Source organism: Manis javanica, chromosome 10 (genome assembly GCF_040802235.1).
Source record: "Manis javanica isolate MJ-LG chromosome 10, MJ_LKY, whole genome shotgun sequence".
NCBI lineage: Eukaryota > Metazoa > Chordata > Mammalia > Pholidota > Manidae > Manis > Manis javanica.
Window position 1 is genome coordinate 11,703,562 of NC_133165.1, and position 576,716 is coordinate 12,280,277.

Consider the following 576,716-nt stretch of genomic DNA (forward strand, 5'->3'; position numbering starts at 1 on the left):
TTTGAAAACATCACAGTTTTCCATCTGAATTCTGTCAACTGGACAGGTCTCAGAGGACTTTCTTCAATCCCACTTCCCAAGCACATTTCTCACTAATTCCTTCTCTCTCTCACTGGCCTCTCTCAGCTCTGTCCAATCATCCAGTCCTTGGGTTTTATTCTCCAGTACCTTGGCATGTCCAGTTGTATCCTTTACCTAAAATGCTTTCTTCAGTATTATAAATTCATCCTTCAGGGCCAGTTAAATAGAGTAAGAAAACACCCTTTCCTTCTCCATTTCCATTTGAAAGTAATCCTTCCCATGCCCCAAACATTTTTTTATTTTTGTATTCAGGCTGTGCTAAAACAGAAGAATTTTTTATTGAATCCAAGTTAATGGTCACCTTTTAAAGTTAGTATCTATTTTTGAAGATGATAAACAAGTTATTTGCTGTCAATAAAAAATCGAACAAAGATTAAGAAAGAAATCAAATCAAGGGATAGGTCTTCATTTCTTTGTCTTGCTAGAGAGACAATGAGCTACTATTTTCCTTTGAAGGGCAAGGGACAAGAAGTGGTGAATATGAGCTAGTCTAGACAATTACATGGCATCTGTTTCTGGATCTGGTAATGGGAACATATCGTGGGTCTATTTTGGGGTGTTGAGCATTTCCTACAGGGTTCTGATGCTGACATTTCAGCCTGTTTTCTAGCAATACACTTCTCATTTGTCCATGTGAAAACAATAAGTTAACATGCTATTAGAAATGTATGCCTTTTACATTTCCACAGCATTCTGCACCCTTTCAAAGGAGGATGCTCAGTATGGATGCATTTGGAGCATCGACTTCTACCGCCACTTCAAGGCAAATCTAGCAACGTCAGTTTTAAAGATCTTTTAAAAAAATGTTTTGTCATCATTTCAGGGAAATACTTCCTAAATGAAGTATGCAGAGTTGATCCAATTTGGGGGTTAATTTTGGAAGATTGGTTTGGAAAGGTTTTCTTTGTCAAATGCCATTCACTGAGTACTCTCGATATTCAATGTTTTGAGCCAGGGGCTTCTCGCCTACTTCATCGCATTATCTCACCGCACCTACGAGTTATACTCTTACATTAATGGTAAGCAACAGGCTCATAGAGTTTGCTACTTGTCCACCCAAAATCTATGAACTGGACAGGTCTCAGAGTACTTTATTCAATCCCACTTCCCAATTACTTTTCTCACTTACTCCCTGTCTCTTTCACTGGGCTCTCTCAGCTCTGTCCAATAATCCAGTCCTTGGATTGTATGACATAGCGGAGAGATAGATTACAAAAACTATGCACTTCGCAGTTTCTTTCATATGCCATGTACCAAAATATGTACTGAGCAGAATGAAATTACTGTGCTGATTTCTTACATTGTTCTATGCATTATGCTGAGTTATTGGCTGGACCAAATCTGAATGATGAGAGAAAGAGAGAGAGAGAGAGAGAGAGAGAGAGAGAGAGAGAGAGAGAGAGAGAGAGAGAGAGAGAGAGAGAGGAGAAACAGGCATACTCTTATTATGTCTTCTTATAATTTTCTGGGTAAAGGTAGCCTTTATTTATTTGATTTGGAATATGTTAATTGTTACACATTTATAGACATAAATCAGAAATCATCTTACTTTTATACCTTTCAATTATTCTCTAAGATGTGTAATTTTAGTGGTTAGTAAGGCTGAAATTTTCTCCTATAGGATAATGTCCTTATAATTCCATTTTATAAAAGAAATTTATTGGATATATTGAGTCATATCAAATATATTAATTTTTATCAATTTCTTTTTACATTTGTAATGTGGCTACTAGAAATTTGCAATTTGTAATGTAACTCACATTACATTTGTATTATATAGTTCATTGTATTGTACAATGTTGATCTAGACCAGCATCAATTCTATGAGGACCATAAAACAAGTTTGAAAATTTCTATTACAGCCTTTGCAGGAGAAAATTATTTTTCATGATTGCAATGACTTTTTTTTAAGTTTTTACATTTCTTTACCTGGCAACCACTGGTAGATGCACTTAGGCCTCCAGAAGGAAAACATGGACTTGAAGTGGTTTCCCACCTTGATCTTGCAATGTTAAAGCAGTTATATCACCTCCTAAAATGTAGGGATGCTATGGAGATTACACTCGGTCATGGGCAAAGTTGGCCTTGAAATAAATGGTACACATTATCTGTTGTAATGTTAACTGAATTGGTTCACTTTCCTCAAAGGCTACATAAACAGGATCTTTCTGTAGCAACTTGGCTAGTTGTCGTCCGAAAGCAAAGAAGACAAACAAGAACCAGAGAAGCCCTACCTTTGACCCCCCAGGGCCGAAGCTGACATTACCACGGGTGCCACTCTCGCGCTGCTTCGGCATTCTGTACTGAGCTCTGAAGGTCCTCAAGGGCCATGCCTAGAGGTGGCCATTCCAGACTCACTAGAGAGGGCTTTTGCCCTAACGTGCTGGCAGGGCTATGTTATCAATGAAAGGCCACGTGAAAAGTTTCCCTTCAATATTGACTTAGGTAAAATTATGGCGTTTAGGGACATTCGATGAACTGCATGATATTTGGAGGGGAAGGAAAAATCGTGGTTACACAGTAGTGCGTAAAGAACTTGCTGATTATATGCTTTTCAGAAGATATAAACACACTACATTGCTATTTTCAAATGTATCCCACTCGTTTATGCAACTTTTATTGGCCTTTAGGTTTATGTCTTAGATTACAACTGTATTTATAATACAATAGGGTGCCAAATATAATATGGTTCCTATTAAAAGACTGCATGTATGTCACAGTTCAAATTCTGCCATTTGAAAAATTAACAGCTATACATGTGTAAAACCTGATATAGCAGAGACTAAAAGGTGCTAATTCTATTTCTTAACACCAGTAACATAAAAGATTTTCAACCTGATTCAATAAGATGGTCTCTTATTAAAACCCGTTCATAATTAATGATGCCATCTCAAGTAGAATCACAGCGGGTTATGTTTCCTTTTTTGTTGCATGATGTTTACTATGTTTATTAATAGAATCAATGTTCCCTTTTTGTAGAACCTAGTATTTTTGTGCCATGTTTTCTGTGCTTTTATCTGTTATCTTACCAATTTTCTGCAGCAGTACATCCTACCTAAGTTATCTCAACACCTTCCAGATCAGTGCTATTCAACAGAAATACAGTGTTAATATAAATAATTTAAAATTCTCTGGTGGTCACATTTAAAAATATACAAAAGAAACATGAAATTATTTGGATAATATACTTTGCTTAGGTCAAAATACTATTGCTTTAACAATATCAGTATAAAATTATTGGACAATTTTCCATTCTTTATTCATACTAAATGGTTGAAATACACTGTATATTTTACACTTACATCATATCTCAGTTCAAACTAACCATGTTAAAAGTAAAAGCTACATGTGGCTAGTGGCTAATGTTTTAGACAGCACAGATGTGGGTTACAATTGCTTATCTGCTGGAATGAGACTTTCTCTGAATCTCACTATCAGTAACAAAAATAGCTCTATCTAGGTGAGCAAAAATATTATGGTAGATAATGAATTTAATTCTATGCTGAAATAGTAGAATAACATTCTTAAGACTAGTGATTAATTAGGAATTAGCCTTGAAAACCATTGTTCTACAGAATGCTTAGGGGTCTTCTTCCCCTAATTTAAAGTATATTCACTATGTAACTCATTTTCCCCCAGCACAGTCATGAAAACCATAAATTCAGATGGTGAATAATTTTCTGGCTTTTAAAGATGATAGAAATTGCCTTTGGTAGGAAATATGATCATAAAGCAATTAAAATAATGAAAGGAGACCTTTTCCACTTATTTAATCTCTATTAAGTGAACAACAAATGAGTTTTTCTTTTCAAATGAATAAGCAAACTTTCTCATTTCTAAATGGTTTTTATAGTTACTTTGATAATAGCACACTACTCATAAAATATCACCAAAGTATATCCTACCTGTCTAATGTTATTAGTCTGAACTTTTTTTGAGGTCAATGCAACCCATATTTTGAGAAAATTGAGAGAAAATGTGACTAAATTACAAGCAACTAACAGAAAACCATGGCAGTGACCAATTCAATAACTAAACAGCATAATCGGGAAAGAAAAGAACCAAAGCATATTATGCTGATGATGTGATTATGTGAGAATTTTAGACAAAGATCTCTTCCAACACTGCTATTACTTTTTTCTATCGTAATTTCAAAAACCTTTTAATCCCTGTCTGTGCCTTCCTATGTCTAGTTAAAATGCATTTTCCCTTGTTTTCACCAAAACAGAAAAACTCAAAACTGATTTCCCAAAATCCCGGTGTATTCTCCCTTCTGCTTCCAGGCCGAGCAATGCCCATCACAGTGCTTTGGTTTTTGTTATATTATTTCTGCTTTTTTTTAAAATGTGAGTTAAACCTCTTTAAACCTTCACTGTGAGTTCTACCTCTACTTCACGAGCACAGTAAGAAGTTAGGATTTGGAATACTTCCCACACCAGCTAATAAGATCTCTTATAAGGCACTATATGCACAATGTTATTGGCACTGAAACTTGAAAGGTGATATCTCCATAAACCAATACAATTAATTTGCATATCAAAACATTCTGGAATCTCCAAACACCCTACCTAACATTTCCAGCAGCCTTTTTGTGATCACTGGTTCACTTTGCCATTTTCATCAGAAGTGACTGATGGTGATTGACTGGCATAGCAGTAGGGGAGGGGCACAGGTGGGAAGGTGAGAATTGAGTTGGGAAGGGGGGTGGGATAGGACATAGGGTGCAGGAAAGGACAAAATGTCATTTTGGGGATGTGCATTTGAATAGTAGCATTGCTTAGATCCATCGCTGACAATCCAAAATTAAGTCAACTAAGTGACAATATAGGCTCATATTTTTACCTTCCCAAATCATAAAGACAAATATTGCCTTAATGTCTCCCCAAGGAAAGAGGAAAAATAATATATCTTGGTTTGGTTTCTTTCATATTTTTTTAAATATTTAAAATTTAAAACTTCTTACACTAAAATTTAAAATGTATTTAATTTTTAAATTCATCTTTTCTATTTTCATAGACACAAATAATGTTAAAAATGATGAGTTTGAACTTTGAGAAGTATTTTTAAATGATTATGTTAAGAGTGGATACAATAAACAACAACACAAAGAGCTTCCAGTTTAATCATATTAGGAAACTGTTTTATTGACATATGTATCCATCATCACCTACAAATTTAAGGAGCACCTGCAACCATTATCTTTCCCAAAATTAGTATTATGAAACCACTACACAGATCATAGGATAAGGAACTATAAAATCATTTTTAAGTACTAAAACAGTTTAATCGTACGCATCTCACTTCTCATACTAGCCTTTTCATTGTATTGATTTGAGCACACGAACCATGAAACCCCATCAATATCAGCCTTAGTGTGGTTTTCTCCTGCAGGGTTCACAAAGCTGAGATAAAATATTTTCTATCATTACATTATGTTGGTTTGTGGATGCTGTTAGTAAAAGGATGACATAACAGCATGTTCATAAAGCAACTACACATGGAGCTTACATTCCAAAGCTCTATTTCTAGGCCACAACATATGAATCTATGTTTTTTTTATTGATAGACAGCTCAAGGCTCATTAACATTTCTATCTCAATCAAATTATAAGAGATTTATAGTCTGAAATGCAATAGAGCTCGAAAAGTAGATGGGGAGCATAAACTAAATAAATGCATCTCTAAATCTGCTTAGTCATTTTTAGATGAAAGTGTTCAACAAGGAGTAGGAAAAACATACAAAAAACTGAAGTTCACTGGATACTGTTACACAGCCACACACTGGGCGTCACTGGAGAACTTGGCTTTGTGAGGAAAAGACCCTGAGGAACCCTGAAGGCAAATACAGCGTTTTGCACATTGAAGTTACTAAGATATCACAGAATATTAACCACACAATATTAAGTTTAATAAAACCAGTCTTTCACTTTTAGAAAATATATTACTAGCACAAAATACGAAGTTGAGCTTTGAAAATATTTTTAAATAAGAAATTTTAGGCACCTCAACAAAAATTAAAATGAGTATTTTTGAGTCACCAGAATAATGGTAATGAACCAAAATAAGCATCTACCTTTGACAGTATGAGTACTGTGTATCTCAGTGGAACAAATATCCACTTGATTTAATTGATATTGAAATTTATATTTCATTCTAATTTAAATAGAATGTATATTTTCTTAACATAACTAATCTATTTAAGATGATAAAGTAAAAAAAAAAGTCCATTTTTGTTGTCTATCCTGAATTGCTTCATGTATCAATTTACCTTTGAAATATCCAATGAGAACAATCTGGTCACATAAAATTTATAAGTATTCCTTAATACTATAAACAATATCAATAAAAGTTATTTTTTTCTTGTGTGTATAGATTACAAGTGATTATTGATAACAGAAACTATCTTTAATATGTGTCATAAAATTTTAAGTGAAAAAGAAATTGGATATGCAAATTCTACTACAATATTTCAAGGATTTCTGGAGGCCATTCCACACAAACACAGGAAAGACAGCAAAACTGCTTTACAGATGGGAAATCATTCTAACAGAAAACAAAATTGTGAAATACATATAATAATACAAATTAAATACAGTACTCTAAAACCTTGTATCCAATTGGTAACATGACCAGATAGCCGTAGATCTCTTGAGAAGAAACTGGGCCATATGTTTTGAATGCTGAAGCTTGAAGGATTAGTTTGAAGGTTTTGCCTTCCTTTTTCCACTTCCCCATCCACCACTAAGTTGCACAGGATTGTCACGGAATGATATACGTTCTTTCTTAGAAGGTCTTGTATCTGTTACCGTTGGTGCAAGTATTCCCTTAATTGAATAACCTAGACAGTGAAATTAAATGTACACTTTCACTTAACTGGGTCCAAATAAAGTTATAAAGTAAGAAATATGCTTGTCAAAAACATGCATTTTAGAGGTATATGATCTTTGAGCTTAAAAAAAATCATATTGAGTTTCATTTCTGTTTGCCAAATAATAAAATCAAAGTCTGATGTAAATTATAATTAGGTTAAATAAAAGGAATTGACTAAAAATATTCAATAGATATGACACTTTCCTTCTTTCTGTAATATAAATGTCCCTGGTTTTTCATGATATATCTTCTTGGTCTTTTAAAAATGAAAATCTGTTAATATTTTCATACTTTAAATTTTTATAATTTTTAATATTTTCACAAATAAGAAATAGGTTAAAATTAATTTTGGAAACAGTGCAATTGAATTAAAGATTTCTTTAAAAAAAAGAATTCTTGGTAAAACAGAAAGCACAGTAGATACAGAATCTGAAGATATTCATGGATTCCAGTTTGGTTGCACAAAACAGGGCTTTGCGACTGGACAGGTCACAGTCTTTCTGAGTGTTCTCAGCTTCATAAACGAGGGAAATAATCTGTGTATCGCAGGGTTGTTGTGAAGATTGCCTTTCTAATTACACTGTAATGGTGGTAAAGTCTTTTAAAGTGCTTTGTAAACAGGTGCTATAAAATGGAAGAAATTATTACTTACAGTCAATGACTTAGAACTTATCCAGAGAAGAGTAACAAAAATTAAGAGGTTGGAAACAAATAGCAGTTGTAAGAATAGGATCATGGATTAGCAATATTTTACTCAGCAAGACCCCAAGATGCCATATCAAAAATACTATGAAAGAATCACGATCATCTGCTTCAAGTCTCCTGAGGTTAAGCAGGCGCACTGGCCCGTACCTGTGGGCAAAGGTTTGAAAAACAACGCATCGAGGCCCTAAAGAGCTGCCTCAGGACTGGCTTGAGGCAGAGGCTCACGCAGGGGACTTTTCATTGTGAGAGTTTTGTGCTTTAAGTACGTTTTTTGGGAAAATACCTCTTTATTTTGAAATTAATACCTTTTCAGCTAAAATTTAAAGTATTTAAAAAAATATATGTCCAAATGGAAAGGTTAGGAAACATTAGACCATTTGTGGAAATTGGTCTATAATTTCAAATTTGGTGAAACATGATGGTGAATATTGATTACAAAAGCCCACTTTATATTCAAAAGCTCTTTTAAAATAGTATTGCCTTTTGGCTTTTAACCTTAAAACTGGGATTTAGAAAAAAAATCCAAAGGAGTTAATGAATTCTATAAAGGGAACATATTTTACTTTCAGACTACAAAGAGAACATTTCCTACTAAAAGGCAGGGAAAAAATGCTATGATTTTAGGAAAGGGTATGCTAAGCACAGAGAGGTTAACGCCAGTGGCTGTAGTCACAAGTCTGTGATGGAGTCAGAGGCAGAACAGAGCTCCGGGGTTTGGGCACCTTCACGGCTGGCACTAGTGTCCATCTCGGCAGACGGACAAACACCTAAGAGATGCCAAATGCACTTGGCTTCCACGTGCCGGTCAGATTCTGCTGCATTAAGCGACTCCCTGTCAGGCAGTCGGTAACCTTTGCGAAACTGCAAGAACTCTTCCAAGCAACAGGAATGCACTGGGGCATAAAAGCAGGAATTTCCTCGTGATAAAACAGTGGCCTAACAAATGCAAGGACGCATCCTAAAGACTTACCCTCTATTTACCAGTTACATTTTGAAAAAAAATACATTGATAGTAACTACAAACTTTCGCCTTTCCCCAGCGATAGAAACTCTGATAAACATTTCCTGGATAGCAAATACATGTTTATGAGAACATGTTATTCAGGAAGAATGCTGGGGTGGGACGGGTGAGGCATCAGGGAGGTGTGAGAACTGGAGAGCTACTGGGGCACACTTACACGTCAGGTATATTTAATTAAAATAAAAACAACTTTTTAAAATAAGAGATAATAAAAAGAGTAAGTGGATTTCCTCAAACGACTAGCACACATGTTCTGTTCCAATGGAGAGCTCTAAATCAAGTTCCTTGTAAACATTATTCAATATAAGAAGTAGAGATAATGTGTATTTAAAAATATAATTCAACAACATAGTTCATTATTGGTTAATATTTTTGGTGATGCTATCTTAAAGGTATAAAGATGCATTGTTCAATGCACTTGTTCTTAATATAAGCTTTTTATCAAAGATGGCAAATAATATGTAAGAAGGGTAGCCCTTTCTGTACAAAGCCTTGGAATATTTATAGATAATTTCACATACGCCTAAAATAATGACTTCAAAATGAAATGAATTGCATTAAAACATAGCTTATTGTTAGACCAAATTCTCCTTCTTAATGTTTCTGCACTTGAAAAGATTTTTCTATTGATCATAAATTTACCGTATGGTAGAATTCTCTTTCCTAAAATTGTTCTGTTGTCTTTATTTTGAAGCTGCTGATGAATCTTCAAGTCTTTTTGTACTTATCCACAGTATAACCCTATATTTAAAAGGCAATTTATGTACTTCTCATTGTTTACTGTAATTCCTTCAGCAACTATTATAATTAAAAAATGTATTGTGTGGTATTATAAGATAGCTGTATGCAATTCTGAAGCATATTTTTGGTGGAATGAAAATGCTATAGGAAATTGTCTTTAAAATTACATGAATACTTATGTGAACATATATTTTTTAAAACAATAGTTTGGATGTGTTTAAAAGCTTGCATTTTGTTTTGCTATGTGTAAGTAAACAATTGAAAAAGTAATCAATACAGCTTATTCTCTCATTGCATTTAGTGAGAGTGTTTTTGTTATCACATAAATTCTTGAACAATCAACTATATAGAAAACAAATTGAAGACTGAAACAACACATCTATGAAGGAGCCACATACTGGCATTCATTGCAAAACTATTATTTTGTCCTATAATTTATCTAGAAATGAAAAAAAATAATGAAGCAATTTAATAGTCAATGTATAATTATTCTAAAATTACTTACCCACATGAAAATACAATAATGACAGAATCTTGCCTCAAAAAATTGATATTAGAGTTAGACCTACTGATGGGTTCCTGGAATAAAAAATTATGACTAAAGGTCCCCTGATAGTTTTTTTCTCTTTCCTGCAACATTATTGTTATAGATTTTATACTTTTTAAATAACAGTCTGTTGTATATTTGCAGGTGATCATACAAATCGACCTATCAGTCTCTTACATATATACTGAAAGTATGTCTTGATAAATATGCTCTATCTTCCAATCAGTCACTTTTTGCCATATAATCTGTGTTCTGCTAAAGATTTGTTCTGGTCCTTAATTTTTTTTTTTGTTTAAATCCTTGGTTCTTTAACAAATGTCAAGGTCTATATATGCTGTGTTTTGATAAGTAATTCAATATGTAAAATGCTTTGAATGACTCTCCTGGTATGTATAAAAAAAAACTTTGTTGAACAGGTCAAAATAGAAATTTCATGATGTATAGGAATACGTCATTGGATTTTCATTGATACACTCAACACTATGTGTCTGGAGAGAGAAATCATTTCAAAGTCCTTCCCATATTGTATTGCTTAACAGCAGATACAGCATAAGAGCAGCATGGAACAAAAAAAATTCAACATTTTAATGAAACTGACCAGAACAAATTTTTAGCAGCAAAGCGTTTACATCAATTTAAGTGTTGTGAATGAGTTACACTGGGTAAGTTTGAGGTTGAGGTAGATATCACAGTGCTCAAATAACATTTGCTTTATAAGGCCACTGCCATGCCGAACCTTGAATTGTAATGATCATTTGCAGTGAACTTCAGGTAGACAGTTTGAAGTCTAACACTGAGACTGAGAATAAAACAAATAACAAACAGGTTCTTTATATCATATTTGGACTTACTGAATGTAATGTGGTGATTTTGCTTGTTTTCAAAATTGTTTTCAAACTTTTTCAGTGAATAAAAGCTTTTCTAACTATAAAAATATGAATAAAATTTCTGTTTCCTGGAATCCCAACAGGATAATGACATTTAGTTATTCTTCCTACCCAATATTTGAGACATAAGAAAAAAAGCAAACAGGTTTGGTACTTTTGATAGTCACAGAAATATCCCTAGTATTTATTATTGTTGCTAAAAGTCATGAACCCCATTATTTCTTTTAAAATTTACATGTGTGACACACATAATTGTTTTATGTACATTTATTTTGAAAAAAATAAAAAACCAATTAGCATAACAGCTAATACATAGCATATAGGGTGAAAAGTCTTATTTTAATAAATATTGTTAAAGATTTGTACTTTTGTATTTTGCCTATTTCTTGATCTCCTATGAAAGTTACCATTCATAATTGATCTCAAATCTTTCAAGCCTCCCTATAATGTGCACTGTTTTCCCAGGTTTTATTATTTTTAGCACATTACTCTGTTGATTTCTTCTTAAAGCTACCTTGTGGCTAGGTCTGCATATACAAGGATTGCTAGAACGTGTTAAAAATATTGTCTTGTTTCTATAAATTCTGTGGCTCATACTAATATTCAACATTATTTTCATTTTTTTATCCAGAAGAACTGTCTTTTGAGTTGTAAAATCTAAGTAGGTTTTGTAATTTTTTTTTTTGAAACTAAATTTGTCTTCTGTTATGTGGCCCTTAAAATTAACTGAAACTTTTCTTTCCATACATAGCTATTCTATGTAACTCTGGATTTGAAGTTTCCTGGCTTCCTACCCAAGTAGTAGATACTTAGTATTTAAACATCTAAATTGACTAGGTAATAAAGAGCACAACTCAAGAAGGAGTTAAGGGTAAAATTTAAAAATCTATAAGCTATCTAGGCATCCATCTTCCACAGCACATAGTTGGTTCTAAAATACTGTTACTCTTGTCAGTTCAGGGAACGTCTGTTTCCAACTTCTTCAATCACTTTTTAAAAAGGTTCTCTTCAGGACTCCAGTTAGTTTTCATTATATTTACAACTAAGTGTCCATAAATATTATAATTAATTAATAATGGGATAAACGATGCTAATATTTGAGAGTATTTTTTCCCTTAATTCATATGCATATTCCTTTGAAAGAACCCAGTTCTTATATAACATTTTATTTTAATTTCTAATAATCTTGTGTTATCCCTCATTTTCCCAGGTTAATTAATTTTGCCAAACTGAACTTTTAGCAAAAATAGGCATTTTAACTAAATTCCAAAAATATTTATCACTGAGTACTTATTCTTACGAATTTGAAAGCTTTGATTTAAAATCTTCCATTTATTTACACATTCATTACACATATATTTATTTAGTGCCTATTATGTAGAAGGCATTATTCTATTCTGCCTTTCAGTGGAGCTTCCCTGTCAATTTTCTTCTATAAGCCAAGTAATATTAGCCACTACAGTACTGAAGTTGCTTTCCATTTGACTCTATTCTCATAATTCCATCTTTACAGTCCTCATATGGAACTTGTATAAAACAAATACTTATTTCCACATTCTCAGATAGTGAAAACTGGTGGATAGGTTTCCCAAAAACTTTTCATGGAAACTTTCATTATCCCTTTTATGCTCGTTAGTTCTTAGCAGGGAAACATTTGGCAACAATAAACATGACTGGCCTGAGGATTTATTATATTATTGCACTTCAGTTTCATTCACTTGACAAATGCATTTCACATTTGACCATACCCATTTATTTAGGCACCACATTAACTAGTGTAAGAAATTGGTTTGAAAGCAACAATAATAACCAGAAAAAAAAGAGTAAAACAGTTTTTCTAAGAAAATGATCATGAAGGGTAAGAACTAAATTACTACTGCTAGAAACACCATGTTTTAATCTATTATCAATACAGCACATATGGATCCTGTCCTCAAAATGTTAAAATGTGTGTAAGTTTTTCTGTTTTTTTTTTATACAAAGAATAAATGTAATTGACCTATGTACAACTAGCTCTCTCACACAAGTACAGTTGAAATTTGTCTTTCTCTGGATAATGTCCACTGATGGTGAAACTAACTACTGTTTTAGATCTGTAAACATTTTTCTATAGTTGGTAATACCTATATATTTAACTGTATTTGGAATAATTTTTGACTGTTTCATTAAACAGTCTCAGATCTTGGAAACAGTCAATATCAGGCTATTAAAGAACATTAAATCAACAGCTACTTATCACGTGCCTACTCTGTACTAGACTTTATATAAATGTCTATTAGATGATTCCCCAACCATGTAAACATGATCCTGGTACACCAGTAACTAATTCTGACTGTCCAGTTCTTGTTATGGGAATATTTTAAGGTTTAAAGTGTTCATTTGTTTGTTTAATTAATTGTCAAAGTTCAGGAAAAAATATCAAGACCTAGTATTTGTATTATTAAAGCTCTTGCCAAAAAAATTGAGACCAAGAAGAATCAGAGTTAATTAACAAAAATAAAGAGTCTTAAAAATTTAAAATTTTTAAACTGTTAGAGACCAATTTTTCCTGAACTAAAATTCTTTTAAAATAGTAATTCTCTGAGATATAACTCTGCCTCTCTGTTGGCATGTTACTTTAAGTTGAACTTTGGATAAAAAAACAAAAGAGGATAAACAAAGCCAGATTTCATTATATATAGAACAAAAATGTTTAACTTGGTCAAAATTGTTTATAAAACCTTATTTTTATCTAGGGAAAATGATAATGTCTAACTAGGTGGAAGTTTGAATCTTTTAAATGGGAAATCTGATAGTCAATTTTTACTTCTATAGTGAAACTTTGCATCAATTGGCATAAAAGTGGTATCACAGATTTATTTTATAAGAAGAATTTGTAGGTAGAATACCTCAGTTACAAGAAAACCAGTTAATGAAAAGTATTACTAGAGTGCACATATTTAATAATCTCTTTATTGTGCATCAACAAAAGTTTTACTTGAACACAATTGCATTACTTTTTACTATCTAACCTATGAAAAGAGTATTATGTGCTATTTGCCAAATTTTTTCATCATCTATTTGCTCTTCAACTCTTTGCCAATGTCAATTCACTCATGACTTTCCTGAAAATGTCACATGGAGACAGTAGCAGGATTTAAGAGTCCACTATGTCCACTCAACACTTTATAATTACTGTCTGTTTCAATGGTTATTACAACTGTGTAAGTGCACGAAACCCTCATTTTAAAATGGGGAAACTGAGGCAATGCAGTTAAATTATTTGCCCAAAGGTAACAGTAACACAGTTGACTTTGCACGATAACATTTATTGTAAAGAAGACAATGTCTTGTTTAATATTCAGAAGTAAGGTATACCTCTAATATAATAGTACCATAAAGAAAATCGCCAAGTAGCAAATACAAGATGCATATCTGTTTTCGCATGCTTTGGAATGAAAAGAACTGTTCATTACCTAGAAATAAGGCCAATGGAATTAAAAAGGGATAAAAATGTATCAGCGAAAAACCATGTCCTATCCTCAATTTCTGTAAGTGAGGAAACCCAAGAGAAAGATATTTCTGTATCTATATCCACATCTATATCTACATATGACCTCATAAACCATTAAATTTAAGATTTCATTGAAATTTTTCCTCAGACTTTCTTATACTTTATTATGTCAGATATTTCTGTTTACCTAAGATCTTTGTAAACTAAGTGTTACCAGTTTTTGTGTTGTTCAAAGAATACTCCCATATTGAGTGATTTTGTTTGTATTACATCAAGACACACTTTAATAAAATAATATTAATGAGTAGTGATTACTTTGAACTTTGTAAAATTGATATGGAATACCAGAGACTATGTCTTTTCTTTGAGAGAGCACATGAAGAAAATAGATCAGAATATGTAACTATCTAAATTTTCTAAATATGCCAATTAATGAGTGGACAATTGAAACAAAACTCAGTTTATTATTTTTATATATAGTTTCAGTTTATACTGAAACTATATATAATTAGGGACATGTTGAGACATAACTTCTGTCACTTCAAGTGACAGAAAGTTAAGTTTGAATGTAAAACGTTTGTAGACATCCAATAAGATCATGATTTCTGAATTTAACTTAGAGAATGTAAGAGATCAGTATGAAGTAGCCGAGCTGCTTAAAATGGTCAAAATCCTAGTTGGAGATCTTGGAGCCTTGAGAAAAGGAAATTTCAAAGGAGATGCATGTTCGGAATGGAGGGGTCGAAGGCTTGGAAAGCAGCAAGATGGAAAAATGGCGAGGTCAATCCACCAATGAGGCAAAAGTGATGGGTAATGCTTTTAAATTAAGATAAATCATTTATAAATATATTTACAGCTAGTCTTCCGGATGTTTACAGCTTGACAGTCATGCTTGTAACTGAGTGGAAATTTTAATGTGGCATGAATTAGGAGGTAAAGTTCTGCGTGTGTGCTTGTGTGTGTGTGTGTGTGTGTGTATCTGTCTACCAATCTATATATTTTTTGCCTGGTAGTTTACGTAAAGTTGTAAATTTATGATGCAAGTAAGAAATCTGGTAATATGAAAATGCCACATAATTATGATTTTTTCTCTCCCTTTAAAATAAGATACACTATGTTGGTAATATTATTCTGGTTGGCAGGGTACAATAAAATATTAATATCTCCCCTTTCTTTTTGTTGGAAGAGGATCCCTAGATGGTTTTTAACAACAGGAGCTCGCCATTACCAGAGCTATAATGCCCTAAAATATACCAGGGGCCTCTGTTTTTGAGAGTACTGTATGGCCTCCATGTGTGTAGTCTATTTCAGAAAATTCTTAGAAATAACTGTAGTTATTCAGACCCTGATTACTAAAGGTAAGTTCCTAAGGAGGATGGTCCAGAGTGAGCCATGTGCTAAATTGAGACGGGTTGCTTTGCAGGATGTAATGTCTTTCTCACCCAATCAAGTTGCCTGACCGTGTGAGTGGAGACCGCCAGCTGGTGACCACAGAGGTGGGTCCTCTCACCTTAAAAGTGAACATGCCAGTTCATGAACACATCTTTGCTTTGGATAGAGTCTGTTAATACTTTCAGGGAAAAGTCAAAGCTATTTCACATAAGAGCTATGGCTTATATTTTTGAAAGACCAAAATAATGAAATTTTTAATGTTTGAAAATAAATTGAAGTTCCGCTTTTTAAAAAAACTTGCAACATTTGCTATATTCAATGTAGTTATAAGGTACAGAGGCTGACTTGTATTTTTATAAGTTTAGAATTTTGATGTTCAGTTGAATTTGAAATTATTTCTATAACACAGAATCATACCTAACATATTCATTGCTCAATAAATGTTCATTGAATAAAAGAGCCACAAATAACTTCAAAGGTGCAATTCATTCAGGGTAAATTTAAAGAATTACTAATATTAACTTTATCTTCATAAAAAGAACCCCTAAAAAAGAGTGAGAGAGAGAAAACTCTTCTTTTCTTCTAGCTTTGGCCTAAATATACTGAGATTCTCTTGAGAACGTACATCGTTTGTTTGAGAGAGACTGCAGGCTGTTCTCTAATTAATATTCTGCATAAGAATAATCCCATTTAAAACCAAGACCACCTTTCGCACAGTTCTATCAGCTGATAAACAAATCTCTCTTAAACAGGACAGCTAACATGTTATTCCTTTGTTCTCCCCATTACAACATTTTACATTTGTACAACACTTCAAAGACTTTACTAATTATTTTCTTCCATGAGGATAACCTATTCATTAAATTAGCCTATACCTGTAGGTCTATACCCAGTTCCTTCTTTAATCTCTTCATTTTAAATTTGTATATAACATTTTTCTAGACAGTAAAGTTCTAGCTAAAGATTAAAGATCATTTCCAAATACCACCCTAAGAAATGTCAACTGTGTTCTCAATAGGAAATAGTTTTTTTTTCCTCTTTTTAAAAAAAATGTATTAGGGTGTTAACATATTAACTGCTAAGTATTTACAGTTGAATATTCTGAAGCCAAATTATTTCAGTAGGCATGATGGGTTTCAGAATCTTTTCTAGATTTTTAAAGAATTCAACTTGATTTCATATAAAGAGCTGTCATTTTTCATGGATTATGGAATTTTCTGATCTTAATTTGAAAAACTTTTAGAGGATTTATTTTTTTCCCATCTCAGTTGACTGTGCTTAGCTAAAGTAATCACAGACAATTTAAACAACATTTGAAATCAGAGTCATTTCCTGGCACAGAGAACACTTGCAGTGACAAACACGATATTCACACCATAAAACATCAGAAATAATAGTTTCTGTTGCTTTTTAAATGGGAAACTGTCATATACAAAGTTTTATTGTTCTAGTTGGGTCCCCTTTATGTTTTCCTTTTTCTCATGAGTGTAAAATATATATTTATATATTCATCTGATTTTCACCATGATTTTTTTCTAAATGGACAAACCAAACCTGAAACATCTCATTCAAGCTCCCAAAAAAAACATGTGAGATATGGGATTCAAATTGAACTCCGGGCTACTCCAAATTTCTTTCTACTTTTCCAGCAGCTTTTTACCTGCTGAATTACAAAGGAGTTAAAATTAGCCAAGGTCACAAGCAAGCTGGTGAGGACACAGCAAGGCCCAGAAATTGATTTCCTGATCTTTCAACAGGAACTCTTATTAACACCCCAATGTTTCCCACCATGTTTAAAAAGGCAATTGGCATATTAATCATCTCTTACCTCTATTTCATAATTCCACTTTAGTGAGGGCTATATTATATTCAAGTCATCCTAGTTAATTGTTTTCCCTAGTTAGTGACGTGGTTTTATAGGCTGGAAATAGCACATAAAATGTGTAAGAAAGAGAAAAAGGAATGATTGAGTATTTTCTTAACAATTTGATGTCTTCGTGTGCTTTTCTTCAATTTTCCTCAACTATGAAAATTTTTTTTTGCAATTTTTCTCAGTCAAAATTATTTCCTAGCCTAAGATGCCATGAGTGAAAAATAATACTAGACTTCACTTTGTTCCAAGCTGTGAATCTCTTCTAAAGAGAATGGTGAGCCCAATTTACTTTTATAAAGATGTTTTTCACACATATCTAAAATTCATATAAACTATTATATTTAGAGAGTAGTAATTTAGTGCATGCATATATGTCAGTTATCAATTAATTACCTCTTCAAAATGTATACACCCTTCAGGACATGTTTTGTGATAAGGTTCGTTTAAGTATTTTCCCTTTCAAGTGAGAAAAATGTTTAGCTTTCTCAGTAGAGGTGCTGAAGGGACCCTGCTGGAGGAGAGGTTTTGCAATTCCTGGCATAGGTGGGGGTAGAATTGGCCTTGTGGGTTTGAGGACGTCTGAGGCAGCCTGCCTGAGCCACAGACCCAGAACACTATTCCTTTGCAGCGCTGTGACCTACCAAAACAGCCTGTGCTTTTGTCTCCACAGGGAAACCAAAGCCTGCTGCCTCCACTGCCCGTATCAGGGCCCCCTCGCACTGCATGCCTAGGCCACCGATTGCGCATCACCTGCTCCCCTTCCTACACTCCAGAGAGTTGCCTATTGTTTCCCTAGTAACTCCAGACCAGCTCTGGTCTGGCCAAATCAGGGAATTTATCTGCTATCTGATGGCTGAACTACAATTTCTCCAACTAGTTCTAACCCTTCCAAGCTTGTTCCTCCTTGGTTTCCCCCTGCCCCAGACCTAGAGAACCGTATCATTTCCTTATATTTTGTAGCTGGCTCCCTTAGTGTAGTGATAATGCCTTCCCACTTTCCCTGTTTAACTTAACTGTATGATAGCTGTCTCCTGACCAGACCCAGACTGTCACAGCATATATTTATATAGATTATAAACTTCATGAAGGTGAAAAATATGCTGGTGTTCGCTAGTATTCTCCCCCCTGTGTAATGCACGGAGCTTTTAAGGAGCATTCCTTACATATTTTTGAATGAACAAATGACAGGATTGGTTTCATACAGGCTGATCAAGGGAACCTGCATCTCAAGCAATTGGATTGCTTGAGTCACCTGGGAAAAAACTCCTACCATTTCAATGGATTGTACTCTTTAATGATAAAAGTATCAGTTTTGGAAGGGTAAGGTGCTCTTAGAAACTCTGGCAGATGCTATTAAATGTCTATGAAACAGTCAATATTCTATTCTATTTGTCAGTACAGCCCACCTCCCACTACGGAGCATGATAATGTCAGATACTCTCTTTTCTAGCTCTTAAGAGAAGAGCTTAATTAAAATCCATTAAAGGATGGCCATAGTCATTCATTCATTTACTCATTCACTCATTTACTTAATCATTCATTCATTAATTTATTCATCAAGTATATGTAAATGGGCCTATCATATTCCAGGGAGTTCTAGGTATCTAGGACATTGTATTAAATTCTCTGTCTTCCTGGAACATATGTGCTAGCAAGTGAGAAGAAGAATAAGCAATAGACATAAAAAGTTAGTAAGATGCTGTTGTGGCCGACAGAATCTGAAAGGAAGTCTGTTTGTTCAGCACCTCCTGACAGATTTTCCTCCCTGATAGAGGACAAGCCCTTCAAGATTCCATCTTTATGTTGTCTCAGTTCCATGAAAGTGCTGTCCATATTACAAACTTTCTTTAATACCTTTAACCATTTATTAATCTAAATTTCATAAACACAGTTGAAGAGAAGGCTTTGGTCTGGAGAAGACACCATCCATTGAAAATTAAGGTGACATAAATATATTCATTTGTTCTCTCATTGTAAATGCCTCTGTGCTGAGCACAGACAATTTACTTTTGTACTTTCTTTTTATTTTAAATAGATCATAATTTGTAATAGTGTTTTTTGTTGTTTGATCTTTATGTTGAGATAGAAATAAAACATTTATGGTGCAGAAAAGCTGCATGGGAAGGAACTAATATCAAAAGACCCATATTTGAGCCTTAGTTCTAGAACTTTCTGCCTCCTTAACTCTGGGTAATTTACATTTATAAAATTAAAATCTAAATCCCACAAATTCAAAAGTAAATCTCAGGCAATAGTTGGCAAGGAACACCCTTCTGAGCTCTCTCCCACCTTGCCCCAACTTTCATTAGGACTTCACTGTTTTTTTAGAACAGTTTCAGGTTCACAGCAAAATTGAGAAGGAGGTACAGAGATTTCCTACATACCCACTACCTCCACATATGCAAAGCCTCCCTCATTATCATTAACATCTCCCACCAGAGAGGTACCTTTGTTACAACTGATAAACCTAAACTGATAAAACATAATCACCCCAAATCCATAGTTTACATTGCAGTTTACTTTTGGCTTTATACATTTTATGGATTTGGAAAAATGCATAATGAATGACATGTATCCATCATTATAAGGGTATTATACAGAGTATTTTCACTGCCCCAAAATCCGCCGTGCTGTACCTATTCACTCCCTTTCTCACCACCCCCTGGCAACTGTTTCCATAGTTTTGCCTTTTCAGGCATATCACATAGTTGGAATCGTACAATAGTTAGCTGGCTTTTTTCACTTAGTAATATGCATGTAAGTTTCCTCATTTCTTTTCATGGCTTGGTAGCTCATTTCTTTTTAGCAGTGAATAATATTCCATCATCTGGATTACCAAAGATCATTTAGCCATTCAGCTACTAAAGGACATCTTGGCTGCTACCAAACTTTGGCAATCATGAATAAAGCTGTTTTAAACATCTGTGTCCAGGTTTTTGTATGGACATAAGTTTCAACTCCTTTGTGTGAATACCAAGAAGAACAATTACTGTATCATAGGGTAAGCGTATGTTTAGTTTTGTGAGAAACTGCCAAACTCTCCTCCAAGAGAGTTCCTGTTGCTTCATACACTTGTCAACATTTGGTATTGTCAGTGTTCTTGATTTTGGCCATTGTAATAAGTATGTAGAGGTATCTCATTGTTCATGGTTTTAATTTGCATTTCCCTTCATAGAAGTATTGAAGTTGGGGGTGTTGGTCCTCTGACTTTGTTCTTTTCATTCAATATTATGTTAGTTATGCTCGATCTTGTGCCTCTCCACTTTTGTACTTTCTTAATGGCCTGTAGTGCCTAGCATATCATAGGCATATAATTGCTTGTTATCATGATGCATGGTTTATACAATGACCCACAGATATATGCAATAATATTTAAGTGTTAAATTTACCCAGTGAGGGGTTATAAATGCATATCATGTGTGTGTGTGTGTGTGTGTGTGTATATATATATATATATACAGCAGCTACATAAAATTAGATATCCATATTATGTGAATATGTACATATGAATGTATATACAGCACAAATATGTGTATGTGAATATATAACATGCATATACACCATGCTAATATACATGAAAGGAATGATTGAGCATTTTCTTCATCTGAGGTCTTCTTATGCTTTCCCTCAACTTTTCTCAATTGTGAAAATGAATACATGCATATACAACATGTTAATAATTCTTGATTTTGAAAATCAAGAATTTAAAATTATGTAAATGAATATGTTTAGTAAATTTGGAGTAAACTTTAATGGTCGCCTTTGGAATCTACTTTTGCTTCAGCTACCATCTTTAGTCTCTCAAGCTGCATATTATTGGGTATTGATATCAAGAAAATTATTTCATTTTGTACTTTTGATTACAAATTAACTTTTTTGATAAGAGCTATAAAATTACTTTGTCAATATGTGGAGGCACTGTATAACGTTAGAACTGCCTCAGAATATTTTTATTTTAAACCACTTTATTCAGATATCCTTGATATCTAAAATGTATATATTTAAGGTACACAACTTGACATTTTGATGTTGACATTCTGAAAAGATCACCACAATCAAGCTAAATACTATATTGCCTCTATATAGTTACAATTTGTGTGTGTGCATATGTTGAGAAGATTTAAATTAAGTTCTATCCTCTCAGCAAATTTCAAGTGTACAATACATTATTGTTAACCAGGTTGGTCATCAGATCCCCAGACTCATTCATCTTGCATAACAGAAACTTTATGCCATTTGGTAAAAAGGTGTATATTTTTAGAATGGATTATTATTCAGCACTAAAAAGGAAGGAAATCTTGCCCTTTATAACAATATGGGTGAAACTGGACAATACTGTGCTAAGTGAAATCAGCCAGAGACAGAAAGACACATACTGAATGTTTTCTTACTTAAATGTTGAATTTGAAATAATGAAACTCATTGAAGCAGAAAGCAGAGTGGTGGCTGCCAGGAGTGGGGGTAAAGGGTGGAAGGAGGAAAGGAGGGGGTACTGGTCAAAGGGCACATAATTTTTTTTTATTGTGGTAAAAGACATATAACATAAGACTTTCCATTTTAACCACTTTTAAGTATACAATTCAGTGACATTAAGTAGATTCACATTGTTGTGCAACCATGACCATTTCCTAGTCTCAGTACTTTTTTATCATGGCAAACAGTAACCCATTAAACAGTCACTTCTTACTATCCCCTCCCCCACCTCCTGACAACCACCAATCCTCCCCCTGTCTCCATGGACCCACCTATTCTGGACTTTTTGTATAAGTAGAATTGTACAGTATGTAGTCCCTTGTGCCTGGCTTCTTTCACCCAGCACAATATTTTCAAGTTTCATTCATACTGTATAGTATGTAGCAGACTTTCATTCCTTGTTATGGCTGGACAATATTCCACTGTACGGATAAACCACATCATACATGATATGATGGACATTGGAGTTTTTCCACCTCACGGCTGTTGTGAACGGAGCTGCTGGGCACATCTGTGTAAAATTTTTCAGAATACCTTTCTTCAACTGACTTTATGCTTGTATTTTCAGGGATCTTTGTTAGTTACTCATTATCAGTAGGAAAGTCCAATTCTTCCATGTTACTTGCAAACTCACCTGAAATTGTGTTTCATTTTTGATCCAATCTTATTTTATATTACTCCAGCATATGTGACCTCTGGTCCAGACAGACTTCTCAATGTTCCACAAATACATATTTGTATCCTTTACCTTTGTTTAGATGACTTTTTTCTATTACTTTCCTTGAATCCCAAATGTCATCCTAGTACAAATCAACTATGTTACCTCCAAGAAGTCACTCACTTCAACTGCCTTAGCTGCTTCACTTCTGAAAAACATATATTGTTTGCCATATTCAGAAAATTCTGTACCATATCAAAAGGGCTTATGTTTCATGAGCATTTTGACATGCTCAAAGAAGAAGTTTGCTGCAGGTCAATTATGCACTATCACAGAGGTACTGTGGGTTCTCAATCCCTGGCTAACTTTGTAAATGCAGTAAGTCCTAGGAAGTGCAGAGATGACTAGAAGGAGACAACTGGAAACTTTAACTCAGTATATCCTGAGTAGTGACCATTCGATAAATGGCTCTTGAATGAAGGAATGATATGAGCTACATTAATTATATTCTACTTCTACAACTAAACTATAAATTTTAGCTCATGGAAGAATAAAAGAAAATATAGCACTCAGTTTGGAATAAAAAACACTGGGTTCAAGTGGCTGTTTCGTCTTGCTAAGATTTTTGTGCCAAAGGCAAATTAAATAAACTTTCTGAGTCTCATTTATATTGGCTGTCAAAGAAAAATAATCATTATAAATAGGAAAAGATAACTAAAAGAAATTTGTACAGCTATAAATTGCTATAGCAATAACATTATTATTATTGTAATGCATCCTTTATTTTAAGTGTTAAGTGGGAAATTGAGGAAACCAAAACCATTTAAGGAAATCAAATATTTTGTCTAAATATTGTCTAAATGAGGAATATTTTTGGCATATTAATTTTATAAATGGTAATATTTTAATAAGAATGTGACCTTGTTCATCTTTTTGAAGCCATAAGATAGGTTAGAACTCTAGGTAGCAGAAGACTTCCTTGGGCTCTTATGACAGAGTAGTAAGCCCTAAAAGGAAACAGACAGAAAACAAGAAACTCTCTAAGAAAAGACAATATTGCTTGAGATGGCTGGCATGCTGGAAGTATGCTGGCTCTGGTATTATCTGACACACAGAAAAGAGAGACAATTGTACCCTGAAGTTGTTTAAAAATTAGGCAACACTAACAAACTACAACAATAATAAATATAAACAAGTACTATTCTTTAAGCCCTCACTATATGCTAGGCAATGTATCACATGCTTAACATATATTTTTACTCATTTCTTCCTAACTAAAACTCGATGAAATAGACATTATTATTCCCATCTTACAAAAGTAAATTCATTCTTAGAGGTTTAATAATTTATCAAGGTCACACAACTTATATATGATGGTAAAACTGGGCTTTTAAACCTGAGGCTGTCTGATGCTAAAAAATACATATTACTACTATTGTAACAACATTGAAAGAGAAATATCTAGGAAAGTTCAAAGGCCGATTTTTATATCTGTAGCCTATAAACTACTCTCTAGGTTTGGCTTGCAAAGCTGAAAGAAGGACTTTAGCTTTAATCAGGTGACAAGTTTTTGGGAAAGAGAGAAAGAACGAGAGAGAGAAAGCTGGAGGAAAAAGAGCTTTCAAACTACCAAAGCTGTGAGCGGCAGGCCCAGGGCCATGGAGGCCTAGGACCCAAGGGCTTTGACAAAAGATTTCTATGGGTAATAGGCAATGCCAAGTTTTTTAGTTAAGTAACTATTAATAGTAGGTTTCTTACAAGTTGAGCCATTTAGCCTATGTGTCTAGATAATAAAGACTTCAATACCCTACCTCAATTGATTCTTCTGTTATAGCTATGTGTAGGTAACAAGTATAAAGAACATGTATTAAGTACTTATTCTGTGCTAGATATTGTTCTAAACGTTCTACATTTGATCCTAACAACAACTCTGCAAGGTGTGTTCTTCTATTATCATTCCCATTTTGATGATGAGGAACTTAAGCCATGATACTAATCCAAGCAAACTTATGTCAGAGCCCACAATCTTTACCATTATATTATACGAATGTTACAGTAAACTAGTCACTACAATAATTAGGTAAGTAGTATTTTATTCATAATCATTCTGTTATTTAATAAAAACTATTTTTCTAAAGTAGCTAATCTTAAATTGTCACTTAGTGAACAGATTTAGTGATTAGCATTGTTTGCAATAAAGACACTTACTGACAACTAATTGGGACTACAGCGAGAACAGCCTTCTGACAGTTCCTTAGAGAATGTTTTAAGAAATAAACTATATAATGATCTTGTATGCTCTATATGATTCAATACCATATAAGTGAAAGATGAAGCTCTTGCATTTTAGGATAGTTGCTGGTTTACTGAGGTATTTATGTGTGAAGTCAGGTGACACATTATGATAACAGAAGCTTTCATGTTTTGGAAAGTGACAAGGCAATTTTTCTGCTTCTGTTTTTTTTTTTTTTTTTTTTTTTACTTAAACTGATCCAAAAGGATATATTAAGAGATTGTAATACACAATGTTTAAAATGGATATAATACTATTCATTGTTATGTGTGGAATAGGTTGATTCCTTCTGCAATGTAATATATATTTTGAAAATTGATCTAGTTCACACATTATACTAATAATCTAATCTATATTAGATGAATAATTTTACTTAGATGAAAATATTTCTTTCTTAACCATATTGACTAGAGCAACCTTTTGTGACTAGAGTCTTTAATTCAATAAAGAAAATTCAAGCACTCCAAGAACTTTGATGCCTGGCAAATATATTTTTAAATTAGACATATTAAAGTTGTTATTTCAAAACAAAATTAAAATGTATCATGATGAACTTGCATGTGTTAATGGATCTAAGTGACTGGAATCTAATAATGCCAAGTACCTGGATGAAACATGAAAAGTCAGAGAATCATTCTGAAGTTTTCATTTATCTGTAGAACACATTTTCACATTCAATCATATGTTGACTTTGCATGTATATAACTATAATATCAATGTGTATAAAACCTTTTCAAAAAAACCTTAATAATTGTGATGAAGTGTAAGTTAATAATGTGGACTTTTAAAGTCACTTTATTTTGGGGAAATTAATAAAATATGATATAAAATAAAACATCTTTTATCCTAAAAAAAGGTACCATAATATTTTAGAAGATATTTCAAAATCTCTAGGGTGTAATTAAATGAAGAGTTTGAAAAACTTAGGCTCTATCACCCCATATACCATAAGCTAGAGATTTCTTTTAATGTTTACATTTTTTTCCAGAGTTAGTAACCGCAATGCAACTCTTGTTGAAACCATGATATGTATTAAAGAGTGTAGATATGTATGACAGGTTAACAAATGTAAAAAGTCAACATTAATATAAACCGTCAACTATTCAATGGGAAAAAATTTTTAAAGCATGGTTTTGGCAGGATAATATTATCTAAAATCTACTATTTTTAAAGTTTCCCTTAAAAACTAACTTCACCTACAAAGTCTATTAAATCAATGACAATAGGCTAAAATACACTACTTTGATATATAAATCCAACTTTTTACAATTAGCCTAAAAAGTTCTTTTAGAACTAAATGATCAAAGAATTCAGTATGATCCTTGGTGGACGTGGGGGAGGGGATAGGGAGGAGGTGACTATTCAAGTCACAGAATACAATGAAAATAAAAGCTGATGCTGTGAATTTTAGAAAAATTTAATTTTGCTTCTATCAAAAGAAGACATTTAAAGAAAGAAAAATTCAAATACGTATTTTTGAGTAGTTCTGGTTGCTGGCATTCCACCCTTATCTGTGAAAGAATGCTTGTTGGCATTAGGTTCCATCAATTCACTTGTGATTTCTAAATTAATTCTGAAGGAAACCACAACTTACTTGAAGATCCCATTGAGTGTCTGTGGGCCTGATTTTTTTTTTCTCTCTTCACAGACAAAGCACTTCCACTAGTCATGGAAAAAAGGTCTAAATCCGTGTCTTCTCTGCTTACAAGTCTTGCCTTGGAGCAATGGGAGAGAATGTATACAATCATGAAACAAAATATGGCATTTTCTGAATGCAGCTCACATTACCCCAAATAAACAAACAGGCTCTGTCAAACAACCTTCCTCAAAATGATACCACAATCCTTTATTGCTGCCCAGGCAGAACAAATGTACTATGTCAAAGCATTTTTTTGCAAATAAGAGCCGATTTTAAAATTGAGGTTTGCTATTTGACTCTGTACAACAAAGAAAACATTTTAGTACAGTAAATTTGATGAAAATCAATCTTAAAGGCAACTGATGAAACTTTAAACAGCTTAATATTACTTATTTACCAAGTATATTATTTGATTCTTAATTGAATCTTAGAAATGTCATATGGGGTTATTTTTTGCAATATTTATATTTTACCAGATATAAGTATTAGTCTTCTCAAGAAAATTCCCTGAAATGACCTTTATCCCATATCTGCATACTACATAGTCACAAAATATCTTTACCTTCTCATTACAACCATTATTAATACAAAAGCATTATATATCAAGGCTAAGTTAGGGGTAATGGTAAATATATAGAAATTTCAAGATATATTATTTTAAGGACAAAAAGGATAATTTATTTAATCTAAAATTACCATCTGAACCTTTATAACTACCTTAGACTGAGCCCAAGAGTTGCAAGAATTGATTCTTGCTTATAGAAGATTGTTTTATGTAATGTCTGGTATCATTAAGTAAGGATTTATCATATGAACTGTGTGAAAATGCCATGATGGAAAGCAAAGCAGCCTCAAAGTAGCTCAGTTTTAAGCCAAACCACAGGATGCTTGAAATCCTGTGAGAAACCATTGTATTTAACATTTGATGTGAGAACAATTTAAGTAGAGCAAAACATAGCTATTACTGTGGTTAAAAAACTATACTCATATTATGATCTAAAAAACCTCATGAAACCAGAATCGAAAGATTATCCTCTTTCAAATTCACATTCTTGCCCTTCTCCTTTACATGCACCTTCCCACTTTCTTGCACGCATGAGTTTCTCGTTGTTAAGTAAGCATGTGTGTTATTACTGAACTTCGAATTGAAACCATTTTATAACGTCAGTCACTTTTGCATGTACCTGGCCAAACGATATGCTTGAATTGACAAAAACCCTCAGCAGAAAATTGTTTAGAAAGAGATAAGTAACAAATGGCTTCCAAATCCCACCTGCAATTAATATCAAAACTGTTACACATTGTTTCTGAATTTTGTTTCAGTTAGTACACAAGAGTGTGTATCTAATACTCCCATCAGAGTAGCCCCATCAACACTACGACTTAAAAAGAGCCTGTCAAGAATGAGGAGGAAATACTAAAGTAATACCACAGTTTTGGTGAGAACCAGTTATAAAACAAAGAGAAACATGTTAACCATCTAGGGGACCCTACTGCTGGCTAAAGAAGCTTTAACTGTAAGCCCCAAGATTTTAAAATTGGGTTTTATTTGCTTCAATTCAATGACATAATTCACTACGCCTATCTAGAAAGTATAAGTCCTACTCCTCCAGATGAGATAATACCTATGTGTCAAGAAAATATCTGTGAACACATGCCTTCCAAAGACCTCATTATCATCTAAGCCATTAACATCCAAAAGACTTCCTTCCAAAATAGAAAACAATTAATGTCAATTACTAATTAAGCCATATTGTAAAAGGGAATAAAATTTAGGAGTGAAATTTAACAGGGATACACAATTTCACAATGGTGCTGCCCAGCAGCTTAAACACAAATCTAGAAATTTCATAAAGGGGCCAATTATAGGTCCACTGATTGGTGTATCAGACACAGCCACATATGAACTAATATTCAAACTCTATTTCTGAAAACAGTAACTTTCAAATTGAACATAATTTTTCCTCTTACTGTTAACACATAAAGAAATCATAAAGAAAATACATCTTTTCTTCTATATTACGTGAAATGGAGATACTTAAAAATTGATATACTCAATAACTGACCATGCTTTTATAACTTTTTCTATAAAAATGTATGTTTAAGCTAAAACTCTGTAGTATTAAACACTTGTGCCATTATAACACAGTAAACAGTTTTTAGTTCATGTTAGATAATAATTTTCTTATGGATATGGTCTCACTAAGGGGAAAAAAAATCACACCCCAGGCATAGTGTTCCACAGTAGAGAGGGATCTCAAAGGTTTGGAATTTTTTCCTGAGGAATGAGAGATTCAAGCCCCACATCAGATGCCCCAACCTTATATCCCTACAGGAGACATGAACCCCCAAAACACCTGACTTTGAAAACTAACAGAGAGTATGTCTAGGAAAACTATAGAACTTTAGGGAAAGGAAAACTGATCTTAAAGGGCTTGTGTGCAGACTTACTCTGCTTGGAAATTGGTGGACAAACACTGGATTGAAAATGGCAAAGATGACAGGGGAAGGAGGCTCTCTTAGTAATCTTGGAGTGCCTGCTAAAGAGTCAGGAGGCAGCTGGGCTTCTCCCTGGGGGATGAGATGCTGGTGGCAGCAATTTTTGGTAGTTTGTTCTGCCCAGCTGATCCCAGGTCTGGCAGGAGCCTTTCTGGAATCTTCTCTCCAGCCTGCTAATGCCAAGCGCTGCCCCCTCTGAGTTCCCCACACAACCCTGCAACTCAGCTAGACCTCACTCCCAACAGACAATAACCCTGTCCACCAGGGCACCTGCAGCAGTGGTGGCCAGGCCTCATGACCAGCTGGGACAGGGAACACCTCCACCACCCATGAGTGAGACAATAGCAATTTGGCTCAACCACAACAGATGGGTGCAGGTGGCCCACACAGGCTAACCCCTGGAGCTCCTTGCTTTGGTGTCAAGGGAAGACTGTACTTCTCGGCTTCACAGGACATAACCTACATGATGTCACTCCTTTCAAGACTGAGAGACATAACTGAACTACCTAATACACAGAAACAGAGAGTTAAGTAAAATGAGTTAACAGAAGATTATGTTCCAAATGAAAGAACAAGACAAAACCTCAGTAAAAAAAAAGTGAAAAGGAGATAAGCAATCTATCTGACAAAGAGTTCAAAGTAATGTTTATAAAGATGCCTGCTGACCTTGGGAGAATAATGAAAGAACATAGTGATAACTTCAAAAAAAAGATAGAAAATATACGAAAATGCCTATCAGAACAAAAGAGTATATTAACATAAATGAAAAATACAGTAAAGGGAGTAAGTAGGTGCTTAGATGATAAAGAATAGATCAGTGATCTGGAAAACAAGGTAGTGGAAATCACTCAAAATGAACAGCAAAAAGGAAAAAAAGATTTTAAAAAAGGATAGTTTAAAGGCTAGGACAACATCAAGCATACTAACGTCCACATTGTAGGGAGAAGAAAAGAGAAAGAGAAAGGGTCAGAAACTTATTTGAAGAAATAATAGCTGAAAACTTCTTAAACCTAAAGAAGGAAACAGACAACCAAATTCAAGAAGCAGAGCCCCAAACTAGATGAAACCAAAGATATGCACATCAAGACCCATTACAATTAAAATATCAATTTAAAAATAAAGAGAATCTTAAAAGGAGCAAGAGTAAAGCAATTAGTTATGTATAAGGGAATCTCCATAAGATTATCAGCTGATTTTTCAGCAAGAACTTTGCAGCCAGAAGGGAGTGGCATAATATATTCAAAATGCTGAAAGGAAAACCTACAGCCAAGAAGAATACACTACCCAGCATGATTATCAATCAAAATTGAAGGGGCAATATGGAATTTCCCAGATAAGCAAAAACTAAAGTAATTCATCACTACTAAACTGTTTTTACAAGAAATAGTAAAGGGACTTCTCTAAACAGGAAACAAAAGGCCACAACTAGGAATAAGAAAAAAATCTTACTGGTAAAGGCAAACATACAGAAAAGATAGTGGATCAATCACTATATAAAGCTACTATGAGGGTTAAAATATAAAAATAATAATATAATCAACATAATCTACAATAATTAAGGGATACACTGAACAAAAAATGTAAAATGTGATGTGTAAAAGACAAAATGTGTGTGTGTGGGGGCAGTAAAATGTAGTGTTTTAGAATGAGTTTGAACTTAAATGACTACAAACATAAAATAATCTGCTATATATATAGATTGTTATATATGAACTTTACAGTACCCACAAACCAACCAGCCATGATAAATACATAAAAAATAAAGAGAAAGGAACCCAAACATAACACTAGAGAAAGTCATCAAATCAAAAGGGAAGAGAGCAAGAGAATTAAGGACCAGAGAAGACCTAAAAAAACAGTCAGAAAACATAATCACTTTAAATGTAAATGGACTATATGCTCCAATCAAAACACATAGGATGGCTGAAAGGACAGCAAAACAAGACTCATTTACATACTGCCTACCAGAGACTCCCTCATTTCAGATCTAAAGATACACACAGACTGAAAGTGAAAGGATAGTAAAAGATGTTTCACGCAAATGGAAACAAAATGAAAGCTGGAGTAGCAATGCTTACATCAGACAAAAAGATGTTGAAACAAATGCTGTAACAAGAGACAAAATGATCCAACAAGAATATATAACTTTAATAAATATTTATGCATGCACCCAACATAGGAGCACCTAAATTCATAAAGCAAATATTAGCAGATACAAAGAGACAAAGTGGCAGTAATATAATAATAGTAGGGTACTTTTAACACCTAATTTACATCAATGGATAGATTATCCAGACAGAAAATTAATAATGAAACAGAGGTCAAACAACACATTAGGTGAGATGGATTCAACAGATATATACTGAATATTCCATCCCAAAGCAGCAGAATACACATTTTTCTCAAGTTCACATGGAACATTCTCCAGAATAGATAACATGTTAGGACATAGAACAAAGTTCAATACACTTAAGGATACTGAAATCACATTAACCATTTTTTCTGACCACAATGGTATGAAGCTAGAAATCAATTATAATAAGAAAACTGGAAAAAACACAAACTCATGGAGATTAAACAACATACTACTAAAGAATCAGTAGGTAAACAAAGAAATCATAGATGTAATTAAAAAAAACCTTGAGACACATGAAAAGGAAAGCACAATGCTCCAAAATCTATGGCATACAGCCAAACCATTCTAAGAGAGAAATTTATAGCCCAACTCAAGAAACAAGAAAAATATCAAATTAAAAAACTAACCTTGTATCTAACAGAATGAGGAAAAGCATAAACAAAACCCAAAGTTAGTAAAAGGAAGGAAATAATAAAGATTAGAGTGGAAATAAAGATGAGACTAAAAAACAATAAAAGAGATTGAATAAACTAAGAGCTATTTCTTTAAAAAGATAAACAAAATTGACAAATCTTACTCAAGACTCACCAAGAAAAAAAGAGGGCCCAAATAAATAAAATCAGGAATGAAAGAGAAGTTACAAGTGATACCACAGAAATACTATGGATGATTATACACTAGCAAAATGAACAAGCTAGAAACAATGGATAAATTCCTAGAAACAATCTTCTAAGAATGAATCAGGAAGAAATATAAAATCTGAATAGACTGATTACTAGGAATGAAATTGAAAGAGTAACCAAAATCTACAAGTAAACAAAACTCCAGGACCAGATGGCATCACAAGTGAATTCTACCAAACATTTAAAGAAGAGGTAATACCTATGCATCTCAAACTATTCTAAAATACTGAAGAGAAAGAAATACTCACAAGCTCATTTTACAAGGCCAGCATTACCTTGATACCTTAACCAGAAAAAAGACACTACAAAAAAGAAAATTATAGGTCAATATACCTGGTGAACATAGATGAAAATATCTTCAACAAAATGTGAGCAAACCAAATTCAACAATACATGAAAAAGATTATACACCATGATCAAGTGGGATTTATTCCAGGGATGCAAGGATGGCTCAATATCTGTAAATCAGTCATGATACACCACACTAACAAAACAAAGGATAAAAATCATATTACCATCTAAATAGAAATAGAAAAATTATTTGACATAATTCAACATCTATTTGATTAAAAACTCAACAAAGTAGGACCTCAACAAAATAAAGGCTATATAAGACAACCCCTCAGCTAATATCATACTCAGTGGAGAAAAGCTGAAAGCTCTTTCTCTAAGATCAGGGATAAGACAAGGATGTCCATTCTTAGCACTTTTATTTAATATAGTGTTGCCACAGCAATTACGCATTAGTTTTTTATTTTTATTTTACTTTTTTTATTAAAGTATCATTGATATGCAATCTTAAGACAATTTTACATAAACAACACAGTAGTTCCAACATTCTCCCATATTATCAAGTCCTTACCCCCTCTACTGCAGTCACTGTCACCATAGTAAGATATTAATAAATCATTAATTGTCATCTCCAAGCTGTATTGCCTCCCCCAGGACACACCTATATTGTGATTGTGAATTATATTGCCCCTTAATCCCCTTCTACTTACCCATTCACCCTCCCCAGTGTGTCACTCTTGGTAACCACTAGTCCCTTCTTGGTGTCTGTGAGTCTGTTGCTATTTTTTTCCTTCAGTTTTGCTTTGTTTTTATACTCCATAAATGAGTGAAGTCATTTGGTATTTGTCTTTCTACCCATGAGTTATTTCACTGAGCACAATACCCTTTAGATCCATCTAGGTTGTTGCAAATGGGAGGGTTTCTTGTCTTTTTTTATGATTGAATAATATTCCATTGTGTATATGTACTACTTTTTCTTCATCCATTCACCTACTGATGGACACTTAGGTTGCTTTCATATTTTAGCTATTGTAAATAGTGCAGCAATAAACATAGGGGTGCATATGTCTTTTTGAATCAGTGTTCTTGTTTTCTTTGGGTAAATTCCTAGGAGTGGAATTCCCAGGTCAAATGCTATTTCTGTTTTTAGTTTTTTTGAGGAACCTCCATTGCTTTCCACAATGGTTGAATCAATTTACATTCTCACCAATAGTGTAGGAGGGTTCCCCTTTCTCTGCATCCTCACCAGCATTTGCTGTTTCTAGTCTTTTGGATGTTGGCCATCCTAACTGGTGTGAGGTGATATCTCAATGTGGTTTTAATTTGCATTTCCCTGATGATTAGCAATGTGGAACATGTTTTCATGTGTCTGTTGGCCATCTGAATTTTTCTCTGACAAGTGTCTGTTCAGATCCTCCATCTATTTTGTAATCATGTTATTTGCTTTTTTGGTGTTGAGGTGTGTGAGCTCTTTATGTATCTTGGATGTTAACCCCTTATTGGGCATGTCATTTATGAATATTCTCCCATACTGTAAGATGCCCCCAAATAGCCAAAGCAATCCTGAGAAGGGAGAATAAAGCTGGGGGATTATGTTCCCCAACTTCAACCTCTACTACAAAGCCACAGTAATCAAAACAATTTGGTACTGGCACAAGAACAGATGCATAGATCAATGGAACAGAATAGAGCCCAGATATAAACCCACACATATATGGCTAATTAATATACGATAAAGGAGCAATGGATATACAATGGGGAAATGACAGCCTCTTCAACAACTGGGGTTGGCAATATTGGACAGCTACATGCAAGAGAATGAAACTGGATTATTGTCTAACCCCATACACAAAAGTAAACTTGAAAAAGGATCAAAGACCTGAATGTAAGTCATGAAACTATAAACCATAGAAGAAAACATAGGCAAAAATCTCTTGAATATAAACATGAGCAACTTTTTCCCAAACACATCTCCTTGGGCAAGGAAACAAAAGCAAAAAAGAACAAATGGGACTACATCAAACTAAAAAAGTTCTGTAGAGCAAAGGACACCAGCAGCAGAACAAAAAGGCATTAAACTCATTTCTTGAGTGAGATGTGCAGTAGGAGTAAAGATTCACTTTTTTTTCCATGTAGATATCCAGTTGTCCAGCATTATTAGTTGAAAAAAATTACTCTTTCCCTCTTCTAATTGCCTTGGTATCTTTAAGGAAAATCAATTAACCTTATAAATGCAGTATTTTTCTGGACTCTATTCTTTTCCATTGATTAATTTTTCTATCTTTATATATATAACACACATTGTTGATCACTGGGGCTTTATAGAAAATTTTGAAATCAGCATGAATGTTATTATTCTTCAAGATTGCTTTGACTATTCTGGGTGCTTTGTTTTCCTGTATAAATTAAAAAATTTGTCCACTTCTACTAAAAATCTTTCTAGGAGTATACTGAATTCATATATCATTTGGTGAGAACTGATATACAATTTTAGCATTCCTCCTCATGAATATGGTATATTCTTTGATGTTTTTAAAGCAATGCTTGATAGTTATTGGGGAGTCCTTAAACATCTTAATATTAACATTATTTTTAAATATTTTATATTTCTTATATTGTGGTGAATGGGATGTTTTCTAAATTAATTTTTTGTGAAGATAGTTACGTATCTGTGTACATCTATATATATCTATATACATGTATACATATCTCTCATTTTTTTCTCCAAGAATAGGCTTGAAGAGTAATATGGCATCTACCTATCTATATCATCTATATCTCTCTCTCTACATATACATAGATACCTATATCCACAGGTATCTATATATCCATATCTATATGTGTATCTATAGGTTATATATAGATTGTTTTTTCTTCAAGGATGGGCTTGAAGAATACAAAGACCTACTTTAATAAACACTGACAGATTTCTTTCCAGAATGACTGTACCATCTTCTACTTTCACCAGTTGTACATCAAATACACCAAATGTATTTATTACAATAAAGTTGCATTTTTAAAAACAAATTTTCCTCTTATTGATGGCCTGGTCCCAATTGTGCAATTATCAACCACACTGTTGATAGCACATTGCATGACCCAATTTTCTAATTTTTGCCTTTTGATGAATATGGTCAGGAGGTTTCTTAGTTGTAATTTTTATTCCTCTGGTCATGCAACTGAGCATGTGTTCATATACATTTATGCATTTAGGCATTATCCTTGTGAACTTGTCTATGTATATTCTTTTTCTATTGTATCTCTATTTCTCTTTCATTGGGTTACCTAACTGTATATTGTTCATTTGCAGTTTTTTTTCCAATATTTAGATGCTAACTTATTATTGGCTTTAGGTGCTGAAAATAGTTTGCCCATGTCTGTAATCTGTCAAATTCTTCAAAGGAAGGAATATTTAATTTCATATAGTCAAGTCAATCAATTTTTTTACATATAATTTGTATTATATGTATCTTTTTAAAGAAGTCTTTCTTCACTGCTAAGTCACAAATATTTTATTTGGTCAGTTGTATAGCTTTAACTTTCACACTCAAGTCTTCAAATCTTCTGCTCAATAATCCTTTCTTTAATTCCAAAAAGCAATTGTTTCTGAAAGCCTTCCCCAATAAACATCCTACACTCAATTATCAGAATCTCAAAGTACGTTTTCCTGTGGAATCTGAACTGTGACTGTCTTCTGCAGGAAAATCCTGGCATTTTAGGGGATACATTTAATCAACAATACAATTCTATAGATCAGTGACATGCTTTCTGATATATATTAGAAGTAAAGTGATATTTGTTTCCATATTTTTCATTCCATACTGTCACATAATATGATTTGATCTTCCTTAAAAGACAGGTTTTTTATTTTTTAGCTTCCTCAATACTTAGCATTTGAATGTTTGATTCTGTCTTATTCTGTCTTCACTCTTGAATATTAGTGAAGAGTACTATAGATAATATTTATATTTACCCTATTATTAAGAAACAATTCCATTATCTTTTGATATGTATTGTTGCTGATATCATGTCAACTCTCAATCTAATTATTATTCCTTTGTAAATCATCTCTCAATTCATTAATTCTCTCTTTTATGGTGTCTAGTCCACAGTTCATTTCAATGATAATATTTCTTTTAATTTCCAGAATTTATAACAGGTTCTTTTGCATATCTATCAATTAGTTAAAACTTGATAACTTTTATTCCATAATTCTTTGTACACTTTATTTATAGGTGTTATTCTTATGTCTTTGAGGATCTTATAGTAGCAACAGTTGCAGTTTTAAAAATAAATTTTCCCCTTATTTATGGCCTGGTCCCAGTCATGCAATTACCTGCCTCTAGTTCCCCAGCACAAATAGGGTGCTTATATTTGTATGTAGTGGAATATAGTGGGACATGGAGGAAGGAGATTAATGTCAGACCATTAATCTCATAGAACCATTTTAATTAGTAATCTATCCCATCTGTTTTCACTAATCCTTAGAAGTATAATCATTAAATCTAATATCACTTTCTTGCTCCTGGAATTCCTTGGCACTTTTATATTCCCCATTCTTGCTCCAAAGTGGCTGTCAAAAATCTGTAAGTCTTAGTCAGTATTATGCATGGTGTTAATAGCCTGAATTGCCCATTTTTCTGGGGTAATCTGCATGCTCCTCTGCCACAGGGATCTCTATTAAAGTAAGCAAATATTTGCTGAATTATTATTTCAAATTTGTGCATTCTATAAATATTTTCATAAACATTAATTTTAGCTGTTGTCTTTATATCTTCCTATTTTAGGAAAACCCCTTGAATTGAGTGGCTCATGAGAATGATGAATATAACTACACTGGATACCATAATACTGGTTTGCATTAGAAAATACATTATCTTTTTATACTAAATTCTACATCAAAAGCTAAATTATCAGTTTTCTTGTTGAATACAGAATCTGAATGAATAATACATTTGGTTGATGTAAATGAATGTGTTATAAAGTTGGGTCTTAGGATGCATCCATTTTTTACCTGCCAAGGAAGCCACACACTTTTGTCACTGGGTAAGGTACTCTCTCCTCTGGAAACTTCTGGAAACACACTGAAAATTTCTTGTTTTGTGGGCTCCATTTCTCTAGATTCCATATTGGCCATTTTCCTTCTATTAACGCCATCTTCTTTCTAATAGCATACAGTACAATTGACTTTGGTAATGAACATACAGTTACACTGTCTAGAGTCTACATTCTGATCCCATGTTTAGAACTTGGTTTTCACTAAAGCTCTAATAGTTCACACTTTATTACTTACAGCAGTTAACGTCATAATAACTTGTTAACTTTTATTTGGTGTAATTTGCAGAGGTGGGAGGGTTCTTTGATGTTTCCCTCAAATATCCTACTCTTTTAAAATATTCAAGAAAATAATTTCATTATGCAATTTCCTATCCAGAGTAATTTTTAAAAATTTGGTAGCATGTGATTATTTTAAAATATTCTATATAGAATTAATATTTTGAAGTAATATATTTTCAATTATATTAAATGTCAAGAAAGCATGTTATAATTTTAATGCATAGTATTTGGAGATTACCCCCAAATAGAGTTGTGATATTTTCATAATGTACGGTAGTTATAGACATACCTTATAGTGCCATTTATTGAGTAATGTGTCTACAATGTTTTTCTGTAACTTTAAACACATTTCTTACCACAAGCTGAACTCTTCCGCCATTAAGTACATCTGGATCTAACTCAGGCAAGAAGTGATTGCTGCATAGTGACAAAAACAGAAATCACATTATTATATAAATGTAGAGGAAGATTATGAAAGAAATGCCCAGTGAAAATTTGGGGAGAAATTAGTAATTTACAAAATAGAAATAATAGCTTTCTTAAAATCAGTTACATGTAAAGATAAATACAAATTTATATCTTTCCACTGTCATTTTAAAATTCAATTTCACATAAAATTTCAATTTCTAAATAAGACCTTCAACATTATTTTTTATTGCCAAAAATAAACACACGAAATGAGCCAAATGATTGAAAGTACCAATAATGATAGGTAATTAGTTATAAAAAATATTTTATCTACTTTCTAATATATCTTGTCTTATGAGAAAGGTGAAACTTCCTATTTTAAAAACAGCTCAAGTTTGTTTAATGCATTATATTAATGGTCACAATTAATGTCTGTTTAAAACCAGAATATTGACAATGTCTTCTTTAAGAACTCCTGTTCTTAAAGAAAATCATTAAAATACTACTTTACATATTATATTTTCAAAAGAGAAAAACCATCAACAATTATCTGTTGCAACAAATGTTTTAATATAACTTATTTAGGAGCAAAAGATATTATTAAATTTTTGCCTAAAATACATCCTGAAATATTTTGCTTATGTTTTTCACACTATCTGTACTTTTGCTTTTAAATCTCTGAACTAGTCTTCTCCTATCTGGTTAATACAGATGGTAAGCCATGGGTTACACAATATTTGTTTATAGTTCTAAAGATGTCATCTTATGAATGCCACTAAATTGACTAATACCAATATAAAACAAATTGTTTGCATTACTTTCAATACTTAGTAAAATAAAAATTATATTGATCTCTTTATTCCTACTTTATTTGCTCACAATGAAATAGGACATAATAATCCAGACTGTAAAATATTGTTTTGATTTCACTTTCATTCTTCACTTTCTTTTCCAGATTTTTAAAGGAGTTTTTTAAAGGAACGGATAGAAGTGACTATGTATAAGGGCTACAATTCATATTACTTTTAAAAGGTGTCATTTTTTACAAATTTTAACTTGCTGCTAAATTAAGCTTTAATTTTCATAATATCTAGATTTTGTTTGTTACTTACCTAGTTATTACCCAGAATAATAGCCTGGAAATATTTGCAAAGTGTCATCTACATTTAGAATCAATACTGGCTTACATATTTAGTAAATGCTCATAATAGCCTTTTTAAAAATTACTATTTTGGGGATATATGTAGCTAAGATGAAAAAATCTTGAAAATGTATGTAAAGAATGTTATCTCTGAACTTTTATTTCCTTAAAACTTCAGTTTAGTGGTTATGCACATATTACATTGCTATGGGCTGAATTTTGTTTCCTAAAATTCTTATGTTGACATCCTAATACCTCAACTTATAACTAATACATAATACCTAATAGTAAAAATAATTAAAGCACCTTCCATACCTGAGAATGTGACTGTATTTGGAAATAGGGCCTTGAAAGAAGTAATTAAGGTAAAATGAGGCCATATAGTCGGGCCCTAGTACAATATGACCTGTGTCTTTATAAAAAGAAGGGATTAGAACACAGAACAAAAATGGAGGGATGATCATAGAAGGACACAGGGGAAAGGTGGCCATCTGCAAGCCAAGGAGACTTCCAAAGAAATCAGATTTGCTGACCCCTTGATCTTGGACATGTTGCCTCCAGAACCAGAATTGTGAGAAAATAGATCTCTGTTGTTCAACCACCCAATCTGTGGTACTTTGTTATGGAAACCCTAGCAAACTAATAGGTACATTAATTTAATAATTGATTACCAGTTAGGCTATCAGCTAATGTACATATTAGCACCTTGTTTGTTGTAAAGGGATATAAACATCAAATATCTTTAACTTAGTGAACTCACATCTATCCCATGAGATAGATACTATGATCTTACTCTAAAGGACAGGAAACTGAAGCATTGAGAAATTATTGAAAATAGTTATGTGATTGGTAAAGTGGGAGTGTCAGGGTCAAATTATAATTTGAATTGTAAAACATAAATGATAACAAAAATAACACAAAGTAAAATACAACCTGTAATACATATGGTATTTATAAACAGTTAATGGATACCATGCATCTTACTTTATAAAGTAGAATCATGTGTGGTTCATCTGTTAGATTTAAGCATTACAGAAACAGAATTCTCAAGCATTTTAGGGTGAAAAATATGTTGATTAAATCTATTCTATCTAAGAGGCCTTATAATAACCTGGCAGCGTGGTGTATTGGCCTTTGGCTACAATGTCATTTAGCACAATTAACCTAGGTTTCACTTTTCAAGATGTGTTTACAATGCAAAAATCTAATTTAAAAGAAATGACCTCACCATTTCATATTTCTGGAACTAGTTTCATGAACCCCAACCTGTGTGTGAAGCCATTGACATGTATATTCTTTACTCCTTTCTAATTTTTCATTTGCAGTGGTATCCTTGTAAGTAAATTCTTCTTCCTTACCTGGGGGAAAATAAGGAAATTTTATTTGTCATTTAAAAAGATCAAATTTTGACCATGCAGTTCAGCCTATGCCAGACATTTTATCACAAGAACTATAGAAAAAAGGAAAAAAAAAATTCATGGGAGCTAAATAATCTGTAAGAAAAATGCTAGTCACTTACAGATTAAGTAGTTTTCCTGCTTGAGTTTCAAACCCACCTATTTTAAAAAATAAAGGAAATGTTTTCATGCAACCAACATTCTATAGGGCTTGACTTCCAGTTTTTAATTTAAAAATTCAAATAATTATTTTTGGCAGACAGTAGAATTCTAGTATAAAAAAGAATATCATTATGTTTTTTGAAGCTTATTTTAAAATCCAGTTGTTCCTATACTAGTTTTCCTCATATGTAGAATTTATAAATTATACTAGGGGTATTAACCAATACACTATTTTAAGCATATATCAGGTTTAGGGAACCTGAGCTTATGTCTTAGCAGCTATTTCAAAGATGGAGGTGGGGAAGCACAGTAGTCAGATGGCTCTGGAAAATATACAAGAGAAAAAATTATACAAGGTAAGAATATAAAGTAACAAATATAAAAGAAAATAATGAAAAAAAAAGAAAAATCCAACCCTTATAATATTCACATGTAAAATTTCATATATATAATACACATATCATAATACATAATATATACATATATTTATATATATTCTTTATAGTTCTTTTTTTATACATTAGTTTGATTTTTTGCTTACATACAAACAATTTTGTCTGTATTCTATACATCAACTTTTCAGTTAATCCTATAAAAAATACATTCAGTTAAATGTAACTCTCATCCTAATATACTGTTAGTGGCTATACTGTGATGTACCAACTGTTTTTAATTATCCCATTTAATTAACTCGTTTTTTCAGGTAAATTAAAAGTAACAGGCCTGAAACTACAATTCATTGAGGAACACTTCAGAATCTATAATGTCAGACAGGTTTAAAGCTTTCACCAATTTACCACATACTATGTAATGTTACTCATGTCACTGAGCTACGGGTCAATACGGGAATATTTAATTTTTAAAGCTGTTGATAATGTGACAAAAATATTGTCCATTATGGTATTAATTTATATGTCTTTACCGTTAATGAGATTGAACATTATTTCACATGATAACTTATTAATTATAGGTTATTTGGTAAATTACCTTTCTTGTTCTCTTCAATTATTTGCTGGATCCTAGTATTTCCCTTTATGATGTTTTCAATTCACCATTCATAATCCTTTATCTGATATCACTGGTGCAAATATTTTCTCCTGTCCATTTTTTCATTTTAGTTTCTACTGTACTTTCAAAAGGGACACCTTTCTTTTTCCTTAGGTGTACAAATGTATCTATTTGCTAGCTGTCTTCTAAACTACAAGCCAATTTCCCCTCATAACTTATAGGTTTGCATCTCCCAATTCAATACACTCACATAAATGAGATATAAGATATCGGGGGAAAATTCTGTAGTCTCCTAATATTTTGTCTTCAACACTAAAATACATTGGTTAACAAAACTCGTTTAAGAGAAGTCTACTCTCTCTCTGCGTCTTCAGTTTCCATTTCCTCTTTGACTTACTGCAATATGATTTTGTCAAATTGAAACTGTCCTTACTAAGAAGGCCTTAAACTGTCTTATTAAACAATCTAATTCTTTATCTTCATTGCTTCTCTGCTGAATTCAACTACACAGGCCATCTCCTTATCTTAAAACTCTTTGCAGGACCTTGAAACACCAGACTCCAAGGGCTTCCTTTCGGGATTCTTCATGGATTCCTTAAGATTTTGGTGTTTCTCATTCTGCAAGTACCTAGTAGCCCACCACTCTCTACTCTGCCTGGCACTTCCTGGCTTCTGAGGATAGTAAACTAGAGACATTGTTTATTACCTCAAGGGACAGGAAGCCTAGAGGACTAGATAGCATCAACCTCTTTCTTATTCCTGTTCTCGTATCTAGCTGAACTTCAGAACCACAACTTGTTTTTATCATCATCATCCTGAAGTCCTAGGTTATCCAGACCGGATATTCTGGAGTCAACCTAGGGCTGCTCATTCCTGAAGTACCAGCATCCAATCAGAAAATAGGTCGAGGCCAGCTGCTGGGCATCTCACTCATCTCTGGCTCCTGTTTTCCATCCCCAGCTGCCCCATTGTTATTTCAGACTCCGTTTGAACGGAAGTGGGCTGGCTTGTATGTGGTACCATAGATGCAAAGGTACCTTTGTTACCTAGCAGAAGAGAAGGGGCGCACCTCCTCCTGACCTCAATGCTCTCAGTCCCCTCTGGATCCCAACCCTTCCAGACAGTCTGGGCGTTCTTTCGCTCAGTACTTTTTTCTTCTGTATTTCCAATACCTCTCAAAAATGGCTTTTTACCTTTTCCTCTACTTTTTTCTCTTTCTCTAATCAGATAAACTTCTTGAAATAGGAGACAAAGCCCAATCTCTGTTGCATAACTGCCATTGTGCTTCCCCCCAGTGTAGACACTGTTGTCCACTCCTTCCTCCTTAAGAGTTCTGTTTCCTTCAGGTTTTGTTTCATTACACTCTTGTTTTTTCCTCTGACCTTTTGTTCAAACATCAGTCTCCTTCAAGGGTGCCTCTTCCCTTCCCTTTCCTCCAATCACAGTATTCTTCTCTGGGGTTCTATCCTGGTCCCATCTCATTCTAGACTATACTTTCCTGAATTGGAATATTCATTCAAATATTCAAGTTACTTAATCATGTTCATTATCTCTTTCTGAAACATCCAAAGCCTCTCAGGTATTCCACAGATCATTTAAACCAAGTACATAAAAAGGCTGAACTCATGTTTTATCACCCCACCTTTCCAAAGTTCCCATAACATGATCACCACAGTCGATGAACAGCTCAGAGGCCAGAGGGTTGTACTGAATCAGCATTCTTCCTCACTCTCAAATGCATATTTTACCTCATAAATTCTTTTCAAGCTGTCAAATCTTCTGTATTCCCATTGTCACTGTTCTGATTCAGGCTACTAGCGTCTCTTCTGAATTACTGTTAAGAGCCTGCTCACTGGTTTCTGCTTTTCGTTCTACTTCCACGTACACATCTCCATATTGCAAATGGTCTGGCTAAGTTACAAATGTCATCACGCTGCCTCACAGGGTAAACTCCTGGTTCTACACTCGCTTTGGATAATGTTCAAAATGTTTTGCATAGCATACAGGCCTTGCATATACCTTTAGACACAGATGTTAGGGTCCTGCCTCAACCACCCAGATAAAATTATTCAAAATGGTCTCTTTGATTCAAAGACTTTATGTCTGCAGATTATCCACCTTACCAATGGTGTCCTGTCCTTGCTTCAGGTCTTTGGGTCTCAGTTTAGAAATTATATTTTTTGGTGTAAGCCCCTGATCTTCCAACACTATGCTTCTAATTCAAATTAGGGCTATCCTCCCAAGGATCCCGTAGTGAGCCCATGATAGCATTTACTACATTATATTTTACTTTTCATTCATGTGTCTATTTGACCTACTAGAATATAAGTTCTTTAAGTAGTACATAGTAGGATGGTGTTCAATAAATACTGGCGAAATAATGGAATATTCATCATAATTGTTTGATTTTTTTTCAGTGCCCTGACAAATGTAGAGCTGGAATTCAGATTTTCATCATGTAGATGAACTTGTTTATTGTGGAGGATAACACATGTCTAAACATGATTGACTTAATTCAGAGACTTCAGCTCTGAAAGTCAGAATCTGATTGATAAAAATTGATAATTAAAAGTAGCAAATTAAAAAACAAACAACAAAACTATTCTGTTATATAAGCCTACTTTACAAAATGTCCACCATGTATGCCATCCTTGAGGAAAGCAGTTCAGCTTTTAAGAAGTTCACCAAAAGAAATGAAGTCTTTTAAAATTAATAGAAATATTTTTTTTATAAAAAGCAAAAAAAAAGTATTCATTAAACCCATATGCTTCAAATATAGTTGCTTTCTAAATTTTTAATATAACAATATCCTATAGAGGGAGATTAAGATTCAATTATCATTTGGGGCACACAAAAAAGAAGATAATTATTTATATTTTTAGTACATATGGCAACTTTCCCATGAGTACTTTCTTTTCCTTAATGGCCTTTCTCAGTAATGTAATAATGAAACAATCCTGGTCTCATGGATGAAGATGAGTTCATTCTCTCCCAAAAGATTTTGGAGGACATGGCTGCATGCTGAGCAAAGTGCTTCATTGTTGCAAATACTTTTGGTAACTTGATAAACATCTAATTCTATGTATTTTGTGCTGGAAATACTAAAAATATGAGTCATTATAAAGTGTAAGTGGTCTGTATGTGTTTATTAAAATAAGGTATTGCATCATACTGCACAAATGAAGTTGGAATTTGGCATAAATGTTACACTAACAGAATTTTAAAGTCATTAACATCTGTATAAATACTTGTTGATAGGCTGTTTATGGCTTTTTCCTTAACCAATCCAGTCTGTTGTTGGAAAGTTGACAGCACTGGCATGAAACTAGTAACTCTCCAAGAGCTATTTGTGTGTGACAAGCAACATCCCTATTCTTTTAAAATATTTAAATATATATGTAACTGACTACTAAGGAAAAATGACTTCATGAATAAAGAAGAGGATTGTTGTGCAAAGGTTTGAAAACAGAAATTTTGGGAAAAGAGCCAAAACTCTAGGAAGGTCAAAGGCTACCTGTAGCACTAATCACTTTTTTACATATTTCACTATATTTTATGGCAGAGAGAGTTAAAAAAAAAAGTACTAGAATGAAAATACTTATTAGTTTCTGACATTTGAGTTACTTTTCAAAATTTGTCTGTTTAGAGGTTGGGTAGCACATAAAGTGTATGAATGACCTTTAGAAAGCAAAGAAAAATAAAAATGAGTTACTAAATCATATCTTTTAAAATATATGGGCTTTGCAGACACAAGTTTCAATACTATGGAATTGCTAAATTTAAGTGAATCCTTCTGAAACATCATTTTACAAAGTGGATATAGTTGTGCTTATTTACCCATTATAGTGAGTGTTCTGTATTCAACTTATGCATAATTCTGCCTGAAAGGACAGGTTTTGCCATTGTATTGTTCAGTTGGGCTGTATCTCCTTATTCATATCTTTATAGCGGAACACCAAATGCTACATAAAGGATGATTCTTCAGTTTCTTCTGTGAGAGCCACATAAGAAAATAACCGGTTGTTAAAGTCATATACATATGAATGCATAATATATCTCCACGTTTGCTTTTAACTAGGGCCAGGATTAGGGTAAATTAAGTGGGACAAACAAGATACTTGCCTTAAGCACACAAATTTAAAAAATGCCGAAAAACTCAGTAATCAAGATAATGTAATGTTTTAAAATCATAATTAATGAAAATATCCATGATGAACAAAATATCAAAGTTTTAAATGACAGGATCAGTCATAGCGCTGTGCCACGCTCTACTAGAACCTGAGGTGAAAGGAAAAATCAGTAATACTCATCCTTCTCTGCCATAGTATTGGTAGATTCCCCATTTCTAAGTAATATAATATATGTGTCAATGGGATATTGTTTTTAGAACTACCCAGTAGTCACTGTCTAAGATTACTTTCTACTGTTTCCTATGGAGCTGGCATGCCACTTAATTTTCCCCTATGAGTGCCTGGAATCATCACCTATGAGAAATTAATTATAAAATAAATTGGTCTATAAAGGAGAAGCTATACATTATTCACCCTTCTGTCTGCATAGCAACAAACATGCATACAGTAAATTAGCTTTTTCACTTAGTAGCTGTGTAATCTTGGGCTAACTATGTACTCTGCCTCAGTTTTCTCTTAAAATGCATAATAATAATAATAATAATAATAATAATAATCATATAAAGTCTCAGTTACCATGAGATAAGACTTACCTACCCTGGAGGCAAGGCTATCTGTAGAAGTCTTTAAATCCAGGCCAAGTTCAAGGTTCCAGGGGGTCACTGGCAGGAGGGAAAGATTCCAGGATTAACCACTAACCTAGACAGTAAATTTTCTTGGGATGAGTCCAGGAAGTCCAGAATTGTAAATCTGTAACAGGGACTTTTAAAATGTATTTTATTACATAATATATGAGGATTTTAGTGGGTCTTTAATAAAGAAAAATTAATTTCCAAAAGATAAGAAGGGTACACAGTCCTAATTGATTTGAAGTTATTTCAAATAATTTTTAGCAATTGCTCAGTAATAACCATGAAGGAGGTTCCCTTGACATGATTCTCTCTTGTTTCACCCTCTTAATTTAATTACTCTCAGAAAATATTCCTTTATTCAACCTAGACTCCCCCAGGGAGTGTTAATATAGTAGGTCAACCAAACTAGGACCCACCGGATAGAGTAACGGAGAGGCTGGTGATGTAAGTAGGTTGGCTTTCAAATAACACGGTCATAGTGGCCACATAAATATTACTGCCACCTGTTTTTTGGTATTGTTTGAGACTTCATGTCCCAGCCATATCTAAAGGTTTCAACTCTTTGGGAAGAATATATTTCTAACTCTACTCATTCATATACATTTATTAATTGAGGGCCAAGTAGATGGTCAATTTCTTTAATTATTTCAAAAGACTGATAAATGTTCTTATATCAATACATCAAAGATAGAGGTGTGATGGACACAACTGAACATTTTTTATATCATTGTAAGCATTGTTTCTTTAGTAGCTGTAAAACATAAATTCTCATAGCCACAGCATGTATGTCATACAATCACAAGGCATTTCTCATTGTCCATTAATTTTTGACATCTGACTTCTATATTTGTCAAACTTAAGAATACAGATATGCTTTTAATACTGAGAAGATAACTTATGAAATGCTGAATATATATTAAAATATTCCTAGTTATAAAAGTCAGTAAATATAAGTAAAACTAATTTTCTATCACAATTTGAGTGACGACACAATGCTTAATAAACCTAGCTCCAAATTTACTGTTTTTCATAGTTAATAATTTAAGCAAGTATCCCCATAGTCTGCTGAAGATTTAAGAATTTTCTAAGTGGATACAACATGAATGCAAAATTTTATCTTTTATTATACTATCTTTAGAAAGATAGAATTTTGTTTTATGTAGGAGAACTTCATTGTAAATGAATCAGGTCCTCCATTCACAGATTTCACTTTGAAAAGATAGGTAAAAGCATTACTCATCTACTCATACTCTGGAAAACGAAGTCAAGATGATGTTATAGGTCTTCCCTACAAATTAATTTATAGCTTTAAATTATTTATGTAAATATTGATTTGTGGAAGCTCTTTTTTTTGGATAATGAATTGGAAGTGGGGTTAAAGCTGGAAATAACCTCAATTGGGCAAGTTGCCTCACTGAGCAGACACTTAATTCCATCATTCATGAACATTAGAAAGAAAGGCAAAATAAGAAATGCTTCCAGACTATGCATGTCATTCTTGTGCAGGGGCCATGCTAATTTTCTCCATACCATTCCAATTTTAGTACATATGCTGCTGAAATGAGCACTGGAGGCTTTTCAAAATATTTTTATCTTGATATATATACAATGTACACAAAATGCTGCATATAGCATGTGTTTATGATTTCAAGATTTATAAATACACTGTAAATACATAAATTATGGGACATATATATAAAAATTGTGTAAATTAATCATATAAATAAAAATATAAATAAGTAGTCCATGGGACTACCGATCATTAAAAAAAAGTGGAACACTGCTTGTCCACCAGAAGTCTTGTTCAAAAATTTCTTACTTTCCTAAGGGTAACTACTCTGCTGAAGTTTGTAACTTTGACTTTCTTGATTTCCTTTATAATTTTCACCATCTATATATTAAGCATTTAATGTAGCTTTGTTTGCTTTTGAGCTATACATAAGTATGATAATTCTGTAGGTATTTTTGTCTTCATTTGTTCAATATTTGTGAGATTCATCTATGTTTCTTTGTATAGATTTATTTCATTATTTATTACTGTAACAGTTTATTGCTGTATTCCACTATATGGATGTAGGAGAATTTATCCATTCCATTGTTGATAGACATATGGGGTGTTTCTGGGTGTTGGCCATTAAGAACACCATCCGGATGATCCTTGTATAAGAGCTTCTATAAGATAAATATCTGGGAGTGTAACTGAAGAATCATATGGTAGTTATATCTTCAACTCTACTGTAATCTCAAATTGTTTTCCAAATATACCAAATTACATTCCAATCAGCAAAATATATGAATTCCATTGGTTATATATTCTCTAACACTTAGTTTTATTAGGCTTCTTTTTAAAATTTGCATTTATCTGCTACCAAATGAAATTAAGCACCTTTTTCTCACAGTTATTTAGATTTCTTCTTTTGTGAAATATATATTAAAGTATCTTGTTTATTTTTTCTATTAGGCTGATTGTACTTTAATGATTTTTAGGAATTATTTATTATTCTGGATTTGACACCTTTGTGGGTTATATGTGTGGCAAATATATCCTCCATCTCTGTGAGCTGTCATTTCACTACATTTTTGGATTTGCAGACACTCATAATTGTTTATGTAAATATCAACATGACCAAAACCTTTTGCATATATTTAAGGAAATAATTCTATATACAAGGTTATGAATATATTCTTCTACATTATCTTCATTAAGATGTATATTTTTGCTTCTTACATTTAGGTCTTTAATGCAGCCAGATTTACTTTTAGTATAGGTAATTAATTAAGATTTATTGAAAAGTCTACTTATCACCCACTGAGTCAGAATGCCATCTCTCTTAAATACCAATTAAGCATATTGCACAGTCCTCTATCATTTGTCATTTTCTATATATTTTACTCTACTCTGCTCTACCTTACCCTAAAATTGCTACCGTTCTATCTCATCCCATCCATAGTGTACCATCCATAACATACAATACTGTATACATACCATACCACACCACTATATTCATTGTCTCATTTGCCTCAATTCTATGTTAAATTATGGTATTTAGCAGGTTCTCCCACTTTATACATGTTATTGAATATGCTTTGGCTATTTGTAGATTTTGACTTACCATACAGATTTTAGATTCTACTTGTAACATCCATAAACAAAAATCTTTTAGTATTTAAGAAAAATTATGAAGTATATATAAATTAATTATAAATTAATTTGGGAAGAGTCAAAATCTTTGAAATTGTCTTCTAATTCATACATTTTTTTGTAGTTTCCTTAAAATTTTTGATAAAATTTTATAATTTCCCCAATAAGGTCTAATAGATCTTTGTGAGACACAGTCTTCGGCATACAATTTTAAAAATACTGTCACAGGTTGATTTTTTTTCTTCCTTTTTGCTTGTCTATAATATGAGTTAAGGTCAGTTTCAGTAAGTCATATTTTTCTAGGAAATTTTTATTTCCTCCAAATTTTCAAATGTATTGCCATAAAGTTAATCACATATTCTCCTACTACAATTTTAATCTGTATCATTTCACCCCATTTTCATTCCGGATGCTGGTTATTTGTGCTTTCTCCTTTATTTTCATGGTCAGACTTACCATGGGTTCATCAAATTTCTTTTAAAAAATTTCAGCTTTATTGATATATTGCATTTTTTCTATTTTATTAACTATCTCTCTTTTATACTACAATACATGTTTTTAAGTTATTATTCAGCTATTTAAAACTTTTTTCATATAATTTATTTGATGCATTTTAGATGTTTCTTAATTTTCAGTAAAATGAAGACTTTCTAGTTATCTTTTATAGTGTATTATTGATTTATAGTTTATTAGCATTATATTCAGAAAACACACTGCATGTAATTTCAATTCCTATGAAACTTCTGAGACCTGATTTAAGGCCAGTGTAAGTGAAAGTTTGTGAATGCTCTGTGTGTGCCAGAGAATAATGTGCATACTACAGCTGTTGGAGTGTTATATGTTATTTAAGCAAATGTTATTAAGTCAGTTTGTCCAATTATGTTATTACTGACTTTTTGCATGTTTCTTCTATACACTTCTAAAAAGAGATGTTAAAATTCTCCCAATTCAGTTAGGAATTTTCACCTTCTTCTTGTAACTTCTTTAATATTTACCTTGTATTATTAAAAAAAATTAGTAACAGTTCATTTTTTAGAAGTTTTAGATTTAAAATAAAATTATGAGGAAGGTAGAGAGATTTTCCCATATATACCCTGTCCCCCCACACACAAAGCCTCCCCCTTATCAATATACTTCCTCTGCCCAAGCCCCAATGTTAAATCTATGAACCAACATTGTTACAACATATGAACCTATGTTGAGACATGATAATCACCCAAAGTCCATGGTTTACATTACAGTTCATTCTGGATGTTGTATCTTCTATGGGTTTGGACAAATGTATGACCTGTATCCATCACTATAGTATCATACAGATTAGTTTCACTGTTACAGAAATCCTTTGTGCTATTTCTCCTCATCACTTCTCAGCTGGATCACTGGTAAGAGCATGGTTAGTTTTATAAGAAACCTTCAAACTGTCTTCCAAAGGGGCGATACCATTTTGCATTCCTACCAGCAATGAACGAGAGATCTGTTGCTCTACCATCACCAGTATTTGGTGTTTACAGTGTTCTGGATTTAGGCCATTCTAACAGGTGTGTAGTGTTATCTTATTATTGTAATTTGCATTTCCTTGATGACAGGATGTGGAGCATCTTTTCACATTCTTATTTGCTATTTGTGTGTGTGTGTGTGTGTATGTGTATATATACATATATATAATATACATACATATATATATATATATATATATTAGTGAAGTGTCTATTAAAGTCTTTGGCCCATTTTTTAATCTTTTTTTCTTGCTGAGATTTAAGAGATCTTTGTATATTTTGGATAGCAATCCTTTCTCAGATAAATGTTTTACAGATATTTTCTTCTGGCCTCTGGCTTGTCTTCTCATTCTTTTGACATTGTCTTTAGCAGAAGACACATTTTAATTTTATTGAAGTCCAATTTATCAATTCTTTCTTTCATGTATTGTGCCTCTGCTGTTGTGTCTGAGAAGTCATAGACATACTTAAGGTCATCTAGGTTTTCTCCTAGTTATTGTTTAGGACTTTTAGGGTTTTATATTTCATTTAGGTCTGTGATCCATTTTGAGTTAATTTTTATGACTTGTATAAGGTCCGTGTCTAGATTCTTTTTTTTAATAGGTGGACATCCACTTGTTCTAGCACCATTTATTGAAAAGGCTACTTATACTCCATTGTATTGTTTTTGCTCCATTGTCAAAAATGAGTTGATCCAACAACATTCTTCAATGAACTGGAACAAATAGTTCAAAAATTCATATGGAAACACCAAAGACCCTGAAGAGGCAAAGCAATCCTGAGAAGAAAGAATAAAGTGGGGGGGATCTCACTCCCCAACTTCAAGCTCTACTACAAAGCCACAGTAATCAAGACAGTTTGGTACTGGCACAAGAACAGAGCCACTGACCAGTGGAACATAATAGAGACCCCAGATATTAACCAAAACATTTATGGTCAATTAATATATGATAAAGGAGCCATGGACATACAATGGGGAAGTGACAGTCTCTTCAACAGATGGTGCTGGCAAAACTGGACAGCTACATGTAAGAGAATGAAACTGGATCACTGTCTAATTCCATACACAAAAGTAAATTCGAAATGGATCAAAGACCTGAATGTAAGTAATGAAACCATAAAACTTTTAGAAAAAAACATAGGCAAAAATCTCTTGAACATAAACATGAGCACCTTCTTCATGAACATATCTCCCCGGGCAAGGGAAACAAAAGCATAAATGAACAAGTGGACTTTATCAAGCTGAAAAGCTTCTGTACAGCAAAGGCCACCATTAATAGAACAAAAAGGGACCCTACAATATGGGAGAATATATTCACAAATGAGAAATCCGATAAAGGGTTGACATCCAAAATATATAAAGAACTCATGCACTTCAACAAACAAAAAGCAAATAATCCAATTAAAAAATGGACAGAGGAGCTGAACAGACAGTTCTCCAAAGAAGAAATTCAGACGGCCAACAGACACATGAAAAGATGCTCCACATCGCTTGTCATCAGAGAAATGCAAATTAAAACCACAATGAGATATCACCTCACACCAAGTAAGGATTGCCACCATCCAAAAGACAGATAACAACAAAGGTTGGCGAGGTTGCAGAGAAAGGGGAACCCTCCTACACTGCTGGTGGGAATGTAAATTAGTACAACCATTGTGGAAAGCAGTATGGAGGTTCCTCAAAAACCTCAAAATAGAAATACCATTCGACCCAGGAATCCCACTTCTAGTAATTTACCTTAAGGATGCAGCAGCCCAGTTTGAAAAAAGACAGATGTACCCACATGTTTATTGCTGCACTATTTACAATAGCCAAGAAATGGAAGCAACCTAAGTGTCCATCAATAGATGAATGGATAAAGAAGAGGTGGTACACATACACAATGGAATATTATTCAGCCATAAGAAGAAAACAAATCCTACCATTTGCAAAACATGGATGGAGCTAGAGGGTATTATGCTCAGTGAAATAAGCCAGGTGGAGAAAGACAAGTACCAAATGATTTCACTCATCTGTGGAGTATAAGAACAAAGAAAAACTGAAGGAATAAAACAGCAGCAGAATCACAGAACCCAAGAATGGACTAACGGTTACCAAAGGGAAAGGGACTGGGCAGGAGGGGTGGGAAGGGAGGGATAAGGGCAGGGAAAAAGAAAGGGGGCCTTACGATTAGCATGTATAATGTGGGGGGGCATAGGGAGGGATGTGCAACCCAGAGAAGAGAAGTAGGGAATCTACAGCATCTTACTATGCTGATGGACAGTGACTGTAATGGGGTTTGGGGGGGGGGGGATTTGGTGAAGGGGGGAGTCAAGTAACCATAATATTCTTCATGTAATTTTAGATTAATGATAATAAAATGATTAAAAAAATGAGTTGGTCATATTTGTGTGGGTCTATTTCTGGGCTGTCTTGTGAGTTCCATTGTTCTATTTATTTTTTTGCCAATACCACACTGTCTTGGTTACTGTAGCTTAATGGTAAACCTTAAAGTCAAGTACTGTCAGTCTTCTACTTTTGTTCTCTTTCCACATTTTTTTGGCTATTTTGTGTCTTTTGCCTCTCAATATGAATTTTAGAATTAGTTTTTTAATATTTACAAAATGATTTGATGAAATTTCAGTGAATATATATATCAAGTTAAGAAGAACTGAAATCTTGACAATATTGAGTCTTTCATCCATACAATGGAATATTTATTTATTTATTCTTTGAGTTATCTCACCAATTTTATAGTTTTCCCTCACACAGATTTATATATTCTTTGTTAGATTTATATCTAAATATTTAATATTTTTGTGCCAATGTAAATGGTACTGTGTTTTTAACTTCAAATTCCACTTGTTCATTGCTGGTATATAGGAAAGTGATTGATTTCTGTATATTAACCTTAGATTCTGCTCACTTGCTATAATCACTTATTAATTTCAGAAGTTTCTCATTAATTTTTTATATAGATAATCATGTCATCTGCAAACAAAGACTGATTTGTTCTTTCCTAATCTGCATACCTTTTATTTCTTTTTCTTGTTTTATTTCATTAGCTAGGACTTCTGGAACAAGGTTGAGAGGAGTGGTGAGAAGTAACATCCTTCTTAGGAGAAAAGTTCTGAGTTTCTCACTATCAAGTATGATGTTAGCTCTAGGTGTTTTGTAGATGTTCTTTATTAAGTTGAGGAAGTTCCCCTCTATTCCTAGTTTGTCAAGAGTTTTTATCATACATGGATGGATTTTGTCAAATGCTTTGCATCTACTGATATTATTGTGTGATTTTTCTTTCACTTGATACGATGGATACATTAATTCATTTTTGAATGTCAAAGCAGCCTTGCAAACCTGAATAAATCCCACTTGGTGGTGATGCATAATTCTTTCTATGAATTGTTCAATTTGATTGGCTAATATTTGGTTGAGGACTTTTGCATCATGTTTCTGAGCAATATTTGATCTGTAGTTTCCTTGTTACATCTTAATCTGGTTTTGGTATTAGTGTAATTACAACCTTGTAGAATGAGTTAAGAAGTATTCCTTCTGCTTCTATCCACTGAAACAGATTGTAGGGAATTTGTACAATTTCTTCCTTAAATGTTTGTTAGAATTCACCAGGAACCCTTCTGGACCTGATGCTTTCTGTTTTGGAGGGTGATTATTGACTCAATTTCTTTAATAGCCTATTCAGCTTGTCTATTTATTCTTATATTAGTTTTGGCAAATTATCTTTCAAAGAATTGGTCCATTTCATCCAGGTTGTCAAATTTGTGGGCCTGGAGTTATTCATAGAATATTTTCTATTATTCATTTGGTGTCTACGGGATCTCTACTGATGCCTTTTCCTTCATTTCTGATATTAGTAATCTTTTGTCCTCTCTTCTCTTTTTCATAGCCTGGATGGAAGTTTTTTTATCTTTTCAAAGGACCAACTTTTGGTTTCATTGATATTCTCTATTGATTTCCTGTTTTCAATCTCATTGATTTCTTCTCTAATTCTTATTTCTTTTCTTCTGCTTACTTTGGATTTAACTTGCTCTTTCTTTTCAGTTTCCTAAAGGAGAAACTTAGATTATTGATTTCAGATCTTTCTTTTTTTTCCAGTTAGTTCATTCAATGCTATTAATTTCCCAATAGCGCTGATTTTACTGCATAACAGACCTTTTAATAAGTTGTGCTTTTATTTCATTTTCAATTGGTTCAAAAGTTTCATTCAGTTAAAATACTTTAAAATTTTTCTTGAGACTTCTTTTTTTAACCTAAGCATTATTTAAAGTGTTTAATGTCCATGTATTTTGGGATTTTCCAGTTACCTTTTTGTTATTGAGTTCTAGTTTAGTTCCACTTTGGTCTGAGAGCAGACATTATTTTTGAGGCTATGTTCTATTGGTTCATTAAAATTAAAAGTATATCATCTCCCTGCAAAATTGAACTTTTTATCATTCAGAATAACACTAATGTTTAACGAACATTTGATAAATTTAGTTTAGTAAATTACTAATGTTTATAATGCATTTTTTACGTTTTGCCCTAAAGACTATTTTGTCTTATAGGTTATATAAGAATACCAGTTCTCTCTTAGAGTTTTTTTGTGTTTTTTTTTAATTCTTTCACTTTGAAAGTTATTTCACCTTTACAATTTAAGTTTGACTCTTAGATTTTTTTTTAAATCTAGAAACAATTGTTATCTGCTAACTGGGTTATTTAACTATTTACATGTAATGTACATTACATGTAATGTAAATATTGATATATCTGAGTATATGTGTATACATATATGTCATCTTATTTTGTGCCTGAAGATACTATGCTGTTTACTTTCTTGGCTTCATTTTGGATATGGTACTTACTTTCTTTTTATTGTTTTCTATCAGTGTGGAAACAGTATTGTTTGCATATTTTCATTTTAGTTTTTATCCTGGAAATGATAACATATGCAGTTAACAGATCCTAAAATTAACCATTTTTTCCTTCTCCTAGGGAACATAAGAATCATGTAACATTTTAACTTAATTTACCTCCATTTTGATACATATTTACATTTCTCTGTATTTTACTTGTGACATAATTAATTGCAAAAAGTATTACAGCTATTCAAACTGTCAATTTATGTTTGATTTTACCAACATATTTGCTATTTATGGATTTTTTCCTATCTTTTTGCAACTTGGATCCTTCACCTGGGATATTCTTGTGAAAAGGACTATTTAAATAAATTTCTTTAATAAGGTCTGCTAGTACAAACTCAGTTTTTATTAATATGAAAAGTGTATATTTTGTCTTTGTTCTGGTGAGACAGTTTGGCAATAACTTTCATTTATACAACTTTCAGATCATTCAAGATAGTCTATTCCCTTCTACCTTCTATTGTTACTTCAAGATATTAGCTGTCAGTTTAACTGCAACTTTGTTGAAGATTATCTGTACCCTTAATTCCCCTTACTTTAAGATTTTCTTTTTTTTTTGCTGTATAGAGTTTTACTCTAACGATTCTAGCTGTGCATTACTTTTAAAATTTACCCTGCTTATGATTTAATTCAACTTCTTGAATCTATGGATTGATGTCTTTCATTCAGTTCAGGAAATTTTTCAGTTATTATCTTGCTGGATATTGACATTGCCTCATTCTATCTTGCCTATCCTCTTAGAACTCCAATCAGACATAATTTAACCTTTCTCTAACTTCCTGTATTTTTATTTCTTAAATTTTTCATATCTTTCCTTCTCTACATTGGATTCTAAATAATGTCTTATCACATATTTCCAAGTTCATTATTTCTTCAGCTTTGTCTAACTGTAAATAAACCCATATTTTAGATGTTAGATTCAAATATTTTGTTTTTCATTTCTAAAATTCATATCTTAAGATTGTTTTTCAAGTTACATTCTGAATTTGTTTCAGCAGAATTGATGTGTCCCTCCTTATTACCCCAAATAAAGTTCTGTATCACCTGTTAGTCCTCCAACTCTTATTTTTTCAGCCCAAGTTTATTCCTCTATCCCTCTATCATGAATCTCTTATAGGCTTTCTTTGCCTGAAAATATTTCTGTGCTTTAAGTTTTACCAAATTTTTTACCTTTTGTTTTCCTTCTGTGTACTCATTATAAGCATCTTTTCTAAAAGGGATCATGTACAACTGAAGGATTGTCAATCTATGTAGAAGAAACAGTAACCAGGATTAGCTTTCAATGTAATTTGGTAAGTTGGAAAAATATATTAAAACATTGCTTATTGTTTTCTTAATGACACAAATTTAATATAGGTTGGTGTGTTAGAGAGAGAACTGAATTAGGAAGCTAAAAACTAGTCATGACCACAATTAATCTTAGTTTCATCATAGTAAAATGGGAATACATGCCTTGCCAATCTGTAAGGAAAACATGAAATCATGTGAGCACTGTCAGAAAAACCTACTATCACTTTCTTGTTTCTGTGGATACAAACTTAAGAAATGGCAGTTTTGTTTTTTAAGCCATGGTCTGTGTAATTTCAAGACTGTCTTCTCTTTCATATAGAAAAATCACATTTTCTAAGATGAGGTTTGTTTGTGACAATTCTTGTAACACCTGTCTTAAAATCAGAGCCACACAGGAAAATCTGACACACTATTACAGTTCCAAAGTATTTTAAATTAGTATTACTTGAAACTATTATACAGTTAATAGGCAATAATTATATAGCCCACAGTTACTAACAGTAATGCACAAATGAATCAATCAAAATGGGATAAAAATGTACACAAGAACAGTTCAGAAAGCAAGAAGGATTCATTATAGAGTTACAAGTACCCATTTTGGTAATTCATTTCTTTCTGACATTGTGAAATTAAAGTTTTTCTATTTCAAGAACTCTGAGGGTTTGAGACTCAATACTACTTTCAGGTAGAAAGAGCTTGAGGCTGTTTTATGACTGCTGGCAGAAGATACACAACTCCTAGGTTAGGGACAAAGATAATTTATTATTCACAGCCCAGCAAGCACTAGGAGCTTTAGCTTATCTGTGTTGGCTCCCTTGCCCCTCAGTTACCCCAGGGGTGAAGTGATATGAGCTAGTGGTTGGTTTGTGTTAACAGCGGAGAAAACGCAAGCTTAGGAAGCTCAAATATTTTATAATGGATTGCAAATTAACCTGCCTTTTGTACTTTTGATGAATAAACATTTTGGACAGCAAACAAATCTGCACTGTGCTTTAGAGGAGATGCCATCTCTATCTTTTAAGGCTGTTTGGTATACAAATATTTTTGAAAAGATGGTCTGGAACAAAGGGGTAGTTAGTTTCACACTTCCAGGGGGTTCAGAACTGCAAGGGACTTGTCTCATAACACTACCACCAGGTCAGTTTTGAATGTGAAACGGTGATCTATCTCTTCATTCCTTCTATTAGAATTCAGACTTAATGTTATAGATACAGTTAATCTAAACACAGTATTATTTCCTATTAAGTGTCTATGATTTTGAGTATTCAGTTTGTAAATTGTACATTTTTTTTTTATAAAATTGGTTTCTAATTTGAAGAGCAAGCAAATGAAAAAAATAAGCCAAGCTATTTATATTTAAGTTTAAAAGGAAAACAAAAAACAAAAAAGGAAAAGAAAAAAAATTAAGTTCTACTATCTTTGGGTCAAAATGTGCTGTTCTATAATTTTCTCATTCTGTTTTATAATTCTGTAGCACAGAAACACGTGTAGCTAAACTTAGTTTTTCAGTGAGCATAGATAAGAAGTATGCTTTAGTTATGAATTTATTTATTCTCCAAATGTGTGAAAAAAGCCATTCTTCAGAGAGTATTTACCATAGGAAAAGTATGAACCATAGGGAAAATACTGTGTCATAGAATACTGTGCCTTGTGATCAATTCATACATAATTTCCTATGGCTAGAATGTTTATTGTGCTTTTTCATTCCCATAATTTCACATCTGAACAGGCTTAGTAGATATTTACGAATTCCTCTGAGATCAAATACGGAAAATTTTATTTCAAAATTATTCCTTATTTTCTAAAAGTTATCCACAAGAGAAAAAGAAATTCCATGTTTTTTATTACAGCTGGTATATTAAGAACATTTTAAAATGTCACCATTTCCATATTCAGAAATATGACATTAAGGGGAATTTTGTGGGAAATTATGGCTTCCGGATGAAATGGAAACATTGTGGGCTTTGGAGTCAGCCAGATATAGGTTTAAATGGATACTACTCTTACATAAGCTCAAAGCCTTAGTTTCATTCTCCAAAAAATTGGGGATAATTACATTTTTCTTACCAGGATGTTATGAGATACAATGAGATACACAAAGTTCTTAGAGAGTATTCTTGTTACTAAACAAATTACATTCTATCTTATTTTCTCCTGAAGCAGCTACCTCAAAATGCCTCAGACATCAATTCCTTATTTATACATATTTACTAGGGCTTCTTATCATATTAATTACTAACCTAAAGATAGGGAACTAGTCCTTATATATTTCTATAGCTACACTCAGAGATAAATTCACAAATGAAACTGTATTTCTTTTATAATAAAGAGAAAACACAGAATTAATCTTTTTTTTTTTCAGGTGAGAAAGCTGATATTAGGAAAAGTTAAGTGATTTACCCAAGATACAATACCTAGTTAATGACAAATCATGAGACATCTTAGTCCTATATTTGTACCCTTTCCACTATATTGCTAATACTAAAGCAAATGGTAAGTTTAGAGTTGTTGGGGACTATAGTTGAGTGCTTTCCATGTTCAGAGGGGGTCAGGAATGTCTGCTAATATATTCTTCTGAGTTACAGAGCCAGAATATAGAAAGAACCTCTACAGAAAAATGCCAGTATTTTAGGTACTGTGAGTCCTGAAAAAAATCTCAGATTTATATAATAGTAGGTAACAATCCAAAATAGAGTGTGCTGTCTTTGGAATTCAATAGCTCATTGTCTAGATAATGCATAATATCAGTAGACCAGGTCCACTGATTTTTTTCTTCAATTAATCTAATTTTATGTTTAATCCATCTATTGAGTTTTTAATATCAATTATAGCTCATTTTTATGATTTTATCATTCATTTCATTTCTAGAATTGCTCTGCATTTGTTTCAAAGCTTCCTAATTTTACTAGTGTCTTATTGCTTCATTCTATTTTCAAACCCACTTTTATGTACATAAATACATAATATTTTATGTATTTCATCAAATTAAACATGCCTATTTTTTACTCTGTATCTGATGAATATACTACCTTCATGATTCAATGGACAGATTTAGTAGTTGTTTCTTGCGCTCATCCTCATGCTAGTGGCTTTCCCAAGGTGTTCCATGATTTTATTCTTGTTGTAGTTAATGTTCTTTAGATCTAATTAATGGGAATTTTTAAAATGTTAGTTTAAACCATCCAAACTCAGAAATATTTTTGATTATTACTGCCAGATACTAGAGGACACATTTATCTTTAACCTGGAGAGAAAACTCCTATGCAATCAGTTGCTACCTCTATGTACTTGTGTTTTCTTTTTTAAAAATAATTTTCATAATTTTTAACACTTATCTTTTATTTTAAACAAAAGTAATATATTTAAGGAGTTAAATCTGATTATTTGATATACATACACATAGTGAAATGATCACTACAGACAAGCTAACGTATCACTAGCTGTCATTGTGTGTGTGTGTGTGTGTGTGTGTGTGTGTGTGTGTGTGTGAGATGAGAGCACCCAAAATCTACTCAGCAATATTAAGGATTCAGTACATTATTGTTAACTATAAGCCATCAAGCTCTACATTAGATCTCTAGACTTATTCATCCTGTGTTCGTGTTTTTTGTCATTTCTGACTTCTGGGGAATTCTCTACCTTTGTTGCCAGCTCAAGCTTTCATTTAAAAATACTTTTGGGAGGACTGCTGTTACTTAATTTCAAGACTTAATATAAAAAAAGCTTCAGTAACCAAGACAGTGTGGTACTGGTGAAAGTATAGACAGAACAATGGAACAGAATAGATAGCCTGGAAAAAGACCCACAAATATAGTCAACTGATGTTTTATAAAGGAGCAAAGACAATACCGTGGAGAAAAGATAAGTCTTTTAGAATACTAGGGCTAAAACCTGGTCATCCACATGCACAAAAAAAAAAAAAAGGGAGAAGAAGAAGTGGAGGTAGAAGAATCTAAACACAGATTTTACACCTTCACAAAAATTAATTTAAAATGGATCACATATTTAAATGCAAAACTCAAAAAATTCCTAAGAGAAAACGTAGTAGAAAATCTAGGTGACCTTAATTTTGGTGATGACTGTTTAGATACAACATCAAAGGCATGATGCAGGAAATAACTAATTTAAAACTTTGGCTTTACAAAAGACACTGTCAACATCATGAGACAAGCCACAGACTGGGGGAAAATATTTGCAAAAGACACATATGAGAAAAGACTGTTACATAAAATATACATAAAACTCTTAAAACTCAACAAAATGAACAATCTGATTTTAGCAGTGGGTAAAAAAGTTAAAACAATGAGATACCACTACACACCAACTAGAATGGCCGGAATCCAGAACGCTGACAACACCAAATGCTGGTGAGGATGTGGAGCAACAGATCTCTCATTCATTGCTGGTGGGAATGTAAAACGGTCTCGATACTCTGGAAGACAGTTGGAAGGTTTCTTACAAAGCTAAGCATGGATCACTTCCCATGTGATCCAGCAACTGTGTTCCTTGTTATTTACCCAAAGGAGCTGAAAACTCATCTACACAAAACCTACACATGGATGTTTCTAGCAGTTGTATTTGTCATTGCTTGAACTTGGAAGAAACCAAGATGTCCTTTAGTAGGTGGATGGCTAAAGAAACAGAAGCATATTATTCAGTGCTAAAAAGAGATGCGTTACCAAGCCATGTGAATGGCATAGAGGAACTTCAAATGCGTGTTAATAAGTGAAAGAAGCCAATGTGAAAGACCACATGATTCCAACTATGTGACGTGCTGGAAAAGCTAAAGTACTGAGATAATAAAAAGATCAGTGGTCTCCAGGGACTAAGGCAGAGGGGAGGATGAAGAAGCTGAACACAGAGGATTTTTAGAGCCAAGAAATAATTCTGTGTGACACCATAATTACAGACACACGTCATTATTCATTTTTCCAAACCCATAGAATGTACAGCAGCTTATGTAAACCATGGACGCTGGGTGAGGATGTGTCAATGTAGGTCATTGATTACCACAAATGCACTGCTCTGGTAAAGGATGTTTATTGTGGGGGATGCTGTGCATGGGGGAGGCACATGGGAATTCTTTGTACTTTCTGCTCAGTTTTGCTATGAAACTAAACTACTTTAAAATATAAAGTCTATTTTAAATTTTTAAAAAATATTTTAGGTCAGCTGTACATGAATATTTAGTTTATCACATTGCCTGGAATACTGTGGAAGTTGAAGCTCAACATCTTAAGGCAAACAGGTGACAAATTTTAGTGAGCCAGTATGTGTCTTACATGGCTGGAGGGGATATTTGGACGCAGATGGGATTCTAGCAGTAGCAACAGTTTTGCATTTTCTACAGGAGACAGTGCCCAGCAGGGGTCCACACAAGTCCAGCTCATTATCTTGGGAGGACTCAGAGATCCACAGAATTATTGACATTTTAAACATAAGAATTTTTCAGCCTAGATAGATTATATATAACATAACAAAAAGTGGTAGAACTAGGAATTTAAAATCAGTCTAAAGCTCCTGCCAGAATATTTCTTAACTATATAATCACAGTTATTTTTATTTTCCCACCCGAGAAAGAAAGTCCAGCTCCCAATTTTATCTACCTTCATATGTAGGATATTTAGGAGTCAAGAATTATTTTTACACATTTTATTAAAAGCTAATTTTTGATGTTGTTATTGAAGGGATTTTTTTTTTTTTTTACTTTTCATGCTGTCTTTCTAAGGCTGGGTATTATTGGGAGGACATACATCTATGCTTCTTAACAATGTTATACTATAACTCATATAATTTTGTTAGTTTGCTTTTCAGTATTCCCCTTAATTTTTCAATTACTTTCTACTTTAACTTTATCTTCTATTTTTCCCTACTTTTACTTCAGTTATTTCCTTTCTCTTTATATTTTCTCAGTGCTCATAATATGGCAAGAATACAGACATCTCTGACACTAGTGAAAGAAATTTAGGTACAGTCTATAAAGGTATTTCTTGGACGAGTCATTCCATTTATAGAGTAACATCAGGGCTGTTGGGAGTGTGCCCCCTCACTACTGAATCTAGCAATTTGTTTATTCTTAGCTTCCTGTGTAGGCCCCAAGCTAGCCATTCTTGGATATGAGCTATTTCACTAACAGGAAGCATTCCCTGGCTAAGGGCATGTCTTTAAGTTAGTTGTCTATCTTTTACTGACATTTTATTTTTAACTTGATCTTTCAATCTCACAAATTTTGTGCCTGTACTTGCTCGGATTTGAGATGTTCCACCTTTTCTGTCTCTATTGCTTAAGATTTTCTGTCTCTACTGTTTAAGGTTTCTGTCTCTATTGTGAAGGTTTGCAGAACTGGAGAATTAACATTGCTTTTCTAAGTTAACATGACATATTTCTTCATCTGTAAAATGTGGGGATCATTAATTCCTTTACCTTACTCAAATGGGTGAATCATATTAAATAGTCAATGTGTAATAGGGGTGGTAGTAAAAATGTTCAAGCTTTTCTAAAGAAGAGTATTATGAAGGCCATTGACAGTGGTGAAATTAATACCCAGTTGGGATTTCCCAAGCAGCCCTGGAAGCTTGTCATTTCAGAGTGGAATCTAGGCCAGTCTCCAGTGTCTGCCTTGACTTGTCGTATTACTGACAGTTCTACTGAAGGTATGAGGGGAACACACTCAGTGTGGGAGGCAGACCTATCTGGGCACAAGTCTCTATTCTTCCATTTAGTAGCTAGGTCACTGTGGATAGCTCACCTCCCTTTACCAAGCCTGTTATCACCTCCCTGGAAAAGGGCACAGACCACAGACTAGCTGCCCTTACTTATGGGAGGTGTAGGAATTTCAGTGAGCAGCAAAAAGGAAATTTTCATATATTACTTCATTAGATATTGTCTGAATTAACTACAGAGAGCTTATGTTTCTCTTATGATTCTTAAATGTTAAATTCTCAGAGTAGAATGGGCAAAGGCAAAAATTTTTTAAATTGTTTATTAGCTCTTAACATGTTGAAGCACATGTTGCTTGTAAAATCATCTTGTACTAAAGAACGGAGCTGGTGTCTTGGTGGGATTTTCTTTTACCACGAGCGCCTCACTCAGAAGCAGAGATCCTGGAATTTCTCTCTCAGCTGCCCCCAGGACTGGCTATATAATTTGTGGGATCCCACACAAAATGAACATGCAGGGCCCTTGTACAAAAAACGGGGAAAAGTCTTGATGAATGAGCTTGACTGATATAAACACAGTACTGGAAGTAGGGGGCAGGATCTACTGATCAGAGATGATACCTAATCATCTTTGGATAGTCAGGGCCAGGCAAAGTGTCCACCCCAAGGTGGTGTTCAATTCGCTGGGCAAATTGGATTAGTTAGTGTGCACAGAGGTTTCTAATCCTGATGTCCTTAAAGGGAAAAGATCTCTCAGTTTTTCTGGGGCTTTGATGGAAGATAGGGAAGCTCTCATTTATGAAGATGCTTTCAAGCTTAGCAGCTGTGACATGGTGTAACTGCAGTAGGAAGCAACCTCATCTTGTAATATATCTGACCAGGTCACAATAATCAACATTGTCTCATAACTGCCTCCTCACAGTGTGGGTCAGGGCAGCCATTCTCTTGGCCTCAGAGGATGGCACCACAGTTGATACGGACTTGAGTTGGTCTCACCCAATTCTCTCTCCAAAGGATTCAGTGTTGACGGTCAGCAGTTCTAGTTGATTTCTAGTGTGGCTAGGATGAGGAACATGACAAAACTTGGAATAATTTTGAGAAAGCCAATCTGTAGAGGGCGAGGATGCTCAGGGGATCAGGGGAAACAAGAAATGAGGGCTGGCTCCTGGCAGCTATATTTGCACCATGTGATCCTGCCTTTGACCACAGCTGACTGGAACCATGTGGCAGCAGATCCAAGTCTGGTCCGTTAGTCCTTCTCCCAGGAATTTGGTGGAAGGTTCAGTCTTTCTGGGTGCTAGAACTACACATGTCATGCTGGGGAGCTAGGGAGCAGACACAGTCTGTTTCACATCAAAACCAGAGAAGAAAAGAAGCTGGTCTGAAGCTTGAGAAAAGCATGTCAGAGACAAATGATAGAGAGGGGGGACTTCGTTGGTCCCCAAAGTGCTCTTCTCCCTTCCTCGGGGCCTGCTGGCATTCCTGTTTGGTTCCAGGAGATACCCTTGTGTTTTTCAAATAAAGTCCCTTTTTATTACAAAAAAAAAGTTCAAGCTTTATGATACACACTGAGCAATCAGAAAGGATACTGGCTTTGAACTGGAGCAGAGCTCCTAAGAAAATATTTCAGTATTTGACCACGTGTTCTATTCATACTTTCATATCAGGTCTATATAAATGCTCTCCAAATTTCAGAGCAGGATATCATTCATAGTATCTACGAGGCTTTGATCTTGATCTTGCTGGAAAATGACAAACATAGGTTTTCATCTAATGTATCAACTATCACCTGGCTGATAGCAACTTCTAAGCTTCCATCTATTATGAGATACCTTCTGAGTTCAGAGAGGTTAAAATGCAAAAAAAAAAAAAAGGCATGTCTTAGAATCATTGAAATACTGAATAAATTATTAATATTAGAGCACACTGTATTCTATAATATAAATGTAATTATCCATAATAGACAATCTTGGATCATTAAATTAGCTTATCCAGGACAAGAATTATGCTACATGATTTTTGATTGTTACTTTAATGTAAATTTGATACATTTTGCTTGGATTGCTTAAATTTTTTATTGAGTGCCTACTATTGTCATGCATTAATCTAAGGGCTGAGGATCTAGCAGTGAGCCAATTAGAATCCAGAACTTCAGCAATATACAGAATAGAGACATTTTAGACAGAGCTATTAAACACATACTTCTGCATGTGACAAGCACTAGGTTCAATGGGAGTATATCAGAAAGGAATTATTCTTTGGTAAAGTCTAATCAGATACATTTTTATACCATACTTTGTGAATCCATGGAGGCTCTGCAAATGCATCATCTCATTGGCTACAATGGGAAATAGCCAAGAGATCAAACCCACTCCCTAAACCAGAGCAGATGTATTCTAGGCTGTTTTACACACAATATTGAATTGTGGGTAATATTTCATTTGAAGAAAGAGGTTTTCTGCTAAAATATCAAGTTTGAAAATCATTGATCTCATGGACAAAGCACTAATTTCAGCATGAAAATGTTTAAATTGAATTTCCAACACTACTGCCCATTTATAATTTGACTTCAAATAACCAAACCACGTCTAAACACGTGACTGACAAACAAATGATTCTGAATGATTCTGATCCCAGTTTTCAGTTAAACTGTGAGGAAAGCTATGTAAATTATTGTATTTGGGATGCTGTGCATGGAACAGTCTTCATCCCATGTTGTGATTACAAGAATTCTGGAACTATCCTGTATCCATTATGTGTAGGAATATCTATGTTTCCCCTTCTTTGGGAGGTATATAAAAAAAGAGTATCACCATAATAACTATGATTATAATATGTGCTGGGAGTTGTGACATGCTCATCACATTACATTAATTTTCATTTGATTCCTATAAAAACTCTGAATGACATACCCCATTTTTAAAATGAGAAAGTGGAGTTTCAAAGAATTAAGTGGTTCCTCCATGGTAATGGTGCTGAAGCTATGACCTGTCTTCCCTAATCCCTATCCTCATTACACTCTGCCTTCTTATCTCTCTACATCTACTTTCTATACCCTAGATATGGTTAGATTAGGGAGATGGAGGATGCAGAAGCAGTGTGTACATTTCTGAGGTAGGCAAAGTTAAGAAATTGTTGCATATATAAAGTTTAAAATGAATTAAAACAACTTTGCTGAATCCAGTTATTAATTCTAATAGTTTTTTTGTGTAGTCCTTAGGGTTTTCTATATATAATATCAAGTAATCTTCAAATAGTTACAGTTTAACTTCTTCCTTGCCAATTGGGGTGCCTTTTACTTGTTTAATCTGATCGGTGTGGCTAGGACTTCTAGTACTATGTTGAATAAAATCGGTGAGAGTGGACATCCTTTTCTTGTTCCTGATCTTAGAGGAAAAGCTTTTAGCTTTTTCCCGTGAAGTATGATGTTAACAGTGAATTTGTCATATACAGGTATGTCCCTCTGTGTGAAGTTTGTTGAGATTTTTTCTCATGAATGGATGTTGAATTTCATCAACTGCTTTTTCAGCATCTGCTGAAATCGTCGTTTGGTTTTTATACCATAAAAGACTCCAAATAGCCAAAGCAATCCAGAGAAAGAAGAACAAAGCTGGTGAGGTTACACTCCCTGGCTTCAAGCTATACTACAAAGCTATACTAATCAAAACAGCTTGGTACTGGCACAAGAACAGACTCTTAGATCATGGAACAGAACAGAGCCCAGATAGAAACCCAAGCAGATATGCTCGATTAACATATGATGAAGGAGCCATGAATATACAACAGGGAAAAGACAGTCTTTTCAATAACTAGTGTTGGGAAAACTGGGCAGCTACATACATGCATGAGAAAGACTGGATTATTTTCTAACTCCATACACAAAAGTAAACTCAAAATGGATTAAAGACCTAAATGTAAGACATGAAACAATAAAACTCTTAAAAGAAAGCATAGGCGAAAATTTCTTGAACACAAGCATGAGCAATATTTTCCTGGACCCACTTGCTAGGCAAAGGAAACAAAAGGAAAAATAAACAAGTGGGACTACATCAAGATAAAAAGCTTCTGTACAGCAAAGGACACCATCGAAAAGAACAAAAAGGCATCCTACAGTATGGGAGAATGTATTTGTAAATGATTTATATGATAAGAGGTTGACATCCAAAATGCATAAAGAACTCATATGCCTCAACATCCAAAACCAAATAACCCAATTAAAAAAATGGGTGGAGTACCAGAACGGATATTTTCCTAAAAATACAGATGGCCAACAGGTACATGAAAAGATGTTCACATCACTAATCATCATGGAAATGCAAATAAAAACTACAACGAGATATCACCTCATACCAGTTAGAATGGACACTATCCAAAAGGCAAGGAACAACAAGTGTTGGCGAGGATGTGGAGAAAAGGGAACCCTCCTGCACTGTTGGTGGGACTATAAATGGGTGCAGCCACTGTGGAAGAGTACAAAGGTTCCTCAAAAATCTAAAAACACAAATACCATACAACCCAGTAAATTTCACTTCCAAGAATTTACCTGAAGGAAACAAAATCCCTGATTTGAAAAGATATATGCACCCCTATGTTTACTGCCACATTATTTACAATAATGAAGATATAGAAGTGACCAAAGTGTCCATCAATAGACGAATGGATAAAGAAGATGTACATACACAAAATGGAATATTATTCAGCCATTAAAAAAGAAATCCTGCCATTTGCATGGATCGACCTAGAGGGTATTATGATCCATAAAATAAGCCAGGAAGAGAAAGACAAATACCGTATGATTTTACCTATTTGAGGAATATAAAAACAAAATAAAACAAAATGAACAAAATAGCAGTGGACTCAAAGACACTGAGAAGTGACTGGTGGTTACCATGGGGGAGGGGTTGGGGTGGGTGAGTAGTGTGAGGGGGATAAAGGGGCACAAACACTCCCAGTTATAACATAAGTTGGTCACAGGGATGGTAGTACAGCATGAAGAATATAAGGTTCTGTAACATCTCCCTATGTTGACATATAGTAATTACACTAATTGGGGTAAGAATTTATAATACGGGAACTGTTGAACCACTGTGCTGTATATTTGAAACCATATCAATGATACTTCAATAAAAGAAGAACTAAAACCTTCTTGAAAATTAATGAGCATTTGTTCTAAAAATGAATAAATAAGGCAGACTTTTCCTTATTTAAAAAAATATTTTTGTTGCCTATTTCAACAGTGAAATGCTGGTATTAAAATACTCGGAGAGTTGCAAAATATCGTAGTTTTATATCAAGGCAGGATAGAGAGCATATGTAACTCAGACTAAGGGGGCTGACAAATCTAACAAGCAGACCTTTTCCTGGCTAAGAACCAGGAGTTACGCTTGTTACATAGAACTCTCCAGAGTGCCGCGCAATCAGGGGTCACAATCGAGACAACAGAAGCAATGTCACCATATCAGAGAACGGGCCAATTCAGATATGGTCCTTGACAGTCACTGAGGTCAAGGCTTGCGGCAAATAATTGTATTAAACAGGAATATTCCCTGCACACTTTTAGAATTGTCATCTGAACAAACAAGTACAGGTCATCTGTAGGTTAAATCTGGAGTTCTTTTTCCCGGTACTTAGAGCTTACTTTCTAGTCTTAATCCCTTACAGTTTTTAAGCTTACAACTGTAACTTTCTTTTGATCACATAAATGATTAATAATTTTTTGTTTTCTGAACTTAACAACAAGCCTTCATTTAAATACATGCATTTTTCATTTAATTCAATTTTATTATTTACTCTCAAATGCAATTTTAAAATTCTGACTATGAATGATAATAAATGTAAACTTATTTTAAATGAAAAAAGGGCATTATGCTTAAAACAAGGAAAATAGTCATATTAACATTAAATAATTTCAAATTTTGTCAGTTAATTACCGTTAATTTATGTATCATTGTATGTACCTTATAAAAAAGCAATTAAATTCAGAATAGTAATTTTGGGTAAAAAAAGCACAATTTACAAATAGTAACTAATACATAACAAAAGGCATATTTATAAATGAGTAGCTGAAACATGCACTTAAATTAAATAGGGGACATAAAATATACATGGAATAGTTTCATTCAGGTTTACACTGGATACATGATGTACGATATTAGTTCACATTTCCTTTACAGCAATGTGGAATTTATGAATTATAGCCATCATGTTTCAAGGAACCTCAGATCATACTTCAAAATTTATTTTAAATTTTGGCCCTGTTTTTAACTTAATGATAAATGTTTAAATTGTCTTTAGTTATGCTACTATTTTAGTTATTGCTTAATTTAAATAAAAAATCCTTGAGAGATTAACTATAAATTTTATTTCTTTACATGTTTTCCACAAGTCATACTTGAAAAATTGTACATTTTGGGGCTCTTTTTGTTCACATAAATTCCAAGAAGAAAATCAAGAGTATGATGCTTGGTTTTATTTTATATTATTTTATATTTCACTCTTGGAAATTCTTATATTTAATATTTAAATTAAACACGCAACACAATTCCATGCTACAATTACAAATGAAACACATATTAACCCAAATTATAAAACTCTAAGACTAAAACTTATAATAGTTTAATATTCAAATGAATAAGAGCAAAACTGTTTTCATGGTTGTATAATTAGTATATTATCAATAGAAAAGTGTGGTCCTTATGAATAATATAACACATCTCATTATAAAACTTTTCCCACTGTTTAGTCAACACTTTAGCTTTTAGTTGATTATTTTATAATGCTTCTTTAGAATGTGTGAGATCAAAATAAGAATTTGTTTTTTGATAAACTGAATGATCTTTGTGAGAAGTGTAAATCACACTTTAAACAGCTCAGACTAAGTGTCAGTTTCAGAGATGTTTCTCAATATTTACTTTTTAAAAAGCATATTTTAAATTTAGTTCTCATATATTTTTAATCCAGAAATTTATTAAACTATACCAGGAGAAAAAGTATCAAATGTATGTTAAACATTAAAACTGTTATTTCAAGGAAACACTTCTTGACCTCATTAAAATAATTAACGTTCCATAACATTATATTTCACATCCAAGGTTTAGAAAAGAAAAAAAATTATCAAAACAAACTAGAGTCAATTACATTTTCAGATCAGCAAAATGCACTTGTAAGAGTCTTCCTTCCCGTAATCCAATTGCCATAGGTATTTTACCAGCTCAAATAGGTGTTTGGAAAAATTTCTACCAAACTTTCTGAAATGGACCATTTTCTGTTGTTGCTATTCTTTTGACTTTCCCCTTCTTATAGCTGTACATACTTATACACAAACAGATTACACACACACATATATGCACACACATACACATATTCACACATACATGTACAAACGTAATTCAAGTTAATTTTTCGATTCACTATTTTCAAATTACTCTAGTGAGTTATCGAAATAGTATTATTCATAATTTATTTACTTAAATATTTATTTTATAATCGAATTACCTTAAAGTAATAGAAATGAGGAATTGTACTGCAAGTCAGTCTTTTGGAGACACCTGGTGATTTTCCATTCTTATGGACAATAAAATAATGATTTTGATGATTTTAAGAATGATGAACAAGTAGAGATAATGAATTTCATTTTGATTCTTTCATATTTAAATACATAATTCTATTTTAAAAGGAAGAATTTTCATCAAGCTGTCTTCCACCTCTTTAATTCAGTGGCATTTGACTTGTTTCTAAAATTATCTGAGTTTCTCACTCTAAGACCTGGGTCACAACCTTATTTAGGGACAGGAAATAGTTATCAGGTCACTGAGTGGTCAAATGAAAAAGGATTTGAAATGCTTCAGCACTTAGGACTCTATTCATTGAAATGATTGACTCTTACGTTGTTTAAAGGTTGAAGTTTCTTCACTAGAATTAACTTATGCCTACATGATTATAGTAATTTAAAGAAAAATCCACAGAGTATAAACAGATAAATTATAAGAATATAAGTGAATAACCTTATACATCTACAGCAAGGAATGGTCTTTAGGATATGCACAGATATTTTAACTAACAACTTATCTGAGTCTAAGGCTAATATAAGTCTTGACAGTTGCAATAAAATGGGAGGTAAAACAAAAGGAACATAAGAGTTACTTTTCTCTGCTACTTTTCTTCTAGGCTTTAAAGTTGCCATGTTAATTTAGCAGTACATTTTACTATTCTACAGAATGAAATCATATAATTATTCCTGTATAATAATGATTAAATGAAGCCCAGGACAGTTTTTTTTTCCTACTGTTTTTATATTTACCTGATATTACTTCAAATGAATACAATCTATCTCTGATGATGGCAGTAGGCAAAATAAGGGGAAGTTGGGGCAAAATGAGTTAAATACTTGATTTGAGTCATTTAGCACTAGATCAGTTTCCCTAGAGTCTATGATCATATTGGAAATCAAAATTATCACTTTGCACAGTTTGCAAGGCATGTAGTGTCAGGGATCTTCTGCAGAGAAGCTTGTGGCTGGAAAAAATATATATAAAATGGGTGAAAAGTGAGAGAAGATAATGAAGCCAAGGTATTACTTGAATAACTCACTTTCCAATATTTGGAAGCCTAAAAACAGGACATTCTGAAAATTTCACCAAATAAGGGTCATCCATATTTACATAGCTTTTTACATGATCACCGAAACTAAAGAAATTGATGTTTTATTCCACAAATGATAAAGGAAGCAGTTCTATCACTGACGGACAGAAAGTTAGAAAATTAGGCACAGATTTCATTTTTAAGTTTTATTTTATAATAAGAAACTGGGCCATTAAAACTATGTAACCAAAGCTGGAGTGCGTGCACTGGAAGGCCCCTGCAGTCTTTTACAACTTTTCAGAGGCCGCGGTGGTGAACTGGGTTTGCACTCTGCCAGCAGAGCAGCTCTGACCCATGGAGAGCACGCCTTCAGATCAACACTGCCCCAGGCCTTTCTGCTTTCTCCAAGAAGTCTTACATTTCAGGCATCAAGTTGAATTTCTTCTGGAGATGATTAACCCAAACCCATGACAGATTTTTTCCAAGATATCCAACCCCTTATGTTTATTTTATCCTGGCTCTTTTTTGGATGTACTGGACACAAGTAACTTACTCATTTTACATGTTAAAGGGCTGGTGGAGAGTCATTAATTCCCTTAAAAAATGAGAAAATATTTCAATGTGCTGGGCTCTATTGTGTGAGCTCACATTAACTACATGATTTGAAATTTTAAGAAAGGTGTTTCTTCTCTACTATAGAATTTTTTTAAAGCATTTCACCATATCCCAAGATAGGGATCTCACACTTTTTGGGAAATGCATTCTCGTGGTGTATTAAAAAATACAATGTTAGAAGGATCAGTTACTATTTCCATAAGCCCGTTTGTAGAGGGTTTCAGCTAACCTAAATCTTGGCACACACAATTTTAGTTAATAGTCAAATAAAAATATATTTAAAAAGTCTATTATCCTTCTTATATACCAACCCCTGTCATTCTTTCTATCTCTACATTTTCTTGTTATCATGGGTGAGATGAGTTGTAGGAAAATAATTCAGGTGTCCTCACAGTACGATATTTTAAACTCATAGGTGATTGGATGATGTTATTGGAGGTGACTATTAGTATTTTCTAAACAAAAACATTTTTTCTTTCTTGAAGAAACAGTGCAATAGGACAAGACTTCCACAGGTTCTTTTTTGGAAACGAAATGAGATTTTTGTTATGAACATCCAAGTTACTTTTAAATACTTTAAATATTAAAATACTCAAACATATGAATTATTAACACATACACACAGGAACAGAAAAGCTTACTCAATAACATATCTGAACATTTTCTTTACTAAAATTAACAGAGAGATGTCAAAGGAAAACACATAATATTAAATTTAAGGGACATTTCAAATGTAAATGTGAAGCCTTGGTTTCACTATAGCATCTGTTAAGACCAACAGTTTAAGGAATAATGTATATATTCCTATTTAACATTGCATGCCAAGCATAAGAACTCATTTCATTAAATGGAATTTTGTATATGTGCAGATACACAAGACTGGAAACAAGCACAAACTGAGATTGGAAAGCAGCCTCAAGGTAACATCCCCACAAACCCAAATAATTCCATTTAAATCTAACTGTGTCATTCCCAGGTGGCAATTCTGAAAGACCTGCAACTTTGAGTTTGATATAAACTTTGAATTTAGCATTTGGATGATGATAAAATGTTGACTCTATGGTATATAAATTTTAATTTCTTAAAATTGGGTCTAAATATTACCTATGATAGTAATTCATTTAACTAATTTGCAAATAGTACTTGATATGATTTTTTTCTCTTTAGGAAAATCTCAAATACAACTTAAGGTCAAAGATGCAAAGAATCATAGAGATTCTAGAAAACTTAAAGGAATAATTTTATTTCTATATAATATTGCTAAACACTACAAAGTTGTGAAAAATTATAAATCTCAGAATCAGAAGAATTACAGAACATCAATTCACTGCTACAGCTCAGCAACTCTAGGAGTATTACTTTTTTCTTCTCTTCTTGAACAAAATTGCAAAATGAATTTTATCTTTACAAAACATATATCACTATCTGAATCAAAATATTTTATCTCTAAGTAGGGATAAAAACTAAGTTAATTTTTATAATTAGATTTATTACTGGAATGTTTAAAGATATCAGTTTCTTCTTTAATTCATGCTTCAATGGACTACCTAAGTTCAAGACCTTATACAGAGTGAAGAAAAGAAATGACAAGAGATAGCATATACATTGGGGGTGGTAGGTTAATGCCAGAAGTGTGACTGATTGATTGATTGACGCAACTTAAAAAAATCTGGATTAAAGCTGCCTATCAAATTTGTCTAGCTAAAATTTGGAGAAGAATGGATCTTTGACCAGAATCTGTATATTGTCTGTTCATTCAGGTATGAGCATTTACCTTTACCAGGAAAACCCCTCTCCATGGAAAAAGATGAGCTAAGCAGAATAATAAATTTCCCCAACACACAAACACCATATTTTACAATATAATGTTTCAAAATGTATCCAGTTATTATAACCAAATTCTAAATGTACAAATTTTAGTGAAACTGATCATAATAGAAACAGCTAAAATGTATTTCACTTACTACATATTAAGTACTGTTTCCAGCATTTTACATGTACTGATTCATTTACTCAACTCTGTGAGCTATGCATTATTTTACCTCATTATACCAATTTCATAAATGAGGAAACAGACACAGAAAGTTTAAGTGTATGTAATTCATATCTCTAGCAAGGGGCAGGGATGGTATTTAAATCAAGGTAGTCTGGCTCCATAACTCACTCTATTAATCATTAGGTTGAGTCTAATTTTTTATTAAAATAATGATTTCAAAAATCTTGCAGAAGGTAGTGAAGGTTTGGGAAAAACACATATGAGTCCACAGTTCTTTTAAATCACTATACAATCTCAATGGAAAATAAAAAGAGTTTAGTTTTCTAGAAACATACAATCATATATTGACTTTAATACATAACTCACTTCTATTCTTACAGAAAGTGTTTCAAAAACTGTGAAACCTTAAAATGAAGGGACACTGTTTATAATGATGAAGTTTTTCAAGATTCAAAACCTCACAGCTGGTGGAGCTTAAGGAGGAAGTGATTAAATGAACTCCAAAGTTTGCTAAATAGATCTAAAGGGGTGGCTGAGACAGTGGGGCCTGAAGCTTGAATGTGAACACTGAATGAGTTCTAAGTTTGGGTTGGGAATAAGCCAATACCTGACTTTGAGTAATAGCAATTGGCGGGAAGAGTGTTTCTGAGAATCCAAAGATATTTTTTTTTAAGTCAGAACTGTTTATTAATTCAACAAATACTTATTGAGTGCCTAGCATAGATGAATCTAATACTGTTACTAGGTTTGGGGGATGTGAGGAAACAGAAATATGACTAGTATGACCCTGACCTTGAAAAGATTTACAGTTGAGAGAAGAAATAGATAAAATACATATAGGACAGTATTAAGAAGACATGGACAAAAGCCTATGGAAGGTTTGGTGGTATTCGGAGTGACTTACAGATGAAATGACATTTATCTGAGTCATGAAGGATAAGTAGAAATCTAAAACTAGAAAGACGAGGAAATGCATTAGAGATAAAACAGCAGGAAAGTATGAAGAGCAGGGCATTTTTTGGAAAGAACAAGCAGTTCATTATGGTTGGGAACATACTGAAGTATTTCAATATGGTTAGAGAGTATTTTTAGTGGGGGTAGTACAAGTTGGTGCTGGGAAGGTAGACTGGGAACAGTATGTAAAGGGCGTTGTATGCTTGACTTTGGAATTTGTACTAGACAGGGGTGTGCTATATACAGTACTACAATTGTGTGGATGATAGCATTTACAAGATTGAGAGATGTGTGGATATTAGAAAGGAGGCTATTAAAATATTTTAAGGCAAGAGACACCGTAGGCAATGGGTAATGTGGGTCGGTGCTAATATTTAGAGTGACAAAGAGAACTGAATTAAGAATAATTCTAATTTTTTCAGGTCGAGTTGAATGGCTAATGATACTATTAACATAGACAGGCATTAAAAGGAATCACATAGAGGACAGGGAAGAATGAATATAATGCACTTCATGTTAGGCATGATGGGTTTGAGGTGCCCAGAAGAAGTCCAAGGCAGAAGGATAAGATAGAGATTTGTGTTGCCATTAAACATAAATTACATGAAAAAATTAGGTGTTACATGCTGATCTTTTCATCCTGTCAAGGGAGTAGGTATAATTTGTACTGCCATGATGTTTTCTGTTGACTATTTTAGTAGATTAAATAGGGAAAATAAGGAATTAAGTCTTAGTTTCCACATTCTAAATGCTAGCATGTATGTGTGCATGTGTGTGTGTATGTATGTATACATACATACATACACACACATATAGTTACCCTATATTCTATGGAATATTGATATTTAAGGAAAAAGAATAGGCAAAAAACAACAACAACTACAATGGAGTGGTCAGATAAAAAGGAAAACCATGGGAATGAAACTGTAAGGTGAGCAGAGAAGTTCTAGGAAGAAAAATTCCTGAAGAAAGCGTAGGTAGATTGAGGGCAGAAACGAGTTCCTTTGTTTAGCACTGACAAGTCAACGTTGATCACTGGGATGAATGCAGTCTGAGCACAGCGATGGGATGTGGCCCGAGTGAGCAGTGTGCATGACTTTTAGAAAGGACTGTAGATGAAATCATAAATCTCATTTTAGTTTGTCTCTCACTCGGCTGAGCTTCTGAAGCAGGAACTGATTTTTTACTTGTTCCTCCAGTTACAAGTACAATGAAAGAGCAGAAAATGCTCTTTGAAGGAGTAAAAAATATAGAATGAACGGAAGGTGAGGGATAAAGACACTGATTAGACCGCTCACGGAGGCTCACGGAGAGAGGGACGGGGTAGCAGTTTGCATAGAAGGTGGGGCCACGTTTTCAGTAGTAGAGATGCTGCTTGTTCATATGTTGATAAAATTAAGTTAGTGGATGTAGTAGAGAAAGAAATTTAAGAAACAAAAACAGGAGGTAACTAAACATGCAGAATATCATGGGATCAGGAAGAATAACATCTAAAGCAAAGATGAAAGTTTTAACCTTGGAAAGGAAGAGGGACACCCTTTACTAGGCAAAAAAGAAAGAGTGGGAAAAAAAAAGATTGCTGCCACATAGTGAGCGCTGGGCTGACCAGTGATTTTCCTCTCCTAACTACTCGATGGGACAGATGCTATTCCTCTCATTCAATAGGTGAGAAGCAAGTTACACCTACAAATACATCATGACCACTATTTCTCTGTTGTTTCCCCTCACATCTCCTTGTCTACTGTGTCTACTGTCCTGGTCCAAGCAACCATCTCCATGCTGGTGTACTGCAACGACCTAACTGGTCTTACTGGGTCCCTCTGCTTCCTTCCTGTTCTCCATACCAAACTTCCATAATCATTACTGGCAGGGCACGTCTGACCATTTCATCTTTTGCTTACAAAACACCGTTGTTCTTGGTATGATTTAGTTAGTTTTCCATGTACTTTCATTATTCCCCAATTCTCTGATAGAAGGATAAAGATACTGCGTATTACTATTCTATACATAGGTCTGTAGGTCACCTCAAAACTCTCTTGAGCACATCAGACAAGCAAATATTTTTTCCCCTGAGACCCTGCTCATGACGTTCTCTGTCAGCATGGAGTGTTCACCCCCTAAGCCTGCATTAGCTGCCATCTTGGGGTCTCTCCTCACATCCTTGTAAAGGTCCCTTTGTCTTTTTCCCTTGCTAGATGCTAGATCTCATGTATTCCTTCTCCACGGTTTTCCTCTTTTTTTTTTTTTTTTCGGTGGAGTAGTTCCTCCAGTAGCTTCCTAAGCAAGGCTGCAAGAGAGATAAATTAAGACTTGGAATATTTTCATATTTTTAAATTTCATTAATAGTTTATCTGTTTATAGAAATTCAGGTTGAAGATTACTTTTTCTAAGAATATTCAATACATTGTTTCATTATCGTCTAGGTTCTATGATTAATGGTGGAAAATCCATTGACTTTTAGAGGACTGATCCATTGCACATCATCTGTGTTTTTCTTTCTGGAGGACTTTAGGCACATTCCTTTGTCTCTGATTTTATGATATTTTTCTAAGATGTGCCACAAAGAGGGCCTTATTTTCATTCATTCAATAGGCCCTCCTTACCTGGAAATTGGTATCCCTTGGTTTGGGGAATTTTTGGAATGATTTCCCTGATAACTTATTTCTGGATCTTCTTTTATCGAGGGTTCAACCTCCTGGACTAAGTCTCTTTATGTTTTGTCTCATCAATATATTTTTCTGTACTTTTGTGTTTTTTGTATTTTTCTTTGTATTTTTTTTTATCACTTTCTTCCCATCACTTTGAATTTTTGCTCTGCTTTCTGGAAAACTTCTTTAAGACTGTTTTCTAACTATCACCCGTCAAGTTTACATTGATAATATCTTGATTTTATTTTCAAATTTTTAGTTCTCTGACCTCTCTCTTTTTTATTATAATACCCCATTCTTATTTCATGGACACAATCTTATATCTACAAGAATATTCATGGTATTTTAAAAGATTTTTTCACCTAGTGTAGTGTCTGTTCAAGTTGATTATTATGTTATTTTTTTCTCTAATTATCATGTTATAAGATTCCTTCAGATGTTAAAGAATACTCATTTGTGTTCTTTCATTTTAGATTGTGGATCTATAAATTTGAGAGGTCTATTATCTGAGAAATTCACCTTAAAGTGACCTACCTGAGTCCTTTAGTGGAAATAACCTGATGTCAATATTGATATGTTTACTATTGGACCAATAATTATATCCAGGAAGACTCATCTAATTTCTTTCTTAAATGATAAAGGCCTGGTGCTATGGAGTGAATGTCTGTCTCCCTGAAATTCCTATGCTGAAAACCTAACTTCCAGTGTGATGGTATTTGAAGATGGGATCTTTGGGAGTTAATTACAATTAAATTAGGTTTTGAGGGTGGGGCCCTCACGATGGGATTAGTGGCCCTGAAGGAAGGGGAAGAGAGAGATCTCTTTCTCTCTTCATATGCATGCACCAAGGAAAGGCCATGTGTGTGTAACAAAAAGGTGGCCACCTGTAAGCCAGAAACAAAACTCATCAGGAACCAAATTAGCTGTATTCTGGATCTTGGACTTCCCAGTGTCCATAACTGTGAGGACTTAATTTCTGCTTTTGTACACCACCCAGTCTATTTTACATTGTTATGGCCACTCAAGCTGATTCAAAAACATGATTATCAGCCTTCTGGAAGTGAGGAGGGGAAGGGCTTGGGGCCTCAGCATTTAATGTTTATTATATCCATTGTTACTTTTCTTAGTTTTAGCAAGGTGTCAATGATGTTCCTGACTCCAGGGACTCTGTTTTTTCCTACCTAAAGAATTAAAGTATTTTGCAAAGGTAACCCAGACCTATTTATTTTATCACCTTCTTCAAACCACTTCCAGAGGACCTAATACCATCAATTCCTCAAACTTGGAGTTTGAGATAATTCTCATATTTCATTGCTGGTTGAAGCTTTTAGTTCCTATTACTCATATATTTACTTTCTAGTCAAAAAATTATATCACTTTTGCCACTTCCTTATAGTCCCATATTTGTTAGTATGTGTCTTAATATTCCCCCTGAAGTTTCAGTGAGACTTTCTAGATTCATCTTCTTTATCTGGAATATCTTAGATTATATTTAAAATTTAAATTATACTTAATATTAATTATTGAGTAATATTATTTAATTTTCAAAACATCAGGTAAAGTAAGGATTGGTGTTCCTAATTACAGATGAGAAAACAAAGACATGGACCATACAGCAAGTGAGTATCTATACAAGATTCAAACCTGTCTTTTCAGTCCTAATCTAATCCACTGGTACTTCATCATCTCACATAGCCTTTTTTAGATAGAAGAAAAATGTACTTGATTGGACTACTGTTCGAACTAAAGTTCCTATTGAATATGAACTTTCTGTAATAATTCTCTGAGACCTTGATAGGATTATTTTCTATTCTGGAAACACATAAAGTATCAAGTAAGTGGGCACCTGATACAAGCGAACAGAGAGGTCTCTCTCAGGGGGCAAGGACACACAGAAAAGGAAGGATGCCATGGGCTTCTCCCAGAACCACTCTCCTTCCCTTTCTTCCTCTGTGAAGCTTTGGCTCGGGAATCTGGGTGTCCTCCTCCTTCCAAGTGCTTGTACAGAGAAGGAGCAGGTGGGGACATGGGTGGCATGAGTACTTTGCTTCTATTTTTGGAGATGAAAGGTCGGCTGGGTATAGACTTTCATGGCTGAACTAATTTCCTTTTAGCACTTTAAAGTTATCATTACATTGTGCGTTAGTCAGCTTGGCCTGGCCTAATGAACTACCACAGACTAAATGCCTAAGAGAAATTTATTTTCTCACAGTTTTGGAGGCTGGAAGCCCAAGGTCAAGATGCCAGCAAGCTTAGTCTCTCAGTGCCCTCTCTTACTGGCTTGCAGATGGCCACCTTCTCTCTGTGTCCCCAGGTGGCCTTTCCTCTGTATGCATATGCTGCTTACGTCTCTTCCTCTCCCGATAAGGATACCTGTCCTCTTGTATTAGGGTCTCACTCATCTGACCTCGTTTAAGGGACTTTAAACATCTCCTTAAAAGCCCTAACTACAAATACAGTCAGATTGAGGTGTAAGGCTTCAACCAATGAATTTAGGAAGGACATAATACAGAACTGTCTTCTGATTTTCCTGGTTGCTATGAAGAAGCCAGCTTTGTTATTACCATTCCTTTGAAGATAACACAATTTTCTATCTGACTCCTTTAAAAATGTTTGTCTTTGTTTTTGGCATTTTTAGCAATTTTGCCATGATGTGCTACAGTGTGGTTTTTGCTGCATGTATTTGCTTTGCACTTCATGGAGTTTTTTGAATCCATGACTTGAGGTTTTTCCTTGCTTTTAGTAAATTTACACCCATTAACTCTTCAAATACTACTTCTGTACAATTCCCTCTCACCTCTCCTTCTTGGACTATCGACATTTTTACTCCATCTCATGTCTCTTCTTCTCTTCTGTGTTTTCCTCTTTTTCATTTCAAGCTTCCATACGAATATTTTTTACAGAGCTGTTTTTCAAACCAATAATTCCCTTGCACTTTTGATTAATTTGTAGTTAAAATCCATCCATTGAGTTCTTAATTTAAGTTATTATGCTTTTAAATTACAGAGTTTCCATTTGTATATTTTTTTAGGTTTAATATCTATTGAAATTTTTAGTTTCTTCTTCTATATCCCTAAGGTTATTATGTATGCTTCTTTTCAAGTCTTCATTATCGTAAATCTTGTTGGCTCTTTGTTTCTTGTTTCATGTGTTGTTCAGTGATGTTGTCTCAGTTCCTTCTATGTCTGTTTTTTTAACTTTGTGCCAAAATATTGTATAGGAAAATATGTAGGGATACTTTGGAGCTTGGGATGATGTTATCTCTTTCTGGAGATGGATTATGCTTGTTTCTGGCAAGAGGCTAGTAGAAAGTCTATTTTCAGTTCACCCAGACTGGTAAAATTATCAAAAGCTTTGCTTAGCCTTCCAGATTTTCCTCCTGATTCAGAATTTTTTTATGTACTTGTTAGTTCTCCAAATACTTCAATTAAATTTTTAATTAATAAATTTTCTAGCTTTTAAAGTTGTTCTCTGCAGGAGGGTTGGTTTAAGTTACATAGTCTTCTATTACCCGAAATGGAAATTCTCTTGTACTTTTTTAATGAAAAATAAGCTACTAATATTCCACAGTCTACATATCATGGCTCACTTCAAAGAACTCTAAGAGCTCTGAAATCCCTTCACATTTTTAACCATCATATATATGTAAGGCATATATGGTACGTGTATGTACATATAAATGAATACTTTGAAATAGAATATACATGTTCAATTTTGGCTGTATTTGGGAGGAGATTAGAAAACACAAATCATTTATGACTGATGTGGATAAGAAAGAGTTGAATCAATGGCTTCTCTCTGACCCTGGATTGCCATTGCCTGAATCCCCTGTATCCACAGATAAATAACTTTTTAAAGATTACAAGTTTGTTTTTGCTTCACTAGACTGAATTCCCTAATCAAACTTTTTTCCTGTAGGAAAACTGAAATGATTCCAACTCTTATATTACTAAATAGTTTGATAGTGCCTAGAATATATTTAGGGAGTTTAAGTTATCAGCATATCACATAAACTTGTCATCTTTCTTATTCAAATATTTATTGAGTACCAACTATATACATGGCTCTATTCTAGGTGCTGAGAATGTCACAGTGAATAAGACTGAAATGGCTTTCCTTTTATGGAATTTATATTATTTTGGTGGAAACACATCATACAAGAACAGTTTGTAAGTTAATAAATAAGACAATTGCAGATAAATGCTATGAATGGAGCAAGCACTGTGAGAGAGAGAGTAATCAGGTAGAGAGAAAAGGGCTACTGTAGATAGTGCCATACGGGAAAGTCCTCTCGCAGGACTAGAAATGCAAACTAAAGAATGAGAGGAGCCATTTGTGCAAAGTGCGGAGGGCAGCACTTCCAACCAAAAGGATGAACCTAAGTGGGGTCTCAACTCACTCTCCAATTTCCCTAGGTTGTTTTTTCTGTTAGTCAAATTGAGAAATAAAAAATGCACATATAGAAATTAGACAAGATTTTGCTTGTTGATCTTTAATTTCTTATAAGTACAGTCAGGTTTTCACTTTTCTAAAAAGAATGAAATGTCTCCTACTTCAAAAGGTTGTTGTGAGGATTTCATTAGGTATTGTAGGTACAGCACTTGGAGCAATGCCTGTACAAATGGTAGATAACAGGCAAGAGTAAAGAGGCTATAGTATCAAATTGCCTTACATTATATTACATGGTAAATACAATTTTATTCAGGATACTGTGGGAACACAATGAGTGGTGTCCCTAGCTAGATTCAGAAAAGTATTCTTCAGGTATTACTGTCTAAAATGACAGGAATTAGCCAAGTGAAGAGATTTTCTGCAATGCATAGAACAATGAGTTCAATTTGTCAAAGGAAGCAGCATGCTCAGAATCATTATAAAACATCCTGTTTATATTTTATGCTGTCTAAGGATAGGATCTTCTCCTGTATTTTTATGTACACTAAAAACATTTATTAAGCATCGACTATGCATTAGGTGCTATGATAAGGACTGTGCATTCTAAGGGAACACATGCAGCTTAAAGTTTAGTAGGAATAAATAGTAATTCAAAGAAAAGTGATTGTTGGAAACTGAGATACTGATGGATAACATTTTATAAAATTCATATCCATGTCTACCTTGACTAATATTGAGCCTTGCTCAGTAGAAATAAGATTATGAGTATCTCTTCTTAAGAGAATGCCTTCAGTATTTTTTGGTTGCCTGGCTGTGGCACTTATTCTACCAGCTGCTAATACCTGATCGTGTTGGCACTATTAGCAATACTCTATACAACTATGGAAATACAAGACCTACTTTAAAACAATCTACATAATGTGACTCTGTGCTCTAAGCTGGTATTAAAAGAGACAAAGCTAGAGAAGAAAATGCTTGTAATCATATGGTAAAAAAAAAAAAATATACCACAAAGGAAGATGGTTTGATTAGAAATGCTCTGAAGTGAAAATTATAGAAATTAAAGGTCTTTTAATGCCTTCAATACTCAAAAATTTAATACAAAATATTTGAACATCTATGATGTATAGGGACATATGGTATGTGTAAATCTTCAGTTTTGTAAGGGGACAAATAGGAAGCATGTTGGCGATGACAGTACCAGACTGGAAATTAAGAAAACCTGACTTTAAAATCTAGTAAAATTATCCCAGGGAATAGAGTTGCTAAGACTAAACTTGACTCTCTGAGAGGGTTGTTGGGCCGGATCCAATTTTTTTCCTGGCTTGTTTAGCTTCCTTTCTTGGCCAAAGCCAGAAGTCTGAAAGTGGCATTGGCTTTAGGAGTAGAAAATTACAAAAAATTTCAGCAGGTTAGGACAGGAAAGTCATTTAATTTATGTATACATAAAAAGAGGAATAAGTAAAGCAAAAATATAGTGTTTACTTGTGGGCTGTGTGGAGTTCTCATTTTATCTGAATATTAGACTAGGTTATTGAATAGGTCATTCTTAGAGTCAGATTTGGTTCTTAGGTGATCACTCTTATAATAATATTATTAGATAGCAGCTAATTATTAGGGCACAAATCAGATGATTTATCTCCATGTTGGCACTAGACTGCTTCTTAATTTATGTTAATGCACGCTATGAGAAAGGAATAAGGAACAAAATTGATTATTAGTTTCCTACAGTTTTGCTTAATTTAATAGTCTTTATTTTTTCTTGAAAATTTTGATGCTAAGTTTGTATACATTTCAGGGTTACCTAAGAACTTTTGCTCTTCAAATGTCTTCATTTTGTTTGATTTTTTTTGTTAGTTTTGTTTTGATAAAGAAATTATCTCGATTTCCCTTCATGCACTTGCTCTCTATATGACCTTGGGCAAGTCACTTATCCCATTCAAAACCAGTTTCCTCATCTGTAAAATGTTGACAGTTATATTCTTAAGAGTTTCTGAGAAGACTGACTCAGAGAATGTATGTAAAACTCTTAGCGTGGTACTTAGAAAAATACCATAAATACTAACAATTGCAAATGAGAAAAATAACATGATACTTTAAAAATGATCATTTTTACATACAAGTGTCGAGCACTTACTATGTTTTTATATTGTGCATTTCAAGCATTTCACAAATAGGATATCATGCCGTCTCCAACAACTAAGTACTATTAGTATCCAATTTTAAAGGTGAAAAATAATGCTAAACAGGGAAGTTAAGTAATGTCCTCAAGGTCATACCATCAATAAATGGTAGAAAAAAGATTCAAATTGTGTCACCCTAACTCTAGAGTCTATACTTGCATTCATTAAGCTGTGCTTCTTCTTAATAGCAGTAATAGTTATAGAAGAGTGATGTCAGGGCTCCAAATCGAACATTTGAAACAGAAAAAAAGGAAAGCTGGCAAAGATCTTCAAGGTAATAACCAAGAAAAATGTTTCGGTGTCTTAAGACAAGATCAGATATTGAAACCCTAGTAGGGATTTTGGGTAATACACTGCATACCAAAACAGCTACCTGACACTAAATAAATAAACAAATCAATCAAGGAAGCCAGTGTTGAATATGTGAAGTCCTCAGGCTCTTTGTGTGTCTCATCGGAAAAACTCACTGACATCTGACACACTGCACATGTATGAGGTTACCCTGAGAACAGGTGTGGTCAAAGGTTTCTAAGCCTTTATTAGGCTAAAATCTAAATCTGGCAGCTAAATAAAAATTGTCAACATTTCATGAACATGGCAAAAGAGAAGGGTATTTTGTAAAGCATGTTCTCTTAAAAAGGTATAACTATTTACCTCATATCATTAAGTATGATTTGACATTTCATATTAAATATCCCTCAAATTTAAGCAGTGTTAGCCTGGACCAACAGAGTATATGCACCATTGTCTCAGTCCTGCTAGTGACGTTCAAAAAAAGGCAACAATAATAATCAAGGCATTTTAGTACAATTTATAAGAGGAATCATGGAAACACCACAGAGGCAATATTGCAAAGTGGAGAAAAAAGTAGATTTGAATTTCATTTTTTAAAAAAATCTGATATTATTATAAAATAAATGGGAATTATAGAAAGTAGTAGTCAAATAATACTATAAGCCAACTTCAACAAAACTAAGGCAATTATATGACAGTGCTGGCATGCCATTGTGCTAAGATACTGTTCTACAGAGAAGCATCCAATCCAAACCTACAGCAAAATTTAATTCTGATCTCCCTTACTCTTGGGGGATAAGATACCTAACTACTAATTTCATTTGAAATTTTTAAGGAAAAAAGTCCTTCCAACATTCTAAAATTAGATTGTGGTAATGGTTGCATAACTGTAAATACACTGAAAATCATTGAATTGCACTCTTAAAATGGGTGCCTTTTATATTACGTAAATTGTATCTTGTAAGACCTGGTTTCAAAATGCTCCCTCTATTGGGAAGCTGGGGTTAGTCAGGTTACTAACTTGGAGGCCAGTCAGAAGATAAAAGAGTGTGAGTCTAGGAGATGGGTCAGGTCAGAGCAGTAGTTAAAGGTAACATAAGGTTCAACTTGGACAGCAATGATCAAATTATTTTTGCCTTGCTCTTTTCCCCTTAAAATAAAAGGGGCATAAGTAAATATATTAATTGGGGGGAAAAGTTCTTCCATGTACAACTACTTTTGCCAAGTCCACTGCTTAAAAAAAAAAAAAGCCTTAAAATAACTATTAGTAGACTATATGGCACAAACATAATGATTATTCAATGAAATTAATGAAATGAGAAATGTATTTGAGATTACAAAGAAAAGGGTAAATTAAACATATTTCGTATGTTTAAAATATGAGGGATGAACACAAAAATACATAATATCATATCATAAAGCACATAAAAAATGTTCCGTGTTCTTTAGGCCACTTTATCTCTACTGAGCTATCTCTTATTTGAATTATTCCTAGTATATTTCATATTAGTAAACATATCAGTAAATATACCATACACAGATACCTTATTTTAGACAGTAAAATATCTTCATTGCACAAAATGAGAGAAAATACAATAGAACATGTTAGGGTAGATTTCTCTTTTCTGAGATGTATGCTAATTTAAAGGGCAAAGCTACCCCAAATTAATTTTCTTCCTAAGCATTTCCTTTCTAAAGTAACAATGCTCCTATTTAACAGGTAGTATCTGCGGAGTTGTGACCAACTTTAGCAGAATTTCTGTTCTTCCTTTTAAAAACAGAAAATGGTGAAGGTAAGACTATAACAAGGAAATGAACCCTGACTAAAACACAAGCCTTATTTTATACTGTAAATATATTTTAATTCAATTAAAGTATTGATCCCTAAGTATATTTTGAAATATTGACTTTTGACACTTTTACTGGCCACCAAATTTTATGTTTTACTATGGACAATTTTAAATGTTAAAAAAAATTGAAATGGTAAAACAAACTTACATATGCCATCATCTATTGCTCCAACAACTTCAGTTATTTTCTACACTTGCTGCACTTATTTTCTATGTAAATATTTAATGTTATATACTTTAAAAGAAAATTCTAGACTCCATAATGGGTATCTGTAGAAAAGTACAAAGTTGGTTTCCATCAAATTTTTCTTTAGTTTGAGACATTACTTAATAGAAATATAAATTAAAATTATTTATTTTCAACCACACTGCGATGATGCATAAATTTTAAGCTCTATTTAACATGTGCAAAGTATTAAAGATTCTATAAGATTAAAGAAGACAAAGTGTTAAAAATTCTAAGTAGTTCACTTCCATTCAAATATATGACTCCATTTTTCCTATTCGAAATTACAATCCCAAAATACAGATAAAATTATGAACATTTTAATATTATAGAAAGAAATGGCAAACTTGTTTTAACTCGTTTCCTGTTCTACACTTAAATATTGCTGTTTAATAATCTAAATTCATTAGTATATAAATATAAATAAACTAATTCTGAATGCTGAAATCAGAAATGTAATCTGCCACTTAGATGTGTAAATACTTTATCCCAAGAGAGGGTTGGCAAGCTTCAAATATAGTAAAATATTTAAAACTCCAGAGTTTAATTTATAGTGCTTAATGCAATTTGTGTATAACTGGCAATAAGGCAAATTAATATTAGCGTGTCATTATCACCATGCAATTACTTCCATTAATGTAGGCTAATATTCTCTGTCAGTATAAAATTGAAATAAAATTAGTAACACTGATGATACAGATTTGTAAGACTTTCACATAAGAACATTAGGAATTTAAATTTACATAAACATTAATACAGATACTAAACTAGTATGCTAATGAATCAATACATAAAATTAGTATTTTGGTTCCAAGAGCTATATTTTAACTTTTGTTTAATTATATTTTATACATAAACTTGCATAGGTGTACTTTAGGACTATGGAGGATTTAAAAATTTTATTTTAAATACAATTATCCATCTTTAACTTATCTACTTTTTTATGTACCTTGGAGTAAAGCATACCTTCAAAGTAACCATCTCTTCTGGGCTGTACCTTCTTTGGTGATTTTGTAACAGAAACTTTATTTTCACTGTTTTTAAATAATGCCAAGCATACAGTGGGATCTAGACAAACAGAGCAAGACAAAGTTCAGTTCTGGTTCATTCCTTCTTTGAAATGGCTACATATTTTTTAATGATAATATTAAAAAATAATACCCATTGAATAAGATTGTGAAACTGAGAATGATGCTATTTTTAAAAACTTCATAATATGAAACTGTAGCCAACAATTCATATATTCGTGGTTATCTGATTAAACACATAGCCAATACTTTTAAAGAGCAGAAATACTAATAATGTGAAAAACTTTACACTTAAATTTTCCAGTTATTTTCTTAAACTGGAAATAAACTATTTTATTTGGGCATCATCTTCTTACTTGTAGGGTTGCTTTACTATTTATTATTTTAGCTCCTTTCTTAAATTCCTGATATTTATAGAATAGTAATATTTTCAGAAATGCATTAAGAGGTAAAAAGCTATTATTACAGTAAAAGCCCTACACCCTACTTTTTGGTCCTCTAAATATTGAAGATAAAAGCAACATAAAAATATTGGAGATGAAAGCAAGACAACTAATGGGATGAGGAACAGACAGAAAGAGATTATTTCATTAGTTTACAGATAAGTTGACGGTTTCTCTTTTGCCCTAATGTGTTTTATTTATACAATAAAAAAGATGTATAAATTTCACATACTCTTCATAGCCAAGAGCATTCTAAATCTATTAATTTTACAAAATAAATAGATGATTATAAATTTAGGGCTTCACAGTATTTTCTTTTTAATTGGTAATGGATGGTTCTATGCAATGAGAATTGGAGATTCAGTGTAATTGAATTAAGACAAAAGGTCTTTGCTGGCAAAGAACTGTAAGAAAAGGAAATAGTGAACAGATTCAAGATGGCAGTGTGAGAGGTGAGACAGAGAACTCCTCCCAAAACCACATATAATACAAAAATATAGTTAATACAACTAATCCTAAAAGAGCAACAAGAAAGAAGGCTGCACCAGACTGCATACACCTGGAGAACAGAGCAGATCTCATGTAACAGGGTAACGCACCAAAGCCTCGATCTGGTGGGACCCAAGCCCTCCCCACCCGCCCACCCCCACCCAGCTCACAGGAGGGGGGAAGAGAAATGGAGCCGGGAGGGGGTGGAAGCCTAGGACTGCTGAACACGAAGCCCTGAAGATCTGCTTTGGGAGCACAGACCTACATGGCATGGTGTTCTGGAGATTTTTTTGTGGGGTTGGAAAGCTAAGACAGGCAGAATACTTGGAGAGACTGAGATTCCAGCCATGTGTGGAGGACAGGGATCCACATCCGGCTGCTCTGGGACAAAGGGAAGGCGGCGGTCTGAGAGGCTTCCCAGCAGTGAGAGGGCTGCTGAAGGGGTGGGGTTTGCAAGGAGCTTGCTGCGTGGGAGAAGGGAGAGGTGGACAAGGTTGTCTAGGCGTGCTCTGCCCAGCAGGTTGGGAACTTTCAGGAGCTTTAAGGGTCTATCCCCCCTGGGTGGCTACTCTGTTCCAAGGCCCCACACTATGACACACAGCCTGCTGCACCTTCCTCCTGGCCTGCTGGCACCGGCTCACAAACTGGCAGTCCCTGCCCAGTGTCAGGGCAGTCAGAGGGAGGCACCACCTATGGTAGCTACAGACACAAAGCACAGAGGTTTACACCTGTGTGCTCGGCCCACTGGTTCTGACAGTGGACACAGGCATTGCAGGCGGGAAGCAGAAAACAGCTCTTTCCTCCCCATAGGCACCAGCGCTGATCCTCTGCAAGCCCTGACAACGCTACAGGGGCTGAGCAGGTCCAGAGACTAGAGCTTCTGGGCACTACAGGGTGCCACATACAAATAGGAAATGTCAAAGGAAACTGGTACAAACAAAAACAACACAAACACCAGAAAAAGGGCCAAATGACACTAAACTCACCAATCTTTCTGAAAGAGAGTTGAATATAAAAATCATAAACATGCTCATGGAGGTACAGAAAAATATTCAAGAACTCAGGGATGAATTCAGGATGGAGACTCAATTATTAAGAAATTTCATATCTGAAATGAAACATACAAAGGAGGGATTTAAAAGCAAATTATATGTAGTAGAAGAGGCAGTAAATGGAATAGTAATCAGAGAACAGGAATACAAAGGAGGTGAGGCACAGAGAGAAAAAACAATCTCTAAGAATGAAAGAATATTGAGAGAACTGTGTGACCAATCGATATGGAACAATATTCGCATTATATGGGTACCAGAAGAAGAAGAGAGTAAAAGGGATAGAAAGTGTCTTTGAGGAGGTAATTGCTGAAAACTTCCCCAATCCAGGGAAGGAGATACTCTCTCAGGACATGGAGGTGCACAGATCCCCCAAAACAAGGGACCCAAGGAAGACAACACAAAGACATATAATAATTAAAATAGCAAAGATCAAGGATAAGGATAGACTTTTAAAAGCAGCTAGAGAGAGAAAAAAAGATCACATACAAAGGAAAACCCATCAGGCTATCATCAGACTTTTCAAAAGAAACCTTACAGGCCAGAAGGCAGTGGCATGATGCATTTAATGCAATGAGGCAGAAAGGCTTTGAACCAAGGATACTCTACCTGGCAAGATTATCATTTAAATTTGAAGGAGGGATTAAACAATTTTTCAGATGAGCAAAAGCTGAGAGAATTTACTTCCCACAAACCATCTCCATAGTGCATTTTGGAGGGGCTGCTATAGATGGAAGTATTTCTAAGGCCAAATAGCCATCACCAGGGGAAATAAAACCACAGCAAAGCAGAACAATTAACCACTAAGCAGGTGTAAAATCAAATCAACTACCCCCAAAGTCAATCAAAGGATAGATAAAGAGTACAGAATATGATACCTAACATATAAAGAATGGAGGAGGAAGAAAAATGAGGAAAAAAAGGAAACTTTAGGTTGTGTTTGTAATAGCATACTAAGTAAGTTAAACTAGACTATTACATAATAAGAGATTTACCCTTAAACCTTTGGTAACCACAAATCTAAAGCCTGCAATGGAAATAAGTACCTACTTATCTATAATCACCCTAAATGTAAATGGTCTGAATGCACCAATCAAAAGACTTAGAGTCACTGAAGAGATGAAAACTCAAGACCCATCTATATGCTGCCTATAAGAGACTCACTTCAAACCCAAAGACATACACAGACTGAAAGTAAAGGGATAGAAAAATTTATTTCATGCAACTAATAGGGAGAAAAAAGCAGGAGTTGTAGTACTCATATCAGACAAAATATTTCAAAACAAAGAAAGTCACAAGAAACAAGAAGGACATTACATAATGATAAAGGTGTCAGTCCAACAAGAGGATATAACTATTATAAATATCTATGCACCCAACACAGGATCACCTACATATGTCAAACAAATACTAACAGAATTAAAGGGGGAAATAGAAAGTAATGCATTCATTCCAGGAGACTTCAGCACACCACTCACCCCAAAGGACAGATCAAACAGACAGAAAATAAGTCAGGAGACAGAGGCACTGAACAACACATTAGAACAGATGGACCCAATGGACATCTATAGAACACTCCATCTAAAAGCAACATGATACACATTCTTCCAAGTGCAAATGGAACCTTTTCAAGAATAGATCATATACTAGGCCACAAAAAGAGCTTCAGTAAATTCAAAAAGATTGAAAGTGTACCAACCAGCTTGTCAGATCACAAAGGTATGAAACTAGAAATAAATTACACAAAGAAAACAAAAAAGCCCACAAAGACATGGAGGCTTAGTAACATGCTCTTAAATAATCAATGGATCAATGACCAAATAAAAACAGAGATCAAGCAATATATGGAGACAAATGACAACAATAATTCAACACTGCAAAATTTGTGGAACACAGCAAGGGCCATGTTAAGAGGAAAGTATATTGAAATACAGGCCTAACTCAGGAAAGAACAGTCCCAAATGAACAGTCTAAACTCACAATTAACGAAATTAGATAAAGAAGAACAAATGAGTCCCGAAGTCAGTAGAAGGAGGGGCATAATAAAGATTAGACAAAAAATAAATAAAATCAAGAAGAATAAAACAATAGAAAGAATGAGTGAAAGCAGGAGCTGGTTCCTTGAGAAAATAAACAACATAGATAAACCCTAGCCATACTCATCAAGAAAAAAAGAGAGTCTACACACATAAACAGAATCAGAAATGAAGAAGGAAAATCATTATGGACACCATAGAAATACAAAGATTTATGAGGGAATACTATGAAAAATTATATGCTAACAAACTGGATAACCTAGAAGAAATAGACAACTTTCTAGAAAAATACAACCTTCCATGGCTGACCCAGGAAGAAACAGAAAATCTGAATAGACCAATTACTAGCAAGGAAATTGAACTGGTAATCAAAAAACTACCTAAGGACAAACCTGGATAAGATGGTTTCACTGCTGAATTTTAATCAAACATTTAGTGAAGACTTAATACGCATTCTCCTTAAAGTTTTCCAAAAAGTACAAGTGGAGGGAATACTCCCAATCTCATTCTATGAGACCAGCATCACTATAATACCAAAAACAGGCAAAGACACCACAAAAAAATAAAATCACATAACAATATCCCTGATGAACACAGATGCAAAAATACTCAACAAAATATTAGCAAACCAAATTCAAAAATACATCAAAAAGGTCATCCATTATGATCAAATAGTATTTATGCCAGGGATGCAAGGATGGTGCAACATTTGAAAATTCATCAACATCATCCACCACATCAACAAAAAGGACAAAAACCACATGATCATCTCCATAGTTTGTGAAAAAACATTCGACAAAATTCGACATCCATTCATGATAAAAACTCTCTCTCAACAAAATGGGTATTGAGGGCAAATACCTCAACATAATAAAGGTCATATATAACAAACCCACAGCAACATTATCCTTAACAGCGAGAAGCTGAAGGCTTTTCCTTTAAGATTGGGAACAAGACAAGGATGCCCACACTCCCCATTTTTATTCAACATAGTTCTGGAGGTCCTAACCATGGCAATCAGACAACACAAAAAAGGCATCCAGATTGGTAAAGAAGAAGTCAAACTGTCCCTGTTTGCAGATGACATGATATTTTACATAAAAAAAACACAAAGAATCTACTCCAAAACTACTAGATCTAATATCTGAATTCAGCAATGTTGCAGGATACAAAATTAATACACAGAAATCTGTTGCATTCCTATGCACTAATGATGAACTAGTGGAAAGAGAAATCAGGAAAACAATTCCATTCACAATTGCATCAAAAAGAATAAAATACCTAGGAATAAACCTAACCAAGGAAGTGAAAGACCTATACTCTGAAAACTACAAGACACTTAAGAAAGAAATTAAATATACCAATAAATGTAAACACATCCCATGCTCATGGATAGGAAGAATTATTATTGTCAAAATAGCCATCCTGCCTAAAGCAATCTACAGATTCAATGCAATCCCTATCAAAATACCAACAGCATTCTTCAACCAACTAGAGCAAACAGTTCTAAAATTCATATGGAACCACAAAAGACCTGAATAGCCAAAGCAATCCTGTGAAGGAAGAATAAAGCATGGGGGATTATGCTGCTTGACTTCAAGCTCTACTACAAAGCCACAGTAATCAAGACAATTTGGTACTGGCACAAGAACATACCCACAGACCAATGGAACAAACTAGAGTAGACAGCCCAGATATAAACCCAAGCATATATGGTCAATTAATATATGATAAAGGAGCCATGGATATACAATGGGAAAATAACAGCCTCTTCAATAGGTGGTGTTGGCAAAACTGGACAGTTACATTCAAGAGAATGAAACTGGATTATTGTCTAATCCCACACACAAAAGTAAACTCAAAATGGATCAAAGACCTGAATGTAAGTCATAAAACCATAAAACTCTTAAAAGAAAACATAGGGAAAAATCTCTTAAATATAAATATGAGCAACTTCTTGAATGCCACTCCTCAGGCAAGGGAAACAAAACAAAAAATCAACAAATGGGACTATATCATGCTAAAAAACTTCTGTACAGCAAAGGACACCATCAGTAGAACAAAAAGGCATCCTACAGTATGGGAAAATATATTTGTAAATGACATATCTGACAAGGGGTTAACATCCAAAATATATAAAGAATTCAGATGCCTCAACATCCAAAAAGCAAATAACCCAATTAAACAATGGGTGGAGTATATGAACAGACAGTTCTCCAAAGAATAAATTCAGATGGTCAACAGGCACATGAAAAGATGCTCCACATCACTAATTATCAGGGAAATGCAAATTAAAACCACAATGAGATATCACTTCACACCAGTTAGGATGGCCAACCAGAAAAGACTGGGAAGAACAAATGCTGGCAAGGATGCGGAGAAAGGGGAACCTTCCTACACTGCTGGAAGGAATGTAAACTAGTTCAACCATTGTGGAAAGCAGTATGGAGGTTCCTCAAAAAACTAAAAATGGAAATACTTTTTGACCCAGAATTTCCACTCCTAGGAATTTACCCTAAGAATGCGGGATCCCAGTTTCAAAAAGACATATGTACCCCTATGTTGATCACAGCACTATTTACAATAGCCAAGAAATGGAAGCAACCTAAGTGTCCATCAGTAGATGAATGGATAAGGAAGATGTGGTATATATCCACAATGGAATACTATTCAGCCATAAGAAGAAAACAAATTCTACCATTTTCTTAACAACATAGATGGAGGCAGAGGGTATTATGCTCAGTGAAATAAGCCAAGTGGAGAAAGACAAGTTCCAAATGATTTCACTCATCTGTGGAGCATAAGAACAAAGCAAAAACTGAAGGAACAAAACAGCAGCAGACTCACAGAACCCAAGAATGGACTAACAGTTACCAAAGGGAAAGGGACTCCGAAGGATGGGTGGGAAGGGGAGGGAGAAGGGGAATAAGGAGCATTACGATGAGCACACATAACATGGGCGGGGAGGCGGCACAGAGAAAACAAGTAGTGACTCCATAGCATTTTACTAAGCTGATGGACAGTGACAGTAATGGGGTATGTGGTGGGGACTTGATAATGGGGAGAATCTAGTAACCACAATGTTGCTCATGTGATTGTATATTAATGATAATAAAATTTAAAAAAAGAGAAAAGAATGATGTAACAGGGAGTAGAGTAAAGAATGGGGAGTTAGGCATTTAGTGTAGGTTAACATAAAACCATTAATTCAGGGCAGCATATATTTTCTTAATATTTTGCATCATCTTGCAAAAAGAGATTATAACAGTTTTTTATTAATACATGATGCAACAGAATTAAATATGCTAAATGGAAAAACAGGCTTTTAAGTATCACAAAGCCCATATTACATATTTTAATTAAATGCTACGGTCGCATGTTTTTTACAATGTGAATTATAAAAGCAGACTAGTATTACAGTTATTCTCAAGCATGAGGAAAGTGAAATTTCCATTAATCTTCTAGTAATAATTTTATCCTTATTAAGCATGATTCACATGTTTCACAAAGATTGTATTTCTCAAGATTAGGGAAAATATTGGTCAATATTTGGGCATGTAGCCAAAGATATTACAAGTGTTAGGTGCTTCTAAATGAATTCAATATGAATTGTCAATAAGAATAGTTTTTAAGTTATTCTGTTTATATATGGTTAGTAGAATAAGTATTACATATTATTTACAAAAAGCTCATTGACATGTCAAAAGGAGGGAAGGGAAGGAAAGGGAAGGGAAGTCAGGGGAGACAGGTTTTAATGTGCCTGCGTTTTGTGTGATACCTTACAGCTTGCTGATCCTTCTACAGTCTCCTGCTCTTCTATTTCTATTCAAATATTATAATAGACCTGGGGTAGAGTCACGCTCCAACTTTTACTGGTTGTAGGTTCTGGACAAATTGCTCTTACCTTCTTCCTCCTCCTCCTCTGTCTGATAGAAATAACATTGACTTTGAAGTATTACTGGCTGAATTAATGAGGTAATGTGTGTGTAAAGCAATACTCATACCTATATAAATGTAGGCTCTCAACAATTGGCAGTTAATAATAAACATATAATTACAATAAAAACATTTCCAACTTAATTACATTCTTGGAAAAGCTCTCAAATCTTTTATAGAATAAGGTGGGAGTATTTAGGAAGTAGATTGATAGACCCATAATTAGCTTCATTTTATTCAATATAGCACATGGAATAAAAGCTATGAATCATTTACAAATTCTTTGGCACCCCCTTGAGCAAACAGCAATCTCTCTCTGACATAATTTCTTAGTATATAAAAATGAGTAACAATAGCCCTTCCCTCATATTATTATTGAGTTGTCTAACTCAATTTACTCAATAAAATAATTTTAGTCACCAAGAGCACATAAAGAGTGCTAAATTTTTAATATCCTTTTACTTCAAAACATTCTGAATGCACCATTTTAAATTGATTAAAAACTAATTCAATTGCAAAGGGATAATGATAAGAAGAAAGGAACATACTAATTTTAGATAGGAAAAGTAACTCTTGATTTTTATAGTCTCTGGAAATACCACTGCAAATAAGACACTATTCTTATTCTCAAAACACACAAGTAAGAAGGCCAAGAGGTAAAAAACACTGTAAAAAAGTATAGCTTGTGACACCTTTATCTGGCATTATAAAGTCAGTTTTGTACATTTAAATCTACTTCTCTGAGCTCATCAATGGCAGGTATGTAATGCTGTTTTTGAACATTTGAAAACAGGTTTCAAACATGTTTTCAAAGTAAAGAAACCCAAAAGTAAGCTGAATTTCTAATGTGCATATGGTTCTGTACTTGACAATTTACACCCATTATCTCATTTAAATAACAGTTTTACTTAGGCATTAGAATATCCTTAAACTTATATCAACCCCTGTGTTATCTCTCTTCAGTTTTCATAAATCTAATATTAACTCACTGCTTTATTTTATTCTTGATAATTTCCTACTTAAAAATCTGGTTACTATCCATTTTCTCTATGTGCCAAGTACAGAAGTACTCTGAAATAAGTTTCATGTTAAGGGTGAATGACTAGCTATCATTCATCATCTTGTAAGGAGTATTATTTACTGATTTAAATTTGTCTTCCCTAATATAAACATATATGTAAATGACTATAATACACATACCTAGTCAACACATACCCATTGTCAAATATAACTTATTGCTGACTCAGTTGGTTATTGAACATGCACCATATGCCAGGCATGGTATTAGATGCTGAAAATTCAGTGCAGAGCAAGTTAGACTCTTGGCCCTCAAGGATTTTACTATTCAAACGGGTTTTATTATTGTTTTGTTGCGAGAGCACAACAAAGTAACGTTTGATCAGAATTCTGATAAATTCTTTTGAGACATCACTGAGGTAAACAAATCATTGATAAACTTCATTTTTGCCACAGATTTGTCTACACTATTCCCTTTGATCCTTACGCCTTAACATTCCTTAGTTACCTACCTGATTGCAACCTGACCTCTTTGCTACAGTCCTTGAACTGCTTAATTCATATTAAAAAGCTACGCTTTCTTAGTTTCTACCTGGTTAATTCTCGGCTATAACTAAATGTTACCAACACAGTTTCAAACTATTCTGTTCATTGGAATGAAATGAACAAATATGTATTGAATGCTTGACATATACTTGACACTCCTGTAAATGCTAAGAACAGCTGCAATCTGGTCCTCATCCCTGGCTGTGGCTCAGCCTTTGTAGCTGAATGAACTGTTTGCTTCATTGCGGTTTTCCTTTTCTCTGACATTAAAATTTGAAATTTGATATGCATACATGTGATAAATGTTGGGAAACCACATTATGTCTTCATCCTTATATTCTTAGCCCTTAAACTTCTGACCATCTGTTCTGCACCAAAATCCCTATACACAGACTTCATCCTCTCTGAGGAGTGCTGCACACCGAAACCATTCACTTTCTTTTCTCAACTGGCTCATGTCAGTCTTGCTACCAATCATGTTGAGTGCCTGAAGGTTATTGACTTTCATGTTTTCAACAAACCAGCAATTGTCATCTTGCACATGCTGTTCTTCGCTGCAGTACTAAACCTAACCTTCCTGGAGTACCTGCTAAATTCCAATGCAGATCATCAAATTCTGAAATTACATCTGTGTATAAGGCAACAGTAAAAGTGAAAAGACAAACAAACAAATAAAAACCCACAAAAACAAGACCAGTCAATACTAGTTCATGCTTATGTCCGTCATGGGGGAAACAGCAGTAAGTTACTAGTAACAACAAAATCAGAACCCAAACCCAAACTGAGTAAGTCATGGTAACGCCTCACTATTTCAGATTCCAACCTGTGCCTTCCAATCAATTGCTCTTACCGCCCCCACACCACCCCTCCTGTCTCTTTGGTTTCAAGGAGGTGGCCTCATTTAGCCCAGTAGAAGTCGTCAATACTGAGCCTCCCCTACTGGCTGTCCACACTGAATGTGTCCTCAGGCTCTTGCTTCCTCAGCCTCAGTGGTATTCTTCCTCTCTCTGTAACTTTCTTTAAATAATTGACACCGCCCCCCCGGCCTTTTGCCCTATTTTCACTCTCATCTGAAATATTATTGATTCATATCCTTTGGCTAGTAAATGTATGTACAGATACAAACATGAAATTTTATTAAGTGCTTGCTATTAAGCCACTTGCTCTAAGGTTTTTCATGGCGGGAATTTGAATTAAAGCTTCCATATGCTTTGCATTTATCCCCACTTCTTGAGGATTACTGCTTTGTTAGACTGTAGGATATTATTGCTTCCATTTAATTGTTTCTATTTTTTGACACCCCATCCTACACCCACAATGGTTAGTCTCCAGCAGTTTTATGGACAACGTTGCCCTCTGGTGGCTTGAAAATTTCAAGTTGTGAAGTTGGCCCTATTAAAATTAGCTAGCTAGCCAGACAGCCAGATACAGATAGATACTGATATTGAATATTAATGCATATTTGAAAATTAGTAAATTTTAAATTTTTTAACAGAATTTAAATATTCAAAACATCATTTTAATTTATTAGTAATGTTTAAAATTGTGGCCATTACTGTAGGCAGATTCATATAAGTTGATAGCATATCACAGGTTGATTAAATTATAAAACTGGAAAAGTTCTAGAAAACTCATTTTTGTAAGAAGAAAGACCCAAGGTACAGAGTCTTCAGTGATTCTCTCGGATACAAAGTAACATTGATATATCATCAACCTAGTAGAAGATTAAAGTATCATAACTGGAGAAAATCTCACTGATTTTCATCCTTAATCTTACCTTGAATATTTCTATTTAGTGTATCTGTGGTGAAGGGGAGTAGAGAAAAATAGTGGGGAGGATTTAAAAGTCATCATTAAGTTTTACACTTTGGAATTCAAATTTTAAAAAATTGCTTTTATTCCATCAATCTAATAGCGTTTTTATAAAACAAAAGCTTAACAGAGACACAAAACCTTAGTAACAAGAACATAATTTGGATTATAAATATGTAATTAGAGTAACGATCCCTATAAAAAAATTATACAATTGTCCTTTTGGATGTTTACCTAACAGGTCATGTTTAATGACCGCTGTCAAAATTTTAAATTTTACGAGTGGTGGTTAACTTGGATAACTTGGATAGATGGTTGTACTTTTTCATTTGTTACCCTACCATGCCCCCTTGTGTCAGATAAAATGAGGTTTAATTTTTGCCTGATTATAATAATTACATTTAATTTTCGGCAATTAAAACAATGATTTTTTTATTTATGAGCATATAAATCTTATTGAAACTTTTGCTAAAACATATTATTTATGCTGATCTATTGAAAATTTACTCAATCTAAATAAAAATCCCTCAAGCAAATAGAAAGAAAGAGTCTAACAAGATAAATTGTCCTTCATTATCAGGGACTATTGTAAACACTGTAAATATCTATTTTAAAAGATCTTGAATATAAATAAGCAATAATTATTTGTTAAATGTTGGCTGGATCAGTTTTTAAACCACTTCTGATCTTTGAACTTGTCCCAGGAGTTTCAGAATCTTACATTATTCTCAAAAAGGTTATTTATAGAATGTTTGTTGATTCTGTTGAAGACAAGTAGAAATATACATCAAAGCAATAAAAAAGTTTATGAAACTACTTTGGCTTACTGTACTGGATTCTACTTCCCCAGGACTGAAAGAGATTCTATTATTAAGGGTTTTGAGTTTACAGTTTCCCAGGGTAACCACTAGGCAGTTTTCAGTTGAGTCCTGATAAACTTAGTAAGAGTTTCCGACGTAAGAGTGCAGAAGGCACAAAAGCAAGTTGACAAACGGAGCATATATTTACACTTTCTTTAAAAACGCTTAAAATTTCAGTAGTTTAAACCTGACAAACTTTCAGTACACAATTAAAAATATTAGTTATCTCAAAAAGATAAAAGATAAAACTAAGATATCAATACTGTAACACTAAAAAGGGAAGGTTGAACATTTGTGAATATATAAGCAAATCATCAGTTAAATATATCAAATGCTAGTAAGGGCAGTGCCAGGAAATACCAGTTATTTCTTAGAAACCAACAGTATTTTGTTATTTTTATTTTACAGAATTAAATATACATAAATGTAATGTTTTATATATATCTTAATATGTGTTATGTATATTTCATAAAATTCTACTATTGAACTAATGGTTAAAATAATAAATAGAAAAAGTTATAAAGGTAAAAGTTAATTTTGTGAATGCTGCTTTGTGTGCTTACATAAACTAGATCTACAGATAAATATAGGTTCTTTGCTTTTCTCAGGAATAATGGCACTTTTATGGAAAAATTTCATTGATATAAGAAAAACTCACAATGGTTTTAAAAAAGTCATATTACTTTTATTAAGCCTATAAGTCTGTTAATAAATATTTATAAAATGACAAGTACATGCAATTTTGTATGCAACATCCAAATCAATTTAAATAGTTTTAATGTAAGTATAAAGTCACAATATCCTGCTGTTTCTTGCTCTGGGCCCTATAAACTACTCCACATAGTAGGTAATTATACTAAAATGATTAGAGGTGTCCAAAGAAAGACAAATGATCTGAAAAAATAGCCTGGTAAGTGGGATAGAAGAAAGGATACTTTTGAACATTTCACAAGTTCTGCATAATCATAAAGATATAACTGTGTTCCTCTTCCAAAGTGTCGAATTGTGAAGTGTTCATAGCTAATATTCATAGAATTGATGAATTTATATAGCTTATTGAAAAATCAAGCAATTTAAAAACACACAAAGGAATAAGCCCAATAAGCAGATGCTCTTTAGAATCAACATTTGCCAAAATGAAGCAGCTTAGAAACAAATTACAGCATCATTCTCAGTGCACAATAGATAGAATAATCAATAGCAAAGTAGGTAAGAAACAGGGGAAATGTAACAATAGCATTTAAAAGCATAACAAATCATTTACAGTAAAAACATAATTTTCTCTAAATTTTCTTTTTTTTTAAATTATTACCTAGACATACTCATATCTATACATTTCATTTCTGTTCTTATTACACATAATTTGGTAAAACATTTTAAAATAACAACTTCAATATCAGACACATAGTTATTCAAAGAACATTGATCACCCACCTAATTTTTTCCTTAATTTCTTTGATTTCATTTTCTGTGCTCTCTTCAGCATTTGCTGAGCAGTAGAAATATCCTTAAACCCCCTATTAAAAGATTAAATTTATTAAAGCAAAACAAATATCCAGACCATAGGTATATATGTCTATATGTATCAACATACATATCTGAATTATAGTATATTAAAACAAATTAGGATTTCCATTAAGAATGTGAAATTTAATAAATATATAGTTTCTTAAAAACTAATAAGGGTATTCTGGAAATCTTGAAAAATATCTTCTTTGGACATTTAAAAGTCTCCCAATTCCTTAATTTTTAGTGCAAAATAGATTACATACCATTCCTCTGAAATTTTTTCCTCTTTTTCAGATTTTAGTGAACTCTTTCTGTTGGTCTTTGATTCAGGTGTCCAGAATAAAGCTCTATTTTCTGATCTGGTAATAGGGAAAAAAAATCACACTGAACTGAATCAACCCAAGAATATCAGTACTTTTAAAACTACAAGCTGTTTATATTGCCTCAGACTTGGAAATAAAATCCACTTAAGTTACAGAAAAACTTTATCTTGAAAAGTAATAAAAGTCTGCCATTAATTTAAAATGTTTACATTTCAATTACTTGAAGCATATTTCAATCCCTTTGCTGAAAGAAATGCAGCACTGGAATTTTTATTCTAATCCTTATCTCCACCTATATAATGGTATTTAAAAGTCTACTTGTTTACAAAAATTCATTACATTATTTCACTTACACTTAAGTTTTGTAGTTACTTTAAGTGAACATACCTCACACAGTTTTCCTACCCTGAAAACTCCATAAAATCATTACATTTTTAACACTAAATGTTCTTCCATCTCTGAAACAAGTATATTCACACTTATTTTCATCATTTTACTACTTTTGTAAGGAGTGTGATCTTCTTGCCATTCACGGGTTGTTCCTCTAAAAAAATAAGTTAGCTTACCTGCTATTACATTGTGTGTGTTCCGATGAAAATACATTTTCTTTCTCATTACATAGCCATGCTTGAACTGGATGACTTGGTAAGTTAAGTGAAATATCATCATATTTTAAGGTTCCAGAGAACTTATCAGGAAAAAAAAATGTACATGGTATAAAATAAACTGAAAAATTTTAGCATTCATATTGTATTACTTTACATGCATACTGCCAAGTAGCCTTCTAAGGGAAACTTATATAAAAATTGAAAATTATATTATAACGAAATTTATAGAGTACCTATAGAAATGTCCATTGTTGTAGTGGTAAAGAATATGCTTTTTGATATAGTTTGCATATACAAAATGATTAACTGCAAAGGCCTTAAAAAATCTCAGAAAACAAAAATCTTCAAAGATTATCATATAAATAGCAGTCTACTGACCCCTGACTGAGAATCTTCAGCTGTTGCCCTCTGAACGCATATTTTTGTATTTTTAAAGTACCGTCAACTAGTGATTTTAGTCTACTGCCAAATACACAGCTGAAGCATATCATGTTTTTTTTTTTTGCTACTGTGAAATAAAGTGTTGAAAGAAATCCAAAATAAAGAAAAAATTAGGAGCAAATGAAAGAAAAGCTATGTGAAAAATTACATCTGGGGATGAGGAGGAAGTCAGAGGCTTCTAAAAGTAATTGTGTTTTTCAAGTCAATAAATTGTATTATTAATCACTGCCGCATAGCATAACTTTAAGAAACAAGAAAAAATGGAGCACTAGGAGATTTCCATGACATGTTACCTTTGGCCGGTGCAGCTGGGTTGGGAGGAGTGTTTGTGAAGGGCAGTGGGCGGGATCTAAAGCTAACCATTCTTTCTCTAAGGCAGCCTGCACAAATGCACAAATAATAACATTAATATACACAGTTTGTAAAACTTTTCCAAAGAGTCTTTTAAATTGTCTAATATACTACAAATTTTAAGGAAGTATAACCGTTTATTTACCGGAAAATTTGCTACTTGCTATTGTGGGATATTATACATCTGTTCAATGAAAATATTCTAAAAAATGTATCAAGAATTTTCATCCACAAATGGGATAAAGTGAGAACTCAAGTGCTCTAAAAATTAAGAGGTGTAGATTGTTTAGTGTATTTAAAACTGTTAGGTAACTGTGACTCAGCCAATTCTATATGTAGCTAGGGGAAATAATCTTTTAGCTCTTTATAATGCAAATTATAGTATTTTCCATCAAACCTCATTAGTGAAAATGTATAGTATTTTAACATATTAGTATCAATTTTCTAAAAACATTGTAAAGATAGTTTTTACTTGATAGTTTCTCAAAATTTCACAAATTTTCTGGATAGATGGAAAAATGAATATAATAGCAATATAAGAAACATGGTTCCTGATATTATATTCTATAATTCAAGTGTTTGGATAATAAAAATATAAATTTAAATTCTGAAATGATCTCTTGCCTTAGTCTTCATTATAAATCTTTATTCCACATATGTAATTTCTAAAATTTTTTTTGTATTTCTATAATGGAACTATACTACTTATGCTAGCTTTGTATAATTTAGGATATATTTATCTCAATTTTATTTCCTTGGATTATATAATATGGCTTAGAACAAAATTACGTTGTTCTAGAATGTTTTTGAATATTTAAGAAATAAGTGTGATTAGGCTACCAGTGAATTGTTTTTTAAACATTTCTAAATTGATCAAACATATTTATGATTTAAGAAATGGAAACTTTATACTCAGAGGGATAAATGAAACTTTCCATTTATACAATTTCAGTGTTTCTTGACTATCCCTTAAAGGACCTTTGGGAAGGCAAGATAATAGATTCCTGACTACAGGCTAGCAGTTTCAATAACAAACTTTAACTTACAACATTTAGTCTTAGGATACCTAATAAAATTCACATTATTTGAATATCTATATACATAGGACACCTCTACTTAGTTGTTAGGTACATTTTTTAATTCCTGCTAGGCAAGGATTATTAAAATATATTACAGTTATATATACAGTTATATATCTCATTTTAAAAATGCTATTTGATGCAAAATTGCAAACAGTATTCAGGGCTCAGATTTTTTCTTTCTTTCTTTTGTATGACAAGTAAAGGAAAATCTAGATATATCCTAGGAAAGATCAAGGCCCACAGCATATCAGCTATCATCAAATTAGTATTCTTACTCTGGTGAAACCTGTGAAACTGAAGAGAAAATGTGAAGATAACATCACAAAAGGCAATGTACCAGAGGATTCTGGAAAGATAGCAGAGTTGGAAGTACCTTGAATCTGTCTCCAAACCTAGACAACCATTATGTTGACAAGAGTGATGTATCTGTTTTGGAACTCTTGGAAATTAAAAAGACCTAAGAACATCTTCAGTTTTTAACTTTACAAGTTGGATCCTTAACACAGAGACAGCCTACAATGATCAAAACAAAAACAATAAAACAACAACAAAAACCGCAGCAAACCCTAGAGAAGACAAAGAATCTGATTCTCAGAGTTGCCACATTATTCAATTTAATGTCCAGTTTTAAATTTTAAAAAAATCACAAGGCAAAGAAAGAAACAGGAATGTTTATGGCCCATTCAAAGGAAAAACAAATTAACTAAAACTATACCAGAAAAAGGCCTCATGACAGATTTACTAGACAAAGACTTGAAAATAATTGTTTTAAAATGCTCAAAATGCTAATGAAAAGAGAAAATGAGGTATGAACAAAATAGGCATATCAATAAAGATAAAGTTAGGAAACCTAAAAAGAAGCCAAGAAGAAATTCTGGAGCTGAAAAGTACTATAACTGAAATAAAAAGTCACTAAAATTCACTAGTGGGGTTCACTATAGGGGTCTGCCTCTGAATAGATAAGAGTCAGTGAACTTGAATACAGGACAAGGAAAATTATCAAGTCTGAGGAACAGAAAGAAAAGTGACTGAAGAAAGGGGCAGAAAGAATATTTAAAGAAATAATGGCTGAAAATTTCCCAAATCAATAACAGTCCTGAATATACATCCAAGAAGTAGATGAACTTAGTGAACTTGAAGTACATGAACTCAAAGGACCCTCATTGAGACACATTATAATCAAACTTTCAAATTCAAAGACAAAGAGAGAATCTTGAAAAGAAGCAAGCAAGATGCACCTTGTCACATTTGATTATCAGCAGATTACTCATCACAAACTTTGAAGGCCAGAAGGTAGTAGGCTGATTTATTCAAAATACTGGGAAAAAAAAGGAAACCTTTCAATCACGAACCCCATATTTGGCAATCCTATATCCTTCAATACTGAGGAAGAAATGACATTCCCAGACAAACAAAGCTCAGAGAGCTCATTACCATTAGACCTGCCCTGAAAGAAATGTTACAGGAAATCTTGCAGGTTGAAATGACAGGACACTAGACAGCAGTTTGAAGCCCCATGAAGAAATAAAGACCTCATTAAAGGTAAATACATGGGAAATTGCACAAGCTAATATTACTGTTAATAATATTAACTCTACTTTTTGCTTTCTACATGATTTAATATGTAGAATTTAATACAATAAAAATAATTCTTAGTTTAAAAACTAATATTATTATAACTTTGGTTTGTAACTTAACATTTAGTTTTCTACAGAATTTAAGGCACCAATCCATTTAAAGGAATTACCTGTTTATATTTTTGAGCACACAGTGTACAAAGATGTAATTTTATAAATGAACAAGTGAAAGGGTGGAGATGGAGCTATAAAGGAACAGAGCTTTGGGAGGCTATTCAAATTAGGCTGCTATAACTTTAGGATACTAAGGAAGAACGGGGAGTTACTATTTAACAGGTATATAGTTTCATTTTAACAAGATGAAAAGAGTTCTGGACATAGATGGTGGTGATGGTAACACAACTTTATTAATGTATTTAATACCACTGAATGCACACTTAAAAATGGTCAAGATGGTACATTTTATTTTATGTGTATCTAACTACAATAAAAAATTTGGAAGAAAAAATAAAAAAGGTAATGTGCCACCTGAGGAGTAGGTGGACCAGTATTGCCAGGCAAGGAGTCTGATTTATGCACTGCTTTTAAGATAACTTTTTTTTCTTAAACACCTGCTAGAACGCCTCCTTTTTATATTCTCTGGGACTCCAGCTGTTTTCTTGCTGCAGCAGGACAAGGTCCCACAAAGCATAGTGATTTGCTGTATCATATAGATGTTGACTGTGGTCTCTTACTTGGCAAAGCTATAAGAAATCTTGGAAAAAAGTTTAGGGCTTTGATTTGCGCTCTAAAATAGCAGAAAACTTTGAAAATAGCTTTTCTTGGTTTTAATTGAAGTTCACAAACTTTATGAGATTCCAGAACAATTATTTAAACACTGTCTTAGAAAGTTCTAGAAGCATAAACAGATGGTTAATATAAAATGCTAAAGATACTTTTGGTAATTATATAATCACAACCAAAAAATGTTACCAAGACTATGGATTTATGAGTTCAGTATATTAATATCAAATATATCTGGCAGTACCTAGTATGCTGAGGGAAAAGAAAATCTTAAAATGTCAGGAGGAACTAGCCAAGATTATAAATATACTACTGTTTTAAAAATGTTTATTAATATATCATGCTTATCACTGGCTATTTATACAAATTTTAGTTATTGCTTAAGAAAACCTTCTGTTTAGATGTTCTTTAACTTACAACCGAGGATCTGGAAAGCTTTCTAGTTATTAGATAGACTATTATCAAATTTACTAATAAATTAAAATTGAATTTGAACTTAGTTAATTTGTAACTGTATTCAGAATTGGACATTTGATCAGTTATACACATATATTTGGCTTCTGATCTGAAAAGAAATAAGTTCTTCTATAATCAAACTCTGAGAGAATATAAAATAAGGCTATCTGAGAGAGGAGCTGTAAATAACAATCCCGTTTACTGGCATATGTACATGCAAAATTTTCCAGGTAATCCTTTCATTTGACCCTTGAGAAGAGGATCAGACTTTCCCTGAGCCACAAATTAAGAGTTGAGCATGTCCTAGAAATTCTAAAAGCTATGACTTGATCTTTCTCCTACTCTCTTCTCGCCCCGTACCCTGCCCCCACACTTTTCTTCCTCTTCTGCTCAGGTTGCCTCTTGCTAACCCCAGATTAATTCTAACACTTCTTGATAACTTATGTAGCATCTCAGAATCCTTACAGTTTGGAAAGCTGGCCCATTAAAAATCTCAAATCTTGCTTTCTAAACCCGTCTCTCCTCAATTCAGAAGCATGGCTGCTCATATTGTTGTTATATACTTTGCCTGCCTCTTTTCGCTCAACCAGAGATACCACTTTGCTCTAAGTTTTTTCCTTTGCCTATACCTTAGTTTTTGTTTGTTTATTTTCCCACGATGTACTGTAGTATGTTAAGTGTAGTAAGTTAAGCACTCTGTGAAGTTAATTTGAGATAAGGACCAAATGAACTCCAGAGTTGAAAGTTGCCCAGCTTAATACATTTTGTCTTCTTCTCAAAAATTATACCTGCAAACTTAGTGAATATGACTTTGATCTGAGACAAAAAACAAATACAACTCTGCCTGTTGTGGTTTTCTGTATTTATGATATGGTATATTAGCTTTCCTCATCTTCTCTGGGTTTAGAGACTCCTAACCAGATTAAATTTAAAGACCTTTATTGGTCCTTTATATGGTGGCTTCTCAAAAGTGTAAGTACAAGAGAAAATAAACTCTATTAAATGAAGTCAACAAAGAAAATATTAACTATATACTTTATGATTTAAAAGGTGAGAAATAAAAGTGCCTGTGTAGATCACTATGCCGTATTAGACTAGACACACCTGTTATTTTATATATTTATTATGTTACCATAGATATTTTATGACAAAGTAGCAAAAATTCCCCTCAAAGGAGATTGAGACCTAGGCTCATTAAAATTTCTGCTAAAATAATTCTTTTAAAAAAGCTATCCACTGTGCACTGCAGACTCAAGGACTAAGAAAAATGTCTTATACCTCACTGTTCAGAGGTTTATCACGAGTAGCACACAGTAGGAGCTTCATGTTGGGAGACAGTTCTCCATGGGTCTCCCAAATTTCTGCATGTTTTGTGACAGCTTTTTTCCTACACTATCTTTTCAAGGAATTTTGTATAGCTAACAGCCTGGGAAGACAGACAGTCTTTCACCCCATGTTAGAGGGCATTATACTACCCAGACTAATGGGATAGGGGACACACTGACTTAACTGATGGGGTTTAGATACTCTTCCTGGTGGAGGAAGGAGCTAAAGTTATATTGTGGGTGGGACCCTTTAGGCCAATTCAATGTACTGTGGTGTTGCGTCTATGGCTAAATGCAGAGTAGAAATGGCTGTGTTGCATGTGTTACTTTTCTATTCCTTAATGCCGGAGGGGATTATCCCAACAGAGGAGGAGGTTCAGGTAGAGAAGTGCTAGTGTGACAAACTCTCTTGTAATTTGACCCCTGTGGGAAAATCAGTGGGTCAGGATTTAGTATGAGCACCAGGAGCGCCTCTACCCTTTGATGTTCAAAGCTTTCACTATATTCATGATATCCTGTTGGTTGTCAAGTCAAAATGGTATGTGAATTATATCTAAATTTTTTTTAAAAAAGCCTTAGTTTTAACAGTCCTGATTATGGTGAGTGTTGCCACACGTCTGTTAGCAGACACTGGCTGATAAGTCTGGGACTATGTGGGACACCGTACAGTGCTCAGACTCTCTCCAGTAGCCAAGGAAAAATCACTTCTCTTCAACCTTTCACTATAGAAAAAGAGGTCCCGCATCTTACCAGATCCCTTCAGTAGAAGAGACAATTCAAGTCTCTGTGACTGATAATTTTGCCAGTCGGAGTCTCTGGTCTCCACCTGGAGGCATTCTTGTGGTTTTGGATTTGTGGCCTTTCTGACACGGTTCCAGGTATGTTCCTATGAAAAGTAGTTGTATGCTTTCTATTGGACTATTTTAGAAATAATGACTGGCCCGTGGAGGCCTTGCAACTCTCTGGCCTGATACTCCCAGTTTGGGGTGGAACAACATAGATTCAATGACTAACAAGGTATGAAGGTCCACCAAAGCCTTACTTGTCAAAAGGAAGAGCCATTGTGGCCCCAAGGGCCATCTTGGCTTTACATGAAAAAGTGGGAGATACACTTCTCAAGGTACAGCCTGGCCAAGGGGGGCTTAGATTATGCAAACTTAATCTCATTAAGCTTTATAAAAATGCACTTGTTCCTATTATTCTGGATCCTTCCAGATGGGGAAGGTCTAGGTGTGAACAGCAAATGATTAGGAAAAAAAAAAGTGAAGTTATAGCTACTGAAATGGATGCTATAATTCTGAGTAGGTAAATGGAGAAGAACCACCCAGTCCCTTTGAAAGGAACACCTTAGGTTCTGCAAGGCACAAAGAAGGGAGAGACATTAATGATCTTTTTGTCCTTCAGAACTACCCTTGATGCCTTTCTCCACAAGAAGAGTGCCTCTGTAGTCCCCTCCCAAACTGTTGCTAGCACCTTAAGTTGAACTTACTGCTGGGTCTGTCATCCCATTCCAGGAGGCTGTGACCATAGTGTGAAGACCGTTTTCCTTAACTTTACTGAGAAGTCTTTGTAGACTGCAGGGGTGGCCCCAGATCTTGTACCTCCCAAGTAAAACACCTCTGCATGTTCCCCCACCACCCCCTATTCCCAGTCACACCATGGGGTGAACACATGCCACCTGAAGGTGTCCTAATGGACACTTTCCAATGTTTAAGTTAACACTACTATGGCCCTGGAAAGAATTCAAGCCAGCATCAACTCACTGGCCAGGGTTGTTTTAGGTGGCAGAATTGCCATAAACCTCCTCCTTGAGGTCTAGGAAGGAGTCTGTGTAATAGCCAGTACTTTCAGCTGTACCTAAATTAAAGCCTCAAATCTAACGAGAGGGTCAATACAGAAACTGAAAGAGAAGAGCTGGGCTATTGATAGGAACCTTAATTAAATGCATCATATGAGGATAACCTAATGGATTTAATTCTAGCCCGTCAGATTATTGAGAGTGGCCACAGGAATGGGTACTTACGGGAAATTTTGTCATGTAGATATTGTTGGGAGACAATTTTTCTAGGTCTCTAACATTTCTGCATGACTTATGACAACATTTGTTTTGGACTATCTTTTCAAAGATGTTACTATAGCTAAAAGACTTGGAGGATAGAGAGAGTCTTTTATTATTTCCCTCCAGGACAGAAGGCAGAGTCCACTGTCTATATATTAACTATAATGATTTCCTCTGGAGCATAAGATGGGCAGGGATGCTAGCTGCCCTTTATAAAATATGAAGTGTCCTGGGCTCAGTATTCTTAGGGAGGAAGTCTTTGGATTCCTACCTGCAGAACTTGGGGGCAAAGGGGCACTGACATGAATAAGAAGCTCCTGATGCCTGATGTGACAAGTGATAAATGTTTCATTTCCTCTGCCAGTATCCATGAAAACTTAACTTATTGGACTGCATGTAGGTGAAAATTCAAGATCCTTGACAGTTTCTGACATTTAAAAAATTAAGGCAATCTATGCTTAACAGAACTAAAATTAATTGACTCTTGGTTATTAGTGTCCTTTTGGTTAACCATTTGTTAACTGCAATCACACTTCAGAGATTGCATATATGAATATAAAAATTTCATGGCACATTGGATCCAGGCTTTTTGATCAAGGGTCATTTATTAAGACAATTTTGTATTTATTCTTTTATAGCAATTGCAATTCACTGGAAATATCCAAGTATATTCCTTACATCCCCTAAAATTTGGGTCATGTTATATACACTTATGTACCTATCCCAGCACCAAGCATGGTGCCTTCCATATTGTAAATATTCGGTATTTGCTGGCTGGAAGGGACAAATAAGTTTAAATAGATGGTAGATGTCTACGTTGGGCTACATTTTAAAAAGAGAAGAGAAGTACAGATTTAATCCAAAGGCGACTTTTTTTTTTTTTTTACCTAACTTGGTGATAAAAGTGAAGTCGTGGTTAGATAATTCTTGCACTTGCCTACAGGAAAGACAGAGAAATGAAAAAAGACATGGACACTCTGGTAATTTGATTAAGTCACCCCAAATTGTATGATTTTAAAATAAAGTGGTGTCAATGAAAAATGGTAAAAAAAAATGTCGAAGGAAGGCAAAGTTAACAATACCTACTTAATTCATACTTAGCTTTAATTCTGAGCTCCCCTACACTGGTCTCTGCATTTCAAACAAAGGCATCCATTTAAAACAAATAACATTTAACTTCCCTACTCAAAACCATAATTTTCTATACATTTGAAATAAAATCCAAAGTTCTTGACATGATATCCTAAGCTTTATGTGGGCTGATCCCTGGCCATTTTTCTGTTTCTTCCCTATCTCTGATTTTTCTCTTCTCCTAATCAGCTTTACCTATTGTAAATGTTCTGCTCCTGTCATATATTCTAAGGGCATTCCTGTTTCAAAGCTTCCATGGTTGTCTTACCCATAGCCTACAGCAGTATTACCCCATGGCTGTTCCTTCAGTTATTTTCACATCTTGAACTATTACACCTTATGCAAGTCTTCCCTGGTCATCCAGTCAGATTCTATGCTTCTTTATTTTCAGAGCAATTTTCAATGTCTTATAATATTCTGAATATTTATTTTTATTATATATTTATATGAATGCTTATATATTATTGTAAATAATATTCATATTATTATACATGTATTAAATGTAAGCTCTGGGAGGTGAGGGATCTTTTCTTTTTTGGTCACTGTGGTGAGAACAATGCCTGGATCATTTAAGTTCATCATTTACTTGACATATTCATTTCTAAACATTTCATTCTGGCCACTTAATTATTATATAGCTTTAATGAGAATAAGTATCCCTCCAGAAAACATGTACAAATAGTGGAATAAAGAAGGAGCTGAAGGTATTCAAGAGCAACCAAAGTAGTCAGGATTTCAAGAACTGAGGTCCCAGAGAGCAGAGCCTCATGCTCATGCAAATCCTTTATCTCCCTCCACATTTTCTATCAGTGAAGTTCCCATTTTTTTTAACAGGAAAGAGGAGCCAAGGAGAAATCTGAGACCCTCTTGCGGCAGTTTCACTGGTATGAAGAGACAGAGTTTGAGGTACAGAGATGCCAGGGCACTTAGGTTTGAGGATCAAGATCCCTGGGAGGAAAAAACCACAGGAATGTAAGCTCAAAGTTATGTATAAAATTTCCCTTCACATGTTTGCCAATGCCAGGTAGTACATGCCTAGGAGAGACACCTAGAATCAAGATGCAGTAGCAAAGTCTGGGGTGCTGAAAACTCGGAGGAAATTTCTTCAATCACTTGATGTTGTGGGAAAAAGCGATTAGAATTCAGGGACAAACAAGGTGAAGGTAACCTGATAAATATCCCACTTTCAGTTCAGACAATATATTTGCTGTACCCAACCAGAAACCAGAAATAGACCAACCCTAGCAAATCTTAAAAATAAGCCTCAAAAGAATCCCTACCAGTATAATATGTACCTGCTACACCTTCCATGGTCTTTACTTACAATTTTTACCGATAGTCTAATACTTAAAGAATAAACACTAAAAAAGAGAAACTGACTCAAAATCAAGAGATAAACACTCAACAGAAATAAACATAAGCTATCCAGAGGTTGTAATTAACTGAGAAAGTTTTGAAAATGCCATGCTTAGTATATTCAAGAAAATACAGGAAATGATAGAAAACTTTAACAGGCAACTAGAATTTACAATAAACAATCAAGTAGAATCAATTCTAGAACTAAAAAACGGAATAACTGAAATGAAGAATTCACTAGGTGATTAAAAATGATTAGATAACTCAGGAGAGATGATCAGGGAACTACAAGATAAGTCAGTGGGAAATATCCAAACGAAAACACAGAAGCAAAAAGGGAGAGCAGTTCAAAGGAGAGTTTAAGAGACACATGGGAAATCGTAAGTACAATCCAACTGAAAAATGCACAAACATTTGATCACGTTACAAAGGTGGATATCTAATGGCCCAGTAAGCATATGAAAGAGTACTCAACATTATCAGTTATGAGAAAAATACAAATTAAAGTATCAATAAGATGTCACCAAAAACCCACTGGGATCGGGGGAAAAAGACATGAAAATACAAAGTGTTGGTGAAGATAGAGCTCTTCAGAAACTCTCATATTCTGCTGATAGGACTCTAAATTGATATAATCACTTTAGAATACTCTCAGGCACTATATGCTAAGCACAAGTAAACATTATGACCCAGAAGTTCTATTCCTAAGAGAAAAGTGAATATGTACATTAAAAGACATGTACAAGAATGTTCATAGCATCTTTAGTCATAATAGGCAATACTAGGAATAACTTAAACAATAATGTGCCAATCATAGACTAGGCTTTTTAAAAGTGGTATATTCAAACAATAGATAGATAAAAGTGGTATATTTTAAAGAGTGGTATATGTACAGCTAAACTCAACTACATAGATAAACCTCACAGATAGAATATTATGTGAAAGAAGAGTACATACTGTACTTGCAGGCAATTCAAAAACAGGCAAAACTAATCTATAGTCACGGAGGTATGACTACCATAGAGGCATGAGTAAGTCTTCTGGGTATGCCCATAGGTTTTATGTCTTAATCTGAGTGGTGGTTATGTGGGTGTAACTGTCTACCAAATACAGAACAGAATGGTCAAAACTAAGCATGTAAAAGTCAAATGCTCTGTGAGGTAAAATGGTTCTCAGTTTGGCTGGAGTGTAAGGAAGCCACAGGGGAGAAGTAGGTATGTCTGTAAAGTGTGGTACTTTATTGGTAATCTTGAATAATAACTGGAGGTTGTTCTCATTTGTTAGGCAGCAAAGAACTTCTAAATGTTGAGCAGGGCATAAATAAACTGAGAGATGTACTTCCTAAGGGATAACTGCTAAAGCATTATGTAAATCTGGTTGAAGAGTCCACAAAAATTCTTCTAAATATTCTATGACCACATTCACACGTGTTACAAGCTTGTAGGGTAAATGAAAAAGATGTTAAATTAGAAGCATACTTTTTCAAGTGTTATTTGAAAAAAAATCTATAACATACACAGTTAAAATGATAAAAACCTCAGAACCTGGTTTAACTCCAAAGTAGTATACTAAAAATATTTGAAGACCAATATTCATATGTTGATTTGGGTACTTACTTCATTAAATGCAAACTCCTCTAAATCTATTTCCTCATATTCATCTTCAGATTCTTCATTGTTAATAGCTTCTAGAGCTGCTGTGAGTTTTTTCCGTAAAATAAAGCCCTTCCAAACTGCCTAAACAAAAATTTAAAGCATGTTATACAAGGTTATAGATCAAACTCCAAACCAGATTCTCTGTGTTATCCCATTAGGAAGATAAAACATCTTAGACCTTAGTTTAATGGCTCAATAATCTGTTTTTTGAACTTTATGTGACACTTAAAACTGCAAGATAAATTAAACAACTGCATGTGTCTGAAGTTCTGAATCTCATGAGACTTTCCTTGTGGTAAGCAGAAAAGAATCTGTAAAACTCCCTCAACTGCACATGTAGGTCAACCAATCAATTATCTGACAATTCCTTCAGGACCCATTATAAATTAGGAAAGAGATACAAAGGAAAACCAATTTTGCTAATTTCCAAGTGATTATGTATAAAATAAACTCACACATTTAAGAAAATTTTCACACATAAATGGCCATATTAGAGAGGTAGTATCCTGGCCTGTAACAATTAACTAATTTCATTTCATTTCAAAATTAACTACACATAGAATACTAGAATTTAAAACATTCAGATTTCTCAATAATCTTGGAGTAGGGAAAGCTTTTCCTAACCACAAGTTCAAGTACATTGCAGCTTTGAAATCATGAGTCTCTTTATATACTGCTGGGGAGTGAACTCCGGGGTATATTAAAGTACAAAAATCAAGATAAAAATAAGTGTGTATTGCATGTTACCATTTATCTCTGAAAGACTGTATATAAATACATAATGAACACATACATTATATAAACTGATACAAGCTTAAATATATAGGTATATATGGTTGGTAATAATTAAAAAGTGGAAGTATAAGTCATAAAATTAATTAAAAATTATTAACCACAGTGGCAGAAAACAGGGCGGAAGTTACAGCAATAGAGGTCAGACTTCTCTGAATATATCCTTGCTTAGATCTGACTTTGGAACTGTGCACTTGCTTAAGGTAGCTGTAAACAGATTAATCTGAAATACAAAAGAAATTCTTAAAAAATCTAAATAGATGTTTCATGTTGTGGGCATAACCACATAGAAGTTACTTAAAGTGACTTTACAATAGATTCATTTGACTATATTCCTAGTGAAATATACTCAAAAGACAAATTTAACTCAGAAGATACCTTAAGGATGTTTTCAGTAATCATATTCTTAGTAGTAATAATGGTATTGTTATTCTGAAAAATATGTACATACTGAAAAGCGGATATGCAAACAGAGCGTACGTGGCAACAGGAGTCACCCACAATCTCTGTGGCCACCAGCCAAGGAAGCCATACCTCCTCTGCAACCATTAGCCAAGAATGGTCAAGATTCGGTCAATGATCGCCAACTTCCCTACTTCTAACTCAGGACCAATAAGAGATAGCCAGATATGCTTCCTAAAGCAATCCCTTGGATGCCCACTTCTATTTGCTTCCTCCCATCTTCCGCATGCCAACAACCTCCAGCAGAATACACCGGAAGACTCTCCTCTCTCTTCGTTAAAGACTTGACACTGCCTTTGAGTCTATACCAAAGGCAAGTGATGATGGCTGACTCCTTCACTATAGCGCACCCAGAATAAATAGCCTGTTTTTTTCTCATCTGTGTGTCTTTATTTCCATTATGTGTGTGCATGTATTCCACACATTCATGTGTGCACGCACACACATGGGAAGGGGAGCGAGAGAGGGGAGAAAAAGCAATTATGTTAATGTCATTAGGAACCAAGGTTTTCTATGGAAGAAAAGAGATATAAATATAAAATTAAATAAGTAAAAGTCTTGTATTTCTAAACTTAATTTTAAAACATCCGTATGAACTAGGGTAATTTTTTTCTTAAAAACGTGTATTTTCAAGCTCATTACATAAAAAAAAATTCTAAAAATAATGATCACATCTGTAGCAACAAGCATTTTTAAAAGCCTAAAACACTACTAAGATCCAGGCTGGGGTCTCTAAATATTCCCAGTAAAGGAACCAAGGATCTTCGGAGAAATGACTGAATCCAGACTTGGGGCAAAATGAATACAAAATGAACCTGGAATATATGTCACATTAGAAAGTGAGGGAAATTTTAAAGATGGATGAATTATTTCAAAAAAGCTAACTTTAAAAGACCCATTAGCCAAATAAGGGCACTAATAAGAATAATAACTGTAATGGAATTAAATAAATCATATATTTTAAAAATTTAAGCATGAAAAAAATTACATTATGATGGAACACATTAGGTTTACCTCTAGAGGATGCTAGGAAACCACATGAATCTAAAAACTGGTAGAAAAGCATCAAGCATTTAGCCTGCTTTTCCAAGGAACTGTTCCTAATGGTAACCAAATAGTTGAGTAGACAAAGTTTCTCTTTATAGACATATTTTAGTTAATAAGTGAAGAAATATACAGAGTATCAACATTTTGCACACTACTAATAAAACAATTGATCAAGTCAATGATTGTCAATGGCTGCTAATATTCCCCAAAGAGAGGCAACCAGACATTATGTACCACCTCTTCAGTATAATACACACTACCAATGAAGTTTTCTTGATAAAAAAAACAAACCCAAATCATATAAAATGTTACATCTTATTGGCAGCTTACAGAAAAGAGGACAAGAAACATATTAAATGATGCTAGAGGGGTGCATCTGGCAAAATTCAGGAAGTAGAAAACTCTACAGGACAAAGGACAATAAATAAATTGTAAGGAAAAGAACATAAAGGGGGTTATGACTTGTTAAAAGACTGAAGTAACATAAAAACCAAAGGCGAAGTGATGACTTTGTATATTTTGATTAAGAAAAATCTGTAAATAAACATTTATAAAAAGGTAGAGAAATTTGAATGTTGATTTGATATTTGGTGATAATAAAAAATAATTGTCAGTTTTTAGGTTGATAATATATTGCAGTTATATTTAAAACAATAGGTCATATAAAAATTCATACTGAAATATTTATAAAAGAAATGACAAGATATCCGGGATTTGTTTCAAATAATCCAGTGATGAAGGAGGAGTTTGGTTATAGAAGATGTCAATATTAGGTGAAGACCTAGGGAAAAGAGGGTATAAAAGAAATCTTTATTCCAGACCATCAACGAAAAGGCTTGACTCATCATGGCTCACAATGGATCAATGATAGGACCTCTCCCGAGCTCTAAACTGTAATAGTACTGTGTGTTTTTCTGCTGTGACACCTGGAGATACCTCCCTCATAAATCTGCATAGGGTCAGGAATTCAAGTCCTAATCATCTCCATTCAGTCCATGAGAAATAATGGCACATAAATGTTCAGGTTCTTCTTATTTATTTCTGTCAAGGTTCCATTTTTCTCCCAAGAATCCATCTATGACTGATTTATCTTTCTCACACATTCAACAATTCCTTAGCCAGACAATCCTATCTATATTATACATACCTGCCATCTTTTTCTTCTCTAACTACCATCACCTTCCATTATCAGAACATAACCATACATTTGTTCCCTGTTAAAACAAACCCTTGGCACACCTCTGACCATGTTCCCCCTGCATTCTTTTAATATTCTAGCTCTTCTAGTAGTCTAGTGGCACTATACATTCTTATAGTTCCAGGAATATAAAGTTCTAGGTGCTTTTATTTCCACTATCCTTTATACCTGAAATTCCAGTCTCTTACATATTTACATTGAGCTATATCTATTTCTCAAAGAATATCTCACATCTTTTATATTGGTTAGAGTAAGCTAAGGGCTATAACAAAAATATCCAAAAGTATATAATTAGTCAAAAGTAATGGCTTATTTCTTGATCACATAACAAACACTGAGAGGGTAAACAGGACCACGGGCCAGCACTTTGACTTAAAGTGATTCAGGTACCCAAGCTTTGCAGACTCTGCGGTCCCAACAGCGTCCAAGGATGCCTCAGAGGGTGTCTTCATTTCAGACAACCAGAAAGTGAAAAGAATGGGAAGGAATGTCAGTGGGAGGTTTAACGGGCCAGACAGGAAAGTGGTGCACGTATCTTTCACTCACACTTTATTGACTAGAACTCACACTGAAGTTCCAAGGGAAGCTGAGCTCTATCTAGGTCAGGCTGTGTGCTAGGAAGAAGAGGAGACTGTGAGTTTTGGCGAGCAGAGAGCAGTCTCTATCACATCCTTCATGAAATCTTCATTTTTCTCCTTTTAAAGCACTCCTTTTAAATCTTCTTACTGTACCATGCTCTGCTCTCCGGGATGGTTAGGCAATCTAGAATTCACATTTTAAGACCAATGGCTTAAGAAACTAGACGACTGTACTCAGGAGCTGAGTTGATCTTAAAGATTTTTAGTACCATCATGTACAACAGGAGACCTTTTCTAGTTTGCAAAGAAAGACTGAATTATGCTTAATTTTGTTATAGATACAAGGAAGCTCAACAAAAGGACTTCCCATAGAGACATCAGTCACTGAACTAAACTATTGAATAAAGTAATGAACTTCCCCTTAGTGAATGGAATGAAGTGAAAGTTTAATGTCCATTGACCACCAATGCTAAAAATTCATTGCCATCAACTGATGACAGCAGGGAGTTTGGACTGCAAGACAAATATTCATATCCTCACGTAGCAGAACAATGTTTTGAGATAGTAACTTAAGGTTCTTTATTTTCCTCAGAGTTGCCTTGAATCCATTGCCCTCCTCCAACTCCTACCACCATTCAGGAATCAGTAACAGCTTCGTCTATGCATTGCCCTTAGGTGTACAGTCCAGACAAATTAAGTGAAGTGAAATACTGAATATATTCATTAGAACCATAGCAAGGATAATTCTTCTGAAAACTACACTTTTTCCAGTTGCTTATGTCTGGAGGCATCCCTGACTCCTTCCTATCTCTCATATATCACATGACCATGAACTGACATTATCAGTTCTACTTTCAAAGTATATTCCTCAAGATAAATCAATATGTATTCCAAAATGTGATTTTCTTATCACTTCTACTGAAATGCTCTAGTCCATGCTAACCATTATCTTTTGTCCAGGCTACTGGATTACCTCCTAGCTGATTTGCTGCTTCCACTCCTGCCTTCCTACATAATCACAACATAAAGTAATGATCATGTGAGTCCACCGCTCAGATTCCTGAAATACCTTCCTTGTCATTCAGAGTAAAAGCCAAAGTCTTTACACTGACTTATGACCTCATCACTCCCCAGTCATGCCGGCTTCTTGCTGCTCGTTAAACACTGCAGTGTCCTCCTAAATCAGTGCCTTTGAACCTGATATTCCTCCGCCTGAAATATTCTTCCCCAGGTATCTAATGACTTAGTCTCTTACTCCATTGTCACCTTTTCTGGTTTTCCACACTCATCTTATCTAAAATAATAAACTTTTTGTTGACACTCCTATCCCACTTTCCCTGCTTTTCCCCCCTTAGTACTTACCACCCACTATTCAATATACTTATTAACTGCACATCCCAAAAATATATAAACCAGTAAGATTTACTGTGCAAAGAAATATTTGCTGAATGAATAAAGGGAGACACAATTTTTGTTTAATTAGTATCATTTAATTCGCAGACCTTATTTTATCTCTTTATTTAGTTTATGTCTGCCCCTTCCACCAGGATGTAAACTCCATAAGGGCAGAGATCTTGCATGTTTTGATCATAGTTACATCTCCTGAGACTAGAACTGGCAAACAATAGGTTCTAAAAAATATTTGGTGAGTGAACAAATGAAAGGATAAACATGACTAGGTTGAACTTCATTTCAAAATCTGATCTTGGTGAGGTTGAATCAAGTCTACTCACTACCTTCTGAATTTTTAAGTTAAATGTACATTTAAAGGACTTTAACAAATACTTTAGTAGATTTTTAAACATGCTTCTAAAAACAGCTCTAGATAGGGTCAAATGAGAGCTGCTTTGGCTAGTCAAATGTTAATAATTGTGACAGATGACACATCTGAGCAGAAGCTTTAAATATGATTTTATGATTCAGGCTGGGTCTCATCATGAGAATGGTATTTCTAAATTATAGACTACTCCTTCAGACTAAACACTAAACAGTGGCACAGCCAACCTGAAGCCAGTCTGCAGCCAACATGTCACATGAGTAAGAAATAAACCCAGCATTTGTAAATAACTAAGATTTGGAGGTTGTCTTTATACAGAATAACCCAGTGAAAGATGACTGATACATCTCTCATGATCAACAGTTTCACCAAAAGATTAAAACTAACCTGAATAAGAATAGCAGCCTTCTCCCTCTGTTCCTGGATATTTTCTTTTTTTTCTTTCTTTAAAATAGTTTTATTATTGATGCAGGAATTTGGCCGGGATGTCGGGGGTCTTACTGTAAGAGTATGTAGCCTGGTAGAGAAATGAATCTGTTTGCGCATGATGTGACCACGCCAGTGTGCCTGGATTACCACCGCTGCCATACTAGTAAGAGGAGAAAAGGAAACATTTTTAGTCCCCATAAACACACAGTTTATACAAACATACAACTGTATTCAGTTAAGAGGTCCTGATAAGCTATATTGGTAAACATGGGACTACATGAAGTCTGACTTAAAAATAAGACTCCTCCCTTTACTTAACTATAGTTATAGCAGTAAAAATAGTACGGGAACCTTCAAACCTGAAGGAAGAGAAGTGGGCCGGTATTTTAGAAAGGAATATGCATACAGGGATTTGCATCTGTTTCTCTTAAGTGGGGAGATAAGGAGATTTTGTAAGGTCCTGAGGATGGTGCAGTAGAGAGAGGAGAAAAGTGCTGACGTAGAAGAAAGGGGGCAGATGAAGGAGCCACGCTGGGCTGACAAGAGGATAGGTCTCTATTCGCAGCGCAGAGGTTGGCGTTGGAGAGGAAGGAGAGCCCCCTTACTGTAAGAGAAAGGCCCCAGCAGGTCTTTGCCAGTGTCACTGCCCTCCCTGCCCTTGACAAATACTTGTATCATACTCTTACATGCATAGTAGTAAATTCTAACATTTTCCCAGTCTCCAGCTATTTGCCAGTTTTAGGCACTGTATCAGTCAATGGTGTGTTTTTTCTTCATCCCCCTAGGCCACCCAGCAACATTAGTACAATTTGAATAATAAGTACATTGTGAATATCTGACTCTTCCTAATTGGATATGTTTTCCTTTTCCCACACAGATTACTGCACAAAAATCAGAGTACAGAGTGTGGTCGAAGTGTTAACTATTTTATCTTCATCTTTCTTCAAATTCCTGAGTTTAGTTTAAAATGTATGAAGTAATTTTTGGGTATCCACTTTCTCCAGTGCTCCCTTAAAACAGTTTTCAGTAATTTTATAATTTTCCAAACCCACTGAAATTTTCTCCTTCCTCATACTAGTGAGTTTAAGGAGAAGTGAAATTGAGTGATAAACTCTGCCAGACATGACGACATATTCTTTTTCTTGTAATATATTTGTGGGAAATTAGAAAAGAATGATGTAGCTGTTTCCTATTGTTATTACTTTGTAATCATCATTATCATTTTACCTAAAGCCTGCAGAAGCCTTCAATCTGTTTTGCTATGAACAGAAAATTGAAGTTAATAGATAAAACTTTTGGCCAAAGATAAACTACTGGTGCTCCTAATGCTTGGAAAAAATAATCATGTCCCAACAAATCATTTCCCCCTCCTACAGTAAACAGAATTTTATAAATTTTGCTATGGAATTAATTCACAATTGTTCATTTAATCATTAATTCATACCTTCATCTTGTGAACAAAAAAGAGGGAATTTTTGCATTGGAATAGGTACTTGGGGTGATGGAGAATCTGCAAATGTATTTGCAGTGTGTAACTGGTAAAGGATAAAGGGCTTGTAAGAAAACTCATCTAAGTTGAGACGGTAACTTACATTTCTCCACCAAGCATATATTTCACTGACTGTAACTGTGAATTTCTTCTAAAGCTGACCAGTCATTGAGTGTTTGAGTCCTCAGTCCAAAATCCTCAAAATTTCCCAAAGGAAAAAAACAAACAAAACGAAATGTAGATAAGGGATACTATCCCCAGTGGTACTAACACAAGGAATGCTTTTCACTACGCTGAAGGTAGTGAAAGCAGGTAAAGAAGCTGATATTAAGGCTTCTTGAATGTGCGGCACCCTCCATGCTGAGGGAAACAGCTTGTATTCTTACTACCGTCATCATCGTCATTTTTCTTAAATCCAGAATCATAATGATGAAAGTGTCCTTAGCATAAGAACACATGTAAATCATATTTAGGAAACACAATTGATAGTGAATCTTCTTGAAGTCTTGAATGGCAAGGTTCAGCAAGTGAGTACATATTCTATTTTCCCTTTATTTTTTAGGTCTTTGGTTTGTATTTTCAGCTCTTTATCCTTATTATCTTCATTTGGCTATTTTACTGATCATGGCTTAAGAAGTTCTACATGTTGTTTATATGAAATTTCAATAGGCAACGTCCAAGTTGAGGACACACTACTCCAAAAACATTGCATCCTGGCATGCTGAATATTTTGAGCTGCAGGAATTTGAGAAACAGCATGTGTAGGAATAACTTGTTGACCTTCTCTGGAAGCAGGTCATAAGACTCACATGAGAGGTGGCCTCCCTATACCCAGGGGAAAGAAGCATTCCTATCTGAAGCTGAAGTCATGACAAGAAGAATCTGAATGAAGAGACCTTGCTAAATTTCCCCCAGCACCACTCTTAGCTCATACCCTTGTCCTATCATATTTTTCCATGGCATTCCACTCTTCATCAAACCTAATATAAAATGCTCTGGTTTAACTACGTTTTCAGGTCTTCATATCTTTACAAGGGCTCCTGACTCATGTAAAACTTATATTAAGTAAATTTGTATGCTTTTCTCTTATGAATCTATCTTTTGTTATAGGGGTCCCAAGTGAGAAATTAGAAGGGTAGAAGAAAAAGAAAAATTTCCTTCCCTATAGAAAAAAAAGCAATTAAGTAAATTGGTAAAATGTAAATTAGAAAATGTTAAAGCCACTTTCAAGAAAATTTTTTCAATGTTTGTATTAGGGCGTATATGTTAGTTTCAGCATGTCAAACTTTTAAATATAGCTCCCAGAAAAATAATCACCATTCACACTGACAACTCCTGTAAGAGTTAAGACAGGAAAAAGCAAAATTAGCTGCATTCTGCCCTGTTCAACAATTCTCATTATAGAAGAAGCTGAGTTTGACCATTTTTAATTTTCCTGGCTTGATACTGAGGCTAAAAGTAGGAAAACAAACAAACAGAAAAGCTGACAGACCAAAATAAAACCCTATCTTTGCTGGTTCAATAAAAAAAATTAAAGCCATTAGTTTTTAAAAACAGCGTAATAGTTGGAAGAAGGTATATAGGACTGTTCTCAAAGAATATGGTCCTACCTTATAGAATTGCTATGCTAAAGAAAATTATAGCACATGCATTTGAATATTTGTGTAGATGCTTATTAAATGTTTACAGATCAGATCATTAAGCAAATAAAAAACATTGAAAGGTATTTTTAAAAAGTAAAATTACTTGATCTAAAAAGTATTCTTTATACTATTTTTAGGATAGTATAGTGTTAATTTCTCCTTCAAAATTCATTTTAATTATTTAGAGATTAGAAGGCAGAAAAGATTTCATATGAACTCATTTTAAATTAAGTAATACTGTACTATAATTAATAATTTGAAAACATAATTAAGGGAATTAATATGAAATATATTAGTAATTTAAATCCTTTACCAAATTATTTAGTAACATTAAGAGCATCCATAAAAAATAAGAAGTAAACAACTTCTAAAAAAGAAATGATCTATAAATCTTACATTCTTTCATGATGTTCAATATTTTGATGATTCTTCAGCAGAGATTTTGTCATTACTGTTTCCATGAATGGGATTCTTTCAGTGAGGGTGTAGCTTGCTTTGCTGTCCTCTCTCTTCTGTTCTTCTGTTTTTTCCTGATTTTTGCCTTCCATATCTTCACATAAGGAGGAGTTGATTGATAGGGTGTGACTAGAGGCAGAGTCCACCCATTCCTCAGAAATACCTGGTGAGTCTGGTTTATGTTCATTTGCACAAGAGTAAAGAACTCTATTTTGTAGCGCACTGTCACTGTTTGTACGTGACAAATGATTTTGCTGGACTTCTGATTCATCTCTCTGGGTGATACTTATATCCCCACGTTCATGTACACATCGGTATTCATTGCTAAGTGTCATCAATTTCTTAAAATAATGACAGAGATTTTCTGCAGCATCCAAGGTGAATACATTTCTGAACAAATAACGAGGACATTTTAAAATAAGAATTGTAACAGAAAATGTTAAAAGTGTATAGGTCTGAAAATTTCCCTGTGTAGCCTGACACGAAAATTAAACCTCACTACAACATTCATTAAAAATTTATTTCTGGTTGTTTATAAAAATGGGTCTAGTTCCTAGCAAATTTTGAAAATATTTGTTCAGTTAATCAGTAGATCTATCAAACCAGACAGATGTCTATAAATTTTAAACTAATCTTTATGCTAGGTATTTTTGGTACAAATGAATGAAAAAAAATCCATACTTTTACCCAGGAACATGAGAAATCAGGGCTGCATAAATCTGGAGAAGTTATTTATGAAACAGAGTTAAAAGTCTTTCTGCATTGACTCTTGCCGTGCAAAATATTTGTACTGAACTATTAAACAAAGAACTTATATTATGGGAAAGCTTTTATCCCCATTTTTCTCTGGAAAAATAATCCACTGCAAAAAGAATTCAAATACTCTAAGACACAAATGGCTGTGATTCTCTTGAACAATTGTTGGTTTCTACCTCACTAAGTTTATGGCTTATGTAATTAATCAAACTTTCTGTTTGCCAGATTTGAGGCTCTCAAAAGCAAAGGTAAGGACTTGCCACTTGGGTAAGCCTTATTCTTGATTACATTTCATATTCCTTTATTGTTGTTTTTTAAAAATGTTACTTACTTCAAATTTATAATTTGCAACTACCTTTACTATATAGCTGCAAGCTGCCTTAAATTTTTTTCTAAACAATAATGGATATAAGTAAATATCAACTTTTAACCATACCATACAAAATGAGTGATACTCCTAAAATATAGAGATAATTAACAATTTCTACATTCACAAAGGTAATATTAGACTTTAGTGAGGCTCTAATAATATATTTTTGCCATTTTTTAAATCATTAATTTTGTTGACTAATAATGCAGAAAAGTTTCAGTTCAGTATTGGGAATATCAAATGTTTATGCTTAGGTGTTGGATTCCCGACCATTTATGATTAAACATATGAAATATAACACAGTTTACATTTTCAATGACAAAATGAAATTTAAGTTGCAATGACAATAAATTGTCCAAAGCAATTGAGAAATTTAAATTTCAACAGAAGGGAAGCCAAGAGTCACCTTTACATAAAAAAATTTTCCATTACCACACATATACAGGAGATAGAAATTTAGATTTACACAGATAAATTTAAATAACCTTTAATATTTGTTAAAAATAAATAGTAATTATAATTGGACTTTTTTAAGCTGTGAGATTTTTTTTTGAGAGGGCATCTCTCATATTTATTGATCAAATGGTTGTTAACAACAATAAAATTCTGTACAGGGGACTCAATGCTCAATGCACAATCATTAATCCACCCCAAGCCTAATTCTCGTCAGTCTCCAATCTTCTGAAGCATAACGAACAAGTTCTTACATGGTGAACAAATTCTTACATAGTGAATAAGTTCTTACATGGTGAACAGTACAAGGGCAGTCATCACATAAACTCTCGGTTTTGATCACGCATTATGAACTATAAACAATCAGGTCAAATATGAATATTCATTTGATTTTTATACTTGATTTATATGTGAATCCCACATTTCTCCCTTATTATTATTATTATTATTATTATTATTTTTAATAAAATGCTGAAGTGGTAGGTAGATGCAAGATAAAGGTAGAAAACATAGTTTAGTGCTGTAAGAGAGCAAATGTAGATGATCAGGTGTGTGCCTGTAGACTATGTGTTAATCCCAGCTAGACAAGGGCAGCAAAACATCCACGGATGCAGAAGATTTCTCTCAAAACAGGGGCGGTGAGGTTTTAAGCCTCACCTCTGTTGATCCCCAATTTTAAACTGTGAGATTTTTTAAATTGAGTAGACTTTATATAAAAACATTTAAATAGAAAATCAAATATTATATAGATGAGCATATATGAAAATAGAAATACCAATAATTTAATAATTATGTTTAGAAATTACTGTTGCAGTTACAATAAAGAGCTGTCCTAAGTGAAATATGAAACCACTTCCTTTTTTATTTGTGTTTTCTGTAGCAATACAAATTAGCAAATACAGTTACAGAAAGATCAACCGTAATTTATTCAGACTAATGCATTCAGAATCTAGCAGGAAGCCTGGGGAGCTCTCTTTCTCTGTTATTTGATTAGGACTCTGCTCCCAGCTTCTGTCCTCTGAATACGTTCATATAAAGACTGCTTTTTTCCCACAGTGCTCCCAATAACACCTTAACATATAATTATAAAATATGTACAATATGCCTTAATATATAATAAATATTATATGTATTACAAAATGTGCCTTGCTCCATTGTAACCATTTACCTGATTTTTTTCTTATGTCAATTTGTGAATTCTTTTGAGGATAAACTGTAATATTTAGTTTATTGTGTGTTTATTCACAATAACTGTTGAATAAATTTATGACTGAATGAAAGACTGAATATTTGCCTCATCTTGAAACTATCTTCATGCCTTATTTTATCTAATATTGGCACTTAAGTTATATTTTAAATTATGTTTAAAATAAATATTAGTATATCTCAAGCAACAATGATGCCCAGCAGGCTTTTTTTAAGGGAGAATATCCCTAAAACACATTAGTCTAATCTCAAAACTATGATTAATGAGAATATTTTTTAATCATATGTATAAATTATTTCTTTAAGTAACAAAAAGGGAAGATAACAGTCTTACCCTTTCCCAATAATATAGTTTTCAATTAGTAAGTTGAATTCTCGAATCTGGGACTGACAAAATGTCAGGAAACGACCTAACCCTGGTTGATAATGTTCTTCAGTACGGCTTTCTGAGTAAGAGCTTAGCATTTCACCGTTGAGGATTCTTAGAGCGGGTAATATTTTCAGTAGAGAATTCCTATTGAAAAGAGGAAAATATTTAATTTTGAAAAGGAATTTATATCTCAAATAACTATATACTTATTATTAAAACAGTGTAAGCACAAAGTATATAAAAATTTCAATTTTGTAGAGAAAATGATACTGTTAAGTTTGTTTAATAAACTTATGGTATGATGTGATATACAAATTAATTTTTAGAGTTCTTGATATACATTTAACACTGTCTAAAAAAATGGGAAGTTCAAGGAGTTGGACACTAGGGCTGGGAGTGAATAAAGGTGATATTATGAAAAGAAAAATAACATCAGATTATTTTTGTTTATTTCAGTAGAGGTGAATTCTGATTGTTTTTCTTAGCAAAATACAGCGTAAGATAGTTTAAACAAGAGTAGTAAGACATCGCTCTATTTATCATGATCTGAAAATCCACACCTATGTTATTTCTCCAGGAATCTTGCTGAAGATGATGATAAAAGTCTTTTGAATATGAGCAAAAATCTGTATTAATTTAAAAGACTACTGCTATGAAAAACCAAGTCGGACAGCAAGAGCTGTCCATCAAGCTTAGCCATTTAGAAATACTTGCCCAAACCTTTCAAAAGGAGAACATAGGCCTCTTTTCACAAGGCTACTGATGGCCACAGGGGCAAAATGCACTTCTTAAATGAATAAAACTCCTTAATTCAAAACTAAAAGTTCCTGTGAGGAAAACTAAAAAATTGGTGAAAAATATCAAAGAACTAAATAAATGCAAAGATATACATATATATATATATATATATATATATATGTATATGTATATATCTTCATGGATAATAAAATTGAATATTGCCAAGAAATTAGTTCTTAACTTCACCTATAGATTGAACATGACCCTGCTAAAAGGCACTTTATGGATATCAACAACCTGATTCTAAAGTTTATTAAGAGAGGCAAGAGACCCAGAATAGACAACTCAATGTTGAAGAGAAGAAAAAAGCTGGGGGACTAACACTACCTGACCTGAAGACTTACTACGAAGCTACAGTAATCAAGACAGTGTGGTGCCGATGAAAAGAACAGACAGATAGATCAATGGAACAAAAAAGAAAGCCCAGAAATAGACCCAAATAAATATAGTCAACTAATCTTTGGCAAAGGAGCAAAGGTAATACAATAAGATAATTGGTGCTGGAACAACTGGACATCTATGTGCAAAAAAGTGAATGCAGACACAGAAATTACACCCTTCACAAAAATAAACTCAAGTGGATCACAGACCTATATTCAAGTGCAAAACTATAAACCTCCGAGAAGATTAACAGGAGAAAACCAAGATGACATTGGGTATAGTGCTGTCTTTTAGATACAACACCAAACACACAGTCCATGAAAGAAATAATCAATAAGCTGGACTTCATTAAAACTAAAAACTGCTCTGTGAAAGGCAATGTCAAGAGAATGTGAAGACAAGTCATATACTGGGAAAAAAGATCTGATAAAGGATTGTTATCAGAAATATATAGATGTACAAAGAAATATTAAAACTCAACAATAAGAAAATGAACATCCCGATTAAAAAGTGGGCCAAAGACGTTAAGAGACACCTCAGCAAAGACAGAATAGAGATGGCAAGTAAGCATATGACAGATGTTCAGCCTCATATGTCATTAAATAATTGTTAATTAAAATGAGATACCACTACCTATAGATTACGATGACCAATCAAAAAAAAATGACAACACAAATGCTGCTGAGGATGTAGAGAAACAGGAACTCTCATTCACAGCTGGTGGGAATGCAGAATTGGTGTAGCTACTGTAGAAGACAGTTTGGTGGCATCTTACAAAAATATACATACTTTTACCATATGATCCAGCAGTTGTGCTCCTTGGTATTTACCCAAATGAATTGAAAAACTGAAGTCTGCACAAAAACCTTTACTCAGATGTTTATAGCAGCTTTATTCATAATTGCTCAAACCTGGAAGCAACCAAGATGTCCTTCATAGGTGAATGGATACATAAACTGTTACATACATATAATGGAATATTACTTAACACAAAAAATAAGAAAGCTATTGAGCTATGAATAGACATAGAGGAATCCTAAAATGCACTTTACTAAGTAAGAAAGATAAACGGAATGGGCTACATGCTTTATGATTCCAACTATCTGAAATTCTTGAAAAAAGCAAAACTATGGAGACAATAAAAAGATCAGTGGTTGCCAAGGGTTAAGGTGGAGGGAAGGATGAATGGACAAAGAACAGAGCATTTCTAGCGCAGTGTATACTACTACTACTACATCTATTCTGTAAAATACTACTACATGTGGACGCATGTCATTATACATTTGTCAAAGCCTATAGAATACACAAAACCAAGAGTGAGCCCTAATGTAAACTGGACTTCAGGTGATAACGATGTGTCAATGTAAGTTCATTGTAACAAGTGTATCCCTTTGTGGCAGGATATTGATAGTGGGGGAGGTTGTACCTGTAGGGACAGGGTCTATGTGGAAATTTTCTGTATTTTCTGTTAATTTTGTTGTTAACCTAAAACTTCCCTAAAAAATAAAATTTATTAATGAAGAAACAAAACAAACATAGTTCCTAAACACTAAATGAACAATGGAAAGGTAAGATTACTAAAATAGTAAGGTTTTAGAAGGAAAACTCCATCAGAGCCCTAATATCAGTTATTCCTTCTACCTAGACTGTATCGAGCAACTTACCAATTTATACAGTTGTAAAGCATAATTTTAATTTGTTTTTAATGAAGGAAGTCTGTTAAAGCAAAAATGCCAAGAGCCAACAATATTCATAATGTATCCCTATGAATTGCTATGATTTTGATAGTCTTGGTATTTAATAAATGATAATCACAACAAAGATATAAATATATCTTCTTAAAAGGAAGTAAAAAAGAAGATCAGCAAAGTTTTTTATTTACTGGGGACATACGATTTACTGCTCCCTAACCCCCCCAGTCCAAGAAATAATACCTTTCTTTCCCTTTACAGATATATAAGGAAAGAGAGAAAGCAACTCGATTTGGTTCTTCAAGGTAATTATAAGATGTTTTACGATGTTAAAGAGTTTTAGTTACTTAAGAAAGCTTGAGTCCGTCTGTATATTTTGAACAGTTTGAGTAGGCCTGAAGCTACCGATGTTTGTGAAATCATGAACTACCATGTTTACTACAGGGAGTTAAATAAATCTCATATACTGTGTTTCTGTTTGCATTCAATTTAAGATGTGGTTCAAAAGCAGAATGTTGTATTAAGAAAATATCTATACACAACAGAGATGATGAGGTAATCATTAGAGGTAATCACCGCAGAGGTGCATACAATATTAAAGATGACATGAAATCTTTGACTGAGGCTATCATCAAAGCAAGGAAAGGTTACTCTCTGAAACTGAAGCTGGTAATAACCAGATACAATGGAGCGATTAACCATCTGCATTCCGCCCTACCCAGTTGTTTATTACATGACCAGTGAATCTACACTGAATTCTAAATCTCCACCCAAATTTTCTTTGAGACATGACTGTAATGTCAAGATAACTTATTTAGTTACAATAATAAAATGTTAGATGAAATAATGGTGCCTTTGAAATGTGGTAATAGAAGGTATTCAAAGTTATGACTATGTGGGTGTTCATGCAGCTTAAAAAAGATGATGCTCTAACCCTATTTACTGGTCTTTTTTCTTTAGATTAAACTTCCTAAATTACCAGAGAGCAAACATAAGGCTTTGACAATTTAATGAAAATAGCACTTGACACTCAACAATAACAAACAGCTCTAATTCTTTGTGTAACAAGTAAATTTCTGTGATACCTTGGCCTCCAGAGCACACTTGACCAGCAGAAGGAAAGAAGTGAACAAATGACAAGCTTGGGTCTGAAATAGGTATATCTTATAAGGCACATTAATAAGGCAGATTTTCTTTTTACAAGTTGGATATCTTAGTAACTAGATGAAGCTGTTTTTCTTTTTTTTTTCTGAGCTATAGTCATTTTTGGTTAAACAGTAAGAGTAAGCTGTTGGACCTATAAGATGCTTTAACACGATCGTGGACCCACAGTGGTAGTGCACCATCTTTCACAGTCTTCTCTCAGGTCTCATTTTGCCTAATTAGGGAGATGTCAACAAAAGGAAGGCAATGGTCATGATGCTATCATGAGAGTCACAGTGTCTGATGCATCCATTCTCTCTCAGTTACTATCTAAATCCATCGGGATGGGAATTCAAGGCTAGATTCCAATGTGTGTCCAACCTTGCAGTCAGTGTCTCTGAAAAGACCGTCCTTGAACCACCACATCAGTGGCACCTAGGATATTTTTAAAAATTCAGTTACACCAAAGACCTCTTCTGCTGAGTTTGGAAATTTGCATTTTTAATATATAGCCTTTCTTATGCACCTTATAGCATAAGAACCACTGCACTGGAAAGAAAATACACTACAATACATTATGCTAAAATCAGATATACTCAGGTTTAAACCTAAAACAAAAAACAACTCTGAAATTATAACTGGAAATTTTCTTAAATTTTCAAGAAAAATATAGCTTATCTGGAAACTTGTAGCATGAACTATATATCAATGATGTCATAGAATTTGCTTAAATAAGTGATATTGTGGGCCTGAGCAATTGTATTCCATGGTCTGCTCACCGATTAACATTTCCCTTGGTTTTACATAAAGGGTATGAAAGTTTCTTAGAAAAGTATTCTGGTAACATGGAAATTACAGAGGACATGTTGAATATATAGGGAGACCAAATTTCTATTAAGAATTAATTAATGACCAAATGAAGAGCAATTTTCACCAAATAATGTAATACAATCCTAGAGGCAAAAATATAAGAATTTGCTTCATCAGATTAATTGACAGAATATTATTTTACCATGAGCCTATTTTATTTAAACAAGTGTTTATGTTGCAGATGACCGAAATAATGAAAAGTAAATAAACTTAAAGGTAATATAGACATTAGGTTTGTTTCTAGGTGTCGCAAGTGGCATTATGTGAAAGCTGTTGAGATGCTAACTGATGCCAGATCAGCAAAGGGAAAAATGATAACTTTGTCTTCAAATACTATATTTGGATATAGTTATTGATACAGATTTCATTAAGTACAATATTTTAACTACAGGGAATGATACTAGAGAAAGTGGATTAACAGGGCTTGAATTTTTACGTTTGGATTAGTCTGATGTTACATTCATCACTTTTACATAAAAAAATACTTTCCAAATGGTTTATTTGGGGGAATATTTGGAACTTCTTTTGGATGTAAAAATTTAGTTTTCTTGGCTCTTCAAGACTGTCAAAATGTCTTGAAATATGTGATTTACCTAATAAGTGTCCAGATTAGAGTTAGTGCTTAAGTTTAAACAGGTTTTCTTTATTTTTAACGAACGGTTTTCAAATCTGTATAAATTCGTCGTGCATAGACTGGCCTTAAGCTCAGATGCAGGCTCCTAAGAGTCTATGATGGATAAATTAGAAAGTGCTCCAGCAAGGCAACTCATTCTGGAAGTACAAGGATACTGTGAGATCTCAGCATCAGTTTTCCAGCTGGGCTCCTCCTAGCCAAGGGCTGAATCAATATTTCATTCAGTGAAAACTTCCTGGTGAATATTCTGTCACTTAAGAAGCTCTATTAATCATTAAAGAATGAAGCACATTCCCAAAGGAGATTCCAAACGGAGTCTGTGGATTAAGTTTTAAAAAGATATTTTTTTTAAGTACATCAGTTTTGTCCATGTTATCACTGGCTAGACATGAAAGTAAGAAGCCAGTTTGGAAAATCTATAACTAATCCCTTTGTTGGTATCAAGGGTTATGTAAAGTTCACTGGAACACACTACTTAAAGTTTGAGTCAGTCCTTTCACTAACAAATCCATATTTTATAGATGAGTAGATTTTAACTCTTTAGATAACTGTATTTAGATGAAAGCTGTATTAGGCCAACTGATATGAGTGAAATGGGTTAAGTAAAATTTTCAGGTTGGCGTTACTCTAGTCCAGAGAAATTCATTTAAACATAGAAATTGTAATAAATAACTATATATGTTTATAGTATAATTACTACCTATTTTCTTTTAGGATTATTTCTAATTAAATATTTTCTTTTAAATTAAATATATTTTCTAATTAAATATACTGTAAAGTATATATACTTAATAGTTACAGCAAAATGTGCCTTAATATACTTATAACACATTTATATCAATATATTTTACTAAAAGCACATTTAATTCAACCAATTAAGTGTTTATGCTCCATACAAAAAAAATGAATATAAATAAATTCAAAGATCATTCAGGACATAGGTCTGTTTCTAATTGTTGCCATTGGCAATGTGGCAGCTATTTGGATGGAAACCCAAAAGCAAAACTGCAACAGTAAGAGGATTCATGCCCTATTTTTCCAAAACCTAAGAGAAAAACCACGGCCCTTAAAGAGCTCACTCTGAATAATGCGCACGACCACCTGTGTTTATGTCATCATAGATTTTGTCTATACAGTTGCTCAGGAAAATAAAGATATTTATCTAAAAACAACTCATCAGCTATTTTCATTACAAATACTATCATTTAGCAAGCAGAGCCTTTTGGACATAATTACACTCTTCTTTTTGTATGGGAACTTTCACTCTGAGATCAGGCTCCTAGAAATGAGGATCCATAACTTGGGGATTGGTGGTTTACACTCCAATGTAACAGCAGCACAGCCCCCAAACAGCCCCAAACGCGCTAGTGTGTCTGGAGGGGCACCTTGACTGCTTCTGTTCCAGATGAGGAGTCCGTCCCCTAGCTGGCAAGAGGTCTAGAAACATACATACGTAGGTGGTCTTTTCACATATACACACAAATTCCTTAAATAGTTGCAATTTCTGATTCTTCTATGGTTTGACATTAACTAATAGTTGATATTTCCTGTAGTAATTTGTCCTAAGATCAGTTTCTCAGGAAACAAAGAATCTCATAAGCACTATGGTTCCCTCAAAGTGCAAGGACTCCAGATTTGGAACTCCTGATATTGATAATTACTGCAAATCAACAATAATACCAATTGTGAATTTATAAGGAATAATGTTTTCGATCACTAACATAAAAAATTTAAACTTTAATAGAAAATTAGAGGGGCTGAAGCATGCACGTTTTTTCAAGTGTTGACACACTGTGACATAATTAAATTCTGTAATGTATTCCTTCAACAAATAATTTTCGGTGTCTACTACATAAAGCATAAAAGGATATATCTCCTTCCAGCTCTAAACTAGAAAGATCTGTACAATGAACTGGGGCCACTTACTACTTATTTTTAGCCCCTTTTTAACGTCTGGATTCTCTAATACTACTTAATTTGGCCACTTTCCTTTAATCTCTTACCACTTTGCTGCTGAAAAATATCTTCCCCAAATACTAGTTTCTTTTTCACACAATTATTCAAATTTTCTCTAAAGCTCCCTAAAAAAAATCCTCATTTCACCAGTGAGGATTTAGAGACATAGGAAAGTTATGTTACTTGCCCAAAATCACACACTATGGCACAAGCGTAGGATGTCCTTGTTTAAAAGCACATTTACCAAGTGTGCTATGTGCAAGCACTCCTACAAAATGCCTCCATGCAGTAACGTATTTAGTCCCACAGAGAATGTTAGCATACTCTGATACTCATGTTTTTCCCTTCATTCCCCAGTCTCTTTTGAAGTTCGTTTGGCCATATGACAAGTTACCACCAGCAGAATATGACAGAAGTAATTCCTGCCACTTTTGAGTGCTTAAATGTCAGCTATGCTTTCCCTGTGGTCTCTTTCCCTCCTTCACCACAATCTGCTACCTAAAATAGTGAGGTTATGTTGAAGGTATATGACCCAGAGCCACAAAATGGAAATAGCCTGAATTCTGAGTCTGCTTAGATCAGAAGGATGAGCTCTTATCAGACATAATGTAAATAAAAAATAAGCTTTTATTGTATTAAAACACACGAATTTCTGGACCTGTTGTTGTACAGCAAAACCAATATTACCCTGATGAGGACATCCTATGAGGTAAGTACTATTTTTATAATACCCATTCTACTGGTGAAGAAACTGAAACAGGGCAAGGTTAAGCAACTGTCACAAAGCCAACAGCTAGGAAGTGGTGGAACTAGATAAGCACCTGCTCAGTTTACTAACAAGGCCTATACATGTATCTACTATACTATAGTCCCTCTCCAGGACCCCAGGATAAAGGAGGCTTTTTAATTCTAGCATTAAAGGCCCTTTAAAAATCTAGCAATAATATTATCATGTGAAACAGTAGAGTATATTATTTAAATTCCAGGCTTCAGAACTAAAATCTCTTCCCTGACACTTACTCAGGCCGTATTGAGCTAATCATAAGACATCTAAGCTTCAATAAAAACCTCTGAAAAGTGAGAATGATAATTACAGAACCCAATTCAGAGATGCTGTGACATGAAATAATATGTATAGGTACTTATCCCACTCTCTGACACATTGTAAGTGTAAGTACTTGATTTCTTATTTCTTTCCAGTGTCATTTCCCAGTATACCCTCTTTAAGTCTGAACAGACTGGCCTTCTAACAGAGTAAGCCCCACGTTTCACATTCTCATTCACATTCACACTCACACTTCATGGATATGAAAGGAGGGATCAGAATTCCGATGAGCATGCCAACAGAAGTTCTTTTTTTTCCTTTTAACCTTATTTTAAATCTTACCAAGCTTTTGGGGATTACTCAAAGTTTGCCTTTCAGCAAAGGCAGATTTTCCTGGCCATCTCAAATTAAGTTCATGTTTCCAAATCTCTAAAGCAAATCTGTTGCTTATGATAATAATCTGGTACTTGCATTAGGTACTGTAATCTAAGAGTTAAAGAGCATAGACTCTGGAGCCAGGCTGCGTGGGCTGAATACTGGCTCTTCCACTTATTAGCTGTGTAACTTTGGGCAAGTTACTCAGCATTTCTTGTGACTCAGTTTCCTTACCTATAAAATGGATACACTAGGTAGCTATTTTACTAGGCATATTGTGAGGATCGAAGAAAACTGCAGGGCACAAACTAAATGCTATATTAGTGTTTACTGTAATTATTAGCATTTATAGATATCATCTTTGGCATATTTATAGCCCTAACAGATTATAAAAATAACTTGGAATCATGGGTTTTATTAAATTGCTTTTACAATGTCTAACATGTTTGGACACTGGTTGCATATAGTAGGCATACACTAAATACTTGGTGGTTGAATTAGAACCCATAATAATCTGGTTAGCCTAGTAATGGAAAATAGTAAATATTTATGTGCTTACCATGTTCCAGTAAGAATACACATTCTTAACAAAATGTTTATTATCCCATTCAATTCTCATAACAACCCAAAAGGTAGGTATTATTGTTGTTCTCATTTCACAAGTGAGGATTTAGAGACATAGGAAAGTTATGTTACTTGCCCAAAACCACACACTATGGCACAAGAGTAGGATGTCCTTGTTTAAAAGCACAGTGACTTCCACAGTTTAATTGGCATCAGATCACCCAAAGGACATGTTAAACACAGATTACTGGGCGTCATACACTAATTTCTGATTGAGTGAGTCTGAACAGTGTCCAAAATTTTGCATTTTTTCTAACAAGTTCCCAGGTCATAATGAAGCTGCTGCTCTGAGCACACACACCCTTTTAGGAACTTCTTCCTTGGGGCATATATACTGTTTCCTTTGTGCTACACAGCTTAACTTGCGCTGGAAGCAGACGTTTCTAAAGTAGAAGTAGATAAGGTCTGTTCTAAAACATGTGGAAACATAGCAGGTTTTCCTAAAAATAGAATGTAACATTAGAAATTTATGTGGAAACTTGGCTTTAAAGAAAAATAGACTTTCTGGCAAAGATAATAACTCTGTGGTACAAAAATCATCGATGAGTAGCAAATTACACAGGCACTTTTCTTAACCAAAGACCACTTAACAAATGAAGGAAACCAAAACATCTGGAAAGAGAGTGTCAGAAGTTTGCAATGGCCTCAGACAAGGGAGGGAACAGAGACAACTACCTAGACTCTTCCCTTGTTCAGCAGGTGAATTAAATCAGATAACAGGAACTTTAAACATAACCAGATCATTGTTCTTTCTGTAAGATATCTTATATTCTTCTAAAGTCATGAGAACCAGGATTTTCCTGGCTATGGCCACATATTACAGGGAAACCAAATCAGGGCAAAGGGCCCCTGCTCCTGCCCTAGAATGAGATGTCACAACAACCTTGTTTTCCATTATTCATTCTTATCTATATTTTGTTCACGAACGCTGCAGTTTTACTACCTGATAAAATTGATAAGACTTGCTGACTTGATCCAAACTCTGAGGATCCTAAAATAGATTTTCCTACCTGAATTTTAGTAAATGTTTGCTTTTTCTTATTTAGTATGTTATCAAACTCATCTTGCTAAATTAGGCTGTAAGCCCTGTCTATTCTTGGCATGTTCAGCTTTGATGTACCCATGACCTGATATGATGATACAAATGTCAAAAAAGTAGTAAGTTATGTTAAACCTCCTAACAAATGCATACTGCTGGACATTAAAAAGAAATGAGTTTAAGCCAGAATCATCACCAGTACTGAAAATTCCAAAGCAGACAGTCTTTCAGTATTTGAGGATGTAATTCACCTGGACACAGATAAAAGAGTAACGATCTGAGGACATGTGAGAAAAACCACTTAAGGCTAAAGGAAAGACCCAATGGGAAGCAAAAGGCAGAAAAATTTCCAGAACCCACATAGGTCTGGGAATAATTCCCATCAGCCAAAGTAGATAATACATAGAAGGGACATGGAGAATACTCAGAAAGTTAGCACCATAGTAGTGGAGCTAAACTAACACTAGTCTAAAGGTTCTTTGGGACTTCCCTAACACAACCTCAAAGCAAACTTGGAATGAGTTAACTAATTCCAAGTTAATTAGTTGCTGCAGGTCAGAAACAAAATAGATGTTATCTAAAGGGGAAAAAAATGGAAATCGACAATATAAAACCTTAAAGTGTCCAGTGTACAACCAAAATTGACCAGGCATACAAGAGCAGGGAAATATGACCCAGAATGAGGAGAATCAAATCAATAAAAATAGACCTCAAAATGACAGAGATGATGGAACTAACAAACAAGGGTGTTAAAACAGCTATTATAAGCATGCTCCATATGTTCAAGATGATTCAGGAAAATATGAGCATCATCAGGAGAGAAATCACAAATGTTAAGTAAACGACAGAAATGAAACTTCTAAAAAAGAATATCTCAATTCTGAATTGATGGGATTAATAACAGAGTAGACACTTAAGAAGAAAATATCAGAGAACTTGAAGGTGCAGCAATAACTATTAAGAGTGAAGTATAGGCAGGAAAAAAGTGTAAAATATAAGAACAAAGCAAAATCAACTTCTGGGATTTATCAACTGGTCTAATATTGGTGAAATTGGTGTCCTAGTACAAGATAGAAAGAAGGTAGAAAAAAATATTTGAAAAAATAATAGTAAAAAACTGCCCGAATTTTATGGAAACTATAAACAAATCCAAAAACCCACAAGTACGTCATAATCAAATTGCTGAAAATCACATAAAGAGATCTTAAAATTATTGAGAAACAGAGTAATCAAGAAAATTACATCAGCAGATTTCTCATTAGAAATAATGAAAGCCGTAAACACTGGAGAGACACATTTAAAGTATCAGGGGAGGAAACTGACTGCAAAGGGATATGGGGTAATTTTTTGAAGTGATAAAAATGTTCAGGGCATTGATTGGGTGTTTCTAACAAAATTGTCATACTTATTTATAAACAAAATGGATGAAGATATTATATGTAAATTATCTCAAAAAAGCTGATTATAAACAAAAGGTGGTCAATTTGAAGGAAAAACAATGTTAGAATAACATGAAAATTTGAAATTAGAGGAACTTTTTTAAAGAAAATTCATTCACAAAATTACAAATATTTTTCTTCATTTACATTAAGGTGCTACAATATTCTAGAGATACATGAATTCACACATGCTTATAATACTTATTTTAACAGACACCAACTTTCTTTTATAAAAAAATTAAATTATTGGCAGAAAGGAAATAATTTTAAGTAGCAATCTATATAATTTAGATGACTCATAAAACATAATTCCCACTAACTTTTTATAAATGTAAACCTTAAGTTAATAACATACTAGAATTGTCACATAATCAATGATATGAATCTAAATTGTGTCAAGTATGCATTAGCTCATACATGCGCAAAAATTATTTTAGGTTGGCAATATTTTTTAAACTATTTTTTACAAACCTGTTCTGTTTTGAATAACCTTTTAATTATTTTTTATTAACTTTTCCCAATCAATTAGTATACACAGAACAATTTTCATCAAACAATATTTTCTGCAACTATAACAAAGTATGTACCTAAGGTACGAAAATGTCTCTTTACCTCCAGTTTAATTCTTGAAGAAGTGGATTTCCAGTGAGAGACAATTCACAGAGAGAATAGCATGCGTCAAAACATCTTTCAGTACTTGTAAGATCTGCAGGAAAGAACAATTAAAATCATAATGAATGGTATCACTGATAAAGAAAAATATTCACAAATCAATGACCGTTTTATCTATTAGCTATATTAAAAAAGCAACTAGATTATTCTGCAGAACACAGTATGCTTTTAAAAGAAGACTGTATTAAGAACACAGACTCTGTTGTCAGAATATATATTTCTACCATTTAGCAGCTGTGTGAACTTAGACAAATCATACAACTACTTTATAATTCAGGTTCATACCTATCTCTTAGGGTAAGGATTCAATAAAATAATGGGTGTAAAGACCTTAGAATAGTTTGTGCCAGATTATAAGCACAAAATCAGAAGAGGTGAAATCTACAGTAATAGGATAAGTGGTAAAATTGAACATAAACCTAAATAGAATTACATGGACATATTATACTTACAAAAGTAAAAGAGGTCAAGCTAGAGAACATTAGAGAGTAATTTATACTAGAATTGTTCTCCCACTGAAAAAATCGTGAAACTGGAGAATACATAAGAAGTACCTGTTTGTACACCTGACTCTGAGAGAAGGAAAACATACATGATGAGCTTACCATTACAGTGGTTTTCTGCCTGAAAGCACCTTACCACTAAAGAGCAGGAAAGTGGAGACCAAGCAAAGAGGCTGTTCAGCTGAATTAAGAGACAAAGATCAGAACTGAAACTGGAATTTATGGTGAAAAGTACTGAGAAGAATCTGTGCGTATGTGTTAGGGGAGGAAATTGGGGGGAAAAGTCTGTGAGGATTCACTGCTGGCCCTTGGATGAATGGTAGGTGTTACACAGACAGGGCAAGACTCTGAAACACTTAGCAAAGACCACTTTGTTGTAGGGCTAAGGGCTGAATGATGACACCAAGTTTACACAGCAGTCAGACACTGGAGTTTCTGCTCAGCTAGAATGAGACCTTATGAGTATTTCAGAGATTTAGCTAAAATCCAGAAAGACTATTCATTAGGCATAAACACAATTACCTAGAGTTAGGGGCATGCATTAAGAGTTGAAAACTAAAATGATTTGTCCTAATAGACAATAAAATTAAGGCTGACAGAAACAAAATTTCCAATCAATACTTTAACTGCCTGCCAGAATTAAACTTAACATCCTTTAAAAGGAAGACAACAATGTTTAAATTCACCAAACTATAGTATGTATAATGTTCAACATACAGTTAAAAATTACAAGACAGACAAAAATAGACTTAAAACAAATACTCTAATTAGAGACAAAATAGGGTGTTATATAATGATAAAGGGATGATTTAAGCAAAAGAATATAACATGTACCCAACATGGGAACAACTAAATATATAAAGAAAATATTAACGGACCTACAGGGAGAAAGAGCAATATAATTAAGTAGGAGACTTTAATACCTCTCATTTGCATCAATGGGTAGATCATCGAGATCTGCCTATTGATCCAAATCAATAATGAAACATAAGCCTTGTTTTAAACAACATGTTAGACCAGATGGACTTAACAGATGTTTAACAGAACATTCCATACAAAAGCAAGGGAATACATATTATTCTCAAGTGCACATGGAACATTTTTGAAACTAGATCTTGTGTTAGCCCACAAAGCAAGTCTTAAAAAATTTAAGAGGACTGAAATGATGTCAAGCATCTTTTCTGATCACAATGGTGTGAAACTACAAATTAATTACACAAAGAAAACTGGAAAATCCACAAATACATGACTAAACATCTACTGAACAATCCAGAACTCAAAGGAGAAGTAGAGAAATACAAAAAATACCTCGAAGTTAAATGAAAATGGAAAGGTAACATATGAAAATGTACGGGATGCAGCAAAAGCAGTCCCAGAGGGAAGTTCATAGGAATAAATGGCTACCTCAAGAAACATGAAAAGTTTCAAATAAACAACATAACTTTATACTTCCAGGAACTAGAAATAAAGAAAAAATGACTGCAAACTTAGTAAAGGAAGGTAATAAAAAAGATTACAGAAAAAAATTAAATGGAGATTTTCAGTGAAAACTAATAAATTTCAGTGAAGCTAATAAAGTCAGTGAAGTTGCAGGACACAAAATCAATACACAGAAATCTCTTGCATTTCTATACACTAATAACAAAATAGCAGAAAGAAATTTAAAACAGTTCCATTTATAACTGTGTGAAAAGAATAAAATACTTAGGAATAAATTTAACCAAGGAGGTGAAAGATCAGTATATTGAGATCAATTAGTACATGCAGAACAATTTTCTCAAATTGACCACCTATTGTTTGTATCAGCTTTCTTGAGATAATTTACATATAACAATCTTTATCCATTTTGTTTATAAATAAGTATGACAGTTTTGTTAGAATCACCCAATCAATGTACTGAATATTATCATCACTTCAAAAAATTACCCCATGCCCTTTTGCTGCCACATGCAAAAGAATGGCACGTGACCACTATCGTATACCACACACAAGACTCTGATGAGAGAAACTGAAGACAACACAAATAAATGGAAAGATAGTCCATGCACATAGATTGGAAGAATTAATACTGCTAAATTATCCATACCATCGAAAACCATATACAGATTCAGTGAAATCCCTATCAAAATCCCAAAGGCATTTTTCAAAGAAATAGAACAAACAATCCTAAAATTTGTATGAAAGCAAAAAAGACTCCAAATAGCCAAAACCATCTTAAGAAGAACAAAGCTAAAGACATCATCCTCTCTGATTTCAAACTATATTACAAAGCTGTAGTGATTAAAATAGCATAGTATTGGCATAAAAACAGACACAGATCAATGGAACAAAATGGAGAAAAGGAAGTAAACCTACACACATATGGCCAATTAAGTAATGACAAAATAATGAAGTATATATTATGAGAAAGAACAATGTCTTCAATAGGTGGTTTTGAGAGAACTGGGCAGCCACATGCAAAAGAATGAAACTTGACCACTATCTTATACCACACACAAAAATTAACTCAAGATGGATAAAAGACTTAAGCCCTGAAACCAGAGAACTCCTAGAAGACAGTATAGGTAGTAAGTTCCTTGACCAAACCATGGTGATGGTGTATTTAATCTGACACCAAAAGCAAAAATAAAGTGGGACTACATCAAAGTAAAAAGCTTCAACGTAGCAAAGGAAACCATTAACAAAGTGAAAAGGAAACCTACTGATGGGAGAAAATGTTTGCAAGTCATGTATCTGATAAGGGACTAATATCCAAAATATATAAAGAATTCATACAACTCCACAGAAAACATCCCAAATAATCTAATTTAAAAATGGGCAGAGGATCTGAATAGATAATCCAGAGAAGACATAAGGATGACCAACAGATGCATGAAAAGATGCTCAACATTACTAATCGACAGGAAAGTGCAAATCAAAACCACAATGGGTTATCTTCTCATACCTGCTAGAATGGCTATTACCAAACAGTCAGTCAATAACGTATTTGTGAGGATGTGGAGAAAAAAGAACTTTTGTACACTGTTGGTGGGATAGTGAATTTGTGCAGCCATTATGGAAAACAGTATAGAGGTTCCTCAAAAAATTAAAAATAGAACTCCCATATGGTCCAGTGATTTCACTTCTGGATATTTATTTGAAGAAAATAAAACACTAATTTGAAAAGCTATATGCACCCCCATATTCACTGCATTATTATTTAAAATGCCAAGACATGGAAACACCTTAAGTGTACATGTATGTATAAATGGATAAAGAAATTGTGGTATATATCTATGACAGAATATTATTCAGCCATAAAAAAGAATGAAATATTGCTATTTTGACATGGATGGACTTCAAGGGCATTATAGTAAGTGAAATAAATCAGGAAGACAAATACCATATGGTCTCTCTCATGTGTGGAATCAAAACAACAACAACACAAAAAACAAGCTCACAGACACAGGGAAGAGACTGGTGGCTCCCCAAGGGGGGACACATGAGTAATTTTTTTTTTAGTTTAAATGAATTGAAGAAAGAAAAGTCTCGTGGAAGATTTATATTTGTCTTATCATGTATGTGCCTATTTGACTCTAGAAGCAGTAAGGGTGACATTGAAGCACCACACAGATCTACCTAATAAAAGAGGAGATGAATCTATAGGATCAGAATGTAGAAGAACTGTTCCAATTCTAATCACTACTTTTAAGTCCTCAGTTACATAAGAATTACTACACACTCTTACAACCACTGAACCTTTGAACTAAAAGTCCTCTTTCTCCTTTGCGATGGTACTTCAAGTATCTGTCTGTACTCTCTGGACCTGTGTTACGTATATAACTGTAGGGAACTGAAAGATTCATTGTTTTAGTTGGTCCAGTTTTCCCACTGGTCTGCTACCAGAGCTAAAGCTGTCCTTGGTAATATAGCTGTTTTTGTTTCCTAGTATGTTGTTTTTCATTCTCAAAAATAATACCTGTTACCTATGTGAACTATTGCCTCTTGGAAGCTAGTTTTGTCCACGGGAAAGAACAAATGCCTGGAGGAAGGGAGCCTTTGGGACCTGCCACCCTGATCTATGAAGAAAACCATGTGGCCAAGGTGGCTGCAGCAGAGTGGCAGGAGGGAGGGCAGAGTACAGGGGCGGCAGTCAGACAGGAATCCACTATTAATCTCCACGTCTATGTCCTGAATACCTCTGGGGGAGACCCACCTGCTAGTAACACGAATGCCTCTGGGGGAGACCCACCTGCTAGTAACACGAATGCCTCTGGGGGAGACCCACCTGCTAGTAACACGAATGCCTCTGGGGGAGACCCACCTGCTAGTAACACTCGTTGCTGCTGGGGAGGTGAGGCTAGGAAGGAGACTTTTCCCTGAATTCCCCTTTGAACTTTTAGAACCTTGAATCATGTGTTAGTTTCTTAAAATTTTTAATTTAATACATTTTTCACCTCATGAAAAAAAATTGCTAGGCATGTAAAAAAATTAAAAAAACCAGATATAAATCAAAATTTTTGACAAAGACACCAAAATAATACGATGATGAAAAAAGCTTTAACAAATGTTGATGGAACAACTGAATATTTATATTAAAAACTGAACTCGTCCTCTAATTCATATCATTCATAAAAGTCAATTTGATATGGATCACAGAACCAAACGTAAAAACTAAAAATACAAAACTTCTATAAGAAAGCACAAAAGCATGGAAAATTATCTTCTCAATCTGGAGATGGGGAAATATTACAAAGTACACAGAGAACAATAACTATTAAAAAATGATAAAATGAACTTTGACCAAAATTTAAAATTCTGCCCATCTAAAGATACCATTACTAAAGAGGTAAAAGAGAGACTGGGAGAAAATATTTACAAAACATATATCTGACAAAGAATTTCATCCAGAATATATAAGAAACTTATACAAGTCAATAAGAAAAAGGCAAATAACCAAATTTTTTAAATGGTGAGATACTGAATAGACACAAAAGACATGGAAATCATCAATAAATGCCTGTAAATAGGCTCAATATCATTATTTATCAAGGAAATGCAAACTGAAATCATAATGAGTTAACAGTGGAATACTAAATGAACACTCTTTAGAACAGAGCAACTTAAACTTTGGTACATTGCTGGTGGGGGTATAAAAAGTTATAGCTATTTTGGAAAACAGTTTTTTTTTAGTTTTTTTCATTACATTAAATAATACACTTATTCTATTATCCAGCAATAACACTCCTATATATTAACCCAAGAGAACTTGCAAGCAAGTCTCACAAAAGGATTTGTACAAGAACTTCATAAGAAATTCCATTGTAGCCTCAAACTGTGAACAATTACAATATTGATCAACAGGACAATGGACAACTTGTGATAAATTTATACAATGGACTAAATATCAGCAAAAAAAGAAAAAGAAAAAGAACAAGCCACTGATAGAAACAACCGGTATGGTAGAAGGTCACTTGAAAGCTCAGTAAAAGAAGCTGGAGACAAAAGGTAACATTCTGTTTGATGATTACAATACAAAGATGTAGAATAGTAAAAATTAAACCTATGGTGACAAATTTAGAATGTGGTGTTCTTCATGAAGGGATTGACTTGGAATGGGATGGGGAATTTTTAGGGAGGATTAGTTGACCAAATCAATTCATCGCTGTTTAATTTAATAAACTTATAGTGGGTGTTTACACTATACCTGTTAGAAGTCAACAAATTAGACAAGTTTTTTACTCAACTTCTTAAATTACACCGTTTCACAGATAAACATATATGAATTTCTAATAAAAATATAATTGTGACATTTGCCCAGGTTTACCAAAAAGACATGGAAGTGACAGTTTTAAAAGTGGGAAGAAAATTTAACTGTATTATTTCACCATGCCTTTGAACATGTTCACAACATACCACCCCATATGCATTCTAGTATATCGACTATTTTGAGTTAAAGGTACTTAAAAAACAGCAGATCCAAGGACACTCTGAAGTTCCTTCTTTTTCTTAAAAGCAGGAGGTGAAATTGCTATGTGAAAGATGCCTTTCCCAAACCAGAAAGAAAGAGATATTCTTATGCCAAGGATGGGAAGTAGAGGCTAAGAAAGGTGTGTACAAACTTGTAAACTGACCCTTACTTCCTAGCCACCTTTCCATCCAGTTGACCACCCTAGCCCAAGCCCCTTTGACTTACCACTAGTTCACAATTCACTACTCTGCCCAACTTACTATATAAGTGTTCAACTCTTGGGGTCTTTTTTCTTGTAAGAACTCTCCTGTACATGTAAAAAAAATTAAAACTTGTATTCTTTTGTTCTGTTCATCTATCTTGAGTCAGCTTAATCTTAGACCCTAAAAGGGTAGAGGTTCAAGTGTTTTTCCTCTATCCACAGATACGTTACTTGTAAATGTCATTAACACCTCTAGTCAAAGCAACTCCTTACCATATTTGTAACTAAAGCTCAATAAATTATTATTTAAAAATATTATCTATTATTCTAAACTTACCAGAAAGACAATTGTTGCTGACATCTAGTTTTTCCAAAGAAACAAAATGAAAAAGTGGTATGATTTTTGTCAAGCTGAAAACAAAAAAAGAATTCATAAAAATTTTATATTGAAATGTCTTTAATATTAATGTAACTATATAATAATACATTTATACAACACATTATACAATGATATGCAATTGTATATACAACTGTATGTTCAATAAAATACAATTACAACATTGACCAACAGTACTTATTAAAATATACTAATTATAAAATTCTAAGTATTTCATAATAGAAGGTATGTTTCACTTGTAAAGAGAAGTTTTCATGAAATGGTCAATTTTAATCACAAATGTCATGGACTTTAATGTGAATTTGGTATTTAAATGAAAATAAGTTTTTGTTTCTGTTGTTACTGGTTCATCTTGTTTTTAAAGTCAAATTTACAGGGAATTTAGACTATCCATATATTTTTCCTGATTTAAACACATAACAAATCATTAAGAGTTAAAACATAAAAAAATACTCATTTTCACTTTTCAATGGATTAGTCACTAGTTTGTTTTAATTTTTAAAAAGTTTTGGTTAAAAGATTGAAAGTATTTTAAGTATTGTAAGCATCCAGAGTTATTTCTAAACTGGAAATACATATCATACAAACACAGTAATAGAAAATGTTTTATGTAAATAGGATGGACTTTATTTTGGCAGAAATATCTCAATATTTAAAATTAATACTTTTATTAATGCATAATTACTCAAATTTTAATAATAATGAACTTCCACTTATTTTGAAAGTTTCTATCATTTTCTAAGATATAATTTTCATTAAGAACCCATATTCAAGCCTGGAATATAAATGATATTCACAATATTCACATTATTGGAAATAAAGCCTGTGAAAGGAAAATTACTTCAGTTTGATTTGCATTTCCAACTAAAACAAGTCTACCCTTACTCTGTAACATAATATCACATTACTTTAACTATTTGGAAATAAAAATTAAGTAAGCTCATCTAAATCTTTAAACAAGAAACAAACTTCTTTGCATAAAATATATTCATATTATAAATACAAGACACCTGAACCAATTCCCCTATAAATGTTGGAACTCTATAACTGTTCAAAATAATTCTTCAAATAACTGAATATTTCTGGTACAAAAAAAAAGGATGCATCAATTTACACCTATTTTGCTTTTTTTTATTTATCTACTTTTTGTTCTATTTCTGCTATTGTCCTAGCAGAAATTTTTATATCTTTATTCTACCAACTCCTTTTCATGGAAAAAATAATGAAATTAAAAATAAGGTCAGAAGCTTACAGAATAATACTGTGGCTGGAAGCCTCATGGGGTCTGGCACAAAACTAACCTTTATATTGACCTTGACTCCCCTTTTGTACTATCCTGTTCTGCATTAGCAGAGATAGAAGATACTACTGATGAAAAAAATAGTCTAAATAATGGAGCTGGAAGATCTTTGACTGTAGTTCCTAAGTACAATATTAATATTTATATGAAACCTATACAACACTACTTCTTCAAATATAATTTCCACGGGAAAAAAATCTAAGGTAATAAAAAGTCATAAAATATTGGCTATTACATGTATATATGCATGCCGTTATTTGTACATACACTCTTTAGTAAAATTTATTGAAATGTCACATGTACATGGAAAAAGGAAGGAAGAAAAGAAGGAAGGAAGGAAGGGAGGGAGGGAGAGAGAAAGAGAGAGAGAAAGAAAGAGGGAGGGAGGGAGAGAAGAAGGGGAGAAAGGAAGAAGAAAAGAAAGAGACAACTTTGTTGATACTTATTTAATGGATTTAAGTCCTAGTTTTATGACTTTCTTACACATGCATGTTTTGGATCATTATTATTAGAAGTGAGAAAATTATATTTTGGAAGTGAAAATATAATTCTAATAAATGTATTTATGAACAAGAAAATTCTTATTTGTTTTGTATCTTTAATAAATTTCTAATACTAAATCTTTAATCTTCTAAAAAGATTTTGAAAGCTTACTAGATAATGAGTCTTTCCTTTTCCAGAATATCCATGTTTTTAAAAAATAAATTTATCACAACAAATAGGTAACATATGAGTTATATGAGGCATCAAGTAAAAATAACCAATAATATTTTATAATTAAAAATACAAATTTACTTTGCAAAAATCAATACAGATAAATATTTGACCAAATACTTTAATAATACTCAGATTTTAACATTTCAGATAACCATACTTTAAGAATCATGTTCTTTTTCTTTTTTAGAAATTTTAATAAAGAAACTGGCTATTCATTCACCTTTATGACTATTCATTAGGATGATAGAAACCTAATAGAATTCTTTAAAAAAATAAAAAACCTCTAGAACTTTGTCTTTCACTGACATTCTGTGTATATTTTTTTTCCAAGAAAATTCAAACCAGAAAGACAAAGGACATTACCGAAAACCTAATACCATTTGACCTTGTCACATTAGCCCTGGGCATAAAAAAGATATAAATTTCAAAGACGACAAAAAGCAAAAGATTTGTACAATGAGAAGCCAATGGGTAAGTTTCCACTTTCCGCTCCTATTTAGAGTCGCACTGGAGGTAGAAAGGCTTATGAAGCGGAGTCTTCCAGTTAGAACTCCACTGAGTCAAACTTAAAACAGTCACATGTCCTCAAGAAAACTTAAAACAGAAGTCAAGATGAAACAAGTATCTCAAACAATATGTACTTAGCATTATTCTTTATTATATTTCATTTGTTGGGGAAAAAAAGCAAATGGACGCAATTTCTTCCTTGTGACAAAAATATCAAAAATTAAGAGAAAAATATATACAATTTAAAAAACGTCCCAACCACAAATCCAAACGTCACATTTATAAAACTCTTCTCAAGTTTGTAAAACATATTGACATATGTATTTCTTTGGGATCATCATTAAAATCTCATGAAATAGGCAAGGTTGGTATCATTATCCCTTTTATTAGTGAAAAAATAACTAAGATTCAGGTAGTGAGAAGAGAGCTGCTCATATGTCAGCTGACAAGTCTTAGATTCAGAATTTCGCAGATCTGCTGACACTGAGTTTTACAAAATCTGGTACGGTTCTGAAAAAGTCAACGCACATTTAAAAGCTTAACGTAAGATGGATAATGTCTACAGTTACTAGTGTTAGCTTATTGTGAAAAATCCTAAAATTGAAGATTATTTTTACACTACGATTTTAGAAATAATTCACCACTCTGTAAGTTCCTATCTGGCAATCACATTGCCCTGGTGCCTACCGGCCTTCCCTTCTCTCTTCCTTTCAGAAATGGTAGAAGGTTACATGTGCCAAGAGCTTTGAGAGACCAACAAAGAATATGTTCAAACAGAAGTGACAGCATTACTAAAAAATTCAAAACAGCAGAATACTATATAATAATTTTATCTCTTTTTTTTATATAGTTAAGCTCAAAAGACTACATTTTATTCTTCAGAGTTTGTTTTAGGGTAAAGACATATATTAGTTTTGTATCCCCCAAAATTTCAACCACCACCTCAATATTCCAGTGGTATAAGGCTAAGCAAAGACAATTATAGATAAGGATTACTGTTATTAACTTTAAAAAGAATTAATGATCTAGTTTATGTAATTCCTAGTCATATCAGATTCAAATGAGAAACAAGTCATATCAGATTGATAGGGCAAAAGTCTATCAGCTTGTATTAATTTTATCTTTTAAAAATAGAAAATCTTGTTGATGATTTAAATTGTCCAAAGAAATTAAAGGCATTATTTCTCAAAAATGTCCTTCATTTAAATATTTTCTAATCTCCTTTAATATTATTAAGCTCATTAATGAGAGATCCACTTTTATAAAGTATGCTAAGTATATCAATTACAGAATGATTTACTGCATATGTCCAAAGCATAGCTGAGTATTTCTACTGAAATTGTGTTTTTTACCTGGAAAACATTGTGAAAAGATCCAGTGGGTTAGTAGATGGCCCAAATTACTTAAACAGTGTTATCTGATAAAGCTGGCTCTAGAATAAATGTCTTTTAAAAGCCAAATCAACTTTCATATAGATCTGATTAAAACAATTTGAAAGAGTGTTTGAATACAGAATCAGTTTTTGATTTGTCAAATAGTGGAATAGTTTAATAGATGAATGTTAAATCATTAGGGACATATATATTCAATAGTGGGATGAGCATTACTGTGGCAAAGATTGTGAGAAAATTTTATTTGGGATATATATATATATATACATATTAAAATTGGGTTGCCCTTGCTCATTTGTTTTGCAAGAATTATATAGCTCAAAGAAGCAATTTCTTGTTAAAGGTAGATTCTTTCCCCTACAGCATGTGCCTTTGATGAACAAAATAATCGTATTAGAATAAATAGGTCTCAATGAAATATTAAGCACAAGGAGAAATACAATATTATGCTCCTGTTTTGGTTTTAGACAGTTATTCTCTGCAAAGATCCAGATGTTTGGTGGTTTCAAATGGATCTTCTGTGGCAGGTACCCATCTCAATTTAATAGTGAAGTCTTTTTTTAAGTGTTACTTTATATCCTTAGGGAAATCAAATTTAAATCAATCTTAACAGTTACAAAAAGACATGCAAGTTGAGAGCAGATTAAAAATCGTTCTTCCAGGACTTAATAAGTACCACTTGAGAGAATGAGACATCCTTCTGAATTAAATTAACCACCTTCTGCATTTTCCAAGGACTATATTCTTTACAAATATAAACAAACTTGCCCTAAGAGAGTTCTACAAGTATGTCTTTGACAAGAAACAAAAAGTAAGATAACTTAGAAAATTCTACTAAAATTAAAGAGTATGTCAATACGTTAATTTTTAAATTTTGTAGTTGTATTTATAATTTATGCATTAATTTGTTGTGATGCATTTTCACTGAATTATTGGAAAAACCTAATAGCCTTTTTACTTATTGTAAAGATCACACATTTACTTTAAGCAAGCATTCACTGCACTTTTGCTTAAGCAAAGTTTGTTTTTACCTGTTTTGAGAGAGAGTCAGGTTTTGTAGTAAGGGCAGCCAATATGAAGAAAATGCATCCATAGCTGAAATGCTGTTATCATCCAAGTATAATTCCCTTAGTAGAACATGATTCTCTAAGGATGGAGGCTGTATTTAAATTTAGGTCATTAGTTTATATTAAGTAAAATATTTTTGTCATTTAACCAAATTATATTCCAGTAAACCACATGTCATAAATCAAAGCATAATGTGATGAGAATTTTAGTATGAATAACATTTCTAAGATTAACTTCATAACTAGACAATTTTTTTTGCCAGTAAGATATTTAATGACAAATTTTAACTAGAATTTCATGACAGATAAATTTGGTCCCACTAATATACTGAAATATAACTGAAAAGTTACAATTTATAATATTTTAGTTTTATGGAAAACTAATGGCAAATCAGACCTTTATAATATTCTATGTTGAACATTTTCAAATACAGAAAAATATGTAAGAGTTAAAACTGGAAATCAAATACACCCAATCAGAAAAAAAACAAAAAAATTCATCAAAATTTCTTTTATGTGTTTCATATCAACTATACTTCAATTTTTTTAATCAAAAATAAACAAATTAATGATCCTTTTCCCTGATCAAAAAAAATAAAATGTGTGGTTGATATTTCCATCAAAAGAAAAACATTTTAATCACAGAAATCAATTACTTCAAGGCAATTACCTCACTTAGATAATTTCCCTGTAACTTCAGTATTTGGAGCAATCCACAGTTTTCAATACCCTCAACTTCAGTAAGATGATTATGAGAGCAATCTAAGTATATGACAGCAGGAGCATCACCAAGACCTTTTGTACTGATTAGCTGATTGTGGTCCACAACTAGTCGCTGAAGATTTTTCAAAGATTCTAAACCACCTGAAAGAAAAAATTCCCCAAATCACTAGTATTATACATTCTTCCAGACTTTAAAGAGTTGTTGCCATTTTTTTCTAAATAATTGTACCTTACTATTTCTCAATATTTCTAATTAAAAATGAAGGCTTAGTCTAACTTTCTCTTGTTACTATTTAAATTACCTGGGAGATATATTTTTGAATGATATAATTATATACTAATTGAAAACTGTATGAAATACTAAAAGGCATACAGGGTGGCACTGCATGTTATATTTTCAAGTAACAGTCAAACAAAGGAAAGACAGAAGGATTCAATTTAATAAGTTTTCAACTCACTCTTAGAACCTTTGAATTTCGAATCCTGACTCAAGTTTGAATATAACAGTAGAATGATTTTTTTCCTAGTATTGCGGTATCTACCTTAGATTCCTGAATGAAGTAGGTACAACTCAATTAAAACCAATGAAGAGATGCTAAGGAGGTCTGTAAAAGTTTAATGGAAGATATTAAAAATCGAGAAAATGTTATTTAAATTGAATATTGGACTATATGTGTTACTTGTAGGTACTGTCATGTTATGTGAAATTAGCAGTTTTACAAACTGGAAATATCACTTAAAATCTAGAGCAGGTACTGGTAAGGAGAATGTCTTCAGTGAGTACTATACACATGGGAGTCATTGAGGCTAAACCTTGGAGAATCAAACTGCATTCTGATTCTCCTGTCAAACCCCCATAAAATATTTTCTTCAATTATTGGAGTAGACATGAGTTTTTCTACTAAATAAAGGTATTTTGGTAATAAACTGAAAGATAATCTTAAAAGAAATATAATTATGTATAACAACTAATATCTGGAATTCATGAAATAAATTTATTCTGGAGGAATTTAAAGCATTTAACTCAATTTGCACTTTTGATTATAAATTGTGGTTTACAAAAAGGGCAGATAGCCTACTTGTAACAAAAATGGAGAAATAAAAGAAAGAACTAAGTATAATTACTATGATCTCACAAGACAAGTTAAATCTGCATTATATTCAAAAAATTCAGATAATGCAATAAAATTATGAGTGTATTGTAAAAACACTTCATAGAGATAACATTTCAAGAAAAATTTTATTTCAAAGTTGCACAATCTATAATCACTTCAGTCACAAATTAATGTTATGGATGTTGATTTTGCATAAGAAATAATACATTTTTATACTAAAAAGTAAGTTTTCTCTTAATGACAAAAAAATTTTGTACTATTTAAGAGAAGCAGGGAAATGCATAGAAGACCCATAGTAAAAAAAGAGACTGACATTCAATTTCAGGCAGTAATCCTTACATTTTTAAGTTCTTACCTAGGATTAATGTATTCACTATTTTCCATAATTTGGCAATTATAACTTAGAATTGTTATCTGATATTATTCAGTGTTAATTGTTCTGTCTTATAAGATACTTGACTAAGTTTAAAAAAATAGACCTATATATTATCAATACCAAGGGATTAGAAATAATGTTATTTATAATAATAAATATACATTAGCGGCATTAGTAATTTAAACTCTGCTAAAACAGAAATACTTTGGAGTTCAGTATGTCTCATGATCACATCCAATGAGCATCAGTAAACACACTGAAGCAGATAAAAGGCATCACAAGCAGAAGGAAATAATAAATAAATATTAAGTTCGCAGTTGTATAAATAAAATGTCCTTTATCAAATATTTAAACATCTTAAGCAATCTACTTTCATAAACTTAGTATTTTCAAAAGCCATGCAAATTGCTTATAACTTTTTCAGAGCATATCAGAAATAGAATTTCTATTAACTTATTTAGAGTGGAGAAAACATCCGTGAAACTTCTCAAAGTTCACCTAAGAAGAGAACCAAGAATGAAACATTAGATTACACACTGAGTAAAGTTGAAGGACTTGGCGTAAGAAGCTGAAAAGAAATAAAAGAGCAGAACAATTGGGAGAGGAAAAGAGGAAAAGTCAAATAGAATTCTGTGATGATAGTGGCTAGTAAATATAAAAATAAAAATACATATTTTATCATTATAAAGGGCATTTTTTATTCATACTAAATCATATACTGTTAATATATATCTTACGTCTGGTTAGACAGTGTGGGCAAAGCGGTATGAAGAGGCCACTGCTTTGGCCGTAATGAAGCACTGAAGACCTTTGCTTGGGGCATCTAGGCAGCAGTTAAATCAGGATGGAAGCCACAGTGCGATGGAAGTGGAGACAGAGTGTAGACTATCTTTTTAGATATTTGATAATGGAGAGAAAGTCCTCCAAAGTTCTTTAAGTGACCCACAGCACTCTGTCTTTGAACTTGTCCTCTTCTACTGTCCCCTTCTCTTGGTTCATTCTGACATGCTGACCTCCTTGCTGTTTCTTGAATGTGCTGTACAAACTTCCACCTTAATACTGACTGTATATTTAAGAACTACCAATGTGTGAAACATTAGGCTAGGAAGAATTAAATAATGCTTAGCAGATAATATCAAATACTAAAACACCATGATTTTGAGTCAATATAGAGAGAAGATATAATTAATCTATTCAACAATTGGCGAGAGATTCCAATCTGGTGGAATTACCATGATTTCAAGTCTCAGATATTGAGGAATATTTGAGTGAGCATTCCTACTTCTAGAAATTCATTGTACAGTAATATATGCACAACTATCATGTAATATATAGAGATTCCTTGCCATATTATTTTCAAAAAGAAATGAAGATATAAATGTCTATCATAAGGGTACAGTAAACAAATTATACATTATCTGTAAAATGAATACACATAATCTTCAATATGAAGTAGCCTGACATGGAAGGATATCGATGATATATTTCTATATATAAAACCTAAGTAGTATAATAGGCTTTTAGCTATTGAATATACCAGAATCTAAATCTAAACATCTATAATTGTATTGTACAGGACAAGATCTTGATTGATTCTTAAGCAACTGTGAACAGTTACTCATAAAAAATAAGAAAGAGAAGGGGTAGGCAGAGAAAGTTTCATTGCTTATATTTTTATATTTATCTATCTTAAAAATTTTAAATGAATATGAACTTTTTATTTAATATTTTAAATGATACATTTGAAAAAAAATAAGAGCAAGTATTGAGCAGAACTGTTATTCTGAATTTAATACTAATCACCACCACCACCAACAAATGGTCGTCGAGCTGAAGAAAAACTTGGAGAAACCTGATGCTGTTATCCGAAAGGGTGTGTTATATAGCCAAAGTAGGGGAACTCTACACAGGCAGGAAAGCTTACCTCTTAGATTTTTAGGTGAGAGTCTTAAAGGAAATACAGTGAAATGGCAAAAAGGAGATGAGTAGGGTCTCTCAAACATTAGCCTAACAACAAGAGTGAGAGAGGATGTGTGTGGGTGTCTATGTATGTGCGTGTAGATGACCGAAAATTAGCCTAGAGAGGAAAAGAAAAGGAAATCATCTAAAAATATGTGGGACTGAGGTCTCCCACAATCATATGAGTGATTTGGGGGGTAGGTCTTTCACCTTCATTAAGCCTTGAGATGTCCTGTGTGACAGTTTGACTGCAGCTTCGTGAGAGACCCTGAGCCACCACCTAACAAACCACTCCCAGATTCCCGATTCACAGAGAACATGAGGTAATAAAAAAAAGAAAGATAAGAGAACTACAAGAGTATATTTATAAGACTATAAAGCGATTATAGGGTATAGGAGGAATATGTATATATCTAGACAGACATTTGATAGATATAGATATATAGATATATGATACATGATAGATATAAAGAAATGATGGTTCAAAATTTTTCATTACTGAATAAAGATGCTAAGCCACAGATTTAAGAGGCACAGTGGATTGAAGCAGGGTGAGTACTAAGATAACCACAAGTAGGAACCTCAGAGTAAACTGATAAAAGCCATGGTGAGAAAGGAACATCTTAAAAAGGAAAAAATAAATTATCTTCTTTTGGATCAACAATTAGGTTAATGCATATCAACCTAAGCAAGGAAAGCTAGAATAAAATGGAATATATTCACAATTCAGAAAATGAATGCAAATGGTTAAGTCTACATCTGAAAACATATACACATGTGTGTGTTTGTGTGGAGCATGTGGGTGTACGTGTATGCTAAAACCATACTTAACAAAATGAAATCCTAAAGAATTCATCCCCGCAGACCTGAAACAAAATAAATACTAATTCATATTCTTCAGGTAGAAGGAAATTGTAGTTGAAAAACAAAGAATGATGGATAGGAAACATCAGCTTAAATGAGACATTGGACCAGATAGATTTGATAGATACAACAGAATATTCCATCCAAAAGCAGTAGATAACATATTTTTCTCAAATGCTCAAGGAACATTCTCTGAGATAAATGACATGTTAGGCCACAAAACAAGTATCAGTAATTTAACAATATTGATATTATATCAGTCATCTTTTCTGACTACAGGATTATGAAACTATAAATCAATTACAAGAAGAAAACTGGAAAGACGACAAATACATGGAGATTAAACAACATGCTACTGAACAATCAATAGGTCAATGAAGAAATCAAAGGGAAACAAAAAAATACTTTGGGAAAAATGAAAGTGGAAATACACAATTTCAAAAGTATGGGATGCAGCAAAAGTAGTTGTAAGAAGGAGCTCACAGCAAATACAAGCCTACCTCAGAAAAACAAGAAAAAATTCTCAAACAGTTTCACTTCACACCTAAAGGAACTAGAAATAAAGAACCAACAAATCTCAAAGTGAGTAGATGGAAGGAAATAATAAAGATCAGAGTAAAAATAAATTACATAGAGATTAAAAGAAACAATAGAAAAGATCAATGAATCTATGAGCTGGTTCTTTGAAAATACAAACAAAATTGACAAACTTTTGACTATATTCATTAAGAAAAAAAAAAGACTCAAATAAGTTGAATTAGAAATGTAAGCCTATACCATAAAAAAACAAAGGATCATAAGAGACTATTGTGAATAATTATATGCCAACAAATTGGATAATATAAAAGAGATGGATAAATTCCTAAAAAATAAATTCCTACCAAGATTGAATCATGATGACATAGAAAATCTGAATCTGAACACACCAATTACTAGTAAGGAGATTGAATCAGTAATCAAAAACCTTGCAACAAACAAAAGTACCATACCAGGTGACTTTACTGGTGAATTCTATAAAACATTCAAATAAGGAATTAATACCAATCCTTCTCAAACTCTTCCAAAAAAAACAGAAGAGGAGGGAAGTCTTACAAACTCTTTTTATGAGGCTAGCATAACCCTGATACCAAAACTAGACAAGAATGCTACAAGAAAAGAAAATTATAGGCCAATATACCTAATATTGGAAAGGAAGATATGCAATTGTGATTATTTGCAGATGACATGATACTGTATATATAGAAAACCATAAGGCTTCACCAAAAACTGTTAGAACTAATAAGTTAATTCAGTAAAGTAGTATGCTACAAGATCAATATTCAGACATCTGTTGCATGTCTATACCCAAATAATCAATCAGAAAAAAGAAAATAATCCCACTTACAATTGAATCCAAAATAATAAAATACCTTGGAATAAGTTTAACCAAGGACATGTACACTGAAAATTAGAAGGCATTATTTTAATGAAAGAACTTGAAGATAGAAATAAATGAAAAGATATTCCATGTACACAGACTGGAAGAATAATGTTGTTAAATGTCCATACTACCGAAAGTAATCTACAGATACAATGAAATCCTTATCAAAATCCCAATAGCATTTTTCACAGAAATAGAATTAACAATCCTAAAATTTGGATGGAGCCAAAAAAGAACCCAAATAGCCAGTCACCTTAAGAAGAACAAAGTTAAAGATATCATGCTCCCTGATTTCAAGCTATACACAAAGCTGTAATAGTTAAAACAATGTGGTACTGGCATAAAAAGACATATAAATCAATGGAACACAACTGAGACCTAGATATAAACCCATGCATATGTGGTCAATTAACTTATGACAGATGAACCAAGAATATACAATGGGAAAGGGACAGTCTCTTCAATAAATGGTGTTAGAAAAACTGGACAGCCACATGCAAAAGAATGAAACTTGATTATTATCATACATCACATACAAACATAAACTCAAAATGGATTAAAGACTTGAATTTAAGACCTGAAACCATAAACACCCTAGAGGAAAACACAGATGGTAAGCTCCCTGACATAGTTCTTGGTGATGGTTTTTAAATCTGACACCAAAAGCAAAAAAACAAAGTGGGACTACATCAGTCTACAAGGCTTCTACACAGCAAAGGAAACCATCAACAAAGAAAAGGCAACTTACTGAATGGGAAAAATTGTTTACAAATCATACATTTGATAAGGGGATAATATCCAAAATATATAAAGAACTCATATAACTCAATAGAAAAAAAACAAGCAATCCAATGAACAAATGGGCAGAGGATGTGAACAGACATTTTTCTAAAGAAGACATACAGATGGCCAATAGGTACATGAAAAGATGCTCCACATTACGAATCATCAAGGAAATGCAAATCAAAACCACAATGGGATATCATCTCATACCTGTTAGAATAGCTGTTATCAAAAGACAAGAAATAGCAGGTGTTGGAGGAGTGTGGAGGAAAGGGAACCATGCACAATGCACTATTGATGGGAATGTAAATTGGTATAGCCACTATGGGAAACAGTACGGAGGTTCCTCAAAGAATTAAAAATAGAAATAACTTATGATACAGCTATTTCACTTTGGCTATTTATCCAAATAAAAAAACCCACTTATTTGCAAAGATAAATGCACCCTTACACTCATTTCAGCATTATTTACAATGGCTCAAATATGGAAGCAACCTAAGGGCACCTTGATGAATGAATGGATAAATGTGTACATATACAATGTAACTCCTCTCAGCCATATAAAAGAAGGGAATATGCTATTTGGGACAACATGGATGGATCTTGAAGATATTATATTAAGTTAAATTAATTAAAGACAAATATTGTATGATTTTACTTATATAGGGAATCTAAAAAACAAAACGAACAAATAAAAACAAAACTCACAGAGAACAGATTTGTTGTTATCAGAGAGGAAGGCAGGGCAAAATAGGTGAAGCGGGTGAACTGTACAGTGACATATGGTAACTAGACTTAGTATTGTGGTGACTGCTTGGTAGTGTATAAAAATATTAAACTATTATGTTGTATACTTAAAACTAAAATAATGTCATATACCACTTTTACCTCAATTTTTAATTTAAAGTAGGTTTACCTACTTCAAAAGAAAAGAACAGGGTAAAGGTTTTAAAAAGTGGGTGAATCCAAAGGATACTTACTTTATGTAATAATAATGTATTAAAACATTCCAAACACACACAAACACACACACAAACGCACAATTAAAATACTCAACAACAATAGCACATTGTTGGGAGGGAGTAAACAAAGTTTAAACTGTCTAAGACCCTAGCATTGCCTTGGAAAAAAAAAAAAGAATACCAAATAAATTTAAGTATGGTGTATCAAGAAGGCATGATGTCATAACCTAATGTAAACCAAAAGAATAGTTTTAATTGGTGATACAGAAAGGAAAACTGGAATACTTTCAAACCTCAGCCAAACCAAAAGAAGGTAAGAGAAGAGATAATCAGGACAGAAAAAAGAGAATCAAATAGTAAGACAGATTTAAACTCAAATACATAAATCATTTTACTTAATTATCAATTAAACTTAATTACAAGTAACTAAAGTATACAAATCAAAGCTAGTATTTTTCAGGCACCATAGAAAAAACTATAACAAAAAAATTCACATTACATGAAAGAGATACACTGAAAATAGAACTTGTAGAAATACCGTAAGTAAACAGATAGTAAAAGATACATAAACACTAAACCAATGATTCTCAAGGTGTGGTCCAGAGACCTCCCCTCCTAGAGATCCTTTCAAAGGTTCCACGGCATCAAAACTATTTTCATAATAATTATAAGATGTTATTTGCCTTTTTCACTGTCATTTACTCAACCTATAGCGGCGGTACCCAGAGGCTACATGAGGTGTGATATTGTAGCAAATTGAATGCAGAAGGACATATGGAAATCCAGCTGTCTTGTGTTAAGCCAGACATTAAGGAGATTTGCAAATATATGTAACAATGACCTTCTTTCTCAGTAAATCATTTTGTTTAAACTATGGCTATTATTTATAAAACATGAATTCAAAGGCTTAATTATCTTAATATCTGAATGAATTAATAAATAAAAACAAAACTTTCCTTTTTTTATAATACATTATATTGATAGATATAATCCAATAAAAAAAAGCTGTTTGAAAGAGGTCCTCAATAATTTTTAAGTATAAAAGGGTCCTGAGTCCAAAAGAGAGCTATTTTGGTTACATCAGACAAAGAAGACTAAGGCAGAAGGCTTTACTAGAGATAAAAAGGGATATTTAAAAGTGATAAAATCAGTCAATTCAATAGAAATATATGAGTTTTAAATTTGCACTAATAGCATGGCCTCAAAAATATTTAAAGCAAAAAAAATTGTAATTAAGAATAAAGATCTACAGTCTACAATTATTATGGGAGTCATGTACGTAACTTTTTGTCCCTGATTATGCTAACACAATTAGTATCCCATTTAATCTACAGACAGTATGTCATAATAAAAAATGAATAGGCTCTGAGGCAGGCAGTCCTGAATTTCAATAAAATATGCCTATTCCAAAACTAGCTGTATGAATATAAACTAGTTACTTAACTTCTCTGAGCCTCTGTTCCTTTATCTGTGGAATGGTGATGATTTCATGGTATTAAAGGGATTCAAAATAGTATTTCAAAGAAGCCTGTGCAACACTTTCACATGCTGAGTACTAAAAATGATAGCTATTATTGTTTCTTAACAATTATCCTCAGAAAACAAGTTGTTAAAAAACTATAACCATGGTGATCAAATGAGGATTCAAAGAGAAATGTTTGTCCCAAACCTTAAGAAGGAAAGGGATAGTAATACACAGTCAAAATTTGTCTGTACTCGTTGATTAAACAGTAATCTGTTCCAGTCAATGCATATGGATCAAAAGGGGGAATCTAGATGGGAAGGATGTTAGAATAAGTTGCCAACCTCCCTCTTTTAATCGTACAAATTCTTTGCTGTCAATTGACAGATAAGAACTGAGTCAAACAGACTCACAGCAAGCCTTACTTTAGAATTCCATTACTTCCTCAAAATCTCTAAGAAAATGATTCTCTCCCAGTAAAAAGTGCTGCTATTTTTTCCACTCCCCATCCCAAACAGAACAAACAATAGCCATAAAAATATTCAAGAGCCTCTTTCAAAAGATGTAAATATAATATAATAAATATACTATAACATACATACATATATATATATATATATATATATATATAAGGATTGCTCAAATATTCTTGAGTTTATTGCTTCAATATATTCTTTATTAGCTCTTTAAAAAGTTTCCTAGGTCCACAAAATAAAACCAAAGCCAAGTGTGTTTATCCCTCAAAGGGCCCTTTGCCCATGGCAAAATTAGCATTTGGCTATACTTGCTACAAATATCTATTTCAAAGAAATCCTCCTACAGAAATGAGCCAACGGTCTAATAAAACATTCCTGCCACGGGGAAAAAAAAAAAAAAACTCTCCTCTAAGGAACAGCAAAACTGAAGATGTTAAATTCGGCTGAAGGTTTTCACTAAATAAGTGTTTGGTAAAGGTTTACCTCTTTTAGCTACTCAATGAATGCTATGTCTGACAGTTATGTATAAATATGCTAAACTGCACTTGAGATTTTTCCTTTAAGTGCAAAGTCCTTCAGGATCATACATGTATGGAAACAAGAATACTGAAAAAGGAATCAGGAACTTGGATTCTAGCCCCACCTCTGCCAGGAGTAAGATGAAAATTATGTGGGTATGTTTTTTCATCTGTAAACGAATAAGCCTAGACTGGCAAATCTGTAAAATCCCTTTCAGCTTTGCACTAGACATTGTGTTGTATTTTAGAACTAAAGAGTAAGCTAGCACCATCTAGTGGAATCCAAATAATTCACTAAGTATATAATAGGAAACAACCTTTCTACAAGCGAAATATCCAGAGCTTTGTTTTATTTTATCTACCTTATTACTTTTTTCTAATATTCCAAAGACAACATGTGGGAGAAAGAATTACCCTAGGCACATTACCCCTATAAGCCATGACACAGTAATCAAGCTTATGTGAAAATACTGAATTATTTTAATATCTTTCACATTTATAATACGAATATCACTTTTCCAGAAAGTACTAGTATCTGAAAATAAGACAGAAGGAAAAAAAAATCTAGTATTTTTATCTACTTACAATGACATTTTCTAGGAATGAGTTACCTGAAATTTATATATTAACAAATTGCTGTCATTAAAGGAAACTTTTTTCCAGATCAAAGATTTCCTAAAACAGCAAAACAGAAACTTCATGAATGAGAAAACAAAAATTATTTGCTTGTACATATTAATATCATACTTATTTTCATTTTTACCCAATATTCAGTGAATGAAATATAACAATTTACCCCATTCTCTATGTAAATATTTATCATTCAGATAATCTTATTAAAGTCCTTTATTTATTGCTGCATCCTCAGGAATATTCCAGTCCTGTGTTTTAGTGCCTGGAAAAATGTGTATACATAGAGGGTTCTCAATGAATTTGTTCACTAACACGTTTATTAATGAATGAACCTTAAAATGGTTACATTTTTTCAGCATAAAAAGTTATAACAGAATAATCTTAAATATTAAAGGCTTATTTATTAGAGAGGCAGTAGAATGAGACAATTAAAAAATTAGGTACTAGGTCTAGACTGCTTAACTTCAAATTCTGCTCTATCATTTACTAGCTGCATGATCTTAGACAATTTTACTTAACTCTCTGTGTCTTAGTTTTCTTACCTGGAAAAAAAACAGATATAATAGCACCTAACTCATAGTACTTATGCAAAAAAGCAAATGCATTAGTACATATAAAGCACATTAAGTATCTAATGGTTAAAAAAGTAACCTATTACTGTGTTTATTATATTAAGTTGTATTTTTGCTGCAAATAAGATTTATGAAAGTTTTATTATAGAGCATAATTTTTTTAATTTGTTTCAAAATGTTTCTCCTAGAATGTAAAAGAAAACCAACATAAAAATTGGAAGAACAAAGAAAACGATTATAAACTATAATTATAAATTATCAATACATAATTATAATTGCCTATTTTTCATTTGTTCTGGTTTTTCAAAAAAAGAAACTAAACCAAAAATACTAACTGAAAAAAAAAGATTTCCCAAAGATAAATTATATAAACTTTAATGATCATTGGGTCAACATCTTTTCAATAAATGTTTTTTCCACATTACTTGTAGAAAAAAATGTTTGGACATGTTGCCTGAAATTTCCCATAAGTAAATTTACTCATATTTAGTAGGAAATATACTAATGATATAACCCTTAAAATTTAAACTTCAAGCCACCCAAATTGAACCAAATTATAAGAAATGAAGAATAATGGAACTTCTAGTAAAAAATTTTTAATAAGAAGTATAATAAAATCTTTGTCTGATTAAAATAAATCTGTCTTTAAAATCATCAACCTAAACTGATCTTAATGAATTTATACTAAAGCAATTATTTTCTGTATTCAAAACATGGAAGTATAAGTCCAGATCAATTCAAAATATCCTATAATCAAAAACTTGCTACCAGGGTAGAATCAATTATAGAAAATATCATACAAAGGGACATGGTATTCTTTAAATTATTATAAAATTTTTATAAATGTGTTTACCCCAGTATGATAGCTTATTTTTTACTATATTTGGCCCAAAATAGATTGTACTTCAATATTTCCTATGTCTTAGAAATACTGTTTTGAATTATAATTTATATTTCAGTATATTATTATTATTGATAATAATAATTAAAAGCATCTCTTTCCATAGCCACACCATACAATATGTTTAAACATTAAAGGCAATAACAAAAATGTTAAATTTGTAACTTTCAATTAACAGAATTAAATTTTAAAGTATTACTTTAAAAAAGTATATTTCATACTGTGTTTCTATTTCTATAACTAAACACTTTAATTAGAATGAAAAACATTCATTTAAATAAGGAATTTTCAAATGAATTGCCTTAAAGAGATTGATGCAATTCCTGTTCTCATCCACTTATATGCAAAGAAAGTTAAAGAAAAATGTGTTAATGTTTCCTAATAAAAAGAGAAATTAGAGCTAACATTACAACTATTGCAGTAACTGTAGCTTTGTGAAAATTAGGAACAAATTAAACTTGAAACTACAAATGCAGAATATGTGGTATTGCTTCCAATTTTATTTCACCTCCTTAAGAAATATTATAGCATGGGATAGTAACATATTAACTTATAAACACAAATCTGTCTTTGGGCCCTTTCATAAGAGTTCTTAGCATCACTACATCATTCAAAGACAAAATCTATGCTTTTCACTTAGCTCAACCAGAGTCTCTGTAAGCAGTTCCTGAAGATGAAAAACAGACTCAAACTGGTCTTCAGAAAATCTACTTTCTCATGCACACTCTTCTCACACTCAATAAATAGTGTTTTCATTGTACCTAACAGACAGCAAGATGTCTTTACCTTGTTTGCTCTGTACTACATAGAGATACCTCAGGTACATCAATTAATACTATGGCAGTTTTCACATAAATCTTTTAGATATCCGATCCCAAGAAACCCACTGGCTACAAGAAATACCTTCCAGGACTGCTGGCATGAAAATGAAATGAATGGGAGTTCAAGCGTTTCTTCTTACAAATAGCATTTTCCTTTTCTTTTAAGCTTGCTTCAGTATGTGCCAGTAGAGAACATACAATAACAATGCACTTGACTTTATTCCAATAATAATAACAAAACTATTTCTATATTCATTTTAAACTAAAATTCTAAAATAAAAAATTTGTATCAAAAGTCAGTATTTCCCTAGGAATAGGAGAAATCTTAACAGGTTCCAAAGCAGGCAACAGACACACAGGCAAATAAACACATTAAAGAATAATAAGTTATGTTTTCAAAACTGTGCCTTGAAATGTTTGCAAAACAAAAGTTCCTTTGTGAAAACAACTCTATTTTACCTACATTAAAAAAAAAGGGAGATTATAGTGACTGCAGATCCAACTCTCCTCGTACCTCCTCCAGAAATTCATAAAGAGCAACAAAGAAATAAAAATACCCACGATCTCTAAAACACAGTAATAGATAACTTTTTTAACCATTAGATACTTATGTGCTTTATATGTATTAAATAAAGAAATAAAAATAGCCACGAATTCTACAAAAAAATTCCAAAAAAAATGGGAGATAAAGAAATCACAAGCTGCATTTTTTCCCTAAGTGGGGTAATAAGTAAGTATCCAGGACCAACACAATCCAGGCTGAATCTACCCTGGTACAGAGGGAATCCTACGGAAATTGAATGGGTAAGTAAAAAGTAGAGGTGCCCTAGTGGTGAAGGAACCCATGTATTATCAACAAGGCTTCTCTCCAGAGAGACCATCACCCTAAGGAGGATGATAGTGCTGAGACAAAGTACCCATGTTGAATTCATAAATGCAAATGCCCATGATCTATATGAAAGAAAAACATGAAAGCTTGAATAAAAAAATAAAACCCAAATCTATGCTCTATACAAGTACACACCTGTAACACAGTGATTCAGAAAGTTTGTTTTTTTTAAATGGCCAAATAGGCAAATGCAAACAAAAAAGAAGACATATCAGATAAGGTAGAATTTAGTCTGAAAAGCATGACAAAGAGAGGAACTAATATTTTTTGAGGCTAAAATTCACAATAAAGATAACATAATTAAAAATATCAGTAAAACAGCACAGAACAACATTCATAAACCAGAAACCAAGGAAAATAACAAAAAGAAATAGGCTGATTAATAAAAGACATATTTAAACTAGCTCAACTTCCTCAGTCCAATGTAGATCAAGCAGACATAGGATACCTGAGACAAATGATCACTAAGACAGATCTTAAAGATGAAAATATAAACTCTATATTCTGGTAAAAAACAATGACCTCCTTTTTAAGAACATATGAAACACTCCTGAAAACTGACCACAAATTAACAATCACAGTAAGTTCCAAAATGAATAAATGGCGCTGTAGCTCTGCGGGGGGAAGGGTCTTCCATGCCCAGGGCAAGTCCCCCCCAACCTATGAAGCTGGGAAAACCAAAATTAAGTCAAGGGAAAAAGCAGGTTGGAAGAAAGGCTTTTATTCATTACAGTCACTAGCCAGGCTTGGTCCTGTCCATCTCTTTCAGCCCTGGCTTGCACTCTGCAGCCTCAGTGCACTCTATCCTTCCCCTGCCTGCCTCTTACAGGAGGAACTCCATGGACGGGTCCTTGGTGACTGGCAGGTACCAGACCAATTCAGTACCAGGAATGGAGGGAAGGAGAGAATGGCTGTTTTCTCTCCACCCCTTGCCCTAGGTCAATGGGAGGCTCTGCAGTGGTAAACACCTATTGATATGTAAATGGACTAAGGCCAGGCGGGAGATTCTGGAAATTATGCCATTTACCCTACAGACACAAAATTCATGGAGTCACATTCTCTGACTATCGTGCAATAAAACTAGAAACAATTAAAGATGTTCTTTCTGCATGGAAATTTAAAATCTCAGGTAAAAGACAAAATACATCAGAATTGTTGAACTGATGAAAATACCACTTTATCAGAAGTTATGGACTAAGCAGTGCTCAGAGGAAAATTTATAAACATAAGTATTATGTCAACAAGAGTGAAAAAGGATAAAAATAATTGAATTAAATATTTAAATCAAAAGATAGAACAACATAAGAAATAGAATACAAGCAGGATAAACTGGTATTAATATATAGGAGTATAAAATGGAGTACAACCCATAAAGCACATCTAACACTATCTTCCGGAATTACAGATGTCTTTGGCTCCAACAATATATACTGCTGAAAATTAACCTAAAGATATATCTGATAGAGTGTGAAATGACACAGGTTCAGGTTAGTCATTATGGCAACATGGAAGATTGGAGACCACCCAATGTTCATCAAGAGGGAACAGTGTAATAAACTCTGTCCTTTCACACAATCAAATACTATGAAGCCATGGAAAATGAGTGCTATGAATTCTACAATATATTTTTAAGTGAAAAAAGCAAGATAAAGAACAGTACTTAAAATATTCTATAAAATATGAAAGGATTAACACATATACAGCTATTTCTTAGATATATGCATGTTTGTACATATATTTATATACACACATATATACACACATGTGATATGCAAATATTATATACATACACACGTTACATATGCATATATAAAAAACATCTCTATATAAAAGTAGATGAGAGCATAAAGGACAGAGATGAAAGCACAGTCTCTTTGAGCATGCCTTCTTTTTAATGTAGTTGGACTTTGAAAACGCATCTATTTTACATATCAAAAATAAAATAGAAGGAAGTTGGAAAAGAGAACTAATTATATTTCAATGATAACATAATCACAAAGATAAAATACTTCAGGTGATAACATCACTTTGGGGGACAAAAAGAAATGCAAAGAAATCTTAAAATTAGTACTTTTATTCATGTTGTTTTGAAACTACTTTATGGATACAAGAGGTAGCAAATAGTTACGTTAATGTTATCAACCAAGTACGGTAATGAAAGAGAAAGAGAACACAATGTTCAGGTGAAAAAAGGTAAACTTAAACTGGAGATATCAGTATTTGATATATCCAAATTCATATGACAGGATAATTTGACTACCAGGAAGTATAAGGTAGCTGACTGAAATACTCCGTATTATAAAAAAACCTATGAGTTCGTAAGAATACTAAAAAAGAGAGAGAAAACAAGGGCAAAAACAAAATACTAAAACCAAAAAAAAATTCATTTGGACCACTGAAAATAACAAGGGCCACTAAGACCTTACTGCAAAAATTTGTCAGTACAAAGGGAGGCATTTATCCCTGCCTTTCCTCTACTACCGATTTCAAGATACCCAAATAGCTCTTATTAAATAAAGGATTGCAGCTTTAAAAATGTGGAAGGAACGATAATTTAGAAAACTTACTCTGGATCCCCCATTGCATTGATTCAGGCCACATTCATCAATGGGTGAAAGCACTGGATGAAAGGTGGTGGAGAACTTTCTAACGGAGGGCCCATGCTATCACTGGCTGTACCCAATACTCGGTTGTGCTATCATTAAAAGCAAACAAACACTGCATGACTCCTGATGTCGGGCACCACCTATGAAAAAGTCCTTCCAAAATGACTGAATTTGAATCTGATCAAGCCCATTGAGCTACTTCCATATACAGGAAATGCAGGTCTTAGTACAACAACTTCAATGCTACTAAAAGGAAGTAAAGGGACAAACTCAGAATGTGGGACATTGCATAAGTTTTACAACAAATCAGCAGCATAGGGGACAATTTTTAATCTGCTACACATTTAAGAGACTTCAAAGATTTTTGTAAATATGTGGTCATTGTGTTACAATTCAAAAAAAAACCCCAGATAATTTTGAGAAAATAAGGAAAACTGGATGATGCACTATTGGTTGATACAAAGAATCACTATTCATTTTATTAGGTGTCATAAGGCATTGTTGATTAAGTGAGAAAATACCTTATATTTTGAAAACCATCTCATGAAGTATGAAAGAACGAACATATGTGATTTGGGGATATGCTTCCAAGAAGAAAAAATAAAACTAAGAACAAAAAAGTAATGATGAAGCAAATGTTGAATATGTCTATGTGAAATCTCCATATATTTATTATGTTTAAATGTTTGAAATTTTTAACAATTAAGAAAATTAAAAAGATAAAACATAAAAATTAATATCAAGAAGGTCTAAGGAGAATGAGGTCTAAAAACAGAAAATAGTCTTATTTCTACTCCCCCATCTACTCCCATCCCACTCCCTGTACGTCAGTACAGATCACCTTTCCCAAGGATTGCAGAATGGAGGAGGTGGGAAGGATGAGACCTTTTGGGGGTTCAACAATTTAAGACATTAGTATTGTACCAGAGTACAGTTCTTAAATAGTTCCTGATTTTTAGGCAATCATTGACTATTTATTAACCAGTGTTAAAGCACCTATCAAGTTCCTTGAAAATCTCACAAATTAAATGCCAAAAAATAAGAGAATTTTAGCCAGGTAGTGAAAAATATAATGAAATTTTGGGTTTGAAATTATCACACTGGCAACAGTATAGAAGTAAGCTGAAGTCAAATTTAGGTAGAAAAGGGAGGTTGGGTAGTGGGAAGTGAGAGCAAGAACAGAAAACACTCTGTCACAAAATGACAACAAAAAGGTAACAGATGAGGCAATGGTAGAAGCTGAACGGCGATAGGAAGAATTTGGCATAAGGCAGATGACAAGTGATGGGATAAGGTACCTGAGGCCATTGACAGGTTTATTTATAGAAAATGGAAACACTGGCCTTAAACAAGAACAAACATTTTCATTGCTGAATTATATGGATTACAAAGTATGACAGTGGAAAAAGATATAGATATATAGGTACACAGATGTACAGATGGAGGGATGAGAAAGATTAGGGAGACTCAAATTGACGAATTCTTTCTTTTATGTGGAATTAGCCTTTTCTAAAGAAGGAAAGGTTAGTACAGATTATGTATACAGGCAGGGAGAGTAGTGATGAAAGGGTTTCCTATGGAACAGTTATGACAGTTGCTGAGAAGTACAGAAAGCAAAGGATCTGTAAAAATATGACGGCACCAAAGTGGGGTATTATACACCCTAGTAGAGCTCAGATGGGGGAAACATACTAAGTTAAGGAGCTACTATCAACTACCCATTTGTTGGTGGTAGCAGCATATTCCTTTTATATACACTAAAAATATTTTTAATCCCTTAATAGATCTGGATAAAAGATTAAATAAATATTGCATGAATAAAAGAGCAAATATCAAATAAACTACAAATAAAATAAACAAAATGGTCTATTCTTAAAATAGTAATAAATGAAACAATATAATCATGAGAAATAAATGTCTACATATTCAAATTCTACTGTTCTCACCAATTCGTGTGATTTTATTATGTGAAAGTTCAAGATTTTGGATATTAGTGCAGCCATCCAAACCATGAAAAGAAGTCAGTTGATTTTGATTAAGAAGAACAACACAGAGATTTTCCAGATTTTCACAATTGATGGTCTCAATATGGTTTTCCTAAAACAAAGAACAAATGTAATTAGTTTTGTTTCAGTGACTTATTAATGAAACATTTAAAGCTTGTAAAAATAGGAAGGATAAGGTATGATCCCCAAATAAATGTGACTCAATGTTTAAAATAACTATGCAGAATGTGATGCTATCTCGATGAAAATATTAACTAAAGAAATAATTAACTAATTATGTATTGTTAATAATCTTAAAATATAGAAAATACAAGAAAACATAGAGGATTGTGTAACAAAATATTTCAAACAAAATATTCCAACAGGGTGTAGATTATGGTAGACTTAACAGTCCTCAATTAAGTGGCTATTGAAAAACTGCACATTTGGTCACAGTTCCTATAAAACTGTTACATGAGTAACAGTTTATAAAACATGGACATGAGCGCATTTTGCATGTGTGAAGGATGTGACCCATTACGAGCCAGAGGGTAGACCGTGGTAGACTGTTACTTCGGTAGCCCCTGATAAACCTCACAGGCCAATACCCACTCATCCATAGTCCCCTCCCACACAAACTCAGAGCTTAGCCCACAGACCACCAGCGGGCATGATGCCGGCGGATACTTGCTAAGCACCTGCATATTAGAGCTTGTCTTTCTGGCACACTTACTCTTGGGTTTGAGCCATCCTATAAAGAAACCCAACACAGCTGACAGAGAGAGAGATTGAAATTCCCAGCCCCCAAAGCATCAGGCATATAAAGGAAGGCATTTTTGGACATTCCAGTCCCAGCTGCAAATTACATAAGAGACCCAATCAACACAATACAAAGCAGAAGAAATGCTCAGACAAGTGAGTCTGTCTGGTCTCAGTTCATGGCCCACAAAACCATGTGCAAATAAAATGGTTGTTTTAATTTACTATGTAATGTAAACATTTGTTATGCAGCAAAAAGTAAAAATCACTACATCATCTGCTAACAGAAGAGTAGTCTCTGGGCCATACCACCAAATCATCTTCCTACGACTCTCACAAATGTTGACCCTTGAGCTCTTTAGACCCTGAATTGCAAGTTATTTTAGTAAATTTTCTTCAAAATTGTGATTTCTGAAATATAAATATGAATCCATTTTACATTTTAAAATAAATAAGACATATTTTATTATAAGATAAATTTAAAAAAGAGGACACACCTGTACATCAATGTACTTCAGTTTTTTGCAGTTACTCAGGCTGTGCAAAGACATTAATCCACAGCGCCGAAGAGACAGAAACTGAAGGTTTGTACACTCTGCCAGTGTGGAGAGACTGCAACCTGGCAAATCTTGAAATGTAACTGTTGTAACCTAGACAATTTAAGAAAATTGGAGTGCATGAAATTATCTAACAATAATGAATATAGATTATCTTGGCCTTGCAAGCTGTTTTTAAAAATTCATCTAAAAAATTAATATTTTATTTGAAACACCCATTTGTTAACAACTCAATTTCACTTAAGTGGGCTTCTTGTGATCCCCACATAGAGAAATCAAAATAATGCAATCATCCATGACCAAGTCCATAAGGAATATGCATAGAATCATTAATACAATAATTTACTAGTCTCTGATTTTTCACTGAATTCCCTTTCCTTGTTTTCCATGTCTGTGGTTATTATTTTCAGGGTTGTCCTACATAAATGTTTAATATCTGAATTTGACAGTATCTTAGGAATACCTGGATAATAATAGGAGCCACAACAGTTCAGAGGATATATTTTGTGTCCCACCTGCCATGCTTCAACTAGAATGGCTCAGCTATCTTCCAAAAAAGAAGAAAGTTTGAGAAATTTTATAACCTGCAATAAGTAGAGCCATGCAATAATAACTGAATCATGTTATACAAACAACATTCTATTACAAGTCATCTGTATTATAAATGTATGAATCATTCCTTGCTACGGACGAAAGTAATACAACCAGCGCATATAGAATCTGTAGTATAACAAACCATAAATAGTAATTTTTTCCTGCACTTTTCAAACATTTTGAAGACCATGCATTTACAACATCTCATATAATTGAAATATTACTGCGAATGCAATATTTAGTAAAGCTTTTTTTCTTGCAGAATTTTCCTATCTTTTTGGTTTTAGTCTTTTTAGCTAAAGAAAATTCCATATCAAAGAATCAATTCAACTTTATGCTACGTATATTAAGGACTACACTCAGAGTTCTAAAAGAGTATGTCAGGAGCGGGAGCCAAGATGGCGGCGTGAGTAGAGCAGTGGAAATCTCCTCCCAAAAACACATAGAGCTATGAAAATATAACAAAGAAAAATCTTCCTAAAATAGAGACCACAGGACACAGGACAACATCCAGACCACATCCACACCTGCAAGAACCCAGCGCCTTGTGAAGGGGGTAAGATACAAGCCCCAGCCCGGCGGGACCCGAGCGCCCCTCCCCCCGGCTCCCGGCGGGTGGAGAGAAACCGGAGCAGTTTTTTTTTTGGCGAGCGCTTTTTGGAAGCCTTAGAGGGACGGGCCCCCGTTGCTGGGGAGGCAGGGTGGCGGGACCGGTGAGGAGGTGCCTGGGAACAGCGCCGGAGGACAAAGAATATCCCGCGTTTCTCCCTGCGAGACCTGGGGGCGGGTGCCTGAGACCGGTGCCTGAGGACGGAGGAGGTCGCGCGTTTTTCCCCTTTTTTTTTTTTTCTCTTTTTGGCAAGCGCTTTTTGGAAGCCTTGAAGGGACGGGGACCCCAGTGCTAGGGAGGCACGGTGGCGGGACTGGTGAGCGGGTGGCTGGGACCGGCGCCTGAGGACAAAGAATATCCCCCGTTTTTCCCTGCGGGACCGGTGGGCGGGTGCCTGAGACCGGCACTTGAGGACAGAGGAAATCGCGCGTTTTTCCCCTTTTTTTTTTCTCTTTTCTGCGAGTGCTTTTTGGAAGCCTAAAAGGGACAGGGACCCCGGTGCTAGGGAGGCAGGGCGGCGGGACTGGTGAGCGGGTGCCTGGGACCGGCACCTGAGGACAAAGAATATCCCGCATTTTTCCCTGTGGGACCGGTGGGTGGGTGCCTGAGACCAGCACCTGAGGACGGAAGAAATCGCGCGTTTTTCCCCTTTTTTTTCTCTCTTTTTGCCAAGTGCTTTTTGGAAGCCTTGAAGGGACAGGGACCCCGGTGCTAGGGAGGCAGGGCGGCAGGACTGGTGAGCGGGTGCGTGGGACCAGTGCCTGAGGACAAAGAATATTGAGCGTTCCTTCCCTGCGGGACCGGTGGGTGGGTGCTTTTTGGAAGCCTTGAAAGGACAGGGACCCTGGTGCTAGGGAGACAGGGCAGCAGGACCAGTGCGCGGGTGCCTGGGACCGGCACCTGAGGAAAAAAAAAAAAAATCGCGTGTTTTTTCTTTTTTTTTTCCTTTCTGTTCCCTCTCTCATTGTTGCTGTTGTTGTTTTGGTTTGGAGAGTGCTTTTTGGAAATCTTAAAGGGGCAGGACAGGTCACTTAGACCAGAAGCAGGGAATCTGGGGATCTCTGGGCACTCTAACCCCCTGGGCAGCAGGGAGCACAGAGGCCCCTTACGGAGATAAATAGTCTCCTGGCTGCTCCCCCTCTAACGGGGCTCCACCATTTTGGAGGAACAGCCCCAGCCAGGCCAAGCCCACAGCAACAGCGGAGATAAACCCCAAAGCAACTGGGCAGGAAGCAGAAGCCCTGTCTGCGCACAGCTGCCCAGCACAAGCCACTAGAGGTCGCTATTCTCCCAGGAAAAGGCTACAAACCAACAAGAAGGGAAGCTCTTCCAGCGGTCACTTGTACCAGCTCTGCAGACTATCTCTATCACCATGAAAAGGCAAAACTACAGGCAGACAAAGATCACAGAGACAACACCTGAGAAGGAGACAGACCTAACTAGTCCTCCTGAAAAAGAATTCAAAATAAAAATCATGAACATGCTGACAGAGATGCAGAAAAAAATGCAAGAGCAATGGGATGAGATGCAGAGAAAAATGCAAGAGCAGTGGGATGAGATGCAGAGAAAAATGCAAGAGCAGTGGGATGAAGTCCGGAAGGAGATCACAGATGTCAGGAAAGAGATCACAGAAGTGAAACAATCCCTGGAAGGATTTATAAGCAGAATGGATAAGATGCAAGAGGCCATTGAAGGAATAGAAGCCAGAGAACAGGAACGTATAGAAGCTGACATAGAGAGAGATAAAAGGATCTCCAGGAATGAAACAACACTAAGAGAAATATGTGACCAATACAAAAGGAAAAACATTCGTATTATAGGGATACCAGAAGAGGAAGAAAGAGGAAAAGGGATAGAAAGGGTCTTTGAAGAAATAATTGCTGAAAACTTCCCCAAACTGGGGGAGGAAATAATCGAACAGACCATGGAATTATACAGAACCCCCAACAGAAAGGATCCAAGGAGGACAACACCAAGACACATAATAATTAAAATGGCAAGGATCAAGGACAAGGAAAGAGTTTTAAAGGCAGCTAGAGAGAAAAAGGTCACCTATAAAGGAAAACCAATCAGGCTAACATCAGACTTCTCAACAGAAACCCTACAGGCCAGAAGAGAATGGCATGATATACTTAATGCAATGAAACAGAAGGGCCTTGAACCAAGGATACTGTATCCAGCACGACTATCATTTAAATATGATGGTGGGATCAAACAATTCCCAGACAAGCAAAAGCTGAGGGAATTTGCTTCCCACAAACCACCTCTACAGGGCATCCTACAGGGACTGCTCTAGATGGGAGCACCCCTAAAAAGAGCACAGAACAAAACACACAACATATGAAGAAGGGAGGAGGAGGAATAAGAAGGGAGAGAAGAAAAGACTCTCCAGACAGTGTATATAACAGCTCAATAAGCGAGCTAAGTTAGGCAGTAAGATACTAAAGAAGCTAACCTTGAACCTTTGGTAACCACGAATCTAAAGCCTGCAATGGCAATAAGTACATATCTTTCAATAGTCACCCTAAATGTAAACGGACTTAATGCACCAATCAAAAGACATAGAGTAATAGAATGGATAAAAAAGCAAGACCCATCTATATGCTGCTTACAAGAAACTCACCTTAAACCCAAAGATAAGCATAGACTAAAAGTCAAGGGATGGAAAAACATATTTCAGGCAAACAACAGTGAGAAGAAAGCAGGGGTTGCAGTACTAATATCAGACAAAATAGACTTCAAAACAAAGAAAGTAACAAGAGATAAAGAAGGCCACTACATAATGATAAAGGGCTTAGTCCAACAAGAGGATATAACCATTCTAAATATATATGCACCCAATACAGGAGCACCAGCATATGTGAAGCAAATACTAACAGAACTAAAGAGGGAAATAGACTGCAATGCATTCATTGTAGGAGACTTCAACACACCACTCACCCCAAAGGATAGATCCACCGGGCAGAAAATAAGTAAAGACACACAGGCACTGAACAACACACTAGAACAGATGGACCTAATAGACATCTATAGAACTTTACATCCAAAAGCAACAGGATATACATTCTTCTCAAGTGCACATGGAACATTCTCTAGAATAGACCACATACTAGCTCACAAAAAGAGCCTCAGTAAATTCCACAATATTGAAATTCTACCAACCAATTTTTCAGACCACAAAGGTATGAAAGTAGAAATAAATTCTACAAAGAAAACAAAAAGGCTCACAAACACATGGAGGCTTAACAACATGCTACTAAATAATCAATGGATCAATGAACAAATCAAAATAGAGATCAAGGAATATATAGAAACAAATGACAACAACAACACTAAGCCCCAACTTCTGTGGGATGCAGCGAAAGCAGTCTTAAGAGGAAAGTATATAGCAATCCAGGCACACTTGAAGAAGGAAGAACAATCCCAAATGAATAGTCTAACATCACAATTATTAAAACTGGAAAAAGAAGAACAAATGAGGCCTAAAGTCAGCAGAAGGAGGGACATAATAAAGATCAGAGAAGAAATAAACAAAATTGAGAAGAATAAAACAATAGCAAAAATCAACGAAACCAAGAGCTGGTTCTTTGAGAAAATAAACAAAATAGATAAGCCTCTAGCCCAACTTATTAAGAGAAAAAGAGAGTCAACACAAATCAACATAATCAGAAATGAGAATGGAAAAATCACGACAGACTCCACAGAAATACAAAGAATTATTAAAGACTACTATGAAAACCTATATGCCAACAAGCTGGAAAACCTAGAAGAAATGGACAACTTCCTAGAAAAATACAACCTCCCAAGACTGACCAAGGAAGAAACACAAAAGTTAAACAAACCAATTACAAGCAAAGAAATTGAAACAGTAATCAAAAAACTACCCAAGAACAAAACCCCGGGGCCGGACGGATTTACCTCGGAATTTTATCAGACACACAGAGAAGACATAATACCCATTCTCCTTAAAGTGTTCCACAAAATAGAAGAAGAGGGAATACTCCCAAACTCATTCTATGAAGCCAACATCACCCTAATACCAAAACCAGGCAAAGACCCCACCAAAAAAGAAAATTACAGACCAATATCCCTGATGAACGTAGATGCAAAAATACTCAATAAAATATTAGCAAACAGAATTCAACAGTATATCAAAAGGATCATACACCATGACCAAGTGGGGTTCATCCCAGGGATGCAAGGATGGTACAACATTCGAAAATCCATCAACATCATCCACCACATCAACAAAAAGAAAGACAAAAACCACATGATCATCTCCATAGATGCTGAAAAAGCATTTGACAAAATTCAACATCCATTCATGATAAAAACTCTCAGCAAAATGGGAATAGAGGGCAAGTACCTCAACATAATAAAGGCCATATATGATAAACCCACAGCCAGCATTATACTGAACAGCGAGAAGCTGAAAGCATTTCCACTGAGATCGGGAACCAGACAGGGATGCCCACTCTCCCCACTGTTATTTAACATAGTACTGGAGGTCCTAGCCACGGCAATCAGACAAAACAAAGAAATACAAGGAATCCAGATTGGTAAAGAAGAAGTTAAACTGTCACTATTTGCAGATGATATGATACTGTACATAAAAAACCCTAAAGACTCCACTCCAAAACTACTAGAACTGATATCGGAATACAGCAAAGTTGCAGGATACAAAATCAACACACAGAAATCCGTAGCTTTCCTATACACTAACAACGAATCAATAGAAAGAGAAATCAGGAAAACAATTCCATTCACCATTGCATCAAAAAGAATAAAATACCTAGGAATAAACCTAACCAAGGAAGTGAAAGACTTATACTCTGAAAACTACAAGTCACTCTTAAGAGAAATTAAAGGGGACACTAATAAATGGAAACTCATCCCATGCTCATGGCTAGGAAGAATTAATATCGTCAAAATGGCCATCCTGCCGAAAGCAATATACAAATTTGATGCAATCCCTCTCAAATTACCAGCAACATTCTTCAATGAATTGGAACAAATAATTCAAAAATTCATATGGAAACACCAAAGACCCCGAATAGCCAAAGCAATCCTGAAAAAGAAGAATAAAGTAGGGGGGATCTCACTCCCCAACTTCAAGCTCTACTACAAAGCCATAGTAATCAAGACAATTTGGTACTGGCACAAGAACAGAGCCACAGACCAGTGGAACAGATTAGAGACCCCAGAAATTAACCCAAACATATATGGTCAATTAATATTTGATAAAGGAGCCATGGACATACAATGGCAAAATGACAGTCTCTTCAACAGATGGTGCTGGCAAAACTGGACAGCTACATGTAGGAGAATGAAACTGGACCATTGTCTAACCCCATATACAAAGGTAAACTCAAAATGGATCAAAGACCTGAATGTAAGTCACGAAACCATTAAACTCTTGGAAAAAAACATAGGCAAAAACCTCTTAGACATAAACATGAGTGATCTCTTCTTGAACATATCTCCCCGGGCAAGGAAAACAACAGCAAAAATGAGCAAGTGGGACTACATTAAGCTGAAAAGCTTCTGTACAGCGAAAGACACCATCAATAGAACAAAAAGGAACCCTACAGTATGGGAGAATATATTTGAAAATGACAGATCTGATAAAGGCTTGACGTCCAGAATATATAAAGAGCTCACACGCCTCAACAAACAAAAAACAAATAACCCAATTAAAAAATGGGCAGAGGAACTGAACAGACAGTTCTCCAAAAAAGAAATACAGATGGCCAAGAGACACATGAAAAGATGCTCCACATCGCTAATTATCAGAGAAATGCAAATTAAAACTACAATGAGGTATCACCTCACACCAGTAAGGATAGCTGCCATCCAAAAGACAAACAACAACAAATGTTGGCGAGGCTGTGGAGAAAGGGGAACCCTCCTACACTGCTGGTGGGAATGTAAATTAGTTCAACCATTGTGGAAAGCAGTATGGAGGTGCATCAAAATGCTCAAAACAGACCTACCATTTGACCCAGGAATTCCACTCCTAGGAATTTACCCTAAGAACGCAGCAATCAAGTTTGAGAAAGACAGATGCACTCCTATGTTTATCGCAGCACTATTTACAATAGCCAAGAATTGGAAGCAACCTAAATGTCCATCTGTAGATGAATGGATAAAGAAGATGTGGTACATATACACAATGGAATACTACTCAGCCATAAGAAGTGGAAAAATCCAACCATTTGCAGCAACATGGATGGAGCTGGAGAGTATTATGCTCAGTGAAATAAGCCAAGCGGAGAAAGAGAAATACCAAATGATTTCACTCATCTGAGGAGTATAGGAACAAAGGAAAAACTGAAGGAACAAAACAGCAGCAGAATTACAGAACCCAAAAATGGACTAACAGGTACCAAAGGGAAAGGAACTGGGGAGGATGGGTGGGCAGGGAGGGATAAGGGGGGGGAAGAAGAAGGGGGGTATTAAGATTAGCATGCATGGGGGGGAGGGAGAAAGGGGAGGGTGGGCTGCACAACACAGAGAGGACAAGTAGTGACTCTACAACATTTTGCTAAGCTGATGGACAGTAACCGTAATGTGGTTGTTAGGGGGGACCTGATATAGGGGAGAGCATAGTAAACATAGTATTCTTCAGGTAAGTGTAGATTAAAAATTTAAAAAAAAAAAAAAAGAAAGAAAGAAAGAAAAGGGGGATTACTCCTTAACAGGATAAAACTATTGGTAAATCAAAGATCAACGCATGCTTTAAATATCCTTAATGTTGATCACTTAAAGGGTGTCAGATGATCAGCTATGGAGGTACTCTTTTCTGATAATATTCCTTTCTCTTAATTAAAAAAAAAAAAAAAAAAGCAGTTACTGTGTGCTGACCTCCAATGAGTTCTGCACAGTGGTATAGAGGGCATGTCAAAGTGTGGGCAAAGGGTCTGTTTGTTTCTACGCAGAAGATCAAGGCCTAGCTTGGATACCCAGAAAATGAACTAAGATACGATATGAGGAGGAGCTTCCGGCATCAGCACTCTCTGGAGGACTCGTGCCGGGGGATGATCATCAAAAAGCCTCCACAGGGATCCGGACGATGCTGCGGTTGTGGCTGCATCCAGCCCACCATCTCCTGGACTTGCCATGAGAAGGAGGAGGGAGATGTCTAGGCTGGCATGTGCATACAGTGAGACAACGAATTTGACTGGATCTGTACTGTTGGAACTCAACCAGGAGTTGGGAGGGGTGCAAGTTGTAGCACCCCAAAATCTCATGACTATAGACTATCTATGGTTAAAAGAACATATGGGATGTGAACAGATCCCAGAAATGGGCTGCTTTAATTTGTCTGATGGTTCAAGTACAGTTGGAAAATATCCATCATATCATAGATAAATTTTCACAAATGCCTAGGGTGCCTAAATGGTTTTCTTGGCTTCACTGGAGATGGCTGGTAATTATAGATTTGCTTTGTTTATGTCACCGTATTCCTATTATGTCAATATGTGTGTGCAAATTAGTTAGTAGTTTAAAACCTATACATACTTAAGGTACTATACAAGAAGATATGTCAAAGAAATAATCAATCCTCCCAAGTTTCCTTCATATGCTACATCTATAGCTTTTCTTCTTCCTTCCTAATTACAAACTTTAAATAGAATTCGTGCCTCATATCGAATTTACCGAGTATCATAATTCCTCCAGGTGGTAAAGATACCTCGAGACAAGTGCTGGGCATAGAAGCCACAGGGCATAAATCTGCAAAGAAGTAAAAAGCTAACCTTTGCAAACAATATGGCTTCTCTCTCACTTACCAACTTTACATTTCCCTGTATGGCCCCGGAAGATGACTGGTTAGCCAGAGACGGGTAAGATTCCTCAAGGGAGGAACAACCTAAGACAGGCACAGTCGCAGGGGGGCCATCAGGTGAGAATTTGGGGATCAACAGAGGTGAGGCTCAGAACCTCACCCCCCCTGCTTTGAGAGAAATCTTCTGCATCCGTGGATGTTTTGCTGCCCTTGTCTAGCCTGGATTAATACTTAGTCCATAGGCACACACCTGATCATCTGATCATCTACATTTGCCTTCTTACAGCACTAAACTATGTTTTCTACCTTTATCTTGCATCTACCTACCACTTCAGCATTTTATTAAAAATAAAAATAATAATAATAATAGGAGAAATGTGGGATCAACATATAAATCAAGTACAAAAATCAAATGAATATTCATATTTGACCTGATGGTTTATAGGTCATATTGCATGATCAAAACCGAAAGTTTCTGTGATGACTGCCCTTGTACTGTTCACCATGTAAGAATTTATTCACTCTGTAAGAATTCGTTCACCATGTAAGAACTTGTTCGTTATGCTTCAGAAGATTGGAGACTGACGAGAATTAGGCTTGAGATGGATTAATGATTGTACATTGAGCATTGACCCCCCTATACTGAATTTTATTGTTGTTAACAACCATTTGATCAATAAATATGAGAGATGCCCTCTCAAAAAAAAAAACAAAAAAAAAAAAACACAATGTTGAACAAAAGAAGCCAGATACAAAAAAAGTACATACTGTATGATTTTATGCACATGAAGTCTAAAAGTTGCTAAAAATAATCTTATGTTGTTTTGTGATTACCCATGGAGAGGGTAGTAACTAAGGGGGGCCTCTAGGGTCTGGGGAACCAGAACATTCTGTTTCTTGTCCTCAGTGGTGGTTAGATGGGGATCATAACATATTGAGCTGTATGATTTGTACACTTTTCTGTATACGTGTTATAGCTCAAGAAAATGCTTACTTAAAAAAAGACTTTAAAAGTTCATCTCTTTTGTTGTTAAATATTGCCACTTTTTCTTTAGCTATTGAGGTGCTATTGTTTTTCTATCCCTTATCTGTTAATTCAACAAATTTTTTTTTGTTGACAAACTACATACAAGGTACTGTGCTAGGCAAAGGACTCCACTATACTGTTAGGAAGATGACTAGTCATATTTTGAAAGCTTGAAAAACTCTTCTAGAAGCTGCTGTCAAAACTTTCTATTAATCTTCAAGATTCTTTCCTATCAGAACTTCATATTCCCTCTTTGGCTTCTGCATAAAACTGTTTTGACATAGTGGTCACCTCCCAGCTGGTGTTTTTGGCTTTTGCCCAAGAAAATCCTGCTTTCTGATGTCTGGTCTCTTGTTTTCCCCAGCTGTTCCTAATCTTTGAACTCAATCTGCCATCTTGGATACATCAGATTCTTCCTGGCTCCTCTCTCCCATCATTTCTTTTAAGAATTTAAGGAATGAGAAATTCGTTCAAAACTCTATTTCTATCCTGTGGAGACTCAAGCTTACTCTGCTCTCAGGGAATTATTCACTATTATATAGCTGAGATAAAGTTGTTGCTATATCCCAAAGGACAGTTTCCTTTCCTGTTTTGTATTAAAGTTTGTATTGGCTAAAAAAAAAAAAAAAAAAAAAAAAGAGTATGTCAGATACAGAAATATTTTTGGATTAGTGAAAAGCTTATTAAACTCAAAAGCTCTTACCTAATTAAGATGGCAGACAAATAATGTAATCATATCTTGGCTCTTCACTATAATTGAGTTCATGCACAGAAATAACTATATAAGCTAAGTCACTTTGTAGTAAGAATACTTTCATATTTTCATATAAAAAATCCTAAGGCCAGGTTTCTCATGTACTGAACAACAATTTTAAAATTATTAGATTAATAGGAAGAGTCTAGTGTATATCATATTCAAAACAAATTTAAAAATGCTATCAAAATTGAAAGCATATTGCTTCAAAAAAAAAGCTGGAAAATGTATAAAATTCTTAAGTGCAGTAACTCCTTTTCATATGCAACATTTCTTGTGCATTAAATTAAACTAAAAGTTTTAAATTTATATATTTACGTGAGTAGGAAGACCATATGTTCATAGAGATATAAAGAAGGGATTAAGTCTACTCCCTGCTTTAAGTAGCAAAAGCAATCACTGACATTTTTAAAACTTCAGGTGAATGTTTCTAGGTTTATAATTTTTTATAAAATTTCTGAATTATTCATAATTTAACAACTTTTGAAACAAAATTCTGTTATGATTTTTCAGAAAGAAAAATTTTCATTCATTTGTGACAAGGTAACTGCTGTGTAATGCTTGTTTAATTAGCCCACAAAGAGATCCTCTAAATTCTGTCATTGGAAAATTCACTCTATACTAAAAAATGGAGACACACTATTTAAAATTGAGTACTTAAAAACTGAAAACTATGACTGCAGCTTTTTTAGTTAACAAAGCTACTCTACCTTATAGTTTATATTATTCTGCCTAATTTATTAACACGCTGCTTACAATCTGCTACATAAATTCTATTAAGTTCTAGTAGTGATGTAGCAATTTATTGAGTTTAATTTAATTACAGTACAGAAATGACATTGCTACAGTATCCTTGTTAATGGTATCTACTTTTGAATATAAGACATTTCATATTTCCTCCTACCTGTTACTGAGATTTTAAAAATTTCCTTATGATACAGCAATTTATTCTATACCCTGTTCTGGACTTTTCCAAACATACAAGATCAAAATAAATTTTTAGATTAATCATTTATTGGTACACGCAAGACAATAATCACATAAATAAAACTGCTTATGCTCCAAAAATAAAGATTGACATAGAATTCACACTTGTGTTCCTCACTGTATAATCCACCTGGAAAAAAAGAGCAAGTGGATGCTCATTAAATATTTCTTATATAAACAAATGAATAAACCACTCTAGCCCTATGGCCAAACCAAAATATATTTATAGTATTCATGGCTTGTTTTGCTTATATAGGGTAATATAAAAATAATTGAAAATTAGTATTTTGGGGCTTTCATGACTTGGAAATGAATTGTTCCTCCTAAAGAACCTATGACTCATTCATTATATTTTTAATTTAAAAACATCACAGATCAGTTTTCCTCTTAGTCATCCATATTTCCCCAAATCGTTGGCAGCCTGGGGTACATAAAATGACTTGAAGCAGCTTTTTGTACTTAAGAGAGTTCGTTCAGTTGTTCTTGGTTCAACACAGTGAGTGTAAGACATCCATAGGAAACCATAAGTACAAAAGTAAGGAAAGTAATGCCTGTATGTTTTGCTTTTCACAGAACATCCGTTCAGTGCCAGAACCTCAAATCTATTGAACCTGGAGAAACAATATTGTTTAAAAACTCAGCTGCAAAGAGATTAAATCCAAGGTAAGATTAGTAACTTATATGAAATAAAATCTAATTTTTAGTATTTCATGCACCGTTACAGCACCAACATATTACAATTTGCTTTTTATAAGGGATGTGAGATGTTCTGATTTAAGTTAATCAGAAGCTAAAATGTTATCCTGCCATGTTATAAACTTAGCATTCTTTTCTGTGGTTGTTAGTTAAAGCACGTTGTCATTAGCAGCAAAATATCAAATAAAGATAAATGAATTAGTTAAAACACTAAAAGCAGGAAAAATAAAAATACATTAGTTGCCAATAATCATTGCTCTTCAGTCATATCCTTTAGGTATGTCACTGTGGGTGGTCCAGCATTTTCAACTTTGAATTTCTTTGGTGAAACATACTATGAAGCAGCCCTCAAAAATCCAATTGCCTTTCTCTTCAGATGCTTAGAACCATGTTTGAAAATGATTATTATGTATTTTAGAAATCATGGGTTATGTTGCTCATATATGGTATATTAAAATCCATTAATCCTATAAAATAGGTATTGCTCTTCCCAGTTTATAGGAGACAAAAACTAAGGTTCAGAAAGTTTAAGCACCTTGCAAAAGGTGCCACAGTCAGTATATGGCATAAATAAAATTAGATTCTGGATCTTACTTAATAACAAGGTTTGATAGTACTTTATGAAATCATGCTCAAATAATTTTACATCAATTTCCTTTTTAGTCAATACACTCTTTCTAAATTGTAAATTTTGAGATAAGATTAACACTCAGTGGGACTTATTTATCCATCCTCCCACTCATCAATCCCACAGTTAAGTAATGAAAGCCACTATTTGTCTGGCAATACATAAAGCGGCATAAACGGACAAGAGGCAGCCCTGATTTGTGTCTTTCAGGCTCAAAGTGAGAGATTAATATAAGCAAAATGAACTCATTACTTGGTGAAATTCTAGAAGAGCAAACTTTTTTTCTTCTGAAGATCCTCTCCAGAAGGACCTTTCAAGGATAGTATTGGGTGATCAAGATAAGGAAACAGATGTGAAGCTAAGAGATTAGGAAACCAGAGTAAGAAAGTGAGTCGTGGGTCGGTAGCAACAGTGAATGAAGACAGTACAATAAGCCATCTGCCAGAGTCATTACAATATGACATTCTATGACGGTTCAACATTTATATGGCACTTCACATATATTTTTCTTCCTTTTACTATATATTTGATGCTTCAAAGTAAAATTAAGTGCTTGAAATAGTTTCTTGGAATAGTGGTCTGAGGAGTACAGTGTCCTTTAGAACACTGCTACTCAAATGAGTCCACGGACCAGAACCAGTAGAACCACCTGGGGCACTGCAAAAATGCAGGACTTTGGGGTGATCACCAGATCCCCTCAGTTCTCAGTTCTCTTTGCGTTGGACAAAACACAGACCACCAATGAAAGAGTAGAGCGCTACTATCTCTAACTTTAGTTTTACTTTTTCAGTTTTCACTGTAGGCATGAAACTGTCACTCATGCCTAACCCAGACAGGTATTCGTTAAGGACAATTACCTTACATAATGTAGTGGCTAATGACATCAATTCAGACAGCCTGCATCAACATCTTTGGGAAAACAGAAAAAGAATGTTTCCAGAGATAATGTAGCCAAAGGGGAGGGAAAAAAAGTAATACAAGAACTAATGAGAGATTCTATATATATAGTTCTCTAGATCTCATGGATATGGCAAATACATTGCCTAGGAAATAGACGAACTTCAAATTAGTTCTTGTTCCTTATACTGCTCTTTCATATCCCAGAGATCTCCTGAAACCCCACCACTTATTATCATCTCCGTAGAATATTCTGAAATCATATTTACAGCAATTATCAAGATCTGCAGTCACGTATTTATTTGTGTATTTATGTGTTTAATACCTTTTTGTCCACCAAAGTCACTCCACGAGGGCAAGGACTGAGGTTTGCTTTTGTCTTTTTAGTCCAACAATAAATACTGATCAATCATTTGGATAGATGAATATTTGGTGAGTGAATGTATAAAATAAGTGTATATATGTTAATACAAATGTTTTCTTTCTTAGGTCTCTGTCTCTACCAAAAATCTAAGTAAATTTTATTGACTATCACATCTGACATTAAGGTCCCAGATAAATTTATATATTTTGATCATAAGGTCCTTTCTAATATTACCATATTTCAGTTTTTACTATTTTTCTATACATTTGTTAGTTTCTCTCTCAATTTTGGTTGAAAATGTTCTATAAACATTGATAATTAGTAGCACTTAGTGACAATTATTTTAGATTTCAGGCATATATGCACCATGCTTATATAGCACAGGACTAAATAATTACGTTTCTATACAGACATTCTACAGTCATCTATTGTAAGCCCTTCTTTCCCAGCACTCAAGTATAGAGCAATCTACTTCATCCCCAAAGGAGCCACTAGGTGGTGCTGTGCCCAAGCCAAAGGGACACTTCCCATTGAACACCAAGTTAATAGTTTTCCTATTCTAATTCAACCCTAAATTCCTAGATGCCTCCACTCATCGAAGCTTGACAATGACTAGCGGCAGGTGCTTAAACAGTCTTCAAGACAGAAATCAAATCTTTGTACGGTGCTTCACTGAGGGAGAAGATCCCCTGAATAATTTTGACAGGTCTTTAAAATACATCCCCCCTGAAATGGGGCAGTATTTCATCAGCAACTTCACCAATTAAGAGACAAAAGTCTTGGATACAAAACATGCCTTCTACTCATATTTTTAAAGTAACATTTTAGAGAACCAATTGCAATTCAATATGAAAAAGTGCTATAAAATTATAAAATACCTGCTGTAAAGAATCCCAAGGGCCACCCTGAAGAATTTCTAATGTATTCAAAGGGGGCATCGTGTTCGCTGGGCATTTTACAGGTCTCTTTCTTTTAACAACTTTCTTCTGATGATTTTGATTGAAAATTTCAAACCAAGGTTTAAATGATTTTATCCAAGCTAGCCTCTTCTCTTCTATAGAAGACACAAGTGATAGCTCTGGTAAAGAGCCGGCCACAGCACTGTCACTTTCAGCTCCATTTCCATGACATTCTTCTGGAATTTCTGTAATCTGAGACTTAAGAGAGTTTACTTCTTTAAAAACTGAGGAGTTCTTTGCATTACAGCCACCTAAGTCTTCACGACGAGCATTTCCATCTGAAGTAAAATCTTGGGTGTTTATTTTGCCTTCTGCATTTATCATGGCATCACTGCTGTTAAAAATTATATCACTATTGCCTTTTGGATTCTCCTCAGTTTCTTTGGATTTTAAATCAATTCTGTTGTCTTGTAGTAGTACATTTCCCCCTGTATCTTCAAAATTTTCTGATTTTAGTGTTAGTAGTTTCTGTTTCATTGAAATCACTGAAATATCACTCTCTTCACACAATGTTCCATTCTGTTCGGATATCTCTTCTCTCTCTACTTTTTGTATCTTATCCTGATGACTATCTTTGATTATTTTCTGTGCTTCATTGTTTTTCACCACATTAATTTCTTGATTATGTCCTAATATTATTACTTGGGTTTCTTGTGTCATATTCTCATTGAAGGCAGGCTTCACATTTTCCTCTTTTTGTATTAGAGACTTTAATTCTTGCAGCTGAAACTGTTCTTTCACATTCTCTTTTAGATCGGGGTTTCCCAGTTTAGTCTTGTCTATATTTTCATATTTTCTTGCTTGCTTGACCACTTTTTCTGAACATTGTTGTCTCGTTAGGTGTTCGATTTTTCCTTCCATTTTAAATGCTGCCAAAATTTCTTGGTTTGAAGCAGATTCTTTTAATTGCACTTGTATTGATTCTTTCAATGTAAGACATCTATTTACATTTTCTCTCTTATTCAATTCTTCAAATAGCCAAAGGGGAACATCTTCCCACATCTTTGAAGTTTTATCCCTTAGCTTTTTGGCTATATCACCCTTATTCTCAGATGTGCCTTCAACAGCTAAATGTTTAGCAGTATATTCCCTGTTCTTTGATGTTCTACTTATTATTAGCTGTTTGCTTGCATCTTCTCTTAATTTTTCTTTGATTAGTAGTTGCTCTTTTTCTTTTCTCAGGATGCTCTTTTTTTCTTCATATTCTTTTTCTCTCCTTTTCCTTTCCTCTTGCTTTTGCTTTTTGATCTCTTCTTCTAGCCTTTGCTTTTCTTCAAATCTTTTTCGGTTTTCTTCTTCTATATGTCGTATTTTTGCTTCTTTTTCTTTCCACTCTTGTGCTTTCCTTTTTTTACTTTCTATTTGTTCTTTTATGATTGGGCCATACTTTCGGTAGACCACAAGTGCTTTATATTTAGCTTGAATTTTTACAGCTGCATTATGCTGCAGTTCTAACAAACGCATCTTTTCTTGTTCCTGTAGGTCTTTAAATCTGGTTCTTTCTTCTTCCATTTGTAAATGCAAGTTTCTGATAAACTCCTAAAGTAAAGTAACATAAAGTAAGCATAAACTAAATGTGTGATGTTATTAAAATATCATCAATACAGATTGAAAACAAGTGTAAAACTGAATAATGCAGTTACTATAAAATTCACTTCAAAGAACTAAAGTCATTTATTTTAAAGTGTATTAATTTTTTAAGTACTGAGGAATTTCAATCAAGTTAGTAAGTTGATACTCTGATATTATGTCTATACTAAGCCACTCAAACATTAGGAATTCTTTGAAGATGGATAGAAAGCATATGAAATCAGAATGACAGAGAAAATGTAAGAGAAACCACAAGCTGAAAGTTGTGTAGGAGAAAAGAACTGTCAGTCAGTCTTTCTGAGACGGGAGTTCTGGTGAAGGAGACTCCCAGGGCTACAACAGAGACTGCAGAGGCAGGGACTTACTCTGTGACACTAATACCAGGAAGGCGGGGTAGGACACACACGTAAGCAATATGAAGAACTAGCCTAGTCACACACCTTATTCTTTCTCAACTATTAAGAAAGTTTGAGATCGTTTGGATAAGGGAAGAAAATATCATTAACGCTAGACTCCTCAAACAAAAGTAAACAGATCAACAAAATTCAGCAAATATTTGAGGAAAACTAGCAACACTGATGGGAGGCAATGAAAATATTGAAGTTAACAGAAAGAAGAGCCAATTTCTAAGAATTAACAGCTATTAAACTAAATAAAAATTTAAACAATGAAAAGCATATTAAAGAAAAACATTTAAATAAGAATAACCCCATATAAAAATGAAATGCAAGTACTCAAAAAAGGACTCACTTAAACAAAAAAATCAAAATATAATTAGTGCTAAACAGCTAATTTCTTGAAGAAAAACTTCAAAATCAGGTGTTTTCCCAAAACAACATATAAAATAACAAAACGTGAAATATATGACATAGATATTCAGGTGTAAAGAGATCAACACAAAAACCTCACTTGACTAGGGGAAAGTACAGATAAAGAACTGAGAAAAATTGAAGGGAAGAGAATAATAGAAAAATATCATTTAAACTAAAAATATTTTGACTTCTCTCTCGTTTGCACACACACACATACACACATGAAACACTAGATTCTAGCAATATTCAGAACCCTGATGAATGTAACCTCCCTGAAGGCACGGATTATTTTCTGTTTTGTTCACTGCTGTATTTTGAACACTTAGAGAAGTGACTGGCATACAAGAGAAAGCCAATAAATATGTATAGATACATGCAAAAATTGAAAAATCCTAAAGTTTCAAAAGGATATAAGATATGAGTATCTAATTTGCAATCATAGCAGAGGCAAAAATAAGTAAATATGCAATGGAGTTGTACTTTTAAATTGCTAAAACTACATGATAATAAATCTGGATTCTATACCTAAGGAAATATCATTCCATTTTAAAAGCAAAGTAAAAATATTTTCAAGTGCAAAGGCTGAGAAAATCTGCCCTCCAAAAATGTTTTTTGCGAAGTATCTAGGTAGGTATTCCAAGAAGGAAAACCAAGTCCAGAAGGCAAGGGAAAACTCAGGACTCAAAAACACTAATCATCAAAGAAACTGTTAATACTTAGCACTTAAATTGTTTTGTTCTAGAGCCTTCTTCCTTCCAGCACTTCACGTAAGAGGCTAAGCTATTAGCTCACTCTTGCTTCTTTTCAGGTAATGTGCCTTCTTTCTTTGGCTGCTTTTAAGACTTTTTCCCCGTTGTCTCGAATTTCAGTAGTTACTGAATTCGAATTCCCAGGTGTGATATTCTCTGTATTGATTCAATGCTTTTGCTCCATTCTCCCTTCCTTCCAAGATTACTATTATATACAGTGTTTATCGTTACACTATATGTCACATATTTTTTAGCTCTTTTCTTCTTTTCCTTTTTTTTGTCCTCTTTGTGCTTTAATTTGGATATTTTATATGGACCTCACTTCAGTTTTACTAATGCTTCTCAAATGTGTTGTCAAACCTATCCACCAAATTTTTTATTTTATATACTGACCTTTTCAACTCTGAAGTGTACACTTGATACTTCATTATAGATTCTAATTCTCTTTTCATATTGCCTATCTTTTCAACTATTTTGCTACTGCGTGATAGTTACAGGTATTTTAATGGCTCTCCTAACCCCAACATTTGGGTTACTCACAGGTGAGTTACTGTTGTCTTTTTTTTGCCTTGCCGTTCATATGAAACAGTCTCTTCACATGCCTACCCAACTTTTTTATTTAAAGATGGACAGTAGAGACAATATTGCAATATATATCTCTATCAAGTCAACATAGTGACATAGTGTTACATGTCAAATATATTTTTTATAAAATGGACAGTTGGAAATCTACTTGGTGACCAAAAAGAAAAATGTACATTTTAAGGAGTGTTTTTGTATAAATAAAGAAAAGACTCAAAGGAAAGATATTGCAAAGAAAGGTAATATATTTGGCTGGGTAGCAGAATTATGTGAATTTTATCTATTTTATGCTTGTAACTGAAATAGTTTTATATAAAAACTATAGGGTACATAAAAGTTAAAACAATAAAAATGTCATCAGAATCATCTTAAATTCAAAGGGGTTATTTAACACATTTAATTAACTGTATTCAAGAAATGCAGTAACCTTTCATAACTACCTTCAATCATAATGAAATGTTTATAATTATATGCTTCCTCAAATCTTTAAAGAAATTTTAGAATTACTCTAAAAAAGAAATTTTAGAATTACTACTTTATACAGACATATTCACTCACTGATCCAGTTTATTTTCATTTTTAGGACATTCCATTGCAAGGAAAGTTTCTGATGATTAATGAATTTCAAAAGCTCTTATAAATTAAATCCCATAACAGCAGCATAAAATGTCCATTTTAAGCAGAGTAATTTATTTCTAATGAAGAATGATTATTGCATTGATTGAAAACAACAAATAGATACCTCATGCTGTTTAAACTTCTCTTTCCACATTTTCTCTTCTTTATGGAGTTCATCATTCATCTTGTCCTGTTCTTGCTGAACATAAATAACAGTGAAATATTATATCCAAGTATCAAAGAATTTAATGTCATTATATATGATTCTCACAAGATATGTTTATAAACAATGATTAAAAATAACAACTTGCCCAATGCTTCTTGGTTTTAGTACTGGAATAACAACTTCAATTTTAACCTAAAGTATCATTTAAATAACACCTATGGTACACCCATTTCAAGTACATCAAGATGTTTGTAACCTGAGAAAGTTGTTTTATTTATTTAAGTATGTTTATTCAAATAATAAAATGCATTGGCTATCAATACTGTTTGGCAATGCAAAAATTACAAATAATGTCTTTGCAAGGTGAGTTTCGCATTACAACTTTTCTTTCCACACCATCCCAAAATAAATCAGTTTAGTGGGTAATGATTTTCTTTTAATTACTCTTTACTCAGCACCTATTTTGTTCAGGCTCTGCAGAATAAGCAAAGATCAGGAAAATATAATCCCCTTCCTCTAAAACTTTACCTTTAATATGGGAACACTATCATAAGCTCACACATTACCCCAAATTTAGCAGAATAAATTTATCACAAGAAAGGCTATAAAAGATCACAGTAGAACTAGATGTTATAACTAGAAAATCAAAAAAGGTATCATGCAGAAGATTGTATTTGAAATGACTAGGCTTTCAAAAGGTTAAACAGACATTTTAGGCATTTACTAAATATTTTTTAACTCGAAAGATAATAACATTAATTTTTTAAGAAAAATCATAAAGTTATGTTTGATAAAGTTAGAGACAGAAAGCCAAGGAGTGAGGTAGGTATTAGAGAGGTCCATGCGAAATCAACCAGGACCTTCTGTAGGTAGGATGGCAGGAGTGAGAACAGATACAAAGACAAGGTAAACATGAAATTGCCACAAACTGAAATTGCCAGTTGACCATATACAAAGGACATGGGAAAATTTCTTTGGACATTATCATATATGAGCTGTGGGACCTTTTGATGGGGTTTAAGCAGAGTAATAATAACTTTTTTAAAAAGTTAATATCTTTCTGAGAGCACTATGGTTGATGATTTTGTAGAATACAAGACCAAAAACAGGGAGATCAGTTAGAGAAAACAGTAAATATTCCAAGCTAGATATTAGGATACCCTGAACTATGGAGTAGTGGTAAATATATGGTTGAGAAGATAGATAATATAACTGTTAGAGGGAAGAGGATAATAAAAGAGAGGGAAGAGTAAAAAATGGTCCTTATCTTTTTGTTTTGGACTATGATAATAGTGTGGCTCATCAAAATAAAGAATACCAGGGGGGAGCCTGACTCAGAGAGAAAGATAAGGCATTCAGTTTTAGAATCACATGTTCTGAGTGTGAATTATCTGTTCAAGAGTTATGTAGTTCACTTTTTTGTTATAAATACAGATTTGATTCTGAATAGCCATGGCTGCAGATGAGATTACTGAGAAAGAAAGTATATGGAATATGAAAAATAAGGACCAAAGAAGTCCTTGGTAGTACCACATTCAAGGAGAGAGGGAAAAAACAAGCCTAAAATGGTTATCAAAGAGCAATTTCCAAACATGTAAGAAGAGAATCAAGGCAGTGCCATACAAGTCGAAGGAAAAAGAAATGGTCAACAATCAAATTTTCACTGGCATAAAATGCTAGAGACCAAAATAAGAACTGAAAAAGAACCTGTGAGTATAGTAACTTAGAAGTCATTGGTTATTCTCTTCAAGGGCAGTTTCATTCAGTGGGGTGGTGGTGGTAGAAATCTAGCAGGTTTAGAAATGAACAACAGAGAAGGACATGGATTTAGCAAAAATAACTATTCTTCAAGAAGCCTTACTACGCTAAGCAGAGCTAAAGAGCAGCTAACATGAGACATATGAGCAAAGGTGAGCTCATGATTTTTGTTTTGTTTCTAGGAGATACATGAACATGCTTATGAATAATAAGAAAGGAGGAAGTTGATAGGGATGTTTTAAACTATAGGAAAAAGCAGGAGCAAAGTGGAAAATGACAGAATACAGAGCAGAAGTGGAAAAGTTAACCTGTGGGAGAAGAAACCTTTCTTACTGAGATTGGAGTGAATGCAAAAAAAAAAAAGGGCCGATGTAGAGGTTGATGCTAACTAGATACAGGATTAGAGAAGAGAGGAAGTTGTAATTGATGCAAAAATGTTATGTGACCATTTAGTAATAATGAGGAAGGAGGAGTTGGGGAGAATTCTTAAGGAAAGGGATTTATAATAGCTGCTTTGGGGAATAGGAAACGAATAAAGGACACAAAAAAGAATTAACAAAATAAGTAAGTTACAACTTTAGGATTCATTGTTGTAAAATTATGTGATGGTCTCACTGGAAAACTTTTAAGCCCCAAGGTAAAACAAAGCACACATTAAGGAATTCATGAAAGCTACTGGTATAAATAAATTAAAAAATAATAAATCGGTATATGTATATATTTAAAATCAAAGTTTTATGATAAAGCACAAATTACTTTCAAAAAGTAAGTCGCAATTCTTTCAGGGTAGAGCCCAGGTGTTAGATTTCTTTTGCATGTCTAAGCACATAGCTGAATGCTTTGCCATGGAGGAGGTAAATAAATATTTGTTATAATCCAAATAAAAATTACAAATTAGACAAACAGGATTTAAAAATCGTATGTTTCCTAAATTTGAAAATAACACTAATAATAACAATGATGCCTTTCAGTGCAAGACAGAAAACACTGCTCCAAAAGTCTATATTATAGTCAATCTGTCCTGGAATTTTAAAAAGGCTTCTGACTTTGGGAAATGACCACATTAATCTGGTCTGTGGGAAGGAAAATATAATTAAGAGAATGCTGAAGATTCATAGTTTACTACTGATTCTACAATATTAGAATTTCATTTAATTTACTTATTTTCTGTATAATCAGGAAATGCAATATACTCAACATGGAGGGCTAGAATCCCCTGAACTACTTAGGTGACCACAAGTTAATGTTCTTTATATGGAATACTCAAAAACAAGTTAAGTTGTGGTTAATATATAAATCACCTTTAGTAGTGTAAGAGAGAGACGTCAGCTTTGCCTTTTATCCACACATTCTAAGGATTCGGATCACCCACAAGTAGGGCCCTAAAAATCCACCAGTTTCGCCATAGGCCACTACCATGACCTGAGGGTATGGGCCTCTTGGAACGGGCTTGAGAGGAAACAAATAAAAACAACACAAAATTCCTTCACACAAATGAATTTCTAGTGATAGAGAAGCAAGGGTAGACCATCAGCTGCAGTCCAACCACTTCGACCAAATATGTTTCACCTAATTGCTGTAAGTACACCACAGAGCAGAAACACTGCATGATAAAGAAAATTCTGTGGCTTTTTTCTATGATTAGAAGGGTATAAAAAAGCAACCGTTTAAGCTGTGAATATCAGCCTTTCAAAGACAGTCTTTAAAACTTCATAGACTTCAGAGGCCACCAAGACCCAAAGCAGTATTCAAAAAATGTATGAAAAACAAAAGCAAAAATAAGAAATGTTACCTTCTGAATATTCTCCAATTTCTTCTTTTCAATTTCAAATTGTTTTATCCAGCAATGTCTCTTTTCTTCTTCTTCTTGAAATTGTTTTTCTTCTCTATCCCTCTGAGCTTTGAGAGTTTCTTTCTCTTGGTCTTCTAGTTCTTTCTGTTTGTCTTGCCAAGCCTCAAAGGACTTCCTACATCTTTCTTCCACTTCACAGTATCCAAAATTTATATCAGCATCATCTGTATTCATGATGAGAGATATTATTCTTAAAATTAAACCTGTCAAAACTGATCCAATGTAAAGTACAAAAGTAATTTTGTGGTGAAGAAATAATGTAAACATATTACCAAAATAAAAGTGATAATATGCAAAAAGAAAATACATTCTTAAATGTACATGGAAATTCTGTCACATGGAAATCCCACTGAAGTCAATATAGAAATCACATAAGTAGCCTTGAACTGTTCCACAGAATTGAATATGAAAATACCAGGTGTATGTGTGCACGTGTGTGTAGCTAAGGGATACTTAAGGAACACAGTTAAGGGATACTTACTAATTCAAGGCTGGGTAGAGCTACTGCAATCAGCTATATATGTGGGAAATTTTTAATATATTTAAATCAAGTTAACTTATGAGGCACAAAGAAAACTATGAGAAAATGTAATTAAATAAGTACAGTAAAGATATGGCACTTTTCAGATATCATGATTGTAATTTTCTAAATGTCATAAGAAAACTAAATTTTTTTTCAGGTAACTGGTCAATCACATAAAAATTATCTAAAGTATCATTGAGCAGTTTTGGCTGACCTGGTAAAGCATGTTCATCCCCAGGCACATAGAGAGGACCCGGCTCAGGAACAGAACAGGAACTGCCACAGTGGGTTTTACTTCTCAGAAATTCTTCCTTTTCTATTTCAGATAACATCTACGAGGTTAAAAGAGTTCCAATGATTAAAGAAAACCAAAATAGAGAATAAAGCTATAATTTTAATTATATATTAAGTAAGTATGTACATATACCTAGACCTTTATATACTTGAAATCTCTCTTAAATACGATTCTGTAGCCTAATATTAACAATTATTCTCGTTATGGTGAATAAAAGTGTTTTTGCCCATGCAAGCAGACTGTATTTTACCCTTAAGCTTTTCTGAATCCTAATCACTAATATTTATATACTCACTATATTCAATTAAGCTACTTTAAAATCATTTCAAAATGTTTCCACTAATGTTTGTGTTCCTCCTAATACATTTCTGTATTTCTTACCTGCAGTGATTGTTCACATACACAAACTGCTAATGTGTTAAATGTTTAAAAAACAGAACTAATCTCTACTTTAACCTAAATTCCGCACAAGTCATAATTTTGATTAATACTTTTTCATAATTAGACTTCTACCATACTCTAGTTGGAAAGATATAGGATATTTATTACAATAAAGTAGAAGTTTAAAATTCAAAACTAGTATTTCAAGATTCAGTGCCATCAAAAAAGAAAGTAAGATACATACATATAAGTCATTTTCAAAAGATGTTAAACATGTTAGAGAACAAGAATAGAGGAAAGTAAAATTAGAGAGAGTTAGATAAAATAAGGAGTAAAACTGAGTCCAAGATGCTGAACCTATACGAGAGACTTTCTCATAAACACATTTCTGGAAATTTTAATAAAAAATGCTAGCTTTCCTTTACTTCTCTTTAGGAATCTTTTATTCTTTTTTAAAACCACTAACATAAGGTGTTCTCCATTTAAAGTTTCCATACAGTACTTAAGGTATTTTCTGAAATACAGCAAATTCCTAAGCAACGTAATAAACATTAAAGTATATTCATTGTTTTTCCTGGAGTTTTTAGGATAAAATACCATGCAATTCAGTTCTACTGTTGTATCTACATTCACATTACCTTCCCAAGTATTAATGGTTCATATCAGTATTTTTATATTTTTAAAGATTGACATTTGAGTCGTTTTATATTTTACATTCCAAAGGAAAACGTAAAACCAAAAATTACGCTTAAAAATTTTTTTTTAACTTTTTAAATCAGTGAACTCTTATCCTACAAAAGATGGAAAGGTAATTGTAATATAAGCACTTTCAGTCAAATGTTGAACATATACCTTCATTAACTGCTTTGGATTTTCTTTACATTCAGTTGATAATTCTATCCTTAAATGAATATGATTATTAGACACTGCTCCATAACTGTTACCTAAGGAAAAAATACATAGAACTTCAAATATTGGAGCAGGGCACAGCATATTAAAATCCCAAACCCTATCATTATCTTTTAATCTCAAATTCTATCACAGTATATTCCTGATCAGTAAATCATAACAGAAAAATAATGAAGACTAAAGAACAGAAAATCTGTCATCTTTCTTCCAAAAATAAAAATAACATTTTAAAAACACTTTATCACTTTCAGATTCTAGATTGAAGTTTATTTTCCATCCACAGAGAATAGTGCTGGGTTTGAAATTGCAATGACACCTTACTCAGAAATCAGCAAAGATTTAATTCCTGTCACAAACTAGTAATACCATCTTGCACACAATATTGAAAACACTTCAATAAATGTATCAGTTTAAAAGATCACTAACATGTGAATGACACGAGCTTTCATTCTGATTTTTAAGTTTGTGTTGAATTTCATTGTCTTTTTATCATCCGTGCAGATGTAGTTATTCTTCCTTATTGAGTGATCTCTATTTATGGTAATGTTATATCAGGGTAATATTGCCTAACAGGAAACTCTGTTGTACAGGTGACCATTCTGCTGGTTGACTATTCAAAACTATTTGCCAGATATTAAAAATGTTCTTCTTCAACACCTATTCACAACCTCTCTGGCATGCTTTCTTACGTGAGAGGCTAAGAAGCAAAAAGAAACATTCCCCAGATTCCTTTGAAGGTAGGTGGCTGAGGCTGATTTATGTTCTGCCAATTGATAAATGCATGCAAATACTTTAATGAAAATGTTATGTGTGAAGAAAGGCAGGGAGCAATTTGTAAGAGTCCAGTATGATCTGACCTCTTGTTTCCTTGGAAGCAACCAGAAAGTCTTACTGTTCTTCAAACATAAAAGCCCACTCAAGGGATGCCTTGGTCTTTACAGTCCCTCTTTCTGGAACACTGGCTCTAGATATCCATTCTCATTCATTGAGAACTCCATGAGGCTTCTCAGTCATTAAATATCACCTCCTCGGAGAGGCCTTCTCTGACTTACCCTATCTAAAACAGCAACTTCCAATCTCTATCACCTTTCTTTGAAATTTTTCCTTCACAGAAGTCATCATTATTGAAAAATTACATATGTATTTGTTTATTGTCTATCTCATCACACTGGAACATTAGGAGAGCATGACCTTGGCCTATTTTGTTCTCTACTGTATTCTCAGTAACTAGAACAGATCCTTTCACACAGTAATATTTGTTGAATGAATTTCTATGAACATCCACATTATAATTTATACTCATTTGCATAGATAGCAGTGACATGTACAATTTTTTAATAATATGTCATGAGCATTTGTATGCCATTAAATATCAAGTCATCTTTTTTTAATGGGTGTATTGTTGGACACACCAACACCTTGTTGAACATAGACATAAAGGTTATTGCCATTTTTCATTATGAACCAAGCTGTGATTAATTCTAGGAAAATCTTTGATCATTCTATTATTTTTGAAATAATTCCAAGAAGTAAATCTACTCAGTTGAAATAAAGATTGTTAGGCTTTTGATATAAATTATATTTTTCTCCAAAGAAATGTATAGACTGATACTGCTAAAATATTAATGTGATTAGTTTTCTTTTCCTTAATGTGAAGTAATAGAATGCCAGGTATTAATTAGGACTGTTAAAATAAACTGGTGGCAGCTAGCATTTACTGGAGATATAAGGGAGGTAGCAGGGAAAACAAATAAATGAACTAAATTTAACAGTCCACTATTCTACAGATATTATTTAAGAGATAAATGCACATATGTATATGAGACAAGAACTTCAGGCAGTTTTTCTTAATTATATGTATTATTTATACTTTCAGAAAACTTATGTGCAAGCAGATGAAAACTGTACATACTTAAAACATCAGTGTCTTCCAAGTCCTGAAGTATAAGCTCTTCAACAGTTTTACTCTTGTTCTTTATGATGTTAATACAGTGAAGAACAGACTCAGGTAATTCATCCAAATCCTAAAAATGTGAATAATGAAAGAAACTTATGAAGTTGTTTATTAAAATTATGCATTAGAAATTCCGATATACCAAAAATTTGAGCAAATAAATGAGATAAAAGTTCTTCATATAAAGAGCATAGTCCAAAGAAATACATTTAGTTAAAATTTGCTTTTCATAGTCAGATGGTTATGAATTACATCCATGATCCTGTTTGATTTCATGTTCAAATGAAGAATTTCATAATTCTTTTTCTCACTTAAGTTAGCTGAGGATAAAAAGACAATAATGTAAAAATATTAATTTTCTAAAAGTAATATATAGGTTATAATTACAACCATAATTAAAAATCAAAATGTAATTATATTTTGAAACTTGACATATGAGTTTTTTACAAGAAAAAGCATAGCTGAGAAGATTTTGAAATAGCTTAACAACTAAAGGAATTTGATCCATTTGATATTTAAAAATATAAAACTTCAATAGGGCAAAATAATGGAAAAGGATAGAGACTTGATTATCTGTAAAGCTAAATATATACAAAAGATGTGACAAATCAGTTGAGAAGAGGTGAATTATTCAACAAGTGACAGTGGGAATGTTAGCTAAAAATTTTAAGGAAAACTTCGAAGTAGATCTTTATTTTAACATACCTGAAAATAAATTCCACTGGATTAAGGATTTCGATGTAAAAGAATGAATCCATGAATAAATTTTCTAAGCATATAAACATTGGGGAAAATACACAAATGAAAAGATAGTGCTTCATTTCCAAAGTAATAACTAATTCTATAGATCTAAAATTTTCACGTAAATTTTGCTTTTCATGTATGTCTAATCATATTAGAATGCTCATGACTAAGGAAAAAGAAAGCAGGATATAAATATATATGTGTAATACATTATTATATGAACAGTATAATCCCAATTTTGCAAAAAATGTGTATACATGTGAAATTATAGGTGATTTCTATCTTGAACATACTTTCTATATTTAGTATTTATCATATACATTGTCTAAAGGTGATCTTAAGGTAAAAGAAAAATGAGATAAGTATACAAAATCCACTGAGAAAAGTAGTATTTTTCCTGAAAAGTTTACTTCAGTTAAAAGGCTCAAAAGTCCAACACTTAACACTTACTGTATCACTATCATCGGTCAGAATTTCTGATTTTGAGTCACTATCAACATCCTCTTTGTCCAGGGAAGTAATGCTGATTCTATCCAATTCAGCTTCTATTTCTTTCTTGAGGTTTGTATCATCATCATCTTCCATCATCCTTCATAATGGAATGCATATCGTTTAAAGAAAATTTAAGAGACTAACATGCAAGTCAGAACTGTGTTTTCTTAAGGTGTCATACCAATCCAATATGTTCTATGTAAACACGTTTTAGTCTGACAAACTTCTATCACACTGTAATATGGCTGTACCCTATATGAAAGAACATTGTTTTCTCTCTCCATTCATTCATTATTTCCGTAGTGTTTGAATACAAAATGGCCAACTCTAATGCTACTCTTTTAATTCTCTAAGGGAAAAGTTACATTGAATGGACTGGCTTACCATCTTGAACCAAGAAACTTCCCAGTAAAATTCATCTTCATGGGAATAATTGATGACAAAATAATACCCTTGAACAGCTTGAATATTCAGATTAAAATACTCGTAAGAGAACAACCTAAGTCTATATAGGCTGGTTTCTACTCAATGCTTCAGAGTTGTTCATTTTACCAGAGACAGCCACATTTTTACCAACAACATGTAATAATGGATAATATGTGGCTTATAAATCAATATTTAACTCATTTAGATATTTAATGCTTGTAATGGATATGGGTCAAGCAGCACATTACAATATATCTTCACATAATCATTACCATTGTCAACCACCATCATTAGCTTCCATGTATTGAGTACTTATGACAAGGCAGGCATTAGAAGACACTGTGCAATTGATAATCTTCAGAGTTATTTAACAGGTTAAAGATCATTATGGTTATTGTGGAGATGAGAAAGCCAAAGTTTGAAGAGTCCACCTAACTTCCCATAGTTATGATACTAATAAATAAAGGAGATAGGATCCTAATACAGAATTCCTGAATCCAAAATCCGTGCTCTTCCCACTAGCCAATGGTCTCCAAACTCAGTAAAGCTCTTCATCTGTCCAACAACCCTTCTGCACACCCCCTGGTCCACTAGTTTTCAAATTGCAGAGGATAACCCATTAGAGGATCCAAAAATTAACTCAGTGGTTCTTGATCACCAAATTTTAATGATAGGATAGGAGAGGATGAGTTAGAACAGGTCAGAAAAGAAACAATTAAGTTCAATAAGGATTTTGTTTAAAGAAACTTTTGTTTCAATTTTTCTACGTGTATTTTACTGTGGGTCTTGGTTTAAAGAAGAGTTTGAAAAATACTGTACTAGTGAGCTATTATTTTACTTCCCAGCCTATTTCAAACTTACATTCTTTCCTCATGTCCCTGGCCTTTCCACTACTCTCACCTTCTTGGCCCTTCCTTCCTTCCTCCTCAATTCTCTCCCTTCCTCTTTCTTTTCCATGTTTTACTTCAATATTCATTTCAAAATTAACCACATTGCATTCATAGCATGCTAGGTGCTACACTAATTAAATAAAACAAATAATTTGTTTTTATAGATTTTATCTTGTTAACAAAGAAAATGAAACACCTTCATTCTCCTATTTTTTTTCCTGAAATGTCTTCTTATTCATCTTAGGAGCCCCTCTTCCTAATAAAATATAATGCTCTACCTAGGCTTCAAATCTGATTTCTCACCTACTGAATTTCATCCACTATTCCTTGTTTACTGCCTTGCTATGTTTTATTCCACTGCCCCTGCTCTCCACATAAACACAATCAATTCACTCTTGTCCAAAAAAACAATACCTTTCCCTGCCTTTCCTCTAGCTATAGGTATCGCATGTATTTCTTTCACACACAAATGATTTAATTGGATTGATCTTCATGAATTGCCTACACTCTTGGACATTTATTCTAGAGAAATTAAAATTTATGTTCACACCAAAGTTTGTACATGAATGTTCACAACAGTTTTATTCATAATAGTCCCAAACTGGAAACAATCAAAGTGTTCCTCAATAGGTGAATGGTTAGACCAACTCAAGTACATCCATACCATGGAATACTTACTACTCAGCAATCAAAGGAATGAACTACTGATGCATATCACAATACCAACGAATCTCTATGAGTCTACAGGGAACTATGCTGAGTTAAAAGCTCAAACCAAAGGGTAACATACCCTATGATTCCATACATATAATATTTTGAAATGACAACATTTTATAAATGAAGGACAGATAAGTGACTGTCAGAACTTGCAGGTAGATGGGGTTGATAGAAGGTGGCTATGGTGATAAGAGGGCAACAGAGATCCCTGTAGTTTTGGTACTGTTCAGTATTTTGATTGTGGTAGTGGAAGAGTGAGCAAATTTAGATGATAAAAACTGTATATAACATACTTCATACATAACTAGAAGTAAAATGGAGGAAACCTGAGTAAGATCAGCAGATTGTATCAATATTAAAATCCTGGTTGTGATGTTTACTACAGTTGACAAAATATTTCCACTGGGAGACACTGAACAGAGTGTACAAGGGATATTTCTGCATTACTTCCTAAAACTGGATTTGAATCTCAGTAAAAAATTTCAAATATCCTAAGTGCTAAGAGAACAGTTAAGTAAATGATGACGGATCCATAAAATGGAGTACTATACAAGCCCTTTTAAAAATGGGTACATTTACTGTAATCCTGTGGAAAGGTAGCCAAGAAGGAATAATTTAAACAAGACAAGTGGCAAAAATATGTATAGTAGTATTTCTTTTCTGCAACTACACACACTATTTTTAGACACAGAAACTTTCTGGAAAAAATTGGGACACTTGATAATGTTTGAATCAAGAATATGTACTCCTGATACAATTTTAAAAAGCTAGTTTTAAATACTCAGTTTTTTTTACCTATAACCTCCCTCCTCCAAAGGAAAAGTAGGAAAGAAAGAGGGAATGGAAGGTGGGAGGGAGGGAGGAGGGATCTATCACTTACGGTGGGGAAAAATAATTGGAAGCGTTGATCTCCCAGTTTTGAGTGAGCTACAAAATCTCCACAATTAACGGGAGCCTCGAGCCCCTCATACCCGCCAGCCTCCCCAGCCCGCCGTCCCCGCTTTGCCCCACGGCCTGGCCTGGGCAGGGCGAGCCCCACTCGGCCGGCGCTCGCGGGGCTCTGCCTGGTGCCCCGCGACCCCGACCCCGGCCTCGGGGCTTCTCCTCACCCACCAGGCGCTAAATCCACCCGCTGGTTGTAAAACGGCGCCCAGAGCCTCCAAACAAAGTGTAACCACGGTAACAGCCAATCCCAAAGAAGACGGGGCGGCCTTTCCGTACGGTGCCCCAGTAGGGCAAACTACCTCGAGTCGAAATTAAACGCTGAATCTCCGGACCCGGGTGAGGAACAGAATTTCCTCCAGGTAGGTTTTTAAGATTTAAATAACTTTGGAAAGCACTTAACAGAGAAATCACATTTTGTTACAGTTACCCAAGGAAAGGTAACCTGATCTTTAAATTGTTTTTGATTTGTCTATATTTATTACTTGCATCTAGTGAATGTTAAATTCATGTATAAATTGTTTATTCCACAAAACCTTAATTAATCCTAAGAGTGATTTCTGGGTCTGTAAGTATGGAAGGAAAGCCAACAAACGTTTTTCCTTCCATGACAACAGTTTCTTTTAAGAAAGAAAATAATCAGTCAAATGTTACTCAATGACTATCAAAAACCTGAGTGAGTGGGTTTGTGGGGTGAGAAATTTGAAAAATTACTTTCTGGAATATGTGTTACTATAAAATCTTGACGGTGACATCCACTATTTTAATGTAAAATTTTAAGTTTAAGCACACATCATGCTATTTAATTTTCACTTAACAATTCATTAAAGTTTTTTTGTTGAAGCAAATATATAAATATATAGTGTATGAAATGTGAAATTTCATTTAGTTAATAACTAAATTTCATTTTACTTTAGTATTACTGCTTTTAACTTTCTTAAACTTTGCAAACAAAGCATTAAATTCCACAAGGAAGTGGCTAAAAATAATTGTAAAAGGTACATGACATACAATAGGCTAAAAGCAAACATTTCAGTGAGCTTTGAAAAAAATAGACTATTTCCTGGTAACAATAAGAATTAATAATATGGAGTTCTCAGTAGACTTTTGTCATTAAAAAATAGATATTAGTACTTCATTCAAAAAAGATGATTTTCAAAAATAAACTACTTCTGGTTTCAGATCTAATTATATTTAGATCTAACTTAAATTTAAAGTCTATCTCAGGTGGCATTTTTTTCTTTTTTTAGTTTAGTATTGTTGACTCATTCAAACTCTTTATTTGAAGTGTTCAGGTTACCATATTATGTTAAAATTCGTATTTAAAAATCTTAAGGATGATTTTATTTGTAATTATAAAACTATTCAAGATTTTCCTAAAGAATATCAAATCTATTAGTAATCAGTTAATTTATAAAACTAAGTTTAAGAAGCTAATTTAGTAATCAAATAATTTGAAGATGATGTCTAAATTGCTTTCCTTCTAAAACTTTACTTTGTTAAACAAACTGATAGCAAAAAAGAAAAATATTGAAAGTTCTTCTGAAGATAAATTAATCCATGGTTACTACATGTTATAGTCTCATGTTATTTTTTACTTTTGAAGAAAACTATCAGTTAGTCATAACATAGCTATCACTAATTAATATCACAGATTAAGGAAAAAAACAACAATGATCTCAAATAATTATATGTCAATTTAACTAGAAACTGTTATAACTATGCAGCATTTAGCAGAAATCTATTTAATTGTAATCTTCCTAGGAATTATAGCCCAAAATTGAGTATGTTAGTTTGTCCCTAACCTTTCAACTTGAGTAGGGTTTTTCTTTCTTGTTTTTCATAAATAACTTTCTTTTCATTAAATTTGCTCTTGTTTGGAAATCATCTACAAGACTGGTTGGCTTATACCTATTGGCCTATTACAACATCTTTCTCTTAGAGAGCCCATAATCAATGTTTATGGCGGAAATAAAAGGATGAAAGATAACTATTTGTTCCTCAGCTATCTGGCTAGGATAAGATTTCTTTGAAAATGTTAATTGAGTGGTGTGATTAGTTTAATAACATTCTTCAACAGCTGTCTTGGTTTCATATGACCATGATATAATTTAAATATCTCAGAATATCATGGCAGTACTTAAATAGCTGCATAGCAGGTGGTTGTTTGCTTTATTTTCTTGAGAGTGATTATTGGATAATAATATTTTTAGTATGTGACCTATAGTGTTGGATTCTTAGACCTCTGCTTCTCTTTTTCTGTTTAAAGACTATCCCAAACTCTCAAGTTCCTTCTCTAATGCTCTGTGTTCTCTCCCTGCAGCTGACATCACCACCTATTTGAGTCCATCACTTTCCCATAGTTCTCATCTCATTTCCCAACCTCAGGCATACCTCCTTTGTATAATCTTAGTATTTCTATACTAAAATGTGGTATGGTGAGATGCATAGGTAACATTTAGCCAGGTCCTGGACTAAATACTTTACAAACAATCTCCTTTAACTTTCACAATATCCCTTTGAAGTGTGTACTGTTATAATCTATATTTACAGATGGTGACATTGGAGCTGGAAAGAGTAGCAAGAGCATGGTTTGTATCTCTGGGTTTGAATCTCAGTCTTGCCACACATTAACTACATGGATTCAAGGAAGTTATTTTACAACTGAGTCTCTTTCCTCATTGGTAATACTGGTGATAGCAGCATAATAGTTCCTAAGAGGCAAAATGTGATGGTCTGGGCAAACAATACAAATAACATTGTAGAATATGGGAAAATGTTACTAGCTTAAGTATTTAAACGCTATAGACCTGGGTTCAAGCTTCATCTCTGCCTCTTTGCAACATCCCAATGCTGGCAATTCTACTTCCTACTATATCTCTTATTTCCTGGTACTCTTCTCCGTCCCCACAGCTACCTTGCAATTTAGACCACATTAATTTCTTATGACCTAGTGCATTCGCTTTGTAAAGTATTTCTCTGAGTTAGGTTTTTTTTCTGATTTGACTTTCACACAAATGATAGAATTATGGTTCCCCACTATCTTCAGAAAAGTAAAAATGATTTCTTAGGAAAGCATACGTACATGATCCTTCACCATCTTTTCTGAGTCTATTTCTCTAGCCTTATCTTAACATCTCCTTCCACTCAGACTTCTGCCCTCATGCACTTCACTATAAATGGGGAACACTGTGTTCCATCTGTTTTGAAATCTTCCTACCTCTACCCCATTTTTTGTCTGACTGGGACCTTCTTAATCAGCCTTCAAGGGGCATTTCAGGTTACCTCCTCTCTGAAACCTCCCAGCTCCTTTTATTCCCTGCCCCTCTCCAACCCCAACACCTAAGTCAGAGTTGGCCACGGGTTTTAATATTTGACTCCTTCAGAGTCTGTCTTATCTATTCACTTTTCTGTTCCCATTTTCTAGTGCTTAGAAGGAACTTAAAAACAACAAAAAGTAATTAGAGTTTAAATCAACTAGTGAAAAATGAATAGGTGAACTGTTGTAAATTGTCCTTACCTATAACATTTACACGATTTAAAAAAATTTTCTGCTGTTGGACCATTAACTAATCTGGAAATGAACAAAATAAATATACCACTAGAATCTTATTTGATTAAGTTGAAAACAAATTATTTGTCTACAGCAAAAAAAAATAGAGATCTCTCACATTACAGGTATTTAAATAGAAATTGCACTAACTTGTATACCTTTGTGTTAACACATCTTTATTTTCATTGGTGTGGTTTTCAGCATGTGGCTTGAGGCTGAGAAGTTCCACACGTGAGCATCTCCTCTTACCATTCGGTGCAAACATGGCTGTGGGCTTCCTTGACTAGTTGCTTAGACACCCTGTTTATTGTATTCTAACTCTTTAACGTGCACTGCTTGCTATGGTCTGAATGTTTGTCTCTCAAAATTCACATATTGGGATCTTTACACCCAATGTGATGGTGTGAGAAGATGCGACCTTTAAGAGGTGGGTGATTAGGTCATGAGGATGGATCCTGCATAAACGAGATTTATGCTCTTATAAGATCCCACAGAGTTCTCCAGCGCCATCCAGTCCCTTTCACCATCTAAGGATTCAACAAGTTTGAAACCCGGAAAAAGACCTTTCCCCAGCCATGCTGACACCCTGATCTCAGACTTCCAGCTTTCAGAATGGTAAGAAATAAGCATCTGTTGTTTTTAAGCCCCCTAGTCTGTGGTATTTCATTTTAGCAGCCCAATCGGACAAGAACACAGCTGTTTTGAAGTTCCCATGACATCCTCCTTGCCACGTTTGCCAGCCTTCTCACTGTTTTGAACTCTGTGTCACGGAGCACCACTTTAGAAAGTTCTTCCTCTGTTGGTTTCCCTAAGATCATGATTTTGTAAGTCTGCTTTAAAAAAATCCAAATTCCTAATGATATCATTCTCTCCCATCCAACCTCTACTTATTTTTACCTGTAGCCAATCCCTCTTCTTTCATTAGTTCCCATGAAATGGATGGGTGCACTCACATGCATCTCTATGGGTGACTCCCAAGTCTGTATGGCCTCTGCTATCCATTTGCCTGCACTCCGTTTCCAGAGATTAACCACAAAGAGATCTTCTACCAATCCAAGCTCAATTATTATATATTAAATTCATGAAATTTATTAATTCTTTTCCAAAACATTTTCTTTCCCAATTTCCTATCCCCAGTGATTCTCAGTATCCTTTTATTTTTCCATCCTACAGGAATCCTCCAGATCCTCTTTGGGTCTTTTTTTTCCACAGTAAAACATATTAACACCGTCTCCAAGTCCTCTTTTCCTTCTGTCTCTTATAAAACCCTTTCCTAACTGCCAGGCGCTTTGTTGGGCTCCTCCCATTTTTAATTCACTCCTTCTCTTCATCTTGGGCACATAGTTGCCTCCGCCTCCAGCTGAGAAGTGCCCCATGACTAAGTAGGTGCCAGTGCCACGTGAGCAGAAGAAAAGTGTGCGATTTCCACCTCAGTTGCTTACAAGATGCTTGTCTGAGTTTACACATCTTCTTTCCCTTTCTGCTGCCTGTAAAGGAGGACACCCTGAGCAAATGTGGAAGTCATATATTGAACAACTAAGGCAAGCCCCAAGTTCCTAAGATGATTTCCTAGGAAAGACCCAATTACCAACTTGGGCTGAGAGAACAATAAACTTCAGTTTATTTTTGTATTTGGGTCTTTTGATAAAGCATTTTAGCCTAGACTCTAGTATGCTAATTATCACCAAATCAGCTGCCAGCTTATGCCTTCAACATTTCACATCAGTTACTATAGAGCAATCCTGATCACGAGTCATCTTTCTCTTTCTTATTCACAGACAGAGGCCAGGACTTTGGGCCTAAGAACATGTTCAGGTTGTAGGAGATCACAGCTTTCTCATATGCTACGATAAATATTATTGAAGCCAAATAAATAGAATTGAGGCCTTCCCAAGGCCTACACATCTTGGGAAGAAACTGAAATAAAAGTCAGGCAGTCTTTCCAGCTCAATGCCCCATCCAAATAGGCCAGACACTGCAGGTGCCTAAGAATGAGACTACAGGACAGAAACTAGAGAAACCAAATGACAGCAGGAGAGTTCAAAGCAGAGGTTGGGTGACAAAGCCTGGAGAGACTCCTTAGCTGGGAAGAAGAACCTTGGGAGCTTTAGGGAGGCACGTCACCTCCGGTCAAAGTAGAGAAGGAAGTGCTGGGACTCTAACTGAGACATCTTAATTCTCCACTTTCCAAGGCATCCTTCAGTTCAACAAACAGATTGGTTTCTTCCTACCTAGAGGCAAACAGCTCCAAATTGGTCTTATTAAATCTGAGTTCAGTATGTCAATCATGCACTGCATGTACCACAACACTGTAAAGTGCACTTTGTAAAGTACGGTGCTAGCGAGAATTGAAATGATGAAGGAAAAGAGAAAACCCAGAAACATACCCAGGGAAATTTTGAAACTTCATATTGAACAAAGCACTAAAAACCAATGGGTTAAATGTTGGTTTTTCCATAAAAGTTCGAGGAAATTTGGCTCTTCGGAAAATAATTTTTAATTCACACAATCTTAAATAAGTTAGCTCTTTTTCTTACATTGTATACCAAACTAAATTACGGACTGATTAAATAGTTTAATTCATCCTCTCATTAATTCATTCAACAGACATCCATTAAGTACTTGCTGTGTGAAAGACTCTGGGAATATAATGATATGCAAGACCTACTCTTTCCGCTTAAGGATCTCAGAGTCTATGTGGGAAGAAAGACAAGTAAAGGAAAATATCAAGACGTAACAAATGGAGGTTAGACAGAACTTCTAAAGCAAGACCTCAATGAGACGCTGACATTATTTGGGGAAAGAAAAGGGACAGGAAGAATTAAAAGAAAGCTTTCCAGCAAGGAGAACAAGGTGTGCTAAACCCAGAAACAAAATATTTTACTTCCTGAAAACAAAGAAGTTCAGTAAGGTGGCTATTGACATGTTATATAAATGTCGTTTTGGTCTCAGCTGCCTAGGTAGAGAAGACAAGTCCAATTTTCAAGATATCTTCAACATGTCCTTATATTCAGGAGGGCAAACAGGAATGTTACACAACTGGTGTGAAGAAAAATGTGCAGCTGACATGAGTAGGCAGAATTATTTAAAGTTGTTACCGTGCTGAGAGCTTATAGTAAAAGTTGTTATCTTTTCAGAATCATCAATACCTGAAGAGAAACAAGAATGTTAAGAAAAAACAAAACATTAATTTTTAAATACTTTCTTAATCTCATTAATGGCGCTTTCTTGGTAAGAATCTTCATAATTATTTAGTAAAGAAAATGCAATATGTTTTATTGGCAGTTACTAAAAAATTATCACTGTCTTTTCTGTAGGTTCTTGGACTCTTACTCATGGCATTTGGTGCATGGCTTTTATTAGATAGAAATAATTTTTTCACAGTTTTGGGTATGTATCTATTTTTCTTCTGCTCTCTGAATGAAACCAGACATTCCGTTTTAAATAATTGCATACATGATTTATTCAGCAGGTGGCAGCATTTCTCAAAAATTCATTAGTATGGTCCAATTTTCCCCTCCGAAGGTCTTTGTCAATTAGTTTTAGAAACATCATTAAATAGTAAGACTTAAATCCCAGGCCAAAATAAAGAGAAAATTTGGGGAAACAGAGATAGGAACATTTGCTGGAGAAGAGCTAATGGAAGACTTGATTATTCGGCTAAACTCCAGACCTTCACAGATCCGTAGAATTGAAAAGATAATGGAGACGAATTGGTTCACTGCCCAAGTTAGAAAATGTCTTTTAAAGCTCAGTTACCATCTACTCTCGCCACCACATGGTTAAAAATAAAATATAATGTTCCCTAAATATGCACAAAATAATTGAATTTATTTAACTTACTAAAAAAAACTTTAGATTTTTTTATGGCCTTTATTTTTTGCTATTTTGTAGTATGCCGTGATGGCTATGAACTAATGTTTAATGGGCTAAGTGTTCTTTTCATATACATATCCTTGGTTGGAGGCAAGGAAGCCACATTTGAAGTACTTACTAGCCATGTGAGGCTATTGGGTATTGGCTACCTTATTGCATAGCACAGATAAAGAACATACCCATTATTTCAGTAAGTACGATTAAACAGCATTGTTAATCATTACATATGTGACCCAAAAAAGAAAAGGTAGAAAAAAGAAAGCTAAATAAAAAGCTAAGTTTAATGGGTGATAAAGTGCTGCAAAGTGTATTGAGTAATTTAGCTAAACTCCTATACCTAAATATCTGGTATCTTTCTTCTGTTTGTATAATTTGATCTGGAAACGTATTCACGATGACTGCATGCATTAACAATTTGCACGGAGTAAATGGGTGTGTGGAGATGTTATGACCACTTTTCTGTTTCTCCTTTCCTTCCCCAGAATAATGGCAGTAGTAGCTTCCACTTACGTAGTGTTGACTACGCCAGACACTGGGCTAAGTACTTCCTGTACAGTATCTAATTTAATAATGTAGTAATTAAGCCGAAGTAAAAGTCATTTTCTTTTCTTTTTTCTTTCCTTCCACTATGCCACTGAAAGATAATTATCATTAACCTTAATATACTTAGTTGTGAAAAAATTTCTGCAAAGGTAGTCAGAAACTCACTTTTTAAGTTCTGTTTCTTTAAAATCACATATTTAAAACAGTGAAACCTCATGGTTTCAAGACACGGAATTGAAAATAACCAGTTTGAGACAAGAAACATTGGGTTCTCCTCTCCCCATTATCTGCACCTTCCAATTAATTCATCTCCTCCAAAATTATTCTGCCTTCACCTCTCTTTTTGTAATAACACTATGCCACCCAAAGCCCCATCTACCTTCTGCCTCAGTAACAGCTTCCAACAGCCTTGTGCTCTGATCTCCTTTCTCAGCCATCTTCCAAATATCACTCAAGTCCTTTAAAGTGCAAACTTAACCATCTAGCATTAAAAGCTTTCCTCTGCCTCCCCTTTGCCATTTTATGCTCATGTGACAAACATTTATAGAGTATCTTCTGCATGTTAGGCACTATGCCGTGAGCTGAGGGTACAGTGGTGGACAAGAAACGTAAAGGTCCTGTTGTCATGGAGCTTAATTCCAGTGAGAAAGACTGACAACAGCACACAAAGTGTGCAGTTTGGCCCCTACAAACCTTCCCGGTCTCACCTGCCTTTAACTGTAAGTGCCAGCCAAGTTGAGTTTCCTACCCAAACTCCACTCTTCCGTGTCTCAGAATGCTTCCACTATTCCAACCAAGATATTTCCAATTAATCATTTAAAGCCCAAACTCGGGTATTGCCTTCGGTTATATTGCCCCCTACTGGCTGGATTAGGTGTGCTTGTACCCAGTCGTTTAACAACTGGTTTTGGAGTGGAGTCTTGATTAATGATATTTGCTGTTTCTGTGGTTTAAATAATCCCACGATGGCTGATGTCACGGTGCCCATGTGAACTGAGTTGGCTTACAAGTTTCATGAAGATTTAACAGTTGGCTTTTATGAGCCAGAGCAAGCTGGCTCCAGCACACCACTGCCTCTGCTGTCTTCCCATAAAACCTAGGGTGTATTTAATTTAGTTATTCTTCCTTTTTTAAAGCAAATACTTGTTAAGGGCTTAACGTTCTACAGTCTGTGTCATAGCATAAACATTTAACCGTCTGTTGAGTATATAAGTATACATAGTCTGCAGCACAGAGAGCTTGGTCTTGGTCAGGAGAGGATAAAATACAGTTTTAACAGGCCCTACTACCAATAAACTCAGGGTCTCATAGAAGGGAGACTTAACCCACACATGATAGGTACTCAAAACATTTTGATGAATGAATGAATGAATAAATACATAAAATTTTGGATGTACATGAAACATAGAAGAGTTCACCCTAGGAAAAAAAATGTCATTTTATGAAACTGTTTTTGTAGAAAACAGTGAAGATAGGGGAAAGGTAAAGAGAGCCACTGAGACTGAAGAACTTCTCTATCATGCCATTAAAGGAAGAAGAATTGTTGCTAAGAGTAAGTGAGAAGTGGTAGAATGAGGTTTAAAAAAAGAGAGAAAGGGACTCCTAGTGGTTTGGCAGCAGCTGTTTAGGGAAATCATGGGCTGCTGCATTTATTATTAAAGAGAAAATAAGCATCACTTAATAATAAATTATTTTTTTGGTTTCCACAGATGAGAATAATCAGTTGATAATACCTGTTTTTCAAGTGTTGATTGGAACTGGATCTGCTACTGTTCTCCTTTGTCTCTTGGGTTTTTTGGGAATTCACAATGAAATCAGATGGCTCCTAATTCTGGTACGTATTTCATTTCAATGACCTGAATTAATTTGTAACTTCAATTTTGAGTGTACAAGCCACACAAATGAGCAATAATGATTTATGTGGCCGTAACATTGCACAAGTGCGCCCTTGGGAGTAAAGCAAATGTAGCACCTCCTCCAAGAAACTTTTCTAGGTAGAATTTTCTTGGTGAGTTTTCCACGGATCAAATATGGACTTCAGCACATGTACACTTAGATACTAATTTTCAACAGAGAGTCAGTGGGAATCTGCCTCCTAGGGTAAGCTAGAATGAACCAAATAAAGGGCATTAAAGTCAGTAAGCAAAGTAGTTTAGCAAGGCAAAGAAAACATGTCCTTAGTCAGCACGTTTTCTCCCTGTGGGCATGCCATGTGGGAAGCTAACTTAAAACTGAGATCAGAATTTATTATTTAAAAAAGAGAAAATATAACTGCTGAGTAGACCAGACTCTGGCATCTGGCTAGCACACTGTCTCTCCTTCAGCAGGTAAAATGAAAAGATAAATTAAGATCAGGAATATAGACCTGAACATAAGCCAGTAACCAGGGATGGATCACAATTCACAGATACAGGTGAAATATGCTTTTCTTTTCACATTTTCTGTAAATCAAATCAGGTTCAATTCACAGGCAGTCTCCAATCAAGCAGATGGAAACTTTGACTGCAGCTGTAGTGTCTCTTGCCTGGAAGAATGCAGACATCCTTAGTTTTTATGTACCACTGGGCATCTGGGTGGTCACCCTGGACACTGGCTGTTGGTCTCCACAGGTTACCATGAAAGTTCCCATTTCCCCAGGTCACCTAGTCCCTTCAGATCTCTTCATTCGAAGGATTTGTCCAGAGCCACCACTGCAGCTCCTTCTCTGCCGTGCCCCTCCCCTGAGACAGATGAGATCCCATGGCAGTCAAAGGACTCATGCCCAAAATAGGGACCAGTGGCTGTTTGTTATTGATGACCGTTACCTGTTTTTCATCTGAATATGACCCGCTGGCAGAGACATTGTAGGCAGAGCGGGAAGCCACACTGTCATTTCACCCTGGGGTCTCGCCACCTCACAACAAATCACCCTCATGTATATTTCAGTCAGTAAAATATTCAGACTGCTAACTTTTGAAATTATTGTGAACTCTAGGTAGTATCTATCATTATGTGCTGCTATAATGAAGAAAACTGCAGTGGCCATAAGTTTTAAAAAATACATGAATACATGAGAAAATCATTTTATTTGACTTTGGATAGAAATATTTCAAGTTTTCAAAGGAATAGTCCAAATGTACATACAGACTTGACTTCACTGTTACAGTTGCTTTTGTTACTTCCTGGGTTCTTGTTATTTTGTATTTGATGGAACATTATACATAGTAAGTCACAATTTAGGGAGTTCCTTAGTGTTAACAGAATGGTGTGTTAAGTGGAGGTCCAGATAGCTGAGTTCCCCTCTATGACGGGTTTAGGTCTGAATGAAGACGGTATCATCAGCAACCTCATGAGACCAACTAGTCTGGTTAGGCTTCTCAGGAAACACTATCATGTCTCTCTTTCTACCAAATGTGCAATGATTATTTTTCTTTGCCTTTTTGTTTGAATAATTTCAATCTTTGATATGAAGGCAGGAAAATTCACCAATGTGTGTGTGTGTGTGTATACATATATATATATATAAAGACTGTATATTTCATATGATTTTCCCACCATTGTAGCAACTAGAAACTGTATTAGAAGCATAGTGTCATCTCTCTTCTCCCTCTGTTTAGTATGCAGCACTGTTAATGTGGGCCGTTGGAGGTCAGGTTGTACTATCAGCATTCATCTTCACAAAAAAAAAGGAGGTATGGAAAGATCATCCTTTTATTTGGTATCTAAAGAAAATGATATTTTAAATGATTGAGACCAGTGAGCCTATATTAATTGCTAATGGTAAATGTCTTTGGAGGGAAAAAGGATTCAGTGGAAGTATTAGAATTCTATATAGGAAGGGGTCAAGGGTCAGATAAGAAAGGTGGGCTGGAGGAACTTGTCCTACTCTGCATAATATGGAAAGGTCGTAAATAATAAAGAATGAGGAGGCGGCAGGGACGAGGTGATGCTGAGTGTGGGGAATCCAAAATTGGCCCCCCAGGGCAACCCTGGCTACCACTACAAATGCAGTCACTGTATTATATTCCGTTTTTATAAAGATATATCTTTTGTCTTGTACTAATTTGAAGTTTAACCATTTCATTTAAATAAGATGGACTGAATAATTAATATATTTTGCACTGGTATGGTCATGAGCGATATAATTAATTTGAGCAAAATTTATATTCATCAAATTAAATTCAAGAAAAGCACATAATAAGTTGCCTAAAAGAAGTTTTGGTAACAGAACTTACCTTAATAGGTAGGTTATTTTTAATTGCTTAAGAACTTCAGTGTTTGGGGGCACTCAAGGTCTGTCTTTGCATCACAGAAGACTTGAAGTCGTACAGATCTGTGGATGATGAGAGATCAATTATTACTCCACAGCCTTAAGCCAGTATCTTCAACTGTAAAGTATGGTTAAGACCTTCCTACTTTAATACAATTATCATTAACTGATGGCTTATAAAGTTCCTGTCATAAAGTAGCTACTGAAGAGCACTTTTTCTCCCTCTAATTAATTTTGAAGGAGCCCGTGATTAATTCCTATGTGTCCTAGCCTTCAAATTCTCTTTTTATATAGACTCCTAAGTAATACGCAAATCCCAACAAAATCTTCTGTATATAACAGCATTGCCCTCCAATTTCATTTACTCTCTTGTGCTTGGAATCTCCCCTGGATATCTAATCACCCAGGGCCTATTGTTAATGGCCTGAATTTCTTCTCTCCACAGCCAAAAATGTGTGTGTGTGTGTGGCGCGCGCGCGAGCATATGTGTCTGTATACAGCAAGTGAGTCCTGTAAAGCTATTTTGGTGGCAAAGCACCAGATCCCTTCTCATCAGGCCCTAAGTTTAGGACCTGGAGAAAGAACCTAAAAATGACGATTACAGACTCTTAACACATAAATATAGTTTATCAGTGTCATCCAGATTCACGTAAGTATTAGTCACATCCTCCTTTCCACCTATTTTAAGGATAGTAAGAGCTATCATTTAATAATAGTTACCATGTGCCAGAGTCTGTGATAAGCACTTTATAGGTATTATATTATCAACCCTCACAACAAGCCCTGGAGATGCATTTGTTTGTTCCTATTTCTAAAGCAAGGAACGGAGGCTTTTAGAGGAGAAACACTTGCTAAAATATATCACGGCCCAATCACAGAGCCTGGATTCAAACACTTATTAACTGATCCCAGAGCTAACAGCTTTATTTACACTGATTTGTCTTCTATATTCAAACTGAACTAAGCTCTTACGAGCCTCTAAATCTTTTAGGCCATTTACGGTTGCTAACTTAGTGTGCTTCAAAGGATGTTTGTCAAATCAAATATATATGAGAGAATTTTATTTATAAAGTACTCATAGATTATATATGAAACCCATTTATATACTAAGGTAATTCAAGTGCACTATAGATCTCTCAAATAATGTTTCAGAGAGTGAGTGAGAGCAAGTCAGTCCCCTCCCTACAACAATATCAAATGGGAAAACATCATATTCTATTCTGAATACAAATAATTAGAATTTAGACAATAAGTTAGATAACTTATCGATTTAAATAACAATACATCATTCTAATCATAGATGTATTAAATAAAGCATAGATGTATAAGTAACTGTGTAAGAGTTTAACCTGCACACATATTTTAATTACTGTAGTATTCCCACCAGTTTAGTTTTCATAATTCGAAGACAGTGTAATACAATGGGAAACCATTAGATTAGAATTCAAGTGAACCATATTTGAAAGCCTTAGCTCCTTTTCCTTATTCATGTAAACAGAGCAAATAATTAAATCCTCCTATTATCTATCTCCTTGTTCATAAAATAGGGATAGTAGCTGTCCTTTCTACCTTTTGGTATTTTTGAGGACCAAATTAGGAATTAGTTATGAAAGTCATATAAACTTTTAAATGCTTAAATAAGTTACTATTAAAACTTAGCTCTGCAATATCTACATTTTGAAAGTCTTCTCCAAAACTTTCAGCTCTGATTGTTTTTTGTTTTAATATTGGCAAAGGATTTTTTAAATTAAAAATCTTAATTCTTATAAAATATATAATAGACACAGGTCAATTATTTTACTTAACATCTTGATTAATGCGGGAACCAGTACGATATAAAAACCCATTCAAAGGAGAGTCCAAAGAGAAGACACTTATAAACGCCATCACTTAATAGATGGAATGAACAGAGTTGGAAAGGGGACGGATAAATTGCACCCCCACTAAGAAAAACTCACTTGTAATTTCCTGACAAAATAAAATCATTTGCCTAACAGTAGTTTTCTACAAATTACTAAGTTTTAAAGTAAGTTTAAAACTATGAAAGGTACAGACCCTCACAGAATCGGAGGACATTGAGGGTGTGCTAGAGAAAGCCTAGCTTCCAAAGAAAAGATAGTAAACTTTTTTGTCCATTCCAAAGGTTTTCACAATTTTTCCTAAGGGTACAGGAAGAAATGTGGAACCCCTAGATATTCAAGAGAACAGCACATAACTTTCTTCCTAATTATAAAATAAGTCTAGTATATTGTTCCAGTAGATCATGATGAGAAAGAACAAAAGTCTCAACACTCAGACTGCTAAAAATAATTGAAGAAAAAAAAAACACTTAGAAATAAGCAGAAAACTTCCTTTAAATACTCTTTTTATGAGGAACAGTAGGGAACATTGCTATCAAATTTTCACTTTTTTTTTCTGTCTCCATTGATTTGCCTATTTTTTTTTCATTTTTTTTTTTGAGAGGGCATTTCTCATATTTATTGATCAAATGGTTGTTAACAACAATAAAATTCTGTATAGGGGAGTCAATGCACAATCATTCATCAACCCCAAGCCTAATTCTCAACAGTCTCCAATCTTCTGAAGCATAATGAACAAGTTCTTATATGGTGAACAGTGCAAGAGCAGTCATATCACAGAAACTTTCAGTTTTGATCACACATGCAATTTAATTAGTAGTTTGTTAAAACCTATACATCCTTATGTTACTCTACAAATTTTCACTTTTAATACAACTTTCAACAGGTTCAGCAAGTATGGCATGATGAAATTGATTTAGTCATTTCCAAGTATGGAGCTCAAGATATGCCTGAAGACATACCCAAGTGGACTATTCTGAATACTTTACAGAAAACAGTAAGAAAAACATAGCATAAAACTAAAAATTGGAGGTCAAACGTGAACAAAATTGGACAGGGAGAGACAGGAAGGGCAGGGGACAGCGGCAGAGGAATGAGCAGTTCTTGTATTACTTTCAGACAAACCGGGTGGAATAGCATTGTTCCCACTTATCCTCCTTTAGTAACGTCATTATATCGCCTTTTCTAGGTTGATGTGCATTTTCACGTGGTTTCGCCTGTGAAAGTGCTGTTGGTCTTCTGTCCAGTGGGCTGATCTTCACTGGCACACCCGGGGCGGGCGGTGGGGGGGAGCCAGAGCACAGCCCCTGCAGGCTGCAGAGAGGCATGTGGTTTTCCGATCCTGAATGCCAGGTTTGCCAGGTAGTAGCTCTGTGACCCTGGACAAGTAACCTTCCTAACTTCAGATTCTGTATTAGTAAAAGGAGCAGAATAATCCTTACTCTGGTTGGCAAGAATACATGAACTGACTTGCAAATGTATAGAAAGTCTTGGATCTGGGACATAGTAAGCAACTAATACTTGGGAGAGCTAATGTTGTGAGGATGATTATTTCACAGTTCAGATGTTTCTGGGCAGGCCCAGGAATGGATATTGTCAGCCAAATAGTTTACAGGAATAGATCAGCAGTTGGAACGTAGTAAGTGCCTGATAAAGAAAATAGCAGCCGTTTACATAGTTGCCAGACCTTTTTGTGAGCGCTTCTATTAACTCACTTAATCCTCCCAACCCAAGGAGGCAAAGCTGTTATCCTCATTGTTCAGATGAGGGACAGTGAAATTTAGTCACTTTACCCAGGGCCACAAAGCTAATTAGTGGCAAGACTCACTGCCAGACAGTCTGGCACTAGGTTTCATTCTCTTCCCTGCAAACTTAGGTGCCTCACATAATTAATTATTTTTAGTACACGTAATAACAGATACGCATTTTAGGAGAATCAAAATCTAGTTAAAAGTGCTTTTACTTATCTTGCTTTTCCTCTAATATACGTGATCTGGACATGTACTGCATTTTCACATTGCACTGTGACTAATAGCAGGGGATTGAACCTTCCCATGGTTGGAAGCTGAGACACAGGAAAACAGGTCTATGGATGACATCACTTCCGTTAATGAGAATCAAGCTTACAGTTTTAGCTACTAATATAATTGAGATAGTACATGTAGGTTTGACTGGTCAAACTTATTTTCATTACCCAAACTCTAGAGCACCATTTTCAGCATTCCAAGATTGTTCCAAAATTGCTGGGACAAATTGTGGCATCGGTGGTACTGATGTTACAACTTCCAGTAACAAGTTTAGAAATACTTACTTTAACTTTCTCTTATTTTCTAAATGACAAAAACATAAGCTGATTCTTTCATATCCTCCCAACTCAAACCAATAGGATTAGAAATGAGACAATGCTTAGATGTTTGATCATCTCTGTGACTATTGTCCTTATCATCTTTTTTGTTTTTTTTGTGGCAGCTTTTTGCACAATACAAAATTGAAAGTTAACATCCCATATAAATCCTAAGAAAGTAAAAATAACCATAAATCTCCCTACGTACACTAAACACATACAGCAACACATTCTGGATAAATATAAAGAGAACTGCTATAGGTGAAAGGAGGATATGGCTAAGGTGATTCTTTCTTCTATGTACTGGCCCTAAACATAATTTATAGTTTGTAAATCAAGATTATCTTCATCCTGGGCTCCTGTAAGATAAATTCAGATACAACAATTTCTTCCAAACATAGCCCACTTACATGAGGAGAGATCTTTAGCTGTGATTAACAGCAATACCAGCAACGTAGTAATGCATTAAATGAACAAACAAAACTGTTTAACTCACTATATTTCAGTGGGAAATAAATTAACAAATAATCTTCATCACAAAAAATACTTTATTATGCATGAAAATCATGATTAACTGCATTTTGAGTAATTTACAGGAATATTCATAGAATCTTTTTCCTAGTTACAGTGTTGTGGCCAACACAATTACACAGACTGGATAAAGAATAAGAATAAAGAAAATTCAGAACAGGTGCCATGTTCTTGCACAAATTCTACATTAAGAGAGTGGTTTTGTGATGAGCCACTGAATGCAACTTACTTAGAGGTAAAGATAAGCCTTCTCTGAGTGTTTACAATGCCTTTTTTTTTGCAAGTCAATTTAGAATTCAGAACAATTTTTTAATATAAAAGCAATGTGATTCAAGTTGTTCTTAAGCTACTTCATCAAACTGAACCTATAATTTGGTGAATTGTAGTATCATTTCAGGTATATAGTAAACTAAATAACCTTTATGGGAGTATGTGATCCAAGTGCTCCTAGAACTTGGGATACCAAAGTCTTTTTCTGCAACCCTCCTTCCAAAATCCCTGCAGAGATAGGAGACATTTTTGGCAAATCCCTGGTGTATAGGTTTGGTAAGGGAGAGGTAATGCCAAAAGTAAAGAAGTATGAGGATTGGCAAAACTGAAGGGAGGGGACCCTGGCAGTGACAAAAGTAGTCTTCAGATAAATGCGGCAGAAGGAAGGGTCAAGGTTCATCTGGAGCAATTCCTATTTACAGGTATGGGATGTTGATAAACTAAGGGTTTCCATCCCCCCCAAATTTTGATACTTTATATAGTTTATATGTTGCAGTTACTCTGATTTTATATATCTTTCAGTTACATAATTCACTCATAGATAAGTAGAGTATTATGTTTTTTAAAAGCTTCTTTGGGAAAAAAATTATGTTAGGGGGTAGTATATACCCTATTGAATTATAGTATTCAGAAAATAAGATCCCTGTCAAAACTTAATACATTTCTGGTTCAGTTACACAGCAACATATTCGCAACTTTACAAGTAGCAGCTGAGGAGTCCTCCTGTCATAGGAAGCTCCCTGGGCTAAAAAGGTCAGGGTCAGGTTAGTCATTGACTTGCTTTTACACTTTGGTAAATGACTAATCCATGTATCTCTTCTTCTTTGTAATAGAATTATGTATAAACCATTTCTCTCTCCAAATCAATGTAAGTATCTTCTTTTTTCTTAGGGTTGTGAAAATAAAATCAGCACATGGTTTCATGCTAATGCTTTCACATTAATTGGAATTAACTTCGGGCTTTTGGCTTCAGAGGTAAGCTTTTGTTCATACGTTTAAAAGAAAAAAAAAATATTAGGCATAAAATATACAGAATAAATGGCAGAACAACCAGGTAGAGACCTAATCTGACAAATTAATCTGATTGGAGTCTGGACCTTAAGACTATTTACAACCAGGAGAGGTGTAGATCTTAGCTGAAGGTGATACCCTTAAATCAGCCGAGTGGGGAGAGCCTGTTAGTAGGTGGTCATCCTGATGGATAGTGATTTCATTGCTTTGTGATGTCAAATAATAATAATAGTTCATATCTCAGCAGTGAGAGCACCATGTTGGGTAATCTGCAAGGTGGCAAACTTGTGAAATCTTAGCAGATATTTGACATTAGGAAATCTATTCAAGCACATACTCATGCATTCATTGGTTCATTCAGTAACTTTGGATGGGGGAGAACATCTACTGTGTGTCAGAGGCAGTTTTATAGGATTGATGACATAGTTAGATGATGAAATAAAAAGTAGATCAGCCATTCATCAGGACCTCTACCCCACTGACAGCCCATGTAATTGACATTGAACAATCTATTCCTTAGTCCCCTCTATAAATGAACTTAGTGAGAGCTGGGTTACTCTAGACGACTCACTCTGAAGACTTCTAACTCACAACCATATGTGCCTTACTATGTAATTTTCATCTTTTCCCTTTTTGGTTTTGATCTTTTTTCTTTTACAGCATGCATTTTGGTGATTATATAGTAAGTGTTAACTTTACAAATTATTCTTATTGATTACATTTTGATATCTTATTATTTCCTTTTCTTCCAGGTTTTGCAAGTCTCGTTAACTGTTTCTTTCTTCAGACACATCAAGAATAGGATATATGCAGAAATGTGATCTTTGAATTTTAATTTTCCCAGAAGAAGCCAGTTAATTCTCAAAATAATCACATCACATTCTTTTATTCCAAAAAAACTTTTGAATTTTATCAAGTGTAGGGCTTTTTCAAGTTATTGGTTATATGTAACACAGAATTCCTGAATACTATAAAAGTAACTCCAAAAATTTTTATTAATTTGGTTTTTCAAAATATCAAATTTGGCAGTTCAGAACTTGACCTTGAGTTATTCTCTGAATTCAGAGCATAGCATCGTATACAGTGAATTCAAAATGTGATGAAGTTGTTTTGAGTTTCTTGGATAGAAAAAATACCTGTATGTTCAGAAAACAGCAGTTACGATAGTTAATAATAACAACACGCAGTTATAACATGTACCTTGCATTTGTAAATTTTAAGAAAATAATACTAGTTTATGAGAGATTTAAAAGATGGAAAATCTTCATGATACTGACCTTTATACTGAATTAATCATTTATTTCTGTCTTCTGATAATGCTTGTAAGGGACTAATAAACTTAAAACTGTATAGATTTGGATATAATTTAGTGACAGTAATAAAATGTTAAAACTACAATAAATTTTTACAGTAGCAAAAATAATCTATTCTAAGTGATCACTGAATTCTCATACTCTTTACTTGGTCCTCATTTTCTTCTCTTTTTGCTTAATTTTTTTTTTCAGTGTGCACATGCACAATTCTCTGAGGGATATAAAAATAACTTAGCTGTTCTATTTTCCTAACAATGTTATTGTGATAACAGAAAAAAAGTCCCTTGAAAAATAAAAAGTGCTATACAGATGTGAGGTATTACCATACCATTGTTGTCCTTTATAGCAAAATGCTGCCTTAACTTTTAGGAAATGAAAAAGGATAGATTACCTGAAGATTCTGTGTTGCTCTCTCTCCTACAAAAGGCTCACTCTCATTTACTAATTCAATCATATCTCTTTTTATCCATGTATTCAGTATATTGCAGATTTCAGAGACCTGTGGGCTTTTTTTAAGTTGGCACAGAAAATAGAATCACCATTTTCTCTAAAATAGCCTGTAAATAGGCATGCCTTCTACACTTGAAAGAAAATCCTCTTGGGATTTAAAGTTCATTTGCAAATTCTCATTCTCTTTAAAATATGCCACTGATGTAAAAAAATTCTGCACTGCTTATAAGTTGAAAAGTAGCTTATTGTTAACCGAATAAATATTATAGGTGATTTGATTATATATGTTTGTTTTTGCTTCAAGGAAACAAAAAGGATCACTAGATATTAAGCTATTTTCAGTTAATACTTTCAATCCACAAAATATATGCACCACTAATTGAATCTATTGCCTTTATGATTCTATGGAAAACTGTCTTGAAGGACATTACTTTATACCTTGAAAAAAATAAAAGACTTATTTGATAAGGTAAAACATGTCCCTCTATTAATCTTGTTTTTCTAATTAATTAGAAGGAAACCTTAGAAAGTACTGAAAATCAATGTGGGTCAGAAGTGAAACAATGAGTTAGAATTTAGGGCAACACCTAATCCTGCCTTCCCCTTCAAACTATCTTATTACATACAAAATACATGGAACTTGCTGCAGACTCCCCATTTTAACAATGTTTCCAAAAGTTAGGGCTATTTTGTAATGGTACTAAGCAGGTGGAATACTTGCAAATCCTCCTAGATAAGGATACAGGCACTCAAACAACAAGCCTTTATAAAGCACCTACTCTGCACCAGGAGCATCGCTATCTGTTGGGATATGGAGAGGAAGAGATACATACATACTTCCCATACAGGGTTGGCTTCAGGGGCATATAACCTGTCCTTGGAAGAGTCCCAGACTTGGTTAGATACTTGGCAATTGCCAACTTGAAATTTTGGCAATTGCCAACTTGAAATTCTTAATAATTTTTGAGAAAGGGACATTATGTTCATATTTTTTCCTGGGCTCTGTAAATTAGGTAGCCAGCCCCATCCCTGTAGTCAAACTCAAAGTCAGCACACCTCCTGACATGTGAGCAAATGTCATATATGTGCTACTTTTTATGGACACCCAGAAAGAGAATGCCTACGTTTGCCTTAGAGGATCAGAGAGCACATCAAAAAGGAGAGTCATTCATTCAACAACTACTTACTGAGGAACTGCTATGAGTTGAGCACTGTTCCAAGTACTGGAGAAAAAGTAGTGAGTATAATAAAACAAAACAAAATCATTGCCCTCATGGAGGCTACATGCAAGTCAGGGGAGCCAAACAACAAAGCATAAACAACTATTGTGTCAGATGGTGGGAGATTAGGTCAGGCAGTAGAATAAAGATGTGGATTTAGGAGGATTGCTGTTTAAAATAGGATGTACAAAGGCCTCAGGGAGAAAATGACTTCTGAGGAAAGATGAGAAAATAAGGAAAGAACACTGCAAGGAAGAGGGTTGCAGGTAGGAGGGAATGAGGACCGGAGACAAAAGTGAACATTCTGAGTTCAAAAGAGAAGGAGGCTGCATGGCTAGAGTGGAGTGAGTGGGGAACGGGGAGGCTGGGGAGGAACGCCAAAGGGGTCAGAAGGGGAAAAAGGTCTTGTAGGGGCTTTTAGCCACACTCAGGGCGTTGGATTTTACTGAGTGAAATGGGAAGCAATCGGCAGGGTTTTGTGCAAGTGACATTATTAGACTTGTGTTGCATTAGAAGCAGTCTAATTTTTTAGAAATGATTTACAAGGCATAAAAGTGGAAGCATTGGTCTTTATTTAATTATCCAGGTAAGAGCTGGTGGTTAGCTTGGCCAGAGAGTAGTGAGAGAGTTGGTGAGAAGCCATTAGATTCTGTGTATATTTTATGGTGGAGTCATCAGAAATTGCCCAGAGTTTGAAATGAGAAAAATAATAGTCAAAGATGACTGATGACCTGAGTAACTAGAAGGATTGAGTAGCCATTTACAGAGTTGGGAAAGACTGTAGGAGAAGCATGGTGATGTTAACTTATTTCCCACTAACTCTTTAAAAATCTTACTGAAGTGATTTATGTGTTTGCATCCCCCACTAGCCTACAAGAAATTCAAGGCTAGGGATATTTTGAGTCATCTTGCAATTCCAAAGCCTTGCTTAGTACTTGACAGTGTATGTGGCCAAAAAGTGTTAATGAATTTTAATAAATCAGATTACTCAATATGTCATATAAAACCCAATTGCCTTCCTCAGTTGTCTGAATCTGTACTCAATGTCTTTGATTTCATGAGGCTATCATAAATATAATCTGTCTAAACTTGCATGGTAAATAGTAGCTGCTATTTCAGTTAGTCACTACCACCCACATCTCCTTTTTTCAAAATCTGAATGAGAGATGTTGGCAGAATATAAACGTCTTTAAAAGGATTTCACTTATTTTTTAAAGAATACTAAAATTGAAATATAGTCAGCCCTAAGTGTGCATTTAATGTTTACAACCTGTGCTCACTATTTGTATACCTTAATTTTCTTTTTCTGACCTTAGGAGAGTAATTATTTAGGGGCATAAGAGTTTCTGGCAAAAGGCAAACAGAAAAAATCTAATGTTTTTGCTGCAAATGAAAAAACACCTTATTTTACACCACCTGTTATCTGTCATTGTTTACCCTCTTAAATTTATTTTTCTTCTCTATTCCTTTTTATTTTTGAAGTTGCCCATTAGATGAAAGAAGACAATGACATATTTCCAGTAAATCTATAAATATTTTGAATAATAGATCTTAACATTATACAAATGATAAAACCAGGGAGAGCAGAAGCTATTCCTTAACAAATTGAGTTACAGAGATGAAACCTTTGGTAGTGTTCTGGGTGTTTGGAACAAAATAAAAGGAAATATTTTTGTACAAGAGTATGTGTACTGTGAAAACTGAGTATCTTATTGTTGAAAATTGTTAAAGCTTATGACCCACTGCATTCAAGTATAGTAGACATTCTCTTGAATGTCTGAAAAGATTTATGGAATGAAACATACATGATTGCTGATTTCTTTAATTAATAGTTCATTGCAGTTGCATATTTTCAGAGGAAAACTGTAAAAGCTACGTCTTTAAGAATCTCTACAGCTTTTTTAGAAAATTCAGAAGTGCATTTAGTATGTGTGTAAATATACGGGTAAAATAACCTTTAAATTATCATATGCATTTCAATTAAATATATGAAAAAACAAGTTATTTCATGATTAATTTTATAGGGTATAGACACATTAAATCATGGGTAAATCCAGTTTCATAACTGATATTCCAACATAAGTTGTCTGCTATTCATTTATTTTATTTAACATGAGGAAAATGCTAATGTCTTTTTATTTTGTAATGTATTGTTATCACTATTGAAATTATAGAAAACAAAGTATTAGGAAGTATTTAAATAAGAAAATCAGATTTAGCAAAATCAGTAGTTTTCATATTAAGTATATCATGGTCTAGTGTGTCTAAATACTAGTAAATGAAAAGTGGCTAGTATGTTATGGGCCACAAATTTAAACCAATTGAGATAATAATAATTTCTTCTGTGTTAAAAAATACATGTTTTGCAGCAGCAGAATCACAGAACCCAAGAATGAACTAACAGTTACCAAAGGGAAAGGGACTGGGAAGGATGGGTGGGAAGGGAGGGAGAAGGGGAGGGAGAAAGGGGGCCTTACGATTAGCATGTATAATGTTGGGGGAGGCACGGGGAGGGCTGTGCAACACAGAGAAGACAAGTAGTGCTTCTACAGCATCTTACTATGCTGATGGACAGTGACTGTAATGGGGGTTGTGGGGGGGACTTGGTGAAGGGGGGAACCTAGTAAACATAATGTTCTTCATGTAATTGTAGATTAATGATACCAAAATAAAAAAAATACATGTTTTGAAAGGTCTAGAATAATTCTACAAGAAAACTTGGGAACTATTACCAACAACCTCAAACTGAATTATAAACAAAACAGTCCCAACATTGGAAAAGTTATCTTTCAAGTCTGTTTGGTATGACATAAAGATACTGAGTTTCACTGTTTACTTGTATGTCTACTGGCATTTGACTTTCAGGTATAAAACTTTTCATTGAAATCCAATCTGCCTGGACTATTACTGGATATGTGAAAAATGTGTGTTTAATTAATAATTCTTACCAAACACAAGAAACAGATGCCCCTGCATCCCATCATACCAATTTATTATACACATATATTTTATAGCATCATACATTCATCCATATTCATTAAAAATAATACCAATATCATTTTTCCATCCTTCAGTTTTAGTATATTTTAAAGTCAACCAATCCTTTTTTGATAATAGATGTGATATTTCTCTTCAATCCTAAGGCACTGTACCAGATACGGATTTGTCCTAAGAAAATTCAGGTTTTTCAGAAACATTACCTGTCTTTATTATCTCTACATTAAATCTATGAGCCTCTTGCTGGTTGGACCCTTTCTTTCCCTAGGCTTCTACAGGGAGATTCATGTGTTGCCCAAAGGATGAAAAAGTTCCTCTCATCTTCTCAGCATCCAGGTCTCATTAAGCCCTCCACCACCACCACCCCAGAAACCCCTGAGGTGAGGACAGATGAAGGTGTGCGCAGTTCACTAGGGCCACCCTTTCTGCAAGACTTGCATGAGTGCCTTGAACTGTGTCTTAGAATGTGAGGGTGTTTTGCCACTCTTTGTTCTCCCAGCCTGAGGCCTCAACCCCAGTCTACACAAAAGGCCAGCTTTGAGCATGTTGTAATTTAGTGTCTCCATCTTATCACAAACATGCATCAAATACTTTATTAACAAAAACATGGATCCTCTTTCACACGGGATCGCTGCTCAGAAGAAAAGGCAATGTCCTTTAACTTGTAAAGATCGTTTTTCTGGACACCGCCTGTGCAGGAAACATTTAGCATCACAGCCCTGAGCAACTGTCTACTTTTAGAAATCCTGCCTGCAAGGTGGACCCTTGGCTTGCACCTTGGAACTCAGCTGAGGAACAGTTCCCAACACTGATACAAAGCTTTCCTTAGATGATGAGCGCCTCATTGTGCCTCAACTGTACAAATAATGTGGTTTATGCTGAACTCCTGCTTTCCCTTTGGGAGTCAGGAATTTGAGTATGTGCTAGGCAGGGGGTGCCTATGTATAGTCCCCAACAAAAACCTTGGGTTCTGAGCATCTGATGGGCCTCCCTGGAAGAAAATACTTCAATGTTGTCACAGCTCATTGCTAGAAGAATTAGATGTGTTCTGTGTGAGTCCAGAGGTAGGAGACTCAAAAATCGGTGCCTGGTTTCCTTCTTATTTATGTCCCATGAGCCTTTACCCTTTGTTAATTTTTTTTTATAATTTCACTGTAATAAATATTAAATGAGTAAAATCATATGCTGAGTCTTAGAGTCTTTCTAATGAATTACTGAACATAGAGTGGTCATGGGGACCCTCAACACACTCCCTGAAAAAAATTCTATTTTAGCAAAGGGCTTGAGGCCATCTGAGATTCAGGAATGATGCTGTCAATACACAGAAATACATTACTTTAATGGGAAATATTTGCTTTGTTTATTCTGGTAGTTAAGGTCATTACTAACATAACTACTTTTAAATGCCACTGCCATTTCATTTCACCATCGATGAAGCCACTAAATAAGTCTAAGGTCACTGAGTTTTTCAAATTCTTTCTCCAGGTCCTCTCCCTATCTTTCCTAATTCTGTTTCCGTTTGCGTGAATGCCTCCTCCCACTCTCCCACTGGCAGAACCACCGAAAGGCAGGAAAGTGGAGTGGCTGATGCATTGTTTCGAAGTAGGATGGTCTAGGCTCCAATCATGCCAATTACTAGCTACAACCTTGAGCAAGTTATTTATCCTTTCTGTAGCTGTTTCCTTATTTGAAAAAAAAAAGCATATAATAAAAAAAATAAACCTACAAAGAAGGCCCAAGTATTTTAGGATCAAATGATTCAATATTTATAAAGCATTTAAAACTACATAGCACATTGTAAATGAGCAATATGTATTTATATAATAAACAAATTAGACTAGCTCCGTAAGTGCTGTGAAGAACATTTTACAATGGCTAATTGTTCTAAAGAAAAACATGCTGTGCCTCTGGCTGAGATCCTTGGAGCAGGGCTAACAGTATATTTGGAGAGAGAGGAACGTTTTTAAGTCAATAAGCTAAACTGCCTCCTGCTTTCCTGGAACATCAAGTAGAATGGGCTGATTTCAGGAATGCTTCAGGGGGGCACTATCTTTTAAGTATAGCTAATATGCAATCTCGGGAGGCATTTTTAAAAGGCGTCTAGAATAATTTCACTTGAAAATCTGTCAGACGCTACCAATAACTTCAAAATAAATTGTGAACAAAACAGCCATACGATTGGGAATTTTGATTTTCTGGTTTGTAGGATATTGAAAATAAACTGACTTTTTGCCTTCACTCTTGGGTCTACCACTGTTTTGATTTTGAGTTATAAATCTTTTCTTCCAAATGCAACCAGCAAAGGTGGTTGGGCCTCTTGGCCCTCTGAACCCAGAAGACTTATGGGGAGACAAGATAAATATCTTGGCATCTGTCCACATTTCCTGCCACTCTGCCCACAAGTCCCCCATAAAACCCGTTCTTTTATGTTCACAGCCCTCTAGTCTAATGGCCCCTCCATATCCTCACCATTCTCACCCACGTCTGTCTTCACCTCCTTTTTATTTAATTAGATTTATGATTCATCTTTATCGCTCCCTTAATCTTAGTGGCCAAGTCTATGCTGGCTCAGCACAGTTGCAGTTTGCTGGAGAAAACACTGGGAATGCACGGAATGCTATAAAATCATGATCATTGACATTACGTCAGCATTCAGTACTTCCTAGCAATGGTAGCGGTTTTCTGGTAAACTCCCTCTCTCAGGGGGAATAAGATTTTGTGCAGGGTATTATGGAGTGGAGAAGTGAGGAAGTACTCTTTCAGGAACTATAAAAATGATCATAAATAATGAATATGTAAATACATTCCCTGTTTATGGATTTAGCAAAAGCCCTTTTAATCCTCAGACCAGCATCTTATGGCAGAAAAAGCACAGAGGTGGGAATGAAATAACCTGAAGTTGAGCTCTGGGTCCGTCCACCTAGGCTCTTACGTCACGTAACCACTGGAGCCTCAGAAGCTCCTTCCCACGTCCCTACAGAATGGGCTGCAGAAGGGACTTCATATCTGGCTATGTCCGTGTGAAACCCTAATTCTTCTGTTTGTCTCTCATCCTCCAACTAAGAGGTGTAAACATCAGTAACTCTAATTTAGAAGCTGTTGAAAAACAGCCCTCTTTACAAGTCTTTTTATCAAATTGTCTCTCAGGAGCTCCAGGCATTCCCTAGGTCTCTTCTGGAACATTAGCTCTGCCTTATTGGAGAAAAGACTAAGGGAACATTTAGTTTTTCTTTGAATACCATGGTGTTACCCTCAGATTTGAAGTACAATATTTTCTTTGGTTTTGAAAAGGTCCTAAAATTTCATTATGGTATGATATCATTATCCCATTTTAACCCAGTTGGTTTGAACAGAGTGTACCACAATTCAGTTGTGGCACCAGCCACCTGGAGTTAGTAAAGACCAACCAGTTAAAGGGCACAGTCCCCAGAAAGACTGATCTTACGTCAGAGGCCAGTCATGCTTAGGAGATCAGTAGGGGCCACCTGTACTTCTGACTGACTGGCTATACATTTGGAGGTTCCCACAACCTTCTCAGGTTTGATAATTTACTAGAGGATTCACAGAACTCAAGAAAAGTGCTATATTCATCATTACTATGTTTTATTATGAAGGACAGAAATCAGGAGAACTGGTCAAATGAAAAGTCACAGAGGGGGAGGGTAAGGCAAGAAGAGGGAGCACCTGGGTCTCCGCTGTGGAATCAGGGTGCAGTCCCCCTCCCAGCCCACCAGTGTGCTCACCAACGGGAGGCTCCATGAGTTTCACTAAGTATGCACGATTGAGTGAATCACTGGCCGCATGATGGAACTCAAACCCCAGCTTCCCTGTGTTCCCTGGAGATCAGAACTTTGGCTGGTAACATGTGGCTCAAAGCTCCAACCCTGTAAAGTCATAGCTGATCTTTCTGTAGGGTGGCCTACCCCATCCTAAATGACCTTGTCAGCATAAGCTAACTAGGGACCCACCATGGGTCACCTCATTAGCAGAAACTACCAGGGCCCTCTGTGAATAACAAAGAAATCCCATCACTGAGGAAATCTCAGGAGTTCGGTTTTCCTCCTAGGACCCAGGGACAAAGGCCAATCAAATTCTTTATAACAACAGTTATGTTGTTTTTATTACTAATAGATATATCATAAACCAGTGGACTATGTGGGTACATGAGTTTCAAACGGGCGGCACATAATACTACTCTTGACTTGCTGGCAGTGTGTAAAAATCAAAGTACCTTGGTTCGCAACTCTATTCCTCATTCGTTCTGTCACCACTTGAGACAGTTACTTAAACTCAGCACCTCAGTTTTCTGATTTATAAAAGGTAGAAAATAAAATATCTACCTCATTGCTGATTATTTGTTATCTGTCCTAGCCCCCTCTCATTTCCATGCTCTTAATGTACCAGGCTTTGTCTTGGTCATTTTTGTCCCTCCAGTGTCTTGCACATGGGAGGTCACAAATACATGTTCCAAGGATTTTCATGGACTCGGAACCCAAGACACAACCATTACTTTTGTGCTTCCTTTACTTCAGTTATCTTCATTTGGCTCAAAGGAATGGGAAGATTTTGGAATTTAGGGGAATTTTGTCGAATTCTTCCCGAAAAGCAAGAGATGGAACACCCAATTCAAACTGGCTTAGGCAAAATCAAGACTGTAACTGCCCCTGCACCTGAGTAGCCCGTGGATCGTTCTGCCTTCTGGTGTGGTTTGGTTCAAGGTTGAAATGTCACTGGACCCATGTCTTGGTTCATCATCCCCTGGGGTATTTCTGTCCCCTAGCTTCTGCTGATGATTTCCACTAGCTTTAAGGTTTTCCCTGGTGGTACCAAGATGGCAACAGAGAGACTATGAAATCTGCACATTACCACACCAGGAGATTGATAGAAATTTTCTTTTTTAGATGCTCCAAGAACATGTAACTACTGGCTCTGATTAGCTCATCTGCTCATCCCTAAATCAATCACTTTGTCCAGTGGAGAATGGAATCCATATTAGTTTAAGCCAATCAGATACCACCCTGAGAGCCTGGCTTCCAGTTAACGCTATCCAAACCGAGTTGAATAAAAATGCAGTGTGAATTCCCCAGATGAGAAAAATGACAGTTGTCTGATGGTGTGGGGACTGATGGGTGAAGCGAAAGCAACCGACATATTTCCATTTCAGCTGCTATCTTGCAAATGTCCTCTTCATTCTTCTGTCAGGGAGACTTAGACACTTCCCAGTCTTTTTTGATACTTTCTAGGTCTCTTCTTCCATCCTTCTGTCCTTCCTACTTGTGTTACTTCTTTCCTTCAGTCTTTCTGCTCCTAGGCGATCAGCTAACTTTACTCTTGCTTCAACGGCATTTCAAAATTTTGGTCATTATCAAGGCACAGAATGAAAAACCAACAGATATTTAGTGATCATGGAGTTGATTCTTCTTGCTAGGAGTCATTGTGAGATTCTTCTGGGAGAATTCTTCAACTGAATATGTCTCTATTTCAAGGAATGCAGATGAAGCCAGTAGGAAAAATTTTAGCATAGCCCCAGGTTTTTTTTTTTTAACTGAACTGCCAATACTCATGGGAATGATTATTCTTGACATTGAACGCCCCAGTCTCACAGTGCAGCTTGCTACTTCATCCCAAAATGAATCAGTCTGTATTTAACAGCCTGAAACTAGGATTCACAATTCTCATTTGGAAAATGTTCACAAAAGCATTTGATTTTTATATGCAGTTGTTTTTCATTGTAAACACTTTTTGACCTATATTTTTTCTTCTGCCTAGCTTCCTCAGCTAGGGAGGAAATGCTACCATGGCAACATGTCAGCTGTAGCCACCTCTGCATAATTTCAATTGTCCAAGAGCAATTAAAATTTTCAAGCCAACTTACAGTGAAGTTTAATGGCAGTACAAGTGACTTCAGCATCTTGTTGTCTCAAGAAATTATTTGTAGAAACTCTTGAATTTTAAATTTAATTGTAGCCTCACATGGAAAGTTAAACCACATTTTAAATTTCACTGAAGTTCTGTCTTTTAGTTGAAGGACATTTGTTTCAAGGAAGGAAACCCCCTCTGAAGCAGTTTCATGAATCTAGTCCAAATGGAGTGGTATTTCGTGTGCCATTTCTTAAATTTATATTTTCTAGCTAAAAAGCATCAATTCCATTGCCTGACATTTTATACTTACCATTAATCTTGGGAATTGTCTTCTTTTCTTGTTCATTTTTTTTTCAGAAAGAAGCGCAGTTTTATAACTTCACAAAAATTTAAGTATACTCTTGAGATATGTTTAGATGTGGTTAGCTTGCCTGCTCATATAATAAATGATTCATGCATACTATATCCCATACTTCTATTTCTATCCTCTATGTCTTTTAGGGGTTTTTTTAAAGTAATTTTTCAAAACATTACACTATTCCTTACTGCCTTCTGAAATAATTCTTCAATCTGACATTCCAGCTAATTCCTTCTTGAGTTGCATCCTTTCCCTTATTTTTCACACTGTGTTTCTTATTTTGATTACTAGTTCTATTCTTCCCTATGCCCACATTTCCTTCAAACAATCAGGATCTTCCCTTTTGCCACAGAAATTGGAAGCAATGACCTAGACCACAGATTGTCTAGGGTGGTAAATTGGGTAACACAACAGATTTGCTGCATAGAGTATCAAGAACTTGGAATACACAACAGCTGTCCATGCGTTCTAGTCTAGGGGTCATCCACTTTAATCTCCTTAAACTCACCAGGGCAGACACAGGCTAGGACCTGGCTTTGGGCCCTTTCCCATATCCATTAGCAAACAGAATAACTGATGCCTTCTTATGCATGATTTCAAAGACAAAAATAACCAGAAGCTAAAGGAGTAAAATTACTACAACAAAAGGAAGAAAAAAGCTGAGCAATATTTATCATTTGAGACAGCAGTATCAGAAAAGACAAAGCAAGAATTTAAAATAAGCTTGGCAAAGAAACTTGAGATAAAAAAGACAGAAACAACTTGAAACTATAATAAAATGTCCCCCGAAATCACAAGTTAAGATATAGTACGTATGAAAAACACAGTGTTTGAAATAAGTAAATCAATGGAAGGAAAAGCAAAATAGATGCTGCTAAAGAATGAAACTGTAAATTGGAAAGTTCATATTGAAAACCTCTCCCAGGGAAGAACAGGGAAAGATATGTTGGGGGTGTTGTGTATTTTCAGTCCTTGTCCCTACCGCAACAAAGAATTGAAGGGCAGAGACATGGCAGTGAAGCAGAATAAAAGTTTTATTTAAAGTTACTTAAAGAGAGAAAAAGTACAGGAGACCTCAGCAAAGGAGAGGCACCCTGAAATGTTGGAGAAAATTTAAGATTAAAAGGTTACACACTTAGAAAGTGTGGGCAACCTCAGAGAGAGGAGCGCCCCGAAACATTGGGTGTTCCCTCTTTTATGGATTCTTCAGAAATGTGACTAAGGGCTGAGGGTGCAGACTTGTTAATTGGTCTTTGAAGACTTAAAATTAACTTAACACAAGAAACTTCCTGCTCTGATTTCTCCCTGGGAGTCCAGCATCTTGGTCTGGGAGCATATCAAACAAGACTGCCTGCCCAGCCCCCAAGGTGGGTTGAGTTATTGTCTGTTTGCTAAAGAGAAAGTTAAGAATCTTAATTCTTAACTTCCTGCCTTTTACTATGTTGTTTACAGCTGGGCCTGCATGTTAAATTAGTTGCCTAGGTTGCAAACTACTTGATTAGTGTCAAAGGAGGGAAAAAACAGCATATAGGTAAAGGTAAAAAATAAGCTGGGCCTTCATGATTAACACAATAAAGACATGGGCTATGCTGAGGTTCCCTCCTTTATTTGGGGAACATTCAAACATTCCAGGCCAAGTTACTCCTGGCTTTTTGAGCTTTGAGTAACTCTGGGTCTTTTTTTAGTGGACATTTTCCTGGCCTTATTCTCTCTCCACTCCACTCATGTTTATTTTCCTGCCTAAAAGATACACATGAGAGAAGACCTGAGGGACATGGAAGGTGAAACTAGAAATACCAACATCAGAAAATAAAGAGCCCAGAGAAACCAAAGGACAAGAAACCAAAGACAGTAAGATATCTCAAACTGGAAGTGTTCACTGGGTGCCAAACAGAAATGTGACAGTTGCAAGGGTTGAGATAAATTTATAATTTGCAGATGATCATCTACTTAAAAAATAAAAACAAGAGACCAAAGACCAAATAGTAATACTTTTAGAACTATTAAGATAGAGTAATTTTCTAGATGTAAAATCTACACTATTTGCTTTGATAAGGAAAATATTCAACACAGCCATCAAGGTCAGCAAACCGCTTTTTTCCTCACTCCAGTTGGCACAGTCAGCAGGGCACTCCCAGCTCCCTCCTCCCCTCCTTCTCTGGGCTCCTCTTTCGCCCTGCGCATGCCAAAATGCCACATATCAAAATGATATAAATTGCTCCCCTTGCTTGTGTTCGGGGCTCAGACCTTTGGAGATTTACTCCCCTTTGAGCCCGCTGGTGTAAAATAAAACCTCAACCCTCCACGGCCTCCAAGTGCCGCTTCGTTCTTCCATCAGTGATCCAGTCCAGGTTTTCTAGTTTTTCCATAACAGCTTCGCTATGATAATGAATTTAAAAAGCTAATAAAAATGAGATACTATTTATAATAGCAAAAATAACTATAAAGTGTATTTCAAATGAAACACTTCAGATTGCACAAAACCCTACTGAGAAAACTTAACACTTATTAAAAATGGACAAAGAAGATGACATAAAAATTAGGCTAGAATAACATAATTGTTCTTCACAATCTAATTAATCAATTTAATACAATTCCAATAAAAGTTCCAGTTGAATATTTTGAAAAATAAAATTAGCTTATTCAAAAATTTATATGTAGGAATAAGGGTTAATGAATGTTTAAGTCAACCACAAAAAAGAAAAGGATTGAGGATATACTCTTCCAGATACTGAAATCCTTAAAAAACCAAAATAGTAAGAACAGATAGCATGATCACAAAAATAACACTTTAACAAACAAGAGTGCTAAAAACAGATATATATATATACATAAAGTATAATAGTGTATATATTACATATATATATTAAGTAAGTGATACATTTAACATTGCAAACAATGGCAAATACAGGAATACTTAGTACAGACACTGGAAAAAATGACTTGCTATATGGAGAAAAATAAAATAGGATCCCTAATTAACTCTACATAAAAGCTGAAAGTCACTGAAGTAAAATCCTAGTTTAAAGGTAAATCTATAAAATTAATAGACTAAAATAAAAGAGAATATCTTTGTGACCTAGGAGATAGGGAAGACTTCTTAAAATCTTAAGAGCACAAATCATATGGAAAAAAATGAATACATTAAAATTAAGACTTTCTGAACAACAGAGGTTCTAACAAACTTAACAGACATACAACACTTGGAAGAAGATATTTGTAATGTTTAAAACCAATAAAGGTCTAATAGCTATAAAGAAACTCATATAAATTTACAATAAAAAAAGAGAAATCCCAGTGGAAAACAATGGACCAAGATATGTTTAGGAAATTTACAGACAGGGAAACCCTAAGAGTCATCAGTGTATGTAGAGATATTCAAATTCATTAGTAAACAAAACAAAACAAAACTCAGTATATGTCATTAAAAAGACGCATGTAAGAATAAACCCCCAAAAAATATTTCTTGGAGTCATAATTCATCATTCCTTGCATGAACGCATAGTTTTCAGAGTAAGTAAGGGAAGGTGGCAAATAGCTACAGGTTGTCAGCAACATTTTTGCCTGTGGATTCAAATGCATTGGGTTTTGACAAATTGTGGTAGAGAACAATGCTGGTACTACGGATTCCTTTCCTCCACTATGTAAGTCTTGCCTGGACTTTGTCCCCCCAGCTAACCCTAACTTCTCTTGCAGCCAAGGTGGTGATATGACTAGTTTTTCGTCAATGAATACGAATGGAAGTAATGTTTTCAACAACTGATGGAAAAAGTGTAAGCCCATGCCTTCCCTATCTCCCTTTCCCCTTCTCAGGGCTGAAGGGTGGATGTGATGGTGAACTACCTTTTGCTTTGTGGATGACGGTAATATTTTAGGGCTGGCAGAGCAACAGGATGGAAGATAACTGAGTCTCTAACACAGTGGATAAGGCATGCCAGCCTGGATCATGGACCCAGACTACCAATTAAAATAGAAATAAAGTGCCTTTTTAAACAATTGCACGTTTTAGTCTTTTGTTTCAGAACTTAGTCTTTATCACCCATAACTTAACCCCAAAATTTGGTGTGTTAAGGTTTGTCTGGGGAAAATGAAGTAAGCTCTGTTTCTTTCACACCTACAACAGTAATAAATAGTATCGATGGACATAATTGGGCATGAAACTAGAATTTCAATTTTATGCTTATGTGTGTAGGTGTATGTATATTTACATTTCTTAGAATTATTATTTTAAAAGTTTAAGCTGTGATGAAGATAACCCTAGTGCTAAAGTCTAATATAGGAATGTCATTTTATATGCTTTCAACTTTCAACACATTTTAAAATATGTATCAAAGGTTTTACAATTGTTACTACATATTTACAAAGGTGTTCTTAAGGGTGCTTTCTAATTTATGAATTTTGTTATTAGCAAGGTAGTACAATTTAGCTAGTATGTATTTTCAAGGGAAAAACAAACACCTAGATTGAGTATATGTAAATAAGGTACACAAGTTTAGGATATTTTTTATCAGTCTATTTCTTGATATTCTCCAACTACCACAATAAATCATCTCATTAAAACTTCATAACAAACTTTTCTGGTAGAAACCCTATCCCCAGATGAGGAAACTGAGGCAGAAAGCCATGACATAACTTGCACAATCACCTGCAATTAGGAAGTGAAAAGATCTGAGATTTGAACAGGCAGCTGGCTACACAGTAAACTGTTTGCTTCTTCTATGGTCTGAGGACGCACCTAGCCAGGCACTGGTCATGGCACTTGCTGCCAAAGAATTTTTGAGGAACACTGGAACAAACGGTCAAGTGTACAAAAGCTCCTCTTCTTAGGAACAGAGTAAATTATAAAAGGTTGTATCTAAATTTGTAATGCCATAGAAATATTTTAGTAGTGAATGCTAATGCCCATTTATTGAGGGCAGGGAGAGATGACATATTTTTATTCTGATATGTATGTTCAAATTTTGCAAGTTGGAGAAGTTTGCATAAAGAGAAGCTTCTTATTTTGAACTTTTTAAAGAAAATACAGTAGAGGCTGATGGCTAGGGAAACACGTCAAGCAAATAAAGGCAATTAGATTTAGGACTTGGACTTAAGGCAGGAGCATATTTAATTAGAATTTCCCTTACTCTCAAGCATGAAATAGAATAAGCAATTCTTTTTAAACTGGCATTCCATTAATACATTCCTTTAAACTAGTTCTTGATAGTATATTAGATAGTTGAGTTGGAAAGATAGGTACTTAAGGAGATAGACATGTGGATTAGTATTAATATTGGAATTCAATTACCTTAATAATTTTTCAATTAAGATTAAACTTTAAATATTTTGCTAATTCTTATCAAGAATCTCATTTATGAGGGGATGCAATCATCTATATCTCTAAATATTCCCACCACATGTCAAATCAAGTCAGACTTTCAAGGATCTATATATAACTTTATTAACTTGGAACCTCATAGAATCCTATCTATTACATATGGGTCGACATCAGTTCATATACAGGCACTGAGGAATGATAAACTAAGCACTTGTGTAAAATGTAGTATGTGTATTTTAGAATGTTCTTGAATATATCTTAATGATATAAGGAACTCAAGTGAAATTTCTCTCAAGAAAGATATATATTTATACACACACACATATATCTTTTATTTTATACATGTATCATACTCATATGTAATATACAGTGCCACTGTTAGTTCTTAATTCTTACAACTTCTTATGAATTTTATCTATTATTTTTACTATGGTCTCAACTTCCCCCTCTCCACTGGATCTTCCAAGTAGTAGTGAAAGTATAAGGCAAGCATCTAGAAATAAGAGGCTTCAAACTAAAGAATCATAAGATAAATGCTTATTTCTCTCTTACCTAATTTATCTGGGGTGAGCTGCAGGGTCTTTTGGTCCATTCACAGACCCAGGTTTCCTTCATCTTGCTGTCCTATGACCTGGTTGAATCAAGCCACTACAGCTTCCATATTCCAGCTTGTAAGGAAAGGAAATAACATAAATTGAGAGCACACAATTCCATTTTAAGTAAGACTTGTGGAGGTTGCAAAGCTCACTTCACAAAAACCATTGGCTGGAGCTTAGACATGTTGCCACACTTAACTACTGCAAGGGAAGTTGAGAAATGTTGTCTCCAGCTGAGTGGCCATGTGTCCATCTAAAATTCTATTTTCTGTAGAAAAAGAGAGTAACTTTCAGGGGCCTATTATCAGTCTGCCACATTTCCACCAATGCTTAAAACTGTTCAAGTTTCCTTTACCTTAAAAAAACATAACAAAGCAAAATTAAACAAATACATTGAAACTCTTGCCTTGTCTCTACTTTACTTTCTAGCAATTATCGTACCTTATTGGTCTTTCCATCTGTAAGCAAACTTCTCCATTGTTTCCAATCAGTCTATTTTCATAACTCTCCCTCATTCCTAAGGCTGTCTGCCATTCTGACTTTCCTCTACTTTATAAAATCAAAATATCTTCTTCCATAGTTTATATATTTAGGTGTGATTACTTTAATCATTCACTGAAATGCAATTACAGAGTCAGACACAGTTCTAGGTGGTGAATTACAGCAGTTGGTATTCTTACTGGGGAGATAGAATAAATACATTTGATTCATGTTTTATTTCACCATTTTAATGGAGATTCTCCGAGAGGGCAGGGCATGGTAATTCCATGACACTGTGAGCGGGAGGCGAGACAAGAACACAAAAGATGTGATGATTAATTGAATCTTTCAATTTGACTGGGCCATGGGATTTTAGAAATTGTTAAACATTATTTCTGGGCATGTCTGTTTCTGAAAGGGATCAGCATTTGAATTGGTGAACTGAATAAAGTAGGTGCCCCTCCTTTCCCAATGTGAGTGGGCATCCTGCAATCCTCTGAGGGCCTAAACAGAACAAAAATGAGACGGGCTGAATTTGCTTTCTGCCTGACTTCTGAGCTGAGACATCATGACGGACGGCCCTCAGCCCCCCTGGTTCTCAGGCCTTCTGTTCCAAGTGTGGCATTTACATGGCCAGCCTTCCTGCCACTCCAGTTTGCAGAGGGCAGACTAGGGGACAGCTCAGCCTTTATCATCATGTGAGCCAGTTCTTTATAATAAATCTCATTTATATCATATTCATTCTGTTTCTCTGGAAAGTCATGAGTCATAGATAAGGCAAGATCTGTTTTCCTTCCATTGTATTTCTAGTGCCACGGACCATGTCTGTACACAGAGGGGAGGTACTAAACAAATATCTGTTAAAAATTAGAGAATGAAAACTGGTCATGTATTTTTTTTTTTTTTTTGGTGTGACTCTTTGGAAGCTGAGAGCTAAAATGTTCCGCCCATTGTGTAAGACCTTATGATACTGAATGTGCAGGCACACGGACTCCCTTTTCAGTGGCTTAGTGGCGAATAAGGGTATGGCGTAAGACTTTGGTGCAAATACAGAGTCAATTTTGAATAGCTTTGGGAGATTCATTGACACTATTAAAGTTTCAAGCTTCTCATCTATGAAGTGGGTGTAACACCATGCACTTCATACTGTTTTTGCAATGAGACCACATAAAGGAACTTAAATATCCCAAGTGCTCGGTAGTTATTGATTCCCCCAGCAGGTGAACTATTTGATAAGTGTAAAGATCAAATATTTCTTCTCCTCTTTACAAGTGTAAACACAAGGTAATAAAAGGGAACGTATTCTCCCTTTTGAGAGTTGTTCTCTTCACTGCAGTTCTCTTCGCAGTATCATTCTAGACTATGAAATGCGTTGCAACCGTACACACTGCACAGAAGCATATTTGTCTACATGATATCACCTTATGCTGGTTCTTGGTTGTTACATTTGAATTTTTCTCTTTCTGATAGAAGCTCTATAACCACAGTTTCTTAATAGTATGAGTAAATTGGGTTTGTTTATAATGTGCTCTAGAGGATCCTCCCACTTAGTTTTATTAGTAAGCTTTTCAAATTAAAAAAAAAGATTATATTTGAAAAAATAGTATGGTTTTGCAGTAGGCATGATTACATAATGTTATCCCATATATGTAATCTCACAATTCTATTCAATTTGAGCTGTTCTATGAAATCCAGAGAAAGAATCTCCTCTGAATATATATTCCTCCAGTTTTCTTTAAATGAGCATGGTAATTGTTAATAGAATCCTCAATCTTGTTCTTCATTGAGATGGTAACAGAGGAAGGTATTTTTGATTCTAGAACTACTACTTTTCACATCAAGCAACAAAATGAGGTTCAGCCACATTTACTAAATATAAAGCATACAATGATGGAGACAAAGGAATAAAATGATCGCATTTGTTCTACATGTACATCATTTAAATTCAACTTTACAATGATCTCTGGAAAACACGACCCTTTATGTTACCATGGTCTCTCACTTCAGTTTTCTGTTTTCCTTGCTCTTTATTTTTCTTTTCTTAACAAGTGCATTATCATTGCAGTACACTGAAAACTCCAGTTGTCTGGATCAATATTTCTGGCTGTTTCATTTTGCTTAAATCCTTTACACACTGTTTCAGGCCAGCAGCCACATAAGCACTGTCACATGCTTTCCTGTTGCTATGGGCAACACTACAGATGGCAAAAACTGGCTACTGTACATCACATGTTACACACAAAAACACATGATGGTGTGAAACGGCTTAAACCATTCAAGGGCAGTTTGCCTCTAAGGGTTAGGATTTTATGGGCTATGTGATTACGTGACCTTTAAATACTGTTCTGAGTCCAGTTAAACAAAATGATTTAATCCCTTGTTATTATGAACTCAACTAATTGCCCTTGTGACGAGGCCAAACCTAATTTCAAAGACAATAAGAAATATGTAAAATACATGAAATGCAAGGCATGTATACAAAAGGATATGGTCAAGTTTACATTGCATTTGAATTTCTAATACTGTACCCCCACAGTCTATTGTGATGCTATCTTTTACCTGATTTTACTTCAAACAAATGTGTTTCAGACTTGAGAAGCCTACTTATCTTAAAAAAAAAATACTAATTAAGATCCAGAAATAGATGTATAAAAAATATAAATATAGACACGTATATGACCTTTATGATATAAGTAAATAAATATGAAATACTATTTAATTTTAAATCCAGGGTGATTTTCTAGAGTAAAAGACGTTCTTTCAGGGATCAGCAATTCTCAGTGCTTGGCGTTGTCCGGATTTTGTTCTTTCTGAACAACTGTCAATCATTTTGGTGAACAGAATTGAACAGATTATCTTGGCAAAATCTGAATGTGAATTTCGTGCAATAAAAGTTGAGTCTCAAGTCTCTATGGACAATGAAGAGAAAAACTGAAGACATGATTCAGCTAATCAAAATGAGAGTGATGGAGCACTTGGCCTAATCTCACTGAGGTATTATTTGGTTTTCACACTGCTATTGCAGATATGAATCAATAATGCTATTAAAAATCATATCATCTGAAATATCTAAATATTTGGGGGCACAAAAACATGATTTTAGCTTTTGGGTGCTATTTATCTATATCTATTTTATCTTTGTGTTCTACATTTTTTGAGTCTCAGTTTCCTCTTATGTAAAATAAGTAAAACAATGATATATGGGTTTGGAGCATTTATGCATAAATGTATTTTTAAATGATCCATTTTCACATAAATGTGTGTTATTGTTAGGTACTGGCTTATCATTGAAGCATTTTATATGGTTTTACCATTACCAAAGGCAGTGCCATTCAGAAAAAAATGACTTCAGATCAAAATGAAAAAACAAAAATAAATAAACAGAAAACCACAAATGAACATTATCTGAGTTTTGAATTAAAAATATTGCCTAATATCATAATTTGAAATATGTTATGTAACAGATAGATGTGCACATTTGTATCTATGTACAGTTTAAGGATCTGTCTCGAAATAGAAATAAAGGTATTTAAAATAAGGATAGAATAAAACTCAATTATTTACTTATTATATACTGTATCACTTAGAATTCTCTTAAAGACAAGCTTTTATTTTACCTTGCTTACCCAAATACCATTTTCCATAAGAATCCTTTACTAAAATTAAGAAAATTGAGCTACTTAATGATATCCATTTTGCTAACCAGTATGTGCTTGTTTTAGCTAGTTGAATTGCAAGTAATAGGAACAAAATATATATTTCAATGTTCTGTTCAGTTATGCAGACAGGGAATCATATTTCTGAGAGATATAATGGTCTCAGGAGATCATCCAGGCCTGTGACATGCTGCAAATATTATCAATCACATGTTATAAATAAGATAGTCTGAACAAGATTGTAAAATGACTTGGTTCAATGTAAAATTTCAGTGGAAGAAGTAGATTTATAAATCATATTTTTATAATTTAGGTACTATTTCAAATAAGAACTAATTTAAATTATAGGATTGTTTTCCTTGGAAATAATTTAGATGATTATAACTTGCAACCTATTATTTGAGCTAACTTACCAATCATATCACTGAATTTTGCTGTCTTCTCTTTAAGAAATGTCGTTTTCTCTCAAAGGAGATGAAACAGATTTTAGTTGGAGATGCTAGTTTTAGATACCTGGCCCTCGTGTGGCCCCTTAAGCAGTATAAATTGTGGACATTCAGATCTTTCCACGCTCTCTTCTTTGGGAATCAACTCGTTAGATTCCTGCTTCTGCCAGGGACCTTATCTCTTTCAGGCTAACTTAGACATGAATTTCAGCTCCTTCAATAGTTGGCATAAGCAGTCCACTTGGACTACATATTTTATGGGCTCACCACTATCAACTGGAGATTTGGGAAAAGGAATCATGCACTCTCTCTCTCTCTCTGCCATGCCTACTCCTTGGTTGGGCACTGTCTCTTAACCCACAAAGTTCCTTCCTAAAATGCTTAATTCTTCTTCAACCCTGCAAGAGCAAGTCGGTTTCCTTTGGCCCTTCAATTCAAATTTGCATTCTGAACCCACCAAGGAATTCAACACCTGGGACCAGGGATTCTCATAACTATACGGCTTCAGGAGAAATATTTACACTGTGCCCATATTTTAGGACAAACTCTTGCTCATGAGACAGGTGTGGATGGCAAGAAGAAAGAGTGAGTTCTGATCTGAGACACAGTAGAACCTGGGAAAACCACATACCCAAAGATACTGAATAATGTGGAGGTGGTTAACTGATGCTGATTTTAGGCTCTATTCAGGGTCTGAGGAGAGGCTAGCCCCTGGTATTTCTGCTCTAGATGAAAGATAATGTTCTGGGCTTCACTGCCTTTGAAGACCTCTCACTGGCTACATCTCCACTGCAATTACAAAGCTAGATTGTTCTCTCCACCCTGGGTTGTGGAGTGTTGCCTGTCAAGATTTGTTGGCTGCTGCCTATGCTTAATTATGGCAGCGAGAAAGTACTGGATCTGACCTATGCCCTAGCTGGGTTAAGTTGCCACCAAATAAATCACACCGAACTTCAGTTATTTGAATTTGATTTTGTATTCTCCTTAACCTCATCAGTCACTTCCCGATGACTGTTTACCTCCTTGAACTGATCCTTCAAAGAATCAGCTGATGAGATGATTAAAAAAAAAACAGCTAATACTTATCATGTAAGAGAAAACAGCAACTTTTTAATGAATTCAACCTCTTCTTTAAATTGCTTTCAAGCAAATTAAATTTTCTGCATTAACAGATTTCCTCATGTTAAGAGAAAAAGAAGCATAAAGGAAGGGGAAACTAAGAACATCATCAATACTTATAATTTGATTGAACCCCCAGATGTTTTTATACCTTTTCTGTTATCCTTCAGTCCCAAATTTTGTTTTGACCACCCATTCCTCAATTTCTTTTTAAAAGGTCAGTGTTGTGACTATTTAAGTATGCATTTATCTCAACTTCTATGTATTTAATATCTGCTGTCTTGCAGAACTGTTTTTTGCTATGGAAATTATAAAGAAAGTGTAGAACATGTGTCTTTGACTTGAAAAAGATGAAATATGCTTGGGTAAATAAAACTTAATCACAGGAAGAATTTGGAGAACAGGAAGTTAGTATGGTATCCATAGGGTAAACTAGGCCTTAATTTTTTCCCAGGCAACAACATTTTATGAGACTCCAGTGTTTGCAGTCCATCCTGCTTGATACTTGGCATAGAATGCTGAAAAATACAGACATGGTCTTTGCTCTTGGGAGAGGCAGCAAATATTAAATGAATAACTGCAAGAATTGGGCAATGATTAAAATTATAAGCACTACTGGAACAACAAATGCTCATGAGGATGCAGAGAAATGGGAACCCTCCTACACTGTTGGTAGGAATATAAATTAGTTCAACCATTGTAGAAAGCAATACGGAGATTCCTCAAAAAACTAAAAATAGAAATATCATTTGACCTAGGAATTACATTCCTAGGAATATAACCTAAGAAAACAGGATCACAGATTCAAAAAGACACATGCACCCCTATGTTTATCGCAGCACTATTCATAATAGCCAAGATATGGAAACAACCTAAGTGCCCATCAGTAGATGAATGGATAAAGAAGATGTGGTACATATACACAATGGAATATTATTCAGCCATGAGAAGAAAACAAATCCTACCATTTGCAACAACATGGATGGAGCTGGAGGGTATTATGCTCAGTGAAATAAGCCAGGCGGAGAAAGACAAATACCCAATGATTTCCCTCATTTGTGGAGTATAAGAACAAAGCAAAACTGAAGGAACAAAACGGCAGCAGACTCACAGACTCCAAGAAGGGACTGGTGGTTACCAAAGGGGAGGGGTATGGGAGTGTGGGTCAGGGGGAGGAAGAAGGGGATGGAGGGGTATTATGATTGGTACACATGGTGTATGAGGGGGTCACAGGGAAGACAGTGTAGCACAGAGAAGACAAGTAGTGACTCTGTGGCATCTTACTAACACTGATGAACAGTAACTTCAAAAGGGTATGGGGGGGGGACTTGATAATATGGGTGAATGTAGTAACCAAGATGTTTTTCGGTGAAACCTTCAAAAGAGTATATATCAATGACACCTTAATTTAAAAAATTATAAGCACTGCTGAGAAAAAGTATAATTTGCTGTAAGCCTCAGTAGTGAAGGAACCTACCCTAGTCCGCAGAGTTGAGAAAAATGCCATGAGGATGCTACATTTAAGCTGTAACTGCAGAAGGAAGAGGATGTGGGTGCACAGAAAGAAGAGAGTAATACAGAGGAGGAAGGATATAGCAAGTACTGGCTGGAAAAGGGGTTAGGGTATTTGGGGATGATTGTGAGTGGGCTGAGGGAAAGGGAAGTCTTAAAGATGATAATGAAGAGCAGCCAGACACTGCAGGGTATCACAGGCCAGGTGGAGGGGTTGGGATTCTATCCTAAGTGCAATAAAAACCTATTGACAAGAGTTTAAAGCAGGAGACCAAGTACTGTGATCAAATTTGCCTTTTAAAAATGTCACTCTATCTACTAAGAGAGAATGAATTACAGGCAGCGGAGGGGGCTATCCACAGCCTAGGTAGTCTAGGATTAAGATGTGTCTGGGACGGCAGCCGTGCTGGTGGAGATAAGGCAGAGATTTTAACTGGTATTTATGAAGCAGAATTTATAATATTTGGTTGTGGGTTGAATATGTGAGGGTAAAGGAGAGGAAATGTTAGCAAAGGCACCCCGATTTCTAGCAGGAGCCCATAGGTAGAGCAATGGAAGAGTAAACAGAAATTCCACCAGGAAAGGTTCATGTGAGACGGAGTGACCTGAGAAGTTTTCTGCAGGGTGTGAGGCAGAAGGAGAGAGAGGACAAAGGTGGAGAAGAGACGGAGGAGCCATTAGGAAAGGGTATCTTTGCAAGACTTGGGAAGGGTGGACACATGATTGGTGTTGAGGATCGTGATACGTACTGACAGGCTTAAGGAGACAGAGAAATTAGAATCCTTGACTGTTAAGGTCTTGATTCTATCTATAGAAGAATGAAGAGCCATTTATGGTTTGGACAAGCAAATGGTTTGGACAAGTAAATGGAGTATTAGTGGAAATGAATTTCTTGAATGAAATGAAGCACAGAACATATTGAAATTGGGAGGAGCTAGAGACATACTGTTATAAAACTGTGGGAAAATGAATAAACAAAGGACAAAGCCTCCCGTAAGAAAATAGACTAAAGACAAGAGCTGGCAATTCACAAAAAGAAGTATAAATGGCCAATAAACTTATGAAAAAATAATTAACTGTCTCAGTGATCAATAGGGCAGAGAATTAAAATATAATTTTAAGCTATAAAATTGGTATTTTTTTAAATGACTGTGCTGTTTTTGTTGAAAGGTGACAAATCAGATCATAATGCTGGAGGTAGGTTTGGAAGGAAATTTGGAGAGATTATTTTTAAATTATTGATAATTCATTCTATTTAATTCATTATTTCCACCTCCTGGCATTTATCTTTAGGAAATAATCAGAGATTCACATGCATGCATATACATAGATGTCCACAGCAGCATTATTTATAATAAGAAATCAGCAATGAAATGCATATGCAAATGTTGGTATTAAATATGTAAATTTTGGAGCATTTGTGAGAGAGTAATATGCATAATTTAACATCACGCCTTCAAGAAAAGTGAGAAGCAACTAAAAACATATACAACAACACAGAGTAGTTCCTTTAACTAGCTCATAGCAACACCAAAAATTATGCTTTAAATTCTTTTTAATTTTCATGTTTTCTGATTTTTTTTTTAATGATCAGAGAAAGAATAAGCAATACAGTCTACATTGAAGAGCTATTGCAATGGTTCAGTATGAGATCATTGAAGTGGGCTGGTGGCAATGAGAATAAAGAGAAAAAGGTATGAGAAACATTTTTTGAGGGTAAAACGAACAAAATTCAGGGGCTTAATATACTAGATTAAGAGAAGAATGGCTCAACTTTAACATCTGGATGATGAGAAAATAGGAAACCGATGATTAAAATAAGTTGCATGACTCTCTTGGGAGGAAGATGAAAAAATCAGTGTTAGAAATACTTAAAGAAAATATTTAATATTTCAAAGGAGAAATAAGACTATAGCTAAGAGAATAGGGCAGGTGGGTAAATTCATAGAAGAAAGGAATATTAAAAGGAGAAGACTGAAGACTGGATGTAAGGTCCATTGGTCCAAAGCTTGGTTTTAGCATTTCAGTAATAGAGATAATAGGATTTCTATTTAAAGTCAGTAACTAGGAGAATAATGTTTTCTGACAGCTGCATATACACTCATTGGATGAGATTAGAAATTAACATGGTTAGAGTTATTGACTTCAGTTATGTCTGGGCACTGCAGCTTTAGTAAGGAGACATGCCAGATCTAATTTATATTACATAGGTATTGAAGACAAATCTTGAGATGTTGCTGGCTTATGCTGCAGTAAAAAAAAAAAAGAATTGTTTGAATTTTTTAAAAGTTACTTATTCAGCTAGTTTCATTTTTGATTAATTCATATCAGAAAATAATAACATGTCCACACTTTACATGAAAGACATGAAAAATATTAATTGAAGATCATTTGCTAGCTCTTGATTCATAAAACCTATTTCTAGAACTTGTTTCCATAATAATTCATTATTCCTTATTGAAATATTCAAGTCAACTACAAGTAAAATATTCAGGCAGTGTTGGGGACTTTAAAGGAAAATTATGTTGTTTAAAATTATTGTCATAATAAATGGTATATTGTTTATTAGTAGAATAGTTATAAAATAAAGACCTTTCTTCCTCCAAAAAGAAATTACCCTACCATATAATCTGGAAATTCTAAGTATATGTCCAAAGAAAGTAAAAATGCTAACTCAAAGAGACATGTACAACCTTACATTCATTGCATTATTATTTGCAACAGCCAAGTTGGAAGCAACCTAAATACACACACACACACACACACATGCCAGATATAGAAAGAAGATACAGGTAAAGAAGATATGGTATACATGCATACAGACATACACACTAGAATATTACTTGGTCATTGAAAAGGATGAAATCTTGCCATTTGTGACAACATGGATGGCCCAAGAGGGTATTATGCTAAGTGAAATAAGTCAAACAGAAGAAGACAAATGCTGTATGATTTGACTTACAGTGTAATCTAAAAACCAAAACAAATGAACAAATAGAAGCAAACTCAGTTACAGAGAACAATCTGTTGGTTACTAGAGGGGTGTGGGAGGGAAGAAGGACAAAATAAGTGAAGGGGACCAAGAGATGCAATCTTCCAATTATAAAGTAAATAAGGAACATGGATGGAAACTACAACATAGGAAATATAGCTAATGCAGTAATGGCTTACTGTGGTAATAATCATTGAATAATGTATATAAATATCAACTTGTTATGTTGCACATTAATGTTGTATATGAATACAATATTGTATGTCAATTATTCTTCAATTAAAAAAGAAGAGAACAAAGTACATATTTAGGATAAAATATCACAAAAAGACTTCAAAAACTGGGGGAGATATATGGACAGGAACAGACTCTTGTGCCTTTCCTTATTGGAGATTGATAATGAGTTGCTCAAGAAATAATTGTTGAGTGTATGAGCACATCTTTATCATCATTATTATCTCAATAAGAGGTATGAAACAAAGCTTTGAGATATTCATGTTTGAATCTTTATGGTACATGAGGCATGATAATAAAATGCATTACCACTTCAAACTAGACTTTTTTCCCTAAAACTCAGTATTGAAAGTTATCAAGCTTAAAGGAAAAGAATTTTATAGTAAACAAAAATGTACCAACTATCTAGATTCTAAAATGTTTACTATACTTGCTTGATCACATGATTATCTATCCATTTCACTCCTCATTTATCAATCCACTTATTTTTTATGCCTTTTCAAATAACTTGCAGATATCATACACTCCTCCAAATGTTTAAAGTTTAGTATTTTACAGTATTAGTTTGTCTTTTGAGGTAAACATTTATATACAGTGAAACACAAAAGCTGTAAGTGTTCCATTCCATAAGTTCAGGTACCATTCATAGTACATACACTTGTGCAATTCCAAATTCCTGTCAAGATACAGAAGATTACGATAACCCCAGAAATTTCCTTCATGCTCCTTTTCAATCCATCCTTCTCCTGCCACCAGCCACAATTGTTTTCAAAGATTATGTTTTCCTGTTCCAGAACTTCATAAAGATCATACAGCATGTACTCTTTTGTGTAAAATTTCTTCCACTCAGCATTACGTGCTTGAGGTTCTTCCATGTCACTGAATTCCTTTTTATTGCTGAGCAGTATACCATTGTATGAATAAGCTACAATTTATTTATCTATTCTCCTACTGGTGGGCATGTGTATTATTTCTAGTTTTGAGCTATCATAAATAAATTGCTATTAACGTTCTTGTATTTTTTTGTGGGTGTGACCCATGTTTTCGTTGCTCTGGAGTAAATTCTGGGCCACAGTGTAGGTGTATGCTTAATTTTATAAATATTGCTCCACCTTTTTTTCAAAGAGTTTGCACCACTTTTCACTCTGACCAATAGTGAATGAGAAAAGCAAGCTCACGTGTTATTAAGGGACCTACCTTAGTTCACACAAGTTACTCAGAGCAGTACTGAATCTCTGGATAACTGGGTCTGAGTTTCAAAGCTGGAATACCCTTAGACATTTACCTTCCTACCCCATGTAGAGCTAACTGTCCTACTGTGTTTGACATTCCAGCTCCTGACTGACATTTCCAGGAGTCATGAGCATGTTAACAGGACGTTAAAATAAGATTTTTCTTGTTTTGACTTCTGGGCCACTCTTTTCAATGTCCTATATTATTAACTTATCTAAACAGCACAATGAACTTAAGAAGTAGGCAATATTAACATTGGTCAGATAAGAACATTTTGCAGAAGAGGAAACCAAAGCAAGCATGGTGAAGTCAGCTGGAATTTAAAGCTGGGGAATCTAGCTCCAGAATCTGTGCTTTTAACGATTACAGTCTTCCGCTTCTCAGAATACCAAAGACATACAGACAAAGCTGAAAAACTCCAAAGGAGATGTACACAAAAATCAGTTCTGTGAGTCATGGACTCCTTCACTCTACTGAGCACATAAATGGAAAAGGACTGGGGTACTAGTTCTTGACTATAGCCATTCCCAGGGGAGTAAGGTGGGATGTGGCCTTTTCTTCTTAAGTCAAAGCAATGAGGCTTCAATGGGTCTCTCAGAATACTTAATATCTGCTCCCTAATGTCAGAAAAGTAAAGTGGATTTGTTCCAGACTCTGGTGTGAACCTAAGTGCCAGAGATGGGCTGGGCAGCTGCTCCGAAGGCAGGAGTTAAAGGCTTTTGCCACTTTGCTGGGACTAACTTTCCTTCCCACTATTTCTGGGAGCAGAAGATGTGTGAGTGTTTCTGAAGGGCCACATGTGGACTGCATGTAAGAGAGACTACCCTGAGGGTATCTTAGGCCTTGGCCAGTAGGATAGTTTTAGAGGAGCAAAGGAACCTCAGCATTAAGTGGTAAGTATTACTATATCCTTAGGGGTTACAAGATTAAGCAAGAAGCCACAAGAGAAAGGAGGACAGAATTGCCAATGAATAAGGGAGTCTCTGAAGAATGTACAAACACCGCTAAAAGGGATGTTGTCAGCTTTAAATACCTGGTATGCAATAAAGAATGAAGCCAGGATTCAAGAATACCAGTCCAGTAAGACTTGGCTTTCACCCTTCACTCTCCGGCCTCCCTCTGTTCCGACTCTGAAGAATCAGAGCCGTAATTAAAAGGAGAGCCGGAAGCCTAGGGCAAAAGGAAATTGGCATGACCTTGAATGAAACCAACAGACTCCTACATAAGACCAGCTATTCTAAATATTCAACTGATGCTCTTTTGTGATTTACAGAGGCCAGGTAGAATTTAATTACCTAAGAATAAGGTGTAAAATTATGAGAACGCCCATGTCTTCGAAGAGCAAGAAAGAATTACCCCACAGAGGCAAAAGCAAATGTGCTTTCCGATCACATTCCGTGATACCCAGTTGTTCAATGTACTGGTTACAGGAAGGACCTGTGAAATCCAGGGATTTACAAGGTCATGATCCAGTCCTTTATCCTGCTCAGGAGGTGGAGCTCTATCATAACATCAGGATTTCAGAGCAGACTGGGAGACTTTTTTTTACCTTTTTACCATAGAAATACAAGTGTGCTATTTTCTTCTTTTCTATGATTCACAGAAAGGATTACACTTAGGTACATGTGTACTTGACACCACGTATCTTTAGTAATTTGGGGGTTATGTATTCTTGATGGTCAGGATTTTTTTTTTAAGTAGAGCAGTTGTCAGCCTGTTCTTTAAGGATTTTTTTATTCTAAAAATACTTGTTATAAAGTTTTATATTAATATATTAGATAACGAATATGATTTGCTTCAAAATGCGTTTTAAATCAGACAGTTTGGTCAACTAAACAGCACCAGGTGATGGTTCTGATTCATTAAATTTACCTCCTTGTCTATGAAGAGTTGAGAAAATAAAAAATATATAGAGCATCTCCAAACTGATCTCAGGAAGAAGTAAACCTATGAAAGACATATAGGTAGATACAAAGATATTCACTTTCTAATGGCACAGCCTTGATCATTTAGAGGAGTTAGAGATCATTTAGAGTAGTTTTGATCTAACAAGAACTGCTTGGAAATGGGGGAGAATTCTTAAAGTATATAACTTCCCATCACAAATTAGGGCTGTTTTGGTTGGTCTTCCATTTAAGATGGATTATGTCTTCATCTCTACGCTATCCTCTAACTCTCCCAAGGATGAAAAAGATCATGACCTGGGTAGGCTTTCCTTTCACATCACATCTCTGTCTGGCATGTCAGTTCAGAGAGGAAGAATGGCTGTACCCAGAAGAATCTTCCACTGTGGGATCAAGCAAGATTCGCAAGGGTCGGGGTTTGTTATGTGGATGATAATAGGATTCTTAACTTTCCTTCTTTGTCTTCTCCACACAACCAGTGAATGTTCTTCTATATTTTTCTTAAAAGAAACAGGATAGTATTGTTTCACCATATAAGTGGGCCAGGGAGAGTTGCAATAGCCCATTTAAAAAAAATCACAGAAATACTTTCAGTAAGCATTCAACAACTATCCCCAGAGATCACAACCATCAATTATCTGGATATACCAATATTTAGCTAGAAGGACAATGAGTGCAGCAGCTAGTTTGCAAGGATGGCACAAAACAATTCCACTCATCTCTTCTCCTTCACGCTGCTCCTCCCATCAGGAGGTGATGGCTATGTCTGGGCTGGGCTTGTCACCACTTTGACCAGAAAGTGAAGGAAAGAATACTCTAGGATTTATGAACCTCAGAACTTAATAAGCTTGCCTTGCAACTTCCTCTTCTTTCTCTCAGGGCCACTGGTCCCCACATGAAGAGTGTAGACCTGCTGGACGGACAGAGGACGCAAGGAAAAGGAATGAAGAGCCAGATGGCCGGCCAGAGCCAACACCGGACTGAACTGTGTGATGAGTCCAAGCAAGACCAGTTAGGAAACTGCAAATCTGGGCCCAACCAACGCACAGAAGCTGAGATACAACAAAACGGTCATTTTATGCCACTGTACTTTGGGGTAGTTGTTACACAGTAATAGATAACTGAAACAGTAAGTGTTCTCTAAATCTTGCCTCCTTTCGAATGTTGAATTTGTTTCTTTTTCAAACAAATCAGTCTACCTCTCCTAAGGTCTTATGCATTACATTTCAAACTGGCTTTCGACTTTTTTACCTCACATATGGTATCTCCTCCACCTAAAGTATATCATATGAAAGATCACATCCCCTATATAAAGTATCTCAAAATAGACTACAATATCTCCTTTTCTCAGGGTCAAATGACTAAATTCATCACCAAAGTATTCACTCAAGTTACATTGTTGCTATCAAATAAGACTTTGTTACAATATGATTTCATTTATTTGTGGAATCTAAAAACAAAATAAAATGAACAAAACAGCACTAGAATAATAGACACTGAGAAGTGATTGGTGGTTACAATGGGTGAGGAGTTGAACAGGTGGGTGGGGTGAGGGAGGGTAACAAAAAGGCACAAAAATCTCAAACTTAGTACAATTTGGTCACAGTGATTGAAGTGCGACATGGAGAATATAGTCAATGGTTCTATAACATCTTCCTGTGTTGACAGATAGTAACTGCACTATTTGGGGTGAGGATTTAATAATGTATTTTTGAACCACTGTGTTATAGACTTGAAACCAATATAATACTGTATATCAACTACACTTCAATAAAAAAATAATAAAAAGTAAAATAAAACTAGTAGAGTGACAAGAGATAGCTAAGATACCCATTTGTTTTGAGAATCTGTGGCATACTTACAATGACGATACTCTGGTTGCATTTTCTGCAGATTTGAATCACACAAATTTGAGCTGGTGTGATAAAAAAGACCTTGTCTCACTTTATCATGCAAATGCCACAAATAAAAAGAACTCTTAAGAATCACATGATTTTAGGGTTAAGATTCAAGATAGTGGCACGAGTCATGAGAGGTGAGACAGAGAATTCCTCCGAAAAACACATATATTACAAAAATACAGTTAATACAACTAATCCCAAAAGAGCAACAGGAAAGAAGATTGCACCAGACTGCATACACCTGGAGAACAGAGCAGACCTCACGAAACAGGGTAACGTACCAAAGCCTTGATCTGGTGCGACAGATGCGCTCCCCTGCCAGCTCACCAGTGGGAGGAAGAGAAATGGAGCAGGGAGGGGGTGGAAGCCTAGGACTGCTGAACACCCAGCCCTGGAGATCTGCTTTGGGGGCACAAACCTACATTGCATGGTGCTCTGGAGATCAGTGGGGTTGGAAAGCTAAGACTGGTGGAATAACTGGAGACACTGAGATTCCAGCCATTTGTGGAGGATAGGGATCCACATCTGGCCACTCTGGGACAAAGGAAAGGAGGGCAGTATGACAGGCTTCCTAACAGCTAGAGGGCTTTTGCAGGGGTGGGGTTTGCATGGAGCTTGCTGCGCGAGACAAGGGATAGATGGACAAGGTTGTCTGGGCACTCTCTGCCCAGCAAGATGGGAACTTTCAAGAGCTCCAGGGGCTCTATCCCCCCCGGTTAGCTACTCAGCTGTGAGGCCCCCAACATGATACACAGCCTGCTGCACCTTCCTCCTGGTGTGCCATCACAAGCTCGCAAACCGGCAGTCCCTGCCCTGGCGTCAGGCGAGCCAGAGGGAAGCCCTGCCTGCAGCAGCTACAGATGCAAAGCACAGAGGTTTAGACCTGTGTACGGGCCCACTGGTTCTGACAGTGGAGACAAGCACTGCAGCCAGAAGCAGGAAACAGCTCTTTCCTCCACCCAGGCACCAGCACCACTCCCCTGAGAACCCCAACATAACTCCAGGGGCTGAGCAGCTCCAGAGACTAGAACTTCTGGGCACTACAGGGCGCCACATACAAATATGAAACATCAAAGGATCCTGGTTCAAACAAAAAATCTCACAAACACCAGAAAAAGATTGAAATGAAAACTGAATTTACCAATCTTCCTGAAACAGAGTTCAAAATAAAAATCATAAACATGCTCATAGAGGTACAGAAAAATATTCAAGAACTCAGGGACGAATTTAGGATGGAGATTCAATCATTAAGAAATTCCATATCTGAAATTAAACTTACAAGGGAGGGATTTAAAAGCAGATTAGATGTTGTAGAAGAGACGGTAAATTGCTGAAAACCTCCCCAATCTGGGAAAGGCAATAGTCTGTCAGGCCATGGAAGTGCACAGATCTCCCAACACAAGGGATCAAAGGAAGCAACACCAACAAATATAATAATAAAAATGGCAAAGATCAAGGATAAGGAGAGACTATTAAAAGCAGCTAGAGAGAGAAAAAAGATGACATACAAAGGAAAACCCATCAAGCTATCATCAGACTTCTTAATTGAAACCTTACAGGCCAGAAGGTAGTGGCATGATGTATTGAATACCATGAAGCAGAAGGGCCTTGAGCTAAGATTACTCTACCTGGGAAGATTATCATTTAATTTGAAGGAAAACTAAAGCAATTTTTGGATAAGCAAAAGCTGAGAGAATTTATCTCCCACAAACCACCTCTACAGTGCATTTTGGAGCTACTGCTATAGACGGAAGTATTCCTAAGGCTAAATAGCTGTCACCAGGGGAGATAAAACCACAACAAAGTAAAACAATTAATAACTAAGCAGATGCAAAACCAAATCAACTACCCCAAACTCAATCAAGTGAAAAACTAAGAGTACAGAATATGTTACCTAATATATAAAGAATGGAGGAGGAAGAAAAAGGAGAAAAGAAAAAAGAAACAAAAGAACCTTTAGGTTGTGTTTGTAATAGCATACTATTGTATTGTAATAGCATAACTAAGTGAGTTAAATTAGATTGTTAGATAGTAAGGGAATTATCCTTGAACATTTGGTAACCACGAATCTAAAGCCTGCAATAGCAATAAGTACATACCTACTGATAATCACCCTAAATGTAAATGGTCTGAATGCACCAATAAGAGGACAAAGAGTCACTGAATGGATAAAAAAACAAGACTAGCTATATGCTGCCTACAAGAGACTCACTCCAAACCCAAGACATACACAGACTGAAAGTAAAGGGATGGAAAAAGTTATTTCATGCAACTAATGGGGAGAAAAAACCAGGTGTTGCAGTACTTGTATCAGACAAAATAGACTTCAAAACAAAGAAAGTCACAAGAGACAAGGAAGGACATTATATAATGATAAAAGGGTCAGTCTAAGAAAAGGATATGACTATTCTAAATATCTATGCATCCAACACAGGATCACCTACATATGTGAAACAAACACTAACAGAATTAAAGGGGGTAATAGAATGCAGTGCATTCATTTTAGAAGACTTCAGCATACCCCTCACTACAAAGGACAGATCAACCAGACAGAAAATAAGTAAGGACACAGAGGCACTCAACAACCCATCAGAACAGATGGACCTAACAGACATCTATAGAATACTCCATCCAAAAGCAGAAAGATACACATGGAACATTTTGAATAATAGACCATATACTAGGCCACAAAAAGAGCCTCAGTAAACTCAAAAAGATTGAAATTATACCAACCAGCTTCTCAGATTACAAAGGTATAAAACTAAAAATAAATTACACAAAGAAAACAAAAAATCCCACAAACACATGGAGGCTTCATAACATGTTCCTACATAATCAATGGATTAATGACCAAATAAAAACAGAGATCAAGCAATATATGGAGACAAATGACAATAATAATTCAACACCACAAAATCTGTGGGAAGCAGCAAAAGCCATGATAAGAGGGAAGTATACTGCAATACAAACCTACCTCTGGAAAGAAGAACAATCCCATATGAACAGTCTAAATTCACAATTAATGAAACTAGAAAAATAAGAACAAATGAGGCCCAAAGTCAATAGAAGGAGGGACATAATAAAGGTTAGAACAGAAATAAACAAAATCAAGAAGAATAAAAGAATAGAAAGAATCAATGAAAGCAGGAGCTGGTTCTTCAAGAAAATACACAAAATAGATAAACCACTAGCCAGACTTATCAAGAAAAAAAGAGTCTACACACATAAACAGAATCAGAAATAAGAAAGAAAAAATCATTATGGACATCACAGAAATACAAAGAATTATTAGAGAACACTATGAAAAATTATATGCTAGCAAACTGGATAACCTAGAAGAAATAGACAACTTTCTAGAAAAACATAACCTTCCAAGGCTGACCCAGAAAGAAACAGAAAATCTGAATCGACCAATTACCAGCAAGGAAATTGAATTGGTAATCAAAAAACTACCCAAGGACAAACCCCTGGATAAGATGGTTTCACTGCTGAATTTTATCAAACATTTAGTGAAAACCTAATACCCATCCTCCTTAAAGTTTTCCAAAAAGTAGAAGAGGAGGGAATACTCCCAAACTCATTCTATGAGGCCAGCATCACTCTAATACCAAAATCAGACAAAGACACCACAAAAAAAGAAAATTACAGAGCAATATCCCTGATGAACATAGATGTAAATATACTCAACAAAATATTAGCAAACCAAATTCAAAAATACATCAAAAAGATCATTCATCATGATCAAGTAGCATTTATTCCAGGGATTCAAGGATAGTGCAACATTAAAAAAATCCATCAACATTATCCACCACATCAACAAAAAGAAGGACAAAAACCATCTGATCATCTCCATAGATGCATTCGACCAAATTCAACATCCATTCATGATAAAAACTCTTAACAAAATGGATATAGAGGGCAAGTACCTCAACATAATAATGGCCATACATGACAAACCCACAGCCAACATTATACTTAACAGTGAGAAGCTGAAAGATTTTCTTTTAAGATTGGGAACAGGACAAGGATGCCCACTCTCCCTACTTCTATTCAACATAGTACTGGAGGTCCCAGCCACAGCAATCAGACAACACAAAGAAATAAAAGGCATCCAGACTGGCAAGGAAGAAGTTAAACTGTCACTGGTTGCAGATGACATGATATTGTACATAAAAAACCCTAAAGAATCCACTCCAAAACTACTAGATCTAATATCTTAATTGAGCTAAGTTGCAGGATACAAAATTAATACATGGAAATCTGTGGCACTCCTATACACTAACAATGAACTAGCAGAAAGAGAAATCAGGTAAACAATTCAATTCACAACTGCATCAAAAAAAATAAAATACCTAGGAATAAACCTAACCAAGGAAGTGAAAGACCTATACTCTCAAAACTATAAGACATTCAAGAGAAAAATTAAAGAAGATACCAATAAATGGAAACACATCGTGTGCTCATGGATAGGAAGAATTAATATTGTCAAAATGGCCATCCTGCCTAAAGCAATCTACAGATTCAATAGAATCCCTATCAAAATACCAACAGCATTCTTCAATGAACTAGAGCACATAGTTCTAAAATTCATATGGAACCACAAAAGACCCCGAATAGCCAAAGCAATCCTGAGAAGGAAGAATAAAGCTGGGGGCATTATGCTCCCCAACTTCAAGCTCTACTACAAAGCCACAGTAATCAAAACAATTTGGTACTGGCACAAGAACAGACCCATAGGCCAATGGAACAGACTAGAGAGTCCTGATATAAACCCAACCATTAATATATGATAAAGGAGCCAGGAACATACAATGGGGAAATGACAGCCTCTTCAACAACTGCTGTTGGCAAAACTGGACAGCTACATGCAAGGGAATGAAACTGGATTATTGTCTAACCCCATGCACAAAAGTAAACTCAAAATGAGTCAAAGACGTGAACATAAGTCATGAAACCATAAAACCCTTAGAAGAAAACATAGGCAAAAATCTCTTGAATATAAACATGAGCAACTTTTTCCTGAACGCTTCTCGTTGGTCAGCGAAAACAGAAACAAAAATGAACAAATGGGACTACATCATGCTACAAGGCTTCTGTGCAGCAAAGGACACCATCAACAGAACAAAAAGGCATCCTACAGTATGGGAGAATATATTTGTAAATGACATATCCGACAAGGGGTTAACATCCAAAATATATAAAGAACTCACATGCCTTAAGACCCAAAAAGCAAATAACCCAATTAAAAAATGTGTGGAGGATATGAGCAGACACTTCTCCAAAGAAGAAATTCAGATGGCCAACAGACACATGAAAAGATGCTCCCCATTGGTAATTATCAGGGAAATGCAAATTAAAACCACAATGATATATCACCTCACACCAGTTAGGATGGCCACCATAGAAAAGACTAGAAACAACAAATGCTGGTGAGGATGTGGAGAAAGGGGAACCCTCCTACACTGCTGGTGGGAATGTAAACTAGTTCAACCATGTATGCAGGTTCCTCAAAAAACTCAAAATAGAAATACCATTTTACCTAGGAATTCCACTCCTAGGGATTTACCTTAAGAATGCAGGATCCCAATTTCAGAAGGGCATATGCACTCCTATGTTTATCACAGCACTATTTACAGTAACCAAGAAATGGAAGCAACCTAAGTGTCCTTCAGTAGATGAATGGATAAAGAGGATGTGGTACATATACACAATGGAATATTATTCAGCCATAAGAAGAAAACAAATCCTACCATTTGCAACAACGTGGATGGAGCTAGAGTTTTATCCTCAGTGAAATATGCCAGGAGGAGAAAGACAAGTACCAAATGATTTCACTCATGTGTGGAGCATAAGAACAAAACAAAAACTGAAGGTACAAAACAGCCGCAGACACACAGAACCCAAGAATGGACTAATAGTTACTAAAAAGGAAAGTGGCTGGGGTGGGTGGGTAGGGAGGGAGAAGGGAATATGGGGCATTACACTTTGCACGCATAACGTGGGTGGGGGACACAAGGAAGGCAGTATAGCACAGAGAAGACAAGTAGTGACTCTATAGCATCTTACTACGCTGATGGACAGTGACTGTAATGGGGTATGTGGTGGAGACTTGATAATGCAGGGAATCCAGTAACCACAATGTTGCTCATGTGATTGTATATTAATGATACCAAAATAAAAGTAAATAAATAAATAAATAAAAGGAAAAATAAAAGAAAAAAGAAGGAAAAAGCTAAAAAAAAAAAAGAATCACAAGATTTCAGAGGTCACTGAGTTTATGTTATGGCCACATGTTGGGGTTGCATTAGTTGATAAACCAAAAGCCCTGTTATGTCAGAAAGAAAGAAAGAATCATCTGGAATTATTGGGGTTTTCAATTATGCAGGATCTAAAGAGCAAGATTTCTTATATAAAACGTCATTACTCCAAGTGCTTCATGTTGTGTAGCCTAAGGTTGGAGTAGAGATGAATGAAGAGGAGAAGCAGCTTTCAACACTTCTTTTTGAAGACTTAAGAGCTCTTTGTCTGTAGAAGCCCAGCACAAGTGTTTAAAGGTCTCTTTTAGGATTCAGAAGATCTGAATGAAGTCTAAACCTAAATCTGCCACTTACCAAATGAGTGATGTTAGTTGTCTTACTTACCTTTTCTGCAAGTACTTAAGTGATGGGTTTCATTAATTTTATTCCATTCATTTATTCACTCATTCACTACTGAATTTTTTTGAATGTCTTCAATGAGCCAGGCACTATGCAATGAGAATGCAAACATGAACACGTCATGATTGTTGGTATAATAGGGCTGATGACACCCTACAGGAAACAGAAATGTGCCTAATAATCTCTAGGGTATATTTAAGCTCTGAACCTTTGTAATTTCAATTCCTCTTAATGCTTCAACACAAACTGAAATTTAAAATGAAAATGACAAGCTATATATCAATTTTATTTCTATTATAATGAAGCTATTAAGAGATCAGCACCTTTTTAAAAAAGTCTGCTTGCTTTGAGAGCATAATAGCTTTCCTGTATAGTTCTGTAATATTCAATTGAGTGTTCCATAAACTGCCTATAATCACTCTGCGAAGATATATTTCTCTTACGATATTCCATTGACTTGTAGAATGGCTTCCACATGGGTATTAAAAAACTGAATGGATGAATTGAAACAGTTCAATAGCTTTGAAAATACTTGTAGTTCACCTTTGTAAGCCATAAAAACCAGTTTGCATTCTTTTATGGAATCTAAAAGAAACAACATCTTGGGGTCTTATGAAAGGTGGGATGAACCGTAGGGAGAACTTGTCATATTTTCAGGGTCTCACAGTGGGGTCTGCAGACTACTTGCTCCCAAATTCTCTAGGGGCTTGTTGAAAAAGCAAATTCAGAGGCTCACTCCATCCCTGTGAGTGAGAATTTTTGAGGCAGATATTGGTTCACATTCCCCAGAGTTTGTGGGTCACACATTCTAATCCTACAAACTTATTTTGCAGATGAGAAAATGGAAGAACTGAGAGGTTAAGGGATGTAAGTAGTCAAATAAGTTCTCCCTAAAAACAAAAAAACAGAGCAAAAGTGGTATTTTTGAGTAGGTTCTAAAGTGGAAAAGAAGAAAAAGAAAAAGGCAAGAGAACATTTTTCACAGCTTGCTTTTACCACATTTGCATCTCTGATGCAGATGTTCATTCTTTTCCATCTTCCTTGGGAAATTCCTTCTGCTGTTTACTATTCAACTGGAATTTTAAATGCTGTAGACCTAAAATCTCCTGTAAATCATTTGACAAGTAAGACAAGTCACAAAAACTCTATTCTCTCATTTCATCTCAGGCTGATAATACACATTCAAAACGGAGTAGAAGGGAGAAAAACACTTCGGTGTGAACACCGTAATATATTTTAAAATTACCTGTCTTGTGCATAGTCTGGATGACACAGTATGCATATATTAATATCAAACTGACACCAAAATAATAATTATGTCATTACAAAAATAATAAAATTAAATTAAAAAATAATTATATCATTGAGTAAAATCCCCTTGTTTTTAAATCACTATCTATAATAAATAAACTCTGCTTTAGTCTGTACTATCCTTAATTTTGATTAATAAGAAAGTAATATGCACTTCACATACTAGATACAGAACTGTGTTTAATGGCTGTCTAAGCCATAAGCCATGCTTTGTTCAAGGAGACTTAACACAGGTACTAAATGTATATAAATGAAAAAAAATTTCAATATTGCGGATATATTTATTTTTACATTCCTACTGCTAAGTTATGAAGCGCTAAAAGTATTTTGTAGCTACTTATGCACATGTTTTACATCTTGCATCCTTTAGTTTCTAGGAGAATAGAATTTTAAGTCTTGTCCTTTGGAAAACAATTTCTTGAGAATGTGGTACCAGTAATTTATAATTTCTTCAAGGGGAATGAAGAAAACAGAAACACATTTTAAAATTAGTTTACGGGCCATTGAGACTTGGACAAAGAATGTAGGTGTGAGTAATATCATCACGTCTGGATTAGAGTCTCCTAAAACACTGCTGGTAGAAATTAATTTTTATTTGATGTTGAATTCTTGATGAAGTTTTAACTTGTCAAGAGATGTAAGCTTATAAATGTGTGTATATGGTGAAGTTTTATTCAATTAAGCCTCATAATACTCTAGGTATTTTATTATTCTGAAAAGGAGATCTCTTGAACATGTTGTTTCCTGTACCCACAGGCTAATCCTCAAACTGTACATTCATAATTGAACTAGCTAAAAATGTATTATTTTCCTGCACAACACAGCTTTTTCTGTTGACATTTTTTGGAGTATAAAATGGAATTAAGAGCTTTTTATATCCTTTTTCTTGATTTAAGGATCTAAAGAAATCTGACATTAAATAAGATTATTAATGGAAATAAAACTAGAAGTGCACTATTGATGCATACGTAATTTTAAAGAGCCAATGTAATGATCCACCCAACATTATGCATTCATGTACGTATTTTACATTTTAAGACGAATTTAGAGGCTTTTATTCATTTCCCTTGAAATAAAAGTATATCACTTCAGTTAAATAATAAAGCAATAGGTAATCATTTTATGCTACCCATTTGTTTAACCATGAGATTTAACAACAGGTTTCAGGAGAGTGAACCACGAACCTTAACTAAATATGGGAGGCTATCTGGAACAAACATTTCAAAAAGAGTAATTACATTATAATTCATATGGGAATGGATATTATATCATGCTGGGGATCACTTCCCCCCTACCTAGTGTTGTAAAACCAATCCCTGTTGATGAAGTTCTAAGGAGGTATTAGTACTACTTATATTTATTGAAAGACTGCCATATTTCACACACTGTGCTAATACTTTAAAATAGTTTTGTTTGTCTTATTTAACTTTACAGCAGCCCTGAAAGTGAGCTATGTCACAGATGAAGAAAGATGTGTTTAAAGAGGTAAAAATAAGTAACTTACTGAAAAGAGAATACTTGATATGAGGCAAATCTAAAATTTGAGTCTGAGCTTGGTTCCAAATTTGTAGAAGGAAAATAATAACTTTAATATATAGTCATTAACTTTTCAGACAATCAACTTTAAATATAAACATCAGTTATTTATATTTATAGTATCTCTTAAAGGAAAGCTCCTTTTTACACCAATGGGAGTTATGGTGACTGAAAGTAAATCATAGTTTTAATAATAGCATAATAGCAAGGCAGCATGAAAGTGGCTAGAATGCTATTAGAATACACCGTCTGGAGCCTGCCAGGCTAAATTAAAATTCCCAGCTGCACTGTTTACTAGCTGTATGATGTTGGGTATATAACTAGTGTCTAGGTATTTCAGTTTCATTATCTATTAAATGAACATGTCAAGAATATTCAATCCTGATATGGAGAATAGAGTTCACTCATGTCAAGTTAAGGGTCTACAGATAGTAAGTGGGGTGTGCATGTGAGCTACTGCTATATCCACAGAATATTTGTGGTTTATGATCATAACATTTTAGAGATGCATGAGAGTCTCAGATTAGGAGAAAAGGTTAAGGCAATTTGGAGTTGGATAATGACTATATGTACAGTTAGCTAATTAGTGGGTAAGAAGTGAACAATGACTCATAGAAGTAGTAGTGTGGATTTTGCTATTCATATTTAATCTAGCATAAATTAATTTATTCAACAAGTATTTACAGAATGTATTTTGCATGCCAGACACCATGTTAAATAAAAGAAACTTTAGACTGAGGGAAAGAGGCACTCATCCTAAAAAAGAAGAAAATCCTGCCATATGCAGCAACATGAATGACCCTGGAGGACATAATGCTGAGTGAAATAAACCAGTCACAGTAGGACAAATCTGCATGATTCCATTTACATAAGGGATCTGGAATAGTCAAACTATAGATAAAAAAAAAAAGAATGGGGAGCTGCTGTCAAAGATAATAAACTTTCAGTTATATAAGATGAATAAATTTCAGACATCTGTGGCATGGCATTTTTGTACATTGCAGTACTGTATTGTGAACCTAAGTTTCTTAAGAGGGTGGATCTCATGTTAACTGTTCTTATCCTAATTTAAAAATAGAAAAGAATTTAAGAACAGGCACTATCCCTGTCCTTTTAAGGCCTACAATCCAGACTTGTGTCAATAACAAAATTAAGCTCAAGTCAAAAAAACCCTTCTTAGTGCAGCTATGAAATTGAGACTCACTGGAGTCCGCAGCATGTGTTTGACATAAAGGGTCAATGTCTGTTGAAGTTACTTATTACTGTGGTATAATGTAAATAAAAACCATCTTCCAAATAAGCCTGAATCTCAGTGAATGTACCACAGATTTACCTGAATTATAAATCACCCATTAGATTTTAGGAGCGTAAGAAAGAGTAAAATGTATGTGTCAAGTGTGGAGTTAATCAATTAGCAACTGACAATGAGATAATAAATATTGTAAAGGGAATGATCAAATGCCTAGAGTGTTATTTTACTTTCATCCTTAAAATGGTATCTAGTTTGCCTTAACTTTTCTTGTGGAGTAAAATTGGATATATGCATGATCATTTGAACATTTATATAGAAGAAAACCAAGCTGTTTTAAGTGAATATTTTGAAGTATTCAACAATTAGAAAGTGAGAAAAAAAAAACCAGAAGAAAACTAACCCTAACCCTAACTGATAGACATGACATGACAAGGGGAGGGTGGAACCATCAAAATAGACCTGAAAAGACAAAGAGAAATAGGAAATACAATCAAACAGGAAGACAAATTGCCTCTTCCAGCTCCATGGCAGCCTTGAAAACAAGCAACCTCTCAGTTATTACAGCTCTTAAAACCAACAGCCTTACAAACTGCAAGTGGGGAGACTAGGTTTGGAGCATCTCAAAAATCCTCATCCGCTGAGAATACTCATTCTATGACCTGTCTGGAAAGGTCAATTTTGTAGCTCCCTGGAAAAGCTCAATTCATGAAACACTGGGGAGAAACCTTAAAATTTATAACCTCTCATCTCAAATTAGGACTGCTCTAGGTAGTCACGCATCTAACTAAGATGTGTCTTAAACTCCACCCTATTCCTTTTCCTCTCCCTAGGATGCAAAAGATCATGGCCTGGGTAAGCATTTCTTTCACATCACATGCCAGGCGTGTAAATTCAGAGCACAAGAATGCCTGTAACCACCAGGGACACCAGCTGGGATATGTGATTAGTGATGTTTGCTAGTTTTTCCAGTCACTGGGGGCAGTAGTACTGTCTGTTCTTTCAGGTATTAGGAAGTCCTGAGGCTGGGCCTACAAAGTCACATCCTCACCCTGAAGTGTTACGGAAAACTGGAAAACCTGGACTGGATCACTGACAGAAGAATCAAGCGGCACTCGGAGGTCTTGGAAGGTGGAGGTTTATTTTACTCCGGTGGGCTCAGAGGAGAGTGATCTCCAAAGGTCTGAGCCCGGAGTAAAGCAGGGTCATGCCTTTTACACATTTACTACAAAGCTAAGGTGGGGTGGGGGTCAGCACCCAGAAACTGTTGCAGTAGGAGCTTTTAGGTCACTATAGGTGTATTCAGGATGCTAGTTATATTTTAATCCATTTCTGTAAGGTTGCCCGGACACCGTATTACAAACTAATGGGGGGTGGTGGTGCGGTGGATACATTGTTACATTGTTTCAATCTCAAGCACCCAAGCACCTTGTGATTCCTTTATATTCTGGAACCCTTAACAGAAACTTTGCTTCCTTGGCTCTCTTAGCCTCTTAGCTTTCCTGGCTTCCTACCAAACCCGGAGTGGGGCAGGGATTTGAGAACTTGCTGTATATTTCCTTATCAGAAGCTCTCCTGTACTCACAGTTTCCAGATTCTGGCTCCAGACTTATGGCTCCAATAAGCCATGTCATTTGCATCTAAAATGTTAATTTCAGACGAGTTTTCTTAAAATGTAACTAGAGCCATTTTGTTACATTTTACACAGGTTTTATGACAGTCACTAGGTATCAGCCATGGGCAACGCATTATAGCTTTCACCTGTCTGTGGGCATCTACGTGTTTTAATTTGCCCAAAGAGAACAAAGACAACAATCTGACCAGGACCTTTAAATCGTTACCAGATCTGAACCAATACTGATTCCTAAAACCCTCACTGGACAGACACATGTAATATTGTGATTAACTTGGACCAGCGACTCTCAGTTAAGGCTGCATAGTAAAATGACCCGAAAAGCAAAAAGCACTAATCAGAGGCTATGGAAGTGAGACTATAGCATCAGTAGTTTAAAGAAACCTTCCTGCTCCTCTTAATGTGCCTCCAGCTTTGAGAATGATTGGCTTAGACTATTCATAGCACCTAACTAAAGCTGAGATCAATCTTACAAACCACTGGGCTAATATTTTGGAAAGAAAGTTACAGATAATTATCAGTAATCACAATGTCCAATAGGGTAATATTGCTTAAAAAAAATCCTTGATTTAATAGTATGCATTTGCCCAGAGAAATATTTGAATATAAAATTCAAATAAAATGCTTTTCATTTCTTTCTCATTAAAAATTCCTACTACATTTTGTTCAATTCAACTGCATTGTTCTCAGATTTTCATGTTTTTATCTTATGTTCTCTGAGTAGCCTTAATATAGTATTAATGTTCTAGGACATGACTTTTGGCCAAATAAACATTTATGAGATAATCTAGGAAAGGCGCCACCATTTTCCCTTTCTGGAATGGTATCTTCTCATAAGTATTTGGAAAAGCTTGTGTTTTTAATCTGGGAACTGCTTATATATGTAAAATTATGTGCACAGCATTGAACACTGGAATAATGCCTATTTCTGTTGTAATCAAACATGATTTTTATCCTATATTTTTATAGAAAATAACCCAGTTCAAACTTGACAAAAATTCCATTACCGAAATACCTAAACAATATAAAGTGTGAAGCAGACATCTGGTAGAATAGTACTGTGCAAATTCTGTGTTAAATGAAATGAATAATTACAAACTTTTCATTTTACTGTCCTCATTTAATTTAGGTAATTTAAACAATTAGAGTAATTTATGTAGAAATTTTTGCAATTTTAATAGAGGCAGAAGTTATTAAATACATATTTAAGAGCATAGTTTATAATAAAAAATACTTTTGGTTGTAGCTCAATATCAAATTGGGAAAAAAACCATAGCATATTGAAAAGAAATAACTTTGGCTATCTAAATCTTAATGACAATCTTAAAGAGTTATGAAATTAACATTTTTTTGTTATCTGTCGGCAATATTTTCTGGCTATAAAACACAAGCAGTTTCATAGTTGGCAATATAAAAGAAAGATTCCACTTTTTTGAAGAAGTCTTATTTTAAAGAAGAGATTTATTTCTTAGAATTATTAAAACAAATTGAAAAATATAAATAATTATATTTATTATCCTTCTGTCCTTTCTTCATCAAGTTAACCACTTTTGGAAATGAAATGTCTATTTGATTTTGTACCCACAAGTTTCACCTGATAATTATTTAAGACATATGAAACATGACCAGCAATGCAGTTTTTAAATAAAGTTCTGAAACCATTATTTACAAGATGCGTATCATATAGCACAGCGGTAGTCAGAAAGGCTTTAATATTTATCAATTGTATTATACAGTTTCCAAGACATTTACATATTTCATGTAAAGACAACTCATTTATCTTCTGATTCTTATCTAAATTTTCATATTTTATATGGACTTAGGGCAGTTAATAATGTATGTTTTCAACATATCTCAAGGATTTAAAACCATCTTTTAAAAGTACACAAAAGTATTCTTTTAAAAATATATACATTTCTATTTCTAGAATTGCCCTATTATCTGAATTCTAAAAGGGACAGAGAGAAATTATTTGCATAAATCATTTCATTTCCATCAAACAAATATGAAGGTATGGCACTTTGACCAGAACGTACCTACAGGACAGGGACTCTATTACTATTTTTTATTCTCAATATCTATTATGCTTTATAGTTGTCCACAAAATGCTTAAAGTAGGAATAAAGGAAGGGAGAGATGAGAGGGATGGAGAAGAGAGGAAGGGAGGGAAGGAAGAAGAGAGTTACCCCTCCAAATGCATCTCTGCTTCCCCAGGCCTGAGCTGTCTGTCACTCTCATCTCTCTCGTACTGTTGGTGTCCCGTCCATTGTTTGAGATTAGGCTCCAATTTTCTGTGATTCCTCTGATGATTCTCAAGTGAGCATAACTACTTCTTGCACATCTTGTCTAAACTTACCTCTGTGTAGACTTCATTCCCAGGCAGCTTCTCTCAGCTAAAACACTCCACGTTTACATCTATGAAGCTTACATTCCTAGAGAGAGAGAGAGAGAGGTACTTACACCAAATGCTAAAAGGACACCAATTGGCTAGAGGAATGAAATCTTTCTGTTGTTGGCCTGGATCATGTGCTCACTTCCGTAGTGGAGGAGGTAGGGCTTCTTAATGGCCAACTTCACCAGAATCCCATGATGTAAAAAATGGACATTTCTCTCAAAGGAATTTATGCTGGCCAGCGAAAAAATAATCAGACACTCAGTATATATTGCACTTCTTAAAAATTTGATGTATGGCATATAGAAGGCAATGACTAAATATAAGTTTTATAGATAAATTAAGGAATTCATTTCTATTTCTATAAAGGATTGTTTTATAATATCAAGCATACACTAAGCTGAGGAGGCATGTCTTAGATGAAAGTAAACCATACTTCAGTAAGAATGAACACATCAATTCATTTAGAAATCTTAATTTTGTTTCATACAAGGGCTTTATAATAGGAAATAGTGATTAAATTAATTCTACCCAACCATTCCTAAAATTTGTTTAAACTTTTTTAGCTTGTACAAATTTGTCTGGAAGCATATTTGTATTTTGAAATTCATTTGTTGAGTTGGGCTATAGCTTAATTAAAACTGAAAGATATTATAAAATAAAAAAGCATTAGCACAATCTGACACAGTATGTCAACAATATGGCTCCAGTTTATGTCTCACTTCAAATGTAATGTGATAGAATATGGATGATAGAAATATGGAAAATCACTGTATGGATAAAACTATTTCATTTGGTTTTATATATGATCAGTGTGCATTTTTTTATTATGCAAAGTATTTTATAAACACTAACATCTAGAGCAATAGGCTTTTAATTCAAGTTATTAGAGTGGTGGCCTAATTTTCAAAATGAAAATTATAACTATATTTGTACAATTTTTTGAGGTAGTATAAGGAAGGATATTACACTTCCACTGTGTTTCTAATTCTTCTGATTATGCCCAGAATCTGTTTATAGACACAACACACTGGCTGCTAAAAAAGCACAAACCTGGATTAGGCTGCCAACAATTGGTCATTTAAATATGCTTGGAGAGCTTGGCTACAGATAATTGTGGCAAAAAGCACTAGGTAGTATTATTAATAAATCCATCCTTTTTGGGGGATCTGGACTTGGCAAGAAATTTGTAGCAGTATTTTCCCCCTATGCCCTGCCTCTAGGTAGTGATCAATCACTTAATTTGCTTTCACTAAACATCATTTACAGGGGTTTATATCTAATGGACAACACATACTCCTACCAGAATGGCATCTATGTATTTGCAACAATGTATGCACAGAACTATGCTGGATATATGAAAACATATGTGCATTTTCCAATACTGACTTTAAGGTTGATAAAAAGTCAGATTTTATAATGCAACTTTTTCATTATTGTATTGCTCAGATATATAACATCTTATGTTGTTAGCTTCTCCTTTTAATACTATTTACAAATATCTGTCATACTCAGTGTCCCATTAAACCAGGGTAATAATTAAAACAGGCAGTAATACTGTTGGGAATGTGATCATAAAATGATTCCAGCAGCTGGATTTAGAACACAAGGACACAGAATATGTGGAACTTAATTTTGGAATTGGGTAGTGGTTGAGGTGAAAATTACAGGGCAAATGCATGAGATTTTAGAGATCATGATAGCAGCATAGCAAAGGAAACAAAATCACAGAATTCATATGCTGTTTAGTACTACTACACTGATTAATGTACCTGTGTGCTGAATTTCAGTAAATCTGGCCCTTCAGCTTCAGAGGGTAGAAATTTTCGTTCTATTTATTCTGTGGAATTTTTGCTTACATTTGGCTGCCTTGGGAAATTAGTATATTGTACTCTAATTTTATTTTTATCTCTACCTCTCCTGTTAGTCAATGACTTTTTCCTATTGTAAGGACCATGTCTTATATTTGCAGTGTTTTGCAATATACTGTCGTGGGATTCAATAGCTGTTGAACAGATGCACGAATGAACCAATGAATCAACGAAAGTTCTAGTCAGCTGCCAGGATGTAGCAGTTGAACCCAACACCTCTCTCTATTCTTCTGAAAAGCATCCACATAATTTGACCAAGTAGTGATTCTTTACTCCACGTCAAGACTCTCTGTTGCTCTTTTATCTGTTCTCTACCCCCATCTTGTATTTGTAAGTAGGCAAAGAATGTTTTTAAATGTATAAATATTTGTATGAAAACAAATGAGATTAGACATAAAATTATTTACATGCATTCTGATATGCTTTTTCTGGTAGAAAAGAAAAAAAGCAAAGCTTTAGTTAACATAGGGATGAGTTTCACACAATGAAGTTTATACTCTTAAGCATATATCCATGATGTATGTCCACACTGGGGGAAAAAGTGCCAGCACCAATAAAAGGAGAATAGGAACAAAACATTATTCAAAAGCCTGTTTTCACCAACGGGAAAGCTATTCAGTTGGTCCTTTCTATAAACTTACATAAGGTATCTCCCTGCTGAAAATGGCCTAAAACTCAGACTTTGCTCTGCCTGTTGGCAGATCAGACTAATAAGTTCTCTAATGTCTCATCACAAGAGATGTTCCCTTTTGAATAGTCAATAGCAAAATAATTAGACTTTACCTTTGAACTTATATAGTTGATCAATAATAGTGAAGAGATGCTTGTTAATAATTTTTCTATTATTTCTTGTTCCTTCTATATGCATTGAGAGTATTTCAGTCTTTCTAGCAAGAACTCTGGTTGGAAATGAAAGAAAAATTAAAATTAAAAAAAAAAAACCAAACACAATATAGGTAGCTCCAATTTAATAGAAATTGACCTTCTTAAAAGGGAAAAAAAAACCCTAGTATTTGCTATTTGTTCATATAGTCACTTGTTTATTGACCCCACACAATTCTTATTAAGTGCCCACTGTGAATCCTGTATTGCTCTGTGTGCTTGAGATATATTAGCAGGCAATACAAAGAATTAGTTTCATGAGTTTTAAAACAAAAATCTCTAAACATAACAAATAACCAAATAATTATAGTTTAGTAGACCACAACAGGTGCTATAAGAAAACACTAATTAGTATAGGGTAGGTAGTACTGAGAGGGCCGTGGCTGAAGAGTGAGCCCTGAGATGCAATTTAAAAGAGGATGGCCAAAGACACAAGAAAAGAGTTGGAGATGCGGACATGTGACCTGCAGATATTTGGAGTGAGAGTGTTCCAGCAGAGGGAACAGCTGCTGCAAAGTTTCTACTAAGGGTGGAGAACCGGAAGGAAGCCAACAGAGCAGGAGCTGAGGGAGCAAAGGGGACGAGCACGGGAGAACTGCACATACACTTGGGCGGGTTATGCAGGACTGGAGGGCAGAGCGTGGAGGACCTGGAAGGTCATTTTATGGGACATGATTGTACCTGGAATGAAATGGAAAGCAACTGCAGCTTTTTAAGCATGGAAGTGACAAAATATGACTTCTATTTTCAAAGTATTGTTCTGGCAGCTCCTAGAAATGAAGTGTAGAGGGACAAGGCAGAATTAGGTCGACCAGTTAGGCTAAGGCTGTCGGAGTAACATAGGTGGGATACAGATGGTGGTTCACGTGAGTGGTGGAAGGAGAGGAAACAGAGGTAGTCAGTTTCTGTATGTATTTTGAAGATTTATCAATATTTTGATTTGGTTCAATTTGTTTAATTTGTTCTTAAAGGAACTCAGGTAGAGATGACAGTCTTAAAATGGTCTTCTAATGCTAAAACACTCTCTCAAAACATTGCATGTATTGTTTCTTTCAAGTATATTTGTTGTATCTCACATGTGGATGGTGATTTGCTTGAGGTTAAGGAGCAAATTTTATGCATCTCCCTGTTTTTTCTGTACAAACTACTCAATAAATATTCTTGGATTAAGTTTCTTAAATGAAGATTTGAGAAAGCATTCTGAAAATTTCCAATTTTGTTTAGTTATCTCGTTTATTAAGTCTTCTGTGACTAAAAACTATGTGATATCTAAGGATATGTTTTAGGACAATAGTCATAATTATTTTAATAAAATAGTTTAATTACAAAAGTAAATTCACTTAACGCTTTCATCAATTATAATGCTATAACATTATGATGAGAGGATATTCTTTGTATTATTCTTGATGCAAATAGAAATCAAGAGATACTACCAGTGAAAGAGAAACATGAGAAAAGAAAGAGTGAAATATTAGTGAGAAAAAGAAGGAAAGAGTAAAATATTAGTTTAAGTCTAGATTTGCCCCATGGAAGAGATGTGAATTTAAGTTAATGAGATATTCTTGGGAACAATTAACACAGTATGACTGGATATTGTTCTTTTCATAAAGTCATGAAAATTAATGCAATAAATTACCTTTAGTTTTTACAGTTCTTAGAGTTATGTTAATCTTTAGAACTACATGAACAGAAATGTCCAATAACCTCTATAATTTAACCTACATAGTAAGACAAACCAAATAATATACCTCCCAAATCTGACAAAAAATGGAAAATATGTACTCTGCTCTTACGTTCTATAGAGGGCAATATGCATTTCAACCTTGATCAGGGGGAAGGCACTTTGTCCTAAAGTTAAAAATATTCAACACAAATTATGATTTGAATTTATAAGGGTAGAATTCATTTAATTAGGTTACCCTAATTTTTTTGTGTTATTTTAATCTGAAGTTCATAATTTTAGTGAGAGTAACTAATGCAGGAAATTGAAGGAGATAAGGAATTATGCAGAAAATACATGGACATAAAATGTCTAATCAATAGAGAAGCACAGAACCTCACTTGCATTATTGGAATAACAATACTTTGCCTATATAAATGAAGCAAACATGTGCCTTTAAGTTAATATTTGAATTTCCATGTGATTGAAACCAATGTTTTTCTGGTTAAAAAAACAAGCACAATATTAGTAACTATAAATGACAGTGTGGAGGTATTTAGGACATAGGACAAAATGATTAGTGATACATTTTTGTAGAACTTCATGTAACACAAGTTCAGTTTAAAAATACCTTTGAAGCATCTGCTCTTTCAAAATCTGAGTTTATTGGATAATTTTACAATTTTTTGTTCTAAAACAAATGCCTTTAGCAGTCTCCATAGAATGGATAGCAATATTATACAAACCACAGAATTATTTTAGCAGCATCTTTGAGGGTTTATTTATTTATGGCCTTTCAAAATTTGGAAGCAAAGAGAAAAAAAATCAGAGAAGTTTTAAAAGGTATTTTAATCTTTGGCTATTTTACTATCTAGTGGGAATAATTCAAGTGAAACTACATGGAGGTGTTTCAAAATTCTTAACTTTCTAGAATTAAAGAATATAAAGACAAAATCTGAAACCACTGATTCCACTCTATTATGAAAAGGGTTAAATGCTCATCAACATCTGGTAGCATTTAATTTTATTCAGCTTCTATGATGCTGTGCCCTTATCTATATTAATTTCATCTGAGAATATGTCAATTTGGTTGCAGGATGTCTACTTTTGTCAGGTAACCTTTCCTTATAACTTCCTATCTTCACTGAGAATGAAAATCATCCACCAGAGAAATCCTCAGATATTTGGGTTTGTATTTCTTCTCTAATTGTATGGAACATCTTTCATGTCTGCAGATATTTTTACATTGAAAACAGCCTGCATTTCTGCTTGCCAACATGAAACTTGTTTCACAAATTTTTCAGCAGCTGGTATGATAAGGAGCCAGTTTTTATGCAAATTAGTGATTTTTCTAATCAATTTTTAACTACAAAAATAATTTTTTAATTTTTGAGTAATTTTTTAAAGAAAATGGTAAAATGCCTTATCAAATCTATTTATTTAGCTCACTTCCCATTAAGTCCCTGATTTTAAGGACTATTTCTGTGAAGCAGAAAAGAGTTTTCTGCTGGAACTGTAATTTTTAAAGGTGTGATATATTGAAAGGTACATTGTACTTTTCCTTTTAACTAATAGTATTATACAGTAACACATTTTTACTAAATAAATATATTGAGGTTGACATACTTTTGCACTATCACTTTAAATGCAGTATATTTACATCAATCATTTTTTAGGAAGACAAAGTACCACAAAATAAAAATGCTACTTTTGATGCTATAGCTAATTATTCCTATTGGTTGCCCCAGCCAACCTTTTTCAAACCACAAACCAACTAACTATTAAGTGTATCCAATTATTTACAGAGCTCAAGTTACTTTATTATTATTCTGTGAAATGACCATTCTTTTCAGAGTAAAGGGTATTGCTTATTATTCTATGACTATATTTATGTATTTATGGACTTACCTACCCAATTTTGCCATGTAGTATTGTAATGTCCTCAGGATGAAAAGAAAAATGTACTCAACCTTTACCACAAAACAGGGAATAAAGTTTATTGTTATATGTACATGTTATCTGAACAGTATACAGCTTTCTGTAAATTGCACCTTTGAATTCAGTTATTTCTAAAGTAATTAGAGATAACTTTTGATATTAAAATTCAAAGATAATGTAAGATTCATTGATAACTCAATATAATAGACATTTCAAATGTGCATTGAGCATATTATAGAAACAACAATATTCTAAGTTAAAATGCATAGGGACATTTTATTCTCATCAATTTTGTTCAATGAAATGAATCTTTACTATTCAAAGACAAGGGTTTTTTTTTAAAGCATAGATTTGACTGATATTTTAGGTAGGTATTATGTTTTAAATCTGCATTTTGACTTTATAGACTTGGATATGAAACAACATATATCTTGCTGCAGAGCATGTTAGACTTGAAAACCAAAACAAATAATTATTTTACTATTGACACTACCATTTGTTTTTCCTTTTGTTCCCAGATTCACAGTCCACTTATTGTCTAAATGTTTGTTCTTAGCCTTTTGAAATCTAGAATTTAGAAGACTGCTTTGCGCAAGCTAGATTCTCAATTCATATTCACTGATTAAGTCAATGAGAATGCAAATGGTTTCTTGTCATTGTACTAATAATCCAATCTTTATTTTTCATTGATTTGTATTTTTTATGTTGTTTTGGTGTATAGAAATGTACATATTTATTTTTTTCAGCTTTGTTCAGACCAATATCCCTGATGAACATAGGTGCAAAAATCTTCAACAAAATACCAACAAACTGAATACAGCAGCACAGTAAAAAGATCATATCCCATAATCAACTGTGATTTATCCCTGTGACAAAGGATGTTTCAAAATCCATCAATGTAGATGATACACTACATTAACAGAATGAAGGATTAAAATAATATGATCATCTCAATAGATGCAGAAAAGGATCTGACAAAATTGTATACCCATTCATGATAAAATCTCTCACAAATTATTTACAGAAGGAATGTACCACAACATAATAAAGATCATCTATGACAAACTAATAGTTAACATCATTTTCAATGGTAAAAAGCTGAAAGCTTTTCCTCTAAGCTCGGGAATGAAACAAAGATACCCTCTCTTACCACTCCTATTCAATATAGTACTGGAAGTTCAGATGAGAGCCAATAAGCAAGAAAAAGAAATAAAAGGCATCCAAATAGGAAAGGAAGAAGTTATCTATCAAAAAAAATCAAAACTAATCAACTACTTCAGTAAAGTTGCAGGATACAAAATCACTATGCAAAAACCAGTTGCATTTATATACAGTAACAAATTATCCATAAAAGAAATTAAGGAAAAATCCCATTTGCAATAGCATCAAAAAGAATAAAATGCTTAGGAATGAATTAAACCAAGGAGGTGAAAGTTCTTGTGCACTGAAAACTATAAGACATTGAAAGAAATGGAGGAGCCATAAATAAATGAAAAGATACTTTGTGTTCATGTACTGCAATTGGAATTAATATTGTCAAAATACCTATACTATACAATGCATTCTTTAAAATAAATAATTTCTACCTTCTTTTTTGGCATTTAGGAAATTGATGCAGAATCCTAGTTTAAAAACCAACTACCTCCTTGCAAATATTTCCTAGAGAAAAAGACATTGGTACTCAGCAAGCCTAAAGGTCCCATCCCAGGCATGGTGATACATAGTTTCTACAGCAAGACTTAATAGAAATGGAATGACTAATAAATTGCTTTCTTCATTATTGATGACTCAGGGACTGGGTGAGGCTGCATATACAACTGGAAGGTCATTAAAACATGCCATTAGGCAAGATTGGAATTGCCAAGGCCTGAGAAGTTGAGGTACCTGGGGGATAGCTATAATCTCAAGAAGGGGAAGGATAGTTACAGAAAATATTTGATTGCTTATGTGCTTGGGTTGTATTAGATTATTGTTCATAATATTTAGTCCTTTCCACAACCTAATGGGAGAAATATACTTGCTTGTCCTATTATATGAGGTTGGCCAAGTGACTTGCTTTGGCTGATAGAATGCAGGCATTTGTGAAAGGGTGCCAGTTCTAATTCTGGCCTTGAGGCATCATGATTCTACTGGCCCTTTCTGAACTCCTGCCTTTTGCCATGAGAACATGTTTTGGAAGTTAATAGCCTAGGATGGGTGAGAGATATGTCAAACAGCCCTGAATGGAGTTCAGAGCCAATAGAGACAGGCCAGTCTAGATAAGGTTATCCCCGACCACCCCATAGAGATGTGATGAGGATGATAACTGTAGTTTTAAGCTACTGGGTTTGAGAATGATTTGCCTTAGCAGCATTATTGTGGCAATAACTTATTCAGTGTTCCACACTTTAGTCATAAATTAGCACTATCTTCTAATTGAATCTCTCCAGTCCCTCCCACTTACTTCTGTCATGCTATTATTTTGAATTGTGACTTTTATTATAGCTTTCACAATCAGAAATTAACAGAGCTGGCAGATTGGTAGAGAGAGACCATGAAATGGTGGTCCCCAGCTTTATCAAATAGAGAGAGAATCTAAATGATGAAAAAAAAAGAAATTTAATTTAACAGAAGAATCCATTTAGTTGAGCAAATAAAATGCTTAAGTATTACTCATAAGAGAAGCATGTGCAAATAACTAAGAGATTACAATATGACATACTCAGGGTAAGGGTGTGTGGAAATAATGGAGGAGAAAAGCTGCTGGTAGAGCTTTTATTAAACTATAGATTATATTCTGACTCACTCTGAATTATTATGTTTTACTCATATCTTCAAATCCCTTACAGATATAACATTAAAGTAACTTGTAGTATTAAATCTGATTGCACACTGTTGTTTCTTGAAAGATGCTATTATATTCCCCTCCACCTTTAAATTCTGCAGATTAGTTTGGCTTAAGCATAAAAAAGCACCCATAATTATGCATTATTAAATTTAAAAAGCCTGGAAATCAATTTTTAAATTCCTGAATATTGTTATTTTCAAGGGAAATATGATCTTCTTGGCTATATTTCCTACAACAAAACAGAACTATTCCAAGAAATTATTTGACAGAAATTACAAATATTGAACTGTGGCATACCAGCTTAGAATTAAAATTGCCCTATGTTTATTACAGAGCAAGTTTGTTTTTATGTAAAAACTTGGAACACTTGAACTGTGTTACACTTTGAACTTTTTATTATAAGGTACTGGTATTGTAACAGATCTTCTGTGTTCCCTAGAAGGTATGTCTTCAAAAACATAATCTGCTTCCAGTTTTCTAGCCCTAACTTGATTGTCTTTTGAATTTTCTATTGTGATTAAGGGCACTATCAATTTCCCAATTATTTAAGCTCTGGCTAGTAGGAAGCCCCCTACTCTGTTTCAGACACTAAACCTAAGTTACCACAAAATCCTTTAGAATTGTACTTTCCAGTGCTTCTTAGAAACGTTCTTTCCTTTCCTGATCTTGGGCTATCTCAGATCTTTAGCACCTCTTCTTAAACACTTCAAAGATCACAGTGGTGCTTGCATATCATTAGCATCCTGCAACTGTTTACTGTAGAGAATAAATGAATGAATGAATGATTACTCCTTACTCCCCAAACTACGATTTTCCATTTTTTTATGGCATTGAGCCATAAATCTTTAGCATTGTGATCAAGAAAATCTCCAGGATATGACAACTATTTTTGCAGACTCATTTTGTATTATGTCAAACATGTATCTCATTTCCCTTTCAGGAGTAGAATTCATTCCCACAAGTATATGCATTTGTTAATATTGTTCTCTCAATTGGAAAAAATTTTCCCTAAATTTTCTATTTAGAAAAATCCCATTTTTTTCTGTAAGACCCATTTCAACTCTATAGCTTAATACTTAAGAACACAAACTTTGAAGTCAAATTCCTTTGGAAAACTTTTCTCAGTGTCCTATTCAACTAAGCATATACCTACTGTATGGCACAGAAATTCTACTCCTCGGATTTACCCAAGAGAAATGAAAATATATGTCAACAAAAAGAAGTCACAAAAAGAATGAATGTATCTAGCAAATAGATTCACAATAGCCAAAACTGGAAATAGCCCAGGTACTCACCTAAAAGAGTACAGAAAATCATTGTGTTATTTATATTCATAGAAAAGAACACTGCTCAGTAATAATAGGGAACGAACTAACTACAACATGGATGGCTTCAAAATGTATTATTCCCAGTGAAAGAAGTCTTAACAAAAGAGCACTACTGTATGATTTCATTCATGTGAAGTTTCAGGGAAGTAGAAATTGAGCAAACTGCAGATGTTGAAGTGTAGGATGAGTGAAAAATTGCTGCTTGTTGGTGGAAGCAACTGAGGTTCTGGGGTGGCTAGTCGCGGCTGACTAACGCAGGCATAGCTCAGAAACAGGTTTTTTAAAATATAATACTACAGACAACTCTAGTTTGAAATTTGGCTGACATAAAAAAAATTCTACGAACAATGAACTCCAAAATGACAAAAGAGGAAGAAGAAAATCTAAATACACAGGGTTTTCAGCAGCTCTTAGAATTACATCTGAATGATTGCTAGGTCCAGATGGTCTTACAAGCTAATTCATTTCAATCTTTCAAAGAAGAGGTATTTCCAAAGAAATACATACACACTATTCAACAACTTAGGAAAACATAGACTCTGCCCAACTCATTCTGTAAAATCAGCATAGCCATAATGGAAACACTTCAAAATATCACAGACAAAAGGAAACTCGTTTAGAGAAACTCAGTTGTGGACAGAGATGCTGTACGTCAGATTGGCTGTTGTTGGCTTGATAGCACCACAGTGTCCCTCTAAGGTGGGCTCTACATATCCCACGATCCCCTTCTTTGTAGACTCCTGGGTTTGCCACTAAGAGGAACACACATGCAATTTGGGAGAAGTGAAGTGGAAGCCACCACTCTCTGAAGGGCAGACACAGTGGCTTCTTGGAATTCCCTATGAGCTTGGGAATTCCCACCTACGACATTGCTTGAGACTCAATTGTCGGTGAGTATTTCTGATTCTCTGGCTGTGGTGTTCCCCTATCATTCCCCTGTCCCAATCCCCTGTCCCAATCCATTCCTCAATTTTTTAAACTTTTATTTCCTATACTAAATTCTTATTCATGTAACATTTATGGCTCTGTCCTGCTGACCAAATCAAGACTGCTACAGATGTTCATGTCACAGTATAAGGGGGAGCAGATTTCCTATACTAAATTCTTATTCATGTAACATTTATGGCTCTGTCCTGCTGACCGAATCAAGACCGCTACAGATGTTCGTGTCACAGTATAAGGGGGAGCAGAGTTTTAAGGAAGGGAGGCTGGAATTGCTTATGTTTCAAGGCTTTGTTGAAACCCATGCAATGGTTAAAGAGATTCTGACAGTCTCTCTAATCTCTCCAATACCCAATATATTCAAATATGAGATAGTCTATCCAAAATTTGCCACAAAGGAACAGTTGCAAAACTGACAAGTATGAATTCAGAGTATGAACTCAAGCAGTGGGTTTACAAATTCACAATATTTGAACCTCAAATGTAGATATTTGCTCTAGACTTAAATTTCTTCTGCCCTTTACTTAGTTGCCCATGAATGATGTAGCCCCTTTTTCACTAAAACAAGCTTCCCCTTCTTTATCTTTCATTCTCTTACGAATGAGTAACTTCACCTTTATTTTTAGGATCCTCATACAAAAGACATTACCATTAACTATTTTATTAATTTAAAATGTTGCCACTGGAAGGCTTGCACAATTTTCTTTAGAAGATTGTTATAACTTTATTTACTTTTATTACTTCCTGTTAGGGAGTAGTTGGGGGCATCAAGGAATCTTTCCCAGAGGTTTTGATTCTCTAGGTGTCATTATTTTGTGTGTGCTTTCCTATGAAAGACTATGGGATTTGAGGAGGGAGGGCCACATGGCAGCATTTGAGGGACTCTGAGGGACTGCACATAGGTGTTTATTTGATAGGTATCAAACTGCCCATGTAATATATCCTTAATAGCTGTTGGCTTGGCATTAGCATGTGCTGCTAAAGAAGAAACAGAGAATCAGGAAAAATTAACTTTAGGATTGGGAGAAAGCTAGGAATAAGATGTGCTGCCTTAGCAGATTCCAGTGCCCCACACTTGGAAGGGGATTATCGTAATTCAAAGAAATTTATGGAATCATGTGTGCAGGGACAATGTACCTCTTAGTGGTTATCTTTGTAGACAGATAACCCAATAATCAGAGGATACCATGGTAACAGTATGAAATCGAGGAAAGCTTGGGTTGGGCCAGATGCATTGTCCTGCACAGCCAAGGCATGTTTAAAACCCTCTTATGGAGGGAGGGGCCGATTAATAAATTTGCCAAGCCCTCACTAGTTAGGAACACCAGTGTATGCCCAAGATTCTTTTGGCAGCTGCCTGGGTGTTTTTTAGAATACACAGCATTATCCAAGATACTGTATTTCAAGGGCAGTCTGGCATCCTTGGTAGTGAGCCATCCCACCCAGGTGCCACTCTTCCTACGCATGCCATCTGATGTACCTGCTGAAGAGTTGGTTGCTAGAGCTGGTACCTGGGCTAGAGCATTTCTGATTCCAGGAAGTATTAGCACATTATGAGCCAGGATGCAGAAAAAAGTGAGAACTGCCTTAAGCTCTTTCAGGTGAAACCAAACGTCTTTCACATATCCCGATCCTACAAGGGCTTTTTCATGGTAGTCTACCCTGGATTGGAAGGGAAGTTCTTCCCACAATATATTGTTACTTAAAGCTGTCTGGTTATGCACATTCTCAAATATGACACTCCAGTTAAAGCCTTGATAATCTAACCAATGTTTCCCATTGTGTCCTGTTATAAGGAGAACAGATTCTTACTGAACTTATGCGAATAACTCTGTTGTCATGAAAATAAGAATATTCACTAAGTGTTTCTATATTCTAGAGGAAGCAGGTATAAAGAAAAAAGGTAAATGTTTCATCATTGTTCACAAAGGTGTACTTTAGCAAATTGCTGGTACTTCAAGAGAAAAAGGAAAAGCTTTTCTTAAATCTTAAAAACAAAACATAAAAGTGCCAATAATGTCTCAAACAAAAAGTCATAAGCATTATAATCATTCTCATCAGTTTCTTTAGTCCCATGTAATTAATTCTTATTTATCCTAATCTTGTGTTAGCAGTTGTTGAACGTATCAATTTTCCCATTAGAGTTTTGTAAATTCTTATGCAGTTCAGCGGTAAGACCTTAGTTCTCAGAAACCTGTACTTGTTAATTTTTTCCATTAGTCTTCTTGAAAATGGAGGAAGATTTAGTAAAAGCATCAGCGTAAAACAATAACTGTCTGTAATGACAAAAGACTTAAAAATGGCCATAGTTAAAGAACTGATAAGAGTTCATTATAATGTAGTTGACATAGGAATTTGATTATTTTTATGACACCCTTTTTAAAACAATTACTAGAATTATGACTGATAACCTTATATTAGGGCATAGTATTTTTAGGAATCTTCTATATTTCTGGAATATTTATTTTAATAATATATATTTATATAAACATAACCTAAAGAAATTTTAGCATTTATTGGATAATGCTTCCCATGTAATTTAACACATCAAATAAGCCCCATTAATTTAAAATCTCTATTTTATAAGGAGAAAGAAGAAATCTGAAATGTTCCAGGGACCCTCTGGAATATCCCCAAATAAGTTTGAGGTATAAAAGACTTCATTTAGAATTTGATTCTTGGGAAATTTATAAAAAATATTTAAAGGCTTTAAAACACTTGATTAAACAGGATAATAGGCCACTATGAAATAATAGTTATTCATTTAATGAAAGTGACAATTAAAGACTTCAAAGGCAAATATAGAAAGCCACATGGTTGTTAAAGAACTAGTTGTTAGTTCTTTTAATAAAGAAGACATTTTTCTTAAGTAATTAAAAGCCTGATAAAGGCAACATGAACCCTACTTGATTATTTTTATAAAACACATAGTATTTGTTTTCTAGGAAGATTACTTAAAAGGTAAAGAAAAACCTTTCATAACCATATCAAGAAGAGATCAATTGTCCAAGAAAACTTTATCCTTTCTATCAGATGAAAGAAAATTAAGTTTTAGTTTTATGTAAGTACACTATTGGTACTAAAGCAGATTTTTCTTGAAGCCAATTAGTGATCTTTTACAAATTAATTTTGGCAATATCATCTTGATAAAGAAAAACACCATATCTACATCACATACATTTATGGACATACATAAAGATACAAATAGAGACCTTGTTACTTACATTCCAAAATTTTAGCCATGAATCAGTCCAGCAATATAAAATTCACTAGTTCATGAATTATAGTTGAATTGAAATTGCATCTCTGGTGTTCATTATAGGGACAAGAAACCTGGTGCTGCACACAGCTCCCACATCTCTCTTTGGGTCCCTAGTGACTGCTCTTGCCCCCCACCTAGGGCAACCCGTAAGTGAGGCTACTCGTACTTCAGCAAATCTCGGAGAGGTTGAAGCAATAAGGGCACGGGGGGGAGTATGGGCCACGACTGAAAGGAGGAGTGCAAAAGGCCCCGTGAAGGTCTCCAGGACCCAGATGTGGGTTGATTTGATCAAGGCTGGGGTAGTGAAAGAAAAACTCGATGTGCAACCCAATAGAATATTGTTAGGACTGTGGCACCAATTAAAGCCAGAGCAGCAGTTCCAGCCACTGAGGTCCAGGACACAGAAACCAGAGTCAAGGCTTCATGCCTGGCCTGTGTCCCTGCAAAACTTCACGGGAGACAGTCCCTCACCCCCACAGGAGGATGACTGGGCATCGCGGTTTGACTGAGCGGGAGTCAAAGTCCCCACCTTGGGGGACATGGTGGTGACCAGAGGCCACAGTTGAATTAGCAATTCACTGGTCCCCTGTGAATGTACAACATGTCCTGGTTCTGGTGGACACAGGAGCTGAGTGTTCTTTGGTTCATGGTAACCCTGAGCGGTTTCCTGGGCCCCCTGCTGTGACAGATGGCTTTGGGGGTAAGGCAATTAGAGAGAGGAAAGCCCAAATCTCACTGGAGATATGGTGTTTACCCCCAAGGAGTATACCGTGTACATTCTCCCATCTCTGAATATATTTTGGTGGTAGATATCCTGCAGGGCCTGTGGTTACAGACCACGGCAGGTAAGTTCAGACTGAGGGTATGTGTGGTGAAGGCAGTTCTGAGGGGACATGCTAAGCACCCACCTGTAGCTCTGCCTGTACCTCAGTGGGTGATGAATACTAAGCAGTATTAATTACCTGGGGGGCACAAAGAAATTGGAGAAACTCTATAGGAGTTGGAGAGGGTGGGCATCATAAAGCCCACTCAAGAGTCCTTTTAATTCCCCAGTGCGGTGTGTGAGAATGCCAGATGGCTCCTGGCGTATGACTGTGAATTACAAGGAATTTCATAAAGTCAGACCCCCTTCACATGCTGCTGTCCCTTCGATAGCAGCCGTTATGGACACACTCAGCCATAAACTGGGAACATACCATTATGTAGTAGACCTTGCTAATGCTTTCTTCTCTATTGACATAGCACAGAAAAGCCAGGAACAATTTGCGTTCATGTGGGAAAGCCAGTAGTGGGCATTCACTGTCCTTCCACAGGGATACATTCACAGTCCCACCATTTATCACAGACTTGTAGCCCAGGACTTGGCCACATGGAAGAAACCGCAGTGTGGTTGTATCACTACATTGATGATATTATGCTCACGTCTGATTCTCTTACAGATTTAGAAGGGGCAGTTCCTAGACTGCTGCAACATCTACAGGAAAAAGGATGGGCTGTGAACAGCACCAAGGTTCAGGGACCTAGTTTGTTTGTGAAATTCTTGGGGGTTTGCTGCTCAGGCAAAACTTAAGTTGTTCCTGAAGCAGTTATAGACAAGGTCCAGGCTTTCCCCACCCATACCACTGTGGTATTACAAGAGTTTTTGGGTCTTTTGGGCTACTGGACAGTGATTATCCCACACTTGGCACAAATTCTGAAGCCAGTGGTATGAAAGGGCATCAGGTGGGACTGGGAAGAGACATGTGCAGCTGCTTTTACTGCTGCCAAGTGGGCAGTCAAGGTCATACAGGCCTTGAACGTAATGGACTCATCAAGGCCCTGTGAGTTAGATGTTTATGTAACTGAAGATGGTTATGGATGCGGTCTCTGGCAGTGGCTTGAATGGACACGTCAACTTTTTAAATTCTGGTCACAACTATGGAAAGGAGCAGAGGTCTGGTACACCTTGACAGAGAAGCAACTGGCTGCTATGTACCATGCCTTGCTGGCTACGGGGCCCATTGCTGGAACAGCTCCAACCAAGGTAGCAGCTCTTTCATCGCAGGGTGGGTGCAAGACTGGACCCAAAGGCCATGGAGTGGCGTGGCACAGATACCTACACTAGCCAAATGGTGAGCATATTTACAGTAGCCCTCTCTACTAGCCCCTTAAGTGGAGAACTCTAACATTTATCAGGATCAGTCACTTATACTAGTGGAAAGCAGGAAAACTTGCTTTTGAGCCATTGGCAGCCAAAACTTCTTATCAGGAGGGAAAAGCCCCTGTACCTGAAGATGCTTGGTACACAGACAGCTCTAATCATGGGCAGCCCCTAAAGTGGAGGGCTGTGGCTTTTCATCCTAAGACTGAGACAATATGGATGGAGGACAGAGAGGGGAAGATCAGCCAATGGGCTGAGTTGTGGGCAGTGTGGGTTGTGATCACCCAGGAGCCTTCCCCCATAGTTGTCTGCACTGACAGCTGGGGCGTCCATCAGGGCTTGACCCTGTGGCTACCAACATGGTATCATGCCAACTGGATGGTTGGTCACTGGCCCCTTTGAGGGCAAGAGTTGTGACAAGACCTATGGGCCTCTGGTCAGACTAAGACTGTTATTGTATATCATGTGACTGGCTATTTGCCTTTGGCATCCCCAGGGAATGATGAAGCAGACACATTGGCCCAGGTGTGCTGGCTAGAAGAAAAGCCTGCATCTGGGTTGGCCCAATGGCTACACCAGCATTTGTTGCACACGGGGCAAAAGACAATGTGGGCTGTAGCCCATAGGTGGGGGCTTGGCATTGACCTGTGAAGAAGTCAGCAAAGCCCAGAAGGAGTGCCTTGTGTGCTCTAAAAAGGACTTACATTGAGTCCCACAGCACCAAGGGACAATAGTCAGAGGGCCAATACCCCTTTTCAGGTGGCAAATAGACTATATCAGGCCTCTGCCCATATCAGAAGGATATCGGTATGCCATGACTTGTGTGGACATGGCTACTGGGCTATTGGTTGCTTTTCTTGTACCTTGTGCAGATCAGCAAACCACCAAGAGGGGCCTGGAGCATCTCTTTGCAGCCTATGTCTGGCCGCAGGTGATTGTGAGTGATCAAGGCACCCACTTTACTGGACATGTGTTACAAGAATGGGTGCAGCAACTAGGAATAAAGTGGAAATTTCATGTACCATATAATCCTACTGGGGCAGGCATGATAGAGGTACAACGGTTTGTTGAAATCTGGCCTTAAGTCGGGCACCAATAGTCTATGGGGTTGGTCAGTTTGCCTATGGACAGTGTTGCAGCATTTGAATGAGAAGCCAAGTAAAGCTTTGAGCTCTGCGGATATGCTAACACACATTGCTGCCTCTCCTATACAATTTTACATCCAAACCAAAGAAGAGTTATTGAAGCCAGGATATGGCCAGCAGAGCAACATCCTGCTGCCAGCCCCTACTGCATTAAGCCCTGGAGACACTGTTGAATGGACCTGGCCCTGGACATTTTGACACATGGACCAGTGATGGCTGGCCCTTCTGGTACCTTGAGGGAAAGGCCTGGAAGCTGGTCTCCTGTGTATTCCTGGAATAACAGCTGAATGGCCCCCAAAGGTCATGGTAGTGTATCCAAACGTCTAGGAGGTAAGAGCATCTTGCAGGGAAGTTTTGTCTTTATGGCCAGTGCATGTACCTCCTGTAACCCTATGTACTGACCCATCTGTAACTCCCACAGGGAGGGGGGCAAAAGTCTGGTATACTAGACCAGGATGAAATCCCATTCCTGCCACTGTTTTATCACAAGCCCACTCTCTTGCATGTATTCTACCTGATGGACAACATTTGCCTCTGCTGGTGTCATTAAAACATGTATCTTATCGCCCTTAAGATTATTTTGCTTCTATAGTCTTTGTGCCCTGGATATGCCCCGCTGGCTGCAGCTGCCACGTGATGGTTGGAGTGGAGGAGCTTTGGACTTAATCTGCGTGGGACATTGAACATAGCTGAACCCTCTGGCTTTGGAATGATTATGATTGTGTTGCTGTCGTCAAGAAAAAAATGCTTCAAGAGAGGCTTGATTTTGTCTAATGTTTGGTAACATGGTTGTTAGGAATGAGTAAACAAGTTGTAGAAACATATTTTGTGCTTTTAGGCTGAATCCTTTGACTTGAGGATTGTCATGATTTTATTGCTATTGTTATGTCATTAGTCTGCTCACAATGCTGCAGTTTTCTCACCCAGAGACCATTGCAGAAGAAGGGGAACGAATAGATTGTAAGGCGAGATTTCTGGAGGGGTGGCTTGTGGGTAAAATTATAATATTTCCAGAATATCTCGCCTGGTTTTAGTGCATTTGCATATCCTCCGGGGTGGAGAGAAGTTCATCTCCATGTCAGTGGGTAATTACCTGGGCAGGGTGTGTCTGAACCTGAGAGTTTAAGGGGAGGGGCTGGCTTGCCTGCTGGCTTGCTTCCTTCCGGATCAGAGGAAAGAGATGGCCCTGGAATGCAGTTTGTAAGCAATAAACGGGTTTTAAACTTGATTTCTCCCTTTGACTGATTTTGGTTTTTAGAGGTATTTTGGCCTGGGATTTCCTCTTCCCAGATGTAGAGAGGCGTTGTGTATTTTCCTTGGTTCTTGTCCCTGCTGCAACAAAGAACTGAAGGGCACAGACACAGTAGTGAAACAGAGTAAAAGTTTTATTTAAAGTTACATAGAGAGAAAGTATGGGTGACCTCAGGGACAGGAGTACCCTTAAGGTTTTAGGGTCTAGGGTTTTATACGCAGTTGAGGATTTTGCAAAGGGCTAGGGGTGTGGACTTGTTAAGTGGTCCCTGAATGTTCATCTTGGATGAGTCATTATATCTTTGATTGGTTTTCCAGGTAATTCTGCAAAATTTACTGATGATTTCTTTCCAGAATAACAGCTTTTTAGTTTGGGGGCATATCAGTTAAGACCATTTGCTCTACCCTCCAAGGTGGACAGAGTTATTTGTTTGTTGTTTGCTAAAGAGTATGTTAAGAATCTTTCTTCTTAACTTCCTGGGTTTTTTCAAAATACAATTTTGGCTTTAAGGTGGGATCTCCCGGTCTTTATTATGTTGTTTATAGTTGGGCCTTTTAGCAGGCTAGAGTAAATCTTAACAATGATTTAATTGACACAATGAAGACATGGGCTGTGCTCAGATACCTTTCCTTATCTGGGGAATATTCAAACATTCAAGGTCAAGTAGCTCCTGACCTTTTGAACTTTAATTTATTACCACATTGACTCTGAATCTTCTCTGGCTTTCTAGTTTTAACTGGTTAACTGAGTCCTTTCTGGGGTGCTTTACTGACCTTGTTCTCTTTTCACCCCGCTCATATCTATTTTCGTGCCTAACACTATGAAAGAGAATTTGATAAACTAGGATAGGAGTGTAATAATCCTGTAAAACAGAATCTTATTTTACAATGTTAGAATAACCTTGGAAAACAATGTCTGTAAGGGGACAAGCATTTGCTATGTCTGGGTATCCTCTCAGCTCCTCCAACATGCCAGGTGAACTTCTCTTAAGGTCTTTTCACTGACTGATCCCTCTGCCTGGAACATCCAGCTTCCAATATCTGCAAGGCGAACCCCGACAAGTCCTTCAAGTCATTGCTCCAATAAGATCTCAGCAAGACCCATCTTGACAAGTCTACTTAAAACTGAATTCCATCGTTCTTCCCCTGACCTTCCCAATTCCCTTAGCTTTTCAGTTCCTCTTTTTTATTCTATACCATTTATCATTTTTAAACATATTATATGATTTAATTATGTTTATTGTGAATTCTTTACTTATCCTTGCCCCACATGATTAGATTATAAATTTTATGAGGACAAGTATATTTGTTTTGCTTGCTTATGTATTCAAGCTCACAGGACTGTGACTACTATACAATAAGTGCCCACTAAATATTTGTTGTATGAAATAATTAATTTAAAACACTGCAAATTAGTAATGAAAAGGAGTTTCTTTATTATAAGAAATAGCAAATACCAAAAAAACAGTTCAATATGAGTAGTGATTTCCAGTCATCACACATTGTTCAGCTGTACTGGTTGAAGGAATATTAAAATATTTTAATACTTCTGGGAAAATATCTGTACTGAGTCCATTCTTTCTGCTACTTCAGTCACCCTGGACGTTTTTCTGGGACCCTGGTCTTTCCTGTCCTTCCTATCTATGATCAATTTCCTTTGGACAGTGAAAATTATATAAGTTAGAGAAAATTAAATATTTTTCATATTACCATCATTTGAATCAACATGAAAGAAAATGTAAGTGAATGAAATCACCTAAGGAAAGCAGGAGAGGAGAAAAAGATATAAGGACCAAGGACAGAGCCCTAAAGCCATCAACACTGAGAAAGCAGAGAATATGATGAAGATAGATAAGGAGTTAATAAAGATGTCAGATAAAACCGTAAGCATTTACTTTCATAAAAGTCAAAGAAAAAAGAACGTTTATCTGCCATGTTCTCTTCAAATGGTTGTTGAAATTGTTGAAATAGTATGGTGAGTTTGTAAACCATAGTGATTTGATTGCTTTGACATTTGCTAATTCCATTAACCCATCTTCTCTCTATAGACAAATCAGATAAACTCCTTTTGCTTTGCTTCTATACTCAGCTCTTGAAAATGAGTCATGAAAACACAGGATGAACAGAACATTCACTAAATATTTTGAGATTGTGCAGACTCTGGTTTCATAAAAATTTTGAAAGTATGCATCTCACACAATTTAGTATGGGAGATAATATAAAAAAATTCTTTAAAAAAAGAATTTCCACAATATACTGCTTAAATAATATTAAGAAAATGAGTTGATATGATCTCATGATATGAACTGATGTTAAAATTTTCCTTTAATATTGTGATTTTAAAATCTTTTTCTTTTTTGGTAAAACTTCGAATTGTTTTCTGAACTCTGGTGCTACATCTTTGGGAACTTTTGTTATAATACGGTCATTTTGAGGGATTTGTTGCTTAAAAGGTTACCAAATTCAGAAAGCGATTTAGGGATAGACATTTATTTACAGTATCTAACAGACGCCTCCTGATTATGTGAACCTGGACAACAGAGGCTGTTTTTTCTTCTTCAGTGTATGACTAATAACTACCTACATCACAGGGTTTGTGTAAGGCTTAAGAAAAATAAGGCATATAAATTATTCTGCACATCGCAAAGGCACATACTTAACACTGAATCAGTACTTGCTAATACAGTAAATACAGCTCGGCCCGAAGACTGGTCTCCCTTTACCTGTAGGTAGAAATGGTCTTCTAAGTTGTGCTTCCCCTTCTATGGGCTGCCTTTTCCACCCCGAGCAACACACTCCAGTCATTTTTTTTCACTGTGTGGCAGAAGCAGCAGCCAATAATCATTAACTAGAAGATACCAGCAACTAAACATTAAATCTTTGAGTGGTCTCTATTTTAAAAATTTTTAAATGGGCACTTATAAACTATGCACCTGGAGTTCCCAGGCTCTTTTTTTTGGATCTCTCCACCCCCACTCCACTTCTTACTGTCAAAGGTGCTTAGCCTTTTTGTTAATTCTACATGTTACTCTTGTTAAAATCCATATATTCACTAAAAGCTTACCAAATAGCATGAATTTTGAAGCCAGCAAAATCTGGGTTTAAAATCTCCATTGTTATTGAACTAGCTGTGTGACTTCTTGAATTTTTTTTTTCAGAGTATCACCTCTATCTAATCTCTAAGTTAGGAAAATCACCTCATTAGTTAATTGAGAATATTAAATAAGCTGTTTAAAAGCCCCAGCTACTTACTGAGAAACTCAATAGCGACTTTCCCTTATTTCTCCTTATTGGCTTAAAGACATAAACTAATGTCACTCATTTTTGAGAGTATCACTCCACAAATATTTTGACTTACTTTACACATGCATTTGAGATAAGTATCAAACATCAGTGAAAAAGTGTGGGGAGGAAATACTTGTCAAGTTGGCCTTCTTGAGTACGACCGACCGTAAACCATTCATGCAAGCTACAGAAAACTTTGTTTCCCACAGATAAACATAATCCTGGTTATGGAGGACATGGCTCTACTTATTTTCTTAAATTCTCAGTTGTTATTTGCATTGTTTGTTCTAAATTTCAATTTCAATATATATAACATGATACATAGCAACATAAATATTTGCCAGTCACCTATATATAAAGTAAATAGCAAATTATGCAAGATGTTATTTATATAAGAGGTTTATTATAACTTTCTATTGTTTTAATGGGGGGGGCACTGTTAAGAGTATTTTTATTTACCCATGGTAGGGGTGAGGCATCCATGGGATCAAGTCTAATTTATTTATCTTTTTTTTTTTTTTTTTTTATCTGAAAGGCTGGATTGGAAGACTGAGAAAAAGTTTTCTTGGCTGCATTAAAAGCTAAGGATTAGTAGAAATGTTCTGACCTGAAATTTAGGTCTTGTGATTTCTTTCCAGGAGATTTTTCACTGCATGAAAAACGTGTCTGCTATGGCCTTATAATTTAATTAAATCTTAATTGGATACAAACTGTCAAGATCTGAGGGATTGTTAGAAGTTCTAAAAGTGCACAGAAGTATTTTTTTTAATGGTACTATTAGTCATCCGCAAGTGAAAAACTCCCTTTACCCAGTCACTGATCCATTCCACTATATGTTTTAGGTTCATTTTGCATTCTTTCAAATTCTGCAAGTTTCAAGGACATAAAATTTAATGCCTACAGCATGTGCCCCGTTTAGGGGAGGATTCAGCCATTTTCAACACGGTGAGATTTGTGCACAGTGATGTATATTTTAGGGAGTCTCCACGTGGCTAAATTCTGACTACGTCCTGACTGTAAAAAGAGGTAAGTCAGCCTTCATCTTGTAAGGAGACCCCTTCGAGGAGAGGCGGATGCTAAGCGATCGACAGAGGGTGAGGACCAGCTCCCTAAAGCAGCCTTTCCTAACCTGGCCAGAATCACGAGCGCTGTCAGGCTACCTTTCGATGGAGGTAAAAGCCAAGAGTGCTTTTCTTTTGTAAGAGATGTAAATGGCCAGCGTGGGGGGAAAGCCAGAGGGAAGGGGTCTTTGGGTCACCCACTTCGTTTGGTGTTCTTACCTATTCTTTACAGAAGCTGCGAGGTAGGACCATTTCTATTGTTATCCTCCCCGAGACAAAGGCGAGGGGCGGGCAGCCGGTGCCTAGGCCTCCGAGTGGGTCGGGGAGGACAGGACGGCAGGGGGATCTGTTTGGGTTTGCTTTGGAGCGGGTGTCCGCGCGTCCCTCCCGCCCCCGGCGGGGGCGGCCCGGAGCGCCGTGGGGAGGAGGCGGCTGGGCAGCCGCAGTGGCCTCTGCGTCAGGGGCGGTGGGGCGGGAGGTGCGGCGCCCAGCCCGGCGACCGGGCTCCCTTCCCCCCGCCGCCCGCAGCCTCCCCGCTCCCCCCGCGGCCGGTCGGCGGCCGCAGCGCGGGCGGGCCGGGCACGTGGGCGCCTCCGTCACACCCTCGCTCACACCCTCACCCTCACCCTCACACACACACACACCCGCGCGCACGCACCCGCGCGCCTGCATCTCGTGCTCTTTCACCGGCCGACACACGGGCGCTCGCGAGTCTCTCCGTGCCAGCCCGCAGGCAGCGATCCCCTCATCCCAGCCCCAGCGCCCGCGCGAGGCAAGGAGCTGCGCCTCCCGTCAGCCCCGCGGTCCCCGGCAAAGCCCCCCGGCCCCGACCCTTTGGCCACCGCAGCTACCGCCGGGACGTGGAGGCAGCAGAAGGCGCCCGGTGGAGACACACGTACGGTAATGAGTCACTCCTGCTGCTAAGGGCACGGTGTAGGCAGGGTGGGGCTCACCGTTAGCCGCCCAGGAGCCCGGGAACAAGAGCGGAACTGATGGATGGATCCTAGGAAGGGCTCAGGCGGTGTCCTGAGGTGAGGGGTGGGCGTTGCGGGCTCAGCGGGCGACCCGCCAGGCTCTGCGTCCCGCACCTGTGCACAATCGGGGGGAGAGAAGCGGCCTGTAGGAGAAGCACGTGGGTCGAAACGTGCCGCCATCCTTCCTCCCTACTCGTGGGGGAAATTGCCTACAGCATCCCCAGGGGACGAGCCGGTTCCAAGTCCGCTCCGGGCTGGCGGAAGGGTGGGGTCGCACTGGGGCAAATGCGAGAGTGAGCTGGGTGGGGCGGGACGGAGCTTCCGAGGTTCTAGGTGAGATGGAAGCGCATCCCCGTGCGGGTGGGCGGTGGGGCGGGGAGAGCAGCCAGCCTCATTCCTCATTCGCTTCGGGGTGCTTTTGCAACCGCTGAAGGCGACCACCGGAGGCGGGGTACTTTCACGTGACCAATACCCGTTTGCCCGAGGCGTCCTGCGATAAGTGGTCCTGAAGTGGGTCTCGCTCCGGGCACAGGGCACGTGGCTGCCAAAGAAAGCGCAGCATGTGTCTCCACGCATCCAGGAATTTGCGAGTGTGCCGGCGAGGGGGTAGTGCTCGGATTTGAAGGAGAGGATAGAAAGAATTGGAAACCTAGACCGTTTCTCCGGTTCGTTCACTCGGCCGCTCTGTGCGTGGCCTGGCCAGGGGACCGTTCTGAGGATAAGGAGAACCTTTCAGTCGGGACACGCAGGGATAGCAGCCTTATAAATATTAATAAATAAAAAAGCCGGAGACGTCCGGGAACAGGCAGGACCCCCCCAGTCGCAGAAGTCGCGAGGCCGGGCATTCTGTTCCGTGGAGCAGAGGAGCGGCGCCGGCCGCGCACTGGGAGAGAGCAAAGCGCCGAAGCTCGCGCTCCCGTGTCCCGCGCCCCCTCCCCTGCGCGGCCGCTTCCCTCGCTGGGAAACGCGGAGTAGGGCGGGGCGGGGTCCGCATCCGGGCGTGGTGACGTCGGCAGTGTTTGGGTGCTTATGCAAATGAGACTGCGACCGATTCTGCCCGGCTGCCGTTTCCCTTCCAGGTCTTAAAGATAGACCTCAGCCTGAATCTGCGCTACTTGTACGGTACACAGCCCAGAAACGCCAGGGGACTGAAGAGTTTGTTTTGCCCACTGCATTTGGGCTACTCGTCAGTTTTTAAAACTGTATCTGGTTGCTTTCCTGGGATACCGGGAACAGTCAGTGTATTTGCTTTACGAAATGTCATTTTCTGGCGAAGCAACCCCATGTCGCTTAGCCTCATTTCTGCAAGAACGGTGCTGATATACAGACCTACTTCTGGGTTGGGCGCCCGGTACTGGGCTTGATTTGTGTAGGAGGTACTTAAGTACTTGAATGACTGAAATTTCCTAACATATTATGTGTATTTATTTTAATTATATTCAGAGTATTTGACCATGAGAATCGTTTATTTTTGTGAGTGCCTTTTCTATCCAGATGATCAATGGTATATATATATATTTATTTATTTTTGGACTAAAACGTATTAACAATATATTACTGAATGGCAGTTTTCCTCCAAATGAAACATTCAGTGTGCTGTTTTTCAAAAAGACAAGAGTTAACACTATTTTGAAAGAAAAATAATTGCTTACTGTTTGTTGACAAGTTTTCTTTTTTCTAACTGAAACTTACATACTTGATTAAAGAATTATTTCATACTTCCAAATATGTAACTCAAGATACAGGATTTTAATTGCACTAAGAAAGGGATTTATACGTGTTTCTAGGAAGTAAGTGCTCTGTCATTTAATTAGTAAAGCAAGAAATACTGTGGTTGTCCGGGCTGCTATAACAAAATACCTTCAACTGGGTGGTTTTTATTAAAAAAAACCCAGCATTTTATTTCTCATAGTTCGGGAGCCTGGGAATTCCAAGATCAAGTTGCTGGTAGATAGGTGTATGGTGAGAGTTTGCGTCCTGGTTCACGGATGGTGCCTTCTCACTGGTTGGAAGGGCTTGTTAGCTCAGGAGTCTCTTTTATGCACCAAAGGCTCCACTTCCTAATACCGTCATCATGGGGTTAGAATTACAACATACGAGTTTGGTGGAAAAGATGCAAACATTCAAGCCATAGCAAATACAAAGTATTTTTAAATTGGATAACTATTTGAAGTATCAATAATCAAATGAGCCGTCCTACTTGTTAATTGTTGAAAACTTCAGATGCTACTTACTTTTTACTTATTGAGAGTATTGACATCTCAGTTTACTAATCAACTTCCTCTGGGGAGTTGTCATTGCTCCATACATATGCATGACTGGATGTATTAATATATTCCTATGCAGAGTAGATTTTAAAATAGTTTCTGAGCAGATGGCATAACAAAAATCTATGGGCGTAGTCTTATGCATGAACGCATTCAAGGTTACATGGCAAAACCTGTAGATTTATTTCGAATTTGCCTTAGAACTGAAAATGAGTTCTAATTACTCCTATGAATGTACTTAGTAAAATTTATTTTAATTATTCGCGTAAATATTAACTTTGACCAATAGTGATTGTCTCATATCTCAGGGAATAACAAGCCCTGGAGACTGTGTACAGGGTAGTTCTTAATGCACAACGTCACTTGATAAAGGATAGAGCTGTTTCTCTTCCTTGAAGGTCACTTTATTTCCCTGTGATCAATGTGCTAAGGTATCCTTTCACATAAGACTGTTGTCTTTGAACAGAATGCTTACCCTGGGAGCTTTTTCACCTATCAAATTGGCCAAGATCAAAAAGATTACTCACTATATTGAAGAGGACAGAGGGAAACAGGCATTTTCATACATTGCTTGTGGTAGTGCTAATTGAAACAACCTTTATAAAGGGCCAGTTTGGCAACACTTATCTGACTTATGAAAGCATACACCCTTTGACTGGGTATATTTCTGGTAAAAAAAAAAAAAGTTTGGATTGGTGGGGAGAAAACATTGTGTTAGCTTGAATATACATATTAACTTGAATAAACACCAAATGTCTGTGCAAGATTTATAAGGAGGTAGGGGTGGAACTGGATAAAATGGGGGAAATGTGTGGTAGATATTTTTCATTCTATCCTCTTTAATTACTGTTATGTAATTACTGTATCCTCATATTACTGTATTATATATTCAAAATACAGATACAAATATTCTAAAGTGAAAAGAATAATAAACACTTTTGGGAGACCAGAACTCAGGCCTCAGATGTTTCAAGTGAGTAAAGTATAAATGTCAATGGGTATTTTGGCTTTATGATTTTTGTAGTTTCTGAATTTACAAGAAAGTTTCCTCTTTAAACATCCTTAGTAATAATATTAGAGCAGCAGATGAGATATAGTGGATTTACTAAATTTAGTCAGTTCTATCAGCATAAAAATGCAAACTTTTTTTTAGTGAGTTGACTAAGTTTTTTTTATAAAATTTATTTTGAAATGGCTGTAGAGTCACATCTAGTTAAGAAAAATAGAGTTCTTGGGTGTTCTTTACACAGTTTTTGCAAATGTGGGGTTTAGGTTGAGGTTATATTTTTGCCTAGGAATGTCCGGTTTGCCAGAACCATTTGTTAAAAGGGCTGTCATCCTTTCTCCATTGAAATTACTTTTGCACTTCTGTTGAAGATCAGATGGGCACATTGGTGCATTGGTGTGGGTCTGTTTATGAGTACTCTCTCCTGTTCCATTGATCTGTGTGCCATATCCTCATGCCAGCTTCACACTGTGGATGTATATTTTAAGTATTGAAATCATAATTATTCCTCCCACTTCATTCTTATATTTTGAGATTGTTGTAGCTATTTTAGTTTTTTGCCTTTTCATATACATTTGAGAATAATCTTATCTATACTACAAAAAAATTTGCTGGAATTTTATAGAAATTGCATTAAACCTGTTTTATCAGTTTAGGGAGAATTGACATATTTCAATGTTGAATTTTTCAGTCCATGAATATGGTATGTCTATCTATTTAGCTTTGATTTCTTTCAACAGCACTTTGTACAGTTTTCAGCATGGAAGTACTGTCCATATTTTGTAGAGATTCCTTGGGATTTTTAGCACAGACAGAATGTCTGCAAATATAGAATTATCCCTTTCCAGTCCATATGCCTTCTATTTCCTTTTCTTGCTTTATTGCACTGGCTAGAGCTTCCAAGTACTATGTTGAATGAAAGTATGAAAGTAGATATTCTTCTCTTATTTCTGATCTTAAGGGAAAAGCATTCAGTCTTTCATAGGTAAGTATAATGTCATCTGTACCATTTTTGCACATGGTATTAAGTTGAAAAAGTTCCCTTTTATTTCTATTTTTTTACAGTGTTTTATCTTGAATGCATATTTTTTCAAATGCCTTTTTTGTATTAATTGATATGATCATATGATGATTTTTCTTTAGCCTTTTACTATGGTATACTACATTATTGATTTTTAAATATTAAACCAGTCTTGTATACCTAGAATAAGCTCCACTTGATCATGGTATACAATTCTTATTATATATTAATGAAGTCTGTTTTCTTATATTGTATTAAGGTATTTTGTGTCTATATTCATGAAGTACATAGGTCTAGAGGGGTTTTTGCTTCTGATACTGTCTTTTTCTGGTTTTGGTAGTGGTAATAACTTGCATCATAAATGGATTGTGAGGTGTTCTCTCATCATCTATTGTCTGGAAGAGATTTTGCAGAGTTGTTAATCCTTCATAACTTTGTATCTTTACACAAAAGTAACCAGTGTGTCTTACAAAGTTAATGTTTATCTTGTGGTTAATAGAAAATCACAGCATAGATTTAGAAAAATTGAACTATATCCCTTTTACAGAGGTCTAGCTCCATTGTGAACAGTTCCTTGGACAATATTTTAAATGTCAATGGAGTTAATTTTTTAGACTTTAAGGTAAACTCAGTGAATGCTCAATTTATCTTTCCCAAAGGCAAATGTTTCAGTTATCCACTGCAACAAAACAATCTTTTCTTTTTTCTTCAGTAGGTTTGAAATAATGGCTTATAAATAATGGCCTGTTCATTCTCTGTTGCTTTCCTGGGATTGTTGTGACCTTAAAGGAGGAATGACTTATTATTTCTCATTTCTGTGTGTTGGCTGTGCTCAGCTGGGTGCTTCATCAGTTCCTATTGGTATTAGCTGGCAGTTCAACTGGGTCTAGAATGTCATTGCCTTTGTTCTTGGGCTTTGGGGTTTCAGATTAGATGGCTGAAACAACTGGTGCTAGAATCTCTCTCATTCCATCTGGGATTTCTGTCATGACAGATAGACATTTTTTTTACATTGTGTCTGTCTTCCAAAAGAGTGAAAACAGAAACCCCTATGCTTCTTCAAGCCTAGGCTTGGAACTTGCAGTGTCACTTCTTCATTCTACTGGTCAAAGCAAGTTCAAGACCAACCCAGAATTAAGAGAATGGATGTAGACTTATGCAAGCACATGCAGCACCAGGAAGAACTGTTAATGTTCATTTTTACAAACAATCTCCTGCAGGCCTAAGAAAGATCATACTTGACATTCTCTAATGGTAATAAACTAAATGTTAAATGTCTTCAAATTCATTTTTTCATAATACATGATAATACAGATATAAAAATACACGTAATATAGTAGTATGTGCCTATAGTAAGCTAATAATCGCTCCTAAAAATATGTGTCGACCTCCTGTTTCCTGGCACTTATGAATGTTACCTTATTTGGAAAATAAGAATGTTATTTGGATTGTTACCTCACATAGATTTGCAGATACAGTCTTCAGATGAGGAGATTATTCGAGCATATCCAGATAGGCCTGATATGCCATCACAAATATCCTTACATTTGTGAAAGAGAAAGGGGGAGATGGGACATAGTAGAAGAGGAAGCAATATGAACGTGGAGATAGAGATTGGAGTGATGTGGCCACAAGTGAAAGAATGCTGATAACCCCCGGGAAGCTGGGAGAGGCAAGGAACAGACTCTTCCTTAGGGCCTCTTGAAGCTTGATTTTGGCTTGTTAAAACTGATACAGGATCTCTGGCTTTCAGAGCTTTGAAAGAATGCATGTAGGTTGCTCAAAGCCACTAACTTTGAAGTAATTTGTTACAGCAGTCACAGGAAATTTTGCCTTTTCAGGCAAAAATTAAAAATTAAAAGTGTAAGTTGTGCCTTTGTATCGTCATTTGTAAAAAATGTGCCCCTCTTTTTGTTACCTCCGTTATTTTTGTTACCTTTTTGCTTAATGCAAACATTTTATGTAAAGAAGGATATAGTTTGCAAAAGAAATGTTTGGGTTGAATTCTATCTTGCTGAGAAATTTTTGTATTTGTCAAGATCATTACTTCAGTATATTATCAAATCTCATATTTTTTTTATTTTGCAGCTATTCTATAACTGTGAACTTCTTGATATATCATTTTTTTTTTTTGGCTGTTGCAATATGGCTCAACATTGTGTTTTTATTCAGATAGCCTTTACTTTTAACACTATTTATAACTAGAAAAATATAGTTTGTTTGAATCCACAATGAATTTCAGATTCAGTTTCACAATTGTTTTATATTTAAAGAATACTTTATTCAGTAAAATTTGAATTTGTCCAAGTCAGAAGGGTAATGTACTGTTGTCTTAATTCTTTATTATAGAACATTAAGCTCATAGCAAATGCCAGTAATTATCCAGTGAAGGCATGTCTGTTTGAGTCATCTCTCATCTCTAAGATGCAAGTGCCTGCCTGCCTACTATTTTGGGTCTTTGCATTTTTTGCTGGAAATGTACATTAAAATTTAATATACCAATTTCAGAAGAGGTTATAACAGTAGTTTAGGAGCTAAGATGTCTTGACCAATAGAGTAAGAAATGCACAATATTTTGAGTTAATTCTATAGTGAAAATATTAGCAAGACTGACCAAGACAGAAGTAGGGAAAATATGTATTACCAATATCAGGAATAAAAAATGTGATATGACTACAAATAGTACAGATATTTTAAAAACTATGGAATATTATGAATCACTTTATGCCAATATATTTGACAGCTTAGATGAAATGGACAAATTTCTCAAAAAAATAACTTGTCAAAAATAACAAAAAGAAATTTTAAGCTGTATGTCAATGAAATAAATTGAATTTTTAATTAAAAATATTCTCAACAAAGAAAACTCTAGGCCCAGATGGCTCTATTGGTGGGTGATGATAAACATTTAAGGGAGAAATAAAACCAATTCTACATATAGTCTCTCAGAAAATAAAGGAGAGACCATTTTAACACTGAGTTCACCAAAACCAGAGAAGCAAAATATAAGCAAAAACAATCCAGGTCTATGTTTTTATAAATATAGTTGAAAAAATTCTTACCACAATATTAGCAAAATGATTCCAGTGAGATATTAAAAAATACTACATCTAGACTAAGTAGAGTTTATTCCATAATGAAAGACTGGTTTAAGATACAAAATCAATTTAATATTATATGTTAACAGATTGAGAAGTTATGTGATTATCTTAATAAGCACAGGAAATTATGGGTCAAAATTCAACAGTTACCCATAAAAAACAAACAAACCCTCACTGAACCAGGAATGAAAGGAAACTTCTTGAAACTGATAAAAGGCATCTATAAAAAACAAAAATCCATAGTTAAAATTGTACTTAACAGTAAATATTGAGTGCTTTCCCACTAACATTGGAGCAGAGATGATGTCTGCCCTTAACACTTTTGTCCAAAATATTAGTGGATGTCCTAGACAAAATAGCAAGAAAAAGAAATTAAGGGTAAACAAAGAAAGCTAAATTGTCCTTATTTACCAAGAACATACTGTGTACTTAAAAATCCTAAGAGATCTTGAAAAAACAACTTGATTAGAATTGTTGCGGGATAGAAAACTTGTATTAAAAAAATCAAACGTTTTTTCCAGAGAGAAATTAAAGAAGATATAAATATGTGGAAAGGTGTGCCCATTTCATAGATTGAAAAACTCAATTTTTTAAAATGTCAGTGTTCCCCAAATGGGTCTATAGAATCAGTATAATAATATTCAAAATTCTGCAGGCTCTCTTTTTGGATAGAAATTGATGAGCTGATTTCAAAATATATGTGGAAAGGCAAGGAAACAGTCTTAAAGAAGAAAAGAGACAGGGTTGAGAATTACTGAGTTAGAAATTTATGATGATTTAAAACGGTTTGAATCTAGTTTGAAGTGCTTAATATAGATTTTCTTTCTGAAAAATTACATATTAAGGTAATTAGCACAATGCAAAAATGGGAGAATGAGAAAAATGTAAATATAAGTTCATATTTAAGTTATGTAACATTACCAACATTTTTCATTTATGTAAGTCCTTATAATAAATCAATGGAAACACATCAGTTTTTTCTTTTTTTACATTAAAATAGGTGTATTGCTTTGGGTTCTTTTCAAGCTGCTGGCTAAGAAGAAAAAGAAAAAAAATATTGGCAGGGCCATAGGGGCTCAAAGGAACAGTGAATGTGGTGCTTGGCAATGAGATGGAAAAGGGCAAGAATGAAAACAGTTCTGGACACTAGGAATCAGGACCCATGACTACAGTAGTGGTTATAGCCTGGGCATAATGCCTTTGGAATCGAATGAGATGCCAACCCCTTGATGTCTTTGTTGTTCTCCTCCAGATTCAAAGTCTTGGGAGAGGAAATCTAACTGGACAGATGTTGGAGATTATTTTCAAAGATGGTGGCAGTACTTTTCTCTTCCCTCTACTCATACGTTTTGCAATTTGACCCCTGTCGCTTCTTCTGTCAAGAAGTGGAGTTTATCCAGTCTTGCATCAATTTGGACTTAGTTGTGTGACTTGCTTTGGCCAGTGAGACATTAGCAAATGTTACCCAAACTTCCTTTGGCTAGAGCTGGAGCTCTGGGTTTACCATGTGAACACGCTGGAGCTAGCATTTTGGAGAGTCTGCACATAGGAGAACCAAGGTGCTCTGGCTGCAGGCCTGCTGCCGGCATTCACCCCGTAACTGCAGTGGAGAAGGGACCCGAGTCAACACCAGCAGAACAATCTGTCATCTGAGCCTAGCTCAGATTGCTAACCCTTAGTATCAAGCAAATAAAATTTTTGTTTGTTAAGACACTAAGATTTGAGGTAATTTGTTAAGCCGCAATAGAAAACTGGTATTTAAAAAGTGTCAACCAAAATACGTTGCATTGACTCTGGACTCATAATTACCCTTGAGAATAATACGCTAAAAATTAGTCGTAATGTCATACAACCATATGAGGGATATAAGAGGATAATCATAGTGATAAAAGAGAATATATAATGAGTCCTTTCAATGTACTGGCATTTATCTAAGTACTTTATTAGATAACTAAGCCACTTAACTCAGGTCATGAAGTCTTTATTTTTTAAGGTATTATTGATATACACTCCTACAAAGGTTTCACATGAAAAAACAATGTGGTTACTACATTTACCCATATTATCAAGTCCCTACCCACACCCCAATGCAGTCACTGTCCATCAGTGTAGTAAGATGCCACAGATTCACTATTTGCCTTCTCTGTGCTACACTGTTTCCCTGTGCAGATCATAAAGTCTTAAGCAATAGAGATAAGATTTCAACTCAGTCTGTTTCTAGAACCTAGATATAAACGTTTGGCACTAATACATGTCTCTTGACAGCGAGAAATATTAATACCTATGCATCCCACTAAAAGTAAATAAGGAGAATTATGTGTAAACATGAGGAGGTTGTAGTCATTAACTTTTATTGGACTATGAATTTCATGTTTAGACAGGATCCTAAGTTGTTTCTTGCTATGAAAGATGAGGACATTCTCACACTTTTATTTCTTTCTATAGCTTCCCATTTCAATTCCTGATTTTGTTAGTTGTAATATTTTAAATTTTAATTTATATTTTTCCCCTCGACATAATTCCTGTGGCTTTCAAACCTTATTTTCTTTTTAAAATTAATATGCACTTCTATCATTTGCCTTGACTTCTCTGTTACTGAGGTCTTTGTTTTCTTAGTTGGCTAAATTTTATGATCATGTAGCCCATCTCTCTCCCTCCCCAACAATGCTCATCAGATCTCTTATAAGTAAGAATATTTGCCTGTGTCCTTATAATTGGAATGCAAAGTAATTGAGTGTAAAAATTGGAGTTCGAGTATTTTTCTCTTCAGTTTTATAGAAGTTATTGAATATCCTGAGACGCTTTATTCCCTCTTCTGCTTGGAATCTTTATCCCAGTAATTCCTCAGTGTTGACGCTTCTATTTTACCATTATTTGAAAATAAAAGTCTAAGCCAAACCTCTGTTATTTTTTCCTTTCAGTATTTTGCGTCTTACTCTATTTTCTTGCCTGGGTACACCAGTTTTTAAAGTTTGTTGATTCACCTTTGTCAAACTCAGCCTCCATGAGCTTTTCTCTAAGTAACTTAAATATTTGACTCCTTTCATTCTTTTTGAGAAGTTTCCATAAACGTGTTGTCCGTGACTGTATGTGGTTGAAGTGGCACTTATTTTAGTTTTATTTATTTCTAATCCACCTAATTTTTTTCTTTCTGTTAATCTTTTGTATCTTTTCTTTGAGTTTTCTTTTTTGGAAACATTATCTTTCATTTGTTAAACCTGTGAGCTCTTCTTTCTTTGTAGTTTTTAAATTAATCTCTTCTAAACTTTGGAGCACTATTTCCTGATACAGTCTACATTTATCTTTTGCTTGTGTTTCTTCCCCTTTCAGCTGCTACCCCTTCATCTCTCTGTTTCTATGTAATACTCTCTCATTCTTAGTAATTACTCAGCTCTGAATGGGGAGAGTTCTATCTCATCGTACTACTTAATAAATTAGTGCCATACAATAGAGAATAGATAGGGGGATCTGGGGCACTCTACATCTTCAATTCATATTCATTATTTGGAAAAGTAGTTGTCAGATTTTTCCAATAGAGTCGGTAAGTGTTCTTTGCGGTCCGTACAGAGTGACTCTGCTATCGCAATACAAAGGTGGCCATAGAAAATATGTAAATGTGCAGGCTATGCTCCAGTAAAATTTTATTTACAAAACCAGATAGTGGTTTGCATTTGGCCCATGGCAATATTTTGTTGACCCCTGCTCTTGGATATGTGTTGCTCAGTTGTAGGTAAGAGGCCTTTACCAGGTAACGATGAATGCAGCTCATGTAACACCCAGTCCACATGAAGCGCAGTACATGATGGCTTGCCTCCGAGTTGACTCTGTTGCAGGAATGAATGATGCTGTGTTGGCGAAGAATCTGCAGTTACTTGACATTGATTATACTACTGCCCATGTGACTTGTAGAGCACCAAGAATATGTCACCCTCCGCTCCACTTCCTTCCTGGGTGTCCCTGCCTCATTTCTCCTACTCCCAGATGTAGCAACAGTGATACTCTTTCAGCAGTAGTCAGCCTTCCTTTTTATTCTCTTTTAAATCTATGTTTGTGACCTATTTTTATAGACTATGTTCTTCAGGCAGGCTTTTGGCATCATGAAAAAAATTCTGTGTTTCAAAAAAGTAAGGTCTTGAAGATGTGAAATTAATTTGGCTTCCAAACTGTGGTCTCAAATCCATTCAGAAACTCAATTTATTTCTTTACTTTTGGTCACATGCAGCTTCTTCATATAAGAAAGGAATGCCTCTGACTCAGTGAGTATAGAACCTTGGGATTAAAGAAAAAAATCAGTCAACCATGTAATAGTGCAAAATACTTGTTTTTATCAAATAATATTCTGTCATACTTCTTTCAGTTCATTCATTTGACAGACACGTTTAAACACTGATAATGTGCGATGAGTAAGATGAAGTCATTATACAGGCAAAGCTTATTGCCAAGTGAAGAAGAAAATACTTTTTTCCCAGACTTAGATGTAATTGTGGAAATTGCAATGGTAACTTCAACCCCAGCCCATACTTTTCTGCAACCAGAAAGAGCAAAAGTTGGGAGAGAGTAAGAAAGAGTGAAGACAGAGTGCTTAAAGTATTTTAGTTCTAATATCATTAACGTACTATCACTTTTTTATGTATTTGCTTATAATAGAAAAGGAGCTATAAATGCATGCAAATACATAATTAACATCTTGTAATATGTTAATTTTATAAAGGTTGCTTGGGATTATTGCTTTATACATCTAGTTTCCCTATTTTGGGGATTTATAAAGTTGCATTTAGATTTTGTTTACATTAGATATCGGCTTTCATAGAAAATAGGAATTTTGGACAATTTGATAGGAATATCTAAATGTAAACTTTGCCAAAAGGTACCCTATGTACATTGGTATGATTCATTGGATATATAAAAAGCATGCAGCAGTATCCAAAGGTGGTGTTTTTCACTTTGATATTTTGTTTGTGTATTCTTTCCTGTAAAAACTAGAAGTGTATGGAAAAAATACAATGATTTCTGAGATGGTTAATTTAGAGAGGTTCTGGAGTAACACTGTCTTCTAAATTTTTTCTTTATGAAGTGGTGGGTATTTTCACTGTAATAATGTCTCTAAATGTTGATACACTCCTTACTTTTCTCTTTGTTGGAAAAAAAAAGCAAAAGGATAAAGACCAATGCTTATTGAGGAAATTAAGGTTGTGATATAACTACTAGAAGTAGTACAACTGCTAAATTAAAGAGCTAGGACACTAACTACTCTGTTGATTGAAATCAACATGACAGTTATATTTAGGAAACACAGAGTTTATTCCTAGTCTCATTAAGGACCATTGCCCCAAAAGCAGCCTGTCAGTGGGCTATGAGAAATGTGTGTAAAGCCCCTGCATGTGAAGACATACAGCAGGGGATATGTGAAGACATACAGCAGGGGATATGTGCAGGAAAGAGTTACGTCTATCAATACATCAAGCAGTGTAGCATGTGTTCATTTAGTCAGTGTCCTAAAGGACCATGGTAGACACATTCCGACACTAAGTGTGTGAAAGGAGGCAAGGATAAAGGTCTCATGAGGTGGGTGGATCACCTCATTTTCCTTTGGGGATGGACAGAGGACATGTGACATTATGTTATCGATGCTGAACAGAAAATTCCTGACTAACTACATTCCTGGGAGAGGTTGAAACCACAGTTAGGTTAAGTGTTAGTCCTGGTTTGGGGACTTGGCCCTACAGAAGTGACAGTGTATTGGGCCTGTGTCTTTCTATTTTAACAATTTTCCCTTTTGATGAGACTGTCAGCTAAACTGAGAGATGTGATCAACATTTAAGACATCAGCGCCACTTTGGCATCACTACCACACTGTGTGGGTCCCACAGCTTTGACTGGTCCTTCTAGGTGTGTCCGTGGTCATGACATTTTCCCTTTATACCCCTGTAATAGTCACAGGTTTCACTTCAGGCTCACAGTCCTTTAGTCCGTCATTTTCTTCAATGCTCCCAGGTTCCAGTCTCAGGGAGATCATCTGCTTGGAAGTTAGCAGCTGCTTACTTGCATTTAAAAGTTTTTTTGAGAGGATACAATGTGCCAGGGAGATGATTATGATAACTATAAGTAGGATCATTCCGAGTGTTGGGCGTGCACTCCGAAGCCATGGTGTCCAAGACCCAAATCAATCGAAATAAAATAAGTAGTTATCCTTTCAATCCAGTGGCTTGCTCAGTGACCTTCTGTAACTGAGGTTCAAGCTTCCCAGAAGTGTTGAGCCAGGTGCAGCAGGTAGTGTTGGCCACAGCACGGACGCCTCCTTGCTCAGCTAAAGATAATCAAGGGCTATCATGTTATCAAGAATAACTTTGGCTAGAGAATCTAAAGGTTTTTGTTGGACAGCTGTTGTTTCAGCCACAGATTATTCTGCAATAACTGCCTCACTATTGCCTTATCTACATTTGTCCTCAGCCAGGGAAGCGGGGGCCTGTCAAGAAGGAATCATGAAAACCTACCAAAGGGCCTTTCTAACTTGACTCACTAGATTTTTGTGAATTTATCAAGAAGGTTTTAAAATACTTAGTTAAATACTATTATGGGTCACTGTGAAACAATACATGATTAACCAAAGTGGACAAAGGCTTCATAGACAAATACAAAAAATCACATAGTCGCTAGCAAAACTTAGCTCTTTTACTATTAAGAAGATTGTTTTCTTAAGTAATTTTCTTGAGTGATCATGAAACAGGAAATTATCTTGATAAAACACAGAATTTTGTCTTTGAGGTAATTTAAGTGCAAAGAGAAAACCTTCACAATCTCTAATTATCAAGAGCAGACCAATTGTCCAAGGTAACTTTTGTCTTGTAACAGAGAGAAAAAACAAATTTTAATTTTGCACCAGCTTACTTTTTGATACTACTAATTTTTAATTCAATTCATTTAAATTTTAGTCAGCTTGATCACACCTTAAAATTCTTTTCCCAATATTCCTTTTAATAAACCTTCTATAGCTTATTTTTACATTCAGATTTTGTCCTGTTTTCTTTCCCTCTTTAAATAATCAGATTTACCTAGGACAAAATATTTTCCCTCAATAAATAAATTAAATGTATTTCATTCCTCATATCTTCTTTTACTGAAAGCATACATTCTGCTTTTCATATTCTATTTGGCTTTAATTTTATTTCTTATTGGCTTATTTCTATTTGGCTTTAATTATGTTTATTAGAATTATTAACTTCTAGAAACCTTAATTTCTAGTGAAAATTAGCACTAAGGAATTGTAAACTATTGGACCAACATTCTTTAGATTGGCAAATTTATGCATGTCATATTTTCTAAAAACATGAACCTATTCATAGTACAGTCTTTTAATAAAACACAAACAAGTTTACCAACAGATCCAAAAATATCTTTAGTTCCTTTATAATAAGGAGATAAAAACAGGTAAACTTAGACTTGTTTAACAATTAAGGTTTCAGTTATGTTATCTTATTTGGAAGTGATCCAGATATTTAATAAATTCCCATCATTTAATTTAGCAAAACTTTGTTTCAGATTACCAAAAATTTTGAAAGCTAATTTTAAATAAAGGATTTGTCATACCAAGTTATTGTTGACAGTTTTGTAACAGAGATAACATGAGTTTATTTTTAGTAAACCTAGGTAGAATAAATGTATACCTAATGTTGATAACACTAAAGACATGTCTTTTATTAAACCAACAAACCTAAGCTAGTTTTTATTATTGAAAAGTATCAAAGGTCACAGGAACTTGAAAACATTTGGGTTAGTTTCTAATATTTTTCTGAGATTTAGAAATGCTTCATTAAGGACTTATTTTTAAAATCAATTAAACAGAGCTGTTTATGAATTATCTTTAGCAATACCACCGAGAGGTAGAAAAACACCACATCTACAACACAAAGCCATAAAAACAGATACAGAGGCTTTATAATTATTAAAAAAACAACTTTTAGCCAGGTGATAGGCATGATAATGCGAACTTCAGTAGTTAAAGGAACAGTTGGATCGAAACTGTTTTGTGGCAGATGAAATAAATTAAGGAAGAAATTAAAGCTATTTCTACTACTGTATGTGAAGACACTTAAGATTTATATCTGTCCTGGACAAATGCGCTGATGAAAGCTGTGGCCAGATTTTGGGCAAAAGTGCTTCTATAACCATTTGTATTTTTAAAAAGACCCTGTTTTCCAATTTTCCCCCCCTTCAGTCTTAAGAATTGAAGATGATCTAGGTAAGTGTCATTGATGGAATTTAACCAGTGTCTAGAGCTGTATTTTTTACCAAGATTTGTAAAGACAGTTCTTTTAGGTTGTAATTTAAATGACATCATAGGTGGGTTCACTTATCTAACTAATTATTGTCAATTTACTTATTTCCCCGAGGCACATAGTTCTAATTTTACCTTAGGGAAGGAGACTTTTTTAAAAAAAGATTTTTATCCAGTTCTAAATATCAGCTTTCAATCTGGTCAGCTTTTGACTACAGAGCTCCTACAATTCTTTTTTTTTTTTTCTTTTTCCTTTTTAATGTGTTGTCAGTTTCAGCCAGGACAAACATTAAATATTTCTGGCAGTATTGAATGACAGCCTTTGGGTGTAAAAAGAGTTTCAGAAAGGATGTAGAGTACAGCTATTGCCTGTCTAAAATCCGAGAGCCACTCCCAAAGAGTTCAGGGAAAACCAGCAACCTCCAAGTCCCACGCAGGCAGAATCAGGATGTAGAACAGGACAAACAGGACAAACGAGAAGGCAATAGCTATTCCTTACCTAATGGTTCTGGATTTCGGAAGGAAGAGTCAATGTGAAATCTGACTTTTCAACTGGACATTACAGACAGAGATTCAGGGGGACTATTTTTGGTAAGAATTTTCACCCCTTGCAGGCGTCTGCCAGTTTTTCCAGGAGCCCGTCTATAGGTTTTGGTATCTGTCAGAGTTTCTCACTGTTTTAAAGTTTTTGCTTAGGTACCTCATATGTTTAATTTCTCATTAGTTTTTGCAATGCAATTTTATAAAGCTATTCTGGAATTTTGAAGATTTTGCTTTTAAGGGCACTTCTTAAATGATTTTATCTAATTGGAACACTCCTCCTAATGGCCATTTTTTTCTAGGTTTAATTCCTCTGAGGGCTGGCAGCAGTTTGGTAGAACTCCAGCTGCTTATCACAGGGTCCTCAGCTGATGGTTATTAAACCAAGTTTTCAGGACACAAAACAAGCTCAGTAAGATTTGCCATTTTTGCCACATATTCACAGCTTCCAGATTCATAATTTTTAGTCCTGGAAGATGGCATCCTTGACTTCTTAAAATTTGTTAAAGATTATTTCCTCTTCATCTCTTTGTAAATACCAATCAAGATGTGTGCTCCATTCAAGCTGTGCAGTCTTGTTGCTGGCTTTCTCTAATTGTGTATGCAAAAACATTAGCTTGGGCAGATGGGAAGTGCCCTGTTCTGGCCATTTTCAGAGTGAGATCTCTGTTAGTAAATTCTCCCATTTGGGGAGCCACTGCAAATAGAAGCTCTAACTGCAGGACAACTAGCCAGAAGTAGCTGTAGATGTTTTTGCTTAAAACACATGTCTGGTTTCCCATTTTGGTTCAGTGAAACATAACTGTGGTTTTAGAGATCAGGGGTCAGAATGTGTAGTGATTTTCCAGGTGTCATTTCCCAAAGGCCCTGAAGCACTCACGTTTCTCAGCCTCTCCACCGGCAGGCTAACGCTACCACGAGGCTCGGAGCGCTGGATGACCAGTCTGTATGTGTGCATCCCCTGACAAGCCATGGTTACTTTGCTGTGAATGGAATTCCCTATGGGATCCAGGCGCATTGTGAAGATTAGGTCTCTGACACCTCTGCCAAGAATGGCAGAGGGAGCTGTGTCCCTTGTCTTGGCATCACTGAGCACTGACTCCCGAGACCTCACTTTGGGTTTGTTTCACTGAATCTGCCTAGTAGACCTATGGAGATGGGAAAACACTGACCAGTTTTTCCTCTGTTAGTTTTTTTTTTCCCCTTTAATTCCTCCCAGTGTCTCCCAACTGAGACTTCAGAATTCCTTCTCCCACCACGTCTTGCTGGGGACACACATTCGAAGAGTGCAAACAACTACTTAAGAAACTGAAAGGCCATCAACCTAAACGAGGGAGGTTTGAGACCCAGGAAAGGCTCAGCCTCCGGATGGGCTCCTTGGGCCCTGCTCGTACCAAAGCACCAGGTCCACGCATTGTTCCAGGCGGTCTCAGGCCCTTCATGGTTGCCAAGAAGTGTCTGCTCAAATAAACATGACTGTTGTATCTAACAGAGAGGTTTATTCCTAGTCTTACTGAGGACCATCACCCCAAAAGCAGCCCGTCAGTGTGTTCTGAGGAGCAGCTGTGAAGTCCCTGCATTTGGAGACATACAGCAGGGGATACGTGCAGGAAAGAGGTTACATCTGTCAATACATTAAGCGGTGTGGCATGTGTCCATCTAGTCAGTGTCCTAAAGGACCATGCTAGACACATTCCGATACTATCTATGTGTGTGAAAGGAGGCAAGGATAAAGGTCTCATGAGGTGAATCACCTTATCTTCCTTTGGGGATGGACAGAGGGTGTGTAACGTTATGTTGTCAATGCTGAGCAGAAAATTCTTGACTGACTACATTCCTGGGAGAGGTTGAAACCACAGTTAGGTTAGGTGTTAGTCCTGGTTTGGGGACTTGGCCCTACAGAAGTGACAGCATATTGGACCTGTGTCTTTCTTTTGCAACTCCCAAGTTTGTCAGATTAAAACCAATGTTCTTATCTATGTATCAATTGTTACTATGTCAACAGCGTATCTTCAGGTAATTGAATAAGTGTACACCTTTAGATAACTCATGTCTCACAAATAGCAATTTCTTACATGTCAAGTTGTTTTCTTAAAGCAAAATTAATTGGAAAATGAGTTTATTTCAGTTTTTCAATGGTTATATTTATTCATTTATAAGTATTTAGTGAGCTCCAGGGGGAAATAATGCAAGTTAAACAGACACAATCCCTAACCTCATCAAACTATTTCCATATGAAAACTTTGTTGGCCTCTTTAAAATAGTCACCATGAGAAGTTTTTCAGTTAATCTGCAGATGTGTCTATTCAAAGTATTTTGGGAATGATTTTAGAATAAAGAGGGATAGCTCCTTTAGTAAATTCTCCCTTCAAAATCTTCCTCTCAAGCTTCACCAAATCCTAATGAGTGTCTGCTTGTAGAGTATATATCATTTTAATTTTGGAAACAACTAAACACCATCCAAATCGAAGCACAACAAATAAGTTACATTGTCAAGTTAAGTAATTAACTTTTTTTATTGGGTTACCCAGTATCCTGTCTTGTTCATTAATATTGCAAAGAATGACGAGCTGTGTCTCAGGTTCTTAATGTAAATGCAATTCCATCAAAGAATTCCATTTTTTCTAGCAATGAATGGCAGAATTCTTGGGCTATCATTTCTAAAGCCTCCTGATTCAGTTTTAAAGAGAAGTATTTTTATGTGTAGCCACTTTTAAAATAATCTCATTGGTTTATAGTCATGCTTTGTACACCTAAAGGGTCTGTGTCTGAACAGATAAAAGGATATAAGATACAACACAAAAAGAAATAGAAAAGGGGGAAAATGCCAAAGTGATGGCAGGTTTTTGTTTTTTAATTGAGCTCCTTCAAAGCAGATATTGTATGTTTCATTAATGTTTGTATCCCTTAAGGTCCCATGATAATTATTGTCAAATGAATGAATGGGTGAATACATGAGTTGAAAAGATTCTGTGTAAAACAAATTTACAGTGCAGTTGTGTATGGAATTCTATGCATAATAAAATAAGGAAAGAACTTTTAGCCAGATGGAAAAAGGGAAGAATTAAGAAAAGGAGTCACAAAATTTTAATTACTAATAAACAGAGTATACATTATGTTTTGTAGTATATCAGAAGTCAAAGTAGGTTTTTTTGCGAGAAGAAAGAATTTGGCAAAAAAAATGTGTGTGAAGTTCATATATACTTCACAATTCTTATACTTTTGCAAATGTTAAGCTCTGAAAGGCCAAGGACAATCATGTTTTATACTCTGTAAAAAGAGTTTCACTATAAAAATAAATAAGAAAGGGTCTTCAGTATTTTTAACATATTCTTCATTAAATCTTATCATTTTCAACTTAAAATTTTTCAGGTACCTACAGAATATTGGATATACAAATCCAGGACCCATAAGACTTTTATCACCTTGAATGAAGGGTTTGTTTGATGATAGCTTCCTCCGTCTTTCATTCACGTCAACGAATATATTTTTTAAAAAGATCTAGCGAATTTGCCATAAGGGAATTTTAAAAAATAATACCACCCACACTTTCCAATGCCTAAGAATAGCAAGGTGGTAAAAAGAGAATTAGACGATGAGGTTATCGAGTCTGTCAAAGACCTTCTTTCCAATGAAGACTCAGCTGATGATGCTTTTAAGAAGAGTGAACTAATTGTTGATGTTCAAGAAGAGAAAGATACAGATGTTGAAGAAGGGTCTGAAGTTGAAGATGAAAGACCAGCTTGGAACAGTAAGCTACAGTACATCCTGGCCCAAGTTGGATTTTCTGTAGGTTTAGGGAATGTGTGGCGATTCCCATACCTATGTCAGAAGAATGGCGGTGGTAAGTTTTGTTCTGTTTTGTGTTTTTCAATTGTACATTGCTGAGTAAATTGCAGTTGATCATCTTATGTAGCTCCTGTTGCAGCAGTATCATTATTTTAGGAACTGAATTTCCTTGTAAAGCCAGGGATTACTCCTTTGTTGGAACTGAGCTCAGCTGAATTTTCAGATTATGTTTCCATAAGAACAGAGGGCTTGGTGTGAATACTCAAGGATTGCTTAAGAGTTATAAATTCTTAAGTTCTTTCTGTGGATGCTATTAAACATCTTTAAATTACTGACTTCTAACAAATATTTCATCCCTTGTTCCTGTCAGTTATAAGTTATAAAGTTTTTGATAAAAGAGAATATTGATGAAAGAAGGCAGAGAATTTTCTATGATTTGTTAACTCTGAATTTTAATTTGTTTTACTCTTCAAAAATACAAAAATTACATGTCATTTAGAATGACTGTAGTCTTCAAATGCTGACCAGAACTTGATACATCCCAATAGAAAGAACTTATCCAGATAATTAATAAGATGCCAGACATTCTTCATCCTTAGATATTTTATGTATTTGGTTCCTAATTCTACACTGTTTGGGGACAAAGTTTAGTTTCAAAGAAAACTTGAAAGAAATTAGTTTGCTTAATTTTAAACACAAAATACCTGCATAAACATGGTATTCTAGTTTTCTGTTTTTGTACATGTAATTTGCAAAATTTTGTCTTTTTGCAAAAATTGTGTTAAAAAATCAAAAAGATATATTGTTCATGTGGGATACAACCTGTATAGTACACTGCAGTCAAACAATGTTAACTAAAATTTGGGTTGAAATTTTATTATCTATATACATGGAAAAATAAGTATTGCTAAAAACTGTTCTATGAGCCTCATTTCAACACACAAATGATAGAAAGAATATTTTGGTATTTGATTCCAGTTTATGATAGTTTTGTTAAGAGGACAAAAATATAGTTTTATTTTTGATGTCGTTGTAACCTACATATCAAAAGAAATAATATAACCACTCGTATATGAAATTTCTTAGCCACTAGGGATAAAAAGCTAAGGTGTTATGGTGATAAAATATGTTAAGATCTTGCTTAGTTAATTCAACCAGGCACAAAACAACAGGTTTGGAAAAAGTAGCCTATTTGACAAGTCTGAGAGGTAAAAATCAATCAGGAAGTGTAACATTGCACATCACTCTCCTCAAACTGTCAATTCCTTACCTGGTCACATCACATATGAATTCTAGAATCAACTAGAAAAATAGCGATGTACTACCATGTTTTATGTTTCTCTCAAATCATCCCATTTCTCGAGACTGGCAGAAGATCAATTCTGATTTTCAGACTTCTTCCCTTCCGGGCCATACTGTAAAGGAAGCCAGGTTGCCTTCCATGTAATACAATTTTTGTCTTGGTGGAGCACTCTAAAGAATTTCATATTTAGTAATTAGCTATTAGCAAAAATAGCTCCTCCTCCTTATTTTTGTATGTAAAAGGAGTCAAAATACCCCTCCTAGTATTTTTTCCCTGTCTTCTAATCGTGAAGTGTAAAATACCAATGGACTTTATTGTTTCAAGATGGCTGTTAAGATACAAAAGGTTGCACTCAACATGCAGCGCAGCATCTAGCTTTGCAGCCAGTATCTTCTGGCTGTTCAAACAGCCTCAGGCTAGCTAACTCTTACTCATTTATTCTTGAAGGTACTTTATGCATAATAGAACTAAAAAGCAATAGACTCAATTTAAGCTGATTTGTCTGAAGATATTATGCTTAAAGCACAGTGATCAAGCTTAGTAAGTTGTATAATATAGAAAATAGGCAGCTTAAGGTTTGAAGTCAATTTGAGTATGAAGCTTGACTCCTTCCCCCACTAGCCATGTGATCTTTCACAAATTAATCTGCTTCTTCAGGCTTACCCCCTACATGTGTAAGGTGACAATAATAATATATTTAACCCCATTGGATTCCTGTAAGGAATAAATGAGTAACCACACATAACATGCTTAGAAATGCTCCTGGCAAATATTAAATGGTCAGTGACTTATTTTTAATATGGGGACTAATGTTAGAGTAATTTGAGTTGGAAGAAAAGGCTAACTATCTAATAGCATGTCATGCACCCAAAACTGAGGAAAGATTCCCAGAATCTAGTCTTAATTCATTCTCTCTCTTTTTTCCTAGTCATTCACACATACGTAAATACATTTACACACTAGGATTTGATGCAGGGCTCAGACTGAACTTTCAGTCCTATGGGACATATTTTCAGATCATTAGTGCATGAATGTTACCAGTCATTTTAGAGTTAGAATTTTGATAATCCTGTTTTATAAGCTCATACATCCCTGCTTTACCCCTTTGTAGAATCAACCCAAGAACAGAAAGACTGAAATTCAGACATAAGAAAGTAGAGATTTTTTTCCTTCTACCCTAGGGGGAATTCTTGTATATGGGCATTATTTTAGAGATACATAGATCCTGAAACAAATAATCTGGAAAAAATTATTAATATTTACTTTTTCATCAGAATAACTACAGAACGATTTGAATAGCTTTCAAAATTTATTAAATACCACTCAACACTTTTTAAGAAATGGGAAATATAGTAAATGGCCTCCTATTTTAAAAGAGAACTATTAGCACCACCCATTATGACCCACTTGACAGTATTGGGTAGCACAAAACTCCAGATAAGAAATTTAAATGTAGCAAGTCCATCTTATGGGTTATATACATAAATGAGCACAGGTTTCACATTTAACTTTATCAATTAATAGAGCCTAATATTAACATGGTCAGACTATTTAAAATCATTAATCATGTCTCAATTTGAGATTTAAGTGTAAAAAAAAGTATTTTAAATATGGTTACTGTAAGGATAATAGCACATATTTTTTGTAATAGACATTAAATATCTTAGTTTCTCAGCTGATCTCATCAGAGATTAAAAAATTACTCATTTCCTGAAGTGTCCTTTTTATGTGAAGTATATGTGGGAAAGACATTTGTTTGTGGTGGAAGTTTCTTTACTTTTACGTTTTCCTTTCCTTTTCTTTTTTTTTCAGTCTAGGCAGTCATCTCTATTATTATCTAGGGGAAAAAGTCAGTCTTAATACCAGAAAATCTCAATCATTCCAATTTATCAGATTTGGAATGCCTGATGTAGATGAGTTTGAATACAGTTTAATAAATGACTTCATAAAAGTTGTGTGAATAAAATTTCCAGGAGTCTGTGAAACTTATTTGAGAAAATAATTAATTTTGAGGAATCCATTATTTTATGGAAAATGAAATTATTTTCCCTTTCAATAAAATGAAGCTAAATCTAAATTATTCATTGATATCATTACTTTTATTATAATGTTTTTGTCAGAAACTGTAGCAAATTCAGATTTCAAATATTAGAAAGTTTAAAGTAATGAACTTGAATTTTCTTCAAAGTTCTTTGTAATTATACTATATAGAAGTTCAAATAGCATTTTTCATGAGATAATGAGAATCAGTGTGTTCTCTACTGTAACTGTTGAAAATATAACCTATTTTATTTGTTTCTTCCATAGGTGCCTATCTTTTGCCATATTTAATACTGCTTCTGGTAATTGGTATTCCCCTTTTTTTCCTGGAACTTTCTGTGGGTCAAAGAATTCGGCGAGGAAGCATTGGTGTATGGAATTACATAAGCCCTAAACTGGGTGGGATTGGATTTGCAAGTTGTGTAGTAAGTTTCCTGGTGTGGTATATGCCATATAATTTTTACACGGTTTTTAATTATGTAGTTTGCACTTAAATAAAACCCTTGGGAATATATTTCTAACCAACACTTTAATCTTAAAAAATACACTAGAGCTTGCACTAGTATACAAAACAAGCTATAAATATTGGTATAGTTCAATCTTGTTAATTCCTGTTCTCAAGACCTATGATAGAGAACTTTTTAGAAAAGATAATGTTTCAAGTAAAAATAAAATGATTAAAAAAAATGTCTATGTGGGGTTTTATGTATTTCATCTCACTGTGTTATAGGCAGGTGCGTGAGAGGTTTGACATGATCCCATCATTTTATTTTGCAGGTGTGCTTTTTTGTGGCCCTCTACTACAATGTCATCATTGGCTGGAGTCTGTTTTATTTTTCCCAGTCTTTTCAGCAGCCTCTACCTTGGGATCAGTGTCCTTTGGTGAAAAATGCTTCACATACGTGTAAGACATGTACACTGTAGTATTTTTGTATTTAAAAATCGTAAAGATGGTACAAGCCCAAACTTTCAAGATTTTTTTCTTTTTAAGAATAATGTGGAAAATCTTTCAAAATTATTACTGTAGGAAACTTTCCTTATCCTCCAGTTAAGCATCTGCACATCTAATTTTGCTAGCTATTTCCAAGTTGTTTTATTGTGCCCTATGATATTAAGGTGAAATATTGTAAGCCTTCAGTTAATTTTGAGAATCTTTATTTTATACACCTTTCTTGTGACTAAAAGAGGAATTTGGATCAAAGTAACTGATTTTATATCTTTGACTCTGTTGTTTATTTTTATGTCCTAGAATATAAATAAAGAATAATTCCCTATAGAAGTGATGTCCAGTAATTATCGAATGCAGCTCACATATGTAGACCAAAATTTTTAAGTAGCCATATTTTAAAAAAGTAAATAGAAACAAGTGAAACATTTAATTTAATCCAACATATCCAAAGTATTAACATTTCAGCATATATTTAATATAAAAATTATTAAAATAATTGCATTATTTTTCTTATACTAAGTTTCCAAAATCCCCTGAACTAGCTCCGTTTAAAAGTTGCATGTGGCCAACACTTAGCACATTTGATAAGTCTGCCCCAAGCAGTCAATCAGATAATTCAGGGGGAGGATGCAACTGTATAAACCTCACATGTTTTAATTACTTTGACAAAAAGTTCATATATTCCTATTTCAGAAATGTGTAATAAGAAATATCAAAGAGAATACATGTCTGTTGATTTTTCACATTTGCACAGTTGAGTTTTCATTGTGAATGTAAATGTTTCTGTAGAATAGTAGTACTCTTTTAGGATATGTTAAGAACTGTTTTATAGGCTTACTGGAAAAAAAATCTCTTTACTCTTTATAGTCTGAAATGATTGTGTTACCTTTCTTTCTACAGTTGTGGAGCCAGAATGTGAAAAAAGTTCCGCCACCACCTATTATTGGTACAGAGAAGCACTGAATATTTCCAATTCCATTTCTGAAAGTGGGGGCTTAAACTGGAAGATGACTGTCTGCTTGCTGGCTGCCTGGGTCGTGGTTTGCTTGGCTATGATCAAAGGCATTCAGTCTTCAGGAAAAGTTAGTATGTCAGAGCCCCTCCTTATGTTACTCACCACCACTCCCGGTTACTGTGCCCCCCTGAAGCTCTGCTCTGTATCTCTGTGGGCAAACTTCAAGTAGCACTTCATTCTAGGTCGTTAATTAAAGATTGGTAGAAAGTGGTGCTTTTAAAAACAGGTTTAAGAAAAGGACATGAATAAAGATATAATTGTGTTTTATAGTGGAATCTAAAGTCATGTATAATCTTTCATTATTTCATGAAGATCATCTTTGACATTTTTTATCAATACCTAGAAGCCCTTTCTTTTTTGCTATTTATTCAGTTGACCCTAATGTTTTAGTTCTCAGATTACTAAGTAGTTCCAATCATGGAAACTGGGCAAAGTAATAGATTGAAGAATTTGTTCATTTTGTTTGTGTTATGTCCTTCATTTTTCTCTACTATATGTGTTCTAAGGAAGGAATAGATAGCTATGTAAAAGATTTAAAAATAATCTAGTGTGGAGTTTGATGCATTGAAATGTTTTAAGGATGCATTAGGAAAGTAATTACTATTCACTATTTTGCTTTCACACTGCACTTTTTTCCCTATTACTGTCATTGTTTTAAGGTTCTCCATATCTTTTGGAAGAACCATAGCAAGAATTTTTTATTGGTTTTTCTCTCTGTGCCTTAACAGTCCGTCTCTACTATTTTCTCTTTCCAAAGTATAGATCTGACTGTCTATCTTCCCAAGCTGGTAAACTGCCAGTCAACAGCATATACTAGTAGGAGTGTGGCTAACAGTAGCTGCAGTTGTAGCAGTAAATGATTTTGATGAAGATTATTCTGGCATGATCAGGGCAAGCACAATAACGGAAGCCACTATTTGCTGCATGTTTACTTTGCTTTAGGCACTGTGATAAGTGCTCTATATACTTTACCCCATTTAATTCTAAAGAAAACTCCAAGAAGTAATTGCTGCTCTTGGGCTTGTTTTACAGATAAAAAACAAGTTCAGGAAAATAGGTAACTTGCCCAAAGTGTCATGGCTTAGTCAATGCTAGTACTTGGATTCCAACTGGGTCTGTCCAGATCTAGAGCTCATGTTATTTAACTGTAACTCTATAATGTCTCTCACTGTCGTATTTTTTCCTCACTGAATAGTAAACTCATTTAGGGGAGAAGTCTGCCTTGATTCACCTTTTACTCCTCTTACTTCACATTTAATTAGAAATGTTTGATGATTTTTAAATTTGTAAATCACAGCCAATTTTACATTTACCTTCCTTCTGAAACTTCTACACCATATATCCCTTGAAGAAATGAATATGGTAGATAACATATCTGAACACTTTCAATCTTTTGTGAATGTTAGTGTGCTGTATGATTAGATAGGTTGAATTAATTGGTTCAGTTGGGTGTGTCTCCTGCTGTCTTCTACTAATGTAAGACCCTCATTACAGTCAGGTTATAAGTAAAGGAATGGATCCTTAAGCCAAATCTAACCACGTTTGTATGTTTCCTAACATAATGTTTGGTAGGAAGAGAACCACCTGTGGTCAGTGAGAGAAGTCCAAAAATCCTGTGCTCAAATCTTAACAGCCACATTTTGATTTTTCTTATTCAGAGTATGTATGTGTCTTATCATTTAAAGAAATGTTCATCCTTTTTTTTAATCACAGCATTTGGGATATTTTTCTTATGTAATATAACTTGAGAAAAATTTAATGTAACATATACTACATCCATTTTATTATTTCAGTGAGAAGGCTTCAGGGAGAGAGTGGCTTTGGGGCAGAATTTGAGGACAGAATTTAATAGATACAGGTGGGGAGAAAGCTCTAAGTAATGTGAACAAGGATGTGAAAGTCTAAATTCTCACAATTCCTCAGTCGGAAACAATGAGCTAAATATGATGACAAACTTATTCAGAATAAATGTAAGGCTCTGTTTGCCTGCCAAACAAGAAAAGCCTCCAAATAAGAAATAAACAAGCACGTAAGTGCAGTGTAGAGAAATATGTTATCAGGGTAGTCTGTGAAAAACCACTTAGGACATTTAGCAGCTCAAAGAATATGAGTCAGCTTGTGATATGCTTGACCAACACACACACACACACACACACACACACACACACACACAGTCACCAAAAATGCTGTTTTGGAAACGGCGTGAATTACAAGAGGACTATTATAATAATAGCATCATTCTCCTTTGGGCCTGGCAGGCACCCCTTAGCTAAGCCACAAGTATAGTATTGGATTTTCCTGAAGTCTTTGTTGTGGAGCAGAGAAATCTCAGCCCAATAATCACAGTCTTGAAGTAATTGAAGACAAAGAATAAAGCGTATTCTGTGTGGCTACAGAGAATGGAACAGTGATCAAATATTGGGGATGATGGAGAGTGGCATGGGGGGTAATATTCGAAGAAAGAAAGACCTTTCAGGAATCAAGCGTGGTAAGAATGCAGTTAGCTGTCTCTGTGGTACCGAGCTCTGCGCTGCTGGAGGTGGTCAAACAGAGTTTGCACGTCCGCCTCTATTAAAGGGGTGTTTGCCCCAAAAGGAAAAAGGAAATGGAACCTCTGAGCTTTTTTCTAGCTCTAAGGTATTATTTTTCACTAGCACTACTTTGCCACTGTTACTATTACTGCGCCGGGTGCTTTGCATACATTAGCTTATTTAATCTTTCTGTCAGCCAGGTGGTTTCCATGTTTTTATCCCCATTTTACTGCCAAGTCACTATACACTTAGGAAGCACAAGTAATTGGCCAGAATTGAACCATGATAAATGTTAAAATTACAATTAAACTATGAAGTCTTCACAGAGAATGACTCTTGAAGGTGTGTTTAAATGAACATTTTAATATGTAAGAAAAGGACACACCTAAATGATTTCATGTTTTCTGTTTTTCAGTAGTTGAGTAGAATGGAAAGATTTTCATATAATATTTTCATCAATAAACTTTCTGTGAAAGGCAGTTCAATTTTCAAGGCCCGTGGGGTCTTAAAATCAGCCAAAGAAACATATAATTCATTGTTTCATTTCCCAGTTTTTAAAAAAATGAACTTCTTGGACAACATAAAGGTCATTTATTTATTCATTTAGCAAATACTTACTGAGCATGTACTAGGCACTGATGTAGTTCTGGAGAGAGAGTAATAATGAACAAGGCAGACACAATACCTATCTTCATAGAATCTCTCCATTCTAGTGGTAGAGGCCGACAAGAAACAAATTCAAAAACTAATTTCAGATAGCAATGCAAAAAGTAAAGTTTTGTAAGGAAAAAATGGGAGGTAGCATTTTTCATACAGTCAGGTAGAATTTAACCTATTTTTAATAATAATATGCAGCTATTGTGGTATAATATGAGAGCCATATGATTAAATACAAAGAATTTGTGTTTAAAAATGCAATGTGGATGCCTCTGTAAGGTGATGATGATGACTGAATATACATTTTTAAATGTCAGGATTTAATAATTAAATATTTTGTCATTTTCCCTGGTTACAAAAGACAATTTGGGTGTGCCATGCTTGATAATACTTACATGTTTAAAAACTTACCAATTATTTTTCTCAATGATTTTTAAACATGAAATTTTCCTTTTTAGGAAGCTAGCTACAGTCTTACACAGAATACAAACCAGTGTCTTTAAGAATTCAAATACTTGCTGAATTAATAAATGAAATTTGAAATGAGTCTTATTTCAATTCAGTATATAATTTATGAAATATTGCAGAATAAAGTTTTTTTTTTTTTAGTGAATGTGTACAGAAATGAAAACTTCTTATAAAGTTGTCTTTGTGTGTAGTATTTCTGAGTATCTACTATATGTCAAGTGCTGGTGAATCTGAAGAAGTTAATATGCTAGTCTTTATCCTCATGCCCAGAGTAAGGGCAGTCATCGAAGTCTATGCAAAGTTCATGACAGTTTAGAGGCAGCCTCTAAAATTAACCTGGATTTGGGGGAACTCTTCACAAAGGGTTTTGGTCTAGAGTTTGCTGGTTGAACAGGAGTTCACCAGACAATGCAGAGAGTGAACACTGGAGGCATGGAAAACAGCATGTGCAAAGCCTCAAAATTGGTGCATAATTTTGGGGCTTTTACAAGCCCCCACATGGCTTTTACATACAATTTGTACAGCTTATAAGAGATGAAACTTGAAATGTAAGTTGATGGCAGATATTAATGGATCTGTGGACACTGGTAAAAAAAACAAAAAACGAACAAGTCAAAACTATTACCTAACAAACAGTGTGGATTATTTGAGGACTTTAACAGTTTATTGATAGCATCAGATTTTTGAAAGATCATTCTGGTAGTAGCATGAGTGATGGATTTCAGGGATGAAGGAGAGAGCTTGACAGGGACAATCTGGAGGCAAGATGATTAAGAAGCAGTGAAAGGTGACACGTCCTAGAGGATGGAAATGAAGGGATAGATGAGAGATTTTTGTGGTAAAATCCACTGGACTTGGTGATCAGTGGGCTATGGGACATGGGGGAGAGGAACATATCAGGGGATGTTAGCATTGTGTAGTCTGGGCAAACACAGGAAGAACAATTTTTTCCCTTAGTTTCTAATTTGAAATTATATTAAAAATATACTGAGGGCATGCCATATTTATCGGAAAAATCACTAGCAACCTATCCAGATTATTTCAGTGTGCGGTCTTCATTTTCACTTTTAAAACGAGTGGGATTAATTTAAATTACTTATAAGGCAGCAAATATCAGTCATGTTGAAAACAAAAAGATAAGCTATTATTGCACAAGATTTGTGAAGATAGGTTTAGGAATTTGTGAAGTAATAGCTTTAATTCAAGTGAGATCAAGGCCGCTTGAGTAGATACCTAGTAGACTGAGAGATTTTAAGAATGCTTAAAGTAGGCAGGAATAATGAAATGAAAGTACATCTGAAAACATTCTGATAAAAAAATCAAGGAATGTGGGTGAATTGATGTCATGAAAGAATTACACCATTCTGAAATGTTTGAAAAATTGTATTTCTTTAAAACTAATTAAATGACAATATAGTTATTTTTATTAAAATGTTCTTAACTGCTTTGACTTTATTCAGAATGTTAATTTTTTTTTCTTAGGGTGCTTAAATGTAATTAAGTAGATGGTGCAACAGAAATACAAATTACTGTGTTGACAAGTATGTTGTTTGTCTATAGTTATTATGGGAATCGGTATCTCTTACTGCCCTGAGCCATCTTCTGCTATGGCAGCTTTTCCTCCATTTTTTCTGGCGTCCCTCCAGTGCTCCCACCTATAGATCCATATCATATATGTACATGCCAGCAACTGTGTTAGGTGCTTGGCATAGGCCTATGCCCTCACAGCACTTATAATTCCTGTAAGGGACACTGAAAATTCACATGTAAGATAATTTCAATCATGCCAGCTGTTGTTAAAAAGACAAAACAAGGTCTTGGGCATAGGGGAGGACAGATGGGCGATACTGGATGGAAAAAGGCATAGCCGCCTTTGAGTGGTCCAGGGAGATTGAGAAGATGAAGAGACACAAACCACAGAGGCTCACACCACGTGCAGGGGTGGGAGGTGAGCGCCCCCATGTGAGGGGCGGCCTGCCTGTGGCCCTGAAGGGGAGGAGCTCAGTCTCCTGACGCACAGCCAGGGCCTGCAGGGCCAGAGCCCAGCTAGGGCAGGAGTGGTGGGGTGGGCAGGCGCTCGTGTAAGGTTTTGCTGGTGAGAGGGAGGAATTCGCATTTTATTCCATCTGTATTTAAAATCTCTGGAGTGTGTCAGGTACATAATGAGATAACTTGGAGTGGTAGCTTGGAATTAAAAGAATATTACAAATAGTGCCGGACTATTTCTGGCTGATTGATTTTAGCCACTAGGGAAATGGTGGGGCTGTTCACCGAGGTGGAGATGCATGCATGCGGCAGGGACAGCGCTGGGAAAAATTCAGAAGCCCCCTTCTGGACCTAAAAATTTGAGAGAGCTGTTAGTCTTCCACATGAGATGTCAATTTCTGGTTTGGACCATTGCTTTTTTACAGTATCTTTAATTTTAATGGTGAAAATTTCTGATTCAGAAAGTTAAACTTTACCTTTAATATTTGGATTCTGTATGAGACTTAGGAGGGATCACTCTCTACTTCAGAAGGTACACAGAATTATAATGGAACTTGGGTTAATGAAGAAAAAGGACCTTTTTTCTTTTTTCTTTTGCTACCTAAAACAATAATAAGTAAGGATTTGTTAGGGAGTTAGTGCCCATTCATTTCTCATAAATATTGCTTATTTTGTAAACTGTAAGAAATCAATGCTATGCAAGTTACATTATACCTATGGACTCTATTAGAGGAGATTAAATAAATTTCTTAATTTTCCTTATATCTCAAGTAGGAACTTAAATAAGTAACATTGAATCAAGACTAATAAAGTCATTCCAATATGACAGCTATCCAAGGTACTAATAAGTATTATTTTTTTAGCCCCTTTATTTCACCCATTCCCCAATCCCCTCCTCTCTGGCAACTACCAGTTTGTTCTCTGTATTTGAGTTTATTTCTGCTCCGTTTGTTCACTTTTTTTTTTTTATTCCACAAAGAAGTGAAATCATGGTATTGGTCTTATTTCTGACTTATTTCGCTTAACACAATACTCTCTAGGTCCATCCATGTTGTTGTTAGTGGCAAGATCTCATTCTTTTTTATGACTGAGCCATATTCCATTGTATGTACATACCACTTCTTTATCCATTCACCTATCAATGGACACTTAAGTTGTGTCCATATTTGGCTACTGTAGGAAGTGCTGCAATAAATGGGTGTAGATACCTTTATGAATTCATGTTTTCATTTTCTTTAAATAACAGAAAGTGGAATTACTGGGTTGTATGGCATTTCTACTTTTAATTTTTTGAGGAGTCACCGTACTGTTTTCCAAGTAGCTGCACCAATTTATATTCCCAACAGTGTAGAAGGGTTTCTTTTACTCCACATCCTCACCAACACTTGTTATTTATTGTCTTCTGGATAGTGGCCATTCTAACTGGTGTGAGGTGATACCTCACTGTGGTTTTTATTTGCATTTCCCTGATGATTAGTGATGTGGAGCATCTTTTCATGTGTCTGTTGGCCATCTGCATGTCCTCTTTGGAAAAATGTCTGTTCGGGTTCTCTGCCCGTTTTTTATCAGTTTTTTTTTGGTGTTGAATTGTATGAGTTCTTTATATATTTTGGATACTAACCTCTCATTGGATATATCATTTGCAAGTATATCTTCTCTCCTCGAATAGGTTGCCTTTTCATTTTTGTATTGGTTTCTTTTACTGTGAAGAAGCTTTTTAGTTTGATGTTGTCCCACTTGTTTACTTTTGCTCTTGTTTTCTTTGCCTGGGAGACATACCCAGAAAAGCATTATTAGTATGATTAATCTTAATTATAAATATGGGGACTGCCGAAGTATAGAACAGAACACATAACTATATAAAGAATATATTTGTTATGTTTATTTTTCTTTCTTTGCAGATAATGTATTTTAGTTCTCTGTTCCCATATGTGGTACTTATATGCTTCCTAATTAGAGCACTCCTTTTAAATGGTTCAATTGATGGTATCCGCCACATGTTCACCCCTAAGGTATGTACTGTATTTCTATTTAAGACTTTAAATAATGAAAGCATCATGTTTATTGTTAAAATGTTCCCACAGTTAGATTGAAGGGATAGTTGTTCTATCATATGTACAGTAGACTTTTAAATTACAGCTGTTACGTTAACCAGCCTAGAAAAATAGCTTTCATGTATCGTAATTATATCCATCTATCTCCAATTTTAAATCACGTGTTTTAGTTCTAGGGCAATACTATCATTATTTAAACTAACGTAAGTTGGTCATGTGAATCGTAGTACAACATGTAGAATACAGCCAGTGGTTCTGCAACATCTCATATTGACAGGTAATAACTGCACTAGTGGGGGTGAGGGTTTAATAATATGGGTAGCTGTCAATATAATATTATATCAACTATATAATATATAGTATATGTGAGCTATAGATGTTGGGAGGATGTGGAATAATTAGAATTATAAATAAATAAACAAATAAATAAACCTCAAAGATTCCTCTTATAGTAATTAACTTCCACTCTTGTGTCACACATCCCTGTGAAAGAACCGATAATAGAATCTTACCATAAAAAATAATGTACATATTAATTTGCTTAGTGTCTCAGGAGGTTGACAGATCATCTGAAAGTCCATAGACTCAGTTTAAGAATTCTAATGGTTTCTAAATCCTCTCTCAGAGAAAGCCATTGTTTTCTTGTTTCCTTTTGTTTTGAGGCTTAGTATCTCATAGAAAAATATTTCTAGTAGTGAATTTGGAAAGTTCTGTAACTTTTTGCAAATGCATATACATTTTAGGAAAATTATCATTAGGTTTCATAAAAGAATCAGGAACTGTTGCTCTGTCACTCCACTTAGAGCAGAATTAAACTGTGGGTACTCTGAACCTGATTAATCACCCTTGTGGACTTGTTATTACTGATTTAACAGAAAACAAAAACAGGTTTTGAGGTGTACAAACATTGTGGTTCTTCACTGAAATGAAGTTACACCTTACTATTTATTTGCTAACACTTTCTTAAGCAGACAGTGAAATATAAAGACCCAATTTCAAAATTAACTCAGAAACTGGAAGATATCTAAAGGAGGAATGTGCAGCCAGCACTAAGATTTGGGCAGAAGGTATTAGCTTTACTGGAATTCTTTGTCACCCCTGGCAGCTCCCTTAATGCTCTATCAAAGAGGCTGTGTTCTTTGGGGATCTAGTTTTAACTTGGCATTCACCCTTGGCAAAATGCTGACATTGGTATCTGATTTTCCTGAATACTTTAGAAGTCCTATTTGACATTTAGAGTTGTTGGGACTCAGTGAATAACTAGTTAAGATTTATAAATTTCGGCTGTATTATAATTTAAATCAGCTTCAAATGTGCCATACACAGTCACCAAAATATTTATAGTTGTAATATTAAACAGAAGTTTTCCAAGTGTAAAACATCTACCTTTTTGTATGAATTTTTGGAATATCACCTTTTCTAAGTTGGCAATTGCTTGTGATGCAATTATAGATATTTGATTTAAATAGACATTTTTAGAACTTAAATACTTTGATATGACTATTTTACATGCATTCTGTATTTAAAACTGCATCATTGTTAACATTTTAAACCAGGACAGGGATCGCTATGAAAATACCGTTCTTCAGCTCCCCTTTGACTGTTGATAAGATTCTGTATCGGGCCACTGCAGGATGTGATAGTTGATATAATAACTATAAGAAGTTGTCAATTACTTTTTAATTTACATTATTTATGTAAAGGAAAAGGTACCTAAGCACATGAAATACTCCCAAAGTTGAATGGAGATTTAGTTCCTGAGCTGGAAGTAAACTGAATAATCTCTAGTAAATAGGTCTTGTCTGCCATCTAGTGGGAAAACTAGAGATGGACAGTTGAGTGTATGTTGAGTAGATAATACTAACCACAGAATGGTAATGCAGCAGTAGACCAATAAATGATACGGATATGCATACCTTAGTTAATTGTAAATAAGTGGTGTATAAAATCATGATTATTGTTCGTGGGAATAGTGCATACATTTAGATAATAACCATTAAACTGAACTGAACAATAAATACTAATATTTGAGAGAATATGTATTTTGGAATCTACTTGTGTTCATATTTCAGCTCTTAACCAGAACTGCTGTGTTATCTTAGGCAGGTTACTTAACCTCTCTGAGGTTATTAATAAAGAGGTTATGCATGATTAATTAGAGATGCTGTTCATGATTATAATAATCATCTTAGGTTATGTAACCTCTGATAAAGTATAATAGCAACAATTTCATGGTTTGCTGTGAAGATTAAGTGAGATAATCCATTTAAAGTGCTTATTAGTGTGCTGATATAGTCCCTATATGTTTGTCCATACATGGTTGCAACTACTGGCCACTTTGAGTGTGGTAGCAATGTGTTAAGTAGTAAATGTCTTGTTACTCCTATCCAGTTGAAGGTGAAACTCAGGGCAGGCCAAACTTAACTGTTTATTGAAGTCTATGTCAGCTCATATTAATTGTTCCATTTGAAAGGTTTTATTGTATACAGCGATAATCTAAGAAGTAAAGCAGAGCCACTTGAAATACATGTTCAGCACAGTTTGAAAACTTTAGAACTTTGGATCTGAAAGGTTCTTAGAGATGATATAGTTCAAAGAAAAGATTTTCGGGAAACTATTGAATGAAGAGTAATACATATCTAGGTACGCAAAGTACAAATAGTTCAACTCTACCAAGATTGTAAAGCTATTATCTGCTTTGACTGTTAGATTTCCACCCGAAAACACAAAACTTATGGTATTAGTTAGGTAATTATATAACTTTTATTGATAATGGTTTTTATTTTTTTGCTTCGGAAAGAAAACAAAGACCAAAATCGGAAGTAATGAAAGATTAAATTCTCTTTCAAATAGTCCTTTGATGATTTGTTTGAAAGACAATTTAAAAATTCCCATGTAATTAGAAAATCTCCATGTAAATAAAATCTCCACATCTAAAGGCTTGATAGTCTGTAGTATTTCTTCGTCATATTCCTTAACGAAAACATTGTTATTTTTACTTAAAAACAGATCATCACCCTGACTTAAATATCTCTGGTGTATAAATATCATTGTAATACATTTAAGCAATAGAACTCATTCCATGTAGATTATTCTGAAATAGTGTTTCACAGCTAACTTCTGTTACGTTTCATTTTAAACAGCTTGAAATAATGCTGGAGCCCAAGGTCTGGAGAGAAGCTGCCACTCAGGTGTTCTTTGCCTTAGGGCTGGGGTTCGGTGGCGTCATTGCCTTTTCCAGCTACAACAAGAGAGACAACAACTGCCACTTTGATGCTGTCCTGGTGTCCTTCATCAATTTTTTTACTTCTGTCCTCGCAACACTGGTGGTGTTTGCGGTTCTGGGCTTCAAAGCAAACGTCATCAATGAGAAATGCATTGCAGAGTACGGATTTGGATTCTTTTACCTTTTGATAGCATAATTATATAACAAATGTCCCACCAAACACATGCGTATCTCTTAATATGTTGTTCTGTTTTTCAGGAATTCGAAAATGATCGTAACGTTTTTGAAGACAGGAAACATTAGTCAGGATATTATTCCCCATCACATCAACTTGTCAGCTGTTACCACGGAAGATTATCATTTAATTTATGACATCATTCAAAAAGTGAAAGAAGAAGAATTTCCTGCTCTTCATCTTAATTCCTGTCAAATTGAAGATGAGCTAAATAAAGTTAGTAGGCTATGTTTAAGCAATAAAATAATTATCATTCAGTTAAAATCTATTTTTTTTATTCTTACGTTATCTAGAAGACTCCTTTCAGGAAAATGACCTTTAAAATGCCTGTGGAAGAGTGTGCTGTTTCAAAATTCCCATTCTTTTTCAGAGAACATATTTTCTTCAATTGTAAAGGATTGCTTTAACTTTAAAAATTACACTGGTTTAGCTACAATAATTTGAAATATGAATATACGTCAAGAGATTTTCATCATAGAAAATGAAATTAGTCTGATAGCTTTCCTGTGTTCTATTCTATACAAAATTTGGTTATGATTATCATTTACGTATTATATGACTGTTCTGACACATGAATATATGGCCATTGTAATAATTTTGCTCCACAAATCACGATTAAGTCTTTTTTCTTAGCCACTATCATTTATTTTAATAAACTAGATAAGTGAACATTAATAAATATCCTTGTATTGGTTGTCAGCCTCTTCCTGCATTGACAAAAAAGGAAAACACAACGGAAAAATCTGCCATTAATCACTTGCTTTAAGATAACTAGCTATGCTTGTGACTAAACATAATCATAAGCAGGAAATTATGGATGAAGCCATCATTAATATAAAGATCTAAAGTACTGTAAGGAAGGATTTAATTACCAACTTAACCTGTAAAAGTTTCTTTTTTGTTTTGTTTTTGTTTTTCTTTAAATTCTGGTCTACTGGTTGTCTTAATGGAGTAACACAATCAACTGGAAGTTTGTTTAGAAGCACAGTTTCTTAGGCGACATGAGACTAGCATGTTGATTTCCAGTAACCCCCAGGTATTATTCCAGTTTGAGTCCCTCCTCTTTGAAACTGATGTGTGCAGACATCATCTAATACTGCTCTGCATTAATGTTATTGTTATAACAATGATGTTAATATTGCTATTACATAATGCAATTCTATGCTATCTTGCATATTTTACAGGCTGTTCAGGGGACTGGCTTAGCTTTTATTGCTTTTACAGAAGCAATGACACATTTCCCTGCGTCTCCCTTCTGGTCCGTGATGTTCTTCCTCATGCTGGTAAACCTAGGGCTTGGTAGCATGTTTGGGACCATTGAAGGGATCATTACACCTATTGTGGACACTTTCAAAGTGAGGAAAGAAATTCTTACTGGTGAGTTTTTATGTATTTGACCTCCTTTTGTCAAGCTGATACAGGGCATTTTACTCTTGGTAAGATATCAGGGATGGAAATAGGACAGGCTATTTACTAGCATATATTATGATTTATTCATATGTGTTACTAATTAAATATGACTTATTTTATATTTATTCATGTAATGTACAAATGATCGACTTAATACAGATTATATTCATTATTTAGTAGTAGTTATTTACTATATTGCTCTTTATTAATAGCACTGTCATTATCATGAATTACTGGCACTAGAACAAAGTCATAGACTGCTCATGTATAATTTTGTATACAAATCAAATAATTATAAAGAAGTAGTTCAGATCCAATACGCCTTTTCCAAAAAGTGTATAGCTGATGCTAATAAACCTAAAATTCAGTTCTCATATAAAATAGTAACTAGCCTACTAGTAGTTAATATCTCTAGGTAGGAAAGAAAGTAAAACAATATCAATATTGATGGTTATTAGTAAATCCAATCTGCAAACAAATATTGGAGTGACAGTTTTGTACTGCATCATCCTTGCAGTATTTGAAAGATAGGAAGGATGTAAGAGAAATTGTTAACAGAGAGAGAGAGAGAGATACAGGAGAACCTCATCTGCAAAAATAATGAAAATCAAGTTGGGTAGGTAAGACTTGTACCCTTTAATATATTGATAGCATAATAGAGACTTTACATCTTATAAGAATTAAGAAGAAGCAAAGCTCAGCTAAATACATGAAGTTATTGCCAGCAAAAGAGATGGAAGTTGAATTGAAAAGAGGAGTGCTCCGCAGGGTCAGAGGTGAAGGGGACGGCAAGGACACCAGCCAAAGCAGAGGAAGAAAGAGGGTTTGTTAAGCGATACACAAATAAATTGGAAAAAAATAATATGCAGATGATCTTGAATGTTGGGTTGTTGTGCCCAGCTCCCAAAGCTCTGTTTTTAGCTCTGATTTAGTAATGCTTTATGTGTAAATAACTCTCCAACACACCTTTATCACTTACTGCTCCACTGAGAGTGTGTGTGGGTGTGTATGTGTGTGTGAACTAATTTAGCAGTTTGTTAAATGTTTACATCTAAGTATCTTCAACTCAGCTAAACATAAATATTTATTTCTCCCAAAAGGCAGTCTCTACTTCTGAAGTGGCTATCTCACTTAAGGCTATCAATATCCTGCCTGACACATGCAGGCTAAATAAGTTATTTTTGCTGCTTTTCTCACCTTTGTCCCATATTCCAAACCCTCCTTTGGTGAGAGGGCTTGCAAAATTAAGGGAAAAGCAACACTGCAGCGGGAAAAACAAACAAGGTAGCATTTGCTGACTCCCACCGAAGTCCTGTTTGGCCAGAGCAAAGGAGAATGTTCTGTCTTTCCTCCCTATCTGTCTTTGGCATCGTACCTGTATCTCAAGTCATATTTTACCGAGATGAACTGTTCCCGCATCACCTTTGTCAGATGTGTTTTTGTCCTCTCTCTCATTACAGTAGGACTTCACTAAGTGAATCACTCGGTATCTTTTCCTCTCACATCTCCAGCAAAACTCCTACTGTCTGTATCACCTACAATAGGCTTTCTTCATGTCTGCTTTGTGCTCTGGTGTAATTAGGAAAGAGTGAAGGTGATACAGCTGTGGTTCCGATCTAAGCTCTGCTACTTCCGTCCTGAGACTTGGAGGACAATACACAGTGACAAGCATTTAAGAACTTCAATATACGATAGTCCCCAAGTAAATGTTACTTTGACTTTTCTACATTGTATGTTTATATATGATATTCATTGATATATGATGCAACTGATACCGCTGTTATAGTGCTTAAAAGATAGACCTGACGACTTAACTCACACTTCCTGAGATTGTTAGGGAACCCCATCTGATTGAGCCCAGGGATGTCTGTTTTCTCCCCTCCTGAACTGCCATTACTTGCTCTGCTCCTTTCACCCTTACTCACATCTGCTAAAAGGTAATTGAGAAATAGAATGCAGATATGTGATATTTTCCAGGGCTTCTCTACTAATGCATGAGAAAATAAACAGTAAGTTTTTATTTTGGTGGTAGCTGGCCAGGAGTTTTGGCATCTTTCTTAGATTCTGCTGTGAAAACTTCTTTTAGATGACTTAGTTACTTGAATAATCGGACTGCCCAACAGTTATAAATTGTATTCCCAACGAATCTGTTCCAGCGATATGAAGATACGGGTTTGGGTTGGTGCTAAGACAAGGTCTGGTCAGAGTTTTTCAGTTATACTTAAAAAAATATATATTTCAATCAAATATATAAATATATATGTGACTACAGTTTCACAAGGCATATTAGTCTCCTTATTAATTTAAAAATTCAACATAGCTTCCAAAACTATAAAACATTATTAGAAGTAGAAACTACCTATGAAAATTTGCTGCCTGAAAAGGTCACTTTGTTATTAATAAAGAGAAGAAGGGTATGGAGATACATGCTTTTAAAAGTTTTTGAGTTTTAACTCTTTCGTTATTTGTGCTTGATAAATAAATTCCCACAGACTCAGGGAGATGAACTGAGTTACCATCAATTCATATTACAGTGAACCACAATTTATGTTACAGTGAATTCATACTAAATTTGGGGCTAACCCAGGTAACTAACTCCCAGTATGTTAGGTTATATTCCACAGTATTAGGAAAGGTATTGCCTACTCATGTCACTGACAAGTTATAGGAGTGAAAATAAAGTTTTTCTTTGAATATAATAATTCATAATGAAGTCTAAAAGACTTGACACTAAGTAAGGGCTTAATTTTTCATTTATTCCTTCTGTCCAGTGATCTGTTGTCTTCTAGCATTTTGTATCGGCCTGATTTTTGTGCAACGCTCTGGAAATTACTTTGTTACCATGTTTGATGACTATTCGGCTACACTGCCTCTGCTGATTGTAGTCATTTTGGAGAATATTGCTGTATCCTTTGTTTATGGCATAGATAAGTAAGTATCTTTGCTTTTATGCATTCATTTTTCATCTCTATTTTGGAAAGACCATTATTAATATCTGTTTCATTTGGAAGAGAAGGGAAGTAACTAGGGGGAGAAATTCTTTGCCACATTAGCAAATCTTTTTGCAGGCTTTTCTTCATTCAGTGAATTTAATGAAGTGTATTCCCCTATTGGCTGATTAGATAGAGTCATGTGCATGGTAATAGCCCCGGATTCTGGAGTTTTTATTTAATTCTGGTGACTAAGTAGTAGCTTCCAAGATCTAGTGAGTACTGACTATGTTCCAAGAGTCATGTTGTTTTGAGTTATTACTTTACCTACATTTCACAGATGAGAAAACTCAGGCTTTGGGAGACATCACCTGACTTGTTATCACCTATCTGGATAGAGGCAGACCTGGGATTTCATAGCTATTTCTGCTTAACTTTAAACTTATGCTCCTAATTATTTTTGCCAACCTGTTTTTATGAGAGGAATTGTACTTTATCAATAAGACCATAATTTGGACTTCCATTTTGACAGTTTGTCATTTATAATAGCCATAGTAGAAAATACCTTTTTAGTGGTTAGTGTTCTTGAATCATAATACTCATAAGAACAGAAGTAATAATACTAGTAATTAAGAATAAATACATCTATTAAATTCCTGCTGTATGTTGAGGTGGTATGTTCTATTTACGTATTCTGTGAGCCTAAGAATAACTCTCCAAGATAGGTATTATCTTCTTTGAAAATGCCGAAAGTGAAACTCAATGACCTGACTTAAAAAAAAAGTACACATGCACACACACACACACACACACACACACATATCTAATCATTACTAGGTAGAAGTACTAATTTATGGGAAATAAAAGGATCAGACGCACTTGTGAAGCAACACTGTGGGGAATGCAGTCAGCAAAATGCAGACCATGGGAAACTGTAGGACAGAGCCCGCAGGTGATTCCACAGAAGATTGGACGAAGCAGCAAAGAGACATAGGAGGAACCTAAAGATGAAAAATGGACTTGAGAAATACATCAATCAATTGCTGTATGTGGACCTTCTTTCAACTCAAACAGATTATAAAAAGAAGTGAGGGTTCAGATTATATAAACACTGATTGGTTATTAGATATTAATTATTGTGAATAAAAAAGAAGGAACTTTTCATGTATATATTATGCATTGTAAATGCATACCACTGTAAGTATTATGTACATAGAGCAGAAAGTCATCAGTAGGAGATTTTTTCAGTAATGGGCTTAAGAATCCTTTTACTAAATGAAAATTATAATATTCTCCTGGTTCTATTTTACTTTATAAATGTTCTTAATGTAGAAGTCATCTTCCAGTATGACTTTGATTCAGTATAAAATGTCATAGGGTATCATGGCTGAACCCCTGTCCAACTGTTGATATATAATGTACATTTTTAAGGTACAGCAATATTAACTCAAAGAATAATTGAATACTTTCTTTTTATTTAGGTTTATGGAAGACCTAAAAGATATGCTGGGCTTTGCTCCCAACAGATATTATTACTGCATGTGGAAATATGTTTCTCCTCTAATGCTATTATCACTGCTAATAGCTAGTGTTGTGAATATGGGATTAAGTCCTCCTGGCTATAATGCATGGATTGAAGATAAGGTAAATTACAAAATAAGGAAATGAGATCAAAGTATACATAAAATGACATTTTAGAGGTTTTTGTCTTTTGTTTGTTCACACTATATTTTGCTGTGTAGTGAATAGTGTTGCTTTTAAGCAAGGATCTTGAGATTTATGGGGTTTTTTTGGCCCCAACATGTATGATTATTTTTTTATACATTGTGGATTTTTTTAAGACATGAGAAACACTGACTTGGTCATTATTAAAGTAGCTTTATTCATGTCACCATAGATGATTTATTGGGACTTTGACTCTAGAAAACACATTGCTTCAGCCACCAGAAATACTTTTCCTATATAAATTTATTAAATCAGATCCCAGATACTATATAACAATGAAACTATGCATTAGCCATGTAGACATGATTTAACTAAATGTTGAAGTAAAGCTTTGTCATAACTGTTTCATATTAGCAAGGACTATTTCAATTTCTGTTCTCAAGATGCATTAGCCACATACTAATGCAATTATAAGATATATATTAGCTGTTATAAAATCAGAATGCTTATTTTTCAGAGCTACTTCTGGCCTTTATTCTATGGCCAAAAATTCTATATAATAACAACAAAATTCATGACTGGGGCATACACAAGTCTGTTTTCCCTTACCAAAACCCTGGGGGCTAGATTTGCTTCAAAATTTAGGTTTTCAGATTTTAGGAAGATAATATGGCACAAGTAACATGTTATCTATTGCTTAATAACAAAACTACCTCTAAACTTAATGACTAAAACCAACAGTGATTTATTTCTTTGGATTCTGTAGGTAAGCTGGTTGATTATTCTCTCAGCCTTGCCTGAGCTAACTCATGCAGCTGATTAAACTTGGAGAGCTGGGCTCGCTGTGATCTTTCACTCTTGGCTTCTTCCAAGCATTGTGGACTTGGGACAGCATTCTAAGAAACAGAAGCAGAAACTGCCAGGCCTAGCCTTGGAAATTGTTTAATATGTCACTGCCATGGCCTGCTATTGGCCAAGGCAAGTCATAAAGCTGGCCCATTTTCTGTGCTTACAAACCTGACACAAATATAACATTTTTCATATACTTGCAGAGAAAGATCCTTAATCACTGTTTTTGGGCTTTCACAGGCATCTGAGGAATTTCTGAGCTACCCAGCGTGGGGGATGGTGGTCTGCGTCTCCCTGATGGTCCTAGCCGTCCTGCCCGTCCCTGTGGTCTTCCTCATCCGTCGCTGCAACCTCATAGACGACAGTTCTCGTAACTTGGCATCTGTGACTTACAAGAGAGGCAGGGTCCTAAAGGAGCCTGTAAACTTAGAGGGAGATGATGCAAGCCTCATTCATGGAAAGATATCAAGCGAGATGTCATCTCCAAATTTTGGGAAAAATATCTATCGAAAGCAGAGTGGATCATCACCAACTCTGGATACGGCTCCCAATGGACGATACGGAATAGGGTACTTGATGGCAGATATGCCAGACATGCCAGATATGCCAGAATCTGACTTGTAGCTGGGGAAAAAAAAAAAAAATCAGTGGGTTTTATCTGGGTTCATTTTATCAATGAACATGGGCTCTTCTAAGAGAAGCATTAGGCCTCACTTACCAGAGGGCGATCTCAGGTGTTCCGTGGCTGTGATGTCAAATCCTAACAGTGTATGTAAATTCAACTAGAGCATTCCTTTGGATTCTTTGGTTTACATTTGCACAGAAGGAGTTTCAGACAAGGCTTACAATGACTGAGGTCCACATTTGCTGGAATTTTTAAAAATACTTTTGGTGTTTTTTCAAGTATTTTTATCTCTGGAAAAAAAAAACAGGTGTTACCTCAGTTTCTAATAATTTCGGTTGTAATAGTATTGGCAATTCAAAAATGGTATACTTCAAAATTTCTAAGTTGGCCTTCAAGGTAACTCCCAGTATTACAATGAACGGTTCTGTAAGTTGGTGCCTCTTAGCACATTTCCATGAATATATTATGTAGATAGGCTGTACTTATTTTGGTAGCAATTATTCTTCTTAGGCAATTATTGAAGAAAACGGCAAAATATTTTCTTATGTCATAGCTGTATAGAGCAATAGTATCAAAGAATAATAAGGCACTGATGCTGGGATGACAGTTTAAACTCAGATGTGATTGGGGATCATGTGCTTGATGGCTGTATATTTTTTGTAAAATATATGTGTGAAAATGATCTAAGGATGAACTGCTCAGCACTCTCAAGAATTATGCAGGTTCTGCATTTTTCTATGCCGTGTGCCTAAAAACCTACTTGATATTTATTGTGGTTTCAAGATTACTAATAGTATATTTATATAATATACTGGCAATGTATATAAATGTATATTATTAGTACTCTGAGTACTGATTTGAAAACCTGAAGCAAGATGGCCTTTTATTTCATACCTTTCTGTTTTGCTTCTGTTTTATGCAAATATAAATCCTTTTTTAAGTGATTGTTAAAATTGTATGGCATTACATTTTAAGCTACAAATAAACAAGGTAAAAAAAAATGGTTGTTTTCCACATTGATTTTTTTCCTTGTATCTCCTGAAGTGAATTATCTTGCATTTCCATCAGCACTTAAGCATTTAATGAAAATCATCACATTCCAAGTGGGATTAATAGAGTTACCACCACTTAAGAGACAAGGGAAAAAGAGTACTATTGTTAGTGGTGTTCTAAGGTAGCCTAATCATTCTTGAAAAAATAGTCTCCTCGGAAACTATGTGAACAGATGACTTCTTTGCTGATCAGTATTTTCTCTGAAGCATACAAATAAATTATTTTTTGGTGTGTGTGAAGATGTTATGTATATGAAATTGGGTGAAACAGAACTCCATTGGGTGCCATCTAGTTAAAAGGCCTTTATTTCTAACTGTCCTACCACTATATCAGTCACATTTAAAAAATTACTATAGCTGCCTCAGCAAAACAGGGGATGTAGTACACACACTGGATCCATTGATTTATTTTGGCCGAATATTCTTAAATCTGCCATGGACAAATGCTAACAAACTACATGACACAACGTCTAAAATATAATTCCACTGGTGACTAAAACTTTTGGTTTTGTTTTTATACATTCACTAATATATTCTGTATCACTTGAAAATTTAAAAATATTTTATACACAGCCAACATATGCACATTATACAAAATGCAAAATTTATAGCAATTCAAAATAGAGTACATTTCCTTTCCAACATTTCTCCTAGTTACCCATTTCCCATCCGTAGAGGCAACCACCGTTACCAATTTCTTATGTATCCTTCTCTTTTGTACACATTACATAAATGACAGCATTCTGTGTTCTCCCTTCGGAATCTTATTTATTTCCATGAATGTATTGGATAATGTTTCATCGGAGGCACATAGATCTGCCCCACTGTTCCAAAAGTTGAAGCAAGACATTTTAATTTTTTGGGTTGAAGCAATATTGAAAAGTTTGTAGCAAATCCTTATTTACTGCCAGCCTTTAGTTCATCATAGAACACCGCCACTCAGCGCCATCCCTCTCCGCTCCCTGTCCTGCCATGGGGCTTTCCATGTACAATTTGTATACCTGCCTTCCACTAGGGAGTAGGTCTCCGCCTTCCTCTTCACAGAGTGGTGTGAAGATGGGAGAAATCATAGGAGATCGAAAAGAATCTAAAACTGTTTCTAATGCCCTCACTTGACAGATGCAGACACTAGGGTGTACGTGTTAAAGTAAAATGAATAAGGTTTCCCCTTTCTGTTTCTGTCATTCGGTCAGTTCTTCAGCTGTTTATTCATTAATTCACCCTTTGAGCATCTGTTCACCAAGAATCTATCTTATTCTTAGGACTAAGCAAGATACTATTGTAATTAGAACATAAACAATTCCTCTTCTCCCAGTTTTCTCCCCTTTGTCAGGGAGACACCTTACCTATCCTTTCCAGGTAGTGCAGTATTTAATAGAATAAATAGTAGGGTATATGAAGTACCCTTCTCTAGACTCTTAAAATTTAAGGCTACTTGTTTTTGTATTACTTTCTACTATTTCTGTAAACTCTATCCTAACCTTGCACCTTGATTTAACGCAGCCAAGTATTGTCTATCCTTAAATGGAAAGAGGTCTGGGGAGTGAGGACTGATAGAGTGCTCAAAGTTAAATAAAATGAGGGGGAGAAATGCACTCACTGTTAGGTATTGGAGTCATACTGAGGGAGTCTAATATCTTAGTGCAGCCGAGTCTTAGGACGTTATTTTATGAAACAATATTTGCATTTCCATGTGTTTGTGTATACGTGCATTTTTTAAAGCAGAAGTTAATTTTATCATCAAGTCTTCAAATGGGTATGTGACCCCAGAAGGTTTAAGATGTAATGTTTCTTAACTGTAATAATGCTTTTGAGTCACTTGTGGCTGTGACCTTCTTAAAGATATATTTCCAGCTTCCTGAATCTGAAACCTTGTGGGCTTGGAGGTAAAACATGAGTTGTTTTTTTTTTTAAACTTACTCTGATGTTCATTCTTGGTTGGAAGCCAGGGTTATGAAGATGATGATAAGAAGGGCAAGTAAAATATGAATTCTAGTTATCTTCAACCAAACTGAATGAAAATGAAGGTCTGATAATTGTGATAGCTGGGGAGAAAAAATTGGGGTAAAAAAATTGGAGTTCATAATTCAAAAAATTATTTGAAAAGCAAAATATCTTTATCCTTTTAAGTTTTTTCAGATCACTGGGTTTCCTGAACACTCACAACAAAACATTCATGTCTATATGTACTGAATATGAATAAAAACAATACCAATTATAGCAACTACATGGATTTTCTGAAGCATTTCAGGTGCAAATATTTTGAACCATAAAATTTTGACAAAAGGGAAAAACCATTAAACTCTAGAAAATGATTGGAATTATTAAAGATAACACATTCCAGAAACTTTCCATGACTAAGTGTAACATATTTTTACCTTCACAATTTAGGACTGAAGCCAAATGTTTCATATGCTATTTTGCCTCACATGAATGACTCCAAAATTGGCTCGTCTTGTTATACTAACATATATTCCAGTCTGAAACATAACCTGAAAAATGCCTATCCTGGAGGTAAAAAGAGAAAAGGCTTAACACGCATAGTCATTCCTAGCACCACCATCAAAACACGCACACTCACACACCCACCACACACACCCTCTCACCACCACTACCAACAACAAAACAAAAGCAGCTGATTGATACAAATAGTAAGAAACATGGTGCCTATTCAATATGGTATGTGGTGGCACTTAAAAGGAGCCATTCCCCCAGATTAATGGTAATACCCCAAATGCTATTATTTTTCCACTGACTGCCTTTACAGGGTATGTTCTAAAATTCTTTAAAGACACTGATATCTATATTTCTGAGAATACAATTTTCTCAGGAAAAAGCCATTAAAAGAGCATGCAAAATTATGCCGTTTCACTGTTCTTTAAAGGAATGCTTATAAAAACCATAAAGCAGGACACAATACCCCAGGGTACCCCAATCTGAAAAAACGGGGTAAACCTTAACATTTCCATGCATGGTAGCAATGTGGCATTCATTTGGTCTGTTCATCCCTAGCATTTACTAACATTATTGGCAAGGTCAATAGAATTCACAGATGCGGACTGGCCTGTATTCATTCCCCCTGAAGCACTTTCTTTTGTCAAAAATATAGTTTTTCCACCTTCATTTCAAAGCTTTGCTGTAATTTGAGTAAACACTAAAAGGATCAATATGGGAATATTTGAGGCCAGTTAAATCAGTATCTGGGAGAACTGGACAAAGGAGATACCCTCCCTGAGTGCCAGGGGATCTGGACGGCCCAGGCTCTGCTAAATAAATCAAATAGAAGTTTATTCACTATGTCCCTTCTTAATACAGTTTTGAATCCTTTCAATTCAGCCTTTCTGTAAACAATCCTATGATATTTAATCATCTCAGTCCCTTTTTTCTCAATTCTTTGGGAAGAAATGCACTGTTGATGCAGACACCACCTAACCCACCAGCTAGCCATTCGGAATAGGAACTTCCATAAGCATTTCTTTAGCCAAGGGAGGTCACTCCTAAGCTGGTCCCACGACTTAGAGCCAGTAGAATAAATCTAACTATTTACATAATGTATACTTTATTATCATTATATGTAATTTATTATCTACTTTTACTTTTCAACTAGTAGTTACAAATCATACCCATTAAACAGCATTTTCTCATCCCAAACTCTTTCACTTTAATTTTTTTCCCATCTCTTCATAAAATGTTTATATTCAAACAAACCCCAACCCAAACAAATAGATCAAGCTACCTTCCTGTTGAATTTTACAGATAAATTGCAAAAGTAAAAGTAGCATACACGGTTTGTCATCACTTTATGGTTGACTTACTTTTCTATGTCCTTTTAGGAAATACAGTAATCTGTATCCTAAAACTGAATGTTTCAATCTTTAATTTTTCACATTCCTAACTCTTTAAAATAAGGCATTTAAAACAGGTTCTCGGTTTTCAAGCAAAGCAAAACTCCTCTAGAATAGGGGTGAAGGATGGAAGCATCACTGTTTTGGTATTTTCATCACAAAAGTAAACTTTATAATGCATATATTAATGACAGGTGCTAGTTCAGAGATGTCACCTCGATTTTGCCATGATTAAATTTAAACGTACCTGAGATCTCGCAAGTAGTTTGTTTCAGAGGAATTCAATAGTTGCATGTGATTAAGGCATACTTTATTTCTTTATTATCATCAAATAATTTCAGGTAATGTTAAGGGCATAAAAGAAGGCTTGGGGGTAGGGAGAAACTATTTTTGGCATAAATGATTCTATTTCTGCATGAAAATAATGATGATACTTACATGGTAATAGTCAGAACTGAATGCTAAATCTCTGTCTTCATATTATTGTTCCAGTCACTGGAGAGGAAGTTGTTTGTTTGTGAATGAGGCTTTGCCTGTTAATATGAAAAGATAGTACTGCCTGTGTAATATCATTAAAGAAAGACAAAACAGTCAGTTCTGGTCTGTCCAGAGAAAACAGGGAGATGTTTCTGGCAAGGGAGTTTACTGACTTTGCCTCAGGAGGAGACCTAACCGTGGGGTCCTGGTGTCCCATGCTGGGCGTGGTAGCCTTCCCGACCAGCCAGGCAGGGCACCCTTGTCTGTTCTGGTTGGTTAACTCCAAGGCCAGCTTGCATCCTTGTGCTGGCCAGCTTTTAGACTTGTCCAGCTGGTTTCACACAAAGCAAATGCCAGGAGCTGTCCCCTTAGAACGTAGCCCTAACAGCAGCCCCATCTTAAAAAGCACGGAGGAGCCCATTGACAGGTGGTTTTTGCTTAGCATGAAGTATGGAGAGTCTGGAAAAGCAGCTCCCACAGGTTATTCATATTTTAAGAAGCACAGTATATGTCAGGCACTATGGATTTGAAAATCTAGAGACTCCGCTACTGAAAATTATAGCCCAAACTTTTGAAACAGTGGAATGTGAGCATTTCAGTGAAGGGCACTCATGTGGAAGCCTGGGCAGCTAGGCATACACTTAGAGCTGACATATCTCATCCTCATATTTATTAACATCTTTTAGGCTGGGTGTTTATGGATTTTCCTAGATTTACAATAGGGTTATGACCTGATACACCCCGGATAAATTGAAAATATTGTACATCAAAAGTTCCTTTAATACACCTAACCTACCAATCATAGCTTAGCCTACTGCACCTTAAACGTGCTCAAAACATTTAGCCTATGGTTGGGCAAAATCATCTAACACAAAGTCAACTTTATACTCAAGTGTTGAATATCTGGTGTAATTTACTGACTACCTTGCTAAATGTGAAAACAACTGCTGTACGGGGCCAGAATGGTTGTAAGCGAAACGGCGTGGCTGCAGGAGCTCTGCTGCTCACCACCGCCCAGCATCTGGTGGAGGGCCCTCTGCATCTTGCTAGCCCGGGAAAAGGTCAAACGTCACAATTCCAAGTGCAGTTTCTGCTGAATGGATATCGCTTTCACACCATCTAAGTCAAAAAAAACCTAAGGGGATCCACTGCAAAGTCAGGGACTGTCTCTTTTACCTGGAGAAACGGAAGCTGAAAGTCCACCGAGTATCCCCCAGCCCCTCCCTCCCTCCTTGCCCGCGTGCAGGCCGTAGTGTTCCCGTGCTCTTTTCTGTCCTCTTCTCCTTAGTGCATATCCATTAATCAAGGAATAAATGGCCAGTAAAAGTTTTAGGTTTGGGCTCCGCTCTCAGGGGCAGCTACCGTTTGGTAGGAGGAGTGGTCTTGAATGGGTTCCCCCTTCAATCCCTAGTGTTCTGGTGCAGGGGAGGCAGTGGGTAGTGCTTCTACGGTACTCCACCCACATCTCTTATTCAGATAAGACAGCTTCATTTTTTTTTCTATTGTTATGTTGGGTAACATTTCATTAAGAAGTATATTTCAAGTTTGTAAGAGGCTATATGCAAATGTCTTTATTTTATAAATATAAAGTAAGAACACTTTGATCCTAGAGTTAGATTTTTTAAAAATATGAGCTCTACCAATTATTGTGTGTAACTCTAGATAACTTATCAAGCTAGTTTGAGCCTCAGTTTACTTATCCGTAAAGTGGGATTAATAATAGTGTATACTATCTACAGATATCATGACAATTAAAGATAATGAGATAAAATGCTCAGCATAGTTGCTGGCCCACTCAGCATCCTCCCAAAGCTGCAGATGATCCTTTACAAGCTTGAGACTTTCCAGAATCCTTACAGATCAAACCACATATAAGAATTTCTCCATTCTTCCTAAGGATAAGGCTAGCCTTGGGATGCCAAGACAAATGAAGCCTCCTGATTTAGACATGGCCAAGGCATTATTATATACTTCTTTTTTGTTCCATTGTGCATACATTTCCCAAGCCTGTGTTACATGTAAATTACAGTTAAATCAGAGATACCAAATACAAGATCTAACCAATGAATGGAGGGTTGGAGACTGAAGCTGTGGCCCAAAAGTCAGTGGTGGGAGACCCAGGGAAGAAATGAAAGCTAAGAATCAAAGAAAAAATGCGGCCTGAGGGGACCAGAACTCTGTGAGCAGGGATACCCAAATCTCCTTCATCTGGGGGTAGCAATGGTTTGTCATACTGGCTTTAAAGACACCAAATGACTGCAGACACTCCTTGTGGTGGGTGGTTAGGGATAAACTCAGATCCTTCAATTCTGAGACTCTAAAGAGCATGAGGCAATGTTGGGGACTGGGCTGCATGTCTGAATTCACTCAAAATGACTAAAAAACTAAGAAACACATGTACTAATGAAGTAACACACATCTGGGGGCCAGATTCTGCCAACAGGCTGCCAGTTTACAACCACATCCATAAATAATATCTAATTGTTCTTATGACCAACATGGTATCCATATAAAAGCTTGGGGATCCCTTGGACATTGAGCATTTCTTCATGCATAGTATCTCAGCAGGCAAATAAGAAGACACTAGGCTTAATGTATTACACTTTTTGAATGCTTTGACAATTACACTTACCTAAATACATCTCCATATAGAAAATTCAAATGTGAATTTGAGAAAGGCAGTTATGAAAAAATATCTTACCATATATGATGGTGGCTCAACTGCCTGTCACGTGGTACATTCTGCAGTGCTCAGTAGTGCCCCTGGTATGAAGTCCTACAAGCAGAACAACGGGGGAGGGCCTGTTAGTTTTCTAGGTCCAGAACAAAGTACCACTGACTGGCTGGCTTGAAACAACAGAAATCTGTTCTCTCACATTTCTGCAATCTCAAAGTCTGAAGGCAAGCCATTCTCTCTCTGGAGGTTCTGGAGAAGAGTCTGTTTCAAGTTTATTCCTTAGTTCTCATGGTGGTGGGCCATCCTGGCGCTTCTTGACGTGAAGAAGCCCCGCTCCAATCTCTGCCTTCATCATCACATGGTGTTCTATCTTCATGTGTCTGTGTCTGTTCTCTTCTTACAGGAACACCCATCTTATTGATTTAGGACACACTCTGATTCAGTAGGAACTCATCTTAACTTGCTTTGATCTTCAAAAACCCTATTTCCATATAAGGTCCCATTCATAGGTACCAGGTGTTAGGACTTCAGCATATCTTTTGCGGGGACACAGTTCAACCCTCAATTCAAGAGGAGGTGGAAGTTGCATTCATTTATGTTCAGCTTCCCTGGTGAAATACAAATCTAGTACTGCCAAGTAAAAGGGAAAGAAGGGACGCAAACTTCACAGCCCAAGCAGGTGTATTGCTAAACCTGAGAGGGACCTCTCTGTTCTGGCGAGCAGAACAACGAAGGCGTCTGTTAGAGGCTAAGAGGCTTTTTATGGCCAGGCGTTTTTGGCAGGCTTTGGAGGGGATGAGTCAGGGAAAAGGTGGGCCTGTGGCTTACTGACGTCCCTCCAGAAAATGCTTGTAACCTAAGTAAGATGAAACCTAGGTCCCTCTGAGGTGGCAGGTGGGCTTATTCCAAAAGGCGGTACTCCAGTCTGGGCCCTGTCACAGAGTGTAACAATAAATATTTCACTATTTTCCTTTGTATTTCTAGAGAAAAATACAGATACCTGGAACACTTACGAGTGATATTCTGTTCTGATCATTCTCTCAAAAATCCTTCCAAGCCTTTGCATTTCCCTCAGGATAAAGTTCAAATCGCTTAATATGGTAGAGCTGGTTTTCACAATAAGCTTCTGCCTTACCTCTGGCTTCTCTCTTTCCTCGCACATTAGCCAACCCAGCCATATGCAATGACTGTATTTACACTTCTTAGAATGTTCCAAATTCCTTCTAATCCATTGCTTTGCACATACTGTGCTTTGTATCCAGCTTGCTCTCCATTGCTCCCCATCCTTACGTCTTTGGCTAGCATCAGCACATCTTTCAGCCCTCAATTTAGAAGGTAATTTGTTTTGTGGGGTTGTTTGCCCTGTTGATGTGCTCTGCTTGCGGTTGGAACAGCGCTCTGCACGCTGTACTCAAATTCTGTTTCCCACATTAGCTTACAAACTCCCAAAGGTTAGATGTTTTATTTTACTCAGAATTGTATTTCCAGGACTTACATAGTGCTTGGCACAGAATAGACATGCAACTTATTTTTTTTATTATGAAAGAGGAGCTATTGGAGGAGGAAGAAAAGAAGAGAATAAACAAGGCTGTATCTGAAGACCCACACTCTTAACTAAATAGGATTAACTGGTCTACCCATTCAGTTTGTTAAAACTCGTTTAATAATCTAACTAGAAATAAGCTCATAATTGGGTTCCTTTCAGGGATCATGCATGAGTATTTCAGATCTTTATAAAAATTATCTTGATCATAGAAAACCAGCAGAGTTTTGGCGCTAAACACAGGGAACTCTATTGCCTGGTTTAATACCAGCTGTGCTGCTACTTTAGCAACCAAGTGACTTTGAGGAATTTACGTACTAATGCCTTCCCTTCCTCATCTGTAAATTAGAGATAATAACAGTACCTGAGTTATAAGGTTGATGTGAGAATTCACTGGGTTAACATGTGTAGAATATTGCATCTACAACAATGCATATTAAATAGTACATGTTACATAGTGATAACTATTATTTTTAACATCTTACTTCATCCAGTTTTTCTATCTGAATTAAATAGCCATATTACTCAGTCAGGGTTTAAACATTATAGTGAACATTTTTCCCCACAAACTGTTTTAAATAATCAACTGTTTGATTTCAGTTTTCCATTAAATATGCTACTGTAATTCTGATACAAATTCAAAGTACACTATGTAAGAAGGAACACTATAGAAATTCTACATTGATTAGCTAAGGGGAAATGAGAATTATACAAATAAAAAAACTTTTATGAAAGGTCTTGTAGTCAAGAAATTAAGAAAAAAGAAAAAAATACTAAGTGACTAGAATAGAGTATGATGAACTGAATTAGAGTTTTAAGATATTAAATTTCTTTCCACTTAAAAGAGGTGTATAAAATCACTGAGTGTTATTCAAGTAACTTCCATAAGAGGGCAGTAACACATTTCCATATCAAAAGAAGGTTTACAAGATTTTCATTTACATTATGTCCAAGTAAATTGTACTTCGGAAGTGCTTTGGAAGGTGCTTGTTTATGTAAAAATATTGTTTTATATGTTAAAGCTTTATTTTTTACACCTCTATTACCATGTAACTTTAAAAGAAAAGTATTTTTATTTCTAAGAAATAAAACCTATAAAAAATATGAAAGATCAACATAATTGATTCTTAAAAACAAAATAGAGAAACAATCACTGAAAATCTTATTCTCCTAAATGAAAGCAACCATCAAGAAAGTTAATCTAAGATATTGATTTCCCAATGACATTTCTAGAGATTAGTAAAATATTTTGAAAACACTTTTATTAAAATATAAGTAGTTAAAATACATCAGCCATTTTTTCCATTATTGTAGACATTTATTTTGTGTGTGTGTAGAATGCCATGACCATCTTTGGAAATAAACAGTGCCTCTTTGTAATGGATAGTACCAAAATAAATTTATTCACATTATTTTGTATAATATGCTGACAAGTATGTAATATTTTCATAGCTGTAAATTTATAATCTTTCTTAAAATTTTTTCAAGTAGTTTGACAGTAAATGTACAGTACATGATTTTGATTTTGGGGGATACAAATGTTTTTGATGAAAATAAATCTGAAGAGTGTTGATGTTAATATTAACATGAATTGAACTTGATAGCCATAATAATAATAATACCCAAAATATATTTTAGCAACCACAATTCACATTTTTTCACTTAAGCATTTACTGCATGTCAGATAAAGCTCATTGCAAGAATTTTTAAGTTCTGATATCATTTATTTTTCACAACATCTGCATGAGTTAGCTCCGTCAATACTATGAGGCCCCCTTTATACATAAAGAATTAAAATCTTTTGACCAAGTTTACAATGCTAAAAAGTGGCAGAACAAGGGCTCAAGGAGCCTGAGATTTTAACCGTTTTATTGGAAGAAAGCATCAAAAATATGACACATTTTTTTAAAATAAGAGATTATAAAAACTATGTTGTTGGTCTTTTAATATTTCTTATGTATGACCTGTGTGCCCCTGTGTGCAAAGGGAACATTTTAAAGGGTGGTTGAATTTGAGTTAAGACCCAAGAGTGAGACCGAAATAGATCACAGACCTGCCGATGTTCCCTCCATTCTTCCCCTTCGTGGGTACCGAGCTTTGGCCAAGACTGCAGGAAGATCGGTAGGTACAAGCAGGGCGGCGAAGAAAATAAGCAAATAAACGGAGGCTAACTGGAGGCAAGTTTTTCACTGTTAGAAATGGAGTTACAAACATTGAAAGGGGAGGCTAGACCTGGAGGTCATAGTTTGAGATTATGATTTTTCAAAAAAGTTGTAAATACACGGGTACAGAAATAGCTACCAATGTATGTGTACATATGCACAGACATATTCTATTTCCCACCTCTCTCCACTGACGCGCCCATGAGTAATGATGCACCATTTGAAATGAACACACCGGGTACGCAGACTTTGGTTTATAAATACCATTCTCCACGAAAATCAACCAGGGCTTCTGGAAGAAGTGGCTGCCTCCAGAGCTATGGCAAGGATAAAACAGGATGAGCTTGGGACAACAGCTTGGGCAGGGCGCAAGGCGGCACTCAGAGAAGGATGCAGCTCTGCCAGAAGGATGTAAGAACAACTTTAAAGACGCTTCCACCGACCAAATATGGGAAATTTGAGCATGAAAATAAATAACAGTATTTCATCATAACCCTTTTAGTAAAATAGAAATTCAAAATCTTTATGTACAAAAAATCAGTAAATAATTATTTATCAAACTGAAGAGACAGCAAGTTGTACTTCAAGTGGAATAAAGAATTAGCATTTGGCAACGATCATAGTAGCAATTCATGAACGAATCACAAATGGAGGCAAAAATAGAGGCTGAACAGAATATTTACAGAATTTCAAAATACATGTCCACAAAAATACTTTAAAGTTATTTAATAAATACCTTAAGTAACACACATTGTATCTATAATATATAATTATAGATATAATAGTAAATATCTTAAGTAATAAACTCTGCAGTGGAGAAACCTGGCACTTAGACAAAAGATAAAGTGAACACCCATGGTGTGCTTTCTGCTACAATGTATTGAGGAGAACACAAAGCAATGCGAAATATTCTACAGAGGAACTGGCCCGGATTATTTAAACCTGCCAAAGACGTGAAATACAAGGAGATCCCTAGAATTGTTTCAGATTTAAAAAGGCTAATGAGACATATCAATGAAGTGCCTCATAAAATTCTGGATTGGATCTTAATCCTTACAGCATATTAGGCCAATCAGTGAAATTTAAGGGGTTTTTGTAGATTAGATGGTAATATTTAATCAGTTTTGATCAATGTTAATTTCTTGATTGTGACAATTTTACTATGGTTATGCAAGGACCTATTCTAATCTGAGAAAAAGGTATATGGGGGCTCTTAATACTGTCTAGCAGCTTTTATGTAAATTTGAAATGATTTCAAAATAAAAAGTTAAAAAAATCATTTTAGGGAATCATTTACCAGGAAGAACGATCAGCAAATGCCAAGATGCTAAAACAGAGAAGGGAGGTGGAGACACAGGGCAGGGTGACTGAGCACAGGGTGGGGGGTGGAGGGCAGGGGTGCGGTATATAACAGGAGGGTCTGAGAAGTGGGAAGAAGCTCCCTCTTGCAGGACTTTGTAGGCCAAAGGTATCTGGGTTTTATCATAAAAGAAAGGAAAAGCCCAGAAAGTTATATATCAGGTAATTGAGATGATCTGGTTTATGTTTTCAACCATACACTGTGTACCAAGTATAAATTGGATTGGTGGGGTGGGGTGGGGAGGAAGATGTGAAGCAGGGGTGAGGAGGCGGTCCATGTACAGTGATTCATTTGCCAGCGGGACTGTAGTGTCCATAAGAAGGAACAGATAGATTTGAAATATATTTTGGAGTTAGAACTGACACCTACAGGCCGATGGACTGAATGGAGCAATTAAGGGTGACTTTGAAGTTCTGTCCAAAACAGCGTGCATGTAAATTATAATCTTTGTTATGTTCCAAAGTACATACATAGCATGGGGTCTCTCATGTGTGGAATATTTCATATATGTTTTATATATCTTGATTAATAATTTTGTATCATTTAAAAATAACTAGAAAGGTAGGCATAATTTTAAGATAATGCCTCCATTGTGAATGTTTCATGAAGAAAGAATGCAGTCTTGTACCTTGAAGCATTTTTAAGCGCTAATGTAAGCTATCCGTGTGAGTGCCCTTAGTATCTTATCATGTTTTAGATCATTTATAACAGCTCCATAATGGTTCAGAACGCCCACTCCGTAGTTGCTACCTGATGGTTCATAGAATTACAATTTTGTAGCATTAAAAGTAATTTTAAAAGTGACTACTAGACTCCTAAAACAATACTGTGTTTCAGTACCTTTTGGCAAATGTTCATCTGATCCTTCTCTAAGGATCCTGGTGCTAGGAAATCTTTGTATGAACTTCAGAGATTAATCAACAGACTAATCAATAAATACTGATCTCTGCTGCCTTCTTTTTTGCTTCTTTCTGTTTCATCCATGTCCACCATTTATAACGAAAAAAAGTAGGGGATGGAATGATGTATCATTGTGGGTTAGTGTGACTCAGCACAAACATTTAAATGAATAACTAGAGGTTTTCCAAAGCATTGCAAGGGCTGAGGGCGTGGTGGTCAGTAAAGGCACTTTCTGGAAATAGAGAAATGGAGGTAGAACAGGGAGATCATCACCAGTGACCTCGACTGCCTTCGTTCCATTGTGGGCTATATTCAGGAGGACCTTGGAAAGCCCCAGGAAGCCCCCGTGAATGATCATGAAGGTACAGAACGTTGCAAAGGCTAATACCCAGGAGGAATTCCAGTGGCTGCTGAAAATAGTCTTCCCCTGCTGCTTGCCTGCTGAATGCACACATCTGTCTGCGGCTGCCATAGATACTCCATCCTCCTCCTTTACAACCTCCCAGCTGGTGAGGAAGCCCAGGACTTCCCCTGCAATCTCTAGGAGAGCGTTGGAGGGTGGAGGTGGCACTGAGAATCAGCAGATGACATGTGTTCCAGGTGGACTGACGTTATTCTTTCTTTGAGCCCAGTATCTGCATCAGTAGCTTGTGATTTCTCTACACTTGCTTGAAGGTCAGTTGAAGGTGAATTTTTTGTCTTTTGTTCTCCACCGTCCCTTAGAGCAATACAGAGAAGAGCAAAATGAGGAATCTGGGAACACCTAATTAGGATTCCTTAGAATTTTGTCCTTAGAGCAAAGTTAAATTAGTCACTTTTTTGTTACATTTTGGCACACTTTTATAGGGAACAAACAATGGAATTTCAAACCCAAATCATTAATGTATTTGATAGTTTAGTTCAGAAAGCAGCACTTGGTTTAATGACAATTCAGATAATCAACCTGGCAGATAAACTTTATTCAGTTGCCAAATATTTATCGAACACTTAAGTGTGTCTGAACCTCTATTAGATTTTAGAGACATGACCTATGGGTACCCATTAATCCATTACACATTGCACATGCCTTTCGCTTTGATGCCACGATCTCAACTGGCTGAAGCTCTTTACCTAAAAGTCATCTAAATGTTCTTCCCCAAAGTGTCTGAGTCATGAGTGGACCTACCTCACTGTCTGTCTCTCTGCTTGCTTTGCTCTAATTTTCAAGTACTTTGATTGGAATGGAAGTAATGAAAGGAGACCCCAGAGAATCCCAGGCGTTCCAGAGTTCTTCTTTCCCCCACTGGGTAGCAGCAACCATAATTTATCCTTGTTAATCAGGACCTACCACGCTGGCTAGTATACTGTCCTCTTTGCCTCTTGCTTGGATGGCATGAGGAGCATAAAATGGTGCAAAATAAGCAGGCACGGTTTCAACTCCCAGGCCTCCGGAAGCGGCAGTGCCCTGGAGCAGGTGCGTGAGGCCTGCCAAGAACTGATTTTCTCAGCTCCACATCCAGGGACATCACACTGGAAGCCTGAAGTCAGCCTTTGGAAGCATTTACACCACAGGTATCAGCAAATGCTACAACGCAGAGTTTGTATGAATGATGGCTTCACGACTTATTACAAAGAACAAGTACTGTAGCCTGTTTTCCTTAGCAGGTTCAGCGTGTGTGTACCAGTCACTGTCTCCCACTCTTACCCTTATCTTTGTTATTCTGGTAAGGGTTGCTGTGGATTGTTAACTTTATAACTTAGTCTTTAGATTACAGAATATTCATGTGGGGCCATGACTGAATAGGGGTAGTAATTAATGATATCCAGTGATGGATTCTATGACCAACAGGGTTTTGTGTGCCTCTCTGTAGGGAGGAGATGAGAACATCTTTGTGTGTATAAAAGATATTGACTATTACTGGAAGCATAACATGATTGCTTTTAGGGTGTGTTCTAATGTGTAGATAAGAATGTCTATAAGTGATGAATAGCAGGAGAGATTCACTACGATGGCAATTCATCTGTTTCCTCTTACCGCCAAACCCACACTTCTATTCTCTGCTCTGGGATGCCAGGCTGTTCCTGACAGGGCTTCCTCGAAAGTAGCTCTCACTTGGGGAACAGCACTTAATTTCACTTTCCAGCTTTTGTTTTTTTCATGCATTTCCAAAAACAGCCTCATTATATCTGCTCAGAGACCAGTTCCAACTGAGTAGAACGCTTTCCAAGGATCTGGGCTCCATCAACGCAAAGCACCCGCTCTGAGTTCCTGAGGTACAGGATCCGTCAGGCAGCATCTTCTATTCCAAGGCCTCGGTGCTAGCCCTGCAGAACCCCTCCTCCAGGCCAGGTGGCCTGCTCCACCTCTGAGAGGATGGAGAGCTCCACAGAAACCCTCTGCAAGCTTCTAGGAGCTAATCCTCCCAAACTTCCCCTCTCCCCAACGTAATCACGGCAGCTGCTCTCTCCATTTACTACCTTTGTGATACCTTAAAAAAAATTATTTTGAGCCCACCAAGATCTCTTTAACCAGTTCTCTATATAAAATTATGTCTGTTAAAATAACTAGTGTCCTTTCTGTTTTCTTAACTAGACTTGTATTAATAGTACCATCAACCAACACATTTCTAGAAAAATGATGGACCTACACAGTTGACAATATGCTTATTTTACTCCATTGTTCTTCTCTGTTGCAAAATAGAAGATCGAATTATTACTTCCATATATTATACATCTTTCTATTGCACAAGTGTATTGTGTACCTCCAGGAGTCCTTGACAGTGACCACACTCAATGGTGATCACAAAGAATAGAAAACATATTTGTGATAGCCTCAACTGCTCATAATCAAGCTTTATGGAAGAGAGAAAGAAATTATAGAAGTAAAGAAATTAGAGAAACATGATTAAAAAAGGAGATGAGGAGGTAGAAATAGCAAAAGTGGAGATAAATATACACTGATTCCTATATTGTTTTTTATTTTGGAGAAGAATCTCAAAACTGTTATGAAGAACAATATAAAAGAAACATTAAAAAGCATTTTGGCATGCTACCATGGGCACCATCCCTTCATAGAGAAAAGATATTTTAATAGAAATGAGGAATAATGTACTATCAGAATCAAAGTCTGTCCTTCCCTAGAGGAGACAATAACTTCCTATTCAACATACACACCTGCAGACATACTACAGACATTCTTCAAAGATTATTCTATCGTACCACAGTTGGGAACAAAAGTGGTTATATTTTTGGCTAACCAGATTAGTCGGAAGTGAATTTCTTTAGTGTTCTTCCCAATTTACCCACTTTTTGAATGGACTGCCACTCGTGGCAACTTCGTTGCTGATTATAGTCCAAAGCTTCAGGATTATCTCCCTCCCCAGGATGATGTCACAGTGTTTTCAGCAGACATGTAGTTATGCAAAAGGTTAAACTTTATTCTATTGTATTTTTGTATTCTCCATCAAAGGCCATATGTTTATGAGACTTTATTGGGGTTTTGGCAGAGGTTAACAAGGAAATTTAAGCATAGAAGAAAAGATACTGAAACTTCACATTAAATATAGCTTCTTCCATAGTTCAGTGTGAAAAAAAAGAACTTTAATAAGGTCACTGTTTTAGAGCCGGCTAAAATAAGAGATGGCACTATTTTCTGCACTATGACACAATTAATTTTTTTTTTTTACTATCTAAGTTTATTTTCAGTAACTTGTTCATCCAAGAGCATCCAATGAGCACAATAATTTTTAGAAAGGAAAAAAGCATATTTATTAGTAAAATGTATAATTAATGTGAATGTATATAGGTTGATAATAAGTGACAAGCAGAATTTTATATTCATTCACTCTATTAAGGGGAAAATAGTCATTCTATTTGGTAAATAATTGTTATCATTTCCTAAAAGTAAGATGGTGACATAAATATAGATGTTATAGGAAACAGCATATTTTAATGCAAAGTTTGTTTCTTGAGATCAGCATGAGAATGTTCTGAATGCTGTGAAGGATTCCTTTTTCTTTTCTTTTTTTAAGTTAATTAATTAATTGATTTTATTTTGAATTTTTTTATTCTGTCATTTTCAAACATACAGGTGGGAAGACAGAAGATTATAAGAAACCCTCATGTATTGCATTCACCCAAGTTGAACAATTTTAAAGGATTGGTTTATTTTGTTTAACCTATTTTACTTTTTTTTTCCTGTAGTAATTTAAAGCAAATCTCAGACCTCAGATCATTTTAATTTGGTTCTTTGAAAATAAACAAAGTTTACACAGAGGCAGAGGCCAACCTATCTACTTCTTTATTACTTACCCCCAAACAGTACCAAACACATTCGGGTTCTATCCTCACGTTTCAGCCCTTAGTCCTAAAAAACAAAAACAAAAACAAAAACACAACTCCTACTCTTTCTTCTCCTTTTCTAAAACTCTGAGCTATTCTAGGCTTCTCACAGAGGTGCCTCCTCACAACCAGGTGACTGTTGGTCGCTAAGCAGGGAGGGATTTGGGCCACTTTTATTACTTCCTCTTGGGCGGAAGCAATGGGTCATCATAAAAGGCAATCATATCTCTTTGACTTCATTTGATATGGGGTCGATGAACAGGCGGTCTCTATTCTCTGGAAGCAACATTGAAATATCAAGGGATCAATACATGTTGCTTGCTTTATGGTTGATTTATCTTGTTTTGCAAAAGTTCACGCAGACACGAAGGTCAATTGTCCACAGTCAGAAATTCCTAATCCTGTCTATAGCCTGTGACAATAGGGGAAAAGATATCTTTCCTTTTATGATGAGTGTTAGGAAAAACTTTCATGTTATTATAAACTATTTAACCAAGGGATGTTTCAGAAGAATCCAGTCCCCCACGGACTGACCCCCCAGAACCCAGTCCTGCTCCCCTCTGTGAAAGCCTGCTTCTTACTTCATCTCCTGAGAGACCCTTCCCTTTCAGCAACCACAGTTTGATTTCCAACCCCTTAGAAAACTCCACTCATAACGGCAGAGGCTAGTCTCGTTGTAGACTCAGCACCCTCCATTAGTGCCCTCTGGGAGATACAGGAAAAGTACCTGAGTACATACGACAGACCTAAGTTTATCCATTTAAACCAAACGATGCACAGGGAGTGTAGGGGAGGCTTTAAAGAACTTCCGTGGATGAGATGTGGGGATTTAGGTGTAGCCCACAAATCTAGATCATATTTTGGTACTCCGGTTTTCTGAGGGCCCTTCATTAGAATGTATTGAAGATGTGTGGTTATTAGTGGCTAATTCGTGTAAAATGTTTATATGCACAGGTACCCACACCTGACAAATACTAATTCAAGGCGAGTCTGGGCCAGGTTCATGTTACATACACTGTTTCCTCTGTAGGGCACTTTGCCTTCATGTAGATACCAAAGTGTTATTACTCACGCCAGGGCCCCTCTTCTCATGTCTAGAAATGTACCCAGAGGGCTGTGGGTCACTGAGAAACAGCATGAATTGCTGGGCATTTTCCAAGCATTTGTATCTTGTGGGTACCTTCTTCTACCAAAAGTCCTTAGGAAGAGAAAACACCACATTTACTTACCTTAAATTAGACAGAAGCAAACTGATGCACTGAATGTGGTAAAATAAGGACTTACTTATCCTCCTGTTTGTAGTGATCAATTCTCCAATGGGTCGAGAATGAGGAAAGGGAGAGGATGGCCTTTCAGTTGCATACATACACACTACATTATCCTTATTTTCCCATCTTACTGTGGATCGGAGATGATTTCCTCATAGACTGAGGCAGAGTCAGAAAGATTTGCCTGTAGTGTTAAAATTAGGTGTGTGATGATACGATAAATGGTGATTTCTGAATACAGACATTTTTAATCAATACCAATTTATGCCTTTATATCAATAGTTTTCAAACTTTACTGTGATTAAAAAGATGTAGGAAGCTTATTTAATGATAGCTTCTGCTCCTCAGAAATTCTGATTTAAAAAATCTGACAGGGACTCTGTGATCAGCATTATTTTTAACCAATATCTTTAGGGATACGGATGCAAACAATATGTGATATTTATTGTGAGGAATATTCTTCTACAGGGTGTAAACATATCAAATAAACTTTAGTGAATGAGAAACAGTATAGTGAGTATATATCATTTTCCACTATCTCAACTCTGCAAATTATTTCACCGACCCAGTGCTCTGAGGTCCAGCATACTGTGAACACCTGGAGCTAGAGAATCTGGCATTTTTAGACACCCCCACACAGCCTTCGGCTTATTCTCTCACCCCACACAGACTCTTGCTTTGCTTCCCTTCTCCTCAAGCCCTTAGTCTTTATATTCTCAATGAACTAAAATTTCTGTGTGAGAGAAAAGTAGGGTAGGCTGGCTGCAAGCAAGTTTTGCTTCTCTTCTGAATCACAGGAGCCCCAAATCATGATTTGATAAAAGGGAATTAGCCCCATCCCCGAGGAAATCTTCTGATATGGCTGCCCTTGGTCATTATAAGAGTGTTCATCCCACTTACAATTCCCATTTGGTATACTTCTGAAATTTGTTTCTCTGATTATGAAAGCAGTTTTCATATACATTACAAAAATTTTGAACATACTGAAAAATCATAAAAGTAAACAAAATCAGTGCTTATACTAGCAACAAGAAAATAATCTGGGGTATTTTGTAATAAGCTTTCTCAAAGCCACCCTAAAATCTTTACACTAAACACTTCTTTCCTGGGTTTCCCAAGGAGAAACCTGAAATAGCCAGAGGTGGAGCGATCTCACAGGAAGGACTAGTAAGAATAAACAGGACACGATGCAGCGTGGAAAATAAAAATTGCAGATATATTTACTTAAGGTTTTCTTCTTGCCTGAAGTCATTCTGTTTGTCGCAGGACACTGGCCCCAGTGCCCACTTGTACTTAGTGGTCAATGTGGTGGACATCTGAGATAATGAATGGCCTAAAGCAAGTTAGATGTAATAGTTGAGAGAAAAAAATTGCAATTTGTCCAAATCTTCAAGTAGTAATAACACTCAAATACAGTATTGGTAGATTTTTTTGGGCAATTGTTACCATTTACATGTTTCTGTTGTTTTTGCTAATTTGTTTGTTTCTTGTCTCTAACATGATCCTACACATTTGCATCTTTTGGCATAGATCCCAGCTCCTTGCGTCTACAGTAGCCCAATCGAAGTCTGCTGAGGTCTTCTAAAGATTTTCTACATCTGGGGCTCCACTGAATCAGAACCTCCAGGGATTAATCTTTGAATTCTGCATTTTTATTAAGTAACAAGTGACTCTAGTGTGTGGCTAAGATTGGGTAACAGTAAAATAGGACAAAGGATGTGGGTCTTACTAAGTAGTTGTGTTCTTTTAAAATGTTTATTTTTCAATATATTGGAATGTAGAATGTAATTTCAATATATTTTAAAATATTTGAACTTCCTTCCAGAATCTTTTCCCCCAGGTGGTAGCCTCTTGATTGTGACTCAAATTTATATATTTCTGGTCTTGCAGTGGCTCCGTTTTGAAGAAAGAGTTGATAATATTGTTTAGAATTACTAAAAATAAATTGGCATCGATTAGTTTCTTAGCTCTTCAATTTTCATGTAACTTAAGAAAATAGATACAACCCATGTTTTTCTTTTACTAAGATAATTCAGTAAAATATTTTTTGCCTGAATCATTCAAATTACTTCAATACCATATTGAAAACTGCTCATTCTGTTCTAATTTATGTTATCATGATTGTGTATTAGAATTTTTGATGGCTTTAATGAAATAATGTCTATTTAATTTATAATGAACAGTTTCTGTACAACAAAGATTTTAACAATGGGGGAATAGTAGCATTTTCCTTTTGAATCCTAAGTATGCTAATAGATTAAACTGCAGATGTTATGCACTCTTTTCATCCTTACATTCTTTCTTCCACCACTGGATCTTTAGAAAACATGGAAGGGACTAGAGCAAGGAGTTATTTCAGGAATGTCACATTTAGATGGAAGATGGCTTAATAAACAATGAGTATGTGTTTTCTGAGACACACTCCTAAAGTTTTGTGCTTCTGAATTCACAGACTTATAGCATGACTGAAAATAAATATTGTAAATAAAGCCCTATAAAAAATAGAAAAATCTATGAATTGTTTTAAAATAACACTATTTACATTCAGTGTGTTTTACCGGGCAAGGTTTTGAGTCAAGTTTGGCTTTAGAAGGTGCGGGTCAGTTTTTTACATTTTTGGCAGCATTTTCGTGTTTCTTGCAAAATATTTTACTTACTTTGCTCTCCTGAACCACTTTCTTATTTTGGTAAACTGGAGCTTAGTTAATGGTCATTCATCATTAGAGGTGTCCCTATCAACAAATGACTGTCTTCAGTGTACCCCACAGAGCTGGTAGAAATACCATACAACAAATCAATCTTGCCCTTTGTCAAATGAAATTTCTCCTAGGTATTAAAGCATGGGCTCTTAATGATGAAGAAACATCTACAGCTTAAAAATTAGGTATTAAGTAGAATAGCCAGTGTAGAAACAAGTCTGATTCATTGCAAACAACCCCAGACATTATTGATAGTTGCTATTTTTGTAATACGTTCACTTACAGATGAAACGTTTAAATCAGAATTATAAGTCTTCTTTGCCATAAACCTAAAGAAAAAAATATTCTCTGATATTTTTGTTTTGTCCCTTGGTGTTAGTTTGTAAGATACTATACTGACAGCTGTGGAAATTATGTGGGTATAATTAAATGAGTTTTGATGCTTATTATTTTTGTGAGGTATGTCACTGCATTTAATACTATATCTTGAGAATATGTGTACTTATAGAATACATACATTCAGTATGTATTGTGAAAAAATCCTAAATGTCTTTTCATTTATTGTTTTAATTAAAATATTTTATTTTGATTACAACCTATTATTTATTCTTAAAACTTACGTGGAGAAAGAAGTTCTGAGCCAGTAAGTATAGTACCCGTGTCTACTCATTAAAAACAAAGAGAGAAAAAGAACAAAAAGAGAAAAGTTACATTCTTTGCCAGACCCTGATTCTGTACTCCTACAATTATTTTTATGAATTTGATCATTTTCTAATTTCAAAAATTCAGAAGAGCCCACTCATATTTCTAGGCTAGGGAAAGAGAAATTTCCAATTTCAAGAATGCTGCAGAGAAACCTTAAAAAAACGTTTCACCAATGAATGAACAAATAATTATATAATTATTATATCACATTACATAGAATTAGCATGATGGATTTCTGGCCAGATAAACGATTTTTAAAATTGTTTCCAGGTTATACAAATACTGTGAGAAAGCAAAACCAATTTACACAAGAAGTCCCACAAAGAGGGTCTTTTGGGAAGATTATGTTGTTCCATTGGTCTGCATTTACTTCCTTCTCAGAAACAGACTTGAAAAACTTGGGCAGATCTATGGCAGACTAAGTGTAGAAGAACTGAGACTTGAGGCCAGGACCTAGAGAAGTGCGTTTCTCGTGAATGTGCACCTCCATTCACTTGAATGGGCATGCGCATCTACCTGAGAAGTTTGTTGACATCTAGATTCTGATTCCGCAGTTCTCTGATGAGGTCTAAGACTGCATTTCTAACAAACTCCCAGATAATGTGCACAATGCTTGGACCACACAGTGAATAGCTAGGATTTAAAATAGTGAATCCTATACCTGGCTGCTCATTAAAGTCACCTGGGGGAGGTTTTAAACCAAAAGAGAGGCGTGGGGCCATAACCCACATCTGAATCTGGGTCACCCAAGTGGGCCTTGAACCAACCAGGGCGGGGAACCACTGACTTAAACTAAAGGTTTTCTCTGCTGAGAGTACATGTAGGCATCGGGGTGTGGTGGGTAGGTGTTTGGATGGGGATTATGGAGGCAAATATTTTAAAGGTCGAGAGAGAAGGAGTTTCATTCTGAACAGTATACCTCCTGCACTCAAAGCTTCTTTCCTCCCAGAGAAGAACTGATTGGTGAGGCAAAAATAATTTGACCCATAGTTACAGTCTCATTACTTGTAGGCAAATCCAAAGACCTCTGAAATCATCTCCTAATTCTCTTCCTCTCCCCAAATCTGCTCTGGTCATACTGGCTTCCTTGCTGTTGCTTAAAACCTCTAAGCACACCATCCTACAGCTTTGCACTACGTATTTCCTGGGCCTGGAATCCTCTGACGCTGCACATCCCATGGCAGATCTCTAATTTCTTTCAAGTATTTGATCAAACGTTGTCTCTTCAATAGCCGTCCTGACCAACCTATTCCAATGACAGCCTCCCACCAGCTCTTCTGCTTCCCCTCATTTGCATCACTTTTCTCCAGCACATTCACATTCTATCATATTACTTATTTATTGTGTTTACAGGTCAGTTTTTGATTCTCACCCCTCTTCTTGAACATCACTGGAAGGTGGTTGGTAGTAAGGGTGTTTGTTCACTAATACTGCCCAACTGCTAGAAAAATTCCTAACCCATGACATGTGTTTCATAAATGAATGAATCTATATAAACTCAGGTGTCACTTCAGAAAGGTTGCCTGTAACTGTCTCAATAAAAGAAGCACCCGTCTTCAAACGTCTTATCCTCATCACTTTTTGTTATAATAGCCTGTTACATGACTTTATTATATTTTCCTTATGCATGCTCTCTCTTTCTCTACGTCTGTCTCTTTGTGTCTCCACAGACATACACATATACAGTTTTTATTTGTTTTTGAATTCACTATGTAAGAACTTGTTCACCATGTAAGAACTTGTTCATTATGCTTCAGAAGATTGGAGACTGTTGAGAATTAGGCTTGGGGTTGATTAATGATTATGCATTGAGTCCCCTGTACAGAATTTTATTGTTAACAACCATTTGATCAATAAATATGAGAGATGCCCTCTCAAAAAAAAAAAAAGAACTTAAATACCTTAAGAGTGGTAGTTGCTTTTCAGAGGTTGGTACTAAGCAAACATAACATCTCCTAGTACAGAATAGATGGGTAATAAATATTTGTCAACTTTTTAAAAAACGGGAGAGGGTGGTTAGAAGTATTTTAAGTTCTCTGAATTGCTATAATATAATGAAAAATTTCTGTTCCACATTTCTCTGGATAGAAAAACGTAGTCTGGTGTTGATAGCTGATTTAGTGCTCTTTTATTCAAGTGAGCAAGGACAAACAAATCAGCTAGACATTTATTCCCAACATTTATGTTATGATCTTTACAACAAGCAAAGTTTAGTGCATGACTGTGTCCAACTGGTGTGCTTGCCAGAAAGCACCCAGGTATTCAGGTTCTCCCTCCCCCACCGTCCCATTTTCTTGGCTCCAAAAGATGCATTCCCAACGTTCTACTAATGAGGAATTGGCACTGCAGCAAGTCTGGTTCAGCCGAAGGCAAATTCACACAGCTGGCTAAAGTAACCTCATGGTGGGGGGCTGCTTTTCTACTTACATTGACTTGTAGTCCATCAAAAACTCACTCTATCATTGTTTACTTCTGATCCAATGGGGTCTACGTTTTCCTTTATCTAGCACTTCCCCAGCCCTGTAACTGCAGAGGCTGCCTACACTGGCACTGCGTATCCGGCATATCCGAGGCATTCATTTACAGATTTGCTAAACTGACTCGAAGCTGGTATCTCTGTGTTTCTACCTGACCTGTCAACTGTGTTGATTCATTTACATAAAATAAATAGGAAACCATACTCAAAAGATCCGAAGACAGATGTGCATTTGTTGTTCCTCTTAATTTAGTCACAAATAGAAAGAGGCATAAGAGAAAAAAAGGCTCCAATTTCAACATCAAAACCCAATAATAGTATTCTTTTGTAAAATGACAATAATGGTTAAAATCAAACTAATCATTTCAGAGTCGGCAAGGAAGGATCTAAATGCTAATCATTTTGGGTCTCTTGCTAACCTTCTTTTCTAACAATTAGGACTCCTTTATTCAGTCATTCATTTGTTAATTCACTCAAGAATTTTTCCTAAATACTGTAATGTAAACAATGTTGTGCAAGGCATTTAGGCACAAAACTTCAACAATCCTAATAATTCAAAATATGCACACACAAAAAAGACAGAAGATTATAAAGGACCACAGATGTTGTGATTATAATGAATTTAAAATCCAATTCAACAAATGTTTATTAAAATTCCTATTTTGTGCTCAAAATGTAATACCTTCACCTACACTCAAATCATTATTAGTTGGTTTGACCAGTTATTAGCTGCATACTGTATATAAATAAATTTGAATGCTTTAAAGTTTAGATTTAGAAAAAGCCTAGAACATTAGGAAGAGACATGCTACAAAATCACACTGTCGAGCACCATTTCTTTGTAAGGGAGAGTAAATAACAAAAAGAAAGAGATAGGAAAGAATCAGTTTTTAAAAAATGTATTTGGAATCTCCTCTTTTCCAGAGTGTGTTAGGATTTGCGGTGGCTGCACCGGTGGAGATGCAGTTATCAAAATAAAATATCAACTTGCTTTCAGAGAGTTAATACTCCTTATGAAAGGGGACTTAGTAAATACATCCCACCTCCACGGGCTCAATTTACTCACTTTGCCTCTCTCACCCCAAAGGCAGATAAAGGAACTGTACCCCACTGGAATTATTTTTGCTTGGCATTCCCCTACATTCCAGGATTTCTGGCAGTCTGATGTAAGGTCCCTGAATGCTAGCAGTGCAAAATAATAGTGACAACCAAAAGCCTAGAACTGCACTGCTACATGTCCAGAAACTTTTTTTTAGGCTGACATGTGGGGATATGTAGCCAGACAAAGACCAGAGCAAAATCTCTTGGCCCACCTGGCTTCGCAGTTGTGCAGTTAGTCGCTGCACTGGTAGTCTAGAAGGAGAGTAGCTTAGCTCCTGCAGTCAGCTTGGAAGAAACAGATCAAATGTCTTGTATCCTGGATCATTTAGATAGCAGATCAGAGTAAACCTGGCTTTAAATTATAAATAAATAATTAAAAAATAGTGCAAGCCCCATTCACTCCACACTTCCCCAACGAGGGGGCGCCATCTCTCTCCGACCTTTTCAGGAGCATAATTTGGAAAGCTCAGCTGGGGTGCTGTCCCATCCTCTTTTTATCCCTCCCTAGGAAGACTCTCTTTTTCTTTCAAAATAGACCTTTGTGGTCCATCACACAATTGTCTAAATAGTCAGTTTCTAGGAAACAGAAAAGGACCAATCTTTAAATGCTCCCACTACTAAGAAATATTTTCACTACATTCAGGATTGGTGATGGTGGGGTGCTTGTCCCAGAGCAAAATTAATCCTAATTCACGGTCTTGCACAATCATATTAACTCCTGAGAGTCTGGCAGGAGCTGGAATTTTGTGGAGTAGGTTTTTGGTTGTCATTATTATTTTGCATTGCTTACATCAGACTGCCAGAAATCCTGGAATGTGGGGGGGTGTACCATACAAAAAATAATTTTACTGTGCTCTAATAACTTTTAAATATTCACAGTCAATTTTACAGATAAAAAACTCACTAAAATTATTTGAGAGAAAATCTCCCCCTACATATAAACTCAAAAGATTTTTTAATATAATTTTAATATGCACTGAATTTTGTAGGAATGTAACTACTGTAAAAAATCAAGAGAAAATTATACATTGTTTTGTTTGGTAATTTCCCAAGAGTACTTTATATTGTGGGAAATAAATAATAATAACTCCAATGATCATATTAAGATAATATCTGTGGTTATGAGTCCACTATTATTCTCTATATAGGCATAACCCTCTGACCACTTCATATCATTTAGTGTAGACTTGCCTAAGTATTGACATGCAGAAAGAAAGTAGTCCTTTATTATAAATTATTTTACTTTTATTTTGAAAATGCCAAAATTCAGGCATTAGATAGATATTTTTGACTTCGTATAAGTAGGTAGTTATTTTACCTTTGAACTTAATTCCAGGCAAGTGATGGGGTATTAGAAAATTATAAAGGGAATTTTTATGTATCTGAAAAATTTGAGAACCATAGTACAAAAAGTATTTTAAAAAACTACATTTCTCTATTAAAATCATTTGAAAGTTCACATCTTGCTATGCATAAAATCTGGTAGAGATACATAAGAATGGGTACTGGTAACAATAAATTAGGACAAAATAGAACATGCGGCATCATGAAGAAATAAAAGGGCAGTAAGAGCCCAGAGGTGAACCAGGCCTTGCAGGAAGAGAAGAATTAACTGGCAGGGCTGGGAGCGAACAAGGGAACAGCGAGGAAATGTCACTCATATGGCCGAGTACAGGAGGTATTTAGGAAAAGTGAATGGTCTCCACTTTGGAGGGAAGTTATTTTGGTAGATAAATACTCTTAGTTTTCTACTGTTAAATTTCTGGATGAACACAGATCACAGAACTATAACATTTGGAGCTTTTCATGTAGGATAGAAATGAACTAATTCAGAGAAAGAGTTTGAGAAGCTACTAGAAAAATGGTAGACCAATGCCAACAGGTGAAGTAACTGGAAAATGAGCATACTTTCAGATTTTTTTAAAGAGTAAGAGCGTTTGTATATTTTTGCAACATAGAAATAATAAAATTGTGTTTCACATAGTTGCGCATGATTCAAATCCCAGGCCAACTGACTAAGTAGCCCCCTGCCCTCTATATTATAACTCAGTATCTGTTGAGTTTATGACTAGACTCAAAACCTATTTCAGGAACCAGGCATCATCTTGGTGCCCTGGATTTGGTAGAAGCTCTGAGACTTGGTCTGGGTGATCCAAATAGAAGCCATCTGTGTTCTGGCCATGATTGTAAAGGTCAGGTTCTTAGTGGTTGAGAGTACAGTTTGGAGCCGGTGGTAGGCAGAATAATTCCTGCTGCAAAGATGTGGATGTCCTAAATCCCAGAACTTGTGAGTGTGTTGTTACATGGCAAAGGAGAAATAAGGTTGCAGATGGAAGTAAGGTTCTTAGTCAGCTAATTTTAAAATATGGAGATTATCCTGTTCTATCTGGGTGAGCCCAATATAATCACAAGAGCCCTTTACATTGGAAAAGGAAGGCAGAAGAGAGACAGAAGATGTGGGTATGGAAGAGATCAGATGACATATGTGAGATGACTCAAGACGTATAGAGCCAGAGTTCCTAGGTTCAAATCCCAGGGGCGCCCCATAGTAACTGCGACTTTGGACAAGTTGCTAAACTTCTTTTCCCCCATTTCTCTCAGAAACCTTGTTGCCCTCTCCTTCCCTTCCTTTGGGCCCTATTTTAAATGCCACATTGTCAATCAAGCATTCTTGACTCCCAGGAATTTCTGCTCTCCACATCTCACCTTTACCCCTTAGCTGTTATACTAAAGATATATTTGTTTTTTTCAATCTTGCCCAATAGAATGACTGCAACAACTTCTTTGTGTGTGGTCCACTGCTGTATCCCTATTGTCTAGAACTGTGCCTAGAATAGAGTGGGAGCTCAACCAGTGTTTGTAAACGGATAACTAAATATGCTAATTTATTTTGGTTTGCCAGAGCTTTTAGATTGTCTGCAGTGATTTTCACATTTCCACCCAATTTCTCTAGTGCCACAATGCAAGGCCTTGCTAAATCAGCCTGCAGAATCCATCCCCACCATCACTGCTTCTTTCATTACTGATGCTGCTAGACGCTCTCCTGGCCTCTTTACTTTGAACATTGCATTGCTCTGACTTGCATTGCCTACACTGCACTCCACACTTGCTATGCAGCAAGCTGCGCATTATTTTTTGGCCACCTGGTCTCCAAAAACGTCATTTGGTCACCTACAGTGTCTCAGGGCTTCATGCTTTTCCTTCTGTTTTTGCCCCAGGTCTATAAGGCTCAGTGGCTACATGTTAGGTCTTTTGGCTTGGGTGGTAGTGCCCTTACACTGGAATATTCATTTTGGTTTCCCAGATTTCCATAATCTTTCCTACCTGCTTTTGATATCAATTCAGTGAGAACACTTTTTATCTTTGGTAGCTTTGAGTGGGTAAGAAAAGTTTCCATGTAGAATTCTGTTAGGGATGGTTTGTCACCAGATAAATCATCATTTGTTTCCTATACACTTTTTCGGGACCTCAGTTTTCAAGGTGGATAAAAATGACATTATATAAATTTTGGGTCCAACATGTTGGACTAGCCTGCAGGCCCAGGCAGGTATGCGAGCAGGCCGTCAGAGTGTATCTTCATTGCACATTCGTGGTGTCTTCCTTGGGTGAGAGAAAGGTGGGGCCTGCTTCTCCGGCCCCCTCCTTTCACCCCTCTTCTCCACTTAACTCTTGAGGAAGGTTTGCTTTTCAGCTCAATCATCATTTTATTTGAATGCCTTCCCTAAATCCCCAGCCTCCGGCAGTTGACCCCTTGCGTACTCCCACATGAGACACCACACTTTCCCTGTGTAGACGGTGCTTATTTGCATATTTGTGTATTTATTTCTGTGGTGTCCCTTCCTCAGCTACGAGGGCAGCTTTACTCACCATTGTATCTGGGTGCACACGATAGATACTGGAAAAGTACTCATTTCCTTTCTTTTCCCTTTTTACCGCAGAACTTATCACAATCGATAAATACACTTTGCTTGGCTGCTGTTCCAAACCATAAACCTTGGGAGGGCAGGAACCAGGTCTGTGTCCGGAGGGTGAGTGTAGTTCTGCGAGTGTTACAGGCGTTCAAACTATTTGTTAGATGACTGGACAAATGACATTAACGTCTTTTCCTCAGTGAATGACCTTTATTAACACCAAGATTCTTTCTGAGAACCACTTTGGTCCCCTCACAAGAAACATTTTCTTTGCTTCCTTTTTACTCTGTTGAGATTCTCATAGCTGTTGTCTCTCAAGTCGCCTAGAAACCAGGGAAAAACATTCTCTCACAGTGTTGGGCTTCTCCTTTCGGTACCCTCTCTTCATCTTAGACCTTTACTTGAAAATCCCAGTTCCTAATTGAATGCTGCTTTCAGAGTTGCCTTCTCTTCTCTATCTCCCCGGTGATTCAGAGGACAGGAATTGTACTTTTTCATTGTTTTGCCGGTACCTAACAGGCTCAGAAATTTTGTTGAATGAATAGATGCAGGACCCATAAATGACCCCACAAATAGAGAGAACCCAGCCACCAAATCATCAAGGAACCAAATGGAATTAACATTTCAGAAATCAGCAGGTACATCTAGAGGAGCCTAATATTATCTTAGTTATAGTCAGTTCCAGGCAATAATGTGCTTGCTACAAGCTGGCCAAACCATAAGTTGTACCTAAATATAGAGGACTTTTATTTAGTCATATCTATCATTGCATAGATTGTATAATAACCTTGGTTAAGGTTAAAGATTTCATTTAATAAGGCTTCTAAGTGCATAGAAAAGGTAACCTGCTATAAAATTCAATGTAGAGTTACATTTAGTTATACAAGTTACCTACAAGTAGGCATATACAGTGGGACAAAATTTGACCCAGATTTGGTGTGGATTATTTTTAAAACAGAAAATTGTATTTAAATATCACTAGCAGCATTTTTGAGGGTGAGCATATCCACTTACTCATATCTTTAGTTTAAAGTTTTCAACCTTTTGATTGTTAAATAAGTTTGTTTTATCTTAGAGCAAGCACAAAACATCATATTAATACTCATTAAGGATTAGCTAAGCTTTAAAAAAAATGTCAAATCTTAAGCTAGCAACGCAAATGCCTAGCTTTGTCATTCCTTTGATCTTTTAAAGGCAATGTGCTTATTGTTATAGAAGATGAAAAGTCACAGGACTCTGAAATGTAACAATTTGGGTGAGACTTTGAGGAGGCAAAGGATGAAGAAAAGGGAATGAGCTATTGAATTCCTCTTCTTTTCGCCCGTGTGGAGGGATACACAGAAGAGTTTCCACATCTAGTTCTTCTTGATTAGCTGTCGAGAAATAGGACAGGAAGGCTACCAAGTTTAAAATTGGGCAGTCTCTGGGTGAGTCACTCTGGAATCCAGGTCCTGGAAAAAAGGCTTTCAAAGATTGAGGGTGACAGGATGACACACACAACTTACTCTTATCTCTACTTCACCCTGTTCTGAATTTGAATTCAGTGACCTTTATATGGATTCTGGCAGATGCATTTTTGAAAAAAAAAATTCTCTGTAGATCTGACCTCCCTCTACATGCACCAACCCTTATTCTTGGTTTCAAAGATCACATGGTGATAATGAGATTGATAGTAAAATGTTGAGAAGCAACTACGCAAAGGTGTGTAATAGTCATAGATTTTAATTTGGAGTTCCACTTCCTTGTATATTACAATCAAATGAGTATAATATTAATAGTACAGAAAGCACTGTATGAGCACTTTGCACGTACAAACTTCACAATAAACCTTTAGGGTAGCATTATTATTGCATGATATAGATATAAAACTGTGACATACGGAAGTTAAATTGCCAAAACATTTGGAGACAAAATTATGAACTCTAAAATTCTTGTTAGCAGAATATTATGTATATGTACTAATAATATCTGTTAGTTGAGTTACCATTGAAATGAAAACACTTTCTAATTTTTAATAACAGTTATAACTTATTTCAGTTACCATTAAAAAATGTATTTAGAGTAGGCGTATGACTTTCATTTTTGCCTTTGAAATTATTTACCTTATCATCTTTGCTGCATTGTTCTTATCTAAAAATGGTGTTGAGAATGAAGCTAAATCATTTATTACATAGTTTATCTACTTTAAGTAATGAAATCCAAGTCAGGTCCGTAAATCAAATATAAATAGTAGTCACTTGAAAATTTTAGTAGCACATATAAACACCAAGTATTTTTGTTTTTCTGAGAACCAAATCTCTCTAAAGTTCTTTCAAAATGGAATACTTTTTGTTTCACTGTTTTTATTATTGGACTAGGCTATTCACTTTTACAAGTTCAAGACAGAAAATTCCATGCAACTCTCTTAGGAGTGGGAATGAAATTTCTTTAACATCACAGGCTAAAAAAATTATAGTATAACACAACTCCATTCCAAATACATCTGAACCACAAGTTCTCATAGAAAATAAAACAACAAAAACAAGTTTCTGTTTTTTATTTAAGTTTTGAGAACAGGAAAATAAATTTTAAAGATGAACTTTGGAAAGCAATAAACGTCAAATGGTATTTTTTCATCTCTCTTCTGAAAGCATATCTAACAAAATTCCAAATTGCATTTTTTGTAAGTGGTATATTTCAAGCACCATTTATTTCAACTTGTTATAGACCATTTACCTTTGATTTCACTTGATGGATGTCTTTCAAATTTACTCTAACCAATTTAATCTGAATTATTTTTCCAATTTTAACTACAGTTATCTGTTCATTAAGTTCTTATGTCAACTGGACTTCACATTTAAGTGCCCTGTGATGGGCCTTTAGTTTGTCATAAACATGCTCTGCAATGTACTTTCCTCCTTGTAAACTGGATTTCATTTCATTCTGGTAAAGCTGGTTTTTATTTGGATTTCATTTATTTGGATTTCATTATTTTTACCTTTTAAACTTTCTAATCTCATAACTTCCCATTTTCTAATTCATTCCAAATGCCAGTCTTAATCTTCTAGAAAATAATGCCATTTGTGCTTTTCTTTCTTATGGTTATGTGTTCTTTTTCTGTTTCTCTGTGCCTGCAATTCTTTAGCTAAACAAATATTAACTGCTTGATGGAATTACTGCAAAAACTCATCCAAAACAACTTTCACATAATATGGTAAAGCATTCTATTTGGATAATTTTTGGTCAAGTTTATATAAATGTGATTGACAGGTTCACTTTTATTTGTATATTTTGATATTAGGTGTATAAATCAACAATGGTGGGGGAATTGGGAGATGTTAAAGAGTACAAACTTGTAAATAGAAAATGAATAAGCTCGGAGATCTAATGGACAGCATAGTAATTACAATCAAATTACTGTATTATAGACTTAAAAAATGCTAAGAGACTAGATCAATAATTTCATAATGTGTATGAATGTCGAATTGCTATATTATATACCTGAAACCAATCTATATTTTTGACAACCATATTCAATTAAAAAAATCAATAGTGGCAGATTAGTTGACTTTTGTAGTATTTATTGATTTCATTGTAATAATATTCTATATTTTCATATTTCCCTATTACATTTACAGAAAAGTTACCTATTGTATATAAAGGATTTGAAGCTATCATTTTGTATTTGGAGTATTAAAAGAATAAAAATCATTTTAGTTATGATTTCTGATAAATTTGGTATCTTGTTTTAATGCATTGGCCTTAAAGTGATTATCTCTCAGGTAACTGAGACATTTTTAAAACAACATAAAAGTTATTAGGCATGTGAAACAGTTCCAGTCCCAAAGAACAAGGAATAGCCTTATTTTTGGATTTTTCACACATTTGACAAAAACTTTTCACACTAAAAAGAAAATTACTATCTTCATTTTTTTTTAAATAACTTATCTTTCCACTAGTGGTTCTCAGTCTGTTAACCCAGTATTTTCCACTGATTTTATGAAAGTAGAGTAAGATTATCACCAATCCTATTGAAAATCACACTGTATCACAATACATTTGTTAGTGGAAAAAATTAATCACATATATGCATATATGAAAAAGTCAATGTAAGAGTTCCACTTCACCTGTGGTTGTATAGTTCCTGTTGGACCAACCGTACCTTAGGCAATAATCTCAAACTGTGGAAAAAAATGTATAGGACAAACACATGAAGGCTGGAAAGCAGACAAAAGTAGGTAGATTTTGGTGATACATGGATGAAGGGAATGACACTGGGTGAATTTCCCAGTTTTTGGAAATGCTTTTACTTGAAGGGCATGTACCAGACTCTCCAATATGGTCAACTAAAACTTCAATGGAAAAACCCTCTGCTTTGTTGTCTTGAAGAACAGGACAATGTAAAGGACCAAACTTACTGGAAAGCTTGAGGAGAAATCCTAGGAAGAGCAAGGTCAGAAAGAGGAACCTCATGTTTTGTATATAAATTCTGCTTTTATCTCAGTTGACACCTGAATATATATACATGGAAAAAACTCTAAGTAGCCAAAAAAAGGCTATATTGATTTGAGATTTAAGCTCTTTTCTACTAAAGAGGAAACAACTTGTATTTTGAATTGTCAAGTCCCTGGGTAAAGAAAAAAAAAGGCTTTGGAGGAATATAAAAGTCAGAACGTCTATAACATATCATTCATAATGCCAAAGACACAGTCAGAAAATATCATATCACAAAAGAGCATAGGAAGGGAGACATTCTTCATAATGTATGGGCAGGCTAAGGCTTGTTAGGATATAACAAGCAATTATCAGAGAGGAAAATGATGAATTAGACCTTATTAAGTAAAACATTTGTTTATTAAAAGATGTCATTAGGAAATAAAAGGTAAGTGACAGATGTGGAAAATTTATCTGAAATATTTGCAAAATCTATATCTGACAAAGGACTGATACTCAAGAAGTATGAAGATCTACAACTCGAAAATGAAATGACAAAATAATACAATACAAATTATCAAGGTTTTCACAGATGCTTCTCAAATAAAGCATAACAATGAGCAATATCTACTAGTCGTCAAGAAAAGTCATAGTGAAACTACAATGGGAAACCACTTCATATGGCCAGAATGGCTAAAATGGAAAGACTGACAACACTGAATATGGACAAGAATGTGTGGGAACTGGCACTCTGAAGTATTGTTGGTGAGAGTTTAAAATTTTAATATTACTTTGGAAAATATCTGGTTGTATATTATAAAAACAAAGACATATTTACTCATGACCCAGAAAGTCCAATCATAGTATTTATCCAATAGATTAAGAGCATGTCTACCAAAAGAAACCTGTAAGAATATTCCTACAAGTTGTAGTCATAATAGCCCAAACTTTCTGGAAGCATCCCAGGTGTCTATTCATAAGAGTGTAGATAATCAAACTGTGCTATATTAATAAAATGGGACGCAACTCAGCAATAAAAAGTATGAACTACATGTAGCAACAGGGATGAATCTCAACAACATTGAGTGAAAGATAGAATGTACAGAAAGATAAATACTGCATGACTATATATATATATATCACTTAACTCCTGGGAGTTAGTGCAGTGATTTATTGCAAAGAGACATGAGGGTAATTTCTGGGAAGACGGTAATATTCTATATCTTATCTGGGTTTCACAAATGTATGCATTTGTGAGGATTTATTATATGGTACACTAAACATTTATGCATTCCATTGTTTGTAGACTGCATCTCAAAAGAAACAAAGCTTATACTCTAGACAACTAGATCCTTCTTGAACTCTTTATTGGGAAGTGTACTGTGTCTACAACTAACTTTACAGTGCATCAAAAATAATATAGGTTGATAGATAGATGGAGGGAAGGACTAATGAATGGGTATGTGTAAAGCAAATATACTAAAATATTAATTATATTACCTAGGTATTATGTATATGGCTATTTACTGCAAAACTCTTTCAACTTTTCTGTGTGTTGGAAAGTTTTCATTATAACATATTAGAAGTAAAAGGTAAATGTAGGATATAAAATTTATTTTGGTTATTTATTCATCTTAAAAATACATCAACCTAATGCATGAACTATTTTGGTGATTCTTGGTGTATACATTAGGACAGATGTAAATTATTGGCATTTTCATCAATAAACATTCAAATATTATTTGAAGGTGGCATGTGAGTTCTTGATGTATTAAAATCATGGAAGCCCAGTATAAAAACATGCAGAATGCATGTTAGCAGCTTGAAAGAAAATTCTAAATAACTGTTGAGAATCCTTTAAAAACATGTTGCATTATCAATGTTGATAATGGTACAGAGGTTTAGAGGGTATGCAAAAAGTAGATATCAATCTGTCTGAGTCGAAAAAGAATTCTGAAAAATCAGCTCAGTATGAAGTTCCAGGAATGTATGATAAGGAAGCATAAAAGAGCAGTTCTAATTTCCAAAGTTATTTTATTCCTTAGTGGTATATAACATAATGGTGCATCTCACATCCGAGGACATTTTAGGGTTAATGAAATATGTTATTTATGAGTTCCTACGGTGCTCTAGATGTCACGCTCTTTGGAAGAAAGAAACATACCAGGTACATACATATAATCTATCATGTAAGTGTGCCATGTGAGTCCAATCTGTAGGAGACTCTTAACTTTCCTAGTCTTGTCTGGGAAAATGTGTAAGAAAAAGTAATACAGAGTTAATTATGATGGGTGATTAGCAATTCACCTGGTTGAAAAGAGGGGAAAAAAATAATCAGGAAGCCCAGAACATAAAGGCATGAAGGCAGAGAGTGCTTCAAAAGTGATGAAATCTTTCATATGTGAGAGTGTGAGTTGTGGGAGGAAGTAGAATACCATGAAGGTGAATTAGATTAACTTTTGAAACACATTGTGTGTCATGTCATGTATTTTAGTATTAGAGGCCAAATGTTACCAACCCGTGGAGTTGGAGTATCTGCCTTAAGATGAAGAACTGATAGAAAGAAGACTATTCTCTTATTTAGTTCCTACAGTCAAATGATAAATTATTCCACTGCCTTTTATTTTCAGGTATAAGCAATAATTTCTTACAAGTAATCAGTTGAGTTATTGAGAGTTACTCACATTATTACAATATGCAATGAAATTACAATCCTCGTAGACTTGCTGAGAAAAAAAATCCAACATTCTACCATATATCAAACTACCATTCGACTGTTGTCAGCACTGTGCACATTCTAGGACGCAGGCATACGCACAGCTAGAGTTGTAATCCCTACAAATTGAAGGACTGCATTTATCTGATGACTGGACAGCTCCTTTTGACAGACTAGAATCTTTTCACCCTTTAGATATTAGCACCCCGATTTTTTCTCAAGGAAATGCATCATGTCCCAGGATCAGTTAGCGATGATTTGGCTTCTCTGGCTCCAACTCTAGGTCCAGAATACACATGCGGATCTGAGCAGGCCAAGCAGAACATCACAGTGGGCTGGTCACAGTGGTTGATTCAGGATGATTTTATAACAATTCGACAGAGATACAGGCTGAAACTTCCGTGGGGATCTCTCTCCCCCTCACCCCTCTCTCCACTCTCTCCTTCTATTCCTCTCTGTAATTTAACATAGTAGATACGGACTTAGAGCTGCTGAAACCACCCTGATACCAAATGAACCCTACGTATGGAAGCCATGATAGAGGAGAACGTGCCTGCAGATGGAGAGCGCCAGCACTGCGTGTGCCCTTGAATCCAGCTATTCGTGACATTATTTTCACTCTCGTGCCTGTCAGATCTGTTAACCAGTAAATTCTCTTTCTCTTTAATCCAGTTTGGATTCCATTTTCTGATACTCACTACAGAAAGAGTTATGACACAGATGTTTCGTTTTCAGTGTCTCTGTAGTATTTTCATGAGAAATCTTAGTTTCAATTTGTCCTGTTATCAGCCTTGCTATCAAGCTGCCTTGGTTTAAGCCTTGTTTCTGATACTCCAGCTCCTAAACTTCTCTGGGCCTCATTTTCCTTGGCAGTAAATTGGCAACAAAAATACACCTTACAGATAGTGCTTTTGTGAGGAATAAATGAGATGACAAATGTAAAGTGCTTCCTAAGGTGTCCTTCCCATGTTAAATAATTGTTAGTTATTTTCACTGCTTCACGCCGAAATGCTAGTTGTTATTTTTCATTTTGCATTCTGGGAGAGGCTTGGTTTATTCTGCAGTGTGCTTTCTATCTTTAATATTTATGCGTTTTTTTGTAACCATAAATTAATCTTTCACTTTTGTTTTAACAGATTCCAAAAAGTGAAAACAAATAAATCCCATTTTCTCTATGACTTTGAGTCAGTGGAGATAATACCTGGTAGCTTCAGAATTGCTCTTTGAAAGAGAATGTTCTTAGAGCCAAGGTCAAACAAATTGTTTTTCTTATATTTCGCAGTCATTTAAATCATGCCCCATTTTCGTTGTTCCCTATTTGGACCATTAGTTCTTAGACTTTTTTTTTCCTCTGTGAAGCTTCTATTTGCCTGCCTGCCTTCGTTTTTCTTTCCCTTCTCTCCATCCCCTCCCTTTCTCCCTCTCTTCCTTCCTTTTTCTTTATCTGGAAGACGTAACATGCTATTGTCATCAAACCACTAATAAGCTCCTGCTGTTTATCCATCCTCTTGTCAGGAAAAATTGTGAGAGACTTTGATATGGCTGAAAAAGATTCCTGGAAGTCCTGTTTAGGTTACCCTGCTGGGTTATCTGTTTCTTTCATTGTTTATGAGATCTTGTACAACTCCAGATTGTAAGGAAAATCATTCATTCATATCCATACAAATATAAATGAATTATATCAAATGGATTGTCCTGAGGATATTGAGCAGTTTTGAATCTTGAAAATATTCACTTTCACATTTCTGATTGCCATTCTATTTATGTGTTCCTTGAATTGGTTGCAAGCGTCTTATTGTTTACCTCATGAATTAATGAGAAGATGACATTTTTGACATGTTTATTTCATACAGAAATTAAATTTACATTTAAAAAATAGTATCTTTTGACACTATCAATTGTTTAACATCCATTCCATTATTTTCTTAAAGATGGCTCTTCTTTGATCCCACTAAATATCTGTTCTATTTTAGACTGGTTGCTTTCTAAACCTACTGCACAGCTGTCATGTTGGAATTTTGATTATTTTCCTTTTCTTTTTTTCTTTTTAGTGATCACCTACTTTACTTCTTGTTTTGGTGCATTGTCTTATCTGAATATGATATTGAATGCAGTATTTGTGAGAAAAAGTCTTTATTTTCCTCTCCTAAGTGGGTAGCTTTTCTGAGTAGACTATTCTTAGTTCAAAACTCATTTTCCCTGAGAGCTTCACAGTATTGCTCCAATGACTCCAGCCATTAGAGTTCTATTGAGGAGAGTGCCAATTTGAGTCTCATTCTTTTATGGTTACCAGTTAACACTTTTCTCTCTTGGATAATCTGTAGAATCCTTTATATTTCCTTTACATGCTGAAATTTCATGATGATGTATTTTTTTTCTTGTTTCCTCATTTTATTTTATTTTATTTTTTTTTGAGAGGGCATCTCTCATATTTATTGATCAAATGGTTGTTAACAACAATAAAATTCTGTATAGGGGACTCAATGCACAATCATTAATCAACCCCAAGCCTAACTCTCAACAGTCTCCAATCCATAACGAACAAGTTCTTACATGGTGAACAAGTTCTTACATAGTGAATGAGTTCTTACATGGTGAACAGTGCAAAGGCAGTCATATCACAGAAACTTTCGGTTTTGATCACGTACCATGAGCTATAAACAATCAAATCAGATATGATTATTCATTTGATTTTTATACTTGATTTATATGTGAATCCCACATTTCTCCCTTATTATTATTATTATTATTTTTTTTAAATAAAATGCTGAAGTGGTAGGTAGATGCAAGTAAAGGTAGAAAACATAGTTTAGTGCTGTAAGAGGGCAAATGTAGATGATCAGCTGTGTGCCTATAGACTAAGTATTAATCCAAGCTAGACAAGGGCAACAAAACATCCACGGATGCAGAAGATTTCTCTCAAAACAGGGGGGTGAGGTTCTAAGCCTCCCCTCTGTTGGTCCCAATTTCTCTCCTGATGGCCCCCCTGCGACTGTGCCTGTCTTAGGTTGTTCCTCCCTTGAGGAATCTTACCCGTCTCTGGCTAACCAGTCATCTTCCGGGGCCATACAGGGAAATGTAAAGTTGGTAAGTGAGAGAGAAGCAATGTTGTTTGAAAAGGTTAGCTTTTTACTTCTTTGCAGATTTATGCCTTGTGGCTTCTATGCCCAGCATTTGTCTTGAGGTATCTTTACCACTTGGAAGAATTATGATACTCGGTAATTTCATTATGAGGCACGAATTCTACTAAAGGGTTGTGATTAGGAAGGAAGAAGAAAGGCTATAGAAGTAGCAGAAGGAAGAAAACATGGGAAGATTGATTATTTCTTTGACATATCTTCTTGTAGAGTAACATAAGCATGTATAGGTTTTAAACTACTAATTAAATTGCGCACATACATTAACATAATAGAAATACAGCTACATAACCAAAGCAGACCTACAATTACCAGCCATATCCAGTGAAACCAAGAAAACCAGTTAGGTACCCTAGGCATTTGTGAAAACTTACATGATGATGTATATTTTATTCAACCTGCTTGGCACTGCATGGACCCTTAAAATCTTCAGACTTCACTATATTCTTAAGTCTGGGATACTTTCTTCAATCATTTTTGCTAGTTTTCTCTAATGCATCTATTCTCTATTAAAAGAATGTATTACGTCCAAATTGTTGCGTTAAAGTAATATCCCATTTCTATTTTATGGGGACAAAATATTCTTTCCTAAACATACCTAAGGATGTTTGATTTTTTTTTAAGTTCTTTTTTGTTCTTTGACTTGTATATGTTCAGTGTGAATTGCTATATTATTTGGCCCTCTCAAAGTTCTGACTTTCTTCATATGTCTAGTGATATTGAATATTTTCTTCATGATTTAGAAGAACTTGAGTTGATTATTCTTGGTGACTGGCATGTGTTTCCTTTGCGAGTGTGTATACGTCAGTCTATTTTCACTGGAGGTCTTTCCTCCTGAAGACTGGGGCTTCCTGGGAGGATATAGAATATGGGGTGCCCATCCACTTGCAGACTTGGCTCTGGGTTATGTAGTGCAAAGCGAACCTTTCGTAGGGTACAGACCCGCGTACCACACTGGGGAGGCTTTGCCCTGAGGCATGAATGCCCTGCTCTGATTTCCCGTAGTAGTTTGTTCTGTTTCTTCAGAGTAGCTTGTTCTTGACTGAGAGCAAATATTCAGCTACGGGTACCTAGGAAACAAGGTGGTTTATTAGAAGGACCAAGAAGAGGAAGGGGAACACACTTCCTTTTTAAACATGCTTTCAATTCATCCTCTTCATTTTGTATTTCTTCTAATTCTCCGATCATTTCAAGCTGAAGAGTTCTATCAGGGTGCCAGATCAATTTCTGTTTTTTCTAAAGACCTCTTCTGCACTTTCTTTGTGCTTTCACTCTATTAAATCATCAATAGGGTTCTTTTTTATTTTTACTTCCCAGAATTAAATATATATATATACAACTAGTGTGGGGTAAATGACAGAATTTCCAGAATCTCCCACCTAGCCTTAGTTCATGTACATACTGATAAGTGTTTACCAGTACAGAGCCTCCTGTCAATCTGAGGCAAGGAGTGGAGAGAATACAGCCATTCTCTTGTCCCCTCCCTTCCTGGTACTCAATTGGCCTGGCATCTGCCAGTCAACAAGGACCTGCCAATGGAGTTCCTCCAGGAAAGGGCAGGTAAGGGAAGTGGAGGGCGCACAGTGGCTGCGGAGAGCCCGCCCCTGTGGGAGGAGACTGGCGGCATGGGAGCTGGGCCAGCGTCTGTAAGGAATAAAAACAGTTTCTCCCAACCTGCGTTTTCCCTTGACTTATTTCGCCAGTTTCATAGGGGATTTGCCCAAGCCAGCAACACTCTTCCCCTGGAGCTACATCAAGTAATGATCCCTCCTGTTCTCTTTTCCATTATAGAAGTTACAGACTTCTTTTCTTTATATATATATATATAGAAGAGGGTCTCAACTCTTTAGTGGTTAAGTAACTTGCTTCAGGTTAATTTGCAAGGTTATCTATGTCTTTTCTTTTTCCTTTTGGGAATTTCCCCCTTAACCTGTTGGAGTTGTCAGTCTGGCATTTGGGTCTTTCTAATACACCACCCCCTTTTATCCAAGTATTGTGATTCACTTCAGAGAAGAACTTATAAAAAGTTCCAAGCTAATCAGAGTCATTGCTAAGAAATATTTTCCTCTGAGTTGTGGGAATAGCGTAGGCCTACAGCAAACACTGGCTATCTTTGATACCATGGAAGTGGAACTGTCTGAAAATGCAGACATTATAGAAGGAAGAAAAGCTGGAGGATGGAACAAGACAGAGTTCTGGTGACTTTGTATCCTTGGATACAGTTATATCTGATGCTACGTCTTGTCTCTCACTTTTGGAATCAATGAATTTGCTCTCTTTCTCTGGAAGATACTATGAGTTGAATTTTGTCATTTTTGTCATGTATATTCTGACTGCCACAGTCATGCAGGAAATCTGACTGAAGAGTCTGTATTCTCAATCACCACTGGATATAGCTTCCCCTGGACAAGTAAAGGCTGAGAGACAGAGGAGCATTAAGAAAGCTGACTGGTTAATTTGGCTCACAAATTTCAATTAATCAAACAAAAATTTTTTCAAATGAGACAAAGAAAGCCTTCTCCTTAACTACTTGATTTAACCCCACTTGGTTTTTTTCTTATTGTACTCAAGATATTCATTGCTACAACCCAACCTCATAAAAAAAAAGAAATAGGACTCTAAGTGATTACGCATTCCATAACTGGGCACAGATGATCTGTTGGAAAGCAGCTAAAACACTTTTCTGGTAGCAGAATTTTCCCAAAGGAAAGTTATGATGGAAAATCACTCTTGTCATCTATTCTGAAATGCACGCATATTTGCCCCCCATTGATTCAATTTAAGACTAAAATGAAAAGATTTCTAGCTAACTATACTAACTTGGAAAAAAAGAGAAATTGGGTATCTTGCCATGAAATAAATACATAAATCATTGGCAGTTAATCTATTTCAGTATATTGAAGGGTAATGAAAGCTATATGTAAAATCTCTAACTTTTAGTTTCTTTGGACTTTTTCTTACTAATGACTCAGAACATTGTGAATAATAAGAAAGAAACTTTTTTTTTTTTTTAATAAGTGATTTGGGTACCAGGAGGAAAAAAAGAAAACTATATACCTTAATGATTAACAAATAAACTTTCTCAGGGAAAAATTGGTTTCTAAACCGTAGACATACAGGTAATAAAAAGAGAGTTGACTTTGCCATGGAAGATATCTCCTAGGGAAATATGTCATTAAATTAATCAAATAATCAAGATAAGTTAAAAAAAATTAATTCTCAAATATTCTTGTGAACTAATGGAGCAAACTAACCATCATCTCTGTACCATCCTGGGAAACTAAATTACTATATTATAAAACTGATTCTGTTTTACCTACTTAGAATGAATGTTTGTATAATTATATCTAGCTTAAGTTATTGAAAATTAATTCTCTAGGTTCATGCTCAGTTTATATGACTAAGTCTTATTTAATAATGTACAATAAAATTCTCGTTTTATTCCTTATCACATTTAAAGATGTTCTAGCTTACAGCAAATGTAAAAATCACATTGTCAAAAGCTGAGCCCATCTGTTACCACCAGAGGTCATCTGCTTTCATAATTTATTCTGCTGGAATGTGTGGGCAAAAATGTAGGTTTTTAGGACTTGAAATATTCCACATATATTTATGGTTGGAACCATATTTATAGTTTTTCATTGTTTTCACATTAAAAGACAACCCCAATGCTGGTAACAAAAGGGTCTTCTCTCCCTGAGGCACAGATGCATATTTCTAATATTTCCAGTAAAAGAAGTAAAATCAAATGGTATTAAGAGGAAAATGATATATGATCCAGGATTTTGTTTTTTTTTCTTTGATTTTTTTTTCTACTTTAAAGAGGTTTACTTCTTAAATGAACACTCCCCCCTCAGATCCACTCTTCATTTTTCTTAAATTCACATGACGACCCTGTAGAATCAAAGGTATGGCTTTTTAAGACAGGTTGTTGGACAGTTTGTGTTTTGTGTATTCATTAATTTATGACTATGTCATGATGAAAATTATCCCAAGTCATGTGTAATCATCATATTTTGGCATTTATGTGGTGACTTTTCATGGCTCCAGTGATTGGATTTAACATTATAAGTTCAGAAAGCTTGCTGAGTCAGCATTTACTTAGTAAGTCTAAGATACTTTTGAAAGAATCTTAATCTTATTCCACAAATCCAAGTGTAAATGAAATATTACTTTGTATATACCATTAAATCAATTTAGATTCACCTCGGAGTTGCACTTCTCTGCAGGATGGGAATTTCATCTCAGTCATGATATGGATATCCTTTCTTTTCCAGTTTCACTCAGAAATTAAGAGATGTAGACACTATACCTCAGATGAGATAACTGACTTGTAAGTTCCTGTTTACTACTTAACACTTGTATTTTTCTGTCGAAATCTGCAGTATTTCCTTGCTGTGCAGCAGCTCTGCTTTCATTCTAGATGTTCACCCAGGATCTGCTTTCTTTTTGGAAATCATTTTTGTTCTTGAAAATTGTTACTTCTTTCAATCGCATTCTGTGTGTTTGAATAAAGATGATTTTATCCTCAAGACCCAGAGATACACCTGCATAGTACCACAGTCTGGCCAATCAGCACAGCACATTCTTCTGGCTACACTGATTGGTTCATAGATGAGCATGTGACACACTGAGTGTTAATGAGATGAATGAACGTCCCCCTCTCGCCACTCTCCATATTAGTTTGATAGGCTGTCAGAACAAAGTATCGCAGAGTGGGTGGCTTAAACATTTATTTTCTCAGCTGTCCTCATGGATAGAAGTTTGAGATCAAGGTGTCTGTGACTACAAGTTTGCTCCCTTCTAAAGCCTCTTTCCTTAGCTTGCAGATGACCATCTTCTTTCTCTGCCTTCATATGGTCTTTAATCCGTGGGTGTGTGTCTACATTCAAATTTCCTCTTCTTATAAGGACTCCAGTCATATCAGAATAGGACCCACCCAAAAGATCTCATTTTAACTTAAGTATCTCTGTAAAGGCCTTATCTCTATCACTTTAAGGTATGTTAGGACTTCAATATATGAATTTTGGCGGACATAATTCTGTTTGTAAAATTCTCTTCCTTTATTCGTTGCCTCATTTATTCTGACACACATTGATCTTTGTAAGGCTTTCACATATTTCCTCTCACTAGTTTTAGAACAAAAAAACAAAACTGGACGATGCGTGGATAGTCGCTGCCTCATGAAGACTTTCTTCTAGCATTTGCTGACTTCTGGTCCCATACCCTCCTATTCTCACTCCATTTCCCCACATTTAGTTTAGGAACATTTTTCTCGAAGACCTGTTAATACCTTGCATCTGGATAAACTCAACATCCTGACATGCTTCAAACAGAATTTTCTTTGATTGACAATAGGTAATAATATGTAAATGTGAAAAACTGCATTTAGTTTTTCATTTGATCAATGTATCTTCTTGAATCAATAAAGCTAGAATTTATGGAATAAGTGTAAAATCAAATGAGGATTCAGTTGTACCTTTCTGGAGTAACTTGAACACATGCTCTATTAATGTTTCCACTTAACTGGTGGCTGCTGATGGCATTACACCAGGTGTAAATGAGCAGCCACCAGGGAAATTACTACCAAAATAACACTCATTCTTTGATGACAGATGTCAGCTTAATATCATCTTGTTGAGTCTGTTTTCTGTTCTTGGATTCATGTAGAAAGGTATGCTCCTCATGGGGGCAATTTGAGCAGATCTTCACAATTAATAATGGAATTCTCTGATCATGAGTGACTTACTAGTATAGTGCTATAAAGTAGACTATAGTCTTTGGGATAAAGGAAATAAATCTGTATGGTGTTTAAAATGCTTTCCATAATATTTTAACCATGCCCCTACCTCTCACCTATGTCCTTTCTATATTCATATTCCAATAAAAGCTATAATTGTTAAAAAAATAATAGGCACTTCATAAGCCCTTTATCTACATTATTTAATAAAATCTCCACATAGAGTGTGGTATTGTAGTATTATTATTATACTAATTTAAAGGTGAAATAACAGGCTTTGGGAGTTTAATAGCCTGAGCAAAGCTACATGTAGGTGGCAGAAACTAAATCTCTAGTCCGTCTCCTTGTTTTAAGAGCCTGACCTCTAAACATCATCTTGTTTCCTTTTCAGTTTTTGATGCCTTAGCACAGCTGTATTTAAAAAATAAACTAGCTCTTGTGTAGGCCAATTGTTCCTTAACTGAGGCTCTAAAACATTCTTACTATTTTTCTAGTTAGATACTTCAAACAAGTTATACGCAAACTCTGTAGGAGCCAATAAACGTTCTATTATCCTACAATCTATGCTTGAGGATCTTTGAGTTTACATACAGTGCTCAGTCTCAAGGTGTTGATTATTTTTTAACAATGGAAAAGAGGAAAAACGACCTTTAATTAGAAGACTACAATGGGTCTAGTTAAAGAATGTAGACAGAATTTTATTGAGAACTCAGTGTTTGATAATTTTCCTGAGATAATTTTCAATTGTTGGAAAAATCATTTTCTTTAAATTCTAGTAAAAATAAATGATCATGTGAGAAAATATCTGAAAGGAGTGCAACTATTACTTAGCAAACTTAACCAGAGCAAACAGGTGCTGTATGTTTAATGACAGCACACTTACTTACTATACCTTATGCCAACTCCTACTACAGTTTCAAGCACAAAATATCAATTTCTTATGGATCACTAGTGAACCTTTTTGCAGCTCAGAAAGCTGGTGCCCTTAAATTCCCAGTGAATGAAAAATGCAATTGTTTTTACCTATACACTCAAAATTTGTCCATTATCTACTGTTGATTCTAGGAATAAAGTAGATAATCTAATAAACCACACTTTCAATATCATATTCATTTTAAGCTTGGGCTAAGCAACAGTGTAACTTTCTTGAGGATAGTGTCTGAGTGAAAAGTGTAGCCCCTGAAAACTCCCATTCTCACTCTATTAGCCATACCAGGTGAAGCACAAGTAGGTGTTATTTTCCCCCAGTCTGTGGAGTACATGACTTATTCTTATCCAAAATAAATTTCTCTGGACCCTGAGAAGACCTTCCAGACTTCAGTCCTTTCCCACATTCTGAAGTTCAGTTCTTTGTTTTTTGCTCTGTCACTGATCCATTTGCAACTGATGACACCCTTTTTAGTCCACTGTGTTTTCTGCCGCCCCTATTTCATAATCAACCAACCTCCAGTCACATCAACTCTTAGCAGAATGCATCCTTTGCCTTCTTACTTTATCTGAAATTTGGGTCTCTACCTGGGCACCTCATAAAGGGCTTCAATATTTATCTTATTTTAAATGATCTTGTCTCTTTTTTTTCTCCCCCAAAATAATTGCTCTCCTTTTCTTTAACATCAGTGATCATATCTGCATTATCTATACTTGCCTAGGTCAGAAGCCATAAGCCTAAGGTCTAGTGGAATTTCCTCTGTATAATTTCTCAAAATCAGTTGATCAAAGAATTTCTATAGACGGCATTTCTTCCATCTGGCTTCTTCTCTCTACAATCGTGCCACAAATTTAGGTCTTTAGCCTTCTCTGGACAATTGTAGCAGCTAACTACATTTTTCTGGCTAATATTTTTAATTTGTATATTCTTGGTCCACCTAATTTTTCTGGCTGATATTTGTAATTTGTATATTCTTGGTTCTATAACCTAGGCTTTGTTATCTGCTTCTGGCCGAATTATTTCTTCAGCTTTTTAAATAAAATCCCCAACTAGCCTCCTGCATTTGTTCTCTGCATTTTTATGTCCTCTGAATCCTTCACTTTTTCTCACATTCTTGCTCCATTGAAAACCCATTGCCTGGTCAGTCTTAAAATCCATCATCCAGTGGTGGAGAGATTCTAGTATTAAAAACCACCACCTATTTACCCATCTTACACTAATGAAAACTCTTTGTATGTATGTGATCTAATTATAGCTAAACACTAGTTTTTTTATACATCATGAGTACTTCTATGGCCAGGGTTTTGTGTATGTTTTTCGCTCTTCCCTCCTTCTTCTGTGTTCTCACAATTATAGGAAAACACTGATGAATAAGAAAGAAGGGGACTTTGTCCTCAGGGACCTTGCATTTTTATGGATTATATTAAGAGAAAGCTAATTGTTCTAAGCAACAAATGCCAAATTTTGTAACTCAGACAAGGTAATTGTTTTTTCATTTATGACAGGTCCAAATAGGTATTACTGTATAGCTTGTGTCCAGAATCCATGAGGTCATACAGAGACCCAGGTTTCATATATATAATTGCACTAGAAAAGTTAAACTGCCAAGGAAGACTACCCAAGACTATAGCAATAGGTGTTAAGGCTGTGGCAGTAAGAGAGATTGAACTCAACTCCATTCAAAAAAAAGGAGGAAGGGTTTTTAAATGCTAGCGTATGCTAATGCCACAGTAGGGGAGGACATTAGTCACTGGATCCGTGTGATTAGGCCCTCTGTGTTTGTTAATTGTTGTTACGGAAGTCAGGCTTTTACTTTCTTACAGAGATTGGGAGATAAAAGCCCTCTTTTTCTTGCTGATCACATTTCAAAGGGATGACTCCCAGGTACTTGGGAAATACATTTTTGGGTTACAGATGATTCATATCTGAAAGAGGCAGAAGAAGAATTTCTAACTGCAAACATTCCAAAGTAAACACTCTAAGAAAAGGGAGATAAGGGGCCTATAGTCAAGAAGAAATCTGTCTAAAATTTAGTCAAGCTGAGGGAAAAATTAAAGTGATTTTGTTCACTGCTTGAGTTTTGCATCATCTGCACATACATTTGAAGAGTTCATTGCTTTTCTGTATCAAACAGGTGCACGGGAAAATTCTGTGAATGCTGCCTGTGGGCGGTTTCATGGTCTAGTTCTGAAAGTGGCACATTTCACTTCAATTATTATTCCACTGGTTAAGCTCAGACACATGGCCCCATTCAGTTACAAAGAGGCTGGAGAAATTGTCAGTAACCCTGGGCCCAAGAAGAATACGCAATGGTTTAGATAAACAGTAAGCAAGTCATTGCCGTAGGAAGACAAACATCTAATAGACAGTTTATACAATCTAATTGCATTATACATTTGTAGGGAAAATGGAAATATTATGACCAGAATTCTCACCTGATTTTTATATCGCCCACTGTGTACATACAGGAGCTTAACTTACCTAGCCCTTGGCAGAAAACTTTCATGGCACATAGAGTTTCACCCAGAGTGAAATCTAAGTCACAGAAGTATCGCAGGGGGCAGGGCAGAGGGGGGCAGGAAGCACAGCCCTTTGCTGGGAAGCAGAAGGGATTGCAGGCTGGCAGAGGGAAGCTGTGGAGCCTTGTGCTGGGGAGCAGGAAGGAGCAGAGATGGAGGCACCAGCGGAGGCAGCTCCCGGGGAGCAGAGACCGGAGCTGGAGCCAGAGACTGAGATGGGCAGGTGGGAGTCTAGCGCTTAACCTACTGCCTTGAGAATAAAGGTTGGTATGAACCCCTTTTTATCCCCAGCATTTCATTGTCATTATTCGGCCTCACTAAATTCGTAGGAACTTGCCCAGAGTGGGGAACCGTCTCCTTGCTGAGCAACAACATTCTTTCTTTATAGAAATGTATCATGTTGTTTGCTAGAATATGTTTACCTGTCCACAGTAAACATAAGGCCCTCAAGGGAAGTGCTTGTGTCTTTTCCATGTTTACCTTCTTACACCCAAGAAAAATGCTGTGCATATATAAACTACGGTGTCCAGCAAGTATTTCTTAAATGAATCATTGTTGGTGAAGGGTGCTATTTTGAGATGACTGTAAGTTCCTGCCTTCTACCACTTATATTACCTAATATTTTTAAGGTTAGCATTGCTTGTATAAATTTCAGTTATAAATCTGTAGTTAATCAATTTCCTTATTTTAGAATGATTTGTGTTAATTTATTTTCACATAATTAAAAATTTAAATCACTTTATAGCTCAATCAAAATTATTTTTCAAAATCATATTTGAATTTTTATTTCAAACATTATTTTTTCTTTCTGTCACTGTTCACTAAATTAATGACAGCATGTTACTAAAATATATAATCTTCAGCTCATTTTCTCAAGCAGGTACATCAATATTGATTCATGGTCCTGTTCTCTAAGTTTCTTAGTTAAATAGTATCTGTCACATTTTTTAGTCATTGAATCATGAGAAAACATCTTTAGTGAAGAACAAAATGAATAGAGTTATCATCAGAATTCACAGGCAAATAAAAATGCCAAATATAAGACTTCTTATATATTTAAATAAATAGGATATCCTGAGGAGAAATTTGATCATTATTTTATGCTTTTTATGTGGCCTGAGTAGGCCTAACTCAGAATCAAATTCCAACTATATTTCTATACCACATTATATTTACCAGTCATGCAGATATTATTCTAAATGTAATCTAAGTGATTATTTAACATAACATCTATGACAGAGTACCAGTATTTTAATTTTACTGATAAAGACAACCTTTGCATAGAAAAGTTATATGCAAAATCACCAAGCATTTTATTAGAAAAATTTAAATTTAAGTCTCCTCATACTTTGACAATTACATGGCATACTGAGTCATTATCTTACCATAAATAATTTCCATTCTTACTGCTCATTTCATTTTCAAATGACTTTTTGTAGGGCCTGATTCTTTAATATAGAGTTAATTTCTTCACATATTCCATATGGACAATTCATTGCCTAGCCAGAAAGTAATAACTCTAAACAAGTGGTTGTTTGGAATCTAAGATTTCAATCCATGCCTTTTGCTCCCTTGTCATATAAGTTAGTGTGGGTAAAATTGCAATATTTCCAGAATCTTCCACCTGGCCTTAGTGCATGTCCATATCAGTAGGTATTTCCAAGGGGTGGAGAGTAGTAGTCCATTTTCATATCAATAGGTGATTACAAGGTGGGTGGGTAGTGAGGACAAACCTGGACTGGAGAGGTTTGGTGGGGCCTTTTTGTAGCTGGGTCATGAAAAAGGGTGAGCAGAACTAGATGACTGCTTGTAAGCAATAAACAGGTTTCTCCCACTTTATTTCTCCCTTTGACTGATTTTGGCTTCAAAGGTTATTTGCTGCAGGCTAGGAACATACTTTTCCCCATGGAGTTACAATTAGAGAATATTTCCACCCTAATAACTTTCATTTATATTGTATTTGAAAATTTATCACATCTTTTCTCATGTATCCTAATAACTGACTTTTAAAACCCCAGCATAAAATAAATCAAGCAGTTAATATTTTCACTCTATAGATGGGAGAATGGCAGCACTGAGGGATTCAGAAATGATCAAGGTAGCATAACTAGGATGGCAGATTGTAGATTCTAAGATGCATCAAAGTGTCCCATCCCATCTATGTTCACTGCCCTTGAATCTGGGCAGGCCCTTGGCTATAGTGGAATTACAGCTATGTGACTTCTGAAGTTAGGCTAAAAAAAGGTAATATCCTTTCTGCCTGATGCTTGGCACCCATCTGCCATACTATGAGGAAGACCTCCTATGAGGTTACAACCAATAGCTAACGTCAGTCAACAGACATGTGACAGAAGAAGCCGCTGAGATGACTCCATCCTCAGCTACCATCAGATAGCAGCTGTATGAGGAAGTCCAGATTAGAGCCTAATCATCCACTAGAACTGGGAGTGATCATAATATGGATGGTTAATTGTTTTATCACTAAATGTTGGGATGGTATGCTCTCTGGGAGTTGTAAGAGCTGGTAAGTGTTGAAGCTAAAATTATGGCCAAAGTCTTCTGATTACTTGTCCCAACATCTTGTGCTCTTTCCAAAATACTACATCAGATAGCAAGCCAAAATTTTGCATGGGAAATTCACATAAAATTGAAAAACTCAGAGGTGGAGCCAAGATGGCAGCATGAGTAGAGCAGCAGAAATCTCCTCCCCAAACCACATATATCTATGAAAATATAACAAAGACAACTCTTCCTAAAATAGAGACCAGAGGACACAGGACAACATCCAGACCACATCCACACCTGCGAGAACCCAGCACCTCGCGAAGGGGGTAAGATACAAGCCCGGCCCAGAGGGACCTGAGCACTCCTCCCCGCAGCCCCTGGCGGGAGGAGAGGAGTCAGCAGGGAGGGAGAAGGAGCCTAATACTGCTGAACACCCAGCCCAAGGATTCCGGACCAGAGCGCAGACACAGTGCATGCGCGGAGCCCTGGACACTAGGGAAACAGGGAGGCAGGACCAGTGAGCGGGTGCATGAGGCTGATGCTGGAGAACAAAGAAACGGGAGCGGCCATTTTTTCTTTTTTTTGGCGAGTGCTTTTTTGAAGTCTTAAAGGGACAGGGACCCCAATACTAGGGAAACAGGAAGGCAAGACCGGTGAACAGGTGCCTGAGACAGGCACCTGAGGACAAAGAAAATCTTGCGTTTTTCTTTTTTTTTTTAATTATTTATTTAATTATTATTATTATTATTATTTTTGTTGCTGTTGTTGTTTTGGTTTGGAGAGTGCTTTTTGGAAGTCTTAAAGGGGCAGGACAGGACACTTAGTCCAGAGGCAGGGAATCTGGGGATCTCTGGGCACTCTAACCCCCTGGGCAGCAGGGAGCACGGAGGTCCCTTACAGAGATAAATAGCCTCCAGCCGCTCCCCCTCCAATGCAACTCCACCACTTTGGAGCAGCAGCCCAAGCCAGGCCACCCCCACAGCAACAGTGGAGATAAACTCCATACCAGCCGAGCAGGAAGCAGAAGCCCTGTCTGTGCACAGCTGCCCAGCACAAGCCACTAGAGCTTGCTATTCTCCCAGGAGAGGAAGGCCACAAACCAACAAGAAGGAAAACTCTTCCAGCCGTCACTCGTACCAGCTCTGCAAACTATCTCTATCACCATGAAAAGGCAAAACTACAGGCAGACAAAGATCACAGACTCAGCACTGAGAAGGAGACAGAACTAACCACTCTTCCTGAAAAAGAATTCAAAATAAAAATCATGAACATGCTGACAGAGATGCAGAGAAAAATGCAAGAGCAATGGGATGAAGTCCGGAGGGAGATCACAGATGTCAGGAAGGAGATCACAGAAGTGAAACAAACCCTGGAAGGATTTATAAGCAGAATGGATAAGATACAAGAGGCCATTGAAGGAATAGAAACCAGAGAACAGGAACGTATAGAAGCTGACATAAAGAGAGATAAAAGGATCTCCAGGAACGAAACGATACTAAGAGAACTATGTGACCAATCCAAGAGAAACAATATCTGTGTTATAGGGGTACCAGAAGAAGAAGAGAGAGGAAAAGGGATAGAAAGTATCTTTAAAGAAATAATTGCTGAAAACTTCCCCAAACTGGGGGAGGAAATAACCAAACAGACCACAGAAATACACAGAACCCCCAACAGAAAGGATCCAAGGAGGACAACACCAAGACACAAAATAATTAAAATGGCAAGGATCAAGGACAAGGAAAGAGTTTTAAAGGCAGCTAGAGAGAAAAAGGTCACCTATAAAGGAAACCCATCAGGCTATCATCAGACATCTCAACAGAAACCCTACAGGCCAGAAGAGAATGGCATGATATATTTAATACAATGAAACAGAAGGGCCTGGAACCAAGGATACTGTATCCAGCATGACTATCATTTAAATATGATGGCAGGATTAAACAATTCCCAGACAAGCAAAAGCTGAGGGAATTTGCTTCCCCAAAACCACCTCTACACGGCAAACAGGGACTGCTCTAGATGGGAGCACTCCTAAAAAGATCACAGAACAAAACACATAACATATGAAGAATGGAGGATGAGGAGGAATAAGAAGGGAGAGAAGAAAAGAATCTCCAGACAGTGTATATAACAGCTCAATAAATGAGCTAAGTTAGGCAGTAAGATACTAAAGAGGCTAACCTTGAACCTTTGATAACTATGAATATGAATTTGCAATGGCAATAAGTACGTATCTCTCAATAGTCACCCTAAATGTAAATGGACTTAATGCACCAATCAAAAGACACAGAGTAAAAGAATGGATAAAAAAGCAAGACCCATCTATATGCTGCTTACAAGAAACTCACCTCAAACCCAAAGACATGCACAGACTAAAAGTCAAGGATGGAAAAACATATTTCAGGCAAACAACAGTGAGAAGAAAGCAAGGGTTGCAGTACTAATATCAGAAAAAGTAGGCTTCAAACAAAGAAAGTAACAAGAGATAAAGAAGGATACTACATAATGATAACAGGCTCAGTCCAACAAGAGGATATAACCATTCTAAATATATATGCACCCAACACAGGAGCACCAGCATTTGTGAAACAAATGCTAACAGAACTAAAGAGGGAAATAGACTGCAATGCATTCATTTTAAGAGACTTCAACACACCACTCACCCCAAAGGATAGATCCACTGGGCAGAAAATAAGTAAGGACACAGAGGCACTGAACAACACACTAGAACAGATGGACCTAATAGACATCTATAGAATTCTGCATCCAAAAGCAACAGGATATACATTCTTTTCAAGTGCACATGGAACATTCTCCAGAATACACCACATACTAGCCCACAAAAAGAGTCTCAGCAAAATCCAAAATACTGAAATTCTAACAACCAGTTTTTCAGACCACAAAGGTATAAAACTAGAAATAAATTCTACAAAGAAAACAAAAAGGCTCACAAACACATGGAGGCTTAACAACATGCTTCTAAATAATCAATGGATCAATGAACAAATCAAAATAGAGATCAAGGAATATATAGAAACAAATAACAACAACACTAAGCTTCAACTTCTGTGGGACGCAGCGAAAGCAGTCTTAAGAGGAAAGTATATAGCAATCCAGGCACACCTGAAGAAGGAAGAACAATCCCAAATGAATAGTCTAACATCACAATTATCGAAATTGGAAAAAGAAGAACAAATGAGGCCTAAAGTCAGCAGAAGGAAGGACATAATAAAGATCAGAGAAGAAATAAACAAAATTGAGAAGAATAAAACAATAGCAAAAATCAACGAAACCAAGAGCTGGTTCTTTGAGAAAATAAACAAAACAGGTAAGCCTCTAGCCAAACTTATTAAGAGAAAAAGAGAATCAACACAAATCAACAGAATCAGAAATGAGAATGGAAAAATCACAACAGACTCAACAGAAATACAAAGAATTATTAAAGACGACTAGGAAAACATATATGCCAACAAGCTGGAAAACCTAGAAGAAATGGACAACTTCCTAGAAAAATACAGCCTCCCAAGACTGACCAAGGAAGAAACACAAAAGTTAAACAAACCAATCACGAGCAAAGAAATTGAAGTGGTAATCAAAAAACTACCCAAGAACAAAACCCCCAGGCCAGACGGATTTACCTCGCAATTTATCAGACACACAGAGAGGACATAATACCCATTCTCCTTAAAGTTTTCCAAAAAATAGAAGAGGAGGGAATACTCCCAAACTCATTCTATGAAGCCAACATCACCCTAAAACCAAAACCAGGCAAAGACCCCACCAAAAAAGAAACCTACAGACCAATATCCCTGATGAACGAAGATGCAAAAATACTCAACAAAATATTAGCAAACAGAATTCAAAAATATATCAAAAGGATCATACACCATGACCAAGTGGGATTCATTCCAGGGATGCAAGGATGGTACAACATTCGAAATTCATCAACATCATCCACCACATCAACAAAAAGAAAGACAAAAACCACATGATTATCTCCATAGATGTTGAAAAAGCATTTGACAAAATTCAACATCCATTCATGATGAAAACTCTCAGCAAAATGGGTAGAGAAGGCAAGTACCTCAACATAATAAAGGCCATATATGATAAACCCACAGCCAGCATTATACTGAACATCAAGAAGCTGAAAGCTTTTCCTCTGAGATCGGGAATAAGACAGGGATGCCCACTCTCCGTACTGTTATTTAACATAGTACTGGAGGTCCTAGCCACGGCAATCAGACAAAACAAGGAAATACAAGGAATCCAGATTGGTAAAGAAGAAGTTAAACTGTCACTATTTGCAGATGACATGATATTGTACATAAAAAACCCTAAAGACTCCACTCCAAAACTACTAGGACTGATATCGGAATACAGCAAAGTTGCAGGATACAAAATTAACACACAGAAATCTGTGGCTTTCCTATACACTAACAATGAACCAATAGAAAAAGAAATCAGGAAAACAACTCCATTCACAATTGCATCAAAAAGAATAAAATACCTAGTAATAAACCTAACCAAAGAAGTGAAAGATCTATATCCTGAAAACTACAATTCACTCTTAAGACAAATTAATGGGGACACTAACAAATGGAAACTCATCCCATGCTCGTGGCTGGGAAGAATTAATACCGTCAAAATGGCCATCCTGCCCAAAGCAATATACAGATTTGAATCAATCCCTATCAAATTACCAGCAACATTCTTCAACGAACTAGAACAAATAATTCAAAAATTCATATGGATACACCAAAGACCCTGAATAGCTAAAGCAATCCTGAGAAAGAAGAACAAAGTAGGGGTGATCTCACTCCCCAACTTCAAGCTCTACTACAAAGCCATAGTAATCAAGATAATTTGGTACTGGCACAAGAACAGAGCCACAGACCAGTGGAACAGACTAGAGACTGCAGATATTAACCCAAACATATATGGTCAATTAATATTTGATAAAGGAGCCATGGACATACAATGGCGAAATGACAGTCTCTTCAACAGATGGTGCTGGCAAAACTGGACAGCTACATGTAGGAGAATGAAACTGGACCATTGTCTAACCCCATACACAAAAGTAAATTCAAAATGGATCAAAGACCTGAATGTAAGTCATGAAACCATAAAACTCTTAGAAGAAAACATAGGCAAAAACATGAGTGACCTCTTTTTGATCATATCTCCCCAGGCAAGGAAAACAACAGCAAAAATGAACAAGTGGGACTATATTAAGCTGAAAAGCTTCTGTACAGCAAAAGACACCATCAATAGAACAAAAAGGAACCCTACAGTATGGGAGAATGTATTTGTAAATGACAGATCCGATAAAGGCTTGACATCCAAAATTTATAAAGAGCTCACACACCTCAACAAACAAAAAACAAATAATCCAATTAAAAAATGGGCAGAGGAACTGAACAGTTCTCTGAAAAAGAAATACAGATGGCCAACAGACACATGAAAAGATGCTCCATATCCCTAATTATCAGAGAAATGCAAATTAAAACTACAATGCGGTATCACCTCATACAAGTAAGGATGGCTACCATACAAAAGACAAACAACAACAAATGTTGGCGAGGTTGTGGAGAAAGGGGAACCCTCCTACACTGCTGGTGGGAATGTAAATTAGTTCAACCATTGTGGAAAGCAGTATGGAGGTTCCTCAAAATGCTCAAAATAGACTTGCCATTTGACCCAGGAATTCCACTCCTAGGAATTTACTCTAAGAACACAGCACTCAAGTTTGGAAAAGACAGATGCACCCCTATGTTTATCATAGCACTATTTACAATAGCCAAGAATTGTAAGTAACCTAAGTATCCATCAGTAGATGAATGGATAAAGAAGATGTGGTACATATACACAATGGAATATTACTCAGCCATAAGAAGAAAACAGATCCTACCATTTGCCACAACATGGATGGAGCTAGAGGGTATTATGCTCAGTAAAATAAGCCAAGCGGAGAAAGAGAAATACCAAATGATTTCACTCATCTGCGGAGTATAAGAACAAAGGAAAAACTGAAGGAACAAAACAGCAGCAGAATCACAGAACCCAAGAATGGACTAACAGGTACCAAAGGGAAAGGGACTGGGGAGGATGGGTGGGTAGGGAAGAATAAGTGGGGGAAGAAGAAAGGGAGTATTAAGATTAGCATGCATGGGGAGGGGAGAAAGGGGAGGGAGGGCTGTACAACACAGAGAAGACAAGTACTGATTCTACAACATTTTGCTAGGCTGATGCACTGTGACTGTAAATTGGTTTATAGGGGGGACCTGGTATAGGGGAGAGCCTAGTAAACATAATATTCTTCATGTAAGTGTAGATTAAAGATAACAAAAAGAAAAAAAAAGAAAGAAAGAGAAGGGGGATTACTCCCTGATAGGATTCAACTACTGTAAATCAACAATTAATGCATGCTTTAAATATCCTTAATTTTGATCACTTAAAGGGTGTCAGATGATCAGCTATGGAGGTACACTTTTTGTATAATATTCCTTTCTCTTCAAAAAAAAAAAAGGCAGTTCCTGTGTGGTGACCTCCAATGAGTTCTACACAATGGTATAAAGGGCATATCAAAGTGTGGGCAAAGAGTCTGTGTTTATACAGAGGATCAAAGCCTAATTTGGCTACCCAGAAAATGAACTAAGATATGATATGAAGAAGAACTTCTAACATCAGCACTCTCTGGAAGAGTCATACCAGAAGATGATCATCAAAAAACCTCAACAAAGATCCAGACGATGCTGCAGTTGTAGCTGCATCCATCCCACCGGTTCCTGGACTTGCCATTGGAATGAAGAAGGAGATATCTAAGCTGGCCTGTGCTTTCAGTAAAACAACAAATTTGACTGGATCTATACTGTTGGAACTCAACCAAGAATTAGGAGAAGTGCAAGTTGTAGCGCTCCAAAATCTTACAACTACAGACTATCTACTGTTAAAAGAACATATGGGATGTGAACAGTCCCCAGGAATGGGTTGTTTTGATTTGTCTGATTTCTCTCAGACTGTTCAAGTACAGTTGGACAATATCCATCATATCATAGACAAATTTTCACAAATGCCTAGGGTGCCTAACTGGTTTTCTTGGCTTCACTGAAGATGGCTGATAATTATAGATCTGCTTTGGTTATGTAACTGCATTCCTATTATGTGAATGTGTGTGCACAATTTAATTAGTAGTTTAAAACCTATACATGCTAAAGTTACTCTACAAGAAGATATGCCAAAGAAATAATCAATCTTCCCGTGTTTTCTTCCGTCTGCTACTTCTACAGCTTTTCTTCTTCCTTCCTAATTACAACCCTTAAATAGAATTCGTGCCTCATATCGAATTTACCAAGTGTCATAATTCCTCCAAGTGTTAAAGATACCTCAAGACAAATGCTGGACATAGAAGCCACAGGGCATAAATCTGCAAAGTAAAAAGCTAACCTTTTCAAACAATAAAGCTTCTCTCTCACTTACCAACTTTACATTTCCCTGTATGGCCCCGGAAGATGACTGGTTAGCCAGAGACGGGTAAGATTCCTCAAGGGAGGAACAACCTAAGACAGGCACAGTCGCAGGGGGGCCATCAGGTGAGAAATTGGGGATTAGCAGTGGTGAGGCTTAGAACCTCACCCCCCCTGTTTTGAGAGAAATCTTCTGCATCTGTGGATGTTTTATTGCCCTTGTTTAGCTCGGATTAGCACATAGTCTACAGGCACACACCTGATCATCTACATTTGCTCTCTCACAACACTGAACTATGTTTTCTACCTTTATCTTGCATCTACCTACCACTTCAGCATTTTATTAAAAATAAAAATAATAATAATAATAAAGGGAGAAATGTGGTATCCACATATAAATCAAGTATAAAAATCAAACAAATATTCATATTTGAACTGACTGTTTATAGTTCATGATGCATGATCAAAACCGAAATTTTCTGTGATGACTGCCCTTGTACTGTTCACTATATAAGAACTTATTCACTATGTAAGAATTTGTTCACCATGTAAAAAAAAAAATTGAGAAACTCAATTATGTCACTATGTATGGTGACAGATATTAACTAAACTCATTGTGGTGATCATCTTGCAATTTATATTTGTATAACTAATGTTGTACACCTGAAACTAATATAACATTGTATGTCAGTTTTATCTCAAATAAAAGTAAAAAATTCAGTTACCCATCAGGAAGCCTTTGTTATGCTTTTCATAGTTTCACAACCAAAAGATATAAATCTTTGATACAGTGAATAATGTAAAGAGCTCATTTCTTATTTCTCATTTCTTATAGTGACAATTGATAAACTTGGGCAAATCATGTAGTTCTCTTTAGCATTAAAATCAAACATGGTGGCACACTTTTAACTATCCTTCAGGCAAGACTGTTAAAAGAAAATTAACTGCAAAAAATTCTGGTTTGCTTCTGAAATACTCAATTTTTGTAGCAGCTCCAGAGGGACAATAGTGACCCAGAGAACAGACCTTCATTCTGTGTCCCATCTGCATGTTAATTAGCAAGGAAAAAAACTAAAATATACTTAGAAGACTATAGTGATATAGTAAAATCCTTAGGCATTTATGATTTTTATCTTTAACTGCTTCCATCTGTTATGAATTCAGCCTTAAAAGAACCGTATCTTTAAAAAAACTATTCAGTAATGGTATAAATATTTACTGTTTGCTCATACAAAATATGTCAGCTATAATTTATACATTTACTGTATTTGCCACATTTTAAAATCATTAAGGCTAAATCATATTTTGGGTAGGTTTACACAAAAAGAAAAAAATTGTACAAGAACAGAATAAATTCTAGGTTTATTCACATTAACTTTGACTGGTTGTTGAAGGCTTAACACTTTGCAGAAGATACGTTCTATATTACTTTGGTGGACACATGGACCTGTTTCAATGAGAGGCTTCCTTCTCCTACCCAACAACATAGATAATGAACAAAGACAGTTCCACCTACTGGCTTACACTGCTTTTAGAGGGAAATCTGTGGTGACTTCTGTAAATGATGGCATAAAATATTCTGTAAAATACATAACTCAGATGGAATCAGTCTCCTGCTTAAAGTTGTTTAGTAGCTTTCTATATCAATTAGAATAAGTCTCAAATTCCTCAGGCTGGTACACAAATCCCCCCAAGATTTGGTTTCTGTCTTCTAAAGCCTTATCTGTGCTCTTCCTTGCTCACTGCGTGCTGCCCACATTGGTCTCCTTGTTGCTATTGTGCCTTGAACGGACCACCATTCCTTTCGCGTCACACCAGGACTACTGCGGTTCCCTCTCCCTGTAACACACCTTTCTAGTTACTCAGGTAGCAAACGGTGCTTACTCCGAGAGGTCCCTTTGGGCACAGTGTCCAGAAGAGCATGTCCCTGACCCCTCTCTCTCATCACCTTGTAGAGAGAAGGGAAAACTTCTCCTCTGATTTTTTAGGTTGAGTTGCTAAGACCTGCAAATTAAACTGATCAAAGACAAGTTCACATGCTAAGAGGTATACAATTGTATTAAGATTTTTAATTTTATATTCACAGGGGTTTCACAGAAAAGAAGTAAAAAAAAAAAGCACAGAGAGAAATGGTTAGATTTGGGGATTACGTACCATTTCCACAGAGGGTGAAAAATTACAGAGATGTGACTGAACAAAGGAAAGGGGTTTTGGTCTTCCAGGGCCAATAAATTATGGGCAAGTGACTAGGAACTGTATGGGAGGAACTAATGGAAGATAAGGTTAATTTTAGTGACCTGCTTATGCAGACTCACCTTGGCATCAGCTTGGTCTCCTGTGATAAGGAGCGCTCTCTTCTCTTGGTACAGGGAGTGCACTTTTCTCCTGAGAGATTTATGTCCTGCTTTTAGACAGATGGGGGAAGACAGAGAGCTTTTCCTGCATCTGCTGCTTCTCAATTGCCTTCAACTCAACAGAATCAATGCACCAAAGTGGCATATTTCGGGGTGGCACATTCTGATTCCCTTCACCTGGTTTATCTACTTTTTACTACTCATCTAACTTCTATCGATTCTTTAATTTTGTCATCATAGCATTGTGTGATGCCTCTGGAATCAGCACAAACTCCACACAGGCAAGGGACTTCTCAGAGTCAGTCTTTGCCACTCATGTATCCAGAGTTCCTAAGGCAGAACACAGGCTCACTGCAGTGGGTTATGTATCCCTTTGTACAATATGAAATCTTCCCTTGATTCTTTCATGCTTTATTGCTTTTTCTCACTCTCCCATCTTGGCAAAGATAAGAATGCTGAAAGAAGAGACTATCAGAGGTAATAATTTTCATAGGATATATTTTTGACAGAAAAAAAATTGGAAGTTATATAACCCAGAGTGGTGTAGAGGCCACATAATAAAATAATTAGAACTGCAAATTCTTAAGCTCCAATACCAGCATTGAATCCTAACTTCATCATTTATTAGGGACATTTCTCAGGCAGATTGTTTAACCCATTTGAAATGTGATTTTTCCATCCCTAAAGTGAGGATTGTAATAGTCTCTGCCTCAGAGGGATTGTTGTAATGATTAAATCAATCAGAACATTACTTCTAATAGTAAAGCTGTTAAAAGATTGCCTGGCAGTCAATAAATGTTAGTTGTCTCTTCATTTTAAAGAAATTATTAACAATTCCAAAAGGAGCACAAAAGATTGAGTGGACAATTTACTTAAATTGAAAAGAAATTTAGCAACCAGTCTGCTAAAAGTAACAACAGCTTACACTTAGCTGTTGCATATGACTATTTCTGGTTCCGCTTTGATTGCCTTATGTATAATTACCTCATTCAATCCTTATACCAAATGATCTAAAGAAGTTACTAATATTGTCCCCATTTTAACTTATGCGATCAGAGGCACAGATCATACAGTTAAGAAGTGACAGCCAGGATTTGAAGCTCAGGAGATTGAGATCTAGAGATTTTATTTTTAACCATTAGGTCATACCTACTGCTACAAACCAACCCATAAAACCTCCCTTCACCCAGTAGAGATCATAGAAATGGGACATAACTTATGAACTAATGGTTGTTTAGTATTTTCATATACAGGGATTTCTAATTTTTATTCAGTGAAAAAATGTTTAGTAGATTTTTCTTCCCTCTTATTACAGGTGCATCATTTAGCAAGTATGAAAAGTTATTAATGACTCATAAAGACTTAAATATTAAACTTTTTTCAAGACAGAAAAAAATAAAATCATACAACACTATTTTAAACTCATTGGAAGTTTAATACTTTCCAACTTATCTAATATGTATTTCATTTTAAGATTTTCTCAGATCAAGACAGGGTTAGATGAGACTTAGAATATTCAAATAGAAAACACGGTGCCTTATGTCTAGCAGGTACTCTTAACAGTAAGAGTTCTTCAGGAAAATTCCCTTTTTTGCATAGCCCTTCTTCACATCTACTTATTTGCAATAAGACTGTATTCCTGTATTTGCCAGAGTTTCCACTAAATTATTTTAAGCTTGTAGATACCTCACTCAAATTAAAAGTAGGTTAATGAAACTTCCTTATAATATGACTGTCAGATTTCATAAAGGCTATGCATAACAAGTAAGAATGTGGTTGGATTTTACAGTATAATGTGAAAGGACCTGATGGGTTACATGTGCTTGAACAGTTTAACCTCAAAGTCATGGACTTATGTTTCAATCATCCAATTACCTCAATGAACAAAAGAGATCAATGGCTGGCTGCCTATCTCTTTCTCTCTGTGGGGCAGCCTGAGGTCGTAGGACACTCTCTTTATGATGTGACATTGCTGTTGTACATACAGACACTTGTTGATTTATCTGATTCCTCGATAATATGCACTCATCCACCGACCTGCAGCATGCTGTTGTTTTCAGTTCTTCATTTCTCTGTAACAATCCCAAAATGTAGTGACTTGAATTACAACCTCTTTACTTGGGTCATTACTTTGTAGTTAGAAATTTAGGTAGGTAACAGTGGGAGTAACTCGTCTTGCTCCATGATGTTGGAGATTGTAGATGAGCTAAATAGGTGGGGGCTACCTGCCATAGCTCACTTGAGGCAAGATGTCTGTGGATTCAGTCTTAGTGATTAGATGGGTTGGTCACCTCTAACTGTGACCTCTTCATGCTAGCTTGAATTTTACCATAGATAGTGGTCTCAGATACCCAAGAAGTTGTCCTTGTTGAGGACATCAGAGCATGTCTCTAGCTGCTCTGCCTGCTGACAAGAGAAGCGTCACTGAGCCCAGAAATCAGGGGAGCCTTGCCCAGATGAACAGTACTGCTCAAAAATTCATAGAGTCCAAGTTGTAGCGTTGTTTGTTATGTATCAGTAGATAACTGATACAAATACCCTAAGACTTGACAGTACCCATAAACAGAATAGTTACTATAAGAAAAGAAACTACAGAACACAAAAAAGTATGTAATTCTTCTTGGCCAATTTTTCCCACATGATTTGTCTACAGGACTTCAACAATCTGTCCATGTGTTTTATTTTAAAATATTAACAGCCACACTTCTGCTTTAATAGACTGTGCAGGACCCTCTCGAAATTTTTTAGAATTAACAAATAATATATCATTGGAATGATGGTTTACTGGAAAATATATAAAGGGATGCTGTTATTGTTTCTACTTGCTTTGAAATGATTCATTTAATTTGACTCAACTTAGGTTTATTAAATTTTTTTCTTAAAGTGCTTGTTTTTTTCCCTTTTCTGTCCTTGCTACAAATGCCCTCAGTTCTCACAGTTCTAATACAAATAAAGTTAAAAAAGCCATTTTGTGCCAGACATACGTGAGGATTAACCATTCAGACTGAGTCATGTACATATCTGATTAAAGTGTTCAATGGTAGATGACTTATGGTTCAATATTAAATTATACATATAAGAAGTTCTCAAAAGGCTTCACACAACTGAAGAGATAAGAAACATGGCAAATGGAATAAAAAATAATACTTTAGATACTGGTTGAGTGTTACAGAACAAACTTTAATTTCCCTGATTTGCAAAAAAAAATGATTACTCTATGCTCCTAACATAAAAGCGTGTCTGCCTATAATGAATACAATATTTCCTGAGATGAAATATTGTCTTATTTTATCCTGGTTTCCAGGGGAAAAGTATAAGAGTGTTGCTTTTAAATTTCAAATATCTTAACACATTAATATCCAGTTGAATTTTACATGAGAATTTAAAAATGGGTTTATTCTTGTAGGTTCTCTTTAAAATGATCATCTCTGCCATCTATCTGGGAAGCTATCCCACTTTTCAAAGATTTGTGATTTAAGATCTCTTGATTTTGCAAGCTTATATAGTTTTAAAATTTGATTTGGGATCAAAAGTCAGGTCTAAACTAATTTAGCACCAAATGATTAACACAAGTGTAGACAGTTACAAAAGAGAATTTAAACCTCTTAACAGAGGTTTATTACTCTTAGCAGAATAATAACATTTGATCATAATCATTAACTTCTATTTATTTAGCTTTTATTAAGCAGTAATGCCTGTTACTCTAAGTTGTGCCAATATAGCTGTAATTGCTCTACTGATTAAAGGAAAACATTAAATTAAAGAACATTTGAGGTAAACAGGCAATTATGTATGACATTGAAATCTACATTTAATGATTAGTTGGTAGAGTTCCAACTGACAAATAATGATATATTCCAAATCAAGAAAATTTATTCTTAAATATAATTAGAGATATATTCAAGTATCTCATTGTAAGAATATCTAGTGTTATTTATAAAAATCAGTAAGTGAAACACCAGGAAGCACCACAGACTTACTGTGATATATTCAGAGAAAATGTTATGTGTCCAAAAACCCAGGTTCTAAATAATATTTAATGGCATATAGAAATTCCAGTGGTACACAATTAAGAGAAGAAGCTAATAAAACAATATACAATGTGAGACTAATGTTTTAATTTAAATGTAATCACATTCACAGAGTAGATACTGGATATAAAGAAAATGAATGTTAGTGGTTATTCCTGGATGGTGCATTACAAGTCCTTTTCAATTTTGAATTTTTACCTTGTTTTATTGTACATGTTTTCTTTTAAGAACATGCATTATTATAGTAATCACAAGATGTTATTTTTAAAGAGGAAATGGAAATCAAGCTCATCTATTATAAATTGTGTGTTTCACTAGTATTCAGACAAATTTAAATAAATTGTTTTTCTTTTTCTCCAAACACTTGTTAATGGTAAATAATTTTCTACTCCGCAATGTTTTACAGGGAAAACCTTGTGTATATTTTTCAAATGCCTGCTAAGTGCTTTAGTTTTAGGTGCTGTGGACACAGCAGTAGCAGAGAAGACATAAATCACTATTTATCTTTGTTGAGCTTATATTCACACGACATAATAAAAATATATTTTTGGACCACTTCTCTTTAGGTTTTCCAATTTGAATTCATGAATGAATTAAGCTTTTTCATTTGTGGTAAGGTTATTATCATGTATGAAACCACTTCATGGAACACAATAGAATATATCAATGTTTGGTAAAGACCACACATCAAATATAGGAGAATACATGGATTTGAATCCAGACTACCACTCTCTGAAGGTGTTTACTACTGCATAAATTCTGATGTAAATTTGATTCCTTTCTTTACTTCAGTTTTTTCATCCATAAATGGAAGTGATAATAATATTTATCTCATAGTGTTTTAGTGAAGATTAAATGAACTAAAGAGCATAAGATGCTTGGAATGGTGACTAGCAGGTATTAAATAAAAAATAGTTATTACTGCTCTTACATTCAGTTGACCTCAAACACCTTTTTTAACCATAGAAATGCTTTTTTTTTTAGTCTGAGCTCTCTTTTCAATATCCATGTCACTGCATTGCTGTCAGACCATAATGTTATTGGGAACTTTGTAATAGCCTCCTAACTGATGTTCAGGCCAATGATATCTTCTTCTCTTCATAGTCTCCAGAAAGTCGTATTTGTTGAGTGTAATTAGACAGGTGTGTTCTACATGCATGTAACTATATGAGTAAGTTTGGAAAGTGCTTAAATGATGTAAGTATTTCTGACTCTGCACATACTGATAAATGAACAGTGTATGAGTTATCATGGCTTAGCTGCATGATAAATGAACAGAGATTATATTATTAATTGATTTGGTGTTGACTGAGGTTCATGTTCTCATTTGCTATGCATTTTTAATATACAAAGTTAATAGTTTTGTGATATATAAGAACATTTATTGATGAGTCAAATCATCAGTGAATTTAACCGTTTGCCATTAATTGCTATATATACATCAACAAGATGGTTTCTCCCAGGAACCAACATGTTATGTCTAAGATTCTTGGAAACTTCCTCAGATCCATCACATAGTCTGGATGCAACATATTCAGGCTGCACTGACTTCTTCTATTCTATTATTATCTAAGTGATTAATAGCACACAGTTCACCTGTATCACAAGCTGGAAGCTTGAAAATCATCACAGACTCTTCCCTACTTGTAATTCTTTTCATGTAATTGCTTAAATAATAACTGAAATCTTTCTTTTTTTCACACTCCTCTATTATCTTATTTTGTTTGTCTTTTGCTCCTCTTCCCTGAACTTTAGGCAACAGGGGACTTATGTTTCTACCTCCAGATCCACCCCTTTCAAAATTCCCCTGTGACTCTACATTATCTACAAAATAAAATTTAAATTTCTTGGTGTCACATTGAAGGCCACTTAAGGTAAAGGACATCCTTTCTCACCTGTTTTATATTTTGACTCCACAAATTTTTGTTTATAAAAGCTCAGTATTACTAAATAGTTTTTGCCTCTCAAACACGCCACACATACCCTGGTCTTTTTTATCATTGTTCTTAGGATTCTTGCTGCTAGGGACATCTTTTTCCTAATTTTCTTAGCAAATTACCATCCATTTATTAAAAGTGAGCTCAGATATTACCTCCTGAACATTTTCTATTCCACTAGGTTGATAATGTTGCCAGTGCACCTTGTCTATATTCCCACCCACGGGTTTTATCATTAAATACTATAACGGGTGGTCATGTGTGTGTATCTCAACATTTGGGAACTGGGTCCGTGTGGTTTACCCTTACCCATGCATCAGCAGAGAGTATAATCCAGTTCCTGACACAGGTATTCAACTCCACAACGGAACGAGGGGCTGCTTTTCTAAAGCAGGTTAGGGAATATGTTAAACTCCCTGAGTGATGCCTTATGCATACTTGCTAAATCTCCAGTGAGATGTAACTTGAGGACGTTCTTTAGGCGTCCTTGTTTCTTTTTGGTAAATTGTACAGCAGCCCCACATCCATTCGGAACTGAATGGCATAATGGCATGCTGAAGATAATGGCAAAATAATGAACACAATGGCAGCATAGTGAACACCATGACAAACTGAGGAAGAACAATAAAGGAAGGCATGTACATTTACACACACATAAATATATACATTCACACTAAAATTTGCATTGCAATGCTTGTGTAAGTCCTGTAGAAAATAAGTAGATTTGGAATTTTGATGGCTTTCGTCATTCACAGGTGTCTATACAGTCTCCTGATTTTTGGTAACATTTGCCAGTGGTAATGTTGAAAAATCTGCCAGAGCTGAATCCCAGGAGTGGCTCCCTGAATCTTGGGGCAAGGCTAGGACTTTATGGTCAACCCAGTTCTCTTGGGAAGCCCTGCTTTTTTTTTGAGATAGGGTTGTATCCATCGAAGCCAAAGCAATTTTGATTTTTGTTCTTTCATCAGTAAGTCTTAATTGCAGAAAAGCGGAGAAATTCTTGGGTAGTAAAAACCAATTATTTTGAATTTTAAAACTTACAGATAGTAAAATAAATAGTGGCAAGATTGACATAATAATGTTCCTTATGTTGGTGAGTGTAATGAAAATGAAATGGAGAGGAGGGCATGAATTTATTGAATGAGCAATCACATATTAATCATGAAATATTAAAATTGAACGGAATTGTTAGTAACTATTGTAGTTTGATAGATATATTTAAATTAATAACTTTCAATCATGTTGATTATTTATAGCTACTTGTTCATCTCATGTCAAAATGGGGTCTTACTAGGATCTCTTTGTAGTGCCATGACCGTGTCTTATATTTAAAAGACACAGCAGCTTTTACTTCCATTTTAATAGTGATATACATACATCATAACAACATATTATAATTGCTGAGAATTACAATGATGGCCTCAGGAATCAGCAGTCATTTTAAATTCATTATCTCAAATGTGAGTAGAGAATATTTTCCACCAAACTATTCCATTGTTTAACTTTCTCCCTTTTAAATGGTTTCATACACTGAAGTATTTAGGGAATTGCTGGAACTAAATTGGTTAAGTTTTAAGCATTATTCATACATGGTTTGTTAATTAAATGGAATCTCCCTGTTAAATGAAGAAAAGTAATTCATTGACAGATTCCACTTTAAATAGGATCCTGACTTACTACGTTTGTGTTTTGAAAGATAGGGTATTTGGAAAGTTCCTATTTTGGAAAATAAAAATGATAGAATTAGTGTATCATTTTTATACTCCATTTGTTTACAAAAGCATTATTCATCTGAGTATGGCTAATAGTCTTTTTCCCTTTGTAAAAGATCAACATGAACATTATTAACAACATCTGTAAATGAAGTTCTACGGAAGGCATTGGTCAGACTGATAAGATAAATAGTTTATAATTTATTCAGAGTTACATTCTTCTTTATCTTTAAATAATTGTGGTATTGATTGTGCTTAAACTCAGTTATTTGGTAATTGTTCAATAAATATACAGTGCAACATATTCAAGTCTAATTTAATAAGTGTCTCTGACAAGGATGATAAAACAGTAATTCCTTTTACTGCTAAAACTCTAAGAAGAACCAACTCATCCTTCCCATGCAATTTACAATATTATTAGAATTTAATGGGTCAGTATTAATTAGTAAGAAGTAAAATGTAACTTCATGAAATTCTTCTAACATGAAATTAACTCTCTGATGTGATCCATCAGTTCTTCTGATGTTTCATTTTGCTAAATGTTCATTCACTTTTCATAATAATTTGCCTACTTTTATAGAATTTAATTCATGAATGGTCATGTTAGTAATAGCCTCCCCAGTTTCCATTTAGCTTTTACTTTTAAAATCATAATATTTTAAAGTCACAACCAAGCACTTCCCACTCTAAGCAACAAAATAACATGAAATAGGATGTACACTTTTCAGATATTTATCCACAATAACAACCAGAGAGTTTCCTTACCTCAGCATTTTACAGAGACTACATATAAATATTTGAGCATGCCTAAGCTCATTTAGGGACTGAAAGTGATTATTCAGTTAGTAAACATATATACAGGATTTAACCAATGACATAGTATAAGGTTCTGATATTGATTTTTAATTTCTTTCTTAGCAACAAATTCACTTGGAGAAAATAACTTTCCTGTTTTAGTTTCCTCCTGTAGAGGTGTAATTTTCACCACTGCTGCAGTAATGGGCAGCAGTAGTACTGTTAGTCAACTTTCTCTGTGCTAGGTCCACCCTGTCCATCCGATTAGCCTGTTCCCTTGGATCTATGCGTGCTTCTGTATTTGATTTGTAAGATTGCACTGTTTAATCTACCTTTTTTAACTCTTCATACAAAGGACAGGTAGAGACATCTCATTATCAAATTCTTGTCAGGCTTTTCTTCCTCTTCTTTTTTTCTTGACCCAAAATGTTTTAGCCATTATATGTGGTCTGAATGACAGTCTCACTACCGCACTCATCTGCCTTACATAGAATGCTGAATTGTCAAAACAGGCTCATGTACATAATAGATCTCCTACAACCAAATGAAAAGAAAACCATAGGCCCAAAATGCTGTCACTTATGCTCAAGTCTCATGTCAGTTAACCAAGATTTCCTATCTAACCTAACTACAGTCTCAACCTCTCCAGGAATGAAACCTTTAATGCATATTGTATTCATTTCCTAGGGCTACGTTAACAAAGTACCACAAACTAGGTTGCTTAAAACAACAGAAACTTACTTTTTTTCGGTTCTGGAGGCTGGAAGTCTGAAACCACAGTATCTGTAGGGACATTCTCTCCAAAAGGTCTAGGGCGGAATCTGTTCCACACCCTTCTCTGAGCTTCTGGTGTTGCTGGTAATCGTTGTCCCGAGGCCTGTAACTGAATAATGCCAGTGTCTGCCTCCACAGTCACATGGTGGTCTCCCTTGTGGTCTTTCCATTGTTTCACAGGCACATCAGTGATAATCGGATTAAGGGGCCCATCCTATTCCAGTATGACCTCATTTTAGTTCTTTACTTCTGCAACAATTCTATTTCCAAGTAAGTTCACATTCTATAGTAGTGGAGGTTAGGATGCCAGCATATCTTTTTGGTGGACACAGTTCAACCCATAACACATGTCAAACGAGACAAGTGGAAACCAGGCAGAGCTTCACCCTTCTTTTCTGATAGGTCCTCTCGCTCATTAAACATACCTTTTTAATGATCTTTTCTGCCACAGTAGGTCATGTTTTAATTTCATAGTAATAGATGAATGCCAATCAATGCCTGTGGTATACATCCAGATTCAGAGGAAGATGTTTAAGTTTAGAGTTTCTTGGTTTTTACATTTGCTGAATGATGCAGGGTTAGGGAGAATGTGTTACCTTGCATTTTCCAGCCAGGTGTATCTCGATTGATAACTTCAGATTTATTTTCAATAATCAACCAAGACAGATCAAGCTTGGTCTGCTATAGCATCCTTGGATGAGAAATCCCCCAGCTATCTCCCAGCACATTTATGAAAGGTTCTCGTTTATGTTAACAGTACCTTGGGTGTCTCCTAGGAAGGACCTATGAGTCATAGACTCTCTGTGTGATAACCAGAGTTCAAGATGGCTTCAGCGATCCCTGTCCCAGATATCCGTGTCTTTGTGTAGTTCCCTCTTATGTTGTATAGAACTGGCCTGTCTGACCAACAGAAGTCATAATATATGACTTCAGAGACTGGGACATAAAAAACAGTGAGGTTTCTGCCACATGCCAGATGCCATATCATGTGAACATTCAAAGAGCCCTATGAAACCCCTGTGGCCAGGAATTGAGGACTCTTTCAGACAGCCAGCAAAGGACCGAGGCCACCTGCCAACAGCCCCGTGAGTGAGCCATCTTGGAAGATTTACTAGCCCTAGTTAAACCTTCTGATGAATGCACTCCTAACCAACATCTTGACTGCAGCCTCATGAGAGGCCTTGAGTCTAAACCACCCAGCTAAGCCACATCTCAATCCCTGACCCACAGAAACTTTTGTGAGAATAAGTGGTGCTTTAAGCTGCTAAATTTGGGGTATTATTTTTTATGCAGCAATACATAAGTAATACACTCTGATAACCATTCTGTTATGATACTTTCCCCTGATTTTATGTGTTAGGAATTTGTTTCTCTCCTTCCAAAGCATATTTTATAATTCATAGGAAATTCTTCAGCTTTATAGCTATAATTGAAAAATGTCTCTTTCTAGCTTCTTATTGCTTTGGGAAGACTGCCTGTTCTCCATATCCATGATCCTTAAACTTTCTGTTATCTGAGCACTATGTTGTCTGGCTGTCTCCCTCTGAATTTAGTCTGAGTAGCTTTCTGTTTATATGTAATAATCCAACTAATGAATTAATTTAAGGTTTTTTGGGGGGAGTAGGGAGACAGAAGATTGGGCCTGGAAATAAGCACATTTTTATTCATTCAGAAGAAACAGTAGCATCCTGTGCTTTCTGTATCTATGTTACTGAGCACACCCAGGGTTCAGCTGTTCTGAGATACAGCTCTTTAACAATTTTACATTCAACAGTCATGCCATCTCCATGTACAGAGAGTCTAACTAAAACTCTGATATGCTTACCCACTTATCAGCTTCCTTCAGATCTTTACACAGGTAAATAATACTGAGATGTTAATCCCTCAGGACTGCTCTTTCCAGGGCTGCTTGCTTGTGCAGCATACCTGGTTCAATTCCTGTTCTGGCTTTGGAGTCATTAGGGGTGCTAACCTAATTTAAGATTAAAATATTTTGACACAGAAAAAGAGGATTCTAAACTCAGAAAGATGTTTTAAATATCCAGTGGTATTTCATATAAAGGAATTCTTATTTTTACAGAGCTGACAACTTACCTTAGATATTTTTTCCATAGCCCACACTCCAAAGTTTAAAATTCTGCACCACTTTAACCTGCTCTTATTGGAATTGTTCTTTCCATTATGCTGTTTTCAATATATTTTCCATTAGTGAAGAAAATCAATGACCCACAGAATTCATGTATCTCAGGCATATAATTTCCAAAAGCTGCAACTGCATCATTGATTTTCCCTCCCAAATTATGTGCTGCAAAAGAGAGAAAAGGATACAGAGATTCAGTATAAAATAAGAACATGTTTTAGCAGTTTGAAACAGTGTGATCAGATTCCCACTGAGTATAGCTTATTCATTTGGAAACAAATTTGTCCTAAAAACACCCCTCTCTCTCTCATTCTCTCTCTCTGTAATCTTCCCCTTTTGGCAGTAATTTTGTTTTTTCAGACATACATGTTGCTCCCTCTGATCTCTGTAAGGGAGGTGTATTTCCTCACATAGTTTCCTCACTCCATGGATTCCTTCGATTTCCCTAAAACTAGCTAATTTTTCCTGTGCTCATCTTTTATTTTTCTTTGTAAAAAAGAAACCTACACAGTAAAAGCTTTCTAATATCCAGCCTTGTCCCTTAGAGTTGTTACAGTACAATATATGCTTCCAAGTCACCTAAGGAATCAGGGCTTACTAACTGTTCTTCCTCGGAAGGACACAGAGCACATAAACAGGATATTGTTTATGTAATCGTGTCCTTACCACCCACCAAGTGAGCACCAAATTGCTCTAGGATTTTAAGCTTTTGATACTTCACACTGAGCTTCTAAGTACCAATTTGTAGATGAGTCAAAATCAGCAAAACATACTTTTTTTTTGCAAAGAATCGTAAAAAATACATCACACACACACACACACACACACACACTCACATACCAATGCACACAACTTTATTTCTTGCTCAAAGCAGGCCAACAGGGGTCTTTACTCACTAGAGTCCTCAAAGACCCAGGCTAAGAGAAGTTGTTTCATGCTTCCCTGTGGTCACGACAAGGGGAAAAGAATGTAGTGAATCAAATACTAGCCCTCAGTTTGCTGTCAAAGTGGGGCCCTTTATTTCTGCTTATTTTTCATTTGCCAAAGGAAGTCACATAGGTGTGCACATCAACAAAGGCACCAGGGAAATGCAAGCCAGCCAAGCGACAGGAAGAAGAAAATCTGAGACTACTGTGCGCACAGCACTATTTAAAAAATATGTTTACATGGGTTTGTTTTTTCTTAAAAAAACACTTGATAACAGTGAACACACACTGTCTGACTTTGTCCTAAGTTCCAAGTGAAACCATGTAGAGGATGTGAAGCAGATGAATGAAATTACCTGATGTATTTTTTCCTAATAAAGATTCTTTTCACAGATGAATACATAATGTAAAATGTAGTATTTGCTCCTTATTCTAACATATAACCTACACACAGCTGACCACAGGGCTCAGCTGACCACCATGCAGGGGAGGGCAGCTGTGGGACCGTCGTTCATAACGTATTCCTGGGATGCAATGTGAAGAGGCCTCCGTCCCCAGCTGCCGCAGGGGAGGAGAGCGGGCACATCGAGTCAGATCCGGGCTTGAGAAACATAACCACGTTGTGTGCCCAGTTTATTCTACTACATGTGCTACTTGTAGATGTGAGTATTTGAGAGCCAATAAACTGTACTCCGAAATCGAGTTGGGGAACAATCGAGAAATAAAACAAAGAAGTCTTGACTGGAAGAAATGGTTCAACATAGGGCTGAAACCACACTCCCTAATTTGTGTTCCTGTAACAGACGAAAACTGAATTAAGTCCTTGGATCTAAAATTTAGCACTAACATTAACTTGAAAATGAACTCGAGTAGCCCCCTCAACCTTGTAACCATTAACAGGTGGCAGTTTCTTTCTGTTCTCCCTGTGTTCGGAGTGTCAGGGTCACAGAGACTGCAGACAGCTGATTTCGCAGAACCTAAGGCATCCTGTCCCAGGGGCCTGAGGAGGAACCCACAGGGAAAACAAAAGGCAGCTGAATCTGCACAAGCATGTCTGCTCAGATCCTTGCAAGTTGCTGCCAGAAGTGTCTGTGGGCATGAACACCACCGCCTCTCTCCGGTGATTTTCCCACTAGAGACTCTGACTGCTTGAGTTTCAGGAAGACAGTGGTTCTTTAAGGCAGGAGCCTGCCACTCCTTCATTTACTGGCAAATTAATAAACTATTCTTTTTTGCCTCAAAACCTTGTCACTGGGTTTTCTGATTTGACTTTGGTGACAAGGTGCAGTTTTCAGTAATATTCCTGAATTGAATAGCTTCCCTTAAATTATAGGTCTCCTCATTAACAGGACAGTCTTCCCTGATAAGTTTACAATGTGCATTAACAGAGATGCAGAGAGAGATAAATATTCTGTTCTAAGAGTAGAAAAGCTGCAGTTGGTTTTTTTTTTTTGCTTTGTTTTGTTTTTAATATTTTATTTTACTGTGTAGATTTCAGCAATTCCTCTTTTCAAGCCTTTGTAGGAGAAGCTCACGGTGAAGTCTGTTTATTTGCTCAAGAAACTGCTATGTCGTGGTTTAGGGATCAGGTGATAGGGATTTAAATATTCCTAGGCACCAGGCAGTTGGTTAGTGACTGGAGTGTGAAGACCCATCGGCTTTCTGTTGCGGATTGGCAGTCAGCCTATCAGCAGAGGGACATAGGGCTGCTCTTGACCGTGGAGACTTTGTGTGCTGGGGTGGTCTGCAGTCCTGGGTGTAAATCTTAGTTATGTCACTGATTAATTGTGAACCTTAGGCATACTATGCTATTAATTTTCCTTGATAACCATCAGCTGCCAAGTGTGATTGCCTATAACAAATGACATGGTGTTTTATAATCTATGAACATCATTTCATTTAAATAACCCTATACAAAATACATGCAGTTTTGCATATGAAGAAATTAAGGCTTATTGAGGTTAAGTTGCATGTTCAAGGTTACAGATGTAGTAAATTTCAGAGAAATGATGTAAATTAAAGACAATCTGAGTCTTTAATTTCTTGAAAAGTGGGAGATATAATTGTAAGCAAGAGAAACCAAGATTATACTGGAAATATGTTTGAGAAAACTGGGGATGCATGATAAAAACACTGAATGGAGTAATTGCTTGGAGACAAAATATTTAGTAGGTGTAGACAGTCCACAAAGAGAGGCTATTTCTTGGTGATGCCCTTTCATACAGTAGCTACTTTGTGCTGCTGAGAAGTCAGCCCCACTCAAATAAGCTCGCAGGATTGACAGAAGATGCATGGCATGTACTTAGGGCTCTTTCCACATGGGAATTTAGCATTTAGCTATAACATTTCCAGTCGCCCTTTGGAACAAACTGGCTTTCCAGACACTCCTATCATTAAATGTGAGGTTTCTGACTTAACTGATTTCGATGGAGCTTTGGAGAAGGTAGCCTAAGATTACTAAAAGCAAAAACTCACATTTTAACTCAACTAATTGCCCTGAATTATGACATGACTTTTCTCGAAGATTATCCTATATATGAAACCACTTTGATCTTATTTTAAGAGACATTCTAATCGAAGAAATGCATTACTCCATTGAAATTCACTAACCCTCCCTAGCTTTCTATCCTGAATTCAACACTTAACAAATGAAATTTGAATGGTCTGCCATGATGTGAGGAAAGGGAAGAATGATTTTCTATCAAGGTCATGTAAGTAAATGATATATGAACTTTAGTCCAGAATGGAATTAAAATATGCAATTCTAATTTAGAGAAAATTTCCTCTAATGACTTCAAGGGACATTTTTTTTATGGATGATACACCTACCTCTTCTTCCAAATTAAGATAAAATACATAATTAAAATACAAAATTGCCTCACTAGAAAAGTTGCTGAAATATTCAAAGCGTTTGCTTTACATAGTAATTGTTTTCTATCTAAATTTTCTGAGGGTATTTTCTTACCTCCCATCTAATTTGGAAATATTATGTCCTTAATACAGTCATGGAGAGGGACCCCAAAAAAGTCATGTAATATTGCACTCGATCTTAGCCATTTCTGCCTTTTAAGGGGATGAAAGAAGTCGTGGTTGCATAATTCAGATCAGTGGAGGAAATAAAAGTATTTTTACTGCTCTCTTCCTTTCATAGAGCCTGGTTGTCAGAAGGGTATTGTAGGTCTGACATTTTAATGCTTTTGCCAGTGTGGGATATTAAGGTTGGCACCTGGTGTAGATGACCCACAGTTTATAGAACACATTAAGGAATGTCTGCTTCTGCAAAAGCTGGACAGTACGTAGTTACAGGAGACAGACAGAGAGCTAGATTTCTCCTTTAAGTAAGTGAGGGAATTCAGTGTGTGTGAGTATAGCGGGACCAGTCAGGGGAGCGGACCTCATCAAAGGGAAGGTATGTCGTAAAGATGAGAGAGTCCTGAACATCAGGGCAAATAGTTGGAAATCACGCATGAACCGAGCTGACAAGAAATCCCTCCTGGGAAAGTGGTCAGAGCTTTAGCTACAAGAAAATTTAAATAACATTTTTACTATGGGAAATATCATACATATACAAATATAGTGAAAAGTTTAATGATCTCCCTGTACATATATCAGCTTCAATAACCATTAATCAGCAGCCCATCTTATTTCCTCCGTATCACATCACTGAAAACGTTCCCATCACACTCCTCCCGAATCCTTTGGAATTAAATCCCTGTCATCATATAATTTAATTAATAAATATTACAGTTCTAAAATTCACTGCAGTATCACTATTATGCCACCAAAATGAACAATGAATCACCCAAGTCATTGAATATCCAGTTGGTGTTCCCATTTTCCCCACCATTTCATAATTTCACCTTTTAATAGTTTAAAATTGGTTTTATGTCCCAAGTCTTAGATTTTTTTCTTCCCTTTCTTTTTTTCCCTTACTTTTCTCTTACTTTTTTTCCTTATTTGCTGAAGGTAGAGGGTCATTACTCCTTAGAGTTCAACAGATGACAGATTTTGCTAATTGTATATCTATGATGTTATCTAATATGTACTTCTGTTCTATCCTCTACAAATTGAAGGTTCGTTACAGAGATTTCACAATATACAGGCTTAAATTTTTGTCAAGGTTAGTTGGTAGTGGTATTGTGTTCTTCCATCAGGCATAATTATTCTGCTGTTGACTTTATATATCTTTTTAATGTTAGCAAGCATTAATATATTTATTTTCTATGTCTTATTTAATTAGAGGTTGCAAATGGTGGTATTCCAATTCTATCATTACTTCTAAGCCTATTATCAAGACTATTTCTATAACAAGAAACTTTATGAAGGAAAACTTTCAAGAACTGTCATTGTGAAGCTTCAATTTTTCTTGCACATTAATGAACTGAATGATATTTAGTGAATTTAGTATCTCTTAGTGAGTAACATTTTGCAAGGGAGATAAAAGAATGTGTTCTTCAAAGACAGAACATAAAACCAAATAGGAGGGATAAAAAAGTGATCCATAATTAATGCTTTAGCAAAGGGAGGGAATTTGGAGGCCAAAAAAACTATTGAAAATTTAAGACAAACAAGATTCCTCCAAGAAACTGAAAGCTCAGTGTGTATAATAGGTTGTTTGATGTAACACCATATAAAATGTAAAGAACATGATATCTTGGTAAGGAAGTCCAAAATCTAGAGCATTTTTCCATGTTGATATGAACTTTTGTATTTTTAGATGGTAGTGCTGATTTTTACTTACAAATGAAATTCTCAAGGCAGACACTAAAGAACTATAAAGCTATATTCATTTCTTAACTAATTTATGCATGTAACAAATATGCTAGGTACTTCACATCATAACCAGGTATAGCTTTATCTCTACTATGTTTTAAAATATATCAACCAAGATGAAGAAAGAATATTTCCTTCCTAGTTGGTTGTGCAATTGAAGGCTATAGTAACAGTTTCTTCAAGGTGGCATTTTGTGTGAGTAGAGGCATCCTCCACTTTTCACAAGTTTGTGTTGCACCACTTCACTTCAGGGAAGATGTATTACTACCTGCTTTCACTAACTGAAAAACAATGTGAAGAGAATTTTCCCTTTTACAGAAAAAAGCAAAAAATAGGGTTGTGTTTGTGATTCTGTGAACCTTTGTAGAGGCAGTATGTACCCCAAGCCGTGAGACTGGTCCCGTCCCACCATGTTCCCTTCCCTGAGAATTACATTCAGCATCTAAGCCACCAGAGCTTTGCATTGGGTCCGTGAGCATCTGTGCTTCAGTCTGATTTATTTTGTGCATCTGTTAGCAAGATGTGTCCTCAGGTATCAGAAAAGCCTAAGAGAAGTTATTTTTTGGGGTCTGGGAGTTATAAAAAATTGTCCATATAAATTAATGCAACTACTTTGTTTTATGCCATTTCAGCTTACAAAAGCTTTCATAGGAACAGCGCTTTCAACTTATTTAAGATTTCCCTTTAAAAGAAAACCATTTATAAAAAAAAATGAGACTTGTTTCATGATATACAAGTATAATCTTTATGGCAATAGGTGTGAAATGACTAGATGCCAACCCTATGAGAAATTAGAGACTGAGATGTTTACCAGTGTTAAAGACATGTGGTGTGCATGTGTGTGTGTGTGTGTGCGTGTGCGTGTGCGTGTGCGTGTGTGTGTGTGTGTGCGTGTGTGTGTGCACTCTTTCATTCCAACAGTACTTACTGAAGATCTAACATGTGCCAGACCTTGGCTAAGTATTGGAAACAGAGCAATAAACAATAGAGAGAAAAATCTCAGCACCGTGGAGTTAATACTTGCCTGCAGGAGACAAACAATAAAGTTTGAACTCAATCTAGAAGTTATATTTCCCAGTAAACTACCAGATTTTAAATTTTACTATACATGCAATACAATCTGTGGCAGAGGCGAGAAACAGCTGAATCACAGATACATACTAAGAGACACAAAACAGACTATATTTATTGAATGTTCTTAGATGACTAAGAAATAGCCTTTACCTCAAAGCACTTATAGTCTAATGAGGTCACATGATACACAAAAACAAATACTTTCCATAGTTATTTGATAAATTTTACCCTAAACATAGTTTAAAAAGACCTGAGGCCAAGTTAATAGAAACATGCTCTAACCTCATTTTTAAGTAACAAGCAGCTGGTAACTTTCAGATTACCTGTAATATTGTTAATAAACAAGTTAAATTGAACTTTAAGGAAATACAAATACATATTATGAAATTTTTCTGTACTTCAAATGAATAGGTGAAGCTTAAGAATATCTATAGATTCTGAGAAAAATTACCAAACCCATAGCCCCTGTAGAAGGGGTTGGTCTAGTTTTAAGGCATATGTGTCATGACTGCTTCATGCCTCATAATCATGGATGGAGCTGATTGGATAAGATGAGGATATTTGATTTCAAAGCATCCAATTTGTAGGCTAGGTAGTGTCCCATGGAATATCCTAGAATGAGAGGACTTTTTCGATAGGGATGATGTGATAACTGAATCTAATTCAGTGTGGTTTGAGATGCAAAGAGGCTCAATTAGTGCTTGGGACAGAAGTATGAAGACCAATGTCAATGTGCAGATGCCAAGAGGCAGAAACATCCATGAATCAGCAGAAGCTGTGAAGGAGTGCCTTCAGAAAGACCTGTAACAGAGACGAGGTGGTTGATTTGCAGCAATAGGGGGACTAGAAACAAGAATTGGCTGAACCTGAGTCAACGTTACAGCGAGATTACTAGTAGACAGATGAACAAACAGTGGCTGCCGAGGGCCAAAGAGTACCCAGTCACCAGAACCATGTCAACCCTGACTAGCCTTCTATTTCCTCAACTACATTTCAGCTTTCTGCAATCAGACTATAATTGTTGCTATTTCTTCCATGACTTCTGGCAGGACAGATTTTCCTGATTGTAGTGAGGTGCCAGTCTTTGTCTCATTTGAACACATTTATTTAAAACAAACAAGCAAAGCAATAACAAAAATATATACATTAAGTTGAAAGACCATAAGTGTGTCTCTACACCTTGCAACCAAAACTACTGAAAAAGGGGTGATATTCTAGCTCAGTCTAGAAATGGACAAAAATAAGATGAAACACAGAAAAAAATCTGTAGAAATTGGTTGGCAAGAGGAAAAGAGAGACCTAGACCATCTCAAAATGGAAAGAGCTACTTTTATTGATGACAAATTTGTGACAGGCCCTTTGCAGAGCCATTCTCATGTCATCTTACAGACAACTTTCAACAATTAAAAAAAAATATATATATATTTTTACTTTTTTTCTCAATGATAAAATTAAGACAGAATTTGGTAAACCAACAACTTCAGTACTAAACAACTTATGTTTAGAATGTGTATTTGACTCTCAGATCCTTTTATTTCTATAGTAAAAATCTGCCTCTCTGAAAGAAGGGAGTTCTTTCTGCTCAAGTTGAATTTCACTATTTTTTTAGTGAGAAAGATAATGCAAAGGAATTGTGAAACTGAAAAAGAAACGCTCATTTAAAATAGAGACAGGAGGCCAGAAGGGAGAACTCTCACACTGCGCAGCCCCTTAACAATTACAGACCCGACAGGAACAGACAAATCTTGCCTCGGGCTCCAGCAGCAAGCTCAGCAATATGAAAATACCGCAACTCAGCCAATGAGAAGCACCCTGAACTCTTGCTTTCCTCCAATGGACTTGAAAGCAGCCCCTCCCAACTTCCTCCTTTTCTCCGTAAGGTTCCCCTCGTTTGACCTCCAGCCTTACCTGTGGCTTGCCATAACTTAAACGTTCTAAATTGCAATTCCTCTACCACTTCCTGGTAAGTCCATTTCACTGGTAAAATAGCTAGTTGTTTTATTTTTAAGGTCAAAAGAAGCCATGAGACTTTTTCTTATGGATTTTCCTAATGCTTGTGCTTAACACTTTAATAACATATATATTGTTCTCATTTTATGAGTATAATCATTATTAAGTAAGTATGTTGATTCTTTTTATAAAATTTGGTAAATCCCAGAAATGAATATATTCTGATATTTGGACTGAAAATTCCCCACTGAGTATTTCAATGAGAATTCTGGTGCCCCATTTGGCAGGCGAGATTAGCAGAGAGAATGCTGTGCTGTGCTGGCATGGTGTGATTCTGCCCCCTGGTTGCTGCTTTTCACACCAGAAACCTAAAATATACATATCACTTAAACAATACTGCACTGATAAGAGGAATATTCACCCAATTCCAATCAATGTACTTAGTGACTGATGGATATCATCTGATAACTGAGCAATAGATATACATTTTACGCATAATGGCATGTATATCTTTCTGCTAGAAAGGTAAATGCTTATCAGTTTGTAAAGGACAGGATTGCTGTGAAGATGTACAGTCAGTTTACAAAAAAAGAAAGGAAGATAAACTTCAGGTAGGTTTGTTAAGTAGTTCTTACTATTTCCTTCTCTTGGTAGAAACTGAAGGGGTAATTTTTTTGCTAAAACATAATAAAATGCAATATTAAGGTAGTTTGACTTAAGTTGAGAAATACACATAACATGTACTACTTATTAACTAGTTATATTTTTCTTTTGCCCTTCCATTTATCATGCTAGCAAAAATAAATTTTTATAGGCATATTGTCTATTTTTAACAAATATACTTTAGCAGAGAACTAAATGGTGTAGTAGATGACTCAGAAACCAATTTAGGGGCATAGGATCTAGAGAAGTGGATAGAAATGTTCCACTGGACAGCTCCTAAAGTCAGAGAAAACATGAGAAGTCAGTTTATATAGAGTTTGAGCACTAAAGACTCCATTTTATTTCAACCTGCTTCTGGCAAATGTTTGTGAGAGGATTATTGGTATTCTGCCTAGTATATACATATATATATGTATATATATGTGATGGAAAAAAAGCTAAATTCATATCATTCTTTTTATTGTGTCTTGGCAAGATGTATTGAATAGAGGTTTTTAAAAAACATTTTTTAATGGAATTTTGGTCAAACAGCAGAAAGATAAAAATACCAAAATCCCACAAATGACACTAATTAACTGTAAAAGTAAATACTAGAAATTTAAATGACTCTCATATATAGAACGTTTCAGAAGTAAGTGCAATTAGATCGATGGCGTTGGGGCAGGGCCCTCCAGAGCATGCTCCTTTGGTGGGTGGATCGTTTTGAGCTGAAATAAATCTGGGTCCAAAGGACTCAGGTAGAAGTCTGTGCTTCCTCCTTAAGCACCTAAAAGAATTTAGGGGGCTTAGTGTAGGAAGAGCGCTATCATCAGAGGTAAGTGGAGAGTATGGGCTCGGAGTGGTGAGTTGGGGCAGTTCGGATTTCTGTCCGTGCCCCATTGTCTGTGCATGGCGTAGCAAGCATTTCTTTACCACACATTACCAACCTTCCTGTTAACTGTCCTCCTTCCCTTTGAACTCCCAGACCCCTACCCCCCACCCCCCTTAGCTCAGTATGGTACCTGAACCTCATTGCCTGCTGGGGTGCCTCATATCTTTGGGGTTCCTGTATGTATGAAATTAAAAATTTGTCTTTCTCCTGTATTGTCAACTGTTTTGTGTCAATTTAGTTACTGGACCAGCCAAAAACCTAGAAGTGTTCGTCCTCTACAAGATGAAATGCTTAAATTGAGACCTTTAAGAAAAGCTGAGCGAAACATTTAAGTTCTTAGTTAGGCATAGAGATCTCATTCATGAAAACAGACTATATAATTGTATGTGGTGAACAGTAAAAACATGATGCCCTAATGTTTTTTTTTTTAGTTTTACCTGCCCATACATACTTCAATTTAAGTAAAAAATTGATGTTTGCAAATATACTCAACACTTACCATGTTCACGTGCTTTTCATGCTTTATCTTACATAGTTTTCAAAATGTCTTTCATTAGAAGGTCTTGCTGTTCCCAATTTACTGCCCCCTACACATGATAGGCTCTTTCTGGGCAATGATGTAGGATAAAATAAGATAGTCCCAGTCTCTGCCCTCATAGGGTGTACAGCTGAAAGAAGTTACAGGCCAGTAAATATAAAATACCAATGCAGGGTGATAAGCATTAGAGAAATGAATGTTATATGTCAAGACCTCATAAACAAAAGGAGAAGTCAGGAGAAAAATGTGAGTGAAAATCATTTATTCCAGGCAAGGAAGACATGTGAAAAGGCCTGTAAGAAAGACCAGGCATAGGGGTGTTTTAAAGAATAAGTAGATGTATTATTTGCCATGCAACAAACCCAAAATAAATTCCCTCTCCTTTGACTTGCATCCTCTCACCTTCTCCCTGCTTTTGCATCTTTTTATTGCTTTCTGTCAAAGGATAAAAAAATAAGAAAAGAAAAATCAAAAATTCAAATATGTGGTCTGCAGTCATCATTACCTTTATTTCTTCTCTTATTCTCTCCTCAACCCACTAAAATTAGGCTTCTGTGCATAAAACACCCCTGAAATTGCCCTTTCAAGGTCACCATCCCTTGTGCTGCAAATTCACTGGTCTTTTTCTGTTTTGTCCTGTTTGACCTGTATTACTTAGACATTCCTGCCTTCTTTGAAGTCTTGTCCTCTGGGTTTCTAAGATTTCAGTCTCACCGGTTGCTCTTTCTTAGCCTACTTTTTTTTTTTTTGAGAGGGCATCTCTCATATTTATTGATCAAATGGTTGTTAACAACAATAAAATTCTGTATAGGGGACTCAATGCACAATCATTCATCAACCCCAAGTCTATTTCTCAACAGTCTCCAATCTTCTGAAGCAAAACGAACAAGTTCTTACATGGTGAACAAGTTCTTACATAGTGAATAAGTTCTGACATGGTGAACAGTACAAGGGCAGTCATCACAGAAACTTTCGGTTTTGATCACGCATCATGAACTATAAACAATCAAGTCAGATATGATTATTCGTTTGATTTTTATACATGATTTATATGTGAATCCCACATTTCTCCCTTATTATTATTATTATTATTTTTAATAAAATGCTGAAGTGGTAGGTAGATGCACCTGCTTTTTTTTTAATTGAAGTATCATTGATATACAATCTTATATTGACTTCGACTACACAACGCAGTGGTTCAACTTACCCATGCTATTAAATTCTCACCCCCCACTAGTGCAGTTTCTATCTGCCAATAAAGAAAGATGTTACACAATCATTGGCTGAATCCTCCATGTATTACCATCCCCATGTATTATGATTAAGATTGTTTGGGCCTTTTTATTCCCCTCCTCCTCCCTCTCTCTCACCCTCCCCAACCCCTCCCCCATGGTAACCACCAGTCACTTCTCGGTGTCTATAAGTCTACTTGTAAGTCCGAGGAGAGGAAATCCCGGGGCAAAATATCTCCAGAAACCAAAATCAGTCAAAGGGAGAAATAAAGTTTAAAACCAGTTTATTGCTTACAAAACTGCAGTCCGGCCCATCTCTCTCTCCTGCTCCAGCAGCAGCAAAACTGTCTGTCGGCCTCCTCTCTGTGGTACAGATGAGCCCTCCTGCCCAGGTAATCACCCACTGATATGGAGATGAACTTCTCTCCACCCCTGAGGAATGATGCCAATGCACTAAAGCCATACTTCTTTCCACCTCTGAACACCTATTGATATGCACATGTATTAAAGCCAGGTGAGATATTCTGGAAATGTTACAATTTTACCCACACTACTGCTGTTTATTTTGTTTTGTTTTTAGATTGCACAAATAAGTGAAATCAAATGGTATTTGTCTCTCCTCTTGCTTCTTAACCCACTTTTGATGATGCTTTTTCCTCTGCCCAAACTCTAGGGCTCCACGGCTCTGCCCATGGACCACTTCTCTGGTTATTTTTCTTCCTAGATGATCTTAGTTATTTTGAGCTTTAGGTACCATCTTTAAGCAAATGATTCCTAAACTCATATATCTTGCCCTGACAACTCTGAGTTCCAGACTTATGTGTCTAATTGCATACCAGTGGTTTAAAAAAAATAGATTTATTTCTCTCTCATTTAGATTGATGATGCATTCTCAATAACTTAGGTTCTGGATATTACCCTTACCCCTTCTCCAAGGTTCCATTGTTCAGAATTCAGACTATAGAAATGTAGTATTTATTCTAAGCAGCTCCTTGTCCAGCTAAAATCAATTAGTTCTACTAGTGAGGACAATGGGAAAGAAAAGATATTAGAGAAGGCTAACAGTGTCTCCTGTAATATGTAATAAAGCTCTCAGTATTACCCTTAAAACTGTTTTCATCCAGTCTTTTGCATCATTCACCTTCTTGCTCAAAACCAAGAACTTAGAAATGACCTTTAATTTCTCTCTTTAACATGTTTTCCCATCAAATGTATAAGGAAGTGAAATTTCTGATGTCCATGTTACACGAATCTATTCGCATCTGCGTATCTCCCTTGCTGCCATCCTCCTCCAGGAAGCCATCACCCCTCACCTGGATTACTGTTATTGATCTCCAATTGGTCTCCGTGATTGTACGCTTCCAATCAGCTCTCAATAAAGCAGTCGGGGTTATCTTAGGAAAATATAATTCAGATAATGTTTTATTGGCCTAAGCTCTTCCAGTGGCTTCCCACTGAACTTACAATAGAAGCCAACCTCCTTACGCAGGCTGGGTCATGAAGGATCTGGCTGCTCCCCATATTTGGACTTCTTCTCATTATTCTCTCACCTGTGCACAGTAGGCCCTGGTCACTCTCCTCTTTATCAGTTCCATGGTCCCTAAATTCAATCCCACTTTGCAGCTTTTTCCCTGGTCTGCCTCTGCCCAGAATGTTCATTTCACTCCTTTTCCTCATCCACGTCTCCCCTAAAATATCATTTCTTCAGCAAAATCTTCTCTAGTCAATCAGTCTCAAGCTGTCTGCTCTTCATTCTCTCATGGGCTTGTGTTGGTTTGATTTTCTCAAAACGTGCTTCACTGGCTCATATGTTTGTTTAATATTTGTCTTCACAACCCCCTCCTTCCCGAATATACACTTCTTGAGTGCAGGGAGCCTGACAGTTTTGACTGCAGATGGATTTCCCAGCCCAGTAGCAGGGTTCTGTCACTGTAGGCAGGCATTCAATATGTAAATTGGTGGCTGTAGAAGGAAATTAAATACTGCTTCTGTGGCTACACTGTGGCAGGTAGGAAGTGGCTAGAAATGAGGCTCATAGTGGTTAGAGTCTTCAGGAAATTATAAGCCACATAAGAGTTTGGGTTTTGTTCTAAAAACAAGGGACAGTCCCTAAAACGTTTGAATCAAGGGAGTAGCATTTTTCCAACTTGAACTTTAGAATTTTAGAAAGATCAATAGTTTCAGTAAAACGAGTAAAGGAATAGAAGTAGCATAATAATGGTAATTAATAGCAGTAATTGAAGAAATAATAAGAGCTATAGTAATAGCAGTAGTTATAGCAAACAGACCCTTGTAGTAAACTCTAGTAGTAACAGGAGTCACTGCTCCGTAATGTAACCTTACTTTGTGCCAAGCCCTGGCACAAACGTATATGTATAAAAGTAATTCCCATCTTTTATATGTAGTTCTTTCTTTTTGCCAGGCAGTGTTGAATAGCTATTCCTGTGCTTTTTAAACTTCACAATAACCTATGCAGTAGGTATTATATAGTTCCCACTTTACTGATGAGAAATCCAGTAACTAGTCTGGTAAAGACAAACTTGCCTGGAGCAATAGGAAGGTCAGTGTGTCATGGTGAGAGGAGAGTTGGAATCTGCCAAGTACAGGATTCTGTTGTGGGGCTGGTGGAAGTCAGGGAGAACTGTCGTAATAATAGCTTGTATCCAATCACATATACCTAAGAACTTAAGCCTCAGTGGACTTAAATGGCTTTGAATCATGAAGCAAGAAAGTAGAACTGGAATTTTAATACAGGTCTCTTCCTCTCAAAAGTTTATGCTTTTTTTCACTATGTGTATATGTTATGGATTGAATTGGGTTCTGCCACAATTTATATGTGAAGTGTTAATCCCCAACATCTCAGAATGTGTATTTGGAAATTGGGCTAGAGGTGTAAGAAATGGCCTTGAGGACAGAGCAAGAAAACTGCCATCTGCTAGTCAGGGACAGAGGCTTCTAGAGACACAAAACCTGCTGACACCTCGATCTTGGCTACCAGCCCCCAAAACTGTGAGGAAATAAATTTCTGTTGTTTAAACCACCCAGTCTGTGATTTAAATAGGTTTAAATAGGGCTGCATTTTGTTACGCCAGCTCTAGCAACCTGATACAGTATATATTATCCTTTCTTACTCCTACACTTACAAAATCAGTAAAATATTTTTTGAATTTGGTTGAATATTTTATGTAGGACAGGAATCAATGCTAGTTTATTTTAATGAAAGCTTTCTCTTAGAACCGATGAACTTTTTTTAGGTATGTATAAAGGATTCTGCTAATCTCACTTCCCCCAGACTGGATTTCTATAGATTTGTTGTGAAGTCACATTTTATAACACATACAGTGTTTAAATGCACACGTTGGACATTGACAGTAGTCTGCCTATAGTAACTGCTGAAAAACAAAACAAAACAAGCTATGAAATAAGATGAAATCCAGAGTACTTTTCTAATTAATATTTTTATCTCAGATACAACCTAGGTTTCTCTAAAACAATGTAAATTAGTACAAAAACAATATGAAGATTAATGTATTTTTCAAAAGAAAAGTACTCATCGGTGTCATTTATTTTGCTTTCCTTGCCTTTTCCATTTCTGCTTTGGCTTGAAGTTTTCTCTGACTGTGAACCTAAAAATCCTCACTTTACTGGGTGAGGCTTAATTGCCCCTTGCAGTGAAGATTAATTACCTATTTAACACCCAGGAAGATGAACCCCTGCTGCTAAGTTTTATGATTTCTTCCTCCACCATAACATCATACCCTCATCCGGGGGGGTACACATAATTAAGTCCTTAACAAATTGCCTTATTATAACCTATTTCAGCAAATGCTTATTTTTATCTCCTTTTAAATCAAAGTTTATTTTCACTGGGATTTTTTTTTTTCCTAGGGGTGTGTGTGTGTATTGGCACAGGAGAGGTCATTATCTTTCTCTTTTGGGTAAAACAGCTCAAGTCTACTATGATCTAACTAGCTGCTTTTTGTTCCCATTGATGTTAGTCAGCTAAAATGCACTTTTCTCCGAGTCTAAAAGTATGCTATCCACCCTAGTCCATGATCAGATTTCAAATTCTACCCACCTAACTAACATGCATTTCCCTGTGTCTTCTCACTTTAGCACCTCATAAGTTTATTTGGCCCCAACAAAGACAACATATATTGAGTTCTTCTAATTTACCAGGCAATATGCTAAGGATTCTATCCAAAGATAACTGTTTGAGACATGACTTCTGACCCCGAACAGCTCATAGTAGTCAGCAAAACAGGCTAACAAACAATATCTCTGCACAAAAATCCCTGGATAACTCTGATGGGATATAACTTCTCAATTATGACTGTCCACCCCACCCCCTTTTTTGTGACTCAAGACGTTTCCCTCAATCGGGCAACAGGTAGGCATTTGGTGTCTGTTGTTTGACTTGAAGGCCATTACTGCAGAAAAGAAAGGAAAAGACAATTAAATTTTAAAAATCTAGACTTTTGGAGATCTGGCAAGATCAAGGCAGAAGACAGAAACTGGGAAGAATGCATGATGCTGAAAGACCACGTCTCTGCGCATGGAGGCGAGAAGGTGAAAATGTTGGCTCAGGTACCCAGGAGAGATGGGCCGACTTGAATGCAAATACAGGGGCTGCAAAGATCACAGTAGGAAGAGTCTGCTTCCAGAGGCCACGCAGTCTCCACAGGAGCATCTACAGAAGATAACACCAGTTGGACAATCAATTGTGACCTTTTAATTGGCTCCAATTTTAATTTAATGTAGACTGACATTACTCGCATCAGATTCATTCTCAAGCTCAAATGAGAAGAAAATTCCATTTAGGGTAGAATAATTTGGTTAAAAACTTACGTGGCCATGAAAACAAACAATATCTTCAGTATTTGGAATTGAAGCTTTCATAGCTTTGCACACAGAGTTTCTGATGAATAACAAGTTGGAAACTTAACCAAACTCAATTTTGAACCACATTCTAGAGTAGGCTGTGCATCATGGAGGGCATGATAATGAAGGGGATTCTGGGTCAAGAGATGAGGCTGAATTGCTTCTGGTCATGAGTGGCTGGGGCAGGCCATAGCGGCAGGAGTGGGCTGGGGCACAGAGAGGTCAGCTGTGTTCCAGGAAGCAGGAATGTGCCAGAAGTATTAGAAATAATTTTCTAGAGTAAAAAAATAGAAGGAACTAGTTTTTTTGTTGCTTTTGTAACTAGACTGTTCCACTGATAAGAATGTAGTTATATCAGCTGACATCTACTGAGTTCTTACATACAGCATGGCAGGTTTATTTCTAACATTAAAGGTATTAATGCATTTAATCCTCATTTTAATACTATGACATAGAAACAGCTATTATCTCTATTTTACAAAGAATGGCCTCATTTTATAGATCCTGTATGTGGTAGAGCATTTGTAAATCCAGCATTTGGGGTTCAGAGTCCTGCTGTCAACCACCCAGCTATTCGATACTTTGTTCTCTTTTCTTACTGGCCATTTATTAGATTTCCTCATTCTGCTTGCATTTACGATGCAAAGGAAGATGCAAAGATTCTGATAGAATATATTCTCTGCCTTTGTAGCAGCTTCCTAGGGGTCTTGAAACCCTGAAGGAATCAGACAATTGTTTGATCAAACCACTGCTTTTCTGAAGTCGCACCAATTATAGAATAATGTAGAATCCTGGACTTTAAAGGAAATATACTATTATTCAGGCATTATTCTACTGTAGATGTGCATATTCTAGTCCTCTCAGGACGGTCTGTGGGAGATAAGAGGATCAAGGATCTGTGCCTTCTCTGGTTGAACACTGGTTTAAATGTTTTCCTAAGTGTTTCTATGTGATAGTATAAAAAAATTTCTTGAAGTATCGACAAGTCTGGTAGAAACGTAAGGGGACCTGCCTTCCATAATAGATAATGACAATGAAAAGTCTCACCTTGTGCAATATTTACTCACCCATTGCTGGTGATTGTTTAATGTGGTATGTTTAGTGGTGAATAGGAAAACAAACACAAATAAAAAAGGGGTTAATAGAAGTTCAAAATCTATTATAAGGGAAGAGCGGAATACATTATTGTACATCAATAACATGGACAAAAAGAATTCCCATATAAACGCGTGTGTATATATTAACTGTTTATCGTATAAGTATGATTTTGATGACAATGAGAAATTTGAAGGAATCTAAACTAAGTTATTCATATGGAGAGGGTAGGAGCAGAGAAAAACAAAATTAAATTTGGTAATTCCTTGAAAAATAAAAACAGAAAGGCATGAGAATCGTGTGCCAAACTAAATAGGTTACCAGTTATTGAAGCAGTCCAGAATTCATTACCTTGAGAATATAAGTCACATCATAGGATATTTCAGCTGTTTCCTCATCTGCTTTATTATTCAACAGATCATGATGGAAATAATCACATTTTACCCATTCTGTTTTTTTTTCTGACTAATACTTTCAATTTTGTAAGAAGGCTTGTCAGTGGATGAATAAATATTCTAGTTCTTGCCAGGCAAGGTCGATTTTCACTGTGAGCTGTTTATATGTATTTGGGAAAACAAGCTTGGAGAGCTTGAAGCCATCTGAAGTTTCTTTTGCTAGTGGTTGGAGGTAGCTGCCAGTCTTGTGCAAAACAGGGTTTGGGTGCAGGCATTGTCTCACCATGAATCAGAACAAGCACCCAGAATCATTTCTGAACAATTCTGCCAGTTGCCCCACAGTTAGCTTTTTCCCAAGACCCAAGCCAGCCATAGGTACTATTGTTCTTTGAAACTTTTGCCTGTCAGATGGCTACAAGCATGTCTTGTTATCTTTTGCTATGTCACAAATCATACCAAGAGTTAGCAGCTTAAAATAGTTTGCTGAGGAATAAGCCATGCGCATAGCACTTGATAAGGAACGCTCATCTCTACCTCATTCAAATCAGCCTTAGCTGGGCTTGCTCAGAGGCTGTGGGTTACAACTATTCAAAGCCTCATTCACTCACACCCTGGCAAGTTGATGGCAGTTGGCTGAGATTTCAGCTGGGGCAGTGGCCAGAATACATACATGTGGCTTTTTCAAGGGCTGTTTGGCTTCTTCACAGCATGGTGGCTCAGTTCCAAGGGCCAGCATTCCAGGAGGGAAATCTCGGCACTCCGGGAGAATCATTTAGGATCACGTCTACCTCATTATGTTCATTAGAAGTCAGTCACTAAGGTTAGTTTATATTCGTGAAGAATTAAACTCTATCTTTGTTTGGGAGAAACGTCAAAGAATTTTCAGTCATGTTTTAAAACCATCACAATAGAAAGGACTCATTCTTTCTTTACTTTTACATTTTTCTCACCACCTATTTTGGGCATCTTTTTCCATGTATTAGTTTTCTATCACGGCATAACAAATTACCACACACTTTGCAGTTGAAGACAACGCCCACCTCATAGATTCTGCAGGTCAGAAGTTTAGGCATGGCTTAAGAGGGTTCTCTGCTTAGGGGCTCATAAGACTGAAATCAAGGTTTTTCAGTGAGCTGCAGTCTCCTCTGGAGGCTTGATGAAGGAAGGACCCGTTTCATTGTCTGGTTGTCATCAGAATTCATTTCCTTGTGGCTGTATAATTCATGGCAGCTTTTTTCTTCAAAATCAGCCATGGTGAGAGTTAGTCTCTGATTCTTCAAGTCTCTAACTTCAGAGAAGGCCTAGACTAGACCCTCCTAGGCTTATGTGAGTAGGTCATATCCAGCCAGGATAATCTTTCTTTTCATGAACTCAAAAGTCAACTATTTAAGAATCTTACATATGAAAAATCCCTTTACATTTGCCATATTCTATTGGTTAGAGTCACAGGTTATACCGATACCCAAGGGGAGGGATGGATACCTGGAATTCAGGGGGCCATTCTAGAATTCTGACCACAATTAGCTGTTAAGTATTTATTCTGTGTGAATTGTTTCTTTCTTTGCTTTTCCCGTGTTTTTTTTCCCTATTTCCTATTTCCTTCTGATCAGTTTGTAAAAGTTCCTTGTATAATGTAGATATTATGCTCCATCTTTATTCTGCATCAAAGATTTTTTCATATCTATTATTTGTACACTAACTTTGTTTGCAGATTTTTTATCCATAAAAAGGTTTTAAATTTTTATCTCGCTTTTCATTAGACTTGCAAAAAAAATGATCCCTCTAACTGCACTAATATTGTAGTAACTATCACATGTCCTTTAAGTTTATATTTCTATTGATTAAAATGAAACAATTTGAAAACTTAGTTCCTCAATTTCACTGATTTCATTTCAATTATCACATGTACTTAGAAGCTGCTGTGTTGAATACATAGGTAAAGAAAGAATATATCTGTCATATAAATTTCTATTCAACAGTGCTAATCTAATTGTTTTTGTAAAGAATTCCTTTAGACATCAAAATTTTTTTTCTATTTTGCTTCTCTTATTTTCTATTTATTAAAATTTAAAATATACTAATTGAGTTCACATTTTAACCATGTTAATTTCCTCTTTTGATTTATTTGGTTTATTTTGTATTTCTAAAATATTTTGTACGGTGAGTAAGTAGTTCTTCCTTCCATCTTTTCTTTCTTATTTATTATCAAAGGCATTAAGACTATTTATTTAATTTTGAGTTCAGTGTTTCTGAGTCTTAAAAGGTTTTCAATGACCCTTTCTGATATAAGGATTATATAAGTCTGCATTTCATAATTTCTAAATTGTTAAAATCTTTTTATGATTTCTCTTCAATTTTTCTGGGTCATTATCCAATAACAACTACACAACAGTTGTTTTAAGCATTTTCTTTGTGATAAATAATCTATTATAAATATTCTACTATAAATATTATAAATAATCTATTATAAAACATGTATGAAACTAGAATATTTCATATTCCAAATAATGCATATTCTTTACTTAATAACAAGTGCTGGATAGAAAAATTCAATAATTTTTTCTTTTATTATCCAATTCTTCTATCAGTTTACTGATTTTATTTCCCTGTCTACAATATTCTTCCAGTTTGGGAAACTTTGTCTCTCAATACATCCTATTGTTATAAAAGTCTTTTTTTAAAAATAACTTTTTCTTGATTTATTAGTTTTTATGTTATTGGTACATAAATGATCATTATATATTTTATTAGACAATTGATTTATCAAAATTAGACATTTTGATTTAGACTTTATTATTATTATACTTAAATTTAACCTTAGCTGACATCAATATATCTTTTATTTGCACTTGCTTATTATTGGTGTGTCTATTACTTCTTAGTTTCAATCTTCATCATTTTAAGCTGTTATTAGATTGTTACCAGTGAAGAATTTAGATTTAATTTTATTCTGTTTTTTTTTACTTAATGTAACTATTTATATATCCTTGTTTGCTATCTAAGTCTTTTGCTCCTAAACCACCATATTCTTTAATCATATCCACATATATCTCCATATGCAGTTATGCATAGTTATGTGCCTCAGGCTACCATTTCAATCCTGTTCCCCTGTTAATGGCAGTTAAGCTAAACTTGCTTGCATGTGGCTTGTGCTTTTCAGAGATTTAGTCATCCACATTGTTACTACAGATTTCAGTCCTGTAACAGCATCTTCTAACAGTAATCCTATTCTAAAAAAGGGAAGTCATGACCAAACATTTATCAGTGCAGCTGCCCACTCGCAGTGCATTCCTTTTTGTCTTTAAATTACAAGGCACAGGCCTCCTGAGGAATGAACAGCTGGTGGAATTTATGATCTTTCATAATAGATCCATTCTAGCGTGCCTACATCAGACATGACCCCTTTTTTTCCATAGCAGTTCTGGCATCTTCTTGGTGCGGGCTAAGTGTTCAAGAGTCATCTTAGCAACATAAAATTGACTGCTGGGGCGTAAGTAAGGTTTGAATTTCATGTCATGAGAGAGTTTCCCATATTGGCAAACTCTTTTTCACTTGACACCGTCCTGCTTGGTTCAGTCCCCTTAGGATCCACTCCCACTCCTACTGCCCCAGTTCCTGCTGCTCCATGCTGGAAGGTATGGCAGCTCTTTTGTCACAAAACCTCTTCTCCCTTAGGAGGACTCACATTTCTCCAGTTAGTTATGTTGTGATTTGATTTGCTAAGTAGGAGGGGTTGTGGAAGCAGATTTTGAATAAGAAAACAGTGGCTTGTAAAGCACCTGCCTCATTTGACGGTTCCATATAGTTTTAAAGCAAGGGGATACATGTAAACCTTTATCATGAGCTACATGCCACTTGTCTTGGCCTAGAAATTTTAGGAGAATCTGGACCCTTAAGGTTTTCTGGCTCATCTGCCAAACGTCTTCATCCCAAATCCCAGGACACCATGCCTTTCATAACTGGAGTCAAAATTTCATGAAGGTGATTTGCCAAGATGAGTGATCAATCTTCTATACTTCCATATTTTGCTACCCTTTAAATAAAAAAGCATTTATTCTTGTTCCTTAACATGATCAGCCCTCTGCATCTACAGAAAATGATTTTTTTCTAATGTTCAATTTTTAAAAAATTTTTATTTGAAATATTGGAATTGATATTTGATGACCACAAGTCTACCATTTTCTCTGTTCAAAGAACCAATGCTGCTTACCAATAGCTATCTAATTCCTCAATTAACACTGCTACTATAATAGCCATACTTCTCCAAGGTGAGAGAGAGCATACCAAATAGCAAATGCCAGTGCATCCCTTTCTAACTGTAGCCCAGCCAAATTCACTGGAGGTGAAAGTCTTAACAATTGCAATTCCACGGAATACCAGTGACTATCAATTTTCTACCTACCATCCAGGACGGGGGTCCTCATTCCAGCTGGTCACCATGTGTTCAACTCCAGGATCCCATTCTAGAGTCAGCTTCCTACGAATCACTCTTTAGGTCACGTCCCTAGAACTAAAGATTGAGATAGAGGTTCAGGTGTATGTGATTTATTCAGTGCATGCTCTTCAGGAAAATCCTGTAAGGGCAGCAGGGGAGGGGAGGGGGACAATCTGAACAAGGATGTAGTCTAGCCTTGGTGTGATACACAAAGGGACTGGGAGATATTCCTCAAGAGTTATTCATACCCAGGGTTGTACCAACTTGCGGCTAGGGAACAAGCCTTCGTGTCTTTTTTATTAGAAATATAAATGGGGAGGGGGTGGTATAACCACCTAGAATTGGTTCTTTCCAGCCAAGGGAAATTCTTTTGAGAAGTTCAGTTATAAACCATTAACTGCAGTAGTCACAGCAGCTGGAGGCTGGTTGGATGAGGAGCTGGTAAAGGGGATTTAGGTGAAGCCCTGAGAACTTCTCTCACATATGAGCCGTGTAGTTAAGAAGCATGAGTGCCAGTGCACTATGAGAATGCAATAATTCAGACATAGAACTATGTCACAAGGAGAACTTCCTTAACACTATTTCGAACATTTGATTATAGGCCTTAGGCACTTTATTACTAATCAAAATATCTGACTTGGTCATTTATTGGAGACCTAATATGTTATGTTATGAATTTACTTTATGTTATGAATTTACTTATGTACACAGAGCTACAAAAGAAATATAAGGCATAATGTTGTTCTCATGAACTTTATAAAAGCTGCCCCAACATTTCAGGATACCATGTAAAAATTCCAATAGCATTCATAATAATTACTACTATATGGCAAGGGACATAAAAACAATGCAATATCAAATTTTTTGATAAAAACATCTTGAACATTCAGGAGGAAAAAGCTTGAAAAGTTTTGTGCTGCATCTTTGAAATCAATAAAACTGGAAAAATATTTCTAGTTTTTGAAGAATCTATTTGAATCCTTTAATGTAATCTATCATCAAATAAATATGTAAAGGCACTAGTGAAGTTGGGTATTTGTGATTGGGTATGGCTTTGGAAAAGAATGGCAATCTTTGCAGTTTTAGTCTAAACAAACAATGATCACATCACCATTACACAATGTCACTTTTCCTTATTATAGCAGTTGGTGTTGTTTTTTACAGCTTTGCTCACTCAGCAGTGGCTAGCGACAGATACTGAGTGTCGGAGAGAGACTTCTATTTAAATTTTCTTTGTATAAGAAAGGGGCTAACCAGACTTCAGTGAGGAGTTTATTTTTAATCAACAGTAAGTCATAATAAATAAAGTGATCAATAACCCACATGTAGATTAGTGTGAGATAACATGAACTGAAAGCTTTTTCCCCCTGCTATTCACAATCTAAAGGTATATTTTTAAATTATGTGACATCAGACACAATATGAACAGCAATACATTCATGAAAAAGTTGGAAACCCTGCTTATAATCCAATGTTTCATGGCATTTGCAAAAGAAAGGCCTAAAAAATGGCATAGAATGTCATGAGGATACATTCTCAATGATCTTCAAAAGCTTTTTTTGTCATTGTTGACAGTGTACCCTGATATTTTTAGGAAAACATTTACCAAGATTTGTTTCCCAGGTCAATGTTTCATAAGTTACTACTTGTTTAATAAATTGTTTTCAGGGTCAGATAGGTTCAGAAAATGCTAGCTTAAATAAAATTAAGTCGATTTTCTGCACATCTCTGGGAGAATTTAATATCCTCATATGTGCTATGAATTGCTAATTAAAAGATAGTTCTTCAAACTATTGTACCATGGAACCTACTTTTCTTGGAGCACATCATGTGACTGATTCTTAGAAACATTTTGAGACAAGCTACTTTGAGGCAAGTTCCACAATTACTTCTTAAAAGTCTTGTTTTTATAAATAGTACTTCAAAGAATGTGAGTCAGTCCAGGTCTGATCAGGAAAGAACCACACAGTAATTTGAACAGAGAAAATTCAATATAGAGAGTTTCTAACCATGGTTGGGATTGCATTAACGATGATAGGTTGGTGAAACGTAAAGAGTGAGAATAGCAGGTATGTGCCAGTCACCACCTTTCAGCCAAGATATAACACCCATGGAGGAGCTCCTACCCTCCACTCTGCCAGGGCTGAAAAGGATACCTTGCTGGAGAGGGTGTGACCACCTCTGAATGGCAGAGAAGTCACTGTGAAGTGACACTAGCAGAACTTGCTGTAACTCTTCCTCCTGGAAATTGTTGGGAGTTGATACTCCAGGGTGTGGAAGAAAACTGTTCACAGAAAGATATCTACTGAAAACGGTCTGTCCGAGAATTGCCTGAGGGGTTTCTAGGGGAAGCTTCTGTCTGCTGAGCCCTGCTGGGTGCCATGCATGACAGGAATCAGGTGCTGGAGAAGGGCATGCAACTGCAGGAGACTAATGCTGGAGAAGTTGTATATTTCCAAAAGTAGGCCCCTGGAGAAGCTGAGAAGCCATCCACACCACAGTTACTCATTGACTAGCAAAGGAAAACGATATAGTTAAAGTGCCGGATCCATTTTTTACGGAGCAGGCAAAGAACGGTAAATTTCAAGGTGTGAGGCATTCATTACTGACATATAACATGAATGTTCAGAAGAAAATAAATTCTTACATTCTTCTGTTATTCTTTCTCTGTTACTTTGATGGTATTCTACAGACCCTAAGTCTTGGTCTAAAAGTTTAGTTTCATTTTAAATAATGAGAACCATCAGAAATAATTAAGAACATGTGGGTTGTTTTTTCTTTTAGAAAAAAGTTTTGACATGTTCTTATAGATTCAAGGTAAGTTTGATATGAGTACTTTAGAACACTACAGAATACTCCCTTTGGCTGCAAGCAATAGAATAAACTACTAACAGGCATATAAACAAATAAATGCTGATTTTTCTCACATGACAATGTCCTGAGGCAAGCAGTTTTGGGCATTAGATTGGGGATCATGCACGTTCTGGTTGCCAGATATGTGACCTTGTGCTTGTGCATGCCACATGGCTATTCCATCCTCAGGAATAATATCTGCCAGCAAGGTAGGAGGAGGGAATAACATATGACAGAAGCTAGGTCTGACCCTTTTAAAAGCAATGAGAAACTTAGAAGCTCACCACAGAATCATTAACCAAAACTATGTTCTAGCCAGGATTCTTTCTGGGAGGGCAATTTTTAAACTGTCAGTTTATTGATATCTAAGTTATTGAGTCTTTATCTTTTTGTTTTTATTATTATCCTAACAGCCTACTTGATTTTTACCATATACATCCAAAATGTTTAAGGAAGGTAGTTTAATATTAACAGTAATTTTTTATGTTTTTTCACCGCTGTGATTCAGCTTAAAAAAAACCCAACTCAGTGGCAGAGATACTTACCATGCAGCTGTATATATCATTTTTTCCAAGATGCTGAGTGGCTTATTTTTAATTGAAGAATAATTAACATAAAATAGTATATTAGTTTCAAGTATCCAACACAGTGATTCAATATTTATGTACATTAAAAAATGATCACCACACTAAGTCTAGTTACCGTCTGTTACCAAAGTTGTTGCAATATTATTGATCATATTCTCTGTGCCATACATGACATCCCCACGTCTTGTTTTATAACTAGGAGATTTCACTTCTTAATCCTCTTCACTTATTTCATGTACCTCTGCTCCACGCTAAGTGCCTTCAATGTTACACATGACTAAAAATAACACTTGTAGTCTCTGAGATTCTGAACTGTCAGTACTAAATTAAATCACACAGACTGTTATAACTTCATATGTACTTGATTTTTCTTACACAGAGGAGGTCTGCAAGTAAATTTGTAATAGTTATTTTAAATATTATATTCACACACAGGAACTTTTTCCATCAGAGGAGGTTTGACCATATTTTGTGTTTTTTTTCTTTCATAAAATATGTTATCTCTTCCCTTCCCAAATTAGTTCACACTATATACTGTGGACAGTACTTAGGTTTTGAGTATGTTCTGACATTACTTAAACTCCTTGCTTGACATTTTATTTTCAAGTGGATTTTGGCAAGTCATGTGTCTCTCTAAATCATACTTTTCTCTATATAAAACAGGTATGATATTGCAAAATATGTAAGATTCAGGAGTTTTTGCAAAGTAGGCACTTATCAATTGCAGCAATTTTTGTTATTAAAAATGTAAACTTATATTTATATTAAAAGCAAAACAAAACAAATGTACCAGTTAGGTGGTTTAACAAAAACATAGTTGGTAATAAACTATTTCTTTCTAACAAAGATTTTTACATATACCAGTGATTTAAATTAGGAAATGCGTACCTTAATATGCATGCGTTCATTCTAATTTGAATGAATGAAGAAATGTGCAGATATAGGCTCCATAGAATTTCCAAAGCACTCAATTGGTGGTTTAAGTGTGTAAAATGTACACTTCAGATTTGCATTTGACTATGAATTTCTGTAATATCATCAAGAGAATTAGGCTATGAGAATAAATTCAATCTCACATATTTTTTGATCAATATGAATATGATACCTAAAAAATACATACTACCACTAATACTATTAATAATTATAAAATAAGCACCCAATATTTTTGTGTGATCACAACATATGGGGCTGTTTTCTGAATGCTTCATATGTATAACTAACTCATTTTAACCTCACAACAATGCCATTAGGTAAGTACTCTTATTATCAGCTCACTCCACAGATGAGGAAAGTAAAGCATGAGGATATATTATTTGCCTAAGATGACACAGTTTGTATAGTTAGTAAGTGAAGGAGGTAGGATATGATACTATGTGATAGTACATATTTTGTGTATATTATTTAGTTATGTGAATGGTCGGATTAGGGGACAATGGGAGTGAACTATTAAGTATACATGAACTGTTTAAAAATTTTAATTCAAATATTCTTACATAGCCCTTCATATAATTGATAACATGGGACCTGAAATTTGTACCAATGCATTTTCTATATCTATAGCTAAAAGTCTAGCAATATTTCTACTACAAATCAAATGCTATTGAGAAATAATCCATATTATTGAATAAATACATTGATATTTTTAAATTGTTTTATCTAAGTTTAAGCAATTAATTGGTATAATTTATATGTTTCTAATTACTACAGAACATTTTCTTTTATCAAAGAATTACTTTCCGTGATGATTTAGAGACATATCCTCAAATTGTATTCTGCTTTCAAATTGTGCTTATTTTTCTGTAGACAAATAAATAATTGTATGACCCTATGGATAAAGGGATGCTTTGTCTAGAGACAAAGTATTGAAAATATTTTATAAAATGCATTGAGAAAAGCACATTAATCTGTTAATAAGTGATAACAAGTTTTAAAGTACACCTATCTCATATGCCCACATGCATTCATGACTGGCTGCCTGGTCTTACTCCGATGCTGAGGCTGGTATTGTAATCATTTAAAAATGGAGCTTCCATAGAATGAAAACAAGCATATAAAATGAAAAAAAAATCTATTATCTGACACAGAACTACCAAATTAAAGACATAGATTTCTACTTCAGGCACACTGAATCTTATATCCTGATGTGCCAGGTTGATACTTAACAATTTTCCATTCAGGGCAAACCTCTAAAGGAAACTTCCACAATTAAAAAAAACAGGTTTTACTAAGTAACACCTATTTTAAAAAAGTGATCTGTATCTATATCCTTCCAATTTTAACCTTCTTTTATTTCTAGTGCTTGAATAAAATATGCACTAAGTTGAATGCTATTTGTGTTTTAGTTGATGTCTTAAAATCTGTGACAGCAAAAGTGATGTTCCCTTACCTATTATAAATATCCTTCTTTCTCAGTATCTCAGCTGAGTTGTAAAGAGGAAAATAATCTCAAATTAAATTGTTAACCTAATGTTAATTCTTTCCCATAAACCTTCTTTTTGTGTTTTGTTAAGAAAATTATCCAAATTTGAAATGTAACAATGGGTAACCTTTCCTCCTTACACATCTTGCATATATGTTCAGGGATTTTTAAGAAGTTCACCCCAAACTTACTTAATTGTATATGAGAAAGCATTTTTGCTTGATTTAATATTTTATTTGAGCCTAAAAACTATTATACATGAACTTCTAGATTTTTGTCTGATAGAAAAGACAACCCTAAAAGTTATAGATTTATGATTTATGGACATTAACCAGTTTCATATTCATTAGCAATTTCATTTCTGCATTCTGTTGACTGACTGACTATTTATATAGCCTTTGGTCCTTGAATTCTCCTTTTCTTGATTTAGATCATTTAATTTAATTTAATTGTGGTAAAATACACGTAACATAAAATTTACTATCTTAACCATTTTTTAAGGTATAATTCAGGGAAATTAGTACATTCCTATTGTACAACTATCACCATCATCCATTCCCAAAATAGAGTTATAGATCATTTTAGACCTCCATTGATATTATACACCTTCAATATTCTTCCCATTTAATATACTTGATTCTGAATGAGTATTAATTATTGCCAAAGATAAAAGTCAATTTCAAATGTAACAAAAAATCTCATCAGAGAATAAGTTTTCTAGTTTTGTTTTTCTTTTACCTACCAAATACCTCCCCCAAACCACAAAATCCAAAGAGAAAAAAGATCATTCTTTATCCCTAAAGAGAGTGGAAAATTTACGAACTTCACTTAGGAGCATATATTATCTTTGACTTCCTTAAGTTAGTTGTCATTAGCGACATTGTTTTCTTCTGTCATTTCCAAAAAATGTTTTCTGGTTCTTTGGTTTCTGCTCTTGAGTTTCTGTCGAAGTTCCTTGTACAGCTGAGGTCCTGGTTGCTGATGTCCTTCTTAACTTTTGACCTTCACCTTTGTTATTCCATTATTTTACTTTATTATTCATCATTGCTATTGGCATATATACTTCACTTCCACTATTAAAACTTTTTAGGCTTTGTAAAGAAGAGATATATTTACATATTATAGAGGATTAAATAATAAGTTCTTTTAATTTTGCTTCTTATGGTGCCCTTTATCTATACCCCAGAAGGTGAGTGAATAGTTCCTTTGTCTAGGGAAGGTAAGTGTAGCACTCTAGTCTCCTTAAAAGCTGGCAAACATGTAGAACCCCTAAGAGAAGTAGGGTATGCTGGTGCAGGATTCTGAAGGTGTATAAACTGAAAACACAATAACACAAGCATGGAGCCTCCTTGGCCAAGTGGAAAGTGAGGAATAAGGTCACTCTTTCAAAGAACCACCTGGCCTGAATAGGGTTCTGGGCCACCTGAACAACAGAGTAGCATCAAATGCCAATTTCAATTTAGTGTGGAGGGAGCAAATCAAAGGAGAATGATTCCAAACTTCTAGTCTCTCTCTCTCTAGGGTCTAGAAATCAGAATTAAATCCTTCCTAGACTACTGGCATTTAGCTTCTTTGTTAGAAGAGGGGAATCCAAGAGGTAAATGTTGGGTTTTCTTCTAATAACGCATGTGGGAGCCTAAACAATTGCCTGAGAACAAACTGCACCCTGAGATTCACAAAGAAGCACATTCTAAAACTTAAGTCTCATATTCTGAAGAAAATATTAAGGTTTACATTTCTAGTAGTAGCTATTGCATAGTTATCTAAGGTTTTAAGTAAACAATGCTCTTATACATGAGTTCTGACACTTGTAAAGCATGTATTATTTTAAAGTCATACTTGATTTTTGTATTTATATTCACCTTTTTATCTAAAAAGAATATTTAAAATATCCTTCTAGAATCTCTATGCATTTCCTGTTTATTTTTTATATTATGGTAGTTGATTGGCAGGGTGAGGAGGGAATCAAACTAGAGAAAAAGAAGAAAATTGAAAAATGGAGAATAAATTCAACTGGAACAAATTGTGGCATCTCAGGAATTCTCTTCCAACCTAGGATCTATTATTTGTTTCAAGTTTTAGTCTTCTCATTTTTTTTCCATTTTAGATGTTTCTAGTTTTTCTCTCTTTTCCTTCCCTCACTTAAATATGACACTTAAGAACAGGCTGCAGTTTAATAACATAGTACAAGGTGAAAATCGTAACTTTAAAATACCTAAAGTCATTGAAAATAGCATTTAAGGTAGAGGGGAGGGAGCACATTCTTTTTTCTTCTTCCTAGAGATTTTAGCCTTGCCTTTTTTTGTGCAATCTAAAGGTAAGGAACCTACATGAAATATTCTAGACTAGTGAGATGATACTGTTAGGCAGAGAAGTAGACATGAGTGAGGTAGAGAGAGGGTAAAGACAGTAAAGCCCATTAAATGGGACTCAAAGAGTCTAGACTAGAGAGTCAAAAAAGACTCACAGAGTTGATGAGTTTCCTAGCTGAGGTTCTGAAGGCCGGGAGCAACCTGCAATGTCCGGATATTCCCCATATAAAGAAAAGTATACAAGCACAGCTCATGCCTTCATTGCACCAATAACATGATGTCATTGTAAAATCTACTTAGCTTGCAAAAAAGGCTCAGCTTATTCTTTAACTTAACCTGTATGCTGTTTTTTTCCTATTCTTTTAGGCCCTTAATTGAGGAACTTTGTAAACAAGGCAGGAGATAGACCTCCCAAGTATAAATAAACCTATGTGGACAAAGAATGCTGAAGCCCCAAACCAACACAGTCACCTAAATAACCCTGTTCTTAAGACAAAACTTCATAGGAATTATGAATCACAAGTATACATCATGCCTTATGCTGACCTTGACCTAAAAAGCCCTATAAAACTCCAGACCCTAAATCCTTAAGCATGCCTCCTCTCTGAGGTTGCCCTCTCTTACTTCAGATAAGCAGGGAGGGGCTGCTGAGAGCTCTGATTTGAGCATAATCTCACCCTATCCATTGCTCTGTGGCTCCCACAAATCCCCATTTCATGTAGGTTCAGGTGGACACTGGACACCAGGTGACACTGGCTTTAGGAGTTGGCAGGGGATGTGCCTTATGCCAAGTAGTAGTTTAAGGAACTGCCCCTTCCTTTCTGCTTTATTCAAGTACACCTGCCTTTGTCTACCTTGACTCTGGCTGCTTCTGCCCTGGAGTGTATTCAAATAAAACCTCAACCCTCCTTCACTACTGTGTCTCTGACCTTAAATTCTTTGTTGCAGTGGAGACAAGAACCAAGAACAAACTGAACCCCAGCAATAAACCAGAATTCCAAAAGCTTTGGGGAATTATATTGGAGAGGTTGAGTTCTTGTATATAACTATATATTTAGATAGTTTCTTGGTAATGGAGAGAATAAGAGACTTAGAAATAATGGACAATGACAGGCTGTATGATTTTGTAAACATTTTATCATTTTAAAGCTCAAACTTCTAACCTTAAAAAATGGAGACTATAAAGCAAACAGTGGATTTGATGATCAAACAAGACACTTACATATGAAAAAGGATTATACACTATGGATTTGCTTACCAAGAGGTGATTTTCCCTAAACACTCCCAGCCTCTTGTTCTATCACTCTATCCTTCTCTTCTGAGAGGAGTAAAACAATGCTTAGCTTTAGTTTGGTACAGATGATGTATAATTAATAAGTGAAATTCCTTCTTGCAAGGGGACAGCCATTTGGAATAAACACAGGGGAGCAATCTTATGTGCAACACTGACATAGAGAGTTCAAGGAATCTGGCTTGCAAGGGAGATGGCTCTAAGTTTTGATGCTACTTTATTAGGTTCTAATCATACTGGCTCTGGGTAGCCAAGATAAAAAGCACAAAAGAAAGGCAAACATTAGGATTTGTATGTAGAGGGAGAAAAACCCCAACTCAAATTAAAATCAACAATTGGTGTATTCATAGTCTGAATTAATTGAAATAGCAGTTTTAAATGCCACTTTCTGAAGAAAGATTTGTTGGGTCATTTTGCTTGTTAATGAAGTATGTGGCTCTTTTTATATAGAGGAGTGTCCATACCTAGAGGTCCCTGGCCTTAAGAAATGCATGGAGCTTTAACAGACACCAAGACTATTAAATAGCTTTAACAGGCACCAAGACTTCAGGCATGGCTGAAGTAAAGATTCTGGGAAAAAGAGAAAAATTTTATAGTCACACCTTTCAGGCCATAGAGAGAGCAGTTGTTTGCTATATTATATCTGGTATTTCAATGATGTCTGTGGAAAATTCTAATTCCAGTGGTAGTAGATTGGTTGCCTTTAATTTAATTCCTTCTAAACTAAAATTATAGACAGACTAAATCTTAAATTAAGACTGAAAAAAATCATAGTCATTTATTTAATGAATATTAATTGAGCAACAACTATGTGCCACATAGATACAGGATTGATGACACAAAGAAAAATAGGAAAGACAACAATAGTTTGAGTCCAAGACTTGGATAAATATAATGTATGATGGGAGAATATCTGATGAGAAGGACTGTCTGATCAAGAATCTAAAATTGAGCAAGCTGTTGGAATAATTGATGCTTTTGGCAACCCTAGAACTCTTTTTGTGGGGACCCAACAAGATACAATTCTACCAGCAAATGCTAATAAAAATATCTGGACCAGAAAACAAAAGCAAAAAAGTCTTCCTGACCAGAAAACAGTGGTCATCCTGGATATATTGGGAAAAGAAAAAATAGTAAAAATTAAGCAGATCTGTTCCTGCACCAGGTGAAACCTCAGCCTAGAGGGGTAAAGGTTCTTGACTCTGAATGAGAAAGAAATCTTGGGCAGGTCGGAAGAGGGTAGGTAGAGAAGGAATTAATTAGAATAAGAGTAGAAATGAATGGCAGCAGCTTTGCAGGCAGTTGAGAGCAGGAAAATACAGAGGTGCGGAGGGAGAGTTTACTAAACATCTTCTTGGTATAGAGCAGATTCCCTTGCCGTCTCTTAAAGTCAGGGTCGCTTGATGTCCTGTGTCACTGGGACACTGGATCTACACTGCATCGGGATTAGCCCCTACCACTCCAGGATTTGTGGAGCCACGGAGCATTGAATGTAGTGAGACTATGTTCTGAGAACTTCCCAAAGAAAGGAGATTTTCAGGCAGGCTACTGCAGCTGCAGTTCTATCCAGGTCACCCAGGTGACAGGAACTTGCAGGCCCAAATCTGAGCTCTCAGCAGCCCCTCCCTACTTATTAGGGGTAAAATGGAGACTTGGAAATAGAATGAATTGGCAAAAAGACAAAACGCAGTAAATTGAGCAGTGAGAAACCTTTATTTACAAGTGCACACTTAAAGACAGAAAAAGTGTGGGCGTCCTCAGAGAGGAGGTCTGCTAAAAGGCTGTGGGTTCCCTCATTTAAGGATTTTTCAAAGGGCCGGGGGTTATAGACTTGTAAAGTGGTCTCAAAATGCTTATCTCCAATGAGAGACAGCAAGTCTCTTCTCTTCTATTATCAGTCCTTCAGGTAATTCTGCAAAATTAACACAAGAAATTGGTCACTTCCTTTCCAGGAGAGCACCTTCCCTCTGGGAACATATCAATCAAGACCACCCGCCCTGCCCCCAAAGTGGATTGAGTTATTGTCTGTTTGCTAAAGAATATGTTAGTAATCTTGCTTCCTAACTTCCTGGCTTTTTAAAATGGTATCTTAGCTTTATGGTGGAATCCCTCCTGTTCTTACTATACTGTTCATATCTCAGCATTTTTCATCATAGGCAGGAAAAGTTAACTATGATGTCCATCCCAGGTCCCTGCTCTATATCAGGTGTTGCTGTGCAAACTCATCCAAACCTACCTGAAGCACGCAGAGGAACAGTAACAAGAAATAACACCCTAGAGTTGTCTCCCTCTGCTGTAGAGAAACTCCGCTCAAGGACTGGGTCATCAAAACACTGAGGAAATGATATCATGAGGACTGCATGGCTGAAGTACAGGTTTTCACCACATATTTAGATTTCAAAGTTTCAATGGCAGCTTCAGTTGAGAATCTGCTGCAAATGATTCTCCAGGACAAAAGAAAAACCTGAGGATGAGATAGCCTCCTCCCTAGCAGGCAGTTCTCTTAGTTGTGAGTTATTTAATGGACACACGACCACACAAAGAATTCTCATTCAATTCCTTACCGAAGTGCCAAAAACAGCACTAAAAAGAGATATAGAAATTAAGATACGAATAAAGAGAGGGAAAAGCACAACAGATTGGAATTGAGAATTGGTGTTTCCATGCCTGTGAATGTCTCAGGTAATTAGAAAGCGGGAGGGACTCAAATGCCACTTCCTGAGGAAAGGTGAGATAGTATCAGTCCATCTCCAAAGGTATGTATAAGCCGAGTATGAAAATGAATTACTCTTGGAGAGTTCTTCAAAGCTGTGGATTCCATTCAATTACAGATTAACTGAGATACTGCCAAGCCTAAAGCCACAGATGTTTGCTACCTACCCTACTGCGGATAAAGTGAAGGTTCCTGTAGCCAGGATTCTCACCTGACCCTGGTTGGCTAGCTCACTACACGTGTGGGCAATACATCATTATTGACTCTATATAAAGAGCTCCTCCCAGTGCTCTTGGTGACACGGTGGCCCAGCTGCAAGGCTGCAGGAGAGCAGAGATGAGACTGGAGTGGTGGCAGCACTGAGGACAGAGACTGATACAGAAGCCCAGAAGCAGAGACTGGCTGGCTGCGTGCAGACTCGCTCTGAGTGGATGGGATTCTAGTGACTGACCTGCCACCATGGAAATAAAGTTGGGTATAACCCTTTCACCCCAAGAATGTTCTACTGTCATTTCTTTGGTCACACTGAATCCAGAGTGAACTTTCCTGGGGCTGAAACCCATTGGCAAGACACCTACATTGCCAACATAGCAATGCATCTATGGCAAAACTAATTGTATTCTGGGAATACTGCTTTGTTGTCAGGAGTGATGGGTGTAGGAGATGCAAATTGGCTAATTTTCTAAATTGGGTGGGTGTTGAGGAATACCATGAAAATCTTGTGAGACCAGTTAATTCTGTAGACTATTTAAGTGTTTGGCTCATTAAAGACTTGGCATTAAACTCATGTTATGGAACCACAACCAACTGCAGGGAGAGAGAGTATGGGCCACAGCTGCTGAGAAAAAACAACCCTACTTGGTTTCAAGGAATACTCCAACTGATACTAAGCAAAATGCAAAATTGGGGTGGGTATATTTTGGCCTTCAATCTCTCTGAATTCACAAGGTAATCGTCTCACCTGAGGGACTGCACCTGGGCAACTTCACTCTGGATTTGGTGAGACCCATTAACAGGAAAAGAACATTTGGGGTAAAAAGGTTTATACCAAGCTTTATTTTCATGGGGGCAAGTCCAGTGATGGAGCCATGTCTGCCTCTGGGGCAGTCTGCATGCAGTGAGCCCATCTCCATCTCCTCCTTCGGACAGAGCACTGGGTGGAGCTCTTTAATATAGTAACACCAACAATAAAAGCTCATTGCCAACGGGTGTGGAAGCAGTAGCAATTATATCATTTAGTTATTTAGGGTCACATGAGGATCCTGGCCATAGGAAATTTCATTTTCCCTATAGTAATACAATTTAATATTTGACTGTAATTCCTTTTGGCTTTATAATAATAATCAGTGTGATTCTGATATTTAATTTCTCCTCATGAACTTTATAAGAGAAAGCATCCGGATTTTATCATTAGGATGTCTTCGTGAGGTTTATCTTCATGGTGTCACTTTGGTTTCCTGATCCTGCTGTATTGGATAAAATAACTAACCATTACTTGGATGGGAAATGGAATAGGGAATTTATTTTCAGTCCTGAGTAAAAAGTGACCTTGCGATGATTTTATTCACTGCACTACTTTTATTCATTTTCGAGCCTAAATCTATGCCATCCACCAGTGTTTGATACTGGGGAGTTACCTCCCGAAGTCTGGATCAGGGCTGCTCTGAGAAATCACTGTGTCCTGTTCTAAGGTATAAACCATAACTCTAGATGACCACTGACTTCATGGTAAAGCTCAAATGGTTAAGAGAGTAAAATGTTCATAGGGAAGAATGATTTTTCCCTTACTACTAGTTTCTATAAAGAGAGATTTTTCCCTAAATACTCTTCCTTACATTTTACTCTTTTTCATAGAAGGCAAATGAGTGAGTTGGCATCATGGTTGAAATTTCTTGACTGGGTGTAGATAATATTTTATAAGTTACTTTGTAAAAGAAATTTTTTCTCCTTTATACTCCTTGCATATCCATTTAGACCAGTAAGAATCTATCCCTGGGCACCGTTTCTGTCGGCACATATCCCTGGGAGGGTTGTTCAAAAGCCAAGATTGGTGACTAGGTATAACTTGGTGGTGGTGGGGAATATTTTCCCAGTCTGGGGAAAATTACCTTTAAACCTGAAATCAGTCAAAGGGAGAACTAAAGTGGGAGAAGTCCGTTTATTGCTCATAAGCAGCTGTCCACTTCTACTTCCTGTGTCTCTCACAACCTGGCTGCTAAAAGGGACCCACTCAACCCCTCTGGTCCAGACATGCCCTTTCTCCACCTTGTAATTTACCTACTGATATGGAGATGGACTACTTCTCTCCACCCCTTGGAAACACCTATTGATATGGAGATGCACTAAGGCCAGGAGAGAGATTCCGGAACTATTGCAGTTTTGCCCGCACTGGGAAGTGGTGATACCCTTTTGACTGTCCCCATACACTATAACATCAAAGCGATAATGAGGATTTCCCTCCATTTTCTAATATACCTTTTTAGTGATACTATTACAAAATGGTAGAGAAGCAGGGTCCTTCAAGACCCTGACATGTAAACTGTGTGGACCACAGACCTGCATGTTCTCTACTATTTCTCTGCTTACAAGTTTTTCCCCATAAAATCTGTTACATCTGCACTGTGCTAGTGATATGTGTCCGTGACCCTCTTGTGTGACAGATACTCGCACTGGAATTACAGAAACCCAGTCCCAATACTTTTGTCCAATGGTGTTGATGAGTTATGGTATAAAAAACAACAAACCGACAATTTCACTTACTTAAAGCAGATAATGTTTATTTCTTATACATGCCACATGTCTACTGTGGGCAAGCAAGAAAATTATGCTCATCCTAGTTATCTAAGGATCAGGGTTGATAAAGGCTCTGTTGTAACACATGATTCCAGAATTGCAGAGTCAGTGAAAAGAAAATGCAGTAAGTCACATTAAACCTGGACATGCAATTAAACTAGGACATGCAGATTTCACTCACATTTCCTTGCCAAAGGCAATCATATGGTCATGCTTGAGTTGAACAGATTTTAGAAGTCTAATTCTCCAATTGGTATAATCATCAGATAGTTTGGTGTCCCATTTCTGGAGCCCTTTGTATCCTTTGATAGTAATCTCCGCCACTTCTGACATATAATCGACCCTTTAGTGTTTCTCTCCATCATATTTCTCATTACAGCAAGGAAAATTTCTCTTAGGGACCCACACAAAGGATTTATTCTGAAGAACATGCATGTGTCCTTTGTGTTCTACAGTGCTGCTTGCCTAATACAGGGCTGCAAATTTTGTACTATCTTTAACATGTGGATAAATGACCTCTTAGCATCAATCCCATTCAACAGTTTGAAATTTGGGCCTCTATTTATAACACTGAAATGCTAGTACATTAACTGGCTAGAGTTGTTTTCTTCTATTTCTTTAAGCTCACTTGTAATGGTATTGTAGAATGGTATTGTAGAACTCACACTCAGATGGAGAAATCATAGATTTTATCTGGCTAGAAGAACAGAAGTTTCGTTTCCTAATTTATATATGTAGGTTATGCGTCATTCTCAGAATTAGTTACGTGATTAACTAAATCTTTTAGTGATCCATTCTCTATTTGGTGAGGAAGTTTATTTCTCTGCTATTCACTGATATTTTCTTAGAAGTTAATTTTTATTTGAGCCAAAATATGTTTCAGTTATATTTAACCTTTTGATTCAAATTTTTTCTTCAGCAACAGCACAGAATGATCCACTTGCAATGGCCAATACCCCCTGAAAACATTTTTTTAAAGGCAGGGAATAAGGAATACCACATACCGATCAACCAAATACAAAGAGTTTTGAGGTGCAAATCTAACAAAAGTATAGCATTTGAAGCTTATTTTAAGTTGTAATCTGAAGCTTACTTTTAAGTAGTAATATTTTTAAACCTGCTAGTTTTCCCTCTTTTTCCACTTTTAAAATGCTCTATAAAATAAGAAAAACTAACAACTTCCACTCTGTAAACTTGAAGGAATCTTATACATACTATTTGCTATATATCACATCATCTATGAAATTTATAAGGAAATTCCATCACTGGAGATCTGGACAGTTGGAGAAAGCAAAGGTTAAAACTTATGTAAGAAGAATTTTTTTCTGACACTTCTCAGATTGCAGTAAATAAGTAGGATAATGCTGTTCATCAACTGCTAAAGAAATCATGACCTATAAAATAAGGTTTGGGATAAATAGAAAACTATCCATTAAAAAAATCATGTATTTCCTCTCTGTTCAGTCCTCTCTGTTCAACCCCATCCTTTGTTGTAATGTTTATTGTTCTCATTAGAAAAATTATGTACTTGTATAGTGATAGAACTAATACCAGGATTCATGACACCATTTCTAAAATGGGTTCCTCGTTTGAGAAATATGAAAGAAAGCAAGACCTTGTACTGAAGAACTCACACTCAGATGGAGAAATCATAGATTTCATCTGGCTAGAAGAATAGAAGTTTCATTTCCTAATTTATATATAGGTTAGGCGTCATTCTCAGAATTAGTTACATGCTTAACTAAATCTTTTAGTGATCCATCCTCTGTTTGGTGAGGAAGTTTATTTCTCTGCTATTCACTGATATTTTCTTAGAAGTTAATTTTTATTTGAGCCAAAATATGTTTCAGTTATATTTAACCTTTTGATTCAAATTTTTTCTTCAGCGACAGCACAGAATAATTTACTTGCAATTTTTTTAAACAACTATTTACTCCCATCTCTTACCCAGCAACTATGTGTCTCTACATCTAACCCACAATGGGGAAGATGATCTTGTTAGCGCTTAGTTTCTTCAACCATCTTTATTATGGTGTATCAAGGTTTTTAAAAATACTCTTGGATGTCTTTTCAAAATACTCTTTTAGATATGAAGTCCAAAAACTGGGCAAAGCCCTCTGAAGCCTGTAAAATACCAGGTGTTAATGTATGATCTCATAATACTGTTAGCTTTTATTAAACTTGTGGCTAAGTAAGCATCTATATATTTTTTATTCAAACTACTGTATTTCTGCATGCCATTGACCATGAAGCCTATCAATGTAATGTTTCATGGTTGGGTAAACTCTGGTTGCTTTCAACCAGGTGACCCTGTATACCTTCCTGAACCTATAATCTGTGCTATTTTCTCTTTATCCTGGCTTTTTTCATCTGAAAATGTAATATATTTTTTTCTGTGTTACCAAAATTAAGAACCAGACTATAAGAGGAATATTGTTAGTTCATACGAATAATGGTTTAACTATATTGTATTTTAAGTAGTTTATGGTTTTCAGAAGATAAAGGCGGTCCCTTCAAATATCTCTTCTTGTCTTGGGTGAGGCTGTGAAGCTGCTAAAAGCTAACAGCTGTTAGAAGGAAGGGTGAGTTCTACTATCTAGCACAGGAGGCATTAGCCAGAGAGCCTCTCGCTTCTCTATGGAGTGAGAGCAGACTGTGCAGAGACGGTGAATCTCAGACAAGTTAAGCCTCGACTGACTTGATCATTTTATCCAAAGCAACAGTCCACCATGTTGAGGTACTTTGACGAGTCGGTGGAAAATAATGAGGAGGAGGTCAGAGAACTCTGTTCCTTCTCTGTCCAGAAAGCTGTTCTCCAGATTGAAAAGAGATGCTTTAGGACTGATGAAGTGACAAGCTTGGAAGCAGAACAACAGACGCCAAAGCTGTAAATGTCTGGCCTGGGGCCCTGCATGGCGAGGATCTGTCTTTCTCCTTTGAAGGTTAAAGGTTTTCTACAGAAGCATAATAAAAGGCAAATTTTTGTCAAAGTGTTATTAAAATTAGGAATGGTGCAAGTTGTGACTAGTTCTTCTAAATCTTGTTTCAAACTGTATCTTCTTATATGTATATGCTGCTAAGTGTTTAATTTGCATTTTGTAGATTTACTTAGGATAGCTCTCTAAAAATCCATTTGGGAATTCAAAAAGCCATGTCTATTAAATAATATCTGGAGTTTGATAATATTTGAAACCTATCAAGGAACACCGCTCTAGTGTTCATTAAATTGCAGGGCATAGTGTGATTTCTCAAAGGGTAGAAGGAATTAAGCAGTACAGACTTGTAGAGAACCTAAACATGACCTCTGGGATTAGGAAACTGGCCTGCAAAAGAAGTTTAAGTCCTTTAAATAATTTTCATATGCTTTTCTTCATGAAAAGTAGTGCAACCTAATTTGTCTTTCATCTTCCTTCTTTCTCAGGGATAAAGACTATATTGTATCTATTCCCCACTTCCAAAAGAAAATTGCTTAAGAAATGTGGAAGAAAAAAAAAAAACAAAAAAAAAAACAACCATTTGATCAATAAATATGAGAGATGCCCTCTCAAAAAAAAAAAAAAAAAAAAAAGAAATGTGGAAGAACAAATTGTTTTGGAGAAAAGTAAGACTTCAGAGCTGGAAGAGAAGGGGGATGTAGATCACGTGGTCCATTTTATATTTCAGGTGAGAGAAAGTAAAGCCGAGAGAAATAAAGTGCCTTGTACAAAATCTCATAAAACAGACAATTACAAAGAGAGTATTCAGGATTTCAGCTCGGTAATAGGCCCAATGAAGAATATGGAAATTTATCCAAAATATTTAACAACTACAACAAAAGGCTTGCTAAAACTTCTAAAATGTTTGCAATAAAATATCCAAATCTGAGAGATTTAACTGTTTGATAAAATAGTTTTAAGAGTCCTCTGAGAGTCAGAGATCATTGTAGATTTAAATGATCTACAAGATGCATAGAGGTTGAAGACACCATGAGACTGAGTTCCAGAATTGCATCAGAATTCTGTCTCAGGTTTAGTTAACTCCAGGATACATGGAGTAACTTTTCTTTTGAGGATGGAAATAGTATGCACTTCTCACTTTTTACTTCTATTTCCCAGCTCGTGTAAAATAATGGGAAACTATCAAGCAATCAAGGATAGGCCAAACATCCATAAAAGACAGGTGTGGGCGAGTTAGAGCTGGGGTGATTGATAGTTTACAGGAAGAAAGCAGTTGGCATTACTCCTCAAAAGTTAATTATTTGAGAGATTAATCCAGTTTCCAGACATCATGTGCTCATAAGCATGTCAACAATTGGATATTTCCTTCAAGATATATGCTTTGATGAATCTAGTCTTTTTGGCTCTTTGATTAATCCCAAAATACATTTGATGAAATAATCCAAAAGTGTTCATTAAAATTCAAGGCAAATCCAAACAAATAAAAATCTTGCATTCTGTATTACAGAGAGAGATGAAACGACTAAATGTGACCGGATGCTCATTACCAAGTTAATTTTTTACAGAAAACAAAGTGGTAACTTCAGCTAGAGGTTGTCCTGCAAATATGGTCTCTGGTAGGGGCCTCATTAGCACTATTACATTGTTAGAAAAACAAATTCTTTGGTCCCAACCCAGATCTACGTGCTCAGAATGTCTGGGGTGATAAGCAGAATCCTGCGCTTTACCCACCTTTCCATGTGGCTTGTACGCATGCTCGGAATTGAGAAGCACGGACGTAGAACACCTGACATGTTTTGTCCTTGGTTGGACCATATTTATCAGGGCCAGGAGATGAAAACAGCTGCAAAATCAAGCATCTTGTTGAGAGAAATGGTTATTTTATGAAATGAAAAGATAAAACTACTCCTCAGGGGTGTTTTTCTGATGCTAACATGTATGGGAATACAACCTAACATAATTTGAGAAATATTTTTAAAAAGAAGCAGGTAAACTGCAGCATAAATTCACCTGGGAGGGAATTTTAAGAATATCCATATCTGTTACATTTAAATAAAGTCTTTTTTGTCTTAATAAAAATATTTTCCTAATTACAAAACAATGACAAAATCAAAGTTCATTATTTTAATAGAAAATTTTCATATTATAAAAATTCATTTATATTAAAACAATAGCTTTTTTGATTTAAAAGTATGTTATGACCTCTACCATCTGCTCCAGTCATTTCATTATACCTGATAATTTAGTGTGAATGTGATTCTTTAATTTAAACACGCTCCTTATGCTTTTTTTTCTCTGTTACAGGATTATAATGTAATTACATTTAGGTGAAATAATTTGGAAATGTTTCAGATATACTACCATCTGCTGCGGTATTTAAGTTCTGGAAAAAAGAAAACCCAACTTGTATCAATATAAGAATATTTCACTTCTAGGGTTTAAACACTTGCTACAAATATTTTTTTAAGTACCTGATAAGAATAAACCCTATTACATGTGTGGCCCTATTATCCATTGAGTTATGTATAGTACAGTAAGAGTCAAATGCTGTCTTCATTTATTGGAAAAGTTGCAGTCAGAGTAACACAGGCTGCGTGGCTGTCTGCATGGCGCCTGTTCATGCTGAGGGAGGGCGAATGCCCAGCAGGGAGAGCTTCTGTTTGTTCTGCGTAAGGACAGTCATTTCATCGTTGGTGTAAATCTCCCACAGCACAGCTACAGGGTGAGTTCAGTTGCATCTTCCCTTCCAAAGTGATAACTTCTTTTGGAGGGCGGTTAAGATGAAGATGAGGGCGATAGCGCCTTCTCTGTTGTCATTATCATTATGTGGAGTTGCTGCTCAATTATGAGTTGACTGTTTTAAATCTATTCCCCAGAAGTAGAAATAGATAAGGTTTTATTATATATATATAATATTCAATTCCATATTTATATAATTCACTTTTCTAATCAATCTGGAATAGTTTTAGGATTAAACTAATAGCTTTACTTACTCTGTGTGTGTGTAAAGTGTGTTTCATTTAAGTACAAAGTGTATTTTTAAATCACAAAGCTTATTTGATGATCAAAGAAAAACATTCTGGTTCTCAATAGCTTTTATTTATTTTGGCTATATTCTATTCCAAAAGCTTTTTGATTAGTCTCTCAAAACCTTGGCTATTACAGATCTTTTAAATTTTAAAAAGCATTTATTAGAACACATTTATTAAAAGTTTTAGGATTTAAACTTGCATTAGCAACCTTCCAACTATAGATTGAGTTTAATTACCCAAATTAATACAAATATTCTCATAAGGTGTCAAAATTAAATTAATCCATGAGCCAATTTATTATCTAAAAACATAAAAGCCAAACAGTAATGCCTAAATCTTATGGCACTTCAATTAAAACAATTTTGGCTGTATTTTGTGTTTTAGAATGTCTGTAAGAAAACTGGTAGTCTTATTTAGACTGGATTCAATATGTATTAAAAATGCACTATTACATTTAATGCTATATAAATTTAAGTAACAGCCACAATATGTTGAAACCCAGGTGTAAAGTCACTGTAGCAGGTGCTGTGGGTGTCCTGCCAGTGGGGTCCCCCCCAGCTTCTGCGCAGTGCTTCTTAGGTTTTATACCCACAGCTCTCTTGACTTCTCCTGTCTCCTGGGGCAACTTTACCTACTTATACATGCCAACAACTACAAATACTTAGAAGTTTTACCAAGCGTCCCTTGCCACCACTTGTAGTATCCTTAGCCAGTGCTGCTAGAGTAGACATATGAAAGGCCAAGTCCTGTGCTTTGAGACAGGACAAACTTTAAGTCATCATTTCCTCTCCAGAGATGCCCTGTAGGATTAGCGCCAGGATGACGCTCTCCCTGAAAACACAGCATTTCTTGACTTCTGGTTCTTCTCTGTCCTACTTATCCACTTTCTCACTGGGTTCTTCTGCAAGCACCCTTTGAAATAAATCATTTTCACATAAAAGTTTATCTATTTCTACTTCTGGGGAATAGATTTAAGACTGTCAACTCATTACTGAGCAGCAACTCAGCATAGTGATGACAACAGACAAGGCGCTATCGCCCTCATTTTCATCTTAACCCCCCTCCAAAAGAAGTCATCACTTTGGAAGGGAAGACGCAACTGGACAATCTCTCACCCTGTAGCTGTGCGGCAGAAGGTTTGCACCAAAGGCGAAATGACTGTCCTTACGCAGAACAAACAGAAGCTCTCCCTGCTGGGCATTCGCCCTCCCTCAGCATGAACAGGCGCCATGCAGACAGCCACGCAGCCTGTGTTACTCTGACTGCAACTTTTCCAATAAATGAAGACAGCATTTGACTCTTACTATACACTCAGTGGATAATATATGTTTGTATATATAAATATATAATATATAACATAATATATATACAACAATATAACATTGATATATCAATGAAGTATTAATTCAATCTTAACATTTATTTCAGATTAGCTATCAAATTGAATAGGTATGTTCTGCATATTAAAATATTACATATATTAGTATCATATGAGAATGTACAATGACATATATCATACAATGGTATAATAAATAACAATATACAATATATGTGTTTGCATTCTTATGTATTTTCATAATATATATTTGTATTATATATATATATATAAACCTAGTGATTTAATAATTTATATACACACCTCAATGGAGGATATACTGATTGTGTAAGATACTTATCCATTTATTTGTTCAAGTTGTCAGGCATGTAATAACACTTCCAGCAATGGGTAATGGAATTTGAGAAATGAATTATATTATTTAGAGGTTTTGATTTACAGATTGCAGTTTTGAAACATTAAGAATTCAGAGACTTTCCAATATTACTCAACTAACAAAATCAGACTAGAATACAAATCTTGTAACATTCAGACTTTTCAGTTGTGGTGTACTTGCTGCAAAGATTGCCTTTTGGTGCACTTTCCATATGGGTACAATTTTAAAAGGTAAACATTGGTTTCCTTCATTTTTAATTCTGAAACAAAGAGGCTCAATTCTTAAATTTGTGCCATCTCTCAGAGAACTCCACTGGCAGGATTTTTCAATCAAAATTTTTGTGTCTTTTTTAATGTACATGTGTAGGAACAAATTAAATAACTCGAAAAAGTATACAATAAATTAAGTCTAGTTCCTTAACAATATAACTTGCTGATGTTTCCATAGGGACATAAAAGTCGGCTTCGTAATTTTTCATCTGTGCATAGTATTCAGTTGCATGAATGCACCAAAATTTCTTTACTTTGTCATCAGGAAGATTAAAAACAAGCAAGCAAACAGCAGTTTATGACAGACTTCTGCTTTTGAATGGAATTAAATAATGCTTTGAGTGGACAAATGTTCCAATGGACAATAAGAAAACTAATTTATAAAATTATCTGTTGAAGACATCAGAGAGCTGCAGAAGCAATGGGACTAGAGGGGCTAGAATTCTAGAGAAGGGCGAATCACAGAGGTAAGGTGATGAGAGCCATTGCTTTTCCCCTGATGTCATTAGCTATTTATGGGTGCAAGAAAGCACCTGAGAGTTAGAGTAGTTTCCATACACGTAACCTGTGACAAGGTGGTCATCAGTGCTAACATCCATTTAAAAACAGAAATAGAATCAATGCTGGACCCCATTTCAATCTAGCAATATGTTATAGTCATCCAAGGATACATGAGACAGCTAGCGAAAAAAAAAATGCCTCTTCTATCACACTGAAAGCTAATTTTTAAATTGTCCATCAAAATGTTTATAGTGTTTTAATGGATAGTGTATCAGTAATATTCATAATAATAAGATAATCCAGAAGAAAACGAGCATTTTTGAAACATTGGAGAATATCCACTGTTAATTTATAATTTTGTGTCAGAGAAGTATCATAGGTGATCAATAAAATATTTTCAGGCATCACAACATATTTAGGATAGTATTCTATTAGAGAGGAAGACTGGAAATAGGAGTTCAAGAGAAAGTAAGAACATAAAAGTTAAGACTGTTAAAAATAACTTTTTCATGTATTTTGAAAGTTTGATCATAGGAATTAAATATCTGTGGATTTTTAGGAGCCACTGAATTCATTTCTTTTTAAGTATTGCATCCAATTTATTTCAAATATTTAATAATTACCATCTGCAGAAATCATTTCATTGGGTAGTATTTAGATTTATGAAGTATTTTATGCTAAAAATTTGTGAGGAAATATGTAGTTTTACAAATTCCTTTAAGAAGTACTTGGCTAAGAAAAAAAAGTTGAAAACTCCTCCAATAAATTTGGTATTATTCAACTAAACAGAAAGGCTAAATTCCTCACTTTCTCCAGGAATTGGTATTTATTTGACTTAATTGGATTTCATGAAAAATGTATAACCTGGAGGTATGCAAATCCCATTTAAATTACTCTTCGGGTTTCTTTATTAATGAAGGTTTTGTTATGAGGTAAAACCTTATGCTTTTTTGACCTAAATTTAAATCTAATATGAAAGTTAGAGAGGGAGCCAACATGGCAGCGTGAGTAGACAGTGGGAATCTCCTTCCAAAAACATATATATTTTTGAAAATATAACAAATACAACTAATCCTAAAAGAGAGACCAGAAGACACAGGACAACAGCCAGACTACATCCACATGAGTGAGAGCCCAGTGCCTGGTGAAAGGGGTAAGATACAAGCCCCGGCCCGGAGGGACCTGAACACACCTCCCCCCAGCTCCCAGAGGGAGGTAGAGGGAGCCCAGGACTGCTAAACACCCAGCCCCAGCCACCCGCACCAGAGCGCAGACACAGTGCATGCGTGGGATCCTGGATACTAGGGAAACTGGACAGCAAGACCTCTGAGCAGGTTCCAAAACTGACGCCCCTCTGACAAAGCAAGTGCTTTTTGAAAGTCTTAAAGGGACAGGGATGCAACAGCTGGACAGAAACAACACAGGTCACAGTCCAGCAGCTGGAAATTACAGGGAAAACCGGGTGCACTAACCCACTGGGCAACAGCTCTGAGACCCCTCACGGAGGTAAACAGCCAAACAGCCCCCCATCCATTACCCCTCCAGGCACTTTCTCCATACCGGCCGAGCAAGACACAAAGACCCAGTATACACGCAATTACCCAACACAAGCCACCAGGGGTCGCAGTTGTTCCAGTAAAGAAAGGCCAGTAGCAAGTGGAAAGTTTGGTCCCCCCAGCTGACAGTCAATAGCACCTATCAACATGAAAAGGCAAAAAAATATGATCCAGACAAGACTAACCCAGACAGCTTTGGCATCTGCTACATCTTCCCCCGAGAAGGAACCCAGGGAGATAGATTTAACCAGTCTTCCGGAAAAAGAATTCAAAACAAAAGTCATAACCATTGTGATGGACTTGCAGAGAAATATGCAAGAACTAAGGAAGGAGAATACAGAAATAAAACCAGCTCTGGAAGGACTTCAAAACAGAATGGATGAGATGCAAGAGACCATTAATGGACTAGAAAACAGAGAACAGGAATGCAGAGAAGCTGATGCAGAGAGAGATAAAAGGATCTCCAGGAATGAAAGAATTCTAAGAGAGCTGAGTGACCAATCGAAACAGAACAATATCCGCATTATAGGTGTACCAGAAGAAGAAGAGAGAGAAAAAGGGATAGAAAGTGTCTTTGAAGAAATAATTGCTGAAAACTTCCCCAAACTAGGGGAGGAAATGGCCTCTCAGACCACAGAGATACACAGAACGCCCATAACAAGTGATCCAAGGAGGGCAACACCAAGACACATAATAAATAAAATGGCAAAGATCAAAGACAAGGACAAAGTATTAAAAGCAGCCAGAGACAAAAAAAGGTCACCTACAAAGGAAAACCCATCAGGCTATCATCAGACTTCTCAACAGAAACCCTACAGGCCAGAAGAGAATGGCATGATATACTTAATGCAATGAAACAGAAGGGCCTCGAACCAAGACTACTGTATCCAGCACGATTATCATTTAAATATGAAGGAGAGATTAAACAATTCCCAGACAAACAAAAGTTGAGGGAATTTGCCTCCCACAAACCACCTCTACAGGGCATCCTACAGGGACTGTTCTAGATGGGAGCACTCCTAAAAAGAGCACAGAACAAAACACCCAACATATGAAGAAGGGAGGAAGAGGAATAAGAAGGGAGAGAAATAAAGAATCATCAGACCATGTTGATAATAGCTCAACAAGCGAGTTAAGTTACATAGTAAGATAGTAAAGAAGCTAACCCTGAACCTTTGGTGACCACAAACTTAAAGCCTGCAATGGCAATAAGTACATAACTTTCAATAATCACCCTAAATGTAAATGGACTGAATGCACCAATCAAAAGACACAGAGTAATAGAATGGACAAAAAAAGCAAGATCCATCCATATGCTGCTTACAAGAGACCTCAAACCCAAAGACATGCACAGACTTAAAGTCAAGGGATGGAAAAAGATAATTCATGCAAACAACAGAGAGAAAAAATCAGGTGTTGCAGTAATAGTATCAGACAAAACAGACTTCAAAATAAAGAAAGTAACAACAGATAAAGAAGGACATTACATAATGATAAAGGGCTCAGTCCAACAAGAGGATATAACCAATCTAAATATATATGCACCCAACACAGGAGCACCAACATACCTGAAACAAATACTAACAGAACTAAAGGAGGAAATAGACTGCAGTGCATTCATTCTGGGAGACCTCAACACACCACTCACTCCAAAGGACAGATCCACCAGACAGAAAATAAGTAAGGACACAGAGGCACTGAACAACACACTAGAACAGATGGACCTAATAGACATCTACAGAACTCTACATCCAAAAGCAACAGGATACACATTCTTCTCAAGTGCACATGGAACATTCTCCAGAATAGACCACATACTAGGCTACAAAAAGAGCCTCAGTAAATTCCAAAAGATTGAAATCCTACCAACCAACTTTTCAGACCACAAAGGCATAAAACTGGAAATAAACTGTAAAGAAAGCAAAAAGGCTCACAAACACATGGAGGCTTAACAACATGCTAATAAATAATCAATGGATCAATGACCAAATTAAAATGGAGATCTAGCAATATATGGAAACAAATGACAACAACAACACAAAGCCCCAACTACTGTGGGATACAGCAAAAGCTGTCTTAAGGGGGAAGTATATAGCAGTCCATGCATATTTAAAGAAGGAAGAACAATTCCAAATGAATGGGATTGAATTATTGAAATTGGAAAAAGAAGAACAAATGAGGCCTAAGGTCAGCAGACAGAGGGACATAATAAAGATCAGAGAAGAAATAAATAAAATTGAGAAGAATAAAACAATATCAAAATTCAATGAAACCAAGAGCTGGTTCTTTGAGAAAATTAACAAAATAGACAAGCCTCTAGCCAGACTTATTAAGAGGAAAAGAGAGTCAACACAAATCAACAGAATCAGAAATGAGAAAGGAAAAATCACGACAGACCCCACAGAAATACAGAGAAATATTAGAGAGTACTATGAAAACCTATATGCCAACAAGCTGGGAAACCTAGGAGAAACGGACAACTTCCTAGAAAAATACAACCTTCCAAGACTGACCCAGGAAGAAAAAGAAAATCTAAACAGACCAATTACCAGCAAAGAAATTGAAGTGGTAATCAAAAAACTACCAACAAACAAAACCCTGGGCCTGATGGATTTTCCTCAGAATTTTATCAGACATACAGGCAAGACATAATACCCATTCTTCTTCAAGTTTTCCAAAAAAAAGAAGAGGAGGGAATACTCCCAAACTCATTCTATGAAGCCAACATCACCCTAATACCAAAACCAGGCAAAGACCCCACCAAAAAAGAAACCTACAGACCAATATCCCTGATGAATGAAGATGCAAAAATACTCAACAAAACATTAGCAAACCGAATTCAAAAATACATCAAAAGGATCGTACACCATGATCAAGTGGGATTCATCCCAGGGATGCAAGGATAGTACAACATTTGAAAATCCATCAACATCATCCACCACATCAACAAAAAGAAAGACAAAAACCACATGATCATCTCCATAGATGCTGAAAAAGCATTTGAAAAAATTCAACATCCATTCATGATAAAAACTCCCAGCAAAATGGGAATAGAGAGCAAGTACCTCAACATAATAAAGGCCATATATCATAAACCCACAGCCAACATTATACTGAACAGCGAGAAGCTGAAAGCTTTTCCTCTGAGATCGGGAACAAGACAGTGATGCCCACTCTCCCCACTGTTAATTTAACATAGTACTGCAGGTCCTAGCCACGGCAATCAGACAAAACAAAGAAATACAAGGAATCCAGATTGGTAAAGAAGAAGTTAAACTGTCACTATTTGCAGATGACATGATATTGTACATAAAAAACCCTAAAGACTCCACCCCAAAACTATTAGAACTGATATCGGAATACAGCAAAGTTGCAGGATGCAAAATTAACACACAGAAATCTGTGGCTTTCCTATACGCTAACAATGAACCAACAGAAAGAGAAATCAGGAAAACAACTCCATTCACAATTGCATCGAAAAGAAAAAAATACCTAGGAATAAACCTAACCAAAGATATGAAAGACTTATACTCTGAAAACTACAAGTCACTCTTAAAGGAAATTAAAGGGGACACTAACAAATGGAAACTCATCCCATGCTCCTGTTTAGGAAGAATTAATATTGTCAAAATGGACATCCTGTCCAAAGCAATATACAGATTTGATGCAATCCCTATCAAACTACCAGCAACATTCTTCAATGAACTGGAACAAATAATTCAAAAATTCATATGGAAACCCCAAAGACCCCAAATAGCCAAAACAATCCTGAAAAAGAAGAATAAAGTAGGGGGGATCGCACTCCCCAACTTCAAGCTGTACTATAAAGCCATAGTAATCAAGACAATTTGGTACTGGCACAAGAACAGAGGCACAGACCAGTGGAACAGACTAGAGACTGCAGACATTAACCCAAACATATATGGTCAATTAATATTTGATAAAGGAGCCATGGACATACAATGGTGAAATGACAGTCTCTTCAACAGATGGTGCTGGCAAAACTGGACAGCTACATGTAGGAGAATGAAACTGGACCATTGTCTAAGCCCATATACAGAAGTAAACTCAGAATGGATCAAAGACCTGAATGTGAGTCATGAAACCATTAAACTCTTGGAAAAAGACATAGGCAAAAACCTCTTAGACATAAACATGAGTGACCTCTTCTTGAACATATCTCCCCGGGCAAGGAAAACAACAGCAAAAATGAACAAGTGGGACTATATTAAGCTGAAAAGCTTCTGTGCAGCAAAGGACACCATCAATAGAACAAAAAGGAACCCTACAGTATGGGAGAATATATTTGTAAATGACAGATCCGATAAAGGCTTGACGTCCAAAATATATAAAGAGCTCACATGCCTCAACAAACAAAAAACAAATAATCCAAATAAAAAATGGGCAGAGGAACTGAATAGACAGTTCTCCAAAGAAGAAATACAGATGGCAAACAGACACATGAAAAGATGCTCCACATCACTAATTATCAGAGAAATGCAAATTAAAACTACAATGAGATATCACCTCACACCAGTAAGGATGGCTGCCATCCAAAAGACAAACAACAAATATTGACGAGGCTGTGGAGAAAGCGGAACCCTCCTACACTGCTGGTGGGAATGTAAATTAGTTCAACCATTGTGGAAAGCAATATGGAGGTTCATCAAAATACTCAAAACAGACCTACCATTTGACCCAGGAATTCCACTCCTAGGAATTTACCCTAAGAACGCAGCAATCAAGTTTAAGAAAGACATATGCACCCCTATGTTTATCACAGCACTATTTACAATAGCCAAGAATTGGAAGCAACCTAAATGTCCATTGGTAGATGAATGGATCAAGAAGATGTGGTACATATACACAGTGAAATACTACTCAGCCATAAGAAGAGGGAAAATCCTACCATTTGCAGCAACATGGATGGAGCTGGAGGATATCAGTGAAATAAGCCAAGCGGAGAAAGAGAAATACCAAATGATTTCATTCATAACTAATAGACTTGGTGGAGTATCTATGATAAGCCAGAAAATATTTCAAGCAATTTGTAAGAGCACTAGTAAATTCTCAACAAATTTCACTCATTATTTAATTAGCAGAGTTTTAATTGTGTACTATTGAAATTAGTTTTTTATCTTTAAGATATGCCTACATTAAAATTAGCCATGGTTTTATAGTACTTGTAATTTATTTAAATATACTTCAGTATAAACAGTGTGCATGTATGTGTGTGCACGTGGATACCTGTATGTGTGTGCTGGGTAGTTTTAATTTTTATTATATTATATGGGCAATTGCTTAATACTGAAATGTCTTAATTTTCAGGGTACATACCAAGGATCCCTAATTCAGGGAATGTTTATATCTGTGGAGTATAAGAACAAAGGAAAAACTGAAGGAACAAAACAGCAGCGGAATCACAGAACCCAAGAATGGACTAACAGGTACCAAAGGGAAAGGGGCAGGGGAGGATGGATGGGTAGGGAGGGATAAGTGGGGGGGAAGAAGAAGGGGGATATTAAGATTAGCATGCATAATGGGTGGGGGAGAAAGGGGAGGGCTGTACAACACAGAGAAGACAAGTAGTGATTCTACAACATTTTGCTATGCTGATGGACAGTGACTATAAAGAGGTTTATAGGGGGGACCTGGTATAGGGGAGAGCCTAGTAAACATAATATTCTTTATGAAAGTATAGATTAATGATAACAAAAAAAAAAGAAAGAAAGATAAGGAAGATTACTCCCTGATAGGATAAAACTAACTGTAAATCAATGATTAATGCATGCTTTAAATATCCTTAATTTTGATCACTTAAAGGGTGTCAGATGATCGGCTATGGAGGTACACTTTTCTGATACCTTACTCTTAAAAAAAAAAAAAGCAGTTCCTGTGTGGTGACCTCCAATGAGTTCTATGCAATGGTATAAAGGGCATATCAAAATGTGGGCAAAGGGTCTGTTTGTGTTTATACAGAGGATCAAAGCCTAATTTGGCTACCCAGAAAATGAACTAAGATATGATATGAAGAAGAACTTCCAATATCAGCACTCTCTGGAAGACTCATGCCAGAAAATGATCATCAAAAAACCTCAACAAAGATCCAGGCAATGCTACAGCTATAGCTGCATTCATCCCACCAGTTCCTGGACTTGTCATGGGTATGGAAGGAGATATCTAAGCTGGCCTGTGCATACAGTAAAACAACAAATTTGACTGGATCTATACTGTTGAAAGTCAACCTAGAATTAGTAGAAGTGCAAGTTTGCAAGTTGCAGTGCTCCAAAATCTTACAACTACAGACTATCTACTGTTAAAAGAACATATGGGATGTGAACAGTTCCCAGGAATGGGTTGTTTTAATTTGTCTGATTTCTCTCAGACTGTTCATGTACAGTTGGACTATATCCATCATATCATAGATAAATTTTCACAAATGCCTAGGATGCCTAACTGGTTTTCTTGGTTTCACTGAAGATGGCTGGTAATTATGTAACTGTATTCCTATTATGTTAATGTGTGTGCACAATTTATTAATAGTTTAAAACCTATACATGCTTAAGTTACTCTACAAGAAGATATGTCAAGGAAATAATCAATCTTCCCATGTTTTCTTCTGCCTGCTACTTCTATAGCCTTTCTTCTTCCTTCCTAATTACAACCCTTAAATAGAATTTGTGCCTCATATCGAATTTACGGAGTATCATAATTCCTCCAAGTGGTAAAGACACCTCAAGACAAATGCTGGGCATAGAAGCCACAGGGCATAAATCTGCAAAGAAGTAAAAAGCTAACCTTTTCAAACAATATGGCTTCTCTCTCACTTACCAACTTTACATTTCCCTGTATGGCCCCAGAAGATGACTGGTTAGCCAGAGACGGGTAAGATTCCTCAAGGGAGGAACAACCTAAGACAGGCACAGTCGCAGGAAGGCCATCAGGTGAGAAATTGGGGATCAACAGAGGTGTGGCTTAGAACCTCACCCCCCCACCCCGTTTTGAGAGAAATCTTCTGCATCCGTGGATGTTTTATTGCCCTTGTCTAGCTTGGATTAACACATAGTCTACAGGCACACACCTGATCATCTACAATTGCTCTCCTACAACACTAAACTATGTTTTCTACTTTTATCTTGCATCTACCTACCACTTCAGCATTTTATTAAAATAATAATAATAATAATAAAGGGAGAAATGTGGGATCCACATATAAATCAAGTATAAAAATCAAACGAATATTCATATTTGACCTGATTGTTTATAGTTCATAATGTGTGATCAAAACCGAAAGTTTCTGTGATGACTGCCCTTGTACTGTTCACCATGTAAGAACTTATTCACTCTGTAAGAATTTGTTCACCATGTAAGAACTTGTTCGTTATGCTTCAGGAGATTGGAGACTGATGAGAATTAGGCTTGGGGTGGATTAATGATTGTGCATTGAGCATTGACCCCCCTATACAGAATTTTTTTGTTTTTAGCAACCATTTGATCAATAAATATGAGAGATGCCCTCTCAAAAAAAAAAAAATTTATGTTAAGCTTTTTAATGGAAGACTATTCAGGGAATGTTTAGGAAGACTGTTCTCAAACCCGGGGTTGTGCAAGATGGATGCTATTTGAAAGCAACCCAATCCTACCCTTAATAAAGAAGCAGTGAAGAAGCTGTATCTTTATGGCCAATCTTGCTCAATTCTGCAGGTTTTATTTATTAGTGGAAATAAAGGACTTTTGCTTTAGTTTCTAGACCAGATTTTCATATGGAATGTTGTGGAATTGTTACAGAGTTTGGAGGCTGGTTCAGGCATTTGTTCCAGACACTCAGACCTGGTAAAGTATATGTCAGGAATCATTAAGATTTATCTTTGGGAAGCTAAGGGTTAATTTATCCAGGGCTAGTCCATTCCAGGTTATCCTCCCAGAAAAGTGTTGTCTCTCCCACGCTGCTCAGAAACCAGCAGCACCCTGGTGCAGACGGAAGACAGTCAGTCTGGGATTAGTGCAGGGCTTGGTTGTCCGCACTCCCTTCTCATCCATTACACCAGGAGAGGCCATTTCTTTTCCAACATCTAGCTTAGCCACACAGCCCAAATGGAGGTTTCTCTCCCAGAACCTGACTTCAGGATCTGTTAGATCGCTGTGTGCAATCAGGACCTGAATACTTGCTTTTTGTCTTGTCTCTGAGCTTCTTGTAATAAAAGCTGTTCCATCAGCCTGGTGTGCGAACTGACTGTTCCTATGCTTTTGTTTACTCACCTGTATCAACTCGTGTGTGATAAATGCATATGCTTGTGAGAGAAAGAGAAGAAACTAGACCCACGAAAATGCCTAGTAGCCAAATTACAGTGCTGAGGCTAGCACATTATAATTCTTAACATCTCAGCATCAGAAAACGCTTTTGTGAAATGTCACTTCATAAAGTTATTTTGAGGATTTCATAAGATGCTATTGTAAAATACTTAACGAGCACTCAGCGATAATTTCATTCATTTATTGATGTATTCATTCATAACTAATAGACTTGGTGGAGTATCTATGATAAGCCAGAAAATATTTCAAGCAATTTGTAAGAGCACTGGTAAATTCTCAATAAATTTCACCCATTATTTAATTAGCAGAGTTTTAATTGTTTACTATTGAAATTAGTTTATTATCTTTAAGATATGCCTACATTAAAATTAGCCATGGTTTTATAGTGCTTATACTTTATTTAAATATACTTCAGTATAAACAGTGTGCATGTATGTGTGTGCACGTGGATACCTGTATGTGTGTGCTGGGTAGTTTTAATCTTTATTATATTATATGGGCAATTGGCTAATACTGAAATGTCTTAATTTGCAGGGTACATACCAAGGATCATTTATATTCATTTGAAAGCTCTACTCAGAAGCCCATACTCCAGAAATCTAATACCAGCACATGAAGTCATCTAGTCTTATATTTCATAAGTAACTAAGACTAGCTAATTAAAACCTTAACCCGTGTTATAGTTTTTTAAATGAAATAAGTGGTATTTATGTGCTGGAATTGGTGAGGAACATCTACTCTTATTCAAACAAGGTGTAAGAATCTAGAAACGTGAATAAAAGATACCCTTTAGAATGGTGTCCTTGGTTTAGGATTCTGCCCTAGTTTATGATCTGTCAAAGTTGTCACTTCGCACTAACTAGATATTTAGCTAAACACGTAGCCAAATCCTGCCATGAGGTTATTTTTTCATTGCCTTATGCCATTTGAACAATTGAAAGAGACCTAGAAGTTCTCCATTCTCCATTCTTACATAATGGGCATGCTTCTGCTTTGTGTTTATGGCTGTGATGAATTCAAGTGGAGACTTGTTATCACTAGAACATACTATCTAATATGTAAGATTACCTCACCTTCCTGTCTAAATCTACCATGTAAATCAACAAATACATAAAATGAACTGTTGTTTTCACTGAGTGTATGCACAGTGAAAGGTGCTTCTAGAAAGCTTGAAGAAGTACAAAATGTGTTTAGTTTGTATTATCCTGGTCACCCTATGAGCTCTCCCGACTCACAGCTCCTCAGCTACATTGAGGTATAATTTGGTATATAGATTTCTTTTTGTATTTATCTGTTTATTCTAAGTTCAAAATTCAAAATTGTGTATATTTAAGATGGACAACTTGATGATTTAATATACATATACACTGTGAAGTTTTCATCATGAATAAGCTAATTGTTAACCATTTTCTCACATAGTTACCATTTTCTTTTTCTTTCCTTTTTTTGTGGTGAGAACACTTAGGATCTATCCTCACCTCAGTAAGTTTTAGATTTACAATAATATTCTTAACAACAGTAATATTGTACATAAATCTCCAGAACATCCATCCTTACTAATAGAAACTTTATATCCCTTGACAACATCTCCCATTGCCCTCTTCTCCCTGCTAATCACCATTCTTCTCTCTGTTTCTATGAGTTTGACTGTTTTAGATTTCACGTGTGAGATTATTTAGTATTTGTCTTTCTGTGTCTTTTTTCATTTAGCAAAAAGTCCTCCAAGTTCATCCAAATTGTTGCAAATGGCAGGATTTCCTTCTTTTTTAAGGCTAAATAATATTTTACTCTTATATATATATATATTATCTATCTATCTATCTATCTATCTATCTATCTATCTATCTATCTATCTACCTATCTATCTATCTATTGTCTATCTATCATCTATCTATCTATCTCTCTATCTATCTATCTATCTATCTATCTATCTATCTATCTATCTATCTATCGATCTATCTATCTATCTTTCTATCTATCTATCTATCTATCTATCTATCCATCTATCTATCTATTATCTATTTTAGCCATTTATCTATCCATGGATATTTAGACTGTTTCCATATCATAGGTGATGTGAATGATGCTGTAATGAGCATGGAAATGCAACTGTCTCTTTGAGATCCTGATTTCCTCTCTTTTTAATATAGACCCAGAAGTAAGATTGCTGGATCATAAGGTGGTTCTATTTTTAAATTTTTTGAGTAAACTCCCTACTGTTTTTATAATGGCTGTACTATGAGTTCTCTTTTATTATTTGTTCTTTATAGCAAGAATGGGTGCCCAATCGTCAATTCCCTATTCTGGAATCATAATAAAGAAAGTGAATCTTAATCTAAAAAAAAATATCATTGCTCTTTAAAATATAAATATAAACATTGCTGTCCTTTTTCTTTCATTTTATGACTTTAAAAGCAGAACATGGGGACTTTGGAAAACATAGAATAAACAGATAAATACAAAAAGAAATCTATATACCAAATTACACAACTCAAAATTCATTAATTTTGAAAATTATTCTTCCCTGAAACATTAACTATATTTTAGTCTTTTGTCATGGATATTTTCACATTTTAAAAAAAGTAAGCTAATACCCACAATTTCAAAGAAAAATAATGTTAACTCTACTGTCATAACTTTGAAGACAGGAAAGTAGTGTAAATATTGTTTACTTGGATTCTAAAATGATTAGATGCATGGTAGTTAGAAAGTTAAAGGGTCACTAAAGATTGATTTAATTACAGGAGTTAAAAATGTATTAAGTGCATACCCGGGCATTGCCTTAGATGCTATGAAGACATTGTACTAATTATACCACAGCCCTAGCTTTGAAGGATCCTAACACCTAATGAAAGGGAAAGTGAAGATAGAAACACCAAAATGTTACCCTGTGCAAACACTGCCATAATAGAGCTATTAACATGTATAGCTGAGACACAAGTAAAAGGAGGGCGTTTGGAAGGACCTGGATTGATTTACCAGGCAAATGGAGCTTGCGGGCACAGTGGTAGGAAATTCCAGTCAGATTTTGTAGCCTATGCCAAGATGTGGACACATGAGAGGACATACTGAGGACCTTCAGCAGGTTCGCATGGCTTCTGTGTGGGTGTGCAGTGGGGTCGGCCAAGCCTGGATGTTTTAGGTAAGGTGGGAACATGTAAATGACGATGCTGGATGAAGACAATAGCAAGTGGTGGAAGATGTGGCAAACTGGAAAGCATTTGAAGCATCCAAAAGAGGCGGACAGCCAACTAAATGCAGGTGCTTGCCAGATGTGTTCCTTAAGCTGCAAGTTTACATACCATTAGGAGAGGTATTGCATGTAAGATGCAAAACCAGTTTGGACTTTCTCCTTTGGTCAGAGTTTTTCAGTCTTAGTGCTATTAACTTTTAGTCCTGATTATTCTTGTTGTTGAGGGCTCTACCCACTAAATTCAAGTAACACTTCCCTCTTCTCCAGTTACGGCAATGAAAAGTATCTCCTGACATTGCCAAATATTCCCTGGGAAGGAGAAATTGCTCCCCAGTTGAGAACCACTGGGTCAGTAATCATGAATGAGTTCCATCTAATGCAGTTACATGATGAAATTCAGGCTTTAAAGGGGAGATTCTGGTGGCAAGACAAATAAATGTCATTTGAAAAGTAGAGGAGACAGACAGAAATGAGGCTGATTTCTCCTAAAGTCTAATGATCCAGCTTAGAAGCTATTGCCATAGCTTTCTCCATTCTTATAAATAAGGATACTTGGACAAGCAAAATGATAATGAAACCAAAGTAAATATTTAACTTTCTCTGAAAGGACAACCCATAAACTTTTTGACTGTTTCCTCATATTCTGAATACAAATATTATTTCCAAATACATAATATTATCAATCATATGTTACAGTGCTTAACAAGCAGCTCTTACACATCTAATATTTTTATTGTGGTCTATGGCCTTTGTTTTTGTGGACACAACTCCTGTAAATGTGGTACTTTTTATTTTGTGTTACTAATTGTAAAAATGAAGGTTCAATTACATTAGAAATAGAACACTGACGTGCATAGAAGTGCATCATAGGATCGTGGAAATCATAATGAAATCTTATGTTCTTGCTGCCTTGGAGCATTTATCTCTTTACCCTTATTTATTTAAAAAAAATGTAGGATCAATGAAGTGCCAGGCTCAGTGTTAGGTTCTAAGGATGCAATAATGAGCAATAGTGATGTTTTTGCTCTTGTGAGGTTGGAGTCCAGTGGAAGGATCAAATATTAATCAAATAATCATTCAACAAAAATTAAACTATAACTATGGAAAGTACTATGAAAGAGAAAGTAGGACAGAACATTTTAGAATAATTATTCTGATCATATTAACTCACAGAGTTATATGCACATTGCAGTGCACTTACCCAGAGTGACAGCTAAGTCTGTGCCACAGGCATATACTCATACTTTGTGTGAAAAATTTAGATGATTTGATATCTGCATTGATTTTTTTACTCTATAAACTTTTATTATTCTATATATCTTTATAAAAACAAATTTGATATATATTCAGTTTCATGAAATTAATTACTCTGTGTAATTGTAACCCATAAAACATTGGTAATTAATTAGCTGAACAACTACAGACAGCTGAGATTTAATGTTGTTATGTAGGAAGAATTTTACATAAAACAAGATTGAATCATTTCTGTAGCTAATGCCAACAGCCATGATGCAAAGTTCTGTATCTAGCCAATCATTCATTCTCCAAGACATGGTAGATAATCACTAATCTTTTCTGGATAAATGGATGAATGAATAAAAAACACCTACTGTACAGAAAGCACTATTAAAACAAGACTGTTTTCAGAATCACAAAAAACAATAAGAAGAGAAAGACAACTATACTCACACTAAATTGTATAATTCTGCAAGTAATTTAAAGAACTTCCTAATGAGCTCAAGGACAGAGAAAAATGGCTTCCTTTAGAAGGCAATGGACGTGTTCAAGAAGAGGCTTGGAAGAGGGGTTAATGTTTGACTCTTATGGCATAGGACGTATTTGAAAGGCACAGCTGTGGGGAAATGATATTAACAGCATGAAGTAAAAATATAAATGAAGGGGGATGATATGGTTAATCAACAAAGAGAATCATTGACCTTTGGTGACTGTGATATAATGAGTTATAAGAAATATGTATTTGGTCATTCATATGACCAAATGTATATTTCCCAGGTATATTTGGTTTTCATCCACAGTTCCTGAAAACACTGCAGGGTCTTAAAGGGAAGCAAGTGTTTTGTCATGTTAATGGGAGACTTTTGAAGGCTAAAGGTTGAACCAGCCAATGGTCGATAATTTAGTCAATCATGACTATGCAATGAAGCCTTCACAAAACCCCATGAGAAGAGCTTACTACTCTCATTTGCTCTGCTCTGCTCTCTCTGCTGTGTTGGACCTGCTTCTTGGTCAGAGAGAGTGGGGAACCAGAACACCTCCATGTGCCACCGAGACAGGCCCCAAGCTCCACGAGGACAGAAGCTCCTTCACTTGGGACCTTGCCCTATGTCTTTATCTGGTTGTTAACATGTATCCTTTGTTAGACTGGTAAACATAAGTATTTTCCTGAGTTTTGTGAGCTGTGCTGGCAAATTAATTGAACCTAAGGGGGAGGTCGTGGGAACCTCCACTCTGTATCCGGAAGCACAGGTAACTTGCAACCAATGTCCAGAGTCGGGGTGGAGGGCCATCTTGTAGGACAGCCCTTAGCCTGGGGAATCTGGTGCTGTCTCCAGGCAGATAGCGTCAGAATTGAGTTGAGCTCCCAGACACCCTGCTGGTGTTTGAGAGTTGCTTGACATTAGTATGTGTGGGAAGACCCCTCCCTCACCCTTATACACATTGTAATTGGGTCTGGGAACTCGAATGAAGTAATACTACTATTATGGCTGTGTATAATATTGTCATTGTTATACATATATATAGGGGAAAAAGACACCATATGTTTGGTGTTGGATGAGTGGGACTTATAGTCACATATAAAAGTGATGTTATCAGTCTTTAGAAGGGCTCACTGGTAGTGGCATTACAAATGGACAACAATTGAGAAAGCACAGCTCTAGGAGGTAGGGGGAAGCGGTTAAAGTCTATGAAAGTGTTTCTCTTCAATCTTGGGATCCCTTTATAGGTTTAAAAGTATCAACATGTAAAGGGGTTTATTAATGAAGACAACAAAGAACTCATTTATATAATTCATATCACCAATATTAGACATTAAGATAGAGAAATTTAAAACTATTTGTTAATTCAAGAATAACTATAATAAAATATTTAATGTTAACATAAATGCTCTATGCACATGACTATAACTAAACAAAAAATAGAATATTGACATTATCTTACATTTTTGAAAATCTAATGTCTGAGTTAATTGGAGATCCCCTGAATTCATGTATCTGCTTCCACATTCAACCTAAAATTGCTCTAAGTTGCTTTAATTGAAGTATGTGAAGAAAATATAGCCTTGTATCCATATGTAGTCAGAAAAGGTTGAAGCATTTTAATATCCTTTTCAAATAATTGTGAATAGTCTCCTTTGATACTAAACCAAAACTTGACAAGTGGTAGTTTTTTAAATGTTAGTGACAATATGGAATCTGAAACCAATGGGTGCTTTGCACCGAAACCCATTGGTCTCTCTTATAATTTAAATGGATCTTTTACCTATGCATTATTCTGAAAATCCTTATATTGGTCAATTAGAAAATATTAGTTCACCGATTTACGTAGATCTTATAAATTTTGATCCATATTATTACACAATATTAAAATATTGTACTTGCTGATATCACCAACAATATCCTCAGAAAAGTCTCTATGTGTTGGGAAACCATCAAGCTCATGATAGTAGATGTAATCTTTGTAAAACTGCAATTTTTGCTTGAAAGGTCCAATTTTATCATGAACAACAAATACTGTAATCTCTTTTCTTGGAAGTGATAGGCTTATTTTGTTAATTTTTTTTTGAGAAAATGTCTGGCCAATACACAAGCCTAAATAACTATCATTTTTCAGTTGTTTCTTCAAGTACAAATGTTCCATGAAAAAAGCTGTTAGCTCAGCTCACCACTCAAGCAATCACACAGGTGCTCCCCCTGGAAACAACTGTTGTGCTTCAGTATGTAGAGGCATTAGGCAGAATATTAAACTATGCATACTTCAAAGTTAATACGTTATATTTAGGGTTAGTATTATCTTAATATAAATCACTGTTTTTTACTGCTTCATCAAAAGCATTCTTACATGCATCTGATATTTCAACTGTGAGTGCAGGGTGTGTAGCAAGGATTAAATGTCTACTACAATTTGGTGCCACAGGCTTGTGTCATGCCAGGTGTCAACAATTCTACTCAGCATATGAAATGTCAGCATATGAAAAAGGCAAAAGCAAAAATCTCATAAAAATAGTTTTGACCTTTATGACCTCTTGAAAGTGTTTTAAGGACTCGAAGCCCCACAGACTATACTATGAGACCCTAGTCTATGAGTCTATGATAATAATAAAGTAACTACTTGTTTGATTTATGACTTGGTTTTATAATGATTTCTAATAAAGCTCAATTTATTTTATTTCTTTTGTTGACTTCAAAACTATTTTGTTTCAAATAGTTTTTATTTCCAACTGTGAGTTATTTTTTTTCTATGTATAAATGGCTGAAAATGGCTTAGATCTCCCCATATAGCTATACTTATACTTCTGTTATTTTCCTATAGACCCAAGATATTGATCTTACTTATTGGCCAATGTATTCTATTCACTATACCCTTTCCACTTCTGGGATGTGATTTTAAGAATGGATTAACCTATTTAAAATACTAACAGAACATTTAGCATTATAATTTGATAGTGATGGAGTTCAGGACATGCTGCCCCAAAATATGGTGCCTTAGCATATGAAATATTTTAAGCTTAAGGACTTAAGCAAACAGCAAAAGTAAGGAAGGACATCTGACCGTCCCCCCATGTTTATTCCCTAAACCAGGTTATAAAACTCTCAGGTGACAGATGCCCTTCTTATATTCAGAGGAGGACCTTCCTCTCCAGGGACATAAGGGCCCCGACAAGAATCCCGACAAACTGGCCCTGCTAGGTTTCCCCCGTCACTACACTTGTGCCATACTCCCTGACCTATCTTATTTCTCCATAACTGTCCATCCTTCATCAAATGTAGCATAAAAATATTCAGGTCTGTTTCTTCCAGTCTTCATTTTCTTATGAGAGCTACTGTGCCAACATGAAACATATCAAATACATGTGTATATATTTTTTTCCTGTTAATGCTACCACATTATGTAAAACTTGTATTAAATACATTTGTAGACCCTTCTCCTGCTAATCTGTCTTTCTCAGTTTAGTTTTCAGATCAAACCAGGGACCCTCTGAAATTTGAAGAAAACTTTTTCCTCTCCTATAACACAAATGTCACAAAGTCACATCAGAACTCAGAACATTATACTTTTTGCTTACGGTATAATGTACTATTATGAGTGTAGGGAAAATGGAAGTTCTATGGCCAAGATCCTCACCTGATATCCACTATGTATGTGCAATGATGTAATACTTAGCCACTGTGCAGGCACACGCTTGCACACCTGTTGGCAATTAGCCAATATGATCTGTGTTGCTTTATAAAGAGCTCCACCCGCTAAGAGTGGAGCCCAAAGCAGAAGCAGATGATCCTAGGGAAGTGAGCCAGAGAGAGGAGAGCAGGAGAGCAGAGGCTGCGAGTGGAGACAGAGCCTGCAGCAGAGGCAGGGCCTGGGGCAGGGGCTGAGCTGGGGAGCAGGGACTGAGATGGGTTGCAACTCTAGCCTGTTGGGTGCAGATGTGATTCTAGCACTTGACCTGTCATCACGAGCATAAAGCTTGGTATTAGCTCCTGTGTACTTCCAGTGCTCTATTGTTACTCACTCTCACAGAATCCACAGTGAACTTATCTAGGGCTAAAGCCCTTAGGTGAGACAATAAGCAGCTGAATAATTAGAAAAATATCAATCTAGAATAGTACTTTAACCACTGGGATAGAAGAATTCAAGATGGAGGAAAAAGGTAAGTTTATTTTTGAAAAGGTGTAGGCATCATTCTGATGTAAGGATCAAGAGACAGAAAACTAGTCGTTTGGCTATTTAGTTACAGATCTTTCCATTCTTTTATCTCCCTGGGGGAAGGTAATACTCTTTCTTACTCTAAGTAACCTTTCAAATTCTGCAGTCTTTAAATATATTGTTAAAACAACTAAAAACCATTTTTTTAAATCCATGTATATTTTTCCACCTTATGGCATGGAGCTATTTGTTTCTTTTTGTATTTCAGTTTCATAAAAATTCTTTCATCAATTAAAAAACTGAGAGCTCAGATGTCTTACATCAAAACAGTTTTATGCTTCTAAACCAGCTGTCGATGTGAAACTGTGAAGCACAGATAAACTAGAATGCAGTTGCTGATGTTGACAAAATGAATATACCGAATGAGTATTTCAGGAATAAATAACTGCATAAGGTCACCTTATGGTAGCCTTTGACTTGATCATTATATGTAGAAAGGTTTGTGATGTGAGGCTTCTCTGAAGTCTCACAAAAAAATAGAGAATAGAGTGAAATTTAAAAAAAATTGTGAAGTTTAAGTTTGTTTGCCTCTTCTACAAAATGAAATAGCCACTTAGGAATGAAAAAATCATAATTTCATCTCCGTTATAATCTATTTTAAGATGATAAATTGTAATTCAGGGGGAAAAATGTGTTCCCAGCCTGGGGCAAGTAAACCTTTGAATCCAAAAATCAGTCAAAGGGAAAAATAAGTAGGAGAAGCCCATTTATTACTTATAAGAAGTCTCTCCTGTCTCTCCTGTCCTGGCTAGGAAGAAGCCAAAACTTACTCCCTATCCTGGGTCGTGCTTGCCTCTCCACCCACCTTGTAATCACCTATTGATATGGAGATTTGCTACTTCTCTCCATCCCTTGGAAACACTTATTGATATGGAGATGCACTAACACCAGGCAAGGGGTTCTGTAAATACTGCAACTTTACCCATAGCCCACACTACCAGAAATCTCACCTCATATTTACTCACTCCCCATCTTCCACATTGGCCCCTGTGAGATAAAACTGGAGCACTGTAACCAAACTAATAACATACAATAACAATAGCAATAAAATTATGATATTCCTCAAGCCACAGGTTCCAGTTATGTTCAAAGTCCTATGAAGATTAAATTCATAGCTTGCCAGTTCCACAAGAGGCCAACAGCTGAATAGTCATCACATATCAACTGCAACCAAGGTGTGGGTCCATGCCACAGGGATTGGAGAAGAAAATAACCTTAAGGGCAATAAGATAATGTTTTAATGACACCAGCAAATCTTGTCCATCAGGTAGGATGCATGCAAGAGAGTGATCCTGTGATAGGACAGTGGCAGGAATGGTATCTTGTTGTGGTCTAGTGTACCAGACCTTCAGATCCCTCCCTGTGGGAGTTACAGATGAGTTGTTATATAGCACTATGGGAGGTACACACACTGGCCATAAAGATAAAACAAAACTTCCTCATAAGATGCTCTTACCTCCCAGACTTTTTGGGTAAACCTCTGTGATCTTTGGGGGCCACTCTGCTGTTACTCCAGGAATATACAGCAGACTAGACTTATTCCCCAAGGTGCAAAGAAGGGCCAACCATCAGTGGTCCATGTGCCAAAATGCCCAGAGCAATGTCCACACAACAGAGTCTCCAGGGTTTAATGCAGTTGGGGCTGGCAGCAGGATGTTGCTCTGCTGGTCATATTGTGGCTTCAATAACTCCTCTTTGCTTTGCACAGGAAAGGCAGCAATGTGTGTTAGCATGTCCAAAGGGCTCAAGGCTCCTATGTGGGGCTTCTCATTCAAACAGTGTAGCACTGTTCATAGTGAGCTGACCAGCCCTGTAGACTGTTGGTGTCCCACTTCAGGCCAGATTTTGACAAGCCATTATACTTCTCTATCATGGCTCCCCCAATAGGGTTATAGGGTACATGAAACTTCCACATTGTCCCTAACTGCTGCACCCATTTTTATAACATATGTCCAGGAAAGTGGGTGCTTGATCACTCTCAGTCACCTGCGGCCAGCCATAGGTTGCAAAGAGATGCTCTAGGCCCCTTTTGGTCATTTGCTGATCTTCACGATATGCAGGAAAAGCAACCGCAGTCCAGTAGTTGTGTCTGCACAAATCATGGCATACCAATATCCTTCTGATATGGGCAGGGGCCCAGTTGTCTATCTGCCACCTGACAAGGGGTATCAGCCCCCTTATTATTGTTCCATGTTCCTGTGGGACTTGGTGTTAAGTCCCTCTTAGAGCACACAAGACACTCCTTCAGGAATCTGCTAATTTCTTCAAAGGTCAACAGCAAACCCCACCGACAGACTACAGCCCATATTGTCTTTTGGCCTGCATGCAACAAACACTGATGTGACCATTGGGCTACATCAGAGGCAGGCTTTCCTTCTGGGCCTATGTGTCTGCTTCATCATTCCCTGGGGATGCCAAAGGCAAATGGCCAGTCACATGATCTACAGTAACAGTCTTAGTCTGACCAGAGGCCCATAGGTCTTGCCACAACTCTTTTCCCCAAAGGGGCCGGTGACCAACCATCCAGTTGGCATGATACCATGTCGGTAGCCACAGGGTCAAGCCCTGATGGACGCCCCAGCTGTCAGTGCAGACAACTATGGGGGAAGGCTCCTGGGTGATCACAACCCACACTGCCCACAACTCAGCCCATTGGCTGATCTTCCCCTCTCTGTCCTCCATCCATATTGTCTCAGTCTTAGGATGAAAAGCCACAGCCCCCGTTTCAGGGGCTGCCCATGACTGGAGCCCTCTGTATACCAAGCATCTTCAGGTATAGGGGTTTTTCCCTCTTGATAGGGACTCTTGGCTACCAATGGTTCAAAAACAAGTTCTTCCTGCTGTCCGCTGTTATATGTCACTGACCCCAATAAACATTGGAGTTCTCCACCTAAAAGGCTAGTGAAAAGGGTGCTGTATTGCTGTAAATATATGCCCCATTTGGCCAGTGTGCATCACTTTGTGACCTTTGGGTCCAGTCTCTCACCCACATGGGATAGGTGGGTATTACCTTGGTTGGAGCTGTTCTGGTGCTGGGCTCCATAACCAGCAAGGCGTGGTATAAAGCAGCCAGTTGCTTCTCTATCAAGGTGTACTGGACCTCTGCTTCTTTTCATAATTGTGACCAAAAACCAATAGGTTGCTGGATCCATTCAAGCCACTGCCAAAAGCCCCATCCATAACCATCTTTGGTTACATGAACATCCAGTTCACAGGGCCTTGATGAGTCCATTACACTCAAGACCTGTATGGCCTTAACTGCTTGCTTAGCAAGCAGCTGTGCACATCTTATCCCTGTCCCACCTGATGCCCTTTCACACCAACTGGTATAAGGGCTTCAGAATTTGTGCCAACTGTGGGATAAATACTCTCCAGTAGCCCAAAAGACCCAAAAACTCTTGCAATATGCCACAGTGGTAGGCATAGGGAAAGCCTGGACCTTGTCTATGACTGCTTCTCGGATGACTTAGTTTTACCCCACCAGACAACCCCCAGGAACTTTACTGACAAACCAGGTCTCTGAACCCTGGGTGCTGTTCACAGCCCATCCTTTCTCCTGTAGATGTTGCAGCAGTCCAGGAACTGCCCCTTCTAAGTTTGCAAGAGAATCAGACGTGAGCATGGTATCATCAATGTAGTGATACAGCTGCATCATTTGCAGTTTCTTCATGTGGCCAAGTCCTGGGTTACAAGTCCATGACAAATGATGGGACTGTAGGTATCCCTGTGGAAGGACAGTGAACGTCTGTGCCAGCCTTCCCATGTGAAGGTAAACTATTACTGACTTCCCTGTGCTATGCCAATAGAGAAGAAAGCATTAGCAAGGTCCACTACATAATGACACATCCCTAGTTCATGACTGAGGGTGTCCATATAGAAGGGACAGCAGCATGCAAAGGGGGTCTGACTTTATGCAATTCCCTGTAATCCATGGTTATATGCCAAGAGCTGTCCGGCTTTTTCACTGGCCACACTGGGGAATTAAAAGGACTATGAGTGGGCTTTATGATGCCATCTTTTCCAACTCCTGCAGAATTTCTCCAATTTCCTTGTGTCCTCCAGGCAATTTACATTGCTTAGTATTTATCAGCTGCTGAGGTATAGGCAGAGCTCAGGTATGTGCTGAGTATTTCCCCTCAGAACTGCCTTACCACACGTACCCTCAGTCTGAACTCCCCTGCAGTGGCCTGTAATGACAGGCCCTGCAGGACATCCAACCACAAAATATATTCAGGGATGGGAAAAATGTACACTGTATACTCCTTGGGGATAAACACTCCATCCCCAGTGGGATTTGGGCTTTCTTCACTCTAGTTGCCTTCCCCCCATAGCCATCTGTCACAGCAGGGGCCCAGGAAAATGCTCAGGGTTGCCATAAATCAGAGAACATTCAGCTCCTATGTCTACCAGAACCAGGAAAAGCTGTACATTCACAGGGAACCAAGGAATTGCCAATTCTACATGTGGCTCTGGTCCCCACCACATCCCCCAAAGGTGGGGCCTTGACCACACACTCAATCAAACCACAACACCCAGTTGTCCTCCTGTGGGGGTGAGGGCTCAGGCGGAGCCTGAGTGCTGTCCCTCAGGAAGTCCTGCAGCGACACAGGCTGGACATGGGGCTTTGCCTCTGGCTTCTGTGTCCTGGACCTCAGCGGCTGGAACTGCTGCTCTGGCTTTAATTGGTGCCACAGTTATAACAAGATCTTATTAGGTTGCCCATCATGTTTTTCTTTCACTACCCCTGCCTTTATCAGATCAGTCCACATCTGTGTCCTCGAGACCTTCACAGGGCCCTATGCATCTCTCCTTTCAGTCATAGCCTATTCCTTCTGTGTTCTTATTTTTCAACCTCCAGATCAGCTAAAGTATGAGTAGCCTCCATTATGGGTTGCCATATGTGGGGGGCAAGATTGGTCACTAGAGACCCAAAGAGAAATGGCAGAGCCCTATGGAGCACCAGATTTCTCATTCCTGCAGTGAACAGCTCCTCACTGGGGACTTGTGGGTCCATATTATAGATGATATTTTAATGCCCAATTCCTATAACACCTGGTGGAGTTGTGCATATGTTTTCCTGCTAGTGGTAAGTATGGTAAGTTGCTCTGATTAGACCAAACTGCCCTGATGGCTGCTATCAGCCAATCCAGAAGTGCCTGTTTCCCTGAGATGTGATGGGCACTTTACAGCCACTGCTGGAGGGAAGGGTGAGTCATCAAGGAAGCCAGTCTACCTGTTTCAGAACCTGATATAACAGTGCTTTCCATTCCCATACCCTAAGACACCAAAGCCAAATATATAGGCAGAGATTCCAATGGCTTCTGCCAAAACCAGATGGTCATGTCCACCAGCTCATCCTGGGTATAGGGGCAGAGCATGTAATGGTATGCCGTGTAATGGCAGCTCCTCCCCCTGAGGAACCTGCTGCTCTTGTTTTTTTTTATTTCCTTAATTACAACCAGGTGGGCCTTTAATATGGGAGAGGCTGGTGCCTCCAGCGGTGGCCTTGGCAACAGTGAACCCCTGGCTCCATCCCTGCATCCTCCCCTGACATCTCCTCTACCATCTCTGGTGTGGAAGACACCATTCCTTCCTTTCCCAAAGGCCTCCTGCATCGTGGATTCCCCTTCTGCCTCCATTCCCTCACTGCTAACATATTTTTCAAGAGCACGACCTGACTTCTTAATAACTATCTCTCTTAGGGGCAACCCATAGGTCATCGCCCAACTCATCCAAGTGATGCTGAAGTTTGTCTCTCTCCTGCCGAAGTGTGTCTCTCTTCTCCATAATCCTTTCCACTATCTCGAGAAACAAAAATTCCACAATCCTGGCTGCCAAATGGCCACTCAGGGCCTGTAGGAAGTCTTCTTTCTTACAGAGGACAAATTCCACAGTTTCTTGTGTCTCCACCTTTCCCCAATTCTGGAGAAGGGCCACCCATCTAGGAGGTACTTTATTCTAAACCAGTTCCCCACTAAGGTGTTCCTGAGTGGAAGCCCCATGGAAGGGCCGGGGGCTTCCCAGGTTACATCATACCATCTGCAGGGTGGCTCCCACCCAGTAGCCACCAGGGCCTCCACACCATCCACAGGGGGATTTCCAGGTATGTAACTCTGGGCAGAAATTCTCAGGGCAAATATCTTTGAAACCAAAATCAGGCAAAGGGAGAAATAAGGTGGGAAAAACTCATTTATTTCTTATAAGCAGTCCACCTGTGCTCCCCCTTGTCTCTCAGGACCATGCTGCAGAAGATCAGACCCCATCCCAGCTCTCTGGTCCAGATAATCCCTCTCTAGCCCTTGTAATTATCTATTGTTATGGAGATGGAATACTTCTCTCCACCCCTTGAAAACATGTATTGTATGGAGATGCACTAAAGCCAGGGAGAGATTCTGGAAATATTGCAATTTTACCCACAGGGTATCTCTCCACTATTGTTAGGAGCATCTTGCTCAAACATTGCACCCATGAAGACAAATTTTGGGTTCAGAGGTCCTGCCAACTACTTCCAGATATAACCCTTGGAGGGGGCAAATGTGTTCCTTAGCCGCCTGGGGAAAATAAACCTTTGAATCCAAAATCAGTCAAAGGGAAAACTAAAGAAGGAGAAACACATTTATTGCCTATAAGAATTGGTCTACTCTCATTTGCCTGTTTCTCTCCCATCCAGACTTGGAAGATGCCAAAATATACATCCCGTGTCCCTGGGTGCACCCTCCTCTCCACCCACATGTAATCACTTATTGATATGGAGATGGACTATTTCTCTCCACCCCTTGGAAACACCTACTGATATGGAGAAATATTAAGGTGAGGCAAGACTTTTTAGAAATATTGCAATTTTACCCCCATGAAGAATATTATAACCCTCTATACTTTAAATAATATTTTATTTGTATGCAGCTTCTGTACACTTTTGTTTCTTGAAAATTCAGTTACATTCATTGAACCTTCAACAAACACTGTTTGCCAAGATCTTCATTAAAATGATGGTGGCAGGTACATAGGCAGACGAAAGCGGTCCACCCTTTACTGTCCAGATCCTTACCCTCTCCTCCTACCAATAGTGGAACATGCCCCCAACCCCCCTGTTTATCATCCAGTCTCCTGCCTTGTCAGGGTGAAACAAGATGTGAAAAAGCCCAGTGGAGCTTCCAGATCCCAACACATGTTGGCCACAGGTGCACTAAGACCCAGGAGGTGACCCAGAGTTACCTCAGGGTTCATAAAACTGTAAGCATAATCAATTTACATTGCTGTTTTCTCCCCTTTCCCACACCCATGGGTTTCTCTTGAGTACTTACTGGTAAGCGCCTGTACACTAGGAAGAAGGTTATATATACTGAAACTGTCCAACAACATGTCAATTATTTTTTAAAAACTAACCATAACCCTAACACTGGGGCTGCTTCTAGCTTCCAGACAGCATGCTCTCCATCTTTCTCAGTATACTTTTGCTTTGCTTAATTAACTCCTATCGTACTGTCCTAAGTCTGTCTCTTGACTGAATTCTTTCCTTTCAGAAGACGACTGAGCTCTAAATGAACTGGTAACAATGGTGTCCTGTTAAGTGGAGTGTAAAGTCAAGGGAGAAAAACAGACAAGCTCTTGAGATAAAATATACAGTTATATCTTAGGACATAGGTTTTGTGAAATAAAATGAAATTTTGTGGTCCCCCATGGTGGTCCCGCAGGCAAGGAGAGCTATGAAAAGCTGTAGAGGCCCCAAGAAAGCTGACGCTGTGCTGTGACAATACCCTGCAGCCACTGCTGCCTGTGTCACAGGCTTATAGTCCCTGTCCCCTTATGGGCAAACAGGAAAACACCAGCCTGGAATGCTCAAAAGAAGATAAACTGGTCTGGCTTTCTGTCTCTAGTAGAATTATTTAGAAGAATACTTAGCAGTCCTAACCATTGCTTCCTCCTGCATATAGATGCTGTCAGAATATTCATTGTGTATTCTTTTAGACACTGTCCCAATGTATTGCTTAGCACTGATTAACCCCCTGTTGTAAAAAAGTATTTAAAATGTTTTCAAACAATGGGGCTTTGGAGAAGTTTATCAGAAGACGCTGATAAACTGATCTTCAGGCCTGGTTTTCAGTAAGAAGCTGAATAAACTCCCCTCAAAATGCAACAGCAGGGTTGGTTTCAACAGAGTTTTATAGGCTTATATGCAGATTGCTCAGTATTTATAGACTGTTGTAGGGACCGAGGGCAGGCTACTCCAAGATGTGCCATTGTGACATGCTGATTATTTCAGACGTGAAAAACAATCAAAGCCCAAAGACTCAGGAAAAATCTCTGATCTGCATAAAAAGAACTTGGAGGAAGTGCTTCATGAAGAGAGCTACCACCGTAGATAACTACATCATAACGTAACCTTGGGGTGGTGGACAGGGGGCAATGTGGCAAGGTCTGTTAAAATGACTCTCTCTGTCCCATTCGTTCTGTGTGGCCCAGTGTCTTACCTGAGGGTTTCAGCCCTGGGAAAGTTCACTGTGGATTTGATGGGACCTGAAAAATGACAGTGGAATGTTGTGGGCAAAAAAGGGGCTCACATCAAGCTTTATTCTCACGGTGGCAGGTCAAACACTAGAATCATGTCTGCACCCTGATCCTGGCAGTCTGAAGCAGCAAGCCTGTCTCAGTGTCTGCTGCCCCCAGCTCAGCCCTTGTCTTGGGTGCTGTCTTCCCTCCAGGCCTCTGTCCTCCTGCTCTCCTCTCTCTGGCTCACTCCTCTAGGATCTCCTGCGTCTGCTTCAGGCTCTTCTCTAGCACTGGGCAGAGCTCTTTATATAGCAACATAGGCAATAATGGCTTATTGCCAACAGATGTAAAAGCATGTGCCCGTGCAGGAGGCTGTAAGTCTTACATCATTGCACAAACACAGTGGGAATCAGGTGTATTCCCACTGGCCATGGAACTTCCATTTCCCTACACCCAGAAAACATTTGTTTACCTAATATTTATGCTTTCATATTTAATTTTAATATCTTGGTAGGAGACATTATGGTAGACACACACACACACACACACACACACACACACACATATATATATATATATACAATTTTAGAGTGTTAAAGATAAAATTCATTCAAGTAAATTTGAAGATTTAATTGGTTTTATTAAATAATTTATGAGTTGGATAGCATCCCCTCTAGCAAGTAAGGAGATGCTCTGAAGAATGGTACAAAATTAGGTTTTTACAGATGGGAAAGGAGAAGAGTTATTAGCCAAAGAAAAGAATGGATCGATTCAGGCCAGGTCACTTTCCCTTGGGGGAAGGATGGGGGTACTTATAATGCAGATTGCCTCATTTTCTTTTAGGGACGATGGAGATGGCACATGCCACAGATTATCTTATTGATGATGTTAGCCAGAAAATTCTTGAGTACATTTCTAGGGGTGGTTGAAACTGTAATTGGGTTCAAGCATTAGTCTCTGGTTTGGTGACTTGGCTCAGCAGAAGGGACACCATGTCAGGCCTGTGTCTCTTTTTAACAAGATGAACGAATACCATACGTGTGATTTGTTTTCAAGAGGGAAAGCTGGATTATGGACCAGAACCAGTCTGGGCATCACTTCAGTTCCTTAACTAGTTTTGTGATTTTAGGTAAGATAATCTCCTCCCCACACCTGGTTTATTTCAACATCAGAAAAATAGGGATAATCATATTCCCTTCAATCAAGAAGGTTATACAGAGAGGCTTGGTTATATCTCTCTTGCTTGTTCTATAAAATGAAATGCAGTGTTACAAAACACTTGGATATAATAGAGCTCTCTGTAGGGGAATATGGTTTCTTATCATTTTATTTCTGGATGTTTCTCTGTGTTTGAAATATATCATTATGCATTATACATTTTCACAAAGATGGATATATCATATAACAGTTTCCTAATTCACTAAACTGTGGATGTCTTTGTTCCTGGACTATGACATGGTACTATTTTTCTGCAGTATACAATTTGGTAAACAATATAATACCAAATAAATAAGAAATTAAAATAAAGATTGCCGAGCACAATTATTTGTCAAATTTAGGTTAGAGCTTATTGGCATATTTTTCCTTCTTCAGATATTATCATCAGCCTAAGGTTTAGTACATGAAAACCTTAAAAAAAAGAAAAAGAAAAAAGAAAGTAAGTTTGTTATGATCTGTTAGGCCAACTACCAAAAGGGACTTCCAATTCCCCCAAGAAATTACCATATGGTAATAAGAATTTCTTTTTCCAGAATGTCCCTTAAATTGAAGCTTGGAGATATTAAATAAAAGCAGATGGCAGTAATTTAATTTTAATAGGCAGTTTGAATTTATCTCAAATGAGATGTTTGTAATGATAGACTTGGATTCAGCACACAAAAAGTCATTTCGTGTGCCACGGACAAAGGAAGTCGGATGACTAGGGCCAGTATCTGTGGGGTGGGAAAATGCCCTCTTCCCACAAGAAGTTATTGCTGGATACATAAGCAATTGGCAAGGATATTTAATCCTCTTAGAGGGAGGGAAGAAAAAAGTTAGAAACAATAATAGAAAACATGGTCATCCTCTCTCCCTTCTACAGAAAGATACACTTCTTGCATGCACAATTCTCTTACTCTCTGCTCAGAAATGCACTGCAAGGTCTCAGCCAGGCATGACATCAGGTTCCAACCCAGGATCTCATGATAATCTCCACATCAGATGAGAGGTGAGCTTCTCTTCCATGAGATATCCAGTGAAGTAAAAAAAAACAAGTTATCTTTCTCCCACTTAAACAACATACAATGGGAAATAAGTTCCTGAGAACTGCAATACACACTCCAGTGTCTAGTGTCTAAAGCGGAAGGAGGAGAGGCCCACAGTTCCTTCTGACATCTTCAGGTCAAGGGTTCTGAAGGCACTACCCTGATAGTGTCCTGAATTTAGCCTCAATTCTGTTCTTTGGGAGTAGTTTCTCCATGGTTTTTGGATTCTTTGTGAGGATTGCCTTATCCCTTTCTGGCTGCTCTAACAAGATACCACAGGCTAGGCAGTTTAAGAACAATAGAAGTTTATTGCTCACCGTTCTGGAGGCTGCCAAGTCTCAGATCCAGGTGCCAGGACGGTTGCTTTCTGGTGAGGCCTCCCTCCCTGTTTACGGCCAGCACCGTCCCCTTGAGTCCTTGCTTGGTGGGAAGACCAGGGGGCTCTCTCCCATTCAGGAGGGCTCTGTTTTCATGACTTCAGAACCTCCCGAAGACCCCACCTACTAATACCACATCAGGCATTAAATTTCAACATACAAATTTTGGGGTAACACAGACAAGACATTTCAGGGCATAGAAAGGCCTTTCTTTGGCCGTATCTAGAAATAAGTCCCCTTTGGAGTTGAGTAGCATTTTCAGTCCGATTCCTCCCTGCAAATAGTGGAATCTTGAAAGTTTTCTGTGTTTTAATCCATGCTCCGGCGCTTTTGCAGTACTACTCTGAAATCCACCCCCTCATTTTTTTTTTTCTTTATGTACCAGTATTCACACCCATAATATACTGGAAAAATACCTTTTTTCCTAGATTGAAAACAATAATAAAATTTATGTTATCTCACTATACTGGTTAAAAATATGCAGCCCCTCTAGAAACCTCCTATAGTCCGTAGGAAATCTTTTCCACTTCTCTGTGGATTCATTCTGCTTTTAGTAAAATCAGTAATCCTCTCCTCCTCTGCTGCAGATCTTCCCATTTTTTCTACAGGTTTCCAGCCAGTGGGAGGCATGGCACTAGTGCTTCCTCCGCACTGAGTGAGTCGATGTTCCTCGTGTAAAGGCCTTACCTTTTCAGACAAAATTCTACTTTGAAACTATAAAGTTAGCCTTAAAAGGATTTTATGCCAAGGTGGTCATAACAGAAGCTCCTAGGGCACTAAAAAGGCACGGTGGAGTCCAAATTAGTGAGACTACAAGCAAACAAACGAACAAACACAAATGCCCAGAAGTTCAGAAGTAAGATAGGGAAATGTAGAGACCAAAAATTTCAATGAGGATAAAGACACAGCTCCGTTGGAGTAAGGGAATGAAAGAAAATGGTAGTGGTTAGAAAAGAATTTTGGAACTCATACAATCAGAAATATTAGAAAGAGTATATATTCTCAGGAGAGGAAGAAAGATTGGAATTATGTCTTAAGTATTCTTATTTAACTTTGTTTATCATATAGTGTATCGAAAAGATGTTATTTCTTCCATTTTTTTTCTCAGAAATATCCTTGGCATACATACCATCTGTAACATGTAAAAATAGGTACACACAAAAAAATCACTGTATTTGAGTTCATACCATCTGTAACATGTAAAAACAGGTATATAAAAAAATCACTGTATTTGAATTCACATATAATTTCAGAGATGAACATTAAAATTAGATTAAACGTTATATGCCATGGTAGAAAAAGGAACTGCTAATACATGCCATTTTCAGTACAAAGATCATTTGCTAGAAAATATGGTCTTAATTCGAATTAAAGTGTCACATCGAAACTTAAAAATATAGTTTCTTTCTAAACAAAGCAGCTGTGGTACCAAAATCGGAACCAGTGGAAACAATGGGTAGATGAATGATTTAATTCTTAGAAAGAATTAAGTTTGCCATGAATTTTAACTAACCTTGAAATCTGGTCTCTAACCTAGTAAACTTCAATTCACATAGTTAAGCATTATTGTAGAAACACATTATCCACTATTTGTTTCAGACAAATATAAAGAATTTTCTAAAAATGATATCTCCAGCTGGTTAGATTATCACTTTGGAACTTAAAAGAGTTGTAATTGCTTCTGCACAAGTCTGTTATCCAAAACAGTGATAGATTAATGGTAAAATAAAATCTTCTATGTAATACCTGGTCCTTTTGTCAAAAATCTCTTGACTGAATGCGTAGAGAAGCTTTTGGGAATCAGAGTTCTGAAATGAGCACTATAATTTGGAGATTTATATTCAAAGTTCCAATTGTGTTGACACATTTATTTATTCATTCTTTCAAAAGGCATGGTGATGGAGATTGGGAATACAAGGCTAAACACAATGATGTCTTCGCCCAACCTTTTGAAAACTGGCTTCATAGATAAAATCCTCAGGAGTTCTTACTCTCAAATCATTATTTCTCATCAGCTTCAGAGCTAGAAAGGATACTTACCATGGGAGAAGGGTTTTTTTAAATTAATCAAGTGCTTCTCTGGTCTCTCCTGAGGTTATGTGAAAATGTAGAACTTACTGAGATGCATTGAGGAAATATGTTATTGTCTAGTCTACTTTAAATTCAGTAGCATGGAAGTGAACATTTTCAGAACTATAATAATAATTCAAAGTTTTAATTGAGGATCGGAAGAAAAAAGTATGTGTATGGACTTCCTGGTGATTTAGGAATGATTGGTGGTATTTTTCTCTTTAATGTTGGATATGTATTTTTATAATTATATTCTAACAGAGTATTATTGTATTTCCTTGAATCTAAGATGCCGTAAATAGGAAATACATGTTTAATTTATGCACAATTTAAAAGAAAAACAATACCAAAAAACAACATACAGTTATTGTTTAAAAAAAAGAAAAATCTTCATTCCAGATATCTTAAAATGGGAAAGTTAATATTGAAATCAATAAAATAGGACATATACACAAATAAATATTTTATTCTTTTTTTTTAGGTAGCTGTAGATTCATGAACTTGTCAGAAATGATGCAGAAAGATTCTATTTACCCTTGATCCAGTTTAACACAGTAATACTGTGAGACATAATCCCTCAAAACTACAGTACAATATCCCACCCAAGAAACTGACTTTGTTACAGTCCACGACCTTATTTGGCTTTCCCAGTTTTCATTCTACTCATCCCTGTGTGTGTATGTGAATGGGTATTTTGGACCTCAGTAATTTTCACATGTACCTCTTTGTGCATCACCACCACATTCAAGATACAGACCAATTCAATCAGAGCATGGGCAGCTCCTGTTGTCCCCCCTCCCACTCCTGGACTCCACTCTTAACCCCTAATGTATTCTTCATTTCTATACTGTTTTCATTTCAAGAATGTGATATTTTGGTAATGGCTTTTTGCAGTCAACATAATCTCTGGAGATTCATCCAAGTGTAGCATATACTAATATTTCCCTCATTTTTATTGCTGAGCCGTATCTATGGTATGAATATACCACAGTTTGCTTAAACAGTCACACATTGAAGAACATCTGGATTTTTTCCAGTTTTTAGCTATAACGAGGAAAGCTGCTCTGAAGAGTCATGAACAAATGAACATAAGTTTTTTTTGTGAATATAAATTTTCATTTCTCTGGAATAAATGTCCATTAGTGCAACTGCTTGGCATTAGTTTTGCAAGTTCATTTTGTAAAATATATTTAGTTTCACAAGAAACTTTCAAACTGTGGTCCAAAATGGAAAACATTTACCCTTGCATAATGTACGAGCTTTCTACATTTTGTGTTATTAGTACTTAAAAAAACAATTTAGCTATTCTGATAGGTAGGTAGTGATCCATTATTGTTTTGATTTGTATTCCCTAATAGTTAAAAAGGTAGAACATTATTTATATGCTTATTTGCCAGCTGTGTATCCTCTTCAGTGAAATATCTATGCTTTTTGCCCATTTTCCAGCTGAATTGTTTGCTTTTTTCCCTGTGGAGCTCTGAGTTCTTTATGTATTCTAGATACTAGTCCTTTTTTGGATTTGCAAATCTCTTCTCACTGTATATAACTCATCTTTTCATCCTATCACAAATTATTTCACAAAGAATGAGTTACAAATTTTGATGAAGTTAAATTTACCAATTTTCCTTTGTACAGATTTTTCTTCTGGTGTCAAGAATTCTCTGCCTAATCCTAGATCCTAAAGATTTTCTTTTATGTTTTCTTTCCCCTAAAAGTCTTGTGGTCTCACATTTAAGTCAGTGATCCATTTTGAATTAATTTTTATATGAAGTGTAAACTGTAGGTTAAGTTTCTTTTTTTTTCCTTTTCCTGTGGATGTCCAATTGCTCCAGTGGCATTAGTTGAAAAGGCTGCCATTTCTCTGGAATTGCTTTTGGAACTTTGTTGAAAATCTTCTGGACATGAGTATATATTCTTGAACTTCAAAATAAAATAATGCTGGTCTTTTGGCTAAGCCTCTGTGCTATTTCTTATCTCTGACACAAATTCAGCAATTTACTTAGTAAGTCTTATAATCTATATTTCACTTCCATTTTCTATAAAGATAAAGGCTTAGCATTTGTACTCTACATTTCTTTAAAAAAATCTTCATATAAAGTAAGACTAAAACAATTTATTACAAATTTGAATTATGCATACATTCTTTTGTCACAAGATTGCATTTATTAAATAAATAATAAATATCTCATAGTTCTAGCCATAAGAGAAGCCACATGAAGATTTTAAACTAAGCAAATCGGAAATAAGGCATCCATTTCATGGCAATTATTGAGATACCGGCATCACTTCATTCATGCTTAATACATTTCCATTTTCCCAAGCAATGACTATTAATCAGAGCAATGTGGTAGCCAAAACACTTACCTTTTATAAAATCTCTAGGTTTTGCTTTAAAAGCTTAAACTTTAAATCCCTTTCCCAGAGTTGGCAAACTATGACCTGTGTACAAATCCGTCCTGTTACCTGTTTCTGTAGATACAGTTTTATTGAGATCTCATCATATCCGTTGGTTTATGTGTTGCCTCGGTCTGTTTTCACGTTACCCAGGCAGAATTAAGCTTCTCCCACAGAGACCTTTTCGTCCACAAAGCCTGGATTATTAATTGACTGGTCATTTATGTTAAAAAATGCTTTCTTGGAGGTGACATATTTAATCACCAAAACATGGGCGATAGCAGGCTATGCTCATTTAAAAATGATGGGGGCTACTAAATGTGAACAGGGTATCTATGTCAGCTTGTACTTACATAGGGAATACTCAACTTCTGAAAAACTAGCTCCCAAAATTCATTTATATATCATTTACTATTCACGAGAACATATTTACTAATTCATAAAATGACTTTCTCACCTACAATGCAGAGAAAATTGTTCTTGGGAGTCAGTCGTTGTACTAACTAGCATTGTTTTCTCTATCTCTTGTAAACTCTTGTGAATCCTGAATTTACTGAAAAAAGGTCAAATCAAATCCTATTTATAATAACCTGCAAAATATTATATGCCTACAAAATCAGCAGATTCAATTTGGACTGAACAGCACAACATGTCTTGTTTCAAAAGGATATATTTCCCAGGACACAGAAGTGACTTTTTCACAATGTGTAGCAGGAAGGAGACTTTGACGACCATGTTTTCAAAGGTTGTCTATTTCGTGTGATATTAATGTCAAACAGCTTCTTCATATATTTTCTTACCTTCTCAGATTTTCTCGAGTCAAGATAAAAATCTGCAAGTCTGTCTAACTTTTAGTAATTATGATAATGATAATATTGAAGGTTTACATGCTAAACATGGTTTAAGTTTTCATATGTATTAACACAATCCTTATAACAATACCATGCGACAGAATTGTTACTACACTCAACTTATAGATAGGTATATAGAGATAAATAACTTCTACCAGGTTATGCGAGTAATAAATGACAGAAATGAAAATAGGTCCCTGTCAGTGATTAAAGAACTGATGGGTCTTAATCACATAGACTTTTTTTGGAAGACCTCCTTCTACAGATTTATTCCACCCAACAAAAGATTAATAAACATTTAGAACTGATAGGCCCTCTTGGTGGATTGATTCCCTCATCTCTTTGCAAAGTCCCTTTCTCTCCCAAGCTTCTCTGCTCTAAAGTCTACTTCAACACCAATATAGTCATTTCTGCTTTAAAATGTTTTTTATGTTTTCATGGCATATCTTTTTTACCTACTTACCAATCATCCCTATGGTGCTGTATTGGAAATGAATGTTTTGTAGAAAGCATGCTGTTGGCTAATGCCTTTTGTGCATTCTACCAATAATGTCTTTTAATTTGCACATATATAATTTAAATTTACAGTAATTATTCATATGTTGTGCTTAAAATGAGCCATTTTATCATGTGCTCTCTGTTTCTTGTGTTTCTCTTTCCTCTGTTTTGCTTACCACCTGGGGGGTTGTTTGTATATTCATTAGGGTTCCATCTTAATTAATGTATAGTGTGTCCAAGTATATCACTTTACATAGTTTTCTTTGTGGTCGTTTCAGTGGTTACATACATAACTTATTACAGCTACTAATATTGAAATTTTATATGGCCTTGAAGTGAAATACAGGAAACTGACTTCTGTTTAGTTTCCTTTACCACCCCCACTTTTTAGATATAATTCTCCTCTATATACACCTTGAGCACCACATGAGATAATAACTTTGCTTCAATTATCCAATATTATTTAAGAGACTCATGAGAAGTAGGTCGTTTATATTTCCCTTACTTTTTAACAGTTACAGTATTTTTCTTTCTTTTTTTGAAGTTCCAGGTCTTCCTCTGCTGTTGTTACCTTTTTAGTTTGAGAACTCCCTTGAGCCATTTCTAAAGGGTAGGTTTGCTAAAGCAAGGAATCATCTGTTTTTCTTTATGGATAATGTCCTTATTTCCCCTTCTATGACACTCATGAAGGGTATTTTTGTCAATGTGAATATTGCCCAATAATCCGATGATTTTCTTCCATCCTCAGAGAATGATATATACCTTTCATCTTATCTCAACCCTAGGTATGCCTATATTTTCTATTGTCTTGATTTTTAAAACGTGTTATTACTTATTAAATGGAAAAAAGGGCATAATAATTTAAGCCAGGAGATTTGGAGGACTTCATAGAATTTTGTGACTTCGGTGGAAACTTTACTTTTTCTGGGTCGAGGTCTTCTCATTTCCATAAGAAAGAGGAGTAACTGTGTGAACCCCTTCCGGGTTTGTGATCCTTCGTAGCATTGGCAACATGGTATTATGGTGCCATGGTCTTATTCCTTAACAGTTTACAATTTTTTTATGTCAGATATATTTGCTATTTTGAGAAGAAAAATCCTCATTACCTTTTAACATTTTTATTCATTTGAATACAATTTTACCCCTTATGGGTTGTAAAAATTATAATACAGTGTTCTCATTGAGAATTCTAGTTATATGTACAAAAGTAAATAATTAGAATTATATCCAAAATTGTTTAAATTTGGGCTAGACTAAATTATTTCCTCAACTCTTCATTATAACTTACAAAGCTGTTTGGTATCACAATGTATTTGACTAATTGTTCTGCTCCTATTTAAGTACTGGTAAATAGGTTTTCTTTTTTTCTCTTTTTTTCTCTTTTTCTTTTTTTCTCTTGCTGATTGACCTTAAGAACGCATATTTGAGTAAACTATACATTAGTTATAGTGATAACTAATAGTTCATTTACAGCAATTTTAAGAATTTTCTTGATCATGACCATTTTCAAATCATCATGTTGATATGTTTATAATATCTATCAAATATTTTCAAAATTATTTTAAAAACTAAACACCAATCTTAATGTAATCATAATATAATTGGACATAATTATCTGAGAAAGGACATGCATTTCAATATAAAGTTATAAATGAAATGAAGAGGTAATGTAAAAAGTTCAAAAGAAAAATGGTTGGAAAAAAAATGAGAAAATGTTGCCTTGCTCAGAAAATGTTACCATTTTCCAGTCAGATATTGAAAACCCATTCAGACAAATGTGTATTCTTTCTTGCCTTTAACATTGCAATTCCTTTCCCAAAGCTTTGAATGGAAAATAAAGATCATAAAGAACCATTCTTCAGTTATGGGAAAGCTGAAGCCATTGTTGAATTTGTTGAATTACTCAATTATTCCCAAAAAGTCCTACAGGGGTTGCCAAGGGTGATGGTAATGAATGAAATTGATCTAATCTTGCAATATGAAAAGAATTTCTTGGAGTGGAACACTTTTTCACAGAGGAATCTTCAGGGAAATAACTGGCAAAAACATTCTTTTTTTTCATGGAAGGAAACTTATTAACATGACATATAAGAGAAAGCATGGACATTTTAAATCCTCAAGCAAAAGCTTGTCTATTAGAGCCTCACAATAATACTGGCTTCAAGGGAGTTTGCAAGCATCGTGAAAGATGAAAATGCCAAGCTTGACTTGGTTATACACAGGCATTCTAGGCCAGGACTTTTTAATTCTTCTTATGTAGTAATATTAAATTTAATTTACTTTATGACCTGTCAGGTAAAGGCTTCAAGACTTGTGAGGCTACGAGGCATCTTTCATGTACTTTACAAACTGGCACGAATAAATGGCACTCTGATTTTCATTCATAAAGCAGAGCTACTACAGGTGACCTTACAGTACTGGACCGCAGTGATGAATTATACCTCTATGATAGTTTATAGCTTTCATAGTTCTTTCATATGTATTTGGTTACCTGAATACTGTAGCAACCTCAGCAACTGTTATGACAACTGCAATGCTTCTTTAATTCATTTTACCACCTACTGACTCCATGACAGCGGTTCACTATTGCAATACAAAAATGGAAGCCCATGCTAGCTGATCTCACTTTCAATTCATGACCAGCAATCTCAAGTGGGCCCTTAACACCTCCAGGCAATTTTACTATTTACTAATTGACTCCCAGTCAATTTGCTCTCTTATTTTTCACAAGATGACTTCACAACTCTTCCCTCTCTCACACTCAGCTGATAACTTCGCTTCTCAATTACTGAACATGACTACTTTCTGAGTTATTTCTTTACAGTTTGCCTTTCTTTTCCCCAGACTTACAAATACTGTGATTCCATAGGGCTCAGTCCCTGTACTTTTCTTCTTTAGCTGCAATTAATCTTTTTTGACCTCATCCAGACTGAATATTTACATGTCATCTAAATGCTGATTACTTCAAATTTACATCTTCAGCTATTCACCCTTCTGAACTCTATATTTAAATATTTCAATTGCCTATTTAACATTTTTTACCTGAATATATTATTAGGCATCCCCAATGTTAATGAATATGAAACTGAACTTCTGCTCTTTCCCTCACAAAAATACTCCTTTCCGAGTGTATGGCAACTCCATCTTTCCATTTGCTGAGATCATTTCTCATGTCCTGTATCAAATGTACCTCTCAATGTTTGCATTTTCTTATTGTTCATTCAATTTATCAACAAATCATCTCCAACCAGCATTATTACAAGCACATCTAACTCCGTTCTCTGTTTCTACATTTTTCTTTCTTTTATCTGTTTTCAACACAGCAATTGGGTTATGCAATATAATAAATCAGATCCAGTCACTTCTGTGCTCAAAGCCTTCCAATATGTCCCCATTTTATTCCATTGCTAATGAGGTCACAGCTAATTCTCTGACCTTAGCTCTTTTGATTTTTCCCTCCTGTCATTTGATCTACTCCAGCCACATTAACCACAGACTTTTCTGGACCACAACAAAGACACTCTAATTTTGGGTTTCTTCCACAGAGTTCTTTGGACTCCTCTTTCTCATTTTTTAAAGGCCTGTGCTCAAATGTCCTCATGTCTTAGAGATCTTTCCTGATGATTCTATGAAAAAATAGCCAACTCTCCAAAACTGGCTTCAGTGAATCTCTAGCCTCATATCCTGCTCTTTATTTTTTTGGTCATAACATTTTTTATCTAAAATCTATAGTGCAAAAATTTTTGTGTGTTTTAAATGGTGTTTGGCACACAGAGGTGCTAATAAATATTTACTAAATAAATAAGCACTATAGGTTCTTGGGATATTTGCCTGTTTCTGTCTCTCTAACCATCCATTACCTTCACTAGGCTATATTCTACACGTAAGAATGGACTTTTGTCTTTTGTTTGAGGCTGTGCCTCTGAGATTAGACCACTGCTTCCTTTATGGTTAGACTTGATCAATATATAAATGAATGAACAAATTTTTTAAAAAGTATCAGGCATTAATCCTAAAAATGTCCAAATAAATTGTACAAATTTACATTGTTATATCAATTCAAATTGACTTGAATTCATATCCTGAGTTATAATCTGGTGTCAGTTCACATTTTCATACCATTTTCTTCCATGGATCTCTCAGCTTCTATATACAACTGTAGCTCAACAAAACCAGGCCAAATTTTATTCCTGAATAAAACAGGAAACTGCACCTATTTTGCATGTTGTTACTTCTGACGTGGATGCTCTGCTTATTCTGACTGCTTGTTAATATTTTCTTTATCTTTCAAGACCCAATTCAAATGTTTGCTTCTCATCGAAACCTTTCCAGATTTCACCATGCAGAATTAATTACTCTCTCTTTTGGTATTTCTCAACTCATTTATGCATTCATTAAACAATTAGTTATTGAATTTTCCAGGGAGCATACTATGCATTGTGGAGAAAGGCATGGCTATCTAGATGAATATTTTACTGTGAATGTCCTACAGTAGGTTTTCTAGGGCTTTACAGAAATTGCATGTTGTTATTAACTTTTTTTATATACGTACTACCACAATCTTTCTCTGAACAAGTTCCATGAATTTTCCTATTTGTGGTAATTGTGGTTCTGAACACTGTTTGGTATATAACAAACTTAGAAAAATGTTTGTTGAAAAAATTAAAATATCCCTTCACTTCAGTGCTATTTCTACAGCTGTATGCTAAAACTTCCATAGTTTCTCTGTTATGCACATTTTTCTCTGGTAAAAACAGCATCTGATCTCTCCACACTCAAACCAAAGGGAACATAATTTCAGTCCATTGTACCTCAAGTTTCATTTTTGCTTCCTCCCCAATTGCCCATTGGCTGTTCCTTCAGTTGAATATTTCTACTGTGATTTAAAAAACATTATTTAAATCATATGTCTATTAACTAGAGAGAGAAACATAACATGTTTTTGACCTAGAGATTTGGGAGTGTCCCGTCTTCCACATGTATTTTGCTTACTTACTCACTTTATGAGGTATTCTTTTTCTCCCAGATACAAGGGCTCAAGAGTTAGGCTGTTTGGAATAAATTTGAAAGATCTGTTCCTTTTACAGATATTCAAGCCAAGATGGAGACACTCCTTAAGATGCTGTGGTAGGCAACTTACACCTGTTGTTTAACCAATAGTTTGTCATGAGCTAAACCACTCTTCAGAGATAGGTATCAAGATTTGCACCATTATCAAGAGCCAATTGGGAAATTTTCAACTATGAGAACACTACATTCTTAACCTAATTCAGCCAATGAATACATGTAGGTTCCTATTTCCTGGTCTCTGCAATATTTCTTTTTCCTAGACTAAAAACACCACTTCTTTAAAACGGCAGGAGTCTTGAACTTTTCCATGGTCCCTTAATCAGTCTTGCTAGTGATTCTTCTACACATCTCCCATTTCTGATCTTTTCTGATGTCACATCAGGTGTATGGGATTCTTGTGGTAGGAGCAGCTCAGATCTTCACGAAGAAAGATAGCTATTAGTATCTAGCAGCTGTGGTCAAGACCTTTTAAGAAAGATTCCTTAAAGTTCATTTTCTTTTGAGTTTTGTAATGTAACTCAAATATTACTTTTTTGAACATATCAGCAACACTCCTTTTGGTTTTATGACAATTTTTTTAAAGGAAGATATTACTTTGAAATTATACCTTATAATGAGACTGTAGCATGTTTAAAATTTTTGTTTTCATTTTGATTAATAATTATTGGTCTATTCAAATTTTCTAGTGCCTTTTGTGCCAGTTTTGAGACTTTTACCCTGTTTAATAAATTTGTCCATTTCTTTCTGTTGTTGGAATATAGTTGATATATAATATTATATTGGCTTCAGGTGTACAACATCGTGATTCAACAATACATACTAAATCCTCACTCTAAGTGTAGTTAGCATCTGTCAACCTACAAAGATATGATATTATTGACTATATCCCCTATGCTGTACTTCCGGCTTGTTTAATTTTGATTCTTTAAAGAAGGTGTAGAAAGACATTTGCTACTAGAGTTCATCAAAATATTAAAATATTTCAAATTTGGAATACTAAATTGTAACTAGAATTATATAACAGGAAATGATCATTTAAGGAAGCAAGTCTTCTTATCAATATTGATTTATACTTGAAAATACAAATTTATTTAATATGAAAAACAGTAAACATTGATTAAAAAGGACCATTGACAAAATCTGACTTCTTTGGATATGGGATAGTCATAATCAACAGTTGAAGATTTAAAATGATTTCCCCAAATGTCTTTTTATCTTGGAATCATTTTCATGGTAATGATTTCATAAATGTATATAACCTAATAAATGTAGTACGCATGGTTTTATACATACTAAATATATTTATTCAATTAATCTAATCTAAATTTAGTTCCTCTAATTTGATGTGATTATTAGGTATCAGTTAAGACACTAAGGAAAGAGAGAAACCTGAATAAATACATACCCCTCCTTCAAGGATATTCTGGAATAATCTTTCTGATGTGAATTTTTTTCCCTAGTTATTTCATATAGTTTTAAGAGATAGACCATTTGATTTTCTTATAGGACATCTAACAGAGTGAATTTCAAATTAAATTGAGCAACTTATTAATCAAGGGCTTATATGTGTGAACAGAAGTTATTTAACTAATGCTTTTAACTAGATTGTACTGATCTTTGAAGGTTACTAATGACACTTGATTTACTTCAGTGACTTTACCATTTCAATGACTTTGCACCTTTCTACACCACTATCACAGTATCCTCAATAATAAATGGCAATTATTAAAGATTTTAATACATCAGGTGCTCTTCAAACAGCTTTTATGACATCTAATTTGATCCTCATAAAGACGTAGAGTTATTATCACTGTGCACTGTGTTGAAATTGGAAAGTGAACCACAGAGCAGCTTACACAGTGCATAAGTAGTAGAGTGAAGATTCAACCCAGAGAAGAGTGAGCAAAGACATAGTTGTCTCTGTAATTAAAGCTTCAGTTAAGCTATTACTGCAGAGACTGCACACCATAGCTTCAAGATGCTTCAAGAACCAACTGGTAGCCAACAACTCTATGTTGAACTGCCCACACCAGAAGTGACAATTTGTAATTTTTCATTTTATAAATACTTATTTAGCACTTAGTATTTGCCAGATACTCTTTTGCATTAACACAGAAAGTAAGATTTTTGGCTTTATGAAACTGATATTTAGGAAGAATAGAGACTGAAAAATAGATGCACAAGATCATTTCAGAGAAAGGATTGTATTATGAAGAAAACTGGCCTAGGCCAGTTGCCTTAGTTCCTGGGAGACAGTCTTTAAACCCTTGGAATTTCCTGAGTGATGGGAGTGCCATTGCTGTTCATGGTGGATCCTGATAGTTTATCCTAATGAGATGATTGATGGTGGGCTCCTGGACACTTTGCTCTAATGAGAAGATTCAGAATGAGAGGTGGCCATGCCAGAAAGCTAACCATCTGATTAGAGCTTTAGGTTTTGAGCCAAGTGATAGGAGCCAACCTCTGGGAGGACGAAGGGGACTGCAGACTGTGTTCAACCACATGGCCAATGACTCAATTAATGAGTCATGAATAAATGTAATAAAACCAGAATAAAACTGGATGCAAAAGCTTGTGTGCACTTCCTTGGTTGGTAATACACATTGATGTAAAAAGGGGGTGACTTGTCCTCACTCCATGGGTGAAGGGAACTAGTAGCTTTGCTTCTGGGACCCTCCTAGACCTCATGTTACATGCCTCTTTTTTTGGCTGGTCTTTATTAGGACCCTTTTTGCAATAATTAAACTGCAATTATAACATTTTTTATTGAGTTCTATGATTTGTCTAATGAATTATCAAAATTGAGAGGGTAGTGGGAACTCCCAAATTGTAGATGTTTGATATAAGTTGTAGGTGGTCTAGAAACCCCCCAAGCTTGAAGCTGATGTCTGAAGTGATGGCAGTTTTTGAAAGATTGCCCGCAACCTATTGTTTAGTTTAATTCTAGGTAGTTAGCCTCAGACATCATTGCAGAAATATAAGTGTTTTCTGGGTAGTTAAACAAAGTGATATGAAAAGGAATGTTCTAGAATGGGGTATCAAAGAAGAGATGGATCCCAGGGGCAACACTGGAGCTAAAATATGAAAAATCATAAAGACCCAAGAATGAGTAATTTAGAGATAAAACACTCCAGGCAAGAGGAAGCAGCAAGTTCAATATCATAGAAATGTTTTGGGTGAAGAAAGAAGCTGACTAAGTCTCCAGAATAAGAAAACGATAGATGACAAAGACCGATGATAGATCGTTAAAAGCTAGATTTAACAATAGTGTAAAGATTGTTTCTGTTCACCAAAATTCACATTCTCCTTTTCTTTCTGACCTCACAGGTAGATCATGTTTCTGAGCATCCCTTGTAGTAAGGAAAGGTCATGTGACTGAACTCTAGCCAAGGGACAAAAAAACAAGTGGGTATGTGTTCTTTCTAGCCCACCATTTTCCATTCTCCTTGTGGAGGGCTTGATGCAAATGACATTGAAAATATAGGGAGTGTTAGAGCTACAAGATGGACAGAAGATGCATTTTGGAATTGCAACAAGGAGGATTAAGAAAAAAAAAGCTATAATGCACAAAAAATAAATCTGTATTGTTTACAGCCATTACACATTTAGAAGTATCCTCTAACTAATACAGAATCAGATTTCTTAACCAATGTAAATCAATGTGATGACTTTTGTAAGTGTTTCTGACACTGGAGAGCTTTTAGGTAAGGAAAGATTTGATACCGAGGGTTGAAAATAGTTCTTAACCAGAATTTTAAAAAGGAATTTCTAAGCCATACATTTTAATAAGTGCCAGTAATTAAGCCAGTAAGAGAATAATCAGAGGTGGGTGCAATGATCAATATGGCAGCAAAAATAAAGTGTAATCTGAGGGTCAGGAGTTTGACGAAAGAATAAGAAGGAGCATATACACCGGGTGAATCATGGACAATTGCTATCCAGATACTAAAATGTTCTTATTTTGTTATTCTTGGCTTTAGCTGCTCAGTTCTTTTATATGCTAAACTTGAAGGCATAGGTTTGGGGTAAACAATAATAGTAATGATAATTTACTAAATATCAAATTTGATTTGGACACTGACTATGAATAGCATCTACAAAATTTCAATTACTTAAAATATACTATGCTGAAGGGACTATAGAACATTAAGATAATGAGATTTGGGACAGTTGAGGTTAAATAATTTGCACAATGTTTTCTAACTATTATGTAGTAAATCCTAGATTAGAACCCAGCTTGACTGACTTCACTGGCTTCACTCCTGTTTCTGAACCCCAAACTTAATCAGAAATAATCACTTTGCCGTGATTAGACAAATCCATCCAGATGACTGACTGATCTTGTCATTTTCAGTGTGGATATCCTGGCATCATAAAAAGATAATCATAGTTGTAATCTCTACTTGCCTAATTTCTTTTCTACCTACCTGTTGCAAATTTAATTAAGAACTTCAGTAATGAATAAGAGAAAGCAGAAAAAATATCACAGGATTCTAGGTCATTATTTTATATCACTTTAAGAAAAGTTGCCCCAAAGCATTCTTTCCACTTTGGTATTAGAGCAGATTAATATACTTGACAGTAGGCATAAAACTAATATTGCTGTAATTACATAAGACACAGAGTCCAAAGTGAAGGTACATCAACTACACAGCAGGCCTCCTATTTGCTAGAGCACCAATGGAATAGGTGGATTTAGGAAGGTGATAGCTTTTTTTGTTGCTTGGTGTATTTGGGGTACTCAAATACGTAACTTAGTCGCCTCGGTGGTATAAACATTAAAAGGCTATACCATAAAGTAATACTCTGTTTCCATTTGGCATTTACTAATGGTTTTGTTCCTTTTAAGTGATTTCCCAACATTTCTGAAAGAGAATGAAAATAACTTTTTTGGGAGCATCTGCTTTTCTCAGGTACTTTTGTAGATGCCATATTTTATAGACAAGGAAATAAAAACTCAGGTAAAGTTACTTGCTTGAAATTACAGAAAGTCTTTGGCAACAACCAAGATTTATACTCTGATCAACCTTAATATATACACATGTGATTTATAAAAATGTGTGATCTATTAAAAGTTTGAATTTATAAGCATAACTGTTTTCATATTAGACCATGGCATTTAAAATTTTAAAAAATGAGGACAAACTCTTTTTCTTTTCTTTTTCTTTCTGGAATCATGTTTGAGTCAACTCTATTCACTCACTCACTCATTTGGCAAATACTTATTGTATGCCAAATACATGCCAAGCATTTTGCTACCATAAGGCCTAAAGCAATGGGCATAGACCAAACTCTTGAACCTCATAGAATTTATATTTTAGGTACAGATAATAAAATTAATTAACAAGAGGTATGTTGCATGGAGAGAAGCTTTAAAATTCGAAATACGCAACAGAACTTTTTAAAAAAAGTTCTGTTAAAATGGACGTGTCTTTGTCTTCAACTGAATATAAAGTTATATAACTATTAATGCAGGTTGCTGAGTTAATTTCTTCTATTTAAAAGTTTGTTTTACTTTGAAGTGACCTACTGGAGTTGTTGGAAGATATATAATAGTTCTTAAATGACAAATAAGAAAATAAATCTTACAACAGTATCCTCCTGAGAAAAAAGAGATGTTTAAAGATTCTGGCAAATTTATATTGACTATTAAGGGAATTTCCTGGATATGCATAGAATCACAAATAGTGACATGTTTTTTATCTATATTCTGTTTATCTACATTTTAGACACACTTCTATACATATAGTTTTAACAGCCCTGTTGGTTAGCCAAAATAAAATATATAAAAACTTCCAACTACCGGCACATGAAAACGAGGGCAATGTTTAATAAGAAGAAAAAGATGTATCAAAAATCTAAATTGATTCACTGGGAGATGATTTAAAGCTTTTTGAACATCTGTTTAAAATGGCCCTTGAGAACATAGTTCTTGTTGAATTGAATGCAGATATTTGGAAAATTATGGCTTCTAAAGGACAATGCATATGATCCTCCTCAATTCTAACCCACACTTGTCTTACGGAGTTTAAAACAGATGCTAACAATTTAATGATATTTAATGAAATCCTTGTCTGGAGACCCACAGTGGAATGGTACCCACTGGTCATTATTCAGGCTTGCCTGGAATTCCATTTATTTCACATTTGCTCCTAAATGTAGAAAATATAATAACCAATGTGTCATAATCACAGTCTCAACACACTGCACTTTTTTCTGACTCACAGACTAAGTTTCCTTTTTTATTTATTTTTATTTAGGTGAAAGAAAATGGCTTTAAATGATAGGAACATCACCCTTTCGCTGTGTTTTCTCCATTATAGGAGATGTAACTGTGCAAAATTACTCTGCCCAGGGAATTGTTATTTGAAAGCTCTTTAAATCTCCTGTGAGAAAACAATCAAATGGCCATATAAGTATGATTGAAAAAATTCCAAATTGTTATCTGTGAAGCTACATTTGAAAGATTAAAATACAAATCCCTCTATTTCCATTTATTCTGCAGGTTTTTTTTTCTTTTTCAAGACAGCAGTAACTAATATGAAATAATTTGGTTTCTTTATTTAAATGAAAGCTCAAAAGTGCCCAGATTATATCTGATATTTTTTACATAGCAATATCCTTATATCAATTGAATTTTCTAAGAAATCCTTTTAGTTTTCATGTTAGAGGAAAGCAAAACAATATTCGAATAACTTACTTGTGAAGAATAATCACATTATAATAACAAAATTCTTTTGCTGTGTGGAATTTATTATAATTTGGGAAAAATTAAAACAGATTTTTTTCCTAATGTATTTTTATTTTGCACATTACATATGGTGATTTTATATTTCATGAGGCAGGGGGCTTGTCAGCTGAGTTTCATCACAAATATAAAATTGCATTCAGTTCTCCAGAAGAGAGCCCAGAACTGACCATCTTCTTTAACCTACATCTCGAGATGGAAAGCAAGGATGTATATTCATTGAGGATGAATGGGGACAAGTGTATATTTTCTATTGTAAAAGAGTCATACAAATCAACTTAAATAGTCAATTTGAAACACATTTTCAGTTTCTCGGGAAAATGTTTAAAATGTGACTCTTTTTTCTGTCCCAGCACACTTAGGATAACTCAGTATCACTGACACCAGTGGTTACCCAGGAGGACGGTTCCCATACCCCTCACCTCCTGACCCTGGGGACATTTAATAATTGTCACATCTAGTGGTATTGCTGGCATTTTGTGGTCAGAGGACATATATGTTAAGAGGACATATAAGCACAAGACAGCTCCTACACACACAAAAAAAATTATCTCATGTAAAACATCAATAGTGTCAAGGTTGAGAAACCTTGACTAAGGTGAAAGCAATTTTGTTATTTTCAGGCAGCAAGACTCACTGAAGAGTTCTATAGAATCCGTCCGTGAGGAACAATCGGTCTAGGAAAGGAAATAATAAAATAGTGCTTTGTTACTTGTGTTTATATACAAACATCTAACAACAGCAGTAAGCTATATACTTAATATCTTATATCAACTACTCCAGAAAAATAATTATGCAGGAAAAAAGCTATGGGACAGCATTTCAAACAGTCAAAAACGGCATTTTCATGAGTGTCTTGCTCCATGCACCTTTTCTCTGCACCAAGTAACTATGAAAATCCCTAGTCTAACAATTTTTATTGTTAGATAAAAATTTTGACATGTCTGATTAGAAAAAAAGTTAAACCCATGGCATGTACTCATGCATATTTGACCTTGAGCCTTTTTTCATGTTTCCAGAATGATTGGAAAGAACTGATGTTTAAGAAGAAATTCACCCAGAGTTTTTCATGGAAAGAGTTTATTTTAGGAGAGACTATCATTTATCCTTTCGAAATGTGTGAACAAAAGAATGATCTATGTATTTGCTAATTATTTTCTGTTACCTATACATTCTCAATCTGTTGCTTGTTAGAACAGTTAAATGGTTAATAAATGTTACTGGAACATAAAGGAAAATCATGAAATACTGCGAGTTGGATATTGTGGGCTATATAAAAAAATGTACAATACAATCCTGTGTCTCGAAAATCTTATACTGTGTTTCATGCACCAACACCCAAAATATTTCAACATTAAAAACAATAAAATTTTGATGACTCATCCATCTTTAATTAGTTCAGATACAGAAACCCTGTATGACAATTGCTGTGCTATGTACAGACATAGATCTAAACACAAAGACATTACAATTGCATGTAAATATTTCATGAAAACAGGGAATCATAGTCGGCGTTTGTTCAATGCTATGTTTTTCAGTAATTAGCATACAGCCTGAACACATAAGGCTTATTAAATATTTGTTGCATTAAAAAAAGTTAATAAATGTATTAATGCATATAGCATGCACCAGGTATAATGTCAGTTTAGAGAAGGAAGTAATATACATAGTCAGGCATGTTGTAAGGGTCTTCATGGGTGAGGTAGCATGTGAGCTGGGCTTACTTGATAAAATTATTGAAAAATAATGGGAAAATTGGGGAGGGAAGAATGATCTAGAAAAGAACACAGATATGGTTTGATACAAGTTAGGCTTTAGAAGATGAATCATTCTTATTAAAATGTGAGGGGGACTATTATAAATATGGGTTTGCAGCTCAAGAGAAGGGCTAGGGCAGCAATGTCAACGGAGGAGGCAGCCCCAGAGTGGTGACAGGAGCAGCTGGGGAGCAGAAGAGTGTCTGAGTGAGAAGACAGAGAGGAATACAAAAGGAAGGGGAGACAGAGAGACAGAGAGACAGAGACAGTCAAAGACTGAGCACTCACAGAAGTGAGGGCTACGGACAAAGATGAATCCTTCTACTGTTATGTAGGACCGTTAGAGCCAGGAGAAAACTGATTTTTAAAAAGAATTAGTGGTTCACAATGACCAATAATGATGAAAAGGAGTCAAATAAGATGAGGCTTCAAAAGGTCACTGGGTTTATCATTAGGAAGTCTCATATTTTTATACATATATTTCAGATAATAGGAGGAGGATAGAGGTCGAGGAAAAGTTAATGAAAGAGACGTGCAAATTTCACCCTTCTTTCCAGCACCACGTTCCTGGTTCACAGCCTCATTATATTTTACTTGGGTTACAGCCATAGCCTCCTAAAGAGCCCTTCCCTGGTACAATGTCTTTTATGCAGAGCTGCAATAGGAATCTTTTGAAATCTCAAATTTGAACATACGACTCCCTTACTTAAAAGCCATCACCAACTAGTCATATTTATAGTTCTCCATTTTTAACCTGGCACTCAATGCCCTTCATTTTCTTCTTCCAATTAATTAAGTTTATTTTATTTCTTTTTATGTTTCATCACAATGTGAATAATCATATAACAGGAAGTTTTCTGTATTTATTCCATTATATTTTGCCTCAATGTCTTTTCTCATGTTTTCATTTTTCCTATGTGAGAATACCTTTTTTTCAGTTTCTAATGTCAATATCCTAGACATCTTTCATGTCATAGATTAAAGGCTATCTGTTCAATTAGACTTGCTTTAATTGTCCCCACCGGCAGATTGTTCTCTCTTCACCTATCCTCAGACCTCCTTCATGGCACATACTTTTTCTTTATCCTATTTATTTACTTTAAATGATGTATATTGCTTACCTGCTCAGCATCCCGTCGGTTCCATATGCTTCTGTTAATGGCAGCCTAGTTTTAATTAGGTAAGAATCCAGGCATGTATTCCACATAGGACAGACCCTATTCCCATGACCACAGCGGAGTGGCTAATGATCCCCGGGGGTAGGATGGATCGGTCAGCCGCCGACACCCGGCTCCTCTAACACTGCAAGGAATGATGTACTCGTATTCTACTGGAGTCACTTAAGTGACAGAATTAATATTATGAAGAGGACCAGCCTGAGAGTCAAGTCCATACAGATTCAAATGGAACTGAGAAGAAATAAGAGATGAAGAGAGAAAGTCCAAATTCTAATGACATAGTTTTGATTCTGGATTTAGGAATTCCGTATTTTATGACTTCAGAAGGTACCATTCATTTGTGCTCTGTATGAATGATGACTTGTGGAACTGTGTGATGTGGCAGTCTGACATTTTAGTTCTTTGAGACAGTAAATTCCCTTTCTCGGATTAATGCAGGGAATTAATTTAATTCAGTTCCTGCCACTGTCATTTGTAAAGGAAACAAGTAATGCACTTACACGTAGCTTTTAAAAACATTTTTTTTCTACCAGAGAATACATTATTGAACACTCTATTTGCTTATTCATTTTGCATTCAAATGGGTTTCTAACAGTGCTTTCCCCATAGTAAACCGGTTTATGTTTTAGTGTGTTCCATGAAATCGGCCAGTTCTCTGACAACCGAATGTCAATAGAGAGAATATTCAGGAATTTGCACCACAGAGGAAGCCTGCGGTAGGTACAGTGCTGATATTGGACAAAATTTTCTTTGAGGGAAAGTCATTTGCTTTTGAAAAATTAAATTTGAAATTCAAAATAATTGTAATTTATATTATATCACTCTGGTTATCAGACCTGTACATCATTGTGATAGTTCATTGTTCATGCTATTAGTTTAATTACAGGATTTTTATTTGTATACCTGATAAAACGTGGACAATATAGAGGACTTCTGGGGGTCAGTGGCTGTATCTATCCATCTAGTATCTATCTCAGTAACTTATCTTAGAAGAAATATGAGCTCATATATTTGCTTGAGAAAGTAAAATAGTTTTACAAAGACACACACTTAAACTCTAGAAGAGCTGTAGCAAAAAGTGGTGACACTCTGTTAGTGTTTGTAAGAAATCCAAAAAAATGCCTTTCATCATTTTTCTTCCTCCTAGACTTGTTTGCTGATTTTAAATTCTCAAACCCAGAACACTGCCTCATTCAGTCCCTACATTTTTTTCATACTTTTTAAACGCATTAGTAAATGTCTTTATAGTATAACAAAAATGTATGTCATCTTGAACAGTGTTTTACTGGTTTTAAAAGAGCAGTGAAAAGAAGCCGAACTTGGGGAAGGAGCTCAGAAAAATTATTTCACTAGTTTATTTTTTTGTGGTTGAAACAAGTGATCAAGAGCCTAGGACACAAATTCAACAGGTTTCTAAAATGGCAGGAAGTATTTAAGTTATAGTGGTTGGAAATGTACTCCTTGAAAGTTTGGTATGCTAGAAAGGACAGCGATGCTTAGGTATGGAATCATTTTTTCTGACATTATTAGTGGTAAGTCAAATCATTCCTTCTCTGGCCTCTTTCCAAGACAATTATGCCCAGAAATATGAAGATGGGCCATATGATTTCTTCAAATGCTTCCTTTGATTTATAACTATCAAGAACAGGTATATGTAGACATGACTACACATGTACTCAATTTGAGAAATAGCAGTGCTCCAGATTGGTGAGGGCATAACCGATGTGCATTCCCTGAAGAAACCAATGGAAAAATCACCATAGACAGAAACATGAAACACAAATTCAAAGAAGTTTCTCAAGATTACTTTTACCCTTTACAATGAAAATCTACCTAAGGTATTTAATCAAAGTTCTTCAATAAAACCTTAAAATTTTCTATGTAGTCCTTTTTTCCTTCTTAGAAGAAAAAGGCCAGGATGTTAAACAATCTGATGCAAATGAGTACCATTATAAACAATCCAAGAATGAGTTTAGCTAACAGCAACAGGAAAAAAAACCCAGTATGTCTTTTAATTACATTTACATGGTTGCTAGTCAAACAGAGCAAAACATTTACATTTCTGTTTCTGCATAGTTCTAACTCTAGAACACACATTTTCCCAATATTTCCTTTAGAGTGACAAACATACTTCAAATTATCTTAGAAAAAAATCAAATCATGGGTTCATACATGGAACATATTAGCTTCATCCTTGGATATTTATTAACAGTAGATTTTAATGCTGTTATTCACTTTTTACTTTATTTACTTAGTAAGAAACCAATGTGAGACAAGCCAACATTATTTCTCTAAGCAATTTAAGCTTAGAACACCTTGAATGTTGATAATGTAAGGTAATGAGATTGGCATAATTTTTATGTAAATATTAAGACATTACCCATGATTTTCAGCAGAGTTTAAGGTTAAAAAATATTGCTGAAGTATTTTATATACTTACTCAAGTCCAACCTGTTGAGTAGGGTGAAGGCCTCTGGGAAAAAAAAGCAAAGCAAGATAATTGCAGTCAAACCAATGTAACAATGTGCAAAGAAGTCCCTATTTGAAACTCTATGTTAAGCATTACGCAAAGTCAGAGTCACACTAACTCTCTGGGGTAAAGATAATAGACTAGGAATATAGATATCTTCAGTGAGATCAGTTAAAACTCAAAAGGCCAGGAGCAACTTGGCCTGAAATGCTGAGTGTTCCACAGATACAGAAGAGAATCTCAGCATAACGTGTGACTTAACTGTATCACTTAGATCATGACACTGTAAAATTTGTCTTAGCCTGCTAAAAGACCCAGCTTATTTTTAACTGTTCCTATGGACTGTTTTTCATTCTCTAATCCTAATCAAGTAATCTGCAACCTAGGCAAAGACTAATTTGATAAGGAATCCCAACTATAAACAGCCCAAGCAAACAGACAGCAACCCAGCCCACTGTGGGGGCAGGGCAGGCGGTTCTTACAACAAGTCTGCACCCCTAGCCCTTTACCCCTATTCTTGAAAATCCTCAACCATGCATAAAACCCCTAGACAATGCACCACCACAGACTCCCTTGTCCCCTCCTGGCCTGAGCCAGGAGCTCTGTTCTCTCCCTTTATCTCTAAATAAAAGCCTCTACCTTGCTCTCTGAGTGTTTGCGAAGTTAATTCTTCAGCTCCATGAACAAGAACCCTGGCATCACTATGTCCCAAGACAACTTCATGTACTAACAATACTTTGCAGATCGGGAACCTGAAGGAAGGCCCACTAATTCTGAGAACTAAGCTGTCCATCCTCACGGAGACTTTGGAACCACTAAATTTATATAAAGCTAGTTGCGCTCTCCTGGATTATCCTGCTATTCTTAGTCCTCATTTTGTGACTGAGTTCCAAATTATTTGCCTTGTAGTTAAGTAATATATGACTCAGTTTCCCTAGTATTACTTGCTGCCTAAAAATCTCTTGGCCTGATATTGCTATGGCTACTTAGTTTTCCTTTGATTTGTGTGTACCTGTATATTTTTCCAGGATTTTACTTTCAAAATTTGTCCTTACATTTGATATGTCTTTGTAAACATCACACAGCTGAAATAGGGTTTTTTGTTTGTATGTGGTTACTAAAAAAAGTTGAATTGATTTCTACCATTTACTTGGGGTTTTCTCTTTGTCTTACTTTAAGCCCCCATCCCCTACCCACCCCACCCCCACTACCACTCTACTTTTTCTGTTGACTAGGAGGTATTCAAACACCTTCTGCCTAAAAATGTAAGAAAGTTGAAGATATTAATTCTAGTTAGAAAACTAATAAGTTTGTACAGTATTTTAATTTTTAACCACACAAAAATATCATTAATATTTTTCTTTCAGTTCATTTTGCTTATTTCTACTGTATAAAAGAATTCTTCAGTAAGGCTTTATTGGTCATATCATCTCAGTTTTCTGTTTTCTTAAAACTGTTCTCAGTATACTCCCATTGAATAATAGTTTTTCTGGGTGTATGATTTTAGATTGCTGATTGTTTTTCTCAATTATCTGAGCACATAATTCTGGTTTTCGTTATGGCAGTTGAAAAGTCAGCTGTCAGTTTAAATTTTATTTGTCTTAAATTCTGGGGGTCGTCTTTGGAAGAAGTTTGTTTTTATAAGATATTCTGTTTATCTTCATTCATTTGAAGTTTCATTATGTGTGTCTTTGTTCAAATTTCTTTTTTTTCCCATCAAAGTAAGTTTTTTTTTCTTTTGACCCTCAATTCCATTAGTTATATTTTTGGTCAGTCCTGGACTTCTTATCTGGTAGCTCTTCGAATCCCATTTCTCACTCACACCCTTTTTTCTTTTCTTGGATGTCTTTATTATATTTTTCTCATGTTCTCATCTCTTTCTTCTGCATTATAAGAAAAATCTTCAGACACATTTTCTAGTTTACAAGTTCTCATTTCAGCTATTTCCAAGGTACTATTTAGGTCAATGAAATAATTTTTAATTTTAATTACTACATACATATATTTTTTCATTTCTAGAAATTCTATTTGTATTTAGATTCTCTAAAATTCCACTGGAGTTTTCTTTTTTTACAGTCTCTTGTTACTTTGTGATATTTTAAATGCCACCTTTTTCATTTTAAATCAATTAATAATTCTTATTTAATATTCTGTCTTGCATAAATGCTCAAATCTATAGTCTTTATGGAGCTGTTTCTGTTACTATTTCTTACTCCCATACTGGCTTGTTTCATTGTTTATTTTATGACTTACCACGAGCTCCGTTTCCATGGGACTTTACCTGTGGTGAGACATTGAGCTCTTGGCTGAAGGTGATTTCTTCCAGAAAGGAGTTGTATTTCCTTCTGCCAGGCATCTGGGACGCTACCAATCTGGAACTGTTTTAAATTCAATTCTGGTTTGTGATTAGAAATTCCTCGGAGGAGATTTTTTTTCCTCTCCACCCATCCAGAACCAGGGCTGAGACAATTTTCCATAACATCTCCTTTTGGGTTATGGCTTTTTTTTTTTTTTTAATGAGAGGGCATCCATCCAACTTCCTTTCTCCTACTGGCCCTAGAGTTTCCTTTCCATCCCACATTTATGTGAACTTTTAAAGTGGAAAGCTGTACACAAAGAATGGCAGAGGATTTAAGGATAGCTGCTGGCCTTAGCTCTTCATGGCCTCTTTACAGTCATGTCTTCTTGTAGTTTTGTTCTCTGAGAATTTCCCTCCACTTATTACTGGTTTCACTGTAAATTCAAGGAAAATTAATGAATTTTGTACTCAGCATTTAAAATTTTCTAGTTTTGAGTGGATTTCTTCAGTTGTCTTGTTTATCATATTTTCAGGTATAGAAGTGCCTAGACTAATTCTATATATTTAATATGGGCAGATAAATGAATCTAGTTCTACAGTGACTGCAGGTGGACCATCTACTTCACGAGTCTAAGTGCTTATTGTACTGAGTTGAATAGCGCCCCCTGACCCCCACCAATTCATGTCCACCTGGAATTTGTGAATGTGATCTTATTTGGAAAGAAGTTATTTGCAGTATAATCAATTTAAAATGAAGGCACACTAGATTAAGGGAGGCCCTATATCCAGTATGACTGGTGTCTTTACAAAAAGAGGAGAAAAAATACAGGGACAGACACACACACACAAGCAGCACATGTGACAACCAGAGCAGAGATCAGAGTGATGGATCTAGAAGCCCAGACACCAGGGATTGCAGGCAACAACCAAAGGACTCTAGCAGACAGGTGTGGAGTAGATACTCTTGCAGAACCTCTGGAAAGAACCAACTTTGCAGACACCTAGATTATCACACTTCTAGCCTCCAGAATTGTGAGAGACTACATTTCTGTTGGTTTAAGCCACCAAGTTTCTGGCAATTTGTTTCAATTGCCCTGGGAAACTAATATGAATTAACCATGGGACCTCTGATTTTTTTCCAATGAATTTATTCTATATTTTATTTGCATCTGTGACTATGCATCAATAGTCACTTACTCTATATACAAGAAGTATTTTTTATGCCTAAAATCTCAAAACATTATTATAGAAACTTTATTTTCATGATTTGGTAAGAGTCAAATTATTTAAAGTTCGTAACACCACGTTTGAAGAGAGAGTGTGAACATCATTTAATCCTTTAGAGGTATTAATCACTAGTTGATTATGGAAACACTCTAAGCAGTCAAAAACTGAACTCTTGTTATAACCTTTTAAACATAAAACAAACTAAAATATTCCATAGTATATCCATAATAGGGAAATTTCCAGATGGAAACTGCCAGGATAATTTCCAAAATTCTTTAATGCTATCAAACCTATGACATCCTGTCTTGCCAATGAGTTTCAGCCCCAGGCAAGTTCACTTGTACTCAGTGTGATCAAAGAAAATGACAGCAAAATGTTCTTGGGGTGAAAGGGTTATACCCAACTTTATTTCCAGGTGGCAGGTCAGTCACTAAAATCCCATTCACTCAGAGCGAGTCTGCATGCAGCAAGCCGGTCTCTGCCTCTGGCCCCTCTTTCTGCACAGCCGTCCTCTGGGCCCCTCTGCACAGCCGTCTTGCACAGCTGTCCTCCGGGCCTCTCTGCACAGTCGTCCCACACAACCATCCTCTGGGCCTCTGTCCTCGGTGCTGCCACCATTCCAGCCTCTGCTCTGCTCTGCTGCAGCCTTGCAGCCCTGCCACCATGTCTCCCAGAGCCCTGGGCAGAGCTCTTTTTATCGAGTCAACAGCCATGTATTGCCCACAAGTGTGCAGTGAGCTAGTCAACCACAGCCAGGTGAGAATCCTGGCCACAGGAACTCTCATTTTATTTTTATCCACACATCCATAAACTGATAAGTGATACCATAGATATATATTATATATATTTCTTGCTTGAGGATGTGTTAAGAGATATTGTTGCTCAAGGTAAATACTGACTTTAGAATTTGAATACTTGATATTTGCCTCCTCCATCAATGTATTTAGAAATCTTTCAGCATTCAGTATTTCCAGAGTGTTAAATGAAATGACAGGAGTAAAACAGTTTATGTCTGTGTTCCCTCTAGCAGATTTTATAGAAGATTTATTTGGAACTAGAAACAAACTACTTCAGTAGGATGGTTTTCTAAAAAGTAGCCTCTTCTCTGAGGTGATTGTGTGTGTGTGTGTGTATATATTTGCATTAGCACAAAACAGATACGACTATAATGCAGACTTTACTTAATTGTAAAGAAGAGATTTGGGGAAGAATCGTGTAGTTGTGATGTCAAGATAAATTCCCAAAGATCATTTACTTTCCTATATTGACCTCAATTTTTTCTTAATCATAGTCCAAATAACTGTTTTGGTTATATGATAAATATATATACATAACTGCATTTATATTTAGCTCCACAGATAATATATATTATATATACATGCACAAAAATATACCCATGTACATTTATGTTTTATGTGTGTACATATATGCATACATACATATATATGTATGTGTATGCACTTTTTTTTTCCAAGAATAGGGATGGATTTGTTCCATTTTCTTCATATGATTTTGTAAACCATTGAAATAATAGTATATAAATTGTTACATATATATTTGTGTGTGTGTGTGTATACAGAAACACAGAAAGCTGCTAAATCCTGAAATAGAAAACAAGGTTCAATCCCTGGTGTGGGCCAACCTTATTTGAACAATCTACTGAAATGTTAGTAGATACATACATTGACTCTGATGGTTTTTAGGCGCATTTCTTCATGTGGATATTCAGTTCTGGTGAAGACCGATGCACATTCTCCTTCCATTACATTATGCCACTAAAAAGGTTTAACTGTTTACCAGGTAGACAAACTCCGTATCACAACACAACTGTCACCCACACAAGACAACTGATGCCAGCAGCATCTGACCACACCCCTGTGAATGGCCTCAGAGTTCCCAGGCCCACCCCCTCCAAGTCACTCATTTGGGAACACTCATGTGGCTTCATCTAGAATCACCGCGTTTGCACCTGCTCTCTAGCGGCTGAATGTTGGTAGAGATGCCACACACCTGGGCTGACTCTTTTTACTTTAATCACCACAAACTGCAGCTGAGTCCTCAAAAATGTTTCAAAATTATACATTTTCATGTTGTGTCTGGATAATAGAAGTTACTTTTCTCCTTGTGTTTGAGGCTCTTTCTCTACTGAAAAAAAAAAAAGAAATACCAGGAAGTTGCAAATTTAATCTTCTCACCAGTCCAGACTGGGGAACTGTAGTCAGAAATCAGCTTGAATGGTAGGAAATAAGAGATGTAACTTCTTGCAAAAGCGGATCTGAAGTCTCTGAGTTATATTGACTATAGTATTAAATGACTCTTTGAGGCAACTGCCTTATAATTTTTTCTTTTTATCATTCTTACTTTACAACCATATTTCATTCTTCCTTTAGAAATTACTTACTGTAACAAGAGAATTTTGAAATCTCTTATCAAACAACAAAACCCTCCATTTGTTCTCTGGATTACATCTCTCAGATTTTCAAGTCCTTCAGTTATTCCTTTACTCAATGTGGATAAAGTGAAGGTTCCTGGGGCCAGGGATCTCACCTGGCTCTGGTTGGCTAGCTCACTACACACCTGTGGGCAATACGTTGTTGTTGACTCTCTATAAAAAGCCCTGCCCAGTGCCTCTGGGCAACATGGTGGCAGCTACAGGGCTGCAGGAAAGCAGAGGCTGGAGTGGTGGCAGCGCCGAGGACAGAGACTGGGATGACTGTGGGGACAGAGGCCCAGAGGCAGAGCCCGGCTTGCTGCATAAGGGGATTCTAGTGACTGACCTGCCACAGTGGAAATAAAGTTGGGTATAAACCCTCTCACCCCAAGAAAATTGTCATTTTGGGTCTCATTGAATACACAGTGAACTTGCCTGGGGCTGAAACCCATTGGCAAGATACTCAGTTACAACATTACTTTTTACCCTTTCTCTATTTCCTGTCACTAAAACCTTCCAGGATCCCCTAGCTTAGAGACAAATCACCTTAAGCAAAACCTTCCCTTGTCCTTACATCACCCCCCAAATGCCACCAGGTGGCTCTGCTGTGTCTCAGCAAAGAGTAGGGGTATTGTCTACACTGTCCCTAATTACTTCTCTTCTCAGAACACTCCACTCAGGTTCTCACCTCTACCACTTCACAAATCATCCTCTCTTCTTCAGTCCCCTGTTTCCGCACAACATACTACACACAAGTTTTTCTTCATCTTCCTTTCTGGGCTTCTCCTTGTTACCGTATTTGTTATGACATCTCTACATTTTAACATGCTTCTGATACTCAATTTTAGTCATCCTTTCCTGCCTTCCTTTTATTTTTTCTTCTCTTACATCTATTCCATTTCTTTTCTTTTCATTAACATAGTCATTTTAGGTAATTTTGTTTAATCCTCCGACTGCAAACGATAACCATGCTAATGCTTGCAAAACAGCTATTTCAATCTAAGCAAAAAAAAAAAAAATGTGGCATTCATTTTTATTTATCTCTTTCTTTCACACCATCAACATCCAGTTTCTCAGTAAGTCATGAGAATTAAATCTCTAAAACATAATTTATATACATCCATTTCTTTATGTCTATAGGTCACCGTTACTTTTAACTGTTCTGCTATAAGCAACGTCTTGTTTCACCCTACTCTAGCTCTTTCGATCTCCAATGACATTAAAAATATGAGTCAAATCATATTATTCCTCTACTGCTAACCATTGAATAAATTCTCTTTGCCCTTTGAAATGATTTCAAATGTGTATGATCCAATTCTGCTGGAATCCTTTAAGTTTCCTGAATATGCTAAGGTCTTTCCTGTCTAGTGGAGTTTGCATCCACTATTTCTACACCTGGAATCTGTCCCCCGAGTTCTTTGCATGACTGACCCTTGTATATCCTTGTTAAAGTGCTGCCAACTTTATCTCCTGTGTCAGTTTCTATCACATCACTCTTTTTATTATTTTCTAATACTTATCACAATCTAATCATTTATTCATTTATTATCTTTCTTTTCCTCTGGTATATAAGATCCTTGAATACAGGGTCATGGTTTGCCATAGAATCCCTATCGTCACCACCCTAAGCACAATGCCTGAGAGTCAATGAATCCTTAATAACTGAGTGGATGAATGAATTCATCTTTATTAAAGGAATTTTAAAGGCAAATAATATACTAATAAAAACTACTTTGCTTTTTTTCATGTTCTGGAATATTGCATTTCTTCAATATAAAATTGTTTTTTTATTAGTTATTTGACTTACTCATTCAATAGATATTAACACACAGAGCATGGTTTCTCATTCTCAACACAACTGACATGGGCTGGATATATTTTTTTGATAAGGAATGTCCAGTGAACTGCAGGATATATAGCAACTCTTTGATCTTTATCCACCAGATATTAGTAGCAACCTCCCTTTTTTCCAGGCCCCTACCCAGATGTGACCACCAAAAATGTTTCCAAACATTGCTAAGTGTGCCCAGGAATGGAAGTCAGCCCAGCATACACACACAGTCCGGATGAGAACCACTCATGAAGAGCTGTATGTTGCAGTCTACATATTTTGCTGGATGCTGAGACTACAAAGCAAATGAGAAACTTTCTTGCTGCCCTTCAAAATTAAAATCTAGTAGGGAATAGAGATATTGAATTAGTAATTTCAAATAAGTATTATGAAAGAGCATAGGGCAAAATTAAAGTATGCAACAGGAAAATTTAAGCTAAGCTGGTGGTTGTGTAAGGCTTCCCTTCAAGAAGTGATTGTAAACTGAAATGCTAGTGTTCCAGAAGATGAGGCCAATTAAAGGAGACTGAAACGTGGCATGGGCATTGAAGAAAAGAGCATTCCAGACAGACGAAGAAGCATGTCGAAGAACGAAGTACAGCCCATTTGAAGAAACAAAAACCAAACGCCAGTCTATCTAAAGTATAGAGGGCAATCCATCATATGAAACTAGGAGGGGTCAGCAGGTGCTGCATTATATTTACACAGGTGCATTCCATCAAAGACTTGGGACTTTATTGTGCAAAATGCATAAAAGGTTAGGAACACAATCAGAGTAGAATTTTAAAAATTCACTCTGGATTATCTGACAAAATGGAGAGAGAGAAAGAGGGCCAGTAAACCGATAGGGCAGATGTAGTGTTTCAGATTCCAGGTAATGGTGAAAGCAGTGGGGAAGGAGAGAAGTGGGTGGAAATGAGAAAGTTTGTGAGTGTGAATCAATGGGGCTTAGCGATTAAATAGACGTTAGGGGCCAAAAATGAAAGACCCATAATGTAAGCAGCTGACCAGATGGCAGTATTTTGTTAGTATTGAACCTATGTCTACACACCCAAACTCATACAAAAAATATCTCAGAGGATATAAACATACATCTGGGGACAGAAAAACTCTAAAGAAGAAAGTCTAAAATAAATGGTTTACTTACAATTAGTTCTTCCCAAAAATAAACTTACACAAATTTTGGGAGATAATATGTAGTATGTACAAGGAAATACATCTTCTATATATAACATATAAGTTGAATGGAAATAGTAAATTGGGAAGATATTTCCTTGAATTATGCAACTATTTATAGTATAGGATGGGACTAGGCAAGGGGCTGCATAGAGGAGGCCTAATGATAACCACCAGTAGCTATAAACTTAAAAGAGTAACATCTTTTAATTTTCTTTAAAAATGCCATAATATTTCCTTTAAGAAATATCTGACAGATACATGAGTGTAGACACATGTCAAAATTCATCAAGCTGTATACTAAGATTTGTGCATTTTATTGTATATATCAAAATACAAAGAAATTAAAAATAAATACAAATAAATAAAATTGAAAAAATAAAAGCAAAAACAGAAAGAAACATCTCATTTTGACTAATCCTGAGGTGTGATGTCTTTATAAAAGTTGGGACACTCTGAATGACCTCTTTTTGCCAAGTACCTTTTTTTTACATAACTTCCTGCACTTTGGAATTGATCTGCAGTTTATGGAACTCTGCAAATTGTCAAGTATAAAATGTAATGTTTGGTCCACCCGTTTTAGGGACTCTTAAAATGAACATAACTCATCTGTGGCAGTAGTAACGAATTTTTTAGAATGTCTTTTTCTTTTTTCTGCACTGTCTTTAGTAGTTGGGAGAAGTTTCTAGAAGATGAAAACCTCCAGACCTTTTAGATATCTTACCATGACATCTTGTAATGGTAATATTTCTAGTTTATTGAAGTTGTAAACATGTATGATTTGAATATTTTTATTAATATTTTCCCAAGTTATTTCAAGTTGATGCGTGAGTGTTCTAAATACCATTTCTATCATTCCCAGCACACATTTTTAAGCTTTAAAAATAACTCAGTTGCATTTCATAATTCATTTTGGTAAGAATTTTCCATGCAAGAAACTCAGGAAAGGGCTATTATTTTAAAATATCAGTTTCTATGTTCTGTATTACTCCTGAACATCAGGTCAGCTTTGCCAATTTTATGATTTAATTATTTGATCCATGATGTCAGACACTTATTATAAATAATGAACAGTACTTCCTTTCATCTAGAGCAAATGTTATTCATATGGAAATTGGCCAGTTTGGAATTTAACAAGAAGGGAAGTAAGATAATTTATTAGATTTCTTCTAACTTTGCTCATGTCCAGTAATGTGCAATGCATACTATTAATGCCGTCTGCTCTAAGTCAGTAACACAGTAGTCTCAGGTTAACATGCTTGGTGAGATTTCTATATTCTAAGACCATCTCTCTCCATTCATATTTCCACAAACTGAAATGTTAAGAAACAAACCACCTATTTAAAATACTTTTGTCGCAGTGTTGAACTGTGTATACACATAATGTATTAACATTACATGTAATTAACATACCGTAACATTATATGTTAACATTAACATATAATGCAACAAGGACATCTAGTAAGAAAAACAAAACAAAAAACTTAGATTTCAGCATTTTTAACCTGCTGTCAAACAATAGGGAAAAAAGGCCAACTTTGGATTTCTAAAGGTTCTTTGAAGAAAAATTATGAGAGATGTAGACTTTCATCACCAAAAAAGGAGGGTAGGGAGGAAAGGACTTGGATGGGAGAAGAGGAAGCCACCCGTCCTGGGGAATGGTGGGGGTCACGCAGATGGGAACATTCCCAGTTCTGAGAAGGACATGACTTGAGCCCAGAAGAGCAGCGCCGCTGTGGAGCCGTGGTGGGACCACAGAAGGGAGTGGATCCGTGGACAGTGGAGTCACGGCTATGTGACGTGGGCATCTGCATGGCAAGGGTTCCTGATGGGCACTAAAGCAATGGAGGTGCCCACTGCCTGCGGACCATATGAACTTATATAATTAGTTGATCAATCTCGGGGAACTAGCTTCAATCTGAATTAACATTTAAGACCCTCTCAGGAACCTGGTAAAGAGAGGGAGGGTCAATGACAGAGTTGTGTGCTTTTGTATATATTTTTGTTTAAATATGTGGTAAGAGGGATAGGATTTGAGGCATGAGCAGAGGCAGATTTGACTAGATTTAGAAAAACATTTCTGGGAATTTTTCTTTTTGGCTGTTTAAAAATCTATAACACTATTTTGGATTAATTTTCTTTGCATGTATTTGAGGAATATAGAGAAATAGAAAGTGATCTTTCCCAACACGGAATATGTATGATAGTAGAGAATTTAATAGTAACATAAAATATATAGCTCCCTGTAACAGGTATTGTATCATATGAGATAAATGAATAATATTCAAAATTATTGCTGCAATAGTTGAAGAGAAAGTACCTCAAACTGGTGAACCCAGATAGCCTCCGAGATGGTGGAGGAGACTGCTTGAAATGCAATTTACCACGTGGGGCTTATTTGCTCAAACCCAGAGAATTAGAAGGACAGGAGTGATTGATTGCTTGTAAACAATAAAGGGTAATAAGAATCATTTTGAAAAATTGACTTCTCTAGTCACTTGTTATTGCAGGACTATATCACTGATACTTTAAGAATGTTTTAATTTTTGTATATATTAGAGTTCAAAAATGAATCTGAAATGGAAAATCCATTAAATCGTTTTACTAATTCAGTCAATTAATTTAGACTCTAGCATTGATGAAAGGTAGTAAATGTAAATTACCAAAATAAATGTGAATTCCACGTCCAGTTTCACAACAATTTGATTTATAGAATTATTTTTAAAATAAACACACAAATATCTTTGGTTCCAAATTTGTCTGACAATGAACCATTGTAAAAATTTTCCCTTTCCCTGAGACTTGAAATGGGACATCCTTTTTTTTTTTAAAGACAAATTTTTTTTTTTTTAAGTGGCATTTAGGTTCACAGCAAAATTGAGAGGGAGAAACAGAGATTTCCTATATACTTCCTGTTGCTACATATACAAATAATAGCCTACCCTTTATCAACATTTCCACCAGGCAGTACATTTGTCTAATTGATGAACCTACACTGGCACATCATAATCAACCAAAGTTCATACGTAGATTTACATTAGGGTTCCTACTTGGTATGGTTAATTGTGGTTGGGGGGTTGAATCATTTTCCTCAGTTCTTGTTCCCAGTGCAACAAAGAATTGAAGGGCAGAGACACATTAGTGAAGCAGATTAAAAGTTTTATTTGAATACATTCCAAGTGAGGAGGGGGTCAGAGTCAAGATAGACAAGGGCAGGTTTACTTTGAATAAAGCAGAGAGGAAGTGAAAACAGAGGGAGTAAAGGGAAGCACATTAAACTGCTGCTCAGCATAGGGCACATCCCCTGCCAACTCCTGAAGCCAGCGTCACCTGGGGTTCAGTGTCCACTTGAATCTGCAAGGCATGGGGACTGGGGGCCACAGAGCACTGGATGGAGTGAGATTATGTTCTGAGAACTTCCCAAAGGCAAAGAAAAGAGATTTTTCAGGCAGGCTACTAAAGAGCATGATCGTACAGCTGCAGTCCTGCCTGGGTCACCCAGGCAACGAGAACTTGCAAGCCCAAATCAGAGCTCTCAGCAGCCCCTCTCTCCTCATCTGAAGGAGGACAGAGAGAGAGAAACACTAGAAGAAAGGTAGGTGTGGGCAATATCTGAGAGGAGGCCTGCTTAAGGGCTTAGGGTCTGGGTATTATAGGGCTTTTTTGGGCAAGGGTCAGCGTAAGGTATACACAGGTGATTCATAATTCCTGTGAAGTTTAGTCTTAATAACAGGGTTATTTAGGTGACTGTGTTGGTTTGGGGCTTCAGCATTCTTTGTCTACATAGGTTTATTTACACTTCCGAGGTCTGTCTTCTGCCCTGGTTACAAAGTTACTTGATTAGGGGCAGGAGGAAGAAGGAAATCAACATATAGGTAGGTTAAAGAATAAACTGCTCCTTTTTTGCAGGCTAAGTAGATTTTATGATGGTATGGTCTAGTTGATACAATGAAGACACAGGGCTGTGCTCAGGGACTTTTCTTTACCCGGGGAATATCCACACATTCTAAGCTGCTCTTGGCCTTTGGAACTTCAACTAATTAGCTCATTAACTGTGAGTCCTTTCTGGCTCTCAAGTTTTGTCTGTTAACTCTTTGAGTCCCTTTTAGTGGGCTTTACTGACCTATTCTCCCTCCATCCACTCAAGTCTATTTTTCAGCCTAACAGGACTCTACATTCTATGGGTTTGGATGAACGTATAATGACACATATTCATCATTACAGTGTCATACAGAGCAATGTCACTGCCCTAAAAACCCTTTGTGCTCTGCCTGTTCATCCCTCCTTCTACCCCCATCCCTTGGCAACCACTAATCTTTTTGCTGTCTTCATAGTTTTGTCATTTCCAGAATGTATTTAGCTAGGATCATACAGTATGCAGCATTTTCAGATTGGCTTTCTTCACTTAGTGATATGTATGTCAGATTCCTCTATGTCCTTTCATGGCTTGATAGCTCAGTTTTTCTTGGTGCTCAGTAATATTATATTTTCTGGATGTACCACAGTTTATTTATCCAATCATCTACTGAAGGGCATCTTTAATGCTTCCAACTTTTGGCAGTTGTGAATAAACTGCTACAAATGTTCACGTGCTAATTTTTGTGTAGACATGCATTTTTAACTCCTTTGGGTAAATACCAATGTTGCTGGGCAGCTGCATCTGGGAGGTCTCTCCCTGTGTATCAGGTGAAACCTCAACCTAGACCGGGGAGAGTTCTTGACTCTGAATGGGAAAGAATTTTGAGCAGGTTGGATGAATGCAGGTAAGGAAGGAATTTATTAGAATGAGAGTAGAAATGAATGGCGCAGCCTTGCAGGCAGCTGAGAGCAGGAAAATGCAGAAGAGGGGAAGTTTGCTAAACATTTTCTTGGCATAGGGCAGATTCCCTTGCCATCTCTTAGAGCCAGGGTCACTTGTCATCTCATGTCTGCTTGGATCTTCATGGTGCGGGGGCTAGCCCCTACCACGTCAGGATTTGGGGAGCCTTGGAGCATGGGATGGAGTGAGATTATGTTTTGAGAACTTCCCAAAGGACGGAGATTTTTCAGGCAGGCTTCTGCAGCTGTGGTTCCATCTGGGTCACCCAGGCAATGGGAGTTTGCAGGCCCAAATCTGACCTCTAAGTGGCCCCTCCCTACTTATCAGGAGTAAAATGGAGACTTGGAAATAGAATGAAATAGCAAAGGAACAAAGACACTTACCACTGGAAAAGAGCAGAGAGACAAACGTAATTAAGGTGAGCAGTGAGAAAGCCTTATTTGAAGTTACCCACTTAAAGAGAGAAAACGTGAGTATGTCCTCAAAGAGGAGACAAGCTAAAAGGATGGGGGTTCCCTCTTTTAAGGATTTTTCAAAGGGCCAGAGGGTATAGACTTGTGAAGTGGTCTCAAAATTCTCATGTCCAGTGAGTAATATTAAGTCTATTCTATTGTCAGTCCTCCAGGAAATTCTGCAAAATTAACTTAACACAAGAAATTGGTTGCTTCCTCTCCAGAACAGCAGCTTCCCTCTGGGAACATATCAATGAAGACCACCTTCCCTGCCCCCAAAGTGGATTGAGTTATTGTCTGTTTGCTAAAGAATATGTTAGGAATCTTACTTCCTAACTTTGTTTTTTTAAAAATGGAATTTTAGCTTTAAGATGGAATCTTACTTCCTAACTTCCTGTTTTTTTTAAATGGAATCTTAGCTTTAAGATGGAAACCTTCCTGTTCTTACTATACTGTTTGTATCTCAACTTTTTTGCAAAAATTAATCACGATGCTTATGTCCTATCTCTGCCCTCCATCACCAAGGAGCACAATTGCTGGATTATGTGGTAAGAGTATGCTTAGTTTTATAAGGAACTGCAAATTGTCTCCCAAAGTGGCTGTACCATTTTGCATTACTACCAACAGTGAATGAAAGTTCCTATTGCTCCAGATTTTCACAGCATTTGGTGTTGTCAGTGCCCAGATTTTGGCCATTCTGACAGGTCTGTACTGGATCTCATTGTTTTAATATACCTTTCCTGAGACATATTATGTAGCATATTTGTCATCTGTATACCTTCTTTGGTGAGGTGTCTGGTAAGGTCTTTGGTCCATTTTGTAATTGGGTTATTTTCTTATAGAGTTTTAAGATTATTTCTGTATATTTTGAGTAACAATCCTTTATCAGATGTGTCAAGGACATCCTTTTAAATCATATGACCTCCTGCCAATGATTGCTTGAATCGAGTAGGTCCAATCTACCAGCAGTTAGTTACCTAGCAAGTAAACACTCTCTTCCCTTCTCATTATCTCTGTAAAATTCCAAGATCAATGAATTTACAGTGGGAGGCTAACATAGAATATGGACCAGAGTTACCACAATGACAGGCTCAGGGTCATGTTCAAACCCAACTTATATTGTATGCAGAAATCTTGATTAAACTGAGAAAGACAGTTGTCAAAGAGATAAATTTAGTAATTTTGCCCAGAGAAGCTACCTTGGAAGTTAACACAGAAACCTTGGAAGGAAAAGAGAGTAGCTTTTTCAGAAACTGGCATCTTCTTTGTTCTTTATTCTAGATTCTGAAGACCGAGCTGTGCACTGTTTTCTTTCATGATTACTGCCAGTTTTATATGAGCTAGACGGAATGAGTTGCGTTTCTTATGGCCTAAAGAACTTTGACTAGAACATGTAAGAGAAGGATTCAATTTACAAACACATGGTTCATATTTTCATGTAAAAAAACAAAACAAAACACTAGGCTTTGATGCAAAGGCTTATAACAGAAAGGACAAAAAAGATCCAGGCAAAAATTCACCTATATATGCAATGTTGCTTCAGATTTCTGGTCCACAACAGACACAACTTTATCCAAACAAACTTTCTCCTACTCTGGTTCTTTATTGAGATTTTCTTCCAGGAGTTGAGTTTTTTTCATTATTTAGTTAGAATTAAAAAAGTAAAAAAATTTAAAAAACCCTGATATTCATCTAAGAGGTGCAATGGTATCTCTGGGAATTCAAGGTCTAAGATGCATGTCAGAAACAGAAACAGGGTACTGGGGAAACTAAGGAAATTCTCTCAAACTCAACCCCCCTCCCTCTCACCTTTCCCCCCTCTATTTTGCAGTTTCTTTACCTCTATTTGGATTCACTCCCTTTCGCTTCTCTCTGTAGATCTGCTTTCTTCTTTTCTCTAGTTGTCAACTACTTTTTCCTTCTTGTTGGTCTGCATGAAAAAAATATGGTTAAGACAGCTTTGTGATTTACCACCTGAAGAGAGGTCTTTTTTTTAGTTCCTAGGAGGAGACCAACTTAAATGAATGGACTCTTGTGTTTGCACCCATTTCCTGAGTCCCCTTATGCCAAAGGTTGTCATTGCAAGTATTTCTTGTGTTGTGGTTTGTGAGACATCTTATATGCTATTTGCTATATCTAAATCAGATAAGTTTTTGAGTACTGCAGAGTTAAGTTTTTGAAGGTATATATTCTATTTCATTAATGTTGTTATCTATTCAACCTAAAGTAATAATTACAAAAATATGGGAAACACCTAATGCACTTTTCTTTTTAGAAAAACAATGAATTACATAATGAAAAAAGTAATAGTTAACTATGTGGTTCGAACTGGCTAATCTTGTTTCCTATCTTACTTTGGCAAGTGATTCCTACCTCTTGAAGACAGGGTCTTGCCCCAGTAGACAAGCTTCATGCCTGGGGCCATGTTAGCTATGGAAAGATTTCTTTGTTTACCTAGATTTCATGTATTGATGGCTGCATCTTCCTGCCTTTGTTGTGCTCTGTCTGTTAAGACATCGTACCCACATGTTCCCTTTTTGGTCCTTACCTGGACCTTCATTTTATCCTCATGGTCCTATAAATTACCCTTTCTAACTCTATGTGTACGATTAAGGTAAATTACTTGTGGCGAATTAAAGAATGAATCAACAAATGAATGAAAGAGTGTGAATGAGTATGCCTGTGGAAACAAACTATAATATTCCTAAATAGGCTTTGTGTAGTTATATTGGTTTTTTGACTTAAATATTTTAGGATACACAAGCATTGGGTCAATGTTTGCCCCTATTTCTTTCACCCCATGATGCTTCTAATTATTTTAAGGTGAGTACCATCAACAATTTGTATACATATTATACACACACACACACACACACACACACACACACAGGCACAGACACAGACACACACATATATATATATGTTCATATACACATGTGCATTACATGCCTTTATGCGTATATGTACATATATAAATCATTTTTTTTTCTATAGAACTTGACATTGTGCTTGGAGTTTAACAGGCTACAAAATTTTCTGGTGGAAAAAATGTAATGGATGTTTGCTTTTCTTAACAAAATATTTCTACTTTTCCTCTAGGTAACCGTTTTTCCTCTCTACATGCAGCCACGTGTTTAGATGAAGCTGTCAACCAAGGCACATTTGCTTTAATCCACAGTGCCATAAATATTATCATCACATGTTAATCAAAAGACTGGGCATTAAAAATAAAGATTTGATAAACTGGAAATACACATGCCTCTATTTATTACTATTTTTTCTATTGATGAACAATGTATATACAGTGTTTAGGAAATATGGCTGGCATAGTCTTTCTAGTTTAAACCCAGTTTATTAACAGTTTTATTGGCTAGAACTAATACAACTTTCTGTGTTTCAAATATTCCTTTAGTCTTTAGTTCTAAACACACCCAAAAGGCCCTAAAGGAAGGCTAAATTCAGGGAAAAAGACAAAAGCATAGAATCAACAATGATGTGATGTATTTTGCTCTGAAAATTCCCAGAGCAACTGGTTATCAAATTTGGACTCTTTGCTCTGGCAGACAAGGAGATGAAAAAAGCAAAAAAGCAAAGGTTTGTGAGTGTGCTTGCAGGGTGGTGAGCTCAGCCAAGCTCTATCTGTGGTCTTTTGTGCTGAGATCCTTATAAATCTTAAACTGTTTTACTACCTAGCTGAGCAAAGTTAGAAGTATACATGGACTCTTACTTCAAATCCTCTGAATTCCTAGGTACCTACCATGAGTCAAGGCCTTTCTAACCTTCCTTTGAAATGAAAATAGTTTGAGATGTTCCCCTCGACATAACCACAGTAAAAAAAGGAAAGGTTGCAATAATCGAAATTGTTTTAACAGAGAGAGAGTACCAGGTTGTCTCAGCCATTTGTGAACTATAGCTGCAGAACTTAGATTTTATTATCTCTAGGTTACAGAAGGCAGTGAAGGTCATTACATGATGCCTAAACCCAGGTTTGCAAACTTGGAATCAGTCCAAGATGTTCCTCCAATTCACCTGTGAAAGCTAGTTTGGAAAAAAGTTTTGCTGGTTCCCCTCAGCCCCATGCAATGGCCTTTTATAGAGATAGTGAGGCAGGGAGGGGACATGGGACAAGCATCATGATTGATTTTTCCTGCCTATGATGAAAAATGCTGAGATATAAACAATATAGTAAGAGCAGGAGGGACCCCATCTTAAGGCTAAGATTTCATTTTAATAATCAGAGATTTGAGAAGTAAGATTCCTATCATATTCTCTGGTAATCAGCCAACAGGCTACCTTAAGGAAGGGTAAGTAGTCTTAACTGATAAGTCCCCACTGCTTGAGGGTAACCACTATTTTGGAGAAGAACAGAATAAATAAATCCCTTGTGTTGGTTTTTCTTTAGCAGAATTAGCTGGAGGACTGATAATAAAGGAAAGGAGACACGGTGTCTCTCACCAGAGGTAATGATACTGAGACCACAAGTCAAGCCTATGCCCAACAACCACCCCCCTGACACCCTTTGCTCCATTCTTGAAAGCCTTGGAAGACAACCTTTCAGTGTGCTTCCTCTCTGGGGATGCCGTCACTTTCCTTTCTTTAAGTGCGCACCTTCAAATAAAGCTTTCTCACTGTTCAAATTATTGTGGTTTCTCTGTTTGCTATTTCACTTGATTTTGACGTCTTCACTGTACTCCTAAGCAGGAAGGGGCTGCTAAGAGCCCAGATTTGTACCTGCATGTTTCCGTCGCCTGGGTCATCTGGACAAAACTGCAGCTGTGCGATCCGCTCTTAAAAGGCTGCTTGAAAATTGCCTTTCCTTGGGAAGTTCTTAGAACATAATCTCACTCCATCCTGTGCTCTGTGGTTCCCCCAAATCTTGGGGTGTTAGGAGTTAGTCCCCATGCTGTACAGATCCAAGTGGACACAGGATGACCCTGGCTTCAAGGGTTGGCAAGGGAATCTGCCTTGAGTAATTTCCCTCTTTCCCTTGGCACTTACCTGTTCTCTGCTGCCTGCAAGGCAGCTGTCATTCCCTGCTGTTCTTGCTTCCGTGCATTCTTTCCTTACCTTCACTTCTCTGACCTGTTCGAGAATTCTTTCTCACCCAGAGTCAAGAACCCTCCCCTGTCCAGGCTGAGGTTTCTTTTAGTGCTTCACCTAGTGCACAGGGAGAGACCTCCCCAGACGCGGCTGCCCAGCAACAGTAGGAGTTCCATCACTATGGATGTTACGATAATTAATCACTAATCCTCTGTTAATTTACTATTATTTCAGATCACTTGTAGTTGCGATTAGTCACAAATACTTAATGCTTTATCATAAAACTATTATTTACTGTTAATTTATTTGGGGGAGGAAAAATAATTTCCTTCTGCCCTACTAAGTTCTTGGCTGATACCCCCTGAAATAAAAGACAAATTAGCGGGACAAGATCAAACAGAAGTTTGATAACAGGTTTACCTCTTTTATACATGGGAGAGACCAGGAAAACTAAGTAATTCCCCGAAACATCCCAAGCCACCACCTCAAATGCCACTTCCAGCTAAAGACAAAAGAAGATGTTGGGGGTGGGGAGCCAGTTTGGGGAGGCTATTATGCAAAGCACAGTAAACAAGGAAATTGTGGTCATACAGATTTAAGTCCTTGGTTCTCCACTGAAAAATTTCTAGAGATTTAGTCAAACCCCTCTTCCTGATACAGAGAGGGAGACACCCTCACAAATGGAGATTTCTTTTATAAATGTAACTGTATCCTACAAAAGAGCAACTTCTCCTCAATTTTCAGAGCTTCTCCTGTGACATGTTTCTTAAAAATAATCAGATCAAGATAATCCTTATGCCAAAGAAGCATGTTTGGAGTGTCAGATTCTGCTTCCCTTCACTTACTGAACATAATGATCAAAAAAAAATTAAACAGTTTTCAGGTGGTATTTTAGTAATTGACCAAAACTAAATTCAAAGTGATAGGTTAAAGGATGTAAGGGACTTCTTTTTTAATCCATATTATTAGTCCATCAGCAAAAAACAAAGAAGTAAGCAAATAAAAACAAGATGTTAAGTAATACATGAGAGACGTACAAGGCCATGCAAAATAAATTCACTCATTCTCTACCACTCTTAAATAGATAAACTGTATGTTGGGGAGAAAATTTTTCCTTCACCTTTCAAGGTTCTTCTAGCTGGTTAAAGAATCAAACTGACGTGAGATAAATTAACCAGAGAGCAGCTCCAGGCAGAGGGGCTTCCCAGCTCCGGGCAAGTTCACTAAGGATTTGGTGAGAATGAATAACAACAATGGAAGGATGAGGGTAAAAAGGGGCTCATAAGCTTTATTCTCGCAGCAGTCACCCAGCTGTCTGCACGTGGCAAGCCCATGTCTGTCTCTGTCCCCGGCTCCAGCCTCTGCTCAGGTGTTGTCTCCACTCCAGGGTCTCCAGTCTCTGCTCTCTTTTCTAGGTTGCACTCTCCTGTTTCCCTCTGCTTTTAGCACTAGAGGGAACTCTTCTTACATTGACACTGGCAATAATAGCTTAATGCCAACGTGTATATAAGCACGTGCCTGTGCAGTTAGCTAAGTATTAACTCATTGGATGTACGCAATGGGCAAGATCAGGTGAGAAACCTGGTCATGAAATTTCCATTTTCCCTACAAGGAGAAAGTCAAATTTAATTACATGCATAAAAGGAATCCACACAGACATGCAATTCTAAAGACAAGTCAAGGGCTATGAGGTTTATTTGTCATCCTGAGCTAAGGAGAAGTGGGTAGGGAGGGATTTGGGACTTCAAAATAAAAGGGAAGCAATTCACAGCAATATGAAAGAGTAAATGTCTGGTGAACAAATGTTTGCTGGGTTACACAGAGACAAGGGGACAAAGAGAGGGATTTTAAAGGACAACTAACAGTCCCTAAATTCCCCCATTAGTATTATAATGTCATTATCTATGGTGATAGCTCTCTTCCTGGAGCAGGTCCTCTATTTAAATCCTTTTTAGGCAATCAGCAGTGAGGTCAAAGTTTCTTCCTAAATCTTTTGGGCCTTGATTATTTTTCAACTGGACATAATCTGCATGCCAAAGAGGCATATCTTGGGCATAAGCCCTTGGCCTCTATATGTAGACAATGGCATCAACTGTGAAAGCAGTAACTCATGTTAGAGTACAAAGCTTGAAGTCAGGAAAGTTAATGTGACTTGTGGCAAACATTCTTGTGCCCAAGTATAATTCAATGAAGGGCCCTTGCGAAATTATAAGGGATACAGATGTCTTTAATATAACAAAAAGATGAAAAATTTTTTCTATAAAAAGCCATCCTACTGAGTTAAAATGTTAACTACCATTTACTGAGAACTTACTATGTGCCAGGTATTGTTACAAATGTGAAATGCTTAATATGCACTTTCTTGTTAGTAGTAAACTATATTGTGAACTGAGGGGAAATTAAGGAGTTTTGGAGCATGGATGGCACCATGTAGTCAAATTTAATAGAAAGGGGTTTTTCAAATTTAACCCTGATTTGGAATTTTGTGCAAATTTTTGTGTCAGATAATGGCTTTAGATACTTACGAAGAATTCAACTTGTAGGGATTCATGGTAAATTTTTTGGCAACAATTAGGCAGCTATGAGAGCTTTCCATTTGCTGTGGGATAGGGAAATACATCCAAGAATGAAGACATCATCTCTTAATCCTATATTTCAAATTAACCCTCTCCAAAAGTCCATAAACTAAGCAATAATCCCAAAAACCAGAATTGTAAGTGTAGAATTGGGACTATTTGACCTTTAGTGAAAACATGTTTTGAGGTTTGTAAATGTGAGGATTCTCATTCAGTTGTGTCTCTCCAAAATCTATTTGAACATGCATTTGTTTAATAAAATATTTATTGAATATATATTATATTCTTTTTGTTGTAATAGGCATTGGAAATAGAAATTTTAATTAGGCAATTAGATACTGTTTCCTGTCCATAAAGAGATGATAAATACATGTGGAGATAGGCAAGCTCATATCCCATGTCTAGAGATATGCTATTTAACTAATATGTTTCATACACTAACTATCTACTGCTCACATACTTGATACCTGATGTTATGCTGGAAAATGTGGCTCTTGTCTTCACAGACATTTTATGAAGAATAAAGTCAAGTAAACAGGAAACAGTATATTTGATAAGATCTCAGAGAAAGAAGATGAAGGGTCTGTGGAACATTTGTAAGGTGTGTCTAACCTGTAACTGAGGATCTCTTCCTAGAGAAAGTCACATCTAAGCTGGGAGTCAAAGTGCAGGTAGGAATTCTGGCAGAAGTACTTGCAGAGTCTGTGGTTTCAGAATAGTGAAGGACACCTGAGAGAGTGTGGTCTGTCTGGGGATTAAAAATGAAATTAGCCAGACTAAAATGATAGAAACTTTATCTTGCAATTTTGAAATCTTGACTAATGAAAAGTTTTGTCATTAACTTATATTGATCATTTTTGCAGTGTAAACCAAGCCATAGTAACTGCTTCTAAATATAAATCAAAACCAGAGTTCCTTTCTCTTCTTAAACGTCTGTAAAAATATCAGCTTCAGCAGTGAGGACATATTCTTAGTAGTTTTAATTGCTTTATTTCAACATTCTGCATCCTAACTTGACACCACAACACCAAAGGTGTGATATATTTCTTTCAAGAAGTTTCATTACAATGTTAATTAATTTTGCTTCATATAATTGAATTCCTTTTTCTGAATTCAAATTCATAAAACTTACAAGATCTACCTTATAAAAAAGAATAATGCTTATATTTACCACTCAAAAAATGAAGAGTAGTTGAAAAGATGCTGTAATTTCTTTGCATTATGATTGGCTCACTTTCAAATTTCTTTCTACCTGTTGTATTCTCAACATTTTTAAAATTAATTTGTGTCACTATTTGCATAAAATCACAATCTGGCAGTTTTTTTCTCTTTCTGAAATTTAAAGAGTTCATATCTCAATTTTCTTTGCCACTGTCATCAGGGAAGCAATATTGTATATCAGTAAATATGCTTTGCTAAACTTCTTTCAGTCTTAAACTGCAGGAAATAAGCCTAGTTACCCTTAAATGCATGCTGCCAATCAGAAAATCAGAAAGCAGGATACAAATAACATATGCTTGCAGCATTGTAGAATCCACATGTGGCTGACATGTTGAACGATTCATAAATAAATAAATAAATAAATAAATATATAAATATATGTCACCCCCAGAAAAGAGGGAGAATTTGAAATAATAATAAGAGGTCAAAGTCAATCCTAAAGATTCAAGTTATTTCCATAAATCAAAAAAGGGAAAATGAATTTTTCATTAAGGAAGACAAGTGAATAAAGTATAGTTGATGTGTTATAAATGGCTTTAAGGTAAGCCAGGTAAATTTTACATTGAACATGAAATATAAATGCTGATTTTGTGTTTGTGGGTGTGTGCATTTTTTAATTTTTAAACGGAAAAATGGATTTAATCTATGAATCAAGACTATCTTCACAAAAGCCTATCCTAAGAATATTACCAGTTTTATCCTATCCATAGCTGGAAGGAAACCTTTTATTTTAAGATTAATTGTCTCTATTATATATCTATTTTGTTTTTGAATGAACATTATGAGTTTACATTATCTGGTAATTTTGATTTGCAGATTAACTTGTTTGACGGCTGTGTTAGAGATTTATGGCAAATTCTTACAGAAACACCAACCATGATTATTAGAAAGTCAGAGTTTGAAAACAATTTAAAAATATTGTCAATATTCTGACTTACTCAAAGTTAAGAGAATTGCTATAGCTGTCTAGCATTTTTTAGGAGATCCGGTTAAAATGGAAATTTTTCTTTTCTTCTAATGATTTGATGTGTACACCTTGGGTGTCCATTATGTTAAATCTCAGCAATTTATGGTTTGTGAAGCTATTGAGATAGCTTTTGCAATAGTGTGGCATGGAGATGAACATTTCTTTTTCCTCTGGGAATATATTTGTATATTGAGCAGTTCATTAAGCTATTCTTTTTATTCATTTTATTATTATTAATCTACAATTACATGAAGAACATTATGGGTACTAGATTCCCCCCTTCACCAAGTTCTCCCCCATAAATCCCATTACAATCACTATCCATCAGCCTAGTAAGATGCTATAGACTCACTGCTTGTCTTCTCTGTGTTGCACATCTCTCCCTATGCCCCCCCCACATTATACATGCTAATTGTAAGGCCCCCTTATTTTTTCCCTGCCCTTGTGCCTCCCTTCCCACCCTTTCTCCTCAGTCCCTTCCCCTTTGGTAACTATTAGTCCATTCTTGGGTTCTGTGATTCTGCTGCTGTTTTGTTCCTTCAGTTTTTCTTTGTTCTTGTATTTCACATATGAGTGAAATCATTTGGTACTTGTATTTCTCCATCTGGCTTATTTCACTGAGCATAATACCCTCTAGCTCCATCCATGTTGTGGCAAATGGTAGGATCTGTTTTTTCTTATGGATGAATAATATTCCATTGTGTATGTACCATATCTTCTTTATCCATTCATCTATTGATGGACACTTAGGTTGCTTCCATTTCTTGGCTATTGTAAATAGTGCTGCGATAAACATAGGGGTGCACCTGTCTTTTTCAGACTGGAGTGCTGCATTCTTAGGGTAAATTCCTAGAAGTGGAATTCCTGGGTCAAATAGTATTTCTATTTTGAGCATTTTGAGGAACCTCCATACTGCTTTCCACAATGGTTGAACTAATTTGCATCCCCACCAGCAGTGTAGGAGGGTTCCCCTTTCTCCGCAACCTTGCCAACATTTGTTGTTGTTTGTCTTTTGGACGGTGGTGATCCTTACTGGTGTGAAGTGACATCTCATTGTGGTTTTAATTTGGATTTCTCTGATGACAAGCGATGTGGAGCATCTTTACATGTGTCTGTTGGCCATCTGAATTTCTTCTTTGGAGAACTATCTGTTCAGCTCCTCTGCCCAATTTTTAATTGGATTATTTTCTTTTTGTTTTTTGAGGTAGGTGAGCTCTTTATATATTTTGGATGTCAACCCTTTATCGGATCTATCACTTATGAATATATTCTCCCATACTGTAGGGTACCTTTTTGTTCTATTGGTGGTGTCCTTTGCTGTACAGAAGCTTTTCAGCTTGATATAGTCCCACTTGTTCATTTTTGCTTTTGTTTCTGTTACCCGGGGAGATATGTTCATGAAAAAGTCACTCATGTTTATGTCCAAGAGGTTTTTGCCTATGTTTTTTTCTAAGAGTTTTATGGTTTCATAACTTACATTCAGGTCTTTGATCCATTTTGAATTTACTTTTGTGTATGGCATTAGACAGTGATCTTGTTTCATTCTCTTACAGGTAGCTGTCCAGTTTAGCCAGCACCATCTGTTGAAGAGGCTGTCATTTCCCCATTGTATGTCCATGGCTCCTTTATCATATATTAATTGACCATAAATGTTTGGGTTAATATCTGGGGTCTCTATTCTGTTCCACTGCTCTGTGACTCTGTTCTTGTGCCAGTACCAAACTGTCTTGATTACTGTGGCTTTGTAGTAGAGCTTGAAGTTGGGGAGTGAGATCCCCCCTACTTTATTCTTCTTTCTCAGGATTGCTTTGGCTATTTGGGGTCTTTGGTGTTTCCATATGAATTTTTGAACTATTTGTTCCAGTTCATTGAAGAATGTTGCTGGTAATTTGATAGGGATTGCATCAAATCTGTATATTGCTTTGGGCAGGATGGCCATTTTGATGATATTAATTCTTCCTAGCCATGAGCATGGGATGAGTTTCCATTTGTTAGTGTCCCCTTTAATTTCTCTTAAAAGTGTCTTGTAGTTTCCAGGGTATAGGTCTTTCACTTTGGTTAGGTTTATTCCTAGGTATTTTATTCTTTTTGATGCAATTGTGAATGGAATTGTTTTCCTGATTTCTCTTTCTATTGGCTCATTGTTAGTGTATAGGAAAGCCACAGGTTTCTGTGTGTTAATTTTGCATCCTGTAACTTTGCTGTATTCCGATATCAGTTCTAGTAGTTTTGGAGTGGAGTCTTTAGGGTTTTTTATGTACAATATCATGTCATCTGCAAATAGTGACAGTTTAACTTCTTCTTTACCTATGTGGATTCCTTGTATTTCTTTGTTTTGTCTAATTGCCGTGGCTAAGACCTCCAGTATTATGTTGAATAACAGTGGGGAGAGTGGGCATCCCAGTCTTGTTACCAATCTCAGAGGAAAAGCTTTCAGCTTCTCACTGTTCAGTATGATGTTGGCTGTGGGTGTATCATATATGGCCTTTATTATGTTGAGGTACTTGCCCTCTATACCCATTTTGTTGAGAGTTTTTATCATGAATGGATGTTGAATTTTGTCGAATGCTTTTTCAGCATCGATGAAGATGATCATGTGGTTTTTGTCCTTCTTTATGTTGATGTGGTAGATGATGTTGATGGATTTTTAGATGTTGTACCATCCTTGCATCCCTGGAATGAATCCCACTTGGTCATAGTGTATGATCCTTTTGATGTATTTTTGCATTCAGTTTGCTAATATTTTGTTGAGTATTTTTGCATCTATGTTCATCAGGGATATTGGTCTGTAATTTTCTTTTTTGGTGGGATCTTTGCCTGGTTTTGGTATTAGGGTGATGTTTGCTTCATAGAATGAGCTTGGAAGTATTCCTTCCTCTTCTATTTTTTGGAAAACTTTAAGGAGAATGGGTATTATGTCTTCTCTGTATGTCTGATAAAATTCTGAGGTAAATCCATTTGGCCTGGGGTTTTTTTCTTGGGTAGTTTTTTGATTACCACTTCAATTTCTTTGCTGGTAATTGGTTTGTTTAGATTTTGTGTTTCCTCCTTGGTCAGTCTTGGAAGGTTGTATTTTTCTAGGAAGTTGTCCATTTCTTCTAGATTTTCCAGCTTCTTCACATATAGGTTTTCATAGTAGTCTCTAATAATTTTTTGTATTTCTGTGGGGTACATCATGATGTTTCCTTTCTCATTTCTGATTTTGTTGATGTGTGTTGATTCTCCTTTTCTCTTATTAAGTCTGACTAGAGGCTTATCTATTTTGTATATTTTTCTCAAAGAACCAGCTCTTGGTTTCATTGATTTTTTTCTATTGTTTTATTCTTCTCAATTTTATTGATTTCTTCTCTGATCTTTATTATATCCTTACTTCTGCTGACCTTAGGCCTCATTTGTTCTTCTTTTTCCAGTTTTGATAATTGTGATGTTAGACTATTCATTTGGGATTGTTCTTCCTTCTTTAAATATGCCTGGAGTGCTACATACTTTACTCTTAAGACTGCTTTCGCTGCATCCAACAGAAGTTGGGGCTTTGTGTTGTTGTTGTCATTTGTTTCCATATATTGCTGGATCTCCATTTTAATTTGGTCGTTGATCTGTTGACTATTTAGGAGCATGTTGTTAAGCCTCCATGTGTTTGTGAGCCTTTTTGCTTTCTTTGTACAATTAATTTCTAGTTTTATACCTTTGTGGTCTGAAAAGTTGGTTGTTAGAATTTCAATCTTTTTGAATTTACTGAGGCTCTTTTTGTGGCCTAGTATGTGGTCTTTTCTGGAGAATGTTCCATGTGCACTTGAGAACAATGTATATCCTGTTGCTTTTGGGTGTAGAGTTCTATAGATGTCTATTATGTCCATCTGTTCTAGTGTGTTTTTCAGTGTCTCTGTGTCCTTACTTATTTTCTGTCCGGTGGATCTGTCCTTTGGAGTGAGTGGTGTGTTGAAGTCTCCTAAAATGAATGCATTGCAGTCTATTTCCTTCTTTAGTTCTATTAGTATTTGTTTCACATATACTGGTGCTCCTGTGTTGGGTGCATATATATTTAGAATGGTTATATCTTCTTGTTGGACTGAGCCCTTTATCATTATGTAGTGTCCTTCTTTGTCTCTTGTTACTTTCTGTGTTTTGAAGTCTATTTTGTCTGATAGTAGTACTGTAACACCTGCCTTCTTCTCCCTATTGTTTGCAAGAAATATCTTTTTCCATCCCTTGACTTTTAGTCTGTGCATGTCTTTGGGTTTGAGGTGAGTCTCTTGTAAGCAGCATATAGATGGGTCTTGTTTTTCTATCCATTCAGTGACTCTATATCTTTTGAATGGTGGATTCAGTCCATTTACATTTAGGGTGATTATCAATAGGTATGTACTTATTGCCATTTCAGGCTTTAGATTCATGGTTACCAAAGGTTCCAGGTTACTTTCCTTACAATCTAAGAGTCTAAATTAACTCAGTATGTTGTTACAAACACAATCTAAAGGTTCTTTTCTATTTCTCCTCCTTTTTCTTCCTCCTTCATTCTTTATATATTAGGTATCAAATTCTGTACTTTTTGTCTATCCCTTGATTGACTTTGGGGATAGTCAATTTAGTTTTGCATTTGCCTCACAATCAGCTGCTCCACCCTCCCTACTGTGGTTTTACTGACTCTGGTTACAGCTATCCAACCCAAGGAACACTTCCATCTGTAGCAGTCCCTCCAAAATGTACTGTAGAGATGGTTTGTGGGAGGTAAATTCTCTCAACTTTTGCTTATATGGAAATTTTTTAATCCCTCCTTCAAATTTAAATGATAATCTTGCCAGATAAAGTAATCTTGGTTCCAGACCCTTCTGCTTCATGGCATTAAATACATCATGCCACACCCTTGTGGAATGTAAGGTTTCTGCTGAGAAGTCTGATGTTAGTCTGATGGGATTTCCTTTGTATGTGATCTTATTTCTCTCTCTGGCTGCTTTTAATAGTCTGTCCTTATCCTTAATCTTTCCCATTTTATTTAGTATGTGTCTTGGTGTTGTCATCCTTGGGTCCCTTGTGTAGGGGGATCTGTGGATCTCCATGGCCTGAGAGACTATGTTCTTCCCCAGATTGGGGAATTTTTCAGCAACTACCTCCTCAAAGACAGTTTCTATCCCTTTCTCTCTCTTCTTCTTCTGCTATCCCTATAATGTAAATATTGTTCTGCTTGGATTGGTCACACAGTTCTCTCAATATTCTTTCATTTCTTAGAGATCCTTTTTCCTCTGTGCCTCAGCTTCTTTGTATTCCTCTTCTCTAGTTTCTATTTCATTTATGTCTCCTCCACTGCATCCAATCTGCTTTTAATACCCTCCATTGTGCTCTTTAAGGATTAGATCTCTGACCTGAATTCATTTCTGAGTTCTTGAATGTCTTTCCATACCTCCATAAGAATGTTGTTGATTTTTATTTTGAACTCCCTTTCAGGAAGAGCCACGAGGTCCATATCATTTAAATCTTTCTCGGGAGTTGTATTAACAATTTTACTTTGGACAAGTTTCCTTTGGTATTTCATGTTTGTATATGGCGCCCTCTAGTGTCTAGAGGCTCTATTCTGGAGCTGCTGAGCCCCTGAAGCAATGTCAGGGGTCGCAGGGGTGCGGTACTGGTGCCAGGGGGGGTAGGAAAGAGCTGTTCCCCGCCTCCTGGCTCCTGTCCCTGTCTCCACTGCCTGAGCCAATGGGCCGGTCACATAGGTATAAGTTTTTGTCCCAGAGCAGCCAGATATGGATCCCTGCTTTCCACAATGGCCGGAATCCCAGTGTCCCCAGGAACTCTGCCTGTTTTAACTTTCCAACCCGGTAGTCATGCGAGTCTCATGAAAGCACCATGAAATGTAGGTTTGTGCTCCCAGCGCAGATCTCCGGAGCTAGGTATTCAGCAGTCCCAGGCCTTCCACTCCCTCCCTGCTCCATTTCTCTTCCTCCTGCCGGTGAGCTGGGGTGGGGGAGGGGCTCGGGTCCCGCGGAGCCACAGCTCTGGTATGTTACCCCGTTCGCTGAGGTCTGCTCTTTTCTCCGGGTGTGTGCAATCTGACGCCATCCTCTTTCCTGTTGCTCTCTCAGGATTAGTTGCACCACCTATATTTTCTAATTGCATCCAGTTTTAGGAGAAAACCACTGTCTCTCCTCTCACGCCGCCATCTTTCATTAAGCTATTTTTAAAACAGCTGCTTAGTGTCTTTTCTTAACAATTAGTAATTATATAAAATAACTAATTTATATCAATCTGTTTACATGACTACAATTACTACCCTTAAGGAAAGGGATTTATTTTTAGTATGCTCAGGTAATATGCCAACTGCAGATTTTGAGAGGGTATTCTGTTAATGATGTCAACATCCTGCAAAACAATTCATGGAAGTATGGAAAACTACCTACAGTTTTAGTGGGTAAATTAGAAATAATATGCTAAAGTGGTTGGAAGGCTTGGATGTGAAGTCAGCTTCTTTTGTTCAAATGTTGACCATGGCCCAAAGTGTATACTTAATAAATATTATTTATTCATATTATTGAATAAGAATGCGTTAGCCCATGGGAAGCTAATCCATGATCAGAAATTACTGCCACACAGACAAGAAACCCCAGAAGTCAGTAAATATGAAGAGTTTTTCCATATAGATAAACTTATTTAAAAATTCAAGAAATAAATTTCTGGTTTCTTTATGTTTTCTAAGCATGGACTCAGAATTATACTGGACTCAGTATTATATGTCTCAAAGATTCTGAAAGTTTTAGTATAGATCACAAAAAACTTATTATTTGAAGTTCCACTTACATCAGTATTTCAAAAGGTGTGTTCTGTACAAAATATGTGAAAGTATTTACTATGCCCTTTGATCCAAGTTTCTATGTCTCAAATAAATTGCCATGTAGATCGGAAATATTCAAAGTCCAGTGAGTAAAGTTCTCTTCTAAACAATGCTTATGTTCAATATTTAATCTTTCAAAACCTATTTTCTAAGCAACCCCTGTGACTATGTGTAATGCTTGGTGATAAAATGGCCCTTGAAAAGTGTACTGAGTAAAGAAATCAAGAAGTGAAAAAAATTGGTCTTGTAGATGACCTTTTGAGCTATTAAATAATGGTGTCTATCAAAACAAAAGACACTTGAAAAAGACAGATAAACAGATTTGTAAGTTTGAAGAATGTTTAGTTTTTGCTGTTAGATGTCTAGAATGAAAGATCTTTTATATGTATAAAAATATTCTCTATAATGACTTTAATAGTATCATGAAATTCATGTAAGTTTGCATGTCCTACAATAAAATTCCATGAGTTACATTTCCCTTTCTTAAATAATACTGGGACCTTTTGGAAAGTTTAAAATTGAAAGTGAATTCTCTTTCCCTTTTTTCTGATATTAAAGAAAAATCCTAGCTTCTCCAAAGCACTTAATCTTTCACTCAGTCATACTGTGCATTAAATGCTTCGTATTGGAATGATTTTTAAATATTGATAATATAAGGTCCAACTTTAATGTGGTGACTCAGATCACCAAAATATCACAAATCTCAAATCACTTGACAATTACAAATGCTTATGGACCTCAATTTTATTACTTCATTTTAATAGGTTGTTACACAAATGAAAAGTGTGTGCCATTATAAATAAAATCAGGAGATAATATGTCTTGTTTTTTCAAAATCACCTTTTTCAATTCTAATGTATTTCTTGTGTGCTGTCAATCACAGCTGTTTTGGACCTTCTGTAATTGGTGAAGTAATTACTTTTCATGCTTTTAAATCATGTGTGCATTTTGTAGCTATTAGTCAATTTCCTGCTGTGCTCTGAGTTAAATTAAATTATGATACTAATACCAGAAGGGGCCCTAATAGCTCTTTTTCCATATTTTAATAAAGCAGTTACCAATGTTACTAAAAGCAGGATTTTATTTTTCAAATACAGAATCTTGGAAACAACTGTTTTGCTAGAGCTGGCAGTTGACATCTACTGTTCTTTATTGCTTCGTGCTCTCCAATAGTAGAAGTGAGGAATAATATATTATAAGCAATTGATGTGGCACAATTGTTTAGCGACTCCAAACAGCAGCATTTGCTTTTGTCATCGGCAGTTGCCTGCCCCTTGCTCCCTCATTTGATGAAAATGAATGGAGAGTGAATGTAAATACTCTACTGCTTTATTCTCACTTTCATGGCTACATTACTCCAGTTAAGCAGTAAATTTAAACTAGTATATCCAGACCTTCTAGGTTATACCTGGATTTCATGTCTCAAGTATTTTGATTAGAACTATACCCCACACTTAAACCAATAGACAGAGCTTCATGATAGCTATATAGATATATCCTGGTTGCCTTATAGAGGCTAAATGATGATGCAAGGATCCCATGAATGTTGTTCAAAGTTGGTGGACAACTATTTAAGCTCTAAATTCATCAGACCTTAGTATTAGTAAAGTTGTAATTGGGAGCGTTTAAAAATTAAACCAGGCTGAGGTTTGACATGAAACATAGATCATGAAACATAAGCAAGAGTGAATTTAAATATCTAACAGAGGGAAAATGCTTGTCATATTTCTCTACTGGAGAGAATTTCAATATGACTTGCTCATGATTTCTTGCAATTAAATAGACTTTAGTCTTCCATGTTGCTTAAAAATGGACTCTCACAATAGGACCTTAAAATGAGATGTATGTGATTTGATTGCCAGAATGTTGCATGTAAAATATGATAGGAAAATATAATTTTTACAAGAATTAAAACATACTTTTTTTTTTCTGTGAGGTTTTTGGGATGTTTTCTACCAAATTCATTCCTACAGAGGTATAAAACTAGAGTTACCATGTGACTTGTTGCAATTTTATATATTATTGAGCTATTATAATTTTTTAAGATTTTATAGCAATTGCACCATAAAGCAAAAGTAATGTTAAAACAGAGATTATGAACTGAATGAAAAAAAGGAAACATGATTAGAGAGTACATGTAGATATAAAAGCTATAATAAATGACAATGTTTGAAAATAGCAAATGAAATGGTACAATTAAAGATGCTGAAGAAACCTTACAAGGAATAAAGGAAATATTTTCTACTTTTTTCCCTATAATTCTTTTGCTGTAGGAGACTTGCTAAAGTATTTGATTTAAAAAAAATTTCCTTCTATCATTAGTTATACACAGTATCAAAATATTTTTTCTTTAAAAAAAAATCTGTCAATTTGTACCATAACAGTTGAAACAAAAAAGTGTGCAAGTAGAACAATGCTTCAGACCTTATTTAAGTACAATTCTTTGTTCTCATGAACTGATTTTAGGGGAGGAGAGAGGGCTGTTAAGGAAGACAGATATCATACAAGCATGCCAATCACAGTTAATAGGCTGTGGTGGAAGGTAATCTCCTTCTCCCCATCAGTCTAGCAGACTAGTAGACAGAACTCATTACTGTGCAAATGAACCTGCCAGACGCTTCAGCCATTTGCCTTACTAAAGGTCACAAAGAGTTGACACCAGTTAAAACTGGTTAAATGTGGCCAGAGAAGGAACATGGAGAGGGAGCAGCTCCACAGACTGAAATAAACAGTATCACATTGACAATAACCTTAAGGGAGCTTAAAAAGCCCTTGTGAAATTATGGCGGGAAAGAAAGGTTGCATCAAAGCGGTTCACGTGTTTGAAATTAGTTCCTCCCATCATTTAATATAAAAGAAAATCTGCACTTAAGTCTTTCAATATGATGGTAGCAAAATGTCAGTGCAGCATCTTTTAGCCTATAAAGTCCTACAGACTTTTTAAAAGATTCATCTCATTTTCAGTGGGCTACAGTTTCTTGCTGAGTCAATCTTTTTACTTAAAAATATTCAGAAAGCACTACCTTATTAATAATTATGGCAATAATAATTATTGTTAGCCCCATTGACTAATACTTACTCTCTTTGAATAGCTCTGCTAAGAGCCATCTTGTTTAATTTCCAAAGCCATTCAGTGAGATAGGCCTCATTTTCTTTATTTTACAATTGAGGAAACTGGTATTAAGGAAAAGTCACGAGATACTGGAATTTACATAAAGGCATCAGTTTAAAAGCCGAAAACTTCTAATCTGGACTTAGATGGGTCTGACTGCAAAATCCAGTCTATCAGCATTTCAGTGTTTTGTTTTGATTTCTCACTTTATTTTATTTCTCTTTAATAATGTGTGTATGTAGGCATAATGAGAACATAGTATATAAATGTAAAGCATTTTAAATACTTCTCCTTAGGAGGCCAATTATAACTTAGAAATATAATTTTAGGTTATTGTTGAAGAAATGTTTTCTAGATAAATCATGTCAAGACAATGACTTGATATTCAATTTAAGAAAAGGAAATGAACACATAACTTTTAATACTGCTTTCAATCATGGCTAATATTTATTGAATACATGTTTTAGGCACTCTCTTCAATAGTGTTCTACTCATAGTAGGGTTTATTCTTAAATACTTGTATAAGACAGATACTATTTTTCCTATTATACTGATCAGATAATTAAGGTTTAGGAGTTTATTTATTTGCCCAAATCTATGTTAGTGAGAGCTAGAGATTTGAATCTCTGTTAATGTCTAATTCTTATTCCATAAACTGGGCCACTCTGCAGCCAACCTTTCAAATGTACTCTAGAAATAAGACCTGCAGCAGGAACAAATCATAAGATTAGGTAAATAAAAAGCTTATATAATATTCTTCCACATTTTTTTAATATTAAGTTATCTAGACTAGATCTCATTCAATGTAATTTTAATTACCACTATGTCACGAGAAAATAAGGTTATGGAGAATAAAAGTATTATGGGGAATAACAAGGAATTCCTTTTATTTCTCCAATATCCTCCTTGCTGGTTCTCAGCAGTCCTTTTCCCAAAATCTCAAACTCTCTGGTAAAATAGTAAATTAAATTTACAATATTTGAATGTCCTTAGCTTTCTTCTCTTTTATTTCTATGTTCACAGAACAGAAAAACTGAAATGCAGCCAATAATGGCTCCGATTTCTTCCTCTAATAAAATACCATATTTTGAAAGTAATGTTCTGAATTATTTCATTTTAAACAGGAAAATATTTATGTAAGAGAGTTAAAGACTTCTTAATTATATTCATTGTAATAAATTCATGACTATAACTACCTGATACTGATACCTTATGTGTTCAATACAGCCTGAACTGTAATATCTAGGCAAATAACTGATTTCTTTTTTAAAAGAGAAAACTTGTATAATTAACTAACAGTCTCTAATATATTTTCCTAGTGGAAGTGGACTTTCCAGTGTTTTTCTAGCCATGATTCCAAAGTTAACCTTTCAAAGATGAAAGAGCTGAAAATAAACCAATGTGAGAGGAAAACCGGAAAGATTTTATCTTTGGAAGACAGCAAGAAAGAGAATGAGACAGAGACAGAGGGAAAGATCAGAGATCCATTAATCAAAACAAATATTCTAGCCAGAAGGGAATACTGGAAATTAAGAACTGGTGATGGGTGAGCCTTTCAAGGCTTTTAAAAGATGGGATCCAGATAAGAAACTTGACATTCTCGTGATTATCCTAACATTTCTCATAGAGGCTGAAATCAGATTGGAAATATGAGAAAGAGGTTTCTTGTAATATATTGCTCTTTGCAGAGTCAATCCAGCTGGAAGTGCATAGAAGCATGAAAATGAAAAAGAAAACAAACAGAAATAAGTTAACGAAATTTTGAACCATAGAAAAGGTTCATTTGGGTTTGGGTAGGCATAGGTCACTTCTTTTTTCATCGGAACTTATTGTTCTCTTGTTTCTAATAAGAGCACTTTGTTGTTTTTTGTAAATGAGCCTTACTGGAAATAGTTCATCATGTCTTCACATAGATCTGGGATTATTATTTTTTCCCTGAGAAAGAGTTTAAAACATGATGGCAAAAGTGTTGAAGAAAAGAACATGGTTTTACATTAGGGCATAATGGTTGAAATTGAAAGTAATTAATGAGAACATTCTTGCAAATGGTGCAGATAGAAAAATGGATGAATTATGCTATATTATAGTAGACTCAGGAAACCTTTGAAGGCCAGAAGTCTGACAGAATGATATAAAGGGATCAATGTGCAAATTGCAGTATTAAGGCTCTGATACCATTTTTCTAAAGAGAAACATTGTAATTACAGAGCCAATTATCTCAATCTGTAATAATGCCCTGAATAAGTCTCTACATATTCATATTGAAACTTACTCTATGGTTCAGGGAGCAAACCCACAGGTTAGAGAAGCAAAACTGTTGAGTATTTTAATTTGATGTGAAGAACAACGGTCCAGCTGTGCTAGAGAGAAGGAAGAACTTTATGTATGGCAAAAGTATCTCTCTATTTCAAAAAGCAAGAAAACAGAAACAAACTTCGTTTTCTCAAAGTCCAAGTCTCACACAAAACACACCAGCACACACACACTTACACATTTTTGCCTTCTCAAGAGAAAAAAATGCAATTATACTTTAACAATGGAAAGTATCAATTGATTCACAGAATTGAAAAGCCCACGGATAACTGCTGGTGGCAGATGTGACCCAAGCAGGATGCCAGCTCCATCTTTCTGTTTCATTCAGCAATGATGTCCTCTTCAGTAGGTTAGCTTAGGCTCGCGTTTTCCTAATGAGCAGAGGAGCCGCCCAGAACAAGGAGGGCCATGAGTTCTCTGGGGACATTAAGGATGAAGGAGAGCATCAACTCTGATCACCATCACATGAGCCCCTGGCCTGGGAATGCAAACTCTTACTTGTTGAGGCTGCTAACTCATTCCTAAACCAAAGCTCCGAGCAGAAGGACAAGATCATGTGGGTTCAATGATGCCACTGGGGGCTTACTCATGGCGCTCGGTGTTAGTTTAATATTATCAAAAATCGTAAAGATGAATAACACCAGAGGAAGGTTGGCTCCCCAGGGGAAAATCTAATGCTGCCGGGATAACAGGGAATAGATGGTGACTAGAAAACCAATGGTTACTCAATATACAGTAATGAATATAACAGATACAGACATAAAAGTCCTTGTATAAGAAAGACCATAAAAATGGGATTCCACATAGTAATTTTTCTATAGAATTGTTATTGACTAGATCATTATAAATTCAAATTTGATGACTTACACAAGCATCAAATATTTTATTCTTATTAAAGTTGCTTATATCTATTGTATTTGCATTATAGGAAAGTCAAGATATCTTAGTTTAGCTATATACCACCTCTTAACAATTTGCCCTCACTCCTAGCTTTACAGTCCTTATTGCCAAAATCAACTTTCAAACAACCTCCTGAAGCAAAACAGTGAAAAACTATTAAAGAGAGAATTTCATTTCAAAAATTATAGCTTATATCTTTATCTAATTTCAGATCACTCATTTTTTTTGCATCTGTTCATTATGTTATTTGATGTTATTCTATAAGGACTAAATGTTGAAAATATCATTCCCATTTTCAAAAAGACTAATCAAATTTATTTAGAGTGGAATTCCTATTCTACAATGTTGTAAATTTTCCTGTTTTTTTAATCTGCTATATGCCTATAGCTGTTTTTCTTCTTTTTTTATTCCTTTTACTTTCATTCATTCATGTACTTATTAAACAACTATTTTCAGGTACTTATTATATACAAGATATTCACTTTTCTGTTGTTGGGGTACAATGAACAAAATGAAATCTCCAGCCTCATAAATTTATAGACTGGTGGAAGGCAGTGAATAATAAACATTATCACTGACGATGGTAACAATTTTGGATGAAAAATAAAATAAAGGAGAAAAATAGGGAGGGTAATACGGAGGGATGGTTTCATGTTTAAATAGTGTTATCAGGAGAGATGTCAATGGGAAGAAATAACAAACACCTATACTGAAGATACTCATGTGGATATCTGGTAAAAATTAATTCCGGGCAAAGGAAAAGCGGGTGCAGTCTTCAGTCAGGAACATGGCTGGAATTTTAACAACTAAGAATAGGTTGTTGGGGTAGAGTGGCATTAATTTAGAGCGGGAGTGAGTGGGGAAATTAAGTCAGAGAGAAAATGTGATGCCTGATTGTCAGCGCCCCCCTGTCCGTGTCTCAGTCATACATATGCAAGCTTTGCCTACTTGATGAATCTTTCCATGAATCATTGTCTTTATTAATGAACGCTGTTTTGCTTTCCTTTTCAAGTTGTATCTTTATTAATGTTTTAAAAATTTGTGATTGTTTTGTTTTCCTTTTCTTAGATCATTGGGAAGATAAATCCGATTTATTTTTTATTTTCCTATTTGATGATAAAAGCATAAGGGATAGCTTTTCTTTTGAGACACACTTTAGTTCCACCTCCAAACTTTTGTTGCACTGTGTTCTGACTGATAATGTATTTATGATTAGGTTATAATTTCCATTTCAATATCATGTTAATCCACCAGAATAGTGTTTTATTAAAGGGCTTATGAATTTACAGATCTATAAATATTTTTAGGTGCTCTTGTTGTTATGTCTACTTTTACACCTTTGTACTCAGATGAAATGCTTGTATTGTTTCTGCGTTGTGTGTGGTATTCGTAAATTTTGTCTTTCTGCTCATTTTTCCTGGATGTTCCGCATGTGTCTGAAAGCAATGTACATTTTTGCTCTTGGAGGTTCAAAATTTAATAATATCTGTGCCAGGCAGAATAATGTCCCTCAGAAGGTGTCCACGTCCTAATCCCTAGAACCTGCAAATATGTTATTTTTCATGATAAAAGGGAATGTACAGAATGACTAAGGCTGAGGACCATGAAATAGGGTAATTTGTCTAAACTGTCTGGATGGGCCTAGCCTAAACATATGTGTCCTTAAATGCAGAGAAACTTTCCCAGCTGCGGTCAGAGAGAGAGGTGACCACTGAAGAAGAGTTTGAGAGAGATGTCGCTTTGCTGACTTGAAGAGAGAGATGTCGCTTTGCTGACTTGAAGATGGCGGAAGAGAGCTCTGAGCTGAGGATGACAAGCCGCCTCTCAAAGCTGCTAAAGCCCAGAAAACAGATTGCTCCGTGTAGTGGCCAGAAAGGAAAGCAGCCTGACACCTTGATTTTATTTAGCTCAGTGAGTGAGAACTCTGTCAAACTTCTGCTTGAAAGAACGGTAAGAAACGAAATTTATATTGTTTAAACCACTAAAAATGTGATAATTTGTTACAGCAGCAACAGAAAATGAGTACAGATCTACTAAATCAAGCTTGTTGATTCAGCAATTCACCTTTCATATTATTATTATTTTCACCTGATCTATTTCTAAAGACAATTTGACGAATCATTGGTTTTTGTCACATTTTTCTCTTCATTGCATTTTCATACACATACGCATACATAAAGCATATTATGAGTTAAATGACAGTTTGGGCTGATCTATATTCTTAATATCTCTCACAAACAGAAACAAATAAGGATATTATTCCAAAAGCCCTGGATTTTATTATTTATTAATAGCAAGGGCATGTATTAAGGCAGAGATATTCAGAATGCAGATAGAACATTGGCATTAAAGACTTTTAAATTGTGAGATTTGGCAATACAACGCATAAGTGAGATAAAAGTAAATATTTAAGGCTGAGCCCCAGTTCTTACTTTGTGCGACTGTGAGGATGCCTGTTCACTCCACTAGAGCATAAGAGCAGTAGCCGTTTTGGTAAAACAAGCAATAGGGTGTAGTGCATCTTTGCACATGCACATCTTCTGTAGTTATCAGGTTGTTTGAAGGGACATGAGGGCAGGTGTATGTTTTTGGCAGCTAACTGTCCTCCGCAGTCCCAGGCAGAGGTGCCCAAGCTGCAGCCTGGCATCATAACAGACCCACAGTACTCTGCTGTGCAGGCAGTGGACCCACTTGTCTGCCCCAGTCCTGGACTCCTAACAGCACTTCCTGCTGCCGCCAAAACTGGTGCGGCCCATTTCCTAAGCCTTTTCTCAATGCTTAGAATCAACTGGAGTTAACTCTATCATATGTACAAACTTCTTTTGAATAAGCCATTTTTTTCTTAATTGAGTAAGAATCAGGTACTGTTACTTCCACACAAGACCTCTACATAATATAATCTTTTCAGTTCTAGGAGCAATGTTTTATAAAGAATATAAAAAGTATTAACAAAGAATCCTATATGATCTAGAATGAACTACACAGAATTAGTAACAAAACCAGGCACCATAGTTCCTAATTGTACGTGTACATATCTACATTCACCTTCAACCCTGAATCATTCTTTAACTGTGAATTAATCATAGTAGAGACCGAACTAAAAAAAATCTCTAGGTTATGTAGAATGTCTAATTAATCAAAAGAAAAATTATTTTAATTTAGGCTTTCAAATTAATTCACATTTTGTATTTTCAAAAGCATTTTATGATTTCATATTTTAAAATTGAAGTAAAACTTTATTATGAAACTATATTATGTATAAAAACAAAACATAGTGAGTACAGATATTATAAAATATCAAAAAGTATTAAGAAAAATATTACAAACACCATTGTTCGACCAGAAAAATAGAACAATATATATAATTCTGCATTTTCTTGTATTTTTCCTATGCATATTTTTCTTTATTTTACACACTGATGATTGTAGACAATTTTGTACTCAAGTTTTCATGCCTAATGCTAGTTTAACACTCATTCTTCACTTAACTCCTGAACTTAATTCTTATCTTATAGTGATCATTTACTTTTTTAATCCCCCAGTTTTTGTATGACATATAAATGATGCTATAATTTAAATTGCTTTTCTATGGTAAATTAGTAGAAGTGGAAATTGTAAGCCAAAACATACAAACAGTTTAATTCTCGAAGCCTCCTGAGTGGTGGGTTTTATTTGTGTTATTTTATATTATTTATAAAATAGTTAAAAGGTGGCCAGGGGATTTTTTGGATGGAAACTCCAAGGCTACTTTAATATCTTCAATAACTAGTGATAACCTGTTGCCAAGGAGTCTTAAAGCACAGAATTTGAATACCATTAAGACTGTCAATATATAATCAACAAAATTTGGTCAGGAGGAATTCTAAAAACAGACACAGGTGAGAGAGGCAGGGATTGACAATTAATAATTATATAGATTAAAGAAAAAATGAAACAGTTTGATTGCTCTCTATTGAAGTAACTAGATCTACCTTTGATAAACTAGTATACTTAAAAACAGAAGATTGTGCCCTATTTTAACACTACTATATTAATATAAATATAATATCTATTCATAAATTAAATATGCATATTCCAAAAACAGTATTACTCAAGTTTTCCCTTTCACATTTGTGGTTAGTTGAGGCTCTCTTACAATACCTCTGAGGTAACTGAAAATTGTCAAAGGAGATCTGCTATAATGATAAAAGAATTGGATACTGATTATTAAAGATAAGCTTCAATAATTGATTTTATTGAGCCTGTAGAAGACAGAGAAGTTTTAATAAAGCTCTTCAGACAAGAAGTATACAAGACAATGAGTCATCCTTTTTTTTCTAAGAAAGAAAGTATGAATGTATTAGAGCAGAGCTTACCTAGACAAATAAAATCACTAATTTGGAATTGTAAAGATTTCAAATGCATTTTATGCATTTTACACACTTATTCTACTGAAAGATTTAAAAATTTGAAGATCTGGTTGTGTGCACATTTGCTTATAAGCTCACCTTTACAACAGACTCTTGTCTTTTATGAGTATCCTACTTACTTGCTATTATCAGTGCCCTTCAGCCATAAACTGCCAGGAACACACCTGTGGTTAAACAGATTGGGTTTATTTCTGGGTGGATTAGTACTGGGTGCATTACTGGGTATCATGATGTGTCCCAGTAAGACAACGTTAGAATTTGTACAATTTGGGCATTGGTTGAATAATTTGTCAAAAAGTCTAAAGAAACAGAGGAGGTTTGCTCTCCTTTGGATATTATCAAGCAGCAGGGACAATTTTGTGATGGGGCATATTAATAGATCTTAAATATAGGGAGCACAGACTACAGTGAGGATAGACTAACTCACAAGAAGTAAAGAAATAGCAGTCACTCACTCAGTGTGAGAGAGGGAGAATTGGATAAATTGTCATTGCTCAGTGACTTTCTCAAAGTGGATGTTTTGTGAGATTATGTCCAACAGGAGCATAACATGGCTTAATTTTAAGCGTAGATAATGTGTAATATCGTGATGACTTAGCTGTGTCTGATTTGTTGCCCAAGGTCCAGGGTTGCCCAAAGCTGCCTCTTATTTTCTACACTAATCGTTAGTACTAACTAGATTTTTTTTTAAAGTAGCGAAGATGGTATTTCTTTGGTTTTAACAAAACGATTTTTAGAAGGAAGTGTGATTTTGAGTAGTTTTGCACATTTTTGAGAAAATGTTATAATTGCCACGTTTTTAATGAAAATATTAAGGAACATAATTTTCTGAGGCCCATTAAAAGATTTCTCCGCTTGAAATTTATAAAACTTGTTTTTCCCTTACATGAACTATGTGGTTATGTTAAAATTGTTTTCCAATAGCTCTTCAGCATTGCATACCGTTTCACAAGTACCTAGAGAATTTACCCTGAAGACTCATCAGGAAATTGGGCCAACCTCCTTAAGCTGATTTATTGGCGTATTATGCTGCATGAGGGGGATTTATAGCTGGATGAAACAGAGCATGAAAAAGGGCAGAGATTCACTGGAATCCAATCAGAGTAAAAAAAAAGTCAGAGCTTCAGTACATTCCTTAAAGAAATTACTATCAACGCTGACTTTTAAAGAACCATTATGAAAACTATAAGGAATAGGAAATGGATTTGATTTTAAAAACAACTCATCTCTGATTTTACAATGTATAGAGGAGTTATAGAGACTTTTGTTCCTTCGTTCTGTATTAGGATAAGGCAGGGTAAGAAATTCTGCTTCACTAGCAAAAAGTGAAGCCGAATGAATTCAATTTAATTACCTTGTGATGTATTTTACGTATACTTTTACCTAAGCAACACTTCAGAAAATTTGATTCTATGAAGCAAGTGAGTCTATCCAATTTAAAAAAAATTGGATTTTCATTGCTTTTTAAAACAAAACTTTGAGACTAAGTTACGCTCTTAATTTACAACATACTTTGTTTGTTGTGAATTAAGATTTGCTTTGAGAGCACAAACCTACATTGCATGGTGGGTTTGGAGATGAGTGGTGTTGGAAAACTAAGACAAGTGGAATGCTTGGATTTATTATTTAAATTACTCAGTGTCAACTTATTCTGGGCTAAATTAGGTGCAGTTACACTTAAATCCCTCTACTTCTACTTTACACGGACAATATCTCCTCAAATCTGTATATTTACATACAAAATCTCTAACACCTCACACTAATCAGAAATGATTCTCTTAATAAAGATTTGTTTTCACTTCTGAATCTAAGAAAGATTTCATTTTGGACAAAATTATGATTCTCATGTTATGTAACATTGGTGCCACTTATGGTGACTGAATTAGTTTATCAGGCTTTAGCAATTTTCCTCAAAATTAGGAATTAAAAAAATCCACTTGTGTTAAACCAAAGAATTCATTTATTGGTAAGAAATAATTTGATTTTCAAACTAGCTGCTGCCAAACCTATCAAAGTTTACTTTCATTATTCAAATATCATCGAAACAGATAAAAACCTACTTTCAAAACTGGCCAAGCCTTTTCCAGGATGGAGGCCTTCCCAACTGCTGCTATTGTAGCCTATTTTGTCACATCCACTTCCTTGAAAACAGCCCTAAAGGAGCAGCAGGTTTTTGGAGGTGCGCACCGTCAGGTTTAGGAACTAAGCTGGCCACTTAATTCTGAGGTTTGTTGTCACGTTTATTGTTCCCTTGCCTGGGTTGTAATGACGGCTGTCGTCTGAATGCGTCCAGTGGTGGAACTATTCAAGACAAACAAAACAAATAATACTTTCCTAGGCTGAGTTCCTAAGAAAGTCAACTCTGAGATGGGGATTAGTGTGCAGAAGGTTGACTAATGAGCTTTAAAGATCAACATCTGTTAAAGGGAAGTGATGAAGCAAAAGTAAACTGAGGGAGAAGAATTTGGACAAGGTGTCTGGGAAGGCTTCACAATTGGTCCCACTAGAGATGAGGGGTCCTGGGCTTGACACCCTCATGTTGAACAGGCATTGCTAGCACTTTGCCCTACTATGAGTATGCAATCGTGTGCATGGGCACACTTCTGAGCTGAGGCAGTCCTCGAAACTACAAGTACTGACTTCCTGAAGGGAGTCTGGGTTGGTCCAGTGCAGCGTAGGTACATTGGGAGCGCTATGCTTCTGTCCTTTATTTTGGCTTCTGCAGACAGGAACAGTCCTTTTGCCCTGATTCAAAACTGTTTCACTGAAGAGAAAAAAAATACCTCCTTTTAAAAGACAAACTAGTTTTTAAAACATATTTTGCAATAAATAGAAACATCTGTATTTTGACTTTCTGCTACAGGGTTTTAGAGTGTGTGTGTGTTTGTGTGTATGTTTGCCGAATATTTTTGCAGTTACTGCACTAAAAATAATTTCCTCAAAATACGTAAGTAAACTAGGCATTTGTGTATCCAAGGCATTTCATTTCGCCATTATATCAAACTGCATAGAATTTAAGTGCTCAGGAATATAGAAGATTCTAGGATTGTAGAAAGTTAAAAAAACAGTGTTTCTAGATGATAAACCTCAGTAATCATGATGCAACACATAAGGAGCATCACTGAAAAGTATGGAAAGCATTGCAAATGATACAACTAAAATTAGTTGGAAATGCTAAATGTTTTAGGACTGTAATGAAAAGTATTTCAATTAATGCAAAAACCCCACACTGTATAGAGCATATCTTGTAACAGCTGGATATTTTACTGATCTCAAAAATAGCTTGGAATTACATTACTAAACACAGTGTTGGAACATTTAAAAAATATTTTTTTACATGAAATACTAGTGTATACAATGAGTGAGAATGTTTTTTCTCATTTGTAAAATGAAAGCTTTAGTAACAGTCCTGTTGGACTGCTACATTTGAGATTCAATTATATAATATATGTTAAGTACTGAACACCATGCCTTACACATTATAATTATTCAATAAGCCTTAATGCATATTTTTGTTGTTATAAATGTGGAACTTTTATCACAGCATTACAAAAATAGCTAATATGCATTGAGGTGTTCTGACATATTTAGCAATGTCTTTTAAAGTTTACATCCTCCAATATAAAAGTGCTAGTTGAAAATCACATTTAAAAATGTTTGTATTGATTAATAGGACCATATTTAAGATGGCGGTGTGAGAGGTGAGACAGACCAGACAACTCCTCCCAAAATCACATGTATTATGAAAATATAGTTAATACAACAAATCCTAAAAGAGCAACAGGAAAGAAGGCTGCGCCAGACTGCATACACCTGGTGTAAGTGAGAACAGAGCAGACCTCACAAAACAGGGTAACATACCAAAGTCTTGATCCGGTGGGATCCAAGCCCCTTCCCCACCCCAGCTCACCAGTGGGAGGAAGAGAAACAGAGCAGGGAGGGGGTGGAAGCCTGGGACTGCTGAACCCCCATCCTGGGAGATCTGCTTTGAGAGCACAAACCTACATTGCATGGTGGGTTTGGAGATGAGTGGTGTTGGAAAACTAAGACAAGTGGAATACTTGGAGAGACTGAGATTCCAGCCATTTGTGGAGGACAGGGATCCACATCTGGCTGCTCTGGGACAAAGGAAAGGCAGGTGGTCTGAGAGGCTTCCTAGCAGCAAGAGGGTTGCTGAAGGGGTGGGGATTACACTGAGATTGCTGCTCAGGAGAAGGGATAGGTGGACAAGGTTGTCTGGGAATGCTCTGCCCAGCAGGTTGGGAACTTTCAGGAGCTTCAGGCACTCCATCCCCCTGTCTGGCTACTCAGCTCCAAGTTCCCAACTGGGATATGCAGCCTGCTGTGCGTTCCTCCCAACTTGCTGGCACCAGCTTGCAAACTGGCAGTCTCTGCCCTGGCATCAGGCCAGCCAGAGGGAGGCCCTGCCCACAGCAGCTACAGACACAAAGCACAGAAGCTAACACCTGTGTGCTGGCCCACTGTTTATGACAGTGGAGACAAGCCCTGTAGCTGGGCAGCAAGAAACAGTTCTTTCCTCCCCCCAGGCACCAGCACAGCTCCCCTGCGACTCCTGAACTCACTCCACAGGTTGAGCAACTCCAGAGAGCAGAGCTTCTGAGCACTAGAGGGTGACACATACAAATATGAAACATCAAAGGAACCTGGTTCAAACCAAAATCTTGCAAACACCAGAAAAAGAGCTGAATGAAACTGAACTCACCAATTTTCCTGAAAGAGAGTTCAAAATAAAAATCATAAACATGGTCATGGAAGTACAGAAAAATATTCAAGAACTCAGGGAAGAATTCAGGATGGAGATTCAATCATTAAGAAATTCCATAACTGAAATGAAAAATACAATGGAGGGATTTAAAAGCAGATTAGATGTAGTAGAAGAGACGATAAATAGAATAGATATTAGAGAAGAGGAAAACAAAGCCTGAGGCACAGAGAGAAAAAAGGATTTCTAAGAACAAAAGAATATTGAGAGAACTGTATGACCAACACAAACAGAACAATATTCACATTATAGGGGTACAAGAAGAAGAAAAGAGAAAAAGGGAGAGAAGGTGTCTTTGAGGAGGTAATTGCTGAAAACTCCCCCAATATGGGGAAGGATATAGTCTCTCAGGCCATGGAGAGGCACAGATCTCCCAACACAAGGGACCCAAGGAAGACAACACCAAGACATATAACAATTAAAATGGCAAAGATCAAGGATAAGGACAGACTTTTAAAAGCAGCTAGAGAGAGAAAAAAGATCACATACAAAGGAAAACCCATCAAGCTACCATCTGACTTCTCAACAGAAAATTGTAGGCCAGAAAGTAGTGGCATGATATATTCAATGCAATAAAACAGAAGGGCCTAGAACCAAGGATACACTACCTGGCAAGATTATCATTTAAATTTGATGGAAAGATTAAACAGTTTCAGGTAAGCAAAAGCTGAGGGAATTTGTCTCCCACAAACCATCTCTACAGTGCATTTTGGAGGGACTGCTATAGATGCAAGTATTCCTAAGTTTAAATAGCTGTCACGAGAGGAAATAAAACCACAGCAAAGTAAAACAATTAATTACTAAGCAGATGAAAAATCAAATCAACTACCCTCAAAGTCAATCAAGGGATACACAAAGAGTACAGAATATGACACCTAATATACAAAGAATGGAGGAGGAAGAAAAAGGAGGAAAAAAAAAAGAAACTTTAGGTTGTGGCTTGTACCCCTATAATGTGAATATTGTTCCATTTATGTTGGTCATACAGTTGTCTCAATATTCTTTTGTTCTTAGAGATCCTTTTTTCTCTCTGTGCCTCAGCTTCCTTGTTTTCCTCTTCTCTAATTTCTATTCTATTTATCATCCCTTCTACTACATCTAATCTGCTTTTAAATCCCTCCATTGTATATTTCATTTCAGTTATGGAATTTCTTAATACTACGTGAGTTATATTAGACTGTTAGTAAGGCAATACCCTTGAACGTTTGGTAACAACAAATCTAAAGCCTGCAATAGCAGTAAGTGCATACCTATCAATAATCCTCCTAAATGTAAATGGTATGAATGCCAAAAGAAATAGAGTCACTGAATGGATAAAAAAACAAGACCCATCTATATGCTGCCTACAAGAGACTCACTTCAAACCCAAAGACATATACAGACTAAAAGTAAAGGGATAGAAAAAGACATTTCATGCAACTAATAGGGAGAAAAAAGCAGGAGTTGCAGAACTTGAATCAGACAAAACAGACTTTAAAACACAGAAAATCACAAGAGATAAAGAGGACATTACATAATGATAAAGGGGTCAGTACAGTAAGAGGATATAACTATTATAAATATCTTTGCACCCAACACAGAATCACCTATATATGTGAAACAAATACTAACAGAATTAAAGGCGGAAATAGATTGCAATGCATTCATTTTAGGAGATTTCAACACTCCACTCACTCCAAAGGACAGATCAACCAGACAGAAAATAAGTAAGGAGACAGAGGCACTGAACAACACATTAGAACAGATGGATCTAACAGATATATGCAGAACTCTACATACAAAGGTGAGAGGATACATATTCTTCTCCAGTGCAAATGGAACATTTTCAAGAATAGATCATATACTAGGCCACAAAAAGAGCCTCAGTAAATTCAAAAATATTGAAATTGTACCAACCAAGTTATCTGACCACAAAGGTATGAAACTACAAATAAATTACACAAAGAAAACAAAAAAGCCCACAAACACATGGAGGCTTCACAACATGCTCCTAAATAACCAATGGATCAATGACCAAATGAAAACAGAGATCAAGCAACATATGGAGACAAATGACAATAATAATTCAACACTACCAAACCTGTGGGAAGCAGCGAAGGCTGTGCTAGGAGGGAAGTATATTGCAATACACGCCTACTTCAGGAAAGAAGAACATCCCATATGAACACTCTAAACTCACAATTAATGAAACTAGAAAAAGAAGAACAAATGAGGCCCAAAGTCAGTAGAAGGAGGGACATAATGAAGATTAGAGCAGAAATAAATAACATCGAGAAGCAGAAAACAATAGAAAGAATCAATGAAAGCAGGAGCTAGTTCTTCGAGAAAATAAACAAAATAGGTAAACCCCTAGCCAGACTTATCAAGTAAAAAAGAGAGTTTACACACATAAACAGAATCAGAAATGAGACAGGAAAAATCACAAGGGAACAGCACAGAAATACAAAGAATTATTAGAGAATACTATGAAAAATTATTTGCTAACAAACTGGATAACCTAGAAAAATGGGCAACTTTCTAGAAAAATACAACCTTCCAAGGCTGACCAAGAAAGAAACAGAAAATCTAAACAGATTGATAACCAGCAGTGAAACTGAATTGGTAATCAAAAAACTACCTAAGAACAAAACTCCTGGACCAGATGGTTTCACTGCTGAATTTTATCAAACAGTTAGTGAAGACCTAATACCCATCCTCCTTAAACTTTTCCAAAAGGTAGAAGAGGGAATACTTCCAAAGACATTCTACAAGGCCAGCATCAATCCAATACCAAAACCAGACAATGGTACAAAAAAAAAAAAAAAAAAGAAAATTAGAGACCAATATCCCTCACAAACATAGATGCAAAAATACTTAACAAAATACTAGCAAACCGAATTCAAGAATACCTCAAAAAGATAATCCATCATGATCAAGTAGGATTTATTCTAGGGATGCAAGGGTCTTACAACATTCAAAAATCCATCAAAATCATCTACCACATCAACAAAAAGAAGGACAAAAACTACATGATAATCTCCATAGATGCCGAAAAAGCATTTGACAAAATTCAACATCCAGTCTTGATAAAAACTCTCAACAAAATGGGCAAAGAGGGCAAGTACCTCAATATAATAAAGGCCATATATGACAAACCCACAGCCAACATTATACTGAACAGCGAGAAGCTGAAAGCTTTTCCGTAAGATAGGGAACAAGACAGGGATGCCCACTCTCCCCACTTTTACTCAACATAGTTCTGGAGGTCCTAGCCATGGCAAGCAGACAACACAAAGAAATAAAAGGCATCCAGACTGAAAAAGGAAGAAGTTAAACTGTCCCTGTTTGCAGATGACATGATATTGTACATAAAAAACCCTGAAAATCCATTCCAAAACTATTAGATCTAATATTTGAATTCAGCAAAGTTTCAGGATTCAAAATTAATACACAGTGCATTCCTATATACTAATAATAAACTAGCAGAAAGAGAAATCAGGAAAACAATTCCATTCACAGTTGAAGCTAAAAGAATAAAATACTTAGGAATAAACCTAACCAAGGAAGTGAAAGACCTATACTCTGAAAACTACAAGACACTCATGAGAGAAATTAGAGAGGACACCAATAAATGGAAATACATCTCGTGCTCATGGATAGGAAGAATTAATATTTTCAAAATGGCCATCCTGCCTAAAACTATCTACAGATTCAAGGCAATCCCTATCAAAATACCAACAGCATTCTCCAATGAACTAGATGAAATAGTTCTCAAATTCATATAGAACCACAAAAGACCCCAAAGAGGCAAATCAATCCTGAGAAGGAAGAATAAAGCAGTGGGATTATGCTCCCTCTCTTCAAGCTCTACTACAAAGCCACAGTAATCAAGACAATTTGGTACTGGCACAAGAACAGACCCACAGACCAACGGAACAGACTAGAGAGCCCAGATATAAACTCAAGCATATATGGTCAATTAATATACGACAAAGGAGCCATGGATATACAATGGGGATATGAGAGCCTCTTCAACAACTGGTGTTGGCAAAACTGGACAACTACATGCAAGCAAATGAAACTGGATTATTTTCCAAATCCATACACAAAAGTAAACTCAAAATGGATCAAAGACCTGAATATATATCATGGAATCATAAAACTCTTGGAAGACAGCATAGGCAAAAATCTCTTGAATATAAACATGAGCAACTTTTTCCTGAATGCATCTCCTTGGGCAAGGGAAACAAAATAAAAAATGAACAAATGGGAGTACATCAACCTAAAAAGCATCAGCAGAACAAAAAGTCATCCTACAGTATGGGAGAATATATGTGACAAGGGGTTAACATCCAAAACATATAAAGAACTCATACCTCAACAACACCCAAAAAGCAAATAAACCTATTGAAAAATGGGCAGAGGATATGAACAGACACTTCTCCAAAGAAGAAATTCAGATGGCCAACAGGGACATGAAAAGATGCTCCTCATCGTTAATTATCAGGGAAATGCAAATTAAAACCACAATGAGGTATCACCTCACACCAGTTAGGATTAGGATAGCCAGTATTGAGAAGACTAAGAACAACAAATGCTGGCAAGGCTGCAGAGAAAGGGGATCCCTCCTACACTGCTGGTGGGAATCTAAATTAATTAAACCATTGTGGAAAGTAGTATGGAGGTTCCTCAAAAATCTCAAAATAGAGATACCATTTGGCCCAGGAATTCCACTCCTAGGAATTTACCCTAAGAATGCAGGAGTTCAGTTTCAAAAAGACATATGCATCCCTATGTTTATTGCAGCACTATTTACAATAGCTAAGAAATGGAAGCAACCAGGTATCCATCAGTAGATACTTGGATAAAGAAGATGTGGCACATATACACAATAGAATATTACTCAGCCATAAGAGGAAAACAAATTCTACCATTTGCAACAACATGGATGGAGCTAAAGGGTATTATGCTCAGTGAAATAAACCAGACAGAGAAAGACAAGTTCCAAATGATTTCACTCATTTGTGGAGCATAAGAACAAAGCAAAAACTGAAGGAACAAAACAGCAGCAGACTCACAGAACCCAAGAATGGACTAACAGTTACCAAAGGGAAAGGGACTGGAGAGGATGGGTGGGAAGAGAGGGAGAAGGGGAATAAAAGGCATTACGATTAGGACACATAACATGGGGGTGCCATGGGGAAGGCTGTACAACACAGAGAAGACAAGTAGTGACTCTATAGCATCTTACTATGCTGATGGATAGTGACTATAATGGGGTATGTGGTGGGGACTTGATAATGGGGGTAATCTCATAACCACAATGTTGTTCATGTAATTGTATGTTAACATTACAAAAAAAAATGTTTTTCTTCATTTTTATTTCTCGATATGAAAAAATTCACCAAATGTATATTTTAGCTCTCACAATTCACTAACCATAGTCTAGATACACCATTTGCAGCATTTTCTGTTTTAACCAGATTTTTAAAGGGCAGAGGGTCACTATTATTTTGTTAAGATTACCTATTGAAATGACAACACGTTTGTTTCCTAATAAAATTAGAGTTCACCCAATATGTTTTAGACAATGAAAGTACTATTTCCTAACTATGAGCATTTTACCAAAAGAGAGAGAAAGAGCACATCCCTTCTTTAGCCATTCTTTTCAAGGACTGAGGAGTAAGAAAAGAATCTAAGTTATGTAAATTAGTTTTATAATGAAAGATGGCTGTTTGGATCAAAATGAATATAATTATACACCTTAGAATCTGGAATCAACATCTGCATTGGCTGTGTAAAGTGGACCTTTTGTATAAAACTTTCTTCTCTTAATATGCATCAGTCATGCTGTGCATTTAACTTCCTTATAGAAGCCCTTTCTCTGGATGTTTCTGTTCATCTTAATATTTTTGTATCAGGCTTCATGTGATTAGATTACTTCATTTAGGTAAGGACCTCTCTGCAGATCAGAGATCCAAAGTGAAATGTGAGTAAGTCATCCTTGGAAGGAAACTACCTGCATCAGACACATTGACTAAAATTTTCTTGGAATCTAAATGAATAAGTCTGGGCCAGGCAGTAAGACAAGCAAATGCAGAAAGGCTGTCCACAAATAAGACTGAAGTGTAGTTAGATGCTCAGGACATTTCCCTAAGTAAATAAGAAATGCAGATGCTAACCAGAAGATCCTGAGAGTGACTTAGAGAGGAGCTGAAGAAAGTGCTTGAATACATCATAGAGCATAAACAGTTTGGTGAGAGGTTTATATATCTGTTCCTATCCCAGAAAAGGAGGAAATGACTCTGTTAGGTTTCATTTTATTTGGGTACATAGCGAAGGTTTCCGCAGAGAGGGAGCTCCAACCTTCAAAATGCTGTTGTGAGTTGTCAGTGTCAGTCTAATCCTTTATGATACACACATGCCTTCAATGGAAAATAGGATAATGAAGATAATTCAGAACAGAACTTGTACTTACTTTATGATGTGTCGGGTGGTTTATCTTAATGTGACGAACTTTCCAGTGTACCACAGTCCTCTCTGTTGCTTCCATTGTTTATTGCACTGCCGAGTCCCAGCTCTAGTCCCGTGTTGTATCTGCTATGAACTCTTGTCCAACTAGCGGATTTCGCATTCCGTCTCAAAATCAAGTACCTTCACACGGAATGTGAAATTAGCTTGCCTGGCAATTTTGTGTGTGAAATCTGCGGCTTTGAAAATATTAAATAATTGTTCGTGCTTACATGAGTTCTCCCTGAAGTCTGTTATTTTTCCTGATTGATTTATCTTAAAAACATTAACTATTTCTGTGGAACTTATCCGTCAGCAATAGTAAGAATTGATTTAACAATGGAACAGATGGTATGTAATTTATTTACTTAAGAATTGATCCCTACGAGGAAACCAAGACAGGAAAGGATGGAGATTCGTGGAAGAAAAGGAGAAGAAACATATTCTGCTTAAAGTTTTGTCATTTGCATGTCTCCTCCCTCCCAAGATAGCTTTTGAGTCTGTCCTTATGATCCCATTTCCACCTTGCTAGCTAGGGTGGGAAGGTGCATGTCTACAGAAATTAATTCCATGTTGATATTCCAAGGGGACACTCTATGAAGTACGGGGGGGTGTGGGGATGCCTGTTCAGATTCTCCTTGAAGATAAAGGATAAATTCATGCCATATACAGGATGTTTGTTTTTGTTTTTGTCTTGTTTCTTTTGCTTATGATTTAGTTGATTGTACTGTAAAACTTTGCCTTGCTTCTGTTTTCCGATGTTTTGGAATGGTCTGTGCACATGACTTTCTTCTCGCTAAGGTGCTTTACTCCCAAAGCAGCAATGCTTCAGATTTGGTCTTAGGTCATTGTATACATATCATTCAATAATGTACAGGAAACTATACATAGCAAGGAAATAATTTCCAATGTCCTGAGAATAAGATTGATTGACTGCTATAGGGTGTATAAAAAACACAGTGTCCTTGGGGTTAGAAGTTAGAATGATAGAAAACTTTAACTTAAGTAAATTACAATTTTCTGTAATTAGTATCCCTTTCTTTTTGCTGCTTTTGTTTACCTTTCTTTGAACAGTGAATTTAAATATCAGGCTTTAGTCTTTCGATCATATGTTAATTCCTAATTCTCAAAATCCCAATAACTCTTGGTCAGAGAGTACACATACAAGTGACAATTTTAATAATTCAGTTCTGCTGGCTAGAACAACCTCTCGCTTTTGTGAAATGCTCCCATATAGGAAAGACTTGGGTAATGTGCCAATTGTTTTGTTTCATGCTGATGTGCTGCTAATACAGAGAAGATGGAAATCTATTTTGTGAATATAATTGATCTTGGATGGGGTCAAACTATTTATTTCATTCAAATATCATGCTAAATTAACTGGTTAATATGTTCACAGGGCATAAACAAACATCGCAAACACACTGTTTATGTTCATCAATTAACGTGTAAATGAATTTTCCTCAGCAGGAGTCCATCACACAAATCCTTTGGGGCTTTTTATCTGAAATGCCTAATCTGTTAGAAACTGCTTGGGGGGTGGGAATCACACAAGGTTAGAATTACTCAGTTCCTTAGTACTGTCCTTTGTGTGCTAACATTTTTTCCCTCCAAGACACAAAGCATTTTGGCATAAGATGTCCTTAAAGAGGGCTTCCAGTACAAATCTATGACAAGGACTTAAACAAAAAATCAGATTGGTTATCTTTGAGGTTATAAACAAAATAAGGTTGGCTACTTTAGTGCAACTACACACAAATCAATACTTTAAGGATTTGTTCCTTTAAGTAAAAATGTAACTCTACAGAAATATTTTTATATTTTTGTCCAAAAAATAGAAAAATAAAACTAAGCTAGGAAATAAACAATTGTTAGATTTCATTAGTGTTTTAACAACTTACACATTTAAAATATCTTTTTGCTGTACTCTTGATATTTGAATTGTCTTACTAGTACTCAATATCTCTTTATATGAGAGAAAACCTACTCTCATTTTCACTCAAATTTCCATGGGGTTTAATACATCTCTTGCCCCTGTCAACATCTTTCGTAGTATAGCTAAATTTATGCTTAAAGAATTATTATTCATTGTGGTAATTGGGCTGAATAAGAAGAAGCAAGAGTTTAAGGGCCTGGAATTGATCAATTGCTCAGTATAATGCAGGAAAAAAATCATGCAAATCAGAAAGCTTAATAAGAAAAGTTAAACCTATATTCCGAATTAATCTCTTGGGGATTTTCACTGTAAACATGGAAAAGTTTAATACGTCAGTAACAGCTCTTGACATTGGTCTGTTGTTTCTCTCTCTCCTCACTAGTTGGTAGGCTCACGTTTGGTTGTAATAACTGTGAGCCGTTATCCAGGTCTTAGGTGAGGAGGAGGAAGGAGCTAAACCTCACTGATTTCCTATCACTTCCAGTCTGTGCCTGTTGACAAAGCTTCTTTAGCCAGTAAGTATTGAAGAATGGCAACACTCTGCCTTTCTTCAAATTTTAACGGTAAATGCATAAAACATTTCACCCTTTCTCCTATCCAGAGACAGAAGAGGCATATTATACCAAGAAACAAGACTCTCAAAAACTTGGTCTTGGAGAATTTAGTAATTCTGATCTGAACAGAGTGCTCCCTGCCTCTACCATAACCGGCATCCTCTGGCAAGCTCTGGAGACAGGACCCTATGTCAATCAGTACTTCATACAAGCTGTATCTCATAAAATCATTATGCCTGGGGGAATTTGTAGTGAAGGAAGGTGGTTGTGCATAAGCACAAAACCAAATGACAGCCAAATAAAGACAATGCATTTGGAAGTAATTTGAAAGAGAGCTGCTAAGTCAGAGAACCTGGATTCGAAGGCAATCATTCCCTCCCCTAACCATATATTCACTTGTTCATTCAACAAATATTTTTTGAGTTCCTACTATATGCAAGACACAGTGATGGAAGCACAGAGTTTATAGCATGTAGATCTTTTAATCAACAGGTTCAGTGAAAGGATGTGAAAACAGAAACACCATGAACCTAATCATTGAAGGTGGTCTAGCTATCCTAGTGTCAGACAAAGCAGACTTTAGCTTAAGACATTTTTGAAGAGAAAAGATGGACCTTTCATAATTATAAAAGAGTCTTTTAGGAAGACATCACAATTCCAAATCTACATGCAATCAATTACTTAGCTTCAAACTATATATAGAAAAAACTGACACAACTAGAAGGAAAAATAGATACATCTACCACCATAGTAAAATACTGACAATAGCTAATAGAACACAGCAGAAAGCATTCATGATTCAGAGGGTGTGACATTCTAATTAACAAATTTGACTTCTTTGACATTATTGACCATGCATATCTGCAGCCAAATATGACAAAGTACACATACTTTCCATGAAGCCTTTCATAGAGCATCATGGAATATTGCATATATGGAATTTATTGATACTGTAAGAAAGCCTCAAATTTCAAATGAACACAAATTTCATAGTATTACAGCACAGTTTCTGACCACAGTTAAATGAATCTACTAAACAATAACTAAAAGATAACTATAAAAATGAGCAACACAATTTACAGACATTGATTGTATCACATAATTTAATGGAGCTATCATTTTTATTTTCAAATGACATCAGATCAAATTTAAAATTAAAAATTAATTATGTATAATATTTTCTAAAGTATTTTTACATATACATTAAGCATTAATGTCAACATTTATGAAGAACTTGGTTTAACCTGAAGGCACTCAGTTCCTCATATTCAGGAATGGAGTCAGCATTGGGCAGTGGTTAAGCAAATGAGATCAGTATGCCTAGTTTAGAATCTGACTCAGCCTCTTGCTGGCTGTGTGATCTTAGACAAGGTGCTTAACCCCACTGAGCTTCAGTTTGCTCATCTGTGATATGGGGATAATGACGGTATTTACTACACAGTCTGGCTGTAAAGATTAAAAAGGTAATGCTGATGAAATACTTTGCACATAGCAGAAAAACTTATTTAAAGAAAATTTAGTGGGCTGCATCTGACACAGTATTTTTCTGTTATTCAGTTTCTCTCTCCATTTCCACAGAATGTAAAGGACAAGATATTTTTTGAAAACCAGGAGACATGCCTTGGTGCAAATATTTTTTACAACAGCACTGTAGTAATTTTTAATTTTTTCCCTCTGTTAGCTTTCTGGAAGAGTTACCTATTTATGAATCCATAGCAAAACTGAAATACACAGTAATGAACCTGGTCCATTTGGCAGTAAACGTAGCTCAAAAACTGTTATTTTTTGTCTTTTTGTTTGTTGTGTCTGAAGGAAGCACAATGATAGGTAGGTGAGACTCTTGGTCAAAGGTTTAAAACTGAAAGCATTATAAACGTTCAAAATAAGCTATAGTTTTATAGTTTTTTGGGGATGAAAACATTTGACCATGATGTAATCTCATAAAATAAAATGAACATTTCTTGCATGAATTTTGATTGACTTTACCTACGGACTTATCTTAAAACTTCATATTTGACTACTGTTATTGTGAAATTGAAAAGATAGAAAATTTAATAAAGTGTTATTATTAAATAATAACACAGCCATAGGTGTGTCTATTTCATCTCTGCTTGAGAAACTCTGAAATCTGTTAAGAAGGATCTACTTTATTTTAAGTGTAAAACGATCTCTGTCCAGACAATTATACAAGTCACTGTTGACCCAGTGTAATGTGAAAAAAACTGATTAACTTAAAAACCTCTAAATGATATAATGCCCAAATATGAGAATTTAACATGTTTAAAAAGTCAGTTTGTGTTAGTTTTCTATTGTCGAATAAGAGTTACCTCTAAACGGGCTCTGTTACTCCCAGTTCTGTAGGTCAGAAGCCCACGACTGTAATGACTCAGTTCCTTGACTGGAGTCTCACAAGCTGCTATCAGATAATCACATGGGCTGAGTTCTCGGCTAGAAGTTCCGAGGAAGAATCTGCTTCCAACTTCATTCAGGTTTTTGGCAGAATTCAGTTCTTCATCATTGTAAGATTAAGGCTCTTATTTCCTTGTAAATTGTTTTCAGGGTCCAATCTTAGCTCCTGGTTGCTTCTTGTCACATGACCTCACCCTCTTCAAAAACAGTAGAGAATTTCTCCTGTGCCTATCATTCTGAATTTCTGACTTCCCCTGTCTCTGACCTCAGGTGACTAAGTCAGACCCATTGGATAATCTTCCTACTTTATAGTCAACTGATTTGGGACCTTAATTACACTTATAAAATCTCTTCACAGCAGTACCTATATTAGTGTTTGATTGAAAAACTGGGGGAAGGTATGTGTGCACCAGGCTAGGAATCTTGAGGGTCATTTTAGAATTCTGCATACCACGCATTTTAAATATTTTTAGTTACACAATTGAAAATTTTTTAACTGTATAATTTCCTAAAATAACTTTAAAGTAGCAGAAGTGCAGACACCCTATTTCAGCTTTCATTAACATATTGTCAAATCAGTCACTTCAGTTCATTGACAAAATGGATTGCAGTCATTTTCCCCTGGTGTTGTTAAACTTTTGTTCCATTGAATCGACTCTTTGTGAAAAACTCTCATTGTTACGCTTTACATGATTGAGCTGAAAAAGCTTATAAAACTGTTTAAAGCAGCATCTAAAATATATTCACAGAAATTTCATCCACATTATTTAAAACATGGCTCAAAATTGATTCCCTTCTGTGCACTCTGTTCTGCTTGTCTAACTTGAGTAGGTTAACAATTAATTGAACCTGAGGTTATTAACGGGTTATTGAATTCTTTTCTTTATTTTTGAGGCAGACAAAGTGAGGGCAGCTAAACATTGATTAAATACACACATTCATTGCATATAACTTGATACAGGGCGAGCAATCTTTTCTGTCAAGGCAGATAGTAAATATTTTAGGCTTTCCAGGCCGTAAGATCTCTGTGGCATCTTCTTTGTTTTTTGTTTCTTTTCTTTATAGGCCTTAAAATGTTAAAGGCATATTGTATCCTGGGCAATACCACATTACGCCATGGATAGAATTTGGCTGAGGAGATACCAGTTTGGCAACTACTCTAAAAATAGAAAGGATCAAAGAATCAACAGGCAATTCTTTTATTATTGCTATTATGTTATCATTACTATTATTTAAAACTGATTAAATATTTGTTATGTACCAGTTTTTGATTCACATGTATTATGTCAGTAAGAAGGTACTATTTTTATGTTCACATTCAGATGAAGACAGTCTTAAAGAGACTGAGTTTTCTAATGACACAAAACTGTAATAAATAGTGTTGCCAATCCTTCACAACCAACTCTGTACTGTTAATCTCTATTTTGTAACTGAAATTGTAATCTACATAGGGCATAAATGATGTTCTTACATAGGGAGATGAATTATGTGTCCATTAAGCATAAGTAGTAAAATAAGTAATAAAGTAATAAAATAATTTCAGAGAACATATTTATTTATGCAAACCCTGAGATGAATTATTAAACTTCTTAGGACTTTGGGTTAGATGAGGTTTTCATTTCTGAGGCAGTTGTGTTGCTGTGAGACAATAAGCAAAATTGTTTGAACAAAGAGAAAGTACAAAATTTGGAAGAATAAATATTTGTGGTCACCAATAATTAGTTAATATTGTTATATTCTGGGGACAGCTTCCTCTTTGAAAAATACTAATTTTTCTTTAATGCTTTGAGAAACAACTCTGCCTATAATTTCCTCTTCAAGCAGTGAAACTTGGAGCTGATTTTAGTGTGGATACTGTAAAACAATAGTTTTCTTTTTCCTCAGGATCTTCCAAATAATATTTCCTAATATACCTAATGAAAAAAACTATATGTTCTAAATACTTCTTTCCAAAAAGGATTACTTGCATTGTTGGTGAAATGAGTATAAAATGATCATATCCATTAGACATAAATTTCTACAAGAAGTATGATTGACTCTATTTATTGAAACTATTCTAGAAGTTCATAAGACAACCTTGTTCAGTGATGCACAGGATATATATATAATTTTTGGTGCTCTAAAATAGCACAGTACTAACTCAGTCAATTTTTTTAAATTTCCTGTGAATGCCTGAGTTTTAAATTGCTAAGATTTGCATGGAGCTACTCCAGAATACTTACGAATTTATAAGTTATACAACTTATATGACAGCTAGTTATGCAATTTAGATTAAGTAGACAAATTCCATGCAAAACATACTCTATATCAAAATTGAAAGAAAAATAAATAGAAATTCCCAAAGCCAAAATAAATTGAAATTTGAATTGAAAGTCCATCTCATGAAGAAAATCTCTAGTCACAGGTGCTTTTATTCGTGGATTTTTTCAAAGACTTAATATTGCACAATCTTGGTCATATGTTAAGAACATTTCCTAACTCATTTTATGAAGCTAGTACTACTTGATATTAAAAACTTATAAACTCATTAAATTTTTTAAAAAAAACCTACGGACCAATATCCTTTAGGAATGTAGGGGCTAAATTCCCCAATATATGAGAAAATAGAAGCCAACTATAGCTAAGAACAAAACATTTTAGCGGTGTAATTGATCCCAGAAGTGCAAAGTTGGCTTAAAATGTAAAAATCAGTCAATCTGATTCAATATGTTAACATAAAGCAGAAAACAAAGAAGCCCAAAAAGAAATTTGTAAGATTCAACACCAGTCATGATAAAAACTTTCAGCAAATTAGGAATAAGAGAGAACTTCCTCAGTCATGAGAAAGTTGTCGATAATAATATCCATGTATGACCAGGAAAAAGACCCGGATTTCAGTCTCACTACTTCTTTTTAGCCTTTTATTTGGAGTCCTACTCCAGGTAATATGGCACACACACAAAAAGTAAAAGGCAGATAAATAAGCAGACATGATGTTTATATATGTAGAAAATTCTAGAAGGTCACCCAAATATGTTGCAAGCATTGATAAGGTTGTGAGATATAAGGCCAAAATAGAAAACTTAATGGTTTATCTGTACACAAGTAATCAGAACAGCAGAATAAAATTAAAATGGAATATTTATAATACCATAAAAAACATGAAACACTCAGGAATAAATTTAACAAAGATTTATACAGAAAGTTATAAAAGCTAAAGAACTATGTGAGCGGAAAGATATATTTATATCTTATAAGTCTTAGTATTGCTGAAATGTTAATTCTCTCCAAATTGATTGGTACATCCAATGTATCCCAAATCAAAATCCCATCAGGCATTTTTTTGGGGGTGGGGAATTGATAAACTGATTCACAAATTAAAAAAAATATGTGGAGGTCCAGAATAGCCAAGACATTTTTAAAATGAATGAAGTTGAGGCACTTTTATTACCTCATATCAGGGCTTATTATAAAGCTACAATAATCATGAAAGTGTGGTATAACATAAGGGTAGATGAATGGACCAACTGAATGCAATAGTGAGTCCAGAAATAGAATTATATTTGTCTGGTTACTTAAGGAAAATGCAAACATACGTCCTATAATTGAACCCCTCATGACATTAGTACATTCCTCATGACATTAAAACAAATTGCAGCTTTATTTATATTAGCCAAAAACTGGAAACAACACAAATGTTTATCCCCAGTGAATGGATAAGCAAATGGTGGTATACCCATACAATGGAATTCTACTTAGCAACAAAAGGGAACAAACGACTGATTCATACAATAACAAACTAAATCTGGAAGATATTATGCTGAGCTAAAGAAGCCAGATACAAAGAGTATTTATTGTATGATTCTATTTATATGAAGTTCTAGGAAAGGCAAAAGTAACATCTAATGACATAAAATACATGAGTAGTTTTTTCTGGAATAGTAGTGTGTTCAGTTGACAGTAAGGGAGACACGAGAAATTTCTGGGGTAAAAGAAATTATCTTTCTCTTAATTGCAATGGTCATTACACTGGTGAATAAACTGTTATTTCTTATTAAATTGTATACTTGTCATGGGTGAATTTAATTTTATGTAAATTGTATTTCAGTAAAGTTGGAATAAGAGCAAGTTCAAAAAATAGCATACCTAAGTATAGCCTATCTTTTTTTGCTCCTCTGTACTTTACTTTTTAAAAATTTTTTATGATATTACTATTTTTTTCCATACTTCTCCAAAAGTTTTAGGCCATTCATCGTAATTAAATAATTTTTTGTCATGTTGATCACTCTTTTACGTTTAATTTTTGATGCATTGAATCCTTACTATCTAGAACAGAATTTATATATTTCAACCTCTAACTTAAGCCCTGTTTATTTATATTTACCTCTGTTTGTATGCAGTATGCAGTGTAGACAACTATGATTTCTATTGACATGGCTCAGTTCATAGTATTGCAAATTCCAGGGAACCCAAAAATTAGAGTATGATGATATTTGTCCATGTATACTGAAACGCCCATTCCAACAAATGTGTTATTTTTTAAGTCAACTTGCTAAAAGACAGTTAAACCAGTTGGTGCTGTATCTTCTTCCCTACCAAATCAAACAAGGCAATCATTTATTTTTCTCATTTCCTTCTAGATATGTGGCTTCAGTAATTACTATCCCAACCACCACCATCACCACTTTTATAGCTAATAGCACAATTACGCTATGTCTGGCACTGTGCAAATGTGTTCCTTTCTGCATTCTTTAGTACTGTCACACTTGCTTTGTATTTATTAATTACAGTTCAAAATAGTGCGACTCAACTCATTTTCTTCTTTCATGCAATAATTTATTTGTTATGGCTACTTTCTAACTAATGATCATAAGATTAAAAGGAAATTCCTTAGAGTTAACCATAATAAAAATAAGATGTTCTCATTTAAACCCTTATATCATATTTGAGTATTATTAAATATTATTGGATTTAAATCGAAGTTGAATATAGTTGAACTAACAAGGTTTTTGTCTGGGCCTAGGAAATTCACACAGAATCTTGACTTAAAATACAAGTAAATCAGGTTCTTTAAGAACCCCTCATGACATTCTTTCCTACAGTTTTTCCTGCATTGCTCTCCTCTAGGTTCACTTATAAAGCATGCTGAAATGTTGAGAAATTCATCTTAGACTC

At 35.6% G+C, this 576,716-nt stretch overlaps 3 protein-coding genes, 1 long non-coding RNA gene and 1 other non-coding gene across 16 annotated transcripts; 2 read left to right on the forward strand and 3 right to left on the reverse strand.

Moving 5' to 3' along the window:
- Nucleotides 1-5,216: 5,216 nt before the first annotated feature.
- Nucleotides 5,217-205,828, reverse strand: LRRIQ1 (leucine rich repeats and IQ motif containing 1). 4 transcript variants are annotated; one of them, XM_017680333.3, is made up of 29 exons: nucleotides 205,791-205,828; nucleotides 202,603-202,741; nucleotides 201,367-201,478; nucleotides 199,398-199,489; nucleotides 198,084-198,201; nucleotides 197,287-197,510; nucleotides 193,695-193,769; nucleotides 189,139-190,758; nucleotides 173,858-174,010; nucleotides 172,563-172,713; nucleotides 154,207-154,400; nucleotides 153,501-153,628; nucleotides 148,495-148,568; nucleotides 141,443-141,536; nucleotides 128,800-128,979; nucleotides 125,621-126,070; nucleotides 122,051-122,252; nucleotides 115,771-115,890; nucleotides 104,328-104,414; nucleotides 103,552-103,673; nucleotides 102,926-103,021; nucleotides 102,588-102,670; nucleotides 88,904-89,005; nucleotides 46,678-46,746; nucleotides 40,616-40,745; nucleotides 38,195-38,255; nucleotides 37,516-37,665; nucleotides 26,628-26,748; nucleotides 5,217-6,918 (listed from the first exon to the last, which is right to left on the reverse strand). In XM_017680333.3, the coding sequence occupies exons 2-29, from the start codon at nucleotides 202,738-202,740 to the stop codon at nucleotides 6,776-6,778; spliced, it is 5,289 nt and encodes a 1,762-aa protein (XP_017535822.3). In that variant the 5' UTR covers nucleotide 202,741; nucleotides 205,791-205,828; the 3' UTR covers nucleotides 5,217-6,775. The 4 variants fall into 4 exon arrangements, with proteins under 4 accessions (XP_017535822.3, XP_017535823.3, XP_073070875.1 ...); XM_017680334.3 differs by lacking the exon at nucleotides 205,791-205,828 and adding an exon at nucleotides 205,558-205,708; XM_073214774.1 differs by lacking the exon at nucleotides 104,328-104,414.
- Nucleotides 48,178-48,284, reverse strand: LOC118973224 (U6 spliceosomal RNA). Its single transcript, XR_005062457.1, has one exon. It is a non-coding gene; the product is annotated as a U6 spliceosomal RNA (small nuclear RNA).
- An 82-nt stretch (nucleotides 205,829-205,910) lies between the features above and the next one.
- On the forward strand, nucleotides 205,911-226,429 carry TSPAN19 (tetraspanin 19). Of its 4 annotated transcripts, XM_017680338.3 has the most exons (12): nucleotides 205,947-205,981; nucleotides 208,173-208,210; nucleotides 209,374-209,403; nucleotides 209,658-209,787; nucleotides 212,310-212,403; nucleotides 212,490-212,562; nucleotides 215,301-215,425; nucleotides 217,188-217,262; nucleotides 220,586-220,696; nucleotides 222,666-222,809; nucleotides 223,736-223,819; nucleotides 224,608-226,183. In XM_017680338.3, exons 5-12 carry the CDS (start codon nucleotides 212,338-212,340, stop codon nucleotides 224,674-224,676), a joined length of 747 nt encoding a protein of 248 aa, XP_017535827.1. In that variant the 5' UTR covers nucleotides 205,947-205,981; nucleotides 208,173-208,210; nucleotides 209,374-209,403; nucleotides 209,658-209,787; nucleotides 212,310-212,337; the 3' UTR covers nucleotides 224,677-226,183. The 4 variants fall into 4 exon arrangements, with proteins under 4 accessions (XP_017535826.1, XP_017535831.1, XP_036878530.1 ...); XM_017680342.3 differs by lacking the exon at nucleotides 209,374-209,403 and having other exon boundaries at nucleotides 205,927-205,981; XM_017680337.3 differs by lacking the exons at nucleotides 208,173-208,210; nucleotides 209,374-209,403 and having other exon boundaries at nucleotides 205,911-205,981.
- On the reverse strand, nucleotides 220,734-296,160 carry LOC140843979 (uncharacterized). The gene is made up of 6 exons (XR_012121980.1): nucleotides 296,034-296,160; nucleotides 294,192-294,282; nucleotides 274,877-274,992; nucleotides 272,187-272,262; nucleotides 241,925-242,040; nucleotides 220,734-221,346 (listed from the first exon to the last, which is right to left on the reverse strand). It is a non-coding gene; the product is annotated as an uncharacterized lncRNA (long non-coding RNA).
- Nucleotides 295,619-341,736, forward strand: SLC6A15 (solute carrier family 6 member 15). 6 transcript variants are annotated; one of them, XM_017646593.3, is made up of 12 exons: nucleotides 295,619-295,779; nucleotides 316,371-316,842; nucleotides 320,398-320,555; nucleotides 320,908-321,034; nucleotides 321,980-322,161; nucleotides 329,638-329,748; nucleotides 332,934-333,175; nucleotides 333,275-333,467; nucleotides 334,436-334,628; nucleotides 337,433-337,592; nucleotides 339,073-339,235; nucleotides 340,346-341,736. In XM_017646593.3, exons 2-12 carry the CDS (start codon nucleotides 316,554-316,556, stop codon nucleotides 340,727-340,729), a joined length of 2,202 nt encoding a protein of 733 aa, XP_017502082.3. In that variant the 5' UTR covers nucleotides 295,619-295,779; nucleotides 316,371-316,553; the 3' UTR covers nucleotides 340,730-341,736. The 6 variants fall into 6 exon arrangements, with proteins under 6 accessions (XP_017502082.3, XP_017502083.3, XP_017502080.3 ...); XM_017646594.3 differs by lacking the exon at nucleotides 295,619-295,779 and adding an exon at nucleotides 295,805-295,925; XM_017646591.3 differs by lacking the exon at nucleotides 295,619-295,779 and adding an exon at nucleotides 296,450-296,714.
- The last annotated feature ends 234,980 nt before the right edge of the window (nucleotides 341,737-576,716 follow it).

Excerpts from the sequence above, each read along its gene's own strand:
- LRRIQ1 (XM_017680333.3), bottom strand. The coding sequence starts at position 202,740 with ATGATGGAAGATGATGATGATACAAACCTCAAGAAAGAAATAGAAGCT. Across the intron at positions 141,537-148,494 it reads CAGCAACAATTGTCTTTCTG|ATCTTACAAGTACTGAAAGA; the intron begins GTAAGTTTAGAA and ends TCTTTCCTGCAG. Across the intron at positions 104,415-115,770 it reads AGGAGTTTGCATTTAATGAA|GCTGCCTTAGAGAAAGAATG; the intron begins GTAAGTACCCAA and ends GCATTTGTGCAG.
- TSPAN19 (XM_017680337.3), top strand. The coding sequence starts at position 212,338 with ATGTTAAGAAAAAACAAAACATTAATTTTTAAATACTTTCTTAATCTC. Across the intron at positions 215,426-217,187 it reads TCAGATGGCTCCTAATTCTG|TATGCAGCACTGTTAATGTG; the intron begins GTACGTATTTCA and ends CCCTCTGTTTAG. Across the intron at positions 217,263-220,585 it reads TCTTCACAAAAAAAAAGGAG|GTTCAGCAAGTATGGCATGA; the intron begins GTATGGAAAGAT and ends AACTTTCAACAG.
- SLC6A15 (XM_017646593.3), top strand. The coding sequence starts at position 316,554 with ATGCCTAAGAATAGCAAGGTGGTAAAAAGAGAATTAGACGATGAGGTT. Across the intron at positions 333,176-333,274 it reads AATGAGAAATGCATTGCAGA|GAATTCGAAAATGATCGTAA; the intron begins GTACGGATTTGG and ends TCTGTTTTTCAG. Across the intron at positions 339,236-340,345 it reads ATGCATGGATTGAAGATAAG|GCATCTGAGGAATTTCTGAG; the intron begins GTAAATTACAAA and ends GGGCTTTCACAG.